At 46.2% G+C, this 498,838-nt stretch overlaps 1 protein-coding gene across 2 annotated transcripts; it reads right to left on the bottom strand.

Annotated features, from left to right (window-relative positions):
• Positions 1-77,967: 77,967 nt before the first annotated feature.
• CAMKK2 (calcium/calmodulin dependent protein kinase kinase 2) lies at positions 77,968-456,360 on the bottom strand. 2 transcript variants are annotated; one of them, XM_085636376.1, is made up of 16 exons: positions 456,174-456,360; positions 285,714-286,302; positions 243,835-243,882; positions 242,233-242,286; positions 240,013-240,064; positions 234,549-234,682; positions 221,197-221,233; positions 213,166-213,187; positions 193,155-193,243; positions 173,600-173,799; positions 173,453-173,506; positions 155,307-155,380; positions 152,056-152,143; positions 103,600-103,728; positions 92,997-93,097; positions 77,968-82,082 (listed from the first exon to the last, which is right to left on the bottom strand). In XM_085636376.1, exons 2-16 carry the CDS (start codon positions 286,242-286,244, stop codon positions 82,010-82,012), a joined length of 1,686 nt encoding a protein of 561 aa, XP_085492502.1. In that variant the 5' UTR covers positions 286,245-286,302; positions 456,174-456,360; the 3' UTR covers positions 77,968-82,009. The 2 variants fall into 2 exon arrangements, with proteins under 2 accessions (XP_085492502.1, XP_085492501.1); XM_085636375.1 differs by having other exon boundaries at positions 77,968-82,085; positions 456,174-456,357.
• Between the last annotated feature and the right edge of the window lie 42,478 nt (positions 456,361-498,838).

The following is a 498,838-nucleotide window of genomic DNA, read 5'->3' as shown; positions in this document are numbered from 1 at the left end:
TGTGCTGGTAGTGTGCACTGGACATTGTTGATGAGGGATAGCTATGAAGAATACACATGCATATGAAGCCTATGTGTTTGAAGCCTGCTGGACAGCCTTCCACAAATGCAACATATTTTCCGATAACCAGATAATAGGCAATGTGAATGTCATCCAGGGCCGAGGTAGGTAAATGTAAACAGTACCTACGTGTAACCCAAGTGATCATGCATTGTAACCTGCATATGCCAAATGTGCTTGACTATCCTTAAACTTTTTGTCAAATAAGTGCACCCACTCAGTCTGAATATAGTGTGAACCAGAAGAAGAAAAGACCCCTAGTAAGTATTCTTGATCAACATAACACTTGCGGCCGCCTTCTTACTGCTCTCTTAATTCCCTTAGTATCTCTTCTGTCTGTGCCCACTGGAAGTAAAAGAAACGCCATGAGCCTGTGCATATGAAGCTATAAAGAACTTCCACTAACTATGTGCTTAATGCTGGACTGGGGCTGAGAGTCCGCGGGACAAATGCATCTAGGTCTGTTTGCAAATACAAGGCAGTCCTCGTGAATTCAGACATAGTTTCGGCCTAGAACAGGGTCAGATCTTCATCAGGCCTAAGTTGCAGTTGCCATACTCTTTATTGAATGTCGCTGGGAATAACAAGATAACCGGACATTGAGTTTATTTATTTTTTTTATTTGGAAAGTTTTATATAGCGCGACCTTGACCACCAAGGGTATCCGAGCGCTTTACAGATTGTGCAGTAGGATGTGTACATGCAAACAGAAATATTCAACATAGCGAAAAGTACATAGACTTAAAATGTCCAACATTCTCGTGAGCCTAGCCTCTAGGACACAAAACAGTGTCGATAGCCCAGGAGTCAAGTGGGGAAGGCAGACTGAGGCAGGCATTTCTTCATCAAGAGCCCTTTAACTTCTATTTTGAAGAGGACAGTGGAAGGGATCACCCTGACTTTGGGGGAAGAGAGTTCCAGATCCTTGGCGCCATACCTGAGAATGCTCGATTATAGGTCTTTTCTATCTTGAATTTTTGTGGTTTGAGTAAGAGGTTGCTGGCACTCCTGGAGGCTCTTGAACCACATGAGCGCTCCAGTTTCTGAGCGAGGTACATCGGGGTCTTGAGGTAGATGGCTTTGTGTGTCATGCATGCAATTTTCAGCTGTATCCGAGCTTCATATGGGAGCCATTTCAGGAGCAGGTCCGGAGAGATGTGGTTGAATATTTTTTGTTTCTTGTCAGGACGTGTGCCCTCACACACCTTAAACGTTGAGTTGTATTTTAGTCACATGTTTGCTTTTGTGAATTCCATATATAAGTTTGAATTACACGATTAATCCAGTTGCCTGGTTGCCCAATGCATTTCGGGCTGTAAGAGCCCTTCATCAGGGGCCAAACTGTAAAAAAGCCAGAAATGCATTGGGCAACCAGGCAACTGGATTAATCGTGTAATTCAAACTTGTATATGGAATTCACAAAAGCAAACGTATGACTAAAATATTTTTGCAAAGTCAAATAAAAAGAAGAAAACTTGTGACAACCCAACGTTTAACTGATTTATATGAACAGGTTACAAAAGAGTAGAACATTCACTTTTGAGTGTAAAAAGGGAGACACACTCCTGAAACAGGAACGTGCATTCATCTTGGTTTCATATCCCCACTCAGGGGGATTTACCCAATTGCACCTACGACTCGTTCAATTTACGGATTACAGTGATCATCCTGGAGTGCGTACACTCTATTTTTTTTCTTGTAATCATTCCCCTTTCTGAGTGACATAGAGCACGCACCCACAACAACCAATGGATGAAATGGCAAAAACTACTGAATGCAGAGCTGATACTTTTGTGTACACTCCAGAAGAAACACAACGCATATACGCCTTGTTTGAGGATTCAGTAGGAATCGGCACTAGCACTACGTCAATTCAATCCAACATTAAAAAATTACTCTACACTTCAAAGAGAGCCATTAATCAAAGACTTCACGCTAGTACCCTGACCAGGTACCATAAAGTACAACGTATTCCGAGAGGCTTAAGAATCGCTTTAAAATCAACATTATGTAAAAATAATCCACGATTCACTGAAAGATGGGAAGCCATTCTAAATAAGTGCTCATTGGACCTTATTTTTTTATTATTGAGGAATTATCTAAATTACTTGAAGACCTAAACAAATAAATTACTGAATTACAACAAGAAATCTCTAAAAAATTAACGGATGAGGATTGGAATGCAACATTAGCGGATCTCAACAAACTGTTAGAGGAATACACTAAGGAAATCAATGAAAGAAAAATCTGATAATTCAAACGGGATACCGTTGATTACAAATTAGGAGACGTATACACTTGGGCTGAGGTATACGCCAACAAAAAACAACAACGTAAACAAACTGGTCGGTCATCAGACACAGATGCCACATCCTCAGATGATTCCCTAACCAGCCATAGACCGTCCAAAGCACATACTGATTCCCACACCAAAAGTACACTCCCGAGTACGGGTGACATACAAGAACCAGCTATAGAAGGTCCTTCTACTTCTTCTTCCACATACAACAATAGACAACATTTTTTAGGGTCAGGCCCAAAGCCACAAGAAGAGCCAGGCGGAAAAGCAATATCAACAAAATCTGTCGCAAAGAGTACCCGCAGTCAGAAAACCTTGTGATAAATATTTCAAGTTATCACTTTACGGATTTCCAAATCAAAACCCTACAAAAAGGAACATCATTTGTTCCCACATACCATTCCAACCAGTTAGACACGGAAATTCGTTTTTTTTAAATTCATGCGTTTACTTAGACTGAAACACTTTTTTCAAAACGTTATGGACGCTTCCTATAAACCATGTGACAACACATTAATGGGACTTCGTAACAAGAGTTCATATATGGCTCCAACTAGCCATAAAGTATTAGAAGCTTTTGAAACCATTGTGTGTAAAGAATTGAGAAAAATACCTTACTACACTGTGGTAAATAAAATACCGGACTGAATTTCATACGGAATCTTAAAATAAAGTGAATAGCTCAAAATAACAAGAGGCAGAATCCGTGGTATAAGAGGTTTTCTAAATGGGCTTTATTCCATTCAAAATGGCCGACTCGAGTCGCGGCCTTCAGGTTCCGTCACCACGAGGGTTCAGGAAGTGAAGTACAATAATTTATTGACAGACATGTATTTTTATAATAAGTACATTACAATGAAACGAATGTAGAAGGCGTAACATTTGATAAGAAAAGTGACAAAACAGGTACGTAATCGAAACTAGGCGTAATAAGGAATAAAAGAAACATGATTGGTTTGCATTATCAGACATAGGTGGATCTATAAGATAATACTTAGCATAGATGCGCGCGCAGCAGTATGACGTGTAATTGACGTGCAACTAGGGGGTGAAGGGGACTTGACATTTAGCTCTACATGTGGAGACGAGAAGTCTGAGGGGTCAAGTCAACCTAATCCCAAATCATATCTACCATCCTATGTTTGGAGAACTATGTTATCCACAAGGAAGGACTCTCGGACAGAATCTATTCTATACTAACTGTGTGTGCGTGTACAAGCGTCTAAGTGTCTATATGAGATGTGAGGGGCAGAAAACTTTCCATGGCAGCAGGGCTATGAATCACTTGCAGGAGGACGGAAAGGCTGAGTCCTTTGCTTGTGAGCTAAAGGAAATGTTTACCTAAATCACTAGACAGGAATGCATCGGCTGAAGAGCAAAATAGATAATTCGAAGGTGAAATACAGCTTCTTGGCAGACAGGCGAAAACTGGCCGAGGCAGGCACCGTTAGCTGCACAGGGAGTAGGACAAAGTTCATGGATACAGATGCGAGCTCAAGCTGAAGCTGTCAGAGACAGAGAGCAGGGAAAGGCTTTGAGGACAGAATCGGGCCTACTTGCCTGAACTGTAAAAATGTAGTAACTTAGCCATATAAAGTCGGTGGCCTTTCATACCTAGGAATCGAATATCCAGCCCATTGATGGCGGATCTGACAGATAACATGTCGACGGTAGACACACATATGTTTGCGTCTTAGAAACTGGAACTGGAGGGAACATACATGTACTTGTAACATGTATATAGATCCGTTGGGGTCCAAGATAGGGGACATAACTGATCAGGAAAATCCACATTTCCACATTCCCTCCTTGTCCCCTACTTGCCCTTCAAGAGATATCAATCTTCATCATTCCATCGATTTGCTCATGGAGCATCATTTCTTCTTCCTTCTTCTTCCGGTATTTTGAACGAGAACTGTGATATGGAAAGCATGATGTGGCACACAGACCACAAATCGCTGGTCCACATTGCAGGCATAAACAACAACTGAAGAGCATAAGAAGGCCAATACCTAGGAAGGATAGAACTCTCCATCCCCAGGCTGATATCACACTCCAAAACCACCCGGACCACGTCCAAGTGCCTGGATTCTCGTGTATCTGGCTTACAATCTTATGAAGGCGTGTTATAGCTTTATATACAGATGGCGAATTTTCTGGTATGAATATGCAGCAGCTGGATCCGATGACCCTGCAAGCTCCGCCCCTATCGGCCAGGACGACGTCAAGGACAAGACGATTCTGGAGAACAACAATTCTCATCACTGATTGTTCCTCTGTCAGATTGCCTAGGGCGGCTATAGTCTCGTTTACTACAGCTTCAAGAGTCTTGGTTAGTCTGCGTATCAGCTTACTATTTGATATAGTACCTATATAGGGAAAGATACCTTTATTGAAATCTATATACTTGTCCCATGCCGTTTCAGTATAATCGACAACCGGGAGATCTCTACGCTCTCTTTTGTGTACTAAATGAACATTTCGATAATAATCAGGGGGAGCTAGGAAAACAGGTGGCAAAAGGAATGCTATGTAACAGGTACCATCCCAATCTAGAGGCAGACGCATATATGCCGTCTGACCACATATGAAATAAGAATGGCGAGAAGCTCTAAATGAAGATTTACCTTGATCACTATATTCTACTATAGTAACGCATTGGCTATGGCCCATATGTATGGAACCAACTTTTCTTACACATAATTCACCCTTTACTGGAAATACTGACATAGTGGGCAGAATTAGTTCAACTTCGGATTTGACATTCAAAATCATAAGATTAGGCGTAAAATTACCTAATTTATACACTTCATTTTCTAAATCAGTTCCTGTTCTACTGGGGTGACCCTCCTTATTAGGGTGACAGACTTTGAATAAAACTAGATTCAGATTTCCCCATATCCAATGTTGTTGATAAACTGCTGTGTCTGGGTCTATGGAATTTAATAAACTAAACCATGCTCCACAGGAGCCATTGTGTGTGAACGGATGTGGAAAGAAAGGCAGAACTCCTTTGTTATTCTGATAGGGAGGGAGTCGGCCACACACCCAACAATTGGTGGCATTACTAGTCTGATGGGAATGATGTAACATACTAATGAATGTGTTATTGCGCAGCGCAAGTCTATAGGACAACTCATGTGGGGGTAGGTCACTAAAAGAATGTTCATCAGTTATATTGAAAGCACGGTTAGAAACAGGATAATACATATGCAACAATATACTTGCAGTAACGATTAAAAAACTCAAGGAAAACAAAATTAATAAAGTCACAATACAGTGGTTACGCAGTAATTTACAATAAGCATGTCGTTTCATTATGATTCTGGACTCTACATGATTCAGACCTAAGGGATACATGTCGGGACAGATTCAACCGCTTCACCTTGGAGAGGACTTAAACAATCAAATCGTCCGACAGTTTAGATCTGGACCTGAGTTTCTGTTTATAGAGTTCGGTGCTACTGGCCTCAGCCAAAGGTAGCTTTGAGTCAATGGGGGAAGACACACGGGGAATACTGTTTGTGTCAGGAGGAAGTCCATGAAATTTTTTGATATGGCTGGTATGCACCCAGCCTTTCCTTCCTTCGATCTTCACAGCTGTTCTGGTCGTCAGCAGGACCAACTTAGGAAGTCTCCACCTTGGCTCCAGTTGGGTTTTCCGATCAAAATTCCTGACGAGGACATAATCGCCAGGAATTACATCATGAGGTTTCACCTCGGTGTTGTCGGGAAAAGCTGCGATTACCTGTGAACGACAAGATTGTAGTGCAGACATCAAGGAAGCCAGGTAATCTGTCAGCATATTACAGTCAACATCAGTTATTTTACGGGGTATAGGCGTCCCCCACATATTCGGTGGTCTACCAAAGATCACCTCATACGGGGATAGCCCTGTTCGAGAGTGTGCTACCATCCTCATGTAAAATAGCGCAACTGGTAAGGCTACTATCCAGTCCACACCCTTTTCCTGACATATTTTAGACAGTCTGATTTTTAAAAGTTGATTATGTCGTTCCACGAGACCTGCTGCCTCGGGGTGTCGGACACAGTGGAATTTCCACTGATATCCCAACAAAAGTGAGACATGTTTCATTAATTCGGATGAGAAAGGCTGGCCGTTATCTGAATATACAACACGTGGTAAACCGTACCGTGGGAAGAATTCTCGAACTAGCTGCTTGGCAGTAGTCGGGGCAGTGTAATCTGATACGGGATACGCCTCTGTCCAACGGGAGAGAGCGCAGACAACTACGAGAACATATTTGAATCCTCGACAACGTTCCATCTGAATATAATCCATCTGGAGGACTTCAAAAGGATGGTCAGGAGGCTGAAATCCACCCTGCTCTACGGGAACACTCTTTCCTGGATTAAACTGACAACATATCATACAGGTACGAACTTTTTGTTTAGCTGCTGCTCGTAAATGTTTGTTGAACCAAATGTGCTGAATGCTGTCTAGCATAGCCTTCTCTCCCAAATGTGCTGGACTGTGAACTGTAGCTATAATGGCTTGAACCATGGAATCAGGGAGAAACCATACAGATTTCTCCTTCGTCATCCATCCTTGATCTGTCTGGATCCCTCCTAGTTCCGTCCACTTCTTTATTTCTTCTGCTGTGGCATGTGTCTGTATGTCAATTACGTCAAGTGCGGGATCCTTAATTGTCATACACTGTGTTGGTGTCTGAACTATTGGCTTTGTCATGTCTAATGTGCGATTCTGAGCAGTCTGTTTAGCTGTTCTGTCAGCTAAATCATTTCCTTGAGAAATGGTATCAGTAACCTTCGTGTGTGCTTTACATTTCATAATCGATATAGCAGTGGGTAGATGTATTGCGTCTAACAAGGCATGAATGAGGGGTCCGTGCTGAATGTGGGCACCATGGGACGTTAAATAACCTCTCTCTCGCCATAGCACGCCGAAGTCGTGTACAACTCCGAATGCATAACGTGAGTCAGTGTATACATTAACTTTCTTATTTGTGGCTTGAATACAGGCTTGCGTTAGAGCAATAAGTTCTGCTGCTTGGGCTGACAGAGTATCTATACAATGTGTCTCAATAATTTCAGTGTCTGTTGTGACTGCATACGCGGCCACTAAATCTCCTGTACTTGTTCTCATGCATGATCCGTCTACATACAACGTCAGGTCTGGATCTAACAATGGAACGTCTGTCAAGTCATGTCTAGGTTTCGTCTTTATTTCAATGATTTCAACACAATCATGAGCTAGTGGGTCTGTTCCAATTACAGGTAATAGTGTAGCAGGATTCAATGTATTACACCGTCGGATCTCTATGTGTGGTTGAAACAATGTCAGTTCATAACCGGTAAGTCTTGCTATGGTCAAGTGTTGTGTTTGTGTTCGGTTCACAAGAACCTCTACTGCATGTGGTACTTGTACTGTCAATGGGTGTCCTAATACTATGGCATCGCTTTGTCTGATTGCTAAAGCTGTCGCTGCCACTGACTTCAGGCATGCAGGCAAAGCCTGAGCTACGGGATCTAATGTACTGGAAAAATAAGCACATGGCTTGCGTGATCCTGCTTGATCCTGAGTGAGTACTGACAAGGCAGTACCTTCGCGTTCTGTAACAAAGAGTGTAAAATGTTTGTTATAACATGGTGTTGCTAAAACAGGTGCTTGACATAAGGCTTTCTTTAGGCTTTCAAAAGCTTGTGTATGTTCCTGAGTCCAAGGGAGAACAGTCGATGTGGCTGCCTCCTGCGTGGTTAACTGAATGAGTGGTTTTGCTAGAAATGCGTACTGAGGGATCCACTGCCTACAATATGAAGTGAGGCCTATGAAAGCCCGCACCTCCTTCTGTGTCTGGGGTATTGACATGTTAGCAATTAACTGGATGCGATCTGGTGTAAGCTGCCTTCCCTCCTTGGACAGCGAGTGACCAAGATAAATAACTCGCTGGACACAGAATTGCAGCTTAGAAGGAGACACCTTGTGCCCCTTGTCGGCTAGAAAATGTAAAACTGTCAGAGAAGCTTTTTCACATTCTGGCTCGCTTCTCGCGGTGATCAGCAGATCATCGACATATTGAAGCAGTGCAGTATTGACTGGCATGTGGATACTGTCAAGTTCTCGTTTCAGTGCTTGGCTGTAGATGCTGGGGCTTTCTGTAAATCCTTGAGGTGCGCGTGAGAATTTAAAGCTGCGCCCATTTAAACTGAATCCGAACAAGTATTGGCTTTCCGGATCTATTGGGACGCTGAAAAAGGCATTCTTGAGATCAATTACAGTAAAAAATGTTGCTTCGGAATCAATTGCTGTCAACAATGATGATATATCAGGGACCACAGGGAATTGTGGTACAATACACTTGTTTAGTTCACGCAAATCAATAACCAATCGGTACACTGGTGGGGCAGTAGGATCAGTTCGTTTAAGAATCGGAATTATCGGTGAATTACATACATTGGAGTCTGTTTCTACAACTACTCCCTGGGCAATTAGCTCATCAATGATTTTCAGCAAAGCCACTACAGCATCATGCGGTAACTTGTATTGTCGCATTCGTGGTAGTACCACTCCTGCTTTCAATGTAACTCGATAGGGTGTAATGTTCATGCAGCCAACATCCGTAGGGCCTTGTGCCCATAGATGTACTGGTAAAGTCTGTAGTCGGAGATCCATGTCTCTAGACACATAGTGACCTTTAAAATCACGCAAAAACAACCTTACTCCTTCCGGAGAACAACATATTATGGCTCCTAGTGCTTTCAGAGTTTTAATTCCTAACAGATTTTCTGGGCATGATTTAGTAAGCAATAAATCTGTAGTTCGTGTCAAAGGTCCTATCGTAAGTGGTAGAGGCTGTGATACTTCATTAACAATAGGTTTTCCCGAAAAACCAAGGGAAACATTTTGAGAGCCTGAGAGGGGTGCCCCTGGAACTTCACTTCGTTTTATAGTTGTTCGACTTGCCCCTGTATCGAGTAAGAATTTTCTATCTTGACCTAATAATTCACTATGTACATAAGGTCCTTCTTGATCTACCGGAATCTCGATAAGCGGTAAGTCAACTTCCCTCTCTAGGCTGGTTCATGCGTAACGCTGATACTCAGGGTATTCATACTGTGCAGTCTGATACATTTGTCGTGTTGTGGTTTGTGTGGCAGTAGCAGGCAACGGTGGTGCAGCTGGCACAAACTGTATGGGTTGCTGTGAGGCTGGCATGGACTGTTGCTGAACTGGCATGGACTGTCCATGCTGCATAGCTCCTTGTTCATTCTGATCTTGTCTAACTAATCGTGGTCTCTCCTTTGCAATACCTGTAGCTATATTACGTTTCAGGACTGGACAATCGTGTACATAATGGCCTAGTTGTTTACAGTAATTGCAGGTTCCTTTTACAGGAACTGCAGAATCACCAGAATGTGTCACACCCTTTTTGTGACCATCTGCTGGTACTGTCTGAGAAACTAGCATTTTCATTTTTGTATCCTTCATGCGTCTATGCTCGTGTTCTTGTTCATCCCTAATTCTATTGTGATGATACTGTAACATTTGTAGCATTTGCGACGGAGTGTTACTTTGCCAGGTACTCTCGAATTTCAATATTCTATTCTTCACTGGGGGCAATGCATTTTCCACTAATTTTGTCACAAATAGATGTGGATATGAGTCACTACTTGCTTTTATACCACTATTTATACCAAAACATTTTTCAAATCGAGCATAATAATCGCTTGTGTCTTCATCTTGCTTTTGTTTGCAGGCTGTGATTGCACCCCAATCTTCCTTTTTTGTAGTTAATAAACGTGGCAGTACCTGTACTAGTAAACCTGGTAACAGTTTAACTTTATCCCCGAGCCCTGAACCTGCAGTTCGGGCCCTTTCTTCCTCTGCTAATGCTGTCCAGTCTATCTTTTGGTCTCCCACTTCCCACTCTTTTTCTTTCAGTTTTTCATAAATGCCAGCAGGCAAAAGCACCTTTAATATCGTCATAATATCAGGAAAGGTGTACTCTCCCATCAGTAACATGTCTTTAATTTCTCGGTGGAAACCCGCTGGGTCTTTGTCATGACTAGGTACTACTTTCTTCATTTCTAATAATTCCATTTTTGATATGGGTGTGTAAACAAATACTCGGTGAAACTCATTGTCTTCGCCTTTTATTGGGTGCACCTCTCGTAAAGGATTTTGTCTATCCATGTAGTACGGTGCTCTTTCTCTGGGGGGCAGGGAGAGAGAATCTGGATTTACAAAAAGGACGTACTGCTTACGTGACACTAATATCTCTTTAATTAGCTTGTTACTAGAACCTCTCCATCTGTACGTGAGTAGTTCCGTTAATATATCAGGTAAAGGACCAGGGTCAGCATGTTGGCTCTTATATAATATAAGGAGTTGCTGAATCATATAGATTCCGGCTAAACGTTGTTCATCTGTACTGAGGTTGAGAAACGTGTGTGCTACGGTCTCATCACCGTATTTTTCAGGACTAACAATCCAGTGAACGGCTGATCTGGCTAATTCTTGCTCATCCATGGAATCGAGGAGGTGGTAACCCCTTCGTTCTCGTAGTATTTTATCTGCGGCTTGAAACAAATGTTCAGGAGACTTCAGATTCATTACAGGCGTCGGATACGTTCTGCTATTATTTGGACATACAGAGTGTATTGGATCAGAAAAACATCTAGTATTTTCACAGGATCTTCCTCTGCCTACATAGGCTATGGTCTCTGACTGTCTTGCAGAGTTCCCTGATTCGGACACTTCATCTTGCTCAAACTCGTCTGTTCCCAATCTTTCTTCATGAATACGCTCTATTTCTTTACGGATTTTTCGGCACATGGCTATTATACAATTTTGCTTATCGTGTCTCCCTTCTGATATATTCTGACTCCATCTTGTAAGAGTAAGCATTGCATTCGGGTCTACCCCCGGACGATCTTGATTTCTGATCACACAGTTTATGAGGAAACGTAACAGTTCCCCCTGTATCTCTACTTTCTGGAATTCCATAGCTCTGTTAATACATCCTGGATCTCGTCCTGTTTGAACAAAATGATATATGTTATCCAGATGCGTAGTCATTCCTGGTAACCTTGCTAAATACTCTGCGGCTCGTCTGATACGTAATGATGCCAGGACCATTTCGTCCTCTTTACCGACCACGGGGTCATATCTACAATTTACAAGGAGTTCCTTAAGCGTACGTTCATTTACGAATTTTGGTGTACGTGAATGTGTTGACTCTTGAAAGACAAGTTTATTTATTCTAGGTGGTGTAAAAGTACTGCTAGCACCTCCCGTGGCCCCATCTGGGGCGTCGGGTGTGAAAGGGTTCGTCGAACGTGACACAGCAACTATGGGTGTCGATACCTCTGTAGAGTCGACTGCGGAGACAGATGCGGAAACAGATGTGCTTGCCGAAGCTTGCGTCGGGACTTGCTGTTGCACGGGGACAGATACCTGATCCTGACGTTGAACCCCTCTGCCAGATGGTCTATGTGGTGCGGCGTTAGCATACTCGGGAGCTGCGTCATCTAGATATGAGGAAAGAAAAACATCTTCTGCGGTTCTGGGAAGCCCCTTTGGATGTACCTTAATTGGAAATAATGGGGGTGGCAAGTCTTTTGGTATCTCTGGAGCAGCCTTAGGTAATCCTTCGGCTAGTAGGGGATACATACCATTCATAAGAGCATTTCTTTGTCTATTTACTTGTTCTGATTTCACTCGGATACCTTCCTCAATTAATAGATTTTCTTGAACTTTATTTGAACTTTCTTTACTCCTCTCTTCTTGTCTACGTGCTTTTTCTGTTCGTCTAAGAGATTCTTTACGCCATAACTCAACAGCGTCTTTCTGTGACTGTCTGACCTTTCTTTTCCATAACTCTTCCTCCACTTTCATGATGCACTCTGCATCCCAGGTTCCCGCTGCGGGCCACCTTTGACTTTCCGGTAATCCCTTGGTATAATCTACCCATAGATCAAGAAACAATATGGCATCTAAGCCATGCTTATGGTACATGAAATGTCCTGGAGTGTCTCTAGGAGGAATAGGAACTGCTTCTTCAAGCACCCCTTTTCTGGTAGTAATCTGTCTTAACTTCGAGAAGAGCGGCATATTGACAACTGATCTGATACTTACTCTTGAACTTGCTTAATACGAGAAACACAATAATGAACAGTGAACAATGAACAGTCATTCATACCACAATATGCAAGACATTTTCTGAATACTTTAAACATTAAACATTAAACATTTAATAATGGTCGACAATGATGACAGTCTGCCTAACTAATCACCACGCTGAATTCTTGACAATAACTGAATACTTCGGAATACTTGATATACTGCTAAACAGTACATATACACTGCTAAACAGTGCAGACCGGATTTGTGTACCCAAATCCGTCTTGACCGGCACAACCTATGTGCGCGTCAACACGCCTCCCCGGCGATGGTACTCACCGAGTAGCTCCTTGAAACGGAAGGCCTCAGAGAATGGACAGGACTCGATAACTGCGGACAGCGGACCCTCTGGACATCGGGATTTCGGAAAACCTGGTGGGCCTCTGTATACCTCGGATCTTGCTCTCTCAGCTAGGCTCTGGTCGGGATACTTCGCACTTCTCACCGCCTCGTCTGGGTTGATCGCAGCCTCAGTCGCCCCCGCTTGACCGGAGGGAGCTTACAGGAAATCCTGCTGGTACGCGTTTATGGTCCGTCCAGCTGTGGCAGGAGACCGGGCCTGCAACGCACCGCCGGCGCGTGAGATGAGAAAGTGTCCCTATTCGGGCGCCATTATGTGGTAAATAAAATACCGGACTGAATTTCATACGGAATCTTAAAATAAAGTGAATAGCTCAAAATAACAAGAGGCAGAATCCGTGGTATAAGAGGTTTTCTAAATGGGCTTTATTCCATTCAAAATGGCCGACTCGAGTCGCGGCCTTCAGGTTCCGTCACCACGAGGGTTCAGGAAGTGAAGTACAATAATTTATTGACAGACATGTATTTTTATAATAAGTACATTACAATGAAACGAATGTAGAAGGCGTAACATTTGATAAGAAAAGTGACAAAACAGGTACGTAATCGAAACTAGGCGTAATAAGGAATAAAAGAAACATGATTGGTTTGCATTATCAGACATAGGTGGATCTATAAGATAATACTTAGCATAGATGCGCGCGCAGCAGTATGACGTGTAATTGACGTGCAACTAGGGGGTGAAGGGGACTTGACATTTAGCTCTACATGTGGAGACGAGAAGTCTGAGGGGTCAAGTCAACCTAATCCCAAATCATATCTACCATCCTATGTTTGGAGAACTATGTTATCCACAAGGAAGGACTCTCGGACAGAATCTATTCTATACTAACTGTGTGTGCGTGTACAAGCGTCTAAGTGTCTATATGAGATGTGAGGGGCAGAAAACTTTCCATGGCAGCAGGGCTATGAATCACTTGCAGGAGGACGGAAAGGCTGAGTCCTTTGCTTGTGAGCTAAAGGAAATGTTTACCTAAATCACTAGACAGGAATGCATCGGCTGAAGAGCAAAATAGATAATTCGAAGGTGAAATACAGCTTCTTGGCAGACAGGCGAAAACTGGCCGAGGCAGGCACCGTTAGCTGCACAGGGAGTAGGACAAAGTTCATGGATACAGATGCGAGCTCAAGCTGAAGCTGTCAGAGACAGAGAGCAGGGAAAGGCTTTGAGGACAGAATCGGGCCTACTTGCCTGAACTGTAAAAATGTAGTAACTTAGCCATATAAAGTCGGTGGCCTTTCATACCTAGGAATCGAATATCCAGCCCATTGATGGCGGATCTGACAGAGAACATGTCGACGGTAGACACACATATGTTTGCGTCTTAGAAACTGGAACTGGAGGGAACATACATGTACTTGTAACATGTATATAGATCCGTTGGGGTCCAAGATAGGGGACATAACTGATCAGGAAAATCCACATTTCCACAACACCAGAAGTAAAAACAACAACATGACTCAGAGAACAAACACTCCGACAAATAGCAGCAAAATCAGAAATCACCATACGACAAGCGGATAAAGGAGGTGCACTGGTCATTATGGATTCAACTTTTTATGAACAAAATGTCAATGAACACATTTAAGACTGACGTTTACATGCCTTTAACATTTGATCCTACCAAAGACTTAACCAATATCTTACAAACAATTGTACAAACTGCAGTTGATAATGGAACTATAAATGAAGATAACCAGAAATATTTCATCAAAACCAACCCCTCGATACCTTATATCTATATGACACCAAAAATTCACAAACATGCCACCAAACCACCGTTTAGACCAATTGTCTCCACTATCAATTCACTACATGAACCCGTTGGAAGATATCTAGACAAACATTTACAACCAATAGTGCAATCCATGACCACATATATCAGGGACACTACCGATTTTTATTTATTTTTATTTTTTATTTATTTTTTTTTTTTTCCAACGATCCTAGAATCGGTTAAAGATCAGATAACCCCGAATACAATTCTTTGCACCATAGACGTCAAATCTCTATATACGTCAATACCCCATGATAAAGGAATGGAAGCCATAGAATCTTTTCTCTTGACCATGAATAAACCCAATGATTTAAAAAATTTCCTAATGGAACTTAGCCATTTTACGTTGTACCACAGTTACTTTGAATGGTCCGGAAAATATTATATTCAATGCTCTGGCACTTCTATGGGCAATTGTGCCGCCCCCACGTATGCCAACCTCTACATGTACCGATTAGAACTGGACAACATCTTAAGCAAACAAGAATGGGTTGAGAACCTTATTCTATACAAGAGATACATTGACGACCTCTTCATCCTGTGGAAAGGTTCAATTTACAGTTTAGAAACTCTCATTGAGAGACTTAACACTGTTGATCACCGTATTGAATTTACCCACTCTATAAGCAAGGATTCCATAACATTCTTGGATACCCTAATAACGAACAACAATGGAAATATCATCACACAAATATACACCAAATCAACTGATCGCAACAACTTATTACATTTTCACAGTTTTCATCAACCTTCGCTCAAGAACCATTTACCATACTCCCAACTACTCAGATTAAAAAGGATATCGAGCACCAACGAGCTATATGAACAAAGCAAAAAAACGTGGATGTTGGGACCATTTTGCTACGCAACCCGGCACGCTTAACAGTATTAATGCTCATACTTATGAGACTGTTGGTCATTTGACATGTTTACACTTAAGTTTACTATCATGGTTTAACTTTTTCACTGATCAGCCGCTTCCATTGTCTTACTTGTAAAAAACCTGCCATATGTGTTGAAAATTGCTTTGAATTAATCCACTGACCAGCCGAACCCATTGGCGAACCGGCCATATGTAACTGATTTACTAATATGTATCCGTGATAAGTTGTGGTATCCTGCTGCGTTGGCAAACTCCCTATGATGAAGCATGACAACTTTCGGGTGTGTGAGGGCATCACGAAGAAAGACCTGTCTTTCCCACACGTCCTGACAGGAACTGCACACCCCTTCTAGGTCTTGGCCTTACCCGGGAGCCTGTGTGCAGGACCTCCTAACCCGGCTCTCTGTCTCTCCTTTTTGATATATGAATTATTTTAGTGCCGTTACGAGCCTAGCCGCAGCATTGAAGGCCACCCTAAGGGAAGCAGTTTTCACTCTGGGCAAGCCACACAGCGTTTTACTGCCATAGTCAAGCTTTGCGATCACCAGTGCTTGCACTGCAACATTTAGGTCATGAGCAGGGAGATAGGGTTTGAGCTTCCTTAGGATGCTGAGTTGGAAGTTCTCTCCTTTGGTGAGGGAACTGATGTGCCTTTGCCTTTGTGGAGAAGTGTGGCTAAATGGTTAGAGCGGCAGACCCTGATGCAGAGGTCTGGCCCGGGACCAGGGTCTTGGGCTAAAAAAATGTTTTTAAAAATTCCACGGTCCTGACAATTCTCGCCTCGGTGCCTATTCCAATCATGGAGTCCCACTCTGCAACTCTGGGCAATAGCTTGCTTAATCTCCACAACGGCCCCCACAACGCTAAGGATGCCTGTCCGCCACCTTGGGGGTGCCCAGGAGTGGACACCTCACAGGGAATGCCAGGATGGGTTCCACAGTGGTATTCGTACAAGCGCCTTGAGACGCTTGCGGGTGAGTAGTGCGCTATACAAGTATCAATTTACAATTTTTTGCATGTTCAGACTATTGTCTAGTACAATACCAAGCAAAGTTGCCGAGTCCACGAGGTGAGGTCGGCAGTTAAGAGCAGTAAGCTGATTCAACCATTGACCGGTGATTGCTTGTGGGGGGAGATTAGGAGGAATTCTGTTTTTAGAGAATTATTTATGTATTTATTTAATTAATTAACCCCTTGCGTGCGGGAGAAATAAACGGCGTTCGCGAACACGACTGCTCCCGGCCGTCGTGCGCACACGCCCACCGTAATGCACGACGGCCGGGAGACGTGCGCGCACACAAGGGGTTAAAGGTTTTATATAGCGCTGGCTAGACCCGGAGGTATCAGAACGCTTTACAAGAGTATCCGGCAATAATTGCAGGTTACATCTTTACAAAGGTTACACAGTTATTCGAGCATGGCAACATAGTGACATGTAAGGTTAAGACAAACAAAAAGGAACATATAAGTCAGGGAAAAAGCAGGCAAGGGGAGAGATTCTGGGGATGGGGGGGGTAAGTGCAGGGGAAGTAGACAGAGAATGGAGGAGGGAAAGAGGAGGGGAGGGTGAGAGACACAGCAAGGGCAAGAGGAGGGGGAGGGTGACGGGGACACAAACCGGTAGACGAGTCAAAGCTGCACCCAAAGTCCAGTAAACTGTGATCCCAGGGGGAGTGGTATCATTTCCCCATCTCGTTGCTATAGGCTCCCTAAGCGCAGTGGACTCTCTCAGAGGGGTCTCTGAGACTCCAAGGCCTACTTACTGGATCCTTCCCCAAAAAGGGGAGAGGGAGTGCTTTGGCAAGGGGTTCCATACCATACCTCAGTTGTGAGTGGCTCCCTTGGCTCTCTCAGTGGGTACGCTGAGACTCCAGCGTATATATCTTGGATCTTTCCCCAACAAGAGGAGTGCTTAGTCAAAGAGCACAAAAGGACAGGGGGCTAGGCGGTGTAGCGGGCAAGGGGAAAGATTCAGGTGAGAGGGGATAGGAGCAAAGGAAGTAGACAAAGAACGAAAGAATGCTGAATGGGAACAGATAGATAGATAGATAGATAGGAGACCAGGAAAAAGCAGAGTAACAGAAATACGATGGGGGGGGGGTGGGCGAGACCGGGAGATGGGGAGAAAAACTGTGCCCAAAGTCCAGCTGGGTAGGTGACGGCCAGGGGATGAACCAAGGCCGATCTCCTCAATAACTGAACAGAGCAGCTCCACCGGGCGTCGGACATAGTATCGGACTCCGCTGTCAGGATGGAGGTCAGGAGTATGCTCAGAGATAGTCATTGTGCGTAGATTAGGTGGTGGTCACTTCCATCCCTAGATGGAGGTCTGGTCTGGAGAGACGCAGGAGAGTTTGCCCAAAGACTGGCTGGGTAGGTGATGGTCAAGGAGGGAATCCATAGCCCATCTCCCCTTTAGCTCACGAGGTAGCTCCACTGGGCATCAGTCAAAATGGCTAGGTCTCGGCTGTCGAGGGAAAGATTTCAGGGAAAATGTCCTGGAGGGTGAGCAGGAACGAGGTCGGGTGAGGGCTGATCAGGATCCGGACGATGACCTGTGATTTTGGACCAGGAGAGAGAGCGCATTGGGGAGGGTCTCACTGGGGCGGCCATCTTGAGGTCAGGCAAGGGAAATGAGACCTTGAAGTTCTAATTCAGTCAGTCCCCATTAATCTCTGTAGCCCAGAAGGAAAAGTGGGTGTAAGCAAGGCAGTGGATCGGCAAGGGGACAGAGCCAGGGTCTGAATGTCATCCGGGCGGGCGCGTGATGTCGAGAATAACCGCCCGTAGAAGAGACAGCCGCCATTAGCGGGTCAGGCGGGGTGCCTCCAGTGTCTTTCATGCCTTGAAATGGAAACCCTCCGAGGTGCTTAAGTTGCTGTAGTCGGTGTTGAGCCCACTACGCTGCCCCCTTGCTCTCACCTTTCTCTCTGGCTTCCTGCTAGAGTTCCTGCCCTGGCGCTCAGTTCTCTGGGGATTGGGTGTCACTCGGGCCGCCTACGTCTCGCAGCCAAGTTCAGGGTCTCACCGCTCCTCATCGTAGTCTCCCGCAATCTTGATTATGCAGCCCCCGCTCTGTTTCTTATGTAGAGCGATTCTGCTCCGGTTCAGGCGCCATTTTTAGGCGAGATGATCTGGCGAATTTTTGCCGATTACACGGCAACGGCGCAATTTAGTGTAGCCGCGTCCACATCGGCAGACACTCCGAGTACTCCAATGTCGGGAGTACGTTTCTCCTGTTGAATTTGAAGCAATAAAGCACCGTGCTAGGTTGTTGAGCGCAGGGCTTCCACGGAGCATTGGCTCCGAGCAGCCATGATGGAATTAGCTCCGCCCATGCCACTCGGCATTTAGTTTCAGGTGGTTATGTGTCAGCCAGCTTTGTGTTTCCAGCAGGACTGAGTTGAGGGGCTGAATGTCCTCAGGGGAGGCGATCTTAAGGTATAGTTGGGTATCGTCCGCATACATGTGATAGTGAATGCTGGATGATTTCAGCATTTCTGTTAGAGGGTCTATGAACAAGTAAAAAGCGTGGGAGAGAGTGCTGAGCCTTGGGGAAACCCCCAGCGTAACCGGTGCAGGATGGGACAGGGATTGGTTCACCTTGAAGCATTGGGATCTATTCAGGAGAAACGAAGAGAACCAATTAAGCATAGGCCCAGACAACTCCATCCTGTGCTCCAGGAGGTCAATTAGGTTATCGTGTTTGACAGTGTCAAATGCTGACGAAAGGTCAAGAAGGATCAGTAGGCACGACTCATTGTGGTCCAGCATTCTTAACGCATCATCGACAATGTGCGTTGGAGCCGACTGTGCTATGGCCCGAGCGGAAACCAGATTGGCATTGGGCCAGGAGTTGGAAATGGTCGCTATAGTTGCAGAGTTGGGCAAGCACACATTTCTCCAAGAGCTTTGCTAAGGTGGGGATGTTGGAGATTGGGCGGAAGTTATGAAGGTCCGTGGGATCAGCAGCAGGTTTCTTTAAATTCGGGGTGACTTGACCCAATTTTAGGCAATCTGGAATAGCACCTTGCCGAAGTGATGCATTGACGATCTTAGTCCACAATGTTAGTAAGGAGGATCTAACTTCCGGGTAAAGGTTCAATGGCAGCGGGTCGTTGTAGTGGTTGGAAGGTTTCAGAGTTGACCGCGTTTTGCGTATAGCGCATTCATCCAAGGTTTGGAAATGACTCCAGGATGCATTGTTTTTGGGGAGGTGCGGTTGCGCCGGGACAGTGAAATCCCTACCAGGTGGACATAGGAAGGTCAGTGGACTGATCGACAGGTGGTCACGGGCAGATCGTAATTCAGTTTCAATCTTATTGGTCTTATCTGTGAAGAAATCTGCGAATTCTTCGCAATTAGGCAATGTTACTTGACCCAGTGATGTGGAGTTCGGATTACTATTGGCTTGGGACTTGATAAGTTCGAACAGTTTTTCTGGACAGTTTTTTGCTTGGTCTAGCTGAGTTCTGAAAAAGGTGGCCTTCGAGCATCTGATGCGTTTATTATTTATGCTTCTCCGGGATCTTAGGTGGTAAAGATGCTCAAGGGAGAGATAGGACTGCCACAACCTTTCAGCACGTCTTAGGTTTCTTCTTTCTGGATTAAGACTATCAGTAAACCATGGTTTGGAGAGTTTAGAGGAGATTTTTTTAAGCTGTAGGGGAGCGACGGAGTCTAGTACGTTCAGCATTGCGTGATTATAGTGGGCCGTAAGGTCGTGGACATCCGACATGTTCGGTGGGGGGGGGGGGGGGCAGGATGTTATCACAGAGAGCAGTCAGATCTTGCGGGTTGATGATCCGTAGGCATCTTTTCAACTGTTTTGGGTTCTTGGGCTGGGCTTTACTTGTTCTTACCAATTCCAGAATACGGAAGGTGATGCAATAATGATCTGTCCAATCACATGGGCAGATCGAATCCAGGAGGATGGAGTTGGGCTTACCAATGACGAAATCTAAGATAGCTCCTTTGATATGCCCGGGGCTGTCACAGATTTGGATTAGGTTGAGGTCAAGAATGAAGGATTTAAGGCTATTGACCACCACGTCGTTTGCATCATTCCAATGGAGGTTGAAATCTCCCAGGAAGATCTGTGGGCCCTTATCTGTCTCTTACAAGTCGCTGAATATACAGAAGGCTATGGCGTGGAACTCAGCAGTCAGTAACTGAGGTAAATTAATAATTTGGACCATAGCTGAGTTTGCAATTTACCACACTCAGAATTGGTGTAGTGCATTTTCTGGGGTAAAGGTTGGCATTTCACTCCTGAAATGACGTAAAGCAATGTACAGCCTAACTGTGAGATCTTGCAAATTTTTTGTAAAGGTGCAGAACTATACTTTAGTTTAACATAGGCAACTCTTATACACCGTAATCTGTACTACTATAGTTTGAGTGGCCACTCTTATACCCTGTGACCTGTACTGCTATAGTTTGAGTGGCCACTCTTCTACTCTGTGACCTGTACTGTTCTAGTTTGAGTAGCCACTCTTATACATAGTGACCTGCACTGCTATAGTTTGAGTGGCCACTCTTATACTCTGTGACCTGCACTGCTATAGTTTGAGTGGCCACTCTTATACTCTGTGACCTGTACTGCTATAGTTTGAGTGGCCACTCTTGTACTCTGTGACCTGTACTGTTATAGTTTGAGTGGCCACTCTTATACATCGTGACCTGTACTGCTGTAGTTTGAGTGGCCACTCTTATTCAAAAGCAATCCCTTAATACAATTCAAGGAGCAGGATACACCTCTAAGGAAGGTACTGCGCAGAAAGTGACCCCACTGTCCTCGTTAGTTGGATGTTAGGAGGTCAAACTGCACCACCCCCAATGGCCCCAACCGACAAATGTACAGGAAGTGATGACAGTGCGAGTGATTGTACAGGAAGTGATGTAGGGTACTGTTCTCAGAATGCAGGCCGCTCTGGCTCAGACCCCCACATTGACACATACTTCTGCAAAGCAGAAGTTACATTTTATAGAGTGACGTATGTGATCACATGCAAGTTTGTGTACAACCACTACAGTATATAGTGTTCCCGAACGTCCCAACCAACGTTCGATCAGAACATCATAATGCAATAATGAAACTGTCTAGAAATCTCTTCTGTTCTGCACACAAATGATTATGTGAGTAGTTTGGTCTTCAGTAAGACTGTGAAAAATCAATGAATGAAAAACAATGAAATTGCAAGAAGCTAAAAAATTTTATCTGCAAAGTTCTTGCACACACTTTTCTAATTTAATGTTGGCACAAATATAGAACAATAATAGAAAAAAAAACATATAAAAATAGTTAAGAGACTTCACCTAAAAAGAAATATCCAATTACATTAAATTGGTAACCACATTGGTATTTTAAAATTGGAAACCTTTTGCTCTGGTGTCGGATTCAGGGGGTAATCGTGGTCCATACGGGATATTTAGTGTAATAAAGAAGCAATGGGTGTCTTTGAGTAATGTGTAGCCTGGACTTTGACAGGGAAAGGTCTTAATTGTAGGATCCTTTACACTTTCTAACAGGTATCTGTGTAACTGTATAGCATTACCCATATTGGTAGACAGGATGTTGATCTCTTCAGGGACCTACATGAAACCTTACTCCTCTCTTATATCATGTAGTGAAAGTGCCTGGTGGTATGCAGTGTCATGGATTAGGCCATACATATTAAATTATTTTAAAGTGCGACCATCGTACACAAACAATTTTCACATTCCATTATATTTTTTCACCCAGATTTTTTACTCCACACAATCTCATTTGTTCTGCAACAGTAGTCCATATTATTTAAGGTTCTTTTAAAAAGGGTTCAGGTAGATGGTGAGGGTTCAGAAACGTGTTTGTTGCTTCCAACTCTATGCAGACAGCGTTTTCTATTCATTTTATTAAGTTTGGTATTTAAAAAAGAATGGCTAAGTAAAGGGCATCTTCATCATATTAATGTTCAAATGCGAGTCACAAGCTCTTTCAGTTTAGAATCCAAACATAGCATGTCTATTTGTAGTATACCATACTTTATATATAGATCCTGAATTGTTCCAGTTGGTTCATTTTTTGGGCCTACTCCTTTAGTTTCCAATTAGTGCTGATGGCTAGAAAAATTGGCAGGTCAAAAAATTCAAAGTCAAAAGTGAATGCCTAAAATGTATTTTCATCTTGTGGGAAATCTAAGAACTTTCTTACCTAAACTGTTCGGTTAACTTCCATGGCAAAGAGATGGTAGCTAAGTGAAGTCCTCCTGCATTACATTTTTAGGCTTTGCCTACCACACATTTTTTAGTTGTCTGTAGGCAAAAGTATCTTGTGGACCATACCAAGGGAGGCTCCTCCATTGGAACGGAGGAGCATCACCCCTAACAAAAATTCCCCCAAAAAGCTCCAGAGATGAAAAAAGGTGGTAAAGTTAATTTATTACCATTTTATTTTTCAACCACCCGAACCAAGTGTCAGGACAGGGCGGGGCCTGCTGAGGGACAGCAGCAGGGAGATGGGTGGGCTGTCTGGGCAGTTCAAAGTGCACATGTCCTTATGGCAGGGCATGAGAGCGGCGCCAGGATTGGTTAGGGGAGTATTGAGGGTCCTGTGCTGGAGGCAGAGCCAAGAAGAAGAAACTGGACCGGAGTGAGGAGTACATTCGTCAGATAAGTGCCTATTTATTTTGGTTTTTGTTTAATATGTGCAGTCACCCACCCACCACCTGTTTACCCGCCCCACCACTATCTAGTGTTGCTAGCCGCGACTGGACCATAACTAAACACTTACAATGGGCTTAAAGACAGCCCACTGCTTACCGTTGGTTTGCATAATTGTCACTCTAATTTGCTTGCTTCTTGTTTGATGGCTTGCCTTCCTCTACTTTGTTTGACCCTCTCCTGGAGCACTGCCTCTTTGTCTTCCCTTTGATTGGATGACTTGTGTTCTTCCACTGCTCACATTCATGAACTTCCATTTCATGTCTCAGCCTACCAGACAGCTCAGCTGTCTGCATTTGCTAAAGAAAATCCGATTGGCCGCACTCTGCTCGTCCTACCAGCATATTACCCCAAGGAATTATGGTCCCTGTAGTGGCGACGGTGATTACGCCTGTGCCAAAAGTGTTCGAAGAAAGTAAGTGTCGCATTAGCCATCCCTGGACACGTGTTTCGAGGTAGTTGCCTCTCGTCAGCAGGGAGTAGGTGAGTGTGTGGGGTTGCCGCGTAGACTGCCAAAAAAGTATTATCAGTTAAAGTACCACTCATGGCGCGCAGGTGCTGGTCTGGGGCTCGTCAGCCCAATGGCTCAAGGGAGCCTTAATACACAAAATCCGATTGGCCGCACTCTGCTCGTCCTACCAGCATATGACCCCAAGGAATTATGGTCCCTGTAGTGGCGACGGCGATTACGCCTGTGCCAAAAGTGTTTGAAGAAAGTAAGTGTCGCATTAGCCATCCCTGGACACGTGTTTCGAGGTAGTTGCCTCTCGTCAGCAGGGAGTAGGTGAGTGTGTGGGGTTGCCGCGTAGACTGCCACGAGAGGCAACTACCTCGAAACACGTGTCCAGGGATGGCTAACGCTACACTTACTTGCACTCATGACTCGGGCATAGGCGTACCCGCCGACGCTGACTTCAGGGACCACAATTCTTTGGGGCAACACGCTGGTAGGTAGAGCAGTGTGCGACCAATAGGACTTTTGTTAATATTCAGGCTCCTTGAGCCGGTGGAGCTGACGAGCTCATGGTTACGCACCTGCACGCTACGAGAGGTACTTTACCTGAGAACACTTATTTTAGCAGCCTACACAGCAACTCTACACACTCTCCTACTCCCTGCTGACGAGAGGCAACTACCTCGAAACACATGTCCAGGGATGGCTAACGCTACACTTACTTGCACTCATGACTCGGGCATAGGCGTACCCGCCGACGCTGACTTCAGGGACCACAATTCTTTGGGGCAACACGCTGGTAGGTAGAGCAGTGTGCGACCAATAGGACTTTTGTTAATATTCAGGCTCCTTGAGCCGGTGGAGCTGACGAGCTCATGGTTACGCACCTGCGCGCTACGAGAGGTACTTTACCTGAGAACACTTATTTTAGCAGCCTACACAGCAACTCTACACACTCTCCTACTCCCTGCTGACGAGAGGCAACTACCTCGAAACACATGTCCAGGGATGGCTAACGCTACACTTACTTGCACTCATGACTCGGGCATAGGCGTACCTGCCGACGCTGACTTCAGGGACCACAATTCTTTGGGGCAACACGCTGGTAGGTAGAGCAGTGTGCGACCAATAGGACTTTTGTTAATATTCAGGCTCCTTGAGCCGGTGGAGCTGACAAGCTCATGGTTACGCACCTGCGCGCTACGAGAGGTACTTTACCTGAGAACACTTATTTTAGCAGCCTACACAGCAACCCTACACACTCTCCTACTCCCTGCTGACGAGAGGCAACTACCTCGAAACACGTGTCCAGGGATGGCTAACGCTACACTTACTTGCACTCATGACTCGGGCATAGGCGTACCCACCGACGCTGACTTCAGGGACCACAATTCTTTGGGGCAACACGCTGGTAGGTAGAGCAGTGTGCGACCAATAGGACTTTTGCATTTGCTAAAGACATCTTGGGGACTATCAGAAAGTTGACCAAGGAATGCATTTCACCTTTTGCTTGCTATTTGCTTTGTGGTTTGTAACTTGCATTTTCACGCTTTCCATTTGCTAGCTTTATTTGCTTTAAGCTGTCCAGGTTGAGATCGTCCATCCCGTTTCCTAAACCGTATTTACTGTATTCTTCCACAAACTCGTTTCCGTAAACAGGCCTTTAAATCGTGTTTGTATCATCATGTTTGCTGGGCATTCAAAGACTGAGGTAAAATGTCAGGTGCTGTCTTATCCTTCCGGGTGCTCCCGCTCTGTAAACAGACCTGTAAATCTTGTTCTTATCTCTTCACATTTGCTAAGATCAAGGTCAGATGTCCCACAGCACAGAAGCCAGACATGTGGGCCAGAGCACATCGGACTAGTCTCTCAAATCGATCAACTCTGCATGTAAGCCATCGGTGGGGTTGGCGGAATCCTTCCTCGATCAAAGTAAGTGGCCACATTTTTACACAACGGTTTGATTAATCATTTCTCTCAGTTGAGGTTACTACATTCAAGGAAGAATCCAGTACAGCACGTTGAGGCATACTTGTGCCACTGGATGCCCGTATCTCATTTTACCTCTGTTGAGAAACCCAATCCCAAATGGCTTTGAACTGCTTATGGAATGGACCCAACCCAGAATCCTATACTGTTACACACATGTTCTGATTGAGAACCATACACTATAGATAGGGATTTGATCCCTACCACTTCAGTGCCAGCCTATGCATCAGCACCCTTCGAAAGTACCTCCTCATTCATCCTATCAGTTGGGCAGGTGCTTCCCAAACCTGTGTCCTGATGATGACCCTGTCTAAATTGTATGCATAGGGTCGAAATGTTGACCCAATAATCGTGTATTGTTTTTATTTGTTTCTGGAGCATTTTCACTCTGTGTCAGAGTGTGTACCAACCACATTTGCATCCTGAATCAGTCACTATTCATGTACATAGGCGGTACAGCACCAGCGCAATTTACACTCTCATATTTTACCTGCACCACGCCGCTGCACCGTTCGGGATCACCTTTATTTTCAATTTGGCTAGAGTATATGAATATGCAATGATTTTTTTCTACGATTGAACAAACTGAATAAAACTGTCTTGTTTAGAATTGGAACCAATCTTTTAATGGTCAAAATAATTTTCTCCAAGGAAGTAGAGGTTATCACTTCCTCCTTGACGGGCCACTGCTATTTTACTCTGACTTCAAAATAAGAGGATTTATGTGACAATCTTGCTGGATACTGGGGGTAGGTAGGAAAGAGTTTTATCTAGCACACAACAACATTTTAATGAACTGTGTAAGTATTTCAGAATATATTAATCCGAATTAGGAACACAAATGAAGCACTTTTTTTTGCTATTTTGACTTGTGTTGGAAATGCATACTTTAATATGATCACAAAAAATCATTACACTGAGGTGATGCAATTTCCACACATTTTCGGCAGTGCCCTGTATAGTTTTATTAGAAAAAGTCTGTCTGTGCAAATGTACTGGTCATTTCAATTGAACATGTGTTGTCTGTAACTGCAGTGTGCTACCACACCATGCATACTCCACTCTCCTCTTCTCCACTCTCCTCTGCACCACTCCACTTTACACCATGCCACTGCACTCTACTCCACTCCACTCTGCACAACTGTACTCCACACCAGTTTTTTTCTACTCTGCACCATTCCACTTTGCACCACTGCGCTCTGCACTGCTGCACTCTGCACCGCTGCACTATACGCCACTGCACTGTAAGCCACTTCATGCTACGCCACTCTACCCTGTACTGCTCTACTCTACACCACTCCATTTTACACCTCGCCACTGCAGTCTGTATAACTCCAGTTGAGGCCACACCAATCTAGTCTGCACAACTCTACTCCACTCCACTGTAGTCCATTGCACTCTGCACCACGCCACTCTTTGCCCCTGCACTCTATGCCAATCCACTGTATGCCACTCTAATCTACTCTGCATCACTGCACTCTACACCATTACACTCTGTGCCACTCTACCCAGATCCTTTTCACTCTGCCACTTCTCTCGACTCTGAAACAATCTACTCTACACCACTGCACCCTGCCACTGTACTCCAGTGTGCACTACTCCACTCTATGCCCCACTCTATCCCACTGAACTCTATGCCCATGTATCCTTAACTCTGTCAATGCACTCTACGCCACTTCACTATACTCTGCATCAATGTACTCTCCACCACTCTGTCACTGCGCTCAGACTCTCTATGCCATCATACTCTGTTCCACTTTACCGTGCACCACAGCACTCTATGCCACTGCACACTATTCCACCCGGCAACACTGCACGCCACTTCATGCCACTGCACTTTGTACCACTTCACTCTACGCCACTTCCCTCTACACCACTGCCCTCTACACCACTGCATGCTACACATCTCTACTCTACCCTGAACCGCTCTACTCTACACCACTGCACTCTGTACCACTCCAGGCCACACCAATCTACTCTGCACCACTTCACTTTGCCACTCTACTCCACTCAATGCCACTGAGCTCTATTCCACTCTACTCTTAACCACTGCACTCTGCGCCACTGCACTCTAGACAACTGCACTCTCCACCACAGCATTATATTCTGCATCATTGTACTCTATGCCACCACTCTACGCCACTCTACACCACTGCACTCTGACACTCTAAAACACTGAACTCTATGCCACTCTACTCTGCACTACTCCACTCTATGCCAGTGCACTCTACTCCACTCTGCACCACTGCACTTTACACCACTCCATGTCATTGCAGTGTGCACCTCTCCAGTCTACGCCTCTGCTCTCTATGCCACTTCACGCTACGCCTCTCTACTCTAACCTCACTAACTGCACTCTGCACCCCTGCACTATACTCTGCATCACTGTACTCTACGCAACTGCTCTCTGCTCCACTCTACGCTACTCCGGTCTATGCCATTGCACTCTACAGCACTATACTCTACACCACGCTGTGCTACTCTACTCTGCACCCTCTACCCCACTGTACTCTACGCCATTTGATTCTACTCTGCGCCACTCCACTTTGCGCCACTGCACTCTACTATGCACCACTCTAATCTACACTACTGCATTCTACGACACTGCATTGTACACAACTGAATGCAATGCCACTGCACGCTGTGCCACTATACTCTGCGCCACTATACTCTGCAACACTCTACGCAAATGCACTCTACAACAGTCCCGTCTGTGCCACTCCACTGTACACCACTCTATGGGACTCCACACTATGCCACTACGATACGGGACACTCTCTGCCACTCCACTCTACAACAATCCATTCAACTCTCTGCTACGCCACTAACTCATACCCAAGCTGAACAGCAGCCAGGCTGGTGTACAACATGGCTTAAACACATTGGCAAAGCCAATAGGTCTCGGATAGGTAAGAACGATTGACTTTGCCAATGCGTGTTCTTTCAGTACTCCATGAGAGACCACCCCACAAAAAGCCTCTTTCCCTGTGTACCCTGTGTTGTTCCCTCATCCCACCCCCAAAGCTCTACATTGCTTTGCCCAACCCTCCCTTCCTTTTTTAAAATCGTTTTTGACCTCCTTCAGGTCCAGCCTCAAACGCCTCTATTGCTCCCACACCCGTGGTTACTTCCACTCCACCCACTCTTCTGTTGGTCCCCAAGTCCCTTGCAGTACCATCTCTGCAGTGTAAAAAAGCGATGTCATGCAACTAAACGAACTACCAATACAAGAACAACTAAATGGTGTTCGCCATCTTAGAACGGTAAATACATTTAAAAAACATGGCTCCTGTGTCATTCGCAAGGTGTGGACATGTATGCAGACACCTGTGCACATATATCATCCTGCATGTGTGTGTCTAGAGAATGATGTGGCAGGCAGCAGAGGCGTATCATTGTGCCTGTTTGATATCATCGTGCCACTCTGATTTTGTTTTTGTATGTGTGTTTTTTGGCCCATGCCACACAACATCAGCAAAAAGCCAATTGGTCAAAAAGGTGAGACGTATTGCCTTTGCCAATGTTTGTTAATTCAGAAAGTTAAATAGAAAGTAGCGCAACCAATGGCATTTCTACTAATCTCAAACTAAACTGCAACATACTGTAGGGGGAAACAATTAGACATCAACCAGTTTAGTAGTACGTCAAGTACTGTAAATCAAAACCTTTTTAACACTTTGAATCTTATGAATGGTTTGAATTATTCATGGTTTTGGTGACTTTTTGGGGGTTTATTAGAAGCTTACAAAATGTTGACAAAAACCTTAATTGTTGCATTGTTTCATAGTCCAGGTTATTTCACAAATTGTTTATTGCGGTCTTGTTATGGGCAGCAGGCGGTATTGCAATTCCTACATTGCCAGACACTTTCTTCTTTCTTATCTGATAGTTGTGTTGCCAAGTTGCAATCCTGTAATTGTGATGTATTGCTTCTTTCTCTCTACTGCGTTTGTCCCTCCCTAGGAGCATTGCTCTTTCACCAGGTTTATGATTGATTGCTGTGCTGTATCCTTACACAGCTGACATCCGGGTGGAACTACTTTATGCAGTCAGCCTAGTCTCTGCATGCACCGTTTTTTAAATGTTTGTTTTGTTTTGAGCCACACCTCTCCCTGCTTCCAGTGGCGTCTGCTACTAACGGGGTGGCAGGCTGGGGGAGAGGGGGACATGTGGAAAATAAAAATTCACCTACCTGCAGGCCAGCCGCTGCCTCTAGGTCCTCTTCGATCGATTTCATGAGCAGGAAGCACATAGGCTCCCAGACTCCCCTACCCAATCACAATACTGCTTTCACCAGCATGACAGCAGCGTCGTGATTGATTCAGATAGGGACTGGGAGCCTGTGCATGTTCTCCACCCAAGCTGTGCAACACACAATCAAGAGAGTGCCCACCACTCCTCCCCGTGCTCCTGTGACAGCCTAGCCCGCCCCCTCCGCTCCGAGAATGTAAACCAGCTGAGCCAGCATGGGAAAATAAAATGATAACATAGCTTTATCATTTTATTTTTACTTTTTTAACTGCTCACAGAGCAGTGGGGCGGCGCTCCTCTGCCTTAGCGGTATTTCATATTTTTTATTCAACATTTTCCAGGAAACGGTGAGGCTGGATTTGAACTCAGGCTTCCCACATTTCGGCAAGTGCCTCACTCAGAGGCCTCTCAGCTGTTGACTCATTGAGGTTCTGTAGAGTGCGTTTTCTCTCCCATAAGCTGAGTAAATCCCTCCTCCCCAGGCCGGTGCTCCCACACTCTTTCTTGTTATTTCTGCTTTTCGATCCCTTCCCTTTTCACTCCACCAAACCCCTTGCCGCATTGCACTGCTTCCTGTACAGTTCAACCACCTCCTCCCCTTCTCCCATGGCTTCTGTCTCCTCTGCTGCCGGGTGCCAGTTTCACTGTTAAAAGCTTCCGGTCTTCACCCCTGCGACATCTTGTATCTGCAGCAGGACATGGTCAGGTCAGGCATACATCCACACTGCCTGACTCTGACTGCTGCTGACTTTGAAACTGAGTAACTAGGTTTGAATCCTTTCTTCGGCTCACCATCCTTTCTAGGCAAATCATGGAATTTACTCGTGCCTCAAAAATGAGAGGATGTGGCCTTACGGCTAGAGCGGTCGACATCGAAGCTGGGGAACCAGGTTCGAGTCTCAGCAGGGACGCGCAACATCCTGTGAGACTGGGCAAATCACTTAATCTTCCCGTGCCCAACAAAAATGAATGTCCCCTTGTGTAACGCAACTGGTGTTCCTGTAAAGCGCTCTGATACTTTCGGGTCAAGTTCACGCTATATAAAAATCAGAAAAAAAAACAAACGTGGGTGCTCATGTAAAGAACTCTGTGCTCTTGTGCCAGGTGTGTGCTATATTAAGGCTGGAACAGTGAAACTCAACAGAAAGCACGAGGCCTGGGTCAGCTGACACAGCTGTAAGCACTGCTGCACAAAAGCAACAATCTCCGAGCTGCCCAAAGAAACTGCAGGTCTACAGGGCAGGTATTTGTGTCCATAGGAGCCGGGTTTACCAAATTGTTGGTGGGGCCTGGTTCACATAAGCAGTTCCTTAGGGATGTGAGGCGGCGACTGTGTCCCGCATGTTACGTGATGTGCTTTGCAGGAGACACATTAACCTTATTCTACTATGATACAAAGCTGGGACTTCACAAAACACAGATCTATCCAACAAATGCGTTCAACTCCAGAGTGGTCTCACCATTATAACTATTCCCTGAGATTTACTGGCACCTTTACAGTCGATGCATTAACCCAATCAAATATTTTAAAATGTAAACTTTGCAACCAATTAAGCATAACAGATTTACTGTCATGCTTCTTCTCCTTGTTGCCCATTTCTTTATGGAAGGGCTTAAAAAAATTGAGTTATCAGGTGAAGCCCAGATTTTGCGTCAGGATTGCGACACTTTTTTGGCACAACCCCTACACCAAATCTCATTTGTTAAATCTGATAATGCCTTAAATGTACTCATGATATACCTGATAATCATATGTGTGAGGTCTTAATATCTGATGCCACTTCCAGTGAGGTCACTTCCTGTGATGTCAAATGCAATGTCGCGCGTCGTGACATCATGCCCTGTGATGGCACATGCCATGATTTCCCTTGCATACTGCCTAACCTGGTTAGACCCCCCACTTCTTTTTTTTTTATAGGACGTGTGCCCTGGTCCCGCAGGATGCCTTTACTCGTAAGTGTGATGGTCCATTGAAAAGACGCTGGAATGAAAGAATATGCCCTAACTCGAGCACAATAAATAAGTAATTTTTTAACATTTTGGGTAGCACCTGTAGAGGCCTAGCTGCAATGTAAGCCAGGCACTTTGCTGCAGCAGAGACCACGCAGAGACCAAGTCCTTCACTACCGTGGTCCCAAGACTGTTGTCCCCAGGCCATATTAATATTTTACTTCCCCTGCACGTGACGTCACATGGGGCAAACCAACTGTGAAATTCAGGCCGGTGACTCACCCAGTCACCGCCCTGTCATCTCACGATACATGGAACATTAAATTCCTCCTTATCTTTAATAATGAACCCCGTCAAACACAATTTGAAAACATAACCACATGACACCTGGTGTTCTATATAACCACAGTGTCCATTGTTCGAATTGTAAACTGCTCGTTATACCTGATTTACCTGGACTCTATGTCCACGCCTGTCTGCGTTTTGATCTGTATTGAATAACTGAACTGCCCAATATTAGAAAAAGCACTTTGTCACTTTATTTTAATCATTGCTGTAATGAATTTGAAGCTGATGGTTGTTTTTAGAAGTTTTTAACTGTTTGCCATTTTTTTAGATATTTTTAGAGCTGAACGTACCTGTCCCACTGAACTTGCAGCTCCCTGGGCGGGTAACGGGGACGGCGTTAATTGCAGTATTTCCGCCTGTCCCGGAAGCACTCTGGGGTGGGTCACCATTCTAGATATTGAGCTGGAGGGGTGATAAAACCATGGCCGCAAAGCGGCCGCGCAGTGGGCGCGCCAAAGGCAAGCCTGTCTGCGCCCGGTCCGTGCCTAGGGCAGGGATGCTGCTAAATCTGGGCCCCACTCTGCATCCGGGTACACTTATACCGGAGATCAACTATGAACTCTCAACAAGAGCGGTAGGTGCTGTCAGAAAGCTGGTCTTAACAGCTGTGCAGAGGAGACACTCTTTCAGTGCCATAACTGTTGCTTTTCCTTCCACCCCTCGAAACTACCACAGACATCACTTAGTTTAGGCCATGACCCGATAAAGGTGAATAAGACGAGGACAGTGCTAGGCTCCCTTGTTAATGCACGCTCTCTTTGCAAGCACGCTTCCGAATTTGCTTTGTTTGTTGAAGCACACACTGTTGATTTTGCTTTCATCACCAAAACATGAGGGGGGCCTTCTCAGACCCTGACTTAGCTATGGCGGTCCCTTCTGGGTCTACAATGTTCAGACAAGACCGAGTAGGCAAAAGAGGGGGGGGGGGGGCTGGCCGTAATATTTCGAAGTGCGTGGAAAGGGTCTTTTAGTTCACAAAATAATGGCCCAACCCTGGAATCGTTAGTGTTTAAAATTTTAATAGACAATCACTATACTTTTAGCGGGGTGTTGTATTACCGAACCCCTGGCCCTAAGGTTGATTTTCTGAATAACATTGGTACTTCCTTGGACGCAATATCTCAGTCACCAGATTTCACACTTCTGGGAGATTTAAATTTTCACCTTGAGGATTCATTGGATAGAGATGCAGTAAAATTCATCGATATTGCAAACAGCCTTGGTCTCACTCAGCTAGTGACTGGCAGTACGCACTCCGGAGTACACCTGCTGGATGGACTGTTTACTAGCAATAAGTCCTTACAATGCCTGCCATCGCTATCGCTTGTCTGGTCTGACCCTAAAGCTGTTATGTTCTCACTTCTCCTCCAGAATCCTCAGGCAGGGAGATTGAAAAATACACAAATGATTAGGGTTCGGCCTTGGAATAAGATGGTAACTGATACCTTTGAAAATTCTTTATCTCAGAATACACCAAACCTCACAGGGGATCCGAATGTAGCTGTTATTACCTTTGAGGAATGGCTTAGGAGGTCAATTGATCAGGTGCTACCGGCCAAATCCATCATTAGCCAGAGGTCGAGACACAGGGAACCCTGGTATTCTGAAGTTCTTAGGTTGCAAAAACAAAAATGCCGCCGTCTGGAGAGGAAGTGAAGGTCCTCCTATGATTTGCAGAGTAGTCATTTATAAACAAGCTATGCTTGAGTACAAAAAAATCTGTGCAGGCGGAGAAAACCTGTTATTTTACTACAGCCATACTAACTGCGAAAAACTCCTCAAAGGAACTTTTTCTCAGCGATTTAAAAAAAAAAAAAAAAAAAAAAAAAAAGCTGGCCAAATGCTCTTGGGTAATAGTCACCAAAAAATCTGACTTTCTGTAACTCATTGGCTACATTTTTCCAAGACAAAGTTGTATTGTATTGTATGGCATACTTGTATAGCGCAGACTGTCACCCACAGGGTATCCTGGCGCTTTAAGACCAAGGTAGATCAACGGAAACGGGTCTAACTATTAACAGGAAGCATTACTTCTCGTTCCTGGCAAATAACCAGGTGTTTAGGCTTTTTCTGAAGCCTAACAGAGAGTTGCTTGTCTTATGTTTTGAGGTAGCTCGTTCCAAAGACGTGAGGCTGCTGTACCGAAGGCCCTACCTCCCATCCCGGACCTCTTAAATCTGGCAGTAGTTGCCAGACTTGCACTTGAAGAGCGAAGATGTCTAGTAGGCTTGTACCAAATGAATCTCTCCTGCATAGACACCGGACCTGTACTGTGCAGTGCTCTGTATACCATGCATAGGGATTTGAAACTAATTCTATCCCTGATGGGCAGCCAGTAAAGGTCCCTTAGGGCCAAGGTGGAAGAGGAGCTACGCTGCCTATTGAGTGCCAATTTGGCTGCTATGGACTGGACTCTTTGCAACCCCTGCAGTACATATTGAGGAGCACCCAGATACAGGGAATTGCAATAATCCAGTCTACTCAGGATTATGCTCCTCACCACCAGAGGTCTAACCTCACTGGGTAAGAGTGTTAGAATCTGTCGAAGTGCTTTTAGCAGGGTAACACAGACACTGATTGTTTTATTGGCCTGTGATTGCATCTGAAGATCTTCATCCACCATAACACCCAGGTTGCGTACTGTTTTGGCTGGCACCAGGGGGTCATCCTCCGGCGTGAGTCTAAACTCACACGGTAGGGGCTTTGACAATCTTGCTGCAGAGCAGTATAGCAGCTCCGTTTTCCCCCCATTGAACTGCAGAGAGTTTACTTTAAGCCAGCCTGAGACCCGGCACATACATTCCTGGAAGGTGTCCATAGACACTGCGCGCTTCCCTTCCAAAGAAAACACCAGTTGGGTATCGTCGGCATAGTTAACCAGATCAATCCCGTATGATTTTATAATGGGAATCAACGGGCGAAGGTAGACGTTAAAAAGAATAGGGCTTATTGCCGAGCCCTGAGGCACTCCGTGGCAATTATCAAAACACTAGTACAACCTGGGTCTGTGGCTGAGCAAAGAAATTACACAAAATGGTCAAGGTAAAACCCCATTCTCATTGTGACGACTCTATAAGAGAGCACTTCCTTCAACAGGACCCATCAATCACTTAAGGTGGTTAATTGTTATTATCATCTGGGTCTGTGTACTCCAAACAGCAGGACCAGTTCATGAAGCAGTGATCTGGTCACTAGCATAGAAGGAGCAACAAAGGAAGATTGTCACCTGATCTCTCACAAGTATTGTCTCGGATGAAGTCCTATCCATGAATCAAAGGTGAGAGATCCTAAAAGTCAGCAGTAAAATCATAATGGCGAGAATTAAAAATGGCTAAGGGTACTCAAAAGTTCTTTATTAGTAGAGGACCCCTGTCACGTTTAAAAAGCAAAATGGCAATATGGCATAAATTAATTTGACATTATGCTATTGTCCATAGCAAATACGGTCAACATGTTTCTGCCCTCAATCGATCAAAAGTATCTGGGCTTTCGTCAGGACCTATAATACTGCTGTGGTTTCTGTGTGAAAACGTGTAAACAAAGAATACAAAAAGTAGGGGTGTATAGATAAACTATTCCTACCGCACCGGTCAGGTTAGAAGCAATCAAAACCGGATACCTGTGGAAAAAATGAAGAAGAAACAGAGACCCAATGTGTAAACAAACTCAACCAAAGGTCAAAAATTGATAAATGACCTAAAAGCCGCATTGACTAATGCTTAACGGCATTCAATACTGTTAATTTTTGAATTGCACTTACCCATAACAAGTGGGTACTGCCCTCACCTCAACCTGGTCTCGACTCAGGGAAAGGGGCCCCGCTCTAAAAAGGACAAAACAGTAGGAGAAAGAGAAAACAGGTTGCAACTGGTTGTACCTGAAAAACTCTCCTCTTAGAGGCGTGGTTTAAAAACATGAGAAATGCACCAACATAGCCCAATGAAAAGGCAGATATGGTCTAAGAAATTCACTATAGTAAAGAAATGTTTTAATATCTTAATGTTTCAAAGAAAGCTGTGCCACATGTGCCAAAGCAATTTCGTATTCACTATCATACTGGTTATATGGTGAACTATGCCAGTAGACGTGAAACATAGAGGCACAAACTCCAAAGACTGATTAAGCAAGTACCAGATCTCTAAAAGGTTGTTAAAGTCGTGCCAAACGCACCGAATAGTCTGGTATACAAAGGAGGAAATGGTCAAGAGCACACACTAAGACCTTCCTACGATAGCGTATGCACAATAGAGACTATTACAATACGCCCTTGATCGCATAGAAAACTAGCACCCACAGAATCAAAACGCAAGGGGCTGGGAAAAACTCACCTGCCCGTCGGTACCCCGGGGCGGTCTTTGAGTTAAGACCGGAGGTGCCGGCGGACGTGGCGGCGAAGTCTATTTATCCATACTAAGACCCAAGACAGTGCAGGTGTGGCGGGCCGTATTAGGTGTCCGAAGAGATGCCTGTAATCGGACAACGCGCATGTGCAGAGGAGGGAGGGACGGAACGCTAGCTCACTCTCTCTCGCCAGCACCGCGCAAGTGCAGAATCTAACTACTACTCTGTACAGCACCCCAGTGACACGTCCTCATTCAAGTGCAGAACTGTTGCCCCAGAATAGAATGACAAAGAATAGCTAACAGTTAGATGAATATAACACTCAAAAGGTGTGTGATAGTGTTCGGAAATTGGTATTTTAAACCTCATAAGCATCTTGGGTGTCAGCAAACAATACTCTGTAAAGGACGGTAAATCGTGTGTTACGAGCCCCAACGGACCTACGGGGGAATCACACATCTCAAGGTGTGATGGAATCCCATCTATAGTAACCAACATTCGGCATGTTCTGATGTCACCTATGTGGTATAATGGCCAAACCACATCCTTAATCTGATGCGAGCACAAAACGACATGTAGGGGAATCGCATATCACAAGGTGTAACGGTATTCCATCTATAATAGCCATCAATCGGTGTGTTACAATATCACCTATATAGCCACATCATTGGTAGCACAAGATGTGGATAGGTAAAATATTATAGCAACAGCCAAGGAATCTCATCATTCAGACCCTCAGTATCCGAGTGCAGTCTGTGCACCCATCTCTGCTCTCTGAGGAGAAGAAACTTTTGGATGTCAGTAATATGAGATGGAATATATGGTTGTTCTAGAATCACCCACTGCAACTCATTCTCTTTGTGACCCACTGATATAAAGTGATTAGTGAGCTTAGTAGCACTCTTCTTGCATCGGATTGTGCTCTTGTGCTCCGATATTCTCACCTTGACCTTTCGTGATGTCATGCCCACATAGTTCTTATTGCAGGGGCATTTAATTAGGTAGATCACTCGCTCACTATTGCAGTTCGTATGTGTCTTGAGGGACCAAGGTCTATTCGTCCCTATCTCTACCTCAGTAGTATGTCGAGTTTGGGGACATACTGAACAGTTCCCACATGGGAAGTGACCTACAACTGGTGGAAGACCCCAAAGAGGAGTTGCTACTTGATTTTTCATTACCCTTGGGCGTGTGTGCACCAGTCGGTCTTTCAAATTAGAGCTCCTTTTAAAGGCAAAAAGAGGAGGGGGTAAAGAACTACCCTCTATTTTGAGAAACCTCCAGTTCTTCAGGATGCTCTTCTTGAGTGCATTAGAGTAGTTGCAAAAAGTGTTGACACAGGTGATTCTTTTGTTCTCTTTAATGGGACTCTGTGTCCTTTTCTCGAGCAGAGCTTCTCTGTGGTTGTTCCTGGCTCTCTTCATGGATGTTTTTATGATTTTCATGGGATACTGCCTCTCCTGCAATTGTGTAGACAAAAGAGAAGCGTGTTCACGATATTTGGACACCTCCGAGCAATTTCGACGAATACGAAGAAATTGTCCAAATGGGAGGTTCTCCCTGAGGGCTCTGGGGTGATAGCTCTGAAAATGCAAGAGGGAGTTTCGTGCCATTGGCTTTCTGTAGAGTTCAGTGCTGAGGGTACCATTGTTTGGGCCAATCCGTAGATCTAAAAAGGATATGCTTTCCCTCGAAAAATCACAGGTGAATTTAAGAAACCTGTTCTGGTTATTCAGCCAGATGTGGAAATCCTTGATTGTCTCGATGGGACCCCTCCAGATGACAAAAATATCATCAATATAACGTTTCCAGGTCAAAATGTGACCTAGAAACGGATTCGATCTCAGTCTGTTCGATCTGGTGGACGTACAGATTCGCTAAAGATGGTGCGAAAATGCTCCCCATGGAAGTCCCCGAGACTTGTAAAAAGAGATCTTCCTCAAATTTGAAAAAATTCTCTTTCATGGCTATGGTTGCACATGTCATGATTAAGTCCACTGGTGTAGGGCTCTGCAGGGAGGCACCTTCCAGGAGCATTCTGACAGTGGATAAAGTCTCATCTTGAGGAATGCATATGTATAATGACTCGACGTCAAAACTCACTAGAAGGTCTTGGGTGACATCAAATGGCATCCCATCCAGGATGCGTAGCAAATCTTTCGTGTCTTCAACAAAAGAGGGCATAGTTCTCACCAGAGGTTTCAAGAAGAAATCTACAAAGGTAGATAAGGGTTCAAGAACAGACCCTATCCCCGAAATTATGGGTCTGCCAGGAGGGGGAAAAACCCCCTTATGTATTTTGGGTAATACATAAAAATACGGGATGATAGGATATGCTGTGTAAAGGAACTGTGCCTCATGATCAGTGATCCAGCCTTGTTCCCGAGCCTCATCTGTCAAGTTCTTAATGGTCACCAGAAGTCTCTTGGTGGGATCCAACTTGATGCGATGATAGAAACTCGTATTGTTTAGTTGTCTCCTGCATTCTGATTGGTATGCCTCCGCATCCATAATCACTGTCGCTCCCCCTTTGTCAGCAGGCTTTATGATAATAGATTTGTCATCTGCTAACGATCGGATGGCAGAATGTTCACTTTTAGATAGGTTGGAAAAGTAACGATGTTCATTTTGAAAAATGGTTTCAGCATCTCTGAGAACTGCCCTCTCAAAGGTTAGTATTTCTGGAGGGACCATATGAACTGGTGGAGTAAAGGTCGATTTAGGTCGTAAACCAGTGTTAGAACTGTCCTCTTGAGTATCTTCAAGTGGTTTGTCTTTAAAGAAAGCCCGTAATCTGACTTTCCTAAAGAAACCAGCAAGTTCTTGTCTGGTCTGAAAAGGGTCACCCTTGTAAGTGGGAACATACCCTAGTCCTTTTTCAAGGACTGAGGTCTCGTCTTTGTTGAGTATCCGTTTACTCAGATTCACAATCAGGCTGTTGTGTTGCTGGGACCTGCCACTGGAGGATCTTTCAGATTGCTCCGTGTTCGGGATGATGGCGGGCTCCAATGAACATTGGGCTGTGCTGATCTTCTCCGCCCTCTGGAGCGGCGTTGGCCCTGCCCTAAAAAAGGCTGTTGTTGGAAATTGTCGTGGTGAAAAGGACCCTGGAAGCCAGGATGAGGGAAGAAAGGTTGTGGATAATTGAAGGGACCAGGCGGCCACCATTGTGGTTGTTGTGGACCCCCATAGAAATTACCTCTTCTCTGGCCTCGCTTGTTCCAATTCCGACCTCTGGATGAAAAATTACCACCATGATCCGAATCTGAGGAATCATTTTCACTCCCTGAGGTCGAATAGTTTGAGCCGGGTCTCCTTCCTTGTTGGTTAAACACCGGAGGAGTGTAGGAATCACTGGTGTAGGGATAGATCTTGGTCATGGAGAACTTGGCCAAATCCTTCTTGAATTTGGCTATTTTACTTGCCAGTATAGTATCCCTAAATTCCTTAGTTGTTTTGTCTGTCTCTTTGGACTGTTTGTTAAAGCTGGAGGTGACTAAAACTGATTTGATCTGGGACTCAAGGAGTTGGATCTCAACTAAGATGTTGTCTGCAATTCTCTTGGCTGTTGTTATAATCAAGATGAGCCAGTCACGCGTGCAGCGCCAAGCCACCAAGGACCAATCTTTCAGGAAACCCTTGTCATCCAGAAATAGCCTCGGGGCATTAGTTACTATTAAACCTGTAGGTGCGCAATCAGACCGCAAATACTCGGTCATAATAGCCCCATGGACTTGGGTGCGTGCATGTGTACGTTTAAGGAAAAGCACTCTATTCCAGTCCTCATCTTTGGTAGTGATAGTATTGGGTGGTAAGTCTATAATGCTAGGTGTCTGCAAAATGTCTAACGCTACTGCGTCATCAAACGATAGACCTTGTCTCTCAGACATCGTGAAAATTTTAATCAGTGAAGTACGAAAGTTTGGTTTTACAAAGAGAAAAAGAAGACCATATGCCGAACACTGAGGGCTACAAGATGCATTCTCAGAAGAAAAACCAGCAGAAAAAGCGTGTCGATTCCAAAATTTTCGGATTCGACAAAAACAAAAACCAGACCTACGGCGAATGCCGTTCTAACTGTGATAACACATATCAACGTGGGGGGAGGTCTAAGGGAAGTTTTAACAAAACAATAGACCAGCAGGTTGTGTTTCCCCTAAAGACAATTATCAAAACACTAGTACAACCTGGGTCTGTGGCTGAGCAAAGAAATTACACAAAATGGTCAAGGTAAAACCCCATTCTCATTGTGACGACTCTATAAGAGTCACTTCATCCGAGACAATACTTGTGAGAGATCAGGTGACAATCTTCCTTTGTTGCTCCTTCTATGCTAGTGACCAGATCACTGCTTCATGAACTGGTCCCGCTATTTGGAGTACACAGACCCAGATGATAATAACAATTAACCACCTTAAGTGATTGATGGGTCCTGTTGAAGGTAGTGCTCTTTTATAGAGTCGATTGAACATAAACAGGGTTTAGGCTGCAATCAGTAAGGCCATGCCTCATATCAAAAGTAACAACAAAAGTACCAATACTGATACACTTTTACTCCACTTTTTATGTGGGGACATTTTGAAAGGAAACCAAAATGAACAAGGACCTTTTGTTTAGTCGATTTAATCAATCTATTTGAAACGTTTTGTTTCAATTTACCATATACTTATGGTGTATTTCCACGATTTACATAAAACAAATAACAAAAATTAGTAACTGTACATATATAGACTTATTTACACATTGCACCACAATCATATCCACATTCACTCCCATACCACACTGGACAGTCCAGAAACAAACATACTCTCTAATAATACAATCAAAATTCACTCTAAAGACACAAATTCGAATAGGGCCATAGGGAAGTGTTATACTCGGTAGAAAACAACACAGAAATTACAAGTGGTTCTTTGAGTCCTTTAGGCCAAAAGTTTAGGGTCGACGCGTTTCAAGCCCCTTCTACTACTGGGGCTCTCATCAGGACCTGGGAGCTGTGATTGAAGTTCACTAGTGTGTCCACCAGACCTCTTGTTGTCTGAGATGTGCAGAAGTGTTGGGGCGGAATTAGTCTTAGATCGGGGAGCTTTGGAAGGAAACAAATCTTCTCGTATGTTCCGTTTTATTTGTTCCGTCGTGATTAGATCACTGTATTCGTTGCTTCTCACTCGTCAAACTCGGAGTTCATTTTCACTTTCGTACTTCACTGATTAAAATTTTCACGATGTCTGAGAGACAAGGTCTATCGTTTGATGACGCAGTAGCGTTAGACATTTTGCAGACACCTAGCATTATAGACTTACCACCCAATACTATCACTACCAAAGATGAGGACTGGAATAGAGTGCTTTTCCTTAAACGTACACATGCACGCACCCAAGTCCATGGGGCTATTATGACCGAGTATTTGCGGTCTGATTGCGCACCTACAGGTTTAATAGTAACTAATGCCCCGAGGCTATTTCTGGATGACAAGGGTTTCCTGAAAGATTGGTCCTTGGTGGCTTGGCGCTGCACGCGTGACTGGCTCAGCTTGATTATAACAACAGCCAAGAGAATTGCAGACAACATCTTAGTTGAGATCCAACTCCTTGAGTCCCAGATCAAATCAGTTTTAGTCACCTCCAGCTTTAACAAACAGTCCAAAGAGACAGACAAAACAACTAAGGAATTTAGGGATACTATACTGGCAAGTAAAATAGCCAAATTCAAGAAGGATTTGGCCAAGTTCTCCATGACTGCTTCATGAACTGGTCCTGCTGTTTGGAGTACACAGACCCAGATGATAATAACAATTAACCACCTTAAGTGATTGATGGGTCCTGTTGAAGGAAGTGCTCTCTTATAGAGTCGTCACAATGAGAATGGGGTTTTACCTTGACCATTTTGTGTAATTTCTTTGCTCAGCCACAGACCCAGGTTGTACTAGTGTTTTGATAATTGTCTTTAGGGGAAACACAACCTGCTGGTCTATTGTTTTGTTAAAACTTCCCTTAGACCTCCCCCCACGTTGATATGTGTTATCGCACTCCGTGGCAAGCCAGGGACTTAGGGGCGGCGAATGGTGCCATGGTTACAACCTGTTGTCTATCTGACAAGTATGATTGCATCCATTTCAAGGCGCAGCCTTTCACCCCCAGTCTTTCCAGCCTTCCTATCAGCACTGCATGGCTAACCGTGTCGAATGCGGCTGACATGTCTAGTAATACCAACACGGAGGAGTCACCATTGTCGGCTCGCATTTGTCGCTTGTCCAACATGGTTGCCAAGGCGGTTTCCGTCTCATGGCCTGGTCGGAACCCAAACTGGTCCCTGTCCAGTAGATGGGTTTTCCTCGAGGTAGCTCGACAAGGACTTGCTGACAGCCTTTTCCAGGATTTTTATAGGATAAGGCAGAAGGGATATGGGTCTAAAATGTGCTTGAGTTGTAGGATCCAAGGAAGGCTTTTTCAACAGGGGAGTTACCACTGCCTGCTTCCATGCTTCAGGAACTACTCCTTCCCTCAGGGATTGGCAGCATATTAGTCGTAGCCCTGGGAATAATTCAGGACCATACTTCTTCCAGATCCTGTAAGGAAGGGGGTCTAGGGGGGAACCAGAGGACACCTCCTGAGCGAGATTGTTGAAGAGCTCTTCAGTGAGAGGTTGAAAGTGCTCAACCGATGTTTCAGTCCAAGCTTCCTCATCTGGTATCTGACTACTAGTAGTACTCAGCTCTAACCCCCCAACAATTTTGGCAATCTTTTCGTCAAAGAAAGTGGCGACTTCATCACATAGTTTCTGTGATGCCGGCACTTTATTAGCCAGACAGGCAGGGCTAGAAAGGTCTCTAATGATATTAAAAAGAGTCTTCGTGCCATTAGATGCTTGTTGGATGGAACTGGCATAGAAACGTGATTTGGCCCTGATGATAGTCTGTTTATACTGAGTCTGCACTTGTTTCAATGATTTCCTATCTATTTCTAGGTATGATCTACGCCACCTCCTCTCAGCCTGTCGGCGGGTGTTCCGTAGTAATTTCAGCTCCTCGCTAAACCAAGGGCCCAAGGGTTTTCTCCTGTTCTTTATCTTTTTCATGGGGATAGGTCTGTCTAAGATTTTAGTGATATAGTTACTATAAGTATGATAATTCTTGTCCACTGAGTCGCCTGGATCAAAGAGAGTCTGGTTAGGGAATAGAGGATCTGATCTATCTTTTGGCAATTTAGCCCAGCCTCTTCCCCATCGGTAGGTAGTTTGACCGTTCCAGTTCTTTGTAACCTCGGGTATGGTGATCTTAAAATGGATTAGGGAGTGGTCAGTCCAGCTTTGAGGCATAATATTGATCACTTCTGTCTCGGTCTGGTTTGCAAAAACGAGATCCAGCACGTGACCTCCCCGATGTGTTGGCTCTTGTATTAGCCGGTGTAGACCAGAGTTCTCACATGTTTGTTGTAGATCTTGCAAATGACTCCCTAAACTCCCAGTATCCCATAGATCAAAATCTCCTAGGAGCAGCATTCTGGAGTGTGTCAAGGTCAAAGCAGTAATGGTATCAAGTAGTGCCTGGTGCTGAGTATCCAGGCCCGGGGGTCTATAACACACCAAGCCGGTCAGCAGCCTTCCCTTTGTCTCTTGCAGGGTGAAACCCAGCAGCTCATATCCTGCGACCTCATTCACCTGAATGGGTGCGAAGTTCCAACTCTCCTTAAAAATTACCCCAACCCCCCCCTCCTCTTCCTGAGGCCCTGGGTTTATGGAATATTGTATAGCCTTCTGGGCAAGAAAAGACAATCTCTACAGAGGAATCCATACTGGCCCATGTCTCTGTGATACATAAAACGTCCAGGTCCAAGTCTTCTAGCAGACTGGATAACTCTTGATGGTGTTTTATCAGGGATCTGCTGTTTATCAAGCTGCACATTAAAACCGTTTGATGGCCCCCCCGTCCCCTTTTGCCAATGCTGAGCAATAGCTCTTTGGAATAGCGTATCCTGCCGTTTTTCAAACAGGCAGTATTGCAGGCACTAGGCGCGGCAGGTGCGCAGACGGGCGCAGACGGGCTTGCCTCTGGCTTCCTGCTCAAGGGACCACGCCCTCGCCTGGGATGTTAGCTACATCTACTGAGAACAGTAAAATCCCCTTAGTCCTCCCAGCTATTAGTGATCTCCCTGAACTATCCTTCTTTGACTACTGAGGGGACCTTCTTTGGTCCACCAAATCTGGCTCCCCAATGGACCCATGCCCCCCCAAAAAATGTCCATCTCTTACCAGAACTATTCGCCTTGCATTTGTCTCCTATTTTTAACCGAATTTTCTCTGCTGGTATATTTCCCAACAGCTGGAAATTGACATCTGTGCTCCCCCTTCTGAAGAAGTCAAACTTAGATGGGGCAGATCCTAATAACTATCGTCCAATTTCCAGACTACCTCTGCCTGCAAAGATGGTGGAAAAAGCCATGAGTGGTGTCATATCGGACTATATTGAGAAGCATGCTTTCTTGGATGCTACTCAGTTTGCTTTTGGAAAGCACCATAGTACCGAACTGGCCCTGATCACAGCGTCTGAATTGATTAGGCAGACAGTTGATGCAGGAGGTAATGCAGCACTTGTGCTGCTTGACCTCTCTGCTGCATTTGATACGGTGAACCATCAAAGATTACTGGAAGCTCTGAGGGGTATTAGTGTTAAAGGGAAAGCGTTTGCGCTTCTTAAATCTTTCCTGACTGGAAGGGAACAGTTTGTGGCGCTTGATGAGTTTAAGTCGCCGAACTTTACATTGCCACACGGAGTGCCACAGGGCTCTTCTTTGAGCCAAACTCTTTTTAATATTTATGTTGCACCGTTGGCTAGGCTAATTAGGTGTCTGGGTTTCTCGGCGATCTCATATGCCTATGACACCCAGATTGTAGTCTCAGTGACAGGTTCACCTGCTGACACTGCTGCACAGTTTTACACCTGTCTTCATCAGGTCAGAGACTGGATGGCCACCAACTGTTTGAAATTGAACTCTAGTAAGACCAAGGTCTTACTTTTTGGTGGCCATACTAATTTCTGGTCCCCTGCCTTGTGGCCTTCAGAGCTGGGTTCATAACCGACTCCTATGAATAAGGTGAAAAACTTGGGAGTCATGTTTGACTCCAAGCTTTCTTTCGTAGGCCACGTTAACCAGGTTACGTCTCATTCCTTGTATACACTAAAGCTACTGAGAAGGATTCTTCCATTTATTATGGCTGAACTGCAGAAGTTAGTGGATTTCGGCTCTTGTTCTATCTGGAGCCTACTACTGTAATGGATTATTCATTAACCTTCAGAAGAAGTGCTTGACCAAGCTGCAGATTGTGCAAAACGCTGCTGCACGTCTGCTGCTGAATATCCTAAGATATAAATCTGTCTCACCGGTGCTCAAAGAATTACACTGGCTGCCAGTGAAGAGACGGATTGGGTTAAGGCTCTTTGCATCGCCTTGAAGGCCGCACATGACTAAGGGCCCGCCTTTTTTAAACATAATTTACAGTCTTATGTCCCCGTCCGCCATCTTGGTTTATCTCATGCCCATAATTTGACAGTCCCCAGGTTCAAAAAAAGTTCCTGGGGTGGAAGGAGTTTTTTGGTGGGTACGACCAGACTGTGGAATACTCTTCCATTGAGATTAAAAGAAGAAACTCACCTGTAAGCCTTTAGGAAGGCATTGAAAACTTGGCTGTTTAATCTCTGATGGGGTTCTGAAACCGTTCCAGTTGGTCTTGTTCGATGAGCTAGCGCCTTGACACTCTTGGGTGAATGTTTAGCGCTCTATAAATTTCTTTTTCATTTCATTATACAGTTACCAGTCCGTCTACTCCAGCTCTTCTTCTCGATTCCTTCACACCAGAACCCTGCCAGACGGGATGAAGGAGCGGGATTTCCTCGCAGATGGTACGTGGAGCAGGTACCCTGGGGTTGCGGTGCTGGGGAGTCCCCTGGTGGTTGGTCGTCCGTGTTGACCGGGGTGGCCTCGGAACATTCCGGGCTGCTCTCATCCAGCAGGAGTCTCATTGGAGTGCTGCCAGGGCTCGGCACAGGGGTGTCTGGAGTCGCACCAACGTTACCCGTGGAAGTGGTCCCACGGAGGAATCTGAAGCAATTGTCCAGTCGTGCACCTTCCAGAAAAATTAGATATTTCTGGTGACTTCCTCCCCTCGGAGTGCTGTGACCATGGTTCCTCTCGAAGTCGTGACTGTCCAAGGATGATGTTCAAACTGGAGGCGGAATTTGCTTCCTGGGTGTCTGTCTTTGATGTATACCAAGTCCCCTTGGCTGATGGTTGAGGCTTTAGCCTTTCGTCTTTTACTGGACTGGGCGTTCGTGATAGTTCTTTTCCTTAGAAGTCAGTCATCATCAATGGGTGACGGGGTCAGGTTGGAATGATGCGGGATGGTGTCCTGCACCCCCTGCCCCATGCTGGCATATCCAGGTGCTCTTTCCGTCGTGACATGGGGTGTCAGCCTGCACTCCCTCAGGAAGCTGTAGATAGCTCTTTCCACCGATGATTCTTCAGTGTGAGCGATTTGTATAACCGTGTTTAAAGTCTGCATGAATCGCTCAACCTCCCCATTGGCTTGGGGCCACCTTGGTGTTACTTTTCAATGACATGTGCCCCAGGAATGGAGATAGTCAGCAGATTCTTGTCCGTGGAATGACGGCCCATTGTCGGTCTTTAAAGAATTCATGAGTTGCGATCTTTTCGACTTTGGTGATGACTTCAGTGGCCATCTGGCTGCCAACGATCTCTACTTCGGGATAATTTCTGTAGTCATCGATGACGACAAATACATATCGTCCATCAGGGAGGTGTCCAAAATCCATGCTCACATTCTCCCATGGTCGCTGTGGGTTGTCCTCCATAATAACCGGGGTTGGTCGTTCAGGATTTCCAGAGACTTGGCACCACTGGCAGGAGCTGACCACTTGCTAGACCATCCTGTCCATTCCTGGAAACCACACCTTCGCTCTCAGTCGGCTCTTGGTGTTCACAATGCCCTGATGTCGGCGATGGGCCAACTGCACTGCCTGCGACGTAAGGCTTGATGGAACGACTAACCAGGAGGCCATCTCAAGAGACATCATCTGGTGTCCGTGGATAGTTCCTCCCGCACATGTATCAGCAACTCTAAAATGTCCTTGGCCTGCAGTGTCCTTCGGGTCAGGCTTGCTATGACAGGGTGCCAGTCATTGGCTCTATGGCAGAGATTGCAAGTTGCAGGCATATGCCTTTCTTGGTTGCTTCGATCAGCAAGTCTTGTTCCATCGGGAGGGGGGCGTGATCGTTCCGTCACAAGCCGTACGTATTCTTCCGTATCTTCTGCCTCAGCCCTTTTGTCTGCAGTGGCAGCTCGAGGATGTCTTGATAGATAGTTGGCAGGGTTGGATGCTACTGGTTTGTACTCCAGCTTGTAGTCATATCCTTGCAATTGGAGGATTCACTTCTCAAATCTTGGGGGAGGTTTTGACGCTGAACCCTGAAACAGGGCTAGAAGCGGCTTGTGATCTGTGGAGACAGCGAATGGGTGTGTGTGTATATATATATATATATATATATATATATATATATCTATATCTGGGGCAATTCATTTAGCCGAGAAAGTGTAGCCAAAGAAGCTAATCCGCTACTGCAGAAATTTGCACTATTCCAGTTGTAGCGTCAGACCAGACTCACGTATTCGTTAAAAGAACCCCTCTGCGACGCTGGTGGTGGTCTTCGAGTGACTTTGCATGCACCAGTATATCGTCACTGACATTGAGGACACCCAGGAGGCTACTTAGAACTTCTCTAATGGTGTTTTGGAACACCTCAGCGGCACCAGAGATCCCAAAGTTGAGGCGCTAGTATCTCCGAAGGCGGACGTGCTTTGAGAATGTAATGACATAGCGGGAGTCCGGGTGTAGGGGCAGCTGGTGGTATCCCGAGCGCAGATCCATTTTCAAGGACCACACCGCCCCGATCAGCTCTCCCAGAATGTCGTCAATTGTGGGTGTGATGTGGCGTTCCTGTTTAATGGCTGTGTTTGGGAGGCGCATGTCCACGCAGATGTGTGCCTGCCCTGGCTGCTTCGGCTTCCTGGCAGCTACAATCGGAGACACCAAAGGAGTGGGGCCGGTGACTTTCTCAATGATGCCTTGCCTCTCCAACGCTTCTAGCTCCTCCTCGACCTTTTGACTGAGGTGAAACGCTATGTGGCGATGTCTCAGTGCCACTGGCTGGACTTATCGATCTATGTGAAGCAAAACCTCCTTTCCTTTGAGGCACCCTATGCCCTGGAATACGTTTCCAAACTCATCAAGGATCGTCGAAATCTCCTCCTCCTGTACTGCGAACGCAAACGAGATTGACTTAAACGCTTCGGCAGTGGTGCCGCTGACTAGCATCCCATGTCCTTCTTTTGATACGTAAACTGTGGTGGGTGCGGTCAGGTCTTGGTGCCTGATTTCGGTCTTGAAACACCCAATAAGGGGGATAGGCGTCTTCTGCCCGTACGCAAAAACACAAATTCTGGCTTCTTGTAGAGGGAGGCTTGGATCCAGGGACCAGTACATATTTGCTGACATGAGTTTGATTGAGCCTCCAGTGTCGATGGTGGCCTTGACATTCTGGTGATGGATCTTGACTTGGCATTTAGGTAGCTGGTGCAGCTTCCTGGACTGTTGGTCTACTGCCAACGTGTAGTGCATGGGATAATCTCCAGTGTCGTCATCCATGTCCTCCCTGTCCGGGGCTTCTTCCACCAATTGTGCAGACTCCTTAGGTGCTCTCGAGGATCTGCAGACTTTCGCAAAGTGAATTATCTTTCCACAGGCCAAGCATCTCTTCCCCTTGGCTGGGCTTTTGTTCCTCCGATGCGGTGCGCCACCACAGTAGCCACAATATTTCCACCTCTCTTGTGGGTGTTTTGCTGGAAGAGGGCGTGGTTTGGCTTTTACTATGTTGGCTTGTTCAGTTTTAATAGGATGGTTTAGCGCTGTTTCCATGTGTGACGCTCTAGCCCTCACCAGTTCTTTAGATCTTCCCATGGATAGAATGTCGCCTAGGGACGTCCCCGATTCTTGGAGTATGTTTTCCCGGAGTTTCGTCGAGTAACAGCCTTGAATAATCTGGGCCCTGATCGCTTCCTGCTCGTCTTGGAAGCCGCACTTGCTGGCTAACTCCTTCAGACGTCCAAGGAATGAGTAGAGCGATTCGTCCACTTCCTGCCGGGCTTGCCTGAAGATGAACCGTTCGTAGTCCCTGTTCGCCATCTGCTCATAGTGGGCATTCAGAGCATTGAGAAGCGTTGTGTACGTCTTAGGGGTGGCTTCCACCAGGGTCTTGTAGATTCAGTGTATATCTTAACCCCTAGCTGGAGTAGTAGTGGATGGCGTTAATCCCGCGTAATGCACGCCCCTTTAAAGTAGAACTGCAGACGGTCAATCTAATCCTTCCATTTTGGGGCTGGAGATGATGGTGTGCTGTCAACCATGAACAGTTTAATGGCCAGGATAGCCGCCATATTAATCCTGGTGGCAGGGCACCTCACGAGCACTGCCTTACTGTAGACATCCTGTGGCAGCCGCCAGACGAGAGAATCCGCTCTCCCCACTGGGTAGCGTTACTGCTCTGAATAGCAGCATAGTATTGGCGCTTCCTATGTGTCGCTGCCCCTCCTAGGCGATGTAGTGGACTGCAGCTGGTTGGACACCGCGTGGCAAGGCGAGAAACCAATGTGTGTGTTCCTTCACAGGAGGTTGAGTGGGCTGTTGTAAAGGTGATAGGGTTTCACTGCGCCCAAAAAGTCTCACCTGCACAGTTCTGCGCACATGGTGGGGGGGGGGGGGGGAGGAATTCCTCCGGAGGCAGAGAGACCCTTGAGGCAATGTAATCCACCTGGAGGGGTGAGAGTCCTGTGCCCTAAGGAAGGCAAAATCCTTATGCCACCAGACGCTTCTTTTTTTTTTGTCTTGTCCTTGTTGGTATGGGTCTTGATAACTCTGTGAGAAATGTCCTCACCATGGGAGCACAAAGCCTTCCCCAAAGCTCCCGACAGCCCTGCCGAGCATTCAGGCTGCCCCCCTGCTGTCCTCAGCTGTGAAGCAGGCGGCGGGGGGGGGGGGGGGGGGGGGGGGGGGGGGTCGCTTGCCCCGCTGAAATTTTCACTTGACCTATATTGACTATGACCCTGCCCTTTGACATTGTCAAAAAGTGACGGGTGGTGGATATAGTTAAAATGATACCCCCCTCCCCGAAAACATTTCCGTGGACGCCCATGAGAAGGGCGTCAAAACCTTCTAGCTCTCTCCTTTACAGTGATAGGTGAGGTTAAGACTTAATGTGCGCTACATACTCATGTTAATGCATTCGGATTACAGTGGATATTATCATATGTGAGCCACATCGATGTTTATTATTTATGCATGTAAATATATGGTTTACGTGGATATTTACATATTTAAACCACGGAAAGGAGGCTTAGAGATTTAGGATCATGTTTTGTTTTTATTGATGCCCAGAAGAGGCCTACTGACTATTTCAGCACTATATAAAAAAAAAATGAGTTATTATCCGAAATAGAAACGAGAAAGAACATTTAGGTTGTTTTGCTAATGTAAATCACATACATATTTTGCACGTATTGGGCATTTGAAAATATGAATGAGAGAAAATTATACTTTAATAAATGGTTTACACTAGTTTGGTGCATTTTAAAAGGGACGTTTTTCAACAAATAAAATAAATGTTATGCCTTGATTGTTAGAATGCTTGCGTGCTATAGGTATTAAAAATTAGAGCTGGTTTTGAACTGCAACATTATTTTGCTGTGATGTATACCTTTAAAAAGGCAAATTACTCCTTCACACCTTGTGACTTGACTTTCTGAACGAAGGTGCCTGGCAACACCTGCCTAGCAAACATTTGATCCCATAAGCAATGTAAACGGTCCTGGCACAACCCGTGGGCATTTATTATAAATTATTAGTGTCTTCTAAGAGCCAAAGCACGAATCGATCCAGCATAGATGTAAATTAGGCAACAACTGCCATGAGAAAATATGATAATGTATTTTTATTGTCTCAAGTACTCAATTAAGCATTATATCACTGAATTGAGTGACATTTATTGAAAGTTAATTTCTTTTTCTTTTAAATATAACATTAAATAACACTCCCATGCCCTGACGACATTGCCGCCACCAGTTACCCAAAATGTACCAGTTTGTCATTTAGACTATTTATATAGCCTGTATTGTTTTAAATGGGAAGCAACATTATTTTATGTTAAACTTATGTAAGTGAGGTTTATGTCTAGTTCAGATCCAGCACTGAGTTACTTCAGTGTGCTCTCAAATTGGTTGATTAATAAAAATGATACATAATGAAGTAAAGCAATGGGCCATGGATCACACAATTTGGTGAAGTGAGGAAGTTGGGGATTGAGTCCAGGACTGCACATTGTACAGTTGAGAGAAATGCAGTTTTATTTAGGTGGAGTTCACTACACAGTGCACATGCTGTCTACTGCAAGAAGTTTTATGGGCTTATGAAGAACATGCATGGGCTTGGAGCCCGCCCATTGCTTAACATTGGTTGGCTTTCCTTTCACTCCCATTTGTGTGCTTCTTATTTGATGACTTGCTTGGTCAATCTTAAGTCTGCCCCTCCACTGGAGCATTTTCCCCTTACTTTTGTCCTTCCACTGCTCACTTTTAGCAATCTGCTTTTTTCTTTTGACTTAAGCACTCTGAGACTGCATGTGTTTTCCAGCTGTCTTTATCTGGTATTTCTCTTGATGCCCCTTTCCACTCCGTGTTGCTCTCTTGCTGTGTGCTTCTTCCTGCCTGCTCTGTGATGCACCCTCTGTCATATGCTTCGCACCCTTGTAATTGGTGTTAGTGTCACCCTTTTGAGTGATGCAAGCTTGGTACCCGTCAGTGATGGAATTAGTAATAGATGAGCCTCTGTTGATAGTCTTGCAAGGGGCTTTTACATGGCATAGACCGAGAGGAGCATCCTCTGGTAGATTCAGGGGTGCTCATCCTTCTAGTTTGGAACATTTCAGGAGATCAGAAAGATTCGCTCTGTTATCAGGAGAGGCTTTGGAGTTGTTGTATGAGTCATGGGCACCAGGAACAAGGAGACGATATAAGAGCACATGAAGCACTTTGGTACTTGGTGCATGGAAAGGGTTTTTGATCCAATTGAGGCACATGAGATTATGATTGCAATTTCTTGGCAGAATTGTATGGAAAAGGTTTGACTTATGGGACAGTGAATTGCTATAGGTCAGAAATAGCAGCTGGTCATTCTCTTGTAGATGGGTTATCCATGGGAAGAAGTCTGGTAGTCTGTAGAGTGATGAAGGGGGTGCGAATTAAGAACCCCCCTGGTGCAAGATATAACACTCTTTGGGATGTTGAAAGATGGCCAGGTAACAAGTATTTGTCAACCCAACGTTTATTGTGGAAGTTAGTGACTTTACTTTGTATAGGGAGGGAGGGAAAAGTTGATTGATTTCCAAAATGTCTTAATGAGATGTGATCGTATATTTGGCTCCAGATTATTGGTTGCTGTATTGTTCAGTGAACTGCTAATAAAAAATTATACAACAACAAAAAAAAAAACTTTACTTTGTATCATTTCATTTAAAAGGGTTTCCGATGCAAGAGCATGGGAGGTGTCATGTAGATTTTATCAGCTGCATGGTGTGTTGTTTGAGATGAGGAAAAGAACTAAGACTGTGATAGAATCAGTATTTTATCCAAGATTTGATGAACATCCAAAGTTGTGGGTTATGAGATGTTTAAAGGAATATAAGGGAAGAGTTAGTGAACGTAGGTGTGCAGGAGTGGATCAGTTATTGATATCTTATGCGAAGCCATACGGTGGCATATCTAGGGCTACAATTGCAAAATGGGTAAAGAGTTCTATGAGTGAGGCAGGAGTGGATCTGAATATAGTTAAAGCACGTTCAATTCGAGGAGCAATCTAATTGAAAGTGTTTCATGCAGGACGAAGTTTAAGTGATACCTTGAAGGCAGCAGATTGGTCAAATAATAAAGATTTTACTTTAGACCGGTAGAGCATGATGCAGACCTAGTGTTGAAGGGCTTTAAAAATGTATAATACCAGCCTCCTGTCTTGACATAAAATGTTGATTCTCAGAGGAATAGAGAATGATGAGTTTATTAAAGATAAGGTGGCAAGCATTATTCCTAACTCCCACCTGTGCAGGTGAGTGTAATTTAAGTATTTAGTGTTAAGATACTGTGTTTAATGAATTACTTGCAATTAGGAATTTTTCGAGTACACATGTGCAGGAAGGTTGTATGTGTATTTCAAGTCTGTATTTCGATATTTCAGAGTCTCAATGAGGTGTACGGGAAGAGCATGGGAATGGAATGCCTGGGACTTATATATTGTGTGAAGGTTCTCTTGTTTTATGACTTCATGTTGTGTTCTACTTGGAGCTTTTAAGTTGCTGCTCAGAAGTGGTAAATAAAAGGTTATGCATAATGGCCTCCTTGTCTTTAATAAAATCCCAATCCTCTATACAGTTAATGTAGGAAGGTGGATATCTGACTATGGTTACCCCCAAATTTTTGCCTAGTGTCTAGCTGGTTTTTCGACTTAGTTGGCCTGAGATCCTGCCATTCAGGCTCTCAGGCTATCTGCTCTCTCTGTAAAATGGACTCCATGTACCCTAGGTACATACCCAATTGGTTGGATCACCCTGTCAGCCCCTGTACCAGTGTACACTAGGTACCCAGGGCATTGGTGTACCCAAGGCCTGCCAAGGGCTGAAGCATGTATTATGCCACCCCAGGCTTGGCCTAACAATTTGACACAACTGGCTGATCACTCAGCTGGGGTAAGTTGGTGTAATCACCTCTTACTAAGGTGTAGTATACCTATACCTAACCTTAAATGGGACACCTGGTAACCTATAAGTCACTCCTATGGCAGGCCTTAACAATCCTGAAGGCAGAGTGCTTGGTTCCATGTGAGATGGTGCTCTGGCATGAGCTGAGCCTGTCTGCAGTGGTCGGAACAACTTCCTTCTACTGTTTCCAGATATCGTCATACCATATACTCTTAAGTGCATTATGAACCTCGCGGTTAAATGCTATCTTTGGTTTGGCTTTATCAAAACATGTCGAGTAAGGTGTCATACGAATTGGAATACTAACCCCTCGCCAATTCTGGCGACGGGGTTAGCATTCCACCCTTCTAGAGGGACACGACATGTACAGTACCTGAAACCCGGGTAAAATCAGACATAGCCTCAGCTCCACAAAATGGATGCTGCCACCACAGACACAAGTCTGCCCTCCTGCTGCTGGGAGTCCTTCCAGCTTGGGAGGTGTGGACAAAGGGTTTCCTGCCAGGGGAGGTGCGTACACCACCCCAGACAGGATTTTGTGTATTGGTCAGGTAGGGCTTGAAAGAAACCAGACATGCCTGTGGCTCACAAGGAGCCTCGGTGCATATGCCAGTTCAAACCGGTCCTGGGGCACACCAGTCCCGGGCCTGGGGCGAGCTGGACAAAGGATTGGGGGTGTAACCACCCCCCTTCCTGGTCCCACCCATAGGGAGGGACCTAGCAGGTAGTCCGGCCCCTAGAATCCGCTTAAAGGTAGGAGCTGTGTCCTAAGACTTCAGACATCCTGGAATCAACTTGAAACTAAGAAGAAGACGGGAACTTCGACATTCTGCTGCACAGAAGACTGAAGAAAATCTCCCCTGTGGTCAGGGAGTGACCACCTTGCTAACGCAAGCACCATCCAGCGAATCACCATCTGCTTTGCCGCCGCCTCCCGCCGGAGCCCGAGCCCAGAGACTGACAAGACCTGGACCTCCAGACCTCTCACCGCCCGATCCACAGTCCCTGAAAAGAGGAGACCCGTGGAGGCACCGAGACACGTGGAGCCAGCCATCTTGGAACGACTACGACAAGCTGACAAGTGCAACAACCGAGGCTCCCTCCAAGTTGTGCTTTGGGATCTGAGAAGCCCAACACCCGAGCAGCATCTGCACCAAAGGTGAGCCCTCCAGCATCTCCACGATCTGCGTGGGGCCCTTCTGCATTTTGCCACTCGACGCGCCTAACCGGTTGCTGGCCCGCTGGCTAGTGGCCATCTTGGCGACGAACTCTACGAAATACACTGCTGGTCTGGTTGCTCCAGACTGGCCCTTGCTCCCCTCCAAAGGAGCAATCCCTCTGACCTTGCTGGTCAGAACCAACAGCTGATTTCCGAATCCTCCTACAATTGCTTTTGCCAAGGCTTGTTTGCTTCGATCAAGTTGCCGACACCGCCGACAGCGAGAGCCTGCGTGGGACAGCTCGTGAGCCGACTCCTGGACGTCGTCGACCTTCAGGGACCACGTGGCTGCGGAGACAAGCTACCCCTCATCACCTGTTTGCACCCGACATCGCCTGGTACCCACCTGGTGCCACGCTGGTCACTGGCTAGTGACTGTGAACACTGTCCCCTCTGCTTACAGGTCTTCAACATCTCCGATCCACCCTTGGATCCACCGCATCTCTCCCGGACCGACCGCCTGCAGCATCTTTGTCCCAGGCTCAACGGAACAGATAGAAGAAACCCGACGCACTTTGAGGCCTATGCACCCGCTTCCTGTGGGTGAGGTAAAGCTGGTACTCCGGTGCCCATGTGTAGTAATACATCTCTAGTGCCTGTGTTCCAAATCTTAAGTTCCTAGTCAACCCGGAAGATCTCCTTTGCAGTAACTTTGTACTTTTTACGCACCCATTGAAACCTATGGGAGCACGCGTGTGACTATTTGCTCTGCACACGCCACCCGTGGACCTCCTGGTCACTAACTGACGTTAGCTCCTTGTAGGCCCAGCGATTCTAGAGGCCCTAGGCCTTTTCCCTTTTCTGTTCGTGGTACTTATACCACTATTTTAGTATATGGTTTGAGTGGCCACAAGGGCCTATCCATATAACGTGCAACTTCTGTGTATTCTGTGATAATCTTGTTTGACGATTTGTGCTCCTGTGCTCATAAAGAGACTAGGGGTTACTTTGAGAAATAAATACATATATATTTTGAATATATATCTGTGTGGTGTCCTTTCATTGGTATAAAAGGGGGTTGCATTTGGTAAAACAGCTGGCTTAACACGCTTCACGAGTTTAGCCTCAAAGACTGCTTAGCCTACGCTACCACTAGGGCAGCTAGTCCGAAAAGGTTGACTTACAACCACACCATAAGGGTTGCTTGGCATGGTACAAGGTGATCACTTTAACTAGTGAGCATCATATACCAGGCCAACTTCTCACATTGGTGAGCAGCGGTTGGATTTGAGCTTGCTGTGTTTTACCATTGTAATCTCTTGGTTACCAATTGAAAGATCACATAGGTACCTGTAGGTACATATAAAACAAGATTAGATATACATAAGTTCTACTGAACTTAGTTGTTGTAGAGCAAAGGGAGTAGCACACCCTGACTACAACTACTAGATAGGTTTAGTAGGTAAACACAAGTGTAGGTAGATTGCAACACATCCACCCACACTTAAGAGCAATGGCCGGGGCAGAGGGGTCCACTGTACCCATCTCTGTTGAGAGTGACCCCCAGAGGGCAACATCCAGCTTTGCTACCCTTAATCAGAATGAGCTCAGGCATTTGGCAACTCTTAGAGGCCTTAAACAGCCCAAGAACCCAAACTCTGCTGAGCTCAGAGAGCTCTTACAGAATGATGAGAATCAGAGAGCACTCAAGAAAGCTTCCCAGTTAGCCCCCTTAGGGTCAGGAACAGGAGGCCCCCCTTCTGAAGATACTACAGAGGTACCCAGTTCCAATAGCCATCCCTTAGATGAGAACCATACTACAGGGGAGGAAAATGGTGAGGATACAGAAAGTAGTGATGATGAAGGGAGAACTAGCCCAGTGCCAAGTATTATACTTGGCCCAGCTAAACTAAGGCTATTGGGGACTGACAATGGGTTCACCCCATTGGATCTCCCCAGTGGACTTAACACAGGGCTTGGGAGGCAAAGGAATCGCTCAGGTGACTCCAATGCTTCTCATGGCTCTAGAGGCTCTCAAGGTCACTCCAGGAAAAGGATGACCACCCCTCAGAGGAGGGAACATGAGGCCAGAATGCAGGAAGCCCAGCTGAGGATCAGGAAGCAGGAGCTAGAAGTAGCCCTGATGGAAGAAAAACTGAACAAGGCTAGGCAACCTAGAGAGAGTGGGTCTATACCCACTGGTGGCAGCATTGTCCCTAAGGACAAAGATAGGGTCTTTGACAATAGGAACCTGTCCAAGATTGTGCCCCCCTACAAAAGTGGGGATGACATCCACAAATGGATGACTGCTCTTGAGAGAGCCTGCAAAGTGCAGCAGGTTCCTGAAGACCAGTGGGCAGCAATCTTATGGCTCTCCTTTGAGGGGAGAGGCAGAGATAGACTCCTCACTGTTAGAGAAGAGGATGTCAGAAATTACAGAGTCCTGAAGAGTGTCCTAGTTGATGGGTTAGGCTTAACCACTGAACAGTACATGTTAATGTTCAGAGACACCCAGAAGACACAGACTCAGGACTGGTCTGAATATGTGGAATGTGCAACTAAGGCTTTGGAGGGTTGGTTGCTGGGAAGAAAGGTGTCTGATTATACAGGATTGTACAATTTGATGATGAGAGAGCAGATTTTAAGTAATTGTCAAAACCAGCTTCTCCATCAACACCTGGTAGACTCAGATTTGACCTCTCCCCAAGAATTGGGAAAGAGGGCAGATAAATGGGTCAGGACCAGGATCAGGCCTAAAAACCAGGGTGGTGACCAAAAGAAAGATACCACCAAGCCTCAAGAGAAGGGTGGGGATAAAGCAAAAGAGAACTCTTCCTCAGGGCCCCAAAACTCCACACAGGGTGGTGGGTCCCAAGCTCCCTCCCCTACCACAGCTAAAAAGCCCTACTGCCATGAGTGTAAAACTCCTGGGCATTGGAAAACTGACAGCGGTTGCCCAAGGGCTAAAAACAAAACTGTTCCTCCAATTACTCCTGTCACACCGCCTATTACTGTCAGCAGTAATCCCCCAGGTGGTGGGAGTGCCCCCAGAAATCTGGGTGGGTTTACTTGGGGAACACAGGGGGACCCTGGCTTAGCCAATTCCCCTACAGCAACCACTCTTGTCTGTGATGGTGGCATGGGGTTTGCCAACTTCACTGCCTGTCCCAACACTTTGGGTAGGTACAGACAGGAGCCCTACATCAATGGTACAAAAGCTGAGGCCTACAGAGACACTGGAGCTAGCATCACAATGGTGGCCCATTGGCTAGTTCCCTCTGAGCAGCTTTTGCCTGGTTTCTCCTACCAGGTGACTAACATTGATGGCAAACAAAACAGTCATCCCATGGCAGAGGTATGTCTCAGCTGGGGAGGGGTCACTGGCCCTAAAAGGGTAGCAGTGTCCCCAACCTTGCCTGTAGACTGCTTACTGGGGAATGACTTAGAACTCTCAGCCTGGGCTGGAGTTGAACAAGACACCCATTCTAAAATGGTAGGGGGGTTGTGCCATTCACAACCCCTGTCCAAATAGATTTCCTCCCTGAAAAGGTTGGAAGGGCAGTGGTAGCCACCGCCCAGGCACAGACAGACTTCCCTGTAGAGACTGGCAGAGCTGTGACAGTCACAGCTCAAACACAAACTGAGTGCCCCCCTGAAAAGGTTGGCAAGGCTGTAATGGTCTCAGCCTATACTCAGACTGACATAGGTGTAGTGAAGCCTGAAACTATGGATCACTCCACACAAACAGAGAGTAGTGGGGAGGAAGAAAAGTCTCCCTCTCCCCAGACATTAGGAAAAAGTCAGCCTCCTCAGGGAGCTGACCTCACCCCTTGTGAAGGAACTGCCCCAGAGGTAGCCAGGCCTGGCCTGGCAGAGCCTCTGATGTCAGTGGCCCCTTCCAAGGTGGGACCCAGTCTGGTGCAGGTAGCCTGCCTCTCTCTACCCTGTCTCAGTCAGCCCAGGGCTGCAGAGGTCAGGGAGGCCAGTGGACCCCCAGAGGGCCCCTGTCCACAAGAACCCCCCCATCAAAAGAATGAGGATTGCCTGGCTAGTAGTCCTAGCCAGGTGATGGGTAAAAACATTCCTGAGGGATCTCCTTTACAGGTAGTTAGGGACCTCCCCCAGAGGGATTCTGTTGGGCACAGGCAAACATGGGACCTTAGGGCCCCAGACCTGACCTGTCCCTCCAGTAAGCCCACAAAAGGGACCCAGCCTCCAGCTTTAGGTAGCCAGAGGCTGACCCTGAGAGCACAGTGCAACTCAGTTAAGGAAAGAAAGGCATCCATGGTGGAGGATGATTGGAGGAAGCTGAGGCCTCACTTTGAGGACACTCACTTCAGTACTCCATCTCAACACCAGCCTTTTACTTTGCCAAGACACACCAAAGGTAGAGATTCCCTATGGTGGAGACCCTCTGATACCCTTAGGGTGAGGGATTGCTTAGTGGACCATGAGACAGGGGGTAACCATGCCAGTGCTGGTTCCTCCTTATATGGCCACTTGGGCAATATAGGCTTACCTGGTCAAGGTCAGCCTTATCTCCCTTCGTTTGGGGGGGGGGTTGTGTAGGAAGGTGGATATCTGACTATGGTTACCCCCAAATTTTTGCCTAGTGTCTAGCTGGTTTTTCGACTTAGTTGGCCTGAGATCCTGCCATTCAGGCTCTCAGGCTATCTGCTCTCTCTGTAAAATGGACTCCATGTACCCTAGGTACATACCCAATTGGTTGGATCACCCTGTCAGCCCCTGTACCAGTGTACACTAGGTACCCAGGGCATTGGTGTACCCAAGGCCTGCCAAGGGCTGAAGCATGTATTATGCCACCCCAGGCTTGGCCTAACAATTTGACACAACTGGCTGATCACTCAGCTGGGGTAAGTTGGTGTAATCACCTCTTACTAAGGTGTAGTATACCTATACCTAACCTTAAATGGGACACCTGGTAACCTATAAGTCACTCCTATGGCAGGCCTTAACAATCCTGAAGGCAGAGTGCTTGGTTCCATGTGAGATGGTGCTCTGGCATGAGCTGAGCCTGTCTGCAGTGGTCGGAACAACTTCCTTCTACTGTTTCCAGATATCGTCATACCATATACTCTTAAGTGCATTATGAACCTCGCGGTTAAATGCTATCTTTGGTTTGGCTTTATCAAAACATGTCGAGTAAGGTGTCATACGAATTGGAATACTAACCCCTCGCCAATTCTGGCGACGGGGTTAGCATTCCACCCTTCTAGAGGGACACGACATGTACAGTACCTGAAACCCGGGTAAAATCAGACATAGCCTCAGCTCCACAAAATGGATGCTGCCACCACAGACACAAGTCTGCCCTCCTGCTGCTGGGAGTCCTTCCAGCTTGGGAGGTGTGGACAAAGGGTTTCCTGCCAGGGGAGGTGCGTACACCACCCCAGACAGGATTTTGTGTATTGGTCAGGTAGGGCTTGAAAGAAACCAGACATGCCTGTGGCTCACAAGGAGCCTCGGTGCATATGCCAGTTCAAACCGGTCCTGGGGCACACCAGTCCCGGGCCTGGGGCGAGCTGGACAAAGGATTGGGGGTGTAACCACCCCCCTTCCTGGTCCCACCCATAGGGAGGGACCTAGCAGGTAGTCCGGCCCCTAGAATCCGCTTAAAGGTAGGAGCTGTGTCCTAAGACTTCAGACATCCTGGAATCAACTTGAAACTAAGAAGAAGACGGGAACTTCGACATTCTGCTGCACAGAAGACTGAAGAAAATCTCCCCTGTGGTCAGGGAGTGACCACCTTGCTAACGCAAGCACCATCCAGCGAATCACCGTCTGCTTTGCCGCCGCCTCCCGCCGGAGCCCGAGCCCAGAGACTGACAAGACCTGGACCTCCAGACCTCTCACCGCCCGATCCACAGTCCCTGAAAAGAGGAGACCCGTGGAGGCACCGAGACACGTGGAGCCAGCCATCTTGGAACGACTACGACAAGCTGACAAGTGCAACAACCGAGGCTCCCTCCAAGTTGTGCTTTGGGATCTGAGAAGCCCAACACCCGAGCAGCATCTGCACCAAAGGTGAGCCCTCCAGCATCTCCACGATCTGCGTGGGGCCCTTCTGCATTTTGCCACTCGACGCGCCTAACCGGTTGCTGGCCCGCTGGCTAGTGGCCATCTTGGCGACGAACTCTACGAAATACACTGCTGGTCTGGTTGCTCCAGACTGGCCCTTGCTCCCCTCCAAAGGAGCAATCCCTCTGACCTTGCTGGTCAGAACCAACAGCTGATTTCCGAATCCTCCTACAATTGCTTTTGCCAAGGCTTGTTTGCTTCGATCAAGTCGCCGACACCGCCGACAGTGAGAGCCTGCGTGGGACAGCTCGTGAGCCGACTCCTGGACGTCGTCGACCTTCAGGGACCACGTGGCTGCGGAGACAAGCTACCCCTCATCACCTGTTTGCACCCGACATCGCCTGGTACCCACCTGGTGCCACGCTGGTCACTGGCTAGTGACTGTGAACACTGTCCCCTCTGCTTACAGGTCTTCAACATCTCCGATCCACCCTTGGATCCACCGCATCTCTCCCGGACCGACCGCCTGCAGCATCTTTGTCCCAGGCTCAACGGAACAGATAGAAGAAACCCGACGCACTTTGAGGCCTATGCACCCGCTTCCTGTGGGTGAGGTAAAGCTGGTACTCCGGTGCCCATGTGTAGTAATACATCTCTAGTGCCTGTGTTCCAAATCTTAAGTTCCTAGTCAACCCGGAAGATCTCCTTTGCAGTAACTTTGTACTTTTTACGCACCCATTGAAACCTATGGGAGCACGCGTGTGACTATTTGCTCTCCACACGCCACCCGTGGACCTCCTGGTCACTAACTGACGTTAGCTCCTTGTAGGCCCAGTGATTCTAGAGGCCCTAGGCCTTTTCCCTTTTCTGTTCGTGGTACTTATACCACTATTTTAGTATATGGTTTGAGTGGCCACCAGGGCCTATCCATATAACGTGCAACTTCTGTGTATTCTGTGATAATCTTGTTTGACGATTTGTGCTCCTGTGCTCATAAAGAGACTAGGGGTTACTTTGAGAAATAAATACATATATATTTTGAATATATATCTGTGTGGTGTCCTTTCATTGGTATAAAAGGGGGTTGCATTTGGTAAAACAGCTGGCTTAACACGCTTCACGAGTTTAGCCTCAAAGACTGCTTAGCCTACGCTACCACTAGGGCAGCTAGTCCGAAAAGGTTGACTTACAACCACACCATAAGGGTTGCTTGGCATGGTACAAGGTGATCACTTTAACTAGTGAGCATCATATACCAGGCCAACTTCTCACAGTTAACCTCTGCGAATCGTTATTTGCAGCTTGACCCGTCTGTCCCCGCCTCCCTCATCGATGCTTGCTTTGGGCAAGAGCGCTCGTGATAAAGGTTTCCCAGCTTTCAATTACTAGAAAACATAATGGGCGATGGAAAAGCTAGTCAATTGGAATACATTGATTTAACAAATGCTTAATGAACGCAGCACCCATATCTCGCTGGCTGACATGCTCCCCGTGCGCACCTTAATTTACTTCACAGTAATGGTGTCTGTGAAAAAATCACACCACATACGGAAAGCTGTGCATCAAAAAGACTAACATTCTGGAACGTGTGGGCTGATCACTTTCCTAAGCCTTTTGAATTACACAAAACAGTGAAACAAAGAGGATTCTGAAAGCCTAATTGTTCTACAAAGATGTGTCCTTAAAATCTGCAAGGGAAACGATTGATGTTCAAGTTGCAAGGTCCTCTTCTGAGATGCAGTCGCTACTCCACACTAATTTCCCACACCATTTTGGGGAGCTTGTGCATAACATTTTTACCATGTCTAATACAGTGGGAGTAGCGCACTTTAAGACAATTGGCTAAGAGTTGGTTAGCACCTTCCAGACAGACTTTGGAGTTCTTCCATCCTTCATACATTCCATGCTTGGAAGCATTTTTGTAGGCTTACCGATTGTCCTGTTCCTAGGTGTTCGGACTGTTCTTTTATTTTTTTTCTGCTCCACAATGGATGTCCCGCTATGAGGCCAAATGGGGATAGCACTACTACGTGTTCCTGTGTTGTGACTGCATGATACAGTGCTTTGGCACACCCTTACTTCAAGAACTGATTGACCATTGGTTCTTGTATTTTTAGGTTGTCTTGCTGCACTACGTCCAGCCCCTTTTCCGCATTCTGCTGTGCACTTTGAGTGTGTCCTGGACATATGTTTGTGATCACAACTGGTTCACTCTTCAGGCATTGCCCTACTATTGGGTCCCTTAACGGCTCACTTGTGCTGCTGTCCTTTGCGCTTGCTGTTGCTCCTGAATGCATATTATGAGTCCTCCTGGGATGCTTCGGCTCCTGGTGAACTGTATCCTAGCTCGTCTTCTGCCAAATCAGCACTGGCTGTTCCTCCCTTTGTGGACGCTGAGGGGGATGGACTGGAACATATTTAGTCTATAGACCTGATGCGTTGGGTGCCTCTGGGAACATAGTCTGCGGTTACTGGGAACAGCAATATTTTGTCTAATCCACGGAACACATGAACAATCTGGTTGTTTCGAGTTGTGGGAATTTTTTTTTTAACATACCAAATTGTTTTTAAATATACACTGATTTTTAACAAACATTTTGAATTTGTTTTTATTCTTTTAAAAATAGCATTTTGCTTTTATCCTCAAACTATCATAGTGCTGAATCACATCAAAAAGATGAGAATAAAAGGGGTTCCGGCCTTACAACATATACTACTAAACAAACTCTAGCTAATCACATAAATGGAATTTTGTGGCAGGTTTTCTGGCAGCTACGGTGAGGTCTCTAGTTCGCACCACTCAATTTCCATGCATGCAGATGCAGCATTTGGGATGAAGAGCCTGGCCACCCTTCTGTTGAGAGCAGTTCCACCCTGGGGAACTATGAGCAGAATTCCAACAGATCAGTGTACCAAATAAGCCTTGCACAGTCTATGGCAATCGGGTTCAGCTACGCTCAATGCTACCACTCCTTTTGTAGGATTCACTATAGAATCTGTGTCACGGGAAGTACATAAAGCATGCCCTGTGCCCTCTGAATGGTGCCACTGAAGTCATCCCCATGGTAACATTGAGAGGAAATTTATTGCACTAAACACTTCATGTTCTGGGCTGTGGTGAAGAGATTCACACATATGGACACCTCAATCTGGAGAAGATAGTTTCTATCACTTCGGAAAGACGTTACTGCTATGGTCTGCTGAGTAGAGGTGACTCAAAGGTTCTGACATCACATTTGGTGTGCCCGGAATGTGTGCCACTACTGTAACAATTCCCTGTTGTGAGACCCACTGTCCTAGTTGAATCGTCTTCCAACACAGGTCCCATGACCCCACATCACCCTGTCTATTGATGTAATAGACTGTGGTGGTGGTGTTGTCTGACACAACTTAAATGACATTCTCTAAGACGAAAAGAAGGAAAGCCTTCATGACAAGTTGGACCACCCAAAGCTCCATCACATTTATGTTCAGGCAATGCTTTGACGTGGCCCTGCGCTGTGATGTTAGCCAGAAGAGTGTAACTGCTCAATGATAAAGCATCGTAAACAATGGTAGCCTGCAACTGTGGAGTAATGAAGAGTCAAGCCACCAACAGATTGGTGGGATACAACCCCCCATGCAGATCCAGGAAGAAAGAATCCTAGATCTGCACCCAAGCCGAGAGACAGCCCTGATGTTGGAGTTATTGGGTACAGCCTTCAAGAGGATGCAGGAGGACTTAAGGGCAATAGGCAAAGGATTTAAAGAAATGGATTACGTTTCTGAGCCAGAAACATCAGAACCAATAACAGAAAGTGCTGAGATCCCCTGGTGTACCTTGGGGAGCACCTGCAAGTGGGTAAAATCGGTAGAAGAAAGTAGCACCGCCTGGAGATGCACTAGCCATTCTCCTGCATTAAAGGCCAGTAGAACCTGACTTGGACAGTGTTTTGAACTTGCCCTGCTAAACGAAAACATTCAAGAGGTGATGATCTAGCATAGGTCTCAGGCCTCTATCCTCCATGGGGTCCAATAAGTAAAGTGAGTAAAACCGTGTGACCCTTTCTTCCATGACAGCAACCCCATCGGGTCTTTGTTCAACATAGCAAGAACATTCACCTTCAAATTCGAGGCGCTTCCTGGAAAACATATTGTGGTGGACGGAGGGCTGTCTGTAAGAGAGAGAATAGGAAGACCCTATTGCATGGCCCTTGCAGATTAGCTGGATGACCCAGCGAGCAGTCATGATCACCCCCTAATTGGTAGAGGGGTTGAGAAATGGGAGAAGCAACCCTCTCCCACCAAATGTTGGTGGCATTAAAGAGAAGTAGAAAAAGAGACTAGGAATTGGAGTTGCTGCTGTTGGTTGTAATTGTATCCCTGACATCCGCCTCTTCACTTAACGAAGTAATACATACTTAGGGCATTTGCATTGGTTGAAAAGGTTGGTCCTCCTGGGACTCTTGTGTTCCGGATTAGCCTCAAAACATTCTGTACTGAAGGGGAAATTGTATTGCCGGGAGGCCAGGCCTAGGCATTGTGCTGTGACTCTGTTCTTTTTGAAGCGTTGCAGGGAGGAGTTGGGCTTCTCACGAAACAGCCATTCACCATTGAAGGGCTTGTCCAGGAGGGTTGCGTGGGCACCCCTGGACAATCTGGTATAACACATCTAAGAATGGCTGCATAAAGTGACTGTGTGCCTATGATTAAACCACAGTGTCTGTGGAATCCTGGACACACTTCAGGAACTGTTTGAAATCATCCAGATCATTGTTGACAAGATGAGCGAAAGATCATTTCCTGTTGTCAGGAAAAAAGTTGATTCCGCAAACTTCGATAGGGTGTGGACCTAGTGGCCCAGAGAGCACATGGTGTTTACCATGCGAAGGGCAAGGCTGCCACAGTCAAATACTTTTTGGACCATAAAGTTCCGACTTTTGGTCTGGAGGTGTCCTAGGAAAGGCATTTTGGATTCAACTTAGCAGAGGAAGCTTTGACAATTAAGCTCTTCAGAGAGGATGTGATGACAAAACGTCTGTCAGATCATTTTGTCTGTGGATTGCTAGGCTCCAAAAGTGCCTTGTAAAAAGGAAGCAGAAACTTTGTGACTGCACAGGAAAGTTGTAATATTTCTGTCAAAATGTTAGATTTGGGGGGGGCGTGGTTTCGCTGCTAATGGAGTGAGACGCGCGCCGTTTGTGCTCCGGGCCGCCGCCGACATATTTAGCCTCAAAAGCGGTGTAACGGCTCCAGAAGAGCCTGGGCTGGACGCGTTTGGAGGGCGGACTGCCTGGGGCCACTGACTGAGGGCTCGGAGATCGCCCGGAGTGGCCAGAAGCGGAATCCTGCGCCGCGGGGCTCGGAGGGCCCGGAGTCTGCTGAGCTGCCCGCCATCTTGACTGCCCCGGCTCCGCACTCCCTGTATCTGCCGGCGCCCGGGACGACGGGGGAGAGCCCGCGCTGCCTGCCGAAGGTGGGACTTCACTCTGGAGAGCCCCTGCTGCCGCCGACTCTGTGCTGTCCTGGTTGCGGGACCCCAGAGCACCAGGCGGGGAGAGACGACCGCCATTTCCCTCACCCAGGTTGGGTAAGCCGGAGGCCCCTGGGGGCGCTGGAGCGTCATCGCGGGCCGTAGGGATGGCGCTGGGAGGAGGCTGTGAAGCGGAGAGGGACCTGGGCCGTGGACCCTTAGCAACGCCGCCTCTTTGGAGAGCAGGGGTGCAGACGGGAGGGCGCCCGCCGCCATTTTGCGACCTTGGAGCGCTTTGCCTCGGCCTGGGCGAGTGGGGCCTTGCGGAGGGCCCGACCCTGTGACGGCTTTGTGGATGAGGCGATCGGGGGGAGCACAACTCGAGGAGCGGCATCCTGCTTGCCTGGGCCCCAGCGAACTGCCATCCACTTGCCACACTTTCCACACCCTGTAAGGCTGAGAAGACTAGCCTATGCCCTCCTGTCACGAGGAAACGCGCGGACCCTGGGCCTGACACCGCTACTCTGGGCCGGCTGGGGGCCCCTGCGCGCCTGCATCTATCCGGAGGCGGCAACTGGGGAGGGCAGGCGCTGGAGACTTAAGGGGGATCTGGGGGCCTGGGCCCCAGCCGGCCGCCATTGCTCCTTGCTATCCTCGATTCCGGCATCACTAGTGGAGAATCTCTGCGCCCCCGCTGCGTGCTGTCACGGCGGCCTATCAGCGAATCTACCGGGGCCCTGCACTCAACCGTGGACGTCCAGGAACTGAGGCTGGGGAGCGAGCTGCCGGCGTGGGGCGGAGTGGGCCCTGGGAGCCTGCGCTGCTTCTGTTGCTACGGCGGGAGGAGCGTATTGTGCTGACAGGTGGAGGCCCATCCCGCAGGAGGCGGCCGCCATTTTAAGTACAGTGGAGCGCCCCAGGAGTTTACATCGGGGGCCCCTTGGTCAGCTGCCGTGAGGCCCGGTTCGTTGCCTGCTTTGCAGCCGAGCGGGAGAAAGCAGGAGGGGGCCTGGACCTGCGGAGCTGCTGGCACGTTCTATTGGTGGTAAGAGGGGACAGCGCTGGCATTGGGGAGATAGACGGTGGACGGTTTTACACTGCGTGAGCGTCCTGCCAGTGGGATAGCGTCGAACAGCTGCTGGCAGTGAGCCCCCCGGGGGTGTGGACATGGTGGGACCATGCCTGCTGACCCCTCGTCTGGTCTTGCGCGATCTATGCTGGCCAAGCGGTGGCGGGGTTACCCCGAAGCATAGTCAGACTTGCGGGTGGGAGGAGGCATTGAGAAAACTGCTGGGGGACCCCCCTTTTATTTTTAGCCTTATGCCACCTGAGAAGTCAGCTGCCTCCGGCCCCTCCAGGGCGTGGAGCTCCCCCTGGTGGTGACGTCCCCCTGCCCTGCTATCCTGTCCTGCTGGAGCGGTGGCGCGACCTGGATTCTTGCGCTGCTGGGCACCCCGGCGCAGCACCCCTGGTAGACTGTGAATGCGGTTGCGATCCATTGTGTGCTGCTACGCCTTCTCTGCACCCTCCCCGAAAGACAAGGCTAGAACTATCGGAGGTGTGGGGCTAGCTGCGTTGGAGGCACTCCTGGGGGACATGTTGAGTGCCCGGAGGCTCTGAGCTGTGCCGTGGGCTGGAGGCTTGCCACACTTTCTCTGGCTGCGGGGTGCCTGGTTACTTTAGCTTTGTCTTTGTGGTGCTGTCCTTTGCGGGCCCTCTGGAGCACAGCGCCCTGGTCTTCTTGATTGTCTGCTGCGGCCTTCCTGACGTTTTCGGGGCCTGTGGCCGGGGAGTCAGAGCGCTGCTCTAGGCGAGTGATTGGAGGAGGATCGGCCATCTCTCAGGCACATTGCGAGACTAACTAACAGCGCTTTTGAAATATGGCTCGCACTAAGTCGGGGAAGGAGCCACCGGCGGCCCCCAAGGACGCCACAGTTATAGATCTATGGAGCAAGCCAGGTGCAGCACCGACGGGCGCTGCGTCGTCGGGAGCTGGAAACTCTGCTGAGCCGGTCACGCAATCCTTCATGGTGCTGTTCATGCAAGAGCTCAAAACAGAAATCGGATCACTTCGTACGGAAGTTCAAGCATGTGTCAAAGAGCTCCGGAGAGATGTGGGGGAGCTAGGGGGCCGAGTAGATGACTTGGAGAAGACCCTAGATGCTTGCATGGAGGACCAGGAACATTTATGGCAGCGGCTTGCAACTTTGGAAGAACAGCATGTTGAACTTCAGATTAAACAGGAGGATTAGGAAAATAGGGGGCGCTGGAACAACATACGCATAAGGGGTGTTCCAATTGGGGCGGAAGGTGCGGACATAATGACGTTTGTGGCAGACCTGCTCCATGACATCCGAGGGGATGACGACGCTTCACCGCCAACCCTGGACCGGGCGCATAGGATCTCGAGAACGTCTGGAAGACCTGGGCTCATCCCTGATATTTTGACACGGGTTCATTTCTTCGTCGAAAAGGAAGCCATTCTCAAAGCGGCTAGAGATAAGCCTGAAATACTGTGCAGAGGCATGCCCATCCAGCTGTTTCAGGACTTGGCCCCTACGACTCTCCGGCGCCGGAGGGACTTCCGACCCATCACTGACAAGCTGCGGGAACTTAGCATCCGTTACCAATGGGGCCATCCCTTTGCCCTCATGTTCCAATGGAAATCCAAGTGCCGCGTGCTGAGATCCTACAGAGAGGCGGCTCAGTTGCTTCAAATCCCGGACACCCCGCCGGCCTGCTCCTCGCGTCCTCTCGCCAACCTCCAAGTCCCGCTGAAACCTCAGTGGTCCACGATGCGCCGCTCTAGACACCCCTCCTCCCCCGATGGAAGCAGATCATCACGGGATAAGCAAGACATCATACAGCATATAAAACCCTAGAGGGTGGTCTGTCGCCATCTGGATCACAGGCGTCGGCTCCCAAATGAATCCTCTTGCCGCGGAATGGCTTGCCCGTCGTCTGCCTCATGGATAAGGTGGCATTCCGCCTGGTTAGCCTGCAGTTGTCTTGGCCCCCTCTCCAACACCCTGGGCGCCCCACCTATGGGTGCACTTTCTACCCATTATCAGGCGCAACATCTGCACTTCTGGGGCGGCGGCCCGGGGCTGTTTTTCGGTGAATTGGATTCATGGATAACGCGATGACCGACCCCCAATCCTATTTCTGGGAGAGTGACATCTCCAGGACAGCTTGTGCCGTTGTGCCTGGCTACTCCCTAGACTGGAAAAGGCTTTGTTGGCCATGTTGGCCGTTCCAGCGCTTCAGTTGTTTTCCCCGTTCCTACCCTCTCCCTCCTCTTCCCCCTCCCTCTATACCCTCTTCGCGGGGGGGACATGCTGGCACGTGGGGGAGCCGCAAGGTAGCAGCTCCACCAGATGATACGTGACAATGACTACAGCACCCTATTGGAAGATTGTTTCCCTTAATGTGAAAGGGCTCAACTCGCCCAACAAGCGACGCCAAATATGGCGGCATCTGCTACTACAGAACCCTGATATAATCTTCCTACAGGAGACTCACCTCCTTAAGTCTGATGTGGCTCGAATGGCTCACCCACGTTTCCCCCATCAGTTCTGGTCCTCAGCAGCCACTAAGACAGCGGGTGTAGCTATTTTTTGCAGGGCGGGCTTCCCCCAGGGCGATACTAAAGTGCTTAGGGACACTGAGGGTAGACTTTTGAGAGTGGAGGTCAGGAGAGGGCACCGCACACTCACTCTCCGTAACATATATGCCCCCAATCAGGGTCAGGATGCCTTCCTGCGCAGGATAATTAGAGAACACCTTGAGCCGGTGAACTCGGACCTCATAGTAGGAGGAGACTTCAACTTGGTGTGGGATGCGGAGCTGGATCGCTGTGGGGGCGCCTTCCATGGGGTGGGGGCCATGTCCGCAGCAGTAAAGAAATCCCTTGCTGCTCTAAACCTGGTGGATGTCTGGCGCTATCACTCCCCTGGACTGCAAGATTACACCTACTATTCCCATGCACACCGTTCCTACTCTCGCATTGACCTTCTTTTTGTGTCCCACTCTTTGATTAAGGATACCCTGTCGGCGTCCCACTCTAGTATTTCAATCTCCGACCATGCTCACGTGGAGTTGCTTCTACACGAGCGTCACACCCGCTCGACACGGTCGTGCCCATGGCGATTCCCGGACCATATTCTTAGAGATCCGATAGATAGGGAGGAACTCCAGGCGGCTATATTGGCGTATTTCGAAACTAACGATTTGCCGGGGACTCCCCTCCCTCTCCTGTGGGACGCCTTCAAAGCTACGATACGAGGTACCCTCACGGCTATAGCTGTCGCTAGGGCGCGGGAGGCTCAGTTATATGAAAACAAGCTCACGCGCGAAATTAGGACGCTTGAGAAGATGGATCAGGAGCGCCCTTTGGCGGCACACAAACGACGTCTAGCCGTCCTTAGAGGCCAGCTCCGTGTGCATAGAACAAATAAGGCCGAACATGCTCTGCTTGCGCTCCGGCAGCGCTTTTATGAAGGGGGAGACAGGGTAGGCACTGTCTTAGCGCGGCGCTTGCGCACACGGAATGCCAAGGCCCACATTGCAAAGCTGCAGATGGGTCATGGGCTATCACAGAATCGGCGAAGCTTCAAACATTTCGTGACTATTACGCGTCTCTCTACACTGGGGACCCACCCGCAACGGATCTGATCTCGGCCGCCATGGACGCATGCAACTGGGAGCCACTGAGCGAGCACCATTCTGGGCTCCTGGAAGAGTCTATCACTCTGGAAGAAATAGCTGGTGCTCTGAAAGACCTCCCATTAGGGATTACCGCCCTGCTTGCTATCGCTCGATGCTGAAAAAGCGTTTGATCGGGTGGACTGGGCATTCCTTCGTGCAGTTTTACAGAAAGTGGGTCTGGGCCCTAAGATGGTGGCGCGTATTATGGCTCCCTATATCTCACCGTTGGCCAGGGTGCGAGTAAATGGCCAGCTTACGCAACCTCTCTCCATCTGCAGGGGCACTCGGCAGGGTTGCCCCCTGTCGCCCTTGCTGTTTGCCCTTGTGGTGGAACCTCTTGCCATTAGGATACGTCGGTCCCCCGATATTCGTGGTATCTCTCTTAGGGGTGTGGAACATAAGATTGCCCTCTTCGCGGACGATCTCCTTCTCACTCTATCCGATCCTTTGCGCTCGCTGCCGGCGGTGCACTCGTTGCTCCAAACTTATGAACGCGCCTCAGGGCTTAAAATTAATCACACGAAGTCCTGGGCTCTTAATATTACGATCCCAGACGAGGAAATTACGGCACTGCAGGCCCGCGTTCCTTACCAGTGGGCGAGCAGGTCGGTGAGATACATTGGCCTCAACTTAACTCCGGACCTAGCTACCTGGACGCAGGCCAATTGGCAGGAATATAAACTCTCAGTCCTTGCCGATTTACGCGCATGGAAAACCCTGACACTTTCATGGCTCGGCCGCCTCAACACGGTGAAAATGTCTATATTACCGAAGATCCTCTACCTCTTTCAAACCTTACCGACGCCTATTCCGGAGCACCAAATCCAGGGGTTACAACGCGAACTGGTCACATTCATATGGGGTGTAAAGAAACCGCGCTTCTCTAGTAAAATCTTAAAGCTCCCCCGGGATAGGGGTGGACTCGCCTGCCCCAACATACTAGACTACTATTGGGCGTCACATCTCCGCTTTATTCTGGAATGGGGAGCATGGGAGAGCGAAAAAGTGTGGTTTCACATGGATAGGGCAGTCACTTGTCGCCCGCTTTGGGACCATGCCTGGTTGCCTCGGGAGGTACGCCATCGCATCGCCTACATGGCTGTCCCTACTAAAACGGTCCTCGAGATTTGCGACAAGGTGGCAGTTCGCAGGGGCCTTACCACCTTTCCATCCCCTCACACTCCAATTGCTCGCAACCCGCAGTTCCCCCCGGCGTGTCGCCCACCTTATTTTGCGAACTGGATGGAAACCGGTTGTAGGACGACCAGAAGAATTTGGTTTACCAGAGCAGGACAAATTCCAGTATATCCAGCTTCGACACTGGATACAGGGCTTCTCCTTAACGCAGGCGGCCACGCGGCCCTTCACTCCGTTAGAGCGGTTGGCGCGTACTTTCGGCACCTATAAGGGGCTGATCTCTCGCATATATAAAGTACTCCAGCACGCACAGCGTCTAGATCCTCACCCATACCAACTGCGGTGGCAATCCCTCTCCGGCTCGGGTGTTACCCCTTCTCAGTGGGCACGACTCTGGGGAGACATCCCCAAAACCTTTCGTAGCATCCCCCAGCAGGAGTCTGCCTACAAAGTAATGACCCAATGGTACTATACCCCCACTCGACTTCAAAAAATGTTTCCTAAGGCGTCCCCCCTATGTTGGCGCTGTACTCAAGCGCGGGGAGATTTCATACACATTTGGTGAACGTGCCCTCTCCTGACTACTTATTGGAAAGAGGTCCTCAGCCATATTAAAAGGGTGCTAGGATATCCCCTGCCTGAGGATCCGCTTAGTTATTTTGGGCCTTAGACCAGCGACTATGCGAGCCATGACGGGCCGGGATCGACACCTTAGCCTCCACATGCTGGGTGCAGCAAAACAAACTGTTGCCCTTTATTGGAAGAAAGCAGAGGCACCTTCCATAAACGTGTGGTTCACCCGCTTGTGGCATGTTGTGGCGATGGAGTTGCTCACGGCACGTCTTCAATTCCGAGATATTAAATTCCGGAAGCTCTGGAAGCCTTTGGTGGATCATCTGGGGCGACTGGAACATGTTAGACTACAACCACCACGACTCCGAGCCTTTAAAGTTGTTCGACGATGTAGTATACCCTACTGATCCAGGGGGCTTTTGGAAGCCCACAGACTGTTTGCAGTGCACGTAACTCGCAGCCACCCTCCCTGACGTGGGAACTCTGGCTCTTCCATGGAAGGAGGTCAAGAAGGGTAAGAGGTCTGGAGATATATCTTGACCACTTAAATTTGGTAAGTCTGAGTAAGGATTGTAAAACTGAGGGGAGGTGGTCAGCGCTCGAGTTATCAACCTCTGTGCGGCTATGCACATGGCAAGAGCATAAGAATCAGATCTGATTAATTCCTCCATTCAGACATATATTTTTGGAGTTGTGCCAAATGTTCACCAAAGCGGGCCCCATCTTTTTATTTTGCCAATTAGATGATGAATACCAACTGTAAAGGTTATCAAGGAAATTCTGCAATCCACTCTATGATGGTGACACCATTATGGGTTGCAACGAGCACCCATTGGGCAGCGCCTAGGAGGGCACTAGCTTTGCTAGAAGTGAACTCTGAGCTTGAGTCTGAGAAGGTGCACTTTTGTAGTAAGAGCCACCAGAATCACTAAACCAGCAGGAGTTCTGGGGAGCGGTCCAACTTGATAAAATGACATTCTGAAGAGATTCAGCACGGCTTACAAGAAGGCCTCAACCTGCGCAATGTTGGCCAATGAAGCTGGAATTTTCAGCTTCTTCATCTTCAGAATTGGAATCTGGTCCAATGAGGAAGAACAGCCCAGAATTGGGTACTGGCTATCAGACTCTGAATGGTCCCAGGTCCAGGATTGTTTCCTTGAGGATGAAGAGTTTTCTTTTCTGTAATATTTTGTGTTTTTTTAACAGAAGAGGGAAAAGTGACACAAGCAGCAAGTAAGTTTCAAATTAGAAGGGTGTAAAGGGGAAACACATGACTTAAAAGTGAAACAGGAAGTAAATGTGAGCTACAATCTCACAAAGTAAAGATGAGCCAGAGAAGAAGTAAAGATGAGGATCAAAGGAGTAATTAAAGAGACAAAGTAAATGTAAAACACAGAACGTTCAACAGAGGCATTATAGGTGAGACAGGAGAAGTAGTAAAGAGACAGAGAATGGGAGGGTGCGGCAGAGAGAAAGGACAGGGAGACTAGGAATAAGAAGTGAGTGATTGAGGAAAGTGATGAAAGAATGGTGAGACAATGAGAACAGAACAATCAAACACCGAGGAAATATGCTGTAAAAAAAATAAGAGACAGACTGATGAATGGTGAGTTTGGGGAAGGGTGGGTGAAAGATGCAGCAATGGACAAAGGAACTCCAAAAGGGAGAAGGAAGAGGATGAATCGACTGCAGAAGGAAAGGTGAACCGCCCAGCACTAAATGACGCACCACAAGAAGTACGAATGAACATGATAAAGAGATGGAAATACAATGTAAAATCTAAGAGGGCTGGATCAACACAAGGGAATTTTGGTTACATTATAGAGTTGAATATAAGACCAGTTAGAATTGTGCTTCAAATGCACTCGTCGTTTAGGTCACAGGATTGCTCTAAGAACGCTGTTCCTCTTTATTACGGAGTGGCTGCCAATCATTGTCATGCATTAGAGCATTTAATTTTAATTGTCTCACAAGGGTGCTGACTCAAGAGAACTAAAAAACTGGGGTGGTGGAGTGAGCTAAAGAATGATGGATTGAACCCAGATCAGTTGACTGGGGGTGAGTGTTTGATTTGCTCAATCGCTTCGTCCATCATCCCCTTTGGTATCGCTTTGTTCGCCCTAAGTTGGCAGGATATGCCTAGACGTGGGTCCCTTGCTCACTTTGCCACTGGATTCAAGATGGCCTGGCTGATGAGGGTTATGAACCCGAAACTGGTCCCAGGATGCATGTTTCCGGTCCAGGGAAGACATGGCTTGCAGGTTCAGGCTGGGCTGTTCCCATGAGGCACAGGGTCAGACTGATTTGCATATGGCCATGTCTGAACTGGGGTGGTGGCGTGAGCTAAAGAATGATGATGGATTAAACCCAGATCAGTTGACTGGGGGTGAGTGTTTGATTTGCTCAATCGCTTTGTCCATCATCCCCTTTGGTATCGCTTTGGCCCTAAGTTGGCAGGGTATGCCCAGACGTGGGTCCCTTGCTCACTTTGCCACTGGATTCAAGATAGCCTGGCTGATGAGGGTTATGAACCCGAAACCGGTCCCAGGATGCTTGTTTCCGGTCCAGGGAAGACATGGCTTGCAGGTTCAGGCTGGACTGTTCCCATGAGGCACAGGGTCAGACTGATTTGCATATGGCCATGTCTGAACTGGGGTGGTGGAGTGAGCTAAAGAATGATGATGGATTAAACCCAGATCAGTTGACTGGGGGTGAGTGTTTGATTTGCTCAATCGCTTTGTACATCATCCCCTTTGGTATCGCTTTGTTCGCCCTAAGTTGGCAGGTTATGCCCAGTCGTGGGTCCCTTGCTCACTTTGCCACTGGATTCAAGATAGTCTGGCTGATGAAGGTTATGAACCCGAAACCGGTCCCAGGATGCTTGTTTCCGGTCCAGGAAAGACATGGCTTGCGGGTTCAGGCTGGACTGTTCCCATGAGGCACAGGGTCAGACTGATTTGCAAATGGCCATGTCTGAACTGGGGTGGTGGAGTGAGCTAAAGAATGATGATGGATTAAACCCAGATCAATTGACTGGGGGTGAGTGTTTGATTTGCTCAATCGCTTCGTCCTTAATCCCCTTTGGTATCACTTAAGAGAACTGGACATATATGTAGAGGGGTGAGTTGATCCAGTGTGCTTTATTGATCGAGTTTTATGAGCATGAGAGGAACAATGGCCTCAATATTTAGGACATATATATTGGTTTAAGGAACTGTTTTCCCATCATGTTGAACCTCAATGTAAACTATCGCAGGCTAAAGGAAATCTCAGTGGAAAGTTCTCAGGGAGATCTTGTCACTGAGGGCAGACATTTCACAGTTGGGTAATCACTCTGTAACCAGGAGTACAATAGCAAGGTATAACATAAGAGTAGAAGAAAGAGTAACTCCTTTGTGAAACTGAGGAAGGACAATGGAAGCAAGGACCTTAAAGTGGCAAGGACCTAAAATTGACAATGACCAAATTCACTGAACAAAGGTAGAGCCTTTAAATCAAAGTTAATGCGGTGTTATACCAAGCAGAGCAGATCAGCTATGTCTGGAGATCCCGCATGTGACATTAGCGTGTTATATAAATCCCCTTGGTAGAGGTAATGGGATTGTGGGACCCTAATTGAGTTAGACGACACACAACCTCATCCGGTTCTAAGGAAAGGGTAATGAGGAATTTAGAAAAGTTAGACAAGACTATGGCTAAGACTGATACAAGAACCGACTCAATGTAAATGTAAATGTAAATGTGCAGATATTTATATAGCGCAAATCACCAACCGGTCTCTAAGCGCTTGCTTAGGGAACCCGTCCTGGTATTCCCCTGTGAGATAACCCAGCAGGGCATCCACAAGGTGAAAGCCAGGCATCCCGCCGCGAGGGGCCATTGTGGAGATTAAGCAAGCTATTGCCCAGAGTCGCAGAGTGTGAACCCATGAATTGAGTATGCACTGGAGCGAGAATTATCAAGTCCATGGACAATTTATGGACTCAAGACCCAGCCGAGCCAGGAATTGAACCCTGGTCCCGGGCTGACCTCTGCTTCCAGGTCTGCCTACTCTAACCAGTGAGCCACACTTCTCCACTTCTCAATGAAAAGACACCGAAGTTAAATAGCAGCATGAATGTAGTGGTGCAGACGTCTATAGTGCTCCTGAGCCACTACATTCATGGTGCTCCACATAAAAAATCTGGAGTTGAACGCAGATTTCAAAAGCACTCGAAATGGAACTCTGTCCTCTTGAGAAACAACCAGGTGGTGAGAATCCTTTTTCTATATTTTTCTTGTGTGATTTTGTACTAATAAAATTACTCCATTAGTGCATTTTAAACTTACATTAACCTTGCATTCCAATGCATATATTCAACATGTAAATGTGACATACTGTAAATCGGATCATATACAAAGAATGCAACTACCAGAAGTCAAATAATTCATCAAGTAAAGAAACACGAGGATTTTGTAGTTTTACAACATCTTTATTTCAAGTTTACAGATAAGCTTAGTACATCATTGGAAAAGCACCTACATTATTTGTTAATAATATTAAAGTGTTAAACACACAGTGTATTAAAAATATACAGCTAGTAACGAAAATGCATAGTAAAAAGATTAGGGCTAAACACAAGCATTGGCTTTGATTAAAATGCATTTAAAAAAATAAGCAAATTCACTAAAAAACAGCTTTCAATACACAACACTTGGTTATCTTTGTTGACAAAAAAAGAAAATGGCTGCACAGGCCTTGAGGTTATTTAAAGCTGTCCGCACATATGGCGTCTTCTGATAAACCCAAAGAATGTTCTCTTGGACCTATATTCAACAAAATGTTGAATCCATTTGAAAGATGTTGAGAATTTTCTGCCCAATGCAATATTAATATAAAATTAAAATATTACAAGAAGGCACCCAAACGTGACATCAACACTGAGAAAGACACTGTTTTACACATCAGATTAACACAATGTATGTCTCCTGTAGTAGTAACAAAAGATTACACCATGTTTTCCCTGGTTCCCATTAAATTTATTTTCACAATGTAAGAAATCTAAAGCATGATCACTCTACGTCTATGTTGCGTACAGGAGAAAAACTACAGACTTCACTACCCAGTGCACAGTCTTCCATGGGCCTTTTGTTACTTTGATGTTCAAACCAGGGTAGTTTGGTACTTCTGCAATCAGAAGCCCATGTAAATGCCTGCATTGAAATTTACTACCATAAATAAGCCATTGTTATCCTTCACTCCAACTAGCACTCATCTCTTAAATGTAATAAACAATGGTGCTATGCCTTTTAAGAGTTGAAAGTCACCAGTAAGAAGTTTATATTGCACATAAAATCTTCAAAACGTTTCCACACGGTAAATAAATAGATGCAGTTCTATAATAATTTCCATTTTGCTAACATTAAATCAAAAATAAAGTTCTTGCTTATTTCGTTTGCCAGTACATTTGTAAATCCTTTTTTTTTTTTTTTACATTTAGTTGGTTTTTATGGTAAGTGAGGTATCTTCAATAATGCCAAAAGTATTAAAAGGTTAAGAATCCTGATTAACCAATTTCTCAGTATAAAATTGAAAGGAACTGTAATGACTGTTCATGGAATTTGTAAGTAATCTTAGTCAAGTAACATGCCAAATGTGAACTGCCAATGTTTTTGTGTCCTTAAAGGACGCTGTGAACAGTTCATGAAAGTTGTACAATTTATTATAGGAGTTGCACAACCTTGTTCCTGAGCCAACGGATCCTCCTAATGAAGAAATGAGAAGTCTGTTCTTGGAAGTTTTTTTACAAGTTATTAAAAAAAATTATATAGCATTTACTGAGGCAAGTGATAATCCAAATCAACAGTGAGAAATGGCTGTGGAAGCTATACGAGTTGTTATAAAAAGCATGCTGCTACAATGATAAGCTTGTTGATCTCCCAAATTAAATACTAATGTAAACTGTTTATAGGAGTTATACCTGTTATTATAAAAATGTGCAACGGCAATAACGAACTAACAGTTATCCACTGAAAGAAGCATGTAATCTTATTACGGATGTCAAACCAGTTCGGATAAATTAGACAAGTGAATTTCAAGTGCTGTCCACTCTCATGGAACCAACCATGAAATATCAGAAAAAAAGTTGCACAAGTTCTTTGAAATTAGGTAGCTGTGGTTACATGAGCTCCACAATCCAATAAGTGTAATGTTCTAACTTTTGCAGCTGAATTTTTGTCAAGTGAACCCCATATCTTACTTTCCTATCATGAAAGTTGTACAAGTTATAAAAACATTATGCAACTCAGTCACTGAGTCAACTGAGGATGCCACTATAAGCATGCCAGTTTTTCAAGTCCTGAGAAAAGGCAGCTGAATCAGTGAGTCAAGTGAGCATCAAAAGAAAGCAACAGTAAAGTCTTAGTATAGAAGCTGTACAAATTCTGAGAAATTACTCAGCCGGGTTTGCGAGCCAAGAGAGCTTATATTTAAAGAAGTATGCAGCTGTGTAGTGTCTTACACACAAAATACTGGCCTATCTCATCCTCATGAAGAATTCAGTTCATTGAAATTGCACAAGAAATAACATCAATGACAAGAGTTCATGCAACTGCTCTGTTCTCTGAGACAACTCTAAGGTCTATTTTCGGGAGTTTCCCCACTGAAGCTGTCATGAACGTTTTATATGTTCTATCACTAATCATGCAGGTCATTTCACTAAGCACTTACCAATGAAACTGAAAACATTTATGCTAACACTTGATAACTACAGTCATAGAAAAATGTCATACTGATTTACAACAAAAAAATTGCATTGAATTAAAAGTAAGACACACAACAAGGCAATTGGTTTTTTACTTAATCACATTTTGGCAAGTACTTTTTTCCACTCTTGCATGCTTTGTAGGATAAACCTGTAACGATCTATATGACATCTAACAGACATTCAACGGTCAAAATACGTTCCAAAAATATATCTACAACTAGTTTTAAGTTAAATCACTGACTTTCTATTTGGAAGATTAGTCTAAAATGATTTATCCAAACTGGCTACAGCATACAAATATCTGATTACAAAAAAGTAGAAGTTAAATGCCTTTGTCATATACTAAGACCGTGTTAAAAGATATTTCTTTCCCATATAAAACTTTACTAAACTTCAACTATTTATTCACACTAATAAACAATTTGTCACTGGATATATAGGAAAGCAAACTACGGGCCCAAGCTTTGAAAAAATAAAACATGGTCAGTTGATATGATATATATTCAAAAGGGTTGCTATTCTATGTGGACAATATGAGCTGCAGAAACAGAACATTATTTTTACAATTATATTTCGGCCATGTAATGCACATGGAAGCATTAGATTTGAGGTTACATCGATCCTACTATGCTTTACAAATGACTATATTCTTCATACTGAATAATTAATGTAATTCCATTAAAACAATGAACGTTGCCTTAAACTTAATTCAAACTATGTACACACATTCGATATTGTCTGAACTCCAAGCCCGTTATAAAACCTTTTCCTTCATGGCCACGCTTTAAATACCCATTTGTGAATAGGGCAAGCACTCTTGGCCCATATACAATCCTTTGGAATAGGGTGGCTGTGGCCTCAAACATCTTCGGCCTGGCTCAAATGTGCAATCGACTGCTGACTTTACTCTCAAGTGCAAATTACCCACCTTGCTCGGAAAGTTTACAAATTACTCGCATGTGGTATGAATTGCAGTCTTTATTATAAGTGTAGCTAACTATCAGTTGTTAACTAACACTAGCTTTGCCCACAAGTGTTAACAACCATTGGGATGGCTAGCAAGAGTTAACTGCCAACCTTGGTCCCCAGCGTTAACATGGACCACCTTTACTCATCCACAATTGATAAGAATTACTGACCTTGTTTACCAGCATTAACAACCACTATCCTTGCCCGCACCTATTAAGAACCACCATACTGGATTGCACGTTATCGACTTCTAAGAACTACCATCCTTGTTGACAAGTGTTGACTCTCTGTACCCGTGAAGAACATGTGCTTTCCCAAAGCATAGTCCGGAAACCACAGTCTATGGGCCAGTACTGCCGGCAATTCTCTTGGATAGGAGTGTCATATATGTGATTTCACACACCTATAATGTTATGTGCTGGTAAAATATTTGTCTTAGGCAGTTTTCAGGGCCCCTCCATTCAGGTTTGTGCTGCCAGCCTCTGGCCTCATCAGCGCCCCAGGGGTGCAAATGTCCATGTTTTTGAGAACTTGCCAGCGACAAATGTAATTTCAAAGTGTAGCAAGGATGGGAACACATCTTTTAGTGCTGACACTGTGGCACCTGACATTGTGGGTTCTCGGTACAGCATGCAGCGACAGAAGATCTTCACTTCGCGTTTTACAATGATTAGTAGGGCCATGCCATGCGACACATAAGTTGCTCAAACTGGCCATTCCTGCAGACTGAGGAAGCCAGATATCGGTAGGAAGTGTGCCGGCTGCTGATCTGTCGGCTTCAGGAAAGAACCTCATATTCTCCGACATCAGGGAGCTCGTTGGTCTTCAGGCTCTCCTCGCTCCCTTGTTTCCTGCTTAAAATGGAAAAGGGAAACACAGTTTTTTCATAGATTTAGCCAATGTATTAGCTGAAAAAATATACTCTTGAGAATTTCATGCATTGCTTGAGTCTATTAAGGTATTGGGAACATTCTTCTTTATCCTTCCCTGCTTCCACCCTGCTCCCTATTGTCCCACCACCATCGAACACATCCATAGGTAATCCTTCTGAGTGCCACAGAATTCCAGATTGGGCTACTCTGTCCTGATAATGGGCGAAAGCGGAATCCTGAGTGATGCATTATACCCCGGGTGTTTCTGTAGACACATTCAGCAGGTCAAACCTGGAGGATTTTGATCCCAAAAATGAACCACAATTGGGGAATTATCTGAGAAGCTCTGCACAAGAACACCAATTTTTTCAGTAAGCAACCTTTTTGTAAGGGACATCTTGTAATACATGGGTAACTTTGCTTTGCAAAATTACTGAGGCACATAGTATCAGTGTCTTCTGGGGAGGAATTACATCCCCCAGGATGTCCCCCGTATTATCATGACTTTGATCTAACCATACCCTGTACATTGTTGATTCAAGTAATGTTCTGACCCCTCCTCCTTCACACCAGCCCATCTGAGAAGATAATGTAGATCCCTGGTTCATCCCAGACCGAAATACCAGGCATACCTTATGTCCAGATTGTGCAATGTGTCTTCAGTCCAGTAAAATAAATCTCCCCAATAGCACTTTTGGAATGAAGGAATGGAGTGTCTGGCCAACAAGCATGTTCTACTGGAACGCGATGAGATCTTTTGCGGCACAGAGTGCTCACAGATAACCTTTGCATCTGGCTCATGATACAGCCACCAAGATGGAAGTCTTTCTTGAAAGAAGCTTAATCACAGGCGGCCAGCTGCTAAAAAGGTTTGATTACCACACTGGTCAGGACTGGATTTAGTTCCGAGAGGCAGTCTGATATGTTACTGCAGGAACCAAATCCATTAGGCCCGTAGGGTGTCTCTTTATGACCTTTTATGGCCATGGATGACTCAATTGTCCTGTTCTGGTAGGCCTCAATGGCAGTTAGGTATGTTTTGAAGGGATATCAGTTATCACAATGAAAACAAAAACAATGCATTCAAAGGCATTGATCATTCATTGTGCGGCGCAACACAGCAAGCCACCTTGCTGTTCTGGGTGAAAGGACAAGAATGCACCGTATTTAACATTTTATGGCACATTCCTGCCCTTTCCTTGCGCTGGTGCACTATGTGCTGCTTTGCGCCAACGCAGGCACACTTGCATCATGATTCAAGGGTACCTGAGTCGCAGAAAAGTGCCAGAGCAAGTAAATATATTTATAATCTTTTTTAGTCCTTTTTATTGAATCCAGTATATTTCGTAAAGAACCCTTTTCCCTTCAGAGTTTTTCAACGACGTGATATGAAACAAAGAGCAAGAAATCTATACTACAGCCGCCAACATGTGTTTTGCCCCCAAAAATGGCTTTTCAACCTGGGGCTTCTTCAGGGTGTAATTAGATCATATGTCAAGGGTTCTTACGATGTTCAGTGCAGTCCTAGATGAGGGCGGTCTTTATAAATTCAAAAGGTAGAAAAAATCTGTCGACTATTCTAGAGACGGGTAGCAGTTGGCCTGTCCGTATCTGAGTTGTAGGCAGGATGTTTTTGTGCAGAAAGGAATACCTTTCTGCACAAAAACAATCCTCAAAGGCATATTCCTCTTTCTATATGTGCTTCAGAATGCAGCACACATAGAAAGGAAAAAACAAGGAGAACAAAAGATATTTCTCCTCTTTATGCACCCCTGGGAAGGGCAAAGAATTTTCAAGCATTCCCAGGTCTACCACTATAATCGTAAATCCCGGAAGGTGCCAAAATCCATGTAAAGATGCATGGGAATCCCCATGCTCCACCGAAGGAACCCCTCCCTGGAGCAAAGTAACGCAAGGCAGCGATTTGGGCTGCCTTGCGTTACTCAAGATTTAACAAGCCATGCAGGGCTAAGCAAGGTGGCCTTGCGTGGCTTGATAAACATGACTTTAGTGTTGCGTTGTTCTTGCCCCCATTGCGTGGCGCAAGGGTGGTGCAAAATTATGATTAAAAAAAATGTGTCTGTGTTTTAAACAACACAAACAGTTCACTCAATCAGTGTTTGTTAAACGTGAATACGCACCTGTAAGGGCCTCAAAGCGCTGGAGGGGTGAGGGGCTGCAGGTCCTGATGGGCGCTGAGGTTCAGTCGGAGAGCCTGGTTTTGAGATCCTTCCTGAATTGGGACAGCGATGGGGATAGCCTGAGGTGGAGAGGCAGGGTGTTTCAGGTTTTGGCGGTGAGGTAGGAGGAGGATCTTCCTCCGTTCCTGGTTTTGCTGATCTAAGGGATGGTGGCAAGGGCGAGTTTAGCAGAGTGGAGGTGTCTGTTGGGTATGTGGACTGAGAGGCGGTGGTTTATGTATGCTGGTCTGGCTTCATGGAGGGCTTTGTGGGCGTGGAGCTTGAACGTGGCTCTTTTGTTGAATGGGAGCCAGTGGAGTTCTTGCAGGTGTTCGGAGATGTGGCTGTGGCAGGGGATGTTGAGGACCAGTCTGGCTGTGGCGTTCTGAACGTTCTGTAGTTTCTTGAGGAGTGTCTGGGTGACGCCTGCGTAGAGTGCGTTGCTGCAGTCGAGTCTGCTGCTGATGAGTGCATGGGTGACTGTCTTTCTGGCCTCAGTGAGGATCCATCTGAAGGTCTTTCAAAGCAGGTGAAGAGTGTGGAAGCATGATGAGAAGACAGCGTTGATCTGGTGGTTCATCGTGCATGAGAAGTCCAGTATGATGCCGAGGTTTGTGCGTGGTCAATGGGTGTGGGGGGGATTCCTAACACGCCAGGCCATCAGGAGTCTTCTTAAGCGGAGGTGTTGGGCCCCAGGATGAGGACTTCATCTTCACCGGGTTAAGCTTGAGGCAGCTGTCTCTCATCCAGGTAGCGATGGCCTTCATCCCGTTGTTAAAGTTGTTTCTGGTGATTGTGGGCTAGTTGGTGAGGGAGAGGATCAGCTGGTTGTTGTTGGCATAGGAGACGATGTTGAGTCCGTGGTTCCTGACTATGGCTGCAAGCGAGGACATGTAGACGTTAAAGAGGGTGGGATTCAGGGAGGAGCCCTGGGGAACTCCGCAGCCGATCTCCGTGGGTTCTGAGAAGAACGGTGGTAGTCTGACTTGCTGTGTTCTACCGGTGAGGAAAGAACGGATTCAGTCCAGTGCTTTGTCGCGGATCCCGATGTCGTGGAGCCTCGTGCTTAGGTTGTGGTGTGAGATGGTGTTGGTGGCAGCCAAGGGGTCCAGGAGGATGAGGGCTGCTGTTTCTCCCTGGTCGAGGAGGGAGTGGATGTCATCGGTGGCGGCAAGGAGGACGGTCTCTGTGCTGTAGTTGCTTCTGAATCCGGATTGAGGGGAATCCAGGACGTGGTTGGGTGTTGATGGCCTTCTTGATGACCTTGACTGGGAAGGGGAGCGGGGAGATGGGTCAGAAATTCTTGAGATCTGTCGGGTCAGCGGACGGTTTCTTCAGGAGGGGCGTTGATCTCGACGTGTTTCCAGTTGTCAGGGAAGGTGGCAGTCTCGATGGAGCAGTTGATGTTGCGGCGTAATTCGAGGGTGATGGAGGTGGCGGCTATGTAGAAGATGAGGTGCGGGCAATGGTCCGGGGGGGGGCTCTAGAGTAAATGCTCTTCATGGTCTTGAGAGTGTCATCTGTGGTGAGCGGGGTCCAGTTGAGCAGGATCTGTTGGGGGCGTCGGCAACGCATGTGGTGGTGTCAGGAGTGATAGGTGGGTCTTGGGTGTCGAAGCTGTCATAGATCTGCTTGATCTTGTGGTGGAAGTAGGTGTAGAATTTGTTTCAGAGTGGTCTCGCTGCTGGGTTTGGCAAACTTTTTGACGATGGCGAAGAGTTCTTTGCTGTTGTGTGCATTGGTTCTGTCTTGGAGGGCCGTTTTATTTGTAGTTTTGAGGAGGTGGTGTGCAGTGACGGAGGCTTTGAGGTCTGCGTGGGCTACCGGGTTTTTGTTGTTCCTCCATCTCTTCTAGAGCAATCTACTGGTGCATCTGGAGTCGTGGAGGGCAGCAGTGAACCAACTGGTTTTCTTGGAGTGTTGCTTGCCGGGCGCTTTTTTGTGGGGCGACAGCGCATTGGAGCAGTTGGAGATCCATCGGTGGAGGTTATGTGCTGTGGTATTGGAGTCTGTGGATGTCGACGGTGTGATTGTGCTGAGGGTGGCGCTGAGATATTCTTCGGTGACCTTTTTCAAGTTATAGCGAGGGCGGTGGGTGCAGTGGGCCTGAGCTGAGGTTTGTCCAGGTTTCCGTGAGGAAGGCGAAGTCGGGGGAGACAGAGTCGAGGAGGTGCCAGATTTCACGTGGCGTGTTTGTGGAGGGAGCGCTTGTTGAGGAGGATGCAGCGGAGCCAGTCGAGTGCGCTGCGGGTCAGTCACGCGGCGGGAGGAGCTGGAATGCAGAGGCTGGTGAGGGTGCATCTGTTGTTTCAGCAGGAGAAAGATCCTTGGGTGTCTTTTGGCACCCAAGGTGGCAGGCGGTGTGTCATTTGATGAGGGCGAGGAGGGTGCTGGCGTCGTATCGGTAGAAGATCCAAGAACCAGGGTCTGTGGCGCTTGGCGCGATCCAGGTGCGGACGGCGCAGATGGGTTTGCCTTTGGCGTGCCAGTATTGTGCCCGCTGCGCGTGACCGCACAGCAGTTGCCATTAAATTGTGTGAGGGGTGGACAGCTGGGAGGCGGGAAACGCGGAGCTGAAAGGGGGCGGGCCACAGGGTAGAGCAGCAGTAGGGGCACGGCACAAAAGAGGCTGAAAAAGTATGCAAAAAGGGAGGGGGGGGGGGGGAATCAAAAAGTTAAAAAAAGAATGCAAAGAAGGCAGAGGGAAAAAGAGAGGAGAAAGCAGCACAGCAGAAGAGCAAAGATGCTCCCTACTAGCCCACCCAGGATGAGGCGCAGGCAGTAACCTGCGGGGGGAGGAGGGCCTCAAACACCAACCAGCAAGGGTCAGTGGATCTGCAAGGGGCAGGAGGAGCTGCGCTCGGAGGGAAGCAGTTCACTGACCAGGTTGGAATATAAACAACATTCGCTAAAGATGCTATTACAATGCTGCAATGTTATTTAATTAAACACTTATAAATAATTTATTACAAATATTCTTCAAAAATATAGCCTATTCCATAGTTTATTGTAATATAAGTAATCTTGTTTAAAAAATACTTTTATACAATTTTATTTTTAATTGTAAGCCTAATATTGCTTTTTTTTAATATCAATTTATATTTTAAGTATTTTATATATGTTATAATAATTTATCAATGTAATCTTAAAATGTATGCACATATTTAGAAATTAACCCACTGTGACAGTCCATCGTGGATTTCAGAAGGAGCATGCTTTCCGTTGTTTGGACAATATTTTAACACCACACTGCCATCTATTGGCACTCAGACCTAATAACTTCTTAGCCATTATTAATTCTGCTGACTTTAATTCACATTACTTTAATTATAATAACTCGATAAGAAGTCCATAAAAGGAATTCTGTTTTCTAACTCAAATGGTAACAAAACATTTTAAAAAGAACGTCTGAAAATGTTACGTTACTACGGGTCACATAAACATACATCTGTGCAGATATTTAAACATAATAATCAAATGGATAGAATGCAGGATAAACCGGAGACCTGGAATATAGCTAAGGCTTCCAAGTGCTGTAGTCCAGAATGTGTCCCTCAAGAAGCCAATTCAGCTGCTTCATGAGTAATTGTTGAAGGCCTCACAGCCCATGTTACAAATAGAAACAAGTGTAACAAGCAGACATTGCAAAGTTTGATAACATAAGTGATCATGCCACACGAGATTTAAGAAATCAGCCACAGACATTCTTTTTAGTGACAGGAACACAAGCCCCATGCTATCCTTCCCGGCATGCAGCCCCAGAGAGAAAGGGGGCCTTGTTGTTCCGAGAAAATTCATCTTGATGTGCAATAATGTGTGATTCACTTTATGAGAAACTCAATGCATTTGGAATCATACATTTCCGAAAGCATGAAACCCTTGGACAGTTGCCTTGGAAACCAGTTTGTTTCATTCTGTCAAGGCGGAGGAATGTTCTTCTGAATCCCTCCCTTTTGGGCCATCAAATGTTCTTGCACACAAATGGAGAAAATATTGAGTGCATCCCTCAGTTAGGAGCCATCGAACAATATTACTTCCCGTGGCAGCCTGGGAGAAAAAGTATGCCGCCGAGGCGCGGGAAGACGCCTGCAGACACTTATGGATCTACTGCGTAAGAAAGTGAGACAAAGAAAGGACATCAATTGATGAATGAATGTGTGTGAGGCTGCCATGGCTGGGCTATCCCATGGGACAACCTTTGGTTGATGCAATGCAGGCAAAGGCAGGTATTCTCCGGATCACTCTGCGACAATTTGTTGCGTTGCACTTGAAGTACTGGCGAAGTTCAATGCCGGGGCTACCACGTCTTGTATTTGGCAATGCACTGCGCCTCACTCTACACGGACTGCAGAATGGAGCTGGGGCCACCGACTGTCTAAACAATTGCACACTATGTCCTGAAACAGGAAAGGAAGGCAACTGATATAACCCTCTACAAGGGCGTCCAACAAAGGTCCAAGAGGCAGATCTGAGCTTTTTTTCTGCATATTCACATCAGACAAATGGATCTAAATTGAACTCCCTTATGAAGTCAGTTATCCTGGAAATATGGCAAGAATCTGGAGTCCAAGAGATACGTTTGACAAGCCTGAACCAGACACAGCTTTGTCAACAACCCTGAAGTTAGCTAGTCAAAATAATGTTTTTGTCTGACAAATGTCAAATTTCTGGAAGTGTACAGATTGACTATTTGTTTATATCATTTCAAAATGTGGGTATAGACATTTGCTCTAGGCTACAGTGGACATCTTGCTTTAGGTCTTCTACAATAATTTGGTACCCGGAGGTCCTTGGTGTGTGTAGCGTCTTCTACACCTACTAAGTACAACAGTGGGTAAATCTCTATCTGCAGGGAATTATCCTATGGTTTATTGCATTTCTGTGGATAATTCTGTAATGGATCTACCAATGCCACAGCTTCCATCACTATGGATAATTCTCAGCCAGGAGAATATGGGCTCAACTGGTAATCAGCTGAATGCTGTCCGCAAAGAGAAAGTCTGATGCGGATTGATGATGACTATTTGAAGACAGACAAGAGGCTGCAGGGTGGTCCAAATGCAGCAAAATTACAATTTCAGGAAAACAGAAAATGTCTTCCAGAGCATCAGCCCAGCCACTTTGTTATCAGAGGCGATAACTTGTGTGCAAGTAAGTTGTCTTTGTTCGGCAAGTGCTTTATTAAAGGCTGATGTGATGACGTGATATTGTTAGGCTCCACTTATGTAAAAAGAGATGCTATTTCCAGGTCACTTCACTCAGTCTGTTTGGTTGCTTACAAAGGGAGGTACCTGCCACTGCCGTAGGCAATTAATGGCCTTCTCCCCCCCAAATTACTTGACTGTAATGTTATCTGCTGGTCTGGGGCAGCGTGTCACTGGAATCTGTCTCCTTTGGTTCATCTCCTTTTTTAATCATCATCAATTGGTAGTCAGGTAATGAGCATTAATTTCCAAGCTGGCAAAGATTGTTGTTTTAGCATGGTGGCTATTACATTGTGTACATTTACTGCATTTTTGTCTTGTGATGGAGGCAGGACAATGATCCTTGGTCTCTGAGAATATTAATAGTAATAAAAACATTTCTAAAGCACACAGCTACCTCAAGCAGAGGTTTCCCGGTGCTACACAGACTACAGCAGCGGCCACACAGCTGACACGTATTATCCCTGCTTGAAAAGCCACGTTTTTAAGGCCTTCCTGAACTCGGATTCCGAATCAAGTTGCTGCAACAATGCTGGTAAAGAGTTCCACAATCTTGTGGTCCTTACCGAAAATAATCTACCCCTTGACGCGTCTTAGCGTAACGTGGGACGCACAATAGGCGCTGGGGGTTAGATCTTAGCATCCGTTCCTGTTGATATGGCCCGAGCCGACACTCAAGGTAGTCTGGGCCTTTATCATCCCTTGCTCGAAAAGCAAAGATCAATGCCTTGAATTCAATTCTCCTGACTACTGGGAGCCAATGTAAGTGTCTCAGATGGGGGGAGGATATGTGCTGCCGGAAAGGGACCCGGCGAATCAGCCTAGCTGCGGTGTTTTGAATCATCTGCAATCTATGCATCAGGTAAGAAGGTAGTCCCAGATACAAGCTGTTGGCATAGTCCATCTGGGAAGTAACTAACACATGAATGAACTATTATCCTGCGGCTCTCCTCCGGGAACAGATAGAGAAATTTCCTAATGTAACGTAGCCTCCCAAAGCAAGTTGATGAGATCTGACGTACTTGGGCAGAAAAGGATAAATCCGTATCCCACTTAATGCCAAGGGTTTTGGCTGACTCTTTTGGAATTGGCGGAGGTCCCATCTCAGTGGGCCATCAGAGGCAGGCTGCGGGAGGGGGAAGTTGACCAAACAGCAGCACCCAGTCTTATCGGCATTTCATTTCAAGCAGTTATTATTAATCTGGTTAGAGATGTTTGACAGACATTCCTTGAAATTATGAAAGGCATCAGCGGAGTGTTCTTCAAAAGAGAACACCAGCCGGGTATCGCCAGCGTAGGAGACCATTTTCACCCCACCTGCTACGATGAGCCTTGACGAAGATGCCAAGTATATAGTAAAAAGCAGCCGACACAGAGCACTGAGGCACTCTGCACACTAAAGGTTTTTGTGTAGAATGAAAAGGGCGCAGGAGCACCTGTTGTGCGCAAACCTTAAGATACGATTGGATCCATACGAGAGGCGTTCCTCAAATGCCGGTCTAATAAAGTCTTTCCAGCAAGATTGAGCGTGAGACTGTCGAATGTTGCCGATAGTTCTAACAATACTAGCATAGCGGATGCACCACTATCGACAGTCATCCTCATCGACTCTGCCACTTCAATCAATGCTGTCTCTGTACTATATCCAGTACGAAAGCCTGATTGAGTGTCATGTAGGAAGCCATTAGTCTCGATGAAATCCACTAGCTGTCGCTGGGCTAGCTTCTCCAGCATCCTAGCCGGTGCCGGGAGAAGTGAGATTGGTTGAAAATTACTTAGCACCGCTGGATCAGCGTTAGGCTTCTTCAATAGCGGAAGTGAGAAAGCCTGCTTCAAAGAGGCTGGAAAAATGCCCTCAATCAGTGACGAATTCCAAATCAAGTTCAACACTGGGTTTAACAAGGTGGCCCAGGATCTAAAGAACTGAGGGGGGCATGGATCTCCGGAAGAACCTGACTTGCATCTTTGCAGTTCAGCTAAAGATTCCTCTGTTGTGATAGGACGAAACTTAGTGAATGAGCTTGAGGTGGTAGCAATACTAAAGTGTTGTGTAGTCACTTCTTTCGCCCCTTGCTGGAAATAAGGAATTTTGAATTTTTTCCTCAAAGAAGTCTGACAGGCTTGTACTAAGGGCAGGAAAAAAGTGAATAGACCCTTCCGATACAGCCGGGTTGGTGAAAGGCCTGACAATCTTAAATATTTCTTTGGCCTAGTTTTCTGAACTCTCAATGTGGTGGATCAAGTAAACTCTCCTTGCCCTCCGCATAGACTTGCTTTTTCAGAGTCTCCTTATAGGTGACCTTTGCAGAGGAATTACGCTTTCCTCCAACATCGCTCTCATTTTTACATCTACTCTTTTTCATTTTTCATTTGTCTAAGGACCAGGGAGTGGGTGGTGCGATTCTCACGGTGGTGACTGATCCAAGTGGTGCCACTGTATCAAGAGTCGTTGTGATCCACGAGTTGAGGCCGGAGGCATCTCTTTCGGGGTCCTACGACAACTGTAGCTTTGTAGCCTGTAAGGTTAACCCCAATATCTCTATATTTATCTTTTTCCAGTTTCTCCTCAACTGACTTTGCCTACCACTAGGCGATTGCTTGGACTTCACGAGAAAGAAACTATACCAGCTTTCCTAGCATGGCAGCCATCTATTACTGTTTTAACTTACTGCATTTCTGCTGTACACTAGATGTAGGGTCTTGATTTCTGGATTATGAGACTGGCAACCTCGGCTAGTTGCAGGATTTGTATGGCCTTTTGTCAGCCACTTCCTCAGATATTGGGCCACATTTGATGCTTTAAAGGGCAATCTTCCAGTGCTGCCCTAGGCGATTATCTACAAACTCTTTGTGTTAGATCTGGATATTGGAGAAACACAAATTCTTTTCTAACTTGGCAGCCATCTTGGGACTCATTTGAAACCAACCGCGTTTCTTAGAGTTGACTGCATGCCATGTTTTTATTTTACTACTGATGTATTTGTTTTCTTTGGTAATGTTAACATTATCTGAAATTTCCAGATGCACAGACAAGTCATCTTTTACAGAGAAAGCACCACCAGGCAAAGTGTTTTGAAGATTTAGAACACAGTAGAATCATCTGTCCATCCCTCTTTAATCCGAAGCTTCTCTTGCATTGAATCACACATTCTGGCACACGCACCCGAAAATACCGAGTTGCATACAATCGAAATGCAAGCATGAGGCATCTCCAGATCAATGATGGTTTACCTTTGACTGCTATGACTGATGCAATATTTCACATTTCCTGACTTGTTTTTTCTAGAATTACGGAGGGAAATGACGTGAGAATGCACAAAAAACATTGAAATGACTGAGCATATTTGGTCAAAATAAAAAACGTAAATTATTGGAAGATCTGATTCATTGGGAGAAAGCAGGAGGCATAATCCAAAAAATCAATTTTCATTCTAACATCAACTAAATCTTTAATTTGCATTTTATGCTGACTTTTAGTTTCACTCAGTATTAGCGGTGTGCACACTTACATGGAGTAATTTCCATGGACCGACAAAGACCTTTCCTCTTTCTTACTTCCATCAAATGGGTTTCCAAAAGATCGCTTTCGGAGCATCGTCTTCACCAAAATCTAAAGAGAAATGGACATGCAATAAAGGTTAATGAAAGCTATGTGTATTATAATATTTTTTTCCATAATGGAAAGCTGTGGATGGCTTTCGGAAGGCCCTGGGCTCTACTGTCAACAATTACATATTTCAAACTCTTTCATCGAGTGTTAGCGGAAGCTCAATGAGTTGTAACCTCACCGAGATCAGTCTTCACAACAAATGTTCCACTGAGTGACTATCTATTGAACTGTCTTGTTTTCCAATCTCCTCACAGCACATTACTGCCTACATCTAATCTCTATCCGGATCCAGACTTTACCCATCTAGGGCAGGAGTGTCAGTTAATGGTAAAAGTAAAACTGCGTAATGCAAAATGACGTAAGCTAAAATGGAAGAGTTGGATAAAGATCTCACACCAGACATTCAACAACTTCTTAGATCTGCTTTTTAAAGTAAAAAAAGGGAATTTTTAACTTTCAGCAAATAATTTCTACTCGTTTAGATTGCTAAATTACATACCTAAAGAAAATATCTGTTGCAGACTGAAAATATTTCTAAAAGATATAGAAGCCATCCTTTAAAAGAGAGACTAACCCAATGGCGTAGCTGGATGGGGGGGATGGGGGGGGAGGGCAGCACTGTTTTTGGGAACAGCAGAGGTGAGCAAGTCGTGTCTGTCGACTACCACCATCCTCCCACCCCGAGAGCAAGTCGTCGATCGGACGGCAATCTCCCTCTGCTATTAATTGCACCGGGCGACAAACGTAGGGTCCGCCCCAGGTGGCAGTAGGTCTAGCTACGTCACTGGGCCAACTCCTTCTCCTATCCCGTACTGTGGGATGTGATGGTTGTGGTGAGAATAGATGGTTGTAAATCACGATAACACATACATTTGAACATGACAGTGTATGGGGAGCAGTTAAATCATGTTTTGTGTTTGCCTAGTCCTTGCGATGCGAGGGCATTGCAAACATGATGTCTCAGCATTTGCACTGAATGTCAATCCACTAAAAAGTAACAGAAATACCATTCCACACCCTGTGATCATTGATGATGTCACAGGGTTCACTCGTCGCCCATCTTTGTCCTTGAGCCCTCAAAAGCTTCCCATTGGCTTCTAAAATGGCACGTGGGAAGTGAAGGTGCCTGCATTGTCTGTTCCTGGCGTTGCACTCATAACACCTGAGAACAGGGGCAGCAAGCACAGTTCCAGGTGTCCAAAGGGCAGGTTTGGGGTAGCATCTGTTAATGGGATTGCCTCCTGGCCAGTATTTTACAGATATGGCCAAAGCCATTACAAATGCTTGGTAAATCCACATAAGTCAGTATTTTTCCACTTTACATATAATCTTAAAATAGTAAGTGCAAGAATAAATCAAAAGCATTTCTAAGCTGTATGAGCAATTCCTGTTTGAATATTAAATTTGATGCAGAACTGCCATGTCAAAAAGGAATACAAAGGAATTACACAAATCCTCGTTCACATACTCGCTCCAAGCCTTTCCAGCATCTCAAAACATAAAAAAAATGGCCAGTACATTTATTTGAAACAGGTGGCCACTCTAGCTGCCGCCCCAGGCTACATCTAATTGACAGCGATGAGCGTGCATTCAGTATCTGTCTTTAACAGCATGGGTGGATAATGGCACAAGCACCCTGGACACTCGCCTGCGGTATCAGAAGATCAAGTGCCCTGACTTATCCTAAGATGTAATTCAAGTCTTGAGTACACTTTGATGGGGTGCGTGTTAGTGCTAATCCCAGCATAGCTGCATGCCGGGGCCATGTCATCCATGCATCAGCCAGTACACTCTATTCACCCACCAGCACTTTCCATGGTGGGACTCTAAAAACCCCAAAATGCAGAATAAAAATCTGTGACTATCTGTATGTGGCCATCCTGATGTAGGGCAAGGTGGCGCTGATGCCCTTAATAGTGATGTTGGAAGCATACATTGTGTCATTAGACCCTACTAGTTGCACACTGTATTAAGACTGGATAGCCTCGGACTGCTTCCGCTTACTGGCTGCTTTGTTATCAATCGGTTTATTCATGTCACCCGCCTTCTCTTCCCTTACCCAAATAATGCTTTGAAATTACTATAATATGATAGTAAATGCTATACAAACATATTTAAAATAGATGTATTTATAAATATAGCAAAATAGAATACATTTTATCTAAGTGAAATTTACCTAAGTCCATCCCGCTCATTCAGTCTTTCACAGCCACAATATTCTACGTTCTGATCAAACCAGATTCGAATGTGTGTGTCATCGACATATATATAAAATAAGAGGTCATGTGGGGGGGGCGTGGCTAAGCAATCCACGATGGCGGTCCTGCTTTGCTGAGGATCCGCGTCTGGGCGCCTCTCGGAAGCCTTATGGAGCGTCTACATGGGTGCTAATCGGCGCAGGGGGCGTCGGAAGGTGGCTGCATCATAGTGTGATGCCGGCGGACGCCTGGGCGCATTCCTAGCCCTCAGAACGGGACTTTGTCCGGCTGCTGCCGCCAACACCGCAGCCCGAGACCCAAGATGGCGTCGGAGCTCTTCTCAATGGAACGGGAGACGGTGTGAGGGAAGATGGTGAGACCAGCGGCGCATCCTGCCTTGTCTGCACTGACACCCGGAGGGTGTAAACTGGGAACGGACCCACAAAGAGCGACACGGAACATCATGAGGCGGAGGGGCTTCGCCGCCCCGGGCACACCCGCCATCTTAGACGCACTGAACCCGCCGTGAGCCGGAGGTGGACCCCGATTTAGCCCTCGTACACCCCAGGTACCCCTTGTGATTGGCTCTGGAGGGGGCTGGGGGAGCGCCGGCCTCCGGTGGGGGCGGCGGGACCTGGAGGCCCTTCAACCTGCCCGACCAGAACCCGCCTGACCTTAACATGGCCGCCCAAGTGACACCGGATCCTTCCCAGCGCAGCCGGTGAGGCCTTGATCCCCGTGACCGCCGAGGCGCCGGCCTCTCAGGTGATACCCGAGGGAGTTGCTGTGCCCGCTGCGGGCCGCCTGGGACCCACCCTGGTACCCCGGGGGGTCCTGAAGCCTGACGGGGCCCGGCGGGGCCGACGAGGACACCCAAGGTGCTGGACACTGTGGAATGCACTGAGGAGAACGCGGGTGGCGACAGCTTTGAGGGGGGGCGTCGTGGCCCGGGCCCCCCCGCCGCCCGCGTCGGGACCCAGACACCGATATACTGGGGGACTTCGGTGGCCTTGCCTTGGCTGTGGGCCCTGAGAGAGGGTTTGGCCTATGCGGAGGCCGCGAGGTCGGCTCTCGAGTCCCCCCTCGATCTCGGGGACGCCGCAGGTGATCTCCCGTAGCTTCGGCTGCCAACGGAGTCTCCGTGGGGGTGACCTGGTACTGGGAGCGCCCTGCTTGTGGTGTCTGGTGGCTGGCGTGGACGACTCCTGTGCCTTGTCCGCGGAGGGAGATCCAGTATACCGGCCCGGGCTGCTACTTCCCTGTGCGGCTCCACCCGGGGGACAACGCTGCTGCGCCTTCCGCGGATCCCTGGCGTCACTGAGGGCTCCTGCGACCTGGCCGACGACGCCGACCCCTCCATACCACATGGAATCAAGATGGGGAAGTCAAAACCCGCGCAGCATCAAGCGGTCCCGGAGACGGCCCCGGAGAACATGCCTCGGACCTCGACCTGGTCCCCCAACATGGTGCCCTCCACAGACCTATCAATCTCGGACAAGTTGGATAAGGTCCTCGCCGCCATTGAACTGTCCCGTCTGTCTATGGAAGAACGCCTTGGTACCCTGGCGACAGATGTCAACCTCCTCCGCGATGATCACCGTAAACTGGCGGACCGGGTGCGTACGGAGGAACAGACACTCGAGGAAATGCAGCCGATGCTAAAGGAGCAACAGAAGATGCTCCAGGGGGTCCTTACTCGCCTAGCCGCGGTGGAGGAACGCGCACAGGATTTGGAGGGCCGCTCACGACGCTGTAACATCCGAGTGCTGGGGCTGCCGGAGGGAATCGAAGGTGCCGACCCCATAGACTACATGGACACGTGGCTGAAGTCCTTTACCCCGCCATCAGACCGCACAACATTCTTTTCCATAGAGCGGGCTCACCGAGTGCCAGCTCAAAAGCCCCCGCCCGGCGTGGCTCCTCGACCATTCCTCGCCAAGTTCCTGCACTTCCGGGACCGGGATGCGGTGCTTCGGGCGGCGCGACTGGCAGCGCCGTTGCAAGTGGAAAACAACCACATCATGATCTTCCCGGATTATGCCCGAGCAGTACAACAGCAGAGATCTTCCTTCCTGGACGTAAAGCGGAGACTACGGGACAATAAGATCCAATATGCATTGCTCTTCCCGGCCCGCCTCAAGATCCTCTATAACGGGTCCTCCCTCTTCTTCACATCCGCGGAGGCCGCGCAAGACTGGACAGATCAGCATTGCCCGCGGGCACCCGCTCCTCATTCCCAAAGGGGCTCCCCTCTTAAAACTTTCCACGCCCCGGAAGCGGCCCAAGAAGCTCCGTAATATCGAGTCCAGACCAACGCTCGGCTCCCATGACTCGCCGGATCTCGAACAGATTATGCGAGAAAGATGGGAAGCTCTACAAGCAGTGATCAATCTGCGCACCACACAGCCCTCAGACTCTATAGATCGACCTCCGCACCTGTTCTCATCAGAGGGCGAAAACGACAGCGACGGCACCGTCTCTGGGGCAGACCAGGCGGCGCCCCCCCACGCCACTCCGCAAACTGCAGATGGTCTATTGGATGGACTGCCCTCTCCTACTTTGCCCTGAGGCAACTCAGGCACACAGACTACCACTTGGTATCCTTATCTGTAACGTACACCTAGCACCCATGATATCTCACTCACGGGGACTGACACCCTGCTCCTGACACGCACCGATCCTACTGCATGCCCACTCAGCGTGCGGCCCCGCACTCGCATATCGTCACCCCCTATCATATAGAGCAGTTCTCCCCCCCTCGTGTTACAGGAGGAAGTTTGGACACACCGTTTCCCAAACGATGAGTCCTATGTATTGGGACAGTGTCCCGCACCCCTACACGTTGTTTAAACCCCGGTTCGCATATGTCCCACCTCGCCATGGAGTTTCACACCACAGAATATCCGATCTTCCAGGCTTCCAGTCCGCCTGCCCCCCTCAGACACAGCGCATCCCTGAGGGTCCACTACACGATTTCTCTAATGGGCACCTCACCCAGCCCCCACACAGAATCGACCATTTATGGCACGACTGACGACCAATGCAGACATTAATGTACTCACACTCAACACACGTGGTCTACACACCCCACGTAAGCGCTACGCGATATACGCCTATGCGAAACGACAGAAAGCATCTATCCTCTACTTACAGGAAACCCACCTTAATTCAACCGAAGTCGGCAAACTACGAGTAAAATGGCGCGGACTCATCTGCGCCACGACCTACTCCTCGTTTGCCCGGGGGGCACTGATATGGATCCGCCCGGGAACCCCTTTTCGGGAACTTAGACGGGTGGTGGACGACGAAGGCAGATACGTCCTACTAGAGGGTCTTTTAGATGGGAGGGCTATCCTCTTAGGAAGCATATACGCCCCAAATGTCGATCAGGATAAATTCTGGGACCGATTCACAATCTCTCTGGCCCAATTTACGCATATACCCTGGCTACTAGGAGGGGACTACAACTGTATCCTGGACCCGAGACTGGACCGCTCGCACCCCCCACTCCCACATTCCCCCACCTACAGACAAATAGACCGATTTAAAGCATGGGTCGCACACTGGTCCCTCACAGACGCATGGAGGCTGCACCATCCTCAGGCCCGCATTTACTCTTTCCACTCCATTCCTCATAATCTGCGAGTCCGGCTTGACCGATTCTTATGCACCGCAGCGCTTCTCCCGCAAATATGTCACTCGGACTATCTGGGTAGAATCGTTTCTGACCATGATGCACACCTTCTCGGCCTCCAATGGCGACCCCGGCACCCCCCTGTCCCCACGTGGCGACTATCGCGGGACTGTCTCACAGACCAGACCTTCACACACGACCGCCAAAGTAGCATCCAAGACTACTTTACGCATAATACGGGGACCGCGTCGTCAACCCTGGTCGAATGGGATGGCTTCAAGGTGGTAGCCCGCGGAGAATGCATTCGGTACAGAACCGGGGTGAGACACACCTTGGAGCAAGCCCTAGAGAAGGCGGAGCAGCAACTGGCGGCGGCCACTAAGGCCGCAGATCAATCGGTGGCGACGGTAGCTCAGGTCGCCCACGCCAAATCAGAGTACCAGACGGCGTGCGTGGAACTCCGTCGTGACAACTTTCGGGCATATGCAACCCGAATGCACAGGGACCGTGACAAGACGGGCACACTCCTGGCATGGCTTGCTAAGCAAGATACTGAAGTCCGGCCTATCACCGCAATTATAAATCCCCAGGGCACCCTGGTGCAGTCTCAGGACGAGATCCTCCAGGCGTTCTATCAACATTACTCGGCAGTCTACATTGTTCCCTCATCTCTCGATCCCGGGGCCGTCGACCACTTCCTAGACCCTCTTCCCCTTCCCCGAATCTCCGCTGCAGACCGGAAGGGGTTGGACGCAAAGATAAAAACCACTGAGATTACAAGCGCGGCCCCTGGCCTTGACGGGCTCCCACTTGAATATTACGCCACTTTTGCTCCACTGCTGACCCCTCGTCTATCAGCAGTATTAGACTCGCCGCTTAGACTCGGCGAACTACCTGGCTCCATGAGAGCGTCGGTGATTGTGACATTCCCGAAACCTGACCGAGACCCTCAACTCCTAGCCTCCTATCGCCCCACCACACTACTCACAGCCGACTGCAAAATTCTAGGAAAAATTTTGGCGGACAGATACTCACAAATCATATGCCCGTTAGTACACCCGGACCAATGAGGTTTCGTTCCGGGAAGGAATACCTCTCATAATATCCGGCGCCTCTTTCACATCCAGGATCAGATTGGTGACCGATTTCCTCACGCGGCGTGTCTGATCTTGGACCTTGAAAAGGCGTTTGACACTCTAATGTGGCAATTCCTCTTTGCCGTCCTGGGACGGGCGGGCCTAGGCCCCACACTCATAGCCTACACTCGCTTGCTCTACACCAATCTTACGTCCCGGGTCCGCCTCGGTCGCTATATCTCCCCGGAATTCGCAATACACAGGGGCACGCGACAAGGGTGTCCCCTTTCGCCCCTATTATTTGCGCTCGCGGTAGAACCCTTGGCCATCCGGCTCCGTAGGGACGGGCAAGCCTGGGGTATCCCACTAGCGGATGTTACGCACTGCGTATCCATGTATGCGGACAATCTCCTCATTTATATACGGGATGTGACAGCGGATCTCACCATGCTCGAGACCGCCCTGACGGAGTTCGCGGAGGCCTCGGGCTTGAAAGTGAACTGGGACAAGTCGATGGTCTACCCCCTCCACCCGGGCGCCTCCTACCAGGAGGTCTGGATCGGTGACCGGAAACTGCATTGGGCGACGGAGGGCCCCCGATACCTCGGGATCCGATTATATCATTCCCCAGTCGACATTTTTTAGGGTAACCATCGTAGGGCACTAGCAGGGATACGATCCTCCATTGGGTTCTGGCGGAGCCTCCCGTTGGCCCCGATTGGCCGGGTAGCCCTGGCAAAGATGATACTGGTCCCGCGGCTTTTGTACTACTTCACCAATCTCCCAGTGATCCCACCCCGCTCCTTTTTCAAAGATTTAGATACACTCCTCAGCTCTCTAATATGGGGTCGGGGGCGGCACAGAATCGCGCTGGCCAAGCTAAAACTGCCCACGACGCAAGGGGGGCTCGGGGCGCCCTCATTCGAAGCCTACTTCCTGGCGTCGCAGCTCCAGTGGCTCTCATACTGGATGGCGGAGAGATACACACTCGAGACATGCACTGCCACAGGGTGTATGCCCATGCCCGAGTTGCGTCGCCTGCTTCTGCCGGGCTCCCGCCCCACAGGAGCCTACCCCCTGCAGGTAGACATCGCCCGGAAATGCGTTCAACGTATACACCGCATGGCACCGCGCTGCCCTCCATACACGCCATTACTACCACTAGTCGGCTGGCCCAGAAATGGAGGATTCTTCACCTCCGCCATGCTTCGGGAGTGGGCGGCTAGGGACATTGTTGAGGCAGAAATATTGTTTGACGAGGGACAGCTCCGGCCGTACCGGCAGCTCACGGAGGTCTACGATCTGCCCCCAGGCCAGTTCCTGCTTCACCGTCAACTCCTCAGCCACTTTCGACCGTATTCTGATCTTACATTGGGGGAGCCTCCCACACACCCAGTCCTCCACACAATTTTATGAATGGGGCTGGGTCGACACCTTATTACATGGTTGTACAAATCGATCAGGGACCTGACACCCCCACTACTGGTATCTCTCCGAGCCATTTGGGAGGAGGAAACAGGACGACCATTTCATGACAGCGAATGGGACAGGGCGATAGAATTCCCCAAAAAAGTATCCAGGAATGCCTGCTTTAAGAATATACAGTTTCACATCCTACATAGGGCCTACTTAACGCCAGCGCGCCTTCAACGCTTTTATCCCGACACTACCTTCCTTTGCCCTCGTTGTCAAGCGGGGCACGCAGCCTTTTTCCACATGTTCTGGACCTGCCCAGGCATTCAGAACTATTGGTCATCTATCCACTCGACACTTAGAGATCTTACCGGGCTGACCCATTTGACTACCTGGGAGGGGTGCGCGCTGGGTATACTGGGGCGGAGGAAGCGACACAAGGTGCCGATGCGCTTCGTCTTCCTAGCCCACCTACTGGCCAAACGCTGTATAGCCATGCACTGGTGGTCCCCTACTGGTCCTCCGATTGCAACATGGGTAGGGGCGGTTCTTAAATGGGCTGCAGCTGAGGAGGACGCAATACGGGAGGAGGAGGCCAAAGGTACCCGCAAAACCCCAATCTCTCTAGAATGGGCGCTCCTATTGCACCAATTCAGACAATCCCAGACCCCGGAAGCCCCGGTCACCGACATGCATACCCCCGACACCGTACCGCTTCATGCGGTGCGGGTTCCCACGGAGGGGGATCCCCCCCAGTGTCCCCCCACACCACCCTCGGGCCTGTTGGGTTCACCCCTGCTCACCTGGCGCACCCCACGGTTCCCCACACCGGATTGCGCACGCGCCCATCCCCCCCAGATGGGAGGCAGCTATACTGTTGAATAGGCAATGGCAGACTTAGGACATAGCCCTGGCCCAATCATTCAGAACTTCATGGCACTTCCCAGTTTGGTTCTCCCCCCCAGTTTTCTTTACGGGCAAAGATCTGCTACAGTACAGATCGCATCTACACGGAGCAAGACACATATGTGCTTTCTATATTGATAACGGTCTATTTTGCTACTCATGTACCATACTCATTTCCACGGAATGTGATGTATGTATGCTTATATTCATAAATGCCATTAAAAAGAATTTTCAAAAAAAATAAGAGGTCATGTGACAAAATTAGCTTCTTAAGTTAGATAAAAGCTATGTTAACTAGAATGGATGGAAAGGAAGAACCCAGCGGGACCCCCTAGAAAGAGAATACCAGTTACAAGTGATCGGTCAGGTAAGAAGCGAACCAGCGTGGATCTTTGCAGCAGAATCTGGAAAAATGCATTCTGTTAATACGGCTAGTGTGTTTGATGCTGTATACAGTGGCCTTCAGCTCATCCACTAGCAATGTGATGACTGATCAGGCTTAATATCATTTGGGGGTGTTTTTTTTTCGCTTTGTCATTTGATATCATATTATACAGCAGAACACTAAACACCATATTCTACCTAAGGTCCCAAAATACTTACAGCTGCCTTGAGGAGGTTGGGGCTGGACTAGAGTAGCAAGGGGGTGGTATCACATGCAGCAAGGAACCTTCCTTTTTATTACAAAGTTATGGAGGCTACCTATACCTGGTTAAAGTGAAATGCTTATGTCTAGTAACTATTAAACTAACAGTCACTCCCACATTCTCAATCAAAACAGCATTTAAACACATTGAGCCCGATTCACAAAAGTAAACAGACGCAAGTCTAACTTTACGACTTTCGGTATTCACAAAGGGCATTCACGAGTAGTAAACTTAGACTTTTGTTTTACTAAGACTAGACTTTTGGTCTCAGATAAACTTAAGACCAAAACTTAAGTTAAACTGAGACAAGAGTCTAACTTTGCTACTCGTAAATGCCCTTTGTGAATACCGAAAGTCATAAAGTTAGGCTTTCGTCTCACTTTACCTTTGTGAATCTGGCCCATTATGCATGGGACAAGGGTGGCTTGGAGTATTTGATTGTTGTATCTGAACATTTACTTTAATGTGCTCTTGAGCTCAGCTGATATGCTACTTTTAAAAGACCAACCCAAGGTGACAGAAAGAAGACCACACATACTCCTACAGCTCTATAAATACCTACCAATATATACCGTAACTCATGGTACCACACGGAATGACCAAACAGACGAAGCTTCCTGGTACTCACCACCGTGGCCAAGCTGGGAATATGCTTCACCGAGTTTTCTACCTCTTCCTCTGTCACTTCTACGAGGGTGCAGTTCTCGTCTTCACTCGGAAGTGGTTCGGCTCCATGTTTGCTTACCCAAGGATGCACCTTCACAAGATAACAAGAGAAGTATTAAACATTAACTTAAGAATAAGAGAAACAAAGAGGTCATCGTAGTGCAACTGGCCGGTGCAGAACATTTAGCACTAAAGGCAGCACAATACCTGAAAATGATGTATGCTGCTGTGCATCATTCGTGATATTCCTGCTAGCCGCTTACATAGGTGAGTTAATACTCCTGCTGATAATATGTGTAACTTGCATGTCAGGCTTCAAACACCATCAGAGTTACCTTAGCCTTTTCCCCATTTTTTAACTATATAACAAGAAATATTTTTTAGGCACACATTTAATTTAAAGCAGCTCAGATTAATTCTACAACTCCGGTATATATCCACCCAAAGGTATTCAGAATTATTTTATTGGCACAATCCAAGACTGTTTCACTACATATTCTAAAGGTAAGTTTGTTGTTTATAAGACGTCACAAATGTGTTGAAAGGAAGTGCCATTTCCTCGTAGCCTGCCCTCGGATAAATGCAATGCACACTTACTAGCCAGTTGTACAAAAATAACACTTTTAATAACTTCTCAAAGCAGTTTGATAATATGCCTATGTATCCTTGCATAATATAACTGAGGATCATGTTCAGTGCCCCAAAACTTTCAGGTCTAGTTTGCACTATATAAAAGTGTTTAAAAAAACTTCACTTCTCACGCAGTACGATAATAGGCCTATGTGTCCATGCGTAATGTAACTGAGGCTCATGTTAAGCGCCCAAAAACCTTCATTTCTAGTTTGCGCTATATAAAACTAAAAAAAAAATCTTCCACACTGAAGAACAGTAGATGTAGCACCCACGATAATGTGCTAAAAACGTATTAGGTTCCAAAGGCGAGACTGGTTGCATTGCAAATGCTTGTTTTATTGAATCTTCACCCACACTTTCTATTCCAAATCAAAAATTCCTCATGATTTTCCAAAGAAATGCACCGCAGGCAAATCTGCCCTTCTTTGAAGTGATAAATACAGAGTCGGAATGGTTAGACTGCAAGTTAAAATACATACCCCAATTCATAAAGAAGACCAAACAAGTGATAAAAAATGCATGCAATTGAATGATGTGTTCTGGTTGTGATGATATGTTCTGTTATGGTGTGTGTTGTGTGTTGCATACCGTAACTAGTAACAACACATGATACCTCTGTCACCATAAATCAAGGGGTCGATTTCTTAAAGTGGATTTTTATTTTCCACCTTGTACATGTAATATTGATGGGCTAAGTTTTATCTTTTTCATCAAGGTCTGTTCGGTGCTGTACAACTTTGAATCAGATTACAAAAAACATTTAGAAACACTTAACAATAAAAACCAAATCGACAATTGGACAATCATGTGCAACAACAATATTTACATGGAAAGACAAAGACAGTTTTAAGTGGTACTTTTTGAATAGTGGAATGTGAAATAATCAACAAGCAAAGGGAGTCCTACACATTTCATATAAGATACCGGGGACCTATTCTTTTAGTCCTCACAGACTAACAGTATTTGTTAAGTGCCAATAGGAGGAAGCCTCCAGACAGTAGGGAACAGGTTTATGACACTGTACTTGGGTGTCGGGCAAATGTTTTTTAAGGACTTGACGTCAATCTTGTTCCTTGGAGTTCTTAATACGGCTTGCCTCCTTTAGAAACCAACGCGTTTCGACCTTCTATGTGGCACTTGTTGTGGAAGGTCTTCATCAGGGTAAACACATGTTAGTGCAAAGGACTGGGTGTATCTAACGGAGAGAAATGAAATGGCCGTCTTATTGTTGTGGATACAGAAATGAGCTTTTTATTGGCTGATTACACGTGTATTGATGGGTTAGAAAGCATGGTTATCCGTACATACCGTTTGGGAAGTCCTATAGGAGTCCGGTGATTGGGTTTCTTTCGACTCCAAGGGTAGACGCTGTTTGGATGCAGCGAAAAAAAGGGGGGAAGGGAAAGGGTAGGGGGGGGCCTCCAAGCAATGGAGGTCGAGCACCCCAGTACCTGCGGGGAAAAGGGTGTATTTCTTAGAATATTGATTGAACGTGTGAGATGGCAGAGTGTGCTCAAGAGATTATCAAGCTTACGGTGATGTGAAACTGGTGTGTCTTCAACCGGTTCATGCTGTGCGAGTGGGGGCACGTGACTATACTGTGATGTATAGCGTTGATACTGTATTAAGTCAGAGGTGAGGCCGGTGATGGAAAAAGGTGTTTGACACGAGTGTGCTCTCACGTGGCGGGGGACCAGGGGGGCGAAAGAATGCGTGGTCTGAATCGCATCACCCACACCTCATGATCTGAGAGGAGGTTGCTCGCAGAAACGGAGCTCTTACCCCGGTGCTTGGAGTGCGCGTGCTACGTCAGAAACTTGACGCTCGGTTTAGTGACTGCTACAGGTCCGCTATGTGTGACTGGTAGGCGAGGAGATAGTTGTGCAAGATATGCGTTTGGTTTGCCGAGGAAAAAGCTCGCGGTATATTGGGGCGAGTTGACGAACTACCTCTGGTGACTGGTGCAGGGGGAGGGAGACACCCATGCAACGTGGGGGGCGGGTGCCTATTAGGTTGGCCCGATGGCGGATCTCTTACCAGCTTGTGCCGGGGTCAGGAGTTTTCCTTGGCTCCTACGAATCGGAGGCCTGAGAGTTATGGAGCAGAGTTTCACTTTCTCGCTAGCGTGGCAGTACAGCATGTAGCTCGGGGGCAGTCAGTCATCCCTCCAGAGTGTGGAGGAGTCTCCTGGCGCATAGAATTTGAAGGGGGTGTGTGCCGCGATGCTCCGGAAGTAGAATGTTAGTTCCGGGTCACACGTGAGTGGACTCGGACGGGGGCGTGTCTGTGTACATTCAATGACGTGCGCGTAGTGGAGCTGCCTACGCGTCGAAGCAACATGGTCGCGCCACGAAGACAGTGTAGTTGGAGGGCATTGCAGAATGTATACTGTGCCCTGCATGGATGAATTAAAAACCGAATCGGAGCGCCCTTGAGAGGGTCCGATTATTCCATTGTTCCCCACTTGCGGATGTGACCTGGTTGGTAATGAACCTGCTGCTAAGGTGAGTGCCCACCTAATGAATCGTGATCTGTGTTAGGATAGTCAAGACCTTTTGCGCTGTGAGCACAATTAAGGTATGCACGCGCTGACAGTGCCAGGGACCCAATTGATGTTTGCACGAGCTGGCAGTGCCAGTGGCACAAATCATACAAAGTGCTGTCAAATATTTATGGACATACGGGATCATCGCTTAATTATGGTGAGGGTTGTACAGAGGAATGACGTCTTTAATGTAAGAAGAGTGTGAATGAATCTGTATAGGTGTGTATCGGACAGTTTTATCAATGGTATGTCGTCCTGATATGAGCTGGCAGAGTATAGATGCCTGTACGGATGTGTACTAGGGAGGGGAGAAAGGGAAATTCAGAAGAGACAAATTCAAGACCAGTGTTGTAGTTCACTGGTTTCATTCAAGCCAATTTCGATTGTATTCAAATACATGATGGTCTTTGCCTCAAACTTAGAAAGGAGACTATCAACATTAGCTCCATATACCCGCTTTAGAACAGTCCATTTGATATCTTTGGGGCTATGTTGATATTCAATGCAATGTGTTACCATTGGTGCAGTTAGGATCTTGCACTTAATTCTGGAACGGTGTTGAGTCATTCTTGTTTTTATGGCTTGGGTTGTTTTGCCAATGTATGCCAGTGGGCAGGGGCACAAGGCGCAGTAGATCACGTTGTGGGTGTTACAGTTCGTGAATGGTTCGTGTTTTATGAATTTGTTCCCATATACAAAAAGGTCGCCTTCTATGGTACTTTGGCAAGATGTGCAGTTACCACACTTTCGGTGACCTTTGATCGGTGGTAGAGATAGCAGAGTTCGAATTGGATTTGTGTCGCATTTTTTTGACGTGTTGGCATGTACAAGTTTGTCCTTGAGGCTTCTGTTCTTCTTCAGTGCGAAGATTGGAGGGTTTCTTAATGGTTCTATCGATTTGACAGTTGTCCAATTTTTTCGGACTATTTTTTTCATTGCATTTGTGCGTCCTGAAAACGTAGTGACGCAGACCAGGGGTTTGTTGTTATCTCGTTCTTTTGATACCAGAAGGGTTTCCCTGGGAATGTACCACGCCCTCTTCATAGCCCTCTTCAACAATTTCTTTGGGTACTGTCTCTCAATCAGTTGTGTCATCAGTGTATTAGCGTTGTCAAAGTAGTCTTCTTTCTTCATGCAGTTACGTTTAATACGTAAAAACTGGCTGAAAGGCAGATTTTCACGTAAATTTCTCTGATGAAAACTGGAGAAGTGCAATGTGGTGTTTTTGTCGGTTTTCTTCTTGTATAGGGTTGTGTATAGTTGACCAGCCTCGTGTCGTATCAATAGATCTAAGAAGTTCATCTCCTCTTTGTTGTGGTTGACCGTAAACTGGATGTCTTTATTTCTATTGTTGATCCAGGTGACGAATTCCAAAAGTTGATCTAGTGCTCCTCGCCACAACATGAAGACATCATCAATATAACGGTACCACATTTTAATGTGGCCGTCATATGGGTTGTTGTTATAAACCCATCTGTCTTCGAACAAAGCCATAAACATTATGGCCATTTCAGGCGCGAAGGGACAACCCATTGCGGCTCCTTTGATTTGCAGGAATTGGATTCCATTGAAGTTGAAAAAGTTATATTTTAGACAAATTTCCGCCAGCTGTCGGATGAAAGAGGTAGGGACATTGTGTGGGCGTTCACGTTTGTCTAGGAAGAACTCAATAGCTTCTAGTCCTTGTTCCTGTGGGATGTTGGTATACAGACTAACGATATCCAATGTGACTAGATGCTCATCTTGTGCATCAAAGGGATGACCTTCCAATAGATTGATGGCTTGCGTCGTGTCCTTAATATAGCTCATTGTGTCTCTCACCAAGGGTTTTAGAAAAATATCTACATACTTAGCTGGTCTTTCGAGTATGGAATTAACTCCTGAAATTATTGGTCTTCCGGGAGGGTTTTCGATGTCTTTGTGAACTTTTGGGAGGACATAAAGGAGAGGTGTTCTCGGATTATCATTAATCAGGTATAGTGCTTCTTTTTTTGATAGCCAGCCCTCATCTTCTCCAATATTAACCAGGGAAATGAGTTTTTGTTTTATTAGATTCACAAGATCCTCATCCGAACGTTTGTAGTGTTCCTCTTGGTTTAATTGGCGTTCTACTTCCGTTTCATATTTTTCTCGGGGAAGAATGACAATGGCCCCGCCCTTGTCCGCAGGCTTGATAATGATTTCTTCATTTTTCATGAGTGTATCCAAGGCTGTTTTTTCATTTTTCGATAGGTTCCATTTAGTGTAGATCTTCTTTTGGTCTAAATCACTCAGATCTCTCATGACGTTTTTTTCAAAAGTGAGTTGTTCCACAGGCATCAATTCAGCCGCAGGAAAAAACGTTGAGGGATTTTTAAGTCCCGAGTAGTTGATGGTGGTTTCTTCTTCTTGATTGAGAAAGAAGATTTTCAAACGCATTTTCCGGAATAATTGTAGTATCTCCAACTTCATTTGGCCGATATCAGGTCTTACCGTGGGTATGAATGATAGGCCTTTCTGGAGTAATGTTGTTTCATCTTGTGACAGGGTGTAAGTTGATAGGTTGAAGATGGGATTCTTTTTTTCTACCATCTGTACACTCTCCTCCGTGTTGTAATCTCTCCTTGGTATTGTTGGGGAGGTGGAACTCGGTTGTACCATTGTGTGGATCTTGTTCTTCCGGCTGGGCGTCTCTGGCCTCTCCCTAAAAAAGGTCTCGGTTGGAAAAACTGGCGTGGTTCGTTATCTCTATTGCTCGTTGAGGGTTCTGAGTCACTTGAGTCTCCTGAGTAGGAAGATGGGTCGGAGAAAGTTATATATTGTCTCCTACTTCTTCCACCATATGTACGAAGCATGCCCACGTTGGTTTGTTGTTTATAATAGTCTTGTTCCAGATAGGGGTAAGTCTTTTTCTCGGAGAAGTTGTTAATATCTTTTTGCAACTTCGCTCTTTTGAAATCCTCTGTGTTCTTTTTGAAGGTCTCGTTTTCTTTTTCCAATTTTATCAGGAGTGCCTGAGCGTCCCGCACGGTAGTGTTATTTTTAAATTCTTCCTCCAGTTCTTTAATTAGATCTAGTTCCAGAAGGGAAAGGCGTTCAGCAGTCTTTATAGAGTGGAACATCCAGTCCCTAGAGCATTTTGTGCCAATGTGGCTGAAGCCTTCAATGTATTCGGGTTGGTCTACAAAAATTACTGGAACATTCTTTACTTGCAATCCTGCAGGTATAGTCCCTGCTCGTAAGTGCTCTAGCAGAACTTCTCCATGGAGAGCAGTCCGTACTTGTTTCTTCTTCAGACGGGTAATCTTTTCTAGATCTGACTGTTGGCCTGGTGTCGCTTGATTGTTGCTCAAGTTGAATTTAGAAGGTCTCTTCAAAAGTTCCTCGATTTCATCCTCTCCAATTGTTAAGGTTTTTAGTTCGGACATTTGTGTGTAGACCGTAGGTTCAAGTCTCTATGGTACTAGGATAACCAATTCAGAGTCAATAGAAGTATACGTGTAGTTGAGGGGGGGAGGAGGGACGAACGAAAGAATGAGTGCCAGTCTGACTCACTTATTCGACAATAATGAGAAAAGGAGGAGTAAGCAAGGAACAGAATCTTGGAATGAAGATTTTATGAGGAAGAAGGAGTAATCTCCTGCCAGGGGTACCTAAAGTAGACCCAGACTCGATCTTCGCAACTTTCCCTCGTAGGCGTGCGCCTACTCTCAAAGGTAATATAAACAACAGGGGATTGATTCATTTAAGGTAAACAGAGGTTGGAATCCAAGAAACTAGTAACAACACATGATACCTCTGTCACCATAAATCAAGGGGTCGATTTCTTAAAGTGGATTTTTATTTTCCACCTTGTACATGTAATATTGATGGGCTAAGTTTTATCTTTTTCATCAAGGTCTGTTCGGTGCTGTACAACTTTGAATCAGATTACAAAAAACATTTAGAAACACTTAACAATAAAAACCAAATCGACAATTGGACAATCATGTGCAACAACAATATTTACATGGAAAGACAAAGACAGTTTTAAGTGGTACTTTTTGAATAGTGGAATGTGAAATAATCAACAAGCAAAGGGAGTCCTACACATTTCATATAAGATACCGGGGACCTATTCTTTTAGTCCTCACAGACTAACAGTATTTGTTAAGTGCCAATAGGAGGAAGCCTCCAGACAGTAGGGAACAGGTTTATGACACTGTACTTGGGTGTCGGGCAAATGTTTTTTAAGGACTTGACGTCAATCTTGTTCCTTGGAGTTCTTAATACGGCTTGCCTCCTTTAGAAACCAACGCGTTTCGACCTTCTATGTGGCACTTGTTGTGGAAGGTCTTCATCAGGGTGAACACATGTTAGTGCAAAGGACTGGGTGTATCTAACGGAGAGAAATGAAATGGCCGTCTTATTGTTGTGGATACAGAAATGAGCTTTTTATTGGCTGATTACACGTGTATTGATGGGTTAGAAAGCATGGTTATCCGTACATACCGTTTGGGAAGTCCTATAGGAGTCCGGTGATTGGGTTTCTTTCGACTCCAAGGGTAGACGCTGTTTGGATGCAGCGAAAAAAAGGGGGGAAGGGAAAGGGTAGGGGGGGGCCTCCAAGCAATGGAGGTCGAGCACCCCAGTACCTGCGGGGAAAAGGGTGTATTTCTTAGAATATTGATTGAACGTGTGAGATGGCAGAGTGTGCTCAAGAGATTATCAAGCTTACGGTGATGTGAAACTGGTGTGTCTTCAACCGGTTCATGCTGTGCGAGTGGGGGCACGTGACTATACTGTGATGTATAGCGTTGATACTGTATTAAGTCAGAGGTGAGGCCGGTGATGGAAAAAGGTGTTTGATTGACACGAGTGTGCTCTCACGTGGCGGGGGACCAGGGGGGCGAAAGAATGCGTGGTCTGAATCGCATCACCCACACCTCATGATCTGAGAGGAGGTTGCTCGCAGAAACGGAGCTCTTACCCCGGTGCTTGGAGTGCGCGTGCTACGTCAGAAACTTGACGCTCGGTTTAGTGACTGCTACAGGTCCGCTATGTGTGACTGGTAGGCGAGGAGATAGTTGTGCAAGATATGCGTTTGGTTTGCCGAGGAAAAAGCTCGCGGTATATTGGGGCGAGTTGACGAACTACCTCTGGTGACTGGTGCAGGGGGAGGGAGACACCCATGCAACGTGGGGGGCGGGTGCCTATTAGGTTGGCCCGATGGCGGATCTCTTACCAGCTTGTGCCGGGGTCAGGAGTTTTCCTTGGCTCCTACGAATCGGAGGCCTGAGAGTTATGGAGCAGAGTTTCACTTTCTCGCTAGCGTGGCAGTACAGCATGTAGCTCGGGGGCAGTCAGTCATCCCTCCAGAGTGTGGAGGAGTCTCCTGGCGCATAGAATTTGAAGGGGGTGTGTGCCGCGATGCTCCGGAAGTAGAATGTTAGTTCCGGGTCACACGTGAGTGGACTCGGACGGGGGCGTGTCTGTGTACATTCAATGACGTGCGCGTAGTGGAGCTGCCTACGCGTCGAAGCAACATGGTCGCGCCACGAAGACAGTGTAGTTGGAGGGCATTGCAGAATGTATACTGTGCCCTGCATGGATGAATTAAAAACCGAATCGGAGCGCCCTTGAGAGGGTCCGATTATTCCATTGTTCCCCACTTGCGGATGTGACCTGGTTGGTAATGAACCTGCTGCTAAGGTGAGTGCCCACCTAATGAATCGTGATCTGTGTTAGGATAGTCAAGACCTTTTGCGCTGTGAGCACAATTAAGGTATGCACGCGCTGACAGTGCCAGGGACCCAATTGATGTTTGCACGAGCTGGCAGTGCCAGTGGCACAAATCATACAAAGTGCTGTCAAATATTTATGGACATACGGGATCATCGCTTAATTATGGTGAGGGTTGTACAGAGGAATGACGTCTTTAATGTAAGAAGAGTGTGAATGAATCTGTATAGGTGTGTATCGGACAGTTTTATCAATGGTATGTCGTCCTGATATGAGCTGGCAGAGTATAGATGCCTGTACGGATGTGTACTAGGGAGGGGAGAAAGGGAAATTCAGAAGAGACAAATTCAAGACCAGTGTTGTAGTTCACTGGTTTCATTCAAGCCAATTTCGATTGTATTCAAATACATGATGGTCTTTGCCTCAAACTTAGAAAGGAGACTATCAACATTAGCTCCATATACCCGCTTTAGAACAGTCCATTTGATATCTTTGGGGCTATGTTGATATTCAATGCAATGTGTTACCATTGGTGCAGTTAGGATCTTGCACTTAATTCTGGAACGGTGTTGAGTCATTCTTGTTTTTATGGCTTGGGTTGTTTTGCCAATGTATGCCAGTGGGCAGGGGCACAAGGCGCAGTAGATCACGTTGTGGGTGTTACAGTTCGTGAATGGTTCGTGTTTTATGAACTGGCATTTTAAATTTGTACTGAGGTTTTGTGTTCAATGAACGATAACTAACTTTTAACTGTTGTTTTTTCAGTGAACATCTGTGTTTTAATGATTTACTGCATTCACCTGCTATGTAACTGTTCCACTCTGCAACCACCCACACACGCATCATACCGGGGCCTCCGCCCGATAAAATGTGGAAATTTCTAAAGCTCACAATTTTTTTAAATTCAAAACAATAGCTGTGTGCGCAACACATTTCTGAAATTTGCAAATTTAGGATTCCCAAAATATTTTTTCTTGCAATTTTTCCACAAAATTAGGAAGCGAAATTAGCATTTAAACAGATGCTCGGGTTGGGCATAAAGAGGTTAACCTTCAGAAAAAGTTTGGTATATTTGGACAGTTGGTCTAGCGGAAGTCCTATTAGTTTGGCCAACTTTCCAACACAAATCCTGATTGTATTGGAAAACATATATACGACCACAATGCGTTCCCCTGAGATTGTGGGCGCATGTTTGAAAACTGCAAAACATTCTGTCGGAGAATAATACAAAGAACACCTTCCTGCACAAAAACAATCAATGGAGGCGATTTCCTCCTTCTATTAATACTGCTGAATGCCTCACACATGGAAAGAGGCAACAAAGGGTAGAAATACAATTATTTCTCCTTGTTGCACTTCCCCCTATTCCTCTCCGGGGGCGGGGTAGGCATTATGCGCATTCCGAGGTTTACAGAACTTTGTAAATCTGGGAATGTGTCAAATGCCATGGGTGTTACAAGGGAAAACCCACCATAACACCCATGGCAGCCTCCCCATTGCAGTGTGAGTCAACGCAGTGACTTGTGCTGCTTTGCCTCACACCATAGCTGCAAGGCATGAAAAGCCACGCAGTGTGGCTTTACGTGAGCTTGTAGATATGGCACTGCAATGTGCACTGTCGGAGCGCTATTAAAAGAGACTTTCCTGTGGTGCAGGCACCTTGTACATGAGGCCAAAAGCTGGTAGTAAAGTGCCTACAATCCTAATCATATACAGCATAGAATTACTATATGTACATGCCTGCATGTATAGAATAGAAATAGCTTAGCCATGGAAACAAGTCTGGTTCAGTATGGTAAAAGCTATATGTGGCACATTTGACCTACCAGTTAAGTTTTGACTGCGATCAGTACGCTATGTTAAACAAGTTAGAGACTAAGCACAACTAGTTATAGAGACATATTTCAAATAGGTTGTGGCCTAAATCCAAGGGCTGTTGCCAAAGCTATATGAGAAAAGCTAAAGCTTCTTTTTACAATAGATTAACTTGCAGTATGATTGTAAGCTTGATTCTAAGGTTGTACGACATTCTGCTCATATTAGGAATGTGCATAGTGTATTTTGTACAAAGTACAGAGGTTTGTCCATAGGGCTTCACTGTATGTGCCTTATCAGTGGCTAATGCATAAATGTGAAACTGTTGACTTAAAATTGTGTGTGAGATGAGGTGTTTGAGAGGCTCATTCCATTAAGGTATATAAAGATCAAACACTTTTTGTAAGGTATTCAAGGTTTGATAAGTTGCTTAACCCATTATGGTGTATAGAGCCATTTTGATTTTAAACACCGATAAACAAAGGATAACATCTACTGAATGTCCATTGTCTGGAGGGGGACCGGCGACATAACTGGAGCTGCATCAATCAATCAGGGGGTTTATAAAGCACGGCTACTCACCCGTGAGGGTCTCAAGGCGCTGCATCATGGTGAAGGGGCAAAGTAATCGCGTGCAAGCCAACAAAATATCCAATTACGCACAACCATGTCCACTGGAGCAGACGCGGCACAATGACGACGCAGGGATGCAAAGGGAGGGAGCCGGGCAAGCGGAGGCTCCGGACCCATCGCTGTGGACATAATGACTGCCATACAGTCTACCAGGAATGACATGGTGAACAAAATTGACGTAGTGGCCATTGACGTCAACCTTATGAGATGTGATCTCTGGAAAGTGTCTGGCAGGGTGATGTCTAATCAGCAGAATATCGAGGCCCTTCAGATGGAGTTTAAGCAGTTGAAAGAAACTGTCCTGGACTTTTCTAGGTGGATGCTGACACTGGTTGAAAGGGCCGAGGCTCAGGAAGGCTCAGTCACAGAGAAATAACCTGAGGTTTGTAGGGTGTCCAGAGCACGCAGAGGGACCCTCGGCGGAGCTGTTCCTGGAGGATTGGATAACTAAAACACTGGCCCCCAAAAGACTGTTGAAGTTTTTTAATATTGAAAGAGCGCACAGGGCGCTGGTCCCTCCCCCACGACCTGGCGCATAATTGCACGCTTCTTCAACTTCCGGGATAGGGACATGATTATTGCAGGCCACTAGGCAGAAAGAGGCACCTGCGTACGAGGGTCACAGGATTGCCATCTTCCCGGACTACACACAGCGGATGCAGGACCAACATCGAACTTACCTAGCGGTCAAGCGACGATTGCGGGAAGATGGATTCAAATACAGTCTTTTGTTCCCTGAGAATTGAACACAATGGGAGAGAGCAATGTTTTTTCTATCGGCTTCAGAGGCAGCGGACTGGTTGGACGGTCTTGGGGGGGCAGGTAACGCGGAAGGACAGGGAATTCCAGGGATCCAGCCAAGTTAAGCCCGCTGAACGCCATAACACCCAGAACAGCATGTTCGCCAAGACACAGCAGGCCTCGGTGGGTGTATCGGGCCCCATCCGGGTCGGCTCTGATGGAACTCTTTGTATGGCTGATCCCTCTTCGGAGTCTGATACATCAACACAGGATCAGCCGGTGCCCCCTACAGACCTCCAACTGAATGTATCCTGAAGGATCACCGATGGAAGTGAAAGGACTCTTTATAGTCACAGATAAGTCATGTGGGTTTGGGCGGGACGGGGTTCGGATTCCCTGGGAAGTTATTTTTTATATACCATATGATTATTGCCAGCGGGGGGCGATACGCCCCTTTCAGAGGTTGAGGCACGTCCGAGGGGCTAGAGAATTACTTCTCGCACCTCGACAATGGCCTGACCACTGGTTAACCACTTTAAAATCACAATATCAAAGTTATATTGCACAATGCTGGCGGGTATTGTTGAAGATGCTAATGTTTGCCCTATATGGACTGGTTAATGTTTTGGAAGTCATTGGGTGGGAGGGTGTGGGGCGGGGGAGGCGGCTCCTGACACCTTGTCGAGGAAGACTGGGGATCGCACCACTGCCCAAGGGGTGGGGGGTAAGATGTTGGGGTTCGAATTGGGAACGTTTTCATGGGAGGGGGTGGGGATATAAGTATGCCAAGAGTTCTGATATGTCAGCGTCACACTTCAGGAGGAGGCGGAGATGGGTACAATGGACAAGTGCTAAGTTGTCACTGTTTCAACGAAAATGGCTCCCTCCTTGATTAAGCTCATTACATGGAACGTGCGGGGATGTGTGATGCTAAATAAGCGGAGACTGGTGTTTTCTTATTTAAAAAGATATAAAATTGCTATTGCCTGTTTGTAGGAAATTCATGTGTGGGGGGGATACGTTAGCATGTATTAAACCAAGATGGAGGGCAGCTCTATGCGATGTCCTACTCGGGGTTCGCTCAGGGGGCTCTCATTTGGGTTGCCCCTGGAGTACCGTTTCAGCACCTACATCATGCTGTGGATCCAGAGGGTCGATATGTGGTCTTACATGGAAGGCTAGATGGGTGAGAGGTTTGTATAATTAATGTTTAAGCCCCAAACTCGGACTGTCCAGCATTCTTCCCAGCAGTGGTAGCTGCATCGACCCCCTACTTGGGTGACAGAGTACTTCTGAAGGGGGACGTTAACTGTGTGCTTGATGGGGAACTTGATCGGGAGCCCCCCAGAGAGAATACTAAACCAAGATTTACAGGTTCACTGAGAGACACACTGCAGGAATTGGGGCTGCGAGATGTTTGGAGGGATAGAAATCCCCTGGGGAGTACCTTTTCCTGTTATACGCCCGCTTCCGACACACATAGTCGTATAGATCAATGCTTTTTAACTGATGAGCTACTTTTGGAGGTACAAGATGTCTCATATATGCCCAGATATATTTCAGATCAGTCCCCAGGGCTCCTTACGTTGGATCTGAGGTGACCACGACCTGCAATACTGTTATGGAAGTTGCAGGTGTCAGACCCACCATTTGCCAAGGCAATAGAGGAGGGGCTTACTAATTATTTCAGGGAAAACTGGGGGACTGTAGCCAAGAGGGCTACGAAGTTAGAGGCGATGAAAGTGGTGGTGCGGGGCCTGTTTATTAAGACTACCTATGGAGTGAGGCAGCAGCTGGAGCGAGATGTGAAATTCCAGGAAAGGGAATTACAGAGATTGGAGCCCCTGCTCCATGCACGCCCCCAACATATAGTAGAGTGGAGTGAGACCCGTAGGGTTCTAATGTAATCTCTTGAACGCCTGTGTAAACATAGCTGAGTGGCATATATAGGCAGCGACTGCACATGGAGGGGGACAGGTCAGGGGCATTGCTTGCGAAACTCTTGAAAAATGAGAGGCCAACCCCCCCCCCCCCCCCCCCCCCTCCGTGGTTCAATTGATGGATCGGGAGGGAATGTGGTTTATAACCAGACATAAATTTTGGAGGTAGTAACTGCACATATGGAACAGGTATATGCCTCTGGGGTCTCTCCTCCTTTGGAGAGTATAAATGAGATCCCCTCGAGGGTGGAACTGCCGTGCCTGGACGAAGAAGCGGGGGATGCACTGGAAGAGGCAATCACTAGAGAGGAAATACTGAGTGCGATCAACAGATTGAAGCCTGCCAAAAGTCCGGGTTCAGACGGGTTCCCGTCTGAATTTTATAAACTTTATGCTCCCCTACTGGTTGACCATCAGTCTACAATGAAGCCCTGCAGCAACGGATGTTGCCGGAAACTATGAGAGAGGCTGTGATTATCATGATGCCCAAGCCCGATAGGGACCCCCACGTGGTGAAGTCATATAGACCGATATCGATATGAAAATTCTGAGTGGGGTACTTGCACAACGCCTTTTACCCCACATGTCCTTTTTGATCCACCCGATCAATTGGGATTGATCCCCAAACGTAGCACAGCAAATAATCGCAGGAAGCTGGCTTTGGTGTGGCACTCCCCTAGAATTGAACAGGAGGACTGTGCAGTGGCGCTGCTTGATATTGAACAAGCGTTTGATTTTGTGGACTGGGGGTATGTCTGGGCAACATTAAAAGTAATGGGACTGGGTGCAAAGTTCCTAAATTGGCTCCAGCTAATCTATACGGCCCCACGAGCTAGGATGCGCCAGGTGGGACTGATCTCCCAAGCAATTGAACTGCGACAGGTTACCAGATAGGGTGCCCCCTGTCACCTTTACTGTTTGCGGCTGCAATGGAACCGCTGGCGGAATCTCTGCGGCAACGAATGGAGGTATGGGGGATACGACTTGGAGACACAAACCACGTGGTGTTTATGTACGCAGACAACACTCTAGTATATCTGCACCAACCAGCCCAGGCAATCCCGACAATGATGGATGTGCTGTTCCAGTTCGGGGAGGTGTCAGGTTTGAGGACGAATCCGAATAAGTCCAGGTTGCTGCCGGTGGATTGTTTGGCAAAGCCGGCAAGGGGGGCCCTTCAGGAGGTGGGACTTCCATGGGTTAACTCTGATCTGAAGTATTTGGGGATCAGACTAGTCAATAACGCTGACTGATATCTGGCTCTTAATACAGGGCAGTTGATCGAGGGTATAAAAGGTTCAACTCGTTTTTGGCAACAGCTACCTCTGTCCCTCATGGGTAGTATCGCAATTATTAAAATGATAATACTTCCTCGCTGCCTGTATGCCTTACAGCACTCCCTATATGAGGTGCTGGTGCACTTTTTCAAGTCCCTGAACACATTGTTAATAGAACTCTTATGGGGGTCCAAAAGGAAGAGAGTAAGCCTTGAGACGTTGCAGAGAACGTGGCAGAAAGGTGGATTGGAGGTCCCTCACTTAGAATTATACACATGGCATCCCAACTCCAGCATGCCATCCATTGGCTAGAGGAGAATGACAACTGGGAGAAAAGATTACTGGCAGGCACGTATGGAGGACACTCATTGGCAGCATTGCTAATGATGGGGTTGGGCACTCCACAGACTGTCCTGTACATAATCTGGCATGTGGCGCGGGTATGGGAGCGAGTTATTAAAAAAGTGGTGGGACATGCTCCTTACGCCCTAGATATGCCACTTTGGGTGGTTCAACCATTCGCCAAAATAGAGGCCTCAATGACGATCTGACGATGGAAGGAGGGTGGGTGTTTGACGATGGGGGATCTGTTCCATAGCAAACAATTCATTACTAGGGGGGATGCGGAATCGATGTTCGAGCTGGGAGCAGGTCAATTTCTTCAATAAGGAAAGATTAATCAAGTAGCAAGAGAAATATGGACTTCCATCCCGGATGAACCTGCGGAAACCAAGGTGTTACAGGTTATGCTATATATGGCGCAGGGGAGGTGCTTCATCACGCACCTGTATAGAGCGTTGCGAGAGCATCTGGCCAGTGCACCCCTTCCGGTTCAGGGTAGGTGGGAGGAGATACTGGGGGAGCCCTTTCCGAAAAGGACTGGATAAAAGTACATGAAGGGGTCAAAGCTGTCAACTCGAATGTCAGGTTTAAATTAGCCCAATATAACTTTGTACACTATGCATACCTCACCCTAAAAACACTTAGCAGAATCTTTCCGACCAGTTCTGATAGTTGCCCTAGATGTGGGGCTGATGCCTCGGATTTTCTGCACATGGATTGGACGTGCCTGAGGCTGTCTCGGTATTGGACCTCAGTTCTGGAGAAAATACAGGAGGCGATGGGATGGTCTGTGCCCAAAGGTATACGGGGGGTGCTGTTGGGTCTCCTTCCAGCCCCAAAGACAAAGAAACTTAGCAGGAGGTTTGTAATGCTTGGGTTGGCATTGGCCAAATGCCGAATTGCTATATCGTGGATGGGCACTGTTCTCCCGAAGATTGAGATGTGGTTGAAAGATTTGGGTGAATGGGCGGTGGCGGAAGCAGTAAGAATGAAGAGAGTGAGACATGATGAGAAACTGGAGGATGATCTGCAGGCGTGGGCAACCATGCTGGCAGATATAAAGGAATTACAAACTCCGCCGATAACACCCCCCTATACACACTCCCCCACACAACGGACAATGATGCAATATACCTCATTAGAAAGTGTGGTAGCTATGTAGTGAGCGCCTAAACCCTAAAGGACTCTGGGCACTGTGAAAGGGAAGGTGACTCTGAAAAGTTGATGGTAATTGGAGAATGGGTGGGGGTGGGATCTGGGTTGTTGGGTACTTATATAGTTATAAAACACAAGTTGGCATAACGGAAAGGATACTTGCCTACTGTAATGTTTAACACTGCATGTGGATTGTTCTAGTTCTTGTAATACTTGCTTACCGATGAACGATGTATGTAACTTAAAGGTTGTAAGTTCCTTAACTGCCAATACATAAATAATTGAATATCTACTAAATGTGGGTGAGTTGACAGATATTCTTTGCATCCTGCATATTAAGAAAGATTATGTCCATTTCCATGGGAGCGGTGATAGAAAATTGGCCCTAGGTGTAGCTTTTCCCCATGCAATTTTCCATAGTGCTTTTAGACACGACTACAGCCCGGACCACTGAATGGAATTACACTAAATTTGGCAGAAAGTTGGATCTTGGTCAGAAAGCATGCTTTTTGTGATTTTGAGAGATATTAAAAGAAAACTAAATTTGTACATCTAGAGACGTGGATGCTCCAAGAATCCAATCGATCTTGTGCAGAGATCCAGGAAGCGTTGGCAGCAATTTTGAGAATCGGACTCAGCCAAGTCCACAACAAAAGGGTAAAAGAGAAGGGGAGGGTAGGAATACCCTGACCCCTTAGGTTTGGTGATGAGGTCTCCCAGGTACCCCGCTAGGAAAAAAGCATTTTAAAAATATTTGCAGCAAAAATCGTGAAACTTTGCAAACCTCCGCAAATGTTTTTTTTTTTTTAAAACAAGCGCGGTCTTGCACACTTGTTTGTATTTGAGCCCCCCGGTGGGCCAGGTCAAGGGGGGCTAATTAGTAGATATAATATGGGTGGGCACAGGCTGCCCCCCTCCCCATGCCCAATCTTGGCAACGTGAACAGCCACCTCCCCGGGGCAGGCTAGCTTATCTTTATTGGAAGGGAGCCACACGTGTCCCCTCCTGAGGCTATTAAGAGCCCCAAGAACCACCACCTCCCAGGGGCTTTATTATTAAATTCAAGGGGGGGCTGCGCGAACCCCCCTCCATTGCCCTTACCGGCCCCGGGAACCACCACCTCCTCATGGCCATGAGAGACCCCCTCGGCCTGGGGACCAGCATCTCCCTGGTGTGACCCTGGAATAAGAAAGGAGGGGCCGCATGGCCCTCCTCCTGGAGCCATAAATGGCCCTGGGGACCACCACCCCCAGGGCCGGCTCCCTATGTACGGGGTTGCCCACCCCCGGGACATAGCTGTTTGCTCTTGCTTGGCGGGAGCTTTGATAGCTCCCAACAAGCAAGAGCAAACATTAAGTCCACTCCTAGCGTTCAGGAGCAGGTAAACTGCTCCCACTCCCTGGGAGCTGACTTTTCATCGGTTTTCCTGCAGTCTGTCAAGTGGGCAGGACAACAGATGCAAGAAATGCTTTTCCCTGCGTGTGGGAGCAAATCTTTCTGCACCCTACGTGTGGGAGCAATGCCGGCTCCCACTTGAGGTGGAAGGCCAGCAGGGACTGCAGGGGCATTGGGGCTCCCCACTTGTTTCCAACACTGCACACTGAAGTGGTCGGGCCCCGAGGAATGGGGTCCCCCATAAATGCTCTCTGGTCTTGTCCTGGTGAGAGCAGAGGCCATGGTTCTCCCTTTAAATTACTACGAGTATGTAAATGTACAAATCATCTGGAAGCTCTGTCAGTTTGGCCTTGCCCCATACACCTTGGAAGTATGCAAAGGTGTTCCTGCCTTTTGCCAGTATGATGGACAGCTTACCAAAAGGCCCAACACATTTCCCACGCTGGGGGGCCTTTTGGACATCTCCACCAAACAAAGAAGCACTTACTTCATATAGTTAAGAGGAAGGACCCTTGTTTGGTGGAGATTTACAAGTTTGTGGTCTTGTTGCTTTCTCTATAGGAGGATTTATGTTATCACAGATGTCTGGATGAAGACGCAGAGGAACATCACACTGCTCAAACAAACACAAGGTCACTTGATACATTTTCTCATGGTCCAGTACCCAGCTGTAGTGTAGAATATGCACTAGACATTTACCCAACAAGGTAACACTTACTAATTAACCAGTAGAAAGTATTCCAGTTGGGTAGACATGTTGTGAAAAATTGTGGACTCTTGTTGGATAAAGCGGCAGGTGAGGTTCCATTCTAGCCCAGTCACTCACACAGCTGCTGACACACCCACAGAGACACTCAGACACCTTCTCACACACCCATTCAGCCACTCTCCCATCCACTCACAGCCACTCACATATGCCTTCGCACACCCATGCAGTCACTCACACACCCACAATTCCACGCACACATCCACTCACAGACCCATACAGCCACTCACTCACACACCCACTCACTGACCTATACAACCACCCACACACCCACTCTCGAAGGTTACAGTTAGGAAATAAAATATTAAAAAACCTTTGAAATTCACTAAAAAAACAAATGTTACAAGGATGTTATAGTTAGGAAATAACCGTAAAAAGCTGTAGAAATGTACTGAAGAAAACAAAGGTTACAGGCACGTTATAATTAGGAAATAGAATTAAAAAAAACATAGAAATCCACTGGAAAAAAAACAAAGATTGCAGCGACGTTATAGTTAGGCTCAGGTACAAAACCATAGAAATTCAGCAGCTATAGTTACCTGAGCAAACTATAACTTACACTGCCTCAATGCTCTGTTTATCACCTCAGATATTACATGGTCAGAGACATCACTGATGACATCTCAAATGACATCACTGATGACATCATTCACAGAACCACTCACATACCCACTCATACCCCATACAACCTCTCATACACCCACTCACACAACCAATCACATACCCATTCAAAGACCCATACAACTGCTCACACACACTCACCCATAAAGTCACTCACACAGTCACTCACTCACCCATACAGCTACTAACAAAGCTACTCACTCACCCATACAGCCACTCACAAATCCATTCACTCACCCACACAACCACTTACATACCCATTCACACATCTATACAAGAACTCACAAGCCCACTCACTCACTGATACAGCCACTCACGCAGACCCTTACTATGCAAAACAGCCACTGGCACACATACTCACCCATACACCCACTTACACACCCAGTCAATCACCCATTAGGCCTTTCACACAGCCACTCACACACCCATAGAGCCACTCACACAGTCACTCAGTCACCTAGACAGCCACTCACATACACACTCCCCCACCCATAAAGCCACTCACACAACCACTTACCCACCCATACAGCCACTCACATACCCACTCACTCACCAATACAGTCACTCACTCACCCATACAGCCACTCACCCACCCACCCATACAGCCACTCAGATAGCCACATATAGTCTCATAGCCACTCAGGTGACATATGTTAGAAATAGTGTCACTCATTAGTAGTACAGAAAGAATAGTAATGTGACCTATGCAGTAGCTTAGCATATATCTCTTAGTCTCAGAAATTTTTCAAAAAGTGTACGCACACTGGATGATGTCGTCAGTAATGTCATCAGTGGTGTCACTGACCATGTCATGAATGATGTAATATGTGAGGTCATAAGCAGTGCATTGCGGGGCGTTAGTTATAGTTAGCTCAGGTAACTATAACTACTGCATTAGTATGTTTTAATCCATCAAAACAAGGTCCAAATGACGCGTTTCGGCCGCTGGACTGCGGCCTTGATCACATAACGCGCTACGTGCAAGTAACGACTTAAGAAGTCAGGTAAGTGCTTCTACCATTTATACATTCTTTACATTTTTTCACCACAACGTGAGTTTCAACCAAGTCCCAGAGGGTCACATGTTGTTGACTCATGAATGACACACAAATATGTCAAAGGACATTGTAAACAGACTGGTTAAATAATGTCAATGTAATCTAACGAACACAAAATATGGCAAATGCACTGCATAAATATAAGTGAACTGCTCAAAATACATCCGGTCTATTAAATTGATTCAATGCTATAAGCATGTGTCATCACAGATGGGAACTCTAAAATAATGTAACCGTACCGTCTCCCAAGTAATTAAACAGGAAACTCAGGAAAAGACGGCGGCTGATAGTACACAAGACGAGTAAAGGTTTACACAGCTTGGAGTTACAAGCTATTTTAAATATATAGACTGACAATTAATGAAGTAGGGCATAAGAGTCAGGGACTGGGCATGATCCGACAAACAGATATGATAAAATATCAAACGCACACATGCGTGGCATCAATGTCAGAACGGGCTGCGGTCGAATTGGGTGCAAAAAAGGTAGTGAAGAGACATGCAAGGCAAGAGAGTGAAAAAGTGCTCCACTGTGAAAGAATAGTTAAAATGCAAACACTGACTCCTAGTGCAGTTTAGTGTGAAGAACTAGAACTGAAAGTGAATGTTAAAAAATACATATTGCCTATGTGGATGTCACAAAGTATCAGAGTTCCAGCCGGAGATTGTTTTACAAAATTGCAGAGTAAGGATATCATTAAGAATACAACAACGCAATGGATGCAACATGAAAAAACTCATCATGTGAAACAGACAGGTACAATGCGGCTGCTTAAATGCAATAGTATGGAAGTTCAACAAGAGCTGAGAGAAATGCAATTGACGTCATGATGGATACAAGTATGTTGTATCTGTATAAATGTAGTAAAGCAAATACCCAGGATTAACGTAACAGCAATTAGCTTCACTGATGAATATGAGAACTAATAAAGGGTTGGAACGCTAAACCAAGAACAACAGACATGTGGCAGGGTTTACAGGTAGTTATGCAAGCCCTCACTGATATTAAGACGTGATGGTGATTTCGTGTTGCGCTCCAAAATATAGCGTGTTTCCAATTGCCTGAGCTTTTTTTCACGGTTACCCCCCATGTCTAAATAGGGGTACACTATCAATGACAAAATAGTTCAGATGATCGAGATTGTTATTGTGAACCTCCCTGAAGTGTCTGGCCAGTAGGTATGTGGGGTCATTGTTGACGATGGCCCGCAAATGTTGTAAAATACGCAAGTGGACTTGAAGTTTGGTTCTGCCAACATATCTGAGACCACAAATACACTGTAATACGTAAACTGCAAATTCAGTTCTACATGTGTACCTACTCTTGATAGTAAAGGGCTCAGTGCGGAAGGTAGCGTTGACTTGTGTCGTGTTGATACCAAACCTGCAAGCTCTGCAAGTGCTACATTTTAAGAACCCCTTAATGTCAATAAGCCAATTGGATTTAGTGATCACTTCTGGGCTGCTCTTGACCAACGCATCATGCATAGAGAAGGTGCGTCGATATGTGATTGTGGGCGCTTGGCTACTAAAGTGCCTAAGACCGGGTCGGTCAGAATGATATGCCATTGTTTGGTGATAACAGATCTTATTGCACGCTCTTCCTTGCTGTAAGTGATGATTAAACGAGTGTCACCCACCCCATCCTTATTGGAATCAAGAGGGGCATCAGGGTCACTCAAAACAGTGCCTGGTCTCCCAGTCAAGAGCTCTTCTCTGGGTATTGAGTTGGCTCTGGTTATTGCTGTGGAAATAGTGTGTTCAGAGTAACCACGTGCTCTAAACCTGCGGTGGGCATCATTTTGGCACTGTGCGATGTCACTGTCAGAGCTACAGATCCTACAGAGCCAGACCATTTCGCCATAGGGGATGCTAGCAATTAGGTGTCTGGGATGGAAACTTGAGGCATGCAGTGTGGAATAGCCTGCAGTTGGTTTCCGGTGTAGCTTGGAATGAAGTGTACCATTGGCAATGTAGCTACTGACATCAAGAAATTCAATTGAAGTTGGACTAATATTAGCATTGAATTCAAGGTTAAAGTTATTGGAATTAAGAACAAAAATAAACAAAAGTACACAGTCAATGGTACCATTCCACATAATAAAAATGTCATCAATATACCGTAGTCAGGTCACAATGTGTCTGTTCCAGGCATCATGATGTACAACTTTTAGATTAATCACAATAAAGAAAAGGGGGAGAAGGTATAAACCCTACCTCATCCTCCTCAAGAATAAAGTTACACACACAAAACAGGAGGTAGGGTATAAAGAGGCCTCAATCAAATGGCAATTGTTGGTAATTTCAAGAAAGCACACATGTTTTGTGAAAACTGCCCTCACCCACAACAAGTTGTGGCATGCTTCATCATCGGGCTGCTACTGACGCCTCTGCGCCTACCAACGCTAGAGGCGGAGCAATAGGGAGGGGTAAACAGTACAACAATGATACAAACAAACAAAAAGGCAGGATCCTTTAGTGCAGAAAAGGTGAGTTTAAAAACTGACCCAGGGATGTCTCTATAATAATTTTATTCCTGGATTCCCCAGTCAGATTAAAAAGGTATTTATGTGAAGAAACTATATACCAAATGGATGATGGTGGAGTGAGTTAATTTAAGTGCTCACAGAGTTTATTAAGCACGTTGCTCGACAAGGCACTGGAGTAGAGAGCGACCCTCTGTAGTCACACATTCGTCAAGAGTGGTGCGCCGCCTACGGACTCCGTCTCTCCTGGTGCCGCTCTCTACTCCAGTGCCTTGTCGAGCAACGTGCTTAATAAACTCTGTAAGTTACACAAGGAACTCCAGACTGATAGGTGGAGTATAACCCACAATAGTGGGGATTTACGGGGGTTTGGAAAAGGGCATAAGGATCCAATTTGTCCTGAGGAATGCCGAAGATTTAATTTTGGATCGGCAGAAACATGTCGACTGTTATGCAGCATGGAGGGGTGGTGAGCACTTAAATTAACTCACTCCACCATCATCCATTTGGTATATAGTTTCTTCACATATATACCTTTTTAATCTGACTGGGGAATCCAGGAATAAAATTATTATAGAGACATCCCTGGGTCAGTTTTTAAACTCACCTTTTCTGCACTAAAGGATCCTGCCTTTTTGTTTGTTTGTATCATTGTTGTACTGTTTACCCCTCCCTATTGCTCCGCCTCTAGCGTTGGTAGGCGCAGAGGCGTCAGTAGCAGCCCGATGATGAAGCATGCCACAACTTGTTGTGGGTGAGGGCAGTTTTCACAAAACATGTGTGCTTTCTTGAAATTACCAACAATTGCCATTTGATTGAGGCCTCTTTATACCCTACCTCCTGTTTTGTGTGTGTACAACTTTTAGAACCTGCTCCTCCCACCAGCCCACATGAAGACATGCGTAACTAGGGTAGAAGCAGGCTCCCATAGCGACAACTCTCAACTGTTGATAGATCAGTTTATCAAATATGAAGAAATTGTTATTGAGGCACCACTCAATCATGAATAAAATCAGATCATTGTGTTTGTAGCAGAAATGATCTGACGTCCAGTGACCGGGGATGTCCCCTTGTGTACCTTTGGAAGAAAGTATAACACCACCAGAAGCACTGGAGATTTATTGCAGAGGAATTGGAATTCATCCTTGGGGAGGAGGCCTTCTGATTTGTAATGGTGCAGTTTCTTTTTTAACTCTTTGCTTTTGGTACCTACTTCCTTGAGACTGGAAATCCTGTAGCAGGTATTGTCACTGAGATGTTTTTGTGCCTCTTCAAGGTATAAAGAACTAGGCCAAAGCACAACATTACCCCCTTTGTCCAATTGATTTATCACCACCTCATTGTTCTTTTTGTAATTTGTTGATTAAAACTGTATATTGCTTGTTGCGATTATGATACCTAAGTCGTTTTAGTGTGCTTTTGTGATGTAGTGACTTTAACTCCTCAATGGCGACATCATTAAAGGTATCAATAGCGTCTCTGGGCATCATAGGGGTAAATGTGGACTGGGGTTTGAAAGGACTGGCAATGGCTTTGGAAAAGTTAATGCCCTCTTCCTGTATGATTTGATGAGTGGACGAAGGCTGTGACATAGATTAAAGTTTATGTAAAGTTCGAATGTAGAAACATCAGATACCATGAGGTTACTACCTGCTTGTGCCGGTGAAAAAGAAGGTACAAAGGCAGCCGTGCTGGTGTGTTTTAATTTAAAGAACTTAATCAATTGTAACTTTCTGATGAATTTGAAAATGTCTATACGAGTCCTGCTATAATTAAAGCTGCTTTCCGGGCAGAAAGTCAGACCCAGGGAGAGAAGTTGAATCTCCGCTTTAGTGAGGGTTAGATCTGTGAGACTGATTATGGTATTGGAGTCTATGTTTGTTTGCGTCTCCAATTGCTCTTCTTTCTGTTGCCTGCATTTTCTCCTTTCGCGTCTCTTGCGGTTTTTTCAGTGCCTTGTTTCTTCGGCAGCCGAGGATCCAGGGTTTGTTGCCGATCTAACCTTACAAAATCCAATTCTGTGGCGAGAGTAGAATTACACAATGCTAGCTCACCACGTCCAATGCCACCTCTGCCGTCTTCTGAATCAGTGCCGCTTTCTAAGGCTGAACTCAGGTCAGATGTCGTAGCCGAGTCCGCCTCCTGCATAGTTGCCGCAACCCCCTGTGTGGCCATATTGGGTTTGCTGATTTGGTGTTTCTTTGCTGAGTCATACCTCCTGACGCAAGTGAAAATCTGACCAGATTCATAATCGACCTTGTCCCGGGCAAATTGGAATGTTTTACGTGTCTTAATTGTTTCTTCAAGTTTATATATATATAATGGCGGAGCTATTTTTCAAGCAATAAATAAAAAATAGCACTTACTTTGGGTCCACTCTTGTTTTGTCTCCTGTGGATGAGAGCACGTTGAAGAGCAAGATTTCTTTATATATATACATACATATATATATATATATATATATATATATATATATATATATATATATATATCGTCCTGCTGTGAAGACTGCACCACCACAGTTACTGAATGTGGGCCTGTCCTGGCTTTGAACTGTTTATTTCTGGGAAATGGAACGTCAGGTTTGGCAATGAAAAAAACAAACTTTGATAAGTCGGGCACATGACATTGAAAATCCCACTGGAGGGCTTTGGACATGATGAAGAAATAATGTGTGGTAATGCAAACCCACTGAAGGGAAACAATTCACGCTACAGAGCCACAAATCCCAACATGCAACAAAACGGAAAACTCACCTGGGAGGCCCACCGGAGGGAAATATTGCTAATTTACATATGGAAGAGTTTTTGTAAAGTCAAAAATCATTCTGTGAACAAGGACTAGGAGGTTTGAAACGCGTTAAGGCAAAGGAGACTATTCACTGCAAATACGTGATTAATTTTAGCGTAAATTAAAAAAGTTTACCTGTAAGAGGAGTGCGTCTTTGTCTGGGGACACTTTTGGAAATTATATATATATATATACATATATATATATGGAGAGAGGGGGAGTAGATATGACTAACTGAAATATATATGCGCACAAATAAACACACTTCCATATCATTTATCAGCAAAAAGTAATGAATTGATACCTTAATTAGGATTACAAAATAATATATTTACACACTTTCATGAGTGTCACTTTGTCAATTAAGGTTCTTAATGAATCAATTTTCTAACTCACAAGACAACTTAACAGGGTCATTCCATTATCTCCAAATACTCTCTGTGGATCACAGATTAGTAGGGGCTCACATGTCTATCAGTGAGGCATGGTTTATAGTTTTCTTTGCAAAGCTGTTGCTTACTGCTACAATTTTGGGACTCCTGCAAGCAAAGAATAAAGCAATACATTCTACTTTAGCTGTATATTTGTCTCAGCATCACTGCTGTCCTCCAAGCACCATCTGAGGCACCCCTTTTGAATATTACAGTATTTTACTGGATACCTATGAAAGGCAAAGTGCAGAGAGAGGCCCTGATGGTGTCCTTCCGGAAGGCCAGTAGGTCTGTGTAGATCCAGTCAAGCCAGATCACAGGTCAGTGAAAATCAGGGTACTCTTATACTACCGCTATCAGTGGCATTTGACACCGTGAACCATAGTGTTGGCCAAGAGAGGTTGCAAGATGGCGGGGCCTTCCTTTTCCAACTTTGTGCGTGTGCTGCACTTTACAGCACACATACAAAGAGGGAAAAGGGTTAAAGTCAGTCTATGCATAGAATTTTGTACTGGAAGGCTACCCTTCCAGTACAAAACCTATGCTAGACTCACGGAGACACCCTTGCACTATGGTGCAAAGGTGTCTCCGTGGCGCATGGCAGCTGATTTTAGCGCCAGGGAGAGGGGAGGAGAGTGCCATATTTCTGTAACAAGGACAGCTCTCTGCCAGATAAAGGCTTCCCAGGATTGATGCAATAACCACCTCACTGCTGGCAGAGGCTGCCTCAATGCCTGGCAGAGGCTGCCTCAATGCTTGTTTACTGATGGAGATCAAAGGTGAGCAAGGCTTGAACGCAGACAGAACACGTCTGATTGATCTTGAGCAGAGGCGAGCAATTGCTTCTTGATCATCATGATTCCTTCTTCTTTAAAATCCCGGATATGTCTGGTCTCTTTAGGTATTCATCAGCGGGCAGCGTTTAGTAAACCAAATGGCTCTTTGAACTCAAAAGAAACTGAGTCGTACCATTATTAAACCACAGAGAATAATCTAACTGCAGGGTTTTATTATTCACTGGCGTGCATTAATGTGATGTTATTGGTTTTAGCTTTTTTCTTTTCAAAAGAAAATCTGTTAACCATTCACCAATTTACTTAAGGTAATGAAAGCATTTGTAATTGTAACTGTAAATGGAATTTATATAGTGCCTACTACCCCTGACGAGGCGTTAAAACTTTTGCGACGAGAAGCACGCTACACCAGAATCCAAGATTAGAGGTTAATAGATTACTATTTTTTTCTTTCCTTTCTGCAATAGTTATGTTAGGTTTGTTTGTTAAGTAGAGTATATAATAGGGCTAGAATGATGGGATGTGGATTTGAGAGAGGAAGTAGTAAGTTGCTTTTGTAAGTAGTAAATGCCTATGAGTTGGGTGACATGGCTAAACAAGCATTTGCAATGCATTAGGTCTCGCATTTACTATAGTTTGAGCTATTGGCATTGTAGATTACAATGCCTTTTATTAATGTGTTGGTTTTTAAAAAAAAGGCATTGTCATTTACAATGCCAATAGCATAAACTCTCGCAAAAGCGAGACCTATTGGCCATGTCAATGCTTGTTCTGGTTAGTCGTAAATCCATTTTCTCACAGATAACGTCATGCAGATCTTCGAGGGGTGTTTGCACACCGGGAACGTGGTCCTGGGGTACCTTATGCGCGGGTGCTGACAAGCCTGGGGTGCCCGCCGGGACCCAGCATCGGTAGGACAAGCAAATCAATTCCAGTGGCCAAGATAGCACGAACAGCAGTGTAAAACACATTCAGGACTGAGACAATTAACTCTTCTGGAAACTTTGCTTTTAAGCACTCTTTTTCTTCGCTCTGGAGACTAGTTAATTTTACTTTCATGTGAAAAATGTTTATCATTTGAATTTGTTATCTTTTCTAAATGCTTCAATTAGTTCTCACTTACAAAACCCTCCCCACTACACTTTGTATTAGTAGTCTTGTTTTAACCCTCCCCACTACACTTTGTATTAGTAGTCTTGTTTTAATGTGTAAATTATTTGTTACCTGAAGTCCGCGAAGCAGTACAAAAAAGAGTTTTCGCCTATAAATTTTGCGGCATTGTGGTAATAAACTCGAATTTACTTTGGTGTAGTAAATGCCTGAATGCATGTTTGGTATTACATTTGCTCGAAATAACCTGCCCCGTATATTTTCACTTGCGTACGACATCCACTCTAAAGGGTTTCCTCTGGTGGGCTACTTAAAATATATGGTGGTAAACGGCTTTATCATTCTGTCCTGTCTTTGGTTGTCACCTCAAAATAACTGTTCAGTACATTTCACTTGTTTGAACCGAGGCTTCCTTAAGCAGTGATGACAGTCGGTACCGGAAAAGCACGGCACAATCTTAACAGTTACGCTTGCCCTTCATATTCTAGTCAATCGAAATCTATGGCGCTGTAAATCCAAGGGTGACCCACTTGTACTAGATGTACTGAGGTTACCATAACGAATAGTAACACCGAATCGGCTAAAAGGGGTGGGTGCGCATGTAGCGGGTGATGGAGGCAGAATGTGACGGGACTGCAGAGCTGTGATGTGAAAAATGGTGGATTTGGCAGGTGTTGGCAGCAGTGTGTGGTGGTCATGCATAGTGGGGTAGGTGAACACTTATTGTAGTGGAGGGTACTGGTTTTGGAAAGCAGCGATTGTGGAGAGTAGTGATGGTGGTGACGTGAACACTAGATACCCCCAATGCACGCCAAGGTCCAAGTCCTAAAGAGATCGGACTGTAACAATTCCCACAACTTTGGCGGGTTAGGCTCACATTGGTAATTGAAGAAAAGATTCCTTTAACAAATAGCAGTCTCTGTATGCACGGTCTGCTCAGGAGACCGCAAAGCAATATATTTGGTCTATTGGAAGTCTTACCGGAATGCTTTTAGAGGGGAAGCGGCAGCCGCCCATGCCTCCCATAGCTCTCTGGTGTTCAAGCACACCTCGCATTTTATCTCTTCATAAAGAGGCCTCGGATCCTGTTAGCCATGAATCAACAGCCCGCTGGAGTGGGAGAGGCCAGCTCGCACAGCTGCAAGGCTGCCATGTTAAACCAGCTGTTACTTCCCACTCGTGTTTAAATAAAGAATGCCCCTAAACCCGCAGCACCTTAAAAACTAGCCGTCTCTGCGTTTCCTCCTTCCAGAGTCCGTGTACTGCACCACGTGTTTGGGGAAAGTGGAAACGTTCAGCTGCAGCACGGCGCTCCTCTTCGCTCCTCCCGGGGCACGGAGCAGATCGTATGACGCCATGACGTGTTTGCTCGTGCTTTTCTCTGCCGAGCCACTTGGACGGCCTCGTCTCGCCTGTTAATGGGTTTCTTGTCTTTATGGGGCCATGTGGTTGGCCCCATAAAGATAAAAAACCTTTTGCGACGAACGCAAAGCAGGCGAGGCCGTCCAAATGGGACGGCACAGAAAGCCAAGCAAAGACGTCACCGACACCTCTTTACCAATGGCTGGCCACCGTTTAGCATAAACGGTGACGCCAGCCAATGGAAAAGAGGGGCGGGGTGCTTAATGCCCCTTACAGAAAATCCCTCAAAACATTAAATCTCGCCGGGCGAGACCGCGCATGCGCGCAGCTACGCCTGGCGAGACCTAAAAAGGAGGGGGAAGTTTGAGAAGAATGTTTGGGAGTTTACAGTAGTCAGAATGGTTTGGGGATGAGTCTGAGAGAGGAGGGATGGGGCAAAGATTGAAAGGAGGTCATATATATATATATATTCAGTGAAAAAACCATAGGTTTCACACACGTTATAGTTAGCTGGACATTTCACTCGTAAAAAACCAGTGAAATTTCCCCGTTATAGTTAGTTAAGCTAACTATAACTCGCGCGCCCGCAATGCACTGCTGATGACGTCACATATTACATCACTCATGACATGGTCAGTGACATCACTCATGACATCACTGATGACATCTCAAATGACATCACTGATGACATCACTGATGACATCATCCAGTGAATGTGTGTTTTTCTGAAAATTAAATATGTTTTATATATCTCAAGGTCGATGGAAGAATAAATGAGTATATAAGTGTCTAAATGGATGATTTGTTTTTGAAAAATTGATTGTATTACTGACTAAGTGTATCTTATTGAATACATGGCTAAGTGAGTAATGTTTAAATGTGTAAATACCTGTATCAGTCTCTCACTTTGTGTATAAGTGGCTGCATGGGTTGGTGAGCAGCAACATGAGTGTCTATATAGGTTATTAGTTGGTTTTTTGAATATCAGTATGAGTGTCTGAGTGTCTGTATGGTTCAGTGGGGGGTATTACGTAGTGCATAAGTGCATGAATGAGTGACTCACTGTTTGTATGTGTTGAAGACAGCATATGTGCAGGACTGTATGGGTGGAAGAGTGTGTGTATGGGTGTGTTAGTGAGTGAATGGCTGTCTCAATAGTGTCTTTATGAGTAACTACATATGTTTTAAACTAGTATATGTGACTATTGGTGTATATAAGTGAGTGTATGTGAGAGTGAGAGATTGAAAGAGTTCCTGTATGAATAAGTATGTGTTTCTATAAGTGATTGTTTAAAAGACTAAGTATGTGTAAGTTTCCGTAGAAGTAAGTGTGGTGGTGTGTGTATAACTGTATATGCGAATAAATGTATGTTTGATTCTTTATTAGCATGAGTAACTATGTGTGTGAGTAACTCTATGGATGAGAGGCATTGTGTTACAGGATGTATAGGTGTATGAGTACATATGATGTGTGAGTACACGAATGAGTGACTGTACAGGACTGTTGGTGAATAAGTGGATGTTTATGTGGATCTTAGAATTATTGAAGAGGTTGTTGTAATTGGTATTGGTATGTCCATTTTTTTGAAAATTTCAGTCTCTATTTTTGAATGTGTGTATCAAAGGTTATATTAGGGTGAGAGGAGGTCTGCCACTCTATCACATGGATGATGTCATCAGTGATGTCATCAGTGATGTCATTTGAGATGTCATCAGTGATGTCATGAGTGATGTCACTGACCATGTCATGAGTGATGTAATATGTGACGTCATCAGCAGTGCATTGCGGGCGCGCGAGTTATAGTTAGCTTAACTAACTATAACGGGGAAATTTCATTGGTTTTTTACGAGTGAAATGTCCAGCTAACTATAACGTGTGTGAAACCTATGGTTTTTTCACTGAATTTGCAAGGTTTTTTAAATGCTAATTCCTAACTATAACGTGTGTGAAACCTATGGTTTTTTCACTGAATTTGCAAGGTTTTTTAAATGCTAATTCCTAACTATAACATGTGTGAAACCTATGGTTTTTTCAGTGAATTTGCAAGGTTTTTTAAATGCTAATTTCTAACTATAACGTGTGTGAAACCCATGGTTTTTTCAGTGAATTTGTATGGTTTTTTAAATGCTAATTCTTAGCTATAACATATGTGATTCCCATATTTTTTTTATTGATTTTTTATGATTTTTTTATTATAAATTCTTATATTAAATGTGTTTTTTTTTTTTAAAAACAAGTTTTTTTTAAACTTTTTATTCTCTTAAAACACTATGGTTTTTTTTCTAAAAAATCTGCAATATTTCAAGTTTTCTCTTTTTTTATTTTACCAAACAGGTAAGATATATTAGTATAACTTTGAAAATATATATATATTTTTTTTTAGTGCGCGTACGGTAAGCGTACGGTTTACGCAATGTCCGTAATTTATCTACTCTGTTTGGGTATAGTTACGCAATTTGTGTAGCCGCGCGTACTGCGCGTGGGGCGCGTAGGCGTGTACGCAACACGCGCACGTTACGCGGAAGTGTTGGGGAGTGACTGTTATGCGCATGCGCGCGAGCGCGTCTTTTTTACGCGCATGCGTACTTTTGCCGTAAGCGCACCGTAAGCGCACCGTAAGCGTAACGTACGCGCACGGTGGGTCATGTGATCATGAAACACAACTTTTGATTGGTTGAAACTACTTTCAGTTCTAGAACTCTCCTACACCACACCCATTCCCCTCATTTCTGCTTGTGATCCCTTAGGAGAAGGAGCTGGGTTGTCTTTGTGATATGATGGCAGAACAGCAGAGCTGAGAGTGAGGCTAGCAGCACTACCTTGAGGCAGAGAAGGAGGAAAGTAAAGACCTCTTTCATATGGGAGTATTTTACTTTTCCAGAGGGCAAGAAAAAGGTAAATGCACCCTTAGTGACTTGTAAGCTGTGTGGCCGTGTACTTTCAAGAGGGAATCCCAACAAGAAGTATTCCTTCGGGAATCACACCATGATGAGACACCTTAAAGATGTACACAGAAGGACACATGCTCGACATACTGAAGGTAACCCTTCAGTAAGTCAACCAAGCACATCCACAGCAGTTCAGCCTGGTCCATCATCTGCAGGGCCGAGTCCATCTTCGGCAGGTCAGGTGAGCCCTTCATCTGTGGTGGGAGCATCTCCTTTTTCTACTCCTCTGGAAACAAACCATCGGTTTGTGAGGGTTGAAATACGGTGCGCCACTTGTCATGATCTAATTTGTCATAGGGAGACCAGTGTTTCCTTAGTGAACAATAAAATAGATCAGCACATTTGTCGTACCGACTAATATTCCCATTCTTTCTTTCCTCTGTCCCTGCATGAACACAACGGCTCTTGTAAGAGCCAACCTTACCTTTCAACTATTTTTTATATATGTTTTTAAAACTTTTTTTTGATTTTTTTTTTACCGTACGCGTACGGTACGCGTAATTCTTTTTTTTTTTTTTTAAAAAACACTAAAAATCAATTATCACATTACAAGGTCCTTGAGAGACTACAATGAAAAACTGAAAATGTGATTGTGGAGAAGTGGAAAAAAGGGCCCATGAAATTTTTGACTTACCATACCCACTCAAAAAAATATTTATTAATTTAAATTTAATTTTAATTGCTTTAAAAATGGTTCTAGTTTTCGAAAATTTTGTATCTCAATCTGAAAAAAAAGAAAAAAGTATTAATATTTAATAAAACATTTTATAATACAGTACACATATTTACATATTTTTCAAAAAAAAAAATTGCCTTTTTTTTGCTGTTTTCAGAATATATTGCATTTCACTATAAATTGTGAAAGCAATTGCATTCATCATTTAACAGCGGGCAAAAAAAAAATTAACAATCTCAAAGATTGTTTTAAAAAAGCCCACAATCTCTTTTTGCATAAACATAACTTTATAGAAATGCATAATATTCTTAAAAAATATCATCTAATATCAATACTTATTTCTTTAAAATACCGTCTGACATTTTTGTTTCAGAAGTATAATCACAAAAATATATCTCAAATAACTCCACAATACATCTGGTTCCATTTCTGAGACCAGCAACATGTGTAACCTGGGTGACTGACTACACTCCAGCAAGGGCAACCAGCCTTAGTGATGCTGAATGTATTTGCATTACTGACTGCAACCTCAAACCCCACTCGGTTGTGAATACTATGCATGATTCCACATGATATGCAGCTGGCTGTGTGCTAAGAGTCTGCTTCTGCATAAAAAAATAGCTCCCCCTTTACATCTAATGCAACTGTGAAATCACCAGAGCAATACGCAATAAATCTCTGCCTGTAATTCCTCTTTGCACACAGAGTCATGTTTTCATATTAGTCAGAAAACGAAATTTCTTTGCCAATTTGAAAGCACACTTACTACTCTTTTTTTTGGCAAGTGATAAACACTTTTACAGACTGACACATTATGAATCCACTTTTCAGATTCTGATAAAAGCACATGTCCAAACTGCTTTTTTCAGACCAGCACCATGTGTAACCTGGGTGACTGACTACACTCCAGCAAGGGCAACCAGCCTTAGTGATGCTGAATGTATTTGCATTACTGACTGAAACCTCAAACCCCACTCGGTTGTGAATACTGTGCATGATTCCACAGGATAAGCAGCTGGGTGTGTGCTAAGAGTCTGCTTCTACACAAAAAAAATGGCTCACCCTTTCCATCTAATGCAAATGTGAAATCTCCAGAGCAATACGCAATAAATCTCTGCCTGTAATTCCTATTTGCACACAGAGTCATGTTTTCACATTAGTCACAAAACGAAATTTCTTTGCCATTTTGAAAGCACACTTACTTTTCTTTTTTTTGGCAAGTGATAAACACTTTTACAGACTGACACATTTTGAATCCACTTTTCAGATTCTTAAAAAAGCACATGTCCAAACTGCTTTTTCAGACCAGCACCATGTGTAACCTGGGTGACTGACTACACTCCAGCAAGGGCAACCAGCCTTAGTGATGCTGAATGTATTTGCATTACTGACTGAAACCTCAAACCCCACTCGGTTGTGAATACTGTGCATGATTCCACAGGATGAGCAGCTGGGTGTGTGCTAAGAGTCTGCTTCTGCACAAAAAAATGGCTCCCCCTTTCCATCTAATGCAACTGTGAAATCACCAGAGCAATACGCAATAAATCTCTGCCTGTAATTCCTCTTTGCACACAGTCATGTTTTCACATTAGTCACAAAACGAAATTTCTTTGCCAATTTGAAAGCACACTTACTACTCTTTTTTTTGGCAAGTGATAAACACTTTTACAGACTGACACATTATGAATCCACTTTTCAGATTCTGATAAAAGCACATGTCCAAACTGCTTTTTTCAGACCAGCACCATGTGTAACCTGGGTGACTGACTACACTCCAGCAAGGGCAACCAGCCTTAGTGATGCTGAATGTATTTGCATTACTGACTGAAACCTCAAACCCCACTCGGTTTTGAATACTGTGCATGATTCCACAGGATAAGCAGCTGGGTGTGTGCTAAGAGTCTGCTTCTACACAAAAAAAATGGCTCACCCTTTCCATCTAATGCAAATGTGAAATCTCCAGAGCAATACGCAATAAATCTCTGCCTGTAATTCCTATTTGCACACAGAGTCATGTTTTCACATTAGTCACAAAACGAAATTTCTTTGCCATTTTGAAAGCACACTTACTTTTCTTTTTTTTGGCAAGTGATAAACACTTTTACAGACTGACACATTTTGAATCCACTTTTCAGATTCTTAAAAAAGCACATGTCCAAACTGCTTTTTCAGACCAGCACCATGTGTAACCTGGGTGACTGACTACACTCCAGCAAGGGCAACCAGCCTTAGTGATGCTGAATGTATTTGCATTACTGACTGAAACCTCAAACCCCACTCGGTTGTGAATACTGTGCATGATTCCACAGGATGAGCAGCTGGGTGTGTGCTAAGAGTCTGCTTCTGCACAAAAAAATGGCTCCCCCTTTCCATCTAATGCAACTGTGAAATCACCAGAGCAATACGCAATAAATCTCTGCCTGTAATTCCTCTTTGCACACAGTCATGTTTTCACATTAGTCACAAAACGAAATTTCTTTGCCAATTTGAAAGCACACTTACTAGTCTTTTTTTTGGCAAGTGATAAGTACTTTTACAGACTGACACATTTTGAATCCACTTTTCAGATTCTTAAAAAAGCACATGTCCAAACTGCTTTTTCAGACCAGCACCATATGTAACCTGGGTGACTCACTACACTCCAGCAAGGGCAACCAGCCTTAGTGATGCTGAATGTATTTGCATTACTGACTGAAACCTCAAACCCCACTCGGTTGTGAATACTGTGCATGATTCCACAGGATAAGCAGCTGGGTGTGTGCTAAGAGTCTGCTTCTGCACAAAAAAATGGCTCCCCCTTTCCATCTAATGTAACTGTGAAATCACCAGAGCAATACGCAATAAATCTCTGCCTGTAATTCCTCTTTGCACACAGAGTCATGTTTTCATATTAGTCACAAAACGAAATTTCTTTGCCAATTTGAAAGCACACTTACTACTCTTTTTTTTGGCAAGTGATAAACACTTTTACAGACTGACACATTTTGAATCCACTTTTTAGATTCTTAAAAAAGCACATGTCCAAACTGCTTTTTCAGACCAGCACCATGTGTAACCTGGGTGACTGACTACACTCCAGCAAGGGCAACCAGCCTTAGTGATGCTAAATGTATTTGCATTACTGACTGAAACCTCAAACCCCACTCGGTTGTGAATACTGTGCATTATACCAGAGGATAAGCAGCTGGGTGTGTGCTAAGAGTCTGCTTCTACACAAAAAAAATGGCTCACCCTTTCCATCTAATGCAACTGTGAAATCACCAGAGCAATACGCAATAAATCTCTGCCTGTAATTCCTCTTTGCACACAGAGTCATGTTTTCATATTAGTCACAAAACGAAATTTCTTTGCCAATTTGAAAGCACACTTACTACTCTTTTTTTTGGCAAGTGATAAACACTTTTACAGACTGACACATTTTGAATCCACTTTTCAGATTCATAAAAAAGCACATGTCCAAACTGCTTTTTCAGACCAGCACCATGTGTAACCTGGGTGACTGACTACACTCCAGCAAGGGCAACCAGCCTTACTGATGCTGTATGTATTTGCATTACTGACTGAAACCTCAAACCCCACTCGGTTGTGAATACTGTGCATGATTCCAGAGGATAAGCAGCTGGGTGTGTGCTAAGAGTCTGCTTCTACACAAAAAAAATGGCTCCCCCTTTCCATCTAATGCAACTGTGAAATCACCAGAGCAATACGCAATAAATCTCTGCCTGTAATTCCTCTTTGCACACAGAGTCATGTTTTCACATTAGTCACAAAACGAAATTTCTTTGCCAATTTGAAAGCACACTTACTTTTCTTTTTTTTGGCAAGTGATAAACACTTTTACAGACTGACACATCTTGAATCCACTTTTCAGATTCTGAAAACAGCACATGTCCAAACTGCTTTTTCAAACCAGCACCATTTGTAACCTGGGTGACTGCCTACACTCCAGCAAGGGCAACCAGCCTTACTGATGCTGTATGTATTTGCATTACTGAGTGCAACCTGAAACCCTTAAAGTATTCCTTATTTTTACCAGTACACCTTAATTTATCGTGAAAACATAGTCCATATTATTTTACATGTTCCTCACATTTAAATTTCTCCCAAAACAGAAAATGATAAACACAACTTCAACAAAAGGAATTCCATTTCTATTATTCATTTCTTAATTTACCATATACATCCCCTCTCAAACTCTAAACTCACCTTTAAAATTAGTTAGTTGTGAAAGAAATGTGGCACTCAAACAGCAGATTATCAGAGCCAGGATCTCTGTTCTTTACACCTCTCTCCTCTCAGCAGAACCAGATAATGGCAAACTTTCCCTTTCTTTTTCCACACATATACATGTTAATTTCAAATCTCAGTGCTTCCCCCTTTTTTTCAAATGTAATCACACATTTCTATTGGTTGAAAACCCAACCCTTTTCCAAAAGTACCCTTCCCCCAACTTGACTTCTGCCTAGTACCCTTCCCCCAACTTGACTTCTGCCTGTTACCATAGCAACAGCTCATGGAACACTGCTGTGTGGAGTTAGGTCAGAAGTTCACCAAACAATGTTTCAATTCCACAGAGCAAGAGTGCTTGACTTTTCAAACCTAACAGCAAATCCATAGTACTGTTCTTTGGTAACACATTTTTCTGTACCAATACAAAACATGCTTCTATTAATTTACACATACAGCCTAGTTTTTATTCTAGAATGGTATGAAACAGCCAATCAGTTCTTTTTTTTATAAAAAAAATATGTATGCCTCCATTTCCAAACGGTCTTTCATTTCTTTTTACCATTCTACTGAATTTCACCTCCTGAGTGCATCCATTTCTCCTTTGAAGATGTTCACAGTGTGGATTGTAGGGCACAGCTATGTCTTCTGGAGTGAAAAGTATGCAGAGAAAACAGATATGGTGAGAGACCTTGCTTTGCCAAATGTAGACATTAAATGGATTGGTCAGAGAGGGTTAAAGTGGCACCAATTGATGCAATTGGTGAAATCCTTCATGCAAATCCAACACCCGGACCTCATAATAGTGCACTGTGGTGGCAATGACCTAGGCACTTTGACTGGGGTAGGTCTGGAAATGCTTATGAAGGACACCTTTGCACAACTGTTTTCACTTTTCCCTAAAACTGCCTTTGTCTTTTCTAACATATGCCAAAGGCAAAAATGGAACTGGTCCAATCATTTTTGTCCGCAGATTGACAAAGCAAGAAAGCACGTCAACAAATCTGTTTCTGCTTTCCTCAGAGACTATGGTATGGGTTCCATTTACCACAACAACTTGCGTTACGACATGCAAGACATTTATAGAGGAGATGGTGTGCACTTCAATGATGAAGGGAACAGAGTCTTCCTCTTGAACCTTAGACTCTGCATCGGTACTTACTTGTAGGTACCACTAAAAAATCAAATCACTTCATAAACACAACGGCTCTTTTTAGAGCCCCCTAATATCTAAACTCTTAAATCTGAATTTCATTTTTTTTTTTTTTTTTTCTACCGTACGCGTACGTTGAGCTTACCGTACGCGTACCCCGCGATTTTTTTTAAAATCAATAAATGTTTTCTTTGTACTTTTCTGTCCTTCTTTGACCCCTTTACAAATGTTAGGGGGTCTGTAACTCTCTCCCTTGCCCCCTTTTCAAGATATCACCCTTTTTTTTTCTGAGTGAAACACACGAAATGGCGGCCGCCGCTTCCTGGTTTCGACCGATTCGAATGTTTACTAAGATCTAACAGCCAATCAGAATCGCGCTCGCGCACGCCACCGTACGCGTACGGTAAGCGCACCGTAAGCGCACCGTAAGCTGGCTCAGATATATATATTGATTTAAAGGCTATTTTCTCTGAATCTACTGAACAGATTTACACCAAACCTACGAAAGGCACTTCCTTGACCTGAGGACTACCTCTCTGCCAAATTTCAAGTAATTCTGTTCAGCCGTTCGGGCTGTAGCTGTGTCTAAAGGTCCTATGGAAAAATGCATGGGAAAAACGCGTTTTGGGACCCCCCTTTTATCTCAGCCCCCGCTTGACGAATCCCCCCGAGACTTTCAGGGTAGGAGCGGAGCGTAGCGCCCCACCTATTTTGAAAAATTCACGAGGATTCGTCGACCAGCGCCAAAGTTATTCCAAATAGAATGTTGCGGATTTCCTATGGAAACGTGGTCCTAACTATAACTACCTACTGGCGACCGCCAGTAGGTAATATTCACTTAAAAAACCATAGGTTTCACACATGTTATAGTTAGGTGGATATTTCACTCGTAAAAAACCAATGAAATTCCCCAGTTATAATTAGTTGAGATAACTATAACTCGTGCGCCCGCAATCCTCTGCTCATGACGTCACATATTACATCACTCATGACATGGTCAGTGGCATCACTCATGACATACTGATGACATCATCCTTGTGATAGAGTGGCGGTCGCGCGAGTTATAGTTATCTCAACTAATTATAACGGGGGAATTTCATTGGTTTTTTACGAGTGAAATATCCACCTAACTATAACATGTGTGAAACTTATGGTTTTTTAAGTGAATTTGCAAGGTTTTTTAAATGCTAATTCCTAACTATAACGTGTGTGAAACCTATGGTTTTTTCAGTGAATTTGTATGGTTTTTCAAATGCTAAGTTATGTATGTATTATTATTTTTTTTATACATTTATTTTTCAATAAACGACGTATTAAAAAAATTTTTGATGGTTTTTCATGGTGCGCGCACGGTGCGCGCACCCCCGCGATTTAAAAAAAAAATAATGTAAATGTTTTTTTCTGCCTTCGGGATCCTTCAGGGACCCCCTGACCAAGGCTAGGGGGTCAGGAACACTCTACCCTGCCCCCTTTTCACGTTCGCCACCTTCCTTTTCCACTCTCGCACTGAAAACAAACAAAATGGCGGCCGACACTTCCTGATTTCGACCGATTCGAACGTTGACTGACATGTAACAACCAATCAGAATTACGCTCGCGCACGTAAGGGTGCGCGCACGGTGCGCGGCTATAGATATGTATGTGCTTTTTACTGCAATTTTCTCTGGAACTACTGAACACATTAACTCCATATATGCAAAAGGCACATCCCTGACCTGAGGACTACCTCTCTGCCAAATTTCAAGTAATTCTGTTCAGTCGTTCGGGCTGTACCTTCGACTAAAGGTCCTATGGGAAAATGCATGGGGAAAACGCGTTTTGGGACCCCCCTTTTTTCTCGCCCCCGCTTGACGAATCCCCCCGAGACTTTCAGGGTAGGAGCTGAGCGGAGCGCCCCATTAGTTTTGAAAAATTCGCGAAGATTCGTCAACCGGCGCCAAAGTTATTCAAAATAGAATTTTGAGATTTCCTATGGAAACACGGTCCTAACTATAACTATCTACTGGCGACCGCCAGTAGATAATATAGAGACACAGATATAAAAAAACTGAAATTAACTTTTAAATACACAAATTCACATGGCACTTGGCAAGGTTGTATTGGCTGGAAAAAAACACTATATAAATACCCATATGAGCACAGCAGCAGTAATATTTACATGATATATTGTGCTAAGTTATCTTGTGGAGAAGTATGCACATTTTTTCATGACACTTCTCAGAGTTTCAGTAGCAGGCATGGACTCTTTTATATATGCACCTATATGTCCACAGAAGTAGCAATTATGTAATATTTACTTTTTTCTCCATATATGAATGTATCTGCTAACAGGGAGCATTCCATTTACAAAAGAGTTTGGGCTTTGTTACCTGGAACAAACTAAAATACACTTAAGCAAGAAAATGCTCCTCTTCTGATTCCTGGATAAACGCACTGCTGTTTCCACTCACCATCAAGTGCATTTTACTGCAACATAAATGCATCGGGGCATTTCCAGCTCTGATAATATTCCTTAAGTTAAGCTGGTGCTTTCAGCTTGCCTACCATAATATATTATTTTGCTCTGTACAGTACTGATGAACGTGGAGCCACACAAGGAATGTTCAACCGAAATGCATGTCAACATTTTTAAATAGTCGCTGTTGTATATAATGTTTTTGTGGTTGTGGGGTGGTAGGGTTTTTTGTGGTTTTGTTATTTTCGTAAATTCTACTTATATATTATCAGATATGATAACATTAAAAAAACATTTTTTAACGGCAATTTTGGAATTAGGTTTTGTTTGTGATGGTACATAAAATAAAATTGTGTATGCATATGTTAAGTAATGCAGTACAGATTGTGTGTTTGTTATTGTATATTGCTTGCTGGTGGTAAGAGTTTTTCTGGTTTCTGTCTGGCTCCTTATGTTATTATCGGGAATTGATTTGGGATAAGTATGCATGAATACAGTTACGTAAAATATAATGTGTGAACCACAAAACAGCTTCTCTCTCAATCCTATGTGGTTTTTACACTCATGCGGCGACAGGAGTAAGTTTTTTTTTACTAGGTGGCAGCATTTTAGGATAAAAATCTGCAGCATGAGCATCAAACCATTCTAGCAGTGTCATCTTACACCTTTAATCCTCTTGAAAAGTTGGTGTTGGTTTCAACCGCCCTGTCCTTTCCCCTTATGTCAAATCTTCCACACGTGGAGTCTTTAACAGGATTCACAGATTCCATCAACTGTATGAAAATGTATCTTATCTGAATATTCTGAACATCTCACAGATTTTTAGGATATCTAGTGGATCAAATACATTTTCATACACTTAATGTAAATCGAAATCATTTACCTACTGAGTGATTATGCTGAATATCTGGATTGGGTCTGGTCTTCCTGGATGCGACCTGCATTACAGAGCTAATAATCATGGGAGTCAGTAAAGTTATGGGAGTCATCCTGGACACTGCAGTTCATCAGCATATAGATGATATACAATTGCACCTCCAAAACAAGCCAGGACATATCACAGGGTACGGCACAACATGAAATGGGACGCACAAAACACAGGTATTTTGTTCTTGACATTTGTTCCCTCTCTGGAAATGGATAATGGCATTCACAATAAATGGAATCCGGTTCCAGAAAATTTCAAATGCAAAATTCCCTGGGGTTCCGATTGAAGTTGAACCTGCCTTTATTTGCAAAGCAGAAACATTAAAGCCCAGATTGACTATGATTTTGCGTCAGGGTTGCATCACTTTTGTGGCGCAGCCCTAATGCAAAATCCTTTTTGTCATTTACAAAGCCTGCAGTGTATAGTGCTGCTTTGTGTTACTTTGCATCAAGTAAGTGTTACCTGGGTGGATCATGGGCGTTCGCATTCATTCACCCATGTATTTTGACACACACCTAGATTTACAAAGATTTGGAAATCTGTGTTTGCACCACAATGGAGCGTCTACCCAATGGAGGCGTAACAAGAAGGAATATCTTTATTTCTCCTTGCTACTTCATCATTCCATCTGTCCTAGATTCTGAAATACACAATATACAATACACATAAAAAGAGGAATATGCCTCTAATGGTTGTTTTTGTGCAACAAGGTGTTTCTTCTTTCACAAAACCAAACCTGCCCGTAACACGGGCACCCTTGCACAATTGCAAGGGTGCCTTCATTGGCGCTAGGTAGCACACAGTGTGCCAGCGCAAGGAGAAAGCAGAAATGTGATATCTTTATAAATATCGAGTATTTCTGCTCTCTCCTTTTCATGCAACACAGCAAGTTCTCTTGCTGCGCTGCAATGTATGAATCAATTAGACCTCAGTGGAGTTTGCGGAGTACTGCTCTGCAGAACTCCGTGAAGTGCTAAAAAAACTCGTTGCACCGAGCGCACTGATTTTTAGCACCGGGAGTTTTTTCCCACACTGTAAAATCAGCATGAATGGCGCTACGTGTCGTGCCAGAGGGCGCTGCTTGTTTCTGACACTTGAGTAGATATTCCACTTGAGTGGCAGATTTCTGAACCAGGATTGCAAAATCTCGCTGGGAAGAGGTCAAGCGTATGATTTTTCTTGCTCGTGCTAGCCAACTTAACGTGGTGAGCTGCGAGCAAGAAAACACAGCTCCGCATCACAGAATTTTGCAGTACTCCGCATGGAGTATGCAAAACATTGCAAACTCTGCCGGGGGAGCGGACTTCTTCACCCACCCCTAGAAATAATTGTGAATTTGCATCTAAGGGACAGATTCACATGGCTTATTTTGCTAGTCGTTGTGTCCCAGGAGAAAGACAAGCTGACTTGGGCACCTGATCCACAAAATGTCTTCCTTGACTTAGCAACTCTTTCTTTTCGAACTCCATGAGTAAGTCAATTTCTAAGCTTATGGCAAGACACTACTCAGAGAATGAGGCGGGGAACTTCAGGAGTAAGCAATGTGAACTGGCCCTGCAAAATAAGGAGTAATTTGCACATTAGACAGGAGTAAGACAAAAATACTCGGAAAATGAGATCTAGAAATGCAGTAGTAATTCACCCTAAGACACAACTCACAGAAAAGGTTTGAAAATTGGGCATACCTCCATTCTCTATGAAACATAAGGCATTTCTTCAGACCACTAAAGTGCAGTATTACAAGAGTTATTAATACCCAAAGTGGACACAAGAAGGGCTGTGTAATGCTATTGGCACTTGTGCCATTTTTATACCCATGAAGTGCTATTGGCTGTATGCGGTGTCACCCACGCAACTCTAGCGTTTCCATCCCAGGCTGGAACCCGCAAAATGTCGCCTGATTTACTAGGACCACAATCTGTATTTTCTTTGAAACTTGAGTGCCAACAGAACATAGCACCCAGTCTCAGTATTTAAGAAACAAGTGTCACGGATGTGATCAATCTAAGACAACGTTTTTTGTCTGCTTTTTGTACTCTCGCGCATATTTTATAATCTATGTCGCATGATATGTTTGTATTTTTTAAATGAAATGTTATGAATTTGAATTGTTTTTCCTATCCCATGACAGTGTCATTTTTTGTGTAGCATTGTGTGCTCTAGATTGAATAAAATCTTTTAAAATTTGTTGCCATTAGTCTTGCATTTACTAGTAGCTTTGGGTATACAGATTTATTCTCCTATCTTGACTGGAATGAATTGGATTGAGTGATATGGTGGAAGACTCTTTCTGGATATAATATATATGGTTGGCTGCATAGTGGAGTCCAAAGGAAACCTTTGTGATTATACCCGCAAAATGTGACAGTATGTTTAGGAAAACTCCGGTTTACATGAACGCATTATTAACTGCTCTAAGAGCTGATTTCCCCCCATAAAGATCATTCGGATGCTGAAACTCTTTCGTTCCCTGACACAAAAGTCAGAGAGAGAAAATATCCCAACAACTTCTTCATCAGGGTGAGCCCTAAAAACCATACTAAACAGCCTTGCCCAGCACCACAACATCAGGCGAATCAGAAAGAGACCAAAAACACTCTTTGTGAAACTCAGTATGTGTGTATTTGTACATGCTCAACTAAGCTAAGTAGGAGGTAGGTTTTTAGAATGTGAGCAAAGTTCTGCATAGTTCCCAATTTCTGGCCGTGCGTAGCTCACACAGTGTCACACTTTCTCTTGGCTCAGACTCCAGCATAGACTTTTTTCTCACAAGTGTCAAAATGGAAACCCTGACACACCAGTAACTTGCGTGTAACATGCCAATGTTTTGTGCCTGAGCTTTCTTCAGCATTTCCTCACAAGTGACCCGTCACTCAACTCTTGTATCGAACTAGACTTCCATAGGAAAGCATTCCAAACACCGAAAGTGTGCTGCACTGTTAACTCACGAGTATTTAACGTGCTAGTGCATACCTTGCACAGTTTTTACTTGTCAGTAACAAAAACATTGCACAAATCCTGATATTAGCGTGGATGGCCAACCCATGTATATAGAAAAAACTGACTTTTTGAAGAAAAACTCAAAATGGATGAGTGGAATGCTTGAATTAATATCAGCTGGAGCCTGTTATATCGTTATATTTTTTGCTCACTATTGAGAACAACCTCATATCATCCTTATAGGGGCATTCCAGCCCTCGCTGCCAGGCCAGCCGCCTCCAGACAGGAACACCTGCAACGCCAGAGCAGGTTCTGTCCACTCATACCGCGTGGGTGGTGCATACCTGGAGTCCTGTGGCAGTGTTCACATGGGACCCAGGTCTGGGCATACCTGTTGCCCACAGGGCATCAACAGCAACAAACAACAAGGTGATGGATGGAATGTTTGAATTAATCTCAGGCACCGGCGATCGCGCAGGACATCTTTCAGAGCATCGTTTTCAGCCCACTATGCCACTCAGGGGCGTAACACAGGCCCCCGCAGCCCCTGCAGTGCAGGGGGGCAAGCTCCAGGGGGCCCCCTCAGCAGATCGTTTTGCACAGAATTACCAACCTTTCCAGCCCATGCCAATTCAATAAATGGCCTCGAGGTGTCGCTGTGCTATGCACTGTATCCGACGTTGTGAAACCTAATCCTGTGGTCTGGATATAAACACCGAGGTGAAAGCAGATGGGAAACAGGCCATAGGTTTCACACACCACTTAACCTCTTCGGGGTTACTGATTTTGCAACCATTACTAGTCACCCCCGTTCAATATTTGAGATAGTTTACTCCTCAGCCATTTCCAATGTATCATAGTAGATAACTTGCATTTTTGCTTTCTGGTTTATCTCTGCTTAACGGAGAGAGGTTTTTAAAGGTGATTTAAAAATATGAAGGAAATGCATTTTCATAACGATAGTAGTGTAACCAAAGCAGCCAGCCCTGGGTGGACTTGAACCACCCACCTTTCGGTTAACAGCCGAACGTGCTAACCGATTGCGCCACCGATACTACATCAGTGACTTTTTCACTATTACATCCTGTGAGAAAGAAATAGGGTTCTTTGAGTGTCGTGGTGTCAAGGTGTTTTGGAGTTGCTGTGGACCGTGTTAGATCAAAATGCGGTATAGTTAAACAATAATATTTGAGAATAAAGGCCCACTTTGTTGGCTTTGTCATTGCTGATACAAGTTAGGGGGGGAGGTCACTGGAATGTAAAGAATTAATGAACGCAGCTCAACTCTTTAACAATACCAAATGCCTCACTTCAGTGCTGATTGGTGCACAGGGATGTCTTGCTCCAGATATGTACGTGTCGCCTCCTGTTCGGGATGCTGCAAAAGCGCTCCCTCGTAAGTGATCTTATGTTTGTTGAGTCCGGGAGGTGATTGGTGTTGGGATAAAAAATGCAAATAGGCAACACATAATACACCTTTTATTTAGAATCTTTCCTGTGCTCAAACACCTGCAGGGAGAACAAATATATCACAATGTATGACCCCAATGAAAGATTGTTAGTAATGCATACACGGTAAATTCGTGTTGAAACCAAAATGTGTGCATATTTTTGTACTTGTAGTTTGCAATAATTGCTAAGGTTTCACAATGCAGACTATTTTGAAAAGTGGCTCCTTCCTACTTATCAAGTAGCGATGGGTGTGAGAAACACTCAGCCCTTCTATACAGTCCCTGCTCCCCTAATTGCACCCTGAATTCAATCATCCGAAGGCACTTCCATAGTGTACTCTGGCAGACATGAGTGAGATAAGCTACAGGCAATGCCTTTCTATGGCAGACATTAGGCTGAAATCTACAAGTCAACAAAGGGCAAAGCAAATTCATCTGTCAGGTCTGGTGAAATGCAAATGTGCAGTAATCATGATCCAACATATGTATTCAAGTATAGAGGAATGCCCAATGACGAATCAAAACACTCCCTGGCTCTTTGAATCAAACTAATGTTATCTCTGTGGGCGAAGGGCGCAAAAGGAAATAGACTCATTTCAAAAGACCCCAAAGCTGCAAGCAGTGGATGCCAGGTTTTTTCGGCTGCATTTCTCAAGGCTCAAAAACCTATATTACAAATGGAAATACAAAGAATCCCAAACTCGATATTACCCAAGTTACCAAATTGGTGCAACATAATAATCTTAAAATGATAATAGGGAGTGTCAAAAGTTAACAGGATGTATTGGATCTATATAAATTGAGTACACATGTCGATTAAACGGTGGAAAGTAAAATTTTGACAAAGCCTTGATAGCACTTCACACTTGTATGGAACACGCAGTACACATAGAGAACATGTACATGAGGGCAAATATTTCAGCACTACAAACTAGTAGGCGCATGAAATAAATAAGATACATGTTCAGCTGGAAATTGATCAGGCAGACATGGACACAGCAGAGACGACATTACCACATAAAATTCATTTTACCGTGTGTACACTTCCAATAATTAAGGAAAGTACATGAAACTGAAGTATGCTTTATTGTTCGGGTATCAGATACAGTGCTAATGCATGTTTGACTATATGGGAAAGGGAGGAAACGTGTTAATATTCACGGCACCCCACGCAGTTATTCCATACAGAAAATTAGAAACAGGTATGTTCACAAGTAAAAGAACATGATTTATTTTAGTTCAGAACTTCTATTGTTTTAGAACTGCTATAAAGAGTGACACTTTGCCTTAAAATCCCAACGTACAAGAAAAAACCATGGGTGACACATCTTTCTCTGTTCAAGCAGCCAAACTATGGAACTCTTTACCCCCAACATAAGATCCACGGATAATCACCTTATCTTCAGAAAACTACTGAAGAATTGGCTCTTCCCCACATAACCGCCATACGCAAACAGAAAAATACAGCATATCCCTCTGTATATAAACATTTATTTCGGACAATAGATATGTACCTATATATGTGTATTGCTTTTTATAAACCAGTGGCGTAACACAGGTCCCCGCAGCCCCCGCTGTGCGGGGGAGCCCCGAGCTGCAGGGGGCCCCCTTGGCACAGTACTCGGTCCTGAGAGCTCTGGATTAAATCCAGAGCGGGGCCCCTCCATGTACTTTGCAGGGGGGCCCCCTCAACTTTCGTTACGCCACTGATGCCACTCTCGACAGACACCAGTCAAATACAAGTCAGTCTTGGTCCTGCTCGAATAGCACCAGTCCAGACAGAGCTGCCAAGCCACATCACCTCTGATTGGGAACAAAAGCAACCCCTGCACGTCAGTTTCCCTTCATATAAAATATAAAGCACTTAATCATATCCTAAACCCAATTACTAAGTTCTATATAAAAAGCTAAACATATGAATTAAGAATCACATCGATGAGAGTACGTGGCCAACAAAAAGGCTTCCTACAATGCGGATTACAAAGAAAATTGTATGCAACCTGGAACCGAAAGAGGAATAACCCAATACGATGAATGATAATTTACCTTAATTTCTGGGACAGTGATCCGAGATTCTGGATTTTTATCGAGCATGTGCGTGATCAGATCCTTCAAATCATCGGAGATGTCAGGCCTAAAGAAGCAAAACACAAGATGCACTGTCACCTTTTCAGAAGCTCATTCTGTCAACATGGATCCCTAAGCATTTTCTTATTGTATTCTGTTGGTGCCTTTGTTCCTTCCAGGGTTTTTATTTTTTTAGCCATCAAGGCTAAAGACAATTGAGGCATTTTAGTAATGAATTACCAAAGTAGCTAAATTATTAGATGTAAAATCTTTTATGTCTTATTGGAATGTTTGGAGCTCCATTGAAGACAATGGTGTGTTCCCTGCTTCTACGGCCAGTAAAGGCCCGCAGAGCAACATACCAATGTTTTACAGAGGCCTCTCGAAGCTCGAGGCCCTCGAGCTTCGAGAAGCCTTTGTTTTATTTGTTAGAAAATTCAGACCTCGAATGGCAGAATGTTCTAATAGCCTTATAGCCCTTCATAGCAGGGCTATTCCGGTTATTAAAGTCCCTCACCCTTGTTAAAGTCCCTCTCCTTCGGCTCGGCCTTTAACGCGGGAGCGGGCCTTTAATAGCCGGTATAGCCCGCTACAGCGGGCTATAAGGCTATATTAGAACATTAAAATGTGGAGAACTCCATTGAATACAATGGAGTGCTCTGTGCTTCTACGGGCCGGTAAAGGCTCGCAGAGCAACATTCCAATGTTGCTTTTGTTCACAGCTATTGCTGTGAACAAAGGCCTCTCGGAGCTCGAGGGGATTTAAACCCCCTCGGGCCCCGAGACACCTTTGTTTTATTTGTTAGAACGTTCTGCCCTCTAGTGGCAGAATGTTCTAATAGACTTATAGCCCTTTTTAGCTGGGCTAAACCGGCTATTAAAGTCATGCTCCCTTGTTAACGCTGGAGCGGGCCTTTATTGGCCGGTATAGCCCGCTACTATGGCGGGCTATAAGGCTATATATAGTAAAGCATTATACAAGTATAAAAACATCAACAGCAGGCACCTTATAAAGCCAGAGGGACATCATTTTAGAAGGAGAACTGCTTTATGTGCGAATGGTTAAACCCATGTTCTGCATAATATAGTTATACTGAAGAGCATAGAACTACATGGAGGTGCCATATAAAATCCAAGTGATATACAGGCTCCCTGGTGTTCTACTGGAACTTGCTCTTAATGGCCAGTATTGGGGTTTGACTTTATGGAAATGCTTGAAGGAACAGAGAAGCCTTCTCTTTTCAGGCAAGCACATGGAACTTGCTCTGAACCAGTCTTAACAGGTTTCACAACTCCTAGTGTTTTGGAAATATCTTGTATCCCCTGACGGCTAGCAAGCCTCTGCTTGGACAGCGATGCGGTCCAGTAACTAAATTGAGGACTGTGGTCTTCTATGACCTGAGGTCTAATCCTTCCTCAATTATTGACGTGATCATGCTGAGTTACCCTAGGCGTAACACCTCACCTCCCCGCCCCCTATTTCGTTGCCAAGACCCGGCATGCTTAAAAACTGACAAAAGGAAGACATATAAAAAGTCATGTACTTAGAAATATCTCCCATGCACTACACATGTAGGACTGGAACTAACTGTATCATATGGGGCTGGTGCACAATCTATCATAAATCACGTATGTATGCGACTGACTCTCATCCAGCCTAATAGCAATTCCCAGGTACCAGCAGTGTAATACTTTATGTATTTTGTGTATGCCACATAGGCCTGCAAGCGTCAACGGAGATGTGATTTAGTGAATAGGTTAATATTGTCACTTCAACAGGCCCACACCGTGTGATCCTGGATTCACAGGGCCCTAGGCCTTCTACCTGCCAACATGTGGGAAATGCGGAACAATCAATGAGTTTAATGTCAGCATTAGGTACCATAAAGAAATGGCCGTTTACATCTATACTTCAGCACTGCTCTTGAAACGTCACTGATTACATCAGACGCAAACGGGGTGGGCTTTACTCGCCCATACAATCTATACTATCAAATGTAAAATTGGTGCAATTGAGAAAAACTGAAACAAAGGAGCAGAGACAATGGTGGGCTACTGGCAATAGTGTCTTTAGATGTTCCATAGAGAATACATCTATAGTGTGAATATAAGACAAATCCCTGGTTGCGTACAATGCAGCGGCATGTTACTACTGGAGTGGAGGGAGTGGAGCTGTGCAGATGTTGCTCATTCCTTTCTCTGCACAGAGGTTCCTTGTGTAACTTTTTGAAACTCACAGGGTGGGAAAAATATCCACTGCCTTTTTTTAGTGAATTTTACACAGTTGTGTTAAGTATGTATTTCCTCTACATGCAATGAGTTGGTGTTGAGTAACAATTTCTGTTACTATAAAGTTTTTAAGTAGAAACATTTACTTCCAATCACTCGTAAAACATACATGAAGATGTTAGCACCCTAAAAGACATGATGACTTTCTCCTTGGAATATAAAGGTAGGCTGTCTTGATACATCTGCTTCCCTCCATAAACTAAGCTTGAATGACTGGGTGGCTTTGTTTTAAACCCAATTCTCTGCCACGTCACCTCCTCTCCTTCCATCTCTCTAATACTGATAGGTTGGGAAACCTGTCTCATAAGCATGGGGCCAATCTCCAACCTTGGACCTTGCCAATGGGAAAGCGTGATGGATTCATTATACTGTAGTGACTGACTGTATAGCTGTGTTAAGTCTTGGGCAGCCCGTACTTAAGACTCGTACATACTACCGAATGAAACTGATGTCTAGTTCTTCCTATTTTCATGCATGTAAGTTGCCCAGTTGCAAAGTGAGCACAGTTTTTACTACACATTAATTACAACTCTATTACTACTTACATTTAACACCTTTCATTCTTACTAATGCAGTCTCTCAAGTTGTGCTTACTCAGAAAGAACAAAAGCCCCAGAGTTTGATTCTTCTGAGAGCTCCTTTAATATGCATCCATGTAATCAATGTGTCCTACAAAAACATCAGGGCACAGCAGGCATGTATGTTGGAAGGGAAAAAAAACACAGGATTGACGTAGCTATATGTTGAGAGATCCCCAAAAATGACCCTAGTGGAAACATTCTTAAGAAATATGTCCCATGTCACACATACATTTTATGCTTTGAGACTCTCTAATGTACTTGTCACCAACAAATGTCGGCAAGTAGAACATGGAGCCACAGCGCAAAGAATGCGTAATCGTAATGCAAGACATAACATAAGTACCAACACAGGATACTTACTGGTCCAAGAATTTGAGAGTTTCACATTTGATTTTGGTGTGTAAAGATAAAATCCTCTCATCCATAAAAGGACACTGTAAAGAAATAAAATATATATTCTTTAGCATTACCTGCAATTCACAACCATGGAAATCTACAGAGAAGTGTAGCAAAAATAGGAGCATTAGTTCAAGGGGTGAACTAATATATTAGGGCATACAGCTGTAATCATTGGCTTCTCAATGCACCTCTTTCTTCCTCAATGAGTTTATTCGTATATATTTAACTACTGGAAACTGTCTTTGCAAATATATAAAGTTAGTTACCTCTATTTGGTCACTACAGTTGGGTTTATAAAAAATTATTCTAGTGGAGCTAATATCCGTTTTAGTTTAAACATTAAGGGCCGGATTACGACTACGGCAGTCCATAGGACTGCCATAGTAGCGGGATCGCCCGCAGTATTTCAACTACGTTGGTTGGACTGCCACAAGACCGCTAGCACCGCAGGGATTAAGAATCCCGCTGGGCCAGTGGTCTTCAAACCGGCAGGAATATGCTGGTGGTGTTGCAGCCGGCAACGCCGAGCATATTCCGACTTGCCAGTTCACCGCCCTTTTCATGATGGTGAGCCTGCCATGAAAAGGGTGGCAGAATGGCAAGAAATAGGGTCCCCTGCCACATTTAGGCCTGGGGGTGCATGTGGGGGGACACATGTAGTGCCCTCCTCGTTTTGCACCCCCAGTTCCTGCACTGTGTGCCACACCGTGCAGGAAGGTGCAGTTGGCGCACTGAGAGCAGAGGTCTGCCTGTTAGGCTCTTTTATGAGCCTAACAGACTGCCACTCTCTGACCGCCCGATCTGGAGGGCGGTCTCACCACGGGTTTGGCGGTCCCCCAGCAGATGGTGCAAAGTAATCAGGCCCTTAATGACTAAATGACAGAAAACCACCTCCGCTACAGAATGACATTTTGGGACACATTCTTTTTATTAACATGTAGTTTGCAACATAAATCATGGTACTATAAAGACATTTCTAAAAATAAACAAAAACACATAAAAAAGCGTAAGTGAATAAAATACCTAATATGCACATTCTGGAATTCATTATAAGTAGACATCATCATCTCTTAACAAAATGTAAATTTCTTACTTATAGTGGCAATTATTGGATTATCATGTGTCAATCTCAACAACAAATATTGTCAATAAAAGGTATCCAGCTTGTTAAAATGATTAGTTAGCATTCTGGCTGTGCACACATAGCATGCGGGTATTCTCAAATATGTTAAGCTTCAGATGGACTATGTTGGCCAAAGAATGACACATTTACCAGGCCACTAAAATTCTCTAAATCAGGTTTATTTACCATAGACTCAAGAGGACCAGATCCAAGCCAGATTTTTAGATGAACCACATATCAGTTTTGCAGTTCAGTTTTGGTAACTCTTTTCGGGGAAATGACAATATTCCTTTCATTCATTATCATCACAATTTAAGACAACTTGCATTGAAGTTTATGGTAGCTCCCAGGGGATCCGGAAGGATGATAGGGTAAGAAAAATAGGCAACTACCTTCTTGAGACCTAGAACAAGGAGGCGGTGTAGTCACTGTCCCTGAGCAGAAAGTGCATGTGCAGAAAAGCACACTCCTTGGTTGCATTTGTGGTGCTGGTTTCATCCTGTGTCGATTCACGCTTCATCATTGCCTAACATTCTAGTGATGGCAAGAAAAGGTCACCTGCTCTGGTTTCTGTAAGATAACTATCTTCATAGATAACGTAGAGGCTGTTTCACTGAGCATGAGTACCAAAGTACTGACTGCACAGTGAGAGTATATGCGGTGTCTCAGAGGCCACTGCTCCTGCGCACAAGAGAGACACTGTAAAAAATGTAAATCCAGTATTTGTAATGCGCACAGCTACCCATAGGCATCCCGGCGCTGGGGGCCGTTGGGAAGATTAAGCGAGCTATTGCCCAGAGTCACATGGTGCTGGGCTGACCTGCCACCGGTGCCGGGGATCAAACCGTGATCCCCAGGGTCCGGCGTCAGTCGCCCTGGCCACTGCGCCACACCTCTTCCCGGCTTCTGGTGATATAACTTCTGACTTGACTAAAAAAAAGGGAAAAAGTCTTGGAGCAATATACTTTGCAATGTACAAAACGCCTTCTGGTAAGCTGCTACTCTCATTTGGAGCTCTGCTTGGTTTTCTTGCTATACATTTCTTGTAGACTGAAGGGTATTTAGCTGAAGACTGAAGGACGGAAGAATCTTCACTTAGTTCAAGGTCTCAAATTTTTAACAAATTTAGGGCTGCTAGTCAACAAGATCTGCACTCAAGGTAAATAGGTTTTACTTATACTATCTGAACTATATGAATTAATTCTCTTTGCAGTTCATACAACATGATTTGTGCCGTATCCCTAGTGTTCGACATCAAATTAATAATAATCCTTACAGAAAAAAACCAGACACAGAAGGATATGCCCTGATGGCTCTGCCTGGAAATGATGTCCCATATTGGGAAAAACTATGTTTGGTGTCGAAACCCCGATTAATCGCCCCAATGCCTTATTGCAGTTGAGTGGTACTCGCTCTTGATTTCTGCCCTTGCTGTGCTGTTTTTCTGTAGAGCACTTCAAAGAAATTCAGAACCTTAGGGTGCAAAAATGTCATCCAAGGTGGAGTTTGTGCCTATGTTGATCAAAGGTTTCTGAAAATGTGAACATGAGAAAACAGCAGAAAAAATGCCTAAGCTTTTCTACATCATCTGCCACCAACAGGTGATAACGCATCAGTCATCAAACAACTTACGGAATGCATAGGTGAAAGTGTAAATTCACCTGCAAACAACATCTCCCTTGGGAACTTCAATCTGCTCTGGTGGGACACGAATGACCCGGAGGTTTCACAATTTCCATATTTTCTGAAAAATAAGCTATGCTCAGCACTCATCCTTGTAACAGGGGCAGCACTAACCCCCAATCTCTAACCCCAACTACATAAAAAAAACAAGCATTGGCATAGCCAATAGGTCTCGCCTTTGTGACCTTATAAGTGTTTAGCCATGCAACAGTTGCATAACTAAATACTTCTAAGGTCCAGAAAAGGCAGACCTATTGGCTATGCAAAGCAGCCCTGCGGCCGCGAAAGTGAAAGTGAACGCGATCGATCAAGATCAAACATCAAAGCGGCCGTGCGGCTCCGAAAGTGAAAGTAATCGCGGTAAAGCGCGGCGGGCATGCCCGCGCACATGCACTGTAGCTCTAGGCTGACCTGGTAGCACTTTTTGGAGCCCTCTCAATAAGTCTCGCCAGACCAGCGCATGCGCTGGGTCAGGTGAGACCTAATGAAAACCTATCATGGTAAACTGTTCTGATCACTTAGTAATTCCCTTTTCAAATCACTTCCCCGAAATTGTGGTCATTCGCCCAATTGAAGAAATAAAAGATCTGGGAAAGGAACCTCAGATACTCTGCAGGTCCAATGTAGGATACAAGAGGGCCACTGAGCTTCTGAACGTTCGAATGGGTTTCGATACCATTATTTAAACAGCACATTACACCAAAGCCACGATGTAAGTAGCAGACGTAATTGCATCTCTCAAACAGAATATACAGAAACCCCCCTCCTCGCCATAGTTCACAAAATAACTCTATGAGGAGAGGAAACTTATGAGAACCACTGAGAGGATATGGAGGCAGAACCTCTCTGCTCTGAACCTAGCAACTCTAGGAGCTGAACGAAAGCCATCAAAATATCACATATTCAAGGAAAAGAATTCATCCATCAAATTGGACATGAACAAGCCCAAAAAGTGGGAAAAGGAAATCTTTGCCATTGTTAAAAACAGCACAAACCCTCCATCGCTCAAGACATCAAAGAATCAAGAAAACCGCCAAAAAGTGTGAGTTATTTTCTCATCAAAACAAAATACTTTGGGGCATATGCACAAGCCCCTATCACCACCACAATGTCACTATTACCGACGTTGTGGTGGCGATAGGGGCTGCGCCTTATGTACAAGGCAGCCTTAAGCCACTTAACGTGGCTTAACGTTGCCTTGTACATAAGGCCCCCTTTCATACTATGGTTAGTGTGAAAGGGGCGTGCGGTGGGTGTTCCACCGCAACACCCATTGTATTTGACGCTGTCCTGTATTTACAAGGGTGGCGTACATGGGAGCCAGTGCCAAAATTAAGACCAGGAAAGTCCTGGTCTTAAGTTGGCGAAACGCGGAGAAATGCATCATTTCTCCTCGTTTTTGCTTTTTCCATGTGTACTGCCTTGAGCAGCACACATGGAAAAAGCAAAATGCCATGGTTTGTTTATGTACAGGAAGGTGTCCCTTCCTGTTCATAAACAAACCTTTAAAAAATGCCATTTTGTCACTTTCATGTGTGCTGCATGAAGCAGCACACATGAAAGTGTCAGAATGGCATTTTAGGATTGCTTATGTGCAGGAAGGGGCACCTTCCTACACATAAACAATCCTCCCCCGCATGCAGACACCCTTGCACTCTGGTGCAAGGGTGCCTGCGTTGACGCTAAGTTGCTAAACTTAGCGCCATCGCAGGGAGAAACGCAAGGCTGCACCACATTCTTGTAAATATGGTGCAGCCTTGCATTTCAAAAGTGGCAGAGGGTGTCGTTAAGCCAAGGAGGCTAACGACACGCTCCGCCACTTCCTTGTACATATCCCCCTTTGAATTCTCTCTCAAGGGTGATACTCCTGAGTTACACCTCACGTCCGTAACCTGCAAGTCCTCCGAGGCATGGTCTTCTTTCCAAAAATATCATTGCAGAACTTACACCATCCTCTCACTTTGCAGGCAGGATCCCAGCAAAGCTGGTAAAGGATATCAGCCATCCATCATCCCCTACCTTACTAACCTGGTCATGTCCACCCTGGAGCACAGCATCTTCTTGGACGTCCTAAAAATTGGACAAACCACTTCACTGTGCAAAAAGCAAGGCACAGATTCAGAAGATCTGAATATTTGTTAACCCATTTCTAACCTTTCTTCCCTTGCTAACGGTTGTGCTGCAAACCAGCTAATGCAGTTTATCAAACACAATCACTTCCTAGATATTTTACAAAAATACTTTTTATGCAGCTGTAGCACTGAGACTGCCACGTTGCCAATAATGGGAGAAACACTCAGAAACTGCAGTAAAGGTGAATCTTCCTTTCTGATTCTTCAACATTTATCAGCGGTGTCAACCACTCCACTTTCATGACAACCATGGAGCTAAGCATGGGAATCCGTGACGGCACTGACATGTTTCGAGTTCTACCCGTCAAACTGCTCACAGCAAATAAAACTAGCTCACTCCCTATTGAATCCCTCCTCCATTCATGAGGGTGTACCCCAAGGATCCATTCTTTCCCCTACACTCTTGAAAATATACCAATGACACTATTAAACTGGCTAATACCTTCAAAAGTACTTCATTTGTGGATGTCTCAACACCACCTCAAGCTGAGCTGTCTAAAAAGTGAACTCTTCATCATCGCACCCTGTGATGCCTCACACTAGTTGAAGCTCAGCTCCGTGCAAACAACTACTAGACTTCAAGTCAACAACTGTGGAGAGTGCTACATCTGTAGGATCTTATGCCGGACAGAAATCTCAATCTAAAATATCACATTAAGACATTATCAAAAAGTGCTCACCACCAAATCAGATCCCTCCGAAGCTTCCACACGAGGACCTGAAATCCTTGGTGAAAGCCTAAGTCCTATCTAGAATCGACTATGGCATCTCCAGGCTGCCTGGAATCCCAAAAATATACCTTGCTCGCCTGAAAGCTGTCATAAATGCATCGGCTCACCTGGTATCTGGAGGCATCAGATGATATCACATTTCACCATTCTCACTGTCACTCACATGGCTCCCAGTGGAACTGAGAAATCTATTCAAGTTAGCTTCAATTGTCTACAAGGCTGTAAAAGGGAACTCACCAAGTTATCTAGCCGACAAAGTAGTCATCTCAAGTGGATTACATACACTTCAAAATACAGGCTCCCTACTACTGAAAATTTCCACCTTCAAAAAATGACATCCCTCAACCTAGCCTTTTCAGGGAGCGGATAAAGAATCTGGAACTGCACCCTACATTCTATTAAGACATTACCTCTTTTAACATCTTCACTAGAGAGCCCAAAGTAGTGCTCTTTCAATGTTTGCTATAATAGGAATTATCCACAGTTTAAAAACATTAGGTCCTGAATGCTGATAACAGACTAATTGTTAGGCACGTTAGACTGCTGGTGCTGTCTCGTGTTTTATACATGTAAATGTTTAATCCGATGTGTATTAACTATTAAATCTGTCTCTGTGAATGGCTCTGCTACCGTAATGGGTCTGGTTTGCGATATACAAAACTTCAAATAAATAAATTCAATAATGACTTCATACATGCTTAAACCCAAATAAAAGATTTCAAAAGCAAAAAGCAACCTGCAATGTTCTGAATCCATTATTGGATAGCAGGAGAGGGACTTGTATGTGATTCTACAACACATATGTTTTAAACTAATGGCCTGATTTAGAGGTTGGCAGACAGGTTACTTCATCACAAACATGATGGATATCCCGTCAGAGCCGTAGGATATAATGCAGTTGTAATAAAGCTGACAAGATTTCCATCTCATTTGTAACAGAGTAACCAATCTGCTAAACTCTAAATTAGGCCTTCGGCCAACCGCTGAAGTCAAAAACAACCCCGCACCATATTCCTCTGTATCACTAATGCTCAGAGGGGCCTTTTGGTAAGCTGTCCATCAAGCTGGAAAAGAGTGGGAAGGCAGTTGCATAACACTAATGTATACAGCGCAGGGCCAAATGGGTATATCTTCAAAGTGATTTTGTGCACTTGGTAATTAAAAGGATGAACTATGGGTTCCACTCTCGCCAGGAGAGAACCGGAGGAAAGATACCACTTGTCACCATCACTACAGAAGAAAATGCGCTCCCACCGAGCAAGGATGCATTCACAGCCAAGAAGTATTTTAGATCGTTTTTCAAGGTGGAATTGCAGAGAATATAACTTTATTTTCCCTTGGTTCAGTTCAAGAAGTTGGAAGGATTTGTCCTTTACAGATGCGAAGCTTCAACTGAGGCACCTCCTATGTTTAAATTTGTAGGCGCTTCTCTTAGAGGTTTAATGTTTGTGAAATGAGCATAGGTGCCAGAATGGATCTTCACCTGCTTACTTATCCAAAAAGACTCCACAGTTTGGGGCAACATGTCTACCCAACTGGAGTACTTTCTACTAGCTAAGTTGTAAGTGCTACCTTGTTGGGTAAATGTATAGTGCATATTCCCTAATACAGTGGGGGCTGCAGGGGGAGCCTCAAGGCCCCTGCATTTCCTGTCGGGCCCCCCACCTCCAGCAGGAGCTGGCATTGCTTCTGGACACAGGGAGCAGTAAGAAATGCTGCTCCCTGCATGAGGGAGCATATGCAAAACAAAAGCAGACATTCAATAGACACTAGCACATTCAAAATTCATAACTATATAAATGATTCTGTGCATCACACTGGGTACATCACTATCTAAATAAGTCTAAAGGTGCATGTATGAGTCTCTGGGTCTGTGAGCGGGTGCATCAGTGTCTGAGTGGGTCTGAGTGAGTGCATGAGTGTCTGAGAGGGTCTGTGAGTGGATGCATGAATCTCTGAGTGTATCTGTAAGTAGGTACAAGAGTGTTGCAGTGGGCCTGTGAATGGGTGCATGAGTACCTCAGTGGGTATGTGAGTGGATGCATGAGTCTTTAAGTTGGTCTGTGAGTGGGTGCATGAGTACCTCAGTGGGTCTGACACTGGGTGCATGAGACTGTAAGTGGGTATGTAAGTGGGTGCATGAGTGTCTCAGTGGGTCTGTGGGTAGGTACAGGAGTGTGTCAGTGGGTCTGTGAGTGGGTGCCCGAGTCTCTGACTGGGTCTCTGAGTGAGTGCATCAGTGTCTGAGTGGGTGCGTGAGTGAGTGCATGAGTGGGTCTGTGATTGGATGCATGAGTCTCTGAGTGTATCTGTAAGTAGGTACAAGAGTTTTGCAGTGGGCCTGTGAATGGGTGCATGAGTACCTCAGTGGGTCTGTGAGTGGGTGCATGATGTAATATGTGAGGTAAGCAGTGCATTGTGGGGGCGTAAGTTATAGTTAGCCCAGGTAACTATAACTGCTGAATTTCACTGGTTTTGTATGAGTGAAATCTGAGCCCAACTATAAAATCCCTGTAACCTTTTTTTTAAGTGAATTTGTAAGGTTTTTAAATTTTATTTCATTACTGTAAAACCACTAATCATTGACACTAAGTATGTGAGTGAGTGCATGAGTGCCTCAGTGGGATGAGTGTTTGAGTTGGTTAGTAAGTGGGTGTAAGAGAGTTTGAGTGGGGCTGTAAGTGGGTATATGAGTATCTGAAGGGGGTCTGTGAGTGGGTGAGTGAGTCTTTGACAGGGGTGGGCGGTAAACTCCGCTCCGCCGGTGGAGTTTCGCCACTCCACGCTCCACTTGGAATGCAGAGTTCATCAAAAACTCTGCAGGCATGCTCACCCTTAGACTTTATCCCCCGTCAGTAGTGTGCCAGGAGACCTCTTACAAGAGTGGTTGAGAAAGGGGGCGGGCCTCTGACGAGGTCTGAGCAACCCCGCTGTGGGGGACTTACTTGTGGCAACAGTAGGGGTTCTTAGCCCCCAACAACTCTCAGCAGCCAAGGGAACTACAACCCCCAACCAATAGTGAGCCAGGAGTCCCCTTTGTTGAGTGGTTAAAAAGGGAGGCAGAGCCTCTGATGAGATCTCAGCAATCCCGCTGTGGGGGACTTGCTTGTGGCAACAATAGGGGTTCTTGGACCCCCAACGACCCTCAGCAGCCAAGGGAACTTCAACCCCCAACCAATAGTGCGCCAGGAGGCCCCTTCGCAGAGTGGTTGAAAAGGGAGGCAGAGCCTGTGACGAGATCTCAGCAATCCCGCTGTGGGGGACTTGCTTGTGGCAACTATAGGGGTTCTTGGACCCTAAACGACCCTCAGCAGGCAAGCGGACTTCATCCCCAAACCAGTAGTGCGCCAGGAGGCCCCTTTCCAGAGTGGTTGGGAAAGGGGTGGGGACTCCGAAAAGGTCTGAGCAATCACACTGTGGGGGACTTACTTGTGGGTATTATTTAGCCCTGGGTAGGTGGTGTTCTCTTGGGCTCGAGGGGTCCACACAGTCCCCCATTAATAGTTCTTTAGCCCTGGGGACAGTGAATTTCTAAGGATTTTTTAATTCTATATCCTAACTATAACGTCCTTGTAACCTTTGTTTTTTTTTAGTGAATATATATATATACACACACATATATACATGTAAAACTTGCAAATTTCTCTGGTTTTATGTAGTGCTTTTTCAATGAATTTCTAAGGTTTTTTAAAATCAAAGTTAAACTCTTACTATCTTCCTCACTTATAACTCAACTTTAACCTTTGGTTTCTTCAGTGACTTTCAATTTTTTTAATGTAAAGTAGTTACATTATGATAAATTTGAGGCCAACCCTTCTCCCCACCCACAACCGACCGGGAGGTTGGAGCATGCTGGCTCCTGTGGAGGGTTGCACAGTCTCCCTGTGGAAATCCTGCGGTACTGCAGCGAACCCGAAGATTTTTTGGGGAATTTTTTACACCTGAAGGGGTCCCTCCAGACCCCACACACAAAGCCTACGAGGTCAAGGTATCCCTACCCTAGCCCCTTATATGTGTTTAGGTCTCGCCTGGCGTAGGCTGCGCACATGCGCAGTCTCGCTGGCAAGATTTAATGATATGGGGTGTTTTCTGTAAAGGACATTAAGCCCCGCCCCTCTTTTCCATTGGCTGGTGTCACCGTTTATGCTAAACGGTGGCCAGCCATTGGAAAAGAGCTGTTGGTGACGTATTTGCTGGGCTTTCTGAGACGTTCCATTTGGTCGGGCTCGTCTGCCTTCCTTTTGTCGTGAAAGTTGTCTTATCTTTATGGGGCCATGTGTTTCAAACAGATGGCCCCATAAAGGCAAGAAAGCTTTCACGAGGGACAAAAGTGAAAGCGGACCGTGCTGGTCTATGACTGACAACAATACAAAAACCAGTCAGTCAGTGGATCTGTTATCTGCTCTGCATTGAGAGGGTCACGAGAAGAACGTGTGTTTCGTAACATACACTGTGTATTAGTTTATTTTCTGCCATATGCTGCGAAAAGGCGCGACTGCAGTTTCACATTTACGGGAGGGGTGATACTGCAGCTGTACCGTTTTCTTGACAACAGCCGAGTAACCTGTTACTGGCCATGATCTTTCTAGCTGGGAGATGGCGTCTTGCATCTGCTGCTGAAGTCCGTGGTGTACTGTCAGAAGGGACACGTGCCAGGGCGCGCACATGCCGTGAAAGATACCCCAAGAGTTGGTAGTTGTGGATTCTGGTGGCCCCGCCCGCAGGGGGTGCCTCGCAGCCCCCTGACTTTGCTACCATTGGCACCGAAGCACATCCTTGTCTCTCGGGGCCCGGGCTCCAAGGCAGGCATTTGAGCTGTGACGAGGAACCGGTTGCCTGACTGCTTTGGCGGTGGCTGCTGCCTCCTCCGTGGCACCACGGGCTGTGAGCAGGTAACCTACATTGTACCGTGTGTGGTTTTTTTCTTTAGACTGCGGCGTGTGAGTTAAGAGTCTCGAGGCCTAGCGCCATGCTGCTAGAGTCGTGAAGGCCATGGGTTGCAGCAGGCTGGAATAACAGAGTAGGCCTGGGCCGTTAGCTCCTCGACCACGAGACGGTGTGGGAATGTGCGCTATAAAATTGTAGCAACTTAGTAACGATGCAGGTTTAATGCGTGACACTGGCGTGCCTGCAATTGCTGTGTCACGCATGGGTTTGCGTGGCCCAGCAGCAAAGCGTAATTGTCTGTCCCTGGGAGGAGGATGTGTCCCAGGTGCAGTGCCTTAACACGGCACCGAAGCGCTATTGGAAGTCTGGTGTGTGCCCTGGAGGTTGAGGGGCGTGACGGTTCTGCCACAGCGAGTGGGCCCACTGGTCAACAGGAGGACTTCTGTCTTCTGGGCCTCAGAGGCGTGACAACACTGTGGTATGATGGTGCACTTGTGACACACGCGTGTTGGTGTAGGAGACACACCTGTGTTGGCAGACCTCCGTAAGGAGTAGGCCATGCCCTTGCCTTCTCGAGGCTGGCGTGTGGCACACCACAGGAGGAGAGGCTGGCCACCGGTCACCCGGGTCTCATGGCCATACCGCTTGTCCAGGGCTGTGACTCAAATATTTGAATGAGGGTCACTAGAAGTGTCATAACCCAGTGCTGTGGTTTTCGGGTCGGGGCACTACAGCCGGCCACAAGGGGGGCCATGTGTTCTGCAGTGAGTTTAAGGGGGGCAGGGGGTGACATGTCGAGCACGGAGGACGCGGTTGTGTGTCACAATGAGCTTGTGTGGGAGCTGCAGAGACACGCCCACACCATGATGGCATGGGTGGGGCACACGACTGCCACACTGCAGGGGCAGTAGAGGCCAGCAGCGGTTCACGCACAGGGACTCGCGCCCATAGTGCAGGGTTGAGGCGTGACATGACTGCACTAGCACCATGTAATGATGCACGGTGCATGGGTAGTAAAAGCCAGCTCCAGGCAGGATACTTCTTTGGCAGTAGTTCTGGGGGAGGGTTCACGCATTTGTTTCTAACTGCCTGAAGGATCAAGGTGTGACACTCACTCCCCCAGATGATGAAAAACCAATGCCGGGGCTTTGCGCCCACTTATTGCACTTCCTTGTTAGAACCCCCCAAGCTGCTTGGTGAGGGGAGGGTCTCGAGTTCAGTTTCACCACTTTGGGGCTGCGAAGGACCCCCACCCTCCCGTGAAACCGATTGTGTTAAAGTTGCATCACTCCTGGCCTTCCGTGCCCATCAGTCGTTTTATAGGGACCCCGGGCAGGTTTTTACCATGCCTCTTTCGGGTGTGTGGGTGCCAGGCGACGCCTCGTGGGTAGGTACCGCCCAATACCGGCGCGAGGCAGAAAGGCCACGTCAGATCCTGCCGTGTAAAACTCCAGACGGATGTCGGGGTTTGTGAGGGCCCCCCAGGCCTCAGAGCTGTAGGTCCATGCAGAACATGCCCCCCCCCCCCAGCCCGGGAAAGGTTCTGAGTATGAGTGAGAGGGCAGGAGTGAGTGAAACTGCAGGAGTATGGAAACGTAAAAAGGACTTATTATTTTAAGTAGTATGGGTGACCCCGAGACCCTTACAGTTTACCTGGTAAGCCATGAGACCTCGGGAGGCCAAGCTCTTCTCTGCCCCCCTCCTTATGTCCTGGACCGCAGGTTTGCAGCCAACATCCCTGCAGTGTAGGGCGGCTCGCCAAGGTAGAGGCTTTGTTCATATAGCGGAGGGCAGGACCTGCTGTGGGGTCGGTGTGTTCCCAGGATCGTAGCTTGGGCAGTAAGATTGGGAGGTGGGGTGGGGTGAGCTTCAGGTTTTCCAACAATTACGCTGGCACATAATGTTAAAATACATTATAGGATAAGCAGGGCGCATAGAAGGGACTTTAGGGGCAGTATACTTGGAGGAATGTGGATTGGTAGGGGGCACTAAGTGAGTGAAAAGACTATATTTTGTAAACTAGCCAACATTTTTAAAGACTTTTTAAAGCAGAGAGAGTGTGCTAGCGTTTTAGTCTGTGTGTAAGTCAAAATTCCTGGTGAAATCCGACAGACACCTAACCATACCCGACTGAAAGCACCTGCACCCAACTATTTATCAGAAAATACATTTATTAAGGGGTGTAACGCCCGCCTCCCCCACCCCCCCAAAGCTACTCCCTTGTGTGTTCTCATCTGCTGGGGCAAGTGAATCTGGGCACCTAGCCTGGGCGTCATCCACTAAAGCGGCTCAAAGTGACCACGGCATTGACCGCGGAGAGCATCCCTGGCCTTTCATTGACAAGTCGTGGAAACGTGGCATGTGCCCATGGACTGGGGCTAGAAGCCCTCCTCCCAGAATCCCCCTCTGCCCCTAAATAACCCACAGTCATCTATTTCAGAAAGTTGGTTCTCGTGCACGCCCGGGCAGCCAGTGTTCAGGTCTTTAGCATAATCTCTGCTCTGTCCAGACCCCAGGCACGTGGGGGTCTGGACACTGTGGCCCTGCATCTCAAAGAACCCCCAGGGTCTTAGGGTTTGGTTTGGGGTAGATGTTATGGAGGAGGCAGGCACCCGGCCGCACCACAGCTAGTTTTGGGGCTGTGACCTTCCTCAGATAGAAATAGTGTCCATTTGTCACATTTTTAAATTCTGGAGAGCCAGGAGGTAGTAGTATGATGCAAGGGTGTGCAAAAACCATCTGTGTTGTCTTTGTTTTTCCAATGGCAACCCTACCTATTTTTTTTTCTTTAAAATAACCTAAAAATAGGTTAGATGGCAGTTCTGAAGTGATTTCTTGTATTTGTTTCCAATTCATAATTCCAGTGGTGGAGAGGGTAGTTTTGTTTAATGTGTTACATCTTGCTCCTTCACATACTCACTTTTTCTTACCAGCTATGTAGTAACTAGCTTGGGTGCAACCATACTTGGGTGCAACCATACTTGAGTGCAGAAGATTGCAGTGCAAGCAGAACCAGCCATAGATTGGCCGTGTAGCTATACCTGGAACATAGGAGACTGCAGCAGCAACTGAAACTCTCACCCCCGCCACCCCCAATCAACCTTTCATCTCGCCACACCAACTGGCTGCGGTGGTCCAACTTTTAAAAAGGACACATTTACCACAGTATTTCTGGAACAACTCATTAAAGTAGAAAGACTAATGCGTCCTAGGATAAATACATTAGTGAATTGATAGATGAGGAGTGTTTTACCTTTTTTAGGTCTTGCCTATCAAAAGCCTCTCGCGCCATAGTGAAAACTTACAGTGGGCTTGTGGTCCACTCATGCTTGCAATTGGCTGGGATTATTGTCTTCCCATTTGCCTTCTTCTTATTCAATAGCTTGCCTTCCCCTTCTTGTGTTTGTCTCTCATCTGGAGCATAGCATCTTTACCATCCATTTGATTGGATGACTTTATTTATTCTTTTGCTGTTCACATTCAGAGAACTACTTTATTTTTTTCATTCAGCCCTCTGTGATAGTGCATGTGTTTTGCAGTGTGCTGCTCCCTCGCCCACACCTCCCGGTGCGCTTTATGTTGCACTAAATACATGTGATCAATGTTCAAATAATCATTCAATACAGATATATATACACACACATATATAACAATTTAAGAGACGCAAAAAAACGGATTTTCTTTTTACTGTATTTGAATCCAACAGATATTTCTTAGAAAATTATTATATACAGGACTAACCAACATTGAACCAAAAAGACATAAAACAATTAGTGACTGATCATGTTTAGTGACATAGTGTTTGGACACAAATTAACGTGTATAACATACATTTACAATGACGAATACAGTTTAAACAAAAATAGTCCAAAATCAGAAGCATAAACCACAACAACACATGTTAATCGGTATTCTAGTGGTGGAATTGCGTGGACAAATTGAACAGGCAACGTCGATGTTTCGACCCTATGAAGAAATGCAGCTTTATACGCATCTAGAGCGGGTCTTCATCAGGACAAAAAGGAAAGGATGGCAGCCTGGAAACTAGGAAATATACGATTTACAATCCTAGGGTCACATATAAGAAGATGTCAGCCGACACCTCTCTCAATCAGCTCAATCTGTTCTTAAAGGTTATTTATTCCAGTCAGAAAAGCGGTGCCGTCATAACGATCACCCCAAATTGGTGCACTATCGAGAGACGTCCGAATTCGTCAATCACTCGGCAAATAATGTCCTTATGAAGACCCGCGTTAAATGCGTATAAAGCTGCACTTCTTCATAGGGTCGAAACGTCGACGTTGCCTGCTCAATTTGTCCACGCAATTCCACCACTAGAATACCGATTAACATGTGTTGTTGTGGTTTATGCTTCTGATTTTGGACTATCTTTGTTTGAACTGTATTCCTCACTGTAAATGTATGTTATACACGTTAATGTGTGTCTTTTTGGTTCAATGTTGGTTAGTCCTGTATATAATAATTTTCTAAGAAATATCTGTTGGATTCAAATACAGTAAAAAGAAAATCCTTTTTTTTTGCGTCTCTTAAATTGTTATATATGTGTGCGTATATATATCTGTATTGAATGATTATTTGAACATTGATCACATGTATTTACTGCATCCTAGACTAAGATTACTTTATTCCCAACAGAACCACTGTTTTAGTTTTACTTACTTACCCAGGTTCTGAGGGTTACTGGGTTACCCCATTATCTTTAATGGCGCTTTATGTTGCCTCCTTATACCCCACCCAAGCTCTCATTTGCTTTAGTCATCCTACATTGTATTCATTTTTGTTGTCTTCCTGCACGCCCCGCCTAAAGGGCCTGACTTTTTAATATGTGTTATGTTTTTTTTACTGCATTATTTTTCGAGGGCCTGGGAGTTGACTTTTGCTGCCGATCTATCTCACAGTGTAAAAGGTGTTTACACAACTAAAATTCTATTTAATTTATTTCTTTATTTTAACCGCTCTTAATGCCACCTGCCATCTTGGATCAGTAAATAATGTAAAGGAAAAAAGGGCAAGCGCATTCATGGAGATGCACCTGTCTGTAAGGTATGCCGCCCTCCCACCCGTGATGCAACACTGCATCAGCTAAAACCACTGGCAAAGCCAGTGCGACCAGAATTCAAGACCTATTGCCTTTGACAATGCTTGTTTGAAGGAAACAACCTTAGCGGAACCAACGAAAACTTGCCTGCGCTCATAGAGCATTGTGCTGTCGGCATATGCTCCTAGGCACTTGAAATAGAAATAGAAATAGAATAGAAATAGAAATGTCAAGATGTTTCGTGTATCACACTCAAATTGGAGCGGTTGTCTGTTTACGATCGACCCCAGTGTAGGCAGGGTGAAGTAGAGGGGTTGGCACACTTTGATTTGTCCAAGATCACACAGAGTGATGAACTAAGGGATGGTGAATAACACACGTGGTCGCCTATGTCTTTAGCTGACAGTTTACCCACTAAGCCTCCTATCCTCTAGAGAGTAAATGAACGATTGCACAAGAGGTGGCCAAGGGCACAAAGGCTAATTGTATGGGCCACCGGGGAATGCGACACCACCTTCTTGCCAACAATCGGGCCAATTACACCGCTCATTCCTGCCAGGGCCTTGCCAAGTCTTTGTAAGAGGACAGGAGAGAGCTTTTCTCTTCCAACCTCAGCCCTGAAGGATCCGCTGTGCTGGTGTTGTACAGGTGATGGGCGGAGCAGGTATGAAAGGGATATGTTTGTGTTTTTTAATAGGATTTCTGCACGACAGGTGAGGCGGCTGACTGATTGATCTGGTGATTTTGACATCAATGGGGAGTGGATCTGAAGGGCCCATGGATCTGGACAGGTCTGACAGACATCATACCAAGGCTGATAAGGTTGGGGAACAACCAGACGCATGTTCAGTATGTAGAGGTGTAGGGTGGTCAGGAATGGGTCTCGCCTGGCTAAGGTTGCGTAACAAGAGGGATTCCTTGAGGAATAAGGACTGGTCTCCTAGATGGATCCACCCCACCACATCCCTGCAGGTCACTAGCCACATTCGATTCAACAATGCTATTGTCTTAAACTTTCTCAGACCAGGACCAGCTGGATGACCACATCGGTGGCAGTTGCCTCTGACCAAAGAGATTGGCCCAAGCAGTGCTTAATTTGTGCTGATGTTTGCAGGTGGTGGGCATCGGCATTCATTTATGCACACTGGAACTTATTTTTCATTATCAGACTTCAGCCCAAGCCAGAGAGGGAGGCAGAAAACGGTGAAGGAAAAGGGAGAGAATTTTTTTTTGTGAGAAATGAAGCTAGCAGGAATGAACAAGCATTGAAAATGTAATACGTCTCTCCTTTGATTAAGTTAAAGCCATTTGCTTTGCTAATGGTATTGTATAGCAAAGCAAATGGCTTTAACTTAGTAAAAGGCGAGACCTACTCCATTTTTAATGCTGGTTTGTTTTGTTTTTCAAGACTCTGGGATCTAGTCCCCGAGTCCTAAAATGGCAGGCAAAATATTATTTTTAATGTTTTGGATGCTAATCGCGTAGCGCGGTCCAGTGTGTATCCCACAGGATCTACCAATCAGATAGCACGTTTCCCCTCTGGACTCCAGTGAGACTCTTGCAGGATTACCTTGTCAACAGATATCTATACATTTTAAACCTTAATTTCTTTAAAACAGCTGAACAGAATTACACCAAATCACATATCCAGCTTTCTGTCAAATTTGGTGTAATTCTATTCAGCTGTTTTTTCTGTATCACTGTCTAATTTTTCCTATGGAAAATGCATAGGAAAAAAGTGTTTCAGGCCTCCTGTTTTTGTCAGCCCTAGCTTGATGGATCTCCCTGAAACTTTCCAGGTAGAAACCGAGGTAGATGAACTTTTTTAGAATGTTTCATGAAGATTTGTCAAATGGCACAAAAGTTATTAGCAAAACAAAAAACGCTCTTCCTAAGGAAACTCTGATTCACTTATAACTACATAGTAACAACTGCCATTGTGTAGTAAATATAAACAAACGTATATATATAATATATATAAAACCATGCGTATTAAAAAGTAACAATAATAATTTGTCATGACATGGGATGGCTTGCACTAGAAGCAACTAAATTTTATACTATTACTCACCCCTTAGAGTAGGTGGAGAAGCTCACTTTAATTTCCAAAAGACCCTCAGGATATCCATCTACAGGAAAGCACCCATAGAAGCAGGATGTTGTCAAAACGGGGCAGCATATTCAGTGGTATGCTACCTTTAAAAACTAGTGATCAGGTCCAACTTGGGTATAAAAGTCCCCTAGAACCAGTCTTTCCCTTTTATTCATAAATTTATAAGGCTGGGTTTCAGAAATCTGTATGGTTGGAGTTCCCAACAAGTTATGAACACATTACAAATTAACCTTAAAATGTATAGTATTTTTGCTGGGCCGTACAACTCGAAAAAATTTAAATAGTATGACCCAGGACAAAATATAGCAATTAAATTCAACATGCAAATGGCCTGATACATAATACATAAGGGATTTGAAATAAATAAAAATGTTGTTACCTGTCCAAACACAAAGCAGTACAGTGTAATACCCATGGCCCAGACATCCAAAGCCTTAAGTAAAAAATAAAATATATGTTAGAATGTGATTCAAATGTGATCCATGGACATTTCTTACATTATATTTATCAGACAGGAAGGTTGTACCTTGCCAGAGAATATATTTCTGGATTCCAAGAGAGTCTCTGGTGCCATGAAAGCTGGTGTGCCCACCGTGTTCGTTAAAAGGGCATCGGCGCCTTCAAACTGGTTGCTCACACCAAAATCTGCAATTTTTATGTGACCGTCTTCACCAACTAAGAGGTTGGAAGGCTTGATATCACGGTGGATAATCTTTTGATAGTGCACTGCAAACAAAAAAATCATGAAAATTATAATGGGAAATAATAGATAACCAGGGACTATAATTTAAAGAACAAACCACTACCAAAAATGAGATTTTTTAATACAGTAGATTAATTTACTGTGGGGACTCACATTGACCCTCGTTTGAGCTGTTCCTGTCATGGGCACTAGGCCCATTCACACAAGTGGGTTGGCATTTTTATCTGGGCACATGGGGGAACGGTAGGTAATAGAAAGTTTGTGGATCCAAGCAGATTCTGGATGTTTATGTCACAGAAATGCACAGAAAATGCATGATTTTTGGGAAAGTTGGAATTTTTGAGGGCATTGTGGCTAAGAAAATGTTGTGGGAGTCATGCAATGCATACCGCCCTGACTCTTCCCGGTGTCTAGTTTTCAGAAATGTACTGGTTTGGGAGGCTTCCATGGGTGGAGGCCGAGCCCAGTTAATGCAGCTACACCAGGGCTAAATCAGGTCTGTTTTTTGGCAGGCAATGTTGACATCTCCACAACACCCAAAAATAATCAAATGTCTTCTCACTTGCCATTGGGAGGGGTATGTTTTAGTAAACAGAGGAAGAGGTGGGGCCTGAAGCAGGATTAGTCAGACCTCACCCCATTATTTTATAAAATAAATATTCCTGCCATCCAAGGGGCTTTCTGCCCCCCAAGGGCAAACCTACTCTCTGCACCCAAGAGAGGCCAAAATACTGGTTTGCCCATTTTGGGGTGAGAGTATGGAAAAATGTCAGAGTGCGATGCCTACACCCCTTTCTTTTGCCCTAAATGCAAATTCCCTGGTTTCTAGTGGGCTTTCTATCCCCCGTGGAGCAGATTTGGGGAAACATCCCCAACTAGGACAAATCTCCTATCTAACCCGAGAGAGCAGAAAACACTATTGCCCCTTCTGGGGTGAAGGGATGTCTCGATGCCAGGGTATCCGAACCCATTTTGAAATTCTCTGTATCTAGTGAGCTTTCAGCCGGCCTACGGGCAAATTGGGGGCAAACCTCCTGTCTGCCCCTGGAAGCGGGGCGGCAAAAAGTCTAGTTTGGCCCTTTTGGAGTGGGAGTATGGCCAATGCCAGAGTGCGACCATGCATCCCTTTCTTTTGCCTCAAATGCTAAATCCCTGATATCTAGTGGACTTTATACAGGCCCCCCACCGGGGTGCAGGTTTGGGGCAACCACCTCAATTGAGACAAGCTGCCTATCTGCCAACAGGGGGCAGGAAGACAATATTGTACCTCTTGGGTTGGGGGTATTGCTCAATGTCAGGGCATATTGACCCATCCTTTTTTTGTTTTGACGATTTTTCAAATCCCAGGTGTTTAGTGGGCTTTCTGTTCCAGCACCAGGGGCAAACTCCCTATCTGTCTGTGGGTGGGGGGGAGGGGGTCAGAAAAACCTGTTTGCTGCTTTAGAAGGGTGCGCATGGCCCTGTGCATGGTGGAAGCCCCTACCCCAATGTGTGTGTGTATATATATATATATATATATATATATATATATATATAACACTCTCTGGTGTCTGGTAGGCTGTAAGCCCCATGGGGAAGACAGATTGAGGAACAAAAAGCCTGTTGGGGTAGGAGCATGGCCATGCCCTCCCCTACGTTTCCTTTTTACTTTTTAAAATATATATATATATATTCCTGGTATAGAGTGGGATTTCTGCCCCGCCCCTGGGAGGCAGATTGGAGCAAATCTCCAATCTGCCTCCCGGGGGGACGGTGGGGGGGGGCAGAATGACTGTTGCATTCTTTTTTGGGGTGGGGGTATATGGCCATGACCAAGGTGGTCAGCCCCCACCTGTTGTATTCTTTTTTGGGGTGGGGGTATATGGCCATGACCAAGGTGGTCAGCCCCCACTCTATGTTTTAATTTTTTTGTATATACTCTGGTGTCTAGTGGCCTTTCTGCTCCCCCAGGGAAGGCAGGTTGGGGTTAACCTCTAATCTTTTGGGCTGGGGGAAGGCCATGCCGGGTAGCCAACACCCCAGTTTTTTAAATATATATCACTGATGTCTAGTTGGCAGATTTAGGGTAATCGCCCCAATCCACCCCCCCCCCCAGGGGCACAGATAGACTAAAACTTTTTTTGGGGGGGGGAGGGGTGCTGAGGTCAGCACAAGCTCCTGTCCAATCGGCCCTCCTCCTGCCAAAAATCCCTGGTGTCTAGAGGGTGGATTACTGCTTGGGGATCAGACTTCTAAGGCCGTCCCTAAGCAGGGATCCACTGAGTTGAGATTCTTCCCCAACTCAATCAATGACGCCCTGCGTGCTGATCGTTATTACCCAAAGGAAAAAAAAAACCTGGGTCTGCTCGGGTAACTCTTCCCGAGCAGCCTGAGCTGAAAATGAAATAAAGGAATCTCTCTGGTGTGAGCATCAGAGGGTCATTTTAAAGTCTCCCCAGTGTCAGCAAATGGCTGATCAATGCACTGTGGAGGTATTGCGACTTCAGCCGTTGGCAGGCGCCCGCACTAAATAGTTTAAGGATAAATGGTAAGGAGGGGGGCGTTAGAGGGCGCCAAGCAAGATGGCCGCACCTACGTGAGGCAATTGCAGCTCAGGGCACCAACCGCTCATTATCCTGCTCACAACCTGCCCCAAATCTTCGGAAATATTGCTGTCATAAAGCGAAGCCCACCCGCTATCCGCCACTGCCGCCATCCCTGCTGCAAAAAGACTGTACACTCCGGGAGGCGCCATCTCGAAAGTCAGGCCTGTGCGGCCTAAGATGGCGGCCGCCAATTCCGCCTAGGTCTGCAGCCATCGCTATAAAACCAGCACAGCCTCGGCCAGAATCGGTCCTGCACTGCCGCCCACTGCAGCCAACATCTCCACGGGGCTCCCACACCTCAGGGATTGCCTCGGTTGCGGGGCTGCCTGTGGGTCCGGTGCGGCGGCCCTGCACCGGAGGGAGCCGCATTAGTTCCCTGCGCCCCTGCGGACCCACGCATGTTCAGGCCCCACACCACCGCCACCTGTGCGGCCCATTTCTACGACCGGGGGACCCGGCGAGGCCTTGAGAAGTAGACTGCACTCCCATTGCTGCCTGACGCTCGATCCTCCCTCACCTGGGCCGTGAGACTGGCCTGCTTTGGCTCCCAGTAGCCCCCCTGACCTCCTCGGGGCTTCCTCGGCCGCTGCTCCAGCCTTGAAGGCCGCCTGCGACAGCCTTTCACTGAAGGGGGCCGCCCAGCCCATCGCCGCCTGTGCTGCCTGCTCCAGCGGATAGGAGACCCAACGTGGCATAGTCCGGTGAGTGCGCCTGAGACGTAGGCCGCGCTCATCACTGCTGCTGCGTGGCTGGCACTCATCAGCTCCTCCACCAGACTCTCACGACGGTGCTCCTTGGGGTTTGCGCTAATGCTGCCACAACCCCGAAAGCCGCCTGCGACCACCCTATGCTGGAGGAGACTGCACCAGCCCTCCACGCTCTTGCGGACCCACGCCTGCCCCTACCACATACCTTCGCTTCCCGGGATGCCCACTACCTGTGGATGGGTGTCCAAACATGATTTGATCTGCTGAGTGTGCCTGAGGAGGTGGGTGCGCTCCCTTTGCTGCCTGTGGCTCGCTCCCTCTCCGCCTGGACCGCGTGCCCGGCCTACATCGGCTACTCCAGCAAACTCTCCCAGCAGAACCCCGGGCCTCCTTGGGACTTGCGCTATCGCTGCACCATCCAAGAGAGCCACCTGAAACCGCCCTGCAGAGCTACCACCTCCCGACCTCCTCCGCCACACGGCTCTGGGAGTCTACTGCACTGATGACACCCGGCCGCCCTGAGGACCATAGGCCGCTGCCACCCACCCAGCATCTCCGCCTCGCCTGGGCCTGTGCACTAATGCTGGGACTGAGGTGCCTCTGCAGCCTGGGCCTACTGTGACTTGCTTGTCCCCTGTGACACTCGTCTCTCCGGCCCTCCACACGCTCCCAGTTGGATATTACTGTAGTCGCTTTATAGCACGTATTTGACTGTGGCCGCATTATCCTTTCGCTGCACCGGGTGACAACCCTAAAGGCGCCCTCGCCCGCCTGCCTCCCACTGCGTCGCACTCATCGCCATGGAAAGAACTGACGGCAAACAACCCAAGCTTATCTTTGAAGCCCGAAAGTCCAAAAGAACACAGGCATACATGGAGGGGGAACAGGCCGTTGCCCCCACTCCAGAACAACCCACATCCACGGAGGACCTAAAAGCAATTTTACTGGTCATTCAATCCAGTCTGTCCTCCATAAAGACAAAGATGGACGCTATGAACGCTCGTATGGACACTCTCCCACACAAAAGCAAGCAACATGAGGAACGCATCAAGGAAACGGAGCGCCGCATTTCCGATCTGGAAGATACCTCCACCACGCCGGCGAACAAAACGCTTGACATGAAAAGGGTCCTGAAGGTCATCGCCGCAAAAAATGAAGACCTAGAATCTCGCTCGAGACGCAACAACCTGCGGATCCTAGGAGTGCCGGAATCCAACGCCACGGGCAAAAAGGAAGAATTTGTGGAGCGCATGCTTACTACGGCCTTTGGTAGGGAGGCCTTTTCGACGGTCTTCAACATCGAGAGAGCACATCGCTCATTGGCCCCTTGCCCTGTCCCTGGCACCCCTCCTCGCCCCATTATTGCAAGGCTCCTCAACTATAGGGATCGGGATACCGCGCTGCAACTCGCCAGGGAGCGTGGGAGAGTACTCTTTGAGGGCATGGAGGTCTCACTATACCCAGACTTCACTATGGCCATCCAGGAGGGGCACCGGAAATTCCTCTAAGTGAAGAAAAAGCTTCAACTGAACATTGCTTACGCTATGCTTTCCCCTGCATGCCTTAAAGTCACTCATCAAGGGAAGCAACATTTCTTCACCAACCCTCAGCATGTCCATGACTTTATCAAGACCCTGCCCAAAGGACCTGCAGGCCGTGCATCCCCCTCCACTCGATCCATTGGCGAGGGCGGCACATCAGATGTAGAGTGATGATTTTACCCCACCCTGAGATCTCTGAAACTACCTTCACTTGAGAACATTCATGGCCGCTGATCCCCCTTAGCTCAGCGCTGGGACAATTATGCCCTTCATCATAGACTGCTGCACGACATCTGCCCAACCTTTCCTGTGGACGTCCTAGCCACTCCTCCACTGGCGGATCTCACCTCAACACCTCTGGGACAGATGAGACTCTCTACCCATATCAACTGAGCACCCTCGCCGCTGCGAGGGGTCTCTGGTTTGCCCTCTGGCCGCTACCCACTCAGGGAACTCTGTTTTGGTTTAGCGTATTCACAGCCCCGCATCCACCCTCCTCTGTTGGGAGCATGGAACATGAGGCATTGGGGATGGGAGGGAGGGTAACATGACACGGCAGGATTGGGCTGCTGATGTGGGTGGGGTGTGGGTGGGGTTTTCTTTCACGCCACTTACTGCTGACTTGGCAAATTCTTGCAAGACCTGTTTAAATGCCCTACAAAACACTACAGCACTCCCGACGTATGACCGTGGAGAACCGATCTAGCCCCCCCAAATATAACGTCTTGACATGGAACGTGAGAGGCCGGGGAGACCCCCGTAAGCGCCGGCACATCCTCTCTTACTTAGACCGACACTATATACACTGCGCTGTGCTCCAGGAGACGCATCTCAGCCCCACTGCACCAGCTTCATTCGCATCCCGATGGGCGACCTGCAGGTGTTTCTCCTTATACTCCACTTATGCACGTGGCACAGTTATTTTGGTTAAATGCACACTCCCATACACCCCCATTGGATCGTATGCTGATCCACAGGGCCGTTACAGTATCCTATGGGGCTGACTGGCTGCTCAATCTATAATGATTGTGTCATGCTATGGACCGAACATGGACGATCCTGAATTCTTCCAGGTCCTTTGGGGCAAGATTCTGGACACTGGCTCGACACGTGTTATGGGGAGGAGATTTTAACATCACCCTCGATCCGTCGCTTGACCGGTCACATCCACACCCTCACCACTATTCCAAAGCGCAGTACACCCTTAACCACATCATCACAGACCACGGCCTCGTCGACGCCTGGCGCACCCTTCACCCCCACGATAGGGAGGGCTCCTGCTTCTTCACTGCCCAATCCTCCTGGTCGAGGATTGATGGTTGGCTTCTCTCTAGAGGATTAGCCCCGTGGCTATCATGGGCTTCCCAACTCCCTCGCACATACTCCGACCATTCGCCGGTGCTCATCACATTTTTACCCCCTCACGAAGAATCACCATACTTGTCCTGGTGCTTACCCCCGCAGGCCCTGTTGGACCCCATATTTTAGACTGAACTTGAACAAGAGATTGTTGATTTCTTCCCCAGCAACAAACACTCAGTCACACAATACTCCGAACTATGGGAGGCCTTCAAGGTCATTGTGGGCAGAATCTGCATCGCCAAGGACGGGGGGGATCCTGAAGGACATTCACTCCACGCTTCGTAAGTTAGAGACCGAGTTCAAACAAACGGAAGCACAGATGCAGACCGCTCCCACCCCAGAACTACAGTCGCGCCTGAGGGACCTGCTCACTGACTATCAGGAGACGGCTGAGAGGAAGTGTAGATTCAGATGGAAATATCACCAGGCCCGCTGCTATGGGGAGGGAGAGAGACCAGAGAAAGCGCTCGCAGCCCTATTTCGCCCACTTAGGTTCTCCAACACTGTCCTTGAAATCGCTGACGAGGGCGGTCATCTGCACAGAAATACCCCAGATATAGCAGCCGCCTTTAGGCGCTTTTACAAAACCCTCTACACCTCACACAGGACACAACCCGTCAAATTTGCCCCCTTCTTTGACGACACTGCAATTGCTTGGCTTGGGCACACACAACGGGAATTTCCCCTTGCACATCACGAGGACGAAGATATAATAACTGATATAATGCAACTACAATCTGGTAAGGCCTCCGGCCCAGCCGGCCTCCCAGCTGAATTCTATAAAACCTACCGCCACTTACTTATCCCAGTACTGCGGCATGTCTTTGAGGAAGCTCATGAAATTGGCATACTGCCCCCGACAATGGGAGAGCCGCTAATAATATCCATACTGAAGCCTGGGAAACTGGCCACACAATGCGACTCCTATAGGTCCCTCTCTCTCATAAACGTAGATGCCAAAATCTTAGCAAAGCTGATCGCGAACTGTATTAGCCCCCTCATGACTGCCCTGGTCCGCCCTGACCAGTCGGGATTTGTACCAAGCAGAGGTACATCTCATGCAGGACATTGACCCTGACACACACGCGGTGGCTGTCTTCCTTGACGCCACCAAAAGCATTCGATACCCTAGAGTGGGAATACTTTGCGTTTATTCTTCAGTGTATGGGATTCCCCCGCTCCCTTTTTGGCATGGATTAACCTACTATATACAGGCCTGCAGGCCAGCATTTTGGTTAATGGGGCTAGATCTTATCCTTTTGCAATAGCCAGAGGTACCAGACAAGGATGCCCCCTCTCGCCCCTCATTTTTGCCCTGGCTATTGAGCCCCTGGCCGCTAAAGTCCGCCAGCACTACCACGACCATGCCCTCATATATCCCGAAAGGCAAATCTTAATTTCCTTATACGCTGATGACCTCACTCTCTACCTCCGCAATCCGGAAGACAGTCTTATCCCTATTTTAAGGCTACTCATTCTCTTTGGGCAACTCTCTGGGGTCAACATAAACTGGGGGAAATCCCAGCTTTTCCCCCTCACTGATGCCACTGCACGGTTCATACCAGACTACCCCCTCACGTGGTGTGAAGACACAATCACCTACATCGGAATAGTCATTACTCGTAACCGGAATGACTTGATGGCAGCCAACTATGGGCACGTGCTAGACCTCCTTACCGACAAAATCACCAGGTGGATTGCCATGCCAATCGGCACTTTAATGCAGGAGGCTTTGAAATCCCAGATTTGGAAGTATATTTCAGCTGTGCTCAGGCCCACTTCGCTGCATACTGGATAAACCACCCCCTAATATGCCTCATCTAGCAGTTGAAAACAGATATATGACCCCGACCCCCTGCTCAGCCTACCTAAGCGCACCTGCCGTTCCTAGACGCCTAGCCTCCACCACAGTAGGCTGCACCACCAGCGCTTGGCGAGACCTGGCCCACCGCCTCCACGCAACTCTCCTCTACTCCCCCTTGCTCCCCCTCCAAGGTATGCTTAATCTCCCTGTCACGCAAGAGGGAGGCTGCCGCCAGCTCCTCTGGTACCTCTCCATTCAGACCTGGGGAAAGCTATATGTCAATGGAACATTCTGTACCAGTGAGGAATTCTTTGGCACTACCCCACCTACCCCCGGGGCGATTTTTCTACATTAGGCTGCGGCAAGATGTTAAGGCCGCCACATTGTGCTTCCCGCAGGAGCCCCCCATTATGACCCTGTTACATGCCCTCCTCCAGCGAACTACCCCCACACATGTTGTATCGCTGCTATACCCCACCACCCTACAGGACAGTACACACGGTCCCTCTTCGGGTCGGTCCCGCTGGGAGGAAGAACTCGGCTCCCCCCTTACTGATGACCAGTGGTCCTTTTGCTGCCGACAGACTGGTAAAATATCTGCCAGTACCAGGCTGCGCCTCATTCACTACAAATACATACACCACCTCTATTTCATGCCCGCGCGCTTGAAGCGTCTTTGTCTCCGTGACACTGACCGCTGTGACCGTTGTGGATATGAGGGGGCGGATTTTAGACACTTAGCTTGGGACTGCCCTCCCATCCGAGGCTACTGGTCAGAAGTGCTGACGGCGCTTGACCCGATGACCGGACTACACGTTCCCGACGACCCCCTGGTTACGCTCCTAGCATACACCGAGACACGACCGCTTCAGTGCGCCGATACATCTCCCTGGCGCTCCTTCTCGCTAGGAGACGAATCGCCTGCAGATGAGGTAGAGGGAGAGCTCCCAAATTTAAAGACTGGTTGCAGGACCTCATATATTGCCAGGAACAATTACACACGTATGCCGAACTCTTGCCGCCTACCTCCCGTTCACGTGACATAAGGTCTCCCCTCCAATCATACCTCCTAGAACAGCCCGCCATAGACGCGGGCACCAAGCCCCGTCCTGGGAGTGATGGAGATTGCGCATGAGATGTGCCTCGAACCACGTGATGTCTTGCTTTGACTGGGGGACAAGACCCAGGGTATCCGTACAATTGGGACTATGGTCGCTTCACTCATAGGGCTAATAATACCTTACACGCTAAATGGTCAAATTACAATGTCAATAACGCTCAGTGGTAATGTTTATCTCTTGAGGTTGGTCTGCTATGTTAAAAACTCAATAAAGATTTTTTTTTTAAAAGGATAGATGGTAAGGAGAAATTCAGACTTAACATTTCCTATGCTTAGGGATTATGCATCTGAAATTCGAAGAGTCTGACTTCCATAATCCCTGTTACGAAAGCAGTGTCCAACGTAGGTTTGAATGGTAAAGATCTAAGTCACATCTGTTGTATAACTGACTATTTAAATGAGCTCCATTTAGGTTCATTGTATGTAGATATAGTATATAAATAATCTAACACAGATCTGGTGCTCGACACTAAATAAATTGGCATGTACTGCTGAAACTGTGGCTACCAATTATCAAGGAATTCTATTGGAAGCGGATCTGATTGGCTAGTACAAAGTGACTCTGGGCTACTGAAGTCCCCTGGAGTGCATCTTTCTACAGAGAAAAGAGAGAGTAGTGAAGCTTGAGGCATACAAGGGAGCTGGATCTGAGGAAGCAATTATTGCACCTGCACAGATTCAAAACAAGATGCATAGCTCATCGGCGCATAGTTGCCTCTGCAGCTCTTCCTTTGGTCCATGCTCCGGAGCAACTATCAAATGGAGCTCTTTGATCTAGGCTGGCTCCACTCCTAAAGGTGAAATCTCCTTGTCAGCTCAAACAGCTAAGATATGAAACTCACTCCCAGTTAGAATAGGAAACATTTACAAGCATGTCAAATTCCGGACACCATTAAAAATCTGGCTCTTCTTACTGTCATGGTTATTCCCAAATAATAAAAGGGTGGGTATCTGCATGCATGACTGCGTCTATTCGAATTTTTCACCAACACCACAATGACCATGATGCACCACGTTTAGAGCATGTCTTCCAACATTGCACACCTTACACAACTCATCCCATGTAGGTCTCACCAGAAGCAGCTCTCCAAAATGATACACTGTTGTCTCCACTCACGGAAGTGTCATTATTCATTATGGATATATATTTACAAAGGCAGTGGAGGAATTAATGATACTATTGGGCGGTCATACAGGTGAAGGCCAAACTAGAAGTGAGGGAAGGTAGAATAATGTATCATTGTGTAGTCTGGTTTGATAATGTGTTCAAAGAAGACAGACCTGCAAAACACAAAGTGGACAAATGACCCCAAGTCAACTGGTTGACTGTCAGAATAAACACCAGAAAATGGTCTCGACAATTTGGGCTTAACTGCACTAATGATTGCCCAGAGGTGCATATTCTGGCACCTATTTGAAAGCCAATGTTTCTGACCTCTTTGACAAGTTGGTGACCCTGGAGGTCGTACAGGAGCCGTAGTCGAGCATGAGGTAAATCTCATGGCCACACATCCCTAATTTCACACTGTATTGCCTGTGTAACCAATCTCGTTCTTGCAAGTGAGTAACTTTCACAGCAAGTGTAATGAGAGTTAGTGTGGTGAAAGGTATGTGAGGAATTTAGGAGTATGGGGTGCAGAAATAGGAATCAAGAGCAGAAGCAGAGAAGGAGCTGAGGCTAAGAGCCACATATCTCATAGGTAACATTGAGAGACCTTCACACAGTTAGCCCCCGAGATGACATACATTTTGATATTAATCTGGGGTTTCTCTCACATGTGTCCTGAGATAAGTCCAAGGTTCCTGAAAGCATGTGTGTGTTTGTAAGACCCTACCTCCATCCCTCTGTATAAGGACCAATGAGAGATGGACCTTGAAGTAGACAATTTTTCAGAAGGGCCAAGTTTCCAACTTATCAGCAGCATTGAGGTGAGAAAGTCATTTCTTTCCTTTGCCTGGATTGGTATTAGTGAACTGTCACGCTGTCACGCGTGGTTACAGAATGGTGCAGGATGAGAAGATCCAGAACATGGATTGGAGGAGACACTTGTCTGAACATTCATCTACACATTCACCACAGTCACAGGGGAATAAATTCAACATTCCTAGTGAAGTGGTTATGATCACCATCACCTGGCGAATGAACCTCCTAGCTCCTAGCAAAGTCATGTGTTATTTTGAGACCCAAAACATGTCTTTCAATGGATGCTCTTGTCATTTATGGTCATTTTAGGTGTCACCCAGAAAGAGGCACATGTAGGTGAAGGAAATGAAGGAGGTGTAAACAAAGTTTGGTCCAGGCCAGTCTGAGACCTGCATGTTTCAGTTGCGTTTTAAGGTGTAAATAAACAAAAGGATGCTTTGCACCCACAGAAACGGTGTGGGCAGTTATTTACGCAGTGCACTGTACACAGTACGACGTACAACAGAGAGACTCCTTCTCATGACAAATATAGCGCAAATAGATAAAATGTTCACAGTCATTTTATCTAAATGCACCATGGGCCAGTTATACGTACCTTTAGAATAACGATTACGGGGGCGTGGCCAAGATGGCGGAGAGCTAAGACGTGCTTTTTCTTCTCTCCTCCACCCGGCAACTTCTTGCACCGGCCTCAGGCCTCATATTGCATGGAAAACGGCTAAACTACTTTCTACAACACCCAGGTTTCCGTTATAACTCTCCGAAGTGCCCCTCCAGGTCTCTGTGACTGCGCTCGAGGCTGTCGGCCTGAGCTTGATCCGGGCGCCCGAGAGTGGCGTGAGACGTCGGGCGGCGTGGCGGTGAGGCCGTGGCCCTGAGCCCTTGGAGGCGGAGATTGTCGCTTGCCTGCGACATCAGCATCGCCCGGGGGCACTTCCCGCTGTGCCGGACCGACAGGCGGAGGCAGAGGCGACTTTGACGAGATCTTGAGCACCGGGGCAGGCTGTGCAGCGGCCTCTTCTGCGGGACCCGCGGCGAGCGGCGACCCTGCACGGGTGCATCGGAGCAAGCGGACGGGATATCGGGAGGCGTTACGGCCTTCAGCCCCAGGGGACGCCCGGCGGAGAGATAGCGGTGAGTCCAACTGACAACTCTGCATCCCACGAGCTCCTACCTCCCCGGGGCCAGCCAGACACGGATGGTTCCAGTTAATCTGCGCAATCTATCATTACAAGTGGGCCTCCCTTGATCTTGGGCCTCTGGCTGTGGACCCTGCATCGTGCTTATCGCACCCGGATCTCCCGCCCCGCTGCGACGGCTGGGGCCGTTACTGCCAACTCACCACATCATCTGACCAGGGGGTGTCGACGGGGGCTGTCGGCCACACACTGGACACCATCTTGCGAGCTCCAGCGCTCACAGCAGTCCCACGCGGGGGCCCGAGTATGGCATGGTGCCGGGCGGGTCTTCGGGAGGTGCATCGGCCTTCGGCCGTGCGGAACACATCAGGGAGCACCCGCAGCGGGCCTTGCTTCAGCCGCCGCCCCCCTCCCCCCCCCCCCCCGCTGCAACTCTTCCTGCTCGAGGCCTTCTGGAGACACCTAGTCTACCCAGCGCCACAAAGCGGACATTCTTTAGTACTGAGCCCCTATCGCGCACCTGGTCGTGTCCCACGAGGGGGGACCTGCGGGAGTTCGCCGTTGGAGACCAGGCCCCATTACTGTCGGGCCCTAGGACACGCTGGTCCCTCTGGCGCTGGCGGCCCTGCGCCCCTCAGTACTGGTCTCGTGGCAGTGGGCACTGTCCTAGCTTGGATCTTCCCCCCACACCATTCTGCTGTTCCCCCAGAGGTGGCAATGCATAGATGAGGGATTTCTGGCCTTACTTCTCGGCCTCCCTCTGGCTCTTACCACAGCGTGACACGACCCTCACCGGGCCCTGACAGCGCAGATGCCTTAACATCAGCAAGGGCCCTGACTGACTGCTGCTGGGCACGTTCCTCCGCACCGAGCGTGACCCCCTGTTGGCGCTCACAGATTTGATCCCCGGGAGACAGTGTGAATCCACTGCAGTGGTAGACGCTGTGCTGCTGTGACTTCTGCCCTAGTCCAACCTCTGGTTGCTGGAACCCCTACTGCGAGGTCGCTGAGTATGACATCTACCAGGGGCAGGAAAGACAGGTCGGCCACCAGAGACAAATCGCTTAAGGACTTATTTGCTAAAGCACAAGGAGGAGGGACCAGGTACACGGAGCGGGCGAGCTCCATAGCGCAGGTGGTTGCCTCCGCAGAAGCACCAGTGACACGGGCCTTCTTGGAATCCTTATTCGCTGCCCTGCGTGACGACCTTCAAACCGTGAAGCGTGACCTCACAGCAGAGATCAAAGACATCCGTAAAGATGTGGACCATATAGGGAAGAGGGTGGCGACCCTGGAAGACAGGGGCTATGCCCAGGACACCGAGCTGGCGGCTATGCAGCAGGAGGTAATCTGAATACATGAGCAACAGGTTGATGTGCAGTCTCATCTGGAGGACCACGAGAATCGTTCCCGCCGCCACAACATTAGGATCTGAGGGGTGGGTACCAACGAAGAAGCTAGTGATATCTTTACATATGTGCGAGAGCTCTTCAACCATATCCCAGGCAACCCACTGGATGCTGATCTGAACCTAGACCGTGCACATAGAGTGGGCCCACCCAGAGTAGCGACGGCACCGCCAGCAGATATCCTGGTCTGTGTCCAAGACTTTCATACCAAGGAAGAAATCTTGCGTAAAGCCCGCTCGCTTCGGCAGATCTCCTTTCGCAACCAGACGCCCACCCTTGACCTTGCCGCCATCACGCTCCAGAAACGTAAGAACTTTCGGCCCATCACTGAGACCCTCCGCCAACGCAACATCGCCTATTCCTGGCGACATCCGTTCCGCCTGGTTTTCCGACACGATGGCAAACTGTACCAGCTTCACTCCCTGTCTGAAGCGAACAAACTGCTGGGGATCACTCTTCCAGAAGACACAGACGAGGGGGAGCGCTCAGACCCCGGGTCCAACGATGGTAGACCAAAATGGCAACAGCGGAGACGTCGACGCCGCGTCCATCGTCCTGACCCCACAGTGATCAAGAAGGAACAAATGGCCGCCCTGGAAGCCCTGCCGGAAGCCCTGGCAAAGGCGTCAACCGAGTGACTGAACGTGGTTATTATGATGTATCCTTCCCTCAAGGCTCTGGGAGGTTGGAGGGGGGGTCTCAACTGATATAAGCCACACAATCACCCAACAGACTCTTCCTCTGATCATCCCTGGATGACGGACTATGACTGTATGTCGAATTCATTTTGGCGCTTGTTGCGCCCTGTTGTCTTTTTTGTTTCAGGTATTCGGGATCTTTCTCTCTTCTCTTCCTTCTCTTACTCTTCCTCTTTCTTTCCTATTCCAGGGGAACCCCTGGTCCACAGAGTGCCATCATTCTTCTGCCCCACATTGGTGAGACATGGTGTTCCCTATAGGCCCCATCAGGGTCCTCACTTTGCAGGAGCTATTGACTGGCGTTGCTTCCCCCCCGAGGTCTAGATGCTGTTATCCCCAGTTAAGATTCTCACTCTCAATGTGAGAGGACTCAATAATCCCGTCAAGTGGAGGGCACTCCTCTCCTACCTGGAGATCACTGGGGCGGACATTTGCCTTCTCCAGGAGACACACTTACTCCCCAAGAACTGTCACAGGCTACTGTCCCGCTCTTTCCCGGCACAATTCTTTTCCTCTAGTACCACTAAGACCGCTGGGGTGGCTATCCTGGTTTCTAAGGGCTTTCAGGGGAGGATGGCACAGAAAGGAGCCGAAATCAAGGGCAGGCTTCTCACGTACTAATTTACCATAGGGGGGGACACTCTGACGGTGGGGTCTATTTACGCACCTAACGAGGGTCAAGGTTGATTCCTACACGAGGAACTCACTGAAGCGACGGCCACTTAAGATCAACACATTTTGATAGGGGGAGACCTTAACCTGGTGTTTGACAATGACATGGACAGATCGGCGCAGTGCACTAGCCAGGTTGGCTCCCTCTCTCACGCAGGGCTTGCCAGGCTACGGGATCTAGGCCTCACAGACCTGTGGAGACACCGCCACCCTCAGTTGCTGGAATTTCCGTTTTACTCTAACGCACACAAAACATATGCCAGACTAGACTACTTTTTAGGTTCAAAGACTCTTCAGGTCACCACACTATCGACTGACATACTAGTGGCGAGCCTGTCCGATCACGCCCCAGTGGTGCTTACTTTTTTTTTTTTTTTTGTTTAAACCTTTATTACAGAAGTCAAAAGAGATACAAAAATGGGCCTACAACCTTCGGGCCGGCCGCTAGCAAACAATAAGAGCATATAATACAAGTGGGAAACACACGCTGCAGCGTGAGAGAGATCACAGGAGTTGGAAAGAAAAACGTTGGCGGCCACACCGTCCGGACCCCCCAGATGGGGGTTCCATTTAGTGGTGCTTACTTTAGCTCGTCCACAAATACAGCGACCGACCAGGCACTGGTGGCTCTGGGACACTCTAATTCACCGGCCAGACACATTCGCCCAGATACAGCGAGCTCTCGATAATTATCTATCGCACAACGATAACCCTGACACAGCCCTTTCCACCCAGTGGGAGGCCCTTAAGGCCGTAATTAGGGGAGAAATCATAGCCATTTCTTCTGCTGACAATGCGGATCGCAAGCAGAAACGGGAGGAACTGACACAAAGTGCAAGAATTAGAACAGATGCTCCAATGCACTGGGGCCCCACGCATCTGGAGACAGCTAATCGCGGTTCGGGCGCAACTGACCACCCTGGATCGGGACAAGGCGGAATACGCCGCGATGCACCTGCGACACTCCCTCTATGTTGGCGGGGACAAGTGCGGGCGACTGCTCGCCCACAAGCTTCGGGAAGCGCGGCAGTGTGATGGGGTTCGGGAAATCAGGGATCACAAAGGAACACTGCACTCAGACAATGCGGCTTTCCTCAAGACATTCCGCGATTTTTATGCACAGCTTTACGATGAGCAGCCATTGGAGAAGGCAGATATCAATGCCTATCTCACTCAGGCTCGCCTGCCCGTCCTCACAGGCGACTCACATAGAGAGGGAGATAAGACTCGAGGAAGTCATATCCGCCATCGCCCACCTGAAGTTGGGCAAGTCACCAGGCCCCGATGGTTACACCGCGGCCTTTTACAAACAGTTCTGCTCAACGCTCACCCCTTTACTCACCCAGCTCTTTAACTCCTCCGCGATGCTAGGGATGATTCCCTCCTCCATGTTAGAAGCGACGATCGCCATTATTTTCAAGCCCATTTTGCTCTTAAATATTGACCTGCAGCTGTACACAGGGATTCTAGCCGCGCGGCTCGGCCCTTGTATGCAGGGGCTTGTAGACCCCGACCAGGCTGGATTCATTCCACAGAAGCAAACAAGCGACAACACCAAGGGGGTCACACATCTTATAGAAAAGGCCTCCCACATCCCTGGTGCTTACATGCTCCTAACCATAGACGCGGAGAAGGCCTTCGAAAAGACACTATAAGTTTGTATGCGGACGATGTGCTGGTTACTCTCTCAAACCCTTCGACCGCTTTGGGGACCTTTTGGAGGAACTAGACTCCTTCGCGAGAGCTTCCGGCTTCAAGGTCAATCTGACCAAGTCCACAGTGCTGAATCTATCCTTGCCTCCACAATTACAGGCGGACCTCCAGGCCCGACACCCCTTGCATTGGTCCGATGAGACGGTCCCTTACTTGGGAATACAACTGGCTCCGACCTTGCAAGCCATGAGGAAGGTCAATTACTCCCTCCTCCACACACACATTCGCTCAGCACTGCAGCGATGGAAACACTACCCAATCTCGTGGCTAGGACGTATTGCGGCCATTAAAATGACGATCATCCCCAAAATACTGTACCTTTTTCAGACACTCCCCCTGCCACCCCCTATAGGCTGGCTACAAATGGTACAGTCAGACTTTTCTCTTTTCATCTGGCAAGGGCGTAGGCCGCGAATGAAATGGCTAGTGAGCTTCCTCCCACCTCATGAGGGGGGCCTCGGATTTCCAGACCTCACGCTCTACTAGTACGCTACGCAGCTTCAACACTTGGTTGAATGGAGCCGAGCTGTATCCGAGAAACATTGGCTCTTCCAAGGCCAGGCAGTAGCCGGTACGTCTCTCATGAAAATTCCCTTTCTCCCGAAACCCCATCGCCCACCCAATTTATACGCCTCACTGGTGACGCGCACAACCCTTGACATCTGGGACCGGACCAGCACACGACACGCCCTAACGACCTTCCCTTCCCCGCTCACCTCTCTTTTCGATAATCCGGACTTTAGCCCCGGGATGGGTTTGCAGACCTTCCCGTTGTGGAGAGAAGCTGGCTGCCGAGCCTTAGGCCTACTATTTGATAAAGGCGACATTATCCCCTTCTCGCAACTTAGGACCGAATATGGCCTTCCTGAATCGGAGCGAATGCGCTACTTACAAGTGCGACACTGGGCCATGCATCCTGATAACCGAGCACAAACAACTAGACTTCTCACCCAGTATGAACGGTGGCTCATTACACAGTCCTTGGACAAGAAGTTAATCTCTGACTTATATAAACTGCTCTTGTCCAGATACACCCATACCTATCATGCTGGACGCGCGCGTTGGGAGAGGGACCTGGGACGGAACCTTAGCTCTAAGGAATGGGAGGGTGCATGCAACAGAGCGCGCCACACAGCGGCTCACGTCGGCCTAACCGAAACATTTACCAAGCTTGTATATTATTGGTACTACACCCCGCAGCGACTACACCAAGCTGATGCTACACAAAGTCCTGACTGCTGGAGAGGGTGTGGGAAGAGGGGCATGCTGGTTCACCTTCTATGGGAATGCGAACATCTCCAGACTTACTGGACACACATCCTTGACGAGGTCGATAAATACCTAGATACGGAACTCCCTAGGCTCCCCGCGTATATCTTATTGGGGGGGCCCAACCCGCTCACATACCCCTTGAAATCTAGATGCGGGAAACAGATAGCCATAGCCCTAGGCACAGCCATCCAAAACATATTGATACACTGGAAGACTCCTCGCATCCCTGCACACACTGGGTGGTACCAGCGATTGTGGCATGTACTAGGCATGGAAAAGATTTCTCTTACCATGGCTGGGAAGGGGTCCTCCTTCAGTTACCTGTGGCAGCCATTCCCCGCCTTGTTAGCTCTAGAATTTAGGGAGTTATACTGCCCGAAATATTTGCGCCTCCTTCACTTCACCACACCGGACACCACCACATAGCTTACCCTAGCCCCATACACGACAACACGTTCCATGTGGTGCTGCTTCGAAGTAATGGATCAGGGAAGGCGGGGGGTGGTTCTTTCTGTGCCTTTCTTCGTTTTCTTACTTTCTCTTCTTTCTTTTGGGTGGCGGGTGGGAATGTATTTGGTGTGAATTGTTTTTGTATTCTCAATGCACCTACTGGCGGTCCCGGTGGGCCCTGCGTGGCTCGTTCCTGGCCAGTTTGTCTCTGGCACCATTTGATAAAAAAGATTTAAACCTAGAATAACGATTACCAACTAGCAATTTTTTCCGAATGGCTATTTGGTAATGAGTATTCTAAATGTAGGAAATGTTTTTCTTAATTTGCGATTCCTAGATGGTCGCAAATCAACCTACCTCATGAATATTAATGAGGTGGGTGGCAATTTGCAACAAAGTAGAAATTGCAGCCATCACAGGGATGGTAGCCTGCTGAGGTCAGCAGACCACCATGTCTGTGATTGCTTTTTAATAAAGTAATCTTTTTTTAAAATGCAGCCCGTTTTCCTTAACGGAAAACGGGATGCATTTTAAAAAGACAAATGAAACTTTAAAGGTTAATTTTTTAAGAGTAAGCAGTAATCCGTGGATCCATTGCCTGCTCTTAAAGAATATTTTTTCAACATTCTTAAAGGGGAAGAGGTCCCAAAATAACTACTAGAGCCTTCTTATATGAACAAATGACCCCCGATAAGGGTTTAGTGGCAGCCAGAACCATATTAGGGTGCTATACATATCTGTTTGTTCTACCAATCCTTTGTGCATTTAAAATGGACTGCTCTGTTTAGAAAACCCAGGACTGGAACCATGGTGTCTTGGTTACATGGAGGGATCTGGCTGCCCCAGGTCAAGCTGAAGTGGGGGTTGGGAGAGAGGCTGAGATGGCTAGTGGGGGGGGGCAAGGAGGCTTGATAGATGTGATGGACCCTGAAGTGGGACTTGCAAGTGGTAAGTGGGAAAACAAGAAAGAGCATAGGCTTACGATATTCAATCCCCTTAATCAAGTCATGGAAGTTGAAGCGCCCTTGGTCTTCGGTCAGCGGTGTGTTTGTGGGAATTTCCATGACCGGTCTGAAATAAAATAATAAAGACTTGTTATACATGATTTGTGCCCATAAGAGCAATCACCATTTTCCTCATACCTATATTGTTCTAAACACCCTACTTTTAGATTTGGCGTAAAGGTACTTTACTGTCAACTAGTATGCCTTGATATTATGAAAGTGGCATGACATATAAGGGAGGAAGTGACATAATGTTTTACATTTTCACTGCCCATGCATATTTATTTTCGATTTATTGACCAGTATACTATTTCTAATAGGAATGCTGTGCAGAGCAACATACAGTACAGAAGGACATTAGTTGGAATGAGTACATTTACAGGTATGATTTGTGATTAACCAATGACATACAGTGAGTTTATCACACATTTACACTGCACTGGCTGGTATCAGCATAGGCGATATCTGCAGGAGATGAGAGTAAAGTTGCAAACGGAGTCATGGGAAGAAGACAAGTGAGATCTTGACCCAGATTCTGAACCCTGTCATGTAACACAGCGCGGCCGCCTAAGAGGCTGCACTGCGTTGTATGACAGGAGAGCGCCATATTCACACAGATATGGCTCTCTCCTCCCCTCTCCCTAGTGCCGGCGCTGATTTCATCAGCCCTGCACCATGCACATACCTTAGCGCCAAAGCGCTAGGGTGCGTGCCTTAGTCTAGCATAGGTTTTGTACATACTATGCCTAGACATGTCTAAAAGCATTTCCTACTTTGTATGTGTTCTGCATAATGCAACACACATGCAAAGTCGGAAAAGCACGGAGAAATCTAAACATTTCTAAGTTTAACGCATGGGTGGTTGCATGGGAAGGATAAGTTACTTACCTGTAATCGTAGTTCTCTTCCAGGGGTATACTCATCAAAGTCATAAGCATCAGACGAATACCATGGCCATATATATGTATCTGTTACCCATGCTGCGATTAAAGTGTTATACACCATCCAAAACAACTGACCTAACTGTCACCTGTGGTGCATGATGGGAGCCTGGGGGTTCCTGGAGGTCTTAAAGGCACGGCGCCAGTTTTCCAATTGTTTCTATATGCAGCCTCTCTAGGCTAATCTGCCTCTATGATCTTGTCTTTTTACCTTTGAAAATAAAGGTTGTGTGTTTCAAAGCAAACTCAAAGCAATTTTCTTTATATGTATCATAAGAATATCATGACTTATGTTTCTTTATATTTTCAAATGGATTTGATTTTCATTGCAATTGTGGCAGTTTTGAGCCTAGTAATATGTTTTCAGGCTGCATATGTATATTTATGCATATTATCTATATATATATGGGTATTTATGTATGTATGTATATATGTAGATATATGCATATTATTTGCTATTGCTCCGGGGTCCCCACACGTGGGCGGGACTATTCAGTGCTTATGACTATTGATGAGTATCCCCTGGAAGAGAACGGCCATGTACCACCCATGTAACACCCCCTTATCATAAAGTAATTCAAAGCAGCGTTTCGCGCTGCTTTGAGTTACTTTACCATTCAAACCAACACAAATATTTATGTGCGTTGATTTGCGATTCCCAAAACGGGTTTAGCGTCGGGTTAGCGGTTAAAAAGTAATGCTAAACCGACGCTAGACCTTTGAGAATCTGGGCCCTAGTCATTTTGGTTTTCAACCACAGCGGGTACATTTTAGGTGACCTTGAATGATGACAGGTACAGATGGAACTCGAAGAGCAATGGGGACACTGTGTTGCAGTGTAGGGGTTCCAGAACGACTTGAACTCAAATGTGGGGCTTGATGCCTTGGGGCACTATGGAGGAATAGGTATATATAGAGGACAATTCATGCCAGATGGTTCTGGTGCAAGTGTCGCTAGGTTTCTTCCTCCATGGAATTTCAAGTAGACCAATGATGTAGGTCACCTTGTCACCTACCGCAGAGCGTAATGTTGAGGGTAAGTTTGTAATGGTGACTCTGCTATTCTTTAACTGTAGCCAGAAATTGGTATTAAACGTTCACTACTAACCTCTGTTGTGATCAGCAGGTTACAAGTCTGAACTATGGCAAGGTGAGAGCAAGACTTATTATTTAGATAGCGTAGAACACCCCCACCCCCCATACAAGCTGGAGTATAATCACAGTTTGGGAGGTCTGTGTACCTGCTGCTGCAACCCTGCACTCGAGATCAAAACAAGCACACACTAGGGCCATTGTGCGGTGGAAGTAAGGCACAGGAGTGGCTCTGCTGAGCATGTGGGTCTAGGGGATGATGTGATCATGGCCACAGCGTTCACTTACCAGAGGGACAACTGTGATTAATGGTGACCCACAGGATCCTGCCATTTATTGTTATAAAACTAGAGCTGCCCAGTAATGATGGTCATAGGAATCGTAGAAGTGCCAAAGGTAGGTTTTTGTACCTCGGTGAGACACAATGAGATGCCAGGGTGACCTTCAGATCTAGGTGGTTTTCCAGTCCCATCCCTATGCATAATCTAAATGTTTTACATAGCTCTGAAAAGGCCCCTTGTACTGTTCTGTGGCTAGCCAAGTGCTACACTTATGTCTTTGATAACCCAATGGTGCCTTAAGGGGAAGTTCACTGTCCTGTAGGTGAACTGGCCTAGCCTGGTATGCGGTATGTGGCCCTAGAAAACAAGGGGACTCTTCAGAAGTATTTTTACTGAAATCTACAATAATTTCATGGAGTCAATTGCACTTTATCTGCTCTCAGTTCATCTATTTAAGGAAATGTCAGGATGAGTTTGGCGCGGGGAGTTTTTTTTTGTAAAACCTTTTTATTGGCATTTATTTAATAGTACATACAACACATCTGTTAATGCAGTTGATATTGACTTACAAGCAAGGTCACACAATCGCGCCCTATGTTGACATTAGAGTGTATAGTCCAAGTCTGGCTCGGGCAGTTATTTGCAAGATGAATCTGTATTTATAGACAATTCTGACACAGCAAGTGGATAGGTAAAATATAGCCTACAATAACACAGTGTTCAACACTGGGTTACTGTTTTCATATACACATATGATCCTCAAAACGCTTGTCATTTCTATAATTCGGAAATAGGAGTTGTGAAAACTAGAAGACCCACAGATATGACACACTGGGTGTAAGAACAAGCATTGGCAAATCCAATAGGCTTGGTTTGCATTCTGAGTCCCAACTAAATTGTTTAAAAACATCTGCTGCAGTCGAAGAAAGAGAACAAAAAAGATTGCTTTCTGTGAACAGCGTATCTATGAGATATTCCTCTGGGCAGAGTATGTATATTTTAAAGAATTCCTAACAACAGGTCAATAGAGATCTCAGGTGTCAAGCCAGACCTAGAAAATCAATCAAGTCAAAAGCTACCCCAACAACACCCCAGGGCTTCTAGATGTTGGACTAGAACGCCATATCTACCTGGTCTGACCCCCAATTGATGCTAATTGACTTGTGGACCATCTCTTCGCCGTGTTGCTCAAGTTGGTTAGTAGCTTCTTGTTGGAAACGGCCCTTTTTGCAGGGTTATCCCCAAACTTTTTGCTTCTTCCTCCTTTATTTTTTCAGACCCGTGGTTGTTGGCAATAGGACCCTGGGCACTTTACCACCGCTAATCAGTGCTAAAGTGCATATGCTCTCTGTATAAATTGTTATATTGATTGGTTATCCATGATTGGTACATTTGTTTCACCTGTTAGCCCCTAGTAACGTGCACTGAGTGTGCCAGGGCTGGTGATTCAAATGCTACTAGTGGGCTGCAGCACTGATTTGCCACCCACAGGAGTAGCGCTAAAATGATGTCTTAGGCCTGCTTGCAGTGCCTATGTGCAGTCCAGGACTGCCATGTCGACCTGGCCAGTGCACCCACTGACCAGGCCTTATCCTTCCCTTTCTGTACATGTAAGGCATCCCTATGGTGGCCCTAGGTACCCCCCTGGGCTGGGTGCAGTGTATCTGAAAGGTAGGGCATGTACTGAGGTGTGTAACATGCCCTGGTAGTGAATTACAGCCATTTTCGTTTTTCACTGCTGAGAGGCTATCTTGCCCATAGGATAGAATGGGGAAGGCTGTTTACATGCCTATCTTCCCATAAGGGCAAGATAGAAAATCCAAGTTTGGTATCTCTGTGTTCAGAATTTAATTATACATCTTTTTAGCAAGATGGTTTTTAAATTCACTGTGTGAGAATAGCACTTTTTAGAAAGTAGCTATTCACCTGTTTAACCTTCCTGTGTGCCTGTGTGCTGGTTGGCTGAAGGGTGTCATGTGATGGGCTAGGTGGCTCCAGGAGCCTGGATGAGTCAGCAGCAGGGTGAATAGGGAGATCTGCTTTAGATGGGTGGGAGGAGTAGTCCCTGGGTTTGAATAGGGCTGCCCCTGCCAACACAAAGCTGGCTCCACCCCCTGCTGGCCAGGCTGAGGACTCTGCCTCTGCTGGCACAAAGAAGGCTCCACCTCCTGCTGAGCGTCTAACGACCCTGCCCCTCACTCTGAAAGGAACCAGGTGCTCCAGAGCAGAGCACACCCAGGAACCGGTTTGAGCAGGGGAATCCCCCCACTGGAACAAAGAGAGACAAAGGCTTGGAGGGGTATAAGAAGAGGACCCCAGACACCTAAACTTTAGATCACTTTGGAACTAAGAAGAAACCTCTGCCAAGGAGAAAGCTGAAAGGACTGAAGAGGAGAAGACTGCCTGCTTGCTGTTTTGCTTTGCTGCCAAGGAGAGGGGAAGGACTTTGCTGTGTCCCCTTCTTTTGATTCTGATCTCCAAGGGCCTGAGAAGAGCTGGCTCCCTGTTAAGAAGTCCCAGGAACAAAAGGACTTCACCACCAGCTCCCCTGGAACTCTGCTGAGAGAGTTCTGACCTGCCTTGGAGTGCTTGCCCAGTCTTGGGGCCTCAGGAGGTCGTTTTGCTGTGTTTGGGAGCTGGGAAGCAGAAGCGTGAACAAGAGTGACTGGTACCCAACGCATCATCCAACTGCGTGTCGCAAGACAAGAGTGCGAGGAAAATTTCATTGCGGCACCATCGCAACACGCAGGGTCCCCGCATCGCCGAGTGCGTCGAGCATCGTCCCGGTGCGAGAAGATTCCTGACGCTGCGAGGGTCGTCGCAGAACCAGTTTGCGGGCCGCACCACTGCCGGTGCGTGAAAAGTCTCCAGTCGCTGCGTGCGTCGACGCAGAGTCCCGTTCCGTGGCGCATCGAGAGTTGCGGCGCCGGAGGGCAACGCTGCGCCACGCATCGCACCACATCGAAGAGTGTCGCATCGAGCCTGTGCGTGAAGCTTCCCCCCAAGAAACCTACGCAACGAAAGTTAAAGGTATCGCATCCTCCCCCTACAGATCGGAGCCGGCGCATCCACCTCTGCTGCGTGAAGCAGGGCTGCTGCAAAGCCTCCCCAGGATCTCAGGAGTATCGCATCGCCTTTGCCATCTTCCTTGTTATAGCTTTTGGGAACCTTATCGCAACTACAGGTACTGTGGGGCACGAGAGTGTCGCATTTTGTGCATTGAGAGTCGCATTGTGCAGGACACTGATTTTGACATCCTGGAGTACTTTCTGCAAACTCTTGAACTATTTTTAAAGTAACCTTTTTAATTGTATGTTGGTTTGTCTGTAGTATTTGGTCTTGTGAAGTTTTTAGTAAAGATACCTTATTTTTCTAAAACTGGTGTGGAGTAAATCTGTGGTGTTTTCACTGTGTTACTGTGAGTGTTGGTACAAATACTTTACACATTGCCTTTGATAGCCTAGACTGCTCAGGCCAAGCTACCTAGAGGGTGAGCAGGGGTTATCTTAACAGTGTATCCCCCTTTCCCTGACTAGAAGCAAGGGTCCCTACTTGGACAGTGGTCCCTACCCTGCCAACTAGAGACCCCCAGATCTAACACTTCTCTTTCTGGGACAGTAGCTTTGATGAGGAGGTCTGAGGTAGGTCAGTAATTTGCTATGTCATGTTTGCTTCTGTATATTTTAAGTAATAAGGCGTTTAGCAACCTTCGCTCAACAGCTGCATCCCCACTTGCTTGCCAGAGGTGAGTTTTGATATACCAGAAGAACTCCTTCACTGAGGTTCCCACCTTCGTGGATAAAGACAGGAATGCCAACTCAAAATGTCCTCTTCTCCTATGGCTTAGAAAAGGAGCCTGGGGCTCCACCTGCATTACAAGCAAGACATTTTTTTCTTTTCTGAAATAGTAAATTACTAAAAAAACATATTTTCTATTATTTTAAGTAATCTTTCTGTCTTTTTTTTTAAAGTATTCCTTATTTCACATTTTGTATTGGCCTTCTGTATCTTCTGGCAGTATTTGAAGTTATAGTCTGGTCCCAGCACTGTGTTAGTATCCCTCATGCTCACATCACAAGTAGCCTTTCCTGTTCATGAAGCAGTGAGTCCTACTGGAGTCCAGGTAGAGAAGCTTTGGCTTAGCTGTGAATTCATGTGGAGCAAGATATTGTACCAAGTGCAGAGACAGGAAAACGCGTGTAGTAAGCAAGTGCGTATTTTTACCCAGGCAACATTACTTTTATTTGGTATCCCTCTCTGAATCTGAACTTCTCACAAGTTGTGAGGTTATTCACTAAAGAACAAGTTACTTACCTTCGGTAACGATGTATCTGTAAGAAACATTAGTTAGTTAGATTCCTCACCTTAGAATATCCCCAGGCGTCAGACTGGATCCGGAAGATTTTTCGTCAGCAATACCCCTTGCGCGTCGCTAGGCGTCGTCTGCGGCTCCGCGTCCGTCGTCGGCGTCGTGCGCCGGAATGACGTCGTCGGAGTACTTAGACGCTGCCCTCGCGCGCTGACGTCAGTTCTTGTACATAGCTTTCCGCGCCAGGAATGCAGAGCCATGCAAAGACCGACACTGGTGCCAAAAAGAAAATCTAGGGGCCTGAAAAGGATATCCTTAACCCTAGATGTCGGTTCGCAGAACGGGGAGGATGGGTGGGTCGGTGAGGAATCTAACTAACTAATGTTTCTTACAGATACATCGTTACCGAAGGTAAGTAACTTGTTCATCTGAAAGAAACACGTTAGTTAGATTCCTCACCTTAGAATAGATACCCAAGCAATACCATCCCCGGTGGTGGGTCTGCGAACCAAGATCACACCAGAAAGTCCTGGAGGACAGAACGGCCAAAGAAGCCATCCCTCCGGACTTGGCTGTCAAGGCAATAATGCCTGGCAAACGTGTGTAGCGAAGCCCACGTCGCCGCCTGACAGATGTCCTGCAAAGGGACACCCCGTCCCAAAGCAGTAGTAGCCGCTGTGGCCCGAGTGGAGTGGGCGCGCAGCCCAACAGGAGGGTCCTTTTTTGCCAAGGAGTAGCACATTTTGATGCACAAAACGACCCACCGAGAGATGGTCCGTTTGTGCACCGCTTTCCCCTTCTTAGCACCCACGTATCCAACAAAAAGCTGGTCGTCCACCCGGAACTGCTTTGTGCGGTCCAAATAAAAGGAGAGCGCACGTTTTGGGTCCAGACGGTGGAGCCTCTCTTCCTCTTTGGAAGGATGCGGAGGCGGAAAGAAGGTGGGCAAGGTGACAGACTGCCCAAGATGAAATGGAGTCACCACTTTCGGAAGAAAGGAGGGACGAGGCCGAAGGACAACCTTGTCCGGATGAACAGACAGAAAAGGAGGCTTTGAAGATAAAGCCTGGAGCTCACTCACCCGTCTAGCCGAGGTGATGGCTACCAGAAAAGCAGTCTTAAGCGTCAGCAGACGAAGAGGACAATTATGAAGAGGCTCAAAGGGAGCGCACATTAGAAATGTGAGAACAAGATTCAAGTCCCACTGAGGCATTACAAAAGGGACAGGAGGGAACGTGTGAGTAATGCCTTTTAGAAAGCGTGTAACCACAGGGGACTTGAAAAGAGAAGGCTGATCAGGAAGCCGCAAGAAGGCAGAGATGGCAGCAAGATAACCTTTCAGGGTGCCCAGGGCAGAGCCCTGCCGGGCCAAAGAAAGAAGAAAGAGGAGAACCTCAGAAAGAGGGGCGGAAAGGGGATCCACAGCCTTTGCTGTGCACCATGCCACAAATTTGTTCCACCGGCAGGGGTATACCGACTTTGTGGAGGGACGCCTGGCTGCCAGAATGATATCACAGACTTCAGGAGGCAAGTCAAATGGCATCAACTGTCGCCGCTCAATCTCCACGCATGGAGGTGGAGGCTGGACAGGTTCGGGTGGAGGACCGTCCCCTGCTGCTGCGACAGAAGATCCTCCCGAAGGGGCAGACGTATCGGAGGATCGGTCAACATACTGAGTAGCTCGGGATACCAGTACCTTCGTGCCCAATCCGGAGCCACCAAGATGACTTGGGCCCGGTCGTGCCTGATCCTCTTCAGCACTCTGGGCAGAAGTGGTATAGGCGGAAAGGCGTACAACAGACCGCAACTCCACTCGTGACGAAAAGCGTCGCCGAGCGAGTGCCGCCTTGGAAATTCCAACGCGCAGAACTGCTGACATTGCGCATTCTCTTCAGTGGCGAATAGATCTAACCAAGGCTCTCCCCACTGCTGAAAGAGACCTTGCGCCACTTCGGAGTTCAGACGCCATTCGTGATCCATCATGCACCGGCGGCTGAGTTCGTCTGCTCTGGCGTTCAGAGAGCCCGCCAGATGTTGAACCACCAGGGTGACGCCCTGGTGTTCCAGCCACGTCCAGAGGCGCAGGGCCTCCTGACAAAGGGTCCACGACCCCACCCCGCCCTGTCTGTTGCAATACCACATGGCGGTGGTGTTGTCCGTGAACACCTGCACGACACTTCCCCGGACAGAGGGAAGGAAGGCTTTCAGTGCAAGTCGGATCGCTCTCAACTCCAACAGGTTGATGTGGAGACTAGACTCCGCCGGAGACCAGAGGCCTCTGATCTCCGCCTCTCCCATATGGCCACCCCATCCCAGGAGGGACGCATCCGTCACTACGACATGCTCCGGTTGGGGAAGGGAGAGGCTTCTGCCCATGACCCAATCGCGGTCCGTGAGCCACCACTGCAACTGCTGTGCAGTGCCCTCCGAGATCAAGACATGGTCGGACAGGTTGCTGTGATGCTGGGCCCACTGAAACTTCAGGTCCCACTGCAGAGCCCGCATGCGCCGCCTGGCGTGATGCACTAGTAGGATGCAGGAGGCCATCAGCCCCAGAAGCCGCAACACTAGCCTGACCGAAACCCAGGATAGAGGCCGAAAGATGGGAATCAGGGCCTGTATATCCCGGACCCGCTGTTCCGGTGGATAGACCCGGAACTGCCCCGAATCGAGAACCGCTCCGATGAAGAGGAGCTTCTGAGAGGGACTCAGGTGTGACTTCGGCACGTTGATGGAAAACCCCAGCAAATGCAGGAGATCCGCCGTAGTCTGGAGGTGGGAGACGACTGCCTGGGGCGAGCCCGCCTTCAACAACCAGTCGTCGAGATAGGGGAAGACTGGAACCCCTGATCTGCGCAGATGAGCTGCGACCACCGCCATCACTTTCGTGAACACCCGAGGGGCACTGGTGAGGCCGAAGGGGAGCACGGTAAACTGAAAGTGCTCTTGGCCCACCGTGAACCGCAGGTAACGCCGGTGGGCCGGCAGGACGGGGATGTGGAAATATGCGTCCTGCAAGTCCAACGCTACCATCCAGTCTCCGGGGTCTAGGGCAGCTAGAACCTGAGCCAAAGTCAACATCTTGAACCTTTCCCTCCGGAGGAAGGCATTGACGTTCCGGAGGTCCAAGATAGGGCGTAGGCCCCCTTTGCCCTTCTTGGGAATCAGAAAGTAGTGGGAATAACAACCACGACCTACTTCTGGACTCGGAACGCGCTCGACGGCCCCCTTGGCCAAGAGGGCCGAAACTTCCTCGTGGAGAAGATTTAAATGATCCCCCGAGATACGGTGGTGCTGCGGTGGCATGGCTGGAGGGGTCGTCTCGAAGGGGAGGGAGTAGCCCCTTCGGACGATTTGCAGCACCCACCTGTCCGATGTGATGGACCGCCAGTGGAGCAGGTGATGGCGAACTCTGCCGCCCACTGGCGTGGAATGGGCCTGAAAGCTCGGACTAGGAAGGTTTTGAGGCGGATGCTGCCGGGGTGGATGTGGACTGACCTCGTCGTCCTCCAGAACCGCCTCGGCGGAAACCGCGCGCAGGTTGGTTCTGCGGCTGGTGGCTAGGCATACGTGAGGAGGCACTCCTTCCTTGGCCACGAAAGGGGCGAAAGGCGGAAGTTTGCGACCGCGGGCCGAGAGGCCCAAGGACTTGGCCGTAGCCCGGGAGTCCTTAAAGCGATTCAGCGCACTGTCCGCTTTCTCGCCAAAAAGGCGAGTGCCATCAAAGGGCATGTCCATGAGAGAGCTCTGGACATCACCCGAAAATGACGTGGACCGCAGCCAGGCGTGACGTCGAAGCGCCACTGAGGTAGAAATGGCCCTACCCAGCGAGTCCGTGGTGTCAAGCCCACATCTTATAGCATGTCGCGCGGCATCCCTCCCATCGGCCAGAGCCTGGGTAAGTCGTGTCCGGACCTCCTCCGGACACAGGGGCAGCGCGTCCTCCACCGCATCCCACAGAGAGTGGGAATAACGGTCCAAGAGACAAGCGGTGTTCAAAGACCGCAGGCCCAAACTAAGGGAAGAGAACAGCTTCTTGCCAAACTGCTCCAGTCTCTTGGAATCCCGGTCCGGCGGGGCGGTCGGGAAAGAGGATTGGGAGGTGGAGGCCTGGATAACCCGGCTCTCAGGGGTAGGGTGTTGGGACAGGAAACTGGGGTCGCCCGGAGCAGGGCGGTGGCGCCTGGCGACGTTCCTGTCCACAGGAGGAACTGTGGAGGGCTTGGACCAGGTGCCCTGTAGAACGTCAGTGAGGGCCTCATTGAACGGCAGCAGAGGCTCAGTGGAGCTTGCTGCAGACTGAAGCACCTCAGTGAGGACGTTCGTCCTCACAGCCACGGCAGGTAGCTCGAGCCCAAGGGCTGCGGCCGCCTTGCGTAGCACCACGGAGAAAGCAGCACCCTCCTCCGAAGCCACAGTCGGAGGAGAGATGAATCCAGTGTCTGGCGAGGTATCCAGACCACTGGCCTCCCCCAGTTCATCTGCCCAGTCCTGGGACAGTTGGGCCTGAGCGGCCATAGAATCCTCGGATCCCTCCCAGTAGTCCCCATCATCCGACTCCTGGTGTAGAGGAGAAAGTAACGGAGCCGGGCGGTAGACAAAATGTGTCTCTAGCGGCGTCGATCTCGGCGTCCATCGACGCCGGGCCCGGAGCGGGACTGAACTGGGGCACGACGTCGAGCGGAGTCGACGTCGGCGTCGGGGGTGGTACCGGTGTCGACGCCGGTGGAGGAGGCGTGACGAGGTCGACCGGCGTCGACGGGGACTCGAGAACGGGTCCCTCGGGCGCTTGCGGCGTCGAGGCCGGAGCCGTCAACGGCGCCGGGGCCGGAGCCACTGGCAGGCAAGGCAGCCCAGTCGGGTCCGCGGGGCCCGAAGGCGCACCAGCGGGCGCCGACGGCGGAGCCAGGTTCCTCATGGCCGAGAGGAAGGCACTGACTTCCGCCGGCGTCGCGTCAGTCCCAGGGACCGGAGGGTATGGGGACGTGCGCAGCGCCTGCGGCTCCGCCGGAGCCGCGGGGGTGGAACCACCCTGACCCTCGGCCGAGTCGCGCGACCGGCGAGGGGAGTCCGAAGAGCGATGTCGCCTCTTGGACTTCTTGGAATGCTTCGACTTACCCGAAGACTTGGATCCCGACGACCGATGGTGACGTCGGCTGCGGCTCCGCGACCGATCCTTGGACCTCCTCCTGGACCGGGATCGAGAGGCGCGCGGAGCCGCGTGGCGAATCTCGAGAAGCTTACGGGACCGCTCCCGTCTAGCCTTCGAGGTCAGGGCCTTACAGTCCGAGCACGACTCCGCGTCGTGGTCGAGGCCCAAGCAGTACAGGCACCGGCGGTGATGGTCCGTAACCGACATCAGGCGGTTACAGTCAGCACAGGCTTTAAAACCAGGCATTCTACCGGCACCGGAGTCGATTGACAGGATCAAAAAGGATCAAAAAGTTAGTCAAAAATTGACTAAAGGGGTAGCTCTCCCGGATCTGCGCTTACTGGCGCGGAAAAAAGAAGAACTGACGTCAGCGCGCGAGGGCGGCGTCTAAGTACTCCGACGACGTCATTCCGGCGCACGATGCCGACGACGGACGCGGAGCCACAGACGACGCCTAGCGACGCGCAAGGGGTATTGCTGACGAAAAATCTTCCGGATCCAGTCTGACGCCTGGGGATATTCTAAGGTGAGGAATCTAACTAACGTGTTTCTTTCAGATAAAGAGATTATTCTAGTGTTAAAAGTGCCCACGCTTCTGCAGCAGCACTTTCAAGATTCACATATGGAGTGTCTGTGCTGATAAGTCAAACACACCTAAGGTGACGGGAGCAATGCCTGCAATAACTCTGACCACTGCCAACATCTTGGTCTTGGGTTGCTTGTGTTCCAGTTCAGGGAGGGCCTGCACTGGCAGTTTGGCGTGGAGTTGAGGCTGATTGCATACAGCTGTGTCTATGCTGAGGTGCCATGTAGGGAAGAAGAATGATGGGTAGGAATGATACCCATGTGATGCCAATGGTAATACGTATTGCAAGCATTCCTGCCATCACCTTTTGCGTGTTTGATGTACCACTCTGGGTGGCAGTGTCTGCCCAGATGTGGAACCAAGCTACACCCGACTGGTGAGCCCCAATCAGGGTGAAACAGGTCTTGGGTTGCTTGTGTTCCAGTTCAGGGAGGACTTGGCCGGGCAATTTTGGCTCAACCATCGTATTGGAGCAGGGTGAAGACTGACTGCATGCGGCTGGGTCCAGGCTGAGGTGGCATGGTGGGCAGAAGAATGATGGGTAGGAACGCTACCCAAGCGAATGCCAGTGGTTAGACTTATTGCAAGCATCCTCACATCACCTTTTGTGTATTCGATATCAGTGCACACACACACTCATTTAGCACTACTCCTGTCATTACATGCCACATGAGACTAGCATGGGTGTAGTATGAGAAACATGGATGTTAATTTGAGATGGCTTGTCATTTGGTAACCCTGAGTTCAGGGACCCTCAAGGTTGTAGCAAAAGCAGAAAATGAACAGGTTGAGATTCCTGGGCACTTTCTGTAGTTCCCACAACTTGCATTACCCAGGCTCCTTTGCAGCAAACAGGAATCTGTTGAAGGCACAAGGCTGAGACAGGGCTCATGCTTGTGATGTTATCGGTAATCAAAGTGTGTGTGATGTCACTTCTACCCTTGCCATTTCGAAGAATTGTCGTCCATGTTATATGTTATTTTATAAGGGTCTTGTAAAGCGTGCTAATACCAGTTGACGTCTTGGCGCCAGTATCCAAAAAAACCCAAACACATAGCATGTCGGTGATGCAGGGGCTGGTTCACTGGAAGCTGCCATGAGAAGCTATACTCACACCTGGAAGAGTGACTGAAAGACAAAGGGGGGCTCTAATTCCAGGGTTCCAGCTTATTTTAACGTGGGTGAATGAAGTTTCAAACTTCGCCCGTGATCATGGCAAAGTTGCTGAACTTTGCATTTTAAAATGTTTGCTGCCTACATGCCAACAACTGGGAACAGATAGAAAACAATCAGGGGAGTTTGCATTCCTCATTAACGTGCACTGAAGTGGTGGATAAAATCACTCTCTGCCAAGAAACTAGGGAGTGTTGGAATCTATGAGTTTACCAACTGTGCTCTCTGAGTAACTGCACTTTCTCTTGCAAACTTAACTTCAGAGCTTGACTGTTTCACGGTTGCAAAGTGATAAAAAAAAACCCTAACAACATTGTTGATAGACAGCCTTAGTAGCTTTACACACTTGTGACTGTTACCCCACAGAGGCTGAACATTCTGAAACATACAACAAAGTCAACAGTGATCTCCAACAAAGAAATGCCTGCGTTCATCTTGAGGCCCGAGCACTTTAAATGGCACTAAAGTGCTGGGCTGCGAGCTACTGTCATGTGTGGGAGACAAGGGACGAGGAGGCGTGGGTGGAGGGTAACAAAAGACAGAGTGTCACGCGCCACCAATAGCTTACTAATAGTCCTTGTTGTTAAGTCAACTCATTTGAGCTGATTTGAGGAATTTTAGCCGAGGTGGGAACAGCCTGAAGAATACTGGGAACAGAACAAGTACACGCGAGTCCAGAGCAGAGGAGGACACGCGCAGCTGCTTCCCACACACAGTCATGAGCTGTAAATAAGGGTTTTGCAATCTCAAGACTTCTTCGTCAGAGTGACTCGCACTCAGGCCAAATGCGCCCTCTTGCAAAACAAGGCTGGTTTCAGAGGCCGACACGTGTCAGTGAGATGTCCAGTCGAGTTCCTTCGCTAGAAAACAATCTAACCACAGACATGTTAAACTAGAACCCGTAAACATCTCTGAGAGGGCTGCTCCCGCGTGGGCGTTTCAGGGATTTGCATAGCCTGAGATTGGACAGTCCCATACTCCATATGCAAATGATGCGACTGTGCAGCCGGACCAGCCCCTTCTCCGCTCACCTTTATAACCCGTTTGCAATATGCACAATGTGTGGGGCATATTTATGAAACAATCATGCAGCGCAGCAAGTCACCTGGTCCGCTGCGTGATAGGGAAAGGGCAGAAATGCACAGTATTTAACATAATATGGCACATTACTGTATTTTCCCCGTGCTGGTGCACAACGTGCTACCTAGCGCTAGCGCAGGCACCCTTGCACCATGCAGGAACCCTTGCACCATAGTGGAAGGGTGCCTCCATTGTAAGCAGGATTTGTGCAGGAAGGAACGCATTCCTGCACAAAAACAATCCTCTGAGGCATTTTCCTCTTTCTATGTGTGCTGCAGAATGGAGCACACGTAGAACAAGGAAGTAAGGAGGAGAAATAAAGATACTACTCCTCATTATGCCTCGCCTTGGGAGGTGGAGCGTTTTAGCACTCCCAGGTCTACCAGTAATGGACCAAAATCCATGAGTGGATGTGTGGGAACACCCAGGCTTCACCCATGGAATGCCTCCGTGGGGCAGAGAAATGCAACACAGAGTTTTGCGCAGTGTTCTGTTACTCCAGAATTATCAAGCCACGCAGTCCTTAATCGGTTTCCAAGTTTTGCCACACTGACTCCAATTACAAAGTGCACTTAACTTTGACCGCTCTGGCTGATTTAGAAAGTGCTGCAAATGTTTTTGATGTAAATGTTCTAAACTAAGCACAGATCCGCATCAGTAGAACCTCAGAGCACTTTTCCCCAACTCACAATAGTTCAGTGCACAGGTGCAAGATGCTTGGATGTGCACTGCCTGTGCTGCTGGCCAGCATGCGGCCTAGGCAGGTGCACGCATGGGCAGAAACCTGCAGGTGGAGCTTGACTTCCCCATTTCTCCTGCTGTCTTATGAGTCATGAAGGATGCGGAGAGAACCACAAAGTCTACTGCGGCCGCCTTAATCACGCCTTCCTACAATATTGTTTGCACTGCTGTGCACACAACACATAGGATTTACCCTGTAGGTTCAGAGCATAGACTGGTGCTTACAGGATCAGTGATCCATGCACACACCATGCCCCATGCAAATAAGAAACAAAGGGCCTAATGTATGACCTCAGCATTTTGCGACGGCCTAATTGCGACATCATGAAACTCGCAATTAGGAAGTCACAAAATGCAATGTCCAACAGCGTCTCAAACACTATCTGCAATTCCCTATGGGGTCCAAATTGACCCGTCTCATCAATATTCATAAGGGAGGTCACAGTTTACATCTCATTGGGAATGGCCAGTAATCACAGGGCTAGTGGCCTGGTGGGGTCAGCAGACCACCATGTCTGTGATTGCTTTTAAAATAAAGCAATTTTTTTATTGAAATGCAGCAGTTTTGCTTAAAAAAACGGGATGCATTTCAAAAATAAAAATAAAAAGCTACATTTGAATTTTTTAAGGGCAGACACTGCCTGCTCTTAAAAAATGCTGTTTCCCACATTCACAAAGGGTAGAGGGTCCTCTGGGGTCCCCTTCCGGTTTGCAAATAAGTTACCACTTCCTTCACTGAGTCTGTAAAATATGAATGCTTTGCGACCACATTCTGGTAACAAAACATTCATTCATGCTCCTGCGACTCGCTATTAGGAAGGGACGCCCTTAGGACGCTCCTTCCTAAACCCTATTTTGAGAGTCTGCAATAGGTTACTGACTCGCAAAATAGGGTTAGTACATGCTAAAATGAGTTTTAGTGGTCTCAAATGGCCACTTGCAACTGCTAAAAACGGTCGTACATCTGCCCAAAGACGTTTGCAGTTTGCACGGCACTCCTGTCAGTGAAGGACACAGATTACAGAGACAAAGCACAAGCTAATGCTCAGTAAGACCTACCTTTGTTTATTCTAGGAGTTTAATGTGGCACAGACTCAGCCCCAAGCAGGAGAAGCGCAAGCATCAAATGCTCCACATTGACCAGTGTGGTGTATCGGGTCCAGCTGAGACCAGATTACAGGCACCAGGAGGTGATGGGGTATGTGCGGGCAGTAGGTAATTGAGTCAGCAGGCTCAACATAGACATCGTAAAAGGAGCAGGGAGAGGATGGGATTTGTCCACAATAACACAATATTTTGCATCAAGTGCCTCAGCTGGCATTAGTGCCCACCTCTCCAGGTTGTACTTTTAGCTGGCAGGATGGACCAGTGACAGCCGCGGCCCGTGCAGATAGGAGCAGTGGGACTGGGTTGGGGGGGAGGGGGGAGGAGGGGGGTTTCGACAGACGATTACGAGGGAAAACTAATTATTTACGTGTTTTTCCCTCATCATCTTCCATCAAAATCCTCCCTGTCATCTTCCATCGGAATCCCCCCACCTCCACTGCTCTTACCTAGTTTGAACCCCTTGTCGACTCAGCCGTCCATCCCTTCTTGGTGGATATACGGAGTATTAGTAATTTAGTTACTAGAATGCACTGTAATTTACAGTGCTTAAAACAGAAGAAGTTAAAAATTAAGTAACAGTGCTTAGAAATAGAAGAAGTTCAAAATGAAGCACTATAAAACAAATGTGTCCACTGACCGCATTTCTAGCGACAGTATACTTCAGGGAGAAATTTTGGTCACATTTCCTAATCATTTCTTCTACTAATTCACTACATATTAGAGACTTCCAATCAAGTCTACCCAATATACTACAGAAGCAAAAGTAAGCTTTGCTTTTCCCTTTTTGACGAGTGTCTCAAAATATCATTTGTCTAAGTGAGTTTCTGCTTTGCTATAAGCAAGTTCTCCTTTTTTAATATCAATGAATGCCTTGATCAAATCCACTCACTAATGTGGATTAAAGACCACTGATGCTGTCCCCAACATGTTTCTTTCTGACATACATTTCCGAAAAGAAAGCAGATTTATGAGTTTGATTCAATTTTTACTTTTGAATTATATTTAAAGAGCTTACAGTCTGAGTATTAGAGGCATCAAGGTTAAGCTCTTTTTTCTCTACTCCAAGGATAAAACTTGGCTCTGACAATGAAAAAACCTGCCTGAGACATCAGGCTGCGGTAACAGCACCATGTGCTATCAGCGGAAAGCTTTCATGTAGATCCGTAAGCTAAGCAAAGTCTTTTGTTGGCCTGATCCCAAGAGTCGGGTCGACAGCAATAGGAATATGTGGCTTACGTTTGACAAAAGCTGAGGTAGAGAGCTGTGTGTCTAGAAGAAAAGATTGCACGAATCAACCTCTGATCGCTTTATCAGCATTCATAAGCCCACATATCTCCACACGGAAAAAGGTGGTAGCCTACGTCATCTGAAGTTTCAAGAAAGAATAGTTGGAATAAGAGCGCTGATAAAAGACTGAATCATCGCTGGATCTTTCACGCCGCAAAAGAGATCCTCTCCGAGATGCCCTACGATGACGCTCACATCTAATTAGCTAATTTAGAACATTCTATGTTAAAGGTAACAAGTGATATGGAAGAGATATTGCACTTGGGACAGAATCATGAATCAATTGCTCTCAAAAGTTATGAAAGTTCTAAGTTGCCAATAAATCATATTTGGAAATGATCTGCTGTCAGAACTTCCTGCTGATTTACGTCAAAGCTCTCCCTTGAGAACAATAATTTGTTTCTTGGGCTGGTTTAAATACTTATGGAGCCTGTTGGTATGGAAGTGGACTGACTGGACCTAGGGTCTTGCTAATCTAGCTTGTGCACAGAGGCCTACGCCTGTCCCTGGTAATTTGATGTCCAGAACCTGTTCTTTGACCTGGAGTGGAGCACAAATTGTGACATCTTAGCGGTTATAACACTACTGTCCATACCTTGGGGGAATCACGTAAATCAGGTTAGTTGAATAGAATTGTCGTTTCTTGATGATTGAATGCCATGGGATATTTTCAATAGGTTTCACCAGTGGTCACAGTTGAAGCTCTTTTAGTATTGATGATAACTGGTAGATTTTTTGGTGTGTTTGATATTGATCGAGAGGAGCATGAGAATCCTGATAGAACAGGATTACCGCAATCAAGCCTTGATAATAGTGTAGAATGCACTCTGGTTTATGGTTGGATAGGAGACAGTAAGTGTTGTTTTTTCTGTAGTGAGTTGAAATTACCAGTTGCGGTACCTTATTTTTATGCAGACAGTGAATCATCCACAGTGCATCCAAGAGATTTTACTGTGGTGGATAAGATTTGGGAGAACCTCTCTACCTTTAGTTTATCAACACATCAGTGTTGATTTTGCTTTTAGATTTGGTCGCGATGAGGAGGTATTTAGTGTTTTGTGGATTTAGCATTAGGACATTTTCTGTCATCCAATTTTGTAATTTTATGAGGTTATGTTGGAAAAAATGTAAAGCTACCAAGTGTCTACAATTCAAAGGTCTGCACAAAATGTTCAAATAATTCTATAATACACCTCAATCGACCATAGATCAATTAAATCAGATTCCATCAAAATACATAGACTCATCACATTCGATAAAGGTCCCATCAATTGTTATCGGTTGTCAAGCAATCATGCAGAGTCTACTAAGTAAAGGGACTTCTTCTCTCTGGAATTCTCTTACAGAGGCATTAAAACGTCATTCTTTTATGTGGATTCCAATACAGTCTCAAATATCACCTCTTCTCTTAAGGAGTTTGCAGTTCTTTGCAGTCAACAGGTTTTACAAGATAAAGACGGCAGACGTGGGAAACCCAGTGATATATGCAGAATAGATGTTACGAATTATATTTTCAAAATTCATATCAGTGTAGATTTAAAAGTCTAATCAATGCTAGATTTTCAGAATGACCAGTGACTACATAAGTGAGTTTCATTTAGATTCAGTATATGTAAATGTATTTTATTTGGCCACTCTGAAAACTGGAATAGACCAAACTTTCTTGGCCTTATATTTGACCTCCATTTTGAATATGCTTATAAGCTTACCTAAGGCACAGGCATGGGACAGGACCGTGGAATTCTTGATAGATTTTAGGGAAAACAAAAATCTTTGTAAATGAGGATGACTGAGATTCACGGTATCCTATGTGGATTAGCTTGTAAATGTGGCATGGACACACCACCTCCAAGAACTACATCAGCCCCGCATAGTTTATAACATTCATCATCATAATCAGCTTTATTTCGGCAAATGCCATAAAAGTAAACACAATAACTTAAAATCGTAAAATCATGCATAAAAACACTTAAAAACATAACATATAAAATATTTATAAAACCAACAGTTAAGAATAGCAGCATATAGGGGGAGCATAACATATATAACATAAAATAATTGAAATATTTATAATACCCACAATTAAGACTAGCAACATATAGGGGGAACATCACAACAGTTTTAAGATGCGAGAGATAATTTCATCTAACAATTCCTGTACTGGTTATCTACTGTTACACTAGTCATTCAAGTACAAACATATATTTATTTTTAAGTCATTTTGTCCTGGTAGTTCTTACCCCTTTTTCACCAGTTCAAACACTGCAAGAGAAAAGATGAATATGTAATGAATGTCTGAGAGCTATTGTCATGTAAAAAGATACATTTTCAATTTTTTAAATAAATATTCTAAGATAAGAATCAGAAGGTTAACTTAATAAATATCAATCGCTCTCTGAAATTCCTCAATCTTTCTCGGAACAGAGGGAGGTTTTGCTGTGGTAGACAGAGTTGGGGAAGAGTGACTATGTCCTGGCCTGGGCTTGTCCCAGTATTGATCCATATTTGAGGGTAAACAATCATTCATTGTTTTGCACTCTATTAAAGCTCCCACTGTGCTCCCTCATTGCTGATCACCAACAGTACAAACAATTGATCAAATACCACGATTTTTGGTCATTTACTCAGAAGCACTAAGGAATCTTTTATGAAACAAAACTGACAATTATGCACAAGTGCTAGCATGCATTTTCTAGGTCAGAGAATTAAATTTGTGCATTTAGTATTTGTACAGTGTTTTTCTTGACATGTGCTGTTGCTAGTTATGAAGCCTTTTTAATTTCATGTTCCTACATTTAGACTCTCGTTGTTTTTGGTGTGTTTGTTATTTGGACAGTCAGTAGTTTAAATGTTGTCTTGTTTTTTGGGGCACAGTCAACACCTTGAAGAACACATCTTCAGGTTGTTCCTGAGGTTGAGTAACAGTGCAGAACACTGCTGTACACAGAGGTACGGTTACCAGGTGGCCCCATGCCAAAAAGCCCCAGGATGCTTGTTTCCGGTCCAGGGAAGACCTGGCTTGGCAGTTCGGGCTGGACTGTTCCCATGAGGCACAGGGTCAAGACTGATTTGCATATAGCTGGGTATAAACTGGGGTGGCGAAGTGAGCTAAAGAACGATGATGGATTTAACCCAGATCTGTGAATGGGGGAGAGTGTCTGAAAAGTTTCAGCGCTCCATCCATCATCTCCTTGTGTTTGCATAAAAAGTCATAACTCCCTTATGACAAGATTTAATGTAACAATCTAATGCATTACGGAAGTTAAAGCATTGGTTCCCACTGCACCATATGGACTGACTATGGCTTATAAAATGAAAGTTCCAGGACTGGAAATATAAGTCCCAGTGACATGGTATAATCTGGTAACTCCACAAAAAGAGTCATTTCCATTCACTCTAAGTATGCCACAAACCCCTTCTGTTTAATAAGGAAGTTATAGATGCAGCAAGGCTAGACGTAGCATTTCAGAGACTATCTTGGACACTTTTTAGGTCTAGGTTAGCCACGACCTTTTGATTTTACTACAATTATATGAACAATATACTTAATTATGGGGGATTTTAGCTAAGCCATCTTATATACTGGCCTGTTTTTGTATCATTCACATTTTTCTCCCACCCACTCCAACATACAGCATGGGGCATTTGTTCAGCCCACTTCAGCCACTGGTTAACTTGACTACGAGGGATGGTTTTCTGCCCTTTCATAAGAAGCACATCCACACACAAAGCAGTCCCCTTCTGTGCCAGGGACTAATATGGCAATGTCTGCTTTTTAAAACAAAAACATACATTTTCCTTTTAGTCTTTTTTTTTTTTAGATTGATGCGTTGTCGAGTGCCCGGCATCTCCGCCAACAACAGAGTTTTAGAAAACCATGACAAGACAAAACAAGCATTGATAAAGCCAAAATGCTGGCGGTCAATGCCAGACCAATTGTCTTTGCCAATGCTTGTTCAGACTGACTTTGGAGCTTATAGGACTCTATTTTACATTTTCATCTGCAGAAAAAACTAATGTTGCCAATGCATGTCCACACAACAAATAGAGATTATACCTTCAGCCGTTCTCCCCTTCTGTAGCATTACTCTACGAATGCGTGTCATCACACTGGCGACAGACAACTCTCTTGCTCCCTCAACAAGCACCTTATGATGACCATAAAGAATCATCCTACAGAATCCAGTGTCTTTTTGGGGGGTTGAAGGGGGGTTTGCACCCTATGGCTACAAAAGGTTGCACACTTCTCCGTCTTCCGTCTTCCTTCTTCTTATATATCCATTCGGAGGAGAGTTCTTTTCCCTCCCCCGAAAAGCTGCCTAAGGCCTGGCATGTATATTGATTTTCCAATATCTACTCGTTCGGGGTCCTAAACGTTTCGCTGTGCTGGAGACCTGGTGGAGCTGAGTACTTCCAGATTGGCTGAGAGAAGCCTGCTGTGGCTGCACCGTCCACATTCAGTGATGGGGCTCAGTGATCACGTTATGAAGTGTGGGATGAAAACCCTTGTAGTTTTTGCACTAACTGAGATTTGCATGCAGGGCAGGTGAGGCCTGTAGATCAGCGGTTCTCAACCAGGGATCCACGGACCCCTGGGGGTCTATGACACCTGCTCAGTATTGAGAAGATCAATAAAGTATTTACACATTAAAAAAAAAACTGAAAATTTAACTGTTCTGTAAATGTTTAGGAATTTTAAATTGAAGGCTAAACATTAAGGGCCTAATGTGTGAGGTTTTGCAGTAGGGCAGCGCCACAGGCCTTGCTGCTGCGCTGCCCTACAGCAAAAGAAGAGGCCAGGAATGTACTGTATGTATGAGGCACGGCACATTCCTGTCATTTTATACTGTGCCGGTGCACAGTGGCTGCCGTGCGCCAATGCAGGCACCTTTGCACCACGGTCCAAGGGTGCCTGTGTTGCGAGGATGATTATTTTTGTGCAGGAAGGGAAGCCGTCCTGCTCAAAAACATCCACAGGAGGCTTTTTCCACTTTCTATGTGCATTGTCCCCGGTGGGGCAAGGGGCCTCATAAATGAGGCTCTCAGTCGGTATCCTTACCTTGATTTGTGGAAGTAGCGCAAGTATAACTAAGAGAATCTATGATGGGCAATCGATGGCCTTCATTGAGGCAGTGCTATATGCCAGCCAAAAGAGAACATGCACTAGAAGCAAAAAAGACCAGACAATATTCTGGAATCCAAAATATTGCTCTGTCTTTTAGAATTAAATCTCGGGGGCACATGTACAAGCCCCTATCGCCACGAGAACGTCAATTCTTTTGATGTTTCCGTGGCGATAGGGGCTTTGCCTTATTTACAAGGCAGCGTTAAGCCACTTAAAGTGGCTTAACGCTGCCTTGTAAATATGGCCCCCTTTCACGCTATGCTTAGCGTGAAAGAGTGGGCAGTGGGTGTTGCAGTAGGCGTTCCACCGCAACACCCATTGATTTTGGAGCTGCCCCCTATTTTGAAGGGCAGCGTAAATAGGAGGCAGTGCCAAAATTAAGACCAGGGAAAACCTGGTCTTATCTTGGCGAGAGGAGGAGAAATGCTTTATTTCTCCTCGTTTTTGCTTTTTCCATGTGTGCAGCCTTGTGCAGCACACATGGAAAAAGCAAAAGGCTTGGATTGTTTATGTATAAGAAGGTGACCCTTCCTGCACATAAACAATCCTTTAAAAACATAACATTTTGTAACTTCCATGTGTGCTGCATTAAGCAGCACACATAGCAGTGACAAAATGGCATTTCAGGATTGTTTATGTGAACGAAGGGATACCTTCCTACACATAAACAATCCTCCCCGGAATGCAGACACCCTTGCACTATGGTGCAGGCTGCCTGCGTTGGCTCTATACTGCTAAGTGTAGCGCCAGCGCAGGGGGAAAAGCAAGGTTTCACCGTATCCTTGTAAATATGGTGCAGCCTTGCGTTTCTGCAGTGGTGGAGTCAGGCATTAAGCCACGATGGCTAACGCCTCACTCCGCCACTTCTGTTGTACATATCCACCTAAATTTTGAAAAGCTCCAAGTTTTCCATTGAGTTTGAACTATAGATTTTTGCATTTTGTTTCTGAATTAAATAAAATATTTAATAATTTTTGTATTTCTGTGAGGTATACTCAGCTCTGTATTTTTGTATATTGTATTGAAGTTCAAATCACAGAAACTGCCAAGGCAGGTGTCCTCATCTTATTGATAGGATTTATTCCCAACAGAACTCAAAGTTTTAGAAACCGCTGCTCTATAGGAGTTCTAGAGCCCACGATGTAGTCTGGATTTGAACCCAGCTCAAGGGAGACATTTATGAGACGCTTAAACGACACTCGTATGTACATTATAGGCATCAGAGTGAACACTTTCATGTTTTTCCGCTCCCCTTCCTTTTGGCCCACTTCTCATCTTTGCACGGGAAAGGACCTGTGGACAGCACAAGCTCGTTTACTCTGTGATGGTAAATAGGACCTGCACTTACATATATGCATTTAAAACCTCTCTCAGACACCTGTCGTCTACAGTGCTTTGAAATGCATTGCATTATATAGGACTCACGGATAGAGCTCAAACTGACCTGCTGCACCGCGTGTTGTAATATTCAATTCTATTAAAGTTTCATGAACGCAGTTGGCACAGAAGTCATCACAAGCCATAGCTTTCAGCTTTCAGTGAGAATGAGTGACCTGAATTCGGTCAGCTCTTACATACTCACTCTGGCTCTATATTTCTGCACAGCAGCAGGTGCAGTTCTGGCTTGTCCCATTCCTACACTGTGCTTGGAATCCAGGTCTGTCACCTCTAAAGGTTCTTGTTGTGGTGGTCTCATAGCATGTCCCACCTTCCCGCCATGAGCATGCATCACAACCTTCTGCATTATGGAAATTGTACTGCATTTCCTCAATTCAACCAACTGACGTTCAGCTCTAAGTTTTCAGTTCTTTGTGACAGACTTTACCTTGTGTAAGATGTCTACTGTTTCTGCAGCATCTTCAGGTATCAGCGCTTTAATTTAAGTTGAATCTGTTTTTGTTCATGGCTCGTAGTTCAAGTACATACTCGTTTGACTCCGGCAGTCAGAGTCACACTGGATTTGGCAGACCCCTAAGCCTAAAGACTAAGAGCCTTATTTAGATCTCGGCGGGTGGAATACTCCATCACAAATGTGACGGATATCCCTTCCGTTGTATTACGATCTCCGTAGGATATAATTGGTACATATTACGTTGGACGGGATATCCGTCACGCTTTTTATGGAGTATTCCCCTCGCCAAACCTAAATCAGGCCCTAACTCCGAGCTGTAGGTTCTCACCAGACTTGATGCTGTTATGCATGAAGTACCACTCATGCTGACAGCGCTTAGGTAAGGTGCATTGATTCTTCATGGTAGTGTGTGGTTATTCAGGCTTCACCAGGGTCTGGTAGTATCCTTCCCTGGTGTGTTTACCACGAAGGACGTCACAGTAGGCTGTCACTGGTTTACTGTTGGGTACAAGTGTCAAATGACCAAGCTGCCCCCTCTCCTTGGATTGGGTGCCAGTGAGGGTAGGTGGGGTCTCAGGCTCCTCCTGGACATCCCCAAGCGGCATCAGCTCTGAATTACTGGCTGGATATATTGGGTGCAAAATAGTGCCAGTATCAGACAATTACGGTTTTCTCTACTTGGCTACCAGTTGCTTTCTCTGGACATTCAACCGCCATGTTTTCTGCTCAAACTTTATTCTGTTCAAAGAACAGAGCACAGAGTTAAACTGTCTTCCTGCCTCTGGCCATTGTTTTGGCTTTAGGCGGACACTGCATTTATTTATATTTGTCTACCAGTTCTGGGAGCTGCCTGAGTTCCATCAGTTTCCAAGTCACCAATCCTTTCTATCAGAAGGACAAATAGGTTGACTTTTGCTTATGGACTGCCTTCTCTCTGGCCTGTGGGGTATCCCATGAGGACGTCTACCAGTTTTGCATATGCGCCGCCTCCATATGTATTGATTGAGCAAGCCATAGAAACAATGAGCCCAAAGTGAGTACCAGTGGCTGAACATAATTACGGTATTCCATTCATCACCTTCACTTTTTCGGGGAGTCACTCTATGCGTTACAGGTACGCTTACAAATGGACCCATCACTCACTGACAAAGCCAGGTCACCTACAGAGAGAACATGCCTTAGTAATTCATCGCTGAATTATCCTTTTGGGTGGGACTCCACTGCTGTGAGGTGTCTTTTATTTGCCCTGTTTGGTGGAAGCCCCATTCGTCTAATGAGTAAAGTATTAGACTTTGAATCTGAAGTTCAAGTGTTCAAGCCCCTTTTGGGCTTGGTTGCTTGACTGCTTAAAAAGCTGTTCATTCCTAAATGGCACTCAAGGTCACAAGTGATGGGAAGGTGAAAGAAGCCAGGTCTGATAACTGAAACTGACATTAGGATCCCCGTTTGGATACAAAGTGCAATCTCAGAAGGCCATCTGCTTCAGGTTGCCATCTCACTCCACAATCTCATGGGCTTGGTTCTGATATATGTTTGATTCCCATCTCGAGTATTCATTCTTCATGCGGTTGGATGTCTTCCACAGGTCTCATGCCGGGCCTCCCGTCACCAACTACAAGAGAAGATTTCATCTACAGGGACCACGGGTTTGGTTTAGAGGCACAAATGTTAGTGGTCAAGTGTTGTGAAGAATTCAGGCCCTTTTTTACACTCTGGATCCCGTACAGGTTTCTAGTGCCTCACAAATCTGATGCCCAGTGACTGTCTGACTCAGTGTTCTTGAGGTTAGTGTTGTTCTTTGCTCACCATCGAAAGAATAAGGCACGAGTATAATGGACCAATGGGATATCCTTTGGAATATTTCATCCTAAGGCCTGTCTTGTTGACGCTGCAAAAATGTATTCAACTGGTGGCTTTGGTTTGCCATCAGGTGGTCCTGGGATAGCTTGAAGGACTTCACCAGTTTCGCCGTTCTTGAGGAGTATCAAAGATAGAGGGCCATCACGCCTAGCCACGGGCATGACCTACCGGCAGGACAAGTACCACTTCCCCTTATAAGGCCAGATTCGAGCTGACTGATGGGTCAAGAAGGCTCATCTTCAGGGCCTCAGGATGTCAGATTCTGAAATCATTTTGACTATGTGCTCTGCATTTTTAATAATTTTGAGTAGGCTATTCTATGGTTCGAAATTTGTTATTGGTAGGTCAAATTGAAAGCTCTGCAAATATCTGCTTTTGTTCTACTTCATAACATGGTATAGTGTTCAGGTAAACCTTTGACATATCCCCAGAGTTGTGATTTTGGAGGTGCTACAACACCTTACATGTACTCATCACCCATGTGTATTGTGGCACTGGGGAATACTTCTCATGGCTGTGTTATGGTGGAGGGGCAGTTGGCTTGCTATGTCCTCACAGATTAAAGCCTATGATGAGAAAGATGGACTTGGAAACAATGGTATCATTCTTACGACTGATCTTCATGAAGATAGTCGCAATGAGGGTATCCTATCCCAAGTTTCAGGCTTGGTACTGGGCATAGAGAGAAAGGCGCAGCAAACCCTTTAAGTGCCAAATTAGACAAAGTCCTAAGAAAGCAAACTCTTTTCTTTAGAGTTCTGAAGAAGAACTCTAGTTGGGGGAAATGCGGGCGTTACCTTTCTCCAGGTGTAGGAATTGCATGAATGAAGATGGGCGGTCAGTCATTTGGCCATTGCTGCATCTGTGATATTCATGCTGGCTGATCAAGGACAGGGCGTGGGGGTTAATTCCCCAGGAACCTACAGCCTGCTTTCCTTCACAGCTGAGTGACTGCTGCACATCTGTTGTCCCTCTCCCACAAATGGGGAAACCAAACATGACCCCTCATAAATCCTCCACTAACACAGTCTTTGTGATAAGCAGGGGTCTAAATAATAATGTACATGAGCAATATTGGAAAGTTGGTAAACTGTGGAATAATTTAAGTGAAAGATTTACATAAAAAAGAGAAGTCACCACTTCACGAGCTGTATCTGCTTTTGAATTAAATGTTCTTTGTTCCATTCCAGACAACTGTTGATCCATTCTTAGAATTAATTTTGCTACACTTCAATTACTCTGCCATACACAGACTACTTTTCACTTCCTGCTATTCTGCCAGTCTGTCTTATTATTATTGTACTATCAGGGGGGTATGAATACATATAATCTTGAAACTTGCAAATATACAAAACACTACTTGTCCAATTCACTGTCTGTCTTATTACTCGGAATATACTATGGTAGCACAGAAGGTGATTACGAAATGCATACCCATGTACAGGTGGTCCTCGCTGGGGTCATCGAGCACCTGGCAACACAAATCAAAAATAAGGTCAGCTGGCTAGAAGCAGATATACACATCCATTACATTCTAGATGTGAGTAATGTCTTCTAGAGAACCAACTAGCGGAGAAACAAACAAAAGCATAGAATTAATGTTGCACGTGAATTTAAGGACCTTCATTTGATATGGAAATGTACACATCCGCCTGAGTGACCCCTGGTCACCCCCCCCCCCTCACAACTTAGCCTTACTGGCTGATTTGGTCTGTATCCAGTTCATCACCCCTCCCACCAGGTAATTCACTTACAAGACCAGCACTAAACCCTGCAATCCAGGGGATACCAATCTCACTTTCACCGCACACCACCAAAAAGGCTTCTCACACTTTACAGCATAACAAGGCAGTGGTAATGATCATGACGAAGGGTAAACCTTTCTATACCCAGTGTTACACAGCGTAAAACATAACCCCGTATAAAACTGCAAGTGTACTAGCGCAGCTCTACAGCACAGCCTGGTGCTTTAGAAAAACTCCTAAATATAAATGAATACAAAAGAAACAAACTGCATTTGATGGTATGCAAGAGGATACTTTAAAATAGGAAAAAATCAATACAATGGATTTGTGTACATGGGTAACCCTGGCGGGCCTTGAAGCATTTAATCGGTCATAAAATTCTGTGTTCCTAAAAGAAAAGCCTTCAAAATAAGACGTGTAGAAAATTAGAGCATTGTTTATACATGCCCTCAGCCCCAATATGTATGTACACTGCCAATTACAGACTGCAAATTTAAGGAATACAGTATTGTCCCTGAAAACCATACTTCCTATGAGAACTAGCTGCTATAAACTGGTTACTATGGCGATTTTGCTTTATTCTCCAACATGGGCCTTTCTACTGTCCACATGACTATGCACCACATTGTCAGAGGCGCCTGGGGTTTTCGTTGCTTCCATTTTCACCCAGCCGAATGAGGCCTAAGGAGAGGGTAGGCTCTTGGTGCAGTGGTGCAATCTATTTCATGATGTTCCTGCTATTACTCCTCATACAGGAAATCCCACCTCGGAGAACATGTTGGAGAACAGCTATGCTCATGTAGTATTTGTAAAACTCTATATCGCGTATCAAGGGCAATGGATAAAACATCTTAGAAGGTGTGCTGACAGAAGGAAATACTTGCCCAAGAAAATTGTTTTAGAATGACCTCCCCTTTGAACTTTTAAGGTGGAGGGACTTTCACAGAGGGAAGTGACTATGGGATACGTAAGAGTGGAAGAACCCAATGATAACAATATGTATGCCTGTCCAGAGATATTTGATTGCCTAACAAATTTCCTTCTACTAAATGTCTTACACACCAAAAGGGGTAAAAACAGGTAAATATACAAGTAAAGTTATCAATGTCTACACTCCATGTTGGTTGTGGTCCCTGCAATAGTTCTATGTTGGAAATCAGGACCTGTTTGCAGTGCCCCCCCACACACACTTTTTGCCCCATTGAGACCCCTGGACGCTGGTTTTCTGACTCTGCGTGTTTGCTGGGCTCTGGTCTGGGCCAGTGCCAAGTTGAAAACACCCAGTGAAAACACAACACTTGCATTAGGTAGGGTATACCTATAAATGGCATGACCCACCCTATAAATCCCTAGTACATAATGAGGCAGGGGGGCTAAAACTCCCTCTAAGTCTCTAGTACATAGGGCATGGCAGTTTAGAGGCCAGCAGCCTTGGTTGCACTTGCATATGTGCACTGCTGAGTGCCTGATGTCATTTTAAAAGCAGCCCTGTGTTGCAGCATTGCTTTTTATATGTAAAGTGCGCCCAAACTCGATTTTGGTGGTAGGGGCACTTAAAAAGTGTTAATCGACAATATTTTGGCATTTTAGGTACCCCCCAGAACTCGTGCCGCCCGGAGCAGAACGCCCTTCTGCCCCTTGCTACGCCACTGTCTGGAGCCAGTATCAAGCAGATCCACGACCTGGACAAGTCGGAAGGAGGCTGAGTGTTTTTGAACAGTATATGCTGACCTCGCCCATCGGCAGGATCATACGGCTACTTTCCCAGCTTCTGTTTTTATACTGCACATGGATCTGAGTCCCTTTGTGGGGGGAATCCCACGCGGCACTTTAAGAAAGAATTAAAAGAATACACCTTTCCTGAAGTCCTCAAGTAAGACCTGAAGACTGCAATGGGTCAGGTGGCTCCTACTCTGCGGAGGCTGTTCTTGTTAAAGAACAGGAGGGGGGTTGCGGCTCCCATTAAATCTCTCTTTCAAAATCAGGTTAATAGGGTTTTGATTATTCATATTTTGCACAGATCTCATCCAGCTTGAACGTTTCCTTGGAAACAGATGCAGCGCCTACTCGATGTGAGATTCTCGGGATTCATAATTAATCTTTGAAGAACAAAGCAGCAAGCGTCTTTATTTGGCACTTACTGCAGAGATTTACAATAATGCTGATGCATAATCAAGATACCTGAATGCATGTTCCCTGGCTATGCATCAATCATTGTCTCACCGCGTGTTCTTGCCTTCCCTGTACATGCTCCTAATGTAAAATCAGCAAGCGAGAAGGACAAGGAGTCGCTGTGCAACTAAAAATTGGGTCAAGCCTCTGAGGGCTACAGGAGGGAGCCAGATATCATTGTCTGGGAACACACTATGGGTTTCATTTCCTTGTGTCACAGAAAGTTAGCAGCACAAATGTCTGCACTTCAAGAGGAGGGGCAAAGGTCACGTCACCATGACAAGGTGCTGTGGAGATAAAGAAAAGACTACTCAGCAGCACAAAAGTCTGTACTTCAAGAGGAGGGGCAAAGGTCACGTCATGACAAGGTGCTGTGGAGATAAAGAAAAGACTACAATGTGATGCAGGTTCTTGAGCACAGAGTTCTCACCTGCTGGGGCTGTTTCCTGTGTGTCCTTGAAAAAACATTCCTTTGCAGAGGTGAATCACCTACATGCAAATCGGTTGGACTCCAGACAAAAAGAGCAGCCTGACCCATTCTCTCTCAACAAGCAAGAAAGCAAGCAAGCTAGGCAGACATCATCAATTTAGACCAGTCTTACTGAGTATAGGCTGGGTCGCTATTTACAGCAAGCAATCATGGATGGACAAAGTCTCCTTCTACATAGTGGGACTCCACAGACAACTGATCAGAATGGTTTGCATGAGATTGGTCGCCTTTTGTAATGACAAGGAGGCTCAAAATGTGTTTTTAATAAATCTAGATTACAAAAATGATTGTGATTGATGAAGAAATATTTCGGTGCTTTCTTTAACTTTTAAATATTTGGGAAGATAAACCCCTCATGGCAAGTACAGAACTTGACAGGTAATCAGTAGATATCTAATAATAAATGCAGGCATGTAAAAATCCAAAAATGTAGAAAGCAAAACAAAACAGAATTATAATAATAATATTATGGAGGCAGGATGATGCCCCGGTTACTTACCGGAAATCTTCATAACTCCTAGTCCTAGTTTCCCTTGCCACAGTAATTACATTATGAGCTTTAGCCTCCATCAGAAACTCCCAAGTCAAAAGTTAGCATACTAGCCTCCCATCCCTGCAATATGGCCGACATCCTCTTCCTCCTATAAAGAGTAAGTCTACCCACAGCACTTCCTGTCACCAAAGCTACAACCAAGAAAAGGTGAAGCAATACACAACATGGCAGGGAGGGATGGGAAACTATCCTGTGATGAGGAAAACTAGGGCTCGGAGTAATGAAGATTACCGGTAAGCAACCAGGGCATTACTTCCTCGTCTGTCTCCTTCGCCACAGTAATTACATAATGAGCAGAACGTAGAGAAAACAGAAATCAAAGGAAGACACTGTAGAACACAGTCCAATCCAAAAAGAGAACAAAACGTTCCCACACAGAAACACAACACCAAAACATAGTGTCAACCGAATTAGCAAACAACAGAGATGCACCCCCACCAACCTCCAATCGTAAGAGGACCAAAGGGTAGGAGGAGATGTCCACAGGGCCACAACACAGACATCCACCATGGACAACCCCATGACTGCAAGCCAAGAAGCAACCACAGAACCAGCAGACGATCCCCGAAACAGACCACAATGTGGCCCAGGGAAGCAGAAGTCCAACAGAAGAGACTGCATAATCCACCTCCAAGAGTGGAGTCCGAGGGAACCTACCCAAACAACACTGGGCCAAAAGAAACAAAGAAGGCAACCACCAACCAGAACGGCACCATCCGGGATAGGCAAAACAACCACACCCGAAAACACACCCACTAGAAGGAACAAAACCCTGACCCGAGAGAGGATCAAGACAAAAAACACAAGAGCACAACCCATGGAAACAAGAGGTAACAACTGGAACAAAGTGGAGGGGAGCCTTGATAACAACCCAGCACCCAAAAATGCAAAATGAAGGTCTGAGCACCGGAAGAGAACCCAACACACCAACGCGTCAGGCAGACAAGAAGGCTGCCACCAAAATACCACTGCATGGGCCAGGAACAACAGTTCAACTGACTCCAGAGGGCCAAATCGCTCCCCTTGCCAAACACAGAACCCCAAAGGCAAAAAAAAGAGGTGCTGCCACCAAAGGCCCAGGGTGCCATATACCAAAAGAGATCAAAAAGTTGGACACAAGGGGCACCAGAGAACCAACACAAGGCTACCCAAATGCCCCCAAGAGCCTCACACAGAGCCTGAAGAGAGGAAGAGGCCAACCTTCCCCCAATACCAGCGGACCAAAGAAAACCAGCACTCGCAAGGGTGCAACGTCATAAACCACCAAACCCAACCTAGCAACGCAAGCACCACAAGCAACCCAATGCGGGGCAGAAGTGCGCAAGGCAGAAGGACGGCGGGACAGCTGAAACAAAGCAGCCCCAACACAACACACCCTTCAGGCATCAGGGCCAATCCCCCAACAACCATGCCTGAAGGTGCAATGGTTGAAACATGGTGCGTGGAGCTTTGGACCGAGAGTGGGCACAGACATTCAGGAAGCACCCTGTGGGGCCGGAAAGCCAAGATTAACAAGACGGCAGACCACAGGAGCCCCCACCATCCCGGAACCACCAGAAGCACAAAGGCCCATACCAATCTGATCACCAGCAACCCACAGGGAAGCAACAGAACTAGTGGAAACACATACAACAGACCAATTGGTCAAACGAAAGACATTGTGACCACCCACCAAGCAGGCACCCAAGGAAGAACTGAGCAAAAGCAGGGCAGCCTGGCATATATCATGCATGCAAACCCCAAAAACCAGACCACGCAGCAAACGCAGGACCACAAACACCGGCATGAAAAAAGAGCACATCGAGGGAAAACTCCCAGCAAAACCATGTCCCCACTCAGCACACTTTCCAGGGGAAGGAAGCGCAAACAAAGACCAGAGCAGCACTACCCAACCTGATGTCTGAACTTACACACAGCACACTACTGGCGTTTTAAGCAGAAGGACTACTCGAGAATAGCTGAGACCATGAGAATAATGGAGCAATGGTCGAGGAGAGGAGCTACGGAACAGTTAGTGCGCAATATGATGAGTGGAGGGCACGCAATGGAGATGCCGCTGATGTTAACTAAATAGAAATGATAATTCTTATGAGCCCTACATGTCAATGAATGTAAGATCCATTTACTATGCAGTTGAATGTTATGATAGACTATAGATGATGTATAACTCTGTAATTTCTTTTTGCTGACCAGCATAAATAAAATAAAAAAAGACGAGAGCAGCATAACTAAGGATCAGAAGCAGACGACAGCAGGGACAACACCCAGATGGGTACAAATACCAAGACCAAGATGAAGGCCGACAATACCCAAATGTGACAACGCGACACGGGAGGGGCAGATGCAAGGAGTCCCAACTGAACAACTCCCAACCGACAAGAGCAGGAAGAACAGGCAGGCAGGACCCACGACCCCATCGCCGGGAGCAGATAAATCCGACTCCTCATCCAGCAGGGAGGCACCCATCGACACAACCTCATAAGGTACAACATGGAAAAGATGGTCGAGAAAGGAATCACCACGACCAACCACCAATCCAAAATCCCCCCCACCAGCGCCGTCACCTGAAAACCCAGAGGGAAAGCCTAAGAACCCAGAACCAGTGGGAAAAGACCCAGAGTAACAGACACACACGGAGACTGCCCCAAGGAATCATCAGAAGGGAAGCAGAGAAAAGACCCTGAAGACAAAGCCAATGTGGCACAGGGGGTCACAGCCACGCAAGCCACCCTAGAACCCTGGTCACCAGGGACAACACTCGGGCCACCAGAAGGAAAACCAACCCGGCCTATGAAACGAAAAAGGTAGAAACTGCAGCGGGACCAGACCAGATCACTAAAGGGGCACCAAGACACCATGAAACCATAACACAGAGTAGACCCCCCCCCCCCCCCCCCCCACCAGACGTACTGCTGTCAAAAAAGAAGCAACGGCCAGCAAGGCATCCAGAGAAGGAAGAATGAAATCCCCAACTGATAGGAAGAAGAGATAGGGGCTTGAACCACACCTGAAGGAAACAGGGGATAACGATCACAAAACAACCACAGGACAGAGAACACCAAAATGACCAACTCCAGAAAGAGAAGAGAGCATCCCTCCCTTTTTTATGGGACAGCAATGAAAGCCCCGTCGGCCAGGAGCAACAGGAGTCAATCTACCAAGGCCCACTGCAATACGCCCAACACTGGACAAGGAGAGCCCCGACAAAGAGGGGGGGATTACAAGCCAACCAGGAACCTACCCCCACCACATGAATCACCCACCGCGCTGACACAGCGTCGGCCTAACAATAATGGAAACAAGAGAATACCGACCAACCACCAAAGTGACTAACACTGAGAATAATCCAGGTGATCGGGTGGACCAAGAGGTGGCAGCTGCACGCCAAATCCTCAAAACGTCGGCGGCAGGTCGCCCCGCCCCCGGCTGGAAGCACCAAAAGAACTCAGAGGCAAGAAAACAACTGCCCCACAAACTCACAGGGTCCAACAGCATGCAAACCACAGCTGCCCACTCAAACATGACCACCAAGAAGAGGGTGGGGGAGAATTAAACAACTCAGCCCCAGAGAAAGAAAGGGCACCAACAATGCCCCTGGACAGCAGCATACCACCATGATAAAACCAATACATGTGCAAGACCGCCATGGACGGCCCTGCAGAAGAAGCAGCTGCATTCAGGGAGTCCAATAATGCCAGGCAACTACCCAACCTGCTGTACAACATAGCCAGGGCAAAAGAGAAGCCCACACCTTATTAAAACAGCACCAGCAAGGACCAGAGAAGGAAAGCAGTGACAGAGGAGAAGAAGATGAAGAGGCCGCCGCTCAATCGACAAAAGAATGGAGAAGCGTCACACCCCAAGACCAACAGGGTCTGCGCTATCGGTGTCCACAGAAACAAATACCACAGCCATCTCCCACCAACACTTCACAACACCGTGTGGACAGAGGAATGGAGCGGCAGGGGCAAAGGCACATGACACGGGTAAAGGGAAAGAGCCACATACACTTCCCGCAAAACCACAGCCAGAAAAGCCATGCACAACCCAATGCATTCGGACTAGTGAAAAAACAGGACCCCGCATACAACCAACAAATGAAGGGGCAGTACAGGAGCAACCCTAGTAGACCATAATGCAACTGACAAAAAGCCACTGCAAGATATTCAGAGAGTATCACCAGGATACTAGTCCATGTCCGGGAGGGTCATGCCATCATAGACACAAGACTCAGTCACTGAGACATAGCCCCTGCAAAAGAGAGTCCCTATGCCCCATTGAGAGTCGGCCAAATAATATAGTGTGCAAACTGACATGCAAAGAGCCCCTTAAAGGGCCTGCACAAGCAGAGTGCCTACAGACAAACAACTTGCTACCAACCATCCATCTGACACAGGATGAGGCAGCCAGCTGGAACTAGCACAATCAGAGTGCTCAGTTATGAATGCCCCGAGCTGGACAAAGCAGGGCCGGAACAGACGCAAGTACCCTGGAACCGCACAGCATTACCCCAAAATATGTAATGGGTCTGCACATAGGGCAGAACACCCACAGCAGAATAAAGCGCCCGCGTCTGCTACAAATCATGCTCTCAGTTCGCTACAGCAGGACTCCCAGGCAAGGCCGCAAAGAACGGCCATGTGGGACTGAAACTCGCGGGGAAAAGGCAAAACAGATCGCCACGCCTTAACAAGAGATTGCTCCCGCAAGCACCTGCCACCTCTACCATTCCCTCACCGAGTCTACTAAAGCAAGACCACAGGGCTGAGAATGGATGTGTGTAACTGGCAAGCCACAATATTTCCTCAATCCCCTGCCGAGTCCGCTAGGAGCAGGACCTCATGGCAGGGGAATAAAAACCAAGACGCGGCGCATCCATCCTCCGATTACCGCTGTGAGTCCGCTAGACCAGGACCTCACGGTAGGGGAATAAAAAGGAAGACGTGCCGCATCCATCCCCCGATTACCGCTCTGAGTCCGCTAGACCAGGAACTCGCGGTAGGGGAATAACAAGCATTGGCCATGTCAATCGGTCTCGCCATATTAGTGTATTATGAAAATATGATAGTAATACAGAATGTTCAATATATTGTTTTAAATAAACGACTGACAGTGCTTTAGTAATTTGGGCTTTGTGACAATTTTCCCCCACATACTGAAGAGTCTTGCATTTACAGCTGTAGACCCAGCTTGTGCAATTTTCATGTATTTTTACACAAGTGCATGCTTTATGGTATAATGTAGCATAACACAAATCATAAATGAAAACATAGTCGCTGTTGACTAAATTTTAGTCCGAGATGGATTTGCAACAGCAGTTGATACAATCAGCCAAGGTGACCTGAATACAATAAAGGGCATGCTATGACGAGTTCCATAAAAGACAGTGGAAGAGAAAAGTTATTCCCCAATCTTGCACTTTACTAAGTAAGCTTCAAGAATACTATGCCCACTTGAATAGCTTTGGAGAGAAGCGTTTGTTCATGTTTGGGAGATATTGAACCAAGCAGTCTCTTCCTGTTTGCAGATGGTAATGTTGGGGTGTCCGCAGTCTACATTGTACTATTAGATCGAATCAGATATTAATATTATCCATGTATTACCTGAGATGTCGAGCTGTTGCAGCATAACAAACGACAGTTTCATTTCCCTCTAAAGAGATGGAACCATGGATTGTTCAAGGTGATAAGGATCAAGGAACGAGGTTGTCAGACAAATGCAATAAAACTTTGAGGAAATTACAACAGCTACATATCAAATGAACTGAACGTTTATATATTAATTCTGAGTAAGGATGCATTTTGATTTATTTTCGGATTTCGCATGGTATTCAATACCAAAGCACCGAAAAGAGAATATCCGGTTTCAGTTATGGTATCAGGTGTGTCAAAGCATACTGCTAATTTTATAATAATACGTTTTCTATGAAGCATTTTTGCAATTTCAAAGTGCTGAAAATAACATTTAATAATAATCATTTGGCTGACATGGGTGCGATGTCCGGGTTTCCAAAAGTATTAACTCAATGAGCAACCTTGCCATCCGGTAGGTTAATGCTGCACAAGCAGCAAAACAGATTTGCCCTGGTGGAAAGCTTCCGTAATAAGCCCCTGGAAGGGCATTTACATGAAAAAATCAGCTCATTGATAAAGATGTGATGTGTTTACCAGCTGAGTTTAGCTTCATGGAGGTGGGGGTGCCAGCAGGTTACAAAGCCGCAGGGAAACTCGAGGTTGCTTGTTACATGGGAAACAGAAGGATGGCGCAGCGTACACAAGCAATGTCAGCAAGGGGCTAAAGATCTTGGGGCAGATTTACAAGCCCCCTGCGCCGCCAGAATGTCACATTTTTCGGTAAAATATATAAATAAAAGGCATTGTCATTTACAACGTCACTAGCTTGAACTCTCGCAAATGCGAGACCTATTGCATTGCAAATGTGTGCTATAATTTTTTTTAAAAACCTTAGGAGAGAGCATGTCCTGCCTGCAACAGCAAGCAGCACAAAGCTATTTGAGAAAATAGTGCTCGGAGGCTGTAATGAAAGCCTACAGAGTAACAACACACGTAACGGGGTGTCGCAATGGGAGGTTACAAAATGAGACAAGGCAGTGAGAGACTACTAAGCCTTTTGACCAATGAACAGCAACAGCTTACAGTGGACAATCACACAAACTAATGAAAAATATGGGCGGAGCGTGGGCAGAGCTTCAATTCCCTAACTGAATACAGCATGCCTCGCAGAGCAGCACATGCGCTGCCCAGGCTCGACCTAAAAACAGACCAAGGTGACCCACATTATGCTGAACTCTGTCATGCAGAGAAGTCAACCATTCAGAAAGCACACAACCTCTGCTTTGTTAACTCTCCATTTTGAACCAAATGTGCCAAAACAAATGAATATGAGAATCCCCATGCTGGCAAAAAGCAGAAGGTGCCTGTGTGGGAAAATTGTCATTAAAGTAGTGCAAAAACAATGCAGCCAGATTAAGTTGTATGCACCCAGAATGTCGGCAGAAAATGCAACAATTAAGTGGACGATGAAATGAAACAGATGAGGGGGTTTCAAGTCCATATCTGAATATATAGAGCCTAATTAATCATTATCATTTGTTGGTGGATTTGAATGGCTTTGCAAGTGCCCTTCCTATGACTTTACAGCATAAACACCAACATTTAAAAAAAAGAATAAAAAATAAATGAAAGGTATTTTGGCTTCAAAAATGGGGAGACTCCCGTCTGAATCGGGTATGTTGGCATGTATGTATAGAGTATTTGTTAGCAACTCAGTGGATCTATAAACTACAAATGTCCTATTTTCCAAATCGCTTCTGCATTTAATGGTGAAACAGTTTATATACAGAACCCAGTGGATCCATAGAATGATAGAATCTAATTTCTCTTCATGGGGCTGCATATTCTTTCAGTTCTAGATGCATTTAAGTCCTATTCTGGCTCATACAGCTCACCACCTCGTGCACAGAAGTTGGTTTACTTTTTGCACAACTCCCAGTTTTTTGCTAATGCCTCATAAACATGCTTCATATTAGCAATCTGACTGCCTTCTCCAATTACAACGACCATCACTCCACCCGATTGGTTGTGTATGGGAAGAGGAGGGTGTAGCAAGCGCCAATTGAACTTTCTTTGCTTTGGGCACCATTTTCCCCACAGTTGACCTCCGGGGCCCCTCAGCTCCGTTACGGCCTTATGAGTTGCATGCTTTGTATGCCGGCCTCCACATTAACCTGTGAAGTCGACCACCCGTTCAACCCTTACCTCCCTCCCAACATGAAGCACTACAGCCACTTGATTGGAGCACTCCATCCCGCCCAAAAACCTAAACACATGGTTAACTCCAACACCAGCAGTCAATCTGAGGAATTTGATCTAGGCAGTGCAGATTTTGTACTGTTTTCAATGCGTCAATGTATACCCCTGCCCTTTTCGTTGCTACCTCTAGGATTTCGGTCGGATTACTACCCCACTCCCTAAAAGTAAGCCAGTACCAGCAGTGTCCGAAAGGATGGCTTTGGTCAGTGCGGGCCTTTAGCATGTGCGAACTGGGCCCGCGCCCAGGGCACTGACCACCAGACGGGCACAGGAGCTGCCTGCAGCCGTCTCCCTCTGACCTGGGTCTAGGAAAAGTGCTTATAAACATTGGTTCTGAAGGCTGCTGGCTCTGGTGTCCGCCTTTTGTCTGTTTTTCTTTCCATGACACTCCATCATGCCCACCTCACCTTCCTCCCACTCGCTTCAAGATTTCCACTGTACAATTATTTAAACAAGCCCTTTCTGTAAAGGAACGTGAAAACAAAATGACAACGTTTAAGCAGAGAAGTGGTTGCACGTCAGATGTGTGGTTTTCGAGAGTGGCGACAAAACGTATGCACAGGCCAGGTGTACGATTGAAATTTAACAGTGGGTTTTCATTTACTATGCGGCGCTACCCCTTATCTCAAACTTTAAAAGTGCAATAGTCAGTAATAGGACAGAGAGCAAGAAGCCTAAGCGAACAAGATGCTCACACGTGGAAAAACGTGACATTTCACCCTCTGTCACCGGTGCTGTAACCGCGAGTGACACTAAACGTGCACACACAGAAGTAGTTAATGATAATTTATCACTGCAAGCTTACACTAGAGTTTAGCATTAAAAAAAGCATGAGTGCGGCGAGAAGTGCCAAATCTACTTTACGAGCCCATTATAGCGAGCGCTCGAAAGCCGCCACTCACTTCGCTTAACCACATCCTACTCCACTCGCAACCCAAACTCCCTTTTACGCTGCTCCCTGTCCGATACTACTCTCATGGGGCGGTTCTCCAGCCGATGCTCTGTGGCCCCTTCAGGGTGCATTCACAACCCTCACACCCCGCTTACTCGGGAGCATGCATGCGACCCATAATGGCGGCTGGAGGAAACAAGAGGCAGACTTTTGGCGCACATGCGTACGATGTATAGCATCGCACGCATGCTCGTATTTTCGCAAGTCCTATTGCAATGTAAATAAAACTGCGGTCGTCCAAGAAGGCAGGAACAGGAGTGGGTGGGGGGGTTGTGATGGGCAGAGAAGTGACGGACTGCGGGGTGGAACGGGGGGAAGCAGGGGAACAAAACAGATTTAAAAGTAAAGGGGTCGTTGGCTATGGAAGGAGAAAAATTACGACATGGCCGTCAGGAGGTGGGATTACGTTGAGGAAACCAGATCAGATTGCAGCATTTAGGAATTCGGCCAATCAAAAACATAGGCGGAAAGTGGGCGTAACTTCCCCCACTATACTGTATACAGCATCTCTCGACGAGACAGCGCATGCGCTGCCTAGCAGAGACCTAAAAAGGAAGACGTGAGCAGAACTTCATGGATGGGGCATCAGAGAACACACGCCGACCTAAACAACAGTCCAAGAGCAAAACAAGCTCAAGAAAAGTAACAAAATTAAAAAGAAAAGACATGTAGAAAGACATATAAAAATAAAGGTGCATAGTCTGCTATTGCAAGACTTACGGGGACCCTGGACTGCTGAATCAAGACACACGCCCACTCACCCTGCTGCACATGAAATGGAAAACAAACCAAAAAACAGGATGTACTGTGGGTAGACTTCCTCTTTATAGGAGGAAGACGATGTCGGCCATATTGCAGGGATGGGAAGCAAGTATGCTAACTTTTGGCTTGGGAGTTTTTGTGGGAGGCTAAAGCTCATTATGTAATTACTATGGCGAGGAAGACGGATGAGGAGGTAATGAAGCAGAAGAGGCACACTGAATTTCATGCTAAAATAATACTCCAAAATGTATTGGATGCGCAGCAAAGATGAAGAACGTACCTCAACCAGCTTCACCACATTGGGGTGGTCTAGCTTTTTCAAAATGGCAATCTCTTGGTATACCCGCTCTATTGGCCCTTTTGGTTGCGAGCATCCTTCCGGGACTGTTTTGGCACCTCGTGGAGGTGGTCGCCCTGAAACAGTAAAAACCAAATACCAATAACTTTTTTTTATTATTATTTTGTATTAGCATTTTCAGTACGTTTAACAGAAATGTGAATAACTTTGGAAGTGAAATGAGGCATTAACAAAGGCAAAGGAATTTAGGGACAGTTTCAAAAGTGTCTGCTCCCAAGTGTAAGTCCATTAACAAAACATATTCAAGGGAGATTACAATAACATCTACACTACATTGTGACTGTGAGCCCCAGAGCAGGGAATATTTACATTCTTTTTTCCATAGCATGGCACTCCGGGTGAGCTGGGACAGCAGAGGGACAAAAAACAAGGGTTTTTCGGCCTCTTTGGAATCTCTGGAAGTTTTATTTGAGATTAAGTTGGGTAGAGGGAAATTCCAGAGAAAACAGAATGGAGGAAAATTCACATGAACCACTTGTGCTTAGCTAGTTGCATGTAGAAACTGGACAAGGATTGTAGGCATTCATGGCAAAATAGCTTTTTGTCTTTGGAGCGTCTCCGTTAATAGTCACTTTTCAGGACCTTTCATCTAACTTGAAACCAGATAGTGGTGGCACCTGAGACAGCAGCTTGCTTTGCCTTTTGTAAGTGCCTGGCCTGATTGTGTGGTAAGTGCATTTAGCGTTGCTTACATTCCTTAGGCACCCACCAGAATAGAGGATGACTGTAGGTGCTAATATATGTGGCACACACCAGAAATTATTCAGTACGTAGGCTCACCTAAAATACCCACTCAAGAACTTAAAATAAACCACAGCAGTTTGCATTAAGAAGACTCGTAAGTTTAGCTTAGAAAAAAAGTGCAAAAATTTTCATTTTATAACATTCCCCCAAACTTCTGAAATGCTGCTCAAAATGTATACAAGATTCTGCAATCCACTCGCCAGGGAGTTGCATTTGTAACAAGCTCAATGGAAAAAAGTGCATATGCCCTCATAAACACACAATCCGATGAAATTTCCATGAATTTTAAACCTCAAATTGCAAATATTAAAGTATTTTGTTCCATTTTTTGCAAGTTTATTTTATTATCCATTCATATAACCATACACACACAAAACAAAGCTGTAAACATGAATATAGGTGAATAATCAAAATAAGTAATTTTTCGTCTTCACAGTTCCACCTGAAAAAGTCCACTTTTTAGGTCTCGCCTAGCGACGCAGCGCATGCGCTGCTCACCATGGCGAGATCTATTGTTGTGGGTTTTGCTTCCGAAGGGGGACAGGAGATGTGCACGTGCCTGGACAGCCGATGTGCACGCTCACAGCGTCTCTTCTCAGCTTGCGCCGGGACAGCAGATGTGCACGCTCACAGTGTCTTCAGACGCTCGGCGGTGCAAACACTCTTTAGTTGCACATCTGCTGCTGAGTGGAGAGGGCGGGGGAGGGCTGCAGATCACGTGATCACACGATCCTTGTGAGCGCAGCAATTAATCTCGAGCGCGGCTCCACTCAAGAGAATAATAGTCGGGGCCTCAGCTCCTCGGTGGGCCGACGCCTCGGCTTGTTTTATTATGCCTTGTTGTAGTTGGGGATCGGCAAAAAATTTACATTTATAATTAATGTCCTCATTGCATCTGGGCTGGTAATAGTGGCTCTAGTGCAAATGTTTTTTTGTGCCCGAATCAGAATTTCAACGTGCATGGCGATTTTGCAAAGAGCAGGTGATTTTTCTGCTCACAAACTGTGCCACATCTAGTGAAATTTGAGGCGGAAAGACCACACTGTTCCCAGTTCTGCGGCTGAGAAAGAGAGGAAACGCGGTACCACCTACTACGATCTGAACTCTGTATGGGCAGGGAATACCACACCTGGGAAAAACTTGGACGGTATTACTGCACCACACTTTCACAAAAAGTAGAACGAGGGACTTGGGGCCAGAATTAGGCCGAGGTTTGCAATCCGTTTGCACATGCAAAATCTGATAGGGCCATGTACAAACACTATTTTGCGAGTCGTAAAAAATTGCAACTCGCAAAATTGTGTTTAGCGACTCGCAATTAGGAAGGGGCGTTCCAAGGGCGTCCCTTTCTAATTGCGATTCGCAGCCCTATGTATGAATGTTTTGCGACCGCAATTACGGTCGCAAAACACTCACAATTTACCGCCCTCTTCAAGATGGTAGTAGTGCAGTCGCAAATGGGAAGGGGTCCCCATGGGACCCCTTCCTCTTTGCAAATGCAGGGGAAAATATTTTTTAGGGGCAGGTAGTGGTCCCAGGGACCACTACCGGCCCTTTAAAAAAATGAAACGAAAAGGTTTCATTTTTTAGAAATGCATCCTGTTTTCCTTTAAGGAAAACGGGATGCATTTTTAAAAAAAAACTGCTTTATTTAAAAGCAGTCCTAGACATGTAGGTCTGCTGAGCCCAGCAGGCCATCATCCCTGGGAGGGCCAGCCATTGCCAATGGTGTGGCAAATTGCGAGTGCCTCATTAATATTCATGAGGCTCGCAATGTGCGACCCCATTGGGAATCGCAATCAGTGTCTCAGACACTGTTGTACATTGTAAATTGTGACTCGCAATCGAGCGCAAATTTGCGAGTCGCAATTTAAAATGGTCGTACATCTGGCACTTGGTGAAAAATTTACATCTAGTGATCGCATCATGGTTCGATGACTTATAGCATTACATTTGTAAAGAAACTACTTGAAATGTATTTACCAACTGACCTCTTATAGGGCGGTGGCTCAGTTACACAAAGGAATTCAGAGAAATGAAACCAGAAGCTGAGAAATTAGGTATGAAAGCAGGGATAGGGTGCCCTGTAAACTTGAAAAGAACAGTGGAAGAAACACAATATCTGAAATGCCAGTCGGGACAGAGGAGGAAACTACAAAGAACCCTCCATGACGTACCAGCACCTTTCATAGTAAAAAATCAGACCCTGACAGCATGTAGGAAAAATGTTCTGCCTTAGTTGGTTCAGTCCGAGGCCCCCACTCCCGCGATGAAACGTGTAAAAAGGTCACCCATTCTTTTGCACAATAGCACAACAATGAATTCTGTACATCAACTTTTGCAAATGTGGAAGTTTGCATCAATTACAAGAGTTTTCTTTTTATCTGTGTATGCTTTTGGCCTTTTTTTTATTCATATGGGCCCAGGCACTCTGTAACCTTGCTGGCCTTCCTCAACCACCATCCTGCCCCTATTTCTCCTGCCTGGCTTCCTTCCCATGTTATTCTTGCATCTCTAGTTCAACTCTCTATTTTCGTTTCCTTTCCACTGCTGTAGTGCCCCCCATACCCTACCTCCAATTCGCTATCACATTCATTTTGGCTAGAGAAACATGATTTAATGGTAATTTAATTCAGTGAGAAGGAACGGTGTTAGTAAAATGCTGTTCCACTGCTAGAAAGAATCATTATTTGTAGATCAAAATCACTTTCAATGTGATCTGCTAAATGTGTATGCTTTTCTTTCTCAAGAAATCTTTGTATTTTTTAGCATCTGGGATCTTTTGTATCAATGATTGCTACAATGCAATATAAGACAATGTTAAAATAGCAGCATGTGCCGCATAAAGCTGCATAGGTTGCCTTTTCTTTCTGTATAATTCAGTCAGCTCTGCCGCATAATTTGGTCATCTATTGCTGCATAATTCCAGTGGCACTGGCCATAGACCATCCTATTAAAAGGTCACAGACATGTAACAGATAGATCCTGCCTTTATACTCTCTGGTAGCCTAAAGAGTGCGTCTATGGATGAGCATTGCGTGATCTCAACAGGCCTTGTATGCCACATACACTCCGTTAGGATGGAAAAGTCAGGAAAGTAAAGCTGGTATCCATACTCGACAACCTTACAACCAGGGTTCTTTTCCTAAGGACTCAAGGATTCCTGCCAATGCTTGATGGAGCAGCCAGGACAGTAAAGCTGGTACGCATATCCAAGGACCTTACAACCGGGGTTCTTTTCCCAAGGACTCACGGAATCCGGTCAATGTCCAACTCGGTCATCAAACTTTGTGAGCCCAACAAGGAAGCTCTACTCGCAGTTAACTGCTGCCACCTACACACTCAGTCCAGCGCCTGCACCTGGTTCTGTGGGTGCCGCATGTTGTTCCACATCTATTTCTTCTGATAGGTTTCCTGTCGTACCGCATTAACAAACACTGGGTAACAGGTTACTGCATCACTAGAGCAGAAGTTAGTCCCTCTGTTGGGGTTCACCAAAGGCCATGCTCAGAAGCTGGTTTCTCTACAGCTGTTTGAGGTCAGACCTTCTTCTACATCAGTGGGGCCCTTCAAAGCACCCACAGCTCAACAGGGTGCCTCGAAGGGCCGTGCCTTGAAAACCGTGCGCTGTTTGCCAACTCCACACTACGTCACTGGAGGATTCCTGGATCTCTCATCCCTAAAGGGGCTGCCATTCATTTCAGGGACTAGTTCATTGGCCTGTAGAATGCTTAAAGGGGCAGTGCCATGGGACAACTGACCCCGCCCACCCAAATAAGCCAGTGACTTGTTTTTTTAACATTTTCTTTGTTTGCGGCGAGAAGAAACGTGCGTGAGAAATTAGCATTGTCTCTTTAAACATTATATACTATAATGGACTAGTGGTGAAAAAGGAAATGCATATCCTCGAGATATTCTAAACCTGACATTTGCTGTGAGATTATTAAACAGTTCAAAGCTTGTTCTAAGAACCCAGTTCTGATCAAAGAAGGGACTCTGGGAATTATTTCCGAACTTAAACTCATGTTCATGTGATATTTTATTTCAAGATTTTTCATTCGAAATGTTATATAAAATTAATGTATTTGCCCAATGTGTTTCAGCTTTAACAGTGTTATCAGGGGCTTCTTTCCACCAATTAATCTGTTAAACAAAATATAATATGATTCGATTAGTCAAAGTTAAAGCAATTGAAGCAATGGCATTTTTGTTTATTGCCAAAATGTATTTGCTTTGTCGGTGTTTGATGCACTTACTTGGATGTGTATTTGTTGTCCATTTTGTCAACATGGGACGAATCAGAGGTTTTATGGTTAAACGTGATGGCATATGGCTTTGCTTTAATTTCGACTGATCAAGTCACATTCTGCTTTGCTTAACAAATGCCCCGATGAAGGATTTAACCCGAAATGTGTAGGGAGTAAATGAATGACGCTATATAGAATTTGGAAAGGAAATGTTCCCGAAAGGAGGTATGAATGTCAAACAAAACAAACACTCCGAAATAAGGAATTTCTTTTCAATTTAGAGTGCCGCTTTCTCCTTAATTTAGGTTATTAAACATCATCAGGTTCATTAATTACATTTGAAAATGTTATTGCAGCAAAATTAAAATTGGAAAACACATGGTTGCACAACTCACGTGGAAATCCCGCTTGCCTCATCAGCTTCTTTTTCGAAAGAACTTTCATCGCCTGAAGGATGTGGAAAAAGAAATGTTAGCTGGTTGCATCTTCCTCAAGAAGTCAGAAAGGTCTTATGTACTCAAGCGCAGTGATGCAGGTGGCCTCTGGGCTACGGCACGCGATGAAGTGCAGATGCTATGGAGTGCTCTCCAGGGTCCACCCACCCTGATCATAAGCTGTGGAGCAGACTGAACAGGATGGGTCAAAGTATGTGTGGAGAATTTGTGAGAGCTTCAAAGGGTCCCAGAGATGTTCCTAAGGTAAGAATGTCCTAGCTAGACGTTTTGCCGGTACAACGACCCAGCAGGTGAGTCTTGTGATGGAATACAAGCCCTGCTCCCCACAGGGGGGATGAGTAAGGTTGCAGAGTGCATGTTTATTCTCCTAGTATGTGGAGGATCTCTCGGAGTGTGGGACAACATTGTCAGAACCCTCAGGAATGGATGGCTCAATAATGGTCTTGCTCAAGAGTGTAGATTATACAGGTCCTTCTAGTCCCGCACCCATCACTACTCAAGAGTTATGGAAACCCAGAATCTTCTGACTCCTAGTGTGTCAGGAAGTGAGTGAAGCTGGTTGAAGCACCATTGATATGGCCACCAACCTTGGAGGGTGACCGGTTGTGGGTCTCCACTCTTTTTCCTGAGCTGGCTAGCTCAAGCCTTGAGCACCAGATGTAAACTGCATTGGCTCAGTCAGCATCCTTGCACTTTTGCTTTGCTGCATGCATAAAAATAGATATCGCTCAAGAACTGGTTGACCCGGCTGTACTACTGAATGTCAACACAACAATATTGTGGTACAAGAATATCGGGGACCGAATATTGAGGGACAAAACAACAAAAGGTAAGTGCATATAGGGGAGTATAGATTGACAATTTCTGACTCTACAACTTCGTACCTTGCAGATATGTACCGCGTGTATGTGGAGTCAGGTATAGAAAATCTAGACTTACTTACCTGTCAATATTTTCTTTTGCCATTTTGCCCTTGATTTTCGGTCCCACCGATTTTGTGGGTTCACCATTTGACCCATAGGTACATGCCTTGGATCTGTTTTCCCAGACTCCTAGAGATTTCCCTAACTTGCAGTTTAAAGAAATACTCCCCGGCAGCCAGTCGTGGTTGCTTTGGTGAGATAGAATGCACAGAGCTGTTGTAAGTAGATCCGACTGGAGTAACTATAGCCGAACTGTAAGAAAGGACGCATGTCTCTCCTTTACCACTACTCCTCAACACCCAGCTGACCTGGCTTCAAACTCACTCCTGCTCTATGTCCCAGACCCTACTTTTGTATACCAGAGTAAGAGGAAAGTATTCTATAGTTGTTATGTAACCTGTGAGTTGCAAAGTGACCTTCCTATGTGTTTCACTTAAATATACAGTAATGCTCTTCCCCACGATTCACAATTATGTGTCCAACTCACTGCATTACAGATTATAGCTGGGCAGAAGACTTAGACCAACCAAACCAATTCTAGAAAACCTTGGATTGCATATTCCAGGCATTATTGATCTTCCATGAAGGCTTTACCAACCAACATTCCTTTGTCAGCCAGCCTCATACTCTACTGAACATACTTCAGACTAATATGGACTCATCTGACTTCTAGGTAGCTCTCACCTACTGCACCAACCCTTATCTTTTGTTCCCCTAGCTCGGATCACTGACAGAATATTGGAAACACAAATATCATGTCAAAAATCTATAGGACCAAAATAATGAGAAAGCAAGTGCAAATAGGTAACAGATTTACTATTCTTAATTCCACATCTAGGTAGCTTGAACTGAAGATATATATTTTGTCAACGTACATATATGTGGAGTTATATATAGTAAAACTTTGCTTACCTATAGAAACTTACCTTCGAAATATTTTTGTCCTCGATTCTTTTGCCACAATATTTTGTCCACACAATATTTTTCCCCTATAATATGTCTGCACACCCCTAGTTAAGCTAGACCCAATATCTGCAATCTGGTCTCATCCAGGGCCCACCCAACATACTGTTCTTTTAGCAGCACCTCAAGTAGAGGTGTTCCTTTTAAAATAAAAATTTTCTGAGTGTGGTCAAATACCTAAAATAAAATAAATTTGAGGTCATAAGAAAAGGTGATTGTGCATGTGTCTAGATAAGGGTACATGAACGGATTCAAAGGATTACATATTACTTACATAGTACGTGTTGTCATCTTCGTTGTACGCCAGTTTTACCACTCCATAGGAGCCCTGGGGAATGAAATAGCAGGACAGTTTATTCAACACATAATAGAAAAGATGGCTTGCAACTGACACATACTGTGGAATTCCAACTGGAATGAGCTGATATTTTTTTTAACCAATATATTTTTTACGTTGAAAAGTTTTATACTGCAACAATCTGTCCCGATTCGCACTCATACATATCAATCCATGTGGCATAACACCATACAGGAGGAAATAACACCTAAATAGTTGGAGATACTGTGGCGGGACATACCCAAAACCTTCGTGAGACCACATATAAATTGATGTTTCAATGGTATTATACACTGCCCGCCTATCTGTCATTTATTAGGATGTTCCCCCCCTATGTTGGCACTGCTGGGAGAGTTAGGGGGACTTCTGTCACATTTGGTGGTCCTGTAGAGTGATTGCTACAGACTGGAAGGAGATGCTGGGCCATATTAAAGACATGGTAGGCTATCCTCTGCCCCTCATCTCCGGCGATTACCCTGGGCATTCGACCCTCCACCCTGGCCGCAATGACCCACGCAGACTGGACGCTTACCAGTTACCTACTCTTGGCAGCACGAAAACTCATAGCACTAATGTGGAAGCAGGCAGCCCCTCCCTCGGCTGCATCATGGTTGCCTGATTGTGGCATCTCTTGGCCATGGAGCAGATATTTCATAATCTAGGTAACACTGAAAAAAGTGCCAGCTTCTGTGGAAGCCCCTGATCCGCTATCTTATGCACATGGAGTTACCTATTTTAGGCCCCCGAAACGTCGGACACTTCAGCTCTTTAATTGAGAGTATCATTATGCCCCCCCCCCCCCACCTTAGTTAACCCCGCAAGATCAGTTTGGCCCTCTTCCGTCCCCCTGCTGAAGGGTACTGCTGCCCTCTCATAACTTCGCCCGTTGACAGATCAAGACCTGTGCATGTTATGTTTGTTCGTCGTTTTTAAGTTCTTATACCGCTGTTCTATTTTATAGTTAAAGTACCATACCACGAGAGGTCGCCATATATTAAGGTTCCTGTGTATTAGCTATAGCTATGCTACTATGTGGATTTGATTACGACTATGAACATTGCTATTACAAGCTTTGCTCGAACCTGCCTCTTGTCTGCAAATACTCTTGTTGAGAATGTCATGTACATGTTTTACTCTGTGATAAACAATAAAAAGAACTATAGTACAGAAAAGATGTATACATACAGTAATATTGTTCATCATACCTATTTTTTCTGCTAAGCTCTACATGGTTGTCCCGGGCATGACAAAATAGTATGGGAGCCATGTCCAGGCCATTGAGGGCCATGGAGCCAGCAGTCCTCGGGAAACTGGCCTGAGAGGCAGTTGTTTGCTATGGTGGAACCAGATGAGGTTCTGCGATCACAAACTCAGTGGTTTCCTCCCTTGTAACCGAGGCTGGGGAACCAAGAGTCAGGCAGATAGGACATCTGGCCACTTTGGAAAAATGCCTATTATTTAAATGAGGCTCTTTGGCCATATGAGGCAGGAAATGTCATGGCACATAGTCAATAGCAGGTGTTTGGATTTCATATTTACCTTTCCGATTTCATCTTTGAGCTTGTACTGGTTGAGCTGCACACAGTCCTGCAAAACAAAGGGCAAATATCTAAGGCAAGTTATCACCGACAGTCAAAAATATGCACATGCATTTCTTTAGTATAGGTTTTCCATTATGAATATGCTATCTTTTCTAATAAAAAGACCTGTATTAGGATGTGTGATCTGGCAGGTCCATGTCTTCTATAGTCATATGTAGTATAGGAATATAAGGCAGGGAAGCTCTGCAAGTAGTGAGCAGCAAAACATCTCTGACTAGTGAAACTGATGGGATCTGTTCGGGTGAGGATGGCAGGTTAAATGGATTTGCCGCTGCCTTTCACCCATCCGGTCCACCGTCCTGGGATGCTTGTTTCCAGTTCAGGGAGGACCTGGCTTGGCAGTTCGGGCTGGACTGTTCCCATGAGGCACAGGGTCAAGACTGATTTGCATATGGCTGGGTTCAAACTGGAATGGCATGGTGAGCAAAAAAACGATGGATTTAGGCCCAGATCTCTGTACTGGGGTGAATGTATGACATTTTTCTGCATTCTGTCCATCAACTGTTGTTTTTGCATTTGTCACCCAGAGTGGGACGGGTATGCCCAGACGTGGGTCCGTGCTCTCCATGCCACTGGAATCAAGCTATCCTGGCTGAAGAGGGGTGAAACCCAGAAACCGGTCCTAGGATGCTTGTTTCCAGTACAGGGAGGACCTGGCTTGGCAGTTCAGGCTGGACTGTTCGCCCTAAGTGGGATGGGTATTCCCAGACGTGGGACCCATGCTCACTACGCCACTGGAGTCAAGCTATCCTGGCTGATGACGGCTGATAGCCAGAAACCGGTCCTAGGATGCTTGATTCCGGTCCAGGGAAGACATGGCTTGGCAGTTCGGGCTGGACTGTTCCCATGAGGCACAGGGTCAAGACTGATTTGCATATGGCCATGTCTAAACTGGGGTGGTGTAGTGGGCAAAAGAACGATGGATTTAACCCAGATCTCTTGACTGGGGGAGAATGTCTGCATTGTCAGCATTCCGTCCATCATTTGTTTGTTGTAACGCTTTTCGCCCTAAGTGGGATGGGTATTCCCAGACGTGGGACCCATGCTCACTACGCCACTGGGGTCAAGCTATCCTGGCTGATGACGGCTGATAGCCAGAAACCGGTCCTAGGATGCTTGATTCCGGTCCAGGGAAGACATGGCTTGGCAGTTCGGGCTGGACTGTTCCCATGAGGCACAGGGTCAAGACTGATTTGCATATGGCCCTGTCTAAACTGGGGTGGTGTAGTGGGCAAAAGAACGATGGATTTAACCCAGATCTCTTGACTGGGGGAGAATGTCTGCATTGTCAGCATTCCGTCCATCATTTGTTTGTTGTAACGCTTTTTGCCCTAAGTGGGATGGGTATTCCCAGACGTGGGACCCATGCTCACTACGCCACTGGAGTCAAGCTATCCTGGCTGATGACGGCTGATAGCCAGAAACCGGTCCTAGGATGCTTGATTCCGGTCCAGGGAAGACATGGCTTGGCAGTTCGGGCTGGACTGTTCCCATGAGGCACAGGGTCAAGACTGATTTGCATATGGCCATGTCTAAACTGGGGTGGTGTAGTGGGCAAAAGAACGATGGATTTAACCCAGATCTCTTGACTGGGGGAGAATGTCTGCATTGTCAGCATTCCGTCCATCATTTGTTTGTTGTAACGCTTTTCGCCCTAAGTGGGATGGGTATTCCCAGACGTGGGACCCATGCTCACTACGCCACTGGAGTCAAGCTATCCTGGCTGATGACGGCTGATAGCCAGAAACCGGTCCTAGGATGCTTGATTCCGGTCCAGGGAAGACATGGCTTGGCAGTTCGTGCTGGACTGTTCCCATGAGGCACAGGGTCAAGACTGATTTGCATATGGCCATGTCTAAACTGGGGTGGTGTAGTGGGCAAAAGAACGATGGATTTAACCCAGATCTCTTGACTGGGGGAGAATGTCTGCATTGTCAGCATTCCGTCCATCATTTGTTTGTTGTAACACTGTTCCCATGAGGCACGGGGTCAAGACTGATTTGCATATGGCTGGGTTCAAACTGGAATGGCATGGTGAGCAAAAAACGATGGATTTAGGCCCAGACCTCTGTACTGAAGTGAATGTATGACATTGTTCTGCATTCTGTCCATCAACTGTTGTTTTTGCATCTTTCACCCATCTCTCAGCAAGACTGTCCAATAAGATGCATGGTTTGTCAGTAGGGCTTCCACATCCTGATATATGCAGTGTCTGTGGCTTCAGAGGTCATGTTGTGTCTGACAATCTGCTACCCTTGCTTATTCCTTAAAAGCAACTCACCTGCCACAGATCTGTGCAGTTGGCTGAGGGTCATTACCAGATATTTGGTCAAACTCAACACCAAGGGCACAATCAGAACAATGTTGTGTCTGCAGAGTCTAGTCAGGGAGCAGAGCCCTGCTGTGGAGAAGGAGACACGTAAGAAAGCCGCGATCAGAGAAGGTGCAGGAAGCAGCAGAGGATCACTCAATAATGCAGGGGGGGATAGGAGGGTCCAAAACAGAGAAGGAGGGGCCATGGGAGAGGCAGTGGTGGGAGGAGGCTGAACACCTGTGGAAATGAACAGTGCAAAGAGAGGGAGGGAAATAGCAACAGGATGTGGGCCTTGGATGGTGCAGGAGATAGCAAAAGAGAGCAGAGCGGAGAGAGAATCTAAACAGTGATGAAAGGTTCTGATAGGTCAGAGTTCTTCCCCATTATATCAATAAAAACAAGTTGTGTTTGCTTAAAGACCCTATGGATTGTGATTAATACTGTAGTGCCTCAACCTGGAAGTACCCCTGATTAACGTAAATCATTTAATCATATGTCCATTATAAACTTCAAGTCTAAAGTACTGTCTAAAACATTGCTATGAGCCTTACCAAAGTAATTCACCACTTAATACACACTAGCCAAAATGGCTTCTTGCCGAACTGTGTAATGTGTCATAACTTAAGTAGCCGCCATTTGGCCATGGCTCATGCACAGGAGCTGCCTCGACCAGCCGCTATGATCCCACTAGACTCTAAAAAGCACTTTGATTCTCTGAACTGGGAATACATGTTCAAGATCTTGAGTGAAAAGAAATAGGTCCCCTGTTTTCCCTTTACATTAGGATAGGATAGGATAGGATGTACATTTGTATAGCGCGAATTGCTGCCCGGAGGCGTCCAAGCGCTAGGAAAACCGAATACCTACAGCAGGCTTAGAAGGAAAATTAGGAATGAGATTAGCTAGATTGAGTGAAATAAATGGGTCTTTAGTTGTCTGCGGAAGGTTGAGAGGTTAGAATTAGCTCTAAGGTGCAGTGGGAGGGCGTTCCAGGCTCTAGCACCGTTGAAAGAAAAGGTCCTGCCTCCGGATCTGGATCTTTTTATTTTGGGGGTTTTTGCAAGAAATATTTGACTGGAGCGGAGGCTTCTATTGGGCACATAATGGGTAATTAAGTCTTGGGTAATTTTAGGGCCAGTGTTCCAGAAGGCCTGGTGCGCAATGCACATGGCTTTAAACAGGACCCTCTGTCGCACCGGTAGCCAGTGGAGGGTAGTCAAGCCTGCTCTCACTGACTGTCTGCGGGGAAGGTCTAATAGAATGCGTGCTGCGCAGTTTTGAACTATCTGGAGCCTTCTGAGGGTGGATTCGGGGGCACCAAGATAAAGTATGTTGTTGAAGTCGAGTCGCGATTGAATTAAGCCTTGTATGGCAGTTTGTTTGGCATCCCAGGGAAGGAGGGGGAGGATTCTTTTCAGCATTTTCATGATGCCAAAGCAGGTGGCCGAAAGTTTTGTGGACTGCGTATTAAAGGACAGGGATCTGTCCAGCCACACTCCAAGGCTTTTAATGCTGTTTTTGGGAGTAGGTGGGGGGCCCAGACTGGGTGGCCATAAAGAGGGGGGAATGCTGGGGTCTGGGGAGCCCAGGATCATCAGCTCCGTTTTGTCCCCATTCAGTTTTAACGAAGAAAGGGACATCCAGGTTTTCACTTCTTCAACGCACTCTCTAAGCCCGCCTGGAGCCGATGGAGTGGCTTCCTGAGTCATGGAGACCACCAGCTGCGTATCGTCCGCGTAGGAAATGATCTTAATCCCATACGGACGGACGACGTCAGCCAGTGGCCTCATGTACAAGTTAAAAAGTGCAGGGCTTAGAGATGATCCCTGAGGGACTCCACATTTCAAAGGTCTGCTGGCAGAGACAGAGTCGTCTTCAAACACACAGAAGGATCTGTCTTGGAGGAAAGATTTGAACCAAGACAAGGCTTTGTCTTCAATCCCAACCTGGGACATGCGATATAGCAGAGTGTTATGGCTAACCGTGTCAAAGGCCGCGCTGAGATCAAGGAGGATCACTGCCACTGATCCTCCTTGATCCAAGATCTTTCTCGCTTCCTCAGTGACCATAAGGAGTGCAGTCTCGGTCCCATGCTTGGGTCTGAAGCCCGTCTGGGTCGGGTCCAGTAGTTGGTGATCTTCCAGAAAAGTGATTAGTTGTTTATTAATATATTTTTCCAGAATCTTGCTGATCCATGGGAGCAGGGATATGGGGCGATAATTACTCAGATCATTAAGGTCCAAGTTGGGCTTCTTCACTAGAGCTCTGACCATAGCCTGCTTCCAGGCAGTCGGGACCACACTAGATGAAATGGAGGCGTTTAGGATGTCCTTAATTATAGGCAGAGTAGTTTGAGATGCTGCCATTATTATGTCTGGGGGTGCTGGGTCGTTGGGGGAACCAGATTTAACACTCCGTGCTAGGGGCTCAAGAGTAGCTAGCTCTAGTGGGGGGAAATGAGTTAATGTAGGTGAGTGAAGAGTGGGAGTAATGGGGGGACAAGTAGGAATTGAGAGGGTGAGGTTGTTCGGTGGGAAAGCAGAGTAAATGGTATTTATTTTCTGGTGAAAGAATTCAGCGACGTCGTTACAATGGGTAGTGGACTTATCTGCCTGATCACAGGGGGACTGTTTGGTCAGTTTTGTTATGATCTTAAAAATGTCCTTAGGTTTAGATTTAGCAAGGGAGATTTTCTCCGAAACGTAAGCGGCTTGGGTCGATTTTATCAACATTTTGTATTCCCTGATGGCTTCATGATAGAGATTTTTTTTTCCTAAGGAATAATCAGCTCGCCAGCTTCTTTCAGACTGCCTACAGCAGCGTTTCTTGGCTCTGAGATCTTCAGTATACCATGGGGCAGTTTTTTGAAGTTGTTTTAGTGTGATTTTTTTTTTGGGGAGAGCTACGTCTAGAGACTGAGTGATCCAATTAGAATAAGCCAGATTAGCAAGGTTAGGGTTATCTTTGATTAGGGGGGGATTCTCAGCAAGTAAATTAGTCCATTTGTCGATTGCGAGGTTTGACCAAGCTCTAGTGAGTCTTGTGGTCGGTGTCAATTTAGAGGGTTTCAGTGCAGACCAACTGATAGGGATCAAAAAATGATCGGTCCAAGGCAAGTGGATGGGTGATCCTGTTGTGAGGCCGACGCAGTTGCTAAAAACCGGGTCCAGCAGATGACCCTTAACATGGGTGGGGGAGGTAACTTTTTGGGTCAATTGTAGAGCTGCGAGGTCTTCTGTTAGAATAGTGGCTATGTGGTCCAAATCCGAGTCGAAATGGAAATTAAAATCACCTAAAGCGGTAAAGTTAGATGAGGGGTTAAGGCGTTCGGCTATGTTTGAGGGTAAGCAGACGTGGAACTGATTCGGGGGGCCGGGAGGGCGGTAAATAAGCGTGCCGGAAAGGCAATTATTAGGTGAGAGTTCCACATGGAAAGTGATACTCTCGCAGTCCGGGATGGATTCGGCTGCTACACGGCAGCGAAATTGATCTTTATAAATTATCGCTAGACCTCCTCCTCTCCCTTTAGGCCGGTCTTGGTGAGAGATTTGAAAGCCTGAGGGAAGGGCTTCCAGAATCGCTGGCTCAGCGTCAGGAGTTAGCCAGGTTTCTGTTAAAAACAGTATGTCAGGTGAAAGTTCCTCTATTAGGAGAGAAATTTCAACCCTATGTTTTGGGAGGGAGCGGCAGTTCAACAGGTACATGCGGTAATCATATAGCAGTTCAGGTGTAGTTTTGGGCTTAAGGTGGAGGTTACAATTGGGGCAGGTAGGGGGTAGGGCATCAGCTTGAAATCTGTGTAGGCATCCCCTGCTAGTGGATGTCCTAAAACTGTGCAGGGTGTCAGGGCTATACTGCAGGGGTACTGAGGGGTGAGGAGTGGGGGGGCTGGCCCTAGGCCCGGACTCGGCGCGGACGAGCGCAGACGAGCTTGCCTTATGCGCGCCTTCGTCGCGCATTCGTCGCGCCCGCTGCGCTCGTCCGCTGCGCCTCCGGTACATACACATTATTATAGGTCAGAGGGAGGGGGGTGTGTCCGCAAAGTGGGCGTGTACCTCGTTCCGTCGGGCTGATGGCGCCTACGAAGCCTCCCACGAGCTCTCCCTCTCAGCGTGTCAACCGCTGCTGGGTAAGCTTTCCAGGTGGAATACAAGGCAGGTAGAGCGTGCGCTTTTAAAAACAATTGCGTGCAATTTTTAAAATTATTTCCTTCTAAAATCAACAACACCTATCTCCCGGCTGTGCCTCAGGAGGTTACGGCTATCAGTGGACGCGCTGATATCAGCGTTCTATTTACGTGTTTGCAAGGGGGCGTGTCCGCAAAGTGGGCGTGTCCCTCGTTCCGTCGGGCTGATGGCGCCTACGAAGCCTCCCACGAGCTCTCCCTCTCAGCGTGTCAACCGCTGCTGGGTACGCTTTCCAGGTGGAATACAAGGCAGGTAGAGCGTGCCTTGTAAGTTAGCCATACCAACCCAACGTCTCAGGTAAGACTTAATGGAGTCTGTCCATATTTCTTATCGAGCAAGGAACTAGGCAGGGGTGCACCATGTCGCCCCTTCTATTTGTCCAGGCTATTGAACCTCTGATAACTTGGATACAAGATGACAGGCCGGCTACAGAGTCTGGACTGGGCAGGCAGTATAGATGATAGTGTCTCCCTGTATGTACATGATCTGCTGCTATTTGCCAGGTACCCTGTTATACAGGCCGACAATTTATGAAAATGTTGGAGCTCTTTAGAACAGCCTGTGGGCTACTGTTTAATAGGGATAAGTCAATGCCCTGTCCAAGGTGGGAATAGGGCGCTGAACAGGCAGTTATAATTGATCGCAAATGCCTACAGTCTAGGGAGACTTTTATAACAGGAACCTGGTTAGCTCAAACATCCCAATTTTTGGGATTGGGAAGGTGGGATGGTCTTGACATTTTCCATTTGTAGGTATGTATATATCTGTATGTATATGGTACAACCCTAGCTACACGGCAGCGCAGTGCTGTACAGGAACAAAGACAAGCATATGAGGGCTAGAAGAGGTAGCTGATTTGTGGGCGGTTAATCCATTATGATACAGTGTGCTTCAAAGAGGTGTACTGTAAAGAGGCGAGTCTTCCGTTGAGGTGATGCCTGGTACCATGATCATATTAAATCCTTGAAAATGCTTTGTGAGGAATTTTAGAAACATACATCACAATTCTCCATGCACCTTCAGCTGAATAACGTCGTCAGCATGTACAGATCTGACTCGAGCCGCTCCCAGACTCTGAGCCCCTTAAAGCTAAATTGACCATTGAATGATTAAAGGCCAAAGCCATCTCACAGATACACTGCACCCTCGTCATTAATGTACCTGATCACTCCTTGTCCATTAAGTCAAAGTAGATTAGAGATCTTGCCCCTTGGAAGAAAATAACTGGTGTGAACATTAATGGGGTGGCGCAAGCTGGCCGTACGAGCCAAGCTATGATAAGTTCATCTCAAGTATTTCTATGAGATCTATTATACACATAATCGCCTCTGCAAGATGGGTAGCTTGACACAAGTGGGCGATTTCTTAGATGTAACGTGGGTTTGCAGAATCAATTTGTCTGAGATTTCAAGGGTTTTTAAAAATGCAAATTACACTCCCAAAACTTTTCTTCAGTGTGGCAGATGGGTGGAGTTTTATTGCACTGAGTAATCAAACTCTTGTGGATTTAGGGCTCTGTTGCTTATTGATGTATTTGGGTTTCAAACTAGTACACATGAGGTGAAACCTTTGTCCAGACAGTGTTAACATATGTAACGAGCATTGGCAAAGCCAATAAGTCTCCACTATGCAAGACTTATTGCCTGGGTCAGTTTTTTAAGCCATGTTGTAGAGCAGCCCACCAAAGTCTCTTGAGCATGAGACCTTTTAAACAGTGCTTTCTAATCCAGCCTGATTTTCTAATCCAATAACGCAGAGGCCCTGGCATCATGTTGAAAAAGGTCTAGAGAGGCCGCAGCCCTGACCAGAGAAAGGGTCCTTTAAGCCAAGGCTCTGGCTTCTCAGTTCTATCCAGGGAAGCACAGCCCGGGGGAGTTTAGTTAATGCCAGCTCTGTGGTAAAGGTGGTTGCATGCAGTTATTGGGAGCAAGGAAGGTGGCACGTGAACAGCAGAGCACTCCCCGCCTTTAGCATGTGGGTGCGGGAGCATCAGAAAGCAGCAAATAAGCCAAAAGAAGAAGGAGTGGGTTGTAGGGGGAAGAGTCTCCGCATCGTCTCATCAAATGTTAACTTCTGTAATTTAAGTGTTGTTCCTCTGAAAATCACATAAAATGAATGAACTCAATGTGAACTTGTGTAAGGTGTAATCACAAACAAACAAACAAGCTAGCAGCCTCCAACAATAACTGTTAACCACAACAAGAGCTGCTCCTAGTGTAGTGACGGACTGGTCTCTCACACCACCTGGTGTCATGCTTCATCAGGTGGTGTGTGAGACCAGTCCATCACATTTTGTGAGATGCCCTCACTCACTATACAACCATAACTTCACAGTGGTCACTACACTAGGAGCAGCTCTTGTTGTGGTTAACAAGTTGTGTAAAGTACCTGGTGCTTATTGGGAGCAAGAAGGTGAGCGAACGCCTTTTGCATGCTGTCTAGGATGGCGCTGGAGTGTCGGAAAGCAGCAAAGAAGCCAAATGGGGAAGGAGTGAGTGAAAGGGGGAAGGAGGATGCGGCGCAATGACCACAGCTGCAGGACTGGCGAACCAGGTTAGTGCATTGGTATCAGCTCAATGTCCTGTGATCCTGAGAAAATCACTTAAAGCAGAAATACTTAAATTAATGTGAACTTGTGTAATGTAACTGGTGCTCAAATAAAGCGATTCAATGCCTTCGGGTCCAGTCATGGTCGTGGATATATAATATGAGAAAAAGCCAGCAGTGAGAGTAGGTGAGAAATAGTACCTCAATCACGTCGGGAGCAGCGAACGGGCACAGAATTAACTTGAATTAATCTTTGCTTGGTCTCTGCTCCACAGAAGTGACCGGAAACTACGCTATGTCTGCAGTGGCCAATCAAGGAGACTGACAGATAGCCAATAAACGGTAAGCAGTGGGAGATCTCCAAGCCCTTTTTCACATAAAACAGTGTCGCATTCACTAGCGCATGCACTCGTACGCTCGACCCAAAAACTTTCAACTTAATGAGGTAACACTCATTAAATGTGCAGCATTATGCCGCATAATTTGTTTCTTCTTGCTACATAATTTAGACAATGCTGCGGCATAATGTGGTCCTCTTCTGTCGCATTATTCCAGTGGCCCTGCCTACAATGCAGGCAAACAGCAGAAGGTAATGTATTCCTCTTCAAATTATTAATTAATAGTGGACGTTCACCGGTGGTTTCTTGGAGCAGTTGAAGAAATGAAGTGCTCCAAAGAAAGCAGAACTGTGAAGACTGTACAGAGTTTTCAAACCTTGCCAAGCTTTTGAAGAGTTTCCTGGCGATAGTAAGAGAAGGGGTGGGTCCCTGGAAAACAAAGAGCTTGCTCCAGAGATGAGCAGCAGTCTCTCTAACCACCCTGCAGCGCTTCACGAAGGAATGATTGCCAATTGTTTTCTTTTAATTTTTTTCATCAAGGGGTATCATTTTACCTTGTGGAGATTCCCTTCACTCACCCCCCACAATGTCCGGGGGTGTTCTGTTCCCTTCCCGCAATGGAAAGGATTCACTTCAGTCTTTTGCTGAATGCAGCAAAGCTCCCACTAGAAAGGGGAAAAGGCCAGAGGAGAGTTTGTGAATACTCACAAACTCTCAAGGGAAGGCTGTTAATATTTATTTAGTCCCCATCATGGCTCGAAAGTGTGTCCTTTATCATCTCAGTTTAAAATTGTGAGGGCTCCTTTAAGGCTCAATGCTTAAGACCCAAAGCAGCCATCTTCAAGTGGCATGGTTTAATAATCTTACAAATGATAAGAAATCCAGAAGTGTCTGCCTCCTGCCCCTCTCCACAGAGCAGGCTGACAAAAATGAATACATTCAAATCTATAACTCATCTCAGAGCAAAGTATAGTTTTTGATAACGATAAGTAGATATATGACTCACGGGTAAAGCCTCTGGATCAGGACACAGAATTGTGACCAATGTTCGACTGGCGATTGGGAGCCTGGGCCGCGCTTTCAAAGCTGGAGTGATATACTTCCAGCATGCAGCCCACAGACTAACCTAATTTAGAAGTGCTGTTGTTATAGCCAGTGCTCAATTTGGCCGGTGGTTGCCCGTGGGAGCCATCATCACTTATTTTTGGGGACCAACACTTATTTTTCTGCATCAGACATTTACTGAAAGCAGGTGGAGGAAAAACAAACAAAGTGGAAAGGCGAGGGAAGAGAAAGACGAAAAAACAGTCATAAATGGAGAAAACTTAAACCTGAAAAGTGCGATATAGATGGCAGAGAGTCTGGTAGTGGATTAAAGAGGCCTGAGGTGGATTCAAGACTATGCAGAGTGTTCTTTCTCATTCTTGCTCTATTATAAAACAAACATTGGCGAAGGTAATGGGTCTGGCTTTGGAAGGCCCTCTTTTGGCTTTGTCAATGCTTGTTTTGTTTTCTCATGGTTTTTTCAGAACTTTATTGTTAAGGAAGATCTTGGACTCCCTCAATATAAAGAAAACTGACAAAATTATCTAAAACCCCAATTTTGTTTTTAGTCTTGAAAAGCATTGTCATTGTTGTCCCTGGCACTGAAACAAACTACTTTGTGTGTGGATGTGTTCCTTGTGAAAAGACAGAATTTCGTCATTCACTGTAAAGTTGGCCAATGACTGAAGTGGGCTGACCCACTGCCCGTGCTGAATCATGGATGCTGTGGTGGGTGGAAGAAAATGGTGAATAACAAATTAACAGAACAAAGATGAAGAGCGCTGGCTGAAAGACCCTACACGTAAATATATTATACATATAATTAAGCAAAACCCTAAAGTATCTGCTCAAGGGTTCTCTTCAGTCTGAAGCTCTGGACCGATCGTTAGTTCCCTCCTTTTAGAGCACCAAGGAGGTGGCTGGCTCTTCAGGGTGCCGACTGTCTGTTTCAAATAATATTTCCAACCTACAGCAGTGTCCGACCAAACTATAGTCTGAAGAATATCGTTGGGATGCAAATATTGGGTCGTAAACATCATGATGTAAAAAATATTGTGAATCAGATTATTGCAAATAAGCAAATATTTTTTTTAACTATTTTTTAATATTGTTCTTAAAAATATTGCTGTGTGCAATTTCGTAATGTATATCATTTTAAAGTTTATTTTGGGCATATTATTTTTGCATTAATATATTGTATTTGTTTTTAAATGTTTCTTGAATAAAATTTTTAGGAGCTGAATGTTGGGTTTATAAGGGAATAGGAGTATCTAATATATTTTATTTTTTAAGTTTCTTATTTTTGAAGTTGCTTTGTGTTTTTTTCATTTAATTTCATTCATCCAAACATGTACTTACAGATGCAGAGAAATCGTTCCTGGAAGTCAGTCTGTATGCCCTGACTCAGACTTTGATTTTACCTCCATGATGGTAGACCTTTTCCTGTTCATACACAAACTAAAGCTTTTAAAACCTTACAAACTGGATAATAACAGAAACTTGGGGACCTCAAAGACTTGAACACGAACCAGGGAATGAAGGGAATGACCTTTGCATCAGTGGTATTGAGGGCTTGATTACTTTATGCTCTCAGGAAAATGAAGAACTCAATACAATGGGAGAACAAGAGATTTTAGCGAATAGTATCCTCCATATACCACATGATGGCTTAAATATTTTTCAAGGCTAAGAGAGCTCTGACTAGGCTTGAAATATCTTCCAACACAGGATACAGTAATATGAAATAATCTCACAGATACACAGAAGCAGGACAAGAGCATGGTCATAAAGCCCACGGATAAAGAGAGAAACATAGTGCTATGGGATGTGGAGGACCATCGTAGAGAGGCTTATCTTCAGCTACATCAATCAGGTTGCTCTGAAACCATCAACTGGGACATTTACAAACAAACTGTTGACATACATCACAGGATGTTACATGAATGGAGGGACAAAGGATTGTTGGATTCTGATGGGTTCAATTACCTAAGAACCAACAAAACGATCATATGTTTTTTCAGTCCCTATGGTTCATTAAAGCATAACCCAACTACCCGATGGACCAATGGATTCATCAGATGGAAGCCTGTTAGAAAGGCCTGTCATGTATCTGAATAATTATATACTGCCATTTGTCTTGGGGCTGAGCTCTTATTGTAGGGACAGCAGTTATATTTTGAAGAAAATCGATGGGGTTACATTGGGAACACAGGGGCATATCAGCAAGCAGGCGATAAAAAATTATCGCAGCTTCTGCGTCCGTTTTCGGACGAAAAACGGCGATAATTTTATCGCCTTATCAGCAAGGTCACGCTATCGCGTGAAACCTTGCCTTATCGCCATTTCCCCTAATGCCCATCTTTGCATCTCTAATGAGATGCAAAGTGGGCGTTTCTCCCCAGGATAACGGGAGAAATGTCGCTAAGCGACATTTCTCCTATTATCAAGCCTCACGCAAAGCAGCATAGCGACAAGAAAAGTAGTGATAACCTCTGTTATCGCTACTTTCCTTACGCCTGCTTTGAAACAGACTTAGCCATGATATCCTACGGAAGGTGGATATCATGCCCTATATAAGGTGGATATCATGTGAGGCCCTATCAGCAAGCTATCGCCAAACGTTGTGTGATTATCGCTGGATTTCCAGCAATAATCGCACATTTGGCAGCTTGCTCTCTGAATTTTATCGCTTTGGAGATAAGCATTGCTAATAGCACGCTATCTCCGCGATAAAATTCAGAGTTGGCCGGCGATAATTATACTCACGCTAAGAGCGCTGAGCGATAATTATCACCGGCCCTTGCTGATATGCCCCACAGTTACTTGTAAATGACAATGGATGTGTGTTCCTTATATACATGTATCCAACAAAGAGATGGATTGAGAGCATGACGGTTCTTTCTCTGAAGTAGACAGCTCAATATGTATGACCATACCAATATGTTGATCGATATGATTGACTTTAACCTAAAAAACATTTTTATTTTTGGGAAAGAGGTTTCAGACAAATATAAGGCACAGCAACAGGCACATGTGTCACCCCCAGCTATGCATATTTCTTCATGGGCTGTGGGAGAAGCATGTGCTCTTGGCTCAAAAATATGAGGAATTCACCACACTCATTACATTGTGAATCTACTACATCGTTTGATCTCTTTGTAATTCAGGACAGATAGCCGATTGAGTAATTTTTAGAAGAAATACAGAACAATTAACTAAATTTGTCTTTCACAGCTCACATCAGTGCTAGACAAATACAGTTCCTTGATATATGTGTCCCCATAGACGATGGCAGGATACAAACTAAAGTCTTCCACAAAGCTACCTCCAACAATAGTTTGTTGCATGCGAAGAGTCACCATCCCGTTCATCTAAACTGGAGCATTCAATATGGTGAGTTTATCAGGGCGAGGAGGTATTGCTCCACACTTGAAGGGTACAAAAACACAGATAAGGGATATTACACAAGTTCCTCTAGAGAGGCTACCGACGTAAAATACTAAACAGTGCGGCAAGCAAGGTACTTGCTGAAGATTGGAATACATTGCTGTACCCCTTACACACAAAAGAAACCACCTCTCACACAGTAAGGTTCATTACAACACATAACAAAGTGTCGTCAAGGGAATGCAGGATTATGGCTGATCATTGGAAGTTGCTCACGACAGGCAAGATTAAAGGTGATAATGGAACTACACATGCGAGCATAACATACAGGAAATGGAGATCCCTTAGGTATATGTTGGCATGAATTAACATGGTCAAAAACAAACAATAACTATGGTTGAAGAGACCACAGGGATTTGCTACCTGAGGTGAACGTAAAGCATGTTGGAGATGTGGAAATGTAAAGGAATATCAGACTGGGTTTGAAAAAGAAAGCATGATCTCCAAATACATGACATGTCTATCCGATTATTCTGTTTATGTTCTTTCTTGTCCTTGCGGACTAAGGTACATGGACAGCACAATCCTCCTCCTGAAGAAAAGGATATTAAAGCATAGATGGGCAATTAAAAACACTGTCCAAGTTGACCTGTGGCAAGACCATTGACGAAAAACACAATAAGGATCATGAGCTATTCATTTTTGATGGTATTGACAGGGTGATCGCTAATAGAAGAGGAGGAGACAGAGCGAATCTCTTATACAAAGTGGAATATCTCGTTATATCATCCTATTTGGGACCATGTGAAATAAATTGGGCTGAAGAGCTGATTCATCATTTGGAGGGCAAAGTTGAGGCATGTTGGTGGTATGGACTCATGTGCCTAGCAATCAAGTTGAACCTTGGAATGCTAATTGATACCTATGAGTTAGATGTTTAAGTACTCCTCCATGAAGGGGAGTAAGGCCTCACATAGGTAGAACTATATTGGTGCCAACAAGTAGGAATTACGGATTAAAAAGTGATCGCTGTACCATCTCCCCATGAACACCCTCTCCATGCGGCATTAGCATATGAACCACATTCTCCTCCATTTGTAATGTATTCCACCATCTTTCATTCACACTTGGAAATGCAGTCCAGATTACTTGGTACATACTACAGCCCTTCTGGGATCACTGGGATAGCCCACTGGGGAAGTAATTTGGGTGGAATTCAGGGATGGAAACGGGGAGTGTGGATACCCACTGGGGCAGGATATATCTATTCCATGGCAAGTCTCATGCTTATGCTTAACAACTGTATTTCTCACATGAGAACCAATATTCCATTCCCTATCTCCCTCTCACTCCACTGATAAATTTGTCATCCCACATGTGCGGAATAGGAAATTCATGTTGACAATGATAAAGGCTATGTTGTGATTTAACAAACATCATCATACTTTTTTTCACTCAAAGTAAACATACACGGTTTCTCGAGGAGGCAAGATGCGGCCGATGCTTCGGCCGAGTGAGCTGGGTATACACTCCCCGCGGTGATTCCTCCCACTGACTATGCCACGACGATGATGGTGCTCAGAAGGTGTACTCTGTAGCGCTTACACTGCAACCTTGAGAGAACAGAAAGCAACGCCTACGCGTATAGCCGGTGATGAAAATACTTACTGTGGCGCCCACTGTTACTTGGTTGCGTGGAGGATTTTGGCGTTTTCATCCCTCGCACCGGGTGTGTTCACTCACTATTCTGGCTCTGACGATTAGCGGTTCTTTGCAGATCACCGCCGGAATGCCGCCGAAAGCAGTTCCAAAGGCTCCGATAAAGAACCTGAAGCCCCGCGGCGTTAAGACAGCAGTGCATGTCGACTCTGCAGCCGGGGAACAAGCGAAGGTAACAGCTGCAAGCACTGGGCTGAATGTTGGCTCTGATTCCGGTTTACCGCCCCGTTGTAAAACCCCTACAGGCAAGATCTGCTCTTCCTCTACTACACCACCCATTGTTAAACACACGGCTCCCTTGTTCATTAAAGGAGCAGCTAAAGCCTCAGCACAGCCTTTGAACAAATCAGCTGACAGCGGGATACAACAGACTCCAGATGCTGTTCTCTGCCCCTCTACGGAAGGAGATAAATTGATGGACACGATGGATGAAATACCGGCGAGTCACGGTAATCAACCGACGATAGGAAATGCTTTAGACATTGAGGTCGAGACTTCAAATGTGGTGGCTGGCTTATCAGGATGTATTCTGGGACCTGTAGTTTTTCCATCTAAACCTACTGAAGTTCCAAAAACGCCGGTAATCCAAGCTGGCCTAGGCACGGATCAGGCTGGGTCTAATCCAGATAATGATTTATTAGACAACTTTTTTTCTCTGTCAGATGAGTCTACCACATCTGATGAAGATGTGACCAGCCGGGATTGGGCAGAGTACGAGCAGGGAGAAATTGATGATTGTATAACGGGTGGATATACGAATACGGCCCCCGGTGGAACAGTACGAAGAAATAATAATAAGACTTTGAGTGGGGAGGGGAAGGATCTAGGGGGCATTCTATCTGATAACACCCCTAACGCTTTAGGGGAGAACCTGGCATGGGATTACTCATTCTCCAATGTTAACCCACCTGTTTTAGGTCATGAAGCAAGCCCAGGGAACTTTGATACGCTTAAACCATCTGACTCGCCTAAAGCTATTACGCTGGAAATGATTTATGAGACAATGATCTCACATAGAGCGGAGACTAGGCTCGAGAATGCTAGAACACAAAGTGCCTGTCGTAAATTACAAAATGCTATCAGACGCATAATCAAGTCAAGTGCTGAGATTGGTATCAGAGTTAATGAGACTGAAAATCGCATCTCAATTTTGGAGGATGAACTATCTGCGCAGAAAGATATGGTGACCGCATTAAAAAAACAAAAAGATGATGCTACTTGGAAAATATCTGAGCTTGAAAATCAAATGCGACGGAATAATTTACGCCTACTGGGTGTTCCGGAGGGGGCAGAGCGGGGTGATGTGAGACAATTTATTATTCAAATGTTCACAGAGGCCTTTCCGGAGCTCTCCCAATGGGATTGGGGGATAGAAATTCAGAGAGCCATTTTTTTGTTAGACCTGATTTTTCCCATGAAACAGTGTCTCGCAGATGGCACCTTCGCCAATTAATACCTATGTTTCAGGCGAAGGGTGCGCAGGTGTTCTTAATGAATCCCGCAAAGCTAAAGGTTGTGGTTCAGGGCCAAAACAGGTTTTTTTTTCCAGAAGTAGCGGCTAAGGAATATTTGCAACAATTGGCGCCTCTGGGTTGAAGATAATAATATGATTTAAGGTGGCAAAATTTTCTAGTTGTAGTTCTGGTTTTTGTTTTAGGGTATGGGGAAACCGCGGGTGAGTGTTTGCAGCTCCCCATCACCAGGACCAAGGTCCTATTGTCTCATTATTGGGTGGGTGTGGTGGGAGGGGGGAGGCTGGATGGTGGGGTGGGGGGGGGGTTCAGTAGGGGGAGGAAGGAGTGGGTTGAGGGTGGGCGTGAGGGGAGAAAAGAAAAAAATATGTTCCACAACTGTTTGTCATTTTTGTGTGTTTTTTTGTTTGATGTACTTATGATTAGATTTACTAAAGGGTTTCTAGACTTTGAATTTAATGGCTAATCTAAATTTAAAAATTGTCACTTACAATGTTTGTGGTCTCAATAGTTATGAGGAACGTAGGAAGATGCAAATGGAATTGAAACTTATTAACCCTGACATTGTGTGCATTCAGGAAACACATATTTCCTGGACGGTACGCCAGAAGTTAGACGATTTGGGGTATGCTATTCTGGTTGCCTCTAAACAATCCGATACAACGCGGGGGGTGGCCATTTTGGCCCGCCCCTCTTTAATTAAAACTGAGCAGACTCTGGCAGATATACACGGCAGATGGGCTATTCTTGACTGTTTAATTGGAGATATGCGGTTTACCCTCTGTACTATATACGGATCTAACTTTGATGAAGCAAATGTTTTTGATTTTTTAAATGGTGAGCTAGCTTTATGGCCTTCACCAGTTGTGTGTTGTGGGGTTCTTAATATCCATTTAGATAGTGATTGGGCCGGCCCCTCTTCCGGGCCATACAGGGGTCGTAAACCCAAGGTCTTTCAGGCCTTAAAGAATTTGATGGATGATCATGGCCTGGTCGATGGGTGGAATTTTTTATACCCACAAACACCTGGCTATACTTTTTTTTCCTCACCACATACCAAGCTATTTCGGTTGGACTATTTTATTATTCCTGTCGCTTGGGCCTCCTGTTGCCAAATCCAAATCTATCCTAGACTTCTATCTGACCATGCTCCTGTGACTATCTCTTTTGCTAACGTGGCCACTACAAGACACAGTAAGACTTTCACCTTTGATAGGAAGCTGCTGCTTGATACTTCTTTTGTGAACTATATGAAAAAGTGGATCCCTGATTTTTTCCACCTTAACCGTGGTTCAGCTGAACCCGCGGTAGTCTGGGATTCCTTTAACCCCTTGAGTGCCCATGACGAGATAGTCTCCTCATGGGCCGCGGTTGCGCTGTGCCCATGACGAGACTATCTCGTCATGAACCCCGCCCGCTAATTCAACGCCCGGCACAGGGCGGGGAAAGGGCGGGGCACACAAGGGGTTAAGGCTTGTTTCAGAGGTGAGGTCCTTAGCTTTGCCTTACACGCTCAAAGATTGCGTAAACAAAATCTGATGCAGCTATATACGCACCTACGGAATGCTGAATTAGATCTTATAGTCCAACTACAGGCAGCTGCTGATCCTAAGGATAGTCTTGACAGATTAGCTCGCTGTAAAGCTAGGATTAATCTTGTATGGGCCCAAGAGATTTCGCTTAAATATCATCTTTATAGGAAACAGATGTATGAGTTTGGGGAATCCGCAGGGAGATGTCTAGCTCAAAGGATTCGGGCAAAAAAACAAATGTCTAAAATTAATTCTATCTATAATGATCAACAGGTATTAGTCCATGAACCCGTGGCTATTATGAAAGTCTTTCATCAATTTTATTCTGACTTATATAGCCAGCCGGATGTTGGCAATTTTCCACCTGACCTCGGGCTATCAGCCTTAGAATGGGATAGGCTTGATCCTGCTGAGGCAGAAAGATTGGATCTCCCATTTTCTACCAAAGAAATTGAGCGTGCATTGTTTAAATTGCCCTCGGGTAAGGCGGCCGGTCCGGACTCTCTTCCATCAGAGATCTACAAGACCTTCTTTCAAGAACTTCGTGAGGATTTACTGACTACTTTCCAAGCAGCTAGGTTGGGTTCTCCACCCCAATCATGGGATGCGGCCCATGTAGTTATATTTCCGAAGAAGGGGAAACCTCCCGATCAACCAGGGTCATATCGTCCGATATCGCTGGTCAACTGCGATGGTAAACTATATGCTAAATTGTTAGCAAATCGTATGGCCCCACTTGTCGCGGGTTTGGTATCACCACAGCAACATGGTTTCGTGCCTGGGCGGGGAACGGTTGATCATATTAACAGGGTCATCGCACTTCTCAACGTCGCGCAGGATGAGTCCAGATTTCTGGGTCTTGTCCTGCTCGACGCCGAGAAGGCTTTTGACCGTGTGTCTTGGAGGTTCTTATGGGAGGTCATGGCACGCTTGGGATTTAATCCAGGTTTTCTTCAGGCTCTTCAGATTTTTTACCAGTCCCCTACTGCAAGGATTTGCGCTATGGGTTTTAAATCAGAGGAGGTTCAGATCAGTAGAGGGACCCGGCAAGGCTGCCCCTGTTCCCCTATTCTTTTTGCCTTTTATATTAATCCCTTTATCAAAATGCTCGATCTTAATTTGCAAATCCCCCCCTTCATAGCTCACGGCATAAAGTATAGCGTTCTCGCTTACGCGGATGATATTGCTGTCATTGGGTCTGATTTAAATACTGCTTTACCCTCCATAGAACAACTAGCGGAATGTTTTGGCAAATACTCAGGGTATAAACTTAATAAAGCTAAGACACAGTGTCTGTGTACGGATCAAACCCTAGCTTTTGATAATAGGATTGTGGAAGAAGTGGTTTACTTGGGCATTAAGATCAGGCCCAATTTGGAGGAATTGGTTAGCGCCAATTGGGTTGAGATATTGGATAAAACTAAACATGTGTTGGAGTCATGGCAGAGTCTTCATCTAACTCTGGTTGGCAGAGCCAATCTACTCAAAATGATTATATTACCCAGAGTACTTTACTTTTTTAGGGCTGTTCCCCTACTTATCCCCGGGAGTCAAATTCGCCATCTACAATCGGTTTGTGAAAAATATCTTTGGGCTCCAGGAAAAATTCGCAGAGCTTCACGTTTTATGACGCTCCCACTCGTTCGTGGCGGATGGGGAGTTCCGGATTTTGCCCTGTATCAGATCTCATGTTTACTCCTTAGGATGCGTATTCTTTTGACTGGTGAGGAAATGTCCAATGTGGCAGAAACACCTTCAATTTATCAAATTACGCTAGGCCCGTTTGCAAAAAAATGTCTGATCTCCAATATTGACAGCAGCTATTACAAACGCACTCGGTTTAAAACTATTATTTCTGCTTTTAATGTGTGGAAATCAGTTAGGAAAATGTGTAATATACCTAAATTTACGATATATACTCCACTTAGGGCTCCTTATCTATTACCTTTAATTTTTGGTGATTCAGTTGTACGATGCTGGCATTCTAAAGGTATTACATGTCTAGGTGATTTTGTTTCTGCTGAGGGTGTTTTTCTTTCTTTTGATACACTTAGACAGCAATATGATTTATCTAATAATCAATTTTTTAAATATTTACAGATCCGTGATTTTTTTTACAAACGTACTACGTCGCTGTCCCGAATTCGTATTATTGATGTTCTCAGATTGCAACCTCCTATCGGAACTATTTATAAGCAGCTTATAGCACATCGTACAGATGACATTGATAAAACTAATGAGAAATGGTTATGTCGGCTCTCATCCGTATCTATCAACATTCAAGAATCTATTAAAATGGCCCACACGGTTCTTTATTCTGCGTCATTAAAAGCCCAATTATATAAAACCATTTTTAAATTATATCGCACTCCGGCGGTGATGATGAAATGGGGTAGTTCTTCTTTATATTCTAATTCGGGTGAATGTTTTCGGTGCAAAGCCTGTAAAGCCGACATAGTACATGTGTTTTATAAGTGTCCTTCTTTAACACGTTTTTTTAATCAGATTTCAAATTTTTTGGGATATGTGCTTGGTAAATCTGTCTTATTGTCACCGAATCTAATCTTATTGGGCATTGGAGAGGAAGCCACCCAAGGGCATCCTCTTTTTGAGTTTCGTTTTTTTCTTTTCATTATAGCAGCTACGATTCGTCTGTCAATAGCTACAGCATGGTTGCAACCACAAGCTCCGAGTTTCGATATGTGGCGATCTAAGTTATTTACTTTGTACAACCTTGAAATTAGTATGTATATGTTAAAAAAACCGCGTAAGAGACTATTTGGCCTTACTATTTGGCGTCCGTTAACAGATTATTTTGATGAGTAAAATAACTTTGATTAGCTTCGTTACAATGATATATATGTTTAACCTTCCTTGGTTTTATGCTTGTTAATTTACTGTAATGGCATTGTTTGTGGAACACTAATAAAAATTATTAAAAAAACAAAGTAAACATACACTGCTCCAGATAGTGCACCATTACTGTAATGATATAAACTGAATTATGTTCCTGGATATGAAGTATTTTATTGGCCATACACATGATCTGTACATAATTTAAACAATTTTGGTTACACTTGGTGCATGATAAATTGTATGGAAACTGGTTACTGTATTGTCTAGATGTAAGAGAGCACTCTGATTCTGCAAAATGCAGAAGACCGCCAAATTGCGTAATTGCTAATTAAACATGGTGCATTAATCCGCCAGAGTGGTCTGTTTACATGAGGGTATGAGGAGAAGGTTTAGTGGCAATACAGAGCAGGATCTTCCACCTGCTGGGAGGCACCAGAGACGTGGATGGAGAGTGACAGTGAACAGAGAAACACAGAAGCAGAAATATTCTTTTTTATACGTTTTCAAAAAAATAATTTGAATATTTTTATACTTGTTTAAAATTGTAATAAGTATAGTTTTAATCTAATTTTGTAAACATGGTTTGTTCTTTGGTATTTAAAATATTTTTTACTTTTAATATTTAACCAAAATAAGTGTATTTAATTAATTTTATTAAATAGTTTTTTGTAGATGATGTTTTTGTAAATTGTTTTTTATTGGCAGTTAAAATTGTATGTCATTTGAGTTTAATATATAGAACATAGTTATATATTTTTATTTTCTACTTAGCTTTTCAAAAGTATTAGAAATGTGTTGCTATTTTAAATTCATTTGAAATATATATATAAAATACAATTATAGTAAATATTTATCAATTGTTTTTGGTATAACTCCAAATTTAACTTATTTATGTTATGTGGTGTGCTTTTTTGGGATAACTAAAATGGTGTCCTAAGAAGTATTATTTTTAATATAATTTATTTTATAAATTTGAGGGAGTAGTGAATTACGAACCCTAAAAGTCCAGCACTTTCTCCAATGTGGTTAAGTTTAGAGTGGGATTAGTGATACCGTCCACTCTTAAGTCCAATACTTTACACAGTATGGTCAAATTTGGAGTGGGAATTGCTAATCTAACCCCCTAAAGTCCAACACTTTCCCGAATGTTATTAACTTTGGCGTGAGAGTAGTAAATCTGACACCTCCAAAGTTTAACACTTTCCCAAATGTGGTAAAGTCTGAAGTGGGAAGAGTAATCTTGGACCCCTCCAAAGTCAACACTTTCCCCAATTGGGTTAAGTTTGGCGTGGGAATAGTAAACCTGACCAGTGGCGTAGGTAGACCATTTGCCACCCCGTGGCGGTCCCTGCGTTTGCAGCCCCACGGCGGCCGCATGTAAGAGCGGGAGGGGTGCTGGCAATACATGTGTTTGCTACCCCGCGACACCAGCAGCAGGTAAGAGCAGGGTGAGGACGCCACCCCCAAAACTTGTGCCGCTGAACCTGACCTCTCAAACTCTGAATTTCCCTCAAAGTGGTCAAGGTTGTACTGGAAACAGTAACTCTAATCTTTCCGAAGTTCAACACTTTCCTCAATGGGGTAAAGGCTGGAGTGGGAATAGTATATTTGATTAACCATACCCGCTCCTCGCACCCACCATTCAACCATGTTTGAAGTGGGAATAGTAAATCTGAACACCAAAGTCCAAAACTTTCCCAAATGTGGTTACGTTTGGCGTGGGAATAGCAAATCTGACCCCTTCCAAAGTCCAACTTTTTCTCCAATGTGCTAAGGTCTAGAGTGAGAGAAATAGATTAGCTCTCCCCAAAGTAAAACAATTTCTCCAATGTGGCAAAGTTTTATTGAGAGTAGTAAACTGTTAGCATTTGTTTTACATTCTTTATTGTGTACATTGCAACGTTAGAGTAATTTATTGTATTCATTCTGTTTGTTTATTAATATAGTTGTAGTTAAGTATCATTTTTTACAATTTATTGTTACACAAATTTTCTAAATATCTCTTTTAATACATACAATTTCTTATTGTAAACTATTTTAAAATAATTACATGTTTTTAGTAATAATTTCCATCTACACGAAAAAAAGTCTTACTTCAGAATAATTACCATTAAAAATGATGTCGTTTTTTTGTCCATACATTTTTTTATTTATAGTTATACAATTGTTTTAAACATGCAATACAGTCATTGTTAACAAACTTTATTTTTACTTCACTTACTGCTTTTAAACATTATAATATATTTTTAAAAAGTACGGAAAAATTAGTTTTATATTCTTATCAGTATTTGTAATATATATTTATTTTTAAAACATATTTCTACCTTTTTTTCAACAGCAAAACATTTTTCAACATGTTTATTATTTTACAAACATTAATAAATAAAGTACATTTTTACATGGAGATGCATGTAATTATTTTATTTGCATTTTTCTGCAAGTTTTTTCTGTTCTTTTTTCCTCTATCGTTTATTTCTTTCTTTATTATTTTTCAGGTTTTGAATAGATTCCTTGGATTATTGAAGCCATATTGGATGTTCTGTTTTTCCATGGTTTATTTTTACATATTTTTTTGGGCTCTATTTAATGAGCAGTTTTTGGGGATTGTATTTTTTGGATCGTTGTTTCACTGATCAGAACTTCACCTACAAAATCGTGTTATCTTATTTTATTTATTTAGGTTACTGTGAGGGCAATTAAAAAAATGTATGTTATGTTTATTTATTTACTATGTTTTATTTATTGTGTGGATACATATTCTGGTATTAGCATACTTTTACTGGTGATAGAAAAGTATTCATTTAAGATAAGATTTGCCTTGAGTATTTATTTATTTTTTTAAATATTTATTATAGTAAAATATAATTATCTATTTGAGTTTTTGTCTCTTGAATTTATTTTAGTCAAATTGGTATTTTAGATCTGCTATATTACTATAATACTATTTAGAAATACATATTAGTAAAGTATGATTGTTTGTGTTTTAGAGAGGTTAAATGGTGCTGTTATTTTGCATGGATCTTTTAAAGTAGGGTTCTTACTATTGAGTCTCGATAAGGTAGACCTGAGCTGTTCGCAAAGAGTCTTACTTTGTATGCTAGGAGTTCATTCATTGGTTTACTTTGCTTAAAGATTTGTGTTTTGAGATGGCTTAAGGATTGTTCCATTCAATACCTCATGGTATCTTTGCACTAAGCATTTTGAGGAATTGGTAATGCGTAAGGTGATTTCTTCCGAGTGTTCCTAGGAAGAATTGTGCACCCTTCCTCTGCATTATTTGGCTTTGCCTTTTTGTGTCACAGTGCTGTCAAAGACATTTCACCATGGAATGTGACACTTGGGGCATCATTAGGATGGAAAACGAGACCGCCTGCCATATGTGCGGCGGTCCCGTGGGGGATATTAGGATGCGCCCGCCACACTGGCGGGCGCATCCCACATTTTTAACATTGCGGCGGGCGGTGCTTTCAGCGGCACCCGCCGCAATGGTAAAACTGCATGTTGCATAATGTGGCAGGCACCGCGCGGTGCCTGCCGCATTGTGCATGCAAATGCAGGGGGGTCCCATATGTACCCCCCATGTGCACCCCCCACCCCCCCAATACCCTGGGGGCCCACAACGGGCCCCCAAAGTCCCTGTACGCATGCCTTTCCATGGTGGAAAGGCAGCTTCCCGCTGCCTTCCTAATATGGATGGCGGTGTCTAACAGACACCGCCACCATAGCAGGCCCCTCCTCCGCCCGGTCACCTGTGTGACCGGCGGAAAACCGGCAGATGGTCTTTCCGTCCGCTGGGGTCCCCCCGCCATACTAATATGGTGGGGGGAAATGGGTGGCGAGCGGGGAAGGATGTAGGGCAGATCGCCACCGATCCGCCCTACATCCTAATGGGCCCCTTGGTGTCTGTGGCCTGATCGGTGCAGGGGACCCACCCAAATATGCTTAAAATAATTATTTATTGGAACAAATTTTATTTTGAGTTGTTGATAATAGGGGGATTCAATTTGCAGTCTTAAAGTATAGTGACTTCTGTTACAAAGGCGTATGCTGAAGCTATTAGCTTTTTTTTAGTTTGCATTTAAAGTTTAGGTTAGTAGCAAATTCTATACTCTGGGTGAATTGTTTGAAGGTGCTTCCATATGCTCTTGTTAAAGTGATAGCAGAACCCCTGAATTGCAGTGTGTGGATAGATTTTAAGTATGGTTGAAATGATTGCCTGTTCAAAAACAAATTTCTTTTGTGGGTTACAGATGTTAGTTTGTCGTTTTATGTATTAGCATGTCATTGTAGGTTCCTCTTTGTTTATTAAGTGATAGTACATACGCTAATGGGATGTTTGTATTTTGGTATTGACTTTGCATTGTGTCTGAATGGTGGATGGCACAGCTTAAAAGTGCCATCCCTCACCCATGTGTTACATTGGGGTCGCCAACTATTCCTATAATGAGAGCTACTTCTGATAAATGGAAAACTATCCTGAGCTACTGCCTCATATGGGGATTAGATAAGGGTACATGAAACTTTAAACAACAAACGTAGCTCCTGGAGAACCCAAGTTTAACTTAACGAATGAATGAATGAGTCAGATTTATAGGAGCGCAACAAATAACCAATGGCATCAAGGCTCTAAAAAAAGGTTAGTTCAGACAAGGAAAGCAGAGAGCAGAAAGTAGCAGAAATATATTAGAGAAGCATTGCATCTTCAGTTAAAGAGCGAAGAGCCACATTTTCAGGGCCTTTCGAAATTGGGTATGGGCCTGAAGGCGAATGATAGGTAACGGGAGTGAGTTCCAGAGCTTGGGAAATTAGCTTAAAGCATTTAAGAGCAGTATCAGGAAAGGTTCACCTATGGGGTAACCAGGCATCAATTTTGTCCCTTCATTCTCGATTAGAAATTACCTCCATGAGGTAAGTGTCAGACTGGGCCTATTTGTTTTGCAATACATGGAATGGCACAGCTCTCATTTGAAAGCCAAGTCCCAAAATACTTTCATTACATGTCTAATCGGCCTTAAGTTCACTGATCCATGTCCACAAGGAAACAAATCAGAAAGTTATTTTCTAAACATAAACATTACACCCTTTACTAGGACCAACAGCATTAATATATTTTGTGCAGTAGATATTTACTTCATAGTTCTCTACAAGTAACCATAACTCTGCAGCCACTACTATGCTCAAGGGCATTACATGTCAGGCAATCATGAAACTTAAATCAGTGCATGAATGGATGGAAGAAAGGATGCAACAAATTATGGAGGAAGGATAGAAATTAAGGGAGTGTTATGTTTTGCAGTGTACCCCACTATCGGCCTGGGTAGTCACCTAACCTTTCACCTACATTTTCCCTGCCATTGTACTACATAACAGTTTTTGGTATTGACCTTTTACCTAGTTAGGTGCTGTATAAAATATTGTGTGGTTTTCCCAGAAAACTAGCCTCTTTAATTATGCATGAGGATTCTCAGAATCACAGCAGGATTACCATATTCTGCATAAAAACTATGTATAAGGGTCATCCCTTCCATCATCCTCGGCCGACATGGCACAGCAAGGTAGAACCCCTGAGGGTACCTTTTGGGTAAATAAACACCGTATCTTTGCTGGGGCAGGCAGAAGAGAAAGACTTCCATGCTGACACACTGACGTGAGACGCTGAGGTTCCTGCACGCAGATACTCCAGCACACAGTGGTCTGACATCCCTCACGGGGTGTCCATCTCGAGACCAAGACGGGGTTGTTCATTCTCTCACACCAGGCAATGGGGTTGGCTTCATCCTAGGGGGATTCTTGACTCTACACCTACATACATGCTAGGTACACTTAGGTACATTTAGTTAGGGTTGCATCGTAGGAGTACGCATTATTACTGCCATGTACTTATTTGCTTGCATATATTCATTGTTTTAGCACTATGGTAGAAATCTACCATCCATTTACTCTGTTGGTGCTTATAATCATTTATATCTGTTTCTGTCTTATGGTTGTTTCAGCACACCTATTTTACACTAGAATGACTCTGGTTCAATAAATGCTTATTTAAAAACGTCCCCACCATTTATTCTGTGTATCTCTCTGAGACAAAGTGAGCACGAGTGACTGAGCAAAAAGTACTGTAATGTTTCCACGATCCCTGATGGGGCAGGGTTGTCATGTTCGATAGTTGCAAGGAACTATTCTCTCCTTGGTAAGAGGAGTTTACAGTAGCACTGTGAGCTAGCTGGTACTCGGGCGAACATACTCTGTGGGGGTGTCTGGAATCAGTCTGGACACCAATCCCACAGTTTATGTTGTCTAAATGCGCAGATCATATTTAGATTTATAGGAACCACACGACAGGAGAGAAGGAAGAAAGAAGAAAAAATTGCAAAGGACAAATGGAAAAGAATGAAAGTGCAAGGAGAGAGGAAGGAACAGTGAAAAAGGGAATAAGGGCATTTTGGTGTTCAGGATTACTGTTATGTTTCCTTAATTTTCATGCATTGTCGATAGTTGTTATTTCTTTATTTTTTGTTTTTGATATTGTTTTTTAGATATTTGTGCTCTATATTTTAGTCATCAATAGTTATGTCTTTACAGTTTTATCATAGGGTAGTGATATTTAGCTTTTTGATATTTTTGGGAGATATCTGTGTGTGTCAATATGTTTTTTCTCAATATAATGTCATACAACTACCTACAGCTACCTTGAATGCATCTTGAATTTCAAAATGTCTTGAAAAGTTGGCTTTTTAACTAATTAAAAGTGTAGTGATTTTCCTGAGCTTAAAATGGCAATTGTAAAACACCTTGAAATTCCTTTGGGGCACGATAATAACATTTTCATAATTAAAGCACTTAAGAAGGGCAGGTATACATTAACAAAAGCTACATAAAAAGAAATTATTAATATGATTATGATTTTATAAGACTACTATACATAAAATCCAATTGTATAAAATAACATCATACTAGACCACAGCTTTTTACACCTAGCATCATTTATAACATAGCAGACTCTAGCACATCGAATCATAGGTTCGGCTTAAGAAGCAAAGATCTAAGACTGATATGCAGGCACTTGCACCCAATGGAGCTAAACAGAGAGTTTTCAACTTAGCACACAAGGCAAGATTTACATCGACTAAAGATCGCATGGACTTTCATTCATATCTATCACTGTGAGGGCAGTTTAGAAACTCTGTGACTAATGACTTATGTCCCTATGCTGTCCATGTCTAAGAGTAAAGCATGCTTTCTATGGAGACAAGCAACCCTGGCTTCTGAAGTCCCTACAAGACTTTGCCTCATAGAGACCTAAGGAGGACGACATTCTGATCTACTCTGCCAATAACTTTAAAACATCTACTCTCACTCCAATCTAAAGCCAAGCACTCATTACTTACAACAGCATCGCTGTCAGGAATCTTGTGCCGGGAAAAGCCATCTACAGACTTTAGGAGATGTGCTACAGGGACATAAAACTTAACCACTTGTGCAAAAGTAGGCTAACTCCTGGGGTCTGATCAATGACTTTAGGATGTAAACATGCAAAACAAGCTCGACTCCTTTCCTTGCACTGATGGTAGGGCACACACATACATTGGCTTCTGTGGAAGATTGTCATGATCAAAATAAGCCATCCTCCAAACACACATACATGGATAAGCCCAATACTCAAACAAACAGTGCTAGGAAGCAGTGCAAATTGCATACATTGCCCTACTTAAAAATCTTCTGACATAATTGAACCTGGGATATAGGCATTAAGGTTCTATTGAAGTAGTGAGTAATTTGTGCTGGTGGCAGCAGAAGATGGGCGCCATGAATCATTTTTGGAGACCGAGACTTATTTTTCATCACAGTCTTTAACCTTGAGCAAGGTAAAAAAAAGACAGAAATAAGAGAAATAAAGAGAAAGAGAAAGATAGGAAGCAGTGACAAAGGGAGAAAGCAGAGATGAAAAAAAGTCAGCAAGAATGAGATAAAGAGACTGGAAGTGTGTGGTGGTGGAAGAAAGAGGATGAGGTGGAAACTAAGTAGCCGTATTATTCAACACCTCTGCCATTCTGTAGCACCGGCTGGGGGCCTCTGAGAAAAACTTTAAACTCATGCACTTACTTTATTACGGATTACACACTGGGTTTAACCAACCACAAGCAATAACTTTATAACTGCAACAGAGTCATTAGAATACATAAGTGCAACTTTCTAAGACCAAAAGAGAATTTCCCACAACAGAAATAAAAAGGTGACTTTTCGGGCCCTCATTCCTGGAGCCACTAGACAATGAAGTTTTGGGTCAGAGGTCCCAAACTGAATAACCTGATGCCTCCACGCCAGCTTTCAAGAAGCCACCACAAACCACCTGTTGTTATTGTATCTTATACTGGGTACCATAATAAAGGTCCAATGATGAAGAGCCAAAATATTTGTGTCCCTCACCCCTTGTTAGATTTCCCTTCACCTTCAGAGCAATTTATTTATCCTCTGGACCCAGAAAGATAGGAAAACGAAAAAAGGTCTCACAAATCTATCCTTGTCATAATCACATGAATAGCTAGTAGGGGCACTATCTCAGGCCTGATAGCGACTCGGCATGGTAAAAGGAGATACATAGATTGTCAATTTGTTCTGAGAAGTCAAACATAATCACAAATGTCTTTATAATTTACAATTCTATATTTAACACTGGTCTAGACGGCACTACATGCAAGGCAATTATAGTGAATATTAGAAATGGGCAAAAGTTAATATCAGAATAGAAAATACCTTTCTATAATTTACCGCACGTTAGTAGAAGTTTACAAGAGCCCCCATTTGATTTTCTGTCGATTTGCAAGAAATGAACACGATCTAATCCCCTGGTAACTCTGTTTAGGCCAGTAATGATGTGTACAACCATTGTCGCTCTTGGGCAGGGTGGTCAGCAAGTGGATTTAAAAAGTTCTCCTCAAGTGACTAAAACTCAGGGGTTTCATACACTATTGCACTGTACAAACCTGAGAACTGGGTTTGCTACCTTCCTCAACAGGCATCAGGACACAGTATGCAAGAAGTAATGTGATGTGTGATGCACAGGTTGTGCACACAAATAGACACAGTCAAAGACTTTCACATGATAGTGCTCAACAACAGGGTTAGCTTATGTTGATATATTGTCTGCAAACTCCTCATGAAACAACAGAAAACATTTACTAATTTAGTAATTTCTTAGTAAATAACGAACTTAGCAATACCCACCAGGGATCACAGGGGACAGGTCATAAATGGTGCTAACATGAGAATCTACACCAGGAAAATCGATATTTCTACTGCTGCACACAAAAGCAAGTCCTTATCTGCAGCATTTCCAACAAAAAAGAGGCATTCATTCTCTTGTTAAAAGCCTAAATGGACCTTGTGTGAAAGCCTGCTTTGGCCTTCTTAGGACACTAAGGAAGGTTCCGAGTTGGCTTCTTCAGGCCACTCGAAGAACAGTAGTCCAGGGCCTAGTGCTCTCCCGGCTTGACCATGGCAACTCAGTTTACCTGGCAAGCCTCTATATGTAACCAAGCACTTACAAATCATTATGAATGCTGCCGCTCGCATTAGTCTTAAGATCCCCAAGTCTCGGTCAGTTTCTGCATCCTTGGCAGGGCTGCACTGGCTGCCGGTTCTCAAAACAATCAAATTTAAAACTCTCTGTCTGTCTCACCGGGTGATACACAATAAAAGTTATCTTTTAATCCAGTGGTTGCTAACCCCCTACAAACGTAAAAGACCTTTATGTTCCACTTATCAGAGACTTCTTACTGTACTAAAGATCAAGAAAGCAAGAAGTGGAAGTAACTCATTTGCTCACATTGCACCAAAGTTCTGGAACTCAATACCCTCATCACTGAGATCGATAAGAGAAGAATACAAATTCAGGAAATCACTCAAAACATGCCTTTTTGAATGACCTGCTTTTGTCTCAGCCACTATGTGACAGACTTGACCCTCAGTGCTGGGAACACAGCATAACATAGCAGAGGTGCCATAGCTCTTTCACCAATCTGTCCACCCTCCGAAGCCGAACAGCTACTTTGAAATGGCCCCTATGGAAAGAAATGTCTCCTCTTCATCGACATTCACATGAGATCTGTGATAGATGTTTCCTCCAAACACTCCTCAGGGAGGTACACCTGCTTTTCCTACCTCCTGTTCCCAGTTCGTCAATCCCTGGACATACCAGGCCCACAGGAAAGCCCCACGTCGGTATTCTAAAGAATGGTGGCCTCCTTGGAGTTCAATTAATTCCACCCCTAAGTCTACCACTTTTAAATCAGGGCACACCATGAGAATTTTTGACTGCAGGGCACATGGCAATTCCATCTAAATAACTGCTCCCTGGTTTCCAAATTTTTCTTAAAGTTATGCTATCATTCATGTAACATTCACAGCAGCAGCGTAGCGTGGGTTGCCAGCGCCCGGGGCACGGCAAGTATCCTTCCAGTTTTCTTTTTGTGCCCCAAAGAATGCCCCTAAGAATGTTTTGCCCTGGGGAACCGCCCCTATGGCCCCACCCATGCTACGCCACTGACTAGGAGAGAGCCGCCTTACAACCATTAGGATCACTCTTCATTTCCGGTCTAAGTTGCCTGTTATTCTTATTTGCGAGGGAAGGCAGTTTCCGAGTTATTCACAGCGATGGCTCATTGTTTAAAGTAGATGGAGCGGGCCCTCGCTAACTGAATAATTTACCATCTTAAATATCTAGGGAACGGCTTACCATTAGAAGTGTGAAGTTCTTTAAATGAATGACTGTGAATGAAGAGATTGATTTTGTCCCCGTCATTGCACTGTGGAGTCATTCCTCCCACACATTCCCCTCATCTTTCCTTGAGCCTCAGCAAGAGTAGGAGTGTAAATAAGCCGCAGCTTGACCTTAGGACAATTCATGATTGCATTATGTACCATCTATTCTCCCAGGCAAGCCTGGACCCTATTATCTTTCACAACATCAAACAGGAACAGAGAAATACATCCACTGGGGTAGGGACAGACTGACTCTGGCATAAGGAGATAGAAGCACTAGGCAAGGAAACAAGGGACAGTGACAAACAGGCACCTGAATAGGACAGACACATGGAAAGGGGGCCTGGGATAGGACAGAGTATGAGGGTCACCGAAACTGAGGGAATCAGACACTTGGACCAGAAGACATGGCCACTGGGACAGGAGACACACATACGTGGTCAAGGAGATGGACAGAGGGTCAGGGATAAATGGCCTTTGAGGTAGGGAGATACTGACACTGGGAGACAGAAATATGGAGACAGGGAGGCAGTGAATAATGAGACACGGGCACTGCAACCGAAGGACTATAGGGAGAGATGAGTTCCAAGATAGGGAATCATAGACAATCCAGAATTAAGAGAAAATAAATAGGTTTCAATATGAAACATGCTATTTTACAACTTTGTCCCAACTTGGTTGTTTGAAAAGTAAGAGGTTGAATTATTAGCTAAAAGCTGTGGTCTTGCAAGTTGTTTATGAAATCTTATTGCACGTCACTGGCATTAGTAAAGAGTGCAGAATATGTGGTCTATAGATAGTACGCTGAAAGTATTTGTCGTGCCTGTTGCAATTTGTAATGCACTTTGACTATGTTTTGTAAGGGGTTTGTTTTAATGCTGATTTTATTTCTATTAATACTGTATTTTCAGATGTGTTTACATAGATTTTAGTTCCATGAGACACTGTCTTGGAAAACAGATGAATAAATAAATACGATTCTGAGAATGCCCCCCGCCTTCCAGCCTCCAACCTCTTTACTCCACGGTTGACAAAAAACAATCTATTTCAAGACCCCCGTCACAGAATAAACACCAGCAAAATGTAGATTAACATTTTGTTCTTATTTGTGCGAACATCAATTATGGAATCAAGCTGTACATTGCAACAAAATCATATAATTCCTTTTATTTCTGCCCATTTACAACAACCAAACAATATAGAGGACCCGATCTTTTGAGACTCACCCTGCACTATCAGAAATGCTTGTACCATCTACACAACTCACATTGTAATCCACTCCACTGTTTAGGAAGCTTTAAACTCTTGCAGAATGCATTTTGCAAATCCATACCGTACTCATTTTGTTCTATACAGGACACCTATTGGAACTAAGCTTGCATTTCAGATTTCTAGGTCTGACAAATACATCCCTCTTTCTCCAACACATCCCTCTATGTTCCTTCTGGTTCCTGAGGTGCTCCTTTGTCATCCTGAGTTGCTATCCTCTCACACAACGCTGGATTTTATCTACCTCCATTGTATTCTTCAAAGTCTTGAGAGGAGAGCTGTTCTAGTGGATAAACTGGGACCAAGGGACCTTGATTTGAATCCCGGACTCGACACTTGACTGGAGAACATATCATTCTGAGTAAATGGCTTAATCTACTCGAGCCTAAAAATATGTTGTATGCAAGTGGAATCTCATTGTGTCATTCAACGATTAAACTGCCTGCTTGATACACTTGATCTTCTATCTTTTCCTGACACCAGTGCACAAAGTCATATTGTTCCCCAGTAAAGTTTGAGCTACATAAATACTGATACACACTTGGGGGCAGATTTATGTTTCCTGGCGCATCCCTGCAAATCAGCAGGGATGCGCCAGGAAAGATGCGTCACGCAAGTTTACCCTTGCACCACCACAGATGCGCCGCATTTACAATGCAGCGCATCATGGCGCAAGGATAAACAGATGCGTGACGCATGTGATGGCATAAGGGCGGCGCATTGCTGGAGTCGTGTCGCAAGCACGACGCAACTCCAGCAATGCTCAGGGGCTGCCCATACAGAACATGCTGCGTCATGCCTTCCGCCTGCTTCAAGCAGGCGCAGGGTTTTGACGCAGCAGCGTCGGAAAAGTGACTCAGTGAAATCTTGTAGATTTCACTGCGTCACTTTTCCGAGGCTTTTTCCGACAGAACGCCCACAGTGCATACATTAAACCTGATGCAGGTTTAATGTAGCGCAGGGATTTACAACGTGTCGCATCTCCCTAGATGCGTCACGTTGTAAATAAGGCGCAACATGGCGCATGGTTTACGCCGCCGCTGCGTCACAGAAGTGACGCAACGGCGGCGTAAATGTCTCGCAAGGGGCTTGTAAATCTGCCCCTTGGTTTTCAGTGGCAGTGGCTACAATGCAGTCTTTAACCTCACTACCAAGAACGCTTCAAAGAGGACTACTCAGATTGTGCAGGCAAAATGGAGCAGGAGAGCCAAAGGTATCCGATGAATAGAATGGTTGACTTAACGGAGATCATTTTACCAACTGGGAGATAGTGAAGTCTATGTAATTGTCTTTCCTAGGCATTCTTGTCCAATTCTACCCACTGCTGTTTGGATTCATTGTACTCTATTATCGTTTATTTCGTACAATTGAGATGCGGAATATTACAATAGTTTATGTGGGAGTCTGGTCTTTGCTACTTTGACTTTCTCCTCCTCTTCCTGAAAAGGCTGAAGTCTACAGAGGTGATGTATATTGAAGTACCACTTTTCTGCCACTACATTTATCAATACTTCCATGGATGATGTAGGACCTAAAGCAACTTCCAGAGCTTCTACTTGGCGAATGCAAAGATCCAACAGGGACCTGAATACACTGCTTATTTTTCAGATGCAATCTGGAGTGTGGCTCAATGGTTAGAGCGGCAGACCCTGAAGCAGAGTTCTGGCCAGGGACCAGGGTTCAATTCCCGCCTCGGCGGGGCTCGGGCTCAATTTCCTCGGACCTGTCTATTCTCGCCTCGGTGCCTATTCTAATCACGGGCCCCACGCTGCAACTCTGGGCAATAGCTTGCTTAGCCTCCACACCGGCCCCAACAGCGCTAAGGATGCCTGGCTTCACCCTGGGGATGCCCAGGAGTGGATACTTCACAGGGAAAGCCAGGAGGGGTTCCACAGCGGTATGAGTATCAGCGCCAGGAAACCGCAAAGGCAACACCGCAAGGAGCCCGTCTGGTGACAGTGCACTCTATAAGTACCTTGACATTTACATTTCACATTATTTTAAATTAGCCAATTTTCACCCTCGTTTTTATAGCAGTAAATTCAATTTAGACCAAAGCACAATCTCTTAATTGAACGAACAACTGTGCGTCATCTGCATAATTTTGAACATTTGCACCTCTCTCCAACATCTAATTTGGTATTGGTTTAATGAATACATTAAAGAGTAAAGTAATAAAGGTGAGCCTTTAGGAACTCTGTATGCACATGAAAAGCAGTCCGAATCTTTGGAAAAATACGTACGTTTCACTGCCTGTCAATCTGGAATAAGTGGATCCGTTTTAAATTTGCACCCCAAACTAGCCTTTCTACCAGGACGAAATGATATTTGATATCCAATGTAGGTCAAAGGTCAAGCATTAACAGTAGCAAAAACTCCCCACTATACGTCTCCTTCCGGATCTATTCTCTAACTTCAGTCGCTACTCATTTCATACCCCTGACCTGGACAGAATCCATTATAGGAGAAAAGCCTGTATCCTAGAATGAATTATTCCTCCAGTCTTTGAAGTCGACTTGTGAAAGCCTCTGTGCTCTGACAAATACCTTCACCGAAGACTGTGATACATATCTGTTTCATCATAAATGGTTGCAGGCCCCACTTTACAATCCAAAATAAAGCCACTTACAGTATCCATGGCAACCATACCAAGATGAACGCATGCTGCATGTCTTGTCTCATGCTACAAGTGGTCTATATACTCCTCTGTCGTGGTTAGCACAGCAATACTTAATGAAATAGTTAAACAGGCATGCACAGTTTCTTTCGCTGCTCTTCCATTGATGCAGGTGAAAACCCTTCAAAATGACGGTATTTCAGACTTCACCATACATAACTGAATATCAGCCCTGCAGTTCACTTACGGGAACTATGCTAATGCAACCTGGAGGCCAAAAACATGCCCTTATTTAAATCATTAGAAGGCTAATCGCTAAATTAAGGGATCAAATAGAAGCAATCCTCAGAGAAACAATGCATGTGCGGAGTAATCATTCTTCATCAGCTAAGTTCAAGAGGATATTCCCCTTTATTCGCCAACCATCTTCATGAGCACCGTGTTAAGCCAGTATCTGAGCACCGGATCACTCTTGAAACAAGGATGAAAAAACAACCATGTAATCACCTGATCAAAGACAGACACAAGCATTGTTACCGTCAGATCCACCTACCCCCCAGTTCTACCCCCATGGTACTCAGTGGATTTGTCGTGGAATAACAGTAAACGATAATTCAGAACAACAACACACCTATTCCAACACAACCATTTTATATTTCATTCTTGTGTTTCCTCCTGAGGGCCATTAAAAACAACTTTACTCCCAAGGATGAGATAGTGTACAAGTGGTCATTGAATGAAGGTAAAAAAATCCATAATTCCCAGGAAGGATGTCACACATGTGCATTAAGTGTGTGTCATATTTGGAAAATGTTAAGGAAATCGCAGGTGTGTTCTTGAAGCTCTTTATGGGATCCATGGTGCTTGGCAGTAATGTACATAATTATATGGCAGGATTTATGGCTGGGGAAGAGGAACACGACAATGACTATTGTTTTCACTGTGGCTTTACACAGGTATGCCCGCTCCCGCCACTGCGATGGGACTCAGACAAGGCCAATTGGGGCTTCAATAGACAATATACTGGAGTGAGTTGTGAGTGATGTGCAGGGTTCTACAGCTAATACACGTTGCTAAATCAAAGTAGCCACTCTGTGACCATCCTTGAGATGGAAGATGCAAACATGAACCCTCTAATGGTAAGCAGAGACTGAGTAAGATTCAACTCAGTATGGCAGTCCTGACAGAGAGTGGTTGTATTATATGGCTGCAACAAAAGGGGAGGTTTGCATGCTGTTTAATTGGAGAGTGTAAGAAGGACCTAGAAGTTGGAAGACTATCAGGGCTTAGCAATGCCTGTACAGCTCGAAGCAGTGACTGAAAGATCCACTGAAGCAAACCTGCGGCCAGAATAAAGCGGACTGCTCATAAGGTCACTGGTGGGAAGGCCTCCAGAAGCAGCTGGCAACCAAGCAGCAAAGAAGAGAGCTCCCTCTGCTGAAGGTTGCAAAGCTCCACGATTGCAGGCCTGGCACTGGAGCAGTCCATGAGACTCGTTATTGCCAGAAGTCCACAGAGATGCGAATCCCCCGCCAGATGCTAATGAGAGACTGCCCAGGTCTTCAAGACCGACCTGAAGTTCCAGAGTGAAGCAGTTGGTGCCCGCAGGAAACCAGTGAAGCCCAACTGGATGGACTGTCTGAGGACACCAAGCTTTTCGTCATCCATGCCAACAGGCTTACTGTGATGTCAAATGATATCCTTTTTGTAACATGAATTTGTATGAAATTGTTAATTTTGCGTTTTTCCTTGAAAGTTATTGCATGTTGCTCTGCTTGCTGGTCCATGCTTGTGGAGTAATTCAGAATCTGGGTGCTCTGCCTTTTATGGAACTTCTGCAATAATTCTCACTTGATTTTGGTATAACTTTGGTTCTGCACTGGCAAACCACAGAGATATGGGCCGTCAGAAAGTGGATGCAAGTGACCGTTCGGATTCCTGAAATCAAAATACGGCAGCGGTAGACTTCATGAATCAATAATAGCCTTTTTATATTGTAGCCTCTTTTTTAAATTAAACACAAAAAAATTATTGGGCAGAAAAGGGAGCTTGAAAAAGAAACCAGGGTTGCCAGAAAAGTGGCTTGTGTTTTCATTGATACAGTGGGTCATTTCATCGGGTCAGATAGCCCAACGCTGGCTGCACATGCATCAAGTCTAGGGAACTAGAGGAGATTGGGAGGATAGGCTTCCACACCTGACACCTTTGCTCAAAGGTTCCACAGAGAAGCTACTCACTTGAACATCACTGATGGCAAATTTTAACCAATAAAATATTTACATCTAAATTCGAATCCCAATACAAAATATTGATAATTGCAGAACAACAAAACTATGTTTCCCATTACACCCTAAGTATTACAATAAGTTCTTCTCAGAAAAGAAATGTTGGCATCCTATGGCTTTCCCTCAGTTAGTCCATTGTTGACAATTATGGCCTACTCAAGGAATTCACTTTCCAACCAACTCTGTCATCAACAGCTTACACTTAACAGACACCTACGTTGTTTCCCAAATATATTGTTCACATATGAGCTTCCAAAATTCAAGTTTTAAAATACTTTTTTTGCGGAAAGGTATAATCTAAGAAAAATCCACAGCTATTAATATCAGAAAAATAAGTTACTTCTTTGCAGTGATTTGCAGGTATGAAAAACGAGCTCATATTAATGTATTTCAGGTCAGAATTCCCCGTTGCTGTGCCAACATGGGGGGCGGGTGCACTGGGAGGGGATAGTTAATGTGTGGAGGCCTCAGGAAGCACTTACATTGACATCTCTGAAGCTGAAAGCTGCTGGGTCTATGGCAGGTCTCCAATCACGGGTCGATCAGAAATACCACATCAGTATTCCAATGCCCAAAATTACCAGTACTAAAGCTATCTATAATTCTAAGAGGCAGGAACATCATGAGATTTAGAGTTTGCTACCAATGGTATCCTAAAAATTGGGATTTACCTGTGAAATTGTCAATACTACAAAGATTTCCCTTTTTTAGGCCTTTTAACACCCACAAAGTGGATCACATTTTAGCTAGTGAGGGGACTGTGGGAATAACTGAAACTCTGACCAAATTGGGAATTACACAGAAGGTATTTTGGGTGTCTACGTTTGCAAACGTGACAGAACCTGTTCCCTTATTCTTTTCCAAGCTTTTTCAAAGGAAAGGTTTGACCTCGAAAATATGTAAACCAGTGCCAAAGGGGTACGTGTACAGATGGCTTTGAAAATACTGGCTCTATTTCCCAGTCACGGTACAGTACCTAGAGGGCAGTGTAGACACTGCCAACCCCTATTTGTGTAATAGTTGGATGTCTCCCACTATTTAGGCATGATTCGACTTGCAAAATATATATTAGGTTAAGGGCCAACATTTCGATCACGCTGCAGTTTGGCAACACTGTTCGATAAACTGAAGATACACATTTTACTAAAAACTAAATATAGTGCTCATTAATGTTAATGCTTTCACTTTTGCCAGGTTTATCAATAAAAGCTCGTTTCATGTACCTTATTTTTTTACCATACTGTATACACTTGTGTTTGCTTAGGATGGCCTCCATTTTGTGAACTGCTTCAATCTCACAAATGGGAAATGACGTCACAGAAAGAAAGGAAGTGCAGCGTTCATATATATTACGACAGGACTAGAGGCAGCAGAGGTGTGCTCCTTTGCTCTTATCATGTTTTTACGGGAAACATCCATTACCACGCGGGCATTGCATTGCAATGCCTTTACATCGCGGGTATTACAACGCAAGTCATTACAACGACTTGCGCTGGATGACGCTCTAACCTAAGGAATAGTATGATTTACTATTCTAACACCTTCCCTACTGTACGTAGACTGGTGTTGGAATAGTAAATCATACTATTCCTAAGTCCAGCGCAAGTCGTTGTAACGGCTTGCGTTGTAAAAACTGCAATGTAACGTACCGCGATCATTTTGATCGCGTTGTAACGTCACATATTCTGTTTTTACAGCTGGTACTCCTTGTCCTCCTCGGATGACCCTTCAGGGTCAGGGGGCTTAGCATTGCTCATGGAGACAGCCTACATAAGAAAAATGCTTTCACAAAATGTAAAATAAGATGGATGGAAATAACATATGAGTGGTAGTCCTTTGAAGAACTCCCTGAATATCCAGGGCGAGCCTATGTTTCTGCCCAGAAAATTTCCGGTGAGCCAATACCTGCCCTTCCACTCTGAACTAAAACTGATGCACCCATCGGTATATATTTAATTGAGACGGACAGCCCAGGATACGCGCCCTCAAACACCGCTACGCCACCCCGCCTCTCAATGGAGTCATCTTTCACATTTACATAGGGATTCCTTACAGAAGAAACCTCACTTTAAAGGTGAATGGACACTATGCTATAAAACAAATTTTCCAAGCTTTGCTCCTCAATCTGTTTTGATTGTCAAATGTCCTAACTTAGCATGAGAGGAAGGTTTTCTGCTAAAACCTTTTGCACACGCACTTTACTTACAACTTTCTTTTTCTTTTTGTAGAGGGAATTCGCCTACTCAAAGAGGAGTAGAGTTTGCCAAGATTTTTAACTCTGTCTTTTTTTTCTATTTTACGCAATTTATGAAGTTTACTAAGATTAAAAAAATTTTTTTAAACATCAAAGGTTTGGTAGAGAAATCTTTACTTAGCACACCCCTAACAAGATCCGCTTAGCTTCTATTGTCGATGGATTACGTAGGTGCAATAGCAGTTTTGTAATGGAGTTTAGAATGAGTTTACCTTTGTGCTGAGCACTACAAGTGACGAGTTTGTTTAACCTTTGTAGTAAATGTTATGTATTGTCTATAAATGGCAGTTAGCTGTTTTAAACCCCTATACAGCACAAAGAATACTTGAAAAACATACAACAATGAGAAATATGAACTCCTAACTACATCACAAACATGAGGAACCCACACTCCAACCAGAGAGATCAATACTTATCCATACAAAAATTTGGTAAATTCAGTGGTGGCTGAGAGGGAATGGGGGTGGCGAGGCAGGGGAGAGTGGAGGTGAAAAAAAAAAAAAAAAAAAACCCCAAACACTTACCTCTTCATCCGTCCGCGGCTCTCCTCTGCTTCTCTGCCGACATCACAGAACGGAAGCAGGAACTGGAAGCACACACAGGCTACCTCCCCTAGGCCAAGCACAACGCTGCAATGTGGTTTGGCGCTCAGACGGGGAATGGGAGCCTGGGCATGTTCCTCACCAGAACGTGTAATGCAACCTGATGGAGAGCATGCAAAGTGTGCATGAATTTTTGGCCGGCCCAAGATGGCAGGCTAAACAGTCATGCACACTTAGAGTGTGCCCACCACTCGTCCCCTGGTGACCCCAACCTGGCCCTAACCCAGTCCACAGCTGCCGAAAATAAAATGATAATAACTAGTTATTATCATTTTATTTTATCACTCATTTGAAAGCAGTGGGGCGACGCCCCTCCCCCTTGGCAGGGGAGCCGAGCCGCCCCTGGGTAAATTGCATTATCTTCACCTTTTTAATTTAATTCTCAGAGACAGCAGCATGGTCACCCTTCAGAGAAAAGCATGAGTGGTCGGAGGAAAGCAGTATTTTGTATATCCAAAGGAACAAAACGAAGAAAAGAGGAAATTGATCTGAAATGTAATATGGAGCCTGACAACATTACTGCATTGGGAAGTGGGGGGATGCCTTTAATGCATCTGCTCATCACAAATGCTCATAAGCTAGCACATCTATACTTATACAATAATGTGGTGAACCTTACATGACTATTCCTCCTACCTGGAAACCTGTGATCGAGACCCTGTGAGATTCTACTGTTGGTCTCCGTGGCAACCGAGGAGAGGAATGAGGTGACGTCACCGGGGAATATGGGAGGGAGGGATAAATATATCGCCCGTTCATGTCCACAGTACCACTGCTTGATGGAGCTGACTGAGAGCGCTCTTGCAGAGACAATTTCCGGTTGGACATGGTCAGTTTGCCTCTTGATCCTTTTGACTCTCCCGAGAGGTCCGGAAGAGTGTCCTCGATGACGCCCAGCTCGGTAAGCAGGCCCAAGCCAGAAGTGGTTGAGTCCGAGCAATGTTCCATGAACTCAGCTTCCATGTCCTTCTGTCCATTCTGGCCCTGAGCCCCGTCAGGAGGGCTTTGGTCGTACTCGGTTACCACAATGAAAGACTCCATGCCGAGGTCAAGATTCAACGATGAGAAACTGCAGACAACGTCAGGTTGGTTTTTGACCTCGAGGCAGTTTTCATCCTGGCAAATGGGCCTCTCCGCTGTAAGCCTAGCTGAAACACATGATGACATGGTGTACGTCTCAGCTTCGTCCAAAACTGCTCCCTTATGTCTGTAGGAGATTCCAAATCTGAAAAAAAAAACCAATACATTAGCAGAAATATATGCTACAAGAAACGCAAGCTGTGGTTGAGCTCATTGAGTTGTGAGCTACATCATTGGATATGTTGGAATTTTTAGTATGAAAAAAAACACTGTTATGGAACTTAGAACTGAAATGTAAGTACCAAGGAGTACAGATGTGGGTGAGTCATGATTGTCTGTCTTGAATATGTCATTATAGCCTTCTACCAACAATTATCCAAGGTATTAAGTGGCCTCCCCCCTGCTAGAGGGTTGAGACTCGGTCCAGTGCCTAAAATTCAAGAGGAGGCAAATAATAGGCAGAACAGCCTTTGGCACAAGATTTATAATGATGTTAGAACATTCCACGCATGGAGAGAGTGAGTTCCTACAGGTTTAATGAAGAATTAAATCAATTGTGAGGCTATAAATATTTTTTTAAATATTGACTTGGAATGCCATCTTATACTTGAAGATCTGAGAATCTTTTAATCCCATTCTATTAAAATAACTGATGAACAAATTGAAGTGGACCTGTTTGCCAGATATTTTGAATAGAGACCTCAAATATTCCTGGAAGTATATACACCAATTCTCCAAGAACCCTCTGTGGTCCTTAAATATCCTTCAAAATCTGGCGCAAGTAGATTCTTCTGCCAGGTTACATGATAACCACTACACCACAGAAAATTGGGGTCTCACTTTTGAGGCCTCAGCTGAGCTCTCGCCTAGGACTCGGGCGGCAATGTAATTAATTACCAGTGGATATCAGGAGACTGAAGGGCCAGAGGCAGATGATGGGAAAGTGAGAAGCGGGTATAGTGCAAAAACAACAAGCATTTGCAATGCAATAGGTCTCGCATTTACGCGAGTTTAAGCTATTGGCATTGTAAATGACAATGCCTTTTATTTATGTTTTAAAAACGGACACAAAAATAAAAGGCATTGTAATTTGCAATGTCAATAGCTCAAACCCGCGTAAATGCGAGACCTATTGCATTGCAAATGCTTGTTATTGGGAGGAACGGAGAGAATAAGTGATTTGCCCAGAATCACAGGATGTGTATTCGACCCCGATTCTCGAACCTTGGTTTCCCATTTCCAAAGTCGGCAGTCTAGCCATTAGACCATATCCTTGTCCGAAGTACGGCAGGTGCTCCTAGTGATTGGTGTCTCGTGTCTTAGCGCTTGCTAGTATTTCAATGTAGAACTCTTGAGCGGTGCCTCATGGAAGTTGGAGGGCGGGCACCAGGGAGACCTGTGCATGCTGAGAAAAGAAGGAACATGCCTGGATTCTGACTGCGGTGAAACTCAAGCGAGGGTGGGTGTGGGGGAAGTGGAGGGCAGAGGGAAGGGGGTCGGAGGATTGCTGACAACAACAGTGAAATGCTGCTAACATGACAAGAGTACATTTAAAAGCACGCTAAAAAAGCGTGCAGCCAGGGGGAGAAAAACAAAGGTAAACGGCAAGCGGAAGGCTTACTTACATTGGACTTTGGTAGAGGAACGGTACTGTATGCAGAAGAGAGCAGCCTAGCAATCATCTCTGTATGAAAGAGAGCGGATCACAGCAAGAACCGCTCCGTGAGGTTTCCTGCTGAAAAGCTTCACAGCTAGCTCCTCCACAGTGGCCACTCTCACAAGCGCTATGCACACAGCGGTTTGAAAGTTAGAAGTAGGGCAACTTCACCATCAAAAAATAGAACTGGAAGCAAGCAAGCGGTGGTGTCGTGGGACGGCAATGTTTATTCATTTAACGCACAACAGGTAGCGTGAGGAGATATTTTACATAGCTCACCTTAAAAGCAGAAGCTTGGTCTGCGCAGTTATTGAAAGCGTACTTATTCACATGTTGTTTTGAGTGCTAGCAGGACAGCGTTTTCTCAGCAGGAGGGCAAGCAGCGAGGCGTTGGGATGGCCAACACAACAAGCATTGGTCGCGGGAATGCAGCGGGAGAGAGAGGCGAAGGCACGCGCGAGCCCGCAAACATGCGAGTCGTGCGCGCGCAGCAGCGCCCAAAGTGAAAATAACTGCACGTTCACGCGAGCGTGAACGCAAGCATTAGGCCAGCAAATGCTGGTGGGAAGCACTTTTAAATCCCACTTACAAAAGTCGAGCAACAGCGCATGCGCTGCTGTAGGCTCGACCATTCACATGTTGTTTTGAGTGCTAGCAGGACAGCGTTTTCTCAGCAGGAGGGCAAGCAGCGAGGCGTTGGGATGGCCAACACAACAAGCATTGGTCGCGGGAATGCAGCGGGAGAGAGAGGCGAAGGCACGCGCGAGCCCGCAAACATGCGAGTCGTGCGCGCGCAGCAGCGCCCAAAGTGAAAGTAACTGCACGTTCACGCGAGCGTGAACGCAAGCATTAGGCCAGCAAATGCTGGTGGGAAGCACTTTTAAATCCCACTTACAAAAGTCGAGCAACAGCGCATGCGCTGCTGTAGGCTCGACCTAAAAAAAAGGAAAAAAACTGAGAAGGTTGACCCAATATTCATCTGCATTAATACCAAAAGTAGGTAAATAGACTATAGCTGGGGCAAAGGTGGTAACCAGGAGGCTGTATTCATGAAGCAGAAGGCTCAGAGCTCTCACGTTTCCGAAGTTCATGTGTGAGTACTGAGTAGCTCATTAAGTCCACGTTTTCGAGTTGCATTCTGAACAATTGTGCATGGACCTGGTAAGCCTGAGGGCTCTGGTGTCAGGAAGAGCACTGTTCCCACAGAGCCTCCAGCAAGCCCGCTGCAAGCCAGAAGGGAGCACCAAAAGGAGTGGCAGGAGGGATGAAAGGAACCAGGGTAAGTGGGTGGTAACTAAGGAATTCAAATGTTTCTTCTGTACATAACACAAGTCTAAGAAGGGGCACCACAAATTGTTCACTCAATTTTGATCTTGCAGTAAGAGATTGTAATGTATTAAAAGATTCTTAAATTGTCAAATATTTTATGTTCCTACCAAGTTTTCCATTCTTCTTTCTCCCCAAAAACAAACTCAGATTCATCATTACAAGTGTTCATGCTTATTCATATTAGATCCTTACATTGGATCCAAGATTTTCAACAGAGCAGAAATTACCACATGCTATTCCAACATGTGTTTCGTGAGTCATACTATAGCTTCTTCAAGGCATTCATATTTTACCACAACCATCGTTAGTATATATGGGAATGTGAATACATACAAAGTTTTTTGTGACATTCAAAAAAAGTTGCTTCCAATCCAGCTGATTGTAGTGTGTGCCAGTAAATGGTAATGGTGTGATATATTTGAATCCTGATTTTACATTGTCATTGGCAGGACATAGTAACTAACAAAGTTTTTTCTGTAATTGTGACTTTCTCCTGACGTACTCCTGAATTTACATAAATAAGTCACACCTCGTGGAAGAAGGTTTTGTGAATCAAGCCCAATGCTCATTGTATTTTATATCAGTTGTGTTTTAAATCGCATTCTGCCGTTTGTTGTACAAAGTTACTTGTATATTGTTTTTACCAGTTTAGTGTGAGCAAGTCACAAACAATGTGACAAAAATGACAAAAGTGGTCACATTCGATCATTGTTAATGGTGATACTGCATGTAATACACAGCAATTGTGAGGTACATAGGTACATATATCTGTTTAGCTTATTCGGAGTTGCCTACATAATGAGTCAAGGACTATACAATTTGCAAGTAGATGTGGTGTCACAGGGACCATTATTATTCACGTTATGGTGTTTCTTCATCAAAGTGTTCCCACCAAGATCCCCAAATCTTCTGATGTGTACGGTGCAGCTGTATAAGCGTTTTGAAAAACGAGCAGCTATCGTTTATTTGCCATAATCTGGTGGACCTCTAGTGCTTAGCTACATTGGGCTTAGCTGGGAAAAAGCCCAGGTTGGTAAGCATTTTTATGCCACTCGCAAGATCCAAATTGGTGTGAACAATCTAAAGGTATTACTACTAGGAACCGCGTCTGTGAGTGTATGCTATGTCATGTGTGATCTGATGAGCAAAGCTAAGGACACAGATTTAAAGGTAACGTACCAACAGACCAGCTGGAGCACGGGGTATTATTAGCAAAGCCTCACCGCCGGTGGCTTTAGCTATATGAAAGCGCACTGGGCTGCAAGTCCCAGCTCAAAAGTGACTACATTGGGAAAGGGGCAGAAAGAGAAATGTGCACCCTTGCTTCTACTCTTCTTATCATGACACAGTGATAGGCACCTCAACGCTTCAGCAGTCATTTTATGAGGCGTTAAATGATGCCCAATATATGCATTCCATATGACTATATTACAATCCAATTTTTTTTTTAAATGTCTTCGCCCCTAGAAAAAAAGATAAATGCCGATTACGTGGATCAGAGTCTGAAGCTTAAGAGCATTTCTATGTCATTGTTTGGCGTTAGAAGGCTATCACAGGGAGCAAGTAAGAGTACTTTTATTAAGCACAGGGCGAGGACATTGAATGACGCACTAAGGTTAACACTGGGGGAGAAAGTGATAAAATAAATAATAGTGTTTGTTTTATGACTATTGTTTTGAGATTTTTAACAAATGCAAAGCAGACTGATAAAGTTTGGTCCACTCTTTGCAGTTAGACCTGAAGGTTGAAAGCAAATAAACTGTTAAAATGTTATGAATATTACTAGTGGTGATCAATTATGATTTTAGCTTCTGTACTACAAGGCCACTGGTGAATTTTATTTTGTAGTACTTAAAATGTACTATTTGGTTAGGTTTCATGATTAAATTGTATAATGCGTTGAATTATATTTATATGAAATGCTTAGTAAAGTCTCTCTACCCTGCTCCTCTGTTCTATACTGTTCCACAATGGTAGCGTTTGTTATCAGTGAGTAGTGCTCTGTTGCCCTTATGGCTAGAGCCATTGCATAAAAATAGCTGTGATAAATAATAAATAAATACCCCTTTACAGCCGCATCATTCCCTCAGGGAAGTAACAAGACCCTACAGCCTCCTACCCTTTCAGAGGACATCTATTAAAGATACGGGGTTCCACATTCTGCAGGTAGGGCCACATCATTTTATTTTTCATTATGCCAATTAATTCCTTGCAGCAGCATCCTGCCTTCCCATAACTCATACTCTGATTGCCTGAACCCCTCAAACCAGAGGAGGCCCTGCTGTGTAACCAAATAAACCGCAAAATATGACATATCCGCAAAGAACGAGGTCCAAAGACCGCTCATGAAAACGTATATGAACGCATTATGCCTTAAATTGTTTTTAATACAGAGGCAAAATGGCCGGCCCGCTTCCGGTACCTCCTGAGTGGCTGCGAGGTACGGTGGCCGAACAATGCCACCTCGCAGCTTTCACGCGCTAATGAGGGTAATGCCAACAGAACGATTTCACAGACATTAGAGCGCAGAAACATGATTTATGGCTGCGAGCAATAAGTGTTCACGGGCTCGCGTTACTCCACGGCGGTGCAGCCGCATACCGACGGGGTACCACCGGCGAGGAAACAGCGAGACAATTGATTCATCTCAAAGGCGCCAAGTGAGGAAAGAACAGGGCCCGCCCACGCATATCAAACATGTAATTGTGTGATAAGGGCAATGTGCTGTATATAATTAAGCAATTAAAGTATGACGACAGTGAGACATTAAATTGAAAGCCCCAAAAAGGCAAATATATTCATTCCGACCTAAAACTTATTCACCTTTTGCAAGAGAGAAATACAGACCTACTAAATTGTGAAGTGTGTATATATGAAAAGATTAATGTTAAAAATAGACAACATGGTCATTATGTGGCTATTATTTAAAACTATCAAGAAGGATGTATTGATTCAGGGCCTGTGCCAAGGCAAGGGAACTGTAGGGATCCCGTCAACGAGTGGGCACCAAGTCGCCACCAATACAAAGACAAAATGGCCTAATTGACAGGGGAGTGGGTGGTACTCCACCCTGGGTACCAACATCCTCAGACATACCCAGGTCAACAAACACTAAATCCCACCAGACGTGCATGGCACCCAAGTTTGATTTACAGTGCACAAGGAGGAGGAGACCAACATTTGATTAAGATTACAAAACCAACAACTATCTAAAGAAACTAAGTAGAACCCCATTTGCTCCATCATACAGCAGGAACCCAGAAAGAAATATCCCAGAAGGTAAATCGGTAAGGGATACAGAAAAGAAAGGCACTTATAGCACTGGGTAAGTCTGTAATGCAAGTGAATGGCCAGTACATATGTGCAGACAAGACTGCAGATGCTCAGTGCAGGTGCCATCACTCACTTGAGGGCTAGCACCTGAGTTGCTGGTACCCAATGCAGACATAAATGTGTTTTACAGAATGGTCAATGACCAAAGGTCATAGAAACATGGTGACAACTAAGTAGGTAAGGAGCGTTATGGCAAAAAAACATGAAGTGAGGCCATCTCTCACAGCATAAACAGGAAAATAAATTGTGTGGTGATCACCGACAGATTGTAAAGCATTCTGGTAAAGTTGCAAAATTGCCCACCATTGCAAATTGCTGAGAAAAAGATGCAGGACCAGAAACTGTGGTCTCCAGAGGGAAAATATCTGGTAATACTTTAGGATTAACATAATGATCTATGGGTATTTTGCATAAACTTAGCCAAAGGTAATAATAGTTTTTAGTATGTTTGAGAGTAATTTGTAGCACTGTGCAAATGTTGCTCTAACATTCGATTCAAGCATTCTGTTTGACCATTACAGTGAGGATGGTAAACAGAAGGAACTATGCTCAATCTGGCACAAACATCTTTACCAAACTTCAAGATACAAGAGCAACAATCTGATATCAGTTTATGTGTTAGCAAAGAAGCTGAAAGGTACCCGAGAAAAAAAACATGAATTTTAAGGTGTCTGGGGAATCTTCTGCTAGGGAGAAAAATGATACACTTTGGAAAAGCTTTGAACAATCACCATCGAAATAGGGCACCCTTCCAAAAACAGAATCTCCACAACAAAGTCAGAAGAATTAGCATGCCAATATTCAGGGTAGGCTGTGGCATACCTGCAGGTTTCTCATGAGATGCAGACATGAAGAACACATTTGGACAAAATAGACTACAGGAACGACTAGAGAGTCCTCTGTAACCAGAAACCAATGAAGGAGTAGTTTCTTTTCTGTAACTCCAGTTCTGTAGTAGGGGTATCTCTGTTATAGTCATAATCTAGTGAATAGTCCCGCCCATGTGCGTGGACCCCGGAGCAATAAAAAATAATCTCTAAAAGGTGACAAATCATGCAGACCTGCATACACCTTTAAGAGAGAATTTAATTTAAAGACAGATAATGCAGCCTATACCCACAGGCTACACTGTCCAGTACTTCAACTAGAATTCCACCAACATCCACAAACAGCACTGCCTGTCTAGTTTTTCTCCACATAGGAAAAAACCCTGCCTCTACCAGCAAAAGCCTCTGGAATGATAGAGAGGAAGGAGTGGACAGACAAGCCCCATAGGCTGCCATTATGTGGCTTGGAACAGGATACTGTGCCTTTAAGAAAACTTTCCAGTTTTCCAGAACTTTCCCCAGTATCCCAGAATGCCTAGCAGGTCCCATTTACTTTCAGTTCTTTTTGAAGGCGTAGCACGCCAGACCTGTAGCATTCTACATATGAATAAGTATCTCTCCACCGGGGAGGAGGGCGGGCGCTTATGACTATAACAGAGATACCCCTACTACAGAACTGGAGTTACAGAAAAGAAACTACTCCTTCTGTAGTAGGGGATCTCTGTGTATAGTCATAATCTAGTGAATAGAATGGCAAGCCCATCCCCACACAACAAAAGCGGTGGAGAACACACAAGACACTACCACTACTGTGCGAACAAATTTCGCAGCGAAGCCTGCCCAACCTGAGCATCTGTCCTGGCATCCGTGTCCAGACAGTAATGCGCAGCAAAGGTATGGACCGACTTCCAAGTGGCCGCCTTACAGATTTCCGCAATCGGAACATTACGCAGCAAAGCCGTCGTGGCAGCTTTGCCCCTGGTGGAATGAGCCTTAGGTTTACCCCCTAAGGTCTTATTAGCCTTTTGATAACACAATTGTATGCAGGACACAATCCACCGAGAAATGGACTGCTTAGAGGTCGCAAGACCAGTCCTGACTGAGCCATAATTAACAAACAATTGGTCAGACCTACGAATATCCTTGGTCTTATCCAGATAAAATTTCAACACCCTCCGAACATCCAGGGAATGGAGAGACCTTTCCGCTGGCGAAGAGGGATTCTGAAAGAACGTAGGTAAAGTTATGGTCTGGTTGACATGAAAATCAGAGATAACCTTAGGAAGAAATTTAGGGTGAGTACGCATCACAACCTTAGCAGCATGAAATACAGTATAAGGTTCTTGACAACATAATGCCTGAAGTTCACTCACCCTGCGGGCCGATGTAATGGCCACTAGGAACGCCGCCTTCCAGGATAGGTGCTGCAATGAAGCCTTGTGAATAGGTTCAAAAGGCTCCTTCATCAGTCTGGACAGCACCACATTCAAGTCCCAGGAAGGCGAGGGAAGTCTGACGGGAGGAAACACTTTCTTCAAGCCTTCCAAAAAATCCTTGACCACAGGGATCTGAAAGAAGGAAGTCTGTGAAGGGCATTTCCTGTAAGCAGTCAAAGCAGCCAGATGAACCTTAATGGAATGGAAATTAAGGCCAGACTGCGCCAGATGTAAAAGGTATGGAAGGATGACATCTTCCTTACATGTTGTCGGATCAAAGTTCTTGGACTTACACCATATACAGAACCTCTTCCACTTGTAAGCATAGGATGTTCTAGTGGAAGGTCGCTTAGACTCCTTCAGAATGTCCATACAGTCGTCTGGTAGATTCAGATGGCCATATTGCACTATTTCAGGAGCCATGCCGCCAAACTCAAAGACGAGAGGTTGGGGTGCACCATCCGCCCCCCGAACTTCGTGAGAAGGTCCGGCCTGCACGGCAACCGCATGTGAGGAAGGAGAGACCGGTGAAGAAGGTCCGTGAACCACCACTGCCTGGGCCACTCCGGGGCGATCAGGATCATCCGCGCCCTGGACTGGGACAACTTGATGAGTACCGCCGGAATCAGGGGAATGGGTGGAAAAGCGTACAGAAAGCTGTTCGACCAATCGATCCATAGCGCATTCCCCAGCGTCCCCCGCTGGTAGTACCTGGATGCGAAGTCTCGGCATTTGCTGTTTTCGGCGGTGGCGAACAGATCTATGTCTGGAGTCCCCCACCTTGCGAAGACTTCTCCTAGTACTTCGTCGTTTATGACCCATTCGTGGTTTTCCTGAATCAGCCTGCTCAAGGCGTCCGCCTGAGCATTCTGCACCTCTGGCAGATGCGTGGCCGTAATCGTCAGTCCTCTGGCCAGCAGCCAGCGCCAGATCGCCTGCGCCTCCTGCGACAGAGTGCGCGATCTCGACCCCCCCTGCTTGTTGAGATAATACATCGTGGTTGTATTGTCCGTCTGTATCAGCAGCGAGTTGGTCTTGAAGGACGGAAGGAAGGCCTTCAGTGCCAGGAAGACAGATCTGAGTTCCAGGAAATTGATGTGGTACGTCGCTTCCAAAGCAGACCACTTCCCCTGAATCTGCAAGTCCCCGGAATGCGCTCCCCAGCCCTGGAGAGACGCATCCGTCACGACACTCGTCGTGGGAATGTCCTTGTGGAAGGGAACCCCCTTGAGGAGGTTTTCCGCCGAACACCACCACTTCAGAGACTGAAGAGCATGCAGCGACAGGCGTATCTTGTCGTCCCAAGAGCCTGTCCTCTGATCCCACTGATCCTCCAAACACTCCTGCAGTGGTCTCATGTGCAGCCGAGCGTGAGGCGTGAGGAAGATACAGGAGGCCATCGATCCCAGTAGAGACGACACCTTCCGCACTGTTGTCGATGGAGCAGTCCTGAGGTCCTGAGCCTTCCGAAGGAGTGATAACCGTCTCTCCTCCGAAGGAGACACGCTTGCTGACCGCGTATCGATGGAGGCCCCCAGGTACTGTATGCACTGGACCGGAGTCGTGACCGACTTGGACATGTTGACGTGTAACCCCAGCTTGTGCAAGAGCTCGCACGTCCATCGGAAGTGTTCTTGCGCTTCCGCGAAGGATGATGCCTTGATCAGCCAATCGTCCAGATACGGGTAGACAAACACCTTGTTCTTCCGCAGGTGTGCCGCCACCACCGCCATGCACTTTGAAAAAGTCCTGGGCGCAGATTTTAGCCCGAATGGCAGTACTGTGTATTGATAGTGATTGGCGCCGACTTGGAATCGCAGGAACTTCCTGTGCTTCCTCGCTATGGGCACATGGAAGTACGCATCCTGTAGATCTATGGCACAGAGCCAGTCTCCCCGTTGCAGCTGAGGGTAAATCTGGTGCAACGAAAGCATACGGAACTTCTCTCTGCGAATCCATTTGTTTGCCTGCCTCAAATCCAGAATGGGCCTGAACTCGTTCTTGTCCTTCTTGCGAACAAGGAAGAACCGAGAGTACAGACCTCTTCCCCTTTGAGACAGAGGTACTTCTTCTACCGCCTTTTTTCTCAACAAGATGTCTGCCTCCGCCTGGAGCTCTCTCAGCTGGAATCGAGAGCTGACCGGCGGAATCGCTGGAGGCGGGCTGATAAACCGAAGACTGTATCCATTGCAAACAATATTCAGCACCCACTTGTCCTGAGTAATTTTTCTCCACTCTGCCGGAAAAAATTGAATGCTTCCCCCCACTGGAGTGGGTAACGGTTGAGGGGGAAGTAACCGCTCAGGGCCGAGACCCGGCCGGGCCCTTGGTTGTGGTAGTAGCCTGCTGGCCTCCTCTACCCCTCTGGCGTTTCTGGAAGGGCTTGCGGAACTGCTGCTGTTGTGGCTGCTGCTGTCCCGAGCCCTGCCCTCGCCCTCTGCCCGACGATCCGAACCTCCTTTGGAACGGGCGCTTCTTTTTCTCGGCCTTCTCCAACCCGACGGCCGTCAGGGTTTCCGCTTCAGCCTTCATGCGGGCCATCTCATCGTCCGCATGTTTCCCGAACAGGGTTTCCCCCGAGAAGGGCAGGTTGGCCACTCTTTGCTGCGCCTCTGGCTTGAGGGACGTCAGGCGCAACCACGAATGACGCCGCTGGTGGACGCCGTGACAGTAGGCGTGGGCGGCCAATAAAGCTACGTCCGCCGCTGCGCTGATCGTTTGATTCGACACCAGCATGCCTTCGCGCACCGTCTCCAAGAAGTCCTCCTTCTTGTCCCGTGGCAGGAGGTCTGCATATTGCTGCAGGGGCTCCCACAGGGCCCAGTCGTAACGGCCCAACAAAGCCCCTGCACTCGCCGCCTTCATGGTGGTGGCGGCGGTGCCACACACCTTCCTGCCCGCAGAATCCAGCCAGCGGCTTTCTTTGTCGGGCGGAACCGTGGAGGCCGGGGCGGTCGCATGCTGTTTTCTTGCCGCCGTCACTATCACCGAATCCGGCTTCGGGTCCACTCTCAGAAATGACGGATCCGACTCCGGGGCCCTGTACTTTTTCATGAGCCTGGAAGGAGCGGCCTTCGTCGTCGCGGGAGTAAGGAACAGTTCCAAGGCGGGTTCCACCAGTCCTGGTACCAAAGGCAGTAGGGGGCGAGACAGGTGTTTTTTATGAAGCGTCTCGAATATCACGGACGTCGTGGGTGTTGGAACCGTCACCGTGATACCCAACTTTGCAGCCCCTCGCAACAGCACCTCTTGGAAAGACACCAGGTCGTCCACCGGAGACACCCTCGTCCCCGGGGAGTCCAACAGCGTCGGGGAAAGACCTCTGTCCGAGGAGCGCGTGCGCGACCTGGACCTATACCTCCTACGGCGTCGTCTTGAGTCCGACGAAGACCGTCCACGGCTTCGTGATCTTCTCCTCCTGTGAGAGCGGGAGCGCGACCTCTTCGGCTTCGGCCTGTCCACCGGCCTCGCTGGTCCAGGAGACCGTGGGCGTCGTGGTTTCGGGGTCCCCTGCGGCGGAGTCGGGTACCGTGGAAGGGAAACCGACCGCGGAGGAACCGGCGGCGGCCCCACAGGGGTGCGTGGCAGCGACAGAGGCTGGGGCGGCGGAGGCAGCCCCCGCGGCCGAGGTGGCGGTGGTGGAGGTGGCGGCGGTGGAGGTGTTTGTGGAGGTGGCGGTGGAGGTGGAGGTGGTGGTGGTGGCAGTGGAGGCGGCGTCGGCGGGAGAGGAGGAGGCGACGGAGGCATCCGCGGCGGCGTATACACCACCGAGTACACCGATCCCGGTGACTCTCTCTTCCTCGACGTCGATCTTCTCCTCGACGTCGATCTTCTCCCCGACGTCGATCTTCTCCTCGACGTCGATCGTCGCCTTGACGCCGACCTGCGCCTCGACGGCGATCTGCGCCTCGACGGCGATCTGCGCCTCGACGGCGACCTGTGCCTCGACGCCGATCTTCTCCTCGGCGGCGACCTTCGCCTCGACGGCGACCTTCGCCTCGATGGTGACCTTCGCCTCGACGGCGACCTTCGCCTCGACGGCGACCTCAAGCGTCTCGACGTCGATCTCCTTCTCCTCTTCATCGATGGCGAGCTGCGATCCCTCGACGGCGAATGCCGACGCCGGGTCCCATCTCGACGACGACCGCTGGACGGGGCCGACGACGGCGTCGTCGCCGACGACGCCGATGTAGTCGACGGCGGCCTATGCACGTCCCTCGACGGCGATCGTCGACGCCGCTTCTCCCCAGAGCCCTGGGGGGACGGCGAACAGACGGTGGTCATCCTCCTCGACGTCGCCGTCGACGCCCTCGACGTCGACGGGGAGTGGGAGCGTTTACTGGTCTTCCTGCCCCTGGGGAGCCCCCCAGAGGCCTCAGTATGGGCCAAATCAGCCCCTCCAGACCCACCTGGTGCCTTCAGTCTTCGTTCCTCCAGAACTTGAAGCCTGATCTTCATTCTGTCCCTCAGGGTCCTTGCAGAGAACGAGTGGCAGATGGTACAGCTTTCAGGCACGTGGGACTGGGGAAGGCAACCTATGCACACCTCGTGTGGATCAGTTTTAGCCTTCTTTCGACCACATTCCGGGCACTTGTCGAACAAGCCAGGCATGTTGACAGTACCAGCTACTAAACACAAGAAAAAATTACAAAAATTGCCAAAATCTCAATTAAACCCTTGAAAGGGGAGAGCTCAATGCTCCAGGGTCCTGCTAGCAGGAGCCGGAAAAAAGAACTGAAAGTAAATGGGACCTGCTGGGCATTCTGGGATACTGGGGAAAGTTCTGGAAAACTGGAAAGTTTTCTTAAAGGCACAGTATCCTGTTCCAAGCCACATAATGGCAGCCTATGGGGCTTGTCTGTCCACTCCTTCCTCTCTATCATTCCAGAGGCTTTTGCTGGTAGAGGCAGGGTTTTTTCCTATGTGGAGAAAAACTAGACAGGCAGTGCTGTTTGTGGATGTTGGTGGAATTCTAGTTGAAGTACTGGACAGTGTAGCCTGTGGGTATAGGCTGCATTATCTGTCTTTAAATTAAATTCTCTCTTAAAGGTGTATGCAACGTCTGCATGATTTGTCACCTTTTAGAGATTATTTTTTATTGCTCCGGGGTCCACGCACATGGGCGGGACTATTCACTAGATTATGACTATACACAGAGATCCCCTACTACAGAATCAGGGTACCACAAAGGCCATTCTTAGTGGGAAAGGACAAGGCTTTTGCTCTACTGAGCAATGTGGAATCTTTAGAATCTTTAGAATGGGTGGTAATGCAGACAAGAAAGGCACTACTTATTCAACATGATCCAAAAAGAGCATAATAAAATCACAAAGATAAGGCATTAGGCAATATGCTACTAGGACCTGATTATCATCAGCAGCAGCTACATATTATGTAGCTCTAGAAGTATGAGATGGTGCCTAAATACTCATACAAGCTATGATAAACATGAGAGGAGTCAAAACGGATACCGTTTCAGGAGCGAATTAAACAAAAGCAGGTACTGTTGAGGTCTTAAGGACTCAGGAAGATCACCCCAAGTCCTGGCCACATCTATTTGCTGCTTTAGGCACCTTGAGCCTGGTCAATGTTTGGATACATATAACACATACATATAACACTGTGAAAAAGATTCTAGTTGGACAGTGGATCCACAATCTCATCTGAAGATGCTGAAGCCGAATATAAGGATCCCAAACTAAGCCCCCCTCCCATACAGTCTGCGCAATCTCACAGGTGTGTTTCTGGTCTGCATCTCTGACACACTTGAATACCAAGGGGGTGTAATCTCGGTGGGGTCTGGTGCGCCCACCCATCAACCACAAAATTAACATCATGCTGAAGGACTGAAGTTATGACACAAAGAGCACAAAGGGTACCTCGCAGAAAGTTGTTGTAGCGCTGCTTTATCTGAGGACTACTTGACCCTTATCAAGCCAAACAACACATATGGACTCGTCACAAATGCACTAGGCAGGCATCTGCACAGTGGCTTCTATAGCCATAGCTTAACACAGACCTCAAACACCTCTGCAACAAAACACCTCTCAGACTCTGTTCCTGATTATTTTTGTGAGTATAAAGATTTTTATCACTAGCTTTATTTCCATAAACTGTTCCTGATACAGGCTCTTGGCAGTCCAAGCAGATTAAGGACTTGGCTTTACCTCCTATTGCATTGTAAACTTATTTTGCCTGTGCACAGGGTCACAGCTGCTGCTGGCTGGTGGGACCTTGTGCTGTTTCCTGATCTTGGTACAAACCCAGATCTAATAGTCAATCCCCAGGAGTATGGATATACTGCCCTGCAGGTGCGTGATTTCAGGGGTTAAAAGTGGATGGTCGTCTGGAGCAGCAGTTCTAACCCTGTCGTCCATGGACCCCTGGGGGGCTGTGATGCCGGCTCAAGGGGTCTGTGACTGTTTGGAAAATTACATATTAGCTGAATAATAAAGTAGAAATAACATTTTGTTTGTGAATTACACATTTTATAATTTGAGTGTTTGTTTGATGTATACTTGTTTATGTATTTTTATGTAACTTGAGGTTCAAATGATAGAAATTGCTTAAGCTGCTGTCCCCGGTTACAGAGATGACACCACAGGGTCCCCAGGCTGTAGTAATAATACGGTTGGGGTCCACAGAAATCTAAAGGTTTAGAACCTTCTGGTTTGGAGAGTCTCTAAAATTTCCTTGTATTCAGTTTACTCATAGCCCAATCCCTTTGTCCTTCTCACCCTTTCCAGATTCTTGTAAAGACAGATCACTCAGACAGATTTCAGTCTTGCCACCGCAATGTAAGGGAAAGCCCAGTATATGGAGATGTCTTGTCTCCTCCTGGTGTTGTGTGCGAGGGGCTGGTTCAGCCAAGCACCAGTTCCATGTGATGTTTGATACCTGACTGGTCAATATGATGACAGACAGGACAATTATGGCAATTTACTTTGCCACAGACTCTTACAGCCAATGGAGCTTCCTGGAGAAAGGCACTAAGGGCCTCATTACAATGTCGGGCGGAAACTTTGCGCCTGAAACGTCTCGGATTCGAGAACCAACAACTTGCTGTTAGCGGTTCCGCCCGATCGATTACGATGCGACTGAACCCTGTTACGTCAGAGTCCCTTTGATCCCTATCGGAGCCCGTGTTCTGCCTGTCAGCACAGGCACCTACGGGGAAATGGGGTGTTTGCGGAAAACCCTGCACCCTGTCCCAGGCACCCCACCGTGCCAGCCACACAGTGCAGGGTTTTACAGGGGGGTCCCTCAGGTATCCCTCGGCTCCCAACCGGAGGCCACAGGATGAAGGGGGCCCTACTAGGGGCCCCCTAAGTCACTTTCCGACAGCCTTTTTGCTTCGGACAGGCCAACTCGCAAAGGCTGTTGGAAATAGATATCATAATCGGTTGGTCGGAAACGCTGTTCGTAGAGGTGCACGATGCGATTCCAACCGACACGGGTACTCCAAGAGCCAGTCGGAACCGATTCGGAATAACCGCAGAGTTTACTTTCCGACCGCGAACATCATAATCGGTCGGGCGGATTGTAAACCGACAGTCGGTCAGAATGGTTCTGACGTGGTATAGGAAACTCTGACTGTTGTACATAGGCTTTCTGCCCGACATCGTAATGATGCCCTAAGTAGTCTTAACGGGGAGCAGCATATATACATAATAGAAAATTCATATTGAGAAAAACATAAGACTACCATGCTTGGTCAACTGTATGATTCGGAAACTAACATAGTGCTTGCACATTCCTGTGATCAGTTTATAGTTACAATGAACATTGACTCCCATTTACGAATGTCTCTCCTTCCAAGAAAGCAGCCATCCTCTCTCAATAGTTGAGCAGCTCTTAGTTTTCACAGCCAGACAGAATATAAGAGAAAAAGAAAATCGGCTGTTCCAGACTGTGATCATCCTGTACCAATGGCTCTTTCAGAAGCATCAGTCTTCACACATAATTTCTTGGAAAGGAATAGGTAAGTGCCACTCAAGAGCCACCACAGATGCCCTTCACAAATACAGGAGTAGCTCCTCTACCAAGTCATCTGAAGAAAAGTTATTATAAATGTATGTAAAGGAATTTGTTTAGTGTGAAAATCACAAGGAAGCAACCGAGTGGCAAACAATAGGCCTGTCAGAGAGAGACAGGTAACAGATGAGTGCTATTGTTTGGAAGGGATACTGTTCCATAAAAAAATGAGTGTTTTTCAGATAATTTCTGAAATGGAGGGTTGATCAGTAGTTCTGATGTCGATAGGGATGGGCTTCCATGTCCTCTGGACTGAGATGAAGAAGGCCTAATGTGTGGACATTTAATTTTGGCTCCAGTTTGATGATCTGGTTAGGGTATGATTCTAGAATAGACTTTTATGAATTATGTGTAAAAATGTGAAAATTGTGGCACAGCAGTGAGTGTTCTTGATGGTATTTCGAGAGCACCAATAGGAAACCAGAACAGTCTTATGAGGACCTGTAAGCAACCAATTAAGATTAACAAAAATCTCAAATGTTCAACTGTATCCTTCACAAATGTTTTCAAGTTGAAATACTTATGTATATGTTGGGAAAACTCCTGATTATTATCTCATGTGCCTCAACATTATTCCAGTACATCATCCAGATCTACGTTAAAATACAGAGATATGTCAACATGTTGGTTTCATGTACTATTAAATAGATTCTGTAAAATGTTGAAATATGTCTGGAGCATTACAAACTTAGCTCATAGTGACAGAATAGTGTTTGAAAGGGTGTTTCCACTTTTCGCCTTCCTTAATGCACAAGTGATATGCTTCACTTGAATCTTGCTAGGTCAGGGTTCTCCAAAGTCGGTCTTGGAGGGCCGATCCAAGGCAGATTTTTCACATATCCTCTTTTAGATAAATGTAGTTTTCTTAAAAATCTGGCATAGATCCAGCCCACCTGGACCTACTTTGGAGAACCATGGGCTAGGTGAATCTGTGTGAAATCCTGATTGATTACAAACTATCATCAGTTTAAAGTTGTGTGAATCCAACTGGATGGATATTCAAACCTGGAACTAAGTAGTAGCATCAAAAGAAACATTTACATAATTCAGTTCAGGCAGTGTAGCTCCTCCTTCTGCACACTTTGGATATTTTGTTTGATTTCATCCCAATATAATGTGCTTGATTTCCCAAAAATAAATATTCCAAATCACCAATCCCAGGTCTTCAAACCTTCTCTTCATCTGAAGGAGGTTCTTGGAACTTCCTACTTGCACAATATTATTATAGGGATTAGAAGAAGTGCCGCTGCACATTTAAAAATACGGATCAAAATAAGTTGAGATGACAGTCCTCCTTGGGTTCTTCCCTTTCTCCTGTCCAAACCTTTTTGCCAATAGTCATTTATTTATCTACCTGGAAGATCGATCAATCACACCAGCAAGGGAGTTACAATGAGCCTCCATCTTTAGTATATCTTCACAAAGTTATCCTCAAAGAAGTGTCATTTGATTTATCTAGACCTATATAGTTCCTACATCTAACGACTTAAATCAAGAAATAGATCACACGCTTCCTCTGTGGAGCCTTCTACACTAAAGAACAGATGTACTAGCAAAATGCAACTGCACATTGCGCACTGACTTTTTGAGGTTTTTTTTGCGAACAGACCTATGCACTAATAGGTCTGTTCATAAAATAAGGAATCACACGAGGTTGCAAAACAACCTGCCTAAGAAATATTAATTAGGCAGGTCGCATTTTGTGATTGGCTGCAATCACAGGGGTGGTGGCCTGCAAGGACAGCAGACTATTATCCCTTTGATTGCATTCCAAAATGGAAAACCTTTTTTACAAAGCAGCACAAGTTCCTTTTAAGGAACCGTGGCCGCTTTAAAATAAGATCCTTTCTGTTTTAAAAACCTTAAGTGAGAGCAGGCAGTGATCCCGGGGTTTGTAAATTATAGATTGTTTTTTTATTTTCTATTGTTTATGTTAATTGAATATTTAACTGGTGGTAATTATGTACATTGATTAATTTTTATTTTAATTCTTTAAGTGCATTTTGTGTTTTTAACATATATTTCATTTTTGGATAGGTAAATTATTAACTTATATTTTAGGTGCGACTTGTTGGATTTGTAATGGAACTGGGTAGGAAGTTATTTCAATTATATATTTTATTTTTACAAATTAATTTTTTACCTTAATTAAAAATGTTATTGGTAATTAATTATTTACATTTTTAAATTATTTGTTATGCAAATTATTTGTTTGTTTTTAATTAATTCTCTATCAGTAAATATGTGAATTCAATAATACAATTTGTAAATTGTATTTTATATTCATTATTGGTTTATATATAGACCTCTCTTACCTTCCCTTACCCCTATGCTCGGTTTCCCTATTCCGGACTGATCCTAAAGTTTGTTTTACTCTCCCACCTCTAAGTAAATCCTTGCAGAGAGATTGATGGATTATCCAGAGTCTGGCCCTCCCTCAATTTGGTATGGGTCGGTAACCACATTTTGCGAGTCAGGGAAATGTCTACCAATTGTAAATAGGGCTTAACACATTAGGAAAGAGAGTTTGTGGTTGCATACCATGTGATTTTGCAAATCTCAATACCCAAAAGATGCATTTAAATGCAACTAAAGAGGTAACATATACACTTGATCAATAGTAACTAGCAGGGCATGGTAATAGCATTCTGCCATGATATTGTGTAAAAAATATCAAGGGTCACAAATATCTTGTCAAAAATATTGTGATAAAAATATCATCGGACAGAATATAGAAAGTAAAAGTATTGTCTTTTTAGTTATTTAATTTTGGTTTTTTTTTTAAATAGAGGTGTAAATAATATTGTTTTATTTAATACAATTGTATAAAATATTTTTTAATTAATGTAATAAATATTAGTTATTTTAGAATTATAATAATATTTGTGTTTAATTTGTTTTGGTACACTTTGTAAGTTTTAATATGAGATGTAATTTATTCACACTGAGGAGCGAAACGAGATAGGGTACCATTAATGGAAACCTGTTAAATTCAAGAACGCCTAGGGGAAGGGCGGGGGTAGGAGTGGGAGTTGGGTAGTTAACTGTGTTTATGAATGAAAGAAGAACTGTCAACCGAAGTAGGAGCTAGCTGACCAAAAGGTAACCGTCTTGACCACCAACTGTAGGCCACGGAGGCAAGGGGGCCCTGCTAGGTGCCCCCAAAGTCGCTTCCCGACAGCCTATCCGTGTCGGACAGGCCGGCATGGAAAGGCTGTGGGAAACCAACATCGTAATCCCCATAGGATATTACAGTGCAGTTCTGACCGGCAAGAAGACTCCGAGAGTCAGTCGGAACCTAGTCAAAATGGCCGGCCGCAAACCAACCGTGTCGGTCGGAAAGCCTCCGACCTCTAATCAGAAAGCTTCCAACTAGTGGTCGGAGGCTTTCCGTCCGACATCGTAATCGGCCCCTTTGTATATTGTTTGGAAATGTAATATTATGTTAAAGTTAATATAGTGTATTATAGCTAAAATTTGATATACTTGCCCGTTATTTGATGATATTGCAGTCTGTGTTTTTGCTGTCAATTTGATTTTAGATACAAAGGACTTAATTATGATGTCAGGGACACTGTTGTGGTCTCAGGAACGACCGACCTCCGTTTACAATGTGACCGCACATGGTGTGGTCACATACTCCCATAGACAAATGGGAGAATCTGTTCTTCCCTGCACTGCGTGGCAGACACCTCAGAGTGCACCTCAAGGTGCCTGCCACACGGTGCAGGGATTAACAGGGGGGCACCTCGGCCCCCAACCAGAGGCCGCAGGATGAAGGGGGCCCTACCAGGCCCCCAATGTTGCTTTCTGACAGGTTTTCCATGTCGGAAAGCAAAACATTGAAAGCCTGTCGGAAACCGACATTGTAATCCCTACGGTGGAAATGCTGTCCATAGGGATTAGGAGCCGGTCTCCGACTGGTATCCAGCCGGAATGACAGGGCGGTTTCAGTTTCGACCGCCTGCGTTGTAAGGCAGCGGTCGAAACTGAAACCGTGATGAGCCTCGGAAAGGCTTTCCCACCCTCATCGTAATGAGGGCCAAAGTATACAAAGTTGAGAATTATGTTCTCAATATTTTTTTGCAATAATTTTGCCAGCAATATTTTGTCAGACAACCCAAGGCATCACTCGGCAGGCCACTCAACAGTGAACCTTTAGAATTGGTGGTAATGCAGACTAAAAAGGCACCACCTCTTCAAAATGATCCAAAAACAGCATAACAAAGGTTTTTTTAAGTAACAAGGCAAGATTCCTAATAAAATCACAAAGATAAGGCATTAGGCAAGATGCTATGAGGACCTGATTATCAGCAGCAGCAGCTAGATATTATGTAACTCTAGAAGTATGAGATGGTACCTAAATACTCATACAAGCTATGGTAAATATGAGAGGAGCCAAAACAGATATCCTTTCAGGAGCCAAGTAAACAAAAGCAGGTAATGTTGAGGTCTGAAGGACTCCGGAAGATCACCCCAAGTTCAGTCTCTCTCCCTCTTTTCCGTTGCCCTGTGTCAGCTACCGCTACGACTTGTTGGATGCTGGTGTGTAAATTCCTTCTGTAATTATCACTCAATAACCCATGATAGTGGGGAGTGAAGGGGAGGTCAGGCAGGAGCTACAAACATGTCAGCTATTTATTTTATTTCAAGTACTTGGAGAAGACTGGTTTAAATACAAAAATACAATACAGACCTAAAGTTTCCGACTTCGTTTGGAATAGTTGCCTCTTAAGCTAGGAGACAGTAGCTTTACTAGACATCAGAGTGGCTCTGGTGAGGCCTCTGGAAGGGCGCTCATCTAACACTAGGAATGAACGGAGGCTGAGTGGTCCAAAGTGGGTGCTACCCTGGGGCGAGACTGGGAGGAAGACGAGGAGGGTGTGGGCGTTCCACAAGATTAAAAGGCACCTCCCCCTGGATGGACGACCGCCTTCTGATGATCTTGGGATTGATGCCACATTTGTGGTGGGTGCGAAGAGGTGAACACGGAGGAAAGGGGCTTTTCCTCAACCATTACTTTTTCCTGTACACATGCTTGGTTTCAGTCACTTTAAAATCCAAGCTACGGTGTAGAGTCTTTTTGTCCAGATTATTTGTGTCTAAAAGTTAGTCAGTGGTGTAAACTTATTGTCTGTGTCAAAGCGCTACCCGGACGTACACAACCACCCCATCTCCATTCTCCATGCTTAGCCAGCACCACTTTTAAGAACTATAAAATCAAGGGCATAGCATAGCTGTCATTAGTGCACCAACTGTATGGTGGCACCGGGGCCCAAAAGTATGAGGGGCCCCTGCACATGGAGCACAGTGGCCCTTTTCTTGCTTGAACTGAGACCCGTGAAAAGGGGTTTGCAAAGTTTTTCTTGCCACGATCCCATATTTCTCGCTCAATTATTCAATGAACGAAAGGGTCACAATGTTCTAAGCAACTAAAATTTCGAGTGTAAAACGGGAACATCACAAGCTTTTAATAGTATATACTAATTTTCACCAGTTTGCACACAAGTTTAGTTTGACACCCCTTTTCCTTTAAAGTGTCGAGTTACTAGTGGGGAAAAACTGTTCACAATGTTATATTCAAAATGCCGATCTTCTCCCTCCCGTCTATATACTTTGAGAACAGAAGATGAGAAAGGGAAAAGGAAAGTGTTGGTGTTATTTGGGGGATGGTTTATTGCAAATTATTAACGAGAGAGGAAACAAACTTTAGTTGGGCATAGGAATATGGAATGCAGGAATCTGTGCACTACACTAAGACCTATAATCAGGAGCTGCACAAACCTAGTCATGCAATGAAAACTTTGCACATTCCTAACCTTTTAAATCCTGAGAAGGTCTTTCATCCTAGCCTGGTTAGTAAAATGATTTCCATTAACTGATTAATAGCAGCAGTGATAAGCTTCAATGCTTATGAGCACAAGAGTGGCACGAAGCACTACGTAAACAAGCACTGGCCAAGCCAATAGCTCTGAGGCACGAAGCACTACGTAAACAAGCACTGGCCAAGCCAATAGTTCTAAGGCACGAAGCACTACGTAAACAAGCACCGGCCAAGCCAATAGCTCTGAGGCACAAAGCACTACGTAAACAAGCACTGGCCAAGCCAATAGTTCTGAGGCAGCAAGCACTACGTAAACAAGCATTGGCCAAGCCAATAGCTCTGAGGCACGAAGCACTACATAAACAAGCACCGGCAAAGCCAATAGCTCTGAGGCACGAAGCACTACATAAACAAGCACCGGCCAAGCCAATAGCTCTGAGGTACGAAGCACTCCGTAAACAAGCACCGGCAAAGCCAATAGCTCTGAGGCACGAAGCACTACGTAAACAAGCACCGGCCAAGCCAATAGCTCTGAGGCACGAAGCACTACGTAAACAAGCACTGGACAAGCCAATAGCTCTGAGGCACGAAGCAATAAGTAAACAAGCACTGGCCAAGCCAATAGCTCTGAGGCACGAAGCACTACGTAAACAAGCACTGGCCAAGCCAATAGCTCTGAGGAACGAAGCACTACGTAAACAAGCACCGGCCAAGCCAATAGCTCTGAGGCACGAAGCATTACATAAACAAGCACCGGCAAAGCCAATAGCTCTGAGGCACGAAACACTACGTAAACAAGCACCGGCCAAGCCAATAGCTCTGAGGCACGAAGCACTACGTAAACAAGCACTGGCCAAGCCAATAGCTCTGAGGCACGAAGCACTCCGTAAACAAGCACTGGTCCAAGCCAATAGCGCTGAGGCACAAAGCACTATGTAAACAAGCACCGGTAAAAGGCAATAGCTCTGACTCTAAACTAGGCCTGGGCAAAAATTTCGTTCCGTTCGCGGAAATTGCGATAATTTGACATTTTTGCGTTCCGCGGAGAGCGCGAAAATGTCAAAAATTCCGGTTTCCGCAGCTTGGCGATAATTTATTTCTTGCTCGCGCTGTAAAATGATACATTCTCGCGCGCGCGCGATCGCCTTACCTGAATCCCTGCGTTCGCCGACAAGTTTTCTTGATCCGGTCGCGTTCTCCATGAGATGTTGTATTGTTTTTAGCCATTTGCGCTGTCTCGCGACAGTTCGCGCCCGCAGTGACGTCATGCGTCGCGCGATCACGTCTTTCTTCTCGCGATCATGCACCGCGAGAACAACTCAAAACAAGATGGCCGCGCCCGCAAGCAACCACATGGGTAAGTTGGCGACCCGCAACCATGCAGAAAATCTCGCGAACATGCCGGAAAAAAACTTCCGCATCTTCGCGATATTTCTGCTTGTTTGCGATAATTTTAAACATTCTCGCGATAATTTGCGAAGGTTAATTCCGCAAATTCCGCCCACCCCTACTCTAAACCAAGCAGCATTAGCACATTACAGTAAGATACGCAGAAGAGTACCTCCAGAGCGGACAGTAGTTGCAAAGTATTCCCTCATGCTGTCCATTGCATTCACTAGAGTGGAGGCATAAGGATACACTCAAACAGCCAATAGCATTAGGTGAGAGATGAATACTCCACTGTGTTGAGCCAAGACGTGATTGACAAAGTTTCTAGACAATAGCTGGTGAGGCAGGTTAAAGAAAACCAATGATTGAAAGGGGCGGGCTAAAAACCACTCAGTGTATGTATACTGATAGCAACAGGTCCTTCAGACAACTTAATGCTATCAAACCCAAGACCTAAAAACGAGGCATGATTAACAAGAGGAACACAAACCATTCAGCGTCTCCAGATTAGTGCGGGCAATATTTTCTGTAATAATCGCGCACGTCTCAGTTGGCTCATTAGTCCTTATCACCACCAATTATTATTAATTTCCCCGTTTAGCAAACATTTTTCCTTCATAGGATGACAAATAATGAGTGGAAAACACGAACCGCAATAATTCGCTTTGGAACTTCAGCTAAAGCGTTGCCATTTTTTATAAAGAAATTAGAATCGTTCAAGTCAAATTAAGAATTTCAATTGGTTGCGCCCCCGTGGCGCTACAGCTTTGAAACTGATGGGGCTGAGCTCATACATCAAGCACTGAGGCGCGCTCTTCCTCCCTCAAGTCATAATAATTAAGAAAAAAAAAACTGAAGAAAAATAACAAGGACAATTTCAATTTTCTCAGAGGCTGAAACGTTCCGCTGCCAAATACTGATTGATTTAACTCAGAAAAAACACGAAGCCAGACTTCATTATTCCCTGTATGAAATGATGGATATGTATGTGCTTATAAATAAATTGCTGTGGAAGCAGTCACAAATAGTTAACTTTTATGTTTTTGTGAGGTCTGCGTGAGAACGCAGATCTAACTTTCTTACCCAATGTTTTCCGCGCTTGCGCCATGAAGTCCATGGGTGGTAGTGCCTAAGAGACGATCGATCATTTTAACACAGTCACAGTTATTGATTTGTGCTAGAAAGCCATCCTCTAGAATCTTGCAGAGCCCTGCATTATTCTGTCTGGAGCATCCTTCTCTTATGGTTCTGTTGACATGGAAACTCTTTCACATGACGTTACCCGAGTGATGTTCACGAGTCATATATTATCAGAACCCACTCGTGGGAAAGGGCCATGCAAGGTTACTGGGCCTCAACCTTGTGGGTTGGGGCCTTTAACCACTGATGTCCTGGGGCCTGACATAATGTGGCACTGCAAACTGTACATCCTTCTGCACTAGACTTGCTGGGTAGCGAAGGCAAGCAGTCACAGGCTTCTTAGGGAGGGGGGTATTGAGGGGGAGTTGGGGGGTGGTCAGAGCCGGCGCGGCCGGCATGACTCGCGGGTGGGGGGGGGGAATGGTCATGCATGGAGGGGGTCGCGCGGAGAGGGTGGGTAATTAAAACATTTTTTTTAAATTAAAAAACTTACCTTCGCCTCCGGTCTTACATCGCATCTCCTTCTCTCTCTGCTCCGAGTCCCAGGAAGCAGGCAGCCTCCCTCTCCTCCCCAAAGCCAATCACAATGCCAATGGCAGCATTGTGATTGGCTGGGACGCCGACCACACAGGCGTCTATGGGGAGGCCGTTTTCTCCATGCATGCTGCATGCAGCCTACATGGAGAAAACAGGAGAGTGCGTATGACTGGTTTGGTCGGCCCTGTCAGCGCCCACAACAGTGGGCAAGCCACACCTCCCTGCAGCAGGACCGCCCACCTACCCCAACCCAAACCTTCTGCTTTCTCGCAGTGCGAGAAGCAGAAACATAACATGGTATTCATAATACCATTTTATGTTTCTGTTTCTCGCACTGCGAGAAAGCAGTGGGGCGACGCTCCTCCACCCAAAGAGAATCCATTCAGAACTCAAACAGTTATGCAAGAGAGACATTAAATGCTGTCACGCCTAACAGTGGTGGCTCTTCTACAGAAGCGTTGCGGAGGTGGCCTACCAGCTGTTGTAAACCCTGCCACATAGGACACACACTCACTGTTCCGAAGGCTGCTCACTGCTCAGCCACCTATCTGAGACAGTTTGCAAGAAAACACAATTTTGTCAGATCGGGTATTCGTGCATGCTGAATAAGTGATGTGCACATGCCAAGCCCAGCGACCTGACTGAGAAAAAAAGGGGAGGGCTCAGGGTTCAGACTTCAGTATGCATGCAGCAATATCATGTGTGCTGGACCAAAAATGTCAGGATAGCAGGCAACCTACAGCTGGAGTTACTCAGCAGTGGTGCACGTCTGTACTACCATGATGGGAGCATTCCGGTCACAACAGGTATATAAAACATTACATAATTGGGTGCTTATATTGCCCACAATGTTGTGGTATAAGAAGCCATATTTAACAGGGATCAGTGAAATACAAAATATGGGTTTTATCACAACGACAACCCCGAAATCACTCAGCAGTGCTTTACCATTGTCAGGGCTACTAAGGTTATGTAGCATGCAGTACCGAATTATACAAAAAGGTTATCTAAATTATTTGTCAAAAAAGTTAACTGTGCAGCACATCCTCTCCCATTATGCTGTTTTTGAAATCTTAAAATTATGCTAATTATGTTGCAAACGCACTAAATCCATAACTATGTGGTAAACACTGTAGCCACAGAATTCCATACTACACTGGCCCTCAGCATTGTCCATTATTTTATCAACAATTTACATTAACAAACCCTCAACCTCATGGTTTATGATGTCACCAGAACCCCTAGATGGTAACATCAGACCATATTACACAGTTATAGGTTATGTATACTCTACAAGTGTTTCTGTATGATAAACATTTTTATATATACAAACTTAAATGTGTGTGCTTTTTATATTTATGAACACAAATGCCTATATAAATATAGTTTACTAACAATAATTTGAATGTGGCAGAAAGAGACTGGCCAAGTAATTATCAAAAACATTGTGCACCGACATTTGTAGTTAACAAATATGTTGTGCCATGTTGTGTTATGTGGTTACATAGGCCTTAGACGAGAAAAACCACTATTTTACATGTTCATGCTTAAAGTTGACATCTTTCTTAAACGTCGACTCTTGACACACATTTGCATGTGCGCACATATAGGATAATATTCGCTGAAATGGATTTGCTTATATTTACACTTCTTCGTAGGCATATTATCAGAGCCTTGAACATCCTGTACCAGGCATAAGTTCACAGCTCAAAATGATGTTTGTTGTTGTCCGCTCGGTGACAACCTTGCAGTGGTAGAATCAATAACGATGGCCTGACTGGGGCTCCGGTATGGTAACACAGGTGAAGCTTATTATAAAAAAACGACACCATTGCTTTGTTCAGGTAGAGGAGCATTTCACTGTCACCGTCAAGGTCGCTCCATGGTGGAATTCCAGCCCAGCTGCATCCTGTTCACCTTCCTGAGGAGGGTGATGTCCTGCTCTACACAAGAACAAGCACCCAGATGAAAGATACCCATAGGAAACTGGGGAATTAGATCACCCTAGGGAATTCTGGCAGATTCACCCCCACTAAGACAAATAGTTTAGGAAGTGCTAGATAGAAGTATAGATATGATTATACATGTGTGCTTATAATCCGTGTAACAGCACAATGGTTGAATTGTTCATCTTCTTCACGATTGTAGTAATGCTGATTACTCTGCTATTGATCATTGCAGCGTATGTATTTTACACAAGAATCACAATGCTTCAATAAATGATGGCAATGCCAATTTGAGTATTTCTTGGATCTTCCTTTGGGCATGCACGAGTTACTAATGAAAGGGACTGATCTGTTTCCACGATTTCCTTGGGGAGTCAAAGTTGTCATATTCTGAGGTTGCACATGGCCTCCGGTCCCTTGTAACGTTTAGAGGTCCAGAGGGTGCACTGTGAGCTAGCCAGGACTAAGGCCAGCATATCCTGATGGTGTGCGTGGAGTCAGTCTCGCACAATTTTGACGTTTATGTTGTCCAAAAGCACAATTGTACTGATACAGTATGAACCGTACAACAGTTGAGAATTAAGTTTGAGTAAAACAAACTTAGAAATTACAATGAGGTACTAAAACAATGAAGGATTTTGTGTACACAAATAAGTACTTAACTAGTAGTTGGATTGAAATCATTTATACACTAGACTGAAATTTTTTAACCCAGGTGTATCTTATGAAGGTTCTGCGGAAATCACATGTCCAAGTCAACCAATGAAACTGAAAATAATGTATAAAGAAAGCAATGGCTTTAAAATAACATATTTATATAGTGATTAAAATGTTAAGCTCGAAAAATCGCCTGTTCTAATTACACTATTACATGGCACCCAATCAATCAACCTTGGAGGGATGAAAGGCTCGATACGCCCATCCCCGATTTACCCAATTAAGTAAAAGGCTGCAGCAGGCTTCAACACTTCAAGAACACATCAACCCACTCAGCTATCGTAACAGCAGAAACAAGAGATTAAGGAAAATACCATTTTCAAAAGTTAATCTCTCTAGCAGAAATACGTCTTGAAATTTGGATGCAAAAATTCTAAAAACAAAATAAGCAGATTTTTTTGGGTGGTGGACTCTTAGAAATATCTACCAAAAAAGACCTGCTTTACAAACCTCCTCTTCACTTCGTACTTTTAAAATTAGGGAGTGCACTACTCACACTTCACACTAGATGTGTACTACCCAACAAGAGGTTTCCCCTAACCTGCATTAGACATTGAAATGTACTTCCTTACAAATGGGCTGCACAACACATGACTGACTCAGCCCAGTACCATAATCTTCCACAGGGACCAGCCTGCTAAGAAACCTCCAGACATGGCTTAATTTTAGTAGGTGCTCTCCAGGACTCAGCCCCAGAGTTTATTTTAGAGCAGCAAGACTTAACAAGGTGGTTATGTTCATGAGTGTGCAATTGCAGGATAGTTGTACATTTTGCCTGAAAGAATGGCTGGTAAACAGCATTACTAAGTGTGACGGATATGCCCAATTAATTTTATTTCAAGAATGGCACTCTTCTGTGATTGTGGCACATTTGGCCTCTCCTAAGCCCTGCCACCCTTCCACGCAAGGAGAGCCTTTAGCTTGCCTACCAGTGGTTCATATAAGCCAGTCTGAACCAGGCCAGAATTCCAATGTGCTGCCGGCTGCACCCCTCAGCCATGTGGAACCACCAGGGGGGTCTGACACTTGCGTGCCAGCTTTAGATTTGGGTTTGGAACACCAGCTACAGCAAACAAGGGCTCTCAATTTGACCCATATTGTTTCCTAAAATTTCTGCCAATTTGATTTCCTTTCATAAATGTTGGACTAAAAACAAAACAGAGTAGAAAGAAACATAGCACCAGTCAGGCTATTCACCAAACATCATACCAGATATGGAACAACTCAGGGTTAAACTCTGTATAAATGTTGAATGCTGCTCAATTTAAAGAAATGGCCAAATGCAATGTACGTATTGGTATTTCTATAGTGTTGTACAAACCTATTCAAGGATCAGTGGAGCGCTGTACATAGACGTAGGGCTAACACAGGTACTCTGGAAGACAGGGGATAGAATGAAAAGGAGTTGTGTTGACGATTACAGTTGGCGGTGCCAACAGTGCGCCGCTCCAGGAACCACCTCCTTGGTCCTTATAAGTGTATATATATATACATATATAAATTAAACACTACTGCCTCCCAGGGGCGGGTCCTCCACTATGGCGGAGGAGCGTCGCCCACCTTATTGGCAGCGGAGCCAAGGTTAGGGCGGGAGCAGGACAATGCCGACGAGTGTCACGTCAGCAGTAGAGAGGAGTGGTAGGTACTTATAAGTGTGCATGTCAGTTTGGCCGGCTGTCTTTTGCCGCCCAAACAGACATGCGCCCTTAGGTTTCTCCAACACAGCTGTGTTGTACAGCCGGGTTGGAGAAAAGCTGCAGGCCCACTGTGCCTGAGCGAGCGTTAAACCAACCAGCTCAGGCCAATCCAGGCGCTACTCTCATGCTAAGTATTGCATGAGAGCAGCATCTGGATTGGGTGAGGAGCCTGTGCAGTGAAGCCCATCCACTTCCAGGATGAGGAGAGCAATGGGGCAGCTGGCAGCGGGAGCAGCAGGTAAGTCTTTTTATTCTATTTTTAAAACCCAACCCTAAGCCCCCCGCCTCTCCCGCCCTACCACTTTACTATAGCGGCAGCCGCTCCTGCTGCCTCCAGAGTTTACTTCTGGCCAGCATGCCTCTGCCTTTGCTCCATCCCAAAGGCTTCTTTAATGAATGCGTAATGCTAATTTTAGGGATGGCTCTTTGGGTCTTCCCAGCAGTGGAGGGAATGTTGTTTTGGGGGTTGTGCCAGTCCAGCAAAAAAGGTTTCCATCAATTATAAGACATTCTCAAAAGGTCTCCGACTTGTTCCTCGAGTTCTGCCAGCTTCCTTAAGGGACCCAGCCTAAAAAGGCAGCCTTGTGGCAGTGTCTGCAGGGTCTGTGCTGAGAGGCTGTAAGTGCTGCTCTGGCCTAGTGTGGGAACATTAACCGTGCCAAAGGAATGCAATCAGCTCCAAACCATCACTTATGGTGACAGGGCGAGAGGCCGCTCATGGATTAAGCAATGTAGGAGTGTGAAAAAGCCCAACAATGATGACAACAAGTAGCTGGGATGAGTTGCAGACATGGAATACAGTTTTCGGTGTATGTCCTTTGAATGCGAGCAGCTTACCCTACAAGTGCGGACAATAAAACGAAACTGGCGTAGACATGCATAAGTAAATCAAGTGGTAAAATAGGATATTAAAACTCTAGTTCCAAGAGAAGAACTAAACGCGTTTTACCAAAGGAATAGGAGGTTCTGCTAAAGCAGTAATTCCCTTACATCTGGGCTTTGCAGGAAAATAATAACAACTCACAACCCCACTGTCAAATGGCACTTCATTTACAGGACACAGACCTTATGCTGGTTTGTGTTAAAGAGTGATTGGTTCTCAGTGGCGTCAGGCAGGGCTACCTCCTTGCTCCTGTCTCATTCTGTTTATATATTAACAGCCTCCCGCTTATTTCTATGTAGATCTTAAAGATGTTCCCAGAATGAGCGGCGAGCATGTATCCCTCTTTCTTTTTGCAGAAAATTAGACCTTTTTAAGTATGACCCTGTTGTTTGCTAAACAGATTTGCACATTTCGGCACATAGAGAGGATTGACGAGGCAAACGTTTTATTATTGCAAGAGGCACAGTGGAAATGCACTGAGGAAGTTTATATTCTCTGTTTGGGAGAACCCAGAATTCTCTTTTTTTTTTTTAAAAACACTTTCATTAAAATACTTGCTCGAAAGAGGAATAACATAATATGTTCATCTGTTGAAAGGTTTGCAGATTTGAAGATTGCTTGAGCTCTGCAAATCTCTCAACCTAAAAGAGATGCAGCCAAGGAACTAGAATGGAGTAAAGCAGCGCTTATGACATTCCTGAATTCCAAATGGACAGATCTGCTGAACAATTAATGTCTGGGCCTTTGGAAAAATGTTCAAAGGCTGAGTTGGTTCATAAAAAGTATTCATTTTGTACAATGAAGTGGGACAAAAAATCAATTAACATCATCTCACACAACAAGTTGAATTAGCAATTAAAATCACTGAACAAGAATTGGATAATTTCTTGTCTGACATCCCAAAAATTCAAATCGACATGCAAGGAAGATTTAATAAAAGATATGTTTCAGACTACACTGGGCTTTCTTTAAAATGAACAAACTTCGATTACTCAACTCCAACTTTAAGCTAGAAATGGAAAAAATTATACATGCACATGTTAAAGTGATGATTTCATGGGAAACAAGCATTGACAACGCCAACAGGTCTCACCATTGAGACCTATTGGCTTTGCTAATGACATTTGCGATGCTGGACAACATGTGCAGCATGTTGTGCAGCGTGTCCACAAGGGAAAAGAACAAACAAAAAGTGCAATGGTGCAGCATTTTATAGGTGCGTTCATGGGCAAATATGCATGAATGCCTACAATAGGATGTGGGCACTATGTTTTTTACATGCACTGATCCGAGATGGATCAGTAAATAAATAAAAAGTAGCGTGAAAGTGCTTTTTTTTTTTAAGGCAGAGGGACAAGCAGCAATTTGTTGACTGGTTCTGCTCCCCATCCCAGCAAGAAATAACTAAAAAAAAAAAAAAAAAGGACAGTGGGCATGGGGTGCAAGTGGCATGGAGCAGGATGGCGGGGAAGCAACGAGGTGGGCAGGGAGAAGTGAGAAGCAGCACGCCAGAGAAAGCAACCCAGGGGGTTAAGGGTATAAGCACATGAGCGGGAAAGCAACACAGAGCATGGAGGAGGGAAGGGGTTTGGTAGGAGAGAATCACATGAAGGAGACGCAACATGGAGCACAGGGCAGGTATTTGGCGGGGAGAATAACACAAAAGAGAGAGATGGAAAATATATGCACTCTCATGGAGTGATTAAGAAAAAAGAAAAGAAGTAGTTCCCTTGGACCAAGCAGTAAAAAGATAGCCAATCAGAGATAAGGTAAAGAGGCTATGCTCCAGGGGAGGGAATAGCACAAGATGGACAAACTGGTACAAGCAAAAACATTGAATAAGAAGCAAGCAAATGAGCGTTACAATAAACCCAACAAATGGTAATTAATGTGCTGTTTATAATCCCCTTTAAGTTCTTGTGAAGAACACAGTAGGTCTGTAGCAACCAGACAGCTTGAGACACCAAACTAGCCATACAAGAGAGAGTACTTTTTTCAACCACAAACAGATTATATTTCTTTAACTGGATCTGGGGAAATGTATGAACAAATTCAAACAAGAAGAATGTAAAGATTGTATATATTTAACTGTATTCTTTTAATAGCAATGCGCCATTTTTTGTTCAATGTAACTTACCTTATGTTGATCGGTTGTTTCCAAGTTCCACGTTCTGGACTGCGAGCAGTAGGTCCACGAGCTCTCGTTAATGGTCTGCTCCGGCAGTTGTTCATGAGCTCCGTGACTTGCTGGTCACACTCTGGCAGTGGGCACATCATTTGGAATAAGCTAAGTTTATTAACTACTCGTTTTGAGCTCTTCCTCTTAACACTGTCTGATAACCGGTCCTGAACTACACGGGGAAGGATGGTACAGAAGTGGCATGCCCCTAGATTTCAGGTGCTTTGCATCTTTCATTTATAATTTGCATACACAGTTACTAAAGTGGACCAATGGATAGGCCTAGAGTAAGAAAGACAATGATAGTCTAAAGGACCCAATTGGATATAAAGCGGTCGGGGTGGTCACCTAAGAGGGAGGGAGGGAGGGACGGGAGGGAGAGGGAGTTGGCTGGATGTTTCGTTGTTACTTCCTTTGCTGCCAATGTTAGTTTCTGGATACGCGACAGCAATCTCGACGTACTGGACAAGCCATGCATGGCGAGGAAGCTCACCATAGAGAAAATTATATGGTAAATATGCTGTCGAGTTGATATTGTTTATAATAATGACACAAAAATGTATTACCAATTAGATTCTTTCTAAGATTAATTAAAAAATGTGTGTCTAAATACTTTAATAAAAAGAGAAAGAGGTTTGATTATATTCATAATTAAGACTAGGTATTTGATAGTGATCCGCCGCAAGTCATTTTGCTCCAAATTTAAGATTGGAACACCTGATCCTTGTGAGGGTTACGTAAGGTGATTACTTTTGGGTGAGAATTAATGCTAATAACAGGTTGAATAATCAAACTGCGACACCTCCAACCACTTTTAGTCACAGAATGGGAGACGTAAAGCGATTCTCTCTGATGTTTGGTGGGATAGCTCCCTGCTCTCCCCTGAAGGGCTATAGCTATGTGTCCATGTGACAGTCTCTAAACGTATAAATATATTTTGAACTGGCTCCCGGGGCTCCCTTCTAGCGCTTCGTTACTCCCCTTACCGTGGGCGTCACCTCCTTTAGTGCAAGGATCGGGGCCAAGCCCTTGTTGTACCCGCTTAAACGGGGGACTTCTCCTGTTCTGAGTCCCGATAGGTCGCGTCTTGCTGAACTTTATGACGACACTAGTGAGTCTCCTGTGTTTAACTGGCACTATGTATAGGTTGTTCTTCCTTTGGGTCACAGAGCAACTTGAACACTGGACCAGTGACCGAGATTAAAAGATGCATTTCACTGGGGGTGCAGATGCAACAGCAACACGACAAAGCATGTCAACCTTTACTGAAGCAACTGTTAGTTATTAAACAAAATGGGAGGACAGGTCTTACTTGCCGGGGTTTCGTCAAGCTCATGGACTGAAGCGTTCCAGGAGGAGGCAGGAGACATCAGAAGGAATGTGGCTGCGGGCACTGGTTAGGCACTGAGTGGATCTGCAGCTGTCGACATCATTCTGCTTCCTGTCCATGGACAACCTCCACAAGGCGTATGGGCAGAGGCATGGGCACTGGATTGGAGGGAGTCGTTTCAGGATTAAAGGTCTCAGACCTCCACGGAACCTTTCCTTGTGCCCACCCAAGTTTAGAATGTGCAGCTCCGCAAGGCTCTATTCGGCCTCTTGTCGTGTTAATTTGAGCATTTGATATGATAGCATGCAACCACGAGTATGACACGAAACTTCTTTTAAAGTTGATTGAGTTTCTTGAGAATACCACAGAAGGTGCACAGACCCTGGCAAGATACTGGATGCCGGTGGAAAGATGGGTCGTGTTTTGGAACTGAGGACTTGAAAAAAAGTTATTTTGCAGGCCCTCTAGAGCGCTCCACACAAGGCATGGAGAACACTCCCTCAGAACCAGTACAGCTCCCATACCCACAGTTAGGATCCCTCAGCGCCAGTACAGCTCCGATACCCACAGTTAAGATTCTCAGCGCCAGTACAGCTCCGATACCCACAGTTAGGATCCCTCAGCGCCAGTACAGCTCCGATACCCACAGTTAGGGTCCCTCAGCGCCAGTACAGCTCCAATACCCACAGTTAGGAACCCTCAGCGCCAGTACAGCTCCGATACCCACAGTTAGGAACCCCTCAGCGCCAGTACAGCTCCGATACCCACAGTTAGGAACCCTCAGCGCCAGTACAGCTCCGATACCCACAGTTAGGAACCCTCAGCGCCAGTACAGCTCTGAATACCCACAGTTAGGATCCCTCAGCGCCAGTACAGCTAGTACAGCTCCGATACCCACAGTTAGGATCCCTCAGCGCCAGTACAGCTCCGATACCCACAGTTAGGAACCCTCAGCGCCAGTACAGCTAGTACAGCTCCGATACCCACAGTTAGGACCCCACAGCGCCAGTACAGCTCCGATACCCACAGTTAGGAACCCTCAGCGCTAGTACAGCTCCGATACCCACAGTTAGGAACCCTCAGCGCCAGTACAGTTCCGATACCCACAGTTAGGAACCCTCCGCGCCAGTACAGCTCCGATACCCAGTTAGGAACCCTCAGCGCCAGTACAGCACCGGCACCCACAGTTAGGATCCCTCAGCGCCAGTATAGCTCAGATACCCACAGTTAGGACCCCTCAGCGCCAGTGCAGCTCCGATACCCACAGTTAGGAACCCTCAGCGCCAGTACAGCTCCGATACCCACAGTTAGGATCCCTCAGTACCAGTACAGCTAGTACAGCTCCGATACCCACAGTTAGGATCCCTCAGCGCTAGTACAGTTCCGATACCCACAGTTAGGAACCCTCAGCGCCAGTACAGCTCCGATACCCAGTTAGGAACCCTCAGCGCCAGTACAGCACCGACACCCACAGTTAGGATCCCTCAGCGCCAGTATAGCTCAGATACCCACAGTTAGGACCCCTCAGCGCCAGTACAGCTCCGATACCCACAGTTAGGATCCCTCAGCGCCAGTACAGCTCCGATACCCACAGTTAGGAACCCTCAGCGCCAGTACAGCTCCGATACCCACAGTTAGGATCCCTCAGCGCCAGTACAGCTCCGATACCCACAGTTCGGATCCCTTAGCGCCAGTACAGCTCCGATACCCACAGTTAGGATCCCTCAGCGCCAATACAGCTCCGATACCCACAGTTAGGAACCCTCAGCGCCAGTACAGCTCCGATACCCACAGTTAGGAACCCTCAGCGCCAGTACAGCTCCGATACCCAGTACAGCTCCGATACCCACAGTTAGGATCCCTCAGCGCCAGTACAGCTCCGATACCCAGTACAGCTCCGATACCCACAGTTAGGATCCCTCAGCGCCAATACAGCTCCGATACCCACAGTTAGGAACCCTCAGCGCCAGTACAGCTCCGATACCCACAGTTAGGAACCCTCAGCGCCAGTACAGCTCCGATACCCAGTACAGCTCCGATACCCACAGTTAGGACCCCTCAGCGCCAGTACAGCTCCGATACCCACAGTTAGGAACCCTCAGCGCCAGTACAGCTCTGATACCCACAGTTAGGACCCCACAGCACCAGTACAGCTCCGATACCCACAGTTAGGAACCCTCAGCGCCAGTACAGCTCCGATACCCACAGTTAGGATGCCTCAGCGCCAGTACAGCTCCGATACCCACAGTTAGGAACCCTCAGCGCCAGTACAGCTCCGATACCCACAGTTAGGACCCCACAGCGCCAGTACAGCTCCGATACCCACAGTTAGGACCCCACAGCGCCAGTACAGCTCCGATACCCACAGTTAGGACCCCACAGCGCCAGTACAGCTCCGATACCCACAGTTAGGAACTCTCAGCGCCAGTACAGCTCCGATACCCACAGTTAGGACCCCACAGCGCCAGTACAGCTCCGATACCCACAGTTAGGAACCCTCAGCGCCAGTACAGCTCCGATACCCACAGTTAGGATGCCTCAGCGCCAGTACAAGCTAGTACAGCTCCGATACCCACAGTTAGGAACCTGGCACCATCACCAGCATTGAAGTAACCCTCATCCCACACAATGAAATGTTGCACAGTGATGCCGGTGCCACTTAAAACGGATGGAATAGGCGTGCCCACTCTTCCCTACCATAGTAAGCCTGTGCTTTCATCCTGGACGCTGCTTCCTATCAGGTCTCTACCAAACTATGCACATGGATGTCATATAGGGGTCGCAGCTGCGACCCCTGGCTTGCACCTTGCTACCCCTGGCACTGCTTTTGCGACCCCTGGTCTCAGAGGTGGCAAAATCAATGCCTTGAACACAGGGGCAGCTCTTCCTAATGGACGCAGGTTGGAGCGCCACACTCCGGTTTCAGAGAATTGTTTGTAATTATATAAACAGCGAATGTATTGTTCAGGATTAGTGTAATAGAACAATGGAGCACTTTACCTGGAATATGACCCTGTCTGCAAGCTACGGGAAGTAAAAAATGCTGCTAAATGTATGTAAGTATGCATGCTTGCGGGTGAGAGTATATATGTGCGCGAGAGTGTATGAATGTCAGTATGTGTAAGCATGTGAGTGTGAGTCAAAGTAAAGGTCAAATGGCGTGCGATGTCACTCCCGCTACCCCTGGCATCTTGGTGAATTGACGTCCATGACTATGCATTCAGCAGACTGCAGCACAGAGAAGCGAGTTTGCATGCATGTGTCACCATGAACATCCCACACTCGTTTCCGGTGGAGAAAAGGGTGGATGTATAGTTTTCTCTTAGTGCATATTGCAGAAAAGCATGCGTTTTCATCTTATGGAGAAAACAATGCCTGTAGTGCGCTTTGTATGATGGGTCGTCGAAGGCCAGGATGATGGTGATTGGACCTGAAGCAGACGGGGCGCCACGAGGCCTTGGAGCCTTTTTGGCACCGGGCTGGGCGGTGGAATCTGGTTCCGCCGGCTCGTACAGTAGGTTTATTCACATCACACTCTAGTGCACAGACCTGTCTGTAGGGGGTTAGACTTCAGCAAGAACAAAGGTAAATGAAAACTCACCTGGTCTCGGCCAATCAGGAAAGATCAGACGTTCACATGACCAGGTAAACATGTGGCGTCCGACAGCGCAAAGAAGCCTAAATAGATGTTTTGAGCACTCTACAAACGACAAACAGAAACCTTGAGACTGACCAGGAGTGAGACTGTGCTTCAAAGGATGAGACTTCTCTGAGGCAACATGACCATCATCACAATCTAAGAGTGAGACTGTGATCCAAAGGGTGAGACTCTTCTGAGACGTAAAGTCTACCAGGAAACGATCTAAGAGTGAGACTGTGCTCCAAAGGGTGAGACTTCTCTGAGGCGCGTTACAATATAAGAGTTAGATTGTGCTCCAAAGGGTGAGACTCCCCTGAGGCAACAGGACCATCAGCACAATCTAAAAGTGAGACTGTGATCCAAAGGGTGAGACTCTTCTGAGACGTAAAGTCTACCAGGTCACAATCTAAGAGTGAGACTGCGATCCAAAGGGTGAGACTTCTCTGAGGCGCGTTACAATCTTAAGAGTGATACTGTGCTCCAAAGGGTGAGACTCCTCTGAGGCGCAAGGACACCATGTCACAATCTAAGAGAGAGACTGTGCTCCAAAGGGTGAGACTCCTCTGAGGCAACAGGACCATGATCACCATCTAAGAGTGAGACTGTGCTCCAAAGGGTGAGACTCCTCTGAGGCAACAGGACCATCATCACCATCTAAGAGAGAGACTGTGCTCCAAAGGGTGAGACTCCTCTGAGGCAACAGGACCATCAGCACAATCTAAGAGTGAGACTGTGATCCAAAGGGTGAGACTCTTCTGAGACGTAAAGTCTACCAGGTCACAATCTAAGAGTTAGACTGCGATCCAAAGGGTGAGACTTCTCTGAGGCGCGTTACACTCTAAGAGTGACACTGTGCTCAAAAGGGTGAGACTCCTCTGAGACGCAAGGATGCCACGTCACAATCTAAGAGAGAGACTGTGCTCCAAAGGGTGAGACTCCTCTGAGGCAACAGGACCATCATCACCATCTAAGAGTGAGACTGTGCTCCAAAGTGTGAGGCTCTTCTGAGGAGTAAAGTCCACTAGGTCACAATCTAAGAGTGAGACTGTGCTCCAAACGGTGAGACTCCTCTGAGGAAACAGGACCATCATCACAATCTAAGAATGAGACTCTGCTCCAAAGGGTGAGACTCCTCTGAGGCAACAGGACCATCAGCACAATCTAAGAGTGAGACTGCGATCCAAAGGGTGAGACTTCTCTGAGGCGCGTTACAATCTAAGAGTGAGACTGTGCTCCAAACGGTGAGACTCCTCTGAGGAAACAGGACCATCATCACAATCTAAGAATGAGACTCTGCTCCAAAGGGTGAGACTCCTCTGAGGCAACAGGACCATCAGCACAATCTAAGAGTGAGACTGTGATCCAAAGGGAGAGACTTCTCTGAGGCGCATTACAATCTAAGAGTGACACTGTGCTCCAAAGGGTAAGACTCCTCTGAGGCGTAAGGACTACCAAGTCACAATCTAAGAGTGAGACTGTGCTCCAAAGGGTGAGACTTCTCTGAGGCGCATTACAATCTAAGAGTGAGACTGTGCTCCAAAGGGTGAGACTTCTCTGAGGCGCATTACAATCTAAGAATGAGACTGTGCTCCAGAGGGTGAGGTTCCTCTAAGGCAACAGGACCATCAGCACCATCTAAGAATAAGACTGCGATCCAAAGGGTGAGACTTCTCTGAGGGGCATTACAATCTAAGAGTGAGACTGTGATCCCAAGGGTGAGACTCTTCTGAGGCGTAAAGTCTACCGGGTCACAATCTAAGAGTGAGACTGTCCTCCAAAGGGTGATACGCCTCTGAGGGAACAGGACCATTGTTGGACTTGGCCCTTCTGGCAAGTTCACCCCTAGAACTTTTTGCATTTATCCTAGGCTTTTTCCTATGTTGTACTAGTGGTTTTATGCCTCTTTTCCCAGTGGAAAGCGTGTGCGCTCTGTCTATGTTTTAGTGAGACTGACCTGCCCTCCCATAGGAGTGCATGGAGGATCTGAGTGACCATGTGAAGTCCTGATGTGAGAGGAGTGCAGGGTCGAGTTTGGTATGTGCAAACTCGTGAGAGTGAATGCTGCGCAATGATGTGTGCGGCGTTACGGTGTCTAGTGTAGAAGTGCCACTTCTAGAAGCTGGCATGCCTGTGTAATAAATGTGCAGTGACTGTCTGGCTTGTGATTGGCTGGTGTGTCTGGCTCCAGGAGTCAGGATGGGTCTGCCCCGGTGGTGAATGGAGAGATCTGCATGTGATGGCAGGGAGGAGTACACCTGGGACCTGAATAGGGCTGGGCTTTCCCTACACAATGCTGGCTCCACCCCCTGTGGTGCGTCTGATGTCCCTGGCCTGTCCTGTGAATAGGGAGAGGGGCTGAGCAAAACAAAGTGCTCAGGAACCAGTTGCATCTGGTTCGCCCCTTCCCTGCACCTTTGGAGACAAAGGATTCTGTGTATAAAAGAGGAGCTGTGACCCCATGAAAATGTTCTTGTTCTTGGACTGGAATCTGCCAGGGGCGTGCTGCTGCTGGGGCTCAGGGGAAGGCTTGCCTCCCTGGGCCCTGCCTTGCCCCAGGATACCTAAAGGACTATTGGGACCATGGGCTTATTTTCTTCATTTCTCCAGGACCTGTTCTCCCCTGGAGGAGGACTGCTGCATAATTTTGTGCCCTGTGAGCACGATGCCTTAATTTGATTTCCCCCTGGAGAAAAGGAGCACGAGGGCTCCGCAGCGCAGCAAACTTTCCCGAGGGAATCCCGACGTAGGGATTCCCCCTGCTGAAGGGGACAGAGGCGGGAGCCCACCCCGCATGCCCGCCTATTTGTACATTTTAATAGCAGGAGCCCACCCTGCTTTATATTCCAATTCAGTGGGAGCCTACCCCTCATTGCCGCATCTTTATTTTATTAATTTGAATGCGGGAGCCCACCCCGCAACTTCGCTTTATTTAGTGGGTGCCCACCCCGCGTTGTGAATAATTTTTTACTGCGGGTGCCCACCCCGCTCCTACTTGTATTTGGATAGAGGGAGACTACCCCTCATTTCGCCCAGAGTCAGAATTGCCGCCACTGCCCAGCCGCGGCCCCCCGGAAGTCAGGCAAGTCTGCCTGTGACGTGGGCGGGGCCAGCAGCTGGGGCGGAAGCGGCGCGAGAGTTGCGGGGCTCCCATGAGCTGTGGGGAGCCCCGGAAGAGGAATCGCCCGCCGCCGAAGTGAAGCCGTGTGGAGGACTGGCGGGAGCCCACCCCGCCTGTCTGGATGCCGCCCGAGTCTGGAGTGGCGGCGTCTACTTGAGCGGGGCTCCCGTGTTCCGAGGGGAGCCCTGCCTACGCCCAGAGTTGCCTCCAGAGCCCCGTACGAAGAGCGGAGACCGGAGACGAAGAAGCTGCCCCCAGAGCCGGTGAGTGAGGGCTCAAGGGGGTGGGGTGGTGCCGGTCAAGGCGCAGATTCCGAGCGGTCCCGCCAGGAGAGCGGGCCGCTCCACCGTTGTGGGGGGCATTATTATCCTAGAGCCTACGTGGCTCCAACAGCTTGCATGATTGATCTAGAGCCCCAGATGGCTCCAACGGTTTGGGGCAAGTAATTTCCAAGCCCTGTAGGGGCCAGAGGGCACCGAAGTGCCGTGCCCCTCTGCTGCCCCGATGGCCAGGGCACTCCACGTTTTGGGGGCATATTTCATTTTAAAATCGCCAGTGCTCCACAGTACTGGGGGACATGTTGTTTTTAGAGCCTAGGTGGCTCCCACGTTTTGACATTATTTGGAGGGCCATTGAGAGCCCATGCCTCATTTGACTTCCCCAGCTGCGCAGCACTTAGTGCCAGTTGCAGCGTTTAGGCCCTGTTCTTGTCCCCAGCTGCCCAGCAAGTAGTGGGCAGATGCTATGTTTAGGTTCTGGCGCAACCTGGACCCTAATGAGATTGAAGTACTATTGGTTTTTTTTTTTTTTTTTTAAAAAACCTTTATTTGTGCATATTAAAAGAACAAATACGGGCCTACAACCATCAGGCCGGCCACAAAACGGTTAAACACTGAGACAAACATTACATCCCCTGTGCATCAATGGTCAAGATTAGCAACGATTCAGGAGTTATACACTGGAGAGATCCTTGACACCAGGGGAAGGAGAAGTGAAGGTTAATTTTAAGGTTTTCAAAATAATTTTATCGAGGAAAAAGTCAGTAGAGGATAGAACCAAGGAGATTCGAGTCCGCAAGATGGCTTCATCACACGGGAGAGCAGCAGCATCATTAAAAACGGCCATAGAAAATCTCAGACAGTGAGGCGATGCAGTTATATAACAGGATAGTCACATGAGTAAATACGCACCCCTCCAAAGCCGCCCCCACTCAATCCACCCCACACCCGGACCCCGAATCGGAAACAAGGATAGCGCAGAGACATAGAAGAAAAAGGCCCATAGAACTAAAAAGAAACAGTAAATTACCCCCCCACCCTACACCAATGCGGAGGCTACGGCCTGCCCCCCCCCCCAGCATAGTGCCTGTCGCCCAATGAACCCGAAATATAGACAAGAGAGAAAGTAGGAATAAAGGAAGAAAATAAGAAAACAAAGAAGAAAGCGGGGAGGAGCCCACGTAACCTCGGAGCGCCCGAAACCACCGGCCAACTACGTCTCCACACACTGAGGACCCACTACACCCAAAGGCGGTCGTGTGAAGATAACGTGTCACAACAATATAATGAAGGCAGACAAATCGCGACGAGTGCGCACAACATATGCAGACAGTTCCAGTCCCAGTCCAGCCCATCCGTGAAACCATGGTGATAGAAATCAATCTAGCCCTGGCCCGATCGCGGGCGTAAGATTAGACTAGCCCCCACATGAAGGCCCCGCAGCCCGTGCAGACAAAGACAATATGGCCGCTTGGGAGAAGATGGAGAAGTAGAGTCACAAAATGGCCGCCGATCATCTATTGAGGTCCCCTTGTGCACCATATAAAATCCAGACCTGGCCTGTAAAGTACAGGAGTTCCACATAAAAGAAGCCGTAGGCCACCGTGAACGGTTCCTCGAGGACGTCAGGTGTCGCTCAGCTGGATACTCTTGCGGGCGCGGTGAGGCAGGCAACAACAAAGCAGGCAGCAATGAACGGGGAAACAAAGTGTCCACAATTGAGCAGGAGATCGATTGATCCTGGGTGCCGGGAAAGCCAGATGCAGACACCAGTGTAGCACGGTTATACCCAGTCGTTGCGTCCCCGCAAGAGGACAGAAGCACTGGCAGACCCACGTCTTGTTGAGAACAAACGGGGCGCTCACGACCCGCAGCCGACAGTATGGAGTCGAACCGCTCACTCAGCGTTTGCAAGCCAACACACAATTGCAGACGAAAGTCCCGCAGGGCAGCCAGAACGGAGCCGCATGTCAGCGGAAGCTGCGCCCCCACATCGGCAGCAATCCGGGACGGCACTGTGGAGCTGGAGTCTGGTAGAGGGAGGGCGAAGCGGGCAGCGGGCGAAACCGGAGCATCACCCCCCAGCAGCGAGCAGGCAATCAACGCCATGTTTTACCGCTGAACGGTACAGTGGCCAGGGGGGGGGTCGTAACAAGGAGGCAATTCCCCGCAGGTCTGCGCCGCAACAGGTGAAAGCCAACAGTCGCTTCCCCTCCCTCGGACTCTCTTTGCAGCCGACTAGGCAATAGAAGAAGGGGGTCTGCAGCCTTCCACAGCGCGGGCCACAGAGCGGGGCAGGAGACCCGCCACACCGGGGCTTACCCTATAGCTCCAGCCTGTCAGGTGAAAGGTGAAGGAGATGTCCGGGCGTCTCTCCCCCGGCTCGTCTGGCGACAGTCCGTGGTGTAAGGCGGGATCGGGGCCGCGGGGCTCAGATTTGCGCCGGGGGTCCAGTGACTGCGGAGCTTCCAGGGGACCGGCCAAGGCCACAATGGAGCAGGGGTCCAGCGCGGAGAACAAAGGCACCAAGAGCTCCGGCATCCGGGCGGGCTCAGACTCCGGGAAAGCGGCGGCGCGGTCAGCGCGTCGTCGCGCACGTTGCACCTCGAAAATCGGCGAGGATAGGAATCAGGATGATAGTTCGAGGCCAAGGGCCGGCGGAGCCGGGCGCTCAAGCGTCTGCTCCGGTCGCCATCTTGGCTCCTCCCCCCTACTATTGGGTTTTAATGCTTATGGTGTTAGGAAATGTTCTGTGTGTAGTATGTTTTGCGCACCCTGGGTTAATGCTTATGGTGTTAGGAAATGTACTGTGTGTAATATGTTGTGCGCACCCTGTGTTAATGCTTATGGTGTTAGGGAATGTACTGTGTGTAGTATGTTTTGCGCACCCTATGTTTTATAACTCTAGATATGATTTCTGCATAGGAGGTTGTTTTACCTGTTTAGGTTTATGTTAGGGAGATTATACTTCCCTGTGTAATGCGTTAGACTTATGAGAAATTGCATAATGTGTTTATGCCCCTGTGATGTATACAGGATAGGTTTTATACCTGATTCTATTGTGATAATGCTGCGGTCATTATTGCGCCAGTAGTTACTAGTTGTGCTCTACAGTTATAATTTGTGTTCCAGTTGGTATATGTTCTACATTTACAATTGGTGATTTGTGCTAATTCTGTCAGTGGTCCATGTGGCACTGTCTTATGTAAATAGTCCCCTTTAAAATTCTGCCCAGTGCCAGTTGGCACAGTGTAAGTTATGTGATTATCATCTAATGTGTTTATTATAATACAAAGGCTATTTTTTATATATAACCTTGTGTGGAGTTTCTTTTGTGGTGGGCCTAGGGTGTTGTTGCTGTGTGCGCGCGCAAACGCTTTACACATTGCCTCCGGGATAAGCCTGACTGCTCGTGCCAAGCTACCAAGGGGGTGAGCAGGGGTTATCTTTGGCGTGTAACTCCCCAGCCCTGACTTAGAGTGGTGGTTTCTGCCTGGCTTTGGCGCAAGCCCTAGCCAACCAGAAATCCCATTTCTAACAACCATCATTACCATCTAAGAGTGAGACTGCGATCCAAACGGTGAGACTCCTTTGAGGGAAAAGGACCATCATCACCATCTAAGAGTGAGACTGTGCTCCAAAGGGTGAGGCTCCTCTGAGGCGCGTTACAATCTAAGAGTGAGACTGTGATCCCAAGGGTGAGACCCTTCTGAGGCGTAAAGTTTACCGGGTCACAATCTAAGAGTGAGACTGTGCTCCAAAGGGTGAGACTCTTCTGAGGCATAACGTCTACTGGGTCACAATCTAAGAGTGAGACTGTGCTCCAAAGGGTGAGACTTCTCTGAGGCGCCTTACAATCTAGGAGTGAGACTGTGCTCCAGAGGGTGAGGCTCCTCTGAGGCAACAGGACCATCAGCACAATCTAAGAGTGAGACTGTGCTCCAAAGGGTGAGACTACTCTGAGGCGCATTACAATCTAAGAGTGAGACTGTGCTCCAAAGGGTGAGACTACTCTGAGGCGCATTACAATCTAAGAGTGAGACTGTGATCCCAAGGGTGAGACCCTTCTGAGGCATAAAGTCTACCGGGTCACAATCTAAGAGTGAGACAGTGCTCCAAAGTGTGAGACTCTTCTGAGGCAAAAGGACCATCATCACAATCTAAGAGTGAGACTGTGATCCCAAGGGTGAGACCCTTCTGAGGCGTAAAGTCTACCGGATCACAATCTAAGAGTGAGACTGTGCTCCAAAGGGTGATACTCCACTGAGGCAACAGGACCATCATCACCATCTACGAGTGAGACTGCGATCCATAGGGTGAGACTCCTTTGAGGGAACAGGATCATCTTCACAATCTAAGAGTGAGACTGTGCTCCAAAGGGTGAGACTGCTCTGAGGCGCATTACAATCTAGGAGTGAGACTGTGCTCCAGAGGGTGAGGCTCCTCTGAGGCAACAGGACCATCAGCACAATCTAAGAGTGAGACTGAGATCCAAAGGGTGAGACTACTCTGAGGCGCATTACAATCTAAGAGTGAGACTGTGATCCCAAGGGTGAGACTCCACTGAGGCAACAGGACCATCATCACCATCTACGAGTGAGACTGCGATCCATAGGGTGAGACTCCTTTGAGGGAACAGGATCATCTTCACAATCTAAGAGTGAGACTGTGCTCCAAAGGGTGAGACTTCTCTGAGGCGCATTACAATCTAAGAGGGAGACAGTGCTCCAAAGGGTGAGACTCTTCTGAGGCAAAAGGACCATCATCACAATCTAAGAGTGAGACTGTGCTCCAAAGGGTGAGACTCTTCTGAGGCAAAAGGACCATCAGCACAATCTAAGAGTGAGACTGAGATCCAAAGGGTGAGACTTCTCTGAGGCGCGTTACAATCTAGGAGTGAGACTGTACTCCAGAGGGTGAGACTCTTCTGAAACGTAAAGTCTACCAGGTCACAATCTAAAAGTGAGACTGCGATCCAAAGGGTGAGACTCTTCTGAGGCAAAAGGACCTTCATCACAATCTAAGAGCGAGACTGTGCTTCAAAGGGTGAGACTCTTCTGAGATGTAAAGTCTACCAGGTCACAATCTAAAAGTGAGACTGCGATCCAAAGGGTGAGACTCTTCTGAGGCAAAAGGACCTTCATCACAATCTAAGAGTGAGACTGTGCTCAAAAGGGCGATACTCCTCTGAGGCACCTGGACCATCATCACAATCTAAGGGAGACAGTGCTCCCAGAAGTGAGTCTTTGAAAATCAACAGGGCAACGTTGCGAGGTGTCAGGCACCCACCTGGTGAGAGGCACTGGGTCTCTGCAGCGGGCCATGTTCTTGGCACTGAGCACCGTTGTTCCAATCCACGCGCCCACACACTCACAGACAGACATACCGCATCCAACAACACGTGGCATTGCCATAGAGAATGCAACTAAATGTTTACTTAAAAGATTGTGCTAAGAATCCTAACCGTCGCGCCCTGTGCAGCTGCCCACAAATGTCGTGATTTATTCCTGCCAGGGCCGCAGGATTCGTGGTGTATATCAACCAATCCCTGCCGTCTCCTTCACTCCCTGGCCTGCACCTACCCTCTACCTCCCCTTTTACTCCTACACAGCCCGCCCTCACTCAAAACTCCGGTGCCACGCACCCCCCCCCCACACACACACACACACTGGAAATAGTCTCTCTTGCTTGTTGTTGTGACATTATTACCCGATGCCTCTTTGTTTGTTGTGATATGGTGCCACGTCGTCGCTCCTCACACCCCCCTTCACTAGCGAGGCGCTAGATCCCTGTCAGTGAAGTCTCTGAAGACGCCTGGCGGTCGTACGAAATCACCACCTTTCACGTCCGGGCAGATTTGTACCGGTTCCTTTTCACAGCCGGTATTGCGCTGCCTTTCACTTGTAAAACCGGGTCTTTCTCCGGTCTCTCCTGTACTCACACCAGCGGAGGCTCCCGCTCCTCTCCAGTAACTAAGGGCATAGTTCCATCTTCTTGTGCCGTCGGTCGCTACGTCTTGCTAGCGTTTGTGACATCAGAGCCCGCTGGTCACGTGCCCCCTGTGACGCCATGCTTCGTTCATCTCTTGTGATGTCAGAGCTGTTAAAAAAGACTCATTTATCAAAAATGACGAGTAACAACGAAGTTCAGCCGGAGCAGGAGTTTATTCACCTTCCAAGTTTCCAGTACAAACATGAATGCCCAACGTTTCCCCCAACGCTCACCACCACCCGAGTCTCCCTGTTCGAAACACAACACTCCGCGTGGTTTCCACGAGCAAGATGCAAGTTTGCTCGTGGACACCACGCGCCATGAACGAGTATGTATACAACACATCTCCCCCCCTTTATTATTTATTCATTTTTTTTTTTTTTTTTTTTATACATTGTTATTCGTTAAACTAAATCATAATATAATCTTTAAACCTTCCCGGGCAATGGTGTTCACGTTTTCTTCCAGAAAAATCTCTTCTCCAATGAGAACACCCTGGTTGTTGATCATACCTCATTTCATTGTGCACATTCTCCAATCGTGTGTCATTTTTAACATTTCTAAATGGAATGTCATTGCTTACATTATCTAAACACATGTCATTGGATACATTCCCGTATGGTTGTGTAGAACCCTTAAATACAGAAACTCTGCTCAGATTCCAAACACTTCCACCCTCTATTCTCACCGCATTGTTGAAAACTTGTACAACCCTCTTTGGATCTGACCAGCTTTGGGAACCCTTAAGGACATTCTCTTTCCTCTTTATGCGAACCAGATCACCCACTCCAATTTTTTGTATGCTCACTGGACCTCGCTTCTGGTCCATAGTTTCTTTCATTTTTTTTTTATACTCACTGACCCTTTGTCTAACTACATTGTAATCAACAGCAACCAACTTCTTATCATCCATACCCTTCTTTAACCACCATGGAACCAAACAAGTACTGGGCTTCCGTCCTCTCAAGAGCTCGAATGGGCTAATTAAGGTTACTGAATTAGGAGATGTCCTATATGCTAGTAGCATGGACTGTAGAGCATTGCTCCAATTGAGTCCACCCTTAATGGCAAGTTGGATCGCTTCCTTCACCACGCGATTAAAGCGTTCCACCTGACCATTTGACTCCGGATGGAAAACTGAAATTCTCCTATGAGTTATGCCACATTTTTCAAAAAATGACTCCATTTCTCTGCTAATGAACTGGGGACCATTGTCTGTGACAATCTCCTGAGGAATACCTTCCCTACAAAATATACCATCAAGAAATTCAATGACACTTTGTGACGTAACTTCCTTAACCATCTTGATTTCAGGCCACTTTGAAAAATAATCAATTAGAACGATCCCAAAGCACTTATCCTTGGGCAAAACATGAAATGGACCAATAATGTCGAGCCCTAGTTTCCTCCATGGCCCAACAGGATACTCCACAGGACACGACTCAACTCTTAAAGGCACCGAAGATTTGTCACTATTCGAACATTTGTTACATTTGCGTACAAAATGTTCCACAGCGGAATCAATGCCAGGCCACCAAAATGCTTCCCTTATTCGCCTCCTAGTGAATGAAACTCCCAAGTGTCCCTCATGGCCAATTTCCATAATGGTTTCTCTAAGAGAAAAGGGAGGAATTATTCTGTCCAACCTCATAACCAACCCATTCTCAATGGCTAATTCATCATGGACCTTGGAATAACTCATCATATCACCAGATAATTTTCTTTCCTCCGGCCATCCCTGCACAATGTAATTCTTAACATTGCTCAATTCACTATCATTTCTCATTGCTTCCATCCAAACCTTTTCATCTAGACTCGCCTTATCACCATGTAAGAGATTGATATCATGCGTTGTGAAAGCAACTTCACAATCATCCTCCTGATAATCCTTATTACTATCCAAAGGTAACCTGGACATGCAATCCGCATGCATATTCGCTTTCCCCTGGACATATTCAATGTGAAAACGAAAAGATTGTAACCTTGATGACAACCTAGCTAACCGTGCAGACATGGATCTACCGCCGCCAGGAGACATTAGAAAAACTAACGGTTTGTGATCAGTTTTTATTATGAAATCAGTCCCCCACAAGAAACTTCTAAAGTGTTCTGCTCCCCATACGCAAGCAAGTAACTCTCTTTCAATGACAGAGTAGTTCTTCTCTGCATCTCTCAAAACCCTGGACGCATATGCTACAATCCATTCACTAGAATTATCTTTCTGCAATAAAACACTACCTAGACCTAAATTGCTTGCATCTACCATAACTATGCATTTTTTCCCTGGGACAAACGGTCTTAAACAAGGTGCATTAACTATGAATGCCTTCAATATCTCAAACGCCTCAGTCATGTCACTTGTCCACACAAACTTTGCATTTTTTTTCAATAGGCACCTGAATGGTTCAGTCTTCATGGAATAATTAGGAATGAACTTAGCATAAAATTCAATCAACCCAAGAAAAGCAACCAACTGTTCTTTCGAGGTCGGTAGAGGGGCATTGGTAATGCTCTCAATGTGCTTATGTTTTGGTTTGATCCCCTTCCCACTGATAGTGTGTCCTAAATAATCCACTTCCTTAGCCTTTATTTTGCATTTATCTAACCGAAGAGTAAGGCCTTTCTTTGCTAAGGCTGCAATGACGTTATGTAAGTTCTCATCGTGCTCCTCATCATTCCTCCCAAAAACTAAAATATCATCTTGGAAAGCGATGGCCCCTGATAGCCCCTCTAGAGTTTCTTTCATCAACCTCTGGAAAACAGAAGCAGCACTAGCCAACCCAAATGGCATACGACGATACCTGAATAGACCTTCAGGTGTGATAAACGCCGTATAATTTTTTGAGTCGTCAGACAGGACTACCTGGTGGTACGCGCTTGCCAAATCAATGCAGGAGAATACTTGCGCATCGGATAGAGTAGAAACCATCTCATGCAAATTAGGAAGAGGATGTGCATCTACCCAAATGACTCGGTTCAAACTGCGCAAGTCCACACATAATCTGAGCTCTCCTGAAGATTTGACTGAAATCACAATGGGAGAAACCCACGGGGAAGATTCTATTGGCTCAATGATGCCATCATTACAGAGATTTTTCAACATACTCTTCAATTTATCTCTATATGACAATGGGACATTTCTTACTTTTTGACGTACAGGAATGGCATTCTCATGGAGTTTGATTTCGTGTTCAAACCCTTCGTATTTCCCAAGCTTGCCACTGAAAACACTAGGGAATTCCTTAATGAGCTCATCCACAATAACCGGACCATGGTGAACATCATGGTCAACAACAAAAACTGGGGGATCGGCTCTTGGGTCAAGTTTGATGCTTAATTCGTGTTGATGTGGCCACCCTAAAAGTGATTTTCCTGACTTTGCCACATAAAGTTTACTGTGAGTTTGCCGTCCTGCGAATTTTATGTTCGCGTGAAAATATCCAATCAAATCAATCTTGTGCCCTGTGTAACCACCTGGAGAAACATCAGGATCACTAAGTTCCCTTTTAGGCCAATTTTCGTTGAAAACTTTCAAAGAAATAATAGAATACCATGCGCAAGAATCAACCAAGAATCTCAACAACACACCATCAACACTGATGAGACAGGAAGGAAATTTCGAAACTTTGTCATCACTACATACATTAATTACAGTGTTAATTTCATTTTCATCATTGTCATAGGGCGGCTCATAATCATCTGAAAACTGTATGTAATTTACTTTCTTTGTGGGTGTTTTGCAAAACCTACTGAAATGACCTTTCCTATTACATTTAGAACAAACTTTCTCAATAGCAGGACACCCTTTGAAATTTGCTAGATGGCTGTTGCTTCCACACCTGAAACACAGTAATAATGAATTATGTTTCTCACCCCTAGCATTTGAATACTTAGTTTTGTTCCCATTTTTCGCAAAGTTTTCAGATCTTTGAGCAACAATTCTTTTTTGTTTATCACTATCTTTTAACTCTTTGTTGACACTGAATACATCTGTTTTCTCATTTCCTCTAATTTCTTTCACGAACTCTTCAGAGTGTTCAATGGATTTTGCAATATCAATAGCTGCATTTAATGACAAGTCAGATGTTGACCATAATTTCTCCTGAACTTTCTTGCTGTTTGTACGCATTAAAATTTGATCTCTCAGTACTTGTTCATATGATATATTCTCAAATTTGCAAGAAGCTGCCAACGATCTGAGTGCTGAGACATAGTCTTCAACAGATTCGTCGCTGCGTTGTTTACGGGAGTAGAAGATAAATCTTTCCATCACTACATTTTTTTTTTTTCCAAAACGTATGTTAAGCTGTGTCGAAGCATACTGGTAAACATTAATTCTCCCAGGACTAATCAACGCAGGTAACGTTTGAAATTCTTTTAGGCCAAATCCACCTAAGCAATGTTTTAACAGTGACAATTTCCTTTCTGGTTCGCAATCCTCGCCTTCTAAAACCTCCACATATGCCAAAAATACTGGTTCCCATACTTCCCATGGCATGGGAGGATCACCCGATGATGATAGAAATGAAGGAGGAGGTACGATACCAGACATATTGCACTATAAGTGGTAGATAAACTGTAAATTTTACATGCAAAATAGTTATTATCCTGAATAACAATAAACTTAAAACACATAAATTATTGTAACTCACATATTGTTTGTCGATTTCTGTAGATTATCTTCCATTAACCTGACAAATTAATCACACCCCAAACTACTTTCAGCAACTAAAATTGAGTTTACATGAATATGTGCTGTCTCAGTTCCTTGTGTTGAATCAGGCAATCAAAAAAACAAGGTTGTATTTACGAAGAACGTGACGCGATGATACAATCTGCTTCCAGTAACTGAAACTGAATTTACACGAATTATGCAGTCTCGGTTCCTTTCGTTGAATCAGATAATCCGAGAAACAAGATTGTGTTTACATTCTTGTCGATCTTTTGTTGAATCAGATAATCCGAGAACAAGATTGTGTTTACATTCTTGTCGATCAACGTGACGCGCTCCTTCTGCAATCGTGAGTAAATAAACTCGTTTTATTTTTTTTTTATGATCTCCGATGAAATCCTTGCTGTTTCCTTAAGCTGATTACTCCCTCAACACATTCATTCCGACTTACTCTTGTCAGATTAAATGCTCGTTGATAGACTGCTGCAGACGGATGCCCCTTGTAATCCAAAAAGGCTTGAATTTTTTTTCCGTTGAATTTGTCCTTTTCGAGACGCTCCTTACAGTGTCAGTTTCATCTGAACACAATATTCCTTTTAAAATCAGTTTTTCTTCTTCAAATATGCAAGGGCGGTCCGTGCCCGATCGTCGCCAATGTTAAAAAAGACTCATTTATCAAAAATGACGAGTAACAACGAAGTTCAGCCGGAGCAGGAGTTTATTCACCTTCCAAGTTTCCAGTACAAACATGAATGCCCAACGTTTCCCCCAACGCTCACCACCACCCGAGTCTCCCTGTTCGAAACACAACACTCCGCGTGGTTTCCACGAGCAAGATGCAAGTTTGCTCGTGGACACCACGCGCCATGAACGAGTATGTATACAACAAGAGCCCACTGCGCACTTGCCTCCTGTGACATCAGACCCAGCTATCCCCCGGCCTCACAACCTTCGTTCACCCCCTGGCGGGCCTCACTTAGAGGGTGCAGGTACAATATCACCAAAAGACGAAGGGCATGGTGTAGTGCTCTGGCCTCCTGCCTGGATAAACCTGCTGAGGGTGTCTAAAAATATGGGGTACATTCATACTGCACATTGTTTCCATGCATGTCACATGCAAATCACATAAAAACACACACGCACTTAATGGGGAGAGACGGGCTCCAGCTATGTGAGTCAGGGCGGTTTTTGCCCAGTGATGTCTGGCAGACCTCACCCAGGAGTGTAGGTGAGCAGTGGTGCTGGAAAAAACTTCGAAGTGGGTGCTGGCCAGCGATATCACATGACTTAAAGTGGCTTGACTGCACTTTCCATGCTGCTGATGTATATGTTGTCATATGTTAGACCTAGAATCTTTTGGCGTCGTTTACCCAGTTTTTTCTGCTTCTGACTAACCCTGGGCGGAACACTGCGCTACGCTCGCGGAGTGTGCGTAGTTTGCGCAACTACGCACTATGCGAATCGCATGTAGCACAGTGCAAAAATGCGTAGCGTAGCGGGCATTTTTTGCTCGCTCGCGGTCCTCAACGTCAAGTTGGCGACCGCGAGCCAGCAAAATCAACATCCCGGCGAGACTTTTTCCTCATTCGCGATCGGCAACTTGATGTTGCCGATCGCGAGCGTGGAAAATAAACCTCCCGGTGAGATTCTCAACGCAGAGAGGTCAGGTTTCGCATTTCGAGTGGTCGCATATGCTCGCAACCGCTCGAGTACAAATCTACTTGAGCGGTAGAAAACAACCGCTTGCACTGTGCATGATGCCGTTGGCAATGATTGCACAGTGCGGACAACCATCCGGCACTGTGCAATCATTGCGAACAGCATTTCCCTAACGCACTACGCAGTTCGTGTAGCTACGCATAGCATGCGTAGTGCGAAGTGGACTTCGCGTAGCTACGTGTAGTGCTACTACACGAACTACGCCCAGGGTTACTTCTGACCTCCAGTTTTTAACTGTGTGCTGAACCTAGTTTTTGCCAGCTGTAGGACTCTGGGCACTTAACCACTGCTGACCAGTGCCAAAGTGCAGCAGCATGTTCTATGTGTCTAAAACGTAATGGCATTTGGGTTCTCCATGATTGGCGTATTTGATTCACTAATAAGTCCCTAGTACAGTGCACTATGTGAGACCAGGGCCGTAGCTCAAATGCTACTCGTGGGTCGCAGCACAGATTGTGCCAATCACATAAGTAGCCCTGCAAACATGTCTCAGGCCTGCCACTGCAGAGCCTGTGGGTGCCGTTTTAAACTGCTATGTGGGTCTGGCAAGTTCACCTACTTGCCAGGTCCAAACCTTCGCTTTTATTACATGTAAGGCACTACTAAGGGAGGCCCCAGGTAGCCCCATGGGCAGGGTGCAGTGTATTTAAAAGGTAGGACATGTACTCAGGAGTTTCAGATGCCCTGATAGTGAAAAATTGCTCAGTTAATTTTTAACTACAGCAAGGCCTATCTCTCCCATAGGTTAGCATTGGAGTTGCCTTGTAACATCTTACAAATGTATCTGCCAGATAGAAAATTGGAGTTTTGTGTTTCTGGACTCACTATTTAAAAAACACATCTTTTAGTGATATTGGTTTTTAAATTGCAGATCTAAAAATACCACTTTTAGAAAGTTGGCTTTTTCTTACTTAACCATTCGGTGCAGCTCCTTGTCCCTAGAATACACGTCTGTGTTGGATGACACTTGGGCTTTGTGAATTCGCTTTAGACAGTCACACACAGTGGGGAGCTGAGGTGTGCCCTGCATATCCTGATGGCCCCTCACCCGGGTAATGCAGTTGAATCGAGCTATGCCGGACCCTACACAAAGAGGTTGCCAGTGTGTCTGGAGCCAGAGCATGGAAGGGCAGAGTCTTGTGCACTACAAACACCTGTCTTAGAAGTCTCCCTACTTTAAATCCAAAACGGGTATAAGAACTGGACCTCTGACACCATATACTTGGAACACTTCCGGACTGAGGACATTCTGCCAGGAAGAAGAGCTTTTGTGCTGCCAGGAGGGACTGCCACTTTGCTCTTTGCTTAGCTCTGCTGGCCTGCTGCCTGCTGCTTCTCTCTTGGGAGTGAGAGGACTAAACTTTGTTCTCTACATCCTGCTTTCTAAGGTTCTCCAAGGGCTTGAGTCAAGCTTGCCTCCTGTTAGAAGGCTCAGGGCCACCAAAGACTTCACCTGTAGCACTTGGGCTCATCTGCTGACAGCCCTGCTTGCCAAGCGGTGCTAAATCCAGTTTCTGGACCCTTGGAAGCGAGTTTAAGTGCAACCAGAAGAACTCAACGTTGAGGACTTCAGAACCGGCGCCTGGCTGCAACTTTGATGCTGTGCTGCTGCCTGTACTGAAGCCATTGACCCCGCTCAATGCAACGACCGTGAAATATAACGCAAGCTCCAACGCTGATGCAGCGCCTCTGAAGAATCGCCACTGAGGGAGTCCCGAGCACCACACCACTGACTTCCGTGATGCACCACTGCGACTCTGACGCCACAACTGTGGCCCAGTGGTTCAACCTCAACGGTAAACAGTCATAATATCGAAAAAAATATATCGACTGGACAGAATGTCGAGTTTTTAATATAGAATGGACAGAATATCGAATTACCAAAATATAGTGGTGAAGAATATCGAAAATCAGGTAAGAAATATCGATTTACATAATATAGAAGTAAGTAATATCGACAGTCATAATATAGTTGTTAAAAATATCGAATTTTTTTATAGTGTTTTAAGTGTTAGTATATGTGTTAAAAGTATGTATTAATTTTGGAATGTATGTTTGAATATTTTTAAAGTAATGAATTTTATGTTATTTAAATTTTGTGTAATTTAATTCCGTAGTGGGTTGTGGGTTTATAGGGGATTAGGGTGGGAAGTAATTTAATTATAGTACATTAAATAATAATTTTTAGGAATTATTAATTATTTTTAATTTTATTTTGCGTTTTACTTCTGTAGCGGGTTGTGGGTTTATAGGGGAATAGGGTGGGAAGTAATTTAATTGTTATTAAGTAATTATTAATTGGTATTAAAAATTAAATGCTTGTTGATTAATTATTAATTGGTAAAAAATGTGTATTAATTGGTAATTAATTTTATTAATTGTTTAATTGATAATTATGTTAATTGTATTAATTTATTATTTGTAGCGGGTTGTGGGTTTATAGGGGAATATGGTGGGAAGTAATTTAATTGTAAATAATTAATTATTGAAATAATTTGTGTATATTGATAAGTCCCGCCCCCCTCATTATTTAGCTACGTCCACGTGAATCCGCAGCGCGGATCGCAGCGCGGGCGAAGCCCGGGCCAAGGGCGGGCCCGTTGTAGCCCGTTTGAGACCGAGAGAGACCGGACCGGGCCACCTCTCTTTCACCCACGGACTAGCGCGTATGTGTTCATTTTATGTCATTCCTATTGCACTTGGTTTTAACTGCTTTTCATACTGACTTGTGGAGGGTACATTGTTGCTATATTATTGTAACTGCCCACTGTGTTGCATCCTAATCGATGCAAAGAGGGTAGGAACCATGCGACCAAAGGCAACCTCACCGGTACACTAGATCAATTCATCCCGCCTCCCAGCTGCTCCGCCCACCCGCGCACTTGGCCTTAAATGGCGACCGTGCGACGCAGGTGAGTGTGACCCACTTGTGGGACACCCCCGCGCCGCACGGCCACCAGCTGCTGCGTGTGCCCCTTGCCCTGCTGCCTCGCTGCCGCTGCGCTGACCACGCCCCCCCGGCGTGCTCCGTGATCGGCTGCCGGCTCTCCTGCTACTGCTGCCAAGTGTTGTTTTTTCCCTGTTTTTTGCCCCCATTTGTGCCTGTTTTTAAATATTTTGCTGTTCCTGTGTTTACGTCTTCCTTCCTGGTTGTCCGCCTACCTCGCCGCCCTCCGCTCTCCCTTCCCGCCACCGCCGCTTGTCCCCGCCCCTTTTTTCTCTTCTGTAACCCTCCCCGCTCCCGCCTCCCAGCTGCTCCGCCCACCCGCGCACTTGGCCTTAAATGGCGACCGTGCGACGCAGGTGAGTGTGACCCACTTGTGGGACACCCCCGCGCCGCACGGCCACCAGCTGCTGCGTGTGCCCCTTGCCCTGCTGCCTCGCTGCCGCTGCCGCTGACCACGCCCCCCCGGCGTGCTCCGTGATCGGCTGCCGGCTCTCCTGCTACTGCTGCCAAGTGTTGTTTTTTCCCTGTTTTTTGCCCCCATTTGTGCCTGTTTTTAAATATTTTGCTGTTCCTGTGTTTACGTCTTCCTTCCTGGTTGTCCGCCTACCTCGCCGCCCTCCGCTCTCCCTTCCCGCCACCGCCGCTTGTCCCCGCCCCTTTTTTCTCTTCTGTAACCCTCCCCGCTCCCGCCTCCCAGCTGCTCCGCCCACCCGCGCACTTCGCCTTAAATGGCGACCGTGCGAACGCGCAGCGGTCACGCGCAGCGGTCACGCGCAGCGGGCGCGCCGATTGTGCGCCGAAGGCGCGCCAAAGGTAAGCCCGTCTGCGCCCGTCCGCGACCGGATCGCGACCAGCGCCAGGACCCCTGGCCCCCGAAGACCCCGACCGACCCGCCTGACGTACTCCGCCGCCACCCTCATCGCACTCAACACCGGCCGACTCCCAGAATGCCATCAAGCCACACCACGACGCACCCACGGACCCTTCAGCTGCCACGCCTGCAAGTACACCTGCATCCGGACCTGCCTCGCTCCAGCACCCGACAAGTACGAACACCAGCAGCACCCACCTCAAGTGCATCCTGCTCAACACCCGCTCCGTCCACAGACACGCCATCGAACTCTGGAACCTTCTTGACGCCACAGCCCCTGACGTGGCCTTCCTCACGGAGACCTGGATGAACGCCTCTTCAGCTCCCGACATCGCCATCGCTATCCCAGAGGGCTACAAGATCATCCGGAGGGATCGCAACGCCAACTAGATGGGAGGAGGCATCGCCATCATCCACAGGAACACCATCCGTCTCACGACCAACACCGACAACACCCTGACCAGCGCCGAACACCTGCATTTCCAGATCCACACCAACCCGAACACCACCCTCAGAGGCACCCTGATCTACCGACCCCCTGGACCACGCACACAATTCAGCGAGGACATCGCCGACTTCGTCAGCCCGCATGCCCTCCCCTCCGCTGACTACATCCTCCTGGGGGACCTCAATTTCCACCTGGAGAACAACAACGACCGCAACACCAGCACCCTGCTCGACAACCTCGCCAATCTTGGACTCAAGCAACTGGTGTCCACCCCCACCCACCTCGCCGGACACACACTCGACGCAGTCTTCTCTTCCAGCACAGACATCGCCTTCAGCCACGCCACAGGGCTTCAATGGACGGACCACAGCTGCGTCCATTTCACCTTCAAGAGAACGACGACCCACCACCACCAGCAACAGGCCGCCCGCAGAAGCTGGAACAAGATCACAGCAGACCAGCTCGCCACCTCCCTGAGCCAGCACCCTCCTGCCAGCTCAGCGAACCCCAGCCAGGCCGCCGACAACCTCACGAAGTGGATCAGCAACTGCGCGGACGAACTCGCCCCTCTGAGGACCCCGCCCAGCAGACCCGGCAGCAAGAAAGCCCCGTGGTTCACCGACGAACTCAAGAGCTCCAAGAAGAACTGCCGAGCCCTCGAGAAAGTCTGGAGAAGGGAACCTACACCGGACAACAGGACCTCCTTCAAGCTTGCCACCCGGAAGCACCACCAGCTGATCCGCGCCGCCAAGAAAACAGCATTCAAGGACCGGTTGGACAACAACGCACACAACTGCAAGGAACTCTTCAACATCGTGAAAGAGCTTTCCAACCCCAGCACAGGAAACAACGACATCACCCCATCGCAAGACCTCTGTAACTCCCTCGCTTCATACTTCCACAACAAGATCGCGGACATACACAACAGCTTCAACAACCAACCAACGCACACCATGACCGAACAACCACCCCCCACCACCACCCTCCACGCCTGGACCCCGATCAGCACCGAAGACACCATCCGCACGATGAACTCCATCCACTCCGGATCACCGACCGACCCCTGCCCTCACCACGTCTTCAACAAGGCCGACGCTGTCATCGCACCCCACCTGCGAGACATCATCAACACATCCTTCGACACCGCCACCTTCCCTGAGAGCTGGAAACACGCCGAACTCACCGCTCTGCTCAAGAAACCAACAGCGGACCCCACCGAACTCAAGAACTACCGCCCCATCTCGCTCCTCCCGTTCCCTGCGAAAGTCATCGAGAAGACCGTCAACAAGCAGATGGCCGCCTTCCTCGAGACGAACGGATCCCTCGACCCCTCACAGTCCGGCTTCCGAGCCAATCACAGCACCGAGACCGCCCTCATCGCCGCCACCGATGACATCCGAGCCCTGATGGACAATGGAGAAACAGCGGCCCTCATCCTCCTAGACCTCTCTGCGGCATTCGACACGGTCTGCCACCGCACCCTAGTACAGCGCCTCAGCAACATCGGAATCCAGGACAAGGCGCTGGAATGGATCATCTCCTTCCTCGACGGAAGAACACAGAGAGTCCGCCTACCACCGTACAAGTCAGAGGCCTCCGAAGTCATCTGCGGCGTCCCTCAAGGATCATCTCTGAGCCCCACCCTCTTCAACGTCTACATGAGCCCCCTCGCGGCCATCGTACGCAAACACAACCTCAGCATAATCTCCTACGCCGACGACACCCAGCTGATCCTCTTCCTGACCAACGACCCCGCCTCCGCCAGAGCCAACCTGCACGAAGGGATGAAAGAGGTAGCCGAGTGGATGGCGACTAGCCGCCTGAAACTGAACTCTGACAAGACGGAGGTCCTCATCCTGGGCTCTTCACCCTCCGCCTGGGACGACTCCTGGTGGCCTCCCGCCCTGGGCGCCGCACCCAAACCGACAGACCATGCACGCAACCTGGGCTTCATCCTGGACTCCTCCCTCTCCATGACCAGGCAAGTCAACAACGTCTCCTCGGCGTGCTTCAACATCCTACGCATGCTACGGAAGATCTTCTGGTGGATCCCCACCGAGACCAGGAAGACCGTCACCCAGGCCCTCGTCACCAGCCGACTGGACTACGGCAACGCCCTCTACGCCGGTACCACCGCCAAGATCCAGAAGAGACTCCAGCGGATCCAGAATGCCTCAGCCAGACTCATCCTCGACATCCCACGAACCAGCCACATCACCGGACACCTGAGAGACCTTCACTGGCTCCCCGTCAACAAAAGAATCACCTTCCGCCTCCTCACCCACGCACACAAAGCCCTACACGACCAAGGCCCGAGCTACCTCAACAGCCGGATCAACTTCTACGCACCCAAACACCACCTCCGATCAGCCAACCACGCCCTCGCCGCCGTCCCCCGCTCCGAAGAGCGACTACAGGAGGAAGGTCCTTCTCCTACCTGGCCGCCAAGACCTGGAACTCCCTCCCGACCGACCTGCGCCTGACCCAAGACCACCTCTCCTTCAGGAAGAAGCTGAAGACCTGGCTGTTCGAGCAGTAGCGGCACCCCCCCCCCCCCCCAGCGCCTTGAGACCCTACGGGTATGTAGCGCGCTCTATAAGTGTCATTGATTGATTGATTGATAAGAGCTAATTCGGTGATCGATCAGGGTATTGTCCTCATGGAGCGCAGAGTGTCGCAGGATTTGGCCCTAGCAAGAAGATCTTCTTTGGGCCTCCTTGCATCTGCACGCACCCCAAATGGTACTGGTGCGAGTAGTAACGTCCTCCCTCTAACCCAATTTATTGATGACACCTCAACCAGTGAACTTTCGAGTGATAATGACCCCGCGGTCAACCTAAGAATTACATCCCCCCCAGTGACCAGGTCGGGACCGATCCTGCGGAAAAAAAGGGTTACTAAGGAAGGGCTGACAACAAAAACTAAGCCAAAAGCTATCAGGCAAGTTCGCTCCAAGCCAGGGGGAGCTAAATCTGCACAACAAGGCGCAGCTTTAGTGGCCGACTCGGTGGCTAGAGATGGACAGGGCAGCTGCACCCTCCCTCCAGCTTCGACTTCTTCTAAGTCCCCTGGGGATCACCCTGTTCAGGTACCAGTTTCTCCCGCATTTATGACACAGCCACCCGGGGGCGTAATAGCTCCGCAGCAATTAGATTTATTGCTGCGCACGTTATTGGTACCCCTGGAATCCAGGTTGGAGGGAATAGTGACCCTTCTTACTAAGCTTGAACAACAAATTAAGGGTCTAACTGAGGGTGCTAACAATAATAAAGTACTACCCCCATGCTTTTGCAATTGTCACTGTACCACTACAGCCGGGGTCTTACCAGTCCCCACGGCCCAATGTACAGCCTCACGGCCACCATCCGTCCCAAAAGCTACATCACTGGCAGTTCCAGCCACACTTAACACACCCTTACTAGTACAGCATGAAGTTAGGTCCCTCACTGATCATCATATAGATAGCAACATCTCGGGAGAGGCCCCCTTGGGTAATAATAGCGACAACGTGAGGACAGCGAGAAAGCGAACCCAGGATGAGGCTACCAGGTCGATTTCTAGAATAGACTTGCCCCCGGAAGCTAGTCCATACTTGGTTGTCCTTACAGGGGTCCCCGAAATTAATGACCACAGCATTGAGGAGTTCTCCAACCTGAAAAATAAGGCAATCCATTGGCTTTCAAACCACAGGCCCTTGCCACCGCAGGTTAGTTGTGAGATCATTATGGTTAGAAGGGTGGGGTGGGTAGGGCACACCCCTAAAAATTTAACCGGCGACTGTGTCATAGTTAACTTTCGGGACGCCAGGACAGCAGATTACATCTGCAACTGGGAAAAACCCCGCTTAGACACCAAAATTGGGGTGCGCCCCCTCTCCTACTTTTACCCAAATGATCACCTGAGGATAGAAGAGAGTGGCTGGACCTATATCCCGCATTTGCTAAGGGGAGGTGGTGGGAAATTAAGACATGTCCCCTCTGACGCAGAATGGGCTTATCCTGTTTGTTCAAACAGGTTTAGCTGTCTCGACCAGGTTGATTGACTGGCTAAGTCAAACTATGTAGTTCAGGGTTTTATGGGGGGTAGTACTCTAGGTCTAGAGCCCATTGAGTTGCCTGAGGAAGGGAATTTGACTCCTGATACCAAGGGGTGCACCTCTATTACAGGGGGGACTAGTAATAGTAATACTATTGGCAATCCCCAAGTGCACTCCCTGCAGTCTTCTGCTCCCCTTCTAATGCCAGCCACCTCCCATAGTGCTAGTTCCACGCTTACTGGGGAAATTGATCCCCATCAGAAGAGTAGTACTTCTTCTCTACCAGATCCCTCATCTCATCACACGCTTCGTCCCCAATGCATGAATTTACTATCATGGAATGTGGCAGGCCTAAAAAACAAGCTAGCATGTCCTACATGGGGCTCTTTTGTGGACACTGCTGATGTGATTTTATTGCAGGAGACCTGGGCCAGGGAGGTGGTCCATAGAGCCGGGTTCGCGTCCTTTAACATCGCAGCTCGTGGGGAGGCAAGGGCCGCCCTTCTGGTGGTCTGATAACATGGATAGGTGTACACCTGGGTTGCAGGGTGGATTTGATTCAGACCAATTCGGATGATATCCTATGTGTCCAACTGTCCTGGCCTAACTCATACAAACTGGCAGTTGTGAATGTATATCCACGCCCTACTGCTATGGCTAAGGAATCTAACACCGTAGGGGAACTATCATCCCTCCTTGAATCCTTGGACCATGATATTCACTGTGTGATTGCAGGAGACCTCAATTGCCACTTTGAGCCCCTCCAAGGGCTGGGTGAGGGGGCACTGCAGGATGAAGATGAGTTTTGGGGCATCCCGCAGTGCAGGACCACTTATGCAAAGGCATGGACCCCACTGGCTATGCAGATTATGACTTTAACCCTGCAATTTTCAGTCAGGGCGGTTAATGGTCGGATGCCCTCGGACATTCCCTCCAAATGTACCTATAACAAAAAAGATCAAGAATCCCACTTGGACTACTTCATGGTCCAGACCAGGTTGTGGTCTAAAATCGTGGATTTGGAGGTTGTGAATAGATCGGACAGCGATCATAACGCCCTGCTGTTGAGAATGGAATTGCCAAATTCTGCTAAAGCCCATACGGAACCAATCACCGACCTAGGATTGGTTCTCACCAACAACAGGAGGAGGGTTAAGTGGGAAATCCTGTGCGAAAGGCGGGATGCATTGCCAAGCTTATACTCATCTATTCTTCCCCTGCTCAAAATGGCAAGTGATATCTGGGCCAAAGGGCGGTCCAAGGATAATTCTGCACGTCTCCTTACTGTCCATCGGGAATTAATTGATACCCTTGCAGGCTTTCTAAACCCTATTGCTCCCACTAGGCAACTCAGGACTATCCCCCCATCCTGGTACAATGCCACATGCAGGAGTGCTAAATCTGCTTTGATTAATGCCATCAAAACTGGCAGTGACAAGCTAACAATCTGCACACTCAGGTCTGCCCACAAACAAGTTTTAAAACAGGCTAAGATAGATTGGGATTGGGAGAGATGGGAAAATTTATCATCAGCTCTTGCTAACAAGGAACTGAGTAGATTCTGGGCCATTGTGAATTCAGGGTGCGCGGAACCCCGTAATGCTATCGAAGTTAATCTTGATCTGGGGGTGTGGGAATCCCACTTTAAAACTCTTTACGCTGCCACCTCTGATTTAGATCTTTTGCCCTTTCGGCTACCCTCTGCGGGGGACGCCGAAGTTTTGGAATTCACCGTAGATGATGTTACGATTGCCATAGGAAAACTGGCAACGGGTAAAGCACCTGGTATAGATAAGATACCCGGGGATTTGTTTAAAGATCAGCCTAAGATATGGGCACCGTACCTATGTGCACTTTTCAACTCAATTCTGCACGGTATAGAGGTCCCGGGCTCTTGGTTGGGAGCGGAAATTATACCTATATATAAAAAGGGTTCCCCCCTGCTCCCCGTTAATTACAGGCCCATCAGTCTCATTGACGTCCCACAAAAAATAATGGCAAGACTTATTTTAGATCGCTTGCAGGACTGGATCAATGAGAATGAAATCCTCTCTCCCTATCAGGCTGGTTTTAGAAGTAAAACATCTACCATGGACCAGATCTTCCGTCTAGTAATGCTGTACTGGAAGACTGTGGTATTGGAGGGTGGCAGCCTCCACATGGTATTTGTTGACTTACGCTCTGCGTTTGATACTGTTCCTAGGGGCAAACGATGGGCTGTTTTACGTGATCTGGGTGTACCCAATTCCCTATTGGGTATATTGGTGAGGCTGCATACTGAGAACTTTGGCCAGGTCAGGTGTGCAAGAGGAGGTGTATTGTCCGACAGGTTCGCTGTAAACAAGGGAGTTAGGCAAGGGTGTGTCTTGGCCCCTACTCTGTTCTGTATATATGTGAATGGACTGATAGCCAGTCTGGATGCAGTCCCTAACAACGATGCACCCAGGTTGGCAGGCAGGAAAGTAGCAGCTATAATGTTTGCTGATGACACCCTGCTCCTTTCCAAGACACCAATGGGTATCCAACGTATATTGGAGGGATTTAACAACTTCTGTAGAGAGCACGGACTACAGATCAATGTAGATAAGACCAAATACATGATTTTTAATCCCCCATTACACACTAGGCCACCACCTACCCTTGATTCAGTTGCACTTGAGAGAGTTCACACCTTTCAATATCTTGGTGTCACACTAAGCGAAAAACTTTCCTGGGGCCCACACCTTGCCAAATCTCAACTCAAACTGACTCAAATAGCTGGGGGAATTTTAAAAATGACAAATGCCTCCACTTATAAACCCATCAGCCCTAGTCTTGAAATTTACAAAATGAGGGCCAGAGCGGCTGCATTATACGGAGGGGAACTTTGGGGGCACGTCACTAGACCGGGACTGATTAAAGCTGAGAACAACTTCCTGAGACAACTGCTCGCGCTCCCCCAAAGCACACCCTTATTACCGCTGAGGCTCGACTTGGGTATACTTCCCATTCAGGAGGAACTAGCTATCAAACCTCTCAGGTTTTGGAGGAGGATCTGGCTGACCCCCGAGCTTGAGCAGTACAAAACAGAGCTCCAAGAAATACTGAGATTAGGCAGGGCAGCACATATCCCTTGGCTTTCCTACATCAAAGACGAACTTACGAATTTGGGTCTTGCAGATATGTGGGCGAATCCAGCAACAGCTTGTAGTGAGATCTCAGGGAATACATTCACTGAGCTATACAGATCTCGATGTTCTAACGCATGGCTCCATGATTCAAAGAATGGTACCATGGTAAAAGCATTTTTAGAGATCAAATCTGTTTACTCATTCGAAGATTTCTTGGATGTAATTTTCCCTGTTATGGCTAGGAAGCTATACATACAATGGAGGTTTGGTGCACTCCCCCTAGCGTGTTTAACAAGCAAATGGACCCAGACTAGGTCCTCACATTGTCTTGGCTGTGGTATGAATAAAGAGGACGAAAGCCACATTCTCTTTTTCTGTCCTCTCTACAGTAGAGCAAGGCAGAACTGGATTGTACCTATCTGTAGGAACCTTGGATTTAGGAAGTGCTCAGACGCACTAAGGGTTTTTAAGACTGAAACTGCAGGACACATTGTATTTGCTTTAGCTAAGTATCTGCATGCTTTCTGGATTAAAAGGAGTTTTATACTATCAAATATTGCCTAGTAGCCGGGCATATATTTTGCTTGTGTAATCCCAGTTACTGATACAATGATGTGTCCTAACATTGACTTCCATTCCTGATCTGTATTTGCCTATGTCATTTTAGATGTTGTTTTAATATTGTAATTTTAATGTGTATAATATGTTGTGTACTCTTTTATGGCTGAAATATTGCCGAAATAAAGATTGAAAGAAGAAGATAATTAATGTATTATTAATTAATTATTAATTGGTATTATTTGTATTTATACATTTTTGGTATTGAAAATTAATTGGTTGTTAATTATTAATAGGTAATTAATAAAAACAATTATTGGTATTTGTAATTAATTAATTATTAAATATTGTGTGATTGGTAATTAATTTTAATACATTTTTTTGTTGGTATTAATAATTAATTTATTTTTAATAAAATATGAAATTATTATTTTCCCTACTATTGCACTCACTGGAATGGGAATAGTCATTTTTACCCCTAGGCTATCTAAAGCTTTCCCTACTATTGCACTCACTGGAGTGGGAATAATAATTTTTACCCTCCCGCTCTCCAACGCTTTCCCTACTGTTGCACTCTCTGGAGTGGGAATAGTAATTTTTACCCTCCCGCTATCCAACGCTTTCCCTACTATTGCACTTACTGGAGTGGTAATAGTAAATTTTACCCGCCCGCTATCCTATGCAAAAAATATTGAATATTTTTAATTAATATTACGTTAATATATATGTATTCATTTTTTTTTTTTTTACTTACAATAATTATTTAATAATTTTAAAGTTATTTAAGTATTTTTAAGTATGTTTTAGTTAATTATATGTATTATTTCATTAATTTTACATTACTTTTAAGACATTTAAAAAATTCGATATTTTGACCAACTATATTTTTTACAACGATATTTTGGATTCTATCTTTTTGTTCTTACCTGTTTGTAGATAGGGATTCGATATTTTGGCATTCTATATTTTTTCCTCGATATTTTGGCAGGTCGATATTCTCCTTCTCGATGTTTTGTCAGTGATCCACCCCAACGCCACGAAACCAAGACCTTGCAGCTTGACCACCAACATCATCATCTATACCGCACCGCAGTAAGGAACCGAGGTACCGCACCGGCAGCCGACGCATCACCTCCCCTGCGCCTCGCATCGTCCCCGGACGTTTGCAGCTCAATGACCCTGCACCGCTTCCAGGAACCAACGCCTCACTTGCTACAGTGACGCCTGACCTCCTTGGAGCAACGCACCATCCCCGAGCACCAACATTACCTGCTTTCGCTACGCCTCACCTCTCGTACGTCTCGCACAATCTTTGATTTTTAAAGCATCCAAGGGTACTGTACTTGAGTCTGCGAGACTCTTATATCCGGCCCGTGTTCCCTTGCGGACATGCTGAACTTGTAGATATTTGCCCCGGTCAAGCGCTGCCTAATAGTTCCAATCAGAGCTATTGTTGTCTAAGAACTTTCGTTCACCTTGAAGAATTCGTAACTTGATTTGTGTATGTTGGTTTTTGTCATTCTAATCTTGCTTTACTGAAGATAAATATTGGTTATTTTTCTAAACTGGTGTGGAGTACTTTTCTGGTGTTTTCACTGTGCTACTCTGTGTGTGTGTGTGTGTACTTGTGTGTGTGTGTGTGTGTGCGTTTGTGTGCAAAAATACTTTGCACATTACCTCTGGGAATAAGCCTGTCTACTCTAGCCAAGCTAAAAAGGGGGTGAGCACAGGTTATTCTAAGCATGTACCCTACTTGCCCTCACTAGAATCGTGGGTCCCTACTTGGACAGGGTGCATACTCTGCCAACAAGAGACCCCATTTCTAACGCCATATTTGTGCTTCAATTTGCAACGCAAACACATCTTTATGTATATATGTAGTAGAAAACCACTGGATAACTGTCATCTTCTCCTCTCACCTGCACCCCAGCACACAGCACAAGTGTAACTAGTGAAAATTACAAAATACCCCAAACAGACCAAGAAAGTAATACAAAAGACAGCTCCCCAAGTAAAAACAATAACAATACTTTGTCCCATGAAGTTTTCTGTCATGAGACACTTTGTAGGCCTCCTTAATGTTAATTCTTCATCTAGACACCATAAAAGGTGCATGGGGGTGCAGCAGCACCTGCACCTCTCCTACCAGCGCCCCTGCACAGCACCCAGATAACCAGAGGCCCAGCAGCCCTGTCTCAAAGAAATGCAATATATGTATGCTTTGCATTGCTTTGTCACCCCAACATCTTAGAAAACTGCACTGTGCATACACTTAAAAAATAGGCAATTTCTGTCTGTTTTTTCAGTAACTTGGTATTACCATAGGCGGCGCCATAAGGTTGCTGCCTTACCACACCTTATGAGCAGGTCTGCCCTGGGTGAATGCTGGGTCTTGAAAGCCAAAACCTATAACAGGAAAAGCAAAACTCCAGTTTCCAGAATGCGAAGAGCTGCTGCCTAAAAGGCAAGGACTGTCTCAGGGTATGACGCAGGACATGAGGTCACCTGGATGTTAGATATATTGCGTAGTGTTTGAGACAAGGTTGGTGACAATTATAGGTGTTAGTCAATTACTTTTGCACACCTAGGATCACAAATTAAAATGTCTGGGCCCCATGAATTGTCACAGGTTTGACCTTGTTGAGAATAATATACTATTTCTTAGACTTGACACGGGGAACTGTACAACAATATAGCCTTATAGCCCGCCGTAGCGGTCTATACCGGCTATTAAAGGCCCGCTCCAGTATTAAAGGCCCGAGCCGAAGGCGAGGGACTTTAACAAGGGAGGGGGACTTTAATAGCCGGTATAGCCCAGCTACGAAGGGCTATAATGCTATTAGAACATTCTGCCACTAGAGGGCAGAATGTTCTAACAAATTAAACAAAGGCCTCTCGGAGTTCGAGGAGTTTTAAATCCCCGCGGGTTCCAAGAGGCTTTTGCGAAAACAACATTGGAATGTTGCTTTGCGGGCATTTACCGGCCCGTAGAAGCACGGAGCACTCCATTGTCTTCAGTGCTCCACATTCCAATGTTCTAATGTAGGATAAATATTTCTCCCACAGCGCTGCCAGTACTGTACAGAAAGCGTCTCACCAAGCAGGTACAAAAGGACAAGAAGTTTTACTTTGTTCCTTCCAATGAAAACATAGTGACGGGCAGTAACCGCATAAACACCAACGTTTCAATTAGTGGTGTATATTTTTCATTAGTCGCTATAAAAATTCAAGGATGCAGCTAGTTAATTAACAGTTGTGGATGATAGGCACAGAAAACCTGCTGCTCACACTAGCACAATCAAAAAGTTACCAGGTGCTTAATTTTCATTAAATGGCTACAGGAGCCCAACATTTTTCTTAGGAGCCTGTGAGTATTGTGGATTAGTGGGATTGGCAATTCCATGGCTATTGAGTCTTTATTCCAACTCTTGCCCCTATCTTACACCATCAGCCACCAGGCACTCCATCACGACCAATACCCCTGCATATCTGGCTGACAAGCTCACCAATCCTAGCAGCTGTCTGCACACCCGAGCAGAGACAAAGAAATGCAAACAAGAAAAAAACAAGGCAAGAAGTCTTCTCAATCTAAGCACACAGGATCTGGAACAACATCCCTGTAACCACCAGGGCCACTCCCACTACCCCAATTTAGTAAAGAGCTGAATAAGGACCTCTTCAAAGAACATCACTTTTAAATACAGTAACGATTCACATTCACTCCTAGAAACCAGGCACCGCTCCAACAACATGCTAACTGTATCTATGCTTTTGAACCTGTAAGGAGCTCTACAGACTTCCGGCTAGGTTCACACTATACAAATACCACAAACATACATCGTACACTTCTTATTTTTATCTCACTCATACAAATACTTCATTATCCGTGCATTTTCCCTTCATGTCTCTTCCTCTAGCTTTCCCCTCTTCCTTCTTTCTAGTTTTATGCCTCTTTCTCTTGCTCTAGGGCAAAGTCTGTTAATGTAAAATAAGTCCCAGCCCCCACCAGTAGATGTCAGTGTCTACCACCTGCAACCACAGACACAAATGAAGCACTAGTCATACTTTGAAGATACCAGTGGTCAGTGAATCTAACTTGCAGATGTTGTGCGAAGCAATAAAGAGGTAACTGTTGCTATTCCTTGCTACATTCAACCACTACATCTGTGGAGCAATGAATCAAAGGCACCTTGACCTCCTTATCTAAGTGTGAGCACGATATTTAACACAAACTGAAGAGCCAAGACAAATACAACAACATATGGTTGCCGTTTATTAATAAGTCTGCCTTTTCTGTTTGTCTTTTTAGACCTTGGTTTCGACAGCCCAGTAGCCAAACAGAAATGTTGCTTACACTATACACAGAGTGAGATTTGGGTCTGCCCGTTTCAACCATTGGCTTTGTACGGCTAGCCTCTTCCAGCTATTAGCCTGAGGCATTGTAAATTATGTCTTGATCAGCACCGTGGAATATTCATTTCTCACCTAATGCTATTAGCTGTTTGCATGTATCCTTCCAACTCCACTCCTGTGCTTGAACTGAACTACATGAGGGACTACTTAACAACTGAAGCGCTCTCTGTCCATTTCCACAAGCTTCCTCGCGTGTCTCTAAAATGTGCTAATGCTGCATGTGTTAGCATATTAAACCCAGACCTATTGGCTTTGCCTAGGCTTGTTTCTTTTTCTCCACAGCCGCCGACTGTGTCTTCTTAAGTTATTATGAAAGGGGAGGAGGGTGGGCTAGTGATGGGTGATTCGAGAATTATACGGGGTATGCCTTTTGAACACTTCTTGGTGTCATTGCACCTTTGTACTTTCATGTAATGTTTACTAAAGAATTATTTAGAAAACTATCACCCTGTTAAGGGAGCTACATTCGGTTTGTGTGCTTAGAAAATACACATTTGCCTTATTTGCTTGTGCAGGGTTTTTCCACTCCTAGCAACAAAAGCTCCTGCAGCTGTTCGCCCGGCTTCTCACCTTATGTTGTGTTCATGAGGTGCACAGCAACCCTCCATGATCCCCCCTTCCCCCACAACCAGCCGCACAGAAATTAAAAAGCAGGGAAGTTAGACCGACAAGAAAGCCATCTAATCATTAGGGCTGACACGAAGCCCACTCTGTGTAGTATTGTATACATTGCTGCCTGCAGCCAGACTGGAAAAGAACCTTCAAAGGCATGTTCCATGCCCTGCAGCCTCTCTGGTAGCAGCCAACAGCCCTTCCGAGCCCCAGGCTCCACTTCCCCACCTCCCCCTTGCATTTTCCCTTTATATTTTCATTTGATGAAGACATTTTGCCTTCCATTTCTGTCTGCCTTTCTGTAGTCATATGTGATTTTTCTGCTGCTCATTAAAAAGAAAGCTGCATCTCTGTCCTTTTGATAAGAGCAAGCCTGGGGAACAAAGGCTGGTCTGGGCAGCCCCTTTGATCATCACCAGGGGCTCTTTTAATGCAGACCTCCATGGCACTTGTAAGGTCTGTCTGCAGGCCTCATTCCAGCCTACAGTCATTTGCTGAACACTATGCCAACACAATGCCTAACAAAGCTCTCAGCACGCGTGTAGGTCTGTCTCTTCAGCATCATATTTTAAAAAAAGAATAATTACGGAAATATATACATACAAGGGCTTTCAGCCAGTCCTCTTCATCCATTGATCTATTCAAGTGTCATTAACACACTGCTTCCACCTACCACAGCATACAGTATGGGGCAATGGGTCAGCCCTCTTCAGCCATTGGCTCTTTTTACTTGGAATGACTGCATTTTGCTAGTGAAAACTTGCAAATACGGGCAAAAAAAGGCCACTTCAGAGTCTGGGTAGGTAGCAATCTCTACTTTGCCTTTTTCTTTCTTTCAAATATGCCTTTATTGATATTTGTAATGGGTCTATTTTTTGCAAAGCTTACATGTCACCTTTAGAGAAAAAACATCCATCCTTCTTATAACGTTTCTACGTTTAAGGTTTATTGAATATCTTTTTAAAAAAAGATATCACACGCTGACAGGAGATTTGTCATTTCCTCGGTGATGCAATTCCTTGATCAGATCTGATTATTTCACTGAGACCTTATTGTTTTATCTTTTGGGTAAGAAGTGTCACGTCCAGGAACAAGGCCTTTCAGGTCACTGTAGTGTCCAGCTGGACACGTTCTAGTGTCTCAGCAGGCACTGAATTTACCAGCGACTCCCTAGAGGGCTGGGGACACTTGCCCCCAACACCAATCCACCACAGGCGTCACAAGTGACGTGACCCTGCCAATAAAAGGGCCCGGGTCCATGTCCTCGTGGCCAGTTATCTAGCACACCCACGGCGCGAATGTCACTTATTTTAGTAGCATGTGGGCCCTGGGCCCACAATACTACATTAGCCGTGAGGGGGGTCCTACCCCGCATATGAGCTAGAAGCAGCCTCGCAGTTCCTTGTGGGGAGAAAAATGTGCAGCGCATAAGGGGCCACAGCTGTCGTTTGCCCAGGGAGAAGGCAGCAAGCAGCGCTGTTGGAGATGGCTGATGACTACCGAGTGCTGACCCCAAGGTGGGGCGTGCAACACTGTTCACCGGCCTAACGTGGAGCAGTAACCTGCGCAGTGCCAGACAGACATGGGTGCCTGGTGAGTGGCATTCCCTGGCCCGCACAAGTGTGTCAAAACGTCCTGTGTCAAAAGGAAAAGCATGTGCCTCTAGCAGAACTGAGTGAATGGGTGCTGGACAACAGGGCACAAGCTCCACGGTGCTCGAATAAACAATCATGATGCATACAAGCCGCCCCGTATTCCTGAACATGTGCCTGCCCCACAGCTATTGACAGCAAGAGACTGGAAGAGAGGCTCCACGGTGCCATCACACATTGACTGAAATACAAGACCAAACAAGAAGCCTAAAGCTGGCCCACCCAAGAAAAGCCCAGCCACGGTCGTGAAGACGGAAAGCAGCCAAGCCCCATAAAGGCACAAGGAGAACGTGCGCTGTGCACGCAGCCCCCAGTGGCTGTCTGACACCACTGCAAGCAAGGAATGTGCGCCACCCACCCTCAGAGGTAAACGGACACCACCGCAAGTTAGAAAACGGGCACACCAAGCGTCAGAAGAGGGCACCCACGAAGAGGACCGAGTGCACGAGGTCAGTGGTGCACAGAAGGCTGCACCAGAGAGCCTGACAGCACGGGCAAAAGCTCGGGAGAGAGAGGCCTCTCCACAGAGAAGAAGCAAAGCTGAATGCAGGAAGTGAGCCTTTACATCACCAGCACCGCCCGCAGTGGGCCAGAGACAATCAAAGGAGTGCTCCAACACTGCTGTAAGACTAAGTCATACATCAGCCCATTACAGGCAGCACGTCCTAAAATGGCAAGCTGCCACCACCCCAACACAGAGATGAGAATAGGGCACGACGCCACATCATGAAAGAAGATAAGAGTGTCCTCCCCACACTGCCTCCAGAGGGTGTCGCCAGTAGCCCAATTCAGGCAAGAGGAGAGTCGCACACTCCAAGTGGCAAGCAACTGCCAAAGTTCCCTAATGCCCATGGAAGACATTCCCAGAAGAGGGAACACCGGTAGTAGGAGTTTCATAAAGCTCCTTGAAGAGGGAACACATGAGATAAGTGGCTGAACGCCACCCAGCACCCAGGAGGGAGAAAAGAGTAGAGCAACAGAAGTTTCGTCCGCATGGTCCAGAGACCATTGAATGTTGATGGGCCCTGTTTGGACATGGTGCATGCCACTGCACCTGGAGGAAGAACTGAAAACAAGAGTGACAATCCCGTCAACATGAAGAACCAGACGAACACAGGTGCGCTAGAAAGACCAAAAAGAAGAGAAGAACGAGGACTCGTACCACAACAAGCCAAGAGTGCACCCGCAGACACAAGAAAGCCACAAACACGAAGCGACGTCCCTGGAGACAGCTCAACGGGAGCATCAAAGGTAAGCTGCAGCAAACATGAACCGAGTCTCTCACCAACGCTTTCCAGTGCGACCGTCAACTTCCAAGAGTCAGCAGTCTGAGTCGGATGGCATCCCTGCTCGCAACCGCAGATGACAGGGAAGAAGAACGGCACCAGCAAAAAAACATGTGGTTGCGAAGTCCCTCCAATCATCCTTAGTCCAAATGAATCATCACTACCTTCGTCCAGGTCTAATGGCAACCACATCATCAGTGCCATGTGCATGCCACCGCACCCAGCAGAAGATATGGAAGTGTGACCAGCTGGTCTATACCAGGAACCTGACAATCAACCAAGTTCAGGAGGGAAAGCAATGGGAGGCCAGGCCTGAAGCTGAAGAAAACTCGAGCTGTGGAGGGAGTTCATCCAGACACACAAACAGCAAGCCAACTAGGTGACATCAAACGAGAGCAACCTAGCAACCGACCAGCGGGAGGCCGAGAGTAAGCCGCAAGCATGCATGAACAGAGTCTATGCCTCACGCTTTTCAGTGTGTCCATCCTGCCACAGTAACAGACGGCTCAGTAACCCAAGACATTCAAGCTCAAAAATGCAGATGCCTCCCTAAAGGAACTGGAAGCGCCTGGCCATCCCCACTCCCAGTAATCGACTCAAGAACGAAGGAAGGCCTGAAAGCCATCACAGCAAGTCATCACTAAATGTTGTCCAGATTCACCACCCAGCTGGCAATGCAATCACGCCATACCACACTACCTGACAAGAACCAGAGACTACCCGCTAACCTGGTTTGCATCCAAATTCCGGCAGCGAGAGCACGTCTTAACCAAGACCCATCTACCCGAGGTTTGTGCGAGCAACTAGGCACTGGCTCCTTGGTGGTCTTGCAGCTGCAGCCACGTAGGCACACACGCAGCCCCAGCGCAGCCCACAAGCAGTCTCGTGGTAACCCAGACAAGCGGCATCCCCCAGTCGGGAGAGTTGGACTTGATATTGCATAACCAATGGACTACAGTACATAGCGAGGTCGTCTCACTGAGACTTTCAGTCAATCAAGCAACACCTTTGTGAACCTTCACCATGGACTCCAACCATGCTCATGACGCACCCTGTTTTTATGAACTGTTAGAACCCACCACAGATCATCCTCAAGGTAGTGGAGCGGAGTAACTTCAGACCAAAGGACTGGTTTCCACTGGTATGCTGCAAGAGTGCAGCTGACGACTCCAAGCCAGCTTTTGTGTCCTGAACCACTCAGGTTAAATTAGGAGTGCAAGCGAAGATGTCCTGCTGCAGTTCGAGTCACCAGCCCCCTGTCTGCTGTCTTCCTGCTGCATGATACTAGCGGCTGACGGACCTGTGGTGTTTGTTTGATTGTTGTTTACCCCCACAGATTGGACTGGTGTTTGTTTTATTTCTCAATAAAGTTTGGGAGGAATGTAGTGTCCTGCTGGACACATTCTAGTGTCTCAGCGGGCACTGAATTTACCAGCCACTCCCTAGGGGGCTGGACACACTTGCACCCCTACACCCATCCACCACAGGCATCCCCCCACCACAGGGAGTGACGTGACCCTGTCAATAAAAGGGCCAGTTAACTAGCACACCCACGGTGTCTGTGTCACTCGTTTTAGTAGCATTTGGGCCCAGGGCCCACAATACCAGTGTCACGGGTACAAGCAAACTTCCTGCAAACCCCATCATGGGCACCACAACTTAGGACGGCACCTCTGGCGCCCTCTTCCGGGGACTGGGGCATTTGCAATGATGTATCCATTAATGTGTAGAAAATGACAGGTCGTGTCCGACCGAGTAATGTATTGTGACAAAGCCCCAACCCCGACAGCCCACTTATCTTTTCATATCACGTGTGGTGCAACCGTGGGGCACCGAGCAGCCCAATTCTCCGGTGACATTGCAAAGGTCGAGAGCCTTTTGCATTTTTATATAATACATCGTATAATCAATTGGCATATTTTGAATAAAAAAATCTATATGATCGAGCGGCAGCAGAACACTCATCGGTCTTTGCGCCATTTCAGTAACGATTCAAATGTTGACAGCTAAAAGGGGCCTCTCAAATCGGAGCGCGCAGTGAGAAGAAAGAAAATGAATTTCTCCCCTACCGCCCATGCGCGTCCCACGTTTCAACTTTTTACATACGCTTGCCAAAAAAGTCCCGTCGTCTCCGCAGCACGGAGTGAAAATGGAAATAATCGTGCTACCAAATAATATAATCCCCTAATGAAAAGATGTGAAGTGGGTTAGGCGCGTGGGAGGCTGAGTGACAGAGCGCGCGTGCGTGGGCGCGCGGCAGCTCGAGTTCGTGACAGAACTGCCAATAAATGTGCTGCCGTTCAGCGCAGTCTTCCTCGAGGAAAATAGAGAGAACAAGTTGGGCAAGTGGCGCCCCCTGGAGGCCAGGCTGGACGGGTTGGCTAGATGCAGCGCTGAGAAATGTTTCAGTATCGTGCGGGGAACAAAAGCATCTAAAATGCAATGTGTTATTCGTTCTCCTAACTCTCAAATTGGACCCGTCAAAAAAACTTTTCTGACGTGAAACAAGGGGCACTGCAGTTGCACTGGAGAGCGCCCCAATAGCTGGGGTCCCTTTAGCCCAGTGGTCGAAGTGGGCGGGATCGGCAGGGCACAGAGTGCCCCTACTTCTTTCATTTAGTGGAATCGTTCCACTGCTTTTTTGTTTTCAAGAATGTGTACCAGGACAGCAAAAATAGCCACGGCTTATAGATAAGGCTTGGCGTTTGTGACCGATCGAGGGCGGGTGGGCAGAGATGGAAAAGGACTGTCTTTTCCTTCTTGCCAGAGAAGACAAGGACAGTGTCCACTTATGCTCTACCGCCGTTGGCTGCCCCCTCTCTTTCTTCCTCTTAGGTCTCTCCCTTTCTGTCTTGCTGAAAACCGTGACTTGAAGAATCTCTTCTTACCCTCTTTTTCCTTTCCTTTCGGTATATGTTCCCCTATGAAATGGATCCAAAAACAGAAAAACACTTTTGCTTGAAATATAGTTCTATCCCAAAGTGCAGCCTCGGGACAGAGAGAAATAAAAGGTTCATTATATGAAAAATATCTAAATAAAGAAATACAGAGTGGTCGCAAGTAGGCCAGATTGATTTTATTCACACCCAAATTCATTAGCGCCACTTTACAGAGTTTGCCAATGAAGAGCTACTTTTGTTTTCTTGTCTTTCTTTGAACAGCATTGTTTTCCCCGGTTGGGGAAGTGCACCATTCCTGGAGGTACTGCAATGCCTGGTTGATGGGTGGATTGGAAAATAAAATGTGTACTGCGCCTCTGTGATCACGTAAGTGGTCTTTTTAAACCATACTCCTTACGTTTTGTAATGATATACACAATGGACATACAAACGGGTCCCTTCTAGGTCCTGCAGCCCCGTCCTTAACTTTTCAGGCAAAAGCAATCACTGATTTCAGAATGAGTGTAAAAGCTTTAAGGTAACCATGTTGTTTGTTGTACCTGCTTGAACTTCACACACTTTACCTAATTGTGCATTCCCTTTGAGTGTTTGCTTTTTCCAGGATGTTATTTGGTTTTTTTCAGGCCGCATATTACTCTTGTCTAGTGCATAATTTGAATTGAGTTGCATCCAGGTGTTTATAGCGGGCACAATTGGGTAGTAGCTGAGCTGAAGGCAGTGCAAGTTTCTCTCAGTGGGGCAGTAACGTGTTCAGTGTGGGATAGGATGTGGCACTATGGCCAGAGCTGCCGAATTTGGAACTGGGGAACAAGATTCAGCCTTCATGACCAGTTCACCAGACCACTCTCCTGAGAGAGCACATTTGCATGCTAGACCTGAGAAGGGCCTGCTAGACCTTAGAAGCCCTGGTATCTGAGCACCGGGAGGTGGATCCTAGCCCCTAGCGGTGGTAAGAGTGGGTTAACCTTGAAGGCCTGTCCACCACAATCCATTCTGAAGTTCGCCTCCAGTCTTGCGGGCAGGCCTATGAAGCAGCACACTCTAGAGCAACAGTGACTCTGTCACTGAGGTCACAGGACCCTTGAGGCTAGTCAGCCTCACCCTTTGGTACCTCCACTGGCCTTGTTTCAGCAGTAGTAGTGTAACTCACCAGGGATCGGCAATGCAGGATTTGCACGCAAATCAAACTAAGTTTGCAAACTTCAGGGTCTCGCTGCTTCATGCACAAGCACTTTTACATGTGCTACCTGCTTTGGGGCCACTGGAATTGTGCAGTAGTGGATGAAAAAATAATGCTGCAGTGGACTATATTATGCAGCAAACAAAAGGCTGCTGCGTAATGCAGTATATTTTCAAATACTTTATTATTGTGACATTTTTACACATACTAACAGTCTCTGCAAAGATTTTGCATTATTAGTACAATTTTTAACAGACAAATGTAACAGTGAAAAAGGTGTCCAGTCAACCTTTGCACAGGGCCGTCCACTCCGCAGCAACACAAGTCACATTTTTTTAGTAACTTTTGATCTGTTTGAGCTGCAAACAATGTATTAGTTACAATCGTCGGATTATGCAGCTGATGATGCATATGTGGCAAATATGGCAGAGCCATAATTATGTGGAAAACATTTGCAAACTAGGATATTTTGCCATTCATGTTTGAACTGCTCTTGTGGAAAAAGGGAGAAGTGTTGATGACAAACTCCATGACTCTGGGACATATGGCTTGCGATTCCAGTTTTAAGCATATTTGGGATATTCTGTGATTGGAAACGTATCCCACTTTGTGAATTTATTTTAATGTTAACAACTCAAATAAAACCTTAAATAAACATGTGTATCCATTTGTTGAATTAAATAACGTAATAAGCTGTAACTGGTCTCTGAAATGCCAAACAAATATTACAAATTGGGATGTTTTGCTCTTTCAGGTCACACCTCTGACTCCGCCCACTAACCGAATCCTAGGGTTATTCCCGCCCTCTGATCCTCCGCCCACAGTTCCCCTACTTTTTATTCCCCACTTCGACCACTGCTTTAGCCCCAGATTTATAAAATACCTGTGAGTAATGGGAGACTCCGGGGCTCCTCAACACATTCTTCAAAATTTCATTTTGAAATACACCACTGCAAGACACCCTAAAGAGCGGCTGACATCACTCCCATAGTGGCCGCCGCCACAAAATCCTTGCATTTCTTTCTTCATGAGAACGGAAACCTCAGGGGCACCGCCGAGCCAGGGCCATGAAGTCTGATAGTCTTCATCAGGCTTAACTCGAGAATTTGGAATTCATTCTCTCGCCTGGGGTCTGAAATTAGCAGCTGAGGAGATGGTACTCTCAGGGCTTAACTATGGCTGTGCCGTCCTCACCAGCCCTCCCGATAAACAGACTCACCCCATTAAGAGCTGGCCTACATGCTGCTGTCAGGTTTTTCACTAACACATTATTAAAAAAAATCGTATTATCTGCAGCCCCCTTTTTATTTATTTTTACAGTTTTATATAGTGCCAACTCGACCCGAAGGTATCAGAGCGCTTTACATGAGCACCAGTTGTATAACAGATGGACACATTCATTTTTAGGCACCGGAGATTAAGTGTTTGCCCAGAATCACAGGATGTTTGCGCCTCCGCCAGAATCGAACCGGGCTTCCCCGGCTTCAAGGTGGGTCACTCTGGCTGTCAGCCCTGGCATACCTCCGCCGGCTCCTAGTTGAGGCACAGTGCTCCATGAGAAACGCATGCCTCCCCAAGTCAAACAGGATTACTTTAGAAGCAATCCCAGAGTCATTGGATGATCATCCAACTACTCTAGAAGTCCATTTCACATCATCAGACATCATCAAGCTCTTGAAGTCATCAGCAGAGTTTAGAAACTTGAGCTCGATGACTTGTGGATGACTTGAAAATGAGCATCTGATGACTTCACAAGGTGTGACTATTCCTGATGACTTCAGGAGGATTTAAGAATGAGTATGCGATGACTTCACAAGGTGTGACTATTCCTGATGACTTCGGGAAGACTTAAGAATGAGTATGCGATGACTTCACAAGGTGTGACTATTCCTGATGACTTCAGGAGGATTTAAGAATGAGTATGTGATTACTTCATAAGATCCAATTGTGCTTGATGATTTGAAAATAAACATCCAAATCTCCACAAGCATCATTTCTTCTTAACATGATGAAATTTCTCCTTATGTTTTGAGAATGATTATACTTCTAGTGCAAGAGGTAAACACCCATTACAACTAATCTTTTACCACTACTACCATCACCCCGCATACCATCACAATGCAACTACCATTACTCGGCAATGCCATTACAACGCATGGCATTACAATGCATATGCATTTACCACACATGCTTTTACAACAAAATTTGTTGTAAATGCATGAATGGTAGAAGCATATGTGATTTATATGTAAGTGTAAGGTATGTATAGGGTTTGGGTTTTGGAGTGTAGGGTTATATGTTTTGGGGTTCAGGGGTAATTTTAGGGTTAAGGCGTTTGGGGTGCTGGGGTATTTATAGGGTTCAGGGTGGGTTTAGGTTTTGGGGTGTCTGGGTATTTTTGGGGTTCAGGGTGGGTTTAGGTTTTGGGGTGCAGGTTTATTTTTAGTGGTCAGGAGTAATTTTCGGGTTAAGGGCATGTTTGGGTTTTGGGATGCTGGGGTATTTTTAGGGTTCAGGGTGGGTTTAGATTTTAGGGTGCAGGGGTATTTTTAGGGTTTAGGTTTTGGGGTGCAGGTTTATTTTTAGTTGTCAGGGGTAGTTTTAGGGTTAAGGGCATGTTTGAGTTTTGGGGTGCCCAGGGTATTTTGGGGGTTCAGGGTGGGTTCAGGTTTTGGGGTGCAGGGGTATTTTTAGGGTTCAGGGTCGTTGTAGGTTTTGGGGTGCAGGTTTATTTTTAGTGGTCATGGCTAATTTTAGGGTTAAGGGTATGTTTGGGTTTTGGGGTGCTGGAGGTATTTTTAGGGTTCAGGGTGGGTTTAGTTTTTGGGGTGCAGGGGTATGTTTAAGGTTTAGGTTTTGGGGTGCAGGTTTATTTTTAGTGGTCCGGGGTAGTTTTAGGGTTAAGGACATGTTTGGGTTTTGGGGTGCCCAGGGTATTTTTGGGGTTCAGGGTGGGTTTAGGTTTTGGGGTGCAGGGGTATTGTTAGGGTTCAGGGTCATTTTAGGTTTTGGGGTGCAGGTTTATTTTTAGTGGTTATGGGTAATTTTAGGGTTAAGGGTATGTTTGGGTTTTGGGGTGCTGGGGTATTTTTAGGGTTCAGGGTGGGTTTAGTTTTTGGGGTGCTGGGGTATTTTTAAGTGGCATGGTGGGTTAGGGATTTGGGGTGTAGGGGAATTTTTAGGGTTCAGGGTGTGTTTGGGTTTAGAGGTGCTGGGGGATTTTTAGGGTTCAGGGTGGCTTTAGGTTTGGGGTGTAGTAGAAAATTTAGGGATCAGGGTGTGTTTTGTTTTTGGGGTGCTCAGGGTAATTTTACTGTACAGGGTTCAGTTTAGGTTTTGGGGTGCTAGGGTAGGTTAAGGGTTCAGGGTGGGTTTGGGGGTGTAGGGGTATTGTTAGTGGTCAGGGTGTGTTTTAGGGTTCAGGGTGGATTTGGGGTGCCAAGGGTAATTTAAGATTTTAGTGGGCATGGGTATTGGGGTGGTATGGGTAATTTAACAATGTTAGGGGTGTTTAGTTATTGGGATAAAAAAGGTCTTTTTTTGTTTTTAGTATTTTAAAAAAAATAATTAAAATAATATATATATATACATATCATATTAAAAAATATATATATATTTACCATAAACACGTTTACAAACTTTATGCATTCACCGTGCACGCCTTTGCGTTGTCATGGCATGCGTGGTAAAGGCATATGACCTCGGAGATGGGTATCTGGTTCGAGCCTCGGCAGGGAGGCTGAAAATACTGTGATCCTGGGCATATCACTTAATCTCCCGGAGCCTAACAAAAAAAGAATGTGTCCGTCTGTATTGTGCCTTAATGTAGAATAAAGTACCTGTTTTTTCCATAAGAGTAGCACTGGGTTGGAAAATCACATTATTGCATGGCTGGGTGTAGTGTTGAGTGCTGAACCTGTGTGCCACCAAACTTACCTCCATGAGAAGCCTGTGACTGCTCACCATTGCTACCACCGAGAAGCTAGTGTTGAAAAGGTTGTAGTTTGCAGAGTCATAGTAGAATGGGCCCTGGGACAATAGAGTAAAATGACTCCAGCCTACGCACAGCCGTGGCCCATAGCCCCTAACTGCTCCATTGCCCATGAATGGGGTTTAACAATCAGATCACATGCCTAATTTTGGGGTTCAGGGTGGGTTTAGGTTTTGGGGTGCAGGGGTATTTTTAGGGTTCAGGGTCATTTTAGGTTTTGGGGTGCAGGTTTATTTTTAGTGGTTATGGGTAATTTTAGGGTTAAGGGTATGTTTGGGTTTTGGGGTGCTGGGGTATTTTTAGGGTTCAGGGTGGGTTTAGTTTTTGGGGTGCTGGGGTATTTTTAAGTGGCATGCCCAGTTAACCTTTGCAAAGGGCTTTCCACAAAGTTCTAACACATTGCCACATTTTTAGAAATGTTTGATCCATTTGAGTTATAAAGAAGATTGTTTTTGTTAAAATCTGCAGATTAATTAGCAAATGATGGATTATTTGGCAAAGGGGAGGGGATGTGGTCCGTCAGCTGCGCTGCCCACTTTGGTGCAGGAAACCAGGGTTCGAGCCTCGAGGTCGCGTCCACACCCATTGGACTCAAAGGGCCTCAGCCCCCACACAACCCCCCCCCCCGTCGTGTGTGGCGCGGGAGGAGACTAGCTTCCCGGCGCACACATAGCAGCACCCGAGCACTTCACAGGTCTTTAAAAGACCATTTGCATGTTAATGAGGCCTCGCTGTTGTTTCACCCCTTCTAAGAGCCCCTGCAGTTCCACTTTGCCTATGGCTTAAAAGATTCAGCCCCCCCCCCCCCGAAATTTTTTCTTAGCCCCCCTCCCCCCCCCCGAAATTTGGCTCTAGTTGCACCTCTGATTCTGGGCAAATCACTTAATCTCCCTGTGCCTGAATATGTAATGTAAATACGGTGCTCATGTAGAGCGCTCCAATACCTTCGGGTCCAGTTCGCTGCTATATAAAAGATGCAACAAAAAAAAATGCCGCAAATCTATAATTAGCCCAAAAAAATGCTGTGACTGCAGAATCGCATGATTCCAGTGGCCCTGCCTATATGCATATTTTTATACATATACCTGTGGCACCTCTGGTATATAAATAATAACAGAACTTTCTATTGAAAGTTTAAAAGCTTTCGAAAAGCAAAATGTGTCACGTTTTAATTGAACTATAGATATCGTAGCAGTGAAATAACAGCCATACCTAATGAGGTTCACGATAGATGTTTAACTCAATATCATTGTTATAACTTTATGCGGACTGTTAATTATTATACCAAAAACCCTTTCACTCTCATGAAGTGAATATTTCATTAATAGACTTCAAGAGTATAATGGATTACGATTTTGAAAATGTGCATTCTTCTCGCTGCGTTCAGAACGGCAGCGCTGTCTTCTAGCCTTTCTTGAGTTTTCAATAAAGTTGGTTGACAAATGGAAACGGCCTTTCCTGCAACCAACCTTTGTGACCTTGGTCCGCCTACAGGCCATTTCGGCCAATCAGCAGGAGGATTGTGTGTCCAGACCTGCAATCGGGCTACTCGACCACAGGCGGCTCGTGTGTGTTCTTTGTGCTGCTGCTCAAACAAGGGGAAATGCCGATCCTTCCGAGCTGCGCTTACCTTGCTCCAGGACAAGAAATGGCGCTTTCTTTCTCATTTCAGATGCAAACAGAGGAAGGTGCTTGGTTTGAATTCGAGTGTAGCGCTCTGGCAGGAAGGGAATGAGTGTAGTCGCAATAGCAGGGAGAAACAAAGGCAAATAAGGCACTGAATTCCCCTCCCCCCAAGGTGAGAGATTGACCAGGGTTGCACTTTAAGTAGGGATCGAGGACTCCTCTCTCGGTCTTGTTTTTTTTTTTTGTTTTTTTTTGCGTGTTTACATTCTCTCCGATAACTAATCATTCTCTTTTCACACTCGAGACAAAAATACGCTTTTCATCTTTTTTTTCCTATGCATCTTTCTTCACCTCTCCACCCAGGTTCAACACTTCCCTCTCGTCCCGGTGAAGCTTGCTTTCTTCCTCCTGAACCCTTGCTCTATTTTCCTGATAGTCGTCCTTTACTACTCTTTCAAGTTTGCTCAGGGTCGGACTGGCCTGGTAGTGCCACAACGGCTGATCTGATATGTCAGAATGTGGGGCATTATTTAGGCTGTTTGTGGACTGGTTTTGTGGTTCTGGTGGGCCACTGTTTACTGTTGCTTTCCCAGTTAGTACCACATTGCATGCAGCAAGCACAGAGAATGTGGGTCCCAATACACAGTGTAAATAACCTATACAAATGGCTATACAAGGTCAAAACTGCCCGATTTATAACTGTGGGCCAATTTTTAACTAGCTGATTTACGGGGCCACTTTAATTTTACTGCCTGGGTCTATTTTCTGTTCAAGTCCGGCTCTGCGTCTGCTTTACAAACTGCACACTCCGGACACTTGGTCTCCATCCTCTGCATGCGCTCTCTACTCGCCACATAGATTGTTCATTCGCATTATGTTCCCTATTCTTCAGTGGTGTTAATTGTCAACCCTCTGTTTTACCAGATGCAGGAAGTGTGGGGTTCTTTTCTTTGCAACTCGGTACAGGGAAGGTGGGCGGATCAGTGATATGGTGGAGGGGTGGGTGAGTGAAGGGATGCATGGATAGATGAAATAGTGAAAGGATGGATGTAAGAATGGAGTAGTGAAAGGAAGGATGGGTGGATGTGTGAAAGGATGGATGAGTAAGTGAAAGGATGGCTGAATGAAAGAATGGATGGATGGCCAGGTTGAAAGGATGGATGGCTAGGTTGCAAGGAAGGGAGGATAGATGAAGGTAGGGTGAAAGGGTGGATGAGAGTGAAAGGATTGATGGATGAGTCAAAGCATGGATGTGTGAGTGAAAAGGTGGATGGATAGATGCATGGATGAATTAGTGAAACGAATGTAAGAATGGATGATTGAAATGCTGGATTGATGATGGGAGAAAGGCTGCATGAGTGAGTAAAAGGATGCATCGATGAGTCAAAAGATAAATGGATGGATCAGTGAGTGGATGTATGAATGGACTGAGTTAAAGGGTTAATTGGTGGATATATGGATGAGTGAAAGGGAGAATATATGGATAGCTGGATGGAAGGGTGGATGAATAGATCAATGAAAAGGGTGGATGGATGAGGTAGCAAAAGAATGGATGAGTAAAAGTGTAAATGGATGAGTGGAGCAATGTGTGGAAGGGTGAATGGATGAGTGAAGAGATGGGTGGCTGAATGAAAGGGTGGGTTGATGGATAAGTGAAAAGGAAGATGGATGAGTTAAAAGGTAAATGGATGATGGATGGAGGGATGTGTGAGTGAAGAGGTGGATGGATAGATGCATGGATGAATGAGTGAAGGAAAAATGGATGGATGAGTAAAAGGATGGATGGATAGATGAGAGGAAGGCTGGATGGATGAGGGAAATAGTAAATGGAAGGACTAAGTGAATGGATGGGCTAAATGAAACCGTGAATGGATGGATGTATGCATGGATACATGAAGGAAGGGTAGATGGCTGGCTGTATTAAATGCTAGACAGATGATGAGTGAAAGGCTGAATGGATGGATGAATAAGTGAAAGGATGGGTGGATGAGTGAGTGAAAGGGTATATAAATGGATGAGAGGATAGATGGGTAAAAGGGTGGAATGATGAGTGAAAGGATGGATCGCTGAGTAAAAGGGTGGATCAGTCAATGAATGAGTGAAAGGGAGGATGGATGGAGTAAAAGGATAGATAGATGAGAAAAGGGTGGATGGATGGAAGTGGGGATAGACAAGTAAAATGATGGATGACTGAGTGAAGGGATACATATGTTTTGTGGATAGGTTTGAAGATGGATGAATAGGTTTGCATGTAGATGGGTATATGGATGGACGGAATGGTGAAGGACAGAATATTGGATGGAAGACAGAATGTAAAGGTGAAATGATGATAATCAGCAAGTGGATGGAAGAATGAATTGATGAATGGAAAGGTGCTTGGATGCAAGAGACAAGCAAGTCTTTCTGGGATGGTCCCGATGACTTGCTTCACTTGCTTGGTCTCATAAGAGTTTTGGTTCAAAGTGGGGGGTGTTTTAATTTTCTGGCTACTCCCTTGCCCATACTCCTGTGTAATTTCACTTTCTAACCTTTTATCTTCAATCTCCACTCACCAAATCCAATCTCTACTATGCACATTGTTGTCCACATCAGGCATCTTCTCTATACTGCTCATGTGCTCTCCACCCTCTACAAGCCATTGCCACCCTATTTATCTACTCTTTACACTATAGTTTCTCTCTCAACCGTTCACTTGCTCTCTTCCCTCTGCACACAACTCAATATATCAGATTAAGGAAAGCACAAATGAATTTTTTGTAATTCTTTGAAGTATGGTGGAAACAAATATTTCAATATGATTTAGAACAATTCAGTACACTAGGAGATTACACTTCCACACATTGTTTTGTGCACTGTATACTTTAAATCAGTAAAACTGTATGCCTTAGCAAATGTAATAGTCATTTAAATTGCAAATGTGTTGACTGTACAGGCAGTGCACCATCACACCAGGTATACTCCACGCTATACCACTCTACTCTGTACAACACCATGCCCCTCCCCTCTACCACACTACCCTCTACCACACACCACTCCACTCCCTTCTACTTTACAACATGCCACTCCACTCTGACACTACACGACATACCACTCTTATACACCCCTCCACTCACGCTCCTATATTTTTTGCAACGACTCTCTACTTTGATACTCCAATCTTTGACACTTCACTATACTCTACACCACTCTACTGCACTCAACAACCCTCTCTGCCACTCTGTTAAACTCCCTCTGCGCCACTTTACTCCACTCACTCTCTACATCAGCCCTCGTATAGTACTCTGCACATGCTCTCTCCAGCCGCCAATTGTGCTTGTCACCCTGTCATATGCTCTTTACCTTCCAAATAAGTTTCTTACCCTCGTTGGTCTCTTTCCACCCATCACTTGTTATCTTCACCATTTACTTTCTCTTGTCTGCATTCTACAGCCCACATGTTCTATCCATGTTCCACTTCCACTGTTCATATCTACACATAACACCCGATTACTAAACACTGTATATCTGTCCTCCACATGAGTGCTACACTCTGTACATGCGTTCCCTACATTCACACTTTATTTGCATGTTCGCTTTCTACCATCCATAATTGTATTCTACCCAACACTTGCACTGCTTGTGTATGTACATTGTTCACCCTCTGTATCCACCATCTACATCTGTTGTTTATCTCACATATCCAATCTAAGCCTTCTGCATCCACTCTCCAAGTACTGTATCCTCTCTGAACCCTGTACATCTGTCTCTACACTTGCTCTAGCCACTCCAAACACCACTTCTGCTCTTGGTGCACTACATCCACTCTCCACCATCTTATCTGCTAAATACAAACCTCACCAACTCCCAGCCCTTTTCATTCTCAAAGCATTATGACCGCTGCTAACACCATTTAAGTTCCCTCTGTGGGTATCTTCTAGCCATTAAATTCATCTTCTACATCCACTCTTCTTCCATGATAGGAGCTTTCCACTTCCACTAAACATTTACTGACACGCCACTTCTACTCCTCTATAGCCTCCAAATGCGTACTCTATTTTTCTCTTAGAACTGCTATCTTGCTGCTAGCCCACACTTCAGATATGCTCTTCATAGAAGCTCTCCATATCCATTCTCAACATCCACTATGCCCTGTTATCTTTACAAGCACTCTTCAAATCATCTGTCCAAATTTACTGCACAACATATTTCACACGCCTTATCCTTACTCTTCTATCCAGTGCTGCACTGTTCTACCATTCACAAACAGTACTCAACTCTATGTATTCGGCCTTAGCATGACACGTATACACCTAAAGTCCCATGCCTTTTTGTTCCACACTACATATGTTAATATCTCCTCTTTGCAGTCAGCATCTGCTATCCACATAGACTTTCCACATGAACATCCTCTCACACCATATAGCTGCAGAGTTCAATATCCATTTGCACTTAAATCCCATTCTTAAACAAAGCGTCAGAACAATAATTAAACTATTTGCCAACTGGGATTTAGAGCACTTCACTGCATGGCTTACTAACTACACACATGTAACACTGTGACTATATACAGCTACACAATCCATCACCACGCTCAATTATAGTACTAAAGACACCTAAGCAATAGCCAAGAGTGCCCATCCAGTGGATACTCTTGGATGTTACAAATTGGGATTACTTCTAAATAATTCCACTGAGTACTCTTGGTTGTTAGGCAGTGATGAGGGGATGTACCGTAGTGTTTTCCCAATACCCTTGTGTACATTAACTCCAATTTGAAGTTGTCAAAAAATCATACTACAGTAATGCATAATAATTCTGAAGATATTAGCAAATCATCCAGTGGTTGTAGATAGTAACCATGAGGTTGTCCTGAAATCATCCGGTAGTATTTCAAACTCATCCTGCACTTGTCAGTTAGTATTCCTTGAGAAGTACAAGATCATCACGCATTTTTAATTGAAGTAATCAGGACACCATCCTGGAGTAATTCACACTCATCCTGCAGTTGTCAATTAGTATTCTTGGAGTTGTAAAGGATCATCACGCATTTTTAATTGAAGTAATCAGGACACCATCCTGGAGTAATTCACACTCATCCTGAAGTTGTCAATTAGTATTCTTGGAGTTGTAAAGGATCATCACGCATTTTTAATTGAAGTAATCAGGACACCATCCTGGAGTAGTTTTTGTGATTACAGTAAGAGTCATCTCATTTAAATATTTAGCCCTGTGGGCAGACTTCAGGATGGCCTGGGATGACTTCCCCAGATAATTACAGGAATAGCCTGGCTGAAGTCATCGGATGACGCTAGAATGAGTCCAGGATGATCTTCCTTTTTGACTTGGGTCGTGTACGGAGAGTTAAACCTCCAACACTCAGAGCCCTCTCCCAGGAGTTGTCTAGGTGCTCGGGCTCCCTATGTTGCAAGGGCCGAAGTGTGCTCTCCGCTTTTCACGGAAAAGACTCCATGCTTCGCAGATTCTTCTCTGGCGATGCCCAGAATCTGAAGGGCCATCGCCCATCTTCCTATCAAGAATGCGCTCTCTTCAAATGTTTGAATCACTCTTAAAGGATCTGCTTCCTGGGAAACATCTGCATGTGGATGCTTAATCACGCAGCGTCTGCATCCCTGGTCACTGCAGCTCCTTCCACCCCTGGATGGTCCTAGACTCCTGTCCCTCTCCACTCCTCCCATACATTGCTGCCTCACTCCATAGTGCTTAAAACTGTCTGCTAAGTTGCAATGTCTGTCTCCTATTCAGGGGCGTCCTGTCAAACCAGACACTGTTCCTCTGTATTGTGCTTCCCTTTGCTACTCTTCCAGCCTCTTGGCACTAATCCTTCCTTGGCCGCTCCACTTTCAACCCTGCTGGACTCTCTTCACCCCTCTCAGCTCAACTCCCGGGTCTATAAAATGTCATTCCCAGCATGGGTGGTTTTTGAAAGTTTTTGTGCTTTGCCTAGCAGACTGCTGCACTTTCTACATGTGTATGATATGAAACCTAGACAAACGACACCTGTGCACTCACTTGTAACTTTTATTCTCTCTATTCCTGAATACTATAGGCCTGAGTTTCTTTCTTCAGTTCTGTCTGCTCGGGCACATACATTTGCATCCATGGCAACAGCACATCCATACCAGGATTCTACAGCGCTATATAAATACAACCCCTTTTGTAGCGACTATGACACTATGTCTGGTGGAGTCAGCTGTAGCTGTACATCAGACCTTTTGAAATCAACACATAACAATTATACACAGAAGGGCAGCCACTGCCTGTGCCAAAGGCCATTGACCTTTTGGATCAACCCACATTCTAGTCATTTGGTGATGAAGAGGTCTGTCATGACACATGGGTTTTGCTCGCTTACAATATTAATCTACAAAGGGAATTGTCTCTGGGGCCACAGCTGGTGGAAAGGACAGGCCATTCTGAATGCCAGCCAAACCCCAGGTGGGCTGGAGGTCCAGAGGCCAGCTTTCGAAGTCCCCTCACACTCCATCCTGACAGCCCCAGGGATATTACAGCAAGGCTATATGCGCACTGTCAGACAGTGAGTCATGAGTGTCGCAGTAATCATTGTACTCCTACCCCACTGCAGGGCAGTGGCGGCTCCTCAGCTAAGTCCGAAGAGCGGCGCCCCACTGCTCCAACTGCAAGAAATAAAATGATAACGGTAATTATTATCATTTTGTTTTTTTGCATTCAGCTTGCAGCTGAAGCCATCCAGGAGAGGCTGGGATCCCCGCATCACAGGGGAGGAGTGGTGGTGGCAGCACCTTAAGTGCGCATGACGCTTTGGCCGGCCGTCTTCGGCCAGCCAAACCTCCATGAGTACTGTGCATGTTCGTTGCAAAAACAACAGTTGATGGACAGAATGCAGAACAATGTCATACATTCACCCCAGTACAGAGATCTGGGCCTAAATCCATCGTTTTTTTGCTCACCATGCCATTCCAGGTTGAACCCAGCCATATGCAAATCAGTCTTGACCCTGTGCCTCATGGGAACAGTCCAGCACGAACTGCCAAGCCAGGTCCTCCCTGTGCATGTTCTCCACCCAGGCTGCATTTCAGCCTGGGTGGAGAACATGCACAGCCTGCCAGTCCCTGCCGAATCACGGCGCTCAGACCAATCACTACGCTGCTAAGGCAGCTTTGTGATTGGTCAGGGAATTCTGGGAGGTTGTGTGCTTCCTGCCAGTGAAGACAGGAGGACCGAGGAAGAAGAGACGGCGGCCAGCGGTAAAAAGGTAAGTGCTTTTTTAATTTTATTATTTCCCACCCCCTCCCTCTGTCCCTCCGTCCCCCCGCCCAACCACCACTACTCGGTAGCAGCTTAGACTCAACTGACTTCCAGCTCTGCAGCAGGCTCACAAAATATCTGACCAGACTTGATCAAAAATTCAACCTGCTAACTGAGCTACGACCTCTACGGCTACAGTCCCCTGATCAAATCCTACACAAGACCTGATGTTATGCCTGTGTTGCAGTGCCAGTTTAAAGCTTACTAGCAGCTTAAGCTCAATTTCTGCACTTTCTATCCTACTGACAATGCCCAACAAGCACTTGATATTTGTAATATTTTGCACTTCGTCTTTATACATTAAAACTTCTTTTTTTCTCTTTTTAATATTCTGGGTAACTGTCTTATGCATCCGTCCCTATAATATTTTATCTAAACAGGTTTATGTATGCACTTAGTGCAATGATTTTAATTAGCTGTGCACTTTAATAAAATAAACGGAAACTAAAACAATGGCTAACGCAGGCCTGAAAGTAGCAAAGAATGCCAAATCCTTTGAGGAGATTTCCTAAATCCAGGATGGCCAATCCAGCGCTGAAGCGAAGTTGGATGACCCAGCTGTTTGCCATGGAACTAACAAGCCATTCACCTAAATCTCACATGGTTTATTAGGTTACAGAATGACTTATCAGCCAAGCTGCTGGATAGGGGTCTGTGAAATGAGTTCACATTCTCAGGCCAAATCCCAGTTAACAGAAGACATGTAGGGGCGCCAAAAGAGTCTATGTCCAGAGACCCTAGGGTCCATTCCTGGACATCGGTTTTACAAATCATTGTCTTCAGATGTGTAAATCCAATTCAAATAAACCAAAATTTCAGCCTTCAGTAGGTATTAGATTGTTAAAGGAAAGGGAATGGAAAATGGTGTCCCTGGAGCCATCCGGTAATCTTACCAATATCGAACGTGTTGCCCAGACAGTGTCTTTCCAGTCCTGGGCTTTCCTTTCACAAATCAAGGAATTCAAGTTTTAGTAGTCAAGTTGGTGCTAGGTAGACCTAGATGGACTTCCAGAATGCACTGGCTTGTGAAATTAAAATTGCAGACTTTGCAGTATATAATTTGTAAAAAAAAAAAATTCAAAAAAAAGAGTCAGGCCCTCGTCAGGAAGCCACCGCAGCTTGCACCACCCATTGTCCCTGAAAGCTCTGCCAATGATGGTACCTACACAACTACTAACCATCACATTGCTACAAGTGTGACAATTCAGACCGTTTGAGGCCCCAAATGCTATAAGAATGGTGTAGGTGACATGTATTGATTCATATTAATTATTAAATAACTGTTGTGCTGCTCTTCTATAAATGACACAAACAGCGCCACCATGTGGCAGCTGTCATAAGTACCGGTGTTGACAATTAACTGCCGGGGCCAAGCACCTGGAACCACCTGCTCAAATTAAGCACTGTTCACTTGGTGCCCAGGAGAACACACTTGCAGTAACTTCTTGCGGTCCACTTCACATACATTATACATATGTAAAGGGGTTAGGTGGCAAGGTCGGTAACACATCATACATCGCAAACTTTGATGCACAGTATGGAGGCAATGGAAAAGCACCGCAGCAAGCCCCCTCTGCATCTTCAAAAAAAAAGAGTGCTACAGGAGGGGCGTGATGTCAGCCGACACCTGAAATAGTTACATCTGTGGTGCCAAAACTCGTTGAGAAAACAACCCAGGAGTGGCTGCATGGGTAGGCAAATGAGCTTACCCTATGAGCCTCGTGGTGGTTTTGTACCTTCCTACAACTGATAACATGTTTTTGAACCCTCCCGTTTCATGATTAATAACCACAGAAGTCAAAAGACCACAGTTATTGAAGGAACTACTTTCTTTTAACAGGGTGGAGAAACACCTAAAGTCAAAACAGGGTATTTTGAGGGTGTTTCAGTTGTTCATGTTGCTTCCTGTTCTAGTCAGAGGGCGGGGTCTTCATATCAGCGTCTGGGGCCACTCACGTAGGAGGTAAGTACTTTATTTCATGTTGGGCCCACTGATTACAACAACAACAGGAAGGTATTGTCAGACCTCCATCCTGTCACCTTCTGTTCCTATCTTGAGCCTTCCAGTGCAGAGCGTCATCCACTCTCAGCTTTCCAGACACCAGCTCGGACACACCAGTGACACAGGACAGTGCACTTTGTGAAAAGTTAACTTTCTTGAACAATGAGAATATAAATAAAAAAGACAGACATTGCAAAATAAAGACCCACTAATTTGCAACACGTCCCTGCTGAGCAGGACCCTAAGTGCACACCTGGGAAGGTTTAGAACAATAAAGAGTCCAGGCGCCTGTGAGTCAGAGCTTTCCCATGAAACGGAGGCCCACAAGGGACAAAACATTTTTACACAACATCGAAAGAGAGCAACCACAATGTGCTATTGGCCATTGAGCAAGAAGCATTGCGGAAGTGCAGGCCAGGACACCCTAACGCTTGTTCTGAGTAGACTGCCAGCAGGGGAGAGCACACATCCTACATGGACTCCAAATGTCAAGAAAAACATAAACATTGGCGGGTGTGGTGTGTGAATGAATGTCAGCAACTTTAGGTCATATTCCATACCATCATTTCTTAGTTCGACTCTGCCTTTAGAAACTGCAAATTGGTGTTGTCCCCACCATGAAAACCCTAAACTGCTAGACAAGTCCCTTCTGATCGGAAACACAAGCAGCCCCTTACGAGGGATACGCCTTCGAGTCAGGGTTTTCCGCTGGGGACTATTGACATATTCTATGGTGGCCACGGCGAGGAGGTATCTGGAGCCCTGGAAGTGGCACGGCTTGCCAGGAGATGGTACAGGTTGCTGAGTCTGAAGGTTGATGTGTGGACTTTCCTGTCGTCTCTGTGTCAAAAGCCACAGTATCAATCTTACCACAGAGAATGTCTGCTAGTGGCAGACTCCATGATGGGGTCTGCGTTCTAGGGAGCCCTGGGTTCTCTAGGCACAGGCCTGGGGACACCGCTCTTCTTGCAAGGAACCAGAGGCGGCCTTCTCTGCACACACTGTTCATTTATCTTCAGATGTGTTTGTGGCTTGCTCTGACCCAGCCCGCATGGCCTTTCAGAGCCCTTATGTCCTGAAACATCTCAATCTCTCTACAGTTACTTGTGTCTGCTTCTGGTCTGACCCAACCATCCTAGCCTTTCAGAAGTCACATCATGCCCTGAAATCTGTCCATTGCTTGTCTATTTGTATTTAATTCTGACACAGTCCTCCCTTCTGACTTTCAAAGGCCCCCTTGTGTCCTGAATTCTCTCCATTTTTTACTTCAAAATCATTTTTTAATGGACATTGCTTTGGAACATACAACCGTGATGGTATCCTCCATGGTAAATGATCAAGATCAGGCTTGTGAAGAGTTCACAAGGCGTTCTGTGCTTTTCATATGCCTATCACTATAAATGTAACATGTTTGTTCTACATGTTTCACCCTGCCTTTCTTTAGGATGCTTACAGACTTCTCGAGACGATTTGTACGTTTTCTCTAGGCTGACCTTTGGTGCCATGCAAGTGCTTAATTTGAGCTGTGGTTTCCAGTGCTCAGTACTGGCACTTAATTATCAACACCAGCTCTTATGATAGTCTGCCACATGGTGGCGCTGTTTGTGTAATTTAAATATGAGCAGAACAACAGTAGCTTAATCTATATTACGCATTAAAAAACGACTAATTCCTACCTCCCAAGCCCTTCTTTTACCTTTAGGGGGCCTTGAAAAGTTTGAATGTCCCACTTGTAGCAGTGTGATGGTTACTACTAGTTGTGCAATTGGCAGTGTTGGCACGGAAATGGGTGGTGCAAACTGCACTGGCCTCCTGGCGTGGGCCCTGGTACTTATTTTTTTTACAAACTAAGCACTGCAGGATACTCCTTTGTCTTCCTTCCCCCGTATGTACCCCGCCAGCGATATATGTGTTATCCACCTCCCCAACTCCTTTTATCTTCACCTACCAGTGGTGCCTTAACATAGTTACGTGAGACTCTCCTTTCACATCGTGCCCTTTAATACCAGTTCTCCACAGCAATGAATAGCTCTTTTGAAGGCAAACACCTAAGGACGGCTTCTCAACACGTTTTGTGGAAGGCCACTCCATCCACAAAGCACTTCCTCATTCCTTCTATCCTGTCTCCTCCTTACCCTCCCCATGTCCCTTTTTGTCCATCTCTAATGCCTCCTCCCAACTTGAGACAAACTTAAGGTGAGTTAAAGCAAAAACACATAACATTACAACATAACAAAACATAACATAAGATAACATAACATGACATCTGTTAAACACTGAAAGTCTGCAGTTGAGGTGGCTTGTGGGGAGTCCAAGTTTAGTTACAGATAGAACTCTACAACTGCACACTCTGTCTCCTCCAGGAGCCAAGTTGGCATCGGCTGCATCCACCCTCATCTGGGCTTTCCAAAGTGCCTGTCGCTGAGTCTCTCTCATAACAACATTCTAAATATATCACTTTACGCACACAACAGTGACATCACAATGTGAGGCAGAGGATGGCCACAGGAAGAGAGGACACAAGAATAACATATGTAAATAACAGAAATGTCCAATTGTATACATATTTGAGCCTCCGCAGCACATGTGAAGATCAGAAGACAAACATAAGGTTATCAGATCATCACAGTTGCATGGAATTGCTTGGCCTCCAGAACGTTTCCCTTAAATGCTCCTGGTCGCCATCTTTCCCTTAGGAACAAACCCTCTGGGAAAATAGCGACATTTATATTTAGACTGTTCTTGCTTAGTATGAGAAACAAACTATGATTCAATATCAGTCAGTTTCCCAAGTAGATTAAAGCAGCGAGAGAAAACATTTCCAGACATTTTTTTGTGCCCCCGTACTTAATAGTGTGTATATTTGTTTGTATATAGTATTTGTGTAGTGCAAACCTGGCCAAAACTTAGAGGAGCGCTGTACTAGGTCAAAGGCAAGGATACGGTTTAAGAGTGACTGGAGGGGCACCAGAGCTGAGAGGGCGTAAGTGGACTGTTACTTCATCGCAATATAGTGTTTTTAAAGAGGTAAGTACCTAAATCAGATCATCTTTGGTCCAGTCCAGCTTGATACTTGGGATGTTGTCCCAGACTCTGGGTGCATAGACGGAAGAGACCTTGTATCACTTCTTTGTCTCCAGTATGAAGGTAAGCTGGCTGTGGATGTGTGGACGACTATTGGAGGTTTGATCTGCTCAGCCGAATAGGCAGGGATGTTGGTTGTGATGGCTATGTGAGTGATGCAGCTGGTTTTGAATATGACGAGTTAGAAAGGGGAGCCAATAGGTCATATGATGATATTTCTACAGTCCCTTGATAAAACCTTCTTTCTCTATAGCGCTTCATACCACACTTCAGTGGTTTATATGTATTCTGAGTAGCAGTTACTACTTCTAGCAAATTTCATGATACAGAGTTTACTGGCCTCTGAAGGATTAGGGGCTAAGTAAGCCAAACTGGAATTCCACCTCTTGACCCGCTGATGGCCACGTATCCCAACTGTGATGTGAGCCATCCTGCTGGCTTGGGATGAGAAATGTCAGGGCCTCGATTGAACACTGGGAGAATTTCCACTCTGAAGTTTGGTGCCTAGCTAACATTTTTCTCATTTTTTAATTTTGAAAAAACAACAATTTCTACAGCACTAACGCCCTTCTTTCAGTGATGCTCTCTGATGCGGTGTGTGAACTACCATAATGTATGTTACTGGGAGGAAAGCAGGCACGTGGAGCTTCGATTCACACTCAAAACAGCTAGTCCCCAACTAGCTACTGAGTCATAACTCACACTAAACAAAAAGTCCACATAAGAGTCCACAACTCATACTTTTAAATCAAAAGTTCTGTTATTAAGAGGAAGATGCCTGAAAGGGCATTATTCTGTTGTCACCCTCTCTACATTTAACCTCCCTTTAGTCATCACCTTAAAAAAACTTGTGATACCTGCAAGGCGCTTCTTGAATAATCCTGTTCACACCCACAGTTGTGGTGGGTCATTGATCATCTGACAGTCACTCAGTTACAGACCTCATTGATGGCCCCTTTGTCTTCATCTGGGCCGTATCAAAGCTATTTTGCCTCAAGTGCCAAAAATCCTTGTACTGTTCCTGTCTTAAGACACATGCTAGCAGCTCACTGAATGTAGGGTGACAGACACATAGCATGCAAAAGTCCAGTTTCTATATAAGGGATACAGTACCTCCTCTGTACATTATAAGGATATTGCAAGTCACTGAGGTGTGCTATACCATATAGAGAAACAAGGCCGACAGCCGAGTCCCTTTATAAGGTTATGGAACTCCAAGGTGACTTGCAATATCCTTATCATGTACGGCAGGGGGTAGTTTATCCCATATAATACATGGTCAAACCATCACCTTTACCACAAACCACTTCAAACCTTAGTGCGTAGCTCTTTCATATGAAAGGGACAGCATGTCTGCAAAATTGAAGAATAAAAATAGAACCTCTAGTACAAAATTGAACACATCAAAAACCTGTTAGATATTTGATTCTAAAAGATATTAGAAATAGTTCAATAACAGTGCGTTTTTTTTTTTAAGCTGCAGTAGCTCGGAATGTGTAAAACATGCAAAAAGATTGCAACTTTTCTATAATTATCTAAGAAGCTCAAAAAATAAACATGTTCTTTCCACTAGTCACTGTTAGTTAGAAGGTTGCTTTTCTTTCTTCTGCTCCAATTTTCTATTTACATTGCTTTAAACAGCTGCTCTGTGACCTGACCTGCCCTGCCTGCCTTTCACTTCAGCTTCTGGCTCTAGCAGCATGCATTGTGACAGCAGAACTCAATTATTAATGTAAATATTACAGTGATTTATAAAGCGCAAACAAATACCCAAATGTGTCAAGGCTCTAGTAGAGTTTTGACGTCTTTTCTTTATAATCGGCAACTAGGTACGGCACAAGTCTCCCATTATAAAGAAATTAGGAATAGGCATTTATACAGGGATAGCAGAATCCCATATTTTATAAACGGGATAACGTACAGTCCACCATGCAATATATTATAAGGACATTGCAAGTCACCGTGGAGTTACTTGACCGTATAGGTCACGGCACACCAAGATGACTTGCATTGCGAGTCACTAAGGAGTTCCATGACCATATAGGTCAAGGAACTCCAAGATGACTTGCACTATCCTTATAATAATGGCAGGGGGTACATAGGGCCCCATGCATCAAACTAAAAACCGGTTGCAAACGGGCAGAATCGCAGAGTCTGCTCCTTTGCAACCGGTATTTTTGTATTTGGGATGCATCATCCCAAATGCAAAAATCGCAATTTAAGTAATTGCAAATTTGCGATTACTTAAATTGCGACTGCATTTAAAGATTCGCAAATTGCGATGCCTCAAATGCAATGCATGAGGACATTTAAAATAGCAATTTCTCTATTAGGGGATGCAAATTACCGTCAAATGAAACTTTACGGTAATTTGCAAAAACTTTGAAAAATGCACATGGGTTAACATTACAATTTCAGGAGTGCAACAGGGTGTTCCTCTGGCACCCTTGAAATTGCATGCGCAATTTGCGAGTACCTAATGGGTACTCACAAATTGCGCATGCAATTCCCATTCATTCCTATGGGCCTATAGGCCCGTAGGATTGAATGGGAAGCCATTCCTTAATTGCGACTCGCAATTTGCGAGTCCTAATTAAGGAATGTGTAGGAATCGCTATTTTTTTAGTGATACCTACATGCATAGGCTTTTGCAATTCTATAATTGCGATTCCTTAATAATCGCAATTAAGGAATCGCAAAAGCCCACCTTGATGCATGTGGGGAATAATAGTGCCTTATAATACATAGTCATAGCATCATCTTTCCCACAAATCTCTAAAATTCCTTAGAGTCTTGCTCTTTTGTGTTCATTGCACATAAGAAGAATAAAAGCAGAGCCTTTACTGCAAAATTAAACACACCAAAAAGCAGTTTCTATTTTTACAAAAACAGTATTAGAATCAGTTTAATGTAAATTGGGTTAAAAAATGTTCTGGCTCAGATGGTATAGAAACATGGAGATTCTGTCTTTCCTATAATATAATTTTTTAATGTTGCCATAAATTTACTTCTCCTAATCCTTTTTTAGGTTGAGGACTGTCCGGTCTGCCGAAGGCAGAACCGGAAGTCGGAGATTTAATGTTTCTGAGAGTGGCTCCTTAGCCTGCCTCTCTTTTTGCCTCTCCTCCATTGGCTGGCTTCCTAAACGGAGGCCAGCCATTGGAGGAGAGAGCCGTCCCTCCAAATAGGCTCCGTCTTTTTCAGATTCGGGGGCGTGTTCCTTGCTGTTCTTTCCACTTTTTAGCCACGCCCTTTTAAAACAGCAGGAACACGCCCCCGAATCCGAAAAAGTTTCGAAGCTTCCATCCGCCTCGAACGCCAGTGCTGTACATTGGAGCCCGGTCAGTGCAGCCTTGGCTCTGTGACATACCAAGCCGTGCCAGGAATTACACCCGTGCCCTTGTTAAGCATTACTGCCCCCTGCTCTTTCTGTCAAGGTCAGTAACTCGTCGGGTGATCTGTACACTGGACACCTCTAGCATACAGCCGTGACATGGAAGACGGACTGTGACCAGTAACGCCGCGGACTCTATGGTCTCTGCCCACTCTTTGCTCGCGACTTTCTGAACCATCTTAACAGCTTTTCTCTTGTCCACAGACCAGCTGGCTTCTAACTCTATAAAAGATCATTTAACACGAACAGCGCATTTCCACGCCGATTTATCATAGTTATTATTCGTTTCACAGCATGACATGGTTGTTTCAGCCAATCGTATTGGGGGCGTGTCTGTGTTCACTGGAGGTCAGCCCAGTGGCCTCCAAAAGGAAGGGGCATTAATAGCAAATGCATAGTCTGTTTCCGCGGTTTATAAAATTGAACACGTTTAATTGACGACTAACATATTTCAGTCATAGTTATTAACAATTCTGTGTTTAGCACAGTGGCTGGTGAGTAGTGAGCCGACCTCCCACTTAATTTGCTTAAGCGAAGGCTGGCACAAGGGGAGGTGGGCTGGTGAACTTGTCCCCAATAAAACGTTAATTCGTCATTTGTGGCTACTTCCGTCTCCAGACAATGTGCTAATAAGTAATGGAGAGAGAAATCATGCTAGAGGGGTGTGGGCATAGGCCAAGGAAAGCGAGAAAGTAAAATCATGGAAAGATGAACAGCGCGGAGAACAGAGAGAGAAGAAACAGGAAAAATTGCATAATCGAGACAGATAAGAAATATAAAAGAATGGGGCGAAATATAGGCAGAAAGTTAAGAACAAGGGAAAAGATGAAAGAAATAACAGTGAAAGGAAATAAAGGAAAGGCGAAAATTAGGATGGAAGAGTGAGAAGAAAGGAGTGAAAGGATGGAGTGAAAAGGTGAAACAAAAGATCGGTGGAAGGGCAAACGGATGGGTGAAAGTGAAAGGATTGAGAGGTAAAAGAGTGTATAATGAGCAATACCAATAGCTCTACCTATAATATTGCGGAGACCATTGCTTTGTAAATGCTTGTTCTTATTAGAAACACATATCAGAAGAAGGAAAATCCAGTTCCCCTTTTCTCGGTTTAAACTGCAGATGTAATTAAGTTCCATGGCCCGCCTTTCCTGGCTCCGGCTGCAGGCCGTGTGATGTCAAAAGTCAATTTAACTTATTACAGTTAAACATTTATGTCACTTCTTTATTACACGTAACTTGAAACATCAGAGGTCGCCTGTAATAAGGAAATCAGAGATGGGCTCAAGCAGACCAAGGAAAAAATGAGCAAGGATACACCGTGATTCACTCAGAAACACATAATTCTTGCAAATGTGGGTCGTGGGACCAGTGGCGTAGCGTGGGCGGGACCACAGAGGCGGATGCCCCGGGCACAGAATTTTTAGGGGCGCAACATTTTAAAAGAAAAACAAATGTGGTGGAAGGGACTCAGGAAGGGCTAACAGCCCACGGGTGAGGGGGCGCAATGCTTGCCTCAGGTTCCACAATCCTGACCTTAAACACTGGAACTAGCCTTCGCAACATCATAGCTTACATTATAGTATACATGGCTTAACTGAAACTCCCTTCCATAAAAGCCCTTCGTTTATTCATTCTAGCGTCAAGCTCAGTTCTAGTCTAATTTTTGCCCTCCTCCCCACTCTAGTTGTGTCAAACATATTTTACAAGTCAGAAGACTGACTAATACCGACAGTCGGGGGCCATTTGGGCTGGCTGAATCCTTTTCTTATGACCAGACAGCAAACTAAAGTCACTCGATGTTACCTCAGGTTTTCTTGGGGGGCTCGACATTGCTCGCCTTGCTGTTTACCCTCTAGATAATCTTCAAACGGTCATCTGCTGCAGGTATGTCATAAATATTCATGTGGGGCCTGGGGCAAAAATCACATATCAGTATCTGGCATCCAGAGGTTTAAGACATGTTCACTGCCTGGAAGAAACTTGAGGCGTCCTTGAATATCTATACATAGATTTTGCAGCAGGCGTGCGGAGAAGGCATGAAAAAGAGACCGGGCCTGGGAATAATCGTGCCTTAACACAGTCCCAAACACAGCTCAGGAACATGCATGGAAACAAACGCTCTCTGGAAAGAAACAGACATCAAACCGAGAAACGCAAAACACATTGTAGAAGATAAGAACTGAGCTTGACACTAAAGCGGATCATTCTCGGAGGAAACCAGCTCGGAACTGCGTCAATGTCAATCCCACGACTCCTTGACCTGCGCCACAAGGTACGTCACTTCCGTGAATGGTCTGCTCCCAGAAGCTGGACAACAACTTTGGTGATCTCATCCACAACTGCACACTGAGCCAAGGGGTCTGCTCTGGGCTGTGGTAGACGCCTAATGGAATCCATGCGCCGAACTCAGTACAGGCGTCTGCAAAACCACTGACGAGCGACCCCTGCTGGTGGCAGGAGACTGGTGCACAAAATAGCCAGTCGAGTGTTTGTAGAGTTCGCATCATTGGAAAGCAGAGCGCCAAAACAATAAGAGATGTCTGCTAACTAAGGTACACCAAGAGAGGTCTCGACTAATAACGCCCCGCCCTTTTTAAAGAGCCCAGATCTAGGAATTCTTACAGAACAAGCATGTTCAACAAAAAAAATCCACTACTAGGTGACTGTAAGTGAATGGGGAAGTGGAGCGGATCATGAGGAGCTGAAATGCGGCTGCCCGCGGCCCCCGCAGGGGGCCACCCTAAGCGGGCGGCCACCCTTACTCCCATTTGGGCACTTCCCCACCCCCACTAATACGGGGGACTATAGGAGGAGTCCCCTTGCCAGACGCGTCACTTCCGGCACGAAGAGGAGGCGGAGGTATTTATGCCTCCCCCGGCCATCTTGGCGTCCTCTTTGCGCCGGACACGCCGTCTTCAATGGATCCCGCAACGGGTCACGCATATTGGAGCCATGGGAGGTCATGCGGGGGAAACCGGTTTCGAGGCACAGCAGGGCCTGGTCACACGATGCCACGCAGGGGAATAATGCTGCTATGCGGGTGGAACAGGGTTTGCGTGCGGAAGGGCTCTGTGATTACAGACAGATTACCGAATATTCCCGTGCCCAACAACATTTACGGGGTTCCGTAACGGGTCACGGACAATGCTCCCATGAGTTTTGGACACAATGGGGCCTCGCGACACGTCTCACCCGGTTTCTGCGGGCTTGGCTAGAGATCATACAACATCCTCTCCACCCCCTCGCCTAGCGAGGAGCGCTCTCCCCCATTGCATTTATGGGGCGCCGACGGACGCACGGGGACCACGGGCTAATCTTGCCTGAGCTTTTAGACCGCCCTATTGAGACCAACACGGTGCATAGCGGCCAGGTTTCAGATTGCGATGTGCAACACTTCCATGTGCACCGTCTCGTCCCACCGCTGGAAAAGGGTAGCGCTGGTAAGTGCGGGTCAAGTGAACACAACGGGATGTATTGGTGGTGGTAGAGGATACAGATTTTTTTTCGCAACACAGGAGGGAGAGCGGTGAATAGGGCTTGCAAGAGCCTCGCCAATTGGGCCACTACCTCCGGTCCATGCTCATGCTATATGAACATGCGTCCGGGGCTACTAGGAGTCGCGCGGTGGAGGAGACAACGGGGCGACTCTTGTGCACCTGCGGTTTCGAGGCTTCCTGTCTGGGAAAGCCAAAGCGCCGGCACGTCAGGTGCTTTTAGCCGGGGCAGTTACGGTGCCTAGTCCAGGAGAAGGACACCGCACGATTGCCGGCCTAGACACAATCCACGGTCGCCAATTGAGTTTGTTTGCCAGAGCAAAGGTAGGACATGGTTGTGCGCAGAAAGATAGTCTCCTCTTATTTGACGCTCTTGGCGGTCCCAGCATTCGGGGAGGTAGTCCCCAGCACCATGCCCACAGTGTGGTCACTTGCACATCACTTCGGGGGCACTGGAGGGCGAGGTCGACCGCGCCTTGCATGTCATATCCCCCTTCCCCATGCCCACGTGGGGCAGGTGGAAATTCGGACAGGCGCCACTAAGCATATGCGCCACTTTCACCTTTCCAAATGGATGCACTTTCTATACACAACGCACCACAGCCATAAGTGCTGCCCGGTTTTGCATGCAACTACAAGCATTGCACAAGCCAATAGAAGGGATTGCGCTGGTGCAGTGCTCCTTTGGTAACATATGTTGGGATGCATCTAACATGCGGCACATATCAGGCAACTGTAAAGCGCTGCATCCTTCAGGATGCTTGGGGGTTCTGACCAATGGTTCAAGATTCAGGCCAGGTCGGAATTAGGGCCAGCATAATGACAGAACCCAGGGGCAATTCCTTAGGGACCAAGGGCAGTATTATGGGGGGTACTGGATTGGGGCCGGTTTTCAGGGAAGTGGCCCCATTGGCATGATGTCGATGTTGCCTGGCAGTTTCTTAATTGGCACTAATGCTTCAGACCGTTATTCCGTCCCACGTGTCCTCGTAATGCCCTCAGTAAGTCAGACGATATTGATAAGTTGGAAATATGGCGACTGGCATTGGGACGATCGTCGAACCTCATGTGTGCCTTACAAGTCCAGGTTCAGCATCATAGGTACTAGTGGAGAAATCCCGGCATATGGAATTTTGTTGCCCACAAAGGCGCAAGAACTGGTTGATATGTCACCTATGTCATTGAATTGGAAGACATCTGCATAGCAACAGATGATAGGGCATGGATGCATGTGGCACATTTGATACTGGTGCAAGATAATTAATGTTTTACTGAGGAAACTTATGCCCAGGTTCTGTCTTTCTTGCCACCGGTTACCAGCCCATTGGTGGCAAAGTATAATTTTCCATGTACACTTGGGGGGCGTTTCTAGCTCTAAAAGAAAGTTGAGACAACCCAGTAAAGTTTCAGTGCAAGGCCTCATTTGGTTGGGCATTTTCATTTGTAAAGCATTAAACCAGTCAGCCCTGGGAATTAGGCAGGCGTAGGATTAGCTAGGATGTTTGTTCAAACTGGGGGAGCATATCGACCATAATTAATAGTGGAACCAGGAAAAGCTTTACAAAGCAATGCCGTAGATTTCCCGTAGAATTCTGGAGGGACAAGCTTCAGGGGTAAGCCCTGACCTTTCACCCCTCGAGGGACCATCACTAATTCCGAGCAAACATGCGAGGAGCATACTAATCCCCCAGCAAGTGTAGCACAAGAAGAACGGGTACACATGAATGGGTGACCTCATGTCGCCCTGTCTGAGCTATCAAGGTCACACCACAGAGGGCAAAGGCAAGGCCTCGGCCCCTAACGGACTATGTGTTAATATTAGTTGTGTGGGAATTGGGCTCACAATAGTCGTGTCTTGCGATGTATGGTAGATGCAGCTAAAATGTGCCCTCTGCAAACAAGGGCAGGTTACAGGTAGCCTCTGTTAAGACATTCACCCGCACTTTAGCCAGGGCAGCAGGCGGGTTGCGGTAGGTGTCATCTAACAAGTAGACTGCGATGCAAAAAGATGGGTAAACACGGCATTAGAGCACAAATAATGACAAGGTGTTATAGACCATTTGGCATTCCCAATATCCAGACAGGGGCGGGGACTTGCGCATATTGTTCACCGCCGGTTCCAACAGACTTGTCTGCCCCACGGGTTATCCTTCCATGGGCTAAAAACAGAGACTGGAAGGGGCATCTTTTCGACCTGTGTCCCAAATGAATTGATACCTCTTGCAACGGCAAATGCCTATGGGAACACTTGCACTGCAAAAATACACAAGCGTCATGCTACAACAAGCACTATACACAGATAACTGGGAAAGGAAGTAAGGCGGGCCTGATAACTCTCCCTTCTACCTGCATTGGCATTTCTTGTCAGGAGTTATTGTCAAAGGTATTGCACTTCAGCCAGTCTGTTAACACCCATCCACTCCAAGCCAATTGTTTAAGGTCATCTTGGGCCGCATATACACAGCCCAGTATTAGGCCCCTGGGGTTGTCAGTGTCGTGAATTACTAAATCATAGTTCAACCAGACACTCAGTATCATAATAATTTAAATAATCACTGTAGTTGCAAGCGTGAGTTTCCCTCAATGGCAGCAACTGCTCACATTGTTAGCAGTAAAACTGCATGGGAAGTCTGGGTGCAGTCACCACAGATAAAACTGAACAGGCACCAGTCTGGCAGGAAAGGAGGGATGGTGAATTGATTGCCACTTAGCAGTATGACTATTGCGGGGAGGAAATGGGGGTGATTCGAGGGACACAGGTGGTAGGATGGCAACCCAAGACTTTCAGCTTATGCTGGGTAGGAGGTTCCGTATCACCAACCAGAAGGGGGCCAAGTTGTGAACCCAGTGAATATGTTTAAGAAATGTGTGTCCCTGGCATTACTGCGGTGCAGAGCCATTCTCAGTCAGAGGTATGCCCAGGTGAAAATTGTGCGCTGCTTAAGGTTCTAATGACCGGTGCGGTTTGTGGTATCTTTTCAAGGGGAAGAGATGTTATCACTTGATCGCTTACAACACGGCACATTCAAGCGGGCGTTGTTTCATTGCAAGTTGCAATGGGAGATTGCCTTATTACACCAGCAGCTGCACACATGGCCAGCAGTATGCAGCCTGGGAAGTCTGGGGGCGAATACCACAGATTAAACGGTAAAGGCAAAATTACTGTACAACAGGAGGGATAATGACAAGTACACAAAGGCTCCCTTGCTTAATGTCAGATATTCCAGGGCGGGATAGTCATCAATTAACACTGGGAACCTCGGATTCTAATAGTATCACTGGTAATATACACACGACTCCGTGGTCTCGTGGGGTATGTAGTCCCACCCTGTAGTGTAGAATACAACAGAACTGCACATTGCCACTATTTAGAGTATGACAGATACAACAATTTGATTCCTGCCAAAGCAAATCAAGGTTCTTATGGCCAAATGCCCAACATACAACCGTTCACTCCTGCCTCACTGGATGCAGTCTGTTAACAGAGGTATAGAATGGGACGTCTTGCGCCAGGGTGCGGACAATGCACAGGCAACACAGCAGAAAGTCTGCTGTCAGACAAAGGTGCTTGCAGGCTAGGAGGCCAGGCAAGGTAGCAGAGCCAATTCTAAGGAGCCCTGTCCCCCAACCGGACTGCCTGAGAATGTGAGTGCAGTGGGATTTGCAATGTTGCAGGTATTTCCCCACCCATACAGGGGCAGAAGCGTACGTGCTGGAAACTGCATAAATGTAGTGGGGACAAGACCCATAGAACATCAAGTGTCACAGCTGGTTAGCAGGTACGTGGGCATCTGTGATAGAGCGTTAGTTAGGCAAGTCTGGTAGTAGGCGGAAGTTCTCTCCAAATTGTTGTTGTGACTACTATAGTGTGCGCTAGGGGAAAAACAGTTTTGTTCGCCATGGATTATTAATAGAGAAGGTCTGTGCACATGTCGGGTCAACCTCAACTAAGAGGTGCCTCTGCTCCCAGATCGGGTTACTGGTCGCTTCAGTGATGCGCAAAATGCCCCGTCCACATAGCCAAGTATACAGGCTGGTTGTGGAAGCGGTCCTATAAACAAGTGTGCTGCGGTTCCATCGAACCAGGTGATAGGGTGCACAAAAGGCTACAAGAGCTGCAACTACAGGGTTCAGGAGGTGGGAGCCACTTCAGCTTGAAGGAAGATAGCGATGTTTAAGAGTAGAGCCCCCTCCTGGGAGGCCATCACATCCTTGCAGGGCATGCGAGGCACTGGTCCATTCCCAGAGAAGCATAAACCGCTCCATGCGCAAATTCGCAGAGCAAGGGGCTTTGGCTTCATCAGACATGAGCCATGCCGGGCGAACACCAAAGGTTATTTTGACAAAGTTGGGGTGCACTTGACACAGGTGGGCTTGGATCTGTTCCTACTGGACACAAAGATGGCCCGTGAAGTTGCAGGTGGCAGTGAGAAAGGAACTGTTTTGGTGGGGGGGGGGCTCTTTAGGCGACAGTGGCCGCCTCCAGAGCTGTGGCGGAGTTACAGGGCGATCTGGAAGCATATGGGTACAGAAAGGTTACCTCTGCAAGAGCACAATAGGGGTGCCAGAGCCCAAATCACAGGAACCTCGTGTGGAGGGTCCTGGAACAACTACGTCGGCGCCCCGTTAGTCCTTCGGGCGGTTGTGGGCCTGAACAACCGGGGGTTTGCCTTGCTACGCTCCGCCCTGTAAGGGGCGTGAGTAATAAGGGACCAATGTGTCACATGATCCAGTAAGGGATCACCCGTGATCCAGTAAGGGGATCACCCCCAATAAGGGTAGCGCTGATTGGTTTCTCCACAGTGCGTGGCTCATCAGGTGGGCAGGGCAGCATAGGTTTATTCAGCTGCCTGCCCTTGGATCGCCCGTAAGATAACCCACCATATTGCATACTTTTGTATGGAATAAACCTGCAGCAATATTTTCCCAAACAAAAGTTGTGTTGTGTATTTATTTATGCATGCATACTCTGTTGTGGTAAGGGTGGGGCCTGGTGCCATAATGGGACTAAAAGGATATGTAAATAGGGGTCGAACAACAGACATAAAGTAGATAAGCTAAAATTTGTGCACATACCCAAAAACAGCATAATGTGCACCTGATTGTCCCCTGTACCCATGCCCCTTTCCCCCTGTAGCGGAATGGTCACACAGCTCGATGACAGCAGCAGAGTGAGCCACGGCTTTGCCACAACAGCGAGGTGGTCAGTGCCAGACGGGGAGCCAAACCCTCTCCCATCTAGATTGGCACTAAACCATCACACTGAGTATAATTTATGCTTCCATATGACGGCTCCCCGAGGAGAGTGATTGCAGGGAAAGGTGCTATGGTAACCAGTGGCGCTGGAACAATTTTCAGAGTGAGGGTGCTGCCATCAATATCACATCACTGCACTCACAGGGATTAGGGAAATTCAAGAATAGCGCCCATTCAGAAAGAGAATGGTAAGGGCGTAAATATGTGCTGATTTTGGAGCACGCCGTCACAAATGTATTACTCAAGCATGGTGTGGTAGGACGCTGTCATTTACAGACAGCACATTTTTCATTGAATTGACCACCAAATTTGCACAGACATACAGTTTTATTGATTAAACCAAAAGGTGCACAAACGTTAATGTGAAGAAAATCGGATTTCAGTGAATATTTATGATTTGTGTATCATAAAAAGAGTGTCCTGATGTGTTTTGAATCTATGAGAATATTTATTTTATTACACTTCAGAATTACAAAAAGGTCTCCATTTGTACTTTTGTAATTACTAATTTATTTTGAAATGCTTCTGCAGTTCATTTATGAGTATTTAAATGTTGTTGTGTGTTAGAAAAAAACATCCTGCATCCTTTCCTTTCACACCAGCAAGACTGTCACATAGTTCACTTTACAAAATCCTCTCACTTTGCAGTCAGAGAAAGAAAAGTAAACACCAATCTCCATGCTAAAAGAATAAGCAACAGTTTGTCAGAAGATTAGCCTGACATTAGACCTCTGTCTTTGAACGCACAGATAACATAAGGGAAAAACTAAATTTAAACTAATCTTACCGGCCCTCCAAATTCCACCTACCAAGGCTTGGACACCTTTAGCCTTGCAAATTAACTCCCTAACACTGACTAACTCACTTAGAGCCTGCAATGGGCGTTCCCTGTCAGATCTAGAGGGGAACCACACTTTTAATCGTCCCGGTCAGACCTCACGTATTGACTACATCATGGTCGAGGTCATAACATGGTCGAGGGTTACGGATTTTGTGATTCAACCTCGCCATGATAGTGACCACAATGCTTTGATCCTCGATCTGACTTTAGTGATGGAGAATAGCCCCACACAAAATAGCGGGAAGCCCAGACCCCTATTTCTCTCTGGCGATAGAAGACGTCTTAAGTGGCCGATGATTCTTAAATCCCCGGACAAAATTTGTTCCATCTACTCGGCCACATGTAAAGCTCTCGCACAAATGTGTTACATTTTTGACAAAGTCAAGCGATATCAGGGAAATTCATGTGCCTCAAATCCACACTGAGTTAGTTTCTACATTGGGTAATCTTTTAAACCCATTGGTATCTAGGAAAAAGAAAACCTTGAAGGCCCTTTCCTGGTTTAACTCCGAATGCAGGAGGACCAAACTAGCTCTATTGGCTTCACTAAAATCTGGTGATAGGACCAGGGTGGCTATGAGGAGAACTGAATATAAGCAGGTTGTAAAAGTGGCTAAGCAGAATTGGGAACATGATAAATGGGAGGACATTAAAAGAGCTCTTACTAAAAAAGATATGAGAGAATTCTGGGCAATCATTCGATCACACACAAAGGAAGGCCCAATAGCCGATGACCCCAACATCGCACCGAGCCTTTGGATTGATCATTATCAGAGCTTATATGCTCCCTCGGCTCCCGCTATTGAGGCCTCATTTCTCTCTGATTCAAATGACGAACCCATTGATAATATAACCCTTAAGGAAGTAGAAAAGGCTGTAAATAGACTCCCAGTAGGAAAGGCGCCAGGCCTTGATAAAATTCTTGGGGACCTATATAAGCATAAACCTCAGGTGTGGATTCCCTATCTTTGCTCTCTCTATAATGCTATACTCCATGGTGTTCCCATTCCCAACACCTGGGCTGGCGCCGAGATAGTCCCGGTTTTCAAGAAGGGCTCCCCACTCTTGCCAAATAACTACCGCCCGATTAGTTTAATTGACGTTAGCCAGAAGCTCTTTGCCCGTATCATTCTAGATCGAGTGCAAGCCCGGATGAATGAAAAATCAATACTAACTCCTTACCGGGCTGGCTTTAGAGAGAAGACATCCACGGTGGACCAACTTTTTCGCCTACAACTTCTCTACTGGAAAACCGTGAGGGTAGAGGGTGGCAGCCTCTACCTTATCTTCGTCGATCTCAAAGCAGCTTTTGACTTAGTTCCCCGGCAAACCCTTTGGGCGGTCTTGGCTGAGATGGGGATGCCCGCTTGCCTACTTGGGATTATTAAACGGCTCCACAACGACAACTTTGCCCAAGTCAGGTGTGGCAAGAGGGGCAATCTGACTCCAAAGTTCCCTGTTAATCGTGGAGTTAGACAGGGATGTGTCCTGGCCCCAACCCTATTCTCCCTTTACACTAACGCATTAGTGCCCCACCTGAGGGGAGTTAAGGACATCGATGCCCCCAAACTCAACAACGAGCAGGTGGTGGCACTAATGTTTGCCGATGATACTCTGCTGGTGTCAAAATCCCCTATGGGGATACAGCGTGCCCTTGACAGCTTTTCTGAATTTTGTTCCCACAGAGGGCTCGAGGTTAATTCCTCGAAAACAAAATTTATGGTGTGTAACCCGCCCCAAAAAAATGGCCCTAATCCTTCTCTTAATGGTGCTACATTGGACAGGGTCACAGTGTTTGAATATCTCGGAGTCACACTTTCGGATAGGATGGAATGGGGTCCCCAGTTAGCAAAAGCTAAATTACGACTCACGCAGACCTGCGGTGGGATCCTCAAAATGTATAGAGCAACCACCTCCAAACCCATAGCACCCACCATTGAGATATACAAAGCACAAGCACGGGCTGCAACTCTTTATGGGGTTGAACTCTGGGGGCACTGCCTAACTGGAGACATCGGCAGATCTGAGAATTCGTTCTTAAGGTCATTACTGTCCCTACCACCTAGTACACCCCTCACACCACTTAGATTGGACTTGGGAGTTAGGCCTATCCAGGATGAAATTGCATTAAGGCCATTACTGTACTGGCGTAGGTTGTGGGCAACACCGGAGCTAGGGAACTACCAAAACGACCTAAAATCACTAATGACCCTTTCTGGCCTAGCCAATATACCGTGGCTGCTATATATTAAAAGGGAGCTTATTAGACTAGGGTTTCCTGCTCTATGGCATCATCCTGAAATAACTGCCCCTAAACTCTCTAGAGCCGAATTGGCTAATGCATTTTGGTTAAACAAAAATATGATGTTAGCCAATAACAAATTAGGCCCACTGACTATGGATTTTCTTAACATCAAGGTGGAGTTCAAAATAGAACCCGTTTTAGACCTGATTGAGCCTAATGTCTCTAGAAAATTGTACATGCAATTTAGATATGGCACATTGCCCTTGAGAGCTTTTACAGGAAAGTGGTCGACTGACAACCCTTCTGATTGCCCAACTTGCGGAGCCAACAGTGAAACTGACTTACATGTTCTTTTCTTCTGTCCCACATACAAACCAATCAGAAAACGCTGGCTTCTCCAACTCTGTAGGAACATGGGGACTACACACTGTAAGGTTGCCTACAGAATCTTGAAGACTGATACATCATTACCCATAGTCTTCTCGGTATCACGTTTCTGGCATGCTGCGTGGCGAAGGAGATGTTCTCTTCTAATGTCTAACCCTTAGGCTCAACCAAACAGCCCCTGATTTTACGTACCACTGTTTTTATAATCATTTTAAACTTTTACTCTTTTGCTCACTGTTTTAATGAATTGCTTATGAATTAATGTAATCTTTATTGTATATACCTTTTATGAATTGTAATATTCTCCTTTTTAATAATGTACGTTTTTTGGATTGATTATCTTTTATGGTCTATGACCGAAATAAAGATTACTTTGATTGACTAATCTTTAATGCTCATTCCCCTTCAGAAACTCCAGCATTGTTGTTTTGATGGTGCTGCAACACCCCCCACACCTCTACTACAAGTGCCTAAGATAGTATCTGATGAAAAATGGTGTGATCAGGAGAAAAATGTATCAATTGTGTTATATATTACCTCCGGCAATGCAGTGTGATGAAGATCCCTTGCACCGGTGTTCTAACCATTCAAGCCCCCGTCTATCTAATCCTCTCAGAAGTATATTTCTGTGATTCCACTGAAACTCAGGGGGGCGGCCATAGAAATATCCCAAACTAGCAGAGCAAAGCAAGATTTCCTATTCTAACTCCAGTCTCCAATTGTTTTAAAAAGTGTTTGTGAGCATTGCTGTACTTGCGGCAAACAGGGAGATTAAAAATACAAGACAGTCTGTGCACCTGAGTAAAAGTATCTTGCATGCATTAAAGACTGGGGTCTGAGACATTATGGGTAGCTTAAACAGACAGACTAACAGCAGTGTGTGGCCATATGCAGCACAATAAAAAGGAATTGAGAGCGCACACACACCACTCTACAACAGGGCCGGACTGGCCGTAGCGGGCATCAGGTGTTTCCCTGGGAGGTTCACAGGGGCCGGTTTTGCAGCAGTGGTGCCGGTTTTGTTGCTCCGGGGCGGTTTTGCAGCTGTGCTGCATTATCAGCCCCCAATAACAAAAGCAGTGGTGCTTCGCACTTGCACCTCCGACCCCCACCCGGGGAGACGGGGGGGGGGGGCTGGTCTGACAAAATTGCCAGGGCTGCTTCGGGCCCTGGTCTACAACTCCATTCTGGTGTAAGCTTGGGTACCTCTCTATCCATCTGCAGTCCTGAAGACAGGTCAAATGCCTCAGAGCTCTCAGGTTTCCCAGCACACCTATTGTGGGTGTCACCAACTTTTTACTTCTATGCACCTGCCTGATAAACAAAATGTCTTCATAGACTTTAATGGAGTCACCCCCTTTCAAACGTATACCATCCACCATTAAGTATTAATTTCCTGTTAGAAACATTTGCCATTGACCATAATGGTTTCACTCTTCTAAATGCCTGACTACAACTCATTTTTAGGGCTCGCACCAGCGTTGCAGTGCGTAGCACTGCTCACGCAGCTAGAGCCCTTTTGTATGGGGTTTGGAAAGCTGACCACACGCTCATGCGTGTGATCAGGCTTTCGCCGCCAGGCATTGGCTTTAGCGTGTTTTTTTTTGTTGCACGCGGCCTTTGTGGAGAGGAATTTGCGCTCTCGCATTTCTTAAACCCATTTTCCAACATCGGAGTAGCAGTGAGGTAATTTTGCGCCTGAAATTCCTGGGACTGTTATATGCAACGGCGAAAGCAAAAACTGGGGAATTTGTTGGTGCACTGAGTTCTGCTACAGATTTCCGACTTCCGGGGCATATTCATCTAAGTTTGACCTGGCAAAGGCACCCCCAGAAACAACGAGTTAAGTTTGCATACTATACAGCCCACAAAAACACCACATTACGCACAGTTTACAGTACAGGTACAAACCTGTTTTAGACGAACGGAAACAAGGCCCCAACCCCAAGCAGTGTTAGTGTTCAGTGCTGGGCAGTGGTAGTGTTTAGTGCTGGGCAGTGGTAGCGCCATTCTGCTGCAGATGACACCCAGCGCTCATGCGTGGCCCCTTTCACAAGCACTAACTTCAGCCCCTAAAATTCACTGAACAGACAGTCTTGTTTTCTTATAAATCGCCCCATTACTTGGAAGAAAAATACAAAAGCAGAAGGTTGCGCAGCATCTCGAAGGCCTTGCAGAGGAGGCATGAAGCAGACAGGTGAAAGGGAAATGGCCAGATGTGGGGAGCAAAATCTAGAGATAAACACACGAGAGAAAACTAAGGAAATGATAAGCAGCTGCAATAGGGTAGAGTGAGAAGCTAAACAGTAGACTGCTGGAAGGGTCATGGGTCTTGCTTTGCTTTACTCTTCAGTATTGCATGTCACATCTTCAGAGCCTGCCTCATGGCACTACAAATCTGCAGATCCCTCAAGGTGACAGCGAAAAGCTTTAACAGCAATCTGGTGGGTTCTGACAGATGGTCTTTCCGTCGCATCTGATCGGGTTTGAGCTTTTGACATTGCAAATAATGCCTTTCATTTTTGTTTTCTTTTTAAAAACATAAATAAAAGGCATTGTTATTTACAATGCCAATAACTGAAACTCGCGTAACTGCGAGACCTATTGCATTGCAAATGCTTGTTGAGGAAAGAGGTTGACATGTATGTCCCAGTTCCTTGTGTGAGCAGCTCACTCAGTGGATCTTTTTGTTGTTGCTTTCTGAGATCTTTTGGCCTGTTTACCCATTATAAAATCAAACCATATGTCCCAGAAGATAAAAATGAAAACCGGACTGGATGAGCTACTCACACGTGGAGCTGAGAAACGGCATCACTTCCGCGCCCACCGTACAGTACACCAGGCGGCAGTGAAGACAGAACCCAAATACCATAAATGTTCAATTTGTGTGTGTCCTGTGCTTGAAATTAAATTTTAAGGTACAGTTGCTCACAATTCCGAAGTATCGTTTACTGCTGAGAAGTGCCGGTACTCAACAAGTAAAAGTACTGCACTCCCGCTGAGAAGATCTGGTAGTTTCCCACTCACATTAAAGAACTGCAGGTACTCTGTAACTGACAGAGCATCCCCTTGCAAAGAAATGTGTGTTTCTGTACTGGGTGGGACTGATGTATAGGGCAATCTACCCATGCCCGATGGGGTGGTACAGGTTATTGCGTGGGCCGGGGAATTTTGGCAGTTTGTAGGCCTGTTTTATGGCCTGCTGGGCCGTGTTTTTTTGTTGATTTCCCTGATAGTGCCACAGACCTCGATCACAATTGTGTGCAGTCGCCCATACCTTGCAGAACACCTATACGGCCAGTGTGTGCAAGTTCAAAACTGCCCCGATTTGAATGGGAGCCAATTTCATAGCTATCTAATCCGCTAATGAGGGCCTATTTTCTGTCCCAGTCCGACCCCGTCTCCGAATCCCTATTTAAATGCTGTTTCTGTTATCCAGACCACCTGATCCCAGGCCGCCATATTGCATGAGTCACTGTACGGTTTCGCCTCAGGCATGACACGCAGGCATCCTATCCTAATAATAATAAAAAGTGCCGAAATCTGCGTAATGGCGCTGCTTCACAACTTTACCGACGTAGGTGTCAGAGAACGGAGGAGGCTTGGCTGCGATAATGAACATTCCCAATTAGTGCGGCTTAATAGACGGATTATGGGCCGGGTGGGCCGAGCGTCGCTCCCACGGGGACCCTGGCAGCTGCCAGCACTAAAAGTGCAGTTTCAGTAAATCTGATATCGCAGTTTTTTCGTCTCAGAGTGTACACCAACGTCTGTGTATTGCAAATGCATCAGCCCTTATCTCAATACATCCATCGCTGACTTCCGGTTAACAAACAGCACGGAGCAGTCACTGGACACTTCTGAGTGACTATCTTTAGATGATACAACCATTGCAGACACGCTCACACTTACACAACCATTGTAAACACGTACGCGTAAACAATTTTTTATTCTCTGCGTGTTTTAAAGAATGGAATAATTTCTTCCGGTTACTGAAGACGACGGAGGGACGGATAGATTTGTCTGGTGGGCTGGGCGGGGTGGAGGTGGTTGTAATTAGTAGGACAGATGAGTAAATGAATGATGAATGGATTTGTGAGGTGGGAGGGTGTGATTGTCATTTGTGGGATGAGTGGGTGAATGGATGATAGACTGACATTTATGGCTAAATGGATGGATGGGGTTCGTTTTGAATTGGTAAGTAAATGGCTGGCAGACTAACAGACTAACAACTTGATTAATTTATGGATAAGTACACTGATGTATGGGTGGATGGATGTGTGGATAGGTGGACGGATGAGTGGGTGGATGGATAGACAGACAGACAGACAGACAGACAGACAGACAGACAGTCACTATCTGTCACAGCTCAGTTTGAGCCCTGACCCAAGATGAGGTTGTAGCAAACACAAGGAGATGATGGACGGAGCGCTGAAACTTTTCAGGCACTCACCCCCAGTCACAGATCTGGGTTGAATCCATCATCGTTCTTTAGCTCGCTTTGCCACCCCAGTTCAGACCCAGCTATATGCAAATCAGTCTTGACCCTGTGCCTCACTGGAACAGTCCAGCCCGAACTGCCAAGCCAGGTCTTCCCTGGACCGTAAATAAGCATCCTGGGACCGGTTTCGGGCTAACAGCTCTCATCAGCCAGGCTAGCTTGAATCCAGGGGCAGAGTGAGCAAGGGACCCACGGCTGGGCATATCCTGCCAACTTAGGGCGAACAAAGCAAACACAAGGAGATGATGGATGGAGCAGCAAATCGCACTCTGGCATAATACCTGCTCCTCCTTTTTAATATTAACATCTTTGGTCTCTTGCAGAAAAGATGGTTGTTTATTGTCTTAGTTTCAAGTTTCATGTAAAGCCAAAATCCGGCAAAAATACCGCTCTAGGTGCTGACTTGCCCACACTCCCAGCTTCAGCCACCAAGTGTCAGCAGTAACCAGACACCCACCAGGGGAGAGCTATCAATAGTGTGGCAGAAGCAGTGGCACCGGGGTGTGAGGGACCCACTGCACACCAATTATGGCAGTCTTTTATTATCTAACTAGGGTTCAAGCAGATCTATTGGTCTTTATTACTCATTAGATCCCATAGTGCCCTTGCTATTACCTCTGGTACACAAGTCCTCCCTCGACATATTCCACATCATCATTTTTCTTTCGTTTAGGCATCATCAGGGGGAACACTCTAGGAGGTAACATACTTCATACCTCATGGAAACCAAAGGAACAAGAGACAACGCACACCTCCTTCCAGTAGAGTTACAAATAGCAGGAGCATCACTGCTGCCAACAAAACCAGCACACAACACCATTTCACAAACAACTCCAGAGTTTGTTGTAGAAAGACAAAGCATTAGACAGCTTCTAGCGCACAACATGTGGAATTATACATCCGGGGAGTGGCTGACGAGAAATGATGGCACCTCCCTGCAGAATGTGATGAGACCCCCAATACTGCTATATCCCACAGACATTCATAGGCTTTAGACCAGAGCCTTAATTGGGGCAGGTCTCTTCACGTTTCAGACCTGTAGTAAGTAAAATCTGACCTTGAAAGGGGCCCTTTTCGGGCCCTTTATTTATGCCCCTAGCTTTACTGGAAAAAACACTGATCGATAAGTACACTCTGAACAATGATACTCTGAACAAAGACTGGAAATAACATTACGGTAATCCTTGTCAACAATGTAGTTCCTGTGAACGTTTCACTTGGTTTACTAAAGCGTGCATTCCCTAAAAGAGATTGCTTTTTCCTGGATAGTGTATTTCTGTATTTTTTTTTTCTTACAGCCTATTAGTGTGTGTTTTGGTTGTGGATGACTGTTTATAGTGAGCCACAATTGCGAACTCTGGCGTCGAGGCTGAAGGCAGTGCACGTTTCTCACAATGCCTGTCTGTGGGTCATAAAGGTGTTCAGAAAACAAGCTTATCCAAGCCTTGGCGTCCCTGCAGAGCACATACTGCTGTAGTTTAGTTACGTGTGACAACTGTAATTGTATTTTATGCAAAAGTGTGTGCAGGAGGTTGTAAAGGTGTTTGAAGGCGGTATACAGCTGTCAAAATATTCACAGGGCTAAAGTAAAAGAAAACGCATTACTTACAGCTGAATGGGGTGTTGCGTTTAGGTGTGTGGTGGGGGAGCAGTGTTTAATTTGAGCCAGTGGTTTCCAGTACTCAGTACTAGCACTTAATTGTCAACACCGGTACTTATGACAGTCTGCCACATGGTGGAGCTGTTTGTCGAATTTAGAGACAAGCACAACAACAGTTGTTTATTTATTCAACATGCATTAAAAATGACTAATACCTGCTGCTAAAGCCATTCAGATAGCTTTGGGGGCCTGGAATATTCGGAACTGTCACACTTGTAGGAGTGTGATGGGTAGTAGTTGTGTTGTTACTGTAATTGGCAGTGCTGACAGTGGCAACGGGCAGTGCAAGCAGAAGTGACCTCCTGATGAGGACACTGGTACTTAATTTTATTACAAATCGAGCACTGGTGTGGGGGGGGTGGTTAGAAGCAAGGAAATAAATGCAGGAGAGAGTGAAGAGAGGATGCTGAGGAGGAAAGAGAGGAAGTGTGAGATAAGCAGATTGAGGATTCAGGACAGATGTGGTGGAGACCAGCTGCCGCCCGTGCAGGTAAAAGCGGTGGGGCCAGGTTGTGGGGGATTTGACAGATGACCATGAGGGAAAATTAAATACATAATTAATTTTCCCTCGTTGTTTGTCGAAATCCCCCCTACCCAGCCACAACCCCCCCCCCACCACTCTTACCTGCACCAGCCGCAGCTGAGTGAGAGACTGCGAATGAAAATGGTGCGATGGGAGTGATTAAGACACTCCAGAGACCACAAATCCCTTATACTGACCTTAGCAATGTTTAATTCACAATCCTACATTTAAGAATTTAAACATTTACAAACTCTAATTATTCACAATAACAGATACTTGTTATAGGCATTTCCAATAAAACTGGATTGTTTTAAGTGTATGTCATTTATTGTGTGATATGTCTGGACGTAATAAAAGAAAGCTCGCAGAGAGGCACCAAAATATTGGTTGACATTCCATCCATCACCTTGCGGTTGTTGCCTTAAGTGTAATGGATATACCTAGACGTGGGTCCCGTGCTCACTGTGCCACTAAAACCAAGCTATACCTGGATGAACAGCCCTAATCAGGCGAAACAGGTCCTCGGTTACTGGTGTGCTGGTTCCAGGAAGACTTGGCTTGAGAGTTCGGGCTAGGCTGTTCCAATTGGAGCAGGGTGAAGAATGATCTGCATATGGCTGGGTCCAAACTGAGGTGGCATAGTGGGCGAAAAACAATGGACTGGGATGCAGCCTGAGCAATTGCCATGGACTAAGATTAATTCAAGCATTCTATTAATCACTTTGCTGTTGTTGCAGTTGCCGGCCTAAGTGCGACGGGTATGACCCGACGTACTATGCTCACTGTGTCACTGGAACCAAGCTATACTGTGCTGATAAACCCTAATCAGGGAGAAACCTGACCTAGGTTACGTATGTTCCGGTTCAGCTAAGACATGGTGTAGGAGTTCGGGCTGGATTGTTTCCATTAGAGCAGGGTCAAGCCTGATTTGCAAATGGCTTGGTCCATACTGAGCTGGCATGGTGAGCAAAAAATTATGGACCGGGATGCGGCCTGAACGATTGCCAGTGGCTGAGATTAATTCATCACTCCATCCATCACCTTGTTGTTTAATGTTTCTATTCTTGAGCACAGGAAAACTAGGCTTGAAACCCAATTATGTTCCAGTCACAGTTATTCACCTTTGTTTAAAGGAAGGCCAGGTGTGTACAGCATGCTCTAGCGAAGCAGGCGCTGGACTCAGTCACACAAGGTTGAAATGTATGGAATCAGAAAGAAACCACTGCCAAGGTGAACAAGGAAAAATGCCTCAATGGAAATGAGCACCCATCATATAATAGAATCAGTCTGGCGCAAGAGGGTCTAGTGCCAGGGGAAACCCAGGCCACAAGGCGAGGCTGATCTGAATCCCCCTGGACTGCTCCAAAACCTTGACAGAAGGGCTGTCGAAGCTGCTAGAAAGAGACATGTGAAAGGTCTAGACTGTGAATTATATCATTATAGAACTTAAAACTCAAGATGACATCATCAAAGGCCTATTGTTTGATGGACTGGGCTAAGCCTGGAGATGGACTGGGCTAAACCTGGAGATGGACTAGGCTAAGCCTGGAGATGGACTGGACTAAACCTGGAGATGGGCTGGGCTAAGACTGGAGATGGGCTGGGCTAAGACTGGAGATGGGCTGGGCTAAGACTGGAGATGGGCTGGGCTAAGACTGGAGATGGGCTGGGCTAAGACTGGAGATGGACTGGGCTAAGACTGGAGATGGACTGTGCTAAGACTGGAGATGGACTGTGCTAAGACTGGAGATGGACTGTGCTAAGAGTAGAGAACAGTTTTTTCCCCTCTACACCAGAAGACCCCTTTAAGGAAAAAACACCAAAGACATTGACTTCGATTCAGATAGTCCCATTGCTTTGGGGTTACTGCAGCAAGATTAGCACCACAGGCACTCTCCTCTCATGTAAATGAGTCATACCAACTGAGGCAGGCCCTCATGACCTGCATCTCTCCTTTAACAGTAGTACTTCATTTGTAACAATAAATAGATAAATAAATGATTGCATGCACCCCAACGTGTTCTCAGGAGCCTGCCACTGGCACTCTGAATGCAGGATTTAGAAACCCCAAGATTGCCTAGTGTTGATTCCATCTCATGCCTCTTTTTTTTACACCATCTCTCTCTTTATCTAACTCTGGGATGTTCTGTTTTATCCCAGCTTTCTCACTTTCTTCCTATTTTCCAGCTTTCTCCTCAACCCGTTGTCCTCCCCTTGTCTCTGCTGCACTAAGACAAAAGTGTGATGATAAAAATAAGTGCCATCCACTAACAAGCTTTGGCAAAGCCAATGGGTCTTGCCTATGAGACAAGATCTACTGGCTTTATCAATATTTAGCGGCTGCCATTCAGCATGGTTGAAAGTAAAAAAAAAAGGGATATCAATAAAACAGTATATATAAAGTGCAGCTTGTCACCTTTGAAATATGATGTGGATGTAAGCATGGGGTAGGAGCAACAGGGAGGTCTGGGAGGCAACATGGAAACAGAGGGTGTGGGGGAAAAAAGAGTTAAAACGCAGCAGCGTAAAGATCGCTTTTTATGTTATGGTGGGTGGGTGGGGGCAAGCAACAACAGCAGGGAGGGAGGACTAGTGGGGGCAAGCACTAACACGGGGGAGGTAGGGCAAGTAGGCCAAGCAACAATACGGGGAGGAAAGGAAGGAGGGACAGAGGGAGGAAGGGTGCTGACATATACAGACAAGGGAGGTAGGGTAGGGGGGACAAGCAACAACAGGGATGTTGGAAGCAAGAACAAAGATGGATGGGGAAGAAGTACATAAGGGAGCCACTAAAAGAGATGCACTCAAGTAGACTGCTTAAACACAAAGAAAAAAGAAGCGCCTAAAAAACATAAGTAGTGGAAGGACACAAGTAAGCTCTTGTCATGCTCCAAACAAGGGTCAAACACACGAAAAGGCTGGAAGCCTGCAGAAAACTGACCAATAAGAAGCAAGCAAATGAGAGTGACAATGAAGCCAACCAATGGTAAGTAATGGGTGGTCTCTAATCCCACTGATAGTATACAAAATGTATCAAAGAGAGTGCACGCTCTCAATGAGACCTAAAAATGAACACCAGTGCCCACTACCTGCGACCACCTGCACAAATTAAGCACTGTTTAGAAGTAGCAAAATAGATGTGAATATCTCTCTCAATGCTGCATTAAATACACAGGTTGGCCAAAGATTTCCCAGAAGGCAGCTCTCACCTGTTAACCTATATTTGAGAATGTTTGATAGTCCAACAATCTCCAATAATGCGGACAAGCCCAATGTATCCTTAGTCAACCGCCCACACTGGTAGCTTGCCAATCCCCTTGGTAGGCTGCTTCCCATGCTATCAGGTGGCTGCTTATACTTTGTAGCATGTTGGCCAGATCCCGCTCTAGTTTCAAAGCTTCCTCTAGCTCGCTGGTGCTTGCCAAAGCTTCCTGCCAACTACATTTCTCCATCTCTCGCATGGCAGCCTTTATCCCCCTTGTGGCTTTAACCAGCCCCCTGTAGTACTAGCAATGTCCCCTCACCTACAGACTCAACCCCCTCCAAGCATTAGGAATACAATTCATATTATTAGCAGCTGCCTCAGCAGCTCTCGTCAGCTTCCTTGATGCTGGTCCATCTTACTGAGGGCTGGTGCTCCCAGGTGGCTGTTCTTTCCAGCCCCGTGAGAGGCGTTTGGGATCCTGCGTGAAACGCCTCATTGTCATTTAGCGCTGGTGGCGCCCCCTCCACAGGTCAGTACCCAGTGCAGTTGCACCAGTCGCACTGCCCTAAAGCCGGCCCTGCTCATTGTCACCGTAAGGAAAAAGTCCTTCGCCTCTGGCAGCATAGATGGTAGTCTGCTGGTAGTGAAATTTACGAGTACTGTATACACAAGAACAGAGACCATCCATATAGGGGATCTAGGCGGTCACCCACGGTGCCAAGTTACGCAGGCACCAAATTCAACGTAAAAAGATCATTTAAAAAAAAAGAAATAAAAAAGAATTGCAGGCACCAATTGCATACTTTGGCTGGTGCCACAGTTTCTCTAAGCTGGTCTCGGACCACCCCTGGTTACACACGCACCACCTTGTGGCAGATTTCTCATACTACCAGCTTCTGCCACCAAGTGCCAGCGCCAACTGGGCACACATAATCCCCCTACCCCTTCATCATCATGTGCTCTACTCAGACATGACACGGAACACTAAGGCCTTCAACATAACATAACGTAACATAACGTGTATTGTGAAGCGCACGTTCACCCAGAATGGTCTCTTGGCGCTGAATAACAGACGTTTGTTGTTACCCAACTCAATGGCATTATATCGACCTCTGAAGGATGAGGATGAAATGCAGAGTAGACCCGCCGGGATTCGAACTTGTGACCATGAGGTCAAAAACAGACCCCTAAAGTAGACGCATTAGTCCACCAAGACCCTCATGCCGGGCCCCACAGCAGGTCCCGCCAGAATTATGAGATCGTCGGGAACTCTACAGATCTCTTGATTATTGCCTGGAGGATCCCTGTAAAGCTCCAGAGGAAAATGAGAAATTGTAGGAAGACTAATACCCAGAATTACTGATATTCCTGACAATTCCTCAAATCTTAGTGGACATGTTTTAGCGGCCCTACCCACACCCCGCCCAACCCCGGCCACGGAGTTGCCAGAGCTCATAATATTTTAGTTCAGTCCAATATTCCAGGTCGATTTGGGGCCTCAGAAGCAGAACGATGAGAGATTTTCAGAACATAAACAGAAGAGAGATTTGCATACTGTGAACCGCAATGAAACCTATTTGCGGAGTCTTTGTTTATCCTGTACATAGGCTTGCATAGTTCACTCTTGGAACTAAGTTGCACACGGCTGCACTGGGATATATATCCACACCCCAGACATCTCACTGGGATATATCCACACCCCAGACATCTCACTGGGATATATCCACACCCCAGACATCTCACTAGGATATATCCACACCCCAGATATCTCACTGGGATATATCCACACCCCAGACACCTCACTGGGATATATCCACACCCCAGACATCTCACTGGGATATATCCACACCCCAGACATCTCACTGGGATATATCCACACCCCAGACATCTCACTGGGATATATCCACACCCCAGACACCTCACTGGGATATATCCACACCCCAGACATCTCACTGGGATATATCCACACCCCAGACATCTCACTGGGATATATCCACACCCCAGACATCTCACTGGGATGTATCCACACCCCAGACATCTCACTAGGATATATCCACACCCCAGATATCTCACTGGGATATATCCACACCCCAGACACCTCACTGGGATATATCCACACCCCAGACATCTCACTGGGATATATCCACACCCCAGACATCTCACTGGGATATATCCACACCCCAGATATCTCACTGGGATAAATCCACACCCCAGACATCTCACTGGGATATATCCACACCCCAGACATCTCACTGGGATATATCCACACCCCAGACATCTCACTGGGATATATCCACACCCCAGACATCTCACTAGGATATATCCACACCCCAGATATCTCACTGGGATATATCCACACCCCAGACATCTCACTGGGATATATCCACACCCCGGACATCTCACTGGGATATATCCACACCCCAGACATCTCACTGGGATATATCCACACCCCAGATATCTCACTGGGATAAATCCACACCCCAGACATCTCACTGGGATATATCCACACCCCAGACATCTCACTGGGATATATCCACACCCCAGACATCTCACTGGGATATATCCACACCCCAGACATCTCACTGGGATATATCCACACCCCGGACATCTCACTGGGATATATCCACACCCCAGATATCTCACTGGGATAAATCCACACCCCAGACATCTCACTGCCTCAAGCCTTCTCATGAAGAGGCCTACGCTGGACATTCCCTTTCCAAAATCCTGCAGTGTGGTCTTAGCAGTGACTGAACACTACAACAACAGAAGTAAGCTTGCTTTTTTTAAATGTATGGCAATGTCTATTTTAGAAGCAAATATAGACTAAACAGGGTGTATGCAAATAATGCTTGGAGGCAAATGTTTGTTTCACAACTCTGCCCAGCACACATGGCTTCCTTTACTGTGTCACCGCTTATTTGTAAATTCTCACTTCCGTGTAGTGTAGGTAGCAGGACTCTGCAGATAGAGTAAACTTCCTCTTTTACCCTGGTTTCCATGTCAGGGACAATTTCACTGAATTTTCTGCAGTTTCCTTTGCAGAAACAGGCCTGTGACTGCAGAGGGTTAAAGGTTCACAATGTGCACAAACAGCCAACACTCTATTAACATGTACCAAAGTCAAGGCCACTGGACTTATGCCGCAGTGGAGGGCTATATTATGCGGCAGGGCTGACTAACAGCAAGAAAACAAAAAAATGCTACATTATTGGTGTGATCCTGTGATGGAATTATTTCACTATTTTGTAATTTTGACATAAATGGATGAAAAAGGGATCCAAACACTGCAAAATACAAAGGTGCCTTAAGAAAGAATCATAGACGCATTCATCAGATGCTACTGTAAATGTTATTCAAAAACAAATAATTATTTTGTCTTGCATGGAAAGTCAGGAACACCATGCACCATTCAAGGCTAGTATGGGCCTCATCATTCATGGAGCGGGCAGGGGCGGCTCCTCCTCTAAGGCGGAAGAGTTTCGCCCCACTGCTTTTAGCAGTGCAAAGAAGGAGAAATAAAATAATAACTTGACTTTATTATGACGGTATTTGTTCCTTCTGCTTGGCAGCTTTGCAGACGGGGGAGGCTGCTCTGATCTCAGAGCAGAGGGAAGGAGCGGTGGGCAGTCTGTAAGGGGTGCAATGACTGTTTGGCCGGCACTCATGGGCCGGCCAAGCAGTCATATGCACTTTGCATGCTCTCCAACCAAGCTGCATTAAAGCCTGGGAGGAGAGCATACCCAGGCCCACAGTTCCTGGCCGAGTACCGAACTGCGGTGCTCAGACCAATCATGACACTGTATTGCAGCGGTGTGATTGGCTATGGGGAGCTTGGAAGTCCGGGAGCTTACTGCTTGCACAGAAGCCAGGAAGATGAAGTAGGAGAGGCGGCCGCGATTGGCCATCTGGCCGACCGGCAGGTAAGTTATTTATTTTTAAACCCTCCTCATCCCCTCTTACCCCCATCCCACTGCTGCTTCTCAGTAGCAGCCGCCGCTGCAAGCTGGCATAGAAGATTGGAAACTGCAAGGTGATTGACTTCCATGGGGGAAGAGCTGGCTAATGGGGAAGGAAAAGGAACAGACGTGGGAGGAGACACAGAAGATCCAAAGTCACAAGGTAAGTACAAAAATCAAGTATTGCAAGGCAGAGAGAACATACATTGTAGACTCTGTGGGTGAAGATTAGAGCATTAGGACCACGGCAGTGAGGGCCTGCAGGTGACTAAGGGCTTGGGGTAGAGAAGAAAAGGGACTCCCAGGGATGGCAGGGAAGAGGGGTGGACAGCAGGATCAAGGAACAGACCAGAAGGGTTGAGTAAAGACAGGGAGATTATTGATAGCGGGGTGTCGGAAACAGGAAGTTGTTTGTGGAGGTTCTTGCAGTAGATCTTCCTGTCCAGGGTTGGTTCTACTATAGCCTTAGAGCAACGCCATAGCGGGCTCTACTGGAAATATAAGGCCCAGTCCAGCATTAAAGGCCAGAGACAAAGGCGAGGGCCTTTAACAAGGGAGCGGGCTTTTAATGGCTGGTAGCGCACGCTACAGAGGGTTCTAAGGCTATTAGAACATTCCACTCCTACAAGGCAGAATGTTCTAATTTGTAAAAGAAAGGTCTCACTGAGCCACCCTCGGGCTTCGTGAGGCCTTTTGTTCACAGCAGAAGCTGTGAACAAACATTGAAATGTTGGAGTTCTGGGATTCTACTGGCCATTAGAAGCCCGGAGCACTCCATTGTCTTCAATGAAGCGCTCAACATTCAAAATGTTCCAATATGTAGTAGAACAGACCATGGCCAGGATGACTTACTGCAAGAACCTTCACAAACATCTTGAGCTGTGAACAACCTTGAGCTGTGTTAGCCTTCAGCTCGGGCCTTTAACGCTGGAGCGGGCCTTTAATGGCTGGTAGAGCCCATGACTGCGGGCTCTAAGGCTGTAGTAATTCAGGCGCCCTCTCTTGTGCACCAGAAGTGAGTGTCTGTTAGCCCAAGAAGCATGAAGTATATCCCCATAGCAAAGGAGGAAGGGAAGTGAAGGCATAATTTCACTTCCGTAGCAACCCCTTGAGCCTTGACCTGGCACAACGCCCCCCATATCTAGCCCCAGAGAACTGACCATAGCAAAACCAGAGAGCAATGGAAAACCTTCCCTGATTTATTACCACACAGAGCTACCCGGCACGGTTCCACATAGAACAAATACCGTGCAAAAATAATAAAACATTTGATAAAATGACTAATACATGGTGGCCAAATAGAAACCATTATAACTGTAAAAAATATGTCACTATTACTCAGTGTAATACTATGTAATTTATCAACCTTGAAAGGATGACACCCTAAGCTTGATTACAGAACCATCTTGTCATTGAGAAATGAGATCTCAAAGATAGTAGAAGACCAACCTACGCTGACCCTACTTTGAAACAGAGTATTTAACAAGGATATAAGGGCAAATGGCTCTATCCATTTATGGCCCTGCACTTTATAAAGATGGCATACTTTCCACATTTCACGTCATGTAAAATTACAGGCATCTAATTAAAAAGGTACAACATGTGTCATCGATGCACAGTTACAGAGCCGGTCGAGGTCAATGCACAGAAAGGTACATCGAGAGCAGATTCTTTTTTAATTGCCATATTAATTAACAGAATGTGGGCTATTTGCTAGTGGAAACCAGTAGAAGGCAAACAAGATCATGTGTATTTATGGCAAGTATTATGCTAAAAAGGAAAAACACCCTATCTGTAAATATGGTGCTCTGTAGAGTTCTTGGACCACCCTATATCAATATTTTTAGAAGTGACTTAATGCCTACAGATGTATACAACCCAGTATCACCAAATTTCCAGTGTGAAATGTATCTGGGCATTACCTCCAGGGAGCCTACGTCATACAGTAACTGTTCTCGGCGTAAGGAAACCCTTTCCTATTTCACTGAGTGAAGACCCATCCTTACATCCTTGAAGGGCGACCGCATTTTTTTGTAATTTCAAAGCAAAGGCTAGATGTGCTCAGTTGTTGCCAGCTGTCTTAGGTGGTGTGCAACAGCACTCATTTTTAGGTCTCGCCTACAGACACCTTTTAGCTGTCTGGTGTTGAAATAGCTATTGCGTACAACACCAATGCTCAGAGTAAACTTTGGGGCAGGCCAGTGCTCATCATTTGTTGGCTTTCTTGTCAATCTCATTTGCTTGCTTCTTTGAGGGTTTTCCTTTGTGTCCTTGTGTTTGTTCCTCACCTGGAGCATAGCTTCTTTACTATCCTTTTGATTGATGCCTTGTATCCTTCCACAGCTGACATCAGGGAACTATGTTTTTCTTTTTATTTCAGCACTCCATGGAAATGCATGCCTTTTCTTCCTCTAACCCCTGCACCCCTTAGCATCTTGCCCACCTTCACTCTCTGTGTTTCTCTCCCCAACTTGCCTGTTGCTTTCCCATCCGCCACATCCTGATCACATTTTGTGTCCCTCCCTCAGCTCCTCAATTACATCCTGCCACTCCCTGAATCATTTTCTTTTGTGGAGTACCCGGTATCTATTGGCACCTCCCTTCTTTATTATGGGTTTTCGCATACTTCTGTTTAATTTTGCCCTCCAAGATGTGCATCCGCCATCAAAAAATAGTACAAAGAGTAAAGTGGCTAGTACAGCGTCATGAGATGTACGTGTGTATGCATGGTGACGCTAGAGATGCCAAATTCGGTTTCTTTTTGCGGAGATCTTCTGTGTCAGCTACACGCAATGGCAATTTCATAATGTCAGCTAATGCCTTTCAAATGAATACTTTATAGCTTTAACAATGCTTGTTGAGAAATGGGACACGGTTTTATCATTAGACTTTGACCCTGAGGAAGACAGAATTAAAACGCAGAGCAGGGAGAGCAAAGGAGGAAGAAAAAGTTAGCAAAACAGTGACGAAGGTAGAAAGCAGGACTGCAAAAGAACCCAGAAAAGAGTGGGCTAAAGAGATGGTCAGTGTAGGGTGACATGAGAAAGAGGCAAAAGGTGGAATCATGATCAGGTAGCCCTCGTACTCTGCTACCCTGAAATGAGGCAGTGATGGTGATGGGCTCTTAAGAAAAGCTTTTGGCACCTGTACCTATTTCTTTTTATTTTTTTACAAATTATGCAGAAGTCATGGGCTACCCCCACTCCAAGGCCCATAGATGTTAAAACCGGCGGAAAGCCAGTAGCATTGAAAAAATGATATATATATATTGAGTGAACAAGGCTCGCCAGAGCCGAAACGCGTATCGATGACAATGGAAGAATAAATATTTCATAAGCACCTACTTTGGGTCTGTGTCATGCTCCTTTGCCTTGTCCCAGAAAATTGAGCTGCACTCGCACACAGAACCAAAGGTGGCACGAATGATCTGTCCCTTTCAAGCCCACAGATGGGCCACCGCCTACAGAGTCCGCTTTAATCCCTGGTCATGCACCATCAGTGGTTTAATTTACCGGGACTGCAAGTCCCAAAATGCCTTGGGACATTTGACCCGCCCATCTGGGGGCGTGATAATGGCAAGTTGGGACTGGAACCGGAGCACTCCTGCAGCCGCGATTGCCTCTGAAGAAGAGGGACACACCCTTGAAACGCGTCTACGGCTGTCTGATTGCAATTGCTTGCAGCATGCCGCTTGTACTCTTAAATAAAGGCTTGCCACCTTTGGTTCTGTGTGCGAGTGCAGCTCAATTTTCTGGGACAAGGCAAAGGAGCATACATTTCTGTGGGCTTGAAAGGGACAGAACATTTGTGCACCATCAGTGGTTTAATTTACCGGGACTGCAAGTCCGAGAATGCCTTGGGACATTTGACCCGCCCATCTGGGGGCGTGATAATGGCAAGTTGGGACTGGAACCGGAGCACTCTTGCAGCCGCGATTGCCTCTGAAGAAGAGGGACACACCCTCGAAACGCGTCAGGCAGGTCGCGTCTACGGCTGTCTGATTGAAATTGCTTGCAGCATGCCGCTTGTACTCTTAAATAAAGGCTTGCCACCTTTGGTTTTGTGTGCGAGTGCAGCTCAATTTTCTGGGACAAGGCAAAGGAGCATACATATATATATATATTCACTGAAAAAACCATAGGTTTCACACATGTTATAGTTAGCGGAAATTTTAATCATAAAAAACCATTGAAATTCCCCCGTTATAGTTAGTGCAGGCAACTATAACTCACGCAACCGCAATCCTCTGCTGATGACATATGTGTCTTTATGAAAAAAAAATATTTGTAATATATGTATAGCTAAAATTTAATGAAAGAAGACATGGGCAAATAAGTGTCTAAATACAGTATTAGCATCAGCAGAGGATTGCGGTTGCGTGAGTTATAGTTGCCTGCACTAACTATAACGGGGGAATTTCAATGGTTTTTTATGATTAAAATTTCCGCTAACTATAACATGTGTGAAACCTATGGTTTTGTCAGTGAATTTGCAAGGTTTTTTTAAATGCTAATTCCTAACTATAACGTGTGTGAAACCTATGGTTTTTTCAGTGAATTTGTACGGTTTTTTAAATGCTAAGTTACTTTACGCCATTCGTGGCGTGCGCGCCCAGTTAACGCAGTTCGTTCCGTGCGCGCACGGTGCGCTTCGCGCACCGTGTGCGCACACTTTACGCAGTTAGTGCCGTGCACGCACGGTGGTCACGCGGTGCGCTGCGCGCACCGCGTGCCCACGTTACGCGGGATGGGCCATGTACACACGATGCGCTTCGCGCACCGTGTGCACATGGAGGACATATTATGCGCTTCGTTGTGAAAGGTAATAATTTATATTTTCATTTGAAAAATATAAGCCATGCACGAAAGGTGCCCTGCGGGCACATTTTGCACACGGGGTGGGGATAGTGTGGATAGTTTTTTTTTTTTTATTAATTTTTACCATACGCGTACGGTAAGCGTAATCGGCGATTTTTCAAAAAAATACAAATTGAATTTTTGGCCTTGGGGGTTCTTTGGGGACACCATCATCAATGCTAGGTGGTTAGGAACTGAATACATTGCCCCTTTAGATGTTTTTTGCCTTTTGTTTTTGCTGCCTCACTCAGAGTGCGAGAGAGAAAATGGCGGCCGCCGCTTCCTGGTTTCGACCGATTCGAATGTTTACTTAGATCTAACAGCCAATCAGAACCGCGCTCGCGCACGGCACCGTACGCGTACGGTAAGCTTACCGTAAGCGCACGGTAAGCGCACCGTAAGCTGGCTCAGATATATATATTGATTTAAATGCTATTTTCTCAGAATCTACTGAACAGATTTACACCAAACCTACAAAAGGCACTTCCTTGACCTGAGGACTACCTCTCTGCCAAATTTCAAGTAACTCTGTTCAGCCGTTCGGGCTGTAGCTGTGTCTAAAGGTCCTATGGAAAAATGCATGGGAAAAACGCGTTTTGGGACCCCCCTTTTTTCTCAGCCCCCGCTTGACGAATCCCCCCGAGACTTTCAGGGTAGGAGCGGAGTGTAGCGCCCCACCTATTTTGAAAATTTCGCGAGGATTCGTCGACCGGCGCCAAAGTTATTCCAAATAGAATGTTGCGGATTTCCTATGGAAACAGGGTCCTAACTATAACTATCTACTGGCAACCGCCAGTAGATAATATATATATATATATATATATATATATATATATATATATATATATATATATTCACTTAAAAAAACATAGGTTTCACACATGTTATAGTTAGGTGGATATTTCACTCGTAAAAAACCAATGAAATTCCCCCGTTATAGTTAGTTCAGATAACAATAACTCGCGCTCCCGCAATCCACTGCTCATGACGTCACATATTACATCACTCATGGTCAGTGGTATCACTCTTGACATCACTGATGACATCATGCTTGTGATAGAGTGGCGGTCGCGCGAGTTATAGTTATCTGAACTAACTATAACGGGGGAATTTCATTGGTTTTTTACGAGTGAAATATCCACCTAACTATAACATGTGTGAAACCTATGGTTTTTTAAGTGAATTTGCAAGGTTTTTTAAATGCTAATTCCTAACTATAACGTGTGTGAAACCTATGGTTTTTTCAGTGAATTTGTACGGTTTTTGAAATGCTAATTTATTTATGTATTATGATTTTTTTTATATATTTATTTTACAATAAACTACGTATTGAAATTTTTTTTTTATTTTTTTTTCGGTTTTCACTGTGCGCGCACAGTGCGCGCACCCCCGCGATTTAAAAAAAAAAAAAAAAAAAGTATTTTTTGTTTTTGGGGGGTTTTTCACGGTGCACGCACGGTGCGCGCACCCCTGCGATTTTTTTTTTTTTTTCAGCCTTCGGGGTCCTTCAGGGACCCCCTGACAAAGGCTAGGGGGTCAGGAACTCTCTACCCTGCCCCCTTTTCAAATTCGCCACCTTCCTTTTTCACTCTCGCACTCAAAACAAACAAAATGGCGGCCGACACTTCCTGATTTCGACCGATTCAAACGTTGACTAACATGTAACCACCAATCAGAATTACGCTCGCGCAAGTTAGGGTGCGCGCATGGTGCGCGGCTATAGATATTTATGTACTTTAACTGCAATTTTCTCAGGGACTTTGTCCTTTTCTATCTCGGCGTGGATGGCACTATGCTAATCCTATGCTTAAAGATTTTGATAGAAAAACAGACATTTGAGGTGAGCAGATCTAGAGTGTCGCTGGTGTTGAGAGTGCTCCATACAGGAGCTGCTTTCCACCTAAACTTGAGAACTACCCAGAGTTCTCTGCTTCTTTTTTGCATAATGTATTTGTCACTCTATGCCTGAAAGGGTATTTCTTTGACTTATACTGGGTGCTCCCTTGTGTCTGGACAAAGCTATACCTCTCTGAAGAGCTCTAATTAGAGCGAAACACTGTGTCAGGGGTTGCTTTTACTCATTTCAGGTTGGCTTGATTGGTATTTTACCAACTCAAAGCTGTAATACTGTGCCTGGAGTGGTAATTGGCTTTTGTCATTTTACAGCTCGGCAAGGACAGCACTGTGCTAGTCCTATGCTTAAAGACTTTGCTGTACAAATGGCAAAAGACTTTGTCCTTTTCTATCTCGGCGTGGATGGCACTATGCTAATCCTATGCTTAAAGATTTTGATAGAAAAACAGACATTTGAGGTGAGCAGATCTAGAGTGTCGCTGGTGTTGAGAGTGCTCCATACAGGAGCTGCTTTCCACCTAAACTTGAGAACTACCCAGAGTTCTCTGCTTCTTTTTTGCATAATGTATTCGTCACTCTATGCCTGAAAGGGTATTTCTTTGACTTATACTGGGTGCTCCCTTGTGTCTGGACAAAGCTATACCTCTCTGAAGAGCTCTAATTAGAGCGAAACACTGTGTCAGGGGTTGCTTTTACTCATTTCAGGTTGGCTTGATTGGTATTTTACCAACTCAAAGCTGTAATACTGTGCCTGGAGTGGTAATTGGCTTTTGTCATTTTACAGCTCGGCAAGGACAGCACTGTGCTAGTCCTATGCTTAAAGACTTTGCTGTACAAATGGCAAAAGACTTTGTCCTTTTCTATCTCGGCGTGGATGGCACTATGCTAATCCTATGCTTAAAGATTTTGATAGAAAAACAAACATTTGAGGTGAGCAGATCTAGAGTGTCGCTGGTGTTGAGAGTGCTCCATACAGGAGCTGCTTTCCACCTAAACTTGAGAACTACCCAGAGTTCTCTGCTTCTTTTTTGCATAATGTATTCGTCACTCTATGCCTGAAAGGGTATTTCTTTGACTTATACTGGGTGCTCCCTTGTGTCTGGACAAAGCTATACCTCTCTGAAGAGCTCTAATTAGAGCGAAACACTGTGTCAGGGGTTGCTTTTACTCATTTCAGGTTGGCTTGATTGGTATTTTACCAACTCAAAGCTGTAATACTGTGCCTGGAGTGGTAATTGGCTTTTGTCATTTTACAGCTCGGCAAGGACAGCACTGTGCTAGTCCTATGCTTAAAGACTTTGCTGTACAAATGGCAAAAGACTTTGTCCTTTTCTATCTCGGCGTGGATGGCACTATGCTAATCCTATGCTTAAAGATTTTGATAGAAAAACAGACATTTGAGGTGAGCAGATCTAGAGTGTCGCTGGTGTTGAGAGTGCTCCATACAGGAGCTGCTTTCCACCTAAACTTGAGAACTACCCAGAGTTCTCTGCTTCTTTTTTGCATAATGTATTCGTCACTCTATGCCTGAAAGGGTATTTCTTTGACTTATACTGGGTGCTCCCTTGTGTCTGGACAAAGCTATACCTCTCTGAAGAGCTCTAATTAGAGCGAAACACTGTGTCAGGGGTTGCTTTTACTCATTTCAGGTTGGCTTGATTGGTATTTTACCAACTCAAAGCTGTAATACTGTGCCTGGAGTGGTAATTGGCTTTTGTCATTTTACAGCTCGGCAAGGACAGCACTGTGCTAGTCCTATGCTTAAAGACTTTGCTGTACAAATGGCAAAAGACTTTGTCCTTTTCTATCTCGGCGTGGATGGCACTATGCTAATCCTATGCTTAAAGATTTTGATAGAAAAACAGACATTTGAGGTGAGCAGATCTAGAGTGTCGCTGGTGTTGAGAGTGCTCCATACAGGAGCTGCTTTCCACCTAAACTTGAGAACTACCCAGAGTTCTCTGCTTCTTTTTTGCATAATGTATTCGTCACTCTATGCCTGAAAGGGTATTTCTTTGACTTATACTGGGTGCTCCCTTGTGTCTGGACAAAGCTATACCTCTCTGAAGAGCTCTAATTAGAGCGAAACACTGTGTCAGGGGTTGCTTTTACTCATTTCAGGTTGGCTTGATTGGTATTTTACCAACTCAAAGCTGTAATACTGTGCCTGGAGTGGTAATTGGCTTTTGTCATTTTACAGCTCGGCAAGGACAGCACTGTGCTAGTCCTATGCTTAAAGACTTTGCTGTACAAATGGCAAAAGACTTTGTCCTTTTCTATCTCGGCGTGGATGGCACTATGCTAATCCTATGCTTAAAGATTTTGATAGAAAAACAGACATTTGAGGTGAGCAGATCTAGAGTGTCGCTGGTGTTGAGAGTGCTCCATACAGGAGCTGCTTTCCACCTAAACTTGAGAACTACCCAGAGTTCTCTGCTTCTTTTTAGGTCTCGGCTAGCGATGGCTGCGCTTGCGCAGTCTCGCTCGCGAGACATAATGACTTGGGTGAAGAGGGGCTTGAACCCGCCCCTCTTCTTCCCTGTTCTCCATTGGCTGGCCTAGTAAATGCTGGCCAGCCATTGGAGAAGAGGTCCCGTCACTCTAATCCTGCCCCGTCCTTTTCGGATCAGGGGGCGTGTTTTTTGCGAGAAGTCTCAGGGAGGAGACAACAGCAAAACACGCCCCCCAATCCGAAAAGGACACTCCCTTTCTCCGAGGCATTTTCTGCTGTGCCTCGGAGAAAGGCGGTGGTGTCCCGGCGTTGCTCCCTCACCTGATCTCCTTGTTTTCTCCCTCTTTACAGACTGCGATGAAAAAACATCCCGGCCCCTCCACGTGCCTCATCCCTCTGCTGCTGAGATTACCGAACGCTGTGCGCGCTGCCGATCCAGAATCGTTTATTTCCAGCGGTATCCATTTCCCCTGGTCTCGCTCTCCTCGTTTTTTGTATCCATTGCAGCTCGCAGCTTCCTTCTTGTCTTATTTCTGTTTCGATAGACTGCTAGCGTTTGCAGCAGCAGCTGCATGGCCGCCATTGGTTGAACCGAGTCTGGGAGGCAATCTAGGAAGCGGAACATGTCCGAGAGTGGGGCGGCTCTGGCGGGAAACAGCGAGATGCCGGGCAAGAAGCAGAAGCTTAGTAGCGATGAAAACAGCAACCCCGACCTATCCAGGGACGATAACATGAGTAACGCCGGCAAGAGCAGCGTCTTTAACACATAAAGAACAGCGAATGCACCTGGGTTACTTTAACTAAGGTACCAATTTTGCTAAGTTTGGTAGAGGGTAGACGTCCCCCCCCCCCCCCCGCTAAGATGTTGCGCTCTAGTGAGTTGTCCCCTTGCCATATTCAGGATCGCCTGCGCTGTTGACTGCTTTCCGCGGGGTAACAACGTGCAGGGGGCAGTGGATCCCCCCACCCGCTGAGCCCAAGACAAAAGGCTAATTTAAAGGCCATCAGTTCTCCTTTTGTGGGAGCACCCTGGAGCTAGCGCAGTGGAGGGGAAACAAAGGCTTGTTATCACTTAGCAAGCATTCAAGGGACACTCCGGTTTGGAAGCAAGCTTTTCACTTTGTTCAGTCCTTAAATATAAGAGCTTGTACTGCAAGGAATGTCAGCTGTATTGTTATGTGTGAGTATTTACACGAATAGCCATTTAAATGCTCATTTTTTAAAATTATTTTACAGATGATGTGATGTCACTTCCTTTGATATCACAGTCGATGTCGCGTGCAGTGACGTCACACGTCGTGATGTGACTTGCATGTTAACTTAGTTAGCCCCCCCCCTTTTTTTTGGACTTGTGCCATGGCATTGCAATAACTGTTTGTGTTCAGTGAGCGTGGTTGTGTATTGAGAGCTTTCTGTATGTAGGTCTGCGTGCCTCGCGCGTGAACATGGACTGTATCCGTGCAGTGTTTTGGAGTATTACGCATGTCTGTTGTGTGCACAGTCATTTCACCATAGGCGCATCCAAACTATCTCTCCATTACAGATACAAGTTAGTCAAAAAGCAAACAAAAGTCTCCCCCTTGGTGTTGCACTTGCAACATGTGTTTTGCGTTTTCTCTAATGAAGTGAAGCTTGCACCACCCTGGTCTTGCTAGACTATGTGATGTGATCGTTTTGCCTCGTGATCCTTCTTTGCCGAATGCACCAGGAACTTCGGCAGTGATACAATCCTACATTATTTTGTTATAGTTATAGCTTCTGCGCAGAGCTGGAAGTGCGGCCCCACATAGATAGAGCGGGGAGGGGAGGGTTTATGCAGAGGCACAGTTCTCATCTGAGTGCCATGGAGCGAGGGGCGGAGAACCCGAAAGAAGCTTAGCACAAGCATTTTTTTTTAAAGTCACGACCCTTCCTGCAATCAGTGCCCCAGGGCCGGTGCTCCGTTTGCCGCATAGCTGTGACTGCTGCCCCCAGATCTTAAGAGATTGGCACCGAGATGTGAGGTGATAAATTAGCAACCAATGCTTGTTTTACCTAGCGTCTTATGCGATTGGTGATGGTATGTTACTGAATAATTACAAAATGCGCGAGATGCCAGATCCGTATGTGTGTCCTAGGTCCGCGATAACAAGGCACAACAAGCATTTACAATGCAACGGTCTCGGCATTGTTAAAGTTAGAGCTATTGTCATTGCTCATGACAATGCCGTTTCTTTAAATGTTTTAAAAACATAAACAAAAATAATGTCATGAGCAATGCCAATAGCTCTAACTTTACCAATGCCGAGACCATTGCATTGTAAATGCTTGTTTGCATAATGTATTTGTCACTCTATGCCTGAAAGGGTATTTCTTTGACTTATACTGGGTGCTCCCTTGTGTCTGGACAAAGCTATACCTCTCTGAAGAGCTCTAATTAGAGCAAAACACTGTGTCAGGGGTTGCTTTTACTCATTTCAGGTTGGCTTGATTGGTATTTTACCAACTCAAAGCTGTAATACTGTGCCTGGAGTGGTAATTGGCTTTTGTCATTTTACAGCTCGGCAAGGACAGCACTGTGCTAGTCCTATGCTTAAAGACTTTGCTGTACAAATGGCAAAAGACTTTGTCCTTTTCTATCTCGGCGTGGATGGCACTATGCTAATCCTATGCTTAAAGATTTTGATAGAAAAACAGACATTTGAGGTGAGCAGATCTAGAGTGTCGCTGGTGTTGAGAGTGCTCCATACAGGAGCTGCTTTCCACCTAAACTTGAGAACTACCCAGAGTTCTCTGCTTCTTTTTTGCATATATATATATATATATTCCCCCTAAGTAGTCTATCATGCGCGTTAGTCATATATGGTTCACACTGGTTGCTTGGTCCTTACATGCACCATCTTGTGAATTAGCATCCTCATGCCGGACCTTGGAAAATCCTGTTTTTATCTTGTATCAAGGCGGGCTTCATGGCACCAGGTGGCATCTTCTGCTCACGTGCTGAGCTGGATTGTGTGCAAGGGGTGTTGAAGATGTTTGGCCTGGAGATGAGTTGAACACGGATGGGTTCACATTTCTACACGGCTCTGAAACTGAAGTTTGCAGTTTGGAAGAGTTACCATGAGTTGGCTGCGAGGACAACTTAGAGGTTCAGTAGAGCATTGTCAATTCAATTTCTGCGCCCGCCATCTCAAGACAACGTAAGAACTCACTCTTGGTCCACAATTAAGATGAGATGCTTGCCCTTCAGCAGGGTTAGGTCAGCCTCTGAGGACCTTTGCAAGAGTCTACTTTGGCATCACAAAAAAACAGTCTTGACTTTGTATCCGCCTCCAAATGTTTGTGTTAAATTTCGCTTCTGAAGGGAGGTTTGATGGTTCTATCCCCATGGATATATACTTTGGAATTGAGTGTACTGCTTCCGCGATGCATTTCATGTTAAGTGTATTGTGTGGAGATGTGGCGCACTCGGTGCTTTACAATATATATAAATAACGGGAAATATCCAGACGAAAGGGTATCAGGATAAACCCTTCATATCCAATTTCCCTGCCAACACTTGTAATGTCATTAGGCTGTTTCTGTGGAAGGGGAGGTGGCATAATCCCCTGATTAGAAAGGCGGGATTGGACCTTGTTAGTCCTGGGCAGCGATCCCTGTCTAAAAGAGAGCTGGCCTGCAGTAATCAGCTTAATCAGTGTTGGTGTAATCTTGGAATAATTGGAGGCCAAAGGCCATTTATTCCTAGTCGTGCCCGGCTTGCCCGCAGATGGTCAGAACACTAATGCCAGGGTTCTTCCTTTGTGGACCTGGCACACAAATGCCAGGTGGCACCATGTGGCATCCACACAATAGGAAGACCCAAGTCACAATATGTGCAGCACCTCTTCTCACCCATAGAAACTCTCTTGCCAGAGATCTCAAGATGTCAGCCACCAGGTGGGAGCCCTGCCATTCCCCACCTTGAATGCATGGGCGGAGCTGTCAATAGTGCAGCAGGTGCAGAAGCACCAGGTGTTGTAGGGGAACCTAGCACCTCAGTTATGGCTGTCTTTTGGTATGAAATAGGAGCTCATTTTTCTGGCTTTCATGGGACTCCATGGCACCTATGCTATGCCACTGCCTAAATGCACCTGATCTGTCTGATTGCTTACACCTGGGTCTAATCACGTGCCCCTACCAACCCCCCCTCTTTACCCACTGTTTGCTGCCATCTGCTCATGCCACTCTAGAACACGCCCCTCTGAGCATCAACACCCCCAGCCTCTCCTGCTTCCACAGTCCCTCGAAGGCCTCTCCTCCTCCTCCACACACCCCTGGTAGATCTCACCCTTTGAAATGCACCATTGTTCGTTCCTTTATCACTTTATTACTGCTCAAACAAAGAGCTAGATAAACGGCCCCTGGGCGGTGTGTGTTGAGTGACTGAATACAGATAACAGAGCTAAAATACCTCCTTTTGGACCTCACTGTACACATCTGTGACGTGGAGTAGCTATGACCCTTGCACCTGCACTATATACTTAGATGAGCTTTTACCTTTCCATTCTCAATGCACATTGATGTCCCCTGAGCAGAGGCTAATCTGTCACGTAAAATCAAGAGAGCATCATTTTCAGTTGGCATCAGCCATCAAACAGGGGGAAAATGCTTGAAAAACAGGAAAAGGTCTGATTCATGAAGACTTTGCTATGAGTACGTATGACGTACTACGCCTAATTCATGAAGACTTTGCTATGAATTAGTGTAAGTTATTAGGCCCCATTTATCAAAACTTTGGTATCTGTAGGTATGAGTCATGGGCCTCGATGCATAAAGACCTTATTGAGAAAAGGCATGAGTTATTCTCCTAGTACTCTGGCTTACCGCTGAATTTAGGGAATTAGCAGTTCTTAGCATACATTTTGATCTTGGTGGGAGGGATGCAGACAGCAAACCATCTTCACATGCAATGCGCGTCACATGCCATTGTCAAGCAAAAGTTTACAGTGAACATGCCAAGATCCATGACTGCTGCCAAAAGGCAATACATTCAAGGTATGGTATTTGGAAAGGCTGGGATAAAAATAACTACATTTTCAAGAGTCATGATGACACAATGCTGGAAGCAGAGAGTCCAGAAACTACACTTCCCAACATACCTAAGACAGTGGTGCAATAGCTCATGTAGCCAGATACAAACACTTGCTCATGATTTCTAGTTCTACAATGCTAGAAGCTAGACAACCGAAAACTACATTTCCCAGCATTCTGATAGCCATCTGAAACTGCAATCGAAAGGACTTTGGGATGGGGACGGCCCTTCCAATCTCTAGGTTTTGAATTTAAGGGATATTCTCATCTTACTCTTTCAAAGTGAGTCTACCGGGCCAGGCTTTCATTGCAGAGGGTGCTTCAGTGGGGTGTACACGTGAGGAATAATGACCAGTGGCTCTGTGCTTACGGGTCATCCTTGCTAAGCCTAAGACAACTTCACTCTTCAGCAGTAACTTCTGTCCTGTTTAGGTCAAAGCCTGCCAGGCAGCGCAGCTGGCTGGGTCGCTAAAGACATCTTGAGAACATTCAGAAAGCTTCCTGGGGAATGCATTTTGCCTGTTGCTTTGTGGTTTGCAACTCATATTTTCTAGCTTTCTATTTGCTGGCTTGATTTGTTTTAGGGTCTCCACTGTGAGTTTGTCCCTCCGTCGGAGCAAAGCCTTTTCACACCCTCTCCCCTTGTATTCTTCCATGACAGTGGCTTTCTGTAAACAGGCCTGTAAATCTCGTTCTTGTCTGGTCACATCTTGTGTGCATTTTTAGACAGAGGTCAAATGTCAGGCTCTGTATTCCTGGGAACTTGGTATTTACTTTTCTTTCTCTGACTTCAAAGTAGGAGGATTTATGTGACAATCTCACTGGATACTTGGTGCAGGCAAGGGTCTTTTCTAGCACACAACAACATTTAAAGGAACTATGCAAGTTTTTCAGAAAATATCAGCATTAGCAATGCACAGATTTTTTGTTAATTCTGAAGCGTGTTAGAAACAAATATTTTAATATGATCAAAACAATCAATACACTGGGTGATGCCATTTCCATGCATTATCGTTTGTGCGCTGTATAGTTTTATTAGTAAAACTGTATGTATGTGCAAATGTAATGGTCATTTCAAGTAAAAATATGTTTTCTGTAATGGCAGCGTGCTACCACACCATGCATTCTCCACTCTATGCCACTCCAGTCTACTCTGCACCACTCCACCGCACTCTGGGCCACTGCACTCTACTGCAGTCTGCACCACTCAGTCAATGCCCCTTCGCTTTACACCTCTCTACTCTACTCTATGCCAACGCACTCTACTCAACACTATTGCACTCTATTCCACTCCAGTCTAGGCCACTCCATTTTACTCTACACAACTCCACTCTACTCCACTCTGCAACCTGCACTGTACGCTGCTGCCCTTGATGCCAATACACTCTACACAAATGCACTCTACTCTGTACCACTTCACTCTGCACCACTGCATTCTATGCCACTCTATTCTACGCCACTCAACTCCATCTGCGCCTCTCTATTCCATGCCACTGCACTCTACGTTACTCTACTCTAAACCAATGCACTCTACACCACTGCACTTTGCGCGACTGTACTCTGCACCACTGCACTCTACACAACTCCAGTCTATGCCACTGCACTCTACTGTGTACCATTGTTCTCTATGCCATGCGTTCTATGCCACTGCCCTCTACGCCAATATACTCTACGCCACTCTACACGACTGTATTCTATGAAACTCTACTCTGCAACACTAAACTCTCCGCCATTCTACTCTGCACTTCTGCATTGTATGCCAATGCACTCTATGCCGCTCTACACTGCATCACTGTACTCTATGCCACTGCACTCTGCATCACTCCACTCTGACACTGCACTTAACATCACTCCACTCTGCACCACTCTACACCACTGCATTCTCTGCCACTCTACTCTCTGCCATTCTACTCTACTCTGTACCTTTGCACTCTATGCCACTGTACTCTACACCACTGTACTCTATGCCACTCTACCCTGCACCACTGCCCTCTACTGCGCATAACTCGTATCTACACTCCTGCATCGTATGTCACTGAATTCTGTGCCACTATACTCTGCAACACTCTATGCCAATGCACTCTACGCCAGTCAACTCTACTCTAATCCACGCCCCTGCACTCTACAGCACTTTACTGCACTCTATGCAACTGCACTGTACTCTGCACCACTGTACTCAATATCACTGCACTCTACTCAACACCACTCTACTCGATGCCACTTCACTCTACGCTAATACAATCTAAGCCACTCTACTCTGCAACACTGAGCTCTATGCCACTGAGCTCTATGCCACTCTACTCTGTGCTACTGCATTCTATTCCAAAGCACTCTACACCCCTGGACTCTATGCTACTGTTCTCTACAACACTCCACTCTATTCCATTGCACTCTACAACACTCCACTCTGCGCCACTGCACTCTATGGCACTGTACTCTACTCTGCACCACTACAACCATGCCACTGTACTGAATACCAGTACACTCTACTGTGCAACACTCTTATCTATGCCACTTCATTCTTCGATGATGCATTGTACTGAAGTCTACGCCTTTGCACTCTATGCCACTGTACTCTACGCCACTATACTTTGCAACACTCTATGCCAATGCACTCTTCACCAGTCCACTCTACTGTACAACACTCCACTGTACGCCACTCTATGCCACTCCATGCAACTCCACTCCATGCCACTCAACACAACTCCACTCTATGCCACTCCGATACACAACACTCTATGGCATTCCACTCTACTCCACTCTTTGCCATTCCACTCTACGACACTCCACGCCAATCTTCTCTATACCACTAACATTTATCTATGCTGACTAGCAGCCATGCTGGTGTACAACGTGGCAAAAACACATTGGCAAAGTCAATAGCTCTTGCATAGGTGAGACCTATTGGCTTTGCCAATGCTTGTTTTCAGAGGTGTCAGTGTGCCTAAAAATGTTTGCAAGAGATTTTTCTGTGGAATTCGAAGCTTCATTGTCCACCCCAGTTCCTTCACTAACGCTACAACAATCCAATGCCACAACCCCCCAAAAAATTTTTGGGGGTTTTTGTCATCATACTAATAAAGGTAATTTATTTATTATGAACATAAACTACATACATAGCATAAGTTGATTATGAAACGGTTGTTTTACTTTAAAGTAAAAAGAAAAAGATAATGTTTCTGCTTCCTAGCGCCAATTCTTCTCAATCACTTGTAAGGAGACATGGCCTATGTTCAACAAATGGAATGAGGCTTCGGATTTCAACAGTGCTACATATTATATATATATATATATATATATATATATATATATATATATATATATATATATATATATATATGTATATAAATTCACTGAAAAAACCATAGGTTTCAGGCACGTTATAGCTAGGAATTAGCATTTAAAAAACCTTAGAAATTCACTGAAAAAACCATAGGTTTCAGGGGCGATATAGTTAGCTGGACTTTTCACTCGTACAAAACCATAGAAATTCCCCCGTTATAGTTAGTTCAGCTAACTATAACTCGCGCGCCCGCAATGCACTGCTGATGACGTCACATATTACATCACTCATGACATGGTCAGTGACATCACTCATGACATCACTGATGACATCTCAAATGACCTCACTGATGACATCATCCAGTGAATGTGTGTTTTTCTGAAAATTATATATGTTTTATATATGTATATCTCAAGGTCGATGGAAGAATAAATGGGTATATAAATGTCTAAATGGATGATTTGTTTTTGAAAAATTGATTGTATTACTGACTGATTAAGTGTATCTTAGTGAGTAATGTTTAAATATGTAAATATCTGTATCAGTCTCTCACTTTGTGTATAAGTGGCTGCATGGGTTGGTGAGTAGCTACATGAGTGTCTATATAGGTTATTAGTTGATTTTTTGAGTATCAGTATGAGTGTCTGATGTCTGTATGGTTCGGTGGGGGGTATTACGTAGTGCATAGGTGCATGAATGAGTGACTCACTGTTTGTATGTGTTGAAGACAGCATGTGTGCAGGACTGTATGGGTGGATGAGTGTGTGCATGGGTGTGTTAGTGAGTGAATGACTGTCTCAATAGTGTCTCTATGAGTAACTACATATGTTTTAAACTATTATATGTGACTATTGGTGTATATAAGTGAGTATATGTGAGAGTGAGAGATTGAAAGAGTTCCTGTATGAATAAGTATGTGTTTCTATAAGTGATTGTTTAAAAGACTAAGTATGTGTAAGTTTCTGTAGAAGTAAGTGTGGTGGTGTGTGTATAACTGAATATGCAGGTAAACGGATGTTTGATTCTTTATTAGCATGAGTGACTACGTGTGTGAGTAACTTTATGGATGAGTGGCGTTGTGTAACAGAATGTATAGGTGTATGAATACATATGATGAGTGAGTGCATGTATGAGTGACTGTATAGGACTGTTGGTGAATGAGTGGATGTGTATGTGGATCTTACAATTACTGAATAGGTTGTTGTAACTGGTATTGGTATGTCCATTGTTTTGACATTTTTAATTTCTATTTTTGAATGTGTGTATGAAAGGTTATATTAGGGGGAGAGGAGGTCTGCCACTCTATCACAAGGATGATGTCATCAGTGATGTCATGAGTGATGTCACTGACCATGTCATGAGTGATGTAATATGTGACGTCATCAGCAGTGCATTGCGGGCGCGCGAGTTATAGTTAGCTGAACTAACTATAACGGGGGAATTTCTATGGTTTTGTACGAGTGAAAAGTCCAGCTAACTATATCGCCCCTGAAACCTATGGTTTTTTCAGTGAATTTCTAAGGTTTTTTAAATGCTAATTCCTAGCTATAACGTGCCTGAAACCTATGGTTTTTTCAGTGAATTTCAAAGGTTTTTTAAATGCTAATTTCTAACTATGCCTACAGAGATAGGACATGTGAAGAAAGAAGGAAAAACGCACAGAAAGAAAAAAAAGAAATGCAGAAAGAAGCAACAGAAGTCCTCAAAGACGAAGAAAAGTGCAGGAAGAAATATAACGTGCAGAAAGAACAAACAGAAGAGCAGAAAGAAGCCTTGTTGCAAAATCATCCTGTACCCTCAACTTTTTCAGACGGATACTGGTGGTAACTGAGTCTGTCTAAGCAGTCCTAGAGCCAGTGCTATGTTACAAGACACTCAGAATACAGTGAAAACACCTACATACACACCCCTATTCCCTCCTTCCTGGCTTGTCGGTCCCATTGTAATGCCCCTGATCCGTCCCTTCTGCCCTTTATGGTCTGTTATGCTACAGCTTTCTGTCTGTCCATTATGGTCAGCTAGCTACCATTGCCTCTTTCCCCTCTGTTGTCTGTTGTCCATGTGCATGGTCCTGTCCCCTCCCTATTGCTTTCAATGGATTGTTGTGCTGCACTCCAGTCCCGCATGCCCTGTGTGGTGTATTGTGCTGCTGCAAACCCTGATGCCTGCCCTGTAGGGTCAGTTTGGTGCACCTCTCAATGTCCCTCCTGTCCTCTGTTATCCGAGTCCATGTCCCTACCCCAATTCCTCCTGCCTACCATGATCCAATGTACCATACTTGCGAACATTTTGAACTTGGTAAGAGGGAGATTTTGAAATAAAACTGGGGTACTGATTTTCCCCTTTGAGTTACATTGAAAAAGAGAAGATTGTAGACAGGAACCAGATCAAGTAAAGCCCATTTGAGCTTAAAAACATTGGACGTTTCCTGGCTGAAACGGGTCTGCTGGCATGTATGGTTGTATGACCACTGCCTCTTCCTTCTGCCCACAATGGTCTATTACATCACCACAGCCTCTCTTGCCAGTCCTGTATTGTTGGTTTGTAGCCCCTGCCCCCCTTTCCACTGCCCTCCATAGTCTGTTGTGCTGCCACTGCCCTTCCTGCCTGCCTAGTGTGGTCAAATTGTTGCCTCTGCACTCTCCTACCTTCCTTCAATTTTCAGAGTCCGTGCCCCTGGCCTCTGCCTCTCAACAGTATCCCAATGAACAACTAGATTGCTAACATTCTATATTTATTACAAAAGTGTGGAACGCCTGACGTCATCTTGATGTAATCAAAACTGTAATGCCTAGAGCATTTCCTTTAGAAATTACATATATGAGATGGTCTTATTTGCATCAAAATTATGGTTAGTGCTCTAAAAAACTAAAATGAGGACATATTTTCTGAGTTTTCAAATAGCGACAAAGAACTTTTAAATTATTTGTAATCTTAGTTTTTTTATCCAGTTGACCACTTGATTAAATGTTGCATCCAAGGGGAGAGGGTGTGGTGTTACTTCCAGAGCTGCAGACTTTGCAACTGGGGAACCAGGTTGGAGTTTCTGCTTCAGCACAACATTCTGTGATTCTGGTCAAATCACTTAATCTCCCCATGTCTACAAGCAAAATGAATTTGATCTTGTGTGATGTAACCAATGCTCATGTAAAGCACTCCAATACCTGACAAGTCTGCACTATATAAAACTGCAAATACACAAAAAATAAGTGTTTTGCACACTTTTGTCATTGGGCTACATTTGGGCTACATTTGGGCTACATTTGGGCTCTTTTGTCTCTGGTGGCCATTTTAGGAGATTTATTTGTTATGAAGTTTCCTAATTTCCTCATTTACTGCAGTCTCCTCAGTAGGAAATGCTTTCAGTTTTTTACTTTGATTCCATCAAGAAGGTATTCAGATATGTCACACATTTGCCATAAATTCTGAATGTTAGCACTCTAGTTGCTCATTAGATCACTGTAGTAAAGCTACTGCTCACCACGGAAGTCTGCTGCTAGTATTAGAAGTGCATGTTTCAGTCTGCATATCAGAGTTTTTTAATGAAATAGAAGAGGATTTGAGAAGTCACTCAAAATATGCCCTAATTTTTCTTTCTTCAGCACTAATCATAATTTCTATGGCAAAATGAACCCCCTCATTGTGTTCCTTTTTAAATTAAATGTTTTAAGTGTTACCAGTTTATTCCAATCAAGATGGCTTCAGGTATGCCATACTTTTGTCATAAGTAAGACAGTAAGCGCTCTAGTTGATCTTAAGAACACTCTGGGACGTTCTGTCATTGGGCTACATTTGGGCTACATCTGGGTGATATTTGGGCTACATTTGGGCTCTTTTGTCTCTGGTGGCCATCTTGGGAGATTTATTTGTTATGAAGTTTCCTAATTTCCTCATTTACTGCAGTCTACTCAGTAGGAAATACTTTCAGTTTTTTACTTTGATTCCATCAAGAAGGCATTCAGATGTGCCACACATTTTCCATAAATTCTGAATGTTAGCACTCTAGTTGCTCATTAGATCACTGTAGTAAAGCTACTGCTCACCAGGCAAATCTGCTGCTGGTATTGAAAGTGCATGTTTCAGTCTGCATGTCAGAATTTTTTTATGAAATAAAAGAGGATTTCAGAAGTCAAAATGTGTTTTTCTTTCTGCAGCACTAATCATAATTTATATGGCAAAATGAACCCCCTCATTTTGTTTCTTTGTAAATTAAATGTTTTAAGTGTTACCACTTTATTCCAATCAAGATGGCTTCAGGTGTGCCATACTTTTGTCATAAGTAAGACTGTTAGCGCTCTAGTTGTTCTTTAGAACACTCTGGGAAGCTGCAGTAGAACACAAAGGAATCAACTGACAGTCTCTGCCCTTGTTGGATGTACATGTTTTACTGAGAATGTCAGACTTCATTCTCACATGACTGAGAAAGATAATGTGAATTTACAGAAAATATGCTCTCAGTTTAGCTTATAGATCACCTTCCAAACCTCTGTGGGAAAAGCATGAGAGAATAGTTTTCTCTAAAACATGGTTCATGATATCACAGCAGAAGGCTTTTCACATGGTAAAATCACCTTAGAACACACCACAATTCCTTAAATGAGTATGGTACCATCAACAAATGATTTATAATGTAACTAAAGTTTTAAAACCTTCTATTAACTGCAATGCTTTTTAATGAGGTGCTATCATGTATATTGGTCCCAAGATGGCTGCCAACACTTCTTGGATGAAGTGCTGACAGCCAATCAGATCTCAGGATGAGATGTGTGGTTAGGCTCCGCCCAGATATATATATGATTTTACTTTTGATTTTCTCAGGAACTACTGAACAGATTGACTCCATATATGCAAAAGGCACATCCCTGAGCTGAGGACTACCTCTTTGCCAAATTTCAAGTAATCCTGTTCAGCCATTCGGGCTGTACCTTGGACTAAAGGTCCCTATGGAAAATTGCATGGGGAAAACGCGTTTTGGGACCCCCCTTCTTTCTCAGCCCCCGCTTGACGAATCCCCCCCCCGAGACTTTCAGGGTAGGAGCGGAGCGGAGCGCCCCACCTATTTTGACAATTTCGCGAGGATTCGTCAACCGGCGCCAAAGTTATTCCAAATAGAATGTTGCGGATTTCCTATGGAAACACGGTCCTAACTATAACTATCTACTGGCGACCGCCAGTAGATAATATATATATATTTAACATTCAACCAAGCCAGGCAAAAATATTTTTACAATATTCTAGACAATATTAAATAAGATCTTCAAAGTCAGTGTTTTCTACTCACTGCATTTTGAGCAATCGGGTTCACATTTTAATTTCTAATAGTAACAGTCCTTGGGTTAGCGGTGCAATTGCAAATATTATTTTGGAAATTCATGCCTTCCTTTCTTTGAAAGTTAAAGTGGCTTTGCAATCTTCAGATTTCATATCCATTTATAATTGTATGCATCAGTTCAGAACAATAATTATGAGCCATAACTGCCATGTGAGAGTCACCAGACACTGCTCGAGAGATCCGGGTTTAAACTGATGCCCGCGTGCCTTTCCTGTACCGCGCGCCATCAATCAATACAAAAGCACGTTTGCATGCGTGGCGTGTAAAGAGACATGTTTTAATCATCATCAAATGTACTGCACTTCACATGCGAGCATGTCTTAGAAGCATAAAACTACCACCATGAATTGTAAAGTTAGTTTAAAATCCAGGTTTGTTTGGAAGTGCCACACATGGCACAGGGTACTTTGTAGCATCATTAAGTGAGTAAGTGTACACCAGGACACTGCCTTTGGCTTCGACTACTATTGGGAAAGAATGGGGTGGGTTATTTACTACACCTGATAAACACCGATAGACTGGACAGAAATATTTACTGGATGCGGTAAATATTCATATTCTAAGTACTCCCAAGAAAAATGGGGAACGGCACACACAATTGGCGGATTTCATACCAAATTAAGCATGTATCTGACTTTAGTGGGTGTTCCCTCTATAAGATTTCAGCAGGCGTGACCTACCGAAATTTACCTGGGGTAAATTATGGGGGGGGGGCTGAGTGTGCCCCACAACTTATCACTCCGATCCCTGTTCCATTAAAAGTTTGTGCAAGGATTGTAATCGATAGACCCACTTGTATTTATGGCCTGTGTCTCTTAAAATCGCATAACACAGCAAAAAATAGGGCGTTGGATTAAGAGAAATTTGGGCGAGGTGGGCTCTTGAAGGTGCACTGAATGTATATTCTTCATTTCTTGACTACTGCCAAAATGAAAATAAAAACATGTGAACTAAAAAAGCACAACACATACCCTACCAAGTGTAAATTAACGTGTATATCAATGCATCTTAAAAGTTCATAACGTCTCCTCTAGGTTAAAGCAGTTCATATGGCAGTGTAAAGCTGGTCATGTGCTGCTTTCTGTTAAAAAACACACAACATAGTTTTCAATGGTAAAACAAGTCATATGCCTGCGAAAAGCAAGTCAAGTGTCACTGCCTCTTAAAACGCCCCACACATCCTGGTCCATTCTCGGCCAAGTCAAATTGAAATTTCAAGTTGTGTTAAACATTCGCCTTACAATGCGGATTTGCTTACGAAAATAGAATCTATGCAACCAAATTATGAATGGAGACAATGGTGGTGCATGCAAGACATTTGCACCATTCAGCTTTGTTACTGATTGGACAATGTAGGGAGCAGTAACAACAATGGGGCGGTGGGGGGAGCCGACAGACGACGGGATAGGGAAAGTAAAATAAAAAAAATTATAAAACCACTTACCTTGCACTCGCCGCATCACCAACACGGCGATGCGGCGAGCGCAAGGTAAGTGTTTTTTTAAATATTTTATTTACTTTCTCTATCCTGTCTGTTGACTCCCCCCTCCCCCCCCCTTTGCCCAGCCCCACCGATGTTACCTGGGCTGATTGCGCCGGGAAAGGGAGGGCTAATTAGGGAAGGAGGTTGTGGACACGAATTATGACATTGCAGTTGTGATCTTCTGTCTTGTACCAAGGTAATCATATAAATCTTTCCAACCTCTACGAAGACATAGTGGTAGGAATCATCTTTTTGTATTTTGGCTCCTTTGTGGGTCCTGAGATGGTCTCCTGAAGGGACATCTAAGGGTTCGCTCCCCCCTGTTTCCTATTTCAATCTTCTCTCACTCCCTCAGTTTGTAGGTCCTGAGATGGTCCCCAGAAGGGACATGTAAGGGTTCGCTCCCCCCTGTTTCCTATTTCAATCTTCTCTCACTCCCTCAGTTTGTAGGTCCTGAGATGGTCCCCAGAAGGGACATCTAAGGGTTCGCTCCCCCCTGTTTCCTATTTCAATCTTCTCTCACTCTCTCAGTTTGTGGGTCCTGAGAAGGTCTCCAGAAGGGACATCTAAGGGTTCGCTCCCCCCTGTTTCTTATTTCAATCTTCTCTCAATCTCTCCATTTGTGGGTCCTGAGATGGTCACCAGAAGGGATATCTAAGGTTTCTTTTACCCCTGTGTCCTATTTCAATCTTCTGTTCCTTTTGTGGGTCCTGAGATGGTCCCCAGAAGGGACATCTAAGGGTTCTCTCAGCCCTGTTTCCTATTTAAATCTTCTGTTTCTTTGTGGGTTCTGAGGGGTCACTAAAAAGGGATCCCAGTGGTACTTTTGACCCAGTTCCTATCTCCTACCATGTGGGAACTGTTATGGTGGGAGTTGTTAAGGTTTGTTTGCTTTTGGTCTATGCTTTGTGCCCGATGACTGCCAAAGGAGCTTGCATAAGTGAAACTTTGGTGCACAGTTGTTAGCACTTGCAATGTTTCAGACTGTTGTGATCTTGCCCTCTGGAACTGGATTACTTGGTGACAGTAGAGTGAAATTTACATGGGAGAAAAATGTATTCTTAGCGGGAAGTTTGAGATGTTTTGTGGTAGGCCAACCTGTTGGCAAACAAGCACAACCCTTCATGCTGGTGGATATATGCAAACCTTCTTCATGTAATTAACCATCTCGTTAACAATATACTCCTGTCAGTGGCCCCTGCAAATCGTTTTGAGGGCTGATCTGGGAAGAGAACACCACAAAATTAAAGAGAGCATAGGGGAAGCAGTTTCTCAGAGGGAAAATTGTTTTTTTCTCAGTAAAGAAAGAAAAACAACCAGTGGCAAAGCAAATAGGTTTTGCGTTGGCTGCTAGTCTCTCGCTCTATCAATGCCTGTTTTGTTTTAACATATTTCTTTAAACTTTATTGTTCGGGGGGCCTTCCGGACCAGAGCCAATGTAAGAAGGGCACATTGAAAGGTTTCATACATAAAAGGAGAGAGTGTTGCCCAAGGCTAGTGCGATCCACCTCAGAGCTGGGCAGCCGGGTTCGAATCTCGGCAGGGACGCTCAAAATCCTGTGATTCTAGGAGAATCACTTCATCTCCCCGTGCCTAACAAAAATGAATGTGTCCTTCTGTAACGCAACTGGTGTTCATGTAAAGCGCTCTAATACCTTCCGGTCGAGCTCGTGCTATATAAAACAATAAAAAAAAAAGAGCCTTCCTCATGCTATAGGTGTCCATCCTGTTACCTGTCTTACCCGCTCAGGCATGAGCCTTTCAAGCAACAGAATATCCGAAAAACCAAGGCCTCGGAGCTGCCCATCGAGTTACAGAGATTGCTCAGGTTCAGACATTAAAACCAAAGCGACCCCACATGTTACCCAGGTATGGCGGGCTCTGGGCAGCAAGGAAAGGTCTCAGACAGACGAAATGTCCATCGGCTTCAGAGAGTGAAGCTACTACCAAGGTTACAGCCAGCTCAAGCTTATGACAGCAATGCTATCACTCAGGTTACAGAAATAATATATGCTCGATATCCCACAGCAACGCTACCTCTGAGGGATCACAGACTGTACAAACTCAGGCCTCTGACTGCATAACTACCCCTCAGGGATCACAGACTCTACAAGCTCGGGCCTCTGACTGTAGAGCCACCGCTCAGGGATCACAGACCGTACAAGCTCGGGCCTCTGACTGTAGAGCCACCCCTCAGGGATCACAGACGTACAAGCTCGGGCCTCTGGCTGTTGAGCCACCCCTCAGGGATCACAGACGTACAAGCTCGGGCCTCTGACTGTAGAGCCACCCCTCAGGGATCACAGACGTACAAGCTCGGGCCTCTGGCTGTTGAGCCACCCCTCAAGGATCACAGACGTACAAGCTCGGGCCTCTGACTGTTGAGCCACCCCTCAGGGATCACAGACTCTACAAGCTCGGGCCTCTGACTGTAGAGCCACCGCTCAGGGATCACAGACCGTACAAGCTCGGGCCTCTGACTGTAGAGCCAGCCCTCAGGGATCACAGACGTACAAGCTCGGGCCTCTGGCTGTAGAGCTACCCCTCAGGGATCACAGACCGTACAAGCTCGGCCCTCTGACTGTAGAGCTACCCCTCAGGGATCACAGACCGTACAAGCTCGGGCCTCTGACTGCAGAGCCACCCCTCAGGGATCACAGACCGTACAAGCTCGGGCCTCTGGCTGTAGAGCTACCCCTCAGGGATCACAGACCGTACAAGCTCGGCCCTCTGACTGTAGAGCTACCCCTCAGGGATCACAGACCGTACAAGCTCGGGCCTCTGACTGCAGAGCCACCCCTCAGGGATCACAGACCGTACAAGCTCAGGCCTCTGACTGCAGAACTACTCCTCAGGGATCACAGACTCTACAAGCTCAGGCCTCTGGCTGTAGATCCACCCCTCAGGAATCAGAGACTCTACAAGCTCAGGCCTCTGACTGTAAAGCTACCCCTCAGGGATCACAGACCGTACAAGCTCAGGCCTCTGATTGTAGAGCCACCCCTCAAGGATCACAGACGTACAAGCTCAGGCCTCTGGCTGTAGAGCTACCCCTCAGGGATCACAGACCGTACAAGCTCAGGCCTCTGACTGTAGAGCCACCCCTCAGGAATCAGAGGCTCTACAAGCTCAGGCCTCTGACTGTTGAGCCACCCCTCAGGGATCACAGACCGTACAAGCTCGGCCCTCTGACTGTAGAGCTACCCCTCAGGGATCACAGACCGTACAAGCTCGGCCCTCTGACTGTAGAGCTACCCCTCAGGGATCACAGACCGTACAAGCTCGGGCCTCTGATTGTAGAGCCACCCCTCAGGGATCACAGACGTACAAGCTCAGCCCTCTGACTGTTGAGCCACCCCTCAGGGATCACAGACGTACAAGCTCAGGCCTCTGGCTGTAGAGCTACCCCTCAGGGATCACAGACCGTACAAGCTCGGCCCTCTGACTGTAGAGCTACCCCTCAGGGATCACAGACCGTACAAGCTCGGGCCTCTGACTGCAGAGCCACCCCTCAGGGATCACAGACCGTACAAGCTCAGGCCTCTGACTGCAGAACTACTCCTCAGGGATCACAGACTCTACAAGCTCAGGCCTCTGGCTGTAGAGCCACCCCTCAGGAATCAGAGACTCTACAAGCTCAGGCCTCTGACTGTAAAGCTACCCCTCAGGGATCACAGACCGTACAAGCTCAGGCCTCTGACTGTAGAGCCACCCCTCAAGGATCACAGACGTACAAGCTCACGCCTCTGGCTGTAGAGCTACCCCTCAGGGATCACAGACCGTACAAGCTTGGCCCTCTGACTGTAAAGCTACCCCTCAGGGATCACAGACCGTACAAGCTCGGGCCTCTGACTGTAGAGCCACCCCTCAGGGATCAGAGACTCTACAAGCTCAGGTCTCCGACTACAAAGCTACCTCTCAGGGATCACAGACCGTACAAGCTCAGGTCTCTGGCTGTAGAGCCACCCCTCAGGAATCAGAGACTCTACAAGCTCAGGCCTCTGACTGTAAAGCTACCCCTCAGGGATCACAGACTCTACAAGCTCAGGCCTCTGGCTGTAGAGCCACCCCTCAGGAATCAGAGACTCTACAAGCTCAGGCCTCTGACTGTAAAGCTACCCCTCAGGGATCACAGACCGTACAAGCTCGGGCCCCTGACTGCAGAGCCACCCCTCAGGGATCACAGACCGTACAAGCTCAGGCCTCTGACTGCAGAACTACTCCTCAGGGATCACAGACTCTACAAGCTCAGGCCTCTGGCTGTAGAGCCACCCCTCAGGAATCAGAGACTCTACAAGCTCAGGCCTCTGACTGTAAAGCTACCCCTCAGGGATCACAGACCGTACAAGCTCGGGCCTCTGACTGTAGAGCCACCGCTCAAGGATCACAGACCGTACAAGCTCGGGCCTCTGACTGTAGAGCCACCCCTCAGGGATCACAGACGTACAAGCTCAGGCCTCTGACTGTAGAGCTACCCCTCAGGGATCACAGACCGTACAAGCTTGGGCCTCTGACTGTAGAGCTACCCCTCAGGGATCACAGACCGTACAAGCTCGGGCCTCTGACTGTAGAGCTACCCCTCAGGGATCACAGACCGTACAATCTCAGGCCTCTGACTGCAGAGCCACCCCTCAGGGATCACAGACCGTACAAGCTCAGGCCTCTGACTGTAGAGCCACCCCTCAGGGATCACAGACGTACAAGCTCGGGCCTCTGGCTGTAGAGCTACCCCTCAGGGATCACAGACCGTACAAGCTCGGGCCTCTGACTGTAGAGCTACCCCTCAGGAATCAGAGACTCTACAAGCTCAGGCCTCTGACTGTAAAGCTACCCCTCAGGGATCACAGACCGTACAAGCTCGGGCCTCTGACTGTAGAGCCACCGCTCAAGGATCACAGACCGTACAAGCTCGGGCCTCTGACTGTAGAGCCACCCCTCAGGGATCACAGACGTACAAGCTCAGGCCTCTGACTGTAGAGCTACCCCTCAGGGATCACAGACCGTACAAGCTTGGGCCTCTGACTGTAGAGCTACCCCTCAGGGATCACAGACCGTACAAGCTCGGGCCTCTGACTGCAGAGCCACCCCTCAGGGATCACAGACCGTACAAGCTCGGCCCTCTGACTGTAGAGCTACCCCTCAGGGATCACAGACCGTACAAGCTCGGGCCTCTGACTGTAGAGCTACCCCTCAGGGATCACAGACCGTACAATCTCAGGCCTCTGACTGCAGAACTGCTCCTCAGGGATCACAGACGTACAAGCTCAGGCCTCTGACTGTAGAGCCACCCCTCAGGGATCACAGACGTACAAGCTCAGGCCTCTGACTGTAGAGCTACCCCTCAGGGATCACAGACCGTACAAGCTTGGGCCTCTGACTGTAGAGCTACCCCTCAGGGATCACAGACCGTACAAGCTCGGGCCTCTGACTGCAGAGCCACCCCTCAGGGATCACAGACCGTACAAGCTCGGCCCTCTGACTGTAGAGCTACCCCTCAGGGATCACAGACCGTACAAGCTCGGGCCTCTGACTGTAGAGCTACCCCTCAGGGATCACAGACTCTACAAGCTCAGGCCTCTGACTGCAGAACTACTCCTCAGGGATCACAGACGTACAAGCTCAGGCCTCTGACTGTAGAGCCACCCCTCAGGGATCACAGACGTACAAGCTCAGGCCTCTGACTGTAGAGCTACCCCTCAGGGATCACAGACCGTACAAGCTCGGCCCTCTGACTGTAGAGCTACCCCTCAGGGATCACAGACCGTACAAGCTCAGGCCTCTGGCTGTAGAGCCACCCCTCAGGAATCAGAGACTCTACAAGCTCAGGCCTCTGACTGTAAAGCTACCCCTCAGGGATCACAGACGTACAAGCTCAGGCCTCTGACTGTAGAGCCACCCCTCAGGGATCACAGACGTACAAGCTCAGGCCTCTGACTTTAGAGCCACCCCTCAGGGATCACAGACGTACAAGCTCGGGCCTCTGACTGTTGAGCCACCCCTCAGGGATCACAGACGTACAAGCTCAGGCCTCTGACTGTAGAGCTACCCCTCAGGGATCACAGACCGTACAAGCTCGGCCCTCTGACTGTAGAGCTACCCCTCAGGGATCACAGACCGTACAAGCTCGGGCCTCTGACTGCAGAGCCACCCCTCAGGGATCACAGACCGTACAAGCTCAGGCCTCTGACTGCAGAACTACTCCTCAGGGATCACAGACTCTACAAGCTCAGGCCTCTGGCTGTAGAGCCACCCCTCAGGAATCAGAGACTCCACAAGCTCAGGCCTCTGACTGTAAAGCTACCCCTCAGGGATCACAGACCGTACAAGCTCGGGCCTCTGACTGTAGAGCCACCGCTCAAGGATCACAGACCGTACAAGCTCGGGCCTCTGACTGTAGAGCCACCCCTCAGGGATCACAGACGTACAAGCTCAGGCCTCTGTGTAGAGCTACCCCTCAGGGATCACAGACCGTACAAGCTCGGGCCTCTGTCTGTAGAGCTACCCCTCAGGGATCACAGACCGTACAAGCTCGGGCCTCTGACTGCAGAGCCACCCCTCAGGGATCACAGACCGTACAAGCTCGTCCCTCTGACTGTAGAGCTACCCCTCAGGGATCACAGACCGTACAAGCTCGGCCCTCTGACTGTAGAGCTACCCCTCAGGGATCACAGACCGTACAAGCTCGGGCCTCTGACTGTAGAGCTACCCCTCAGGGATCACAGACCGTACAAGCTCAGGCCTCTGACTGTAGAGCCACCCCTCAGGGATCACAGACGTACAAGCTCGGGCCTCTGGCTGTAGAGCTACCCCTCAGGGATCACAGACCGTACAAGCTCGGGCCTCTGACTGTAGAGCTACCCCTCAGGAATCAGAGACTCTACAAGCTCAGGCCTCTGACTGTAAAGCTACCCCTCAGGGATCACAGACCGTACAAGCTCGGGCCTCTGACTGTAGAGCCACCGCTCAAGGATCACAGACCGTACAAGCTCGGGCCTCTGACTGTAGAGCCACCCCTCAGGGATCACAGACGTACAAGCTCAGGCCTCTGACTGTAGAGCCACCCCTCAGGGATCACAGACGTAGAAGCTCGGGCCTCTGGCTGTAGAGCTACCCCTCAGGGATCACAGACCGTACAAGCTCGGCCCTCTGACTGTAGAGCTACCCCTCAGGGATCACAGACCGTACAAGCTCGGCCCTCTGACTGTAGAGCTACCCCTCAGGGATCACAGACTGTACAAGCTCGGGCCTCTGACTGTAGAGCTACCCCTCAGGGATCACAGACCGTACAATCTCAGGCCTCTGACTGCAGAGCCACCCCTCAGGGATCACAGACCGTACAAGCTCAGGCCTCTGACTGTAGAGCCACCCCTCAGGGATCACAGACCGTACAAGCTCGTCCCTCTGACTGTAGAGCTACCCCTCAGGGATCACAGACCGTAAAAGCTCGGGCCTCTGACTGTAGAGCTACCCCTCAGGGATCACAGACTCTACAAGCTCAGGCCTCTGACTGCAGAACTACTCCTCAGGGATCACAGACTCTACAAGCTCAGGCCTCTGGCTGTAGAGCCACCCCTCAGGAATCAGAGACTCTACAAGCTCAGGCCTCTGACTGTAAAGCTACCCCTCAGGGATCACAGACGTACAAGCTCAGGCCTCTGACTGTAGAGCCACCCCTCAGGGATCACAGACGTACAAGCTCAGGCCTCTGACTGTAGAGCCACCCCTCAGGGATCACAGACCGTACAAGCTCGGGCCTCTGACTGTAGAGCTACCCCTCAGGGATCACAGACCGTACAAGCTCGGGCCTCTGACTGTAAAGCTACCCCTCAGGGATCACAGACGTACAAGCTCGGGCCTCTGACTGTTGAGCCACCCCTCAGGGATCACAGACGTACAAGCTCGGGCCTCTGACTGTTGAGCCACCCCTCAGGGATCACAGACGTACAAGCTCAGGCCTCTGACTGTAAAGCTACCCCTCAGGGATCACAGACGCACAAGCTCGGGCCTCTGACTGCAGAACTACCCCTCAGGGATCACAGGCGTACAAGCTCGGGCCTCTGACTGTAGAGCCACCCCTCAGGGATCACAGACCGTACAAGCTCGGGCCTCTGACTGTAGAGCTACCCCTCAGGGATCACAGACCGTACAAGCTCGGGCCTCTGACTGTAAAGCTACCCCTCAGGGATCACAGACGCACAAGCTCGGGCCTCTGACTGCAGAACTACCCCTCAGGGATCACAGGCGTACAAGCTCGGGCCTCTGACTGTTGAGCCACCCCTCAGGGATCAGAGACTCTACAAGCTCAGGCCTCTGACTGTAAAGCTACCCCTCAGGGATCACAGACGTACAAGCTCGGGCCTCTGACTGCAGAACTACTCCTCAGGGATCACAGACGTACAAGCTCGGGCCTCTGACTGTAGAGCCACCCCTCAGGAATCAGAGACTCTACAAGCTCAGTTTTTGATGGTGTGTCTGGGCTAGAGTTTAAGTTTCCGTTCTTTGGGATAAAATCCAATTGATACAAGTAGATCCGGTTGATGTTAGTATTTTTTATTTATTCTTATTGGTAGCTGCAAACAAAAAGGATGGCACAGCCAACACGTGTTTCGCCCCCTAGTTGGCCATCAAGCCTGGGGCTTCCTCAGGGCAGGTGTTCAGGTAATTTGGTATTTTTTAGCGGGGTTTTTGTGAACCCGAAGATTTCTCTGGTCTCGGCTAATGCCAGGTGCTGCTGTTGTCCATGTTGTGGTGGTAGTGTTTCAATTTAGGGGGAAAGGGGCATCTCCCCCTGTCTCTGGGCAAGAACCAGCACACGAAGGCTTTTCGCTTATTAAATGATGAGTAAGGGATGAGGATCTCTTTCCCCTCACATACATACAACTCTACAAGCTCAGGCCTCTGACTGTAGAGCTACCCCTCAGGGATCACAGACCGTACAAGCTCAGGCCTCTGACTGTAAAGCTACCCCTCAGGGATCACAGACGTACAAGCTCGGGCCTCTGACTGTAGAGCCACCCCTCAGGGATCACAGACGTACAAGCTCGGGCCTCTGACTGTAGAGCCACCCCTCAGGAATCAGAGACTCTACAAGCTCGGGCCTCTGGCTGTAGAGCCACCCCTCAGGAATCAGAGACTCTACAAGCTCAGGCCTCTGACTGTAAAGCTACCCCTCAGGAATCAGAGACTCTACAAGCTCGGGCCTCTGGCTGTAGAGCCACCCCTCAGGAATCAGAGACTCTACAAGCTCGGGCCTCTGACTGCAAAGCCACCCCTCAGGGATCACAGACCGTACATGCTCGGGCCAGAGACACCTGCCACAACTTACTGGGTTAAGCCTACCGTGACCGGTGCCCACCATTTTAAGCACAACGGTATCTGCCAAAACCGGAGTACAGAGGTGATGCTCCTGGAGGAAGCGCCAGCTGACCAGTTACAAATAGTTTAAACTAGATCCGGTTGTGGCAAGTGCGTTTCTGAACAATGAACTTTAAATATCCTTTAAAAATCTTACAGTGGAATTTCGACTGGTTAAAATAAATTTCTGATTTTAACCAACAAGTACCAAACAGAAAGCAGCCAATTCCAAAACACAAATTATTTTCAGGAAACCAGTTCATGAGATTACCAAAAACGGTATACAGAAGCTGGGCCATTTGTAACCGATAAATTGATTTTTATCTACCAGGTTGACTAGCGAGAGGGAAGACAAGACGGCTACATCGCCATTGAAGCCCGGGTCGCAAACAGCGAGGGGGGAAGGCTCTGCTTTTAAATGGCTCTAGTGTGGCATGTTCTTGTTTTATTCAGACGAGAGAAGCAGCAGTTTCAATAAATCAGAGAGAAATGCTCATGAAGAAGTTACATTACCTAAACCCATTGCCTTCATGACACTTCTGAGCAGTGTTTGATTTTCTTGAAGTGACATAAGTGGTTCTATATTAAAGACATCCATTTTTTTGCCTTTTAAAAAAAAAAATATAGCAGTTGGCCGCAGCCCCTTTTCAGCACCGTCTTCCTTTCGTTGTCTTCATTTTTCTCAAACCTCTCCACTGATTTCAATATGTATTTCTACTCATGAAGCACTTCACAGAGTTTAATAGTGTCGTAGCACTGTGCATTGTGAGACAGTGTCATTCTTGAAAGCCAGTAACAGAATATGTGGCTTTGTCACAGTGGTAACTATGAATCAGTTTACCATAATTTCCTATTCACGAAACTTATTCACCACTAATCCTTTATGGGTTCCGGCATAGCGTGCTACTTGCCAAAAAAAGCGCTTTGACGCCTCGTCAGGAGTAGTAAGCGCTATATAAATGCAATTACAATACAATACAATAATTTGTATTGTATTAAGGCAGTCATACTGTGTTTGCTATACCTTTATGAGGCGGTGAAGCGCTTATCCATACAGGCATCATTGGAAGTGTGATTAAGTCTATATGGGAAGTGTATCCATGTACTGCGTGATGACCTGGGAGGCGAAGTTATCGTGTTATAGGATTCAGCGCTAGCTAGTGTGATGGATGGGGTAGTGTGAGAGATAGACGTGCATTTGCATAGTTTGTGGCATGCTGGCACCTCGGATTAGCTATGCATATCTCTTTTCCTGGTAATTTTCTTTTATGTTCTCAATCCGATGTCTCCTGCCGGCTGTGGCAGGAGGTTGGGCGCTCTGAGAGCTGATGGATGTGCAGGAGGGACAGCTGTAGAGAGCCCACTGACCCCTGATTAATGCTGTATTTCACAGTTCACCCAGCAGCAGGGTGGGGTGTTTTCTTCTATCCACCTTCGGATTCCACCGGACACTTTCTCCCCTTCCAGAAGCGGCACTTTCCTGAAGTCCTCCATTGGAAACGACTGTGGTTTCTGACACCACTTCACACGTATGCACCCGGCTTCCCTAGTGTAGGTAACATGGGTACTAGGGTATCCACGGGTGGGGTGGCTCTCCAACCTTCTGTCTTCCACAGGGTTTCTTCAGAGTCCACTGGAAAGGGTCATTAATCTTTAAAAATCCAACAGCGACTTACACATAGACTTGTATGGAGAACGCAGTTGTGTTCCCACACTGCACATGCTCTCCGTGGGGCTCCTACTTACTCACCTTGGGTGGTTCCCTGGATCCCCTGCACTTCTACGTCCTCTCGACCCTGTCTTGATCTGAGTCGTGGTTCTTATACCACTCTTAGTATATGGTTTGGCCCCCCCTGGTGTCCACTGTGTATTTCATGCTATTTACTGTGCTTCTTTGCTAAAGTATTGTGTGCATTGTGGTAATCTTCATGTTGGAGATATGTGAACATACTAGAGAGTACTATATAATAAATACAGATTTTTATAAATACTTGGTGTGGTTCTTTTCACTTAATCTATACTATAAGATTGCATTCTGGTAAAGCAAGCTGCTTTATACTCGTTCTGGACTAAGCCTGAAGGCTGCTCTCCACGGCTATCACTTAGAAAGCTTTCTAAGGTTGTCTAAGACTTCTTAAATCACTATAAGGGTTGTCTGGACTGGTGCCGGGAGCCCCCTTACATAAGTGTACATCATATACCAGGCCAGCTTCTCACACCTATACACAGGGTGCAGGACAGACTCCTACTGACACTGAACCTGACACAGGTAGCAGGACAGACTCCTACTGACACTGAACCTGAGGACCTAGACCAGGTAGCAGGACAGACTCCTACTGCCACCGAACCTGACACAGGTAGCAGGACAGACTCCTACTGACACTGAACCTGAAGTCATAGACACAGGTAGAAGGACATATTCCTGCTGACACTGATCCTGACACAGGTAGCAGGACAGATTCCTGCTGACACTGAACCTGACGACCTAGACACAGGTAACAGGACATACTCCTACTGACACGGAACCTGACACAGGTAGCAGGACAGACTCCTACTGATACTGAACCCGAGGAGCTAGACACAGGTAGCAGGACACACTTCTACAGGACAGACTCCCACTGACACTGAACCTGAAGAGCACTAGAGGAAGTAAAGACCCAATCACCATCAAATCTGAGAGTTTCAGAGAAAAATCTCCACCCTTTGTCTCCATCATAGTTAACTAGAAACAAAATGCTTCAATAATCAACCATACTTCACCAACTTCCTAAAAATACTAGGGACACACAGTAGGAAATGTTGAAACAAATGAACAGAACAAAACAAAACATCCCAGTCAATAGTGAATTTGCCATTGTCAGAAATCCTACCAATGCACCACCGCTGAAAAGAGGCCACGGCCAAGTGCAGCGCCCAAGAAATCTTTCCAAACTCTCTAAGAGCTACTCTCCCTCGTTTCCACCTTTATGCTCACCTACACCTTGGAAACAACTTGGAGGCAGCCAGAAATACATGCTCAATAAGCTGCACCTTCTATCTCTCCCTAAGGACTAGGGGAGTCATTTGAGTTCATTCTCAACTCCAACCCATTAATTCGCCCTGCCAGCAGTTCGCATTTTCTCTTTCCACAGAATCAAAAGAATCCACATGTACATGGACCATATCACCCCAACGCTCTGCCCAGTAGAACTTTGTCCGTCTATTTGTTAAACACTGTTCCACCAACTTGTAATAATAAGCCCTGCCATCATCAATATCTGTAGATCGACATTAATGTTCAATGCAGTCAACATATCTTAAATTAAACCCCAACTGGAGAACCAGTCCTTAAAGGGGCACCCAGTGAACAATGTCACAGCAAAACCCAAGCGGGGTCAACAAGCGATGCAACATTTGAGAAGACCAATTATTGGTGATTCTTGTAGATGTAGGGCTGGGCTGCATGGCCCCACTAAGGTCTGTCGTGACAAACCACTGCTGCACACACCTCAACATCCCTTCTTAAACAGCTGCTACTGCCTGTTTCCGGAACCTAGCTGAATGTAAAGACCTGCTAACAAAATGGAAGTTCTACCAGGTCAAAGGGCAGAAATTGCACCTCCGCCGGTAGGAGGACCTCTTCTGCTGTGGGTAGATGAAGGAGCCCCCTCAGTTCTCATCGCTCTGCATTTGTCCATGACGTTCAACGCTGTTGGCCATTGGATTCTTCACGGTTTGCGGTAAGAGGGTGATCATGGTGTTGGACTCAGGTGGCCATTGGTTGGCCTCCTTCCTGGCAGGTCTGTGTCACCAGCTGAGCTACCACCGTCTAACACTCCAGGGTGACCATGGGGGTCTTCGGGGGTGGGATTTGTCCCTTGTCTCTTCTTTTTAACATCTATTTGCCATTCTTCCAGGATGGACTTTACGCTTCACCCCATTGCTGGACTCCATTACTACAGAGATGTTACGCAGCTCTGCTTCCCGCCCACCGGAGACAACCCCGACACTTCCCGCCTCAGTCTCACCTTCAACGCCGCTCAATGATGGAGGCACCACAGTCCAATGAGCTCGAAGGCCGCGCTGCTCGTCGGCTTTAGACAGTCTCAGGAAGCTCTCACACCTCCCACCAGACCAGGAAAAAACACAAGTCCTCATCACCTGAGAAAATAACAAGTCTAAATCTGAAACGGCTCCGCGGATCCCTTGTGGGGGGGGGGGGGGGGGGTAAGAAATGAAAGCTTCCTCTCAATGCTGTTGGTGGCATCACCCTCCTGAAATATGAGCCACAGAAGAGCGCCCCCGCCCCCCCACCCCCGACCCAACTCCTCCGTGCATCTGATAATTGGACACGCACTGTGTCTAAATCAGCAATCTTTCTGACTTCCAGAGCACGAGATGTGGGGCAGCCCCCCCGCCCCCACCACACCTTCAGCTTCTGCAAGGAATCGGTGTCAGCAAGCAACTCCAAACAGATGTTAGTACTTTGGTTTCATTCAATGCCCATCTTGCCCCACCCCCCACCCACACACAACGCCCCACTACTGGCCTCATGTCACAAGAGATTTACAAACATGTACACATCTGTTAAGCATGAACACACCACTGATGTGTGCCCCCATACACGCAACGCCCCACATCAGGCCTCTTTGTCACACAAGCTTTACAACCCTGTACAGGTCTCTTAAACAGGACACCTCTGATGTGTGCCCACGCACACGCAACGCCCCACAACTGGCCTCATTGTAACAAAGGCTTTAAAAACCTATACCTATCTGAAAGCATGAACACACCTCTGATGTGTACACACACACACACACACACACACACACAGAAAGCCCCAATAACTGGCCACATTGTCACAAGGGCTTTCCAAACCTATCCACATCTGAAAGCATGAACACACCTCTAATGTGTCCCCTCCCACACACACCCAACGCCCCAACAACTGGCCTCTGTCAAAAGAGATTTACAAACCTATACACCTCTGTTAAACACGAACGAAACTCTGATGTGTGCAGGGGCACAAGTAAATTACACAATGAAGATACATGCGTGTGTCAGGGCAGGCCACAGTACAGGTATGTGCAGATGCATCATAAGTGTCAGTGCATTATCACAATAAATGTACGTGCAGGTTCAAGTGCAGACACACAGTGCAGAAAATGGCAGGTGCCAGAACAAACACACAACGCAAGTGGGTGAAGGTACTAGTGCAGACACACAGTACACGCATGAGCAGGTGTAAGCACAGATATACAGTACAGATTCCAGTATATAATACACAAATGTGCAGGTGACAGTGTAGTACAGAGGGTAGATATGTGGAGGGGTCAGTCCATTATCACAATATCAATTTGTGCAGGTGCCAGTCCATTATCACAATATACATATGTGCAGGTGATAGTGCCTTATCACAATATAGATATGTGCAGGTGCCAGTCCATTATCACAATATAAATATAAATATGTGCAGGGGCCAGTGCCTTATCACAATAAAAATATGTGCAGGTAACATTCCATTATCACAATATAAATATGTGCAGGTAACATTCCATTATCACAATATAAATAGAAATATGTGCAGGGGCCAGTCCGTTATCACAATATAAATATGTGCAGGTGACAGTCCATTATCACAGTATAAATATGTGCAGGTAACATTCCATTATCACAATATAAATATAAATATAAATATAAATATGTGCAGGGGCCAGTCCATTATCACAATATAAATATGTGCAGGTGACAGTCCATTATCACAATATAAATATGTGCAGGTGACAGTCCATTATCACAATATAAATATGTGCAGGTAAAATTCCATTATCACAATATAAATATAAATATATGTACAGGGGCCAGTCCGTTATCACAATATAAATATGTGCAGGTGACAGTCCATTATCACAATATAAATATGTGCAGATAACATTCGATTATCACAATATAAATATAAATATGTGCAGGGGCCAGTCCGTTATCACAATATAAATTTGTGCAGGTGACAGTCCATTATCACAATATAAATATGTGCAGGTAACATTCCATTATCACAATATAAATATGTGCAGGTGACAGTCCATTATCACAATATAAATATAAATATGTGCAGGTGCCAGTCCATTATCACAATCTAAATATGTGCAGGTGACAGTCCATTATCACAATATAAATATGTGCAGGGGCCAGTCCATTATCACAATATAAATATGTGCAGGTGCCAGTCCATTATCACAATATAAATATGTGCAGGTGACAGTCCATTTTCACAACATAAATATAAATGTGTGCAGGTGCCAGTCCATTATCACAATATAAATGTGTGCAGGTGACAGTCCATTATCACAATATAAATATGTGCAGGTAACATTCCATTATCACAATATAAATATAAATATAAATATGTGCAGGGGCCAGTCCATTATCACAATATAAATATGTGCAGGTGCCAGTCCATTATCACAATATAAATATGTGCAGGTGACATTCCATTATCACAACATAAATATAAATATGTGCAGGGGCCAGTCCGTTATCACAATATAAATATTTGCAGGTGACAGTCCATTATCACAATATAAATATGTGCAGGTGACAGTCCATTATCACAATATAAATATAAATATGTGCAGGTGCCAGTCCATTATCACAATATAAATATGTGCAGGTGACAGTCCATTATCACAATATAAATATAAATATGTGCAGGGGCCAGTCCATTATCACAATATAAATATGTGGAGGTGACAGTCCATTATCACAATATAAATATAAATATGTGCAGGGGCCAGTCCATTATCACAATATATATATGTGCAGGGGCCAGTCCATTATCACACTATAAATATGTGCAGGTGACAATCCTTTATCACAATATAAATATGTGCAGGGGCCAGTCCATTATCACAATATAAATATGTGCAGGTGACAGTCCATTATCACAACATAAATATAAATATGTGCAGGTGACAGTCCATTATCACAACATAAATATAAATGTGTACAGGTGACAGTGCCTCATCACAATATAAATATACCTATGTGCAGGGGCCAGTACATTAATACAATATAAATATGTGCAGGTGACAGTGCCTTATCACAATTTTAATATAAATATGTGCAGGTGCCAGTCCATTATCACAATATTTATATGTGCAGGTGACAGTCCATTATCACAATATAAATATGTGCAGGTGACAGTCCCTTATCACAACATAGAAATATACAGGTGTCAGTGCAAGCACACACTGCACGTGTGTGGCCGCTAATGCAGATACACAGTGCATAGGTATGAAGGTACCAGTGCAGACATACAACCTTGACACGTGTAGGTGCCAGTGCATTAATACAGCTCGCATATGCGCAGGTGTCAGTCAAACCGCACAGTACAGATATGTGCGGATGCAATCACACAATACAGTTATATGCAGGTGCCAGTGCAGGCACACAGTACAGATATGTGCAGGTGCCACTGCAGACACAAAGTAGAGATATGTGCGTGTGTCAGTGCACACACACAGTAGGCATGTGTGCAGGTGCCAGTGCACACACACAGTAGGGATGTGTGCAGGTGCCAGTGCAGACACACAATACAGATGGTGCGGGGCCCAGGGCAGACACACAATATAGATAGTGCAGGTGTCAGTGCAAACACCTAGCAGAGATGTGTGCAGGTGCCAGTGCCGATACACAGAACAGAGGTGTGCACAGGTGCAATGCAGACACACAAAAGAGATATGCGCAAATGCCAGTGCAGACACACAGCAGAGATGCATGTGGGTAAGGGTGGAGATACAGTACATATATGTACAGATGCCAGTGCAGACTCACGGTGCAGATATGTGCTGGTGCCAGTGCAGAAACACAGCAGAAACGTGTGCAGGTGCCAGTGCATGTACACAATGCAGATATGTGCAGGTGCCAGTGCAGACACATAGCAAAGGTGTATGTGGGTGCCGATGGAGACACAGTACAGATATGTGCAGGTGCCAGTGGAGACACAATAGAGATGTGTGCAGGTACAGACACACAGTAGAGGTGTGTACCGGTGCCAGTGCAGACACACAATACAAATACGTGCTGGTGCCAGTGCGCACACACAGAGCAGAGATCTGCAGAGGTGTCAGTGCAGACACACAGTAGATATGTGCCGGTGCCAGTGGAGACACACAAAAGATATATGTGCAGGTGCAGGACACAAGTCGGGGGTACACGCGGGTGCATACCCTCCACCCTGCAGGAAGTGGGCCCCACTGAAAGATGCTGAACTTGTCCCGGTGTCTGAGGTGTAATATTCAGACACCGGGACACACACAGCAGCGCCTGCACGTTGGCAGCTTTGGTTTTCGAGCCGCTGCGTGCAGGCGGTGAGGGGTCGTTCATATTTCAGAGGCCAGCGGGGCCCATAAGGGGCCATCAGGCCTCCCTCAGTCCCACTGGGAGCTATCTGAGCCTCACACCCAGATTCAAATGGAAAGGAAGGCACACAGCTTGTTATCACTTCACAAACCCTCGAGAGGCATGCTTTTTACCTTCGATCCATGTATATAAGAGATATGCATGCACCCCCTATGAATGTCAGATGTGTTGGTCTGTTCCAGTCTTTACACAAATAAATTAAATACCACTATTTTGTTTTATTTCTTGTATAGCGCTACTCATCCCAGTGCAGGGTGTCAGAGCGCATTACATCACAGGTACATAAAATACATTGACAACAAATCCTATATATGTGTAAATCAATGTACAACATGTGTTACATGAGACAGTGAGGGTTACAAGGTGTAGGAGTCACATGTCCGTCATAGATCACTGTGCTATATTGGAAGGATTGCAATTTATGAACTGTGAGTAACAAAAGGATCTCTGTGTTAGAAGCAGTAACCCACTTACCTAGCTACATAAAATACAATTCTGTCATCTGCACAAGACACATTAACCCTCTATGCTACTTTGATTCAAAACTGCGCCTAAATAAAACACAGTGCTCTCCAGCAAATGCGTTATCCTCCAAAGTTATCTTACCATGCCTTTTCTTCCCTGGTAGGAATGGTTGGTGCAGGTAAGAGCGGTGGGGTGGGGGGGTTGGGACTGGACAGAAGACGACTACGGACAATTAATTATTTATTTAATTTTCCTCCATCCTCGTCTGTCGAGCCCCACCACTCTTAACTGCTGCTCCTGTTCTGTGGGATTTACAGGGCATACAAAGATCTCTGCAGCAGTTGCCTTAACCCCATAAGATATTTTAAACAGACTTTGCAACCAATTAGGCAGAATAGATTTACAACTAGTTTCTCCTTGTTGCCAACTTCTTTGTGGCTGGAGCTTTTAAAAAAGAAATTTTTATAGCGCAGGGATGCCCTTGGGTCACCAGGCGCTTTATAAATCGCTAAATAAATAAATAAATAAATAAGTGGGTTGCGTCACTTTTTTGGCATAACCAAGACGCACAATCTAATTTGTTAAATCTTATAAAGCGCTCAAATGAACTCATGATAGACCTGCGAAATGTGTATGAAGTGTTCAGATGTGTTGTCACTTCTTTTGATGTTACTTCCTGTGAGGTCATGGGTCGTGATGCCACTTCCTGTGATGCAGTGATGTCACGCTGTGATATCAAGCACCATAATGTCACTTGTATACTGCCTAACTTAGTTAGTCATCCCCAGTTCTGTTTTTTAGGACTTGTGCCCGCTGCAGGTGACAGTGCAGACATACAGTAGAGATGTGTATAGGTGCCAGGGCAGACACACAGTATAGAGATGTGCCGTTTTGAGTGCAGATACATAATGCACATATGTGCAGGTACCAGTGCGCATACACAGAGCAGAGATGTGCGCAGGTGCCAGTGCAAACACGCAGAAGAGAGGTTTTCAGGTGCCAGTACAGACACAAAAGATATACGTGCAGGTGACAGTGCAGACACACAGCAGGGATGTGTGCAGGTGCCAGTGCAGATACACAATACACATATGTGCAGATCCAGTGCAATAAAGCAACGCAGGTGTGTATTGGTGCCATTGTAGACGTGCAATAAAGACACGAGAGATACCAGTGCAGTTACACAATACAGAACATGTGCAGAACTCAATTACGACATACAGATGTGTGCAGGTGCCATCACACAATACAGATTTGCGCAATACCAGAGACACTAAATTATTCACATGTATATAGGTCCCAGGTGTGTACATGAGACAGCTTTGCAGTCACATACGCCAAATATCGACATATGTCAGGAAGTAAAGCATGTGCATACAAGTGTCAATAATCTAATTGCATGCAGAGATTCCAGCAATTCTCCTGTGTGCCACTGCAACAACACATCTGGTGTGTGCAGAGATCACAATGCAACAACACAACACTCATGATTTGTGCAAAGGTGGCAATAATCCAGATGTGTGCATGTGTGCCACTGCAATGACATCGTTGCTATGTGCAGAGCTGTTGGTGATCGAAATGTCTACGGATAAGTAGTGCCCGCGTGTGTGATTAGGTCATCGTGCAATACATTCCTGATGTGCATAATCGATCCAGGTGTGCTCAGAGGTTCTAGTACAGTCCCCCATTCCTAATGTGTGCAGACAAGACAGGTATGTACAAATGTGACACTAACTCATATGTGTGCATAGAAGCCAGTGTATAACCCAGGTGTGTGCAGGGAGGGGTATACCAGTGAATCTTTCACCCAGATGTGCTCGGTGGCAATCACACGTTCATAAATGTATTCAGTGGCGTCCGTGTAACGCCAGTCCACGTGTAAAGATTCCAGTGCATTCACAACTCAGATTTTTCACACTCTGTAGTGCAATCACCGATCCCAGCATTGTGCAGTGGTCCCACTGCAATGACAATACAGGTGTGTGTAAAAATGTGCAATTGGCCTTTGCAATCACATCGTCCTGGTGTGTGCACGGGTATCCTTGCAATAACAATTCGGATGCATGGAAAGGTTCCTGTGCAACAGTCACGGAGATATATGCACAGATCCTGCTCATCCACGTGTGCACGGGAGCTAGTGCATTGGCACATACGTGTGCAGGAGTGTCAGTGATCCAGGTGTGTGCAGAAGTGTCAGTGCAATGACAACGCAGATGTCCCAGTGCGGTAATAATTAGACGTGTGCATAAGTGCGGTGGGCACTCCTGGTACACAGAGCTACAGCCCTGTTAGGCGGTGGACGCACAGGCGGCAAGGGTGCAGAATGTAAAGACAGTTACCCTACCTGTCCAATGAAAGGCGCGCTACTTCCAGTCCGAGCGGCGGCAGCGCATGGCGCCCCGGGTCCCCTGCAGCCCTCGGTCCCCTAGCGGCGGTCAGCAGAGCCCCGGGCGGCAGAGGTACATGTCCGCGGCGGCAGCCTCATCACTGGCAGCCCTGCCTCGCAGCCCTCCCTCCCCTCAAGCACTGCCTCCCCCTCAGAGCCCTGCCCTGAATGGCCCAGATGTGCAGCGCTGTAACGAGCCCCGCCATTGGCTTCTGCCTTTTACTGTTATATTCGAGGTATCACAGGGAGGAGAGAGAGGAGAGAGAGAAGAGGAAGGGGCTGGGGGGAGGAGGGGCAAGAGGACGGGGGAGGGAGAGAGGAAGGGGGCTGTCAAATATGAAAGAGATCCAAACGAGAAGTAAGTGGAAACAGCAGGAGTTTATTTAACGTGTCTTCGCGATCGCATGGGCATCGCTCAATGCTGTTAACGGTAACCAGCGAACAAAGCTCCTCCACCCTTCTAAGCGCTACGTAATGCAGACTATAAAAAAAAGGGGGGAGGGGGGGAAAGGAGAAAGGGATGAAGCAATAAAACAACCAGAGCATATTCGCGAAACATTACAATGCTGTACTGCGAGTTAGAAAGAAAATTATTTATAACACACCGCCCTTCTGTAAACGTAACAAGGTTAGCTGTCATAAAAGGCTTTCCAAGAAGAAACTCTGGTAGGTGGTTCATTTCTCACACGCTCAGCAATAGAGTCAAATTCTCTATGTGAGTTGTTGCAGGACTTTTAGACATTGATGTTTCCAAAGCAGGTGAATCAAACATGAAAATAGAAGGTTAGGCAACAGCTTTCCTCAAACAGAATCAGTCAATCAAATGTTCTGACAAGGAAGTAACCGAGTCACACTCGGAATGATGATCATTAAACACATAAAAAAAACACTTGAAGTTGATTCATTGGAACCTTTAGGAACACTGTTCATACTCCGGCATTTGCCATCTTGGGTGATGGCACTCCCTTTATTATATTTCATCACATTAATCGGTCGATGAAACTTCCTGCCTCCTTGCATTACATGTCTAGGAATGCTGATTCTAATTAGATTTCCCACTCTGTTATTCATGTCAGAAACTTTACGTTAACCATCACACTGAGTCTTGGATTTGTTCTGATATAGTTTGCATCCTAATTTGCATTTTAGAAGTACTATTAATGGTTCTGTTAAAGGGAGAAGGAGGGTATTTAGATCCAAGCCACCATGCACACATGGAAGACATTGGATCTCTTCCTTGCAAGACGAAGAAAGGTGATTTACCAGTGACCGAATTTCGTTTCGAGAAATCTTGTATGACCTAAATCTCTTCTTTTTGATAGCTTCACCCCAATGCAAGGTGTATACTGTTTTTGAGGTACCTATTGAAGCACTCCACTTGCCCATTACAATGTTAGTAGTATAACGCTGTTCGAGGGGCTTTGATGTTGCGTATGGACTGGAAGTCAGACTGCAGACGTAAATTGTACAACATTGTCAGTTATGAGATATGCTGCAAAACCTTCCTTACAAAAAATATCATAAGGAAGTCAACCACAAAATTTGTAGAAACTTTTGGGCCAATTTAAATTTTGACAGGTGGCCCGTTTCTGCGTTAGGGTGACAGTATTTTACTCGGACTCCCTGACGGAGATGCCACCCGCCGAATTTAGAAATAACCGCTAAGCTGGCAGTTATTTCTAATGCACTGGCAGGCACTGCTGTCTCGGCGGTTCCTGTCAATTATTTTCACAGTTTGGTGCACGGCTCCGTCAACATGGCAGAGCCATGCACCAAACTGTTTTCTTTTTTTATCATAAAAAAGAAAATCCTGAAGCAGGATTTTCTTTTTAAAAATAAAAAGGTAATTCCCCACTTACCATGGGACTTATCTCCTATGGAAAGAGGGGCATTTTTTTGTTTTTTACTTTCCCTTACCACTAGGGTTTGTCTGGCAGTAACGGAGATTAAAAAATGTCTCTATTTATAGAGTAAAAAAGGGCCATTCTAAATGGGTGGACGGCCAAAAAAGTGGAATATATATAACAGGCGAAATGGTTGTGGCACAAATGTCAGGTTGATGTAATTAAGTACATGAATGCGTATAAGGTGATGCTTACATGTGAAATGTTAAATAAAAAGAGTTAAAAAAAGAAATTCTCCAAAGGCCCTTACTCTAATGGAGTAGTCACCACCGTAGCCAAACCTATGGTCCACCCACATATAAATGAGGCGGGCGGACCACTGCGTTGGTGGGGTGGGAACTCCATCACCATTGCATTGGAATTCCCTCGCTGCCAACAATTAAATCGGCTCCTCTGTCAGAGAACATATCCTCTGGCCACTTACAATGGTAATCAACTGGCACTATGGCATAATGCATTACCTGAAGGAAGGTTTTTAAAGGGACTAGCAATATCAAGTCACACTTTTTGGCAAGGAACAGTTGGTAAATGTGTATTCTGCATGGGAGGAACAGAGATTTTACAAGTCTTGTCTGCAGCTGAACCTGTGCTACATCGTCGAACCCAGCACTCAGCTCCTACATCCATGCTTGGCCACCTAACGTAGGTTCATAACAAACTCAACAAATATGACATTTACATATGCCCTTGGTGACATTTATCAATGATAATCTCCCTCGTACTTTCAGGAGGGATGCACTTGTCATTTCGATACACTAAATACTCCACCACATATAATTTGAGTGTGACTAGGGAAAAGAATGAAGGCGGTCCTTTCAAATTCTTTGTTTTTGGCCATCCCTCACATATGTATTTTTTTAACTAGGGTTATATGGTCATCTATGTTAGTCTTAGTAAACCATTAGTGTTCGCAGATATTCTCTCCATGAATTACACAGACATCAGTGACACTAGCAACTAAATGAAAATCCTCATTATCTAATGTCTCATTTTCAGAATTTTCACAAGGTAACCTGGATAAACAGTTGGTAGGTTGGTTAGCGCAACCGATTATATGTGTGACTTCGAATCTATACTCTTGCAGTTTGGCAGTTTGATATATAATCTATTGATCCTTACAGTGTTGGTAGCACCACCCCAGGAGATAAAATAAAAAACGATGGGTTTGCAGTCAGTATGCAGGCTAAATCTGAAATAACTGACAGCCCACACACAAGCAAACAACTCTCGCTCTATGACAGGATAACGCCTCTCTGTTTCATTTCAGGTCTTAAAGGCATATGCAGTTGTCCATTGACTTTTCCCAGATCTTTATGAAATCACAGGCCCCAACCCACAAGCACTGGCATCAATATTTACAGCGCACAAAAGGTTGCAATGAGGGACATGAATTATTTACATCTGGATGCATCCAAAAGCATTATGTTGTTCACTACCCCATATGAATTCTATATTCTTGTGCAATAGCTTGCATAACTATTCCATCAAAGTTACAAATCTTTTGACAAATTTTCCATAATATTCACAAAACCCTGCAAATTATCTTAATTTCTACTTGTCATCAGGAGCAGGTCCCATTCTGATGGTGTCCATTAATGATTCCTTAGGAATAACACCTTTTCCGGATAAAGTGTTGTAGGAAGGTGGATATCTGACTATGGTTACCCCCAACTTTTTGCCTAGTGTCTAGCTGGTTTTTCGACTTAGTTGGCCTGAGATCCTGCCATTCAGGGTCTCAGGCTGTCTGCTCTCTCTTTAAAATGGACTCCATGTACCCTAGGTACATAACCAATTGGTAAGGATCACCTTATTGGACCCTGTACACTGTACCCTAGGTACCCAGGGCATAGGTGTACCCTAGGCCTCCCAGGGGCTGCAGCATGTATTATGCCACCCCTGGTCTGGCCTTCCAATCAGACACAACTGGCTGATCACTCAGCTGGGGCAAGGTCGTGTAATCACCCCTTGCTTAGATATAGTATGCCTATATCTACCCTTATATATAGACACATGTGTACCTATCAGTCACTCCTATGGCAGGCCTTAACAATCCTGGAGGCAGAGTGCTTGGTAACATGTGAGATGGTGCTCTAGCATGAGCTGAGCCTGTCTGCAGCTTTCGGAACCATGTCCTTATAGCTGTTCTATGATATAGCCTACCATATACTCTTAAAGTGCCTTATAATCTTAGACGGTTATGGTAACTATGGTTTGGCTTTATCGAAACACGTCGTGTAAGGTGTCTAACACTGTGGAATAATACCCCCATGCCATTTCTGGACATGAGGATATTATTCCCCCTTCTAGAGGGAAAGACATGTTAAAATCATACTTCACTGTTAGCCTCTGACCAAAGCCTCAGCATCACAAAATGGATGCTGCTGCCACGACACAAGTCTGACCTCCTGCAGCTGGGAGTGATCCCAGCCAGGGAGGCCTGGACAATAGGTTTCCTGCTTGGGGAGGTGCTAGCACCTCCCCAGACACCCTTTAGTGTACTGGGGCAGGGTGGGCTGAAAGGAATGAGACATGCCTGGGGCACACAAGGTGTTCCTTGCATAGTCCAGTTCAAACCGGCGCTGGGGCACTCCAGCCCCAGCTCTGGCGCGAAACTGGACAAAGGGAAGGGGGTGTAACCACCCCCTCCCAGGTCCCACCCATAAGGCGTGACCTAGCAGGTATCCCAGCCCCCCAGATTAGTATAAGAGTGGGAGTTGGGCCTCAAGACTTTAGATTATCCTGAACCTGCAAACTTGAACAGAAACTCTGGACCTTCGACATTCGACGAAAGAAGAAGACTGAAGAATCTCCCTTGTGGCCAAGGAGTGGCTACCCTGTGCAAACAGGCACCATCAAGAGACTACCCTTTGCTTTGCCCATGTTCTACGAGGAACCGACTGCAGAGCCCGACCAGAGCCTTGACTTCCAGACTTCTCCGACCCTGATCCACATCCACAGCAGAGCTGAGATCCGTGGAGGCGACGAGCGACGTGGGACCGGCTACCTGGGAAAAGTGGCTAGTAACTTCAAGCGCAGCTTCTGAGGCACCCTCGAAGTTGTGCACCGGGAATTGAGAAGCCCCAACCCCAAGCGTCATCTGCACCGAAGATCAGCCCCCCACACTCCACGAGTCCTGCGTGGGGCCCTTCTGCATTTTCCTGCTTGCCGCGTCTGTCCGGTTGCTTGCCCGCTGGCTAGTGGCCTTTGTGACGACGCACCCTGAAATCTTCTGCACTGGTTTGGCTCCTCCAGACTGGCTCCCGCTTCTCTGCAAAGAAGAAGCACCCCAGACCTTCCTGGTCTGCACCAGAAGCAAGTCCTCCGTCCTTCGAGGGTTCCGCTTGCCAAAGCTTGGTGAGTCCTAGTCCAACTTCGACGCCGCCGACAGCAAGAGCCTTCGTGGGACAGCTCGCCTCCTGGTCCTGGTCGTCCTCGACGCTTCCTGGTCCTCCTGGCTGCAGCGACAAGCTTCACCTTCACCTGCAATCTTCACGACATCGCCTGGTTCCTTCCAGGTTCCACGTGGTCACTGGCTAGTGACCTTGACTCTGTCCCTTCTGCTTGCAGGTCTCCTCTCTTCTTGATCCCAGCCTTGGGATCCACCGGACACTCTTCACTGACTGCCTGTCAGCATCTTTCTTCAGGCATCCATAGGAGTCGACGACGAAAACCGACGCAACTTCACCCCTATGCACCCGCAGCCTGTGGGCTAGGTAACTTGGGTACTCCGGTGCTCATCAGGATAGTGACTATCCTAGTGTCTAGTTTTCCAGTCTCGACTTCCTAGCTACTCCGGAAGTGTCCTAAATCTATCGTTTTCTAAACTGTACTATTGCTAGTGACTTTTACGCATTACGCGTGAGTGTTTCCACTCTGCACACGAATCCCGTGGGCCTCCCACTTCCTAACTAACGCTAGTGTAGTGTAGCCCCAGCGATTCCCTAGGCCTAGGCCTATTCTATTTCCGTGACAGTGGTCCTTATACCACTTACTTAGTATATGGTTTGTGTGGCCCCTAGGGCCTAACTGTATTACTTACCTGTGTGACTTAATGTATGTTTAAATAAGACTGTGCTGTACTTACCTCTAATCTCATAAAGAGTGCTGAGGGTTTGACTAGAATAAATACACTTTATTTTATATATATATCTGTTGTGGTGTCCTTTCATTTGGCATTCAAGGGATTATATATGGTATCACAGCTGGCTTCACATGCCATTCAGAGTTTAGCCTAAGACTGCTCTTGTCCATGCTACCACTAGGATAGCTGGTCTATAAGGTTGACTTTACAACCAATCACCATAAGGGTATTTGGACTGATATAAGGTGTACACTAGAACTAGTGACATCATACATCCGGCCAACTTCTCACAAGTGTGGCCAGATAATCCACTTGCATCTTGAAGAGTTTACAAAGTTTTCAATTATCAGGACTTAACACCAAACCTTCTTCAGATAGTCTTTAACAAACTTCCTTTAATACAGTGAAATGTTCATCAGTGTTCCTAGTGAAAACTGACACATCATCTTGAAAGCATCTGATGTTAGCCTTCATGTCCTTGAAAATGTGCTACATTACACGTTGAACGACTGATGCCGCAGAGGCCAGTCCAAATTGCATGCTTTTATATTGAATCACACCAAAAGGAGTCACAAAGGTGTAGTTGGTCTAGACACTTCAGCGAGCTCAATCTGATGGTACGCACTGCGTAAGTTAAGAGTTGAAAAAATGGTTGCACCAACTAGCATGAACAGTAAGTCATTCACATTAGGTAAAGGATGACAGTCACTTCGGATATTAGCATTTAGATCACTCAGATCAACACACAATCTCAATTCCTCATTATCTTTTTTTTTGTTAGGACAATTGGAGAAATCCAAACCAAAGACTCATCATCTTCGATAATGTCCTCTTTTCGCAAATTATCAAACACCATCTGTAGCTCCTTGAGTAAACTGGATGGTACATTTCTTAGCTTTTTTCTCAGAGCAACTGCATTTGCTTTTAATTTATTTGATGAGAGAATCCCTTCAACTTTCCAGTGCTGTTGTTGAATACCTCTGGAAACATGCTAACAACTTTGTTGCTCTATTTTTCTTCTTTGATGACCAGACAGGGTCACTGGCAAAAGGTAAAAAGCATGCATATAATTATATCCTGTTCCCATTATAGGTAACTGTCCTCACATCAAGTGGTGATAGTTTGTTGATCTTGTTTGAAAATAAGACCTCAAAATCCTTTTAGATATGATAGCTAATGTGAGCCTGACTCATGTGAGTAAATGTGTCCCCTTCCTGTTTCATCAGCACCATCCCTTTGGACATAGGTGGATTATCATTGACTGCAAGTGTGTCAAAATAATTTTCATTTAAAATTTGTACCATGTGCAGTTTCTATTTCTGGTCCGCTCTCAACACACTCTGGTGAAATGCCCCATCTGCTTACAAACAGTGCATTCTTTACATAGTGCTGGATATTCTTTGAAGTAAGCAAGATGTGGACTACTGCCACATCTATAGGAGACTAATGTTGACTCATTCCTTTTCCGCTTCTTCAAGTTTTATTTGTTAGGATCACTGTTGGTAAAACAAACTCCACTACTTTTCTTGACTAGTCTATCCTCATTGACCTCTTTGACATTGACTGTTTTATTGCTTTTGAAGATTTTAAAACTTCTTCTAGGATAGAATCACCCATTAACCAAAGACATTACTGTGTACGTTTGTTAAATGTGTTGCCCATCAACTTGTTCATTCCAAAACTGCATGTATTGGATAAACTCCTTAATGCAGATTAAAAAAAATCATCAAAGCTCTCATTTTCCCTCTGTTATCCAGTGTAAAAGTGATATTTTTCAAGAGTTTTACTTGTAGTAGGTTTGGTCTTCCAGCCTTAGCATGTTTTCCTCATACTTATTATAACCATTTTATCCTTCAGGGGCTTCTATTTTAGGAAGAGATCTAAAGCTTTCTTGACCTCTGAATCAAGTAGATGAAACAGTATGCATTTCCTTCTTTCAACAGGTATTCTATTGGCATCAATGACAGTTAAAAATACTTCTTTCCATTTTGTTCACAGTTGAGGTGGCTCTCCTTTATTTTGTAAGAATTTATTTGGAGGATCACTCTGCATAGTCAGAGGGTGGATAGTTCTGTGAATTAAAGTGTTGTATGAGAGGAGTAAAGTAGAAAATAACTTGTGTGTTCTCACTTAGTGAACTTTAATAATTATGTATTGCAGATCACCCAAATCACCCAAAGAGTTGTATTAAAAACAAAATGGCTGCAATAAATTGAAAGAGAGGCTTGGACCATTATGGATTAGCATCTTGATTAAACACTCTTAGGGGGCATGGTCATATGCGAGTCACACCAATCCTCTGAAAGTGTTAACATGCTTGCCACGTTGTGCCCGGTCTTCTGTGTTGTCGCCGCCTGTTCTGCATCAGCGATGGCACACAGAGCAGTCTAACTTATCGCCAGTGTTAAATATGAAAGAGATCCAGGTGAGAAGTGAAAACAGCTGGAGTTTATTTCACTTCTCTTCATAATCAGATCAGCATCACAGAATGTCATTAATGGTAAGGAGAAAACAAAGCTCCTCTACCGTTCTAAGTGCAACCATAATGCCCACAATAGAAGGGGGAGGGGGTGGAGTAAGGGAAACAGGAGGAAGGAGAAAAGGAATGAGACAATAAAATAACATGAGAATACTCATACCACATTACAAATCTGCACTGTGAAGTGGAAAAGGAATTCTATGAGGGATGGGTAGGGAAAGGCACAGAGAAGAATAGGAAAGGAAGGATAATAGTGGATTAGAACATAGGAAATACAGGATGGGTACCAGAGAGGAGAGAGTACATATAAAGTAAATAGAGTCGAGAGAGGAAGATAAATGAAGCACAGAGAAGGAAGAAGCAGCACAGATGACAGTAAGCATATGCATGTATATACAGAGTGAGAAGATAGGCAAGGGAAAGGAAAACTGAGATTAATGGAGAGAGATATAGAGTGAGAGGATACGGAAAGAAAAGGAAGTCTGATACACATATATAGAAAAACTATGCAGTCGGTGCTAGTGACTCAGTAGTTTTTTTTTATTACTCTGGCTCTGTTCGAATATGCACAAAACTTCTAAAAAAAAGTTCCTCAGATATGGGTCAATCATTGTAAGTTTGGTGCTTACCCATCAAAGGACACAGGGGCAGAAGCGGGGGAAGAGAGGTCAAAAAGTGACATTTCTCATTTGAACCCCCGTAGGAAGAGTAGCTCTTCACTACAGAAACAAGCATTGGCAAAGAAAATAGGCCTTCGCCTTTGCAGCCTACTGGCTTTGCCATCGGCTTTTAGCCACGCAGGCATGAGAATTGAATTTGAGTCAGGCTCGCAAAAGTGCTGCCAAATCAAATGCCCATAAAGAAGATCAAAATCAGGCGTAGTCAAACCCTCTTTACTACTTTATATTTCTTTTTTTGTGATTACATGAGCTCAGTGAAAACCATCTCTAGCCAAGTCTAAATGCTGATAAAGGGACAGAGAAAACCAGAACATGAATAGTAAAGCAGAAGAGAAAGTATAGGAGAGATACTTTAAAAGAATACACATTAGGACTTATTGAAGTCTTCAAGAAATGAAACAGTGGACGTTTTGTTTGTTTATCAGAGCTTTTATTTTGCCAAATGAAATTTTATTATCCAAGCGTGCATCTCACTTTAAAACTGATTGCAGTTCTTGGTATTTTAGTTTTATATTAATGTAATACCTAGGGCCTCATTAAGATGTCGGTCGGAAAGTTCCAACCTCAGGTCGGAGGCTTTCTGCCCGACATCCTTGGTTTGAATTCCACCGTATAAGGGTTATAGCAGTCCGAATTCCAACCGGCCGGTCATTCCGGCTGGCTTCAGACAGGCTCATGGAGCCCGTCAGCTTTTGGGAAAACCACCATAATCCCATGCGGATGGTGTTTCAGCTATCGGTATTATGATGTTGGTTTCCGACAGGCTGTCCATGTCTGGCTTTTTGACATGGTAAGCCTGTCAAAAAGCGACTTTGGGGCCCCTAACAGGGCCCCATTCTCCCTGAGACCTCCGGTTGGGGGCCGAGGGAGCACCTATGGTGCCGCCCTGTAAATCCCTGCAGCATGTGGCAGGCACCATGAGGTGCCTGCCACATGGTGCAGGGGTTTACACAAACTCCCACTTGTCTATGGGAGCTTGTGCTGCGGGCAGTTTCCATCTGCCGCACAAGCTCCCATAGAGAAATTGGAGTTTGTGACCGCACCATGTGCGGTCGCACTGAAATACGGTGTTTGGAATCGCTGACCTACGGTCGGTCGGTTCCCACACCAGTGACCAACATCGTAATAGGGACCCTAGTTGCTTACATTGGTTGAATCATTTACAGGCACTGCATAGAATATACAAAAGAAAAGAACAACAAAACAAATCTTTCAAATGATGAAGGCAAATCGCAACCAAATCTTGTTTTAGCCCTTAAAATTGTAGCCGAATGGCAGATATCTTTGCTTGTTCTTTTTAATAACATTTTCAAAGCATGTTGACTATTCACAAGCATATACTTACAAAAGTTGTAGCAATTTTGATTATTAATTATTATGCTTTTGATAGAAAAGCATTACGTAGGACAATTCCATCTTCATATTTCAGCCACAAGTTACATATATGGGATTTTAATGGCACCATTTGCTAGATTCTTCATTGCCTAAAGCGGTCTTCATGGTCGACTAACATTTTTTCCTAACTGGAGAAATCAAGTCTAAATTGGGGGTATGTTTGAAACTCCACCTTGTCCACCAAATTAATCCACATGCTAGGGCTACTCTTCTGCTGTTAGCCAAAAGCAATAGCGAAAAACCATAGGCCTTACTGTTTTTTCGATTTAGCCTAGAGATATCTTTAGCTGCTTCACTGCCAGCCTCCTATAATCAAAAAAGTTAAAAACGAAATATTTATATGCACATACATAGAGCTGCTTTGGGCCAGCACATTTCAGCCACTGGTTCATTTCGTGATCATTCACATTAGTTTCCCGCCACCACAGCTTACAGCAAAGGTCTAGGTGCCAGCCCATTTCAGCCTTTGGCTCTCTTGCAATGTAAGGGAAGGCATTGTTCATGATCACACATGCACATCCACATGAAAAGAAGTTGTTTTTTTTCCCCAGTCTTTAGTAACAGTAATTCAAAGCTAATAGTACTTTTTCTTTGTACTACAAAACACCAAGTATTCCTGTGATGTACATTAAAACAAAAAATGGGTTTCTGTAAATGTATTTTATTTATTTTTAAGAGTTTTATATAGCGCAAACCAGACACAGAGTAGGGTAACAGAGTGCTTTACATGGTGATCAGGGTACAAGTAACGCAATTAGTATCAACATAGCATACATAAAAATAAGACCAACGAATACAAAGTAACAGCATAGTATAACAGAGATCGTCAAGATCATTATAGTCAAGTTAGAGGATATAAGCTGGCATGGTGTTGTGCAGACTTTAGGGGAGGAGTTTGCTCATCAAGAATGATTTTGCTGAGGAGCCAAGATGGCGACCGGGACGGCAGCGTAGACTCCCGGCTCCGTGAACCTCCGCATCCCGCACGGATATCCTGCCTGAGATCCTCAACCTGTGCTACGTGGTCGTGTTTCTGAAGGAGAGGGGCTCCCGACTGTGTGACTCCGAGGTTTCTAGCCGTGCTATCGCCGGAGAAAACTGCATCTGAACATTGCGGCCTGTGCGGCCCTGGAGCCGGGACACCGAGTGGACGCCGTGGCCGGGTGGCAGTGCGACAACAGCGGCCGGTGGTGACTGGGTGGAGTCGGCCCACCGGAGCGGTGCCAAACTCGGCCTACATTTCAGCGTGGTCACTTCTACTGCCCAGTGTAGCTGACCGAGTGCATGACCGGGGGTGCAAATCTTAGATCCTCCGGCGACTGCCCCTGCCTTGCTGGTGAGCTGCCCGGCCGCCGTCCGTATCCTGCCCCGATCATTGCGGGCCGCCCCCGGATTTCTACGGGAGCTGGTCCGTGGTGGGGACGACTGTTGCCCGTGACCACGGATAGTTTTTTGCCTGCCCCCGGAACCCGGTCGCCCGCGACGTGGACATCGCGACGCTTGTCCCGGGGTCCCGGCCCCGGTGAGGGTCGGGCATACTTGGCGGCCATCTTGGGTCGATGAAGCCTACCATCCTGTCCGCTGGGCCGCAGCGGGCCTGTGAGCATACGATTTTTGGGAGTGTGGCGGCGAGATCACAGAGAGCTGAGCTGGGGTACGGCGACCTCCTCGAGGCTCTTGGTACTCTTCACTCCTCCTTGGTTCATGGTTTCGTGATCTTGGGGAGTAAGCTCGATGGTGTGGCGTCGGAGTTGGGGCAGTGGCGGCCCGCCTGTCCGCACGAACACAGAGTCTACCCACACTGCGCGCAGGAGGACGCTGTGGCGGCCACCCCTGAGGTTAGTACACGACTGGACGCCCCGGCCAGTGTGCTACAGTGTGTTCGACCTTCTGAGGGCCTGATCTGTCCCGGAGGCGTTGGACCTGAGTGGGATGTGGTGGCCTCATCCCGTGCATGCCCTCCTGCGACCCAGAGACAACTCCAGCAACTAATGTCTGCTTTGGCTGCTTCTGCCTTCCTGAACCTTGCGTGCAGTGCAGATCCTGGGGCAGCACTGGGAAGCCTGTTTCCTCACGCGGCGGACTGTGTTGATGCTCAGAGACTTCCACCCCGCCTGTGTGCGTCGCTTCTCTGTCGTTGTTGGACATTCCTCTGCCTAGGAACATGGGGTATGGTGCTGGGTCGAGGGGTTGGCATGGGCAGAATTCCACAGAGTGGTCAGGGATGAGGCTGGCCCCTCGGGGGTGGTCGCCTAGTGGACGGACGGGCTTGGGGTGGTGTGCTCTCCTGACATGGCTACTGGCACAATAGGTGCATAATGCTCCCCATCGTGGTTTGAGAAGATTGTTTTGGTGCTGTTCCTTGTTCACTTTAGGGGAACCTTACCGTGCGGGAGGGAGAAGCCGGGGGTCTGTTATGAAGGCCCTCCTCCAGTTTAAAATACTTTCTCTACCCCCCCGTCCGGTGGGGGTCCTTTCCTACTTCTTTTTCCCTATTCTCCTACATTTCGGGTCTGGTTCCAGGGCGACAGGCACACTGCTGGGGGGGGGGGGGCGTACTCATCTGCAGAGGTGCAGGGTGGGGGGTTGGGGGAGGGGATTCTGTATTCTTTCATCCTTTTTCCATGGCCTCCTTTTTCTTCTCTGATTCTTTTTGTTTTTCTTTTTCTGGGATCAGCGTGATACACCTCCTTTTGCTATGCCTCGTTGCCGTTCCATGTGTTCACAACTTCCGGGGTGTTCTTGGGGAGTTCTGGCGGGGGACTGCGGGCGCAACTGTATACTATGTTTTTCCCCATCCTGATGTTCTTGTGTTTGCGCCATTGACCGAATAGATTGCTGTAAATCGCTAACGTTCATTACTCTGCATATCCGTGATCGTTGTTTTAAAATTGCTTGTCACCTGATCCTTCTGCTTTGTTTCATCATAAAATGAAAACCTCTTTCTCCTGGTGCCCTACTTACGCTGTTCACAGTATTAGCAGTACGATTTTGCTCCCCGAAGTGCTGCCTGTGTTTATACTTGTCGTTATTGCTCTGATTGCTTAGCGGCCGGCCCTGGGGGGTTGTAGGCCCATACTTGTTCTTATTGAACTGTCAATAAAGGTTTTCAAAAAAAAAAAAAAAAGAATGATTTTGCTTCCTTTTTGAAGAGGGGTCTCGAGGTGATTTTTCTGATGGATGGCGGTAGTGAGTTCCAGATTCTTGGCGCTGCACCTGAAAAAGCTCTGTTGGAGGTTTTAGTTTTGTTGAAATGTGAGGGGTTCAGGAGTAGATTATCTGCACTCCTAGAGTGTCTGTTTCCTCCCGATAGAGTACGTTTTTGGGATAGGTATTGGGGGGTGTTGTGGTGTAACGCCTTGTGTGTGATGCAAGCCATCTTTAGATGAATACGAGCATCATAGGGTAGCCAGTTGAGTGCCTTTAGGTGTGGCGATATGTGGTCAAATTTCCTATATCCAGTTATGAGTCTAGCTGCGGCGTTAAGACAGGCTTTTAGTGAGGCGGTAGACATTTTGGGAAGCCCTGAGAGGGTAGTGCATCCATATTCCAGCCTCGATATGACTAACGATTGAACTGCCGTTTTGAGGTCTGGATTCTCGATGAATGGCTTCATTTTTCTGAGGTAGCTGAGGTGAAAGCGGGCATTTTTAGCCATCGAGTTGATGTGAGCTTGCATGTTAAGGTTCTTATCCAGTGTGATTCCAAGTGATATTGTGGAGTCCACCAACGTTGGTGTGAAGTTTAAAGCAGTGATCATTTTGGCCCATTCCTTTATTTCCTGGGAGTTATTGGGGGGAGAGATTAAGAGAAATTCCGTTTTTTGTGTGTTTAGCTTGAGGAAGTTGGTTGTTAACCATTGGACGTTTTTTTCGAGAGCAAGATTCATTGTCATTATCTCTTCCATGGAGGTGATCTTAATGTAAAGTTGGGTGTCGTCCGCGTACATATGGTGGGAGATGTTTGCCTGCTGAAGTAGGCCGGTAAGTGGTTCGACATACAAGTTGAATAGTGTGGGGGATAGGGTAGAGCCTTGTGGAACTCCCAGTACGTTAGGTGAGGAGAGAGAAAGAATCTTGTTGGTCATGAATGGTTGTGTTCTGTTTTCCAGAAAGGATTTGAACCAACTAAGGACTGTGCCAGATAGACCCATCCTGCTTTCTAGTCTTCTTAAGAGTTTGTCGTGATTGACAGTATCGAAGGCTGATGAGAGGTCAAGCAGAACTAGTAGGCAGGTTTCATTGTGGTCAAGAGCTAAGAGGGCGTTGTCTACTATATGTAGGATGGCAGTTGCTGTGCTGTGGCCAGGTCTGAAACCTGATTGGTGGATGTTTAATAGATTGAAGTTTGCGATGTGTTGATTTAGTTGTTGCTGAAAACATTTTTCCAAGACCTTAGCTAGCATGGGGATGTTGGTTATAGGTCGGAAGTTGTTGGGGTCAGAGGTGCTGGCTGTCGGTTTTTTTAGGATAGGGGTGACTTGACAAGATTTTAGGCAGTCTGGGATGTGACCTTGTGTTAGTGAGGCGTTGATGATTTTTGTCCAGAGAGGAGAGATGATATGGTAGAGGTGATGAAGCCAATTAGCTGGGACAGGGTTATTGAAGTGGTTATTGAGTTTGGTAGTCTCTATAGTGTTTGTGATGTCCTTGAGCTCGTAAAGTTTGAAGGTAGACCAGTGAGAGTTATTTTTGGGCAGACATAGGTTTGGTTGAGTTTGGTTAGTGGCTTGAGTGATCATTGGGGTGGCTAAGTTGATAGCCGCCGATCTAAGTTCAAGTTGGAGGGAATTTGTTTTTGTTGTGAAGAATGAGGAGAATTCTTCACTATTTAGCTGTGAAGTCGTTGTAACGGTTGATGATTTGGAAAGTTTGTTCGATTGTTGTTTCAAAATTTCGAAGAGTTATTTTGGTTTATTTTTGGCATTCTCTAGTTCTGATTTGAAGAAGTCTTTTTTTGATTGTAGAATGCTTTTATTATATGATATTCTGGCTTTTCGCAGTAGTTTTGGAGGGGGGAGGGATGTTGCCTCCATTTACGTTCTGTTGTTCTGAGTTTGCATCTCTCATCGTTCAGGGCTCCGCTGAACCATGGGTTTTTATCCTTGCCTGGAATTCTTTTGAGTTTTGGCGGAGCGGCTTGGTCGAAAACCTTGGTCATCGTGGAGTTATAAAGGTCAGTGAGGGCATTGACGTCTGCCATGTCATTAGGGGGGTAAGGGCCTTCTCACATTGGGAGGCAAGGTTGTTCCAGTTAATGTTCTTTGTGTCTCTTATCCATTGTTTCGGCTTGATTTGTTGCGAGGGAGTTTTCTTGTTAGGGAATGGGGTTTGGAAGGTGATAATGTGATGGTCTGACCAGTCACAAGGGGTAATTGAGATCGATTCAATTGTGTTTTGTTTAGAAATGAGCCAGTCGAGGGTAGCGCCCTTTGTGAGTAGGCTTTGTGATAGCTTGAGTCAGGGAATGGTCTGCCAGGAAGGTTTTGAGGGCGATAACCTGCTTATCGAGTGGGTTCTCCCAGTGCAGATTGAAGTCGCCAAGGAATATGTCAGTGGAGTGAGGGGACGAGTTAGTAGTGATGATTTCCAATAAGTTGTTCTGTGAAAGTTGTGTTTAGACCTGGAGGGTGGAGTATGTGCAGTTTGAGGGAGTGGTTACTTGATGATTTCACAGAAATCCCAAGGTATTCACAGGAGTCTAGGAGTTCCGCTTGAAATTTTGTGACTGTGATGTCAGATTGATGTATGCAGGCTAGGCCTCCGCCTGTTTTGTATGGTCTGTCTAATCTAATGATGTTGTAGTCTGGAGGGACAAGAAGGTCTAGGCATGGTGAGGAGGATTCCTTGAGCCAAGTTTCTGTGAGGATGATTATATCCCTTTTCATGCGAAGGATGAGGTCGGCAATGTCAGACGCATGTTTAGGGGCTGAACGGCAGTTTTGTAGGAGGCAAGAGATTTGGTTTGAGGAGTTTGTTAAAGTAGTAAGCTCCTGATTAGCGAGGTTCGGGGTTATAGAGTGAAGATTGTTCCGGTTTATTCCTCTATGGATTGGATAGGATGTTCTGCAAGGGTTGATGGGGATTGGGAGGATAGCGTATTCCTCTTTGTCTATGTTAGGGCAAGAAGGCTTTTCGTATAGCAGTAGCAGTGATTGTATTTCCTGGTCCGTTAATTAGTTGGGGAGATTGCGTGTGCGCAAGTGTCGATTGAGTAGAGGCAGGGGGATAGATTTTATCATGATGTCATCTGTCTCAAGAGAGTTCTGAAGATGCTTGAGTTTAGTAAGAAATTTTTCTGCAAGTAGTAGAATGGTTCGAATTTCTAAGATAACGTTATGTAGGTTCCTGGAGGTGTGGTGTGAGTGGGTTTTGAGTGAGTCTTGATCAATCTGCGTGTGTGGTGAGGGAGATAGGATGTTGGATGTTGAGAGAGTCGTGTTGCTGTTGGCTCTAATGGTAAGTCTAGGTGAGGGTGTTAGTGCAATGCAAGCTGAGGAAGGAGAGTTGTTGACGTTTCTTACATTGGTTCTAGGGGCGGGAAGGGGTTGATTTTCTTCCGGAGAAGAAGGGGTGGTGGGGGTAGTAGTGAGGTAGTGAGAAGTGTTGTGTGAAGTGTACGAGGGTGTCAGTGTAGTGTGTGCAAAGGAGTGAGTGTTGGTATTTCTTTCATCGGTTCTGGGTGAGGGAAGGGGTTGATGTTTTCCAGTAGAGGAAAGAATGGAGGGGGTAATAGGAAGGTCTTGAATAGCGCTGCGTGGAGTGGATGAGGGTGTCATAGTAGTGCGTGTTAAGGAGGGAGAGTTGTTTCTTTCATTGGTTCTGGGTGCGGTCATGGGTCGATGTTCTTCATGACGGGAAAGGGTGCAAGGGGTCGAGGTAAGGTCGTGAGAAGCATTGTATGACGTGGAAAGGGGTGTCCGCGCCATGCGTGAAGTGGGTGGGGATGTCAGCGCAGTGCGTGAACAGGAGGGAGGGTTATTGTTGCTTTTATCCTTGGATCTGTGAGAAGGAGGGGGACGATGAGAGGTGCTGCATGAGGTAGATGAGGGAGTTAGTGCGATGTGTGTTGGGGACGGAGCGTTAGTAGTGCTTCCTTCCTCAGGTTTGGGTGGGGTGGAGGGGCGCTGATCTTCATGAGTAGAAGGGGTGGTGGGGGTAGTGAGGATCTGAGAGGCATTGCGTGGGGTGAGGGTGTGTGTTTTGAGGGTGATGAAGTATTTGTCGAATAGTTCTAGGTCCTTGTTAGCTGCTTGAATTAGAACAGTACCATTTTTATAGGACGTTATATTCAATGTGGCCCGGAGGTTCTGCGTGGGTGTCGTTGTAAATCTAGTACCGTAGGGAATATTTTTATGGACATGGATGGTTAGTAGCTTGAAATGTTTCAACTACACCCGACTCCTAGGAAGTATGTGTTCTCTACTATTAAAATGATATGCAATGGTTTGTTCATTTTTTTATATTTAAATTTTTTATTGCAAGCGTATGGCTGCTATGTTTAGGAGGCGTTTTTTTTTCTTTCTTTTTGTGAGACATGCATGCAATAAAAGGCCTTGCCGACTGACTTTGACTGTGCTTGTTATAAAAATGTATTGAAGCTCCACATAGATCATGATGTTTAATTGCATTTATTTTTACAGGTTTAAATTCTTCTTATTTCAGTTTAGCAGAATAGGCTTTGTTCTTTTTTTATTTTTTTGGCAGTGTGTTAAGGGAACAGACCGGGCCATACAGCTCGTGCGTTGAAAATGATTATGGGGTTGATTATGACTTTGCCGATCCGTGGACCGCCATGCAGGCAGTCTGGGTTTCAGACTGCACAACTTGTAATATGGCGGTAGGCTGGCTACCGGCACAGCGGTGGCGTGGACAACGCAAATGCGATTCTCGGGCAGTCAGACCGCCAAACTCGTAATCAGGCCCCAAGTCATGGAATTCATTTATTGTTCCAGCAGTCTTGCTATTTCAAGATCTGCTGTTCTACTATGTTTTGGGGCATTACACCACTCTTTAAACTACCAGTTTGGCAGTACACAGTCTTGTGAGTTTTCTTACAGTAAATATCATGCTTAGGTATGCTATGTTATGTGGGATATATAATCAATCAATCAATCATGGCATTTGTAAAGCGCGCTACTTACCCGTGAGGGTCTCAAGGTGCTGGGGGGTGGGGAATGCTGCTACTGCTCAAAAAGCCAGGTCTTGAGGCATCTTCTGAAGGTCAGTAGGTCTTGGGTCTGCTGTAGGTGGGTGGGGAGTGTGTTCCATGTCTTGGCGGCGAGGTGGGAGAACGATCTGCCGCCGGAGGTCGCTCTTTGGATGCGGGGGACTGTGGCGAGAGCGCGGTCGGCGGAACGGAGCTGGCAGGTGGGGGTGTAGAAGCGGAGTCGCTTGTTGAGGTATGCTGGTCCGGTGTTGTGGAGAGCCTTGTGTGCGTGGGTGAGGAGCTTGAAGGTTATCCTCTTGTTGACTGGGAGCCAGTGCAAGGATCAGGCGTGCTGAGGCGTTCTGGATGCGTTGAAGCCGTTTCAGGAGTTTGGCCGAGGCTCCTGTGTAGAGTGTGTTTCCATAGTCCAGTCGGCTGCTGACGAGGGCCTGGGTGACCGTTCTTCTCGTTTCGGTGGGGATCCACTTGTAGATCCTGCGGAGCATGCGGAGGGTGTTGAAGCAGGAGGAAGAGACGGCATTGACCTGCTTCTTCATGGAGAGGGTGGAGTCGAGGATGACCCCTAGGTTGCGTGCGTGGTCGGTGGGTGTCGGAGCGGTTCCCAGTGCGGTCGGCCCCCAGGAGTCGTCCCAGGCCAACGGGGTGGATCCGAGGATGAGGACCTTCGTCTTGTCCGAGTTCAGCTTCAGTCGGCTGTTCCTCATCCATTCGGCGACGGCCTTCATTCCTTCATGGAGGTTGGTTTTGGCGGAGTGGGGGTCCTTGGTGAGGGAGAGGATCAGCTGGGTGTCATCGGCGTAAGAGATGATGTTGAGGTCGTGCAGTCGGCGACGTGGGCGAGCGGTGCCATGTAGATGTTGAACAGCGTTGGGCTGAGGGATGAGCCCTGGGGTACGCCGCAGATGATATCGGTGGCTTTGGAGCGGAAAGGGGGAGGCGGACGCTCTGTGTTCTGCCGGAGAGGAAGGAGGTGGTCCAGTCCAGGGCCTTCTCTTGGATCCCGGCATCGTAGCGGCGTGTGCGTAATGTGCGGTGGCAGACCGTCGAAGGTGGCTGATAGGTCCAGGAGGATCAGGGCCGCGGTTTCTACGTTGTCTAGCATGGTCCTGATGTCATCGGTGGCGGCGATGAGGGCAGTCTCGGTGCTGTGGTTGCTGCGGAACCCGGACTGGGACGGGTCCAGGATGTTATTCTCCTCGAGGTAGCTGGTCAGTTGTTTGTTGACGGTCTTCTCGATGACCTTCGCCGGGAACGGGAGCAGGGAGATGGGCCGGAAGTTCTTGAGGTCTTTGGGGTCCGCCTTTGGTTTCTTGAGTAAGGTGTTGATCTCGGCGTGCTTCCAGCTCTCCGGGAAGGTTGCTGTCTCGAAGGAGATGTTGATGGCTTTCCGGAGATGGGGTGCGATGGTGGTGCTGGCTTTGTTGAAGATGTGGTGTGGGCATGGGTCTGACAGGGATCCGGAGTGGATGGTGTTCATGATCTTTTTTTTTTTTTTTTTTTTTTTTAAACCGTTTATTACAAAGTTCAAAGAATATACAAAGATGGGCCTACAACCTTCAGGCCGGCCGCTAGCAAACAAGAGGAGCATAAGATACACACAGTAGAACGCAGGCAGCGGCAAAGGGAAACATACAGGAGTTAGCCGCGTTGATGGCCACACCATACGGACCCCACATGACGGTTTCTTTTAAACATAAATAACAACAAACAAAATCCAACCACAAGGCAACCCACGATCGAAAACAGCAGCATGTGCTCCCCTAGAAGGGGGACCCTACCAAACCATAGGAGTATCAAGGGGGGGGAGAAGGTCAGAACAGGGACTGGGTGGACTCAGTGCCCGGTACCGGAGAGCTAAACCGGCTAAGGGGACGGGGCAGGCGATGGATCGGGCAATAACGGCGGGGCGCAGATTCCACCACGGTAGGCGTTCCAGGGGCCCCACACTTTCACCCATGTCCCAGGCTTACCTCTCGCTACATACACCACCTTTTCCCGAAACATGCACCAGTCCATATTTTCCTTCCAGGCCGAAACAGTCGGGGGCCTCTGGGAACCCCACAGTTGAGCAATATCACGCTTGGCCACCATATATCCCAGAGTCACCCACCACGTCTGTGGCGCCGAATAGTCGGTTGGTTCCCACACGTTCAACAGGCATCTCCTCGCTTCGGGCAGCAGCGGCACACGCGTAACCACCCGCAGGACCTCATGCACACCACGCCAGAATCGCTCCACCTCTGGGCATTCCCACAAAATATGAAGAAAGGTCCCCAAACAACCACACCCACGCTTACACAACCCGTCCACAGCATAGCCCATACGCAATAGCCTTGGCCCCGTTATGTAGACCCTATGGAGTATCTTGAGCTGGACGAAGCGAAGGCGGGCCGGTATGGCCACCTCTTTCGGGGAGGCCACCGCAGAGACCCAGTCCTCGTCGTCCAGCTCCAATCCATCGGCAACCCAAGCCTCGCGAAGATCAAGCAGCAATCCCACGCGGTCATTGATCAGTTTTTTATAGATTAACGAGATCGTGCTTTCCGGTACATGTCCATCCAGCACTCTATCTTCCAGAGGGGAGTACTCCGGGATGGAGGCAACGTCCGGGAAGGCGGAGCATAGTGCATGACGGATCTGCATATACCGAAAGTACTCCCTGTCTTGCAACTGGAATTCCGTCTGCAGCATCCCGAACGTTTTGAATCCCCCCCTCGTCCAGAGATCCCCCACCCTGCTAATGCCTATCATGTCCCACTTCTCGAAGCCCTTCGAGGTCCACAGGGAGCCCAACTGCTCAGATGCGTACAGTGGTGACGCCCGGGTCAAACGATCCTTCCACCCCATCGCTACATTAGCCGCATGCCACACTCGTACCATGACACGCTTGGGGCCCGTAAGACGTGCGTCGAGCGAGCTGGAGTAGAGCGCTCGATTATAGTCACCACCCGGCAGTAGCATCTTATCCATTTCAAAGGCCGGGTTTAGGGCGGGCCCGTATAGGCCGTGATTAATCGCAGCCAGCTGGGAGGCCCAATAATACCGTTTAATATCCGGGAGGGCAATCCCCCCGTCATACCACGGGAGCGTCAGCTTCGCCAGGGCGATACGCGGTCTCCCGTCCCAGAACAGGCGGCGTTGCAAGCTCTCCACCTCGCGGAAGTAGCGCGCCGGGACGAGGTCCATTGTATTCTGCAGAGCGTACAGGAAACGCGGCAGCGACATCATCTTAAACAATGCCGCCCGGCCGAGCGGCGAGAGCGGCAAACGCCGCCAACGCGCGACATCCTCCTTCAGGCGCTGGAGGGGGGGCAGCAGGTTTCGATCATACCGGGCCTCCGCGTCTAGGGTGATGAAGATACCCAGGTACCTAAATCCCTGCGGGGCGATCTGGATAGGACAGCCCCGCGGAAGGATAGGAGCCTCCCCAGAGAGAACATACACGCACGATTTAGCCCAGTTGATGACAAGGCCGGAGTTACGACCAAATGAGTGCAATACATCAACCAGTACTATCAGTGATTTACGTGGGGAAGCCAGGTACAGGAGAATATCGTCAGCATATAGAGACACGCGGTCCTCATACTCGGGGGTCCAGCGGAGACCACGAATAGAAGGTTCCCACCGCAGCCACTCCGCCAGGGGCTCCAAAGCAAGCGCAAAAAGAAGCGGCGATAAGGGGCAGCCCTGCCGCGTGCCCCTGCCCAACTCAAACGGAGCAGACACTCTACCGTTCACAACCACCTGCGCCAGTGGGCCAGAGTACAACAATTTAACCCAGCTGATAAACCCTGGGCCAAACCCAAATTTCGCGAGCGTCGCCCAAATATATGGCCATTCAAGTGTGTCAAACGCCATAGTGGCGTCCAAGGATGAAAAGATGGCCGGCTCCCGTATGAACGGGACACGTGCGAGCACCCCATGCAAACGCCGCAGGTTAAGCGCTGTGTTACGATGGGGAATAAAGCCGGACTGGTCCTGGTGGACCAAGTCACACACCACGCCGACCAGCCGATTGGCCAGAACCTTGGCGAGAATTTTGGGCTCCGCATTCAATAACGAAATGGGTCGATAGGATGTGACCCGGTCCCGTGGCCTCCCCTCCTTGTGGATAACCACGATGGTAGCCAGACGCTGGTCTAGCGGGAGGGAACCCACCGAGTGGGCCGCAAGGAACATAGCACGGAGATGCGGCGCCAGCGTATCCGGTCGCAGCTTATACAACTCGATGGGAAGACCATTAGGACCCATGGCCTTGCCGGAAGCGACCGAGCGTATGGCGAGGGCAATTTCTTCGGAGGTTGGAGCGGCGTCCAACAACACTCTGTCCTCCTCAGAAAGGGAAGGCAGCGCGATATCTCTGAGCAGGGCATGAGAATCCTCTTCAGAGCGGGAAGACACTGGGGAATATACCCCACGGAAATAGTCCGCGAAGCAGGAGACAATTTACTCCGGTTCAGTGACACACACACCATTCGTTTTCTCAATCAACGGGACAACACGACTCGCTCTCTCTTTTTTATCCAGCCACGCAATCAATTTACCAGCCTTATCACCCACATCATACAGTCTCCCCTGTTGCTCTCTACTGAGGCCCCTGGCCGCCTCCGTGACGAGGGCCTTATAGGCCGCTTGCTTGAGTTGGAGAACATGTAATTTATCCTCCGTCACCCCACGTTCTAGATCCCCCTCCAACTCGGTTATCTCAGCTTCAACACGGGTCACCTCCTCCCGCTCGCGCCTCCGGGAGTGGGAAATAAGGGACAGGGCTTCTCCTCGGAGTACTGTCTTGAACGCCTCCCACAGTGAGACCGCCGATGACACAGACCCCACATTCTCGTCAAAATAGCGCTTAAGGGATTTAATCAGTTCTGCGCGAATGGTGGGGTCACGCAGGTACCAGGGATTGATCGGGGCCACTCTACCCTCTCCCCTCGGCAAAACATCAAAGTGCAACAAGAGCGGGGAGTGGTCCGAAATACCCCGTGCCAAATGGCGCACTTCTCCCACCCTCCCTACATAAGCCGCTGGGACCAGGACATAATCTAGCCGTGAGAGACTACCATGGGCCCCTGAATGGAAGGTGTACTGTAGCTGCGTGGGATGTTTTAGACGCCAACAATCCACCAGCCCCAGGGTATCCAAGAGGCCAGATAACCACTCTTGGGCCCGGGGGAGATCCCTAGGGGGGTGACGATCCACAGTTCCGGAAACTACAGCATTAAAATCCCCCCCCCACCACTAGAATCCCCTCCGGAAGGCCAAGGAGGAGGTGCCCCAGGTCCGCAAAGGTGGTCGTCTGCAGCCCCGGTGGGACATATACTGACACAAAAACGACCACTCTGCCCTCCAGTCTGGCCACCAAAACCGTGTAACATCCCCTATCGTCATGGCGCACCTCATCAATCTCCAACGGGAGCGAGTTTTTAACCATAATGCCCACACCCCGTGAACCGGACGTGAAGCCCGCATGGGCCACAAGGCGGTAGCCCCGTCGATTCATAGCGCAAAAGGAGTTGCCAATGAGGTGCCTCTCCTGCAGAAAAACTATATCGGGCGAAGTTCGCTTCAAGAACTGCAGGACCACGCCTCGTTTTATCCTGTCCCCCAGTCCATTAACATTCCAGGACAACAAACTCAGTCCCCTACCCCCCATCATAAACAGAAGTCATCACTCGCCCCCCAGAGAGCACTGTAGAGATAACACAAAGATACGTTTGCCTTGTGGTGTAAACGAACAACACCCCACCCCAACCCACCCGTTCCAACAAAACTCCCCCCACCCTGCACCCCTGCATGAGCCCGGACAGCCCCCCCAACTTGCAGTGTGCCTGTCGCCCCTATAAAAGAAACTAGCTAGACCCCCTAGAGGAGGAAAGAGTACCCCTTCTAGACCCCACACAACCTCCATGGGAGGGGAATGTACAAAGACAGACGCTTGATCGAAAGTAGCATCGTATTCGTCCGGAGTGAGGCCCAATATTGACCCCTCAGTCCCGATCCAGTGGGCCGCCTCCTCCCGCCGCCCCCCCCCGCCATCTCGATCACGATCCCCAGACAGAGTGTCCAGCCAGTCCCCGGCCGCTTCGGGACGATCAAAAAAGTGCGTGCGACCATCCACCTCCACTCGCAGCTTGGCCGGGAAGAGCATGGCGTACTTTAAGTTCAGGTCCCGGAGTTGGCGTTTAACGCCGAGGAAGCTCAGTCGTTGCTTCTGGACCGCTTGGGTGAAATCAGGGTAAAAGTTCACCTCCATATTGTCCAACTTAACCGGCCCATGTAGTCTGGAAGCTTGCAGGATAGCGTCTCTGTCCCGAAAGTTAAAAATCCGGGCAATGAGAGGTCGCGGAGGGGCTCCGACCTTCGGCCTTCCCCCGGGAACCCTGTGGGCCCTCTCCACAGCAAAAAATTTACTCAGGCCCCGAGGCTGGAGATGGGTAGCGATCAGGTCCTCCACAAATAGATCCGCCGCCGCTTCCTCCCGTCCCTCGGGTACTCCGATGATGCGGATGTTATTCCTCCGGGCCCGACTCTCGGAATCCTCGAGGCGCCGATCCATAAGTGCGCTCGCCTGACTTAGCCGGCGTACCTCCAGTTGTAGTGCCGCCACCTCAGTCGTAAGGCCCGATGCGGTGTGGGCCAAAGAGTCAACTCGATCGTTGGTCTTGGAAAGATCGGCCCTCACCAGGCCAACGTCTACAAGGACCGCATCGATCTTCTGTGCCAGGGTGTCGAACCGCTGGCCCACCGAGGCCTTCATCTCGGAAATGGCGCCCATGACGTCGTGGAGAGTCAGATCCGTGGGCAAGTCCGGGGCATCAGAAGGGCCCTCAGGGGACTTGTGCGGTCCGCCGGGAGATCCCCTCTGGAGGGTATAGCGGTCCATGCTGTTGGCCGGATGGACGGTGCCACGTCGGGTCGACTTGGTCTTTGACCGATCCCCATCTTGTTTCGTGGCCATCGCCGCTGATCCCACAATCGAACCAGCAACGCCGGAGAGGGCAGGCAATCAGGGCCACGAGCTCCAGGGGGGGCCACCCCAGATCGGCGGGGTGGGCCACAGCAGGCAGGCAGGCCGGGTCCCCCAGCGAGGCCACACCAACACAAAAGGCTCCGCGATCTCACTTGCAGAAACGGCGAGAAAGCGAAAGCGAAAGTGCGGGGTACGCGACTCGCCAGGCCCGGCCCGCCGTTGTTGTTCACTTTGCCACTGGGTCACCCCCCAACGCAAATCCGGGGTTCGGCGAGAAGAAGGCCGCAAACCTCAATCGGTGCTCACTCCGGCACCCGAGGTCCAATTCGAGAACGGAAAACGGGTTCCACCTCAGCTCAGGCTCACCAACACAGTCCCCTCAATCGAGGCAGGATGAATTCAGGATAAATGTAGGAGGTTGCGGAGGTCCTCGGGAGCCTCGCACCTACGCAGCCATCTTGGTTGCGCGCTAGGCTCCTCCCGGTGTTCATGATCTTGATGGTGTCGTCGTCGTTAATGTTGGTCCAGTAGAGCAGGCGGTTGGTGCGGATGGTGGTCGTGGGGGCGTAGGTCTCAGTGGTTGTCGGGGCGGTCGTGGCGTTGAAGCTGTCGTGGATGTCTGCGATCTTGCGGTGGAAGAAGGTGGCCAGCGAGTCTCATAGGTCCTGTGAAGGTGGGATGTCGTTGGTGTTGGAGCTGGGGTTGGAGAGTTCCTTCACGATGTGGAAGAGCTCTTTGCTGTTGTGTGCGTTGTTGTCTAGGCGGTCTTTGAAGGAGGCCCTTTTGGCGGATCTGATGAGGTGATGGTGTCTGCGGGTGGCTTTCTTGTGGGCTGTGTAGCTGTCTGGTGTTCATTCACGGTGCCAGTTCTTCTCTAGCTTTCGGCAGGTTTGCTTGGATACCAGGATGTCTTCAGTGAACCAGCTGGCTTTCTTGCTGGTGTGGCTGTTGGGGGGTCTCTTGAGCGGGGCAAGGGTGTTGGCACAGTCGTCGATCCACTGTCTGAGGTTGCGGGCGGCAGTGTCGTTGTCGGTAGGGTCGACGGGTGAGCTCTGGGCGAGGGTGGTGGTTAGCTGGTCTTCGGTGACTTTGCTCCAGCATCTGTTGAGTAAGGTGGTGCGTGGTGGGTTTCCGGAAGGTGAAGTGGATGCAGCGATGGTCAGTCCAGTGGAGTTCAGTGGTGTGGCTGAAGGTAACGTGGGGGCTTGCGGAGAAGATGGGGTCAAGCGTGTGGCCGGCGTAGTGGGTGGATGTTGTGACGAGTTGTCTGAGTCCGAGATTGGCTTGGTTGTCAATCAGGGTGGTGGAGTTGGTGTCGTTGTTGTTCTCGAGGTGGAAGTTCAGGTCACCGAGGAGGATGTAGTCTGTGGAAGGGAGGGCGTGGGTACTGATGAAGTCGGCGATAGAGTCGCTGAACTCTGGTCGGGGTCCGGGGGTCTGTAGCTGAGGGTTCCTCTGAGGGTGGTGTTGGGGTCGGTGTGGATTTGGAAGTGCAGGTGTTCGGCGGTGCTGAGGGTGTCGTCGGTGTTGGTCGAGACTCAGAGTGATCCTGTGGACAATGACGATACCTCCTCCTACTCCATTTGTGCGATCCCTGCGGGTGATCTTGTAGCCTTCCGAGACGGCTATGGCGATATCGGGTGCCAAGGAGGGGTTCAGCCAGGTCTCCGTCAGGAAGGCGACGTCTGGGGTGGTTGAGTCGAGTAGGTCCCAGAGTTCGACGGCGTGTTTGCAGGCGGAGCGGGTGTTGAGAAGAAAGAATCTGAGGTGGTTGGCTCCTTTCCTGGTGGGTGGGTTGGCGGGTTGGATGCTGGTGAAGCTGCAGTTCCGGCAGGAGAAGGGGCCTTGGGTGCGCTTCGGGGCAGCCAGGAAGCAGGTGTGTGATCGTCCGGTGTTGAGTGCGTGGAGGGTGCTGGCATCGTAGTGGTGGCGGGTGTCGTGGCAGTCGCGGGGGCCAGGGGTTCTGGTGCTGGGCCCTGTCCAGGCGCGGACGGGCGCAGACAGGCTTGCCTTAGGCGCGCCTTTGGCGTGCCAGCGGCATGGTCGCGCAACCGCCATTTAAGGGTAGGTGGGACGGAGCAGCAGCTGGGAGGCGGGAGCGACGAATGGGCGATCGGGGGCGGGACCGCAGGGGACGCAGCGGAGGGAAAAAGGGCAAAGCAAGGGGTACAGAAGGCAAAAGACGGGCAGGGGGGCACAGTAAAAAGGGAAAACCAAGAAATGAGAATACACAAGGCAAAACACACAGGCAAATTTCAACAGGCAGAAGCAGAAAAAACAGCAGTACTGGCCTACCAGACCACCGAGGCCGAGGGGTCTCGAACCGGCGGTAGTGGTGGAGACAGGCAGCGGGGGACCACAGAGGCACTGGTGGAGCTGTGCGGCATGGGGAAAGCAGCCTGCCTTAAACAGGGACAGGTGCAGTGACACCTCTTTTTGGCGATGATAGCGAACTTCGATTCGAAGAGTGCCAGCTACTAGTTGTAGTTGCTATAATAGGAGGCCCACAAATTTGCTGAGTGTTGTCAACTTCTTCCACACCGCTTCGAACATAGGTAAATCTCCTTGATTCCAGGATATTCTAGTTGTCCTCCGAGTTCCAATGATTTCCTTCCAGATTAGTCACATTTTTAGTAGTAAACGTCTCCCCTACTCCTCCAGGGCCATTGTTTTGGAGTTGTGGCGGTAGACATTCCTTCCACCAGTATCAATCTGTACTTTAGGGTTGCCTTCAACTGGGGTGACTTTAATGATTTTTGGGGGGGCTGCTTGTTCATGGCTTCTGATTGTCACCCTGTCTCGGTCTTACGTCTCTGGGCACTGCTGGGATCAATGTCTCAGGTTCCAGCACTTTCCCCTTTGGTAATCCTTGCTCTGCTTCTTAACTCAAAAAAGGCTTTGTGCATTGTCTGCAGCAGTGGCCACAGAGTTCCTGTGCTTTCCCTGCCGAAGAAGTAACTCTGCTGCTGTATGTGGCAGGGCTTTCTTATGATAGTAATGCATGTTACATACAAGGCAGGCCTGACTGTATGAAAAGATGACTAAATTTAACATTAGAAAATGTATGTAATAGGCATAGGGCCTAGATAGCAGACTGTTAGAATGTTAATGCTAACTAAGGTCTGATTGATTGCTAGGTTTTCCCTATAGAAACTCCAGGTTTTCCTGATACCCTTCAAAATAACAGGGCAGAGAAAGAAAACTTTCCACTTCTTTGATGCACACGTTGTAACAGCGGGCACAAGGAAAGGTGACCTTGCAAAGAACATCAATGGAAGGAAGAACAAGCATTGGCAAAGTCAAAAGGTCTTGTTTTAGCCATGCGAGGCTGCTTTTCAGCATGCAATAAAGTTAGTGGCATAGAGGAGAGTGGTGTGGAGTGTCATAGAGTGGAGTGGCACAGAGAGGCGCAGACTGGTGCGGAGTGGCGTAGAGTGGCATGGAGTGAAGTGTCATGGAGTGGAGTGGCACAGAGTGGTGCAGAGCGGCGTAGAGCGGCGTAGAGAGGCATGGAGTGAAGTGTCATAGATGGAGTGGCCCAGAGTGGAAGGCTGTGGAACGGCATAGAGTAGAGTGTCTTGGAGCAGAGTTGAATGCCGTGGAGCTGAGTGGACTGTTGTGGAGTAGAGTGAAGTGTCGTTCAGCAGAGTGGCATGTCATGGTGTAGAGTGGAGTGGTGTAGATTGGAGGGGCGTAGAGTGGAGAGCCATCAAGTGCGATTATGCTCTTACCACTTGGCTATTTTTACCAACCACCCCACAGCGAACAAAACCAAAGTGCCCCAGCCCCTCAGAATCTATTTTATAAGCGGGGTAGTTATGTTCACCAGACACCTAGGCCCCTTTTATTTCCAATACCAGTAGCACAGGTATCACCTCAAAGGGTACTGTCATCTCGAAGGGCGGTGTCCCACATGACAATTTCAGGAAGTCGGGACGTCCAAAAACCTCTCAAGATGGCATCCTGGAATGTTACTGGTCTAAAGAATAAATTGGACTTTAGCGATTGGGGGTCCAATATAAACCAGAATGATGTATGTTTGTTCCAGGAAACATGGTGTATGGAGGAAGCTCAGTGGCTGTGCTTTTTTGGGCCTTCACCAGGGCCGCTACCACCAAGGGGTGGGGCAGACCATCCAGTGGGCTAACTATATGGGTGGCCACACACTTGGGTTGAAAGGCCAAGATGGTTGAACTTGCTTTAAGCAACATTTTGGGTGTCATACTTATCTTTGCTCCCAAGGTTGTTGTGGCTCTGGTTAATGTCTATTCGAGACCCATGAGTATTGGGCATGAATCTTCTGTTGTGAGCAATTATCCACCTTTTTGTCCTCTATTTTGGCAAATGCTTATAAGGTCGTAGAGAGCTATTATACTGCCATTTTTAGCCTTTAGCTGTAAATTATGGTGACACCGTATGCAAGGAGGACAGGCTGTGGGTTATGCCAGAGCTGAGTATACCCCCATCCAACATTGGTCCACTCTGGCTCTCCAGATCAATGCTTATACCCTGAACCACTCAGTAGAGGCAAAATCATACCTCCAGTGGATGCATACGTTTAATCAGGTAGGATCCTCGTCCTGGATTACATTTTTGTGGAGACAAGGATATGACCTCTACCCATAGATTTTGCTGTCATGCCCAGGCATGACTGTGATCACAACACTTTGACTTTGGACCTTACTCTACCTGAAATACATGCTCGGTCGTCAGGTAGCGACCAGTTGGATGATAGACTAAGACTGACATCTGCTAGATGAAGGATACCTTGGTCAGCAATGCAACAGTCCCTTTATTTAATTATTGCCTTGTATGAGGCAGTTGGCAACTCACTAATAGAGCTGAGTAAAGGTACCACAGCAGAGGGCCTGAATTTGCTCGCTTGCAGGGGTTGCCGAGATTCATACTGCACTAACTGATAAATTATTGGATTTACTTTTGTGAAAGTATGGAGTAGAGGCCAAAGACAGACTACCCTCTCTTGGTTTAATCGGCAATGTCGAGAAGCCAAATTAGCCCTACTGGAAGCTCTAAAATCCAAGGACAGATCAGGGATCAAACTTATGCTGGCCACTTATAGAGATGTCATCAAGTTGGTGAAAAAATCCTGAGACCAGGCCAAGCGAGATTCTCTCCATGGGGCCTTAAGGTGCAGAGACTTAAAAGCTTTCTGGAGTATAGTACATTTTGGGATTGGCGAGGGTAGAGCTAGCTTTGAACCTAACATTGCGGCCGAAGTCTGGAATGAGCATTATAAGGCCCAGTACGTTGCACCAGAGGCAGATGAAGCACAGTGGAGTAGTGGTGCTGGCAATTTATTCAAGGAATTTTCCCTGTGTGAAGTAAATGAGTATCCTGTGATAACCCTGTCAGAAGTGTTTAGTGTCATCCATTAAATAGCCCCCACAAGGCACCAGGAATTGAGAAAATTCCTGGGGACCTTTTCCGCTTAGAACCAGCGGTTTAGAGCCCTTATTTGTGGGTAATTTTCAATGCTATAATGGAGGGAATGCCCCTCGCAAAATCATGGGCTGAAGCAGAAATTATACCTGGCTAAATCATGGGCTGGAGCAGAAATTATACCTGGTTCCCCTCTAATACCAGTCAATTATAAACCTATTAGTCTGATTGGCGTGAAGCGGAGAGTCTTTGCCCAGGTACTATTGGTACAATTTCAGGAATGGATAGAACCTCAAAATGTTTTTAGCCTTTTCCAATCAGGCTTTAGACAACACAACTCCACTATAGGTCAGATCTTTAGGTGGCAACTCCTATATTGAAAAACTTATTCTGGAGGTTAGCAGCCTCTATTTAATATTTGTGGACCTCAAGACAGCTTTTGACGTAGTACCTACAGACAAGATGTGGTCAGTATTGACTGACATGGGGGTCCCTCCCTATTTGTGTCACATGATCAGGAGCCCACGCGAGGGACATTTTTCCCAGGTCCGCTATGGTAAACATGGAGACCTCTCTGAACCATTTACTGTCAGTGGGGGAGTTCGGCACGGCTGAGTGTTCGCTCCAACATTATTTTGCTTATACATCAATGGACTGGAGGATTCATTACACAGGGTCAATAACAACGATGCCCCCAAGATCACTTCACATAAAGTATCGACATTGATGTTCGCTGATACCCTCCTTCTTTCAAAATCTGCAGTGGGTATTCAAAGGATACTTAATAGTTTTAGCGTTTTTTGCAAGTCAAGAGGGTTAGCAATCAATGTCACCAAGACCAAATTTATGGTCTTTAAACCATCACATTCCACATGCATTAGGCCCCGTTTGAATGTTATTCCCCTTGAGGGGGTATCCATTTTTAAATACCTAGGGTTACCTCTCAGTGAACATATGGACTGGTCCATCCATGTTGCTAAATCAAGACTCAAGCTCGCGCAAAAATAGGTGGGGGGGGGGGCTGGCCAGGGTGCACAGGAAATCGTTCCATAAGCCCATAAGTCCCACTGTTGCGATCTATAGAGTGCCTGTCTTGGGTACTACTATGTATGGGGCTGAACTTTGGGGGTATAAATCTGCAAAAGATATTAGAAAAATTGAAAACAACTTTATCAGGCACCTAGCCAGCCTTCCCCTAGTACCTCACTTGTTCCACTTCGACTAGACGTGGGAATTAGACCTACCTCTGAGGAAACTGGACTCAGACCCCTCACTTTCTGGAGAAGAATCTGTGTCACTCCTGAGTTCATCTTCTACAGACTAGCGCCGGAGGAGATACAGGGGTTACCCAGGGCAGGCAGACTGCCCTGGCTTAACTACATTAGAGTTATGCTGAACAGCATTGGTATAATAAACCTTTGGAGCTATCCTGCTGTGACCTTCCCAACAATATCCAGAAAGAACCTTGTGAATTGTAACACAGGACACACACTTTCGCTTTTTCAGAGGTGCTCGTCATTAGGCACTCTGAAAGACACTTTTATTGGGGTAAAAGATACCTACAGTCTAGAGATCTTTCTAGATGAAGTACTGCCCGCTTTAACTAGGAAACTTTATACACAATTTAGACATGGGTCACTTCCTCTGCGCTCATTTACCAACAATTGGGGTGGTGACTTGTCAGCGAAATGCCCAGCAGCAGAGGAATCTGAAGTGCATGTTCTGATTTTTTGTACAGCCTATAAATAATGTAGATCTAAATGGCTGATTCAATTGTGTAGGGATTTAGAACTCCACAATGTCAAGAGGCACTGAGGATCTTGAAATATGAGATGCATCAACCCATTCTCTTTGCTGTTTCTAGATATCTGTTTATAATGTGGTGCACACATAAGCGTTTTTTATGGCTGCATTAATGCACGTAACGATGAGATCTAACTTTTATATCTGAAACCTGTATTGAAGAGGAAGGCGGTGCACCAGGATATGCATTTGTTAAGTTGCCACCATTGCCCTTGGCACTTAGGATTTTGTTGTAGTAGGGTTGTACTTATCTGAGTTACAATGAGATCATGTGTCTACCTTCGCTGCTGATAGCTATTGCACTTTATGAATTTCGCTGCTAGAGGTTAAATACCTGTTTTGAATTCTTTATTGTTTTTAAATTCAGTGTTTCTTTTCAAATGAATATTTTATATTTGTATGTATTTATTATGCTCTTTTATGCCAAATGCCGAAATAAAGAAATAGCACCTATAAAAAATATTTTTAAGTGTCTATTTAAATTATTTTGGTGTTTTGAATCTGCACCTCCAATGTATTTACTTTCACTAATTTGAGTTGGACTAGAGTTGGAATAGTAAAACTGACCCTCCCACACCCTGTGTTTCCAAATGTCAGATTACAATTAATATAGCGAATCCAGGGCTGGGCGACCATGGGTATAGCGCTAGCAAAACGGAACATTGCTCAACACTGGGGGGCACAGACGATCCCCTCCCATCAGCAGTGGTGCGTGACCTAGACAGCGCAATGGTAGCGGAAAAGACGGTGTTCATTCATAGAGGGTGTCCACGAAAATGGATAAGAGTGTGGGGCAAATGGAACACATATCGAGGGAACGTGTGCGCCACCCCCGCCAGAGGAATCAGACCTGGAACAGAGCGAATGACAAACGCAATGGGGGCACTACTGGCGACAATTTTAAGTTTAAGTACTGTACAGTTAATGGGCCGGGGCAATATATGTAGCGCTCGATGTGGCGCAGGCGTGGATAACGTTAGATCTTATTAGACGCAAGATAAATGTAATTGTAATCGGCTGTGATTTCATGCAAATGTTAATAAAAAATATTCAAAAAAAATATATATAGCGAATCTGCACCCCAGTCCATGTACCTTCCCAAGTGTTTGTGGGACTGGAGTTTTCCTCTTTTTTATGCACTTTCCCCAATGTTAATTAAGTTGGAGTTAAAATAGTGAATCTGCCCCCACACACCCTATATATTTAGTTTCACCAATGGCGGTTAGGTTAGATATAGAATAGTAAATCTGCTCCCTCCCGGATCCCACTAAAATGTATGTTTTTCCCTAATGTTTGTAGGACTGTAGACAGAATATTCTATTTCAATTGATTTGTGTTAGTCTTTGTAATGGTTTTGGTTAGGAAGTAGGTTACTACATGTTGGCAGCTATTTTTAAAGATATTTAGAGAATATTTAATTTAAAAGCATACATTTTTGCTTCCTGTCCACCTACTGTGGAGGGCTGGCGACCTCGGATATTCTATCATACTATCAAGCATCACATCTTCTAGTCCTTAACGAGTGGTGGTATGGGGACCGGGGAGACCCGGCGTATGCGCTAGATCGGCAGCTTATGGGACGCCACACGCTGCACACGCTCCTCTACTCGGCGTCATTGAGGGGCGCGCTGCCCCGGTCACGCAGGTAGTTTTTCACATCTGGAGGCAGGCCTTGCGCCGTATGGGATGGTGGCGGACCTTGACGCGGGAGACTCCCCTGTGCCACAATGGGCGCTTACCCCAATTGGCGGCACTACAGGGCTTTAAGTGATGGGATGATGTCGGCATTTCCACGCTGGGGGATGTAATGAGAGGGACGACACTTAAATCTTTCCATGAGCTACAGAGGGAGTTCCATATGCCTCGTGAGCAATTTTTTAGATACATCCAGCTCAGGCACGCCCTGTCGACCGAACTGGTGGGACTGGAATCGCTTCCCGACTTCAGCCCATTGGAGGCGAAAGTCTTCATGGGGGATCTACCGGATAAAAAAATCTCCAGGATTTATCAATCCCTTTTGACACATAGCTCCTTCACACTGAGCAAACTTCGGGGGGACTGGGAGGCGGATGTGGGCGCCCTGGAGGAGGAGGATTGGAGGGAGGCGCTGGACGCCCCGTGGGGTGCTGCTATAGCCATGATGCTCCGGTTGGTTCAATTTAAATACCTGCACCGGGTGTACTTTACGAGGGCGCGGCTGTGGCGGGCGGGACTGATTGCTTCCCTGGAGTGCCTGAGGTGTGGCAGGGAAGAGGGCACATTCTTTCACACTATATGGCAGTGCGCATCCCTTGATCGATTCTGGAGGGGAGTGTTGGCGTGTCTCTCGGAGGTGCTGGGGTGGGGGCTCCCACGCTCGCCGCGGCTGGCTCTACTTCATGTCATGGACGATATAGGGGGCAACATATACAAACGTCATCTTCTGTTGCTGGGACTCACCCTGGCCAAGCGAGATATTGCTAGGGAGTGGAAGGCAGCACGAGCCCCTTCCATGATGAGATGGAAAAACGGCCTGGACTTCTGTATGGGGCTGGAGCAGCCCGTGTTCGAGGCCAGGGGGTGCCCACGCAAGCACTATAAGATATGGAAAAAATGGGCAGATTACCGAGGAATCGAACTGGCACCCCCCGTAGCGAGGGAGATAGATCCATAGGGGCAGCTGTGCATGGACATAGGTGGTCATGGGGGGTTGCGCAGGGGCGCGTGTGTTGCGAGGGGAGTGCAGGCTGGACCGAAGGGGGAGAGTAAGACTGGCTGTAGGAAGTGCGATCTTTGGGGGGTTGGGGGTAGGGGGGGGGGCGTTGGGGTGGGATTTGGGGGGACTTAAAATACACAATTGTCTATTGCCTGTATGTACATGTATGAAGAATATGGCAGATGTCTCTGGGTTACAGGGCTCTCCTTGGTGATGGCTATATTGACACAATAAAATCTGTTGTTAAAAAAAAAAAAGCATACATTTTTAGTTAATTTGATTTATTCTTATTACTTTTGTATCATGTTTGTTACATTATTTCTGTTATCAGTTTTAGTATTGTAGTGTTGTAGCAGCCCCTGACCTTTGGCCTTGCGTGCCACTGCCACAAACCTGCCAGTTAGCTTCTCATGACTGGAAACGCTATCCGAGTCCCCACAGCCGCCAGTTCTGTCCCACTGCCGGGAGGTCCACCTGGTTGGGATTCCAATAATTCCTTTTGGGGCACGTAATTTCCCTGATTCTGTTGCGTTTTATTTAGTTGGGTTTCTGTTGGGTGTATTATAGTTTTGAGTTTTATTTGCTAACTGGTCTTTATTTCCTCTTTTAATCTTTGGTCACTAGTCCTCGCTTGGCTGCATTGCCCATTTCCCCCTCAGTTTACTCCCACCCCCATCGCTGTTCCCGCTTACCGCCCTCCTGCCTCCCAGGCAGCCCCTCCCACCTCCCAGGGCTACTTATTTGAGGGCGCACAGTGGGCACAGCGCTGGCACACCAAAGAAAAGCCTGTGTGTGCCTGGACCGTGCCCAGCTCCAGGAACCCTGGCCCTTCCACCATCCACCGCTACACTACTGAGGAGCTCTTAGCCCTTGACCCTGAACCACAGACACCAGAACAACAGCTGCTTCACAACCTCCCTGCAAACTATCAACGGACCCTTCACCTGCCGCCACTGCCGCTTCACTTGCCACACAGGACCTGATGCCCGCATTGGACTCCACACCACTCCCATTCAGAAGACTGTGAACAACCCGGAAGCGCTCCAATGCATCCTGCTCAACGCCCGCTCCCTCTGCAAACATGCCACGGAAATCTGGAATACCATCACCACCATCTCCCCGGATATTGCCTTCATCCAGTGGTTCCCAAACTGTGCGCCGTGGCTCCCTGGGGAGCCACCAAACCTAGCCAGGGGAGCTGCGCACCAAGCACTTTAATGCATTTAATGTTGAAGGGTCTGTTGATTTTAGTTAAACTAATTAGACTTAAACGCATGATGTAGGTGATTTGTAAGTGACATGTCAAAAGCTGTAAACGTAGTGCTTAATTGATGGTATGTTGAGGGAGATGACCTCCATAGTTCATTGGATCCCCACATTCCAACACTCCGAAAGTAAGTGGAAGATGCCTGATTTATTTTATTAGACTCGTTAATGTTTTTGTTTATTTCCAAATGCATTTTACATCAATTCAAGTTATCAGGAAAGTACAGCTTTCCTGTCTATTAAACACACTAAGTATTATTAAGTATTAACATTTGTACTTGAATCATAGGTACTGCCAGTACACATTTTTTTCAGAACACACACATTTCCAGACAGGCCTGCTCTCTCCTTGAGCACGGGGAAGTAAAACACCATATACAGCATAAGGCCAACATTTGGAAGCAAGAAAGAGGGAATTAAAAATAAAAATAAAAATCTGAGGATTTCATTTCACTTGCATTGTTTTGGAGGCAATTTTAGGGAGGAGACAGCAAAAAAAAAAGCTGTATATGGGTTAAAAAATCATGAGTCACCCTGCTGAGACAGGTGTATTGGTACATATGACATGGGTAGAAATGGAAGTGCATGCAAATATTCTTCAAGCGCAGAAACACTTTGGCAATGGGGCCTACATGCATAGGGGGGCTATCTAGCACTGAAAGTGGGATAAAAAGGTTTGAGAGGGTATTCTAAAAAAGACATGGGCAAAGATGTGCAACTAGGAATATTTTAGGAGCTGCCTTAGTAATACGAAACACCCTGCGTATATGATTATAATACCATCATCAGCTTTATCCCAATTATTCCCAGGGAAAAAAATGCAAGTACTCCAGAGGCCGGGCTCACATCCCCCCACCGTCCCAAATACCAGTGGGGAGCCACAGGTCATGGCCAATGGGTCAAGGGAGCCGCAGGTAAAAAAAAGTTTGGGAACCACTGGCCTTCATCAATGAAACGGGGCTCAACCCCTCCTCAAACTTCAGCATCGCCACCGTTACTCCCGACGGCTATAAGACGATATACAGAGACCACACCAACAAACACAGCAGGGGGATCGCCATCATCTTCAGGGAAACCATCCGTTGCTCCGTCATCAATGACGACCCAATGCCCCTCATGGAACACCTCAACTTCCATCTACAGACTGATGCTAAGACCATGATACCTGGCATCCTCGCCCACACACCCCAACCAGCTTTCTGCGATGCCATCTCCAACCTCATCGCCCCCCGAGCCATCGACTCCCACCATTACATCCTACTCGGTGACCTCAATTTCCATATCGATGACCCCAACGACGACAACTCCACCACCATCCTGGAGAACCTAAACAACATAGGCCTAATCCAACTGGTCATCGAACCCACGCACAAAGTCGGACACACACTCAACTCCATCTTCATCGATAGAGTCGAATTCACTCATGTCTCAGAACTCTTCAGGACCAACCACGCCATCATGCACTTCATCTCTGACCCCCAGCACACCTGTGCCTAGCACCACTGCTCCTTCCACCGCAGCTGGGGCTAGGTAACCGAATTCAGTAGACACAGACCATCAGCAGCGCACAACCCAAAACGTCAGCAGACCTCAACCAGGCCGTTCAGAACGTCTGCGCCTGAATTACCAAATCCACCAGCAGTCACCCCGCTAAAACCAGCCAAAGCAAACAAAACCTTTAAACAAGCCTGTTGGTACACCCCAAACTCAGAACCAGAAAATGCAACTGCTACCGGCTCAGGAAGCAATGGCATGTCACCAAGAACCTCTCCGACAGAGCTGCTCACAAAGCATACTTCAGCAACTACCACCTGCGCTTCAATGAAAGTAAGAGATCAGCTATCACTGCCCACATTGAGACCACGACCATTCATACAAAGCAGCTCTTCACAATTATCAAGGAATTCTCCAACCTGACAGCCACGGAAAAACCCAAATACCCTCCCAAGAACTCTGCAACACCCTCTCAGACTACTTCCATAGCAAAATCGTCACCATCAGGAACAACTTCGATTCCAAACCCACCTCTCTCAGGCTCAACAACCTCATCCACACAGTGAACCTCAGCCAAACAATCACCGCCTGGTGTCCACTTACCACTCAAACCATCATAGCCATCATGTCATCCATCCACTCCAGTGCGCCCACCAACCCTGGCACCCACCATCTTTTCAACCTCAGAACCAACCCAATCAGCATGAAGCTCACCAGCATCCTCAACACCTCCATCTCTACAGCAACCTTCCTGGAAGGATGGAAACATGCAGAGGTCAGACCCCTCCTAAAGAAACCCTCTGCCGACCACAGTGACCTCAAAAACGACCGATCAAACTCCCTGCTCCCCTACCCAGCCAAAGTACTAGAGAAAGCCAACAACTAACAGCTCACTGAATACCTAGAATACAACCACCTCTTCAACCCTCGCAATCAGGATTCACTGCCAACCACAGCATTGAGGCCACACTGATTGCTGCCACAGACATCAAAAGTCTCCTCACACGTGGAGAAACTCTGGCCCTGATCTTCCTCGACCTCTCTGCTGTGTTCAACACCATCTCACTTCACACCCTCATCGACAGACTTTAAAACATCAGCATACAGTAAAACGCTCTCAAGTGGATCGCCTCCACCTTCCTTGACGCACACAAAGCATCCGACTGCCTCCCTTCACCTCCGCACCCAAGGACATCATATGCGGCGTACCACAAGGATCATCGCTCAGCCCCACAATGTTTAAGATATACATGACCACCCCCTTGCAGACATCGTCAGATCCTGTAGTGAAGATCGTTATCTATATATGTACAATGCTAAGTTAGCACAACCGCGTTAGATGTTAGAGAGCCATCTTGCCGCTTTTGCACACAACACTGTAGTCACATGTTATTAAATTGAGAAATACTTACTCGGCTTTGCTTCACATGAGAACTGTCTGTTGTTCACATACCAAACAGTGAGCAGCAACCTTGGTCTGTACACAGTGTAAAGAAACAGTCTGGGTCGCTAGACGGTGCATGTTGATGGGTTCAGGTTGATCGGCCCACTATTTAGCCTTAACACGCACGCAGCTGCAAATACCTGAAAGTCGGGTGCTTTTAATATTGCAGTGTTACATGTTTTCATTACATTCGGAAGAAGAGCTTTCCCAGGAGCAGAGCCTAGCTGATCCTGTGATGTGATCTCACTGAGCTGATCTTTACGGTATGGGGTTCCCCATTCAAGCCTAGAGACCTTTTACTAGTCTAATAATCATAATATTAGTTTGCTAGAGAAAGGAAGGTGGCTGAGATCCACTGTCATTTAAGTATGATTACTCCTTTCATTCTCTATGGTATTGTAACTATGCTGATGGTTTTGATTTTAATCGTTTGTCTGCTTATGTTAGCCAAACTACTGCATCTTAGGACACGAGGTTTATAAAATAAACTCTTTAAACTTTACCGTGTCTCTGTTTATTCTGTTGTGCACTGATATGAGAATAATTACGAACAGGTATTTCGGATTCCCACCATTCCTGATATATACACTAAGTCGCTTGTTCTGGGTTGTCTATACATTGGGACCGCCGAGCTAAACCTCGGATAACGAATGGGACACTGATGCTGGTCGGATAAGGGGTTCTGGGGTGAGTTTTTTGGTACACCACAATTCACTGAGGGCCTGGGTTCCTGCGCATAGTTCTGTGCATAAGCAGAATCCCTGCAACATGACGCACCTAACGTTTGGTCTATTGATTTGAAACGCCTTAGTAGTGCTTATATTAGTCCACAACACCCTCACTCTGGTTTCCGGTTGACGGGAGTGACGGTTTAACCTACCTGTGTTTCGACTAATAGTTTCCTTCAAGCTTGATCATTAAAAAGGTTATTTTTTCTGAACCCCAGTGCTACTGTTGATATCGTTAAATACTCTTTAGTGTGTCCTAATGGCGGTTGACATAGCCGCGCATGGTCGTGCACCTCTGCGCCGTCATTTGACGGCGTATGGGGTGCCAGATGATGGGATGGCTGTTATTTTTGTGGTGAGCGCTGATGCGTCATACCCGTATGAGTTGTTTTACTCATGGGTGACTTTTCCGGCGGTGGATGACGATGATACGTTTCACACCTATACAGCCACACAGCCGCCTGCGGTCTATACCCCATATAGGACACAAGAAATTCCAATCTCTGCCTGGCAGCATACTATTTGGTTTAATGGTGCCCTTCTCCATGCGGTTGCACCGGCGAGAATAGGCCAGTTGTCTATTGCAGGGGCCACATGGCCGGTGCTGGCCGGCTTTACGCCTCATCCCCGCTATCTCACGGTGGCGGTGGCTGAGTTGCGGATACTACACACAGCCCTGGTCACAGTACATAGGGCTTTAGTGCAGTACGTGTCACGCAACGTGCAGGTGGGGGCACCTGCTGTTGCGGGACAACCTACGGACCACCACGCGGTGGTTATTAGTCCTGTTATGGTTAATTCGGTGGTCGGCAAGCGCCCCCAAAGTAAGGATGAATTTCCTTATTGGCTTGCTGAGAAATTTGACCAACTGGAAGTGGTTTTTCCGCATACCACTCCTGTGGAGAAACACAGGATCCTCACCATTACTTTGCCTAAAGACCTGGTCCCGGATATGGCCGATTGTGACAACTGGGGTAAGGTCTTTGCCGCGACCTATTCGAAGTGCTATGGCACTCCGTCTATGTCTGTGCTACTATCCGTCATCAAAAGGGTTCAGGAGAATCATGGTGCGGAGGCTGCTATTGAATTGGGAATGAGGCTTGTCGACAGCTTCGATGTGGTATGCTCCATGGTAATGGGCAACCTCAAAGGAGATGCCATGCAGTTCCAAGTTGCAAATATGATGGACCGCGTGGATGACGTCGACAAGCCCAAAGAGTTCGCTAAAGTAATTGCGAAGGCATATAGGACCGTGGGTCGTAGTGCCTAGGGTGTGAAACCGACTGTGATCATTCCTGATATAGTACAAACTAAGGTGAGCTCGTCTACAAAAGACGAACGCCCCAATTTTCCTAAACATAGTTGGAGAGCTAAGAAACAGGGGAAGCAGCAACAGAAACAGGGGTCACGTCCTGCCTCACCGGTACAGTCGTCTACCGAACGCACATATGATCTGCGCGATCGATCTCGTATTAAGTCACCTGATAGATTTCAGGTTTCTGAACAACGCTCTCCTCGTTCTTCACAGGAAACATCGGCTTCACAATCCGGTGGCGGAGACCGTGGGAAAGGAAGGGGTGCCCAAGGTCGTGAGCAACCCCGCCAGTCTGACAGCAAAGGCAAGCAGGACGAGTCTGCGCGTCTCTCATTGCCGGACATGTGCCGTACAAAACACCCACAGTTCGGCTCTCGTCGATAGTCTCGTGAGAAAAAGTTTTAAAACCACACTTGACATTTCCAGTGGCTTTTACAGCCATAACCTGTCCTCTCTTGGTAGTGAATGGACGGCGTTCACCTCGGGTGGCAAACAAAAACAATTCAAAAGATTACCAATGGGCTATAAGGACAGCCCTGGAGTCTTTGCCGCTCGCGTGGTCTCTCTCTTAGAGGGCATAGACCCTGATGCGTACTCGTATGTGGATGACATTTATCTCACAGATGACGAGTTGGAACCGCATCACCGTCGCGTTGATCGCATTATTGTTCAGTTTGCAGACTTCGGTTACAAATTCAACTTTGCGAAGTCTCACATTGCGGAATATACAGTGTTGTTCTTGGGATACGAACTCAACAATGAAGGTCGAGGATTGGCTCCGCACTTCCTAGAGAAAT

This window comes from Triturus cristatus, chromosome 11, assembly GCF_964204655.1.
Source record: "Triturus cristatus chromosome 11, aTriCri1.1, whole genome shotgun sequence".
NCBI classification, from domain to species: Eukaryota; Metazoa; Chordata; class Amphibia; order Caudata; family Salamandridae; genus Triturus; species Triturus cristatus.
The sequence above is the reverse complement of the archived record's forward strand: the minus strand, read 5'-3'. Positions and strand labels throughout refer to the sequence as shown.

What these genes read in the sequence shown, in the direction of transcription:
- CAMKK2 (XM_085636375.1), bottom strand. Translation starts at nt 286,244, where the DNA reads ATGTCATCATGTGTTTCAGCTAGGCTTACAGCGGAGAGGCCCATTTGC. An exon ending in ATGTGGTGAAGCTGGTTGAG is followed by an intron (nt 221,234 to 234,548) that starts GTACGTTCTTCA and finishes TTGTGTTGCCAG; the next exon opens with GTGCTCGATGACCCCAGCGA. An exon ending in ACTGCTTTGTGTTTGGACAG is followed by an intron (nt 155,381 to 173,452) that starts GTAACAACATTT and finishes ATTTCTTTACAG; the next exon opens with TGTCCTTTTATGGATGAGAG.